Source organism: Linderina pennispora (assembly GCF_002104995.1).
Source record: "Linderina pennispora strain ATCC 12442 chromosome Unknown DL89scaffold_10, whole genome shotgun sequence".
Taxonomy (NCBI): domain Eukaryota; kingdom Fungi; phylum Kickxellomycota; class Kickxellomycetes; order Kickxellales; family Kickxellaceae; genus Linderina; species Linderina pennispora.
Window position 1 is genome coordinate 1 of NW_024468258.1, and position 437,691 is coordinate 437,691.

Consider the following 437,691-nt stretch of genomic DNA (forward strand, 5'->3'; position numbering starts at 1 on the left):
TGATGTTGCTGATGCTAGGTATACTGCTAGAGGTGTAGAGCAACTTGGATTTAAGCACTCTTCTGAAATATTTGTTGACTCATTCATTGTTGAGGTTGTTGTTGAGAAATGCAGTGAATCAGATATAAAGGTGAAGCAGAAGTCAGCTAGTGTTAGATTGCATAAAGTATTTGGAGAAGGTTTTGGTTATAAGTATGTTAGAAGCAAGATTAGTGAGCAATATGGACCAGTTGCTATTTACAAAGTATCTACCCCAAACATTGCAATAACTAGTTCTTTGTTAACAGTGAAGTTTGCTACTATGGCTGATCACAAAATATTTCTACAGAATTATGACATCACAATGGATTGTATGAATATCTCATCTAGAAATATTATCTATAAATACCTTTTAGAAAGAGGAGTTGAAAAGAAAGATGTTGTAGATGATTTACACAAGTCTGGCTCTAACTGTATTAGCTGGTTTACAAAGAAAGGAGATGTTAAAGTTAAGAACAAAATTTATAACAAGTTTATTCAGCTTCTTGAGAGTGGTGAAGTTCGTAATCCTCTTAGTTCCAAACTTTCTGAATTTGTAATGCCAACTTTGCACAACTTTGGAGAAACATTGTATGCTTGCAGAAACTCTGGTTTGACTAGGATAGAACTAACTGTACATTCTTCTCAGATGCAAACAGTTGAATGGAATAGTAACTTGCTTCTTAACACAGTTCAGTTTATGAATGAATGCAGAACATTTGCAACTTCTTATGAAAAGCAGTGGAAAGCACTTGTTGATAAAGTTAGTAGTTGTTATACAGTTTGCATTTATGTGAGACAACAGCATACTCTAGCATATTGTCATTGGTTTAACTCTATCACATCAAAGAAGCAAGGAATTATTAAGAAACTAAACAAGAATGATGATCCAATGGTAGTTGTTGCTAATCTCTCATTCAACAACAGACCTACACTTTATCAAATATATGATTCACTTGAGAGTGGTCTTGAAACAGAAAAAGTTCTTAGAAGAGTTGATGAGAATATAACTATTGTTCCAAGTCAGAGAAACTCCTTCTGGTCAACTTATCCTACAACTAAGCAGTATCACACTTTTGAAGAGATGGGATTAGTTAACTATAAAGGAATGCATATTGGTTGGATAGATAGTAAGCAAGCAAAGAGTAAGATATGTCTATCAAAAATGTCAGAGGATAAATATTCTGCAAAAGAGGAAAACATCAATGCATTAACAACAGCAATAGACAATATCACACTTGATGAAACTAGCCATATATTTATCAAAGAGAATACAGATCTGAAACCTTCATTGTATAGAGTTGCTTACAATGTTCTTCAGTTAGGTGATGAATTTACAGCTACACATTATGCACTCCATACTTTTAGAGGACATTCATACTTCTATGTTGATATTCTTATTAAAGGGAGAGATAAACAGCCAACTCTTATTAGGACACCAGTTGACAGTTCTATTGGAAAAGCAATTTCTCAACAGTTAGGAGAAAGAAAGCAACAAATATATCTAAGAGTTATAAGTGTGGGATATAGAACAATCACAGTTGAATAGCAGCCATTTTAAAACATAGTATAAGCAACCATTCTCTCCATATCTCTATGGAAAGTATGACAAACATCATACACATGTTCAACCCTTACCTCACAATCAGTAGCAATATGTTGGATCCAATTACGCACTTGTATTGCTAAGTCATCACTCATATCAAAGTCATGAATAAGTAGCAGAGTAAGCATATCTCTTTCTTCCTCACACATCTCAGCTAAATGTTGCTTGAAGAAGTTCTGGAATGATCCCATTTTCTAAAATTGATAAAAGTTGAAATTTTTATTTATGACTACCTCACACAGATGGACAATCAATTACAAGAATTAAGAGAGAAGGAGTGGAATGTGCTCTACACAACAAAGTGGAGATTTCTTGATGAAGACTGGTTAGTACATAAACAACAGAAGTACTATAGGAGTGAAGCTCATGAAGTGAAAGAAATAAAGCTCATCAAAGATACACTTGTAAAGCAACTTGGAATGATCCCTGTGTTCTTCTTCTTAAATGTTCTATTTGGTGGAAAGCAGTATCCATGTCCTTACAGAAATGTTGAGAAAGGACTCTTGATTTTGTACCAGTTAGTTGCTGGGCTATCAATCAATGAGATGGAGAGGTTTATTCCTAAGAGCAGCTACCAAGTAATTCATAATATGTTCTATATCTCAGAGTTAAGTGAGTTGAACAAGAAGCTTTCACACTACTTGCACACAATGTTCTCCACTCCAGAACTAAGAGTGATCTCAGCAAAGATTCAGAATCCAACAAACTTTAAGCATATAACTCTTATGTTAGATGGACATGACTCACGAGCTCTACATAATGGTGCATACAAACCAAATCTTTATTCCTTCAAGTTGAAGAAGTCAGGATATAGAACACAAGTTTGCATTGATTTGAATGGAATGGTTGTCCTTGTTTCACCAACTGAGGAATGTAAAGACCACCCAGACTCTAAGATGATTAAGAATATGTCACTATTGAAATACATCTCTCCAGTAGATTGTGTTGTTTTAGATGGTGGTTATCCTCAAAGTATTCTGGAAGAGTTAACAGAAGCAGAAGAGAATGAGAATTTTGGAATGCATAACTTTTGCTTACCAGTTAGAAAGCCAAGAGGAACCAACTTAAGTGAAGCAGAGTTAGAATATAATAGCAAACTTGGGTCATTTAGATCAATGGTTGAGAGCACATTTGGAGAACTAGGTAACACATTTAAGAGACTATCAAATAGAGAAGTTGTGAGAATTAGAAACACAACTGTATACAATGTGCAGTTTAAACTCTGTTGCTTACTCTACAATATGAAGAAGATCCTAGCAGCTAGTAAAGTTCCTGTTGAACATCACCACACACTTTGGGTTCTATCTAACTTTGACTACCCTAGCAACAACCAGGAGAGATCAACACATGCTGAAGTTGGAAGTACTTTACCACAAAAAGTAGAGTTAGAAGCTTCAATGAGAGAACTACAAGATAGACTGATTCAAGCTAAAATTGATGAGTCAATGAACTTCTATGTAGACATGTCATAAGTAACTTTTAAAATAGGAATTCTCAGTAAGAAATTTGCATTGATAGAAAATGCTTCAATAAGGAGGTCATTCAGAGCTAGTTATCTGCATAACAACTATTTATACATGTTTAAACTATTGGCAATTTCAGTGAAATAAAAATTTCACCCAAACCGCCATCGGCATCTTGGAAAAGTTTCAGTGAACATAATTTCAACCAGAAAGAAAAACCTTTGCATATTTGGGGTTAATTATCATTGGGCAACAAAAGTCAATATCTCAATAGATGTGGCTAAGCAACCACAAGGAAATTATGTTCACTGAAACTTTTCCAAGATGCCGATGGCGGTTTGGGTGAAATGGCAAAAAAAATATTTGTATTTTTAAAATCAATTATACACACAAAAACATTCTGGACACAACAATTATAAATATCTGTTACAAAAATATCTAGTAGCAAAAAATAGTTCTGAAAACGATTATTCAAATAACTATCTAACAAAATTGTAATTTACTAAAATTTACAAGTCCAGGAATGACCCCCTTTGTAGTTAACTAATCCCATCTCTTCAAAAGTGTGATACTGCTTAGTTGTAGGATAAGTAGACCAGAAGGAGTTTCTCTGACTTGGAACAATAGTTATATTCTCATCAACTCTTCTAAGAACTTTTTCTGTTTCAAGACCACTCTCTAGTGAATCATATATTTGATAAAGAGTAGGTCTGTTGTTGAATGAGAGATTAGCAACAACTACCATTGGATCATCATTCTTGTTTAGTTTCTTAATAATTCCTTGCTTCTTTGATGTGATAGAGTTAAACCAATGACAATATGCTAGAGTATGCTGTTGTCTCACATAAATACAAACAGTATAACAACTACTAACTTTATCAACAAGTGCCATCCACTGCTTTTCATAAGAAGTTGCAAATGTTCTGCATTCATTCATAAACTGAACTGTGTTAAGAAGCAAGTTGCTATTCCATTCAAATGTTTGCATCTGAGAAGAATGTACAGTTAGTTCTATCCTAGTCAAACCAGAGTTTCTGCAAGCATATAATGTTTCTCCAAAGTTATGTAAAGTTGGCATTACAAATTCAGAAAGTTTTGAACTAAGAGGGTTACGAACTTCACCACTCTCAAGAAGCTGAATAAACTTGTTATAAATTTTGTTCTTAACTTTAACATCTCCTTTCTTTGTAAACCAGCTAATGCAGTTAGAGCCAGACTTGCGTAAATCATCTACAACATCTTTCTTTTCAACTCCTCTTTCTAAAAGGTATTTATATATAATATTTCTAGATGACACATTCTTACAATCCATTGTGATATCATAATTTTGTAGATATATTTTGTAATCAGCCATAGCAGCAAACTTCACTGTTAACAAAGAACTAGCTATTGCAATATTTGGTGTAGATACTTTGTAAATAGCAACTGGTCCATATTGCTCACTAATCTTACTTCTAACATACTTATAGCCAAAACCTTCTCCAAATACTTTATGCAATCTAACACTTGCTGACTTCTGCTTCACCTTTATATCTGATTCACTGCATTTCTCAACAACAACCTCAACAATGAATGAGTCAACAAATATTTCAGAAGAATGCTCAAATCCAAGTTGCTCTACACCTCTAGCAGTATACCTGGCATCAGCAACATCAGGCATATTTCTTCTTTCTGACAGCACTCTTGTTAGCAATGCTCTTAGTTCACTTTGGAAGGGGGTCATTCCTGGACTTATAAATTTTAGTTATTTGTAATTTAGTTAGATAGTTATTTGAATAATCGTTTTCAGAACTATTTTTAGCTACTAGATATTTTTGGAACAGATAACTATAATTGTTGTGTCCAGAATGTTTTTGTGTGTATAATTGATTTTAAAAATACAAATATTTTTTTTTTGCCATTTCACCCAAACCGCCATCGGCATCTTGGAAAAGTTTCAGTGAACATAATTTCCTTGTGGTTGCTTAGCCACATCTATTGAGATATTGACTTTTGTTGCCCAATGATAATTAACCCCAAATATGCAAAGGTTTTTCTTTCTGGTTGAAATTATGTTCACTGAAACTTTTCCAAGATGCCGATGGCGGTTTGGGTGAAATTTTTATTTCACTGAAATTGCCAATAGTTTTAACATGTACAAATAGTTGTTATGCAGATAACTAGCTCTGAATGACCTCCTATATCTTAATGGATGAGCCAACCTGTGGATTCAGACAGATACTACTACTGCACATGCCATATTCTGACACAAGATAGAGAGTGATGCAGACAATCTCTCAAACTTCAGGATAGGGCTGTCCAATAAGGGCAGTACAAACTGAATGATGGAGCATCAGCCAGGTATCAAGCAATAAACAGCAGATTGGCTGTCATATACTATTACACCTTTGGTTGGCAAAAATAACCAGAAAATTACTGAGCCAGTTCACTATATCTTTGGCACCATTCAAACAGACATTGATGATGAAGAGTCAAGTTCAGATGGTGAGGTTCATAATGTCGAATTCTCAGTTGATGACTATGACAATGAGATGTCTGACAATGACAGCAGGAACATGCCACAAGCCAACATACAAAGCATGCAGCAGGACAACGACAATGACAATAACAACAATGATGATGATGACAATGTGCAGCATACTATAAGTGCACAACTGGATGAAGAAGAGCTTGGTACCAGAATGGAGCACATGTATATGGCACTTCCTGATCTGCTATATCCATCAGAATATCTCAAGTGCCAGCACACTGACAATTTCCTCCTTATGATCTGGCGTATATGTGAAGAGTGAACACAAGTAGGTGTGGATGCAGACCAGCCACATTTGGATGAAGCAGCTGATTACGAACTCCAAAATGGAGTACTTGTCCATTTTGTTGAGCTCAGAAGTCTACATGGTACCAATCTATGGGTGCCAGTACTTACAAAATCTGCAGCTCATGAGTACATAGCCATGGCATATATGGCATTGGCATATCCATGGTATAAGCAACTCTATGGGTTTGTACACCAATGGATATAGTACCACCAGTTATCCAAATTGGTCAATGATATAACCAAATGCTGTACTGAATGCCAGATGACAGCGATTCAGCAACAGCCTAGTATCATAATGGTGCCTTCACAGATGCCAACTCTATGGGAACAAGTCTACATCTATGGGGGTCATTCCTGGACTTGTAAATTTTAGTTATTTGCAATTTTGTTAGATAGATATTTGAATAATCATTTTCAGAACTATTTTTTGCTACTAATTATTTTTTCTATAGTTATTATTTGTTATTGTGTCCAGAATGTTTTTGTGTGTATAATTGATTTTAAAAATACAAATATTTTTTTTGCCATTTCACCCAAACTGCCATCGGCATCTTGGAAAAGTTTCAGTGAACATAATTTCCTTGTGGTTGCTTAGCCACATCTATTGAGATATTGACTTTTGTTGCCCAATGATAATTAACCCCAAATATGCAAAGTTTTTTCTTTCTGGTTGAAATTATATTCACTGAAACTTTTCCAAGATGCTGATGGCGGTTTGGGTGAAATTTTTATTTCACTGAAATTGCTAATAGTTCCAGCATGCATAAATAGTTAATGGGCAGATAAGTATCTCTGTATAACCCCCTATCTTCTTACAGTTGGTCCAACTGACAACCCTGAACATGAAGCATTGGTCATTTTTGATGCTGCAAGTATGTATTTTAAAGTCTATATGATGACAAATACTACTGCAGGTGATGTCATTGATGTGCTCATTATGAATTGGTTCCAGGCATATGGCTGACCCTAGATTTTGACCTCAGATCATAGGCCCCAGTTCAACTGTGTTGAATTCTGCAACTTCTTGCAGAGTAATGACATTGTATGGAACCCATCATTGATATACCATCCACAAGCCAATCTTGCTGAAACTGTAGTAAAATGCTTCAAAAATGCCCTGAGGCTGCTCTTGCTGCAGCATCTGCATAAGAATTCATGTATGCATTATACAGCACAAATTGTAGCTGTGAATGCTGTCACCCCTAACAGTACAATTAGATGTACTCCAGCTGAGCTGTTCTTTGGTGAATGAAATCAGCACATGATTAATGAGCTGGTTGATAATCCTTACCAGCAAGCATGTCAGCAGCAACAGCACATATGGTAACAAGCAAGACTGTATGCGAATGCCATTGTAGCACTGCACTATTTCTTACCCAGTGAGCTGGTAACCACCCATGCTCACCCAATTGCACACAACATTGCTCAAGCACCAGAATGCTGACGCAGTCCATACAAAGTAGTCCAGAGAATAGGCATGATCTATATGCTCTGTGACAGGCATGAAAACGTGCTTACAAAGAACTTTGCTGGTGCTGACTTGATGTGATACTGGGAAGACGACGATGGTGAATGGTGACAGACCAATATGTCAAGCAGACCCTGGATCACCAGGAGCACCAGGAGGACCAGGAGGACCCAGTAGCTCCTTTGGATCATCCAGATCAAGAAGAGGGCCACCTAGTTCGCCTAGCAGACAGTAGATCAGGGATTGAGACTAAGCAGTCAAGACCTGACTCACTGGACGCCAACACATCATGTGCTAGCTGCAAATGAGATGATGAATTTGGATGACATGTAGGCAGAAGCAATAGTACCAGTGACAGCCAAAATGTCTGAACCAATAGATAGCGCACTGAATAGCCAAGAAGTGCCTAACATTGAGGCTGAGCATTATTCTGCACACTCAAGACCTGAATGCATTGACCGAAATGGAGCGCCATAGACCAGTAACACGGTCATTGTCTCACGAAACAATCATGCCCCCAGATTATAACCCAGATCGACATCGGGACATTTACAGATGGGTTCGTGAAGGCCAAACAGATTGTGGACTTACAGTTGATCCCATTGCTGAACCTGACTCAATACTCGAGGGTCATCCCAACATCTCCCCAGGTATTAGTATGCTGGACGAGTATGGTATCAACAAAGTTCCAGGATATGCAAGTCTGTCGGCGACGTACGAACGTGACAGGTGAACAAGTAAACCTTGAAGAACCGACGACAAACAGGGATAGTGCTGAGAGCAGCCCTAGCTGCAATTGTGGCTCTGTATTGAATCGTGCTAATTTTAAGAAAACTGCTTGGCATCTTGGGCTTGCTTGGCAGCATCGGCAAGATATTCAAACTCGCCGGACTTTTCACATATGCTCCTGGAAGATACTGCCTTGTCTGTTGAGCAAGATGGCCAGGAGTGTTAAACTCGGCAACCTTGCCCTTGTCCAGTACTAGCACATGGTCATAATCGATGATGGTGCGCAGCCGGTGAGCAATACAGAACAGGGTCGAGTCAGCAAACTCGGAGCCACAGGATCATGCGCTGGATACGGTCATCAGGTATCGAAATCGACCGACGCCGTTGCCTCATCCATGACAATCAGTTACGGACCGGCGGACCAGAGCGCGAGCCAGCGCCACCAGCTGACGCTGACCCAGTGACAGGTTCTGGCCATTCTCCTTGATCTCGGCCTCCAGGCTAGTGAATATGCCCGACATGCGCTCCAGCGAGCTGTCGATGGCATTGCCTTCAAACATGCTGATTGCGGTGCTGGCGGTCTGGCTGCCACGCTCGCGCACCAGATGCGCACGGTGCAGCGCATCCCACACAATCTCATCGGGGTACTCGCTGAACGGGTCAAGGTTGAAGTCGAATAGTGCCGTTGAACAGCACCGGATCCTGCGGGATGATAGTGACATTGCGACGGAGATCCTCCAGGCCAATCTTCGAGATGTCGACCCCGTCAAGCATGATCCGGCCCTTGGCTGCCTCGATGAACCACAGGAACGCCAGCGACAGCGTCGACTTGCCAGCACCGGTGCGACCAACCACACCAATCTTCTCACCATGCTTGATCGACATAGCTCAGGCCATGCAACACTGGGACATTAGGCACGTACTCGACGACCAGGTCCTCAATCTCAAGATCACCAGTCCTGGGCCAGTTGCTGATGGGCTTGTTCTCGGGCGTCGACTGAGCGCTGGCCTCCTGGTCAAGCTTTAGATACTGGCTAACCCGCTCAACACCGTTCATGTTCAGCTCATTGTCGCCATAGTTCCGGATGGCAAACAGCATATAGTCTTTAAACTGCAGTGCATGTACCAACGCAAACCCAGCAAGACCGGCGTCGAAGCTGTGGACATTCCACAAGATGAAGAAGGCGCAGAAGAACGACACTGTTGCACCTGCGGCATCAAGTCGGACAGACATCCAGCGGCTCGACACCATTGTTAGGTAGAACGGGCGATTCAGCTCATCTGATCTGTTAATGGCCTCCATGATGTAGTACTTTTTGAGACCAAATGCGCGGATCGACGATACACCCTGTATCAGCTCGCCAAACAGTCGACAGCAGCGGCGCTGAAGGCATTTGACTCGAGTCGCTTCAGTTCGCGGGTTGAATCCAAATAACGCTTGGCAATCACCACATATGCGAACTGTGATGACAACAGCAACAAAAATGAACGGCGGCGTAACTGCAGTGATGATGATGATAACGCCCAATGCAGAGGTGAAGTCTGCAAACATCCAAATGAAGGAATCCATGGTGTTCGTGCCAATCGATTCCATGTCGCGGGAGAACCGGTTAATGATCCGGACCGAATGGTGTCGAATCAAAGAAGCGTGGTGTGGCATGGACAACTGACCTGATCAGCTTTGCATGCACATTTCTGGCAGCTTTGATCAGACTCCAGAATATGCATAGGCAAGCTTGATAAACAGCGCAAAAACTTCGATGACACCGATTGCCAGGTAAATACCGATCCAAAACGATACTGTATGCTGGCCGACTATGCTTGGTGTTTGCTGTTGGTGACACTGTGTCGATAGAATCGCGTAGAACCATGTGTGGAATTGCCGTGTCATTTGCTGCTACCCAGATGCGGATCCAGTAGTCTTGAACAATCGCAACCACTTTGGTCAGGGAGTTTAACAAAAGAACAGCAAACCAGTACCAGTAGCCACCGCATGCTGAGAGGAATATATGCCAAACATCCATTTTGACCGCCCAGTCTCACGCTCCTCGTCCTCAACCAAAGTTCCTTCAAGGTTTGCCGGGTTGATATCTGTCACCCAAGCCCCCATCAACGACCAGTTTGTCCAGTCTCTTGCTGTTGTACTCGTCTTCCGATGTCGGATCATTGACAGCCTTGGCCCGCTCGGCATTGCCATCATCTTCGATGTCATCAACTTCCTTGCCCTTCGATCCATCATCAGAATTGGTGTCTTCCTTAGTGTCGAGCTCAGCAAGTGTGGCAGAGAACCTGCCCAGGGCTTGCAGTTCCTGTGGATTGCCCTTGAGCGCAATCTCGCCCTCACGCATCACCGCGATGTACTGCGCATACGGAAGGCACATCGACACGTGGTGGGTGACGAGGACACGAGTGCGGCCATGCATCAGCGATGACTTGTTCAGCAGGCATTCCATCAAGATGTGCTTGGCAGTGTGTGCATCGACAGCTGACAGACAGTCGTCAATAAGCAGGATCTTGCGGTCCGAGTACACAGCACGCGCCAATGCAACACGCTGCTTCTGGCCACCCGACAGCGTCACACCGCGCTCGCCAATCTCGGTCTGGTCGCCAGCAGTCAGGATCCGCAGATCGGGCTTCAGTGCACAGACACGCAGCACCTCCTCATAGCGCTGCTGATCATACGGCTCGCCGAACAGGATGTTCTCGCGGATGGTGGCATTGCGCAGCCATGCCTCCTGCGCAACATAGGCAATATCGCGAATTGCCATCTGTTCGCATGACAGCTCAATAACGTCTTGATAGCCCTGGTTCGAAGCGATGCTCTGGATCGGCATTGACAGTTGGCAGCTGAATAGACCCGCTGATCAATGTCATCTCGCCAATGAGCGCTGACAGCAATCGATGACTTGCCACTGCCCGTTCGGACCAGCAATGACCGATAGCCCGTTAGCAGGGAAGCGAATATCGATGTCCTTGAGCCTGAATGCAACCTTATCTGGCTGTTCCTGCTGGCTGTCCAATGAAGCATCTGAACGGGTCGAAGCGTCTGATATCAGTGGTGTGTTCTCGTCGACCTTCGCCATATACCCAGTATCATCGGCTGAATTAGTCGAGCTGTCTTTCCCATGTGTGTCCCAGACTAGACTAGCCTTGACAAATCCTAGCACATCACTACTGCCATCTACTCGACAGATCCGCTCTTCGAGGTCCTGGGCCTGAGGCATCGCAAGGTATGAATCGATACGTTTCAGCGACACATAGCCCGAAATGACCCAGCTCAAAAAGTCGGGGAAATGCTCCAGTGAAATTCGCAGAAGCTGGAACACCGAGATCGTTGTAAATGCAATCTCGGCATTGATTTGGTGTCCGAATATGCCGGTATACGACGCAAGTATCAGTACCATGACGATCATCGGTGACAGAGACGTGACGATGGATGCATAGGCCCAGCCGAGTAGCCATCTCCACATCGAACCCAGCTGCTTTTCGTGGTGCGCATCGATCTTTTTGAGGAACTGGGACTCCCAGCCATAGAGCTTGACAGCCTTGATTCCTTGCAGAAGCTCTGTAATCGCTTCCACACGCTCGTCGCTCAGCTCCGAAGTTTTCTCCTCAAGATCCGACAGATAGCGGAATAGTTTCCTTGTCAGTGGGTAGTACGGAATCACGATCGAGAATCCGATGAGCGATGACCATCCCAGCAGCTTGAACATGTAAATGACACCAATGACTGCTGACAGAGGCAGCGTGTACAGGTCATCCAGGTAGGCGACGATCTTGGTGACACGGTTGAGATCTGTGGTGAGCAGATTCATTATTTTGCCGTTTGTCGCTTCCTGCGCCGACTCTAACCCATTGTCGCTGCTATCCTCATCGTCATCGCCTGTGACACCCTCAAGTGATCCCTTTGCGCGACGGTTCAAGGTCTTGGTAGACAGCTCGCCAGCCAAGAGACCCTTCATGCGGAAATCCATATGACGGCCAATCCACATCGCTTGGTCAACAAGCTGCATATTTAGGAGTGTGAAGACGAACAGCCCGAATGCATCCAGATATGCACTACGGATCGATTTTGCTGGAGTACCACCCACGGCAGTATTGCCAATAATCTCGATCGACTGCAGAATGCGCTGCAAGAAGAACGGACCAGAGTAGTTTAATACTGCGACAGCCACAGAAAGCAGCAGCTGAGCGAGGAGCTGAGGGGCAAACGTCAGGATTAGCGACAATAGCAGAGACCGACCTGGTTTGCGGTGCTTTGCATAGCGGCTCCAGTTTGGAATCGCCATGTCACTCGTATCCAGTTTATAAAGATCCGCATAGTCGAGCTGACGACGAGAGCCCTTGTAGAATATGTCGTTGACCCACGAGAATGTGAATGTATCGAACCACGAACCACTGTACTCGGGTGTATCGACCAGGGAAGGAGAGCCATTCTTTCCACGTGTTTGTGCCAACGGCGTTTCGACAAAGTCTCTGTCCGACTCAGCATCCACATAATCCTCGGTCTCATCGGTGCAGGGTTGGTGTGGGCGGAGGAAAATTGCACGGTGCTGCGCGGCTCCATGGAGGAAAAACAAGACAGCGTTGGTGACTGTAATCAAGAGCAAGTAGCGCGAACGCTGCGAGGCACCAAACCAGAACGGAGTGTCACTGTTCTCGGGTGTGAAGAACGAGAAGTAGACCTCAAGCAAGTCCAGGGCAAGTAGAATACCAATAGCCCCGGTCAAAAATGGCGGAAACAGCCCTCTGTACGAGATGCGATCGGCAGCGCGCATGAAAGCCGTGTAGTAGAATACCGATGCTACTGCGATTGCCAGCATGGCTAGTACAAGGCCTGCCAGAAAATAGCCTCTCGGGTGTTGCTTTGGCAGAAAACTGCCATCCGAGCGAGAGTCCGGCCAAAAGAATCGACAGCAGGGTACTGGCCGCACCGATCGCGACACGGTTGTCGATCCAGACGGGTGTTGCCTGGTGGGCGGCGAACTGGCTTTGAATCCAGCAGCCACAGGTGGCCATCCGGAAATAGTTTGATAATAGCCATAACTGATCCAGCTGATGTACCTGACAGAACAATCAAAGGGAGAAAGACTCCAAACCGGAAGCAGTTGCTGCGCAGAGACTAGGACCAGGTTTTGCCATTGCACAGTCTATCGCGATCATGTGTAGCAGTTGATGCAAGGGATGCGAGCTGTCCCAGCGAAATTGCAGCGAGCCCTGCAGCGGCGAGGGTTAACGGTTTTCGGCCAAGTGGGGGACCGAAAGGGGGCATACGTCGAGAAAAAGTGCTTCTAGAAACATGGAAGTCAAGCCAGAATCAGTTCGTGCCACTTGCGATAACATTGCGCAACTCCAGAATATGTTGTCTACTGACCCTTGAGAAACAGATGTTGATGAAAGTGTATTTTTCAAAAAAGGGTGTAGAGTTATTTGAAAGAGGAAAGAGTTGCCTCGTAAGGAACTTGACTATTTTTATAGCATGCATGCAAAGGAGGCTAGGCTGTGCGGAACCATTGCTAGGTTTATTGTTCGTTGACTGCAGCACTCATGCTGCAGCAACAGCTGAAAACAGCAGCGCCTTGCAAACAAAGCATAAGGGGGTGGAGCGGACAAAGTGCAGAAATCTGTATGATTCCTACTCCTTGAAGCGAATGTGGGAATCTGTACCCTTAAACCTGTGGCATTTCTACTGCCACAAACCTTTCGCCTGCTTTTTGCCAGCAGCCCTCAGTAGAAGGACTGCCAATACAAGTTTTTGTAAGTCCAGAGCACACAGTGTGTGTAGTAGGGCAAGAAAAAGGAAATAAGAAACAAGTAGCGAAGGATACTTTATATATGAGTATGTGTAACTTTCATGTAGCGCTGATTCTGAATAAGCTGTCAAGCGATAGTATCTTAATCCAGAAATATGCGAGTATTGTGAGTGTATCAGCAATAGAAAGTGACAGAGTCAAGGAATATATATTGATGAAGAATGCTAAAGAGAAGTAGGAAGGGAGAGGCGAGCGAAAAGTTTCTATACCATCGCTCTGGTCGCACAGCTAAAAAGAGGATGAAAAAAGAACAACAGGATGAAAAACTATGTAGTTCACAGTAATCGGATCTTGAGATTCTAATAGTGTTTCCATGGTATAGCGGTTATTGTGTATAAAAAGTGAAATATATTGTCAAGAGGAGATGTGTGCCTGAGCACTTTGTAAAGTTCTCAGATATCAAGAGGCTTAGGCTAGGCCAGACCCAGTTCCAAGTGGCAATCCGTGCTAAGAAGGTAGTCAGTCATGAATTCAAACCACCAGTGGCGGATCCCATGATTTACGGCCAACTCCCACCGTGGATGCCGATTTCCTATCAGTGGGCAGAGCAGACATATAGCGGTGACGACGAGCCGAGCTGAGCCATGACAGAAAGTAATGTATGCATGTACTTTGGTGTATAAACAACTCCCATATATACAAATGGTTGAAGGGTATAGTGGCCATGCTTAACAATGCACTATTTCAGGTAATTTATTGGCTAATTGTTATGATTCTGACTCTATCCCATGGTTGATTCTCACCAGTAAACTTGCTCTCACACAGGTGATACTTCCAGTATAAATACTAGAAGCAAGACACTAGTAAATTTCTTCTTCAGCTCTTCCTTGCAAATTCATGTTACCTAGCCACTTTACTATGGACCACTTTGTAAACAGCGTCGAATCAAAGAGGTATATCTGCAGTCGGTTAGATATGCTGCTCTCGGAAATAGCCTTACGGTTTCTTTTCTTTTATGCCAACGCCACTGGGGCCGGGGACTTCATGCCAGGCAACACGCTCAAGGAAGGGTTCTATCGGACTCTTACCCTCTGTCCTTGGTTTGCTGGTGATATTAAACAGACATCTGGCGGCGGAATGGAGGTCATCGTTGACAAGGACAATCTGAACATGCCTGATTACCGTGAATCGGCGTCATCGGTGCATTTTAGCAAGATTCAGTCATCTGGGTTCAGTCCTGCGACCTGGCCCGATGATGTGGTTCCTGTTGGGCTAGTTCCATGTCCCGACAAGGCTACTGGAAGGATCAAATTGCTGCACGTTCACATTGTGCGGCTAAAGGACAACAGCGGGATGGCAATTTCAGTCAATTTCAACCATGGTGTGGCAGATTCTAACTCCATTATGACATTCGTCAACCGCTGGGCGGATGAGACACGTGCGCTAGTAACTGGCGTACCCGTGGCGGAAGTGACCTATTGCTTTGGTGCCGATATCATCAAGAAACACCTGCCGAGCGAGCGCGCACCCCTTAGCGAAGCGTCCAGCAAAGTGCTTTCTGTAAAGTCCCGTGTGGCAGATTTCATCATGTGGCTGTCACCCAACAAGCGCAGAAGGCTGATGAGCTATTTGGTCAACTCTGCTTCGCCGCGTGGTCATCTATTCCGGATTTCACGTGCCAAGATTGACGGGCTTCGCAGTCAAGTACTCGAGCATCTGCCACACGGGACACGCCTGTCCACTAACGACATTATTTCTGCCGTTGCACACAGGGTCCACGAACAAGCTGTGATAAGGAAGCATCGAGGATGGCTGAAAAAACTCACTGATCGGAAGAATGGAGCTGCAGGCGAACACTGTACTGTAGTTGTCGTCAACTATCGCCATCATCTTGGAATGGCAGAGTTGAACTTCATGGGCAACCCAGCATTGGCCGAATATTTTCTCACCCCAATGCACCAGGCACATCTGCCGATTACTCCCAAGACTATTGCCATGGTTGCTAGTCAGATTCGGTCACGGGTATCGGCCGTAACTAGCCCGCGTATCGGACAAACTGTTGACATTCTTGAATCTGGGGACACGAGTACCGGTAATTTCCTTGCCATTGCCATGAACTACAAGGTTTTGACTGGTGCTTCTAATATTGCTTCTCTCAAGATGTACATTGCGGATTTTGGCAGTGGTGTTCAAGCATTTTCAACAGTACCTCCTGAGCTCAACATGGGGTCATTTATGATTCTTCCATCGCCTCCCCCAAGCAAGGACATTCTTATCAATTACTTTGATGCGTCTTCGGTTATGGACAGTGTGATGAAGAACGAATTCTGGAGCGAGTTTAGTGAGCTGATTTACTAATATATACGTACCTATTCCGTATTCCAATGATGTGTGGCAAGAAGTGAGTGGCATTATCATGGCAGACTAGTTGTTTGTAAGCAGAGGATCCACAAAATACAATATATTTTGGATGGAGGTAGATGCCGAGTAGCAGGTGCTTGCAGCATGCAGCTACGCCGCATCCACTTTAATGATAGTTAAACTTCATATCCATGGAGAACAGGTTTCATAAATGTATGGGGTTGCGAAATAGAGAAAAAGCTCCTACCCTGCCAGCAGCTCTCCCACTTTTGAAGTAATTATACTGTTAGAATTTCTATCCGATTACTCTGAACCACACGTGGTTTTTCCATCCTGTTGTTATTTCTTTTTTGTTTTTAACTGTCCCACCTGAGCAATGGTATAAGACCCTTGCGCTCGCCTCTCTTTTTCTTTTTCTCTTTAGTTTTCCTCATCAATACATGATCTTTGAGTCTGTCACTGTCTGTTGTTGATACACTCATAATACTTGCACATTTCTGGATTGCGATATCATCGTTTAATAGCTTATTCAGAATCTGCGCTACATGAAAAATACACACATTCATACATCAGGTACTTTTTGCTACACGTTATCTGTTCTCTTTTTTTGCCTTACATCACCTACCGTGCACGCTAGGCCTACAACAGCAGTTGCTCTGGTGAAATATCCATCAAACTATCGGCGTACCAAACATGTTAGGGTCATCTGGCACTTGCTTACTGAAGCGTATGACGATGGGCTTTTCCAAATCTCGCACTTAGCTGGCTCTGAGATGCCAGCGGATGTGTTTACAAAGTCTCTACCAAAGGCCACTCATGAGAAGCATGTCACATTCATATTGGGAAGAAACACACAAACATCATCGACTACGGAGGATGTTGGACACTAGTTGATGGACTACATGGTTAGCCCTAAATCGACTAGTCACTGTGTTAGGCCACCACCTATGTGATGCTGAGCCTCTCTCCGAAAGAACTTTTCCTTTTTTCTTTTTCGCTTCTTTATCGGTTTAGCCGCTTAGTATTTTCTCATTTCGTATTTCTAAAACGTCACGTATAACGCCCCAGTTTACTTTACATGATGACACTATGGAAGTTATCAGGTCGACCAACAATAAGAGCAGCCCCCATGCCAAACCAATGGAGATATCCAGTGGAGACCTGTGATCACTACAATCACAGCTTGTCGCCCTGGTCTCACTGAGGAGGTCAGATGCCGCACAGCAGCAAAATCTTCATAAAGGCCAGTGCTTGGCATTAGTAGGTTTCCTTTCTCCTTTCCTTTTTTCTTTAGTTTTGATATTCATGCTTTATCCCCTTGTTACCGCAACAACAGTAATTGGACCTCGAGATTCTAACAAAATCAGCATCTGCCAGTTTAAAAATTGCTGTGGCCGCAGCAAATGGCTGCTGATCTCAGATCACAGCACAACAGGTTGGCTCTTATGTACCACTAGTTGGATACAGACCCTTTCCACTTTCCTTCTTCCTACCACCTTGCTTAGAAATATACAGTTTTATCATTATTTCTACTGTCTCTATATCACTAATGGCTCCTCTAGCACAAAATCTGCCGCACATTGTCATCGAACTGATCAGCCGGTATTCAGCAGTTTACGATGCAGACAAATACAATCCTATGCAGAAGCTGAGCTGCTCAGGGCTCATGCTTGTGCTTCCACTAGCTGGTATTTGTCGCAGCTGGCGCTATGCAATCTTGGCTGATTTGTACCAGGACGTGACGTGGTGTCAGACAGGTTGCCTTCGCTGCTTAAAGTGCTCATGCTGTCGTCGTTCCATGCCACGTGTTTTTGAAAATGCACTAGGCTTGGGTTTAGGTGACCACATAAAATCGCTGAACTTCCATATACAATCGGCTGACATTTTTGATGGGAAGGCACTTGCACAGTTCGGGGCTGTTGTTTCTGACGACATGATCCTACCCAATGTCAAACGCCTGACGTTAAGCTTATCCATTGTTAGCAACAACCCTACTCCTGCTCAAAAGATTAGCTACAACAATATTGGCGTGTTCTGCAGCCGACTCGATAGACTCCTTCCCAATGCAAGGTTACTCGAGTTGGTTTGCATGGACCCCCGTTGGCCCCTACCGAATCACCAGCCTTTCGCATTTCTTTTCAACAGATTATCCTCCAAGGTTTCGGGTGTATCAGCAGAACTAATGTCGTGCAACGGGATTTCAATCGCAGCTACATGCCCTGTTCCGCTCAAAAGTATCAGTATCTACAACACCAATGGAACCACCTCTGTTGGAGAACTGATTCAGTGCCATTCTGAGACACTGGAGAATATTTCCTTGACATCCTGGACAATTGAACCATTTCGGTTAATGGCCCTTAAGGAGTCTGGCGATGTGGTTGTATACCCCCGAGTCCGTGTTTTGAAGATCTTTGCACGCTATTTTGCATCGACGGATACTATTAACACAGGTGCGTGCGCGGGTACTACTCTGTTTCCAATTCTGGAAAAATTTGTTTGCAATGGCGAGTACCCTTACTCGGACGCCATCGTCTTCCGAGGAAATGAACGGACACTTCGGGAGACTTCCATGTGCATTGACGAAAACCTTTTCAGGGTCCTTGAAAGCAGTGGCATGCATATCGTCGGCAGGTATCCAGCTTTGGACTACGTTGATTTCCTTGATGATTACTATTTCCCCGAAGGACTTCTCAGCCGTTATATTCAGATTGTGCTTGCGATTGGACGAAAGGCATCGGTATTAAGATTCAATCCCAGACACACAGCTCGGTTCGGCGATCTTCAGTTCACTCCAGGCGACCTTAGTCAAAACATGCGCATCCTTAACTTGGGATCAGTCAAGTTTACGGTTCCACAGACAGTCGGTGTCCTAATAACGCTGCCACAGCTCCATCGGCTGTCTATTTCGCTGGAACGGAATGCTGAGCTTTGCCACACAGATAATCTGCACTCGTATTGTGTTGGCAAGTGTGATGAGACGGATTCCGATATCAACGAAGATGAAAGCGCATCCGACGATTTGCTGCATGATACTCGGAAACTTGTCATCGAGACAGAAAACTCGCATGTCGATTTTCTCCAGTCACATATGGGCCCGATATGCGCTGATCTTGGCTCGCTCGCAGAACTCCAGGCACGGTTCCCATCGATTAGTCTAAAGCTCGTGAATCTGCGGTTTGAACGCGTCGAGCATTTCAACTTTATTGAGCTTTGCAGGGCTACAGTAATGTTCACTCAGCTCTGTCCAGGTATCAGGCACGTCGAATTCTTCAGCATGCAATTGCACAGACATTGTACGCTAATGCCAGGCGATATTCCGAAATTCGAATACTAATAGATGAATGAGACACTGAATACTATCTTTATTTGAAGCATGATGATGAGTGTGACAGCAACATTCAGATGTACTATTGCAAACATCATTCAATATCAGTCATCCACCGGTAACCGCGCCATGTATATTTCTCATGCTTCTCTTATTTCTAATTTACCTCCAAGGCTATTGCTTTTGCATAAATCACGTGTGGCGGCAGGGTTCTGGTCAACACGTGTTTTATCCAGATGTCTGCTCCTTATGCTGTCTGCTTAAACATAAAGAAAAGCGACCAAATTATGTGCTAAGCCCTTGATACGCGTTCGGACGGTGATTTGTGTGTCCTGGATCTCGGCAGAACTAACACGTAGTCGTTTATTTAAATGCACAGCATAAAAATACAAAAATGCCGTGGAGCGGGTTTTTGAAGGATTTCTAGGGCCAGTGGTTTATATGGCGCTGGCTGCTCTGGGCCAATGATTAGAGCAGTATCATTGATTGACGCTATCCAATTGATGTACTGATAAATGTGGGTATAGAGACCAAATCCGCCATCTTCACCACAGGTCAATTCACCGCTTATGCTGGACCCGTAGCTAACGATACCAGCCATATATGGAGCTCCTTCAACGTAGATTATAGTCCCCACCCCAGAGTCGCCAGAACAAACATCAGCACCGATGTGGTAGTGGTTGTTTGCGCATATCAGCGGACCATTAGCGTCAGTGTACCTGGACTCAACCCATTGGCACTCCTTTGGTTCTGAGATATACACATAGTTTGTCAACAATGATGAGGCGATATCTCTGCTTGATCCGTGAGTCGTGGTTAATCCCCAACCAAATACCCTCATTTCACTGTGGGGTGGAATATCGCCATTGTAAATGCTCAAGAACTCTACTTTGCCTTTCACAAACTCCAGTGGCGGAATTTTGATGACCGCAATATCATGCCTAACCTCAACAGAGTCATAGCTAGGTGGAACGTGAATAGAGGTTGCCCTTGTTACATACTGCTTGGCGCTATCATTGTTACCATAGTATATAAATGTGGTGAGTGTAGTTGCCACAGCAGTGTCATCAGAGTTGCGGATGCAATGGGCTGCAGTAATTACGGTCGAGTTGTTCACTAGTGTACCACCGCATAGGCGTTTAGCAAATGGGGAGGTTATTATTTTCAAGCGAACAAAGTACGGTGCTTCGCCGCTTGCCACCAGTGTCCCATTAGTAACCCGTGCATTGCCATAATGCGATTCGGCGGTTGTCCCATGGAGAAAAGGGAACATAAGAAATAATGCGGCAAGTAAACGCATAGTTTTCATAGTACTAAACATGCACCGAAAATAAAACTAGAAGAACAAATAAACATGCGTCACATTGGCACCAACTCCAAATAATGTCGTTGGAATAAAAGCGGTGGCAGCAATCAGAATCATAGGCACTCAGTGACTGGGGAATAAGTATCAATCTCATTCATATTTGCCACACATTGAGATGTGCCCTATTTTGCCAATGCAATTTTGGTTGATTATAGAGCAATGTCCCCTTTGGCCAACTATACCTGCAAGTGTTATTGCAGATTAATATATTGGATTAATAAATTGAATATATGGATACCATCTCATCTCGTTATTCGTTTGGCTTCTTTGTGCCAGTCGCAAGCCAAGCCATCGGGAACGATAGAGCAGGGTGGCTATATACAACGAATAGGCATAAACGATCATCCTTGCTCTTGGCACATCAGTCCTGACAGCCACTCTCCTTCTCATTAATTGCTGCCTTGAAACAATATCCAGTCATTTATATCTGCTTCTGCTATGCTTATCATACCTACTGCAATTGCGTACCTACGGGTAGCGGTTTCATCACCAGTTTTTAATGCAAGAGACGTTTCAAGGATCACGAATGGTACGGTTGCACCAGAAGGCCGTGCACCATTTCTAGCACATATCCTGATACCAACCCATCCACCACGCTACTCAGCTTGCGGTGGTGTAATAATAGGCAGCACGACGGTGATTACCGCAGCACATTGCGTAGTGGATCTGGCTACTGGCATCCCACACCCACCTTCAAGCATATACGTGAACTATGGCTCGAACCTCGAAAGCAACCAAAAGTACTTACAGGCTGTTGATGTAGTCAGTCACCCTGGTTTCTCGGCCAGTCTAGGACCCGAAGGACGAGGGGCGATAATTATAAACGACATAGCAGTGATAACAACACCGCTATTAAAGTTGGACAGCCATCATGTGGAGGCCATTTCCATATACAATGGCCCACTCAATCCACAGCAGCAGGTAACACTCTACGGATGGGGCAATACCCAAACAGCGACCAGATCAAACGCAATGTCACTGATGACCGGAACAGCATACCTGGGATCTCCAGACGACTGCAGGCAGGTGGCACCAAACTTTTCCAGCAACAACGGTCTACAATTTTGCATCAACCACGACCTCAATCCAGGTGTCGGCTCGTGCCAAGGTAATTGTGAAACATAGCTTATATGTCCGTGCCACTGACTGCAGACAAAAGGCACATAGCTAACACTTCTGTCATAGGTGATTCGGGGTCTGGCATAACGGTCAGCTACAATGGAACAGCATATGTCGCTGGGCTGGTTAGTTTCGGCACCAACACCAGAGGCGAGGCAACCTGCGGCGAATCCGGCAGCTTCAGCCTAAACACACACATCCTTCCACACCTTGAATGGCTGCAACAGACGGCAGGCCTAGTGTTTTCAACAGGACCGTTTTGATTCTTCTAACAATAGTGATCTCTAGTTGTTGGGCTCCCTCTGGAAGTCCTCGCTGATGGGTTTTGCCGAATACCCGTCCTCGTCAGCGACAGTCAAATCGATATTGACAGACTTTAGCGCGTTGACGACCCAGGCCGGCACTGTCTTGCCAAAGCGCCGGCGTATGAAGCTGCGGACAAACTGCGGGTACCGGTCATCGACGATGGCCTGGCGGATATCGCGCATCAGGCGCATCTGGAAGGCGATGTTGTGGATTGTGATCAGATGACAGCCAGTGGTTTCCTTGGTTGCCACTGTGTGGATGTAGGCGCGCGTGTAGTTTTTGCACGTTGGGCAGTCGCAGTCCTCGTCAATGGGCCGGAAGTCGTCGCTGTACTTTCCTTGGCGAAGCGACATGGATCCGGTGCGCACCAGCGCGTTACCAAAGCGAGCAGTCCGGGTGGGGAACACACAGTCGTACATGTCGACGCCTAGCGCCGAGCATACGACCAGATCCTCCGCATATCCAACGCCCATGCAGTACCGCGGCTTGCAGGTGGGCAAGACATCGGTGGACAAGGTCACCATGCGCCAGAACGAATCCTTGGCCTCGCCACCGCTGAGTCCGCCAATCGCATAGCCGGGAGCGTCGCGCTTGGACAGCTCCTGGGCGGATATTGTGCGCAGGTTCGGATCGAGTCCGCCCTGGACGATTGGGAACAGATTCTGCTCGTTCGGGCGCTTGTGCGCGGCCATGCCTCGATCGAGCCAGCGAATCGACCGCCACATTGCCTCCTCGACGCGGGCGCCGGTGGTCAGCGACGAAACGACGTCATCCAGCTGCATCATGATGTCGGCACCGATCGAGTTCTGCAAGCCAATGGACATTTCAGGTGTCAGCATCATCTTTTTGCCATCATGCGGGTTCTCAAACTCGACGCCCTCTTCGGTGATATTCGCCAGCTTCAGCAGCGAGACCATCTGGAAACCGCCGCTATCAGTCAGCAGCCCGCGGTTCCAGTTCATAAACTTGTGTAGGCCGCCAGCCTTGTCCAGCAGCTCGGCACCGGGCCGCGATCCCAGATGGTAGGTGTTTCCGAGGATAACATGGCAGTCGAGGGCCTCGAGCTGCTTGGTCGTGACGCCCTTCATCGTGCCCATTGTGCCGACTGGCATGAACATGGGTGTGTGCGCGGTGTAGTGCGGCAGGGTCATCTTTGAGGCGCGGGCCTTGGTGGTGGAGCACTTGGCCAAGACCTCAAACTTGAGCGCCGGGCTCGTCGACGTCTCGATAGGCGTCAGGCTGTCGAAGCTGCTGATCGTCATGAATCGCTTGGCAAAAGACCAGTGGATACGGCGAGTTGGGAGTGTGGAGAGTAGAGGCAGCAACGTGTGGAGAACAGAATACAAGGGGGAAAGACAAATTTTGCAGAGACAAGGGAGAAAATTAATGCGGCCGGAGCATTAGGAACTGGTGTGTACCGGTGGTGGCTGACGACGGGCTGCAGTTTTTTTTGGGGGCAAGGGAGATGGGCGACTCTAATTTGTTGATCGCGTGGGTGATCAGATCCTGTACCGCCTATTTGGTTTTGCCGACTGGTGGGTGCCAACAAAAGGAGAAATCGCTGGCCCAAAAGCAGCATCGCACAAGTGACACAATTGGCCTTGTTTCATTTATTCCCCCGCACCTGGACGCTGCCGCAGCAGCAGGTGCCTGGGGGATGAGCAGCAATCTGAATTGTGAGCACAAAAGAATGGCCATATCTCCTTGCATCTGTGCTCTCCACTCGACACCGGGAGAGAGGGCAGGGCAGGGCAGGGCAAGAGTGGGGCCATCAGCCAGCTCAACTTGCAAAAAACTGGTTTATACTGGGTTTTTCTTGGCCACTAATCAACTCAGTCCAGTTACGTATGGGGATATACAGAGCGCACTGGCAAGATATGCCATGACCCTGTGCAATCATCCCAAGCAAAAGAAAAGCTATTTCTCCATGCCTAGTCGCCGGGGCCCTATATGGAAACCGGCCACAGCAAAAAAAAAAATTTTCCAGCGCAGACTGTGCCAATCATCCCTTGTTTAGTCAACACAGATTACTCAGCTCTCGTTTTTACGAAACGGCACGCTCATGGTGCGGCATTTCCAGCGCGAGACAGGCTCAAAAACCTCGCAAACACAGAAAAGAGCAAATGGGCCAGGCGCTGGAGAGCACACCTTTCTCCACAGAAGCTGCATTTGCACTTTTTATCACCTAATTATTTACAGCTTTTCCACCTTTTTTTTCTCTCCGCTTTACTACTTGGACGAGGGGTTCCTCTAATATTAATGGACAGTACGCAGCAAGCGCAGCCAGCGCAGCAAGCGCAGCAAGCACAGGGCCCGCTGGTTACTATTCCCTTGCTAAAGTCGTGCGAGAGTAAGTTGGGCAGTTGTTGAATTGGCTTTGAGCGATGCAGCAAATGTGAACACCAAATATATTAAATAGCTCGACGAGTTTAATTATTCTGTGCTGTAGGTTGCAGACAGCGAAAGATAAAGTGCTCGGGCGATAAGCCGACCTGCGCACACTGTGCCCGGCGGCACCAGCCATGTATTTATCGGCGGTCAGCGCGATACAAACGACGGCTCAATCCAGGCGGCGCAGCAGCAAAGGACGACAAGTCAGCAAAGAAGCTGACTGAGGCACCGCAGAATGCGTCGTCAGATGTCCCGCAGCAGCAGCAGCAGCAGCAGCAACAGACAGAAGCGGCAGTGGCGACAGCCACTCTGGCGTCAACCATGGAGCCGGCACCAATAGCAACAGGCGAAGCAGCGACAGTGGACGATAGCCTGCCGCTGTCAGCACTGTTTGGCACGTCGCTTATTAATGAGTCGGATATTCTGCCGCCGTCGATTCTGCAGAGCATGAACTTCTGGATGAACGACTCGCTGCTGACAGCATCACCCACGGTGGCCACAGCACCTGGAAACAACCCAGTGCAACAGCCGCCACTGCCGCCGCCGATCTCGGCTCCACAATACCCAATTGCGAGCAATATAAATACGCTTGGACCAGGCAATATGAACAACAGCCTAGCCAACCTAGTACCGATGGATGTGGCCCTGGGACTGCCGAATCTGGCAACGCCAGTGAGCCCGCAGGCACCGGGCATACAAAGCAATGTAACGCCGTTTCTCCAGTGATCTGCAGGCGTCGAATCTGTTTGCGCTGTCGCCGGACTTTCTGCAGCAGCTGCACCAGGTGCCGGCGGCTGGCAATAGTAGCGCAACGCCCTCGGAGCAAAATATTTCGGGTGGGGTGCAGTCGCCGCTGCTGTACACGTCGGCATCGCCCAATCTGCTACTGCAGACAGACAATAATCGGCTGCTGCCATTCACCACAGACGCACTGGCATCGCTGAATCTAGTCAACTCGCCCACCACTAGCAGCAACATTATGTCAGGCACGCTCAACAGCCAGCTGCTTGCTGTGGGAAATATGCAGCAGCCCAAGCATCCCGTGCCAGGTCCATATGCGTCAGGTGCAGCGATTGTTCCTAGCCAGCAGCAAACTATGAACAGGGTCCAATCAGCGCCTACCGCTAACAATCTGGTAGAGGGAACATGGCCGACGAAGCCCCGGACGCCGTTTGTGACGCCGAACGCGACCACCGGGATCCTGAGCCATGGTGTTTCTTCGGCGTTTGCCAAGCACTTTGTCAATAATTCACCTGTGCTTGCAGCTCACATGCAGAGCGATGCAATCTCCAATACCAGCAACAACTCATTGGCCAGCAACAACTCATTGGCCAGCAGCAATTCATTGGCCACCAGCAATTCATTGGCCAGCAGCCGGCGCGTGTCAACAACGCAAGCTCCGGCGGGATCCAGCGGCCTTGCACAGTCAGACAGCAGCTCCAGCATCCAGCAGCAGAGAATTCCGATCTGCGATTTCGACATGCATGCTACCAGCGAGCCACTGGCCGACAACCCATACATGGACCGGTCGGTGCACCTGAATGGCAGTATTGGCGGGCGCGGCCGCGACGCGTCGATTACCAGCACAGTGTCGCAACTGAACAACGACACAATCCCGGTGATTCTACGCGACATTGTCACAGAGTATCCAGAGCTGGGTAGCGCCGAGCTCCTGTACAACCTGCTGATCACACATGTGGTCCACGACTGCTCGCGCATCGGCATCTACAGCACGCGGCTGTTCTGGATGCGCGTCAAGGGCTACGATGTGCCAAAGTACCATCTGCTGGCGACCATTGCTGATGCATGTCGGTCGTGGACACTGCCAGAGTCACTGCGTGACGCATTGCCACCGAACCTGGACGAAGTCTGCTATGCATTGGCAGTCAAGGACGCGCCGACGGACTCGCGTAACCCGAGCATGATCAGCGTGCAGGCCTTGCTGATGCTGTCCTCGTATGAGTTCAAGTCAGCGCGGTTTGCGCCTATGCTGGAGCACCACTGCATGGCGTTCAAGATCATCACGGCGGTCAAGTTCCGCGGCGCTCCGTACCCGTGGCGCGGGGTGCGCAAAACACCCGACGCCAACGGCATGGACTGGAACTACCAGCTTCTGATCCGGTCGTACTGGCGGCTGTACATAACGCTGTACTTCTCGACCGAGATCTTCCGCATCGACGCGCCCGAGGACCGCGACTTCATGCCGGACCTGCCGCACCACGACGATTTCTTCGCCGAGCACATTTTCGTGCCTGACGCGACGCAGGAGTTTGGCTTCCGCATCGCCGCACCGCCATATCCGATCTCCACCACGCCCATGGGCGACATCCTGGCGATCCTGTGCGAACTGTTCATCAAGCAGTACAAGATCTCGAACCGCTTCAACAAGGTTTTGCGTGGGGAAAAGACCACCCGGTCGTACATCGGATACTTGCGCGAGTGGGACCGCCAGATGGTCGAGTGGCGCGAGTCTCTGCCGCCATATCTGCGTGGCGATTTGCCCGAGCTTGCGCGCCACACTCAGACCCTGGATATGCGGCGGCGGCGCATGAACCTGGAGGGTCTGAGCGAGAACGAGATGTGGCAGAAGCGCCAAGAGTGGAATCAGGGCGTGGGCCGCACCATGGAGATCCTGTACGTGCACATCATGTTCGACCAGGCGCGGATCAGGGCCCACCGCATTGCACTGATGATTCTGCTGCATGAGGACCTCGACATGGTACGCAACTTCCAGTACTCCAAGGCGTTCTCGGTGCAGGAGCTGCCGCGTCTGGCCGGCACCACGCCGATTCTGAACACATACGAGGATGATGCCGAGGCCTTCAAACTGTCAGTGCAGGCGTCGGCCGAGGCCGCCACGCATGTCTACAGCATGCTCAAATTCACGTACCAGTTCGGTGTCGACCTGCATGCGTTCACCACCGTGATCATCGGCGCTCTGTTCCAGCTCGCTCTGGTGTATGTGGGTCGTGTGCAGTCGAGCTCGCCGCGTCTGGCCTGGTGCGCAATGCTGCGTTTGGCTCGGATCCTGGCCATGATCCGCTCGCTGGACCGCTGGGGCCCGGCCTTGTATATTTTCACCAACATCCTGAAAGCCCTGGGCCGGCCCGAGCTGCTGCTTCAGGTGCCCAGCCCGCAGACGCGCCAGGAGCTTGCAGTCGAGACCAGCCGGTCCACGTTCCCGGTAAGGTCGCCCTCGGTTGACTCCTCTGCCGATAGCCTGTGCTATGATGACCAAGGGCTGGTTGCCGGGGAGCCCGCTGCCGCGAATAAGCGCAAGAGCTGCGTCGGCGACATCCGCGGCGACGAGAAGCGGTACGAGTTCAATGACCATCATCATGGCGATAACCCAGCGTCACTGTCCAATGCGCCGTCATCGCCCGAGGAGGAGGATCTGACGAACCCGTTCCCGCCTGACCATGTTATCACGCATATCATGCGCGAGCAAAAGGTCAACACGGCGACGTTCTTCTCGCCGACACTGCCCATACTGGCCGCATCGCTATTACATACCAACAGCGGATGACTCACCTGTTGTAGACCAGACCCTCCTCCAGATGAAATAAATACTGTCAAATTTCCCACGACCAGACCGTCTGCTGCTTTGCCTCAGCTCCATCTTCCATCACTACTTTTTTCCACTAATGGCAGACTTCCTCGGCTTAAAGAACGTCCATGTGTTTGTCACTGGCGCCTCTGGCGGCGTGGGCCTCGCCACATCCCGTGCATTCCTCGACCAAGGCGCTTTTGTCACGCTGCACTACAACTCCAACAGTACGACACTGGACCCACTCCTCCACGAGTTCCCCGACCGTGCATTCGCTGTCCAGGCCCGCATCACCGACGAATCCTCTGTCTCGCAGGCATTCGAGTCGGCAATTTCCAAGTTTTGGCCCTGTCCAAGTCCTGATCGTCAACCACGGCATCTGGCCCACCCAGCCACTACTGGTAAAGGACATGTCTTTGGAGCACTGGAACAACACCATTAACGTCAACCTCACTGGCAGCTTCCTGGCCATCCGCCACTTCATGCAGCAGCTGGAAAAGCACAATGTCCAGGATAACGTCGCCGTCGTGATGGTGGGCTCGACTGCCGGCAAGTTTGGCGAATGGTACCATGCAGACTACTCCGCGTCCAAGTCCGCTATGATGTACGGGCTGACGCTTAGCTTGAAGAACGAGATTGTGCAGATTTGCCCCAAGGGACGTGTTAATTCGGTGGCCCCGGGGTGGATCCGCACGGCGATGGCCGAGCCGGCGCTCAAGGATCAGGATGTTGTGAAGAAGGCGTTTGCCACGTCGCCGCTGAACAAGATCTCGGAGCCGCAGGATATCGCTAATGCTATCCTGTACCTGGCCAGCGAGAAGGCGTCGGGTAATATCACTGGGCATGTCATGGACGTCAATGCTGGCATGGAGGGCCGCATCATCAACCCCCTCTAGACCGCACTTTTAGCTTGATACAATACACGGTTAACCCACTGGCTCTGAAACCATTTGTACATTAGACGCTAGGGGACATATGGCAAGCCCTGCTATTATTATGTTTTTACACGCGCTCTGCAAACGTCGTGGCAAAACAGCAACATATCGCCACTAATGCCTTCGGAGCATATGCCTTTTGCCTAGGAATAAACCCACCTGACTGCGGTCACTCGATCTGCAAAACTGTCGAAGCGCTAATGCGCTAATGTGCCAGCTGGAAGAACCGGATCTAAGCAAGAAGCAGCCCATGCATGAAAAGAGGGGCATCCGCAATAAACTAGCCCATACAAAAATCACAGCTTCGTCAACTGTTTACCCACGCCTCTTTCCCTTAGCCTTCATCCCAATTATCCAGCTCCCTTCGCTACTACCAATAATGGCCACTACTGCCATCGACTTTGCAGCCTACACGCCTGAGGCTATCATTGACGGAACCAAGTCCCTGATTGCAAAGGGCGAGCAAGTCTATGATGCCATAGCCGCCGAACCCAACCCCACCTTTGCCACTGTGGTCGTGCCACTCGCGCAGTTCGAAAACCAGGTCAGCACAAGAATGGCTGCCTCCAACCTCAGGGCAATCTCGCCTGATGCTGCCGTGCGCCAGGCTAGCAACGACGCCGACCAGCTGCTGGAAGATTTCAAGACCAAGTCCGGCATGCGTGCCGACGTCTTCGCTGCCATCAACACCGTCTTTGAAAATAAGGCAGAGATGTCCCAGCTCGATGCCGAGGACGCGCGCCTGGTCGAGCACATCGTCCGCAGATTCCGCCGCAACGGCCTGGCGCTGTCCCCTGAGGACCAGGGGAAGCTGGCGGCAGTCAAGAGCAAGCTTACCGAATTGAGCATGCAGTTTGCCAAGAACTTCAATGAGCTCGAGGGCCAGGAAACTGTTCACTCGCGAGGAGCTCGCTGGCTTGCCAGAGGACTTTTTCGCCGGCCGCGAGACCAAGACCGAGGGCGGAGTCGACAAGTTTGTCGTCACGACAAAGTACCCTGATGTGGAGCCCGTGCTGCAAAAGGCGCATTCTGCCGAGACCCGCCGTCGCATTTTTGTCACCAACGACGAGCGCGGCGCGGCAAACATCCCACTGATCAAGGACGCTGCTAGGCTCCGCATTGAGGCCGCAAAGCTGCTTGGATACAAGACCAATGCCGAGTATGCCCATGAGATCTGCATGGCCAAGACGCCTGCCCGCGTCGCCGAGTTTGAGGCTGGCCTGCTCAGCCGTCTGAGCACGGCTGGCGACAAGGAAATGGAGGATATCGCTGAGCTCAAGCGCCAGGACTCGCCTGATAGCCCCAAGGTGCTTGCCTGGGACGTCCCCTACTATCTCAACAAGCTCAAGGAGACCCGCTACAACGTCGATGAGAACAAGGTCCGCCAGTACCTCCCTACGGCACACATTATCCGCCAGGTGCTGGACTTTTACGAAAAGCTGCTGCATGTGCATGTGCAAAAGGCAGACATTTCCGTCTGGCACCCATCAGTCGACGCCTACGAGGTGACTGACGACGAATACGGATTCCTGGGCCATATCTACATTGACGCCTATCCGCGCCCGGACAAGGAGAACCACCCGTGCACCATTCCGATGCGCTCTGGATTTGTGAATGCCGACGGTACTCGCCATTTCCCGGCAGCCATCCTGATCACCAATCTGTCCAAGGGCTCTGGACTCGCAGCCATCGCTAATGTCCCACGAGGACTTGAGAATTGTTCTGCACGAGCTTGGCCATGTTTTCCATGTCATCTGCCTGAGATCCAAGTACGACATGTTCTGGCTCATGTCGATTGAGTTTGACTTCCTCGAGGCGCCGTCACAAATGCTTGAGAACTGGGTGTGGCAGCCCGAGATCTTGAAGCGCTTCTCCAGGCACTATCAGACCGGCGAGTCTTTGCCTGGCAGTCTCTGCGATGCCATCATTGCCGCCAAGAACGTCGGTGTCCCCATTGATGGCCTACGCCGCATGTACCAGAGCCGGTTTGACCAGACCATCCACAACACCACCGATGTGGAGTCGGTTGATATCACCCAGCTGTACTCGGATCTGCGTCGCGACATTGGCAGACTCGATACCGGCGACCTTGTTCTCCCAGCAGCCGGCATCTTTAGTCACATGATGGGCGGATACGACGCCAGGTTCTATGTATACATGTGGGGCATGGTGTTCTCTGCCGACATGTTTGCTGCGCGCTTTGCCAAAGAAGGAATCAACAGCCCGCAGACCGGCAGGGACTACCGTCGTGAGATCCTTGAGCCTGGTGCCACCCGCGATGCTGCCGACTCGCTCCGCGCTTTCCTGGGCCGTGACCCTACCGATGCCGCATTCTTTGCCGCACTCAACGTCTGAAATAAATGAACACAATCGGGGTTCCATATATTTGCAAAGTAGTTCCCAAGAAAACAAAAGAATGTTTAGTTCTCAGAGATAACCCACTCCTCGTTGTTCGAGGTCCAGTTAACGACCTCACCCTTGCCGCCGAACCACAGCGAGATCTCCTTCTCGGCGCTCTCGGCGCTGTCACTACCGTGGACGATGTTGCGGCCAATGCTCAGGCAGAAGTCACCGCGGATGGTGCCGGTACCCGAGTTCTTCGGGTCAGTAGCGCCAAGCATGATGCGGCCCTGCTTGATGACCGAGGGGCCCTCCCAGACCATGCCGACAACCGGCGCGCGGCCGTTGGTCATGTAGTCAACAAGGCCAGCAAAGAACGGCTTCGACGACAGATCCGCATAGTGCTCCTTGGCCAGCTCGACAGGCGGCACCAGCAGCTTCAGGCCAACCAGCTTGTAGCCGCGGCGCTCGAAACGCGAGATGATCTCGCCGACAAGGTTGCGCTGCACTCCGTCGGGCTTGACCGCAATGAAGGTGCGCTCCTTGCTGGTGCCGGGGGCACCGTAGACCGGCAGAGCGTTGTCTGCCTGGATCGGCGTCTGGGCAGAGTAGATGGTGTAGCCGGCAGTGGCGATGGCGGCAGCGGCAGCAGCAGTGCCGAAGCGGGCACCGAGGGAGCGGGCGGTCTGCGACGACGAGGTCGAGAAGGCGCGGGCAGCGATGGCACCCTGGCGGCGGGCAGCCTGGCGGAGAGCAGCGGTGGCGGTACGAGCGAACATGGTAATTGAGAATGAAAGGTAGGAGGAAAGCTGGGGTTTGAGAGGACTAGAAGAGACAAAGAGCCTCGCGTCTAGAGCGACTGCCTTCCACTCGAGTTTATGTCTCAGATAAGGAGCCGCAGAATGAGCCGCGGCTCGGAAAAATGGCAGTCACAGGTCGATTATTGAGTCGCAGGATCAGTCTCCTCATTCATCGTGCGCGAATAATTATCGACTCTTAGAATACCCAAAGGCATTCATGGGCTACGGGTGCTTTGACAGCACCAGGCGGCAGTCCCGCCTTGGGTTGACGGGTGCTGTGACCAGGAAGTGCGCAGACTCCATTCTACACGGGTAGCCATGCTTGTCCAGAACATCTGGTCCCAGGTGTGTAAGATCCTTCGGAAGTGACCAGTCGTAATCTTTCAGCATGTTTGCAATAATAGTCGACATTTCAGCCCATGCCAAATGGCGCCCTGGACAGATCCGGACACCAGGGCTGAAGGCAAAGAAGTTGAGCCGCGCCTCCTCGTTGGCCAGAAACCGAGTTGGGTCATATCTCAATGGCTCAGCCCAAGCGCCCTTGTGGATACTCGCTCCGTAGAAGTTGGCGTTGATTTCTGTTCCTTCTGGGATGAAGTACCCTTGCAGCGTGATTCCACCAGCTGGTGATATGCGAGGGACATAACCACCGCCCAGAGGATAGAGACGCAAGGCCTCATATATACATGCGTTGACAAAGGGCAGGTGTTTCTTGGCCTCAGTGTATGTGATTACATGGTCGGCAGCAAATTTCCCTCGTACCTCGGAAACAGCCTGTGCGTATATCTCTGGGTGCAGCAGTAGCAGATGCACAAGCCACTGCATCGTGTTAGACGATGTGTCGGTTCCAGCCAAAAGAACCACGATTGTTTCTGCCTGGAGTTGGGTTTCGCTCATCGAGATTTTTGATTCTGGATCCTGCGCATCAAGGAACGCCTGCAGCAGGTCCACCGGTTTCTCACCACCGGTTTCCAGAAGCTCCCGTCGTCTGGAAATGGAGTCCCTGCAAAACGCTGTTAGTCTCTGGAACTGCGTATCTAAGCCTTTGATAGCCAGTGAAAACGGATAGAGCCCAAGCAAAGGCACCATAGCACGCATCCCATGGACCTTAACTGTCGCCTCAGCCCAGTGCGCAACCGTCGCATCGCTCCGCTCTAAGCACCCCAACTCCCTGCCAAACGCCAATGCACAAACAGTGTCGAGTGTGGCTAGTGTAAAATCATCGCTGTAGTTAACTTCGATGCTACTGCTGGTGCTCTGCGCTAGCTGTCCCTCCCACTTTTGCTGCAATGCAAGGAACCCATGCTTTAGAATTGCTGTCTGCATTTCTGCAACATACGCTGGGTTTAGATACGGGCCGAGCTGACGCTTGCGCAGCGATGCCACCGCAGGGTCTCTAGCGCTGACCGTATTCTCAATGCCAAACAGATCTAGCGCGGCATAAAAGTTAGCCTTGACAAAGGCGTGCGATGCAAGCACGGTCCTGATATCCGACGGACTTGATATTGACACCGCGTTCGGTCCTTGCACATAGATATCACCGTACTTTTCATACTCTTTAATTGCCATCTGGGCCGTTTGGCCTAGAGCGCTCAGATACTGCCTACGCATAGGGGTCAGTCGGGCCAGGAACGGACCAGGAACATGACGTAGTGGCGATAGAAACAGTTCGTATACGACTCTGTAGCCTGCGTACGCTCCAGCAATCGTGGCTCCAAGCCTGGCGATGCCTACGCTGCTTAGAATGTCAAAAATACCTTTCCAGAAAGACAGCTGACTGATACTGGCGAGCGTCATTGGTATAAAAAATGCTGTGTGAGGAAGAAAAGCCTTGTCAGACTAGGGAATGTCAAAATGCACTATTGCTGCACCCTCACTGGCACGTGATTTGGCCTGATTTCTGACATGAGATTTGCCCTCAATTATAGCTGTTATCTCATGGAGCCAAGCTGCGCAGCCAGTAGACCATTCTTCAAAGCGATGGAAAGGAACTCCGCGCTATCCCAAACCAGCGGTAGAGCCCGCCTTCTAACCTGATATCACTATCAATGTGGACTCGCAGAATTCTCAAAGTTCTACCATCACCACCAATTACACATCGCAGTGCTACACGACTGCCTAATTCTCTCGAGAATCCAGGGATTATCCCGTCATGTCATTTCAGTGCCGAGCAGCCAAACGTGCCAGACACCCACCGATGCCAACCCCTTATAAACTGAGTGCCTTTGCTTCACCTTCCTTCGGCACACTATGCTCATAACCCCAAGCCTACCTCAAGCCAACCATGCCAGACGTATATACTTTTGTCACTGCCGGACCGTTCTCCAGATCTGCGCATGTCTATCGAGGGTCATTCACTTCAAGCTCCCAGACATCTAGGATGCAGCCAGCCTACGAAGCTAACATCAGCCATAGCCACAGCGACATCAGCGTCAAGTCTGTAGCCTCTGCTCGCACAATAATCGCTGGTCATTATAAAGGCTTTACACGACGCAGAGCAGTTGTGCACTGGTCGAACAAGGCTGCACAACTTGAGAGGACGGACCCGTTCTTTGAGGGCTGGACCATTCACGACTTTCAAGGAAGGCGATACACCTGGAAGGTCGGGTTTACGAAGGTGGTGTGGGAGCTGAAAGATTAAAACAAGAAAGTCATTGCTGTGTTCGACCGGGCCATGCTGAACATGATTCTTATCGGCCGCCTTTCAATCTTGCAGCCGGTCTCTGAGGAATTTCTCGCGATAATTATCCTTTCTACCCGAATCGTGCACATTTCTATAAAGTAATTATATGATAGTAATCAGATGTGACATGGTAATAAATGTTGGCAAGTCGCTATGCTCAAAGCGATGTTTTGCCCTAAGTGTGGACAAGCGTACAAATCCAGCAGATATGTAGCCACACCAGCATACCTGATTATCTTTCGGTTTGTTCCAGGTGTACTGACATAATTGTAGTGCACGGGCACGTGAGACTAGCCACGAGGGAACAAAGCACACCCCCAGGACGCATAGATAAAAGGCCGTATACGACAGAGATACAGATTGTTTCCACAGGTTTATTCTTTTACTCAAAATACAAACACGTCACACTACATTCGTATACCCCGTAATCTTCTGACAGCTTCTTGGCTAACCATAGTAACCCCAAGAAAGGGATATTAATCCAACTGCAGCGTGCCCTCAGTATACCCATCTTGCATTCCCTGCGCTTTAATCCAGGACACTGCGCATTGCTATACTGAAAAAACCATGGCCATCTAGTGCTGGAGTCCGCAGAGATCACCAGATCCACGCTTGATTTCAGTGTGAACTCAAAAATGGCAACACGCTTGGCATTTCCAAAGGAGTAATATGTAAACATGCAGCTTTCCTTGCAAGCGTTCCACGAAGCCGATTGGCCAAGAAAGCATTACGTACCTGCAGACACTGCCACCCATAGAAGAAACCTCCACTGCTGCTTGGTAAGCAAAGGTTTAAAAACCGCATCTCCTGCTTCTGATTTGGCTGCTCCATGTCCATACATACAAATATTCCTTCTACTCACTCTCAGCTCCTTCTACTCACTATTGCACACCATGTCCAACGTCTTTACATTTGTTAAACCATCCGCATTCAAACCCCGCACAGAGATATACCAAGGGTCATTCACTGCGAGCTCTGAGGTCGAGGCTATGCAACCAGTCTACCGGGTCTATCACAAAGGACGTGTGCTAGACATTGCTCCGGCCGACTCCAACGAAACACCGATTATCACCTGTCGCCTGGAAGGGTTCAGACGGCGCCGAGGAAAACTGTACGGATCGAACACAATTGCACCTATAAACATGGAAGGCCGCATCAAGGACAATTGGATAATTCACGACTTTGAGGGTAACCAGTACAAATGGAAGATCAAGTCGTTTCGCGGTCCAGCATGGGTATTGCTCGATGAGAACGAGAATATCATTGCGTCCTTCGACAGATCTGCATGGAGAAGGCATGTCAACGGACGTCTGACTATTACAAAGCCAGTATCCAAGGACTTCCTGCTAATCATCCTGCTTACAAATCGTCTGGTTCTCAGAACAGTACAGGATAAGGAAACCGCTGCGTCCGCCGCTGTTGCCACCTAAGGCATATGGTGCATATAGTTTGTTATTGCTTCGGCATTACAATTCCGCAGAATTTTCGATGTGTTCATCTGCCAAGAAATCAAGACATGACACCCTACTTCCACTCTACGCACTGAACAGTGAAAATACAGTGGCTTTTGGTAAAACAACATGAATACATCCTGTTGTTGACACCGAGTTTTCTGCACTCTACTGCGCCTTCGAGGAATCGCAATTTATAAAGATGGCCAGCGCTTTTATCTTCAAAAAAAAGCTGCTTTCTGTTCTAGGAGCATCCATGTCCAGCAGGGCTTTTTTTTACTTCCAGTCCAGTGCGGTTTCCAACTTGACCAGTCACGGGACCTCGGGAACTCATGGCTCTCAATCCTTGGGCCACAATGGCCTTATCGTCATTTTGAGCAGCAGGTGCCATATACAAGCAGGCGCCAGCCCCTCCAGCTTATGATTCCTCCTTCCTTCTTTCATATTACACATTATCATAAAATCAATAATACGTTGTGGAAAATTACCTCAGAGTAAACATACTCGAACAGTATAGGACACCGTTCCCCTTAGCATTTTGAACACGAGATACATTTTTCTTGGCTATCCATAACAAACCTAAGATCAGGATATTAATCCAGCTGCAGTGCGTTATCAAAATATGTATTTTGCATATCCTACATTCTAACCCAGGACACTGCGCATTGCTATACTGAAAAATCATAGCCATCTGAGGCTGGAGTCCATATAGAAATCAGGTGTTCATTTGGGGATCTCTGAGGACTCTCAAGAATGGCATTAGGCTTGGCATTTCTAAAGGAATAATATACAAATATGCAGTTCTCTTTAAGTGTCTCACAAGGTCAATTGGCCAAGAAATCAATATATGCTTGCAGACACCCGCCAACTATAAAAGACACTCCACCACTGCTGCTTGGTAAGCAATCGTTATAAATACAGCACCTCTTGCCTCGGACTTGACTGCCCCATTCCCATACATACCAATATTCCTTCTACTCGCTATCGGTTCCTTCTACTCACTATTGCACACCATGTCCAACGTCTTTACATTTGTGAACCCGTCAGTGTTCAGGTCCCGCACAGAGATATACCAAGGGTCATTCACTGCGAGCTCCGAGGTCGAGGCTATGCAACCAGTCTACCGGGTCTATCACAAAGGACGTGTGCTAGACATTGCTTTGGCTGATTCCAACGAAACACCAATCATTACCTGTCGCCTGGAAGGGTTCAGACGGCGCCGAGGAAAACTGTACGGGCCGAACACAATTGCACCTATAAACATGGAAAGCTGTATGAAAGATAACTGGATAATTCACGACTTTGAGGGCAACCGGTACAAGTGGAAGGTCAAATCATTTCGTGGTCCAGACTGGACACTGCTTGATGAGAACAAGAATACTTTTGCGACCTTTGACAGATCTGGGTGGAGAATGCATGTCGCCGGACGTCTGACTATTACAAAGCCAGTATCCAAGGACTTCCTGCTAATCATCCTGCTTACAAGCCGACTGGTTCATAACACAGTACAGGATAGCGAAGCTGCCGCCGCCGCCGCCGCTTCTGCTGCTGCCAACTAAAGTGTTTGGTGCATATAGTTTTTTTTGACATGATTCCACAGAAGTTTCGACAAGCTTATCTGCCAAGAAATCAAGACATGGCACCTCACTTCCGCCATATATTCTGGACAGTGATGACACAAGGCTGCTGGCAAAATGGCATAAATACGCTGTTGCCGATATCAGAGAATTAAAGTGTTTCTCTCCTTCCTATTCTTGTTCACCAGCTTCTTTTAATCTCAAATCGGTCCAGCCACCAGACTTTTCTCTCTGCTCTTTTCTTCACGCTTGCTATCTCATTCTCATAAGGCTGCTTTGGCCTGTACTTTCCCAATATATAGCTTTTACTTGGGTGCTACAGTCCGACCCAACTCGATAGCCTGTAACCCCAAACAGTTGACACTGATTATTCTGCACACCCCTGTTTTACTGAGAAACTACAACTTATAAAAATGGCCAACGTTTATACCTTCAAAAGAGCTAGTCTCTTTTCAAGACACACTCATGTCTATCAGGGCTTTTTTACTTCCAAATCACAGGTTTCCGGCCTACAGCCAGCGTTTGATATCCACATTCGCAGTACCAGCTTCGCCATGTCATCAGCAACCGCCAGTGGGAATGCTATGCTCACAGGAAAACTAGAGGGGTGCTCGGCACGCCGAGGGAAGATACATGGGCCGCATGGTAGTGTACACATAGAAAAGGCCGGCTACTATACTCCTGAGCTGACAATCCATGACCCTACGGGCAATCCGTACTATTGGAGGATCAGTGGACGGCTGTCGGATGGCCCATGGGTGCTAGTGGATATGCACAACAATGTTTTTGCCATCTTTGCAATATCCACATTCAGCCAGCGTATTCTCGGACAAATATCAGTCGCGCAGCCTATCTCGGATGACTTCCTCCATATAATCCTTCTGACCAGTATGTTGTTTCTACGGTCTGTAGCCATAGCCAAATCCAGGAGAGACTAGTTGAATGCATATTGCAACGTCAAAAAAGTATAGCTGTACTATGTATGTGTGCACTGGAAACTGGACCACTTGTTAATCTGAACAGCCTGTGTTATAAGCCTTCAGCAGCCGTTAGCGACTGCATCCAAAATCACTGGTTTAAACTCAACACTATTTCTTGGCAGCAAACAAACAATGTGAGCGGCTGCTGCCAAGACATCATGAGACCAGATGGCCCAGCAATCATGCCACAGCTTCAGGCAATCATCACCAGTGGGTGTTGGTTAATGGCGGCTGGACCTATAAGTGTGACGTATAAGAGCATGCCTTCTTGGTGCCAGCTGCTTGTTCTTCTCACAATCTCTTGCATACCAAAACTGTTAACAGAAATCGCCATGTCCAACGTCTTTACATTTATTAGAAGCGGCGCTTTCACAAAATGTGCAAACGTCTACCAGGGATCGTTCTCGTCTAGCTCGGAGGTCGAGGGCATGCAGCCAACGTACGAAATAACTATCCGTGGTCATGAACTGGGCGTAACATCGGCAGCATCGGGTGAAAAGCCAATCATTACTGGTCGGCTTGAGGGTCTTACAAAGCGGCGGGGGAAGGTGTACGGGTCGCATGCAATTGCAGTCATCGAAAAAACTACGGCTTTTAGACAGGGGTGGACAATCCACGACTTTGACGGCAACGAGTACAAGTGGAAGGTTGGGAGCTTTTCAAAGTGCTCGTGGGAGCTCTACGACATGAACAAGAAAATCGTCGCGACCTTTGACCGGACCAAGTGGAAAATGCATATGATAGGCCGCCTTACCATTATAAAGCCCGTCTCGCAAGAGTTCCTCGCAGTCATTCTGCTTACAAACAAGATCGTCCACACTTCAGTAAAGAAGGCAGAGCATGCTGCTGCAAACTCTGGCGGTGGCCAGTGAAGAGACATTTATTAAGGTCATCCCTTTGAAAATGTATAGCCTCCATACTTGTCGTTGTACGCGTTGGCCTCGAGATCCGCCAGCGCCTTCTGGTGTGCCGAAGTCTCAAACCACTTTTGCGACTTGGTGGCCATGGCAGCGGCTGCTGACAGCCGGCTCTTGAAGCGGTACCAGCCTGCGTGATACTTGTTTGGGGTCGTGATGCCGTACCTGCTCTCCAGCAGCTGTGCATTTGTGGTCTCTTTATCTTCAACCATCCTGACTGCCTGGAACTCGCCTGGGTGGGTCTCGCCGCGCGCAGGAATGTGCACCGACGGATCAACCATGGCCCCAGTCTTTGGGTCGCGGTGGCCAATGCCGTGTCCGATGTAGAAGGGGTTGGCTGGATCGCTGATCAGCTCTACTCCTCCAAACACAGTCTTTCCCTGCTCCTTGGCAATGTCTGTTGCCGCTGGGTACGGCGTACCAAATCCAGTGCCCTGCAAGTTGTTGACGTCCATGGTATATCAAAAAGTAGGGAAGAGCAGGGGCACACAGCAGCAGCCTGGGCATTACCCACCTGCTGGCTTCCTTAGGTGTACCCTGGCTATGTGGCATGGCGCAATATACACGTGTGACGCCAGCGGCGGCTGCCAATAATTTACTTATACTGCCCTGGCACCTGAATCCCCACTGTCACGCCACCACTGCCCGCGAGCTGCCCAGCGGCTAGATTCCAATTCGATTGGCTGATCAGGCGCCATGGGGCGGCTCGTCGGCTCGCCGGCTCAAGACCACTATTTTTGAAGTCTCAATTCGCAACTCGCCCTTACCCCCAAAAATCGCTAGAAAAAATTTTGTTTGACACAAAAGTCGAGCTAAACGCGCAACGACATAGCCAGGCGCCTTTTTATTCTAGTTTCCACTTGTTGTCTTCTCTTCAATTTATTAACCTAGAAGGTAAGTGTGCTTGAAGTGCCCATCGCTAATCGGCGGTGAGGGAAAAAGGACGACGACGGTCGCACGCGGTCTGCGTTTTTGTGCCCGCCACGTGGGTCTGTGGGCTGTTTTCTGCTCTAAGCCCAAGCCTTTTTATTCAGAACCGCAATCTGGTGTCTAAATAAGCGTGTGTGCGAAATCGCCCCCTTCCCCGTTATGTAGTAATTCAAAAATGGCTCAGGTTCCCACTTTCAAGCTTGTTCTCGTCGGTGACGGCGGCACGGGAAAGACCACCTTCGTCAAGCGCCACCTGTCCGGTGAGTTTGAGAAGAAGTACATCGGTAAGTAGCATTCTGGCCATCCAGGCGAGCGGCAGTGCTGCGCGTGCATGTTTGTTGTATGTGTGTCGGTTGGCAGTAGACAGAATCGCTTATACTCAACACGACTGTCCTTTATTGCTGCTCTGTTTGGCGGCATATAGCTACCATTGGCGTCGAGGTCCACCCCCTGAAGTTCACTACCAACAAGGGTGAGCTCATCTTCAACACTTGGGATACTGCCGGCCAGGAGAAGTTCGGTGGTCTGCGCGACGGCTACTACATCCAGGGCCAGTGCGCCATTATCATGTTCGACGTCACCTCGCGTATCACCTATAAGAACGTTCCCAACTGGCACCGCGATCTCGTCCGTGTCTGCGAGAACATCCCCATTGTTCTGTGCGGTAACAAGGTCGATATCAAGGAGCGGAAGGTTAAGGCCAAGACCATCACCTTCCACCGGAAGAAGAACCTGCAGTACTACGATATCTCGGCCAAGTCCAACTATAACTTCGAGAAGCCCTTCCTGTGGCTTGCTCGTAAGCTTGTCGGAGATAACAACCTGGAGTTCGTCCAGGCTCCGGCCCTGGCCCCGCCCGAGGTCCACGTCGACGCCAACCTCATGCAGCAGTACAATGCCGAGCTTGACGCCGCTGCCGCCCAGCCTCTGCCCGAGGAGGACGACGACCTCTAAATTACTCGTTCAAACCCTCTGTTTTTAGTTTTGTTTTTTTCCACCCAGGCATTGCTCTCCGTCTGCCCCATTTTCTCTCTGCCCACCTGCCTTTGCTAGTGGTCCGAGACTCAGTGGGGCGAGCGGGGGTGTGGCCATGGGCGGTGCCTTTGAATAAATTTCCCAAGAGACAGGATTGCTGGCGCTGGATGTCGGAAACAGGACGTCGTTGATGCGCGTGCTATTGTCAGTTCCGTTGACCCATTGTTGTGCGCTAGGACATCAGGGTATGGCTTTGCCCTCCCCAAACATGTGCCAAGGCCAGAGCCGCAGCAGGCACTAATCTGCGATGCAGGATCCTGGTGACCGCACTTCCACGACCTGCTGTGACCTGGAGCGTGGAAGGTTCTTGAATGTTTCGCAGTTCTCGGAAACAACGGGGCAGGCTATATATATGCTTTCCATTGCATACTGCCAGCAACCTGACCTGGGCTTGGGTGGCAACAGACCTATGCGATGTATGTTGCCAGTGCTTGCTTGGAATGTGCTGTCTGATATTGCCGCTCAAGCCTTTGTACATCTCGCTGCAACATCGCAACGCTGCAACATCGGAATCAAATTGGCTAATTATTAGCAATATCGATTATGAGTTCCGCTGCCATTGTCACACCCAGTGCATTGTGCGGCTCTGGTATGATTGCTGCGTTGTTGCCCGGCCCCTCTCAAAAGTCGTAATAACCCCAGGTGGCACCGCGAGCGGAGCTGATTTCTTCTACTCGGAGTGTAGATTTACCATACAAACCTTCGTTTTCGCTGCTTCCTTTAGGCGAACTTTCGAATATTACGCCGATCTGCCACCTGAGTCAGGTTACACCAGGCCTTGGCGCCGGCTCCCTTGATTTCTTCTCATCTCGGACAGGCGAGTAGTTTGGCGGTGGAAGAGCAGCAGATACAAGGAAACAAATCTGTTGTGGACACAAGGGTTAAACTGAAAGGAAACAAAAGATGCGGCCACAAACAATTCTAAATTTAGGTATCAGCACTGTGGCCCTTAAAAGCGGCCTTCTTCCTAGATCGCTTCGCCCGACACACTTTTCCTCTCTACATCCACAATACCATCTATGCATTCCAACAATACTTCTGCAAGCAAACCCCCCCGCACCAGCCCCGAGAGGTTTGGTCATCCCACCGTTGCCATCGACGATATGCAACCAAATCGGCCACATAGATCAACCACCTGGGTCGGGCATGTCGACAAGTGGGAGCGGAAGGCACAGTCAAAACAGCAGGTCGGCGGAGAACCGATATTTCAGCTTCCTTATCCGCGTCAGTTTATCGTTGATGGAACGTTGCGCCAGTCGTCATTTTCCAGTCACTCTGAATCTTTGAATCTGTTCTGGGACCTGGCATTCGTCGGCGCGATACAGCAGACATCGCACGTTCTGTTCGAGGAGGCAGACGATTTTGACGAGCCTGATCCAGAAAACAAATATGCCCTTCGGATCACTGGTTCGTCGCTCGGCTATTTTGTTATCATCTACTTCGTGATGTGGAAGACATGGATCCTTATTGAGCGCTGGTCGCAAGTGTTCGGTGCCAACGACATACTCCACCGACTCATCATCGTTTGGGAGATGGTACTGGTCGTAGGCATGGGGTCCGAGCTGCATGTTCTCTACTACTTTGACGACAATGTCTTTGTAGGCTGCTTCTGCTTGGCACGCCTTACCATTGTGCTGCTCTACGCGGCATCGATGTTTTACCTGCCGATGTTCCGCGGCGACCTGCTCCTGACTATCGTGTTCCAGACCATCCCGATCATCATCTGGTTTGCCAGTGTCTGGGCACCCCTTGAATTTCAGTGGTACTTTTATCTTGCCTCATCGCTTTTCGAGCTGGCTTTCAGTATCGGGGTCCCGTTAATCATTCCCATCGCAAAACGCCTCCATATCGAATGGCGTTACCACCTGGCCATGGATGTCAACCGCACAGCCAAGCGTTTCGGCGAGTTCATAATGCTCACCCTCGGCGAATATGTACTCAATAGCTTTATCCGTGGTGATGGAGGACTAGACAGCCGTCTGGGTCGCGCCGCGCTGGGAATGATCATCGTCTCTTGCCTGCATTGGACGTACTTCCATAGCGAAGGGTCGCGTCTGAGTCAGCATGCACTGGTGCGGTCGCAGTTCACCAGCTCGGTGTGGTCACTGCTTCATCCTTTCCTCGGTGGGTTGCTTGTGACCGGGTGCTCCTCACTGTCGCGCCTTGTCAAAGAGGATGAGGAAGGCGAAGACCCAACTTCTGTCGCGTGGGCGTTCTGCGGAGGCATTGGCGGCGCATACATTACCTTGGCGCTTCTGGGGTTCACTCACCGCAGCCTTGATGAGATCCACTACACATATGTCTCCAAGCCACTACGACTTGTAGTGCGTGCTCTCGCTGGCGCGGGGATTGTATTGCTGGGGCTTGCACACAAGCATTTGGCAAAGCGCATATACCTCCCACTGATTGTGGCTATTGTAACGTTCTTGCTGATGCTGTTCGAGATGTGCGGCCGCCTCAAGCGCCATGTGGACGATGTGGAGGATAGCTGCGACCCAGTCCTAGAGGAGACTGAGAATATCACCCGGTCACATACACACAAATCAAGGGTCTATGATGCTGCCGACAACGATAGCGATAACGAGAAAAACGTCAGATCGCATCCCGCAGATCCCACAGCAGACAAGCTCTCGGCCGGCGGAGACACCAGCACTGACATTAGCCTTCACCCTGGATCACTGCGGCAGAGGCCAACGTTACAGCTATCCCCTGGCGATGGTGTGCAGGTTGAAATTGCCGAAGAAACCCCTACACCCACACCGGCTGCTACCGGCTCGACTACCGCACTACGGCCAGGTGTAGCTACACCAGCTGCTGCGCGCTGGCAGAGGGCAATGTTGGTGACCCAAATCGGTATCCGTGCCAGTCGCCGGTATGACCGCGAATATAAAGTATCGGATGTCCCTGGTGCTGCCTCGTACCTTTAATGCTACTCTTTCCTTCTCACATATTTTGATGCATATTTTTAACGATAAACCCGCCAGCTATCACATCCATTGCAATATACCTACGGTCTGTATATAATGCAGAGTAGACCATGCCGATTTACTTTTGTAGACCCAAGCATGTGGGCGGAGAGATGCAGGGGCGAGACACCAGCATATTATTACCGGTGATTGATTTTGCGCTTCTAGAAAAGAAATTCATTGATATTCTATCATTCCACAAGCGCCTTGCCTTGTTCTTGCCTCAGCTGCCTTCCATTTTCTGTATAATATGTACTCTGAAAACCCGCAGAGTGGGCCAGGCGGCTCCTGTCCAGCAATTTTTGGCCAGCGCGCCGGGGATTTCGACGATACCTGCCCGAAGAGACTCAATCAATCAATGACCTGGATCGGGCATGTCGGTAAGTGGGAGCAGAAGGCACAGTCAAAACAGCAGGTCAGCGGCGAGGCGATAATTCATCTCCCGTATCCGCGGCAGTTTATCGTGGATGGCACGCTGCGACAGTCGTTCTTTGCCAGCCATTCCGATTCTCTGAATCTGTTCTGGGACCTGGTGTTTGTCGGTGCAATCCAACGAACCTCGCATGTCCTGTTTGTGGAGTCTGGTGGCAATGAAGGTTCTGCAGCCAAATACACACTCAGCATTACTGGCGTGTCCCTCGGATACTACATGATTATATACTTCCTGATGTGGAAGACATGGGTCATTATCGAGCGCTGGTCGCAGATATTTGGTGCCAACGACATACTTCATCGTCTCATCATCGTCTGGGAGATGTGTCTTGTTGTTGGCATGGGCTCGGAGCTAGATGTCCTGTACAGAGTCAACAATACTGTTTTCGTAGGCTGCTTCTGTCTTGCGCGCTTGACAATTGTGCTGCTTTTTGCCATGTCTATGCTCTACCTGCCAATGTTCCGCAGAGATCTGCTCCTGAATATCGTGGTGCAGACCATCCCAATCATCATCTGGTTTGGGAGTATTTGGGCACGCGTTGAACGCCAATGGGCTTTCTATCTGGCTGCCTCAATAGCAGAGCTCTTCTTCAGCCTTGGTATGCTTTCCATCCGCAGACTTGTTAGCCACTTTAATCTCAGCTGGCGTTACCACCTGGCCATGGATGTTAACCGGACCTCCAAGCGATTCGGCGAGTTCATAATGCTCACCCTCGGCGAATATGTACTCAATAGCTTTATCCGTGGGAATGGCGATATGGATAGTCGTCTGGGCCGCGCTGCGCTGGGAATGATTGTTGTCTCGTGTCTGCACTGGACCTACTTCCACAGCGAAGGATCACGCTTGAGTCAACATGCATTGACCCGGTCATGGGTGACAAGCACAGCATGGCTGCTCTTGCACCCGCTGCTGGGCAGCCTGCTTGTAATTGGATGCTCCTCACTGTCGCGCCTTGTCAAAGAGGATGAAGAAGGCGAGAATCCAGCTGCTGTCGCGTGGGCGTTCTGTGGAGGCATGGGCGGCGCATACATTACCTTGGCGCTTCTGGGGTTCACTCACCGTAGTCTCGATGAAATCCACTACACATATGTCTCCAAGCCAGTTAGGCTAGGCGTCCGGATCGTTGTCGGGACAATGATTTGCTTGCTTGGGCTCGGCCACACACGTTTGGACAAGCGAATGTACATTCCGCTAATTGTGGCTATTGTAGCGTTCTTGCTGATGCTGTTCGAGATGGCTGGCCGTCTCAAGCGCCGTGTGGACAATACCGACGATCCCTACAATTCGGAGTTTGCTGAACAGGAAAACAATCTGCCCCTTGCTCCAGCCCCGCTCAAGAGAGCCAGACGTATCTTGAATGACTATAGCTGCTGTGGAGTAGAATCCGAGACATGTTCGGCGTCGCAGGCAGGATCTGCTCCACCAATGAAGCCCGTGCTCATCAACGATGTTATCAGCAGCATCAGCCAGCTAGACCGTCCAAGCCCAAGGCAGCCGATGCTGCCCCAGCGCGCCACTGATCTAAATGCCGAAACTGTCGAAGAGTGCCCGGAACACACTCCAGTAGTTAACAGGTCTACCAGCCCACAAAGGCACGATCCGTCTGCTAGTCCCGCTGTAGCACGCTGGCATAGAGCAATACTGGTGACCCAGATCGGCATCCGTGCTGGTCGGCAGCACACCCACAACTATGATGCCAAGAATGTCCCTGGTGCTGCCTCGTGTCTCTAGCAGCTTCATACTAGAATTCCTCTGCTCGCGATGCGAGCTCGGCTTCTAGTCAGCATGAGTTGACACGTCGATAAGAGCATCACGGCGAACCGATCATTTGAACGTGTCGGATGGTTGTTGGTGCAATGGCGGTCATGGACATCTCTCACCTTGATGGCCTGCTCAGCGCAGGCGCTTCAGCGCTGGTTCGCTGCTGCTGCACGCCTCTTGCGCAGCCTCCTTGTTGCTGGAGTGGTGCCAGAAGCATCGGCAGCAATGGCTGTAAAGCGACGGAACCGTTCAGGAATACTGCCTGAATCACAGAGTGACTGGAAAATGAGTCTGAAGTTTAGAACTGCTGCGAGGTCGCGGTTCAAGAGCCGAGACGAATAGGCCCGCCTGTATTGTGCCATGGCCCGCTTACATGACTCGCTTGTACAGCGGAGAAGGCCATGGCACTTCATAGTTGGGTTCTTCGATCTCTGGTAGGGCCGCAGGTTGGGAACATGCCGGAATGTCTGCTGCTGCCGCCGATACAGCAGCAAGTGAATCAGCCGCTAGTGCTGCAGTTGCTGCAGTGGCCTCTGTTTCATCCGATGGCATCTTCGCTGCTTCGCGTGCAGCCTTCTTGGCCAATTTTTTGCCCCTTTCTGCTGCTTTCCTTGCCTCTGTTGCTGCCCTCTTTGCTGCGTTGATCTTGGTAACCTGCTCGCGTGTTTTCGAAATAAACACCTGCTTGATTACTTGCTTGTCTAAGCGCACATGGCCTGGGATCCATGATGTCCGCAGAGGCAAGCATTGAGGGGGAGACTTGCCAAGCTGCTCATTCTTGATAAGCTGGCATAGGCGAATGTATGCACGCAGATGCTTAAGTGGGTTTACCTTGGCATCATAGTATCGGCTGTCTTTGGCGAATTTGTACTTGGCATCATAGGCACTAAGGACTGGTGCCAGCTTGTTGTAGATTGCAAGCATCGATGGTATGAGCACACTGAGATCAGGGCGCCTAGAGGCAACTGCCTAGCAGAGCTTCTGTGCAGGTGTACAAATACACACTTGACATGCGTCATTGAACTCAGCCTTGGACACATTGCCCATTGTACTGTGCAGTGTGTTTTTGCGGCTGCGAATATCAATCAATTTGGCCAGAATCCGCTGTAGGCAAGTGCCATAGCGCAACACAATGTTATTCTTGTATGCTGTCATCAGCTCGGTATCCACGTATGTCGCTACCTGATTCATGTCGCATACGCCATGTAGCTCGATATCGCCATTATGTAATAGATAATCATAAATATGGTATCTAACTACATCACTGAAATCTGCACTCGACAGTTCTGACCTGTCCTTCCGGTTGACGAAATCCTCGGCAGACATGGCCATCTTCGCCTTCAGACTGTGATATATAAATAACTATATGGAACGAAAGAATCCCTTTTTCACAAATATTGAAGGGTAAAAAGCATCATCATCAGCTAGTTGATGGAGTAATATCCATCGTACAAGCATGTATGTATGCTCTTTGATGATATTGACGCTGTGTACAAACTGCTCTAGGCGGGGCAACATAGAATCACGGAAGCCAATACCACCAAGTGATGTCTTTATGACAGTAGTGCTGTGGGTAATATTCATTTGAGAAATTCAATAGGCAAAGTAAGAAGAGAAATGATGCTGTTCAGTTTTGCTTTATTGCATGACCGCTAGAAGAGCTATATGGCCTTATTCAATAGGTGCTCATAAATAAATATCCTAAGAGTGTTGCGCAGTCGGTGATGACCACCATGATGACGCCATGGAAGTTATCAGGCCGACCGACAATGAGAGCAGCTCTTGCGCTGAACCAATGGAGATATCTAGTGGAGACCTGTGACCACTACAATAACAACTTGTCACCCTGGTTTCACCGATGAGGTCAGATGCTGCACAGGATCAAAAAGGAGTTTACGGAGCAAGCCACCCAAACTCGTGTTGAAGCTTAAGAGTTTTATCTTTTTTAACCCATTAAATAATTTCTAGCGGACGGTCGGACACTTTTTGGACTATAAAATCTTACATATAGGTAAAAGATTGTCAAAATACACTGTATAAGATCGCCTTAGTGGCCACGGCCACGACCACGACCACGACCGCGCCCGCCCTGTGCACCACCACGACCGCCACGACCACTATTTGTCCAGGGCCCAGAGCCTGAGGCTGCGCCCTGACTAACAACATCACTCAGATGAGCTCCGCGCACCACACCGCCGTTATATGGCGACAGCTCTTTGTAGTATGGCTCAAAGGTCTTCCTCGAGGCTTTCTTTGCGTGGTGTGACCGACGCCTCCTTGTCCTCTTTGGCTCTGTCTTTTCTTCAAGCGGAATATGGACGACCCGATGCAAGTAACGCATGGCAGGGAGTGGAGTCGCTGCCAGCTTCTTTATCTGCTCTGCATCAATGACAGCCGACTGCAGCGCCTGCCAGTGCTCCTCTGAATCCGACTCTTCCATAACCGGCTCGGGCCGCTCGGGCATGACATACTCCGGCTCCTTGGCCTCAATCTCGACCTTGGCTGGTCCAGCTCCGGCAAAGAGCTGGAATACGGGCACATCCGCTGATTCCTCTTCCCTGTCGCTGCTGCCATCAACCTCTGCTTCGTCAGCAACAGCCTCGATCACCTCAGCCTTGACACGGGCGTCCATCATCTTTTCAAAGGCGGCAAAGTCCTGATCGTCAAGGTCTGATACACCGTCGCCGTTGTCGCTAGTGTTGTCGCCAAACAGCTCATTGCGATCTACTTTTTGTCCTCTCAAGGTATCAAAGGTCATGGCTAGGTGATATGAATGCTTGTGAGGAAGTGAGTTTCTTGAAAGACGCAAACACAAAACGAGGGAAATGCTGAAAAAAAAAAATTTTTTTTTGAGCGGATCCTGAGTTGCTCAACTGCCTAATTTTGGGACACATTTTAGAGACTGAGACCGGCCGATGCTGCTGAAAACGATGACGACGAACGACGGCGAGTCAGAATCCGTGGACGGATTCCATGGGGTGCCAGTGACCGATTCGACAAGTTCCGGCGGTGATTAGCCATTGCCTCAGCAGCAGGGCCGTCTGTCTCGCCATGCTCATCCTCGCTGAATGAGGCCTCATCCTCGGCCATCGACCCGTCCAACAACGACGGCTCTGAGGAGAGTGACAGCGGCGGTAGTGCCTTGTTCTGTGTTGCTGTTTCGTGAACTCCTAGCAGAGCCAGGACCTTGGGGTACACCAGGGTGCCGACATCATCAGCCCACAAAAAGTCGAGGTGCTCGTAGTGTGAGAACCGCATGCATTCCTCGGGCACGATAGAGAGTTCTTCAACTAGCGTGTCGACAGAGGCTAGCGAGTCTGATCCGCCATAGAACAGGGACAGTCGGGTGTTGATCCTCTTTAGCGGATAGGTGTTGTTCCAGTGGGTCAGCGGACCCATTGTGTACCCTTGCTCTCTCAGGTATGGAGCAGCCAGCGGGATGCTGGCCGGGCGCGACACCGTAGGTGGTTTGGGACCAATACCGTTGGGTGCGCTGCGGATCACGGGGCGCTGCTGAAAAAACTGTGGCTGGTTGGCGCCACTGGACGACCAGACTGGGTAGGCAGGCGGGTCCTCGTCGTACATCTGCAGCTCACCGCAGCGTATAATTTGCATCCAGTGCACGATCGCCTTGACGCTAGTGTACGAGTACAGATGCCAGTAGACGATGTGTTTTGTTTCCTGCGACATGTTGCGGGTGCGCCAGCCAAAGAGAAGGTTAACACAAAAATCGAGTGCAGCCACGTAAATGTCGCGCGGAAGTATGTTGACCCAGAAATATACCAGCTTCATGGCACGGCGGCGGCCAAACAGCAAGTAGAGCATGTGCGGCGTGGCCCTGATGAAGTAGTCAACAACCCTGTTGTGGAAGCCGCGCGGAGTGGACGCTGGTGCCAGTGCAATAAAATGTTCGACCTTGTAATTCAGCTCCTTGTTGCGTGACAGCGTCATGAACATCTGTGCCGATCCCTGGCTGAAGCCGATATATGTCAATGTCTTTGCGCCCGTTTCCTTGAGAATATAGTCAACAGTCGTGGGTACATCGATGTTGGCAATCTCGTCGATCGAAAAGTTCCAGAACCGCTTCTGATCAGGCGTGTATTTCATGTGTTTGTACGAGTACTTGTTGCCGCGCGAGTTTCCAAGCCAGACATCGTAGCCGGCCTCCGCCAGACGCAGAGGCAGGATGTTGATCCAGTCGGGATGGCATACAAAGCACTCAGAGTTGAGCATGAATCCGTGCCAGAACAAAACTACAGGTTTTCCTCCCGATGACTGCGGCGGCTGCTGGTGCTGCTGGTGCTGCTGGTGCTGCTGGTGCTGCTGTACGGGTCCGCCACGGGGACCAGTGATCCGATGTGTGCCAAGCAAGAACCCGTCTCTTGTCTCCACCAAATGGTCCTCGTACGGGTAGCCCCAGAATTCCATTATCTCTGCAAACGAGTTGAAGTCATCTAGAAAGAACTCGCCCTTGTCGCTGCTGCGCCCGCCAAGCAGCCATGGGGGTATATAGTCGACCACGTAGCCGATGGGGAACACAAGCAAGAGCACACGCAGCAGCTTCTCGACTATAAAGAACAGCGCAGCAATAAGCATGCCCTGGTACTCGGCCAGGCTCAGTCTGCTAAAGAACGGAATGTAAATCATGGCCAGGCGCAAATTCGACAATTCAATAAAAGAAAAATAGCGGAAGAGAAAGCGCGTATATACATGTGAGCACGGGATGCAGGGAGGGCTGGACCGGAAAAACAGGGGGAGGGCCTCCCTTCAGGTCCTGGCTTTGGTTTGTGGGGTAACCGTCGAGGCGGTCAGTGGCCGGCTTTCAGATGCCGCTCCACCACCCAGTGCAGTAAACCGGGTGGCATGGTGCCAGTCTTTGTCACACACGCACGTACATACGAATATTGGCATGGCTGCAAAAGGGAAGCGTTGGTATTTTTGTACATCAAGAAAGCGGCTACATAGAATAATGTTTTGCGTCGGTTTAGTCCCAGGTGAAAGGAAACAGAAGGCACTCGTGGGTCTCGAGGGATTCAAAGCCAACCATCATAACGTCGCAATACGGGCAGATCTCGCCAACCTTGGCAACGTGGAGGCGGAACGGGGAACCCTGCGTCAATGAGGAAGCGGAGGAACACATGCTTAGGAGTGCAGAGAGATTATATGGCCCGGAGGTGCAGAGAATTGCTTGCTATACGTTGCTTGGCAGCTTCGAGGCAGGAGTGTCGCTAGGGAAAAGGTACTGGAAGTTATTGCGGCTTTTAAAAGTAAAGTTTTGCGCGATGGCGACAGCAAACGAATGCAGTCTTTTATAGGTGGTATTGGGACCAGCTGGTGCCAGTGCAATGCGTGGGTTTTAAGTTGCTGCTGCTGCAAACAAATGCAACAAAAGGGGATAAAAGAATGGCCCCTTTGCACCAGAGGGACAAGCAAGAGCATGAATTGCAGCACCTATCATGTGTAGATGATGATAATGCCCTACCAGTGGCAGAAAAGGTAGCAAATTCGAAGGGCTGACATCATGGGTTGGCGGCGTGGTGTTTCAATGTCGAATAGGGCCGATATTGTGCTGGGACTTGCGAGGAAAAGAAGGCTCCTTTCTGCAATGGCAGCCTCCCCAATTCCAATCTACATGTCATGCCTCGAGGTCACCGGATGAGAGACGCCTGAAGCACCCATTTTTGCTCCACATAACAACCTACACGAGCTGACGGGGCACTGGCTCGGGACAGCTGCAACTCGATGCCGGTAAGAGGCATGCGTCAGCTCTACACCAGAGCACCGCTTTTATTGGGACTAATTGGCACAACTAGACTGTGCCGCCGGATTGCTTGGCCGAACTACATCGCCGCTGCTTTTTACCCACCCTCACATACGTAAAACACGGTGCAAAGGCATTGTTCAGGGCCCATAACCTTGGGTAGTATCAAACAGGTTATGAGCCCTGGACAGCGGTTCCGGACCATGTTCCAGGCCATGTGAGACGATGGCGACGCAATCGCAGCACGCTGAAAATGCTTTGGCGAAAAGGAGGAATGGAAGCATGAATAATGGGAGAGAAGGAAGTCGAGCAGCGACGTGTGCAGCCAAAGCATTGCCTGAGCCGCACTATTCCTTAGACAACTCGTGGGTATACATGGTAAACAAAAAATATACAATCGTCGGGTCCAGCTACAGGGAAAGTGATCTGCCCATCACACGACAGCGAGCTCTGGCTGGAAAAGGGAGGGGAAAGCCACAGTAGTCTGGTATTTGCGACATTCGAAAAGCTGAAATGGGGGGAGCGCCTTATTCGCAAAACAGAAAATGGAAGGCAGCCAGAAGCCATCGGGACTCATTGTGCCACACATTTGAGCTTCAGTAAATGCACATGTTTGGCAAATGCTCGGCACAGACGTAGGTGCAGTAAATGGAGTGGGGATGGGGCAGTTTCGCTACGTATTCCCTGGCAAAAAAATTAGTAATGTGGGCGTGCAGTTACCAAATCAGGCAAATACGTCGCATTGACAAGTGGGACTACAGCGGCTTTTTAGCTTCCTGCATCATCTTGGCATCCACACAATTTCCGCGGCAACAAGAGATGCGCAATTCGCAATATAGACAAAGCACATCAGTATCTGAGATCAGCGACAGCTTCCATCACCCCCGGTGCATCACCCCCAGCATTCCATGCACCTTCACTGACAGAACTTTGCAATACATGGCAGGCCGGCGAAACCCGGGATGGCGGGCGTCGCCATCGACTAGCCTCGTGGGCAGGCTTAGCACAAGCGGGTCTGGCTCAAGTGACTCGAGATTGTACCGTGCACGTGAGGTGCGGAACAGCCTGGCACAAAACATCGCGGCAACGGGCAGGGCAAGCAGGGTCGTGGGAGGGGAGGGAGAGTGCGCGTGGTGGACGTCGCCCGCAGCATCAATGGCATGTCAGCCGGCCATGAAGCATGCGGATGGGGTGGTCAGCAGATATATGGTGTTTTCACATGCAGCTGGTGTGCAGCTGGTGGACAGTGTCACGGAATGCGAAGATATATGCCTTGACCTGGATTTCTGCTGGATAGATATAGCCAACCCGACGACCCAAGAGCTGCTGGACCTGGGAGAGGCATTCCAATTGCATGCGCTGACGGTCGAAGATATTGTCAATGAAAGCGACCGCGACAAGATCGATGTGTTCGACGATTACATATACATCGTGTATCGCGCCATCAGGTCGACATATGGCATGTCCGAATCAGAGATGCTGACTGCCGGCAGTGTGGGGGATGATGCTTGCGCAATCGCAAGCGATCATTTCGCCATCCTTTTACGCGAAAATGCCATCATCACAATCCACCACGATGCCAGACGGCAACACACATATCCAGTCATCAGTCGGCTGGTTGCAATACACAACGCAGTCGCTGGCGACAGCTCTGTGTTGGCAGGGCTCACTGTGTTTCCGCCATACGTTGCGTATGCAATCATCGATGAAATCACGGACCACATGTCGCCGCGCATCGTTGAGATCGAGCGGCAGGTGGATGCCATCGACGAGCTAGTCCTGCTGCTGACGCAAACCGAGCAAGAAGACATGCTGCGACGTATTGGGGAACGGCGGCGGCAGATTCTGTGCATGTGGCGACTCGTACAGGCTAAGCCCGAGATCATCCATACCTTGGTTCGTGTGATCCAGTCCGACTCGGTTCTGCCGCAGCTCGGCGACGAGGTTGCACAGTACCTGGGCGATGTCAGCGACCACCTAATGGCAATTCTCAACACATGCTCGCATGCCGAGACTGTTTTGGCGCGGGCGCACTCGAACTACCTGGCCAAGATTTCGCTGGAGCTGTCGCGGGCGACGTTCAACTCGAATGCAACTACCGAGCGCTGGACGATGCTGGGGACGATCGTCGTGCCGATCAATATCGTCACAAGCTTTCTCGGCGTCAATTTGAAAATCCCGGGCCAGGACAGAGACGACACGCTCAACTTCTTTATTGTGATGGCGTGCATGGCTGTGTATACAATCACAACACTGGCGTTTTGGCGATGGCGCAAAGTGCTGTAAGCAAAGAAAGTCCGCCCACAACATCAGCCCACAGCAACATCAGTCCACAGTCTGCATTGGTGCATGGCAGCCAAGAGCGTCATAGAGTGAGCGTTTTGTTATTGAGGACATGTCGATCTTGCTATCACCAACCCCAAAGCCTGGCAGGCACAACCCCATCACGGCCGCAGACGCCTTGTTTGTTTTGCAGCTGGTAGAATGCAGCTTTAACCCCGACAATCCGAACGTGAAAGCAGAATTTTTGCAACCCAAACCGCATTTAGTTGAGAAAAAAGTATTAGTATTAGGAAGAATTACGAGCAAGTGTGGAACTGAGAAAAGAAAAAAAAAAAAAGAAATATAGAAAGTGGATATCCTCGACGTTTGCACAAGATGGTGGTGATGGTGGATAGATACAGCACATATGGAGCACACACATGGACAGGCAGCATTGGGAGCTCCGCGGGTGGGGCAGGGCGGAACTCGCAGCAGAAAAGAATACACGGGGATTTCGTGGCAGAAGGGAACAAGGTCAGCTGCCAATTACCGACAGACGTGCCAGGCTGCGATCCTGCCGACATTTAGTGTTCTCGTGAGCGGCATTTGCCCTTGTGTCTTCTTTAGCTCAGTGCCTTAGGCAGAAGCCGTGGCCACAGGAGCCGCAGCGGGCTCGGCAGCGGGCTTCGCGGCCTCCTCGACCTTCTCCTCCTTCACGGCAACAGCCGAATCCGTCGACTCCTCGGCAGCAGGGGCGGCAGCGGCAGCCTCCTCCTCGGCCTTGGGAGCCTCGGCCTCCTCCTTGGCAGGGGTCTCCTCAGCAGCAGCAGGGGCCTCCTCAGCGGTGGTCTCCTCGGCAGCAGGGGCAGCCTCCTTCTTGGGCTTGGGCTTGGGCAGCAGCGACCTGAGGCTCGAGAAGAATCCGCCAACCTTGTTCCGGACCAGCGTCGAGCGGCGCTTGACCTTGGAGGCAACCGAGGCCTTGGGCTCGGCAGGGGTCTCCTCGGCGGCGGCGGCCTCCTCAGCGGCAGCAGGGGCATCCTCCTCCTTGGCGGCAGTCTCCTCAGCCTTCGTCTCTTCAGCCTTAGCCTCCTCGGTGGCAGCGGCAGGGGCAGCCTCCTCCTCCGCCTTGGGGGCCTCGACTTCGGCAGCAGCAGCGGCCTCGGTGGCCTCGGCAGCCGGAGCGGCAGCAACGGGCTCCTCGACAGCGGGAGCGGCAGCAACAACCTTTGCGTCAGACATTTTGCAAAATTATAAGTGATGAGGGGTAAGGTGGGGTGGGTAAAAGTACGATGAGATGTATCAAGCAAAATATAAGATTATAGCGTGTTACTATTTTTGCTCAGCAAAAAAGAAAGAAATGACAAGTGAAGAAGAGAGAAAGAAAGGATGCCAGAGAACCACAGAATGTATGTTTGAAAAATCTGGTTTCCGTGTGCTGTGTCTGGCGCGAGACCAAATTTAAAGGAACACAATTTTTCAGCCGCCTTTTGCGAAAAAAAAAAAAAAAAAAACTCAGCTTTGATGTGCGTGTCTCCCGCCAAAAGAAGAAAAGCTGCGATAAAAAAAGTTATGTATTTATATGCGTGATGAGCGGCCTGTTTTCGCTGTTCTTTCTGCTGTCGCTTTGAATCGCAAAACTCATTGTTTGTGTTTTCTCTCAAAACAGACAGTACTGCACTCGCTTTGTTGGAGCTGGGGCCCTTTCTACTATTTTCGCAGCGTCCTCCCCTCTCCACGCCCTCACCGAGCGTCGGTGTTGGCCGCGGTTCGCGAATAATATCAAAGGCAAGCAAGAACAGCGCCACTGCCAATTCCGGGCCTTCAAGAGTTCCCTCGATTCTGCCTCACAAACAAAGCTCTTCTTTTTTCGCGACGGGCCAGGGTGGAGAGGGGTGTTGTCTACCCCTCCCCCGTCATCAAAGCAAATGAGCCAAAAACATGACACTCCGCAGATCCGCTTGAAGCTGCTATTTTTGCGCAAGCCCAGTCCTTTGCGCAGCTCCCAATCCATGATGTACGGGTGAATCGCGAATGCTGTTTGGTGTTGCCAAGATAATCCCACATACAGCACACGCGTTGAAAACAGCAGCCTCCTTTCACACTGGTCCAGCGTCGGATATGATTCAGGACATACAGCCCCAACATGGCCAGGCCAAAACACACGGCAAAAAGAACTTGATAGAAAACAGTCATTGTTGAGCTCCCTGTTTCTCTTTTGGCAACGCTCGCACACAAGATCTACGCAGAAGTGGAGGGCGCGCATTTTTCTTCGTAAGCTAGGCGATCGCATACTCCTTATCGCCCACCACGCAGACCAGTCGGTCGACCTGGATCCCCGGAAGCTCCCTCGCCATGTCCCCGAGCCGACCCGTGTCAGCGGGCACCCCATCAGCAGCATCCCTGTCGGCCCACACGATGCTGGCATGGAACCGGGGGTCTGCGTAGAACGTGGGCTTGCTGAACCGGACCATGACGGCGTCAACAAGCTCAAGCAGCCTGCGTATGCGGTCTGCGCCCAAATCGACATCCAAGGCTACAAAGCTTCGAGACTGCTTTTCGTTCTGGTAGATTGAAGCTCCGCCAAACGCCACCACAAGTGATGAGGTATCGAGCGTCGCCATCTGGCGCTGCAGCGCTGAGACGAAGCTGGCGATTTGATGCTCCTGCAGATAAAACGGCCGGGTCAGCGAGATGTGCAGGCTGGTGATGGCATGCGAGTTGGGCACAGTGGAGCGGCAGCTCTCGACGACAAGGTCCAGCGCTGGTATTGGCCGAAGCTGCAGATAAACATGACCCGCCCAACCGCCCTTGACGTGGCCGTGATCTATGTTTAGCACAATCAGTATGCTTGTTCTGGGCCATTGTAATGTATGCTGGGCTTTTGTACATGTTTTGCTTTCCTTGCTCCATGCCTGCTGGGGGAGGGAGGCAGAATTTTACCTGCAAATGGCGGGCAGTACACCCTACTGCCCCCGCTACCGCTGCCACCGCTGCCACCGCTGCCATTGCTATTTCTGCTGCTACTGCTATCGTCACTGGAGTAGTCCACCAGTCTTAGCGCCATTGTTCCCTGGAGTTTTATTGTTTTACCGGTATCCGATATTGGGGTAGTGTGAAAAAAAGAAAGAGATATGCGTACAAGAGGAACCAATTTCTAACTACCTACCCAGCCCCATGTCTAGTTATTTTTCTGCCCGTTACCATTATCCACATGGATTATGCCGAGTTTCTTTTGGGTGAATGCTGGCACGAGTGTATATCTAGCAGCAAAATAAGCCATCTAGTGCTCCGACTGGTGCTTGCGCTCGGCAGCTGCAAACAGGTAGTCGTACTCGCCCGACTTGAGACACATGTGGCGGAACAGGCCGTCCTCCTTCTTCAGCAGGCTATACGGGGTGTCATACTCGACCACCTGCCCCTGGTCCAGCACCAGCACCTTGTCGTAATCGACGATGGTTCTCAGTCGGTGGGCAATGCACAGCAGTGTTGACTCGGTGAACTCGTTACGGATCGTGTTCTGGATCTTGGCGTCAGTGTCGAAATCAACTGACGCGGTCGCCTCATCTAGAATGATGACCCGCGTGCGCTTGACCAGGGCACGGGCCAGCGCAATCAGCTGGCGTTGTCCCTGCGAGAAGTTGGACCCGTTCTCCATCACTGCCATGTCCAGATTAGTGATGGTTCGGCCCAGCGTCACCACCCCCTCATCGCCGTCGTCGACGGTGCTAGCACGGCTCGATCCAACACCTCCGCCAGCAACAGCAGCGGTGTTTGCGATCTCGGCGTGGGCGTGGCTGTCGTCGCTGTCACCCAAAAGATGAGCCCGGCGCAAGGCAAGCCACAGCTCATCATCGCCATGCTCATTGAATGGGTCCAGGTTAGTGCGGATCGTGCCTGTGAACAGAACCGGGTCCTGCGGGATGATCGTCAGTCTGGAGCGCAAATCGCCTACGCCGATCTGCGAGATGTCGATGCCATCAACCACGATCCGTCCAGCACTAGCCTCCATGAACCGGAACATAGCCAGCGTCAGCGTCGACTTGCCAGCGCCGGTGCGGCCCACAATTCCAACCTTCTCGCGCGGATTGACGTGGAACGAGATCCCGCGGATCACTGGCGGCAGGTTCTCGGCGTACTTGAGCACCAAGTTCTCAACGCTGATCTCGCCTGCTGTCGGCCACTGCGGCTCAGGCACGCGATCCGGGATGGTAACCGGCGCCTCGGGCTCGACATCAAGGTACTCAATGACGCGCTCGACAGAGTTCAGGTTCATCTCATTGTACGAGTAGAACCGCACCACCCACAGGATGTGCTCGGTGAAGTTGAGCGCATACGACAGCGACAGGCCAGCCAGCCCGGCGTCCATACGGCCAGTTGCCAGCAGCGCAAACAGTCCAGCCAGGAACGACACCAGGGCACCGGCCAGATCAACGCGGATGCTGAGCCAGCGGTTGGCACCCCACATGTAGATAAAGGGCCGGATGTTGTCGTCGATCTTTGTATAGTTGGACCGCATGAACCGCTTCTCCTGGCCGTAGGCACGGATTGTCGATACGCCATTCAGAGTCTCGCCAAACTGCGTGTAGATCGGCGACTTTGTCACGCTCTCGAACCGCTTAATCTCACGCGATGCCGACAGGTACAGAACGCCGATGATCCAGTAGATCACCGAAATCACAAACGCCCCACCGATGAACGCTGGCGTGATGACAGCAATGACAACCAGAATAGCCAGCGAAGATACAAGCTCGGTGATGAAAATGGCCAGCGACGAGATCAGTGACTGGTCGATGGTCTCCATGTCCTTTGAGAATCGGTTGATCAGTCGGCCCACAGGAGTAACGTCAAAGAACCGCACCGGCGCACGCAGCACGGTGTGCAGCAGGTCCTCGTGCAGCTCCTTCGACGCCTTGAGCGAGCCCCAGAACTGCAGCAGCGAGCGGAGCAGAATGCAGAAGATGCTGGATACGGCAATCAGCACATACACACCAATGTAGTAGCCCAGGTCGACATTAGGCGCATAGTTGGCTACCATGTTCTGCACAGGCGCCAGCAAGAAGGCCGTCGGTCCGCTGGATGCTACGACATTCTCAGCCAGCGTGTCGGTATTAGCCGCAGGGGCACTGTATGCAGCAGCCCACTCGCGCAGCCAGTAGTCCTGGGCGACCTGTGTCAGCTGCGTTATGATGAATCCTAGAGTCAGGATGATCCAGAACACATACCCGCCACTGGCCTTCAGGTACTGGGTGTAGACTCGCCACTGGACATGGCCCTGGGACCAGCCCTCCTCGGTAGTCAGCTTGCCCTTGTCCTTGTCCTTGTCTCCATCGCTGTCCTTGGACTTGCTCCCCTTGCTAGTACCCTCATCTCCGTCAAACCGCTTGTCGTTACCGCCCTCGGGCTCCTTGCCCGCTGCATTCTCGCGCTTCGATGCTGCGTTCTGCTGCTCCTCATCAGCTTCACGCAGTGTCTCCTCGCTCAGCTTGCCACTGCGCAGGACCTCGACCGGTGAACCTGCAGCCGCCACACGACCATCCTGCATGACAACAACCATCGATGCGCCCTTGATTGTCAGACCAACGGCATGGGTTACCAGAATACGGGTGCGGTCCATCATGGCCGGCGCCATCAGGCACTGCTCGTAGATGTGCTTGGCCGTATGGGCATCGACTGCGGAGAGACAGTCGTCCATGACAACATGCCGCGCTGGCGAGTACACAGCACGCGCCAGGCTGATACGCTGCTTCTGTCCGCCAGACAGCGCAACACCGCGCTCGCCAACCTCGGTCATGTCGCCTGCGTCAAAAATCTCAAAGTCGCGGGCCAGCGCACACATGCGCACCACATGGTTGTAGCGGGCCTCATCGAACGGCAGACCAAATGTGATGTTGCCGCGGATGGTATCGTTCAGAAGCCACGCTTGTTGGGCGACATATGCGACCGACTCCTGGATTGCAAACGGATCGTCGCTGGGCGCAAGCACTGGGCGGTAGACGGAGCCAGGAACCAGGAGCTTGCCGCCAGTAAGACGCATCTCGCCAAGCAGCGCCATCAGAAGCGATGTCTTTCCGCAGCCAGTCGGCCCGGCAATAATGCTGAGCTTGCCTACTGGGAAGTTGACAGTGATATCGCGCAGTTCAAATCCAGCCGAGTCGGATTCGGAAGACGTGTCGGCGGTCGAATGCACGGCCGTCAGAATCTGGCTGCTCTCAGAGGCGTGGAGATCGCCCGCAACGCGATTCTCCGGTTCAACGATGGCCGGGATAGGCAGCTGGGTTCCTGGCGCATTCGGGTGGGCCAGCCTGGGCAGCATATCCTCGCGCGGCACGGACCTCCAGCTGAACGACGCGCCAATGAACCCAATGTCGGTCGACCCAGCAATATCAGCGTAGCTCGGCCGCTTGCCATGGGGAAGACCAGCAGCCGTGTACTCGTCATGGTGCTTGCGGGATTCGGTCTGAAGCAGATATTTGGGAGTTTCCTCTTCGGACATAAACTTGGCAACGCGGTCCAGTGACACTTTGGCCTGCAGGCAGAACGAGAAGAAGTCGGGCAGCTGGTCGATTGGCCCCCGCAGCGTCTTGAACAGCGCCAGCGCAGTGAATGCCGTCGATGCCGTCAGCTGGTAGCCCATGACCTTAGTGTAGACACCGAATGTGGCCAGAGTGACAAACACGGGCGCCATAAAGAACACCAGAATCGAGTATGTCAGCTGCAGGTAGCGCGAACGCAGGACGCGCAGCTCGTTGGCACGCACACTGGCGATCTCTGACTCGAACTGGCGCTCCCAGGCAAAGAACTTGATGATGCGCACACCCTGCAGGATCTCGTTCATCAGGCTCATACGACGGTCGCTGACCTTCATGAGCTGGTTCTGGATCACGCCCCACACAGACACAAGTCTGTACTGGATCGGTGCCAGGAGCAAAATCGCGCCCAAGCCTGCAATCGATGCCATCCCCAGCAGCTGGTACAGCATCACCACCGTGATAATGATCTGTGCGGGCAGCTGGTACAGGAAGTGCATGTACGATGCGACCTCGGAGATCTTGTGTGCATCTACCGCCATCAGGTTGGTGATCTTTCCCAGCGACGACGCATCGTCCTCATCATCGCTACCGTCGTCCTGGCTCGGTCCCTTCTTGTCAGTAGCACCCGATTCTTGCTCGCTGCCTGCCTTCTCTGCCGATGTAGCTGCGTCACGACGGCGCAGGCTCTTGGCGTAGACCTCGCCGATGATGATCGACTTCATCTGAATTCCGATTTTGCGGCCAATCCACAGCGCCTGGCTCTGGCACACAGTTGCAACAGTGCCACCAGCCATCAATCCGCTGACACACCAGTACGCCTGCTCACGCGTGTAGATAGACGGGTCCTCGATGTACCGCAGAATACGCTTGAGCAGGAAAGGACCAGTGAAGAGGAACACAGTGCAGACCAGCGTCCACAGACTCTGGGTCAGCAGGCGGTACCGGAAGAACCACAGCAAGCGCACCGTCAATGAGCGGTCATCAGACCCGTGCTTGCGGGCGTAGTCGCGCGAATCCCTGTACCATTCGGCACACACGCGCATCGACCGGTCCTCGGGCATCAGGTCATACACATCATTGGGCTCCAGGGGCCGGTTGTACCCAAGCCAGATCATCGGGTCCATCCACGAGAAAAACATCAGCTGCATAATCGACGCAGTCTTCTCGGGCGCCTCCGGATGCTTCTGTGATGCACCGACGGGCGCATTGGCCGGCAGGCCGTGGCGCCGACGCTGCGCTGTGAAGCTGGCCAGGAACAGAACAAGCGAGATTGCCGCCATCACCATTTCGACCGCCGGGAACCGCACGGGGTGTTTTGTGTGCTTGCGCTCGACATAGTCCAGAATGGCCGACCGTGTCTTGACAAAGTCAATAAAGAACCCAACCGTAAACAGCAGCCGCAGGTGCGGCGAGGGCGAGGGCGTGCGTGTGCTGGAGCGGAAGTACATGTACACGCACAGCATGATCGACCACGACCACAGCATGACCTCGGCCAAGGTGGTGTGGCCCGCTGGCTCGTCGTCATATACCGTGTACGCAAGCACAATTTGGATGATGGCCAAGAACGTAATCACCACATCGCGTCGCGACGGGTTCCGGCCGTGCTGCTGAAGCGCCTCGTCGGCAGCCTGCACGCGGGCATGCGCTTCATCGTCGCTGTCACTCAGCAGCTCCTCGTCATCGAAGGCACCCATCGGATTTGGGGCTGCGGCCGCGGCGCCGCTATCAGCAGTGGCGCCATATCGGTTTCTGGATCGTGAGGCAGCACTTCCACGCCTGGTGCCGTCCAATAGTGGCAGGTATCCTTCGGATGCGCCACCCTGGCCGTAGCGCTGTGCTCGGCGATTGCTCACAAGACGGATCACCAGGACCAGCACCGACAGCACCACTATGCTGGCTGGCAGAAGCTTCTCGATAAACAGACTGCGAAAGCACTGATCGAAATCATCACGCTTCCATGGGTGGTTCTACAGAAGCAGGAGTTATTAGGGCCCACGGACCTTACTGTTCTGTTCGCCGAAGCAGTCGACCAGCTATTGCAGTTAGCACTTACCCACGGAATTCCCTGACACTTCTTCATTATCAGCGAATAGGACTAGTAACTACAAGTAATGGAGATATGGTAGATATCGGCTATGCGCGGGTGGGTGATAATAGAGATAGTCTAAAAATGGTGCAGTGAGTAAAGCAGAGCAGAGAAGGGGCGTGGTTTGCGGTCGGACCTGGGACAAGAGTTTTCTCGGGCGCCCTCAGACCCAACAATCGATTGACCACGGCCCACTGAAAAAGAAAATAAACGTCATTTGCTGTGTGCTGGTTTTAGAAATTTTCTTGGATCACTGAAGCTAGCCCCTTGGCCTGAAAGCCTGCGCATAACGAGGTGTGGGGAGCGGACCTAGAACAGCCTACCTGTGAGCAAGAGTTGAGCGATAACAAGGAATTAGATGCCAATAAGAATGTGAAACAAAGTGGGCTTTCAATCCCATCGTGCCGGCTCCAGGATGACTTATATACGTGATTTGCCTGGCAGAAGCCAGCTCCGAAGGGGTGTGCAAGGCGCTTCCATTTACCCTTGGGCGCGGGAATTACAAGGAGATCATCTAGTGGGGCTTCCATTTTGGCACAGCTTTTTGGTTCCAGTGGTAGTTTTCTGGGCAGCTGCAGCGGCGAAGCACTTTCACACGCTCCCTCCTGCTTGTTTGGGCTCAGGAGCGGCCGCGTCATACCGCCATGTGTGGCCGGAATAAGGAGGTGCGGGGGGCATGATCATCGTGTTTTCGGCATATCCGCTTGATGGCAACAGGTAGGACATTGCCCTATGTTTGCACTGGAGGGACGGAGGGGAGGGGCTGACCCGGGTAAGCAAAGGGGCTAACGTGATCCAAGCTGGGTGGCATTTCCTCGCCCATTTGCCCAGAAAAGCACCCTGTTGATGCAGCCAGCCGCATCTGTCATACATGTCCCCTCGCCACATGGCGCCCTCCGCCCTTGCGCCAAAGCTCACCGCCCAGCAAGCTGCTTCGTTGGAGGCTGACAGATAATCGCTCTAGATCTGCCACATTTCCTGCTGCGCTTCAACCGAACAAAAGGGCATCATTTCTGCTCCAGGCTGGATTTACACAGCAGCATGCTGGACCTGTGCTGGCCACAGAGTCTGTGTAGACGAAGCACACATGATTCCAATGGCAACTGTCAATACATGCGCTTTTTCACGCGGTCTTCCATTATGAAGGCATGCTCTGCGCCCCCAGCCGCCTACTGCTCTGAAACACAGCCCAACAGCAAAAGTGCAAAGCGGACACGCTTGACTGCCAGTGCTCAGAACGATGGTAAAAGATGGCACACAATCGCGGTTAACGACAATAGGGCAGCTACTTTTCCTAGACACCATCCCCCACGTAGCCGCTCTGCTATTTCTGTCTCTTTGTGAACACATCTAAATCGGAACGCGTACAGGCTTTCATTTTGGCGCCCAGACTTGGCTCTAAAATTAGTGCAAAAAGCTCTTTCCGCGCCAAAGGACTTTTAGGCAGAAAAATATCCATGCCGGCTGTCTTGGCCGTGCCAACCAAGGTAAAAAGTCAGAGTCCCGGGGTTGGGATACCGCCATTGTCAGTGAGCATGACCAGGAGTTTGGAAGATCCTCCAAATGAATTGGTGCTCCCAGCCAACTATCCTCTATTCTTGCAATAGGGACACATGGGGGACAAACTGCACCATGCCTACCTTTTTCACAGTGCCATTTTGTCGTGCAGTGAACGGTTTCCAGGTATAAATATTGCAGTCGTCTCCCGTTCCCACCAGGAAACGCTCTACATTCATCCGAAAGCCTCCTTTTCTCTAAATCCACTTACTCTGTCTCTTTCCAGCACACGCATAGCCATGAAGTACGAAAAGATCAATAACCTCAGCGACATTTTCGAGTATAGCCCCGAGGAATACACACAGCAGGTGAACTACTCAACCGATGACTTCCACTATCTGGTGCCCACATATCTTCGCCGCCAGAACACGAGGGAGTCGATCTCTGACAACGGTGTGAATGAGATGAACGAGCAGCAGATTGGCGCTCCGTTCCAGTATATTCCTGGCGACAGAGCTGGACTACTAGACAGCACCGGCCCCTTCGAGTCGAACAAGCGCACCCTCCATGGCCGCAGACATTCTGTCACTAGGCTGTACCGCAAGGTCAGCGGCATGTTCGCGCCACGGAGGAGGTTTGCTGCCATCTAGCATCCTTTCTTAACCCTTTCCACATTCTCTCTTTGGACCACCGTGTTTATTAATTTATTGCAGCTTCCATCCTGTCCTGTTGTCAAAAATGCTCGAGCATGTGCCACCCCGCACATAGGCTGAATATGCGGGGGGGTGTCCTTCAGCTACAAACCAAAAGCACAGTTCGTACTCTTCTTCCTATCTCATGGCTCCTGCTGAACCCGCATCTCGCCGGACAGGCACGCGCCGATCACATCTCCGGCAATCGTGTTCAGCAGCGTCTCGGGAATTGCATCCGGCAGTGCCTTGATGAACGAGTCACTGGGTGTGTCAGGAAGCTTGCTCTTGCCGTCAAGCAATTTGTTCAAAAGCGCTGCATTTTCGCCCGGCAAAAAGAACCTTGCCATGGGCAGAAGCGAGTCGGAGCGAGTCTTTATCGTATGCCAGTTGAACTTTGCACACCTCAGTGTGTTCATGCTTCTCCATTCTAGCCCCGATGCCAGAGCAACCACAGTTGCAACTGCCAATGTTGTACTGAATAAAGCGTTCATGGAATCAACACGTAAATACCTGGTAACCTAGAAACAAATGGAAAGGGGAAAACGATGGGGAGAAACTGGCTTAATTGATGATGTTTCCATACTAGGAAACGCTCGGCCCTTATGTATACATGAAGGGCTCCAAGGGCGATTGAGCAATATGCGCCACACACACACACCCTCTATCCTTGCAATTTTCAGTTTTATACTATGGACAACGAGGACAACGCCAGCCAGCAGCGCCCACTTGGTGCAAACCTTCGCCGCGCACAGAAGCAGCTGGAGCTGCTCAACGACTCGCCGTTGCCCAGCAGCGGGTCCGAGTACCAGAAGCAGGCCCAGAGTCTTGTGGACCTGTTAACGGTGTGCCTTCATCAGATAAAGGACCTCGATCTATTCAGCAGCAACGAAACGCCTGACGACTACTCCACCGGCGAACTCAAGCTGATTCTGACCGATGCGTATATGGGTGAGGCGTTGCAGAAACTGAACAGCAGCGCACAAGTCACCCGGCTTAGCATCCTGGAAAAGTCGCGCGCGCACTACGACCAATTCCTGTCGCTGTGCCAAAACCTCGGCATTCTGCAGCCGGCTGAGCGTAAAATTCTCGAGCTTGTCAAGGCGCACAAGCCCATGGCAGCAGACCCGGGCACCAGTCGCATGCAAAAGATCGAGCGATTCAAGACTATCCGCGCTATGAAGCAGGAAATCGCTACACTAGAATTGCGCCTCTCTGAAAACAGCTCCAAGGACGATGCCGAGGATATGGATGAAGTCGAGCGCGAGTACGCGGTCAAGCTGGTCCGCCTCAGGATACAGCAGGTGCTTGATGACCTGAGCATGCTCGAGAGCGAGCTGGACATGGCTAAGCAGATGGAGCAGCGTCGCACTGACCCCGACCGGCGACAGAACGAAGAAGAGCGCAGCAAGGAGTGGCGGCTCGACCCGCAGTCGTATCGTGTTAACCCCGCCACTGGCCAGCCCGGCCGCCCAGTGTTCAATGACAAGGGGCAGCCCATGCAGCCGTTTGTGCTTACCAACAACCGCCAGCATATCAAGGACAGCGTGTTCAGGCCAGGGTGGGCTCTGCCGACTATGACAGTTGACCAGTACCTGCAGCAAGAGCAGGAGCGCGGCAATATCATCAGCGGTGGTGGCAAGGAGCCAGACGCAAAGCCAGAAATTGATGACAACGACTACGATGCCCAAGACGCCGAGACTATGAAGCAGCGCGAGTGGGACGATTTCAAGGACAACAACCCAAAGGGAATGGGTAACCGCGGGGGCAACCGGGGTTAAGCTGAACAGGAGGCTCTTTACTAGATGTCGCACTATTGGAATTCATATTAGATGTAGAACCGGAAGCTCGGGTGGTCGTCGTAGATTCCATTCTGAACCGGCCTCGGCCTGCTCCTCTGGGGACAGCGGTTTGGGCTCGCCAAACTCGGCGTCTCTGCGAGCGTTCTCGCGCCGAAGAACATGCGACAGAGACAGCGCCACGACGATCATCAGGAAGCTGAACGCCAGGCACACCCCGTAGCCCATGAAGAAGCGCGGTGCTGTTTTGGTCTTGTAAATCTGCGTGCCTACGGTTGCGAAGCACTGGCCAAACGTGTTAAGCAAGGCAACACTAATAGCGCGCTTCGTGTGTCCAACATTGTTGTTGGCTACCCATGACAGCATCAGCGGCACGATCGGGTACAGACCCATGGCAACAAAGCAGGCACCGGCGTAGTTGGCGTGCAGGTTGCCCGACGAGATCAGCAGGATATAGCCAAGGCAGGTGATCGAAGCAGCGCCAGCAACATGGTAGCCACGGCGCTGAGTACGGTCGGAGTTCCATGCAAACAGCAGCACAGTAACCAGCGCGCACGCATATGGCGGAACAGTCATCAGCTGGGCCTTGGCATCCGAGTACCCCATGTTCTTGACAATCGTGGGCAAGAACGACGTGTACGAGGCTAGCGGGATGTTCAGGCCGATATAGATCAGACATGTGAAGAGGTTCTTGTAGTCCTTGAAGGCAGCAATCAGCTGGCGCTTGTCCAAGACAGTGTTGTCGGTGTTGAGCCCCGAGCGTCCACGCTCAATGGCCACCTGCTTCTCCTCGGGCGTCACGAACCACTTCTCGAGCTTGTGGGGAGAGTTGGGCAAGAAGAAGATAGTGACCAAGCCCAGCGCAATCGTCGGAATACCCTCAATAATGAACAGCAACTGCCAGGGTGCTAGCTTCTCGTGCGCCAGGTTCTTGGCCACGCCGTAGGCAATCGCTCCGCCAAAGGCGCCAGCAATAGTTGAGCTGCCGTAGAACATGGCCGTGCGCCATGCGAGTTCGTTGCGCAGGTAAAAGAACGACAGAATGATAGGTGCTCCAGGCCCAATGCCGGCTTCGAATATGCCCATGAAGAAGCGCGCAGCAACTAAACCAGAATAGCTTTTGCATGCGGCCATAGACGTCGAGCAGACGCCCCACAGCACCATGGTCACGCCGATCAGCACCGACGGGCTGACTTTCTTGAGCAAAAACATGTTGGGTACCTGCGAGATGCAGTAGCCAAAGTAGAAGAAGGAGAGCGCGTTGTAAAAGTCGTTGCCGGTGAGGTGCGTGCCCTCCTCGAGGCCACCGAGGCGCGCGTTACCGATGTTGCCGCGATCCAGGGCGTTGAACATGTACAGGAGTGCCATGTACGGAACAAGACGGATGTCGAGCTTGCGCAGGAGACGCCTGGTAATGGCATCGCGCTCAGGGCCGTATTGAGGAACGACGATCTCGCCCTCCTCGATGGCGACAGAGTCGTTGGTTTTTGACATTAGCGAGATTGACTATATCGTGGCCTATAGCAGACTGGTATACTGTGAGGATAATATTAGGTAGAGGTATCTGGGGAGACGGAATAGCGGTAGTGAAGCCCTAGCGAAAGAGGGATTCCAGCAGCAGCACCCTTTATACGATCTTTCTTACCGACACCACTTGATACTCGTTCAAAAAGCAGCAGTACACTGACCTGCCTGCATCCAGGCAGGCAGCGGACACAGGCTGGCGTGTCTGACACCAAAAGAGATCATCGAGAGGCGCACAGCTCATGTGAACTTGTAGGTAATCCCTCCTACTGGTACTATAGCAAAATGTCGGTGTTCGGCGTCTGTTGCTTCTCGGCTGACAAGCAGCGGGTGCCATTGCAGGCAACAGAGGCAGCGGCACGGACAGGCAAATTGTCGATGAATATGCACAGACTACGGAATTCGCTCCCTTTTCTCTAGTCACAGTGGAAGATGGAACAGCGCTATAGGCGACTATGATGCAGAGCACCATCTCCCAGCTATTAGTGGGACAAACAGGCTGTAGATCGTGGGGCATGACTCAGGGCAGCAGAAAGAGGGCCATTAGATGAGCCATCTGACGAAATGTCGCTCACATGGCCTTGCTCGCAGACAGCATCCAGCTTTACTCGCAGGCGGCTCCTGCGCAAAAGGCATTCGCGTCAAAGACTCAGCTTGCTGCCTATTCCTTTGCACGAGCAATAGCGCACACCATGGCCCGACCTAGGCCAGGAGAATCCAAACTAGCCTGCTTCAAACCGTAGCGCTTTGACTGCAAAAGAAAAAAAGTTGGCCCTTAAAAGCATGCTTTCAGATGCACTCTTCAAAATTTCTTGGGAATTTTTTTAGTCTACAGGCTGGCTAGTTGCAAAAAAGGCTCGTATTTTGAGATTTACCCGAGGCACTCGTACAGGTGGCGAGAAAACGTCACATCGAGCAAAAAGTGGGCCCCGCAGTTTGGGCAGTGCTGACCCAGTCCGTTGCTCGCAGCCTTGCCGGTTCTGCGTCGCATGCTCGTCCGGCGAAAGATGCGCATCAGGCTGCGGCGGAACCCAATCCGCTGGAATGACTCTGGGAAAATGCTCAGGGCAGACATGGGGTAGTGTAGAATAAATTACAGGACAAAGGTGTAAAAACGGTATATCTAGGATGCAACAGAGGAGGCCTGTCCGAGAAGGCCGATGTGTACGTATATGCAGTAGGAAAGGCGGCTGTGGTGATGCTGGGTGTCTCCTTGTCGTCGGAGGGGAGCGAGGAATGCGGATGCTTTATGATGCTATTTTAATGCACAGTATCGCTGCTTGGCTGCCAAGACATGAACGATGGAATAGAATGGAAGATGGGGAAGTGAGGTGTATGTGGGTAAAAAGATAAAAAGGATGCGTGCAAAGAAGAGAGAGGGAGGGGAGGGGCGGTTTCTTATTTGGAGCGAAAAAGGAAGGAGAGCAGTCTGACTGGCTTTTAGACAAGTCTCTCGTCTCCACATAGGCTGCATATGTGCGGGAAAATTTTCCTTCGAGGTTTTTGTTGTTGGTGGGTGGGTTGGTTGAGTGCAGGTGTGAGCAAGGCCAGGCTGAATCTGCCAATAAACGGCAGCTTTAGCCTCGTGCCAGCGCCCCCCTTCTAAGCAGCCGCCAACAGGGGGAGTATTCGCAGCCGTATACAACCCAGAGCCCAACCAGAAGCGCATTCAGGAGGCGAGGGGCTTGGGCTAGCAATGGCATTCTGCCGTGGCTCGCTGGAGGCAAGAAGCTGCGCTGTTCATAGATTGGGCAGGTGGGACAAGGCGATTCTTGGGCACGGCAATTGTGCGCCAGGCGAAAGTCAAAACAACGCCAGGGGTTGGTTTCGTACTAAGCACCAACTATTGTCCCAGACTATTGACACGCCCAGCCTGGCTGGCCACAGATATGCGGTCCATTTCACCAAAAGGCCAAAACGAGCTGCATGTTTAGGAAGCCACTCGGCGCGCGCTGCTCTGTCCATCCTCCCCCACAGACCAAGCAACATCCGGCTCGGGGGTGGTGTTAGTGGTGGTGCGTGGCATATGTTGGGGCGGGCGAGTAACATGGCCACTCTTTTTGATGTCCGCAAAGGTCGATCAGCATGAACACAGCAACATGATGTGCGAGGATTGATTTGAAAACGTAGAAATAAAAGACGTGCAAGAAGAAATGCCTAGAGATAAGTAAAAGTGCGCTTGTTTGGGTTTTTTTTCCTTGGGATAAGATGATAAAGAGAGTGATGGAAAGCTGGCCTCTGCCCCGCGGTTTCGGTCTCGCACGGCAGAGATTTAGAAGGCGTTGCTCGAATAACTTAGCAGTGTAGTGTGTAGAACTGGCCGGTCTTGTACGTTGGGCCAGCTCCGCTGCTGCACGAGAGGTAGATCGGAATCTTCATCGCTGCTGACTGGCTGCCAGCATTCTTGGTCCGCAAACCGCGCCAGCGAATCGCTCTTGCCATTCGACTGGCGATCGCCACTCGAGTTGGTTGCCGTTGCCGATGATGCAGTCGACTCGGCCGACGATGCACGGCGGGCACGCAGCAGGTCACTGTCAGACGATGATAGCAGCGTCTGCAGGGTGTCTGTGGTCATTGAGCGTGCCGCAGACGGCGGCAGGCAGTCCGAGTCTGGCGACTGGCGCTTCTCGCCGCGGGTGTACATGTCCTCGAACCCCTCATCATCGGTGGCTGAGGTGGAGGTGCGCTGCGGGCTGCTGGTAAAGTCAGTGCTCAGCGGGCCAAAGCACACAATGTGCTCAGACGACTTGAACTCAGTAAACACGCTCTGCTGGCCGTCAAACAAGACGGTCATGTCGGGCGAAAAATTCTGCCCATGCAGGTTCACCAGCGACCGCTCGGCAGACCCCCCATTGCCGTGCTCAAGTGCACTCGGGCTGATGGTTGGCGGGTGCTGCACCGACATCTTGAACACGACGGGGATGTGCGTGTTCTCTGCAGTGCCATGCGAGGCACTCAGCTGGCCAATGTTGATGGTGTTGCGGCGACTGCTGTGGTCTGTAGCATGTGCAATTGAGCCAGTCGCAGAGCTGGGCGACATGGTCTGCGGCGACAGTAGCTGGCTCGACAAAGTGTCGGGGATACCAGCGAGACCCATGCCGTACATGGCTGCAGCGAATGTGGAGTCCATCGAGTTTGACCCAAAGTCACTGCCACCTATAGCGGCGGCGGCAGCAGCAGCGGCGGCGGCAGTGAAGGTTGAATCACCAACAAGCATATCCAGGCTCATAGGCTGGTGCAAGAGCTGCTGCTGGTGATGCTGTTGTTGCTGCAGTTGCTGCTGTGGGTAGTAGTGCTGGGCCTGGTACTGGCGTGATGCCGACTGCCGCTGGTGGCTATGGCGCCGGCTGCGGGTTGTCGATGGTGCCACAGTCTGGCGCTGCTGCTGCTGCTGCTGTTGCTGCTGCGAATGGGACAGGCTAGCCGGAGCCATAGGTGCGTTGCGCGCACGCTCCAGGATCTCAGTAGTTGACGGATAGTCAAAGCGGTGGATGGCGCAGTCGGTACCAACGATGGTCCAGACCGCTGAATCGCCCACATCCTCGGCCCACTGGGTTGTGCCTGCAGGGGGCAGCGGTCTCCTTGGACTGCTTGCGGCTGTTGCCAGATGGGGAGACCTCGTTCAAGGGCTGCCGGCCATCAGAGGTCTTGTTGAGGCCAACCGACATCGGACAAGCAGGTCAGATATGTGCCGATAAAGTTGTCGAGGTTGTCCTGCGCCATCACGCAGGGCGGGAAGTCGTTGTTGCATCTCATGTTCACCTCAAAGGCGACCTTGTGCAGCTGCGACACCGGGTCGCCATGGACCTCGCTGAAGCAGTCGTTGGTGTGGTGAGCACCGACAGCAACGCTGCCCTTCTCGACCTTGCGCAGTGTCAGGACGGGCGAGACCATGCCGGTGCTAACGCACTGAAGGATGACGCTCTGGTTGTAGTGGATGGCCATAGGTGACTCGTTAGAGCGACCGCCCATGGCATTCCTGTCGTCGCCCAGGCTGACGTTGTCGTCAAACATCGGTGGGCAGTGTGGTAGCATGGCTTGGCTGGGCGGAGTCGGGTAGCCGGGGATCGGCGTCGGGTTTGTGTGGATGTTTGCATTGAACTCATCAATCTGCTCCTGCGTCAGGTTGGTGTTGGCGATCCAGATGATGAACGGGTCCCACACGGCAGTGCGTGCAACAAAGGTAGGCGAGCGGGCCGGGCCACCAATGCGCTGGCCAGAGTTCGGCGCCAGGGGGCCATCCTCAGAGCCACCGGTGGGGAACCAGAACGGCCTGGCGCCACCAGCCGACATTGAGCCGCTGACACCCAGGTACTTGGTCGACACGGTCTGCGAGCGCAGGCGGTTGAACAGCGAGATGGTTGACCCATGGTGGATGCACAGGTCGGTGTTCTTGGAGCTCTGGCGCTTCTTGGATGGCTTGCTGATGACCTTGATGGGCTTCGAGTCGAAGCTGCCCAGAACCACCTGCCCAGTCTGGTCGTGCAGGCGCACCTTGACCGCTACCTTCTTGCGCTTCTCGTCGACATCGTTGATGAACAGCTGCTTGGCCACATAGCGTCCAGTAACCGGCTCGCCCTCACGCGGCGGGCTGATATCCGCAACTGTTTCAGGAATGCTACGCGACACGGCCTTGGGGTTCGGGTCAGGCCGCCCGAGCCATTCGATCTGTGCAGCGCGGATCTCGCCTGAGGAGGAAGTGAAGTTGGCATCGTCGTTGTCACTCGACGCTGTGCTTTCATTAGATGGCACAGTCACAGTGATGCGCGGTTTGCCAGACGCTGCCAGCTGCTGCGGGCCTGCCGAGGATCGAGCAGTCCGTTATCAGCAGACAGCGAGACCGGCAGCTGCCAGTCGTCGCCAAACAGCATGATGGTTGGCGGTGGGCACAGGAAGCGCTTCTCGGTACCATACGACTTTTGCGCAACCTTCGATGTCAGAATCATGATGACCTTCTCGCCACTGCCCATCACCTCTGCCTGGCTGTTCAGCGCCAGCGGGTTGTAGGCGGGCATCTCGTGCGAGTACGCCGGCGGTGCCATGCTCACAAGCGTGTTTTGGCGGTTGCTGCAGGCTGCCCATCTGCTGCGTGTGGTAGTGGTCAAGCTGGGTGCTGCTGGCAGTGGCTGCGCGCTTGCGCGACCGCTGCTGGGCAGGCATAATGGAGGCAGTGGCAGGCGGGCTGTTGATGGGACATGATTGGCGATGCCATTGGGTTCATGCCAGAGATTGGCACCCCTTGGCCCATCGGGTTGAAGAACGACGGCTCTGAGGACAGCGTGCCAAAGGCAGTGTTGCTGCTGCTAGTGTGCACATAGGGGCTGTCGGTGGCGGTTGCCTGGAAGCCGTCCATGCCAGTAATGCCGGTAAATGATGTTAATGTGGTGTTGATATCCAGGCCCAGGTCAGATGCCTGCTGGCTAGCCACATCGCTGCCGTTGTTGACACGTGAGAATGCAGACGAGCCGGGGTTGGCAGCCGCTATGTTCATTGGGTTCATTGTGATTTGCAGCCCACCGAGGATGGTCGTCGGCAGCGCTGCCTAGGGTGTTTGACGGGTTGCTGAAGATTCCACTGCCCATTTGCGAGCCGTGGCTATACCCGTGGCCACTGGTGCTGCTAATACTGCTGCTGTGCTGGTGGTGGTGGCCGTAGATGCTCTGGTGCTGCGGCTGCTCGTGGGAGATGTAGGGGGAGGTGGCCTGGTTGTAGAACATAGATGGCGAGGTGATGGTCATGCCGCTGCCAACAGCGGACCCGGTGTCCATGGCCTCCATGAACGATGGCGAAAACATGTTGGGCGTGGCCAGAGTCGGGTCAGTCGACCTAAAGACAGCAAGGGGAGTATGGCTCGTTAGCGCAGGGGCCGGGCAGTTTGTAGGTCCGCAAAAAGGCTGCAGCGGACAAGCGCTATGCAGTAGTATGCGAGCCATGTGACGTGCTACAACAACATGACCGGATTGTTCTTCTACTTACTCGTTCTGCGAGCGTGTGACAGCAACCCGCAGCGACTGGGGCCGGCGCGAGCTGTAGCGGCTGCCCGAGGAGGAGCTGCCCATGATGTTGCTGTGCTGAGAGCTGTCGTCGTACTCGCCACACCGGTACTGCTGCGATCCCGAGAACCCCAGATCGCCCAGGGTCATGCCCTCGGTGATCGCATCAGCGATGGTCTGGACTGTCAGCGGCAGCCGACGACGGCGGAATCGGCAGCGACGACATGGCCGAGTGTGTCAGCGACTGGCTGTACCCAGGGCTGTGGTAGTACTGCGCGCTGCTCCCCTGGGTGCCGTCGCCCATGTGGAACAGGCCTGTGTCGCGGCCGTTGGCAAAGCTGTACTCGTGGGCGTTGCTGCTGCGCCGATCGTCAGTGACAGTCATCCGGACGCTTGCGCAGACGAGCGTTGTCCTGCGCGTCGTAGTCGCTGTAGCCCGAAGAAAGGCTGGCGGCTGCGGCACTCAGCTGGTCATAGTGCTGGTTGGCGTTGCCAGATGTGGCGCTGTTCTGCGTGTCAAATTCCTGGAACTGACTGGTCATGATGAAGTCGGCCAGGAGCTGCGCGTCAAAGTAGCTATAGAGAGGAGCAGGGCACATCCTTTATATAGGGTTTAGCGGGGGTGGGGGGTGTTTAGGGTGGGTGGGTGAGGGAGGGAGGTATGCTTAAAATGGCAAGGCAGCAGAAAATGGTCACTGGTGGAGGGGTTCCTGAGAAAATATGTGGCAGCAAGGTGGGAAAATATTGGCAAGTAGAAACGAGAAAGGGAAGGCGGCAGAGAGCTGGGGAGAAAGGGGATGTGTAAGACCTTTTGTGCAGTGGGGGCGCCCAGCTGGCCGCCCCGAAGCCCAGGACAGCCGAAATGTCCCACGCTTCGCGTGCAATTCTCAGAAGAAGCTGGCGCCCAGGCCAAAGGCGACAGACTGGAAATCAGCAGACAAAAGACAGCGGTTATGCGCAAGCGTGCAAGGTGGCGAGATAGGGCGATCATCGTCTCGAGGCCGTCATCTTTGTCATGGCCGCACTGCGAGGCGAGCAAAAAGTGGAGGCGGCATAATAGTACGCAAAAATCGGCGAGGATCAGTTTTTCCAAAGCGTGACTTGCTGCAACAGAGAAAATATGCCGGAGTGCGACTTTCCTAGTAGGGCGAGCGCTCAGCCAACCGGGAGCAGGGGATCGCCAGCCCTTGCTGTTTTGTAATATGTGTGTTGCATCCCACCACAAGGCATAAAAAGGAGTGCCTTTCCAGGCAATGCGAGAACGCAATACAGGCACCGGGTTGCACAGGAAATGAACAGGGGAGGGATAATTTGCAGATGCATCGATAGCAAGATAGATATGAGCCGCAGTGCCGGCATGTGGGGACATGGAGGTGGCGAGCAGGAGGGCCGCAGCCAATACGGGCCAGATAGTCCCCACAGCCCAGCATGCAAAGGAACAACTCGGAGAGAAAATTAAGCATGGCGGAAAATCCGGCCGCGTCCATTGCGTAGTTTTTGGAGCAGCAGCAGCAAACAACGCTGGCGATGAGATGAACAGGCTATTTTTGCGACAAGAGGGAGGGCATCCTGTAGTCAGACGGCCCGCCTAGAGAGCGCCATGTCTGTCGCCACCCAGACACAGGCAAATGCAGATAAACAAATTGGCCATCCCACATCGGGCCGCTCGGAAGAGAGTAGCGCCAGAGAGGACGCTCCATGAAGACGAGATGGGCAGCAGAGCACCATCCAATTGCGGCCACACCACCGTGCCAGTGGAGAGATAAAACTTTCCGGCAGCACGACCCGCTGCCAAGCACAGCGAATCCAAGATTCGCCCTCGCTCCACTGCCAAAACTCCACATCTCCGAATGGAGAAAGGATTGCCAGCAGGCGGGCAGGCAGACGGAACGGCCAGAGTGGGTGGTGTGCGGGCAAAGCACAAAGCACAGCACAGCCACAGGCACAGCGCACAGCGCAAAGTCTAGCCCGCGGGACATTGACAAAAGAGGCAATTATGGTGGGATGCTGCCAAGGTGGAAAAGCAGATGGTCAGTGCTCAGGCTGACCGGGGATGTTATTCACCCATGCAAGCGCTTCGCCAAATGGCCAGCTGCCAATCCCTTTTCACCGAGCGTGGGCAAGTAGCAAGCGAAAAGCGTGACTGCAGGCAAATCGGGGCGGGTGTCGGTGGCAAATACGCGATAATTGCACCCAGAGAAAAACAGGTCTGTGCGGAACATGTAGGAGAATGATGTGGCCCGGGGGAGAAATGTGCATCACCAGCGGCGTATGGCCAGTCACGCGCATCGCACCATGCCACAGTACCCGCATTGCAAACTGGGAGCACAAAGAAGCCCGCCGCAAGTACCGCTCTCGAAATAGAAGTGAGGCACACGCATTTTGGACTTACCGTGTAGATGTAGTAATAATGGCAGTAGTCGGACTGCGATCAGGACTGTCGTAGCACCGAAAGTTTTCTAGAATGCGAGCGCAGGCAGAGGAGAGAATTAGCACCGAAATGCCCGCACGGGATCCGGAGAGGGGCTGACTGGTGTAGCCTTTTAAGGCAGCACAGGCTGGGAGGCACGGCACGTCGCACTACACTGGCACCAGCTTGCTGTGCAGGCGTGGCCGCTGATGGGTGCTATGCAGCCGGGAACAATAGCAGCTCGCAGATAGCGGTAGCGTATCATCGCAAACCCAGAGCGAGCCAGCGGGATGCCATCTAAGCATAACTCTTACCTTTTGTCCTGGCGACTTGAGCGAGTGGTAGCAAGCGAAGGTCTGGTTCTTCGAAAATAAGCAAGCAGGTGCTGGTTGTTCTGCTACAATCTACAGCGCGTGAAGGGAAAAGAAACAAGACAGTTGAGAACCCACGGCACCAATCAGCCTGTGCGTCAAGCAGCAGATCACTGTGGCGTGAATGGCCACTGAGTCAAGAGAGCGGCAGAGACAAAAAAGAGGGAGGATATGACCAACCATGTAAGCTGCCATCTGCCGAGGGCTTGCAGGGGAGCACAGGCAGCGAAGAATACGCCCACTCAACGAGCCGATCCACAATGGTTGGTGCAAATAATCGAGATTACGCCACCACTCCCTGCTGCCCACATATATTGCTGCATAACCAGAGGGCGCGATGGATGTGGCAGCACAATTCATCCAGCACCTGCAATTCAGTAGCGCACTCTATGTCTCGGTACTCGACTGGCACACAAAAGGTGGATGCGGGTGAGAGGGAGGAGGAAAAACATGCAGGTAATCTCCACCAACTACCCCCCAAAGGAAGGAATACATGCACTAGTGCATGGAATGCATGACAAGGGTGGTGAAATCCAAGGACACCGACGCTATTGGCGTGGGATAGGGGGCGAAAATAGACGACTGCGCCAGTCGTGCGAAGCATGTGGGCAAGCGGATAATTTACATATACAGCAGCAGCCCCCTTTGCTATTCTGGGCGCAGACGGAGCCCAGGAAAGCAGCCGAGACAGGCCATTGCAGCAGTCAGCTTTGTCTTCGTCCTCCACAGCCCAGCGATATCGCTGTAGCCGGGCAGACCAGACTGAAACAGCACAATGGCCGGCTGCATGAAAGAGTGAGCGCGGATCCGCACATGTTCTCTGCGAGTGTCAAGGGCGCCAGACGGATTTTCGGTGAGCGCCTGTCCCGTCACGCCCGCAGTGGAACAAGCGCCCGAGACAGATGGTCACTCGCAAAAAACACCATGGAGCCCGTGACAGGCGCCTGCCTGAAAAAGGGTCCTGGAGTTAGAGGGCGCAAGGAGCAAGGGCAGCGCAACTGGTGTCGACAGTATGATTCAGGGGAGTTGTGTGGGCGATGCGAGGCCGTCGTGTCCGCAGCACAGACACAGCAACAGCCGATACACGGCCACAGATAATCGGCGCCCGCGGTTTTGGTCGTACACCATGAAGCCTTGGCCGGATGGTGCTCCTCCTCCTCCACGTTGCTCGCCTTTGTTCCCAGCACAAAGAGCGCATGATGATGCTGTGAACCAGGGCTGGAACAGATATCGGAACAAACGTCACGTCGCTTGAATTATAGCATATCTTACCTTGCGTGTGTTGGCCGAGCGTAACTGAGTATGCTGAGCGAAAATAAAACGAGTCGCAGAGTCAGTGCTGATGGCTAGGATATATATGTATAGCAGACGCCCGAGTCGATGTTTGTGGTGGAGATGGGTCTGCTGCTGGTGGGTTGCGGTGGAGCCGAGCGAAATAGTAGGAGAGCTAAAAGTACAAATTCAGGGTTGGAGACGGAATTTAGACAATACTAAAAGGTTGCAAAGGCGAAAAAGGGAAACGTGCTTTGCGATATACAGGATATCGTTTCTGGCGAAAAGGGCTGTGATGTCAGGAATGCAACAAGCAAATAGAGTAGAGGCAAGAGGAAAGAAGACAGAGAAGGGTCTGTTGAATCGGGTGCAGCGCAAATCACTGTGACTTGGCCGCCTCCGATCTTGTGTGCGCACACACGGAGTGGCACGCGATAGTCAGCGAGCACTGCGTCGCGAGCAATCTGGCTGGCCAGAATCCCTAGCGACAGAGCAAGGTTGGCAAGACAGGGTACTGACCTTTAAAATAAAACGTATGGCGGGAAAGGCTTGATTGTGCTGGCTGGCCAAAGTGTCTACAGAGTAAGGAATGCTGAGATGATACACATAAGTGAAAAGTACAGGAAATAGAATGACGCTGGATATCCGACAGCACAAAGGCAAGAGGGCATGAGCACATATATATACGGTTTGCAAAAACGGAAAAACGCTATCCTTGGCGGTCTGCCAAGGACAGACACTCTTCTTTTTTTCTTACAGATGAGTGACAAAGGAGCAAAAAAATCATATAGTGCGGCTGACGTCTAGGCAGCGGGGAGTCAAGGGGGTGGACAAGACCCGGAGGGCAAGGAGCTGGCAATGCACAGACAGCACACACAAAAGGGTGTTTTACAAAAGGGGTGGGCCTAAGGGGAGGGTCGAAGGGGAGGAGAGCAGGACCCGAGCTGAACACGACCTTTCTTAACAGAGCGGAACAATGTAGTGTGAAGGTAGGCTATTTCGCCTCTACCCTGCCGGCGAGAAAAAACGCAGGCCAACTGGGCAGCCGAGAATTGGACTGCATCGATAATAAGAATGACCCAATATGTATGAAGGGGCCGGATGGGCAAAAAGCGAGCTAGCACCGCGACATTCTGATATTTCGGGAGAGACGGGGGGAATGGTGTGAGTGCATGTCTACCGCATGCGCCTCGATCCACAGGGACTACTGTGGCGAACTAGGAGTAAACCATGTGCGGTGTTTCTCAGCAGCTAGCGTGTAAGTCGAAAATCAATGACCAGAGTAAGGGGAGATGTCGCAAGCGATGTTCATGTAATAACATCGCTGATTTCAGGGACACAGTGCGCGGGGAAATAGGTGATGCGCGGACACAAATAGAAACACCGAGATGTTGGAGGTCGGCACCGAACCAGCCGATCGCCCGCCCCTCTCCAAGTAGCAGACAATAAATAGTTAGCAAAGCGGAAACCGCCAAAAAGTGTAATCAGCGACATGCATAGGCACGATACGACAGCGAGCCTGCAACCAGCTGCATCGGGGCGGAAGGCATCTCGCCCAACCAAACTCCATGCAAGCACGAAGGCAAGGCGGAATGGGGAGAAAAGTTGACTCGAGAAACACCATATAGCTGGCGAGCAGGAGCGACATGTCGAGGAAAAGTGCAGGACAGACAAAGGGATAGGAGGCAGAAGGCCATCAGCTGACAGCAGGTGGAAGCTTGCACCTGTGCTATGCGCCCACCGAATGGACAGGAAGGCAGCAGCAACTCCCTCCCAGCCCTGACAGGATTTGTACATGTACTGGGCAAGTGGCAGCGATAGAGGACGTTGTGTGCAAAGCTGGAGGATGTCGTCAGTTGCCTGTTGCGGCAAAGCTGCGGGGAATCAAAAGACTGACAGGTACAAAGAGGAATTACAAGGAGATCTCGAGAAGCGTACATCACTTGGCTCTAATGATCTCCATCCCCGAGAACCCGCCGATATCACCATATTCAGCACACCAAGACTCCAAAAATACATGCACAATTATTCAGATTGCGGGGTTGGGCTGGTAAGCACGCATGAAGGGCGAAAAAAGAGGGACGCCGATCCCGCCGGCTTGCATCGGCAGTCTGTCCACCACAGGCAAGATCGTGCAAAGCGAGTGGTGGAATTGAGGGAGCAGAATCTGACCGCGCTGCCGAGACCATCTAGTCTAACAACATTGGCTGCCTGCCCTCAACATGCAGCAATTATGATCTCCACCGTCCATCCTCAAATGTAGGCACATATGTGGGCCACGACGTATCGCAGAAATAATCGCCAATGGAAGCTGCTTCAGCAGCACTGGCAAATGCGGATCCAATTTGGCCTCGGGCAGCGACTACTACTTGGCGCCAGTGGTGATGAACGTGGGCCAGACGGTAGCAGCCGCAGCATGCGATGGATGAGAGAGCGTCAAGGCTGGAGGAGAGGCTGGCACAAAGAATCACAAGGTGGATTGTATATGCACGACAATGCACGGCTGAGTCAAAATGGGGGATGGAAATGGCGGACAAGCAAGCCAGACACTATACGCCCTCTGGCGAAATGGAGTAGGGAGCTCCAGTGGTAAATTAGAGAAAACCATGTAGAGGCAAATTGCGTGAGTTCCTGAGGTCAATAGGCGACAATAACCAGGCGGTGGAGGGAAATTGCGAGGCGCTCAATCTCGCTCGCTTGCCCAAAAAAGAAAGCGCAATGCAAGCTCGGCCCTTTCTAATTGTAGCCTCTCGGCTGTCTCAGCGTTCGCACATAGCCCACATACAAATTCCCGGGTCTTTGTCCGTCTCAAATCGCCAAGTGATGTAATAAGTGCGGCCATACCCAACCGCTGAGCTGGCTCAGTGGAACATGAGCTGTCTTCTTCAGAGCAGACATGGCACACAAAAGCGAGCACAGCATAGCCGGCATGTTGGAGAAATAGCCAGAGATACTATACCTTTCGGACGTCGCGAGGTCAATCGGTGAATATGCTGTTGAAATGTGCTCCGCACGGGGGCAGGTGACTGGGTTCGTTTGACTTCTACAAGAAGAAATATCAGAATAGTACATGTGTTTTTAGGCAATGTTTGTTTGAATTGGTCGTGTGGGCCGTGTGCGCTTCGCTCAAGTGCCATCCAGAACAATAGGGCGTTGCGCACTACGCGTCTCGCAGCAAGAAATAATGGCGCGCAGCAAGGAGCAGATGTGCAACAGATTTTGCTTGTCCCCTCCCCAAACGTTTGCCCTCACCAGCGCTGAAGCACCTTTCAGATGCCATTATTCGAGCATCTGACAACATGCAAAACGCGAAACGGAGAGGAGTAGTGGGGTGGAGGAGTGGGGAGTGCACTATGAGTATGGCGGTTGCGCATTGTGTGCAGAGAAATCATGGTTTTGTACATGCCGCCCTAGCCTCCACATTGTCGGCAGAACGAGCCTGGTGTGCAGGTTTTGCAGCAACTTTGAGCGTGAGCTTGGACAAGCGAGGATTATGCCATAGACGGGAGGCAACTCAGGGACAGCCAAAAGGCAAGGAATAAAGGATACGCCTCGAAAATTTCTTGGGTGTATTTGAATGACGGTTGACCAACAATGTGAAGCATGCAAGCCTCCAGAATGCAGGCCGACAAAGGAGCCCGCATGCATGCATACGTCAAGCAAGTGGGAAGGTCTGATATAGACTCGACTCCTATCCATAGACAATCGCCACATGCAACTCATACATGCCAGCGTTGCTCGCTGCTGGCAACCCACAATTTTGTCCGACCATACCCTGCAGCGCTCAATTACTCATCCAGAATCTTTGCCAGCGCCAATCACTCACCCAGCATTTCCACCGCACCAATCCCACACACACGAGAGGCAGACGCAGCAGGTGCAGATAATGGCGTTGGGGAAGGAGGAATGCACTTACCACGTCGAATAATCGGCTCTATGACGGTGTTGTTGCACGTCGTTGGGCTGGCCAGTAGTGAATAGGCGGCGGCGACTGGGATGCGTGCCGAATGGGTCGTTCAGCGAGTTCCTATTGTTGGTGTTTTGGCAGTTTGTCGTGTGAATGCCTCATGAACAGCGAATTGGTCAGGAGAGAGTCACTGGCAATAGATGCAAGTGCGCCAGAAACGAGTGGAGAAGTGGATGCTGTATACAAAGCAATTGAGCGGGTGTGTCTAGGAAGGTGGAGTGGTCGGACAGCTGCAGTGGACCCTTGATGACCCAGGGCTTTTAAACTAAGGATATCGGAAAGATGGCTGCTCGGAAAAAGGTGCCGCAGATGCGAAGAGAACTAAGGAGACGAAAACCGACTGTTCTGGTTTGGATCTCAGCCCCAATTACACTCGCAATACGGCAAGACAGAAGGCCAGGCTGGCTGGAGCAAGTGAATATCTGGAGCAGCAAACGATGCCACTAGGAGATGCCACCGCCGCTCACCGCAAATACACAGCTTCCTGTTATATCCATATGTTGAGAATGGTAAACAAAGGGACAATAATAGGGACAAGTTATGTTTCGTCCTGCCAGGGTGGGATCCAAGTACAGTGGGCACTATTTTAATTTTCCAGGTTATTGATGATGACTGCGCCAATTTGTGGAGTGGACCCAGTGAGGGAGCAGCAGGGAGCAGCACAAAACGTAAACAGCATGGAGCACGTTTTGTGACGAGAAAGCCTGGGCTGTCGCATCCCTGTTGTTGCGAGGGGCGCAGTGGCTCGATAGCGATTGTTTACCTTTTTTCCGAGTAGGCGACAAAAACAATAGTAGTAGTAGACGGATAGGCGGCAGGATATGCTCCAGAGCCTCAGATTCCTGCTGATGTCTAGGGCCCACGATGGCGTACAGTTAGCAGGTACAATATACGCAATATGCCACTGCTGAGGGAGACAACCAGACAGGTGCAGCTTCAAACAGGATTTACAGACTGCGCATGCTTGGTAATAATGAGCGGCTTACCTTTTCGCTGCGAAATGGCGACGCTACCACTGCCTCTGTGGCAGGTACGGGCGCTTATTTCTGCAAATGCGCTGTGGGTGTGAGAAGCGGCTGAATTTGTGCTCCTTGTTGGGCCGCAATAGGAAGTATGCCCAGGTTTGGAAATTACTTGGGCGACAAGGTGGAGAGTGGCTAAGGGTTCCTTGGGGGTTGTGGACAATAGGGTACGTTATCAAACAATGGCCACCTTCCGCTTGAATAGTGCAGATGTAGCGGTGACTGATGCCTCCGAGATACGGTCCAGGAGCACAGCAACGAGCGTCTGCAATAGAGTAAGGGAAAGCTGGAAGCGGTTCGCCTTCCTGGTATTTGACTACAGTACTGTCGCAAATGAGTGACAAGAACAAGGAAAGGCGTGCTTCGACGCTTGCAAAAAGAGTAAAACTTGGGGTGAGGAAAAAAGGAACCCAGAGCAATCCACCTTTTCCCACTTCACAAAATGGTCGCCAGATCAGGCGCGTTTTGTTTAAAATGCTCAGGCGCATCCGATTACCGACATATTGCCCCTTTCCTGGTAGGGCAGCGCTCGGGGAAGGGGTGCGAAAGGGACAGCACCGTAGTATCGAGGCCCGCCAACGGCGTCACCTCCCCCACTCGAGTCTCTATATTGTTTAACATCGTTCACATCGTCAGAGTGGACTCGGCCAGCCAGTGCCTTTTTGTCTCTTCTTTCTATCAGAAAGCTGAGGGGGAGGTGGGCTAGCGATGTTTTTGTTTCAACAGGGCAGCCATTGCATTACTACCTTTTGTGCGAGTGGAACTCGTCTGCCTCAGCGTGTCTGACACTGGGCGTCAGGGAAGTGTGGGAAATGCATGGACGCAACTGCTATTTCACCCAGCTTTCACTGCGTTCAAGATTGGGAGTGGCATAGTAGAAAAATCTGCAAACTGGCGCGTGCTACCCTAAAGACAAATACCGGAAACCTACCAATGCCATGAATAAAAGAAATGGCTAAAGATGCACGTGCGATATTGAAAAAAAGTATTGTTTATTTGAATGGCGAAAGTATTGTGTAGTATAGACATGGTGAAAGAAAAATCTATCGATGAGGTGCAGAAGCTTATGCAAACATGTATGCAGGAGAAACAGGAGTCATTCAAGGAAATCAGAATCTGTGCAATTGCTCATGATGAGCTAATGACGTTCACGTAGTCCCAAGTATCATCAGTGCATAGGTTGAGGTCGTGACTATCATACAAGTGGTTACGTGCCGAGTGGATGTTGCTGTGGCCTGTGTAGCACAGCTTGCACAGGTACGTCTGGCTTGGGGGTGGCATAACAGTGCTAGGCATTCTTCGTTTTTCCAAAACTGCTGGGCTGGGATTGCGGTGGATAGTGACTGGCACTGGATGCGGATTTAAGGTAGCTTGGTGTGTGGTTAGGGTTGGTTTTTGTAATGTGCGCCGAGGCTGCTTGGAGTGTGTGTTGACAACCGTGGTGGATCGTACGTAGAGGCAATTGCGGGGTGCAAGTAAAGGAATGCAAGTGATGCAAGGCGATGTATGAAAAGAGAGAGGAAAAGTCGCTGTGTTTACAATGCGGCCAGTCAATCTGTCGTTAAATGAAATAGAGAATCAGAGAATGTGGATGTGTGTGTCTGGGATATGTCTGCTTCGCCCCACTCCCGGCCCCCGGTAATATATACTCGTCTGGACCTTGGTGCTAGAAATAGCCCGCTGCCTGCTGGAATAACATGACGCTAAAGAGTGCTTGCCTTGCTAAATAAAGTGTAAAAGTAAGTTGCAAAAAAAAAATCAACCACAGGCCGATTGTGATTCTATTTTTAACATGGCTCTGTATGGTCAGCGATGGACATACTTTTTTTTTTGCCTGCTTTATGCAGGCGGTGCTTGGCAGCGGCAAGCATCGTTTTGCAAGGGCAAAAAATCAGGACTGACAGGAATAGAATATTCCTCACAAGAGCTGTGGACAATCCTCAGAACAGATGAGGGACAGCGCCTGCTGGCAACCAACTGGAGCGCGCATGCCAGCGCTTGTGAATACGGGAAGGACGAGGAAATCAAGATGAGGAAATGTCTGCTCCCTTCCCCAACATTGGCAAAAGCAGGCATGCCCGCTTTCCCTTTTTGACAACCGATCAGCTATTTTTGGAATGCGGGGAAGTTCAGAGCACCATGTCCTGGAAAAGGGGTTTAGACATAAAGGCCAGTGATGGTGGTGGCATCAGGCTGGCAGCGACATAAGGCGCTGAAACAGCGGTGTTCCGCGGAGTTTGTCAACCATCTCCAGCCAAGAGCGGTTTGCCTCAGCACGGCGGTTCTTGCTCTTGTCGGTCTCGACAAGGATCGACACCAGTGTGATGGCCGGGCCAACGCGTGAGTACAGATATGTGTGCTCCTCGGCCTTGCTCGCGGTATGTGGTGGCGCCTGGTGTTGGAGCGGCGGCTGCTTCAGCATATTGCTGCTCTGCTGTGGCGACAGCGGTGGCGGATTTGCCTTGGCAAATGACCTCCCCCGCACACTGACACTACCGCTAGCCGCCGCCCCCGGCAGTGCGTGCAGCAGCGCCTCAGTCCTGCCGCCAAGACCAGTGCTGCCTGCATGGCTGCCAGCGGCAGCAGTCGCATCAAGTGATGTCATTGCGCCATGCGGGATATCCGCACGCGTCAATCTGCGTGCATAGACACCCTTGGACTCGGCCACCATAGCGGTCATTGCCGCACGCCCAGACTTGGCACCAAAGCTGGCCCGTGTTGGTGTGCTGAGTGTTAACGAGTGGATTGAGGAGGCGTCGGTGTGCCGCTTCTGAGGCGAGTACGTGCGTGAGGCATTGTCAAGCGTCAGCTTCAGGGGAGCAGCCATTTCACGTAGTCGGCCCCCGCTTCGGATGCGTCGCATCGAGCCGGCATCGGATGCTGTGGCATTGGCCATCGACGCTACTGCCTGGGTTCTGGCAGTACTGCAGCTCCCAAGTGGCACTGCTTCGGATGCGCTGCCAGATTTCTGGATCTCGTTTGCTAGCTCTGACAGCGAGAACCCGCCTGACCCACAGCGATGGGGCTCCCGAGGTCTCCCTGGCTTAGAATCGCGACTGCCCACGGTCGCATATTTGATCTGCATGGCCTGCGACACCTGGCCGGCAGGGACACTAACGGCATTCCCAAAGCAGTGTTCGAGCTGTGAATGCTCTGCCGGCCCACTGACGGTCTCACTGTTGAGAGCCAGACTAGTGCACCGCTGGTACTGCATGCCGGATTGCTGGGGCTGTGTGTCTGCGAACCGCGAGCCCTTGCTTGTCTTGCGCTCAACAAGCCGCCTGCCACGCCCCTGCTTGCTCTGTGCAGTGGCGACCTGGTTGTTTCGCAGGTGTGACTTTAGCAGATATGTCGAGTACAGGCTGTGGCCCTCAATATGCTCATCGCTGGGGTCGCCTATAAACTCGTACCCGTCCTCATGCTCCAGCCCGACAAGCTGATAGTGTCCATTTTCTCCAGCTGATTCAGCCCCCTCAAAGGAACTTCCTGGTCGCGCAATGTCCTCGGCTTCATCGTTCAGGTGCACAATGGGCGTGGCATGGCGATTGACAGCACCAGCAGCAGTTTTACTCTGTGGATCCGACTCAGCCCTCTGCCGTGTCGGGTCGTTGGCAGCACTCTGCCGAGCATTGGTCGCTATGGGTTCGATGGTTTCAGAGATGGCTGACTGCATGGGCTGCATCACTGGCGACTCTGCCTCGTGCTTGCCACCTGCAATCTCCATGCCGCTTTCATCATCGACAGCATGTGGGGCAGCACATATCTCGTCTATCGAAGAGTCGAGCTCGGCGAGTAGCCGCTCGGCGTCATTGCCCATAGCCGTGACCATTGGGTTCGCCCTCAGCAGCTCTGTATCGAGCGGCTCGGCGTCGCCCTCGAGAATACTGACAAAATCCGGAAGACATTTGCGCCTGAACCACTCAGCATCCAATTGGCGCCCGTCCAAGGTCTGCAGCGACTCGTCGGGATCGGGTGCAGATGTGTGGATATCCTGCGACAGCGAGTCTCGCAAGTGGTATCCATGTGAGCGCATAAGCGGCTGGTTCGTGATGCAAAACAGCATGGCATAGGACTGTACAAACGTCTCCGGCACCTTGATGTTAGTCCCGGCCATGGCGAATCCGTCACTGCAGAATGGCCGCTCCTTGGACGACTCGAGCAAGAGAACCACGAACAGTCCGTCGTTGGCATGCAGAAAGGTGGTGGCCAGGTCATTCAGGTTGAATTTGGCCATGCTGGGTCGCGACCAGATGTCCTCCATGATGGCGCTGTGCCGGGCGTGCGGCGATAGATCGTCATGGTATAGTGATCGATGCGGCCCAATGATCTGCTGAAAGTAGACCGTGGTCTTGATGGCCAGGTGCTCGGTCCAGCTGCTGATCCACGTGTATACGAACCGCATCCGCCGCACTCTAATGTCCTCTTCGGACATGCCAGATCCGGATCCGTCGCTCCCCCAAATCAGACTCTGCACCATGCGCGTCGACTTTGCAAACGCAGAGAGAAGAAACTTTTTTGGGTTATTGGCGCCCGCCGAGGCCTCCTTATCCGGGTGCTCCCAGCTGCCTTTGCTCAGTGCTCCGCTGATGCTGTCATAGATGCTGCCTCGGCCTATACTGCTATTGGGCGTCTTGTTCGCTGCCGGTGGCTCTCGCGGCTGTCCAATTGGTGGCAGGCTGTCGCCCCATGCCCTGAGCTGTGTTTTGGCGCGGCTCATTGCTGTGACAGCTTTCAGAAAGTTGTACTGCGCAATGCTCTCGTCCCACGACACGATGCACCGCATAATGCCGACCTCGTAGCGGATGTTGTCGTATAGTTGGCGATACATTGCCTGTGGTGTGATGGCATCCAGTGCGCACTCGCATTTACCCAGTAGTGCTGCCATATCCTCACTCTCGAGCACCGGTCCAGTCGTGGCCACCAGACGATAGAACACGACCAGGATCTTGCGCACCTTGATAAACACATGCAGGAAATCCGTCAGCGACTTTATCGCCGCCAAGTCGACCGACAGCTGCTGTGCCTCGTCCTGTGCCTCGCTGTATCTGTTTGCGTCAAACGTCGACAGCGTGCCTTGCCTCGAGTGAGTGATCACTGTCGGTGTATTCTGCTCACTGCCGATGACCGGCGAGTCGATCGGGCCCAGCCCCCCAGCAACCGGCGGGTGAGCCATGCTGGTCGGCCGCGGCTCGACGCGCTGCCTACCGGGAGTCTGGAATTTCTCGTATCCGCTGGCTCTACTGCCGTAATTTGTTTGTGCTTCTGCGCGACTACTCGCCCCGCAATTGTGGCTGGCTGGTGCATAGTAGAGGTGCGATGAGGGCGTATCGTTCTCATTGCGCGTGCTAGCGAGAAACGGCGGGCCCCCCTGCTGGCTGCTGCCAGGGTTGCCAGGGTTGCCAGCTGCGGCGCCGCGACCGAACTCTGGCTTGGGCACCGTCAGGTCCAGCAGACGCTCGCACTCGCGCTCGTACTTTTGCGAGATTTTGCGTATCGCCTTGCGCAGCTGGCCGACAAGGGGCGAATACTGTGAGTGCATGTAGTCGTTGCCCCGCTTAAAGTTTGATGGCGACAGGTACTCCATCGATGTGTATTTTTCTTCGGCTGTGCGCAGCTTGAATAGAAGCACGCCCAGCGGTATGAATACCTACAAGGAGGAGTGTGTTGTTTCAGCAAGAGCCGTCGAAATTCGCAGGCCTCCTGGCGGTGTGTCTACAAGCGGCACTTACATCCATTATCTGCGTGTGTGCGTCCTCGGTGCTTTCGTATTCGTACCGGCTCATTCGCGTGAGGAACTCCTCCAGCGCTTCCAGCGGAATTCTGTTCATTGGCCCAAGGTTGCTTCTATTTTCCGTTATGTAATAAGAGTAGCTAGTGCTGAAAGTATCAATATGTACAGAGCGTAAGTAGGCAGGCAAGAAGCGCGTACCAGAAACATCGCCTATTGGGCCTGCCTGCATCACACACCCACGCCTGGCGATTGCAGCGCTTGTCTCCAAACGCTGCTGGGTGGGAGGACCTGCGGCTGTTTTTTTTAATGATCCGCTGGGCCTCCCACGCCGCAGTCCCGGTCCCATCAGCTGCGATGGGCGCGCATCGTCGACCGGGGTATCCAGACCGCTACTCGCTTGCCTGGGGGAACTTCGCCTCCGCCTCAGAGAATAGGGAAAGGGGAGAGGCAGCAAGCCAGGCTTGATCGTCTGCGGGGGAGGAGCGTCAAGCCCGGATGCGGGCCAAACCAGCATCCAGCCAACGTGGGCTGCTTGGGGCAATCGGCCAATCAACGCGAAGGCTGGAAAAATTTTCTGTCGGCAAGGGCAATTGGGCTGGCGCTTCAGAAGCGCGCAAGCTGTGCAAACGCGGCTCTCCTTACAATTTCTATCCTTTTTTCTTCATCGTCTACCAAGATTCAAAAGATTCAAGAACAATGTCGCAGCGTCCGTGCTACAACTGTAACGAGACTGGCCATATCGCCCGTGAGTGCCCCCTGGGCTCTTCTGCTGTGAAGTGCTACAACTGCCAGCAGACCGGCCACCGTGCCGCCGACTGCACCAACGAGCGCGCCGAGAAGACCTGCTTCAACTGCAACAAGTCCGGTCACCTGGTAAGTTCCAGACACTGTCGAATTTCTCTTATCTAGCGATGTTGCAATCGGGCACCCTTTCAAGCCTGCTGTATATGGTATGTCCCGATCGACGGCATGGGGTGTACATGCTGCGATCTGGGACGTGCATATGCATAGGCGAAGAAGGGGAGTGCGTGCCTGTATATAGGGAAGGTGTTGCCAGGTGGTGGGGAATGGGTGCAGCTGAAGGTTGATGGCAGAGTGCAACGCATAGGCAACAAAGGGACCGCATTGCTCCGCTTATAACCACCATCCCTGCATTCATTATACACCGATCTGTTCTGTCTACGCAACAGTCTCAATCATATCTACTAAAGCATGTTTTTTTTTGTCGTTTTAGTCTCGCGAGTGCCCCGAGCCCCGCAGCGAGAGCGCCCCGCGCCAGCGCACCGGCCCCGGCCCGGCGTGCTACAACTGCGGCTCCCGCGGCCACTACGCGCGCGACTGCCAGCAGCAGCGTGCCCGCACTTGCCACAGCTGTGGCGAGCCCGGCCACATGTCGCGCGACTGCCCTAACGGCACCAAGTGCTACAACTGCGGCGAGTTCGGCCACCAGTCGACTCAGTGCACCAAGGAGAGCAACAAGTCGTGCTACAACTGCGGTCAGACCGGCCACATCTCGCGTGACTGCACCAACTAAATAGCCTGCGTTTTTTATGCAAACAAAAAACAATATGGAATTTTGCCTTGCTTTGCACAAAGGGCCTGGCTCGCAAGAGCATCAGCTAAAACAGTGTTATTTGATCTTTTGACGCGCTTTTTTTTCTTGGCAGCTGGTATTTCGCTCATTTGGTTAGCATTGCAAAAAGCATCGGTTTTTTTCCCTTCGATCATGTACGCCATGCTTGATTATATGGCCAATGCACATAGCTGCATATTAATTAGCGTATGCTCGATGTTTGATTTATTTGAAATGGTCACCTAGACTAGAGCAAGTATCGAGAGTTACCTTGACAAGGGCATTAAGAGCAGAAAGAGGCAGAAAACTAGGAGTTACATAAGGAACTGGCCAGCTCGAACAAGGGTGGTGGTGGTAGAGTCTAATGAAGAAGAGAAGAGAGGGCATTGGGGATGAACAGTCTGCCAGCGATTAGCCTTAGTTGCAGAACACCGACGACCCGTTAGCGCCCGTGTAGCACTTGAGTCCGGAAGGGCACGACGCCGACTGGTACTGGCCGCTCCAGGCATTGCACTGCAGATAGGCGCCGGTCTGACCGGGAGAAACGCACTTTGCAGAGTTTCCAGTGCACTGGCCCTGGCCGCCGGTGCCAGGCAGGCCGCACATGGCGGTGCCGGGCTTGTTCGGGTTTGCGTAGCAGACCTGGCCGGCCTCGCACGACTGGGTCTGCCAGGTGCCGCTCCAGCTGTCGCACTGCAGGTAGGTGGGGGAGACGCCGTCGGTGCCGTTCGGGCACATGGACTGGTTGCCGGTGCACTGGGCGGCATTGGCCAGGGGCGCGGCCAGGAGAAGGAGGGTAGCGAAGGAAAGGCGAGCCATTATTTGTTTCTTGAGAGAGGTTGTGTTTAGCGGAGGCTGAGTTGTTTGAGCTCGAGCTGCTGCTTGGGTGCTTTATATCTGGAGTAGTCCGTGTGGGGGGGTGAAGATCTGGTGAGTAAAGCTTTTTTGTTGAAGGCTAGGAAATGTCTCAGCTTATATACGGAGTTCTGGGCCTAAACATTACATAGTATTATTCTGACCTCTTTTTCTTGTCGGCAAGGTGGCATGTCTCATGGGCGAAAACACATTACAAGTGCGAGTAGAAGAAGAAAATGGCCCGCTCTATAATTGCATCACCAATTTTAGGACGGGCCCCTTCACTGCGGAATGTCGCTGTGTTGCAATCAAGGCACAGGTGGCGGACATTGCCAATTCACCCAACTGAATATGGCAGATCCACTCCAAGTGACAGGCGCCACGAACGCAGACACATTTTCTTGACAAAGCCATGGGTGTCGTGTTTTCCGCCCGATGCGATCTATTCTCAAACCTCCTCCACAGTGCACCTTTCCCATGGGAGCTCCTGACAATGTCGTGCTCCGTCGTCTGTTATGTCATATGGTCATCGATTGACTGGTGGAAAAAGGGTGGCCAGTATCTGTCGTTTGCCTGTTTCCTGCGCAAAATACGGGGGGCAATCATGCGGGGGTAACAGTATTTCTTGGTGAATCTACACGGGACCCAGGACATGCATGATATTTTTACTTTTGAACAATGACTTGGGCACCGACAAATATTTTTGGGCTTGTCCGACCTGATTTCTTATACAGCATAGTAGGAAGATACATGTCCGAGCACGACGTGCAAAAAAAAAAACAAGCACAGCCATTCCACTGCTTGGCTGAAGAGCTGCTCAGCCAACAAAGTGGGCATGGGCCAATCCATAATGACGTTCAAGGGGCTCCCTAAAAATAGGCCCCAGTGGAGTTTTGGGCTGCAAATGTTCATATGGCTCCTTTTGACACCGTGTATCCAAAACACCATACACTGCAGCATTTAGAATTCCCTCCCCCCGCCAAACATCTCCATCCAATGAGCGAGAAACGCCAGTCGCAGGAGCCGCCAGCAGATGCCGCCAAGCACCAGCAAAAGAAGCAGGCATCGTCGGTTGTGGAGATCAAGCAGGACAGCAAATCCAGCAATGATGGCGGAAAATTCGGCACTCGCACGCTGTCGTCCGGCCGCGACGTATTCGAGCACAATGCATGGTACGTGTTTGACGTTATAATTGTGCAGCATAGCGCACAAAGCTAAAACATCCCATATATTTAGGGATAATGTGGAGCCCGACAGCGACCACGAAGAGTATGCTTCGGGGCAGATCAAAATGCACCGCGAGCATCCGGTGCCTGAAGAGGAGCGGGAGAAGTACAATACGAACCCGGAGCAGTTCTGGAACGACTTTTACCAGAACAACACGAACAAGTTCTTCAAGGACAGGCATTGGCTGGGGCTGGAGTTCCCGGAGCTGTTCAAGTGGACAGATAAGCGTGTGTCTGCCCAGGAGGGCGAGCAGGCGGAGAATGCGGACGACCAGCAGCCGGCCAGGGAGGACAGCGGGGATGCGGAGAAGTTCCGAATCATGGAGGTCGGATGCGGCGCTGGTAACGCAGTGTTCCCGTTGCTGGCGGACGTATACGATCCGCGGCTATTCGTGTATGCGTGCGATTACTCCAGCACAGCTGTCAGCGTGGTCAAGGTAAGTCAGCGCTGGCCCCGAGCCATTACAAGAGCACGCCAAGAACGGCTATCGCTAATGGCGTTATTTGCGTAGGCAAACGAAGCATACAACGAGTCGCGGTGCAAGAGCTTTGTGTGGGACCTCGCCAGCAGCTCGTTGCCCGCCGATGTCACGCCGGGCAGCGTCGACGTGATGCTGATGATCTTTGTGTTCTCGGCCCTGCACCCCAGTCAGTGGCAGCAGGCGGTGGATAATGCGTACCAGCTGCTGCGGCCCGGCGGCGTGCTGCTGTTCCGCGACTACGGGCGGCATGATCTGGCGCAGCTGCGGTTCAAGAAGTCGCGGCTCCTGGAGGACAACCTGTATATACGCGGGGACGGCACGCGCGTGTACTTCTTCACCAACGAGGAGTTGGCCGAGGTCTTTGGCCGCAGGTTTGTCGTCGAGCAGAACGCTGTCGATAGAAGGCTGATTGTCAACAGGAAGCGCGAGCTCAAGATGTACCGCGTGTGGATGCAGTGCAAGTTCAGGAAGCCGGAGTGATCACGCGATCTGATCTAGCGTTTCTGACAGTGAGATCGTGCGTTTCCCAAGCGGGATCAATGCTCTGGGATCGCAATACCTACTATCTTTGGCTTTCTTCTTCGTTCGTCTTACATAAAATAGCTTTCTCTATCTTTCTCTTGTGCGCGTCCTTTTGTTGTACTTGTTTTTGAGCAGCGCAGGTCGAAGGAAGAAAAAGAACCAAGGGAGAACCCTCCAACCAGACTCTGCAGCACACTTGACGGTTATAACTTTATCAGCCTAGCCATCCCAGACCCTTTTTCTTTTGTCAGCAAAAGAGCGTAGCAAGAACGACTCCTTCTCGCCTTCCAGTAGAGCAAGCACACAAAACACACTCGATTTCCCTCACAACCCCAAACACATAGCAATGCGTGGTTCAGACGTTAGCAGAGATCCTTGGTAAGTTTTGAAGCGAAATTCGCCACCACCACCCCAAAAACCGGCCCAAGGGCATTATGCTAATCCACTCTTGGAATAGCCCGTGGGTGATTCTCAACGATGCCGGCGGAGCGTTCGCCATGGGAGCGATTGGCGGCGGCGTGTGGCATTTCTTCAAGGGGACGCGGAATTCGCCGTACGGGGAGCGGTTCCGCGGCGGGCTGAATGCGATGCGGGCGCGGGGGCCGATTACCGGCGGCAACTTTGCGGTGTGGGGAGGGATGTTCTCGACGTTCGACTGTGTGCTGAAGGGCATTCGGCACAAGGAGGATCCGTGGAACTCGATTGGCTCGGGCGCCATCACCGGCGGTCTGCTGGCGGCGCGTGGCGGCTGGCGTGCGGCTGCGGTCTCGGCGGTCTTTGGCGGTGTGCTGCTTGGTCTGATCGAGGGTGTCGGCATTGTCATGGGCCGGGCATTTGCCCCGCAGCCGCCGATGCTGGGCCCGCCGCCAGCGGCAGAGTAGAGGACTTCTCGCAAAAAAATTCTTTAATCGTACTAGTTTGCAATTGCTATAGAGTTTTGTAAGCCTTAGTCTATGCTGGAGTTGCGCCGCAGGATGCGTCCGGGTTTGCTGAATACCTGCGAGACGCGGCGCTTGAGTTTGCTCCGGATCGGCTCAGCGCCGGCCCTTGCCCTTTCCCTTTCCCCTTTGTGCGGCCAGCAGGTCCTGCTCCGGTGTGTGCGGCGGGAGCGGCGGCGGGACCAGCACTGGGCTGCGGCGGATCCACGCAAACGACTGGCGGCGCTTCAGCAGGCGGCCGAAACGAACTGCCACTGCCGGCAATGATATCAGAGGAGGTGGAGAACGATGCGGAGGTGGCGCCAGGGGAGAGCAGAGGCGGGTCAGACTCAGACTGCGCAACTGACGGTCCGTGCCTGTTTCCTTGCTGCCACAGTGGATCAGATGAAGCAGCGGCAGGGGCTGTCTCTAAAGGAGGATCGAGTTCTGAAGGAGAGACAGACTCGGGCTGGGCACCAATTACTGCTGTCAGATGATAGCTGCGACAGGAAATCGCCGTGGCTGCTCCACCGGATCGACCTCCCCGGCAGCAAGCACAGTATCTGCGGGCGGAGCCGACGCAACGGTCATGTCGGGCAGCATCTGCTGGAGGCGTCTGAGAAGATCCTCTGGCGAAACCAGCTCCTCGCCGTCCTCGACAGGCAATCTGCTTGCCCTTATTGCGCGGCGGCATTGCTGCCGGCTCCTCCTCGGCCTCCTTCTGCGCATTCTTCAGCGTCGAATCGAACTGTCGGCGCAGTTTCTGGTACCGCACCAGCTCGTCAGGCAGACACCGACGGGATCAGCTCGTCCAGGGCGCGCTCAAAATCAGCCATGGTCACAGGTGACCTGCTTGACGTGATCAGGCGCAATATGGTCCAAGTAGTACTGCGGCGTCATGGGCACCGGGTAGTGGGCGCCAGGGCCAGCATTGCCGCTATTCCAGTCGTTTACCAGCACGTCCACTTCGTCGACAGTGCGCAGCATGGCCTTGAGGAGCGCGTCGGAGCACAGCGCGTAAAAGTCGGCGCCGGTGTAGTGGAACGGGCACTGCTCGGCGACCATGGCCAGGTCGAGGTCGCGGTGGAGGTGGAACTTGCGCGTCAGCGCCTGGATGATGTTGAGCTGGGCTGCATGGGTCTCGCTGACGCCCAGATACACCAGCTTGTCGAAGCGCCCTGGGCGCAGCAGCGCTGGGTCGAGCAGATCCGGGCGGTTGGTCGCGCCAATGGCAAACACCTGCGGGGCAGCGGCAGCCTTGTCGCCATCCCTCGCTGCCGCCGCCGCTCATACCGTCGAGCTCGGCCAGCAGCTGGCTGACAATGCGGTCCATGACGCCGCCCGAGTCTCCCTGCTGCCCGCGCTTGGGCGCCAGCGAGTCGAGCTCGTCGAAGAAGATTACGCACGGGCTGGCTTCGCGCGCGCGCTGGAAGATCTTGCGCACGTTGGCCTCGCTCTCGCCAATATACGGGCTGATCAGCTCCGGTCCCTTGCAGCTGAAGAAGTTTAGCCCGCACTCGGTCGCAATGGCCTTTGCCAGCAACGTCTTGCCGGTGCCCGGCGGCCCGTAGAACAGCAGGCCGGAGCGCGTGCTCAGTCCGGACGCAAACAGGTGCGGCTGCTCCAGCGGCAGCCGGATCGTATCCAGGATGTCCTTCTTGGCGTCTGCCAGTCCGCCCACGTCGTCCCACTTGACGTTCGGAATCTTTGGCACTCCCAGGGTGTCCGACATCGACGCACGCGCATCGCCCAGCGCACCCACCAGGTCGTCGTTTGTGATGATCTGCTGCGACAGAGCCAGGGACCGCGTCTGCAGGGGCGTCGTGGCCTGGGGACGCGCACGTCGCCACGCGCGGTTCGCAGCGCGCTTGAAGAGCATGGCGAGATCACGTGCGACAAACGACGCTGTCTGCTGCGCAACAAATGCAAGGTCGGCGTCAGGCGCCAGCGTCAGTCCCTGAGACATCCGCGCAAGCAGCGCCGCTCTGGTGGTCTCGTCGGGCACCGGCAGCTCGAGCTCGTGGCGGAAGGCAGCCGCCAGAGCGCTCGGGATCTTGTCAGCCATGCTGCTGGTCGCCACCACTAGCACCGGGAAGCCCGACTCGCGGTGCGCCCGGGTGAGGTCGTCCAGGCAGGCCTTGAGGACGCGCGCAATCGGCAGATCGTCGTTCTCCTCGCCGGGTGCTGCGTTCTGTGCCAGTGCCTCGACCTGCCGCAGATGCAGAATGCATGGCGTGTAGCGTATGGCGTTCTGGAAGTACAGCTGCAGGGCCTGCGCGGTCTTGTCGGCAGAGTCGCCCAGAATGTCGTAGCTGCTGAGCTCGTACAAATGGACCCCCAGGGTGCTGGCCAGGGACCGCACCACGTGACGCTTGCCCGTGCCTGCGTTTCCCTTGAGCAGCGCTGCACACACGAGCCGCCGCCGTGCCGCCAGTGGGATGCAGTGCTGCACGCGCCAGGCGTAGCAGCTGGCCACGCACATTTGCGTATCGGCTCGGCACCCGATGATGGTGCACCCAGGGTGTCCTGGAAGGCACGGATGGCCTGGTATGGCGCGTGGGCGTGGACCTGAGCCCGCCTGCGCCACCATTGTGGTGTCGGGTTGGACCACCAGACCCAGACCGCGTACCCGCCGGTACCACTGTGCCCATTGCCGGTCCAGCGGGTCCGCAATCGCATCCACGTCTTCCTCTCCGTCGTCCTCTTCGTCGTAGTCACTTACGTATTCGTACTCGCTGTCCTCCTCGCTTTCACTGTCGTATGACGACGCCCAGCGGTTCCGGAACCCTTCGGCACTGACGATCTTGTAGAACACGAGCTCGTTGGCATCCACTCTGCCTGAATCTCCAATAACCGGCGTGTCAAACACGAGGTCATTGACCGGATCCACGTCCTACGACAGATGGATCCATGTCGCTCTCGCCACTGCGAATCCGTGCTGCCGCATCATTGCCCGCCGCCACTGCAACCTTGGTGCGCACCATAGCGTCGGCCAGGCAGACCCGCACCAGCAATCACATCGCCTGTACGTACCACGCGCAATGCGCCATCCTCGGGCTTCAGCCACCGCCTGCAGCGCCGCCAGCGCATGCGCTTCCAAATCGCGCCGTTCTGCCAGCGGCGAGATGATTCTGGCAATCACTACCTTTGCGCGCGACCTCCAGAGCCGGCTGGAACTTTTGCGTGGGCTCTTTCTCAAGGAACGCTGGGCTGGGGGTGCTGGGTGGCACGCCGAGCGGCACTGCCGTCACCGGAATGCTTTCAGTCGACGGTATGCCCGATGCCTGCAGGCCTGTGGAAAGAGCAGCGGCGGCAGCGCAAGCGTGTCAGTTGTAGTGATGCCATCGCAGCCAAACACGCGGATCGCACGGCGCTCGGCCGAGTCACTGTGCGCACTGGTCACAGCCACCCAGCTGCCACTGACCACGCCCAGCTTGGCCAGCGTCGCCAGTTCTGCGTACCCGCGGTTCCCTGTGTCCTCGCCATCCTCGACCTGGTGCAATCTTCGCATGGTCGACCGGTGCCAGCAATGCCGCAGCCTTCGATCTCCACGCCGTGCGGATCCAGCGGCCTGCCAGCAGAGGTATCACCGGCGCCGTCCAAAATAAACCACTCGGCACCCTAGATCCTCCCATTCCTCGCCTACTGTATCGCCCACGGGCATTTCCGCACGCCGTGTGTCCTTGACAATGACGATTTTCGGGTCGCTGCCCGGCCGCACAATGCCCTGGGCTACGGGCTGGCACATTAGGCAACGCAGCGTCAGCCCGCCGACCCTTACCTCGCGATTGTGCCGGAACAGCTTTGCCTGCACGTGCTCAGCAATCTCCTTTTGCATCGTTATGGCGTCTGCGTACTGCGCAGCGTCCACGCCCAGCACCAGCTCCGTGAGCTCAACCGGATCCACAACCTCCAGTGTCGCCGACTCCCATGCATCGCGTCCACCCATCGCCGCCCAGACGCTGCTCCCGACCTGGCACACGGCTACGTCACCCGGGGCACTGGCCAGATAGCTCTTGGCCACCGCCGCCACACAGCCGCCGTTTGCCGTCCTGATACTGACGTAGATTCCTATGCAAGGTGTTCTTTTTCAGCCCATGATGGTTTGTGGTTGATCTGATGGTATGTAGAAAGCTACTTACTGCTGCTGACCAGTGCGCTGGTATCTTTTGTTGAGAGTCGTGCATGGTGTTCGGCTGCGCGCGCAAGCTTCTCGAACGTCGTCGGCGATACCTCCACCTGCAGCCCCGGGTCCTCTGACCCGCTGCTGTCGGGCTGAATGCGCACCGGGAATTGCGCTAGCGGCGCGTCTGCTGTCCAAAAGCTGGGCATAGTTTGTCTTTTCCTATAGTCTATGAGTGCGAACAGTTAAAAATACAGATGTGGCGCAAAAGTAAAGAAGTAGAGGCTCAGGAAAGAAGAGAGACGAAGCTGCTATCTTCACTTGTGGCCCACAAAATGAATGCGATTGTAGAGCCCGGGCCGGCTCCTTTCGCCAACGGAGCATTAGAACGGACCGCCCACCCCCGGGCACTCTACTTTGATTCCCCTCCGCGGAGGTAAAAACTGGCGCATCCAATTCCTCCCGCCGGAGCCAAAGTGAAGAAACCCGGACGATACGGCGCACATGAAATAGCCAGGCTTGCTAGGCGCGGCGAATTTCCTTTCACATGGAAATCCGCCAGCCTCCGGTTTGGAAAGTAATCAAATCTCTGATTCGCCAATCCCATTTTCCCACTGATGCAGCGGGAATCGCTGGCCCAGAACACGCCTGGGCCAGACTGCAGGCGCAATCTCGTCACTGCCACTATAAATAGGGGGACGAGGGAGATTTCGTCCATTAATGCCCATTGCCATTATGGCGCTGATAACGAAAAACCGAGATCCACTCCCCTTCTCCCGTCGGGGAGGGGAGGTTCTGGGTTACAATTTCTCGCTTTGCTTCAGTGTTGTGCATGCTTGTGCGCTTTGAAAAAAAAGGGAAGATGTGACAAGAAGGGTGCTCTTTAGTCAATGTCGGCTCACCAAACCACCCCTCCCCCAATTTTTCTGACTTTTAAACCCGATTCCTTTTGGCTGGAAAGCGCAAAAGAACCAACGTAATATCTCTTTCTGTTCTCTAGTTTTTTGACGTAGTTTTTCTACTATTTATTAGTGCGTTTTTTAGAGGTAAGTAGTCTGCGTCCCCTCCAAGGACAGCTTCTGGCTGCACATTAGCGTGCATGGTCTACTGTGATTGTTTGCCTGCGCTCAGACGGCTCTTTCATCACGCGCCTCACGCGCCTCTGCCGTGCAGAGTGCAGCATACGCTGAAGCCATTTTCTTCCCAGCCCTTTTGGCGATTCCGAGAATTGTCGGGCTATAGCAGAAGTGGCTGCTTTCTGCTTTTGCAAAATCCGGATGCCCATCAATTTGATAATGCCAAAAGGAGCCTCTAATGCAAATAAACATGACTGGGCATACTCTGTTTGGTCCTGGGCTATAATACGTGAACAAACATTCCGCGCTCCCCTGTCCATTCTTCCCGTCTACAATCCATCCCAACTCAACGACATTATTGTTTCTGTAGCTTTTATTAACATCATGGCCAAGAAGGGAAAGTCTGGAAAGTCAAAGAAGGGAGGAAACAGCAAGCCTGCAGCGCCGAAGCCCGAGGTAGCACCTGTGGTTGCTGAGGAGGTGAAGCAGCAGGAGCTGCAGGTTGAGGAGGCTGTTGCTGAGGAGCCGAAGGTCGAGGAGACTGTCGAGGAGACTGCCGAGGAGACTGCCCCTACCGAGGAATCGAAGGAAGAGGCTGCTGCTCCTGCCGCTGAGGAGCCTGCTGAGGTTGAGGAGCCTGCTGAGGCTGAGGAGCCCGTCATGGCCGAGGAGTCCGCTAAGGTTGAGGAGCCCACCAAGGCCGAGGAGCCCACCAAGGTCGAGGAGCCCGCCAAGGCCGAGGAGCCCACCAAGGTCGAGGAGCCCGCCAAGGCCGAGGAGCCCACCAAGGTCGAGGAGCCCGCCTTTGAGATCCCGTCACTGGGTAATGTGGAGGCGATCGTCGCCGCCGGTGCCCCCGCTCCCATGCCGATCGACCGCTCGGAGCCTAAGGCCGAAGAGGTTAAGGCCAAGGAGCCTGCCAAGGTTGAGGAGCCTGTCCTTGCTGTCGAGGAGCCCGTGAAGGCTGAGGAGCCTGTTAAGGTCGAGGAAGAAGTCGCTGCTCCTGCTGTTGAGGAGCCCGCTAAGGTCGAGGAGGTCGCTGCCCCTGTTGTTGAGGAGCCCGCTAAGGTTGAGGAGCCCACTAAGGTCGAGGAGCCTGCTAAGGTCGAAGAGCCCGCTGCCGTCGAGCCCGTGGTTGAGGAGCCTGTCCCTGCTGCTGAGGAGCCCGTGAAGGCTGAGGAGCCCGCTAAGGTCGAGGAGGTCGCTGCCTCTGCTGTTGAGGAGCCTGCTAAGGTTGAGGAGCCTACTAAGGTTGAGGAGCCCGCTAAGGTGGAAGAGCCCGCTGCCGTCGAGCCCGTGGCCAAGGAGCCTGTCCCTGCTGCCGAGGAGTCTGTGAAGGCTGAGCCCGCCAAGGTGGAAGAACCCAAGGCTGAGGAGCCAGCAAAGGCCAAGGAACCCGTGAAGGAGGAGCCGCACAAGAGGACGGGACACGGCGACAAGCCGCCGCGCAAGGGCCTCGTCAACAGGCTGATCGACTTCTTCGGTGGCAGGAAGTAAGCTGCTCGCGCTCCGAACAAAAAATGTTTCTAGGTCCTTTTTAGCTCTCGCACTTTGTTTTTTTTTTCTTTTTACCTAAACCCCTCTCTATGCTTGTGTATAGACACCCTATCTCTAAAATAAAAAAGCGTACCTCTCTTCCACTACAATATGCCAGCAATAAGCAGGATTGGATACGACAGGAGGGCACCGACCATCAAGCCGACGCACAGTGCAAAGCTCAGCACGGAGCCAGCCAACGCCTTGTTGGTAGCATCTCTGGGGGCCCGTACCAGCGTCATAGTGGCAACCCAGCCATTCGACCATCCCAGCATGGCCACCAGCAAAAGGAACAGCAAATCCGAATGAACAACCAGCGCATCGCCGGGCGCCGTTGCCACAGTCGGAAACATAAGGAACGCCGGGACAAACAGCAGGCGCGCGGCACCAATCCAATTCAGCACCCTCACCGACTCGCATCTGATCCACTGCGTCGACAGACGGCCCAGGTAATCCCCGACATTGAACAGCAGGAAGTGCCAGGCAGTCAGATTGGCGATTTGTGGCGAGCTCTTGGGCGAGCTCACAATGGCCTCTGTCAGAGGCGGGAACAGCGCCAATGTCAGGCACATGGCGGATCCGCAGATATACGCGAACGGTGCGATCTCGCCGAACGCCAGACACAGCACTCTCATGTTATCCAGGCCCAGCGCGCCCAGCCACTTGGGCAACCCATTCTGCTCTACCACCTGCTCCAGCTCGACCGTCTCCACCGCATACTCTACAGGGCCCTCCGGATCGCGTGTCAGCCGCGGCGACCCGTGCTGCATCCTCCCCATGCCAGCGTCCGGCCCGTCCAATGCACGGTACGCATTCTGCGCAATCATCTCATGGCGGCTCAGCTGCGACCACGCCGTCATCGACAGAGCAAGAAACACCGCAGCAATGCCAAAGTACACGCCCGCGCGCACCCTCACCCGGCCATCATCTTCGGCACCGTACACTGTAAATAGCTGCAATGCGCTGGCCACGGTCCCGGCAATCGCCTGCCCGCCCATATATGCCTCGGCACAGCACGCATGCAATGGCGCGGCAATGCCAAAAATCGAGCACTGCACAAATGCCGCTGCCACTGCGGCCACACACAGCGCCAGCAGCGCAATTACCAATGCCAACCACCCGTCAATATTGAGTAGTGGCAGAAGCAAAAGCGCCAGAAACACGCAGACGGTCGACAAAAGCCCGGCTTGGATCCGCCGGTCATTGTTGGCCGAGGGCTGCGTGTACAGCGCGTAGCTGAGCGCTATGAGGTTGATGGTGTTGGAGAATATCGAGAACACGCTCTCGAAGCTGTCCCGCAAAGGGGTGTTGCGGAATACGTGCCGGAAAAAGCCCGAGGCCGTTATATAGACGTTCCAGGCCATCAGCGTGGCCATGCCAAGCACGACAAAGCGCCAGTAGACGTATCGCAGTGCGGGGTCGGCAGACATTAACTGGGTGGAAAAAGAGAGACAACGAATGGCAAAAAAAAAAGGATGGAGAAGGGAAAAGGTTCACCGCAGGCTGGAGGATGGTTAGCAGCTGGATGCCGGGATTTATTTTGTCCGATATGAGCGATTAGTGGCGCCAATTGCTTGGCCCAAGCGTCCAATTTAGCTTTCCAGCACGCGCTTGAGCGTGTCAAACACCACCCACTGGGCGCTGGCCGACGTGCAGTCCACCTGCCATTGCTCGCTGTCCATGCGAATAACCGCCGTGCCGCCCGGGACCGCGACCCGCACATTCGGGTGGTCCGCCGCCGCATCCAGCCCATTTGCGGTGAGCTCCTCAGCCAACGCCTCGGGCGTCCACTTTGCCACATCAACCACCACCTCGGCCTTGGGGGGCTTCACCAGCTGCTCGCACTCCAGCCGAATGTTGCCGGCAGCCAGCGCCAAAACGCCTGTCACCAACGAGTGCTGGCGGTGCTGCGCCCGCATGCTGTCGGCCAGCTCCCGCTGGATATTGAGCGGCAAATGCCGGTCCGTATCCAGACTCACCAGGGTCGCGTTCAAGTGCGAAAACTCGCACAATGCGAACTCCCAGTGGCTGGTGCTTAGCCGCGCGTATACGTGGCTCGGAACCAGCACATGCTGCGCGCGGCCGGCGCCACGCAGCGTCTGCTCAACCGTTTGCGCAGTGAACCGCCGCGGCACCGGGCAGTACGTCATCTCGGCAGTCGCAGCCAGTCGGTCCACAAGCGCCTGCGCTGCCACAACATCGTCGTCATGCATTAATATGGAGAACCTGGCCATGCCCGTGCTGGCCGCCATATCGGCGCTGCTGCATGTCTGGGCGTCCAGACGCCACTGGCGGATGAAATGCTCGATAGTCCTGGTGTCCCGTGGCGATGCGATCACAAACCATGTGCCCTGGGGGATATGGCGCCGTGCCAGGTCGCCCAGCGACTCGACGAAGTGCAAATGTCCCTTCTGCCTGAGCTCCTTGTCCAGAAACGGGTACTCGGGCAGGTACAGAAGGGCCTGCTTGCTTTCACACAGCCACTCGCCCATGATATTGCCGTACTGCAGAGCGCGCTCGCCCACCGGCGACACCACCACAACCTGCGGCAAGGGGAGATTCAGTGATATGCTGTTCTCAATCACCGCTTGCAGGATGTCCTGCGTGACGCCGTACGGCTCGCCCACCAGCATCACCCGCCCGCGCTGCTTCAATGTCGCAATGGCCGTCGAGCACAGCTGGTTGAGCCGCTGCGTCACCTGTATATTCTCGCCGTCCATGTTGCCTTGCATTTGGGGATCGCTTACATCGCAGTAGACAATCGCCTGAGCTTCGGCGATGCAGCTCGGATCGTACTCCTGCGGATGCAAGCATGCCAATGCCGAAGTGCTCACGAATGCCGTCCGATGGCCCTTATACTCGACCGTCCAGTTCCCGCCGCCAATGCAGTACCCAGAGCTCCTAGTATATGCCTGCACAAACGGCATCGGGCTGACTATCTCATTGTGCCGCACGTCGGTGATCTTCTCCATTGCCGCGATAATATCTCGCTGCGAGTACAAATACTTCTGGCTGGCCGAGGAACTCGTGGTATAGGCGAATTGCATCTGCTCTTCTAGCACGCAGCGGCCGTAGCTTTTGGTCGGCTCTGTGGCGTAGACAGGGCCCGAGAACTCAGTGTATTCGGTGATGTACGGGAGGAGCGCCATTTGCTCGTAGTTGGAGATAAGGATAAAGTCGATGAGGGCCCAGTTCACTGTGCTGAGCGTCGACACCGGGTCCAAGCGCTGGCTGGTGCGTGCGGCTTTGTCATTTGCAGACTGTGGCGTGTCTAGGGGCTCGATCTGCCAGCCAGCGTCCACGATGAATGTTGTGTCATCCAGCTCGCAGAGAAAGAGATGGTACTTTTCGTGTGGGCAGAACGGAGTGACGCAGATATTAGGCATGGCGTTGTTGGAGGTTTGGTGGAGGCATTCAGGGCGGGAAAATTGTGTATTGTATTAGTAGCTTGGACAAAATAAAACGAAACCAGTGAAAATGTAGCAAATATGGGGGTGAGAGTAACCGACTTGAGCACATCACAAACCTGGCAATATCAAAAACACGGCCAGCCATGGTCGCTGGAATGTGAATATACCCTGGGTGATGGTTACCAAAGGGGTGACCCTCCCTTTCTATGTGGTCTGCGGGCCCCTTGCACTGCCTACGCAATAATGCATCCTGTGTCTTTGCCTCCTGCCTTCTGCTGTTGCTGCTGCTTCCTCGGTGCCCCGGTTCGTACCGGACTGGGCTTCGTCGACACCGCTTTCTTCCCCAGCCCCAGGCCCTTCATGATCCCCGACTTTGCGCTGTTGGGCGGCGCCGACTGCGCTCTCCCGCCCGTACACTGGTGATCCGACTCAAACCGATGCTTCAGGCAAAACTCCTTTCTGCAGTATTGGCACGTCGTCAATACCAGAACCTTATCGTTGCAGCGGCGGAACTGACACCCCTTCTTGTACGCCGGCGCGCCCATTGTCCGTTTTTTGCACCCGCCCTGGATGTGCCGGTCCACGGCGATATTCGGGTCCTCACCGCGCCGAATCGACACCACCTGGCCGCACAGCGGGCAGTCTGGAACCACGTAGTCTTGCACCAGGTGCTTTTGCGCGCACGTATGCGTGTCCACTTTCCAGTGCGACTCGCAGAAATACTGCTTGCAGTATTGGCATTTGAACGGCAGAAAGTCCAGCTGGTTGCACCCCTTGAGCGCACAGTTCTTGCCTAGGTCCGGAAACTCCATTTTGTCGACGAAATAGTAGTGTTACAAAAAAAACAAGGGTAGAGAAATGAAAAACAAAACCAACCAGTTTCCCAGAAGCAGACAGGATCTCCCAATACAGCCCTTTTATACTAGGGGAAAATGACGCCCTGGGCGGATTGGAGAATGGCCAGTCCCGCCATACGTCACCAAAGCGGCACGCGCAAGACGGCGCCAAGAGGATTTTTCAAATAACACTGCTTTTTCTGGAATGGGCTAGTGACCTGCCGAGGTTTATTACTAAGCACCGGGAGGAGACCCCGCTGCTGCGCACTCGCCGGTTCCCCCCGCCGGCCTCTAAAGACAAAGCCAGAGGCAGCTTGCGCCACCCCAGCGCCCCGTTGATTTGATGTCGGCCCTTCCGGGATCAAGCACCAGGGCATGCATGCACGCGCAGTGCCAGCAAGGTCCTTTGGGATAAGGGGCAGGTTTCAGCGAAACCCAGCGTGAATAGCCCCGCCCAAAGGCTGACGTGTCTGCGAAAGCGCACGCCAGAGTGGAGTCGCGGCCAGACGCAGGGAAAGGCGGGTGCCCGCTTTCCCCCCCTTTTTGACCATTATTTTTTCTTTTCGATAAATAAACCGCATCAAATCGTAAGTGTCTGTATTTTCGCGATGGATCCGACGTTGCCGATATGATCACTGCGACGACGTGCCGTGTTCGAGGGGAGGGTTTTAAGCGGCTCTTGATCTGGCAGCGCTTTTTGTTGAGCCAGAACGCGCCAAGGAGCTTCGGGCAGAGGGGCAAATCTGGGTTTTGCGAAATTCGCACATTCTGCTGGCGGATCTGAGCCCAATTCGCCTCCTTTTTTGGACAAAGGTGAAAGAGCCGGACTAGCAGAGGAAGCCCTACAGGGTAGCCAGCGTGGGCCTATGGAACGTGGACACTGGGGTGTTTCCTTGAGCCGTGCAGATAGCCCAGAGGGTATTGGGCTCTTGCTGAGCTTTGCAGCAAACAAACACGCAAAGAGCCGGCATGCTACGTGCTATACAGCCCAGCAGTCTAACTGCCTCCTAACTGCTCGATAGCCTCCCCATGCTAGTGGGTGCCCATTGCCACCCTCCTATCTGCGTTCATTACTGCACAACTAAGCGCCCTTATCTCCAATAGTTCCCCGATGTCTGTTGCTTCGTCTAACCCGTTCGCTCTCCTCCCCGACAACGCCGTCGACACCGACGTGTCGGTCCAGGTCGTTAAGAGCGCCAAGAAGGCTGCCGCCAAGACCGCTGCCGCCACCCCTGCCGCCGAGCGCGCGCAGCCCGCCGAGCGCTCGCTGAAGCGCGACTACCCGACCCGCGGTGGCCACCGCCGCACTGTCGGCCGCAACGCCGGAGCCTCGGAGGAGACCGCCGCCTACCCGACCCACGACAAGAGCCGCTCGCGCCAGTCGGCCCGTGGACCCCGTGGCGGCCGCCCCGAGGGAGGCCGCCCCGCCCGTCGCCAGTTCGACCGCCACAGCGGCACCGGTCTGGTCGACTCCGAGAAGAAGGAGAAGCAGGGCTGGCTGGGCGACGACAAGGCCACGGTTGAGGATGGCGAGAAGGCTGCCGAGCAGGCCAAGAAGGACGGCCAGGAGACCGCCACTCCGGCGCCCGAGGAGGTCGAGGAGGACGTCAAGACCCTGGAGGACTACCTGAAGGAGCGCGCCACCGTCTCGGTCGACACCGACCGCGAGATCCGCAAGGCCAACGAGGCCGGCGTTGACAAGAAGCAGCTCAAGGAGGCCGTGCAGTTCTCCCGCGAGGAGGACGTCTTCTTTGCCCCCGTTGCCACCCAGAAGTCCCGGAAGTCCAAGAACCAGAAGGAGAAGGTCTTTGTTGACATCGAGCAGCGCTTTGTCGATGAGCAGAGGCGCGGTGCCTTCCGCGGCGGCCGTGGTGGCCAGCGGGGCGGTGACCGCCGTGGTCCCCGCCAGGGCCGCGTCGACGTCAACGACCAGCGCGCCTTCCCGTCGCTCTAAGTCCCCCTTCCACCTGTCGCCAGGGGTTCATGGGTTACATGACCAAAGCAGCAACACCAGACTATTTCACCCCGCATTTCCCTCCACGACCGGGCGAAGGACTTGGGCAGCTAGCTTCTTTTTCCGTCTGGGGCGGATATATGCCCTCAAAAAATTACATTCAAAACTGACCCTCGTATTACAAAAGGCGAAGCTTAAAGTTGTAGTCCGGGTTCTTGGACGCCGGCAGCAGCAGATCGCGCCAGATCGCAAACAGATCCGCCCTCGTGTCGTCCATATCAATGATGACCCGCATCTTGTCGTCCTGCCAGCAATCGACCACCACTAGCCGCAGCCGGTTGAGCTTCAGATCGCCGTCCTCCAGCAGTTTGCGCACGCGGTTCGGCGTGCCTGCCGCAATATCCACCGGATCCTTGGCCAGCATCTCCTTGTGCGCGCCAATCTTGATATGCCTGCTGAACAGCTTCAGCACCCGGCGCTTGGTCAGCGGCCGCATCCGATTGACCACATCCAAAACCCGCAGCGCCTGAGCTGCACAGAACCAGAACCTGCGGCGCCCCCACCGTGATCTTGTTCTTCCCTTTGCCCGTCGACAGCGCTGTCTTTGCCAGGTCCTCCAACGACGCAGCCTCTTCTTCCGTCGTGTACATGTGAGACTCCTGCACGCCAATGTCGGACATTTCCAGATCGCTCAGCCCCCGGTAGGCCTTGCCCATGTACTTGTTGAACATGGCCGCCTGCTCGTCCAGCAAGGCGGGCACGGCGAATTTCACCGGCTCCACGCCATTCTTGCGCTTCTTCTTTTTCTTGCTCGGCTGGTCGGCATCGTGCGCGCGCTTCTTTTCATTCTTTGCTGGCTTGATCTGCTCGGGCTCTTCGGGCTCGCTGCCCACATCGGCTACCAGATCGGTGTCGAGCAGGAATCCGTCGTCCAGTGCGTCAGCTGATTGAAGTGCCATTTGTATTATATGCTTAGGGGGAAATACTACTGGAAGAGGAGAGGTTGAAGGAGACAAGATGCTAGCTGCTGCAGAAGCTTTGGAAAAAAATATAGTACGCAGAAAAATATAGCCTGGATGAATTTGATCAGGGACTAATCGGATCATCGATATGATGCAGTTTTGGACACTTACTGTATTCCCCCCGTCGTCGTGTTGCAACAAACACGTCCACTAGCTAGATGGTTGGAGGTCCGAGTACACCTGGCATGCATCTATCCCAGGTGGGCGATACTAAGGAGGGCTGCCCTAGGCCTTCCAAGTGGCACCTGCTGACTGAGATGCACACTGGCCAGCCACTCCGATTTTGCCTCTATACTGGCGGCCCTGGAAATATAGTGACAAGTGACATATCGTATTGAATTACCAAAAAAAAAAAGCAAGTGTCAACGGGTGGTTCCTGGCATATGCTACATTCATCACTCATATCCATGTGCTCTGCTTATAGTCGTTTTGGTATTCTGCTTCATTGAGATATGCTACATGGAATACTAATTTCGTCACTTTCCTGCTTGTACTTCTTAGAGGTGGCATGTACCTGAATGAGCTCTTGGGAACAGTCCGCGTGCCGTACCTGTGGCGCTTGTGGTTGTACTCCTCAATCGTGGCGCTGTTGCCCGAGACCTTGGCCACCCACACCACATGCCTGTACCTGCTGCCTTGGTCGGTCTGGCCCACAGACTTCCGGTCTTCGGTGTGTTGCTCACAGTGACGCCCGAGGCATGCGCGGCGTCGTCCCATTCTGTTGGCATTACCCCATTTCTTTCCCTTGTAGTGATTGTTGAAGTCGATGCCCAGACGTGAGTTGATCCGCCAGGCGACGAAGCTGACACACTGGCACTTGTAATAGCTCCACTTGTCGACGCCGCTGCAGCTGCTACCCTTGTACGGATAATTGTCCTTCATCGGGCCCGCACCAGTGCTGGGCTTGTCACCTGGCTTGGGCTTGTCATCAGCCTTGGGCTTGGGTTTGTCATCAGCCTTGGAGCACCTCTTAGCCACATAGCCGTTGCTCGTGTCTACATAATAGTCGCTCACGTAGCAGCCGTGCTGGGCCTTGTCCTAAAGATTGCTACCTCTGACATTTGTGCCCGAGGCTTGACAATAGAGCATCACTTAGGGCTCCTTTCTTGTACATGATGATTACCTTATGTGAGGTCCCCGGATCCAGGCGGCAGCTGACAACACTGCCCTTGATGGCGTAGCCAGAGACGAGCTGCAAGGCAGTGGTGAGTAGAAGAGCGGCGACTGAGATGAGCTTCATTTATAAGAATATATATATTTGGTCTTCTGGTCTTCTGGTTGTGATAAGGCGTGAATAGGACACCTGGCGAGTTTATATACAAATCTCCAACCTATACTTTACTAGCCAGATGTCAGTGAAATTCTTGTTAGCAGCAATAGCTCGTATAGAAAACAAGCACACAGCGCAATTGTTGCTGTCGATATGTAGCCTATTCCAGAAATCGCACTAGCAGTTCTTTCTAGATTAATGCTACCAAGGCTATTACAAAGGATAATGCAATTTCATGAGAATTTGGAGTGCATCCCATTTTGATAGAAGCGCTAACGTATGCCAGACATGTTTTTTTTTTCAAGCCTATCGAATAGTTTAGCCGGTTTTGCTATATTTTTAGGTCATGCAATCCAACATATCCATGCCTGCTTATATATGAACCGCTTCGCTTTACCACTACATCAATACCCAAGTGATGCAATCTATTTTTAGATGCTATGTATCTGCATAGCCATGCACGCTTACATACGATCGGCCTGAAATATGCTCCTGTGATTTCTGCCATATCAGTTTATTTTTAGATACTAGCTCAAACCGGTGGTTCCTTGGGTAAGCCAGGTTTTTATATGCAAGTTAGCGGCAGTCTCCAGACTGTCGTCTATTTTAGCAGCTAGCGAACAGCTGCTAGCAACCAGTCGTTTTTTTGCAGCAGCATACATATGTGGTGCATTGGATTCCTGCTCTATGGTGACTACACCTTTCAGCAACGCATGCCGAACAGTAAACAGACGGTGCAAATACCCATGTGCTAATTTTAGAATGTTCTGCCACGCAAAGGTAAAGCCATGAATGGATATGTCACGCCTGCATCTCGAAATCTCTCGTCATATATAAAGGACATGCTGCAGCCTGCTTCCATCGACCCATCATCAACAGCAACAACTAACAACCTTCCACTCTTTCTCCTAACTACACATACAAACATCGAAAAGATGAAGCTCTTCACAGCCACCGCTCTTCGCTCTTGCTGCCACCTCGCAGCTCGCTTCTGGTTACGCCATCAAGAGCGACGGTGTCAACTGCCGCTCTGGACCTGGCACCAGCTACGGCGTCGTCCGCTCATACAGCAGCAGCGACGACGTCACTCTCTCGTGCCAAACTTCCGGCGAGACCATCAAGGGTGACTCCCTCTGGGACAAGACCCAGCACGGCTTGCTATGTCGCCGACTACTACGTCAAGACTGGCACCAGCGGCTACGTCACCACGAAGTGCGATTCCACTGGTGGCGGATCCACCGGCGGCGGTGGCTCTACTGGTGGCAGCTCTTCGAACGGATACTGCAAGAGCGTCAACGCCGCCTCGCTCAACCATGATCAAGGAGTTTCGAGGGCTTCGTCAAGAGCCCGGCTCCCGATCCCATCGGTCTGCCCACTGTCGGCTACGGCCACCTGTGCCAGACCAAGGGCTGCAAGGAGGTCAAGTACGGCTTCCCGCTGACCCAAACCACCGCTGAGGCTCTGCTCAAGGATGATATCCCCAAGTACACCGTGCCTAGGCAACTACCTGAACGGCAATGTCAAGCTCAATGACTACCAGTGGGGTGCGCTGGTGTCGTGGGTGTTCAACGTTGGCTGCGGTGGAGCCAAGTCATCGAACCTTGGTCAAGCGTCTGAATGCTGGTGAGAACCCGAACACCGGTGATTGCCGGTGAGCTGCCCAAGTGGAACAAGGCTGGTGGCCGTGTTCTGTCTGGCCTGACGCGCCGTCGCAACGCCGAGGTCAAGCTTGCCCAAACTCCTACCAACGCCCAAGCCTACCCCAACTGCTCGTGAGCAAAAAATATCTATGTAATTATCTTTTCTTCCTTTCATCTCCAATATCAACATTTCTCAAACCACAAGTGAATCGGTAATCATATGTCAACTCCTGACCATGGTTATAGATACTTTGAATATCGTATGCGAGGGTTAGCTCTGAGGATTAGCATGTCTACTGATACATAGCGTATCCAAATTCAACGAATGTAGCGTAGATGATTTGGCTTTATTGTTTCGAACTAAAAACTAGACCATATACCATGCCGCTAGGGTTGTTCTGTAGTACCCAATGCGGCTTCACTTACTGAGAGCGATGAAAGATTTGTCCATGGGCCGTGCACGGACTTAGCTAAGGGCTCCGTATGCGCACTCGGTGTTTGCTTAAATATCTCCCTAATAGCAACTAGCAGCAGGAATTCCTTCTGGGGTTCCAACACAATTTTGTGAGCATTTAAGATTGGTTTCATCATCACATGCATAGTTCTACTAGTAGTAGAACATGCTACCTAGCACATTTCCCAGGCATCTAGACCGAGATCTTTTAGGCACGTACCGTTTATTCTATTATTCATACGGACCAACATGAGGGCTGCTAAAAGAAGCTATCCTACAAACAAGCTATATGTTCAAGCCACTTTCACAAACTAGAATCGAAGCCTCTTCAAGACCCCTCTCGGAGCGCCTGGCGGCTTTTGCCAGCGGCAGTGTTTGCACACTGGAAAGAACGATGTGAATACCACATAGACAAAGAGGATGCTACTGTGGTTCAAATCCTTATGATCTTAGGAACCATGGATCAAGACCTTTAGCCACAATGGCCGGCATACTATCTGAGCGACCGGCCACTATTAGACGGCACCTGCCTTTTACCTGCGATTCTTCTTCCTTCTTTCATACAGCATATTTCATACGTTCAATATACGTCGTGGAAAGGTGCTTGGAGGTAAACGTGTCTAGACAGTGCAGGAGGCTGTCTATCTAAGTGTATCGTACCGAGACACAACAGCTACAACGATACTGGGAGTGAAACTGAGAGTTGTAGTGAGGAATGGGCTGAGTGGAACGGAAAGTAGAGGGGGTAGACCGAGCATAGTAGACCTAGCGAACCAGGTATCCTGGTGGATCTGGGACATGAGCCTGATATTGCTGATGAAGCCGTGCTAGCAGGTAGCTCACAAGCTCCGCAACGGAGCGCTGGAATGACAGTCGCTGTTCTATCAAAGTCTGCATTGCTTCAGGCCAGATGGCACTACACGCCGCCAAAGACCTCACCAGTCTACTTGTCCAACATCATTCTCACCATGAGAAATGGTTTAGCAATAAACAAGGACTTCATCACCGATATCCGAATTTCCCATTAGAATGTTCGGGAATCAAGGAAACCTGAAATAAGCGGGAATCGCACAAATGAGACCAATTTCCGTTGTCACTTTTCTTGCCAAATACCTTTCTGCTCCGCTCCTCACATTTGTTGCTTTTATGATGCCCTTCTTTAGCGAGTCTGCGTTCACTATTGTTGACTTTGTCGCTCAGCGACTGAAATATGTTGGCTGGATACCGACGGTGGTTGCATTTCTAACCCTGAGTCTGTCTTCGGACAAGGAACGACAGTTCACCCGTCTGGCAAAGATCAGCCACTTTGTCTATCTAGGAGCCATCGCGCTCTATACTTCATACTTTATCCTCCATCCAAAAGTGAGATATTGCTCGCTTTTGTTTTTATCATCTTTCGTTACCTGGTCCTTTTATGTTCTTCATTAACCCAATCTTTTGGCTGGTCTATGGCGATAATGCCGTTTCTCTAGGATGCAAAGGCATACCGCTCCCGCCAACTGGACTATTGAAGAAAAGGTCAAAAGCAAAGTCCTTCCGCCATATCTGTCTTGGGGGTCTTGCACTTTTTTGATGCACTTGGAACACTTGGTTTCGGTATTTTGTTTAACGTGTCGATGGCAATACCAGTGAAAGATGAGGCTTTGACTGGTGAAATCAATACCTATACCGTTAGTGTATCCTCTTTTATTTGGCTAGTTTCCCTCGGCTACATAATCCATATGAAAAACAAAGATATCCAGAGGCGCCTTACAGAGGAATTTTCGGCAGAGGGTAGCGTAGGCTGAGACCAAGGCGGAGTTTGCAAACGAGAAGGTACCCGATCAAGGCCGACGAGCAAGTCTGATTACGATGTAAAGCGCCGCTGTTTTTCATTACTGACTTTGGTGAATGTTGTTAAAGTCAATACCAATTCCAGATCGTACTTGAATGTGTATCAGTGCTATCTGCCTGCATTTACAGTATATTTGTTGCAGCAACCTGTAGACAGGTCTCTGCTCCAGCAGATATCTGGACCCAACGCCTTAATTTGGTCGCAGAGCAGCAGAAGCCTGTCATTCTGCTAGGGTTGTCCCATTGTACCCGATACGTCATGGCATCGATATGTATGTTTATGGACTCCATTCAGTTATCCCACTAGCCCCTTTGCGCTGAAAGAAACCAAATGCATTTCCTATACTGCTGAAATGGAAGTTTACAAGGCTAGGTTTAAGTCCAAAGTTCATTTTGCATCTCTGCCAATTCCACTATGGAGGAGTGATGATGGAAAGCCAGCTCAAGAGTCCTGATCCCGGAAGGTTAATGAGATATAGCTTATATGCTATCACCTAGAAGACGACTAGAAACACTGTTTGTAGTCCGTAGCCCCCACAGTTTTCGATTCTGGCAGCGGGTATTCCAATTTCTCAAGACAACATGCATGAAGCGCACTGAGCAGCAGATGTACGGGAGTCAAAATCCATGACGTCATTCTGGATTTTAACAGATGGCAGTCATCCGATACACGGTTATTTATAGCCTACTGTATGGAACTATTTATACATACACGGAGTTATCTAGATACAAGATTCCAAATAGATATTGTATTCACACAATGGAAGCTGTACTGTGCAGCACACCACTCATGATTGCATCTCGGCCCAATGGCACAGGCTAACTGCCTGACCAGTTGTGCTGGAGCTTTGACAGTCACTGACTAATTCGACTACTTGTTTATATAGACTTACCATGTACGGACAACAAGATAGTGCTTGGTGATCTACGTTGCAAACACAATGGCGATTCGGCTGTATAGAGTGAGATGACATGAGTAAGGCATGGTCAGTTTTTCTTTTTTTTCAGAATAATTTTATACTGTAATAACACACACTTCATCAAAACTCTATACTCGTTTTCATCTCTTTGTTAACTTGGGAATGATGGTTATCGAATATATGGAAAAAATAACTTCTCAAAGTGACTGACGGGAAGAAGGAAGGCTGGTCGTTTGTCTGGGCCTTTGTACGCATGCGTTTCAGCATTATCTATGGTGGCGCAGGGGGACTCCGGACCCCGAATGTCCAACAAGGCTGAGTTATATGAGAGCTTCGTTGAATATCATTCGTTTCCGGGTCTCCTTCGGTAGTCGACAAGACCAGTTCTACCCTCTTACCTCCTTTGATCTCAAGAGTTTGTATATTTAGTCAATGCATTTTACATAACCCGCTCTCATATAATCATCGTATACTTGATACACACGGTGCGCTAAGTGATGTATGGAATTGAAAACGTTGAAGAAGAAAAAAGCAAATAAATGTATACATTTGATGAAAAAGTCTGTGTTCAGTATCCCGAGGGCTTCTGGATCGTGGTATCGTACGCACGAATGATCTTCTCCTGTCCGCCCTCGTTCTGCGAGAATGCATATCCGCGGGTACGTCTTCAGGCGCTGCAGCAAACGCACCTTGTGCACAGCCTTCTTGAACCGCTCCATGCGCGGGCGGTAGTCCGGAATGTTGAACTTTTGGATCTCCTGCACCACATGGTAGCCGCGGGTGTAGTACATGCGCTTCAAGTACTTCCACCCGTAGTCACGCATCATGCACAGGACTGGCAGAAGGATGATCGTAAACCAGAACATCGGGTTGCCGTACACGTGCGGCACGATTCCCTGGAACTCGGATCGACGTGCGCAGCTTGGGTGCAGCCCATGCGTACAGAGGCAGGAATCCCAGCCACAGAATCAGCGATCCCGGGAATAGCGACCACAGGTCCACTTGGTCCACAGGTTGGTGATCAGCGCTGCCTTCAGCAGCACCGTGATCAGCACAGCAGTATAGATAATGACACCGTACACCCAGTGGCCGCCGACCACACCGCTGTGCTCGTTGTCGGGGAACAGGAGTGCAGTGCCCAAGAAGAATAGAATGACCGAGTGGTAAAAGGCGTTGATGGTCCAGCCCCAGAACGACCGGGCGTTGAAGAACACGCGCTGCTGGCCCATGCGGTACATCTCGGGATAGCGGTCCAGGCTGCGGGCATTCAGGAATTGGTCAAACACGCCAATGGCAAACGGCGGCATCACCGTGAAGAAGACCGTGTAAAAGGTGATCGACCACGACTCGTAGACGGTTTGGCCCGAAAACACGTTGAACAGGGCATACCAGAACTGCGTGATGTACAGCGTGATGTTCTTGTAGAACGAAAACAGGATCATCTTGCTGAGGCGGTGGTAGCTCCAGGCACCGTGCACCAGCAGCAGCTTGCGCAGGTAGCGGAACTGCGCAATGGCGAAATCAGCCGACCGGGCTGCCTGCAGACCTTCCTGCCCACTGATACCGACGCCGACGTGTGCGGCCTGGATCATGCTGACGTCGTTGGCGCCGTCGCCGATAGCCAAAAGAATCGCCTTCTTCTTGCGCTTGACCAGCTTGACCACCAGGGCCTTCTGCAGCGGCGACACACGGCAGCAAATAACCGCCTTGCACAGCGTGGCCAGTTCCAAAAAGATGCCCTCAATGTCCTTCTCCAGCGCAAAATCTAGACTGCGTCCATCGATGATAAGCGCCAGGCTGTCAAAGTCGATGTTGGATCCTTGGCCCTCGCGGATCGACTCGAGCTTCTTGCCCAGGAACTCCTTGGTCTCCCAGTGCGTGGTCTCGTTACAGATGATTAGCGAAAAGTCCTCCTGGATCAGCTTGCAACTGTAGCCGATGTTGATGGCTGTCTCCTGCCGGTCACCAGTCAGAACCCAGATCTTGATGCCAGCCTGGGCCAGCGTGAAGATAGTCTGCGGCACGCCGTCCTGCAGCTTGTCCTCGATGGCAGTGGCGCCAAGCAGCTGCATGTCGCGCTCAATCAGCTCTGCAACACGATCCAACTCCTGCTGGCGGTTTGTCATCGATGTCGACGCCTTGGCGTGCATCGTGCTCCACTTTGAATACTCGTCATGGACTGATATCGCGCATAGCAATGCAGAGCGTGCGCAGACCCTCAGTCGCATACTCCTCGAGGTGGCGCAAAGTAGTGGTAACCAGTGGATCGCTGCCGTTGCTGTCGACATTGAGACGCTCCAGAATCACGGTATCAGCGCCCTTGCAGTACAGCTTGATCGAGCCATCGGGGCACCGCAGCACTGCCGACATGCGCTTACGAGTCGAATTGAACTCGTTGATATTCAGCACCTCGTACTCGCGGTCCTCGCCCATGACAGACACGATGATCGACCTTGGCTTGCGCGTGTGGAAGTTGTAGTCAATCAGCGAAGCGCCCTTGACCAATGCAGCCTCGTCGGGCGACGACGCCTGGTACTCAATGGAGCCGTCGCTCTGCTCCTCGGGAATCACCGTGTGGCAGGTGGCGAGCAGCTGGAAGAACTCAAAGAGCTCGGCGCTGCGCTCGCTGCTGCGGAGATGTTCTTTGAGCTGGGAAAAGTCATACTGGCCAACAATGCTTCCCTCGATGATTCGCGCACGTTTGCTGGCCTCGACAATGTCAGAATACATGACGCCGCCAATGCTGCACTGCCGGAACTCCATGATATTGCATGTCAGCGTGCCAGTCTTGTCGCTGAAAATGTACTCGACCTGGCCCAGCTCCTCAACCAGCGACGACGTGCGTGCCAGCGCCGGTGTATCGGATGTCTCGTCGTACATGTCCATATCCGAGTTGATCAGCTGCGCCTGCTGGAACTTGACGACTTCCATGGTCACCATCAGCGAGATCGGAATCAGGTTGTTGTAGAGGATGATGAAGGTCAGGATGTTCTTGACAAACTGCTTCGCGCCGCCATCATCCAACAGGTACAAGTAGTACAGCTGGTCCCTGTTGCGCGACGTCAGCACCTGGCTGCCCAGCGCGCTCATTACCGCCAGCAGTACCAGAATGAAGAACAGGAAAATGATCTGCCGGTTGGTGGTCTTCTCGACGTTGGTCTGCTTGATCGGTGCAGCCGTTGCGTTGCGCATCAGCTTTGTTTCGTGGCCCGTGAACACAACCACGGCATAGATCCAGTCAGTATTACGAAGGATTGCTCCACGCAGAAGCACCTGGGTCGGATCCAACGGAAAGTCTTTGCGGCCGATCGGCCCGCCCTCCGACACAAGCGTTCCCTCGAATGTGTACAGGACTGTCGTTCGGGAGCTCGGTTTTCAAGTGCCCCTGAAGGGCGGCCACCTGGGCCGGAGTCAGAAGCTTCGCGGTCTCGGGAAGAGCCTGCTTCACCTTCAAATTAGTCTCGCCGTCCAGGTTGCTGGTCTCGATATAGCACATGCCTTCAGGCTCGGAGCTGCTCAGCACCACCAGATCAGCCGGAATTGCCTCCTTGTTCTCGACACGCACAATATCACCGACCTCGACATCACGCCAAGCCTTGTCCTCAAACACGTTGCCAAACAGCACCCGCGCCATGCTTTTGTTCATTTCCGAATCCGACTTGTGTCGCTTCAGATCCTCAGCTAGCTCCTTACCCGCAGTAGCTGCCAGCACGACAACCAGAGGAACCAGCGTAGTCCAGCGTGATGTCGGCGACACACCCGGAATCTGCTGGATGCAGGCCGTGAACAGGAAAAACACGTTGGCGTATTTGGAGAACTGCTCAAACAGAAACTTTGGCAGGAATGTCAGCACATTGTACTTTGCAGTCGACACACGATTGTGCTTGTACTTGTACTGCGCGTTGTTCTCGCGATTGCCAATGTGGACCACGCGGAAGTCGTCGCCTGTCAAGCCATTGCCGCCCGAGCCGTCTCCGAATCCGCCACTGTCCATACCCGCGGGTTCTTCGCCGATCGGCTGCAGCGGAATTGCAGACTCGGCGTGGTCCTGATTCTGCGCGTACTGCGACACAAGCAGCGACCGGCGCAGCGATGCGCTCTGCGCCCGTGATCTCCGGCTGCTCAGCTGGCGCCGCAGCATAATCGACGCCTTGCCCAGCGCCGTCGTGTTCTCGTCCTCCACCTCCTCATTAAACTGCATGCGCTGGTACATCGATGGGCCACGCGACGGCCGTGATACGTGCTCCTTGTCCCGGTGCGCATCGTCCAGCTCCACCATCAGCTCCGACGCGTCCGAGTCGCGCACGCTGCGCCCGTATGGCTTGGACATTGATGTCATGCCATTGTACTCGTAGTCATTGGTATCTCCATTGTCTGTGTAGTCGCTGTACACGCCGTAGTAACTCTCGGGCTGCTCCTGCTCGCGCCGTGCGCGCTCTTCCCGCTCCACTGCCCGCCGCACGCTGAGCTTCTGCGCGGGCCGGCGCGACTGAGGCTGGTGGACCGAGATCGAGTCGTCCTCGACCAGCGGCGAATGCAGGTATGAGTGCCGTGAATCCTCGACATTGGTGTTGAGCGTCAAATGCTCATCTGTTGTGTCGTCGCCTCCATACCCGTAGTAGTTTGGCTTTGGTCCCATGCTTGGGTTGGTGTATCTCCTGGTAGAAAAGCGTGCGAGATTATGTGTGGAATTTTAATAGTCGAGCAATGGGAACGAGAAGCAAGTAGTAAAAAGGAATATAGCGCAAAAGGGGAAAGAGAAGTATTAAAAATGCGACCGTGGCAAGAGACGAAGGAGTATGCTCTGTTGTGCTCTGAAACCCAGGAATATTTTTGAGCTTTTTACAGCCTTGCACCATGAAAGTCAGCCAAGATTTCCTTGCCAACCCTCCCACAGAGGCCAATCAGTTGCCCCCGCTCTTTCGCCCTCTCCCGCACAGCCTAAAATTAGACCGAGTTCATTATTGTCGACAAGTGGGAAGAAAAAAATGGCCTGAGCGAGATGTCTAGACCGCGTCTCTGGCACAACCAAGTGTGCCTTTGTGCGAGCGCTGGCGTGTTGCATGAGACTTCAGTTTCCCTTTGACGCAAATCACCTCCCCTTGTGCCATGCGCAGTGTGTCTGGGAAACGGCACAGAAACAAACAAGAAGCGCATCCCCTTTGGCTACACCAGGCACAGCCCCAGAGCACACAGATCGCCTGCCAGCTCAGAGGAGCTACGCACGCAGAATGATGTCAGTGCAGATCCACTTTGGACCATCGAATCCATTTCGCTTTTTTTTTTTTTGGCTGTCTAATCGGCACGCGGCTCCCCAGGCGCCCCCAAATGGCGCTTCGCTTCACGCAGGCTCCCATTGCAGCGAGCCAGACACCGAGCCATCCACAAAGTCCGAGGTGGGGAGCAGTATAAATCAGCTCCCAGCTCTTGAAGGCGGACATCTACGGCTTTATTTTTTTTTCATGGGCTAGCGCTGTGGCTTAATGCCAAAATGGCAGTAGGATGGGCTGCGAGTCGGAGGAGGGGCAGTGGGCGGTTTGGTTGGGTCATTGTTCGGCAGCAAAAACTTGCTAATTAATCATGCTGCAGGCGGCTAAATGGCAAGCAATTTCACTGCGCTTGGCAAGTCGAAATGAAAGTAATCCGGGGAGCATATGCGGAGCGGACGATGGCGCCGTTGTACATGCTACGGTCTGTAGGTAAATGTCCTTCGTAAGCCAGCAGTATCAGCCCCACCCCTTTTCACCAGTAGGCTTGCAGAGCGACAGTGGGCAAGCTACGGGGATCGAGGGCCTGGTATAAAACGCCTGCCCGCGATCCTTGACCAACCGACATTCAGTCAGTATCAGCCCCTCACAGCAATATCTCCACTATCTAATATCCCCAGCGTTTCGGTTCCTTGACGGAATTTCCCAATTGAACGATAGTTATTACCTCCACATTTAATAGTAGTTTTAGTATTATAGCCCACATTCTCTATGCGCGTCCACGTCTTCACTTTTGCGGTGCTGGCTCAGCTTGCTTCTGCTCACCCGGTCGCCGATCCGCAGCTCCTCGGTCCGATGAACCGCGGCCTGGTCAACAGTCTGGTCGACGCCTTGCTTGGCCCCAATGCCCTCAATGTCGACCTCTGTCTTGATCTCAAGCTAGGCGATGGTCCCCAGAGCCTGTATCCGTCATGCCCCAATTACGTGGCTCCAGTCTTGCCGCCCCCTCCTCCCTACCCACCCATGTTCAAGCGCGATGGTGAGACCCACAAGCTCACTGAACGTGGTTTAGGTGTTGTCAACAGCCTTGTCGACGCTCTTCTCGGCCCTAATGCGCTGAATGCTGACGTCTGTCTCAATCTCAAGCTGGGCGACGGTCCTCAGAGTCTGTATCCATCCTGTCCCAACTACGTGACACCGATCGGCCCGCCTCCCTACCCTCTGTTCAAGCGCGACCCGCAGGCTCCGCTACCCCCACCGCCTATCCTGCACCGGAGCAAAGGCCTAGTTGGCGGTCTTCTGGAGCTTCTTCTGGGACCGAATGCATTGAATCTCGATTTGTGCCTGGATCTCAAGCTGGGAGATGGCCCGCAGAGCCTCTATCCTGCGTGCCCTGGCTATGTGCCGCCGGTACTGCCTCTACCGCCTGTTGGCCCAATTGGTCCACCAGTGCTGCCTCCACCAGGTGCTGCCTCCACCAGTGCTGCCTCCCTGCTATCGGTCCTCATTACCGTGCACTTGCTCCACCGCCCATTGCTCCGCCTCCACCGCCTCCAATCGCTCCCGTTCCTCCTCCGGTCGGTCTCCCTTTGCCTCCCCCAGGTGGTCCTCTCCTGCCTCCTCCAGTCGGTCCTCTCCTGCCTCCTCCAGTCGGTCCTCTCCTGCCTCCTCCAGTCGGTCCTCACTTGCCTCCACCATACAGCGGAATGCCGCCACCTTTTTTGCGCCGTTCATGGAGAAACCTCCCTGAAGGGCACCGGCTTGTCCCTGCTCCCCGGCTGGTCGACGTTTCAGGCAAGAGTTCAGTGAGCAAGCGCGGGTTTGGGGCCCCCTACATGGCCCGGCCAATTGTCCCGCCCCCTGTAGGTCCAGAGATCCCGCCTCCTCCGCCGGCCATTCCACCTCCCATGCCTCCAGTCCCTGGCCCGGTTGAAGAAGAATGCGAAGTTCCTCCTCCAGTACCCCCAGTTGTGCCACCACTCGTCCCTGGACCGGAGGTCATTCCGCCTCCGCCGGCCGCTCCCTACAATGAAATGCCTCCTCCACCAGCCGTACCACCACCTGCTGCGCCAGAGGCTGTCCCGCCGCCGCCCCCTCCGCCAGTCATTCCACCGCCCATTCCTGCGCCCCCACTGCCTCCAGTCCCTGGACCAGAAATCGTCCCTCCGCCACCCGCAGCTGCTCCCTACAGCGAATTGCCACCGCCGCCACCGCCGCCTCCCATCGCTCCTGAGGTTGTCCCCCCGCCTCCACCTCCCATGCCCCCAGTTGTCCCTCCACCTCCACCTCCACCTCCCATGCCCCCCCCGGTCATCCCCCCGCCTCCGCCTCCCATGCCTCCGGTCGTCCCTCCACCTCCCATGCCTCCGGTCGTCCCTCCGCCGCCAGTCGCTCCATATATTGCGGTCCCTCCGCCGCCGATCCTCCCACCTCCTCATGTGGCTCCCGAGGTTGTCCCGCCGCCTCCCCTACCGATGCCGCCTCGCTCCTCGCTATTCAACCAATTGGTCGTCGGGTATACCGATACTGTCAGAGGTCGTCGGCCCGCAGTCTGTATGCCTATGCATGTCCCGCCCCCGCCCCCGATGCGGCCAGCGTACCGGGCGATCGGACCAATGTTTTAAATTCTCCACCCTTCTAAATCATACTATTCATTTTAAATAAGCGTTTACATGTATGTTTGACATTAGTGGTCGGCCTGGCTCTTGGAGTACCGGCGACGAATGGGCAGCTCGACCTGCTCAGCAGCATTATTGGCCCGCCTTCTCATACCATCGACCTCCATATTCGGGAACCGCAGCCCGCTCTTGCTCTCGGTAGTCAGCGATGCTGCCGCCGACGATAGCGGCAACTCATACCCGATCCGACGTACCGCTGCTATGCCGCACTGTACCTGTGCCCAAACCGCGCCGCATCGTCTGCCGCTCCCCAGGCTCGTCTGCCTGCAAGTGGTGCTCATCAGGTCACCGGTGCATGCTGCTGCTCATGCTGCTGGCTCTGGAGGTTCTGCCACCACAGCTCAGCCGACTTGGCTGCATTGCTATCCTTAGCGCGCTTGAAAAGCTGCACGGCCGATGTCGAGATCACCGACTTTATCGATGCTGCCTTGGGTATGGATATTGTGGGACTGCGCTGACGGCGCTGGCGACGGCGACCGCCGCAGGTCCGACTTGGATGCGTCTGCTGTGGATCTGGTGCGCTGGTGCGTACTTGTCATGGGTAGCTCTTTACTTCCTACTAAGCCCTCATCACCAGCCAGCGTTGATGCTGCCTGCAGTGACGCGTACGATGCACGCTTCTTCAGCTCCGAGTTATCCGCCTTGCTGACAAACCCGTCCTCCTCTTCTTCCTCTGATAACACGCTGTCGTGCTGGTGAATTGGCGGCGCAGCCATATTTTCCAGTGACGGCGACTCGTCAAGCATCATCTCCTCCGGCCTGTCAGTCTCAAGACCCAGATCGTGGAACTCCTTCATTGCATCCTCGAAGATACCGCCCTCAGCACCGTTCGGGAAGAATGCCGTGTCGTCCATGTTGGGCAGGACCATGGAGAGCTGCAAAATGTCGTAAATCTGCTTCTCAATTGCCTGCGAAATGCGGTTATACCGCACTTGCTTCTGCATGAACACGGGCTCCAGCGACAACCGTAGCTGTGGCATTTCGTAAAAGCCGAGCCAAAAGCGGTTCGATGGAGCCGGCCGGAACCGCAGCAGCATCTTGCCTGCCAAGCTCTCTAGCACCACCCTCAGCGCAATCGACATACGAATCGAGCCAATCTTGACGCCGGTCGTCAGTACCATGCGAAATCCGCCCAGATAATGCACAAACATACTGACATCCACCTGTCCATCCTTATCAAACGACTCAAGCTTGGTGTTCGTAATGACTGGAACGTTGCCGCCGATTTCTAGATCGCTGACGATAATCTCGTCGAGGAACGCCGGCCGCTGGATGCGCTGGAACTTTGACTGTAGCTTCTTTGTGAAATGCTCGCGAGCCCACTCTGTGCGGTACAGGCCGATGAATATGCGGCCAAATATAGCATTGAGCCATTCGTCTGAGCGCACGCCCGTGCCATTACGTGCTGCGACGTTGCCTAAGATAGAGTGGATTCCAGACATATCCGGCTCCATGCAGCTGCGACGCATCTTGAGTCCGCAATCTCTCCATTTGCTCCTTAGTCATCGGCTGGGGCGACACCACAGCCTCCGCACCGTCGATCTCTTGGCCTGTACTCTCAGGCACATGATCCTCGCTCGGCTCTGTTCTCGTGACATCCTGCTTTCTCAGCGCTGGCTGCTCCTCCGCCTCGCCCTCGCCATCCTCAATGTCCATCAGCGAATTCCACAGTAACGCATAATACCAGTCCTCCTTGTCGACAGCCCGATCGGCAAACAAATAGTAGTCCTTCCTCTGCCGCACATCGGCGCCCACCGCTGCCGCCAGCGGAGCCAGCCTAATGGGCGTGCGCCGCGAGTACATCTGCGACTCAGAAGCGCCCTCAGAGTGATGCAGCGTGACCTGGTAATGGCTCAGAACAATGACGCCATGGCCCTCGGCCATTTTCTCGCTCTCGTACATTGCCAGCGTTCCGTTTTCCAGCACTGCATAATTCATGTTTGTGGCTACTGGTGGCGGGTCTTCGGGCTTGCCACGCTTGTTGTGGATCCACTTGTTGATCCCGCGCGCCACAAGGTCGCTGAGACGGGCTGCCGATTCGCTCGGCCCGTGCGCGGGCGACGCTCCAGACGCACAGCGAGAAATTCGCAGCCACCCGGTCCGGCGAGTGCCATACGGGGACGTCGGAGATGCTATGTTGTCGCCAGAGGGCTCACGTAGTGCAGCAGCCTTGGCATCAAGCAGAGATGTCTGCCGGTTGCTCTTCTCAGGGTCCGGTACCATGGCCCACAGAGCCAGCCCCAAAACAGCGGCTGCGAGCAGGAGAGGCAGCGTCAGCAGTCCCAGCAGGTATATGAATATGAGTTGGCCAATTCCCGACATTTCAAAAGGTTGAATAGTACACAGAAAGAATAAACAAAAGAACACAGCGGAAAGCTGAAGAGGAGAGAAGCGACGTGAGAATGGCCACACCAGCTGAAATACATGGTTTTTAGGCTTCTGGCCCACAAAGCGCATGGATAAAACTCGGGGAAATTTACGCTCGACACTCTTTTCTCTGCAACTAAAAACATCGCCTAATTTCTACTTTTTCTCTTTTTTTTTTTTTTTTAATGATTTGCACCACGCCTGATGCTGGCTCGGCCTCGGCATGTAAATTATGCGAGACAAAGGCGGTAGACCCGAATTTCCTGCTGTTTGTGCAATTCGGCTCTGCGCTAAGTGCCAGTAAGCGGCAGAAGATCGAACAATACATCAACGCCGTCATATACCCACGGCAGCAGCCCAGCTCGCGAAAACGCAGTCGGTATGACTATGACTACGACTACAGCTACGATTCCGAGTACAGCGACTACAGCAACTACAATAGACGGAAGCGCCAGCGCACAGCCAACGGATATAGACAGATAGCGCAGAGCAATGGCTCCTCGACGCTGGTGGTGTACGATCAAAATGCCGGGTTCACACTCGACACGACCACCGATGTACTGGACACCCCTCTTGATTATACGCACGGTGTGACGTCGGTTCTCGGTGCCAGTGCCGGTGGGCTGGGAAACCCATGCTTCAATTGCTCGATCCCAGGCCATGAGCTGCGCGATTGCCCATGGCCGCTCGATAACGACAGGATTGAGGCTAGCCGGCTGGAATTCAAAGACAAAAAGGGCATCGGAGCATTTGACAGCCGGCTTTATTTGGCTGTGGAGGAAGGGAGGCGGCTTGATGGGATGCGGCAGCGGTTCAGGCCTGGCCAGATGTCAGAGAGGCTGCGTGAGGCGCTGGGGCTGGGGGAGGACGAGGTTGCGTCATTCGTTGTGAGCATGCGGTACGCAGGATACCCGCCTGCCTATTTGGGGAGCTTTGAGGGCCAGGATCCGATGGAGGCGCGACCCAGAGAAGTGCCACCGCCGACTCCAGCCCTCAAGGTGTATGACGGCATCGAAGACCACTCGAGCGAGCTGGATCAAGCGGCAGCAATTAAGCTGCACGATCCAGATCATAACTCGGCGACAGGCGGCGGCGAGAAAGATGTAATTACAGACGATGAGGAAGAGGGAGCCATTAGTGACGACGAGGAAGAGGGAGCCATCGATGATGCAGACGACAGGACCCAGCCTTCAGTCCCACAGCCACCACGGAACATCCCCCTGGTGCACTACCAAGGGCTAGATCTCAGCATGCTGGACTTTGACCACATGGGCAAGCCCAAACCGCAGCGACAATCGCAGATGCCTGATTATTATAACCACAACAATGCCGGTTACCAGTACGGCGAGGACGACTGGAGCGGCATGCTGAACAGCTACTACCGGCAGGCAGACATATACAATCCCCAGCCACTGCAATACTGGCAACAACCGATGCCATATGGGCAGCCAATTGCACAGCCGCCGCCCCCTCCTGCCGATCTGCCGCCCCCTCCCCCGCCACCAGTGGATCCCAGAGACCAGCCTGGGATCTCTAGACTGGCATCGGAAGAGCACCCACTGACGGGCATCCCAACCCGAGATCGGGCCACTCAGAACCAGCAGTCCACAACGGAGCAAGCGCCCAGTGACGGCGAGCTCGAGGACGGTGAATGCGACATGGACACCGACGACTGAGCACATTCTCACTGATCAGCTGTGGGTCGATTTTTTATTCAGGCTCAATACATTTTTGTAGCTCATTGGCTAAGTCGGACCCGAAGCTTCTTCTCCAAACCGCCGAACCACTGGTGGTCAAATACTGCGAAATCCCACGAGTCCTGGTACCCTATCCCCTCGGTGTACAGCACCTCCTTCCGCACACACTCGACCTTGACACCGACGACATTCTCCATCCACCCGCGCATGCCCAGGTTGTTCTCTGTCGTCTCGAGCGCGATCCGGTGCATATTTAGCGTCTCGAATCCGAATTTGAGCGTCAGGTACAAGGCTGCTGAGCTGACCTTGTGACGCCAGAATCGCGAATCGACAATAATCCCTGCCTTTGCGCAATGGTTAGATGCGTCAATCTCGCTCATCCCGCAGCACCCAACAACCAGGTACGGCTCATCGATCTCTATCACACCATTGTCCACAGGCACTGTCTCGGGCGCCAAGTACTCGTCAGCATGGATTTTGCCGACGAGCTCACTGGGCAGCTGCGACTTTTTAATTACAATCGTATAGTTCACCAGCTCCTTGCGCAGCTGGCCCTCGTCCCGCGCCCGGCGACGCCAGCTCGCGTGCTCCACCGTGTAGCCGTTGGGCCGCATCATGAATTTCAGGTATTTCATGGTCTCATGGTCAGAGAGGAGATGCGCCATAGCTGCATCTTGCCGCTCGTCAGGCGGGATCAGCGTCACTAGCCTGCTGGTAGCGCCAGCACGCTTGGGTACGAGATCGGGAGAACACCGGGTGTTGCGCGTAGGTGACGATGATCCGCTAGTAGGCATTCTTTTCAAAAATGATTGTTAGGAAAAAAGTTTAAGGGAGGAGAGAAAGGGAGAGCACACTGCTTTTTCGCCGCTGTAGCTGATAGACAAATAAAAAATCTAGTAGAGATTAAAGAGAAAAATGGCGCAGCTGTAATGATAATTTTTGGACTGCAAGAATCGGCAATGCGGGAATGCGCCAGAAAGGCATTGTTCCCAGACTAGTCAGCTTTTTTTTATTACAGCCTTTGGCCATCAGCATTTTTTCGTCGTATCTCCATACATCTCCACCGTGTTTCCCGCGCTCGCCAGCGATCAACACGGCATTGCTGCTGTAGATTCCGCCAGTCCCGTTTTGGTCTGTGCTCGCTCTTCGGCCAGTTCGCATCCGAGATCGCCTGCATCTCACCCTTTTGTCGCTAGACTGGGTGGGCGATTGGTGGGCGATTTGCCTACCAACCTGCCGAACTCGGGGCTAAAAAACATCGCGGACTGCACATACACACTAGGCCACAACAGCACACTCAACGAACTAGCTGTGTGCCATTATGTTTCGGCAGCAGGTTCACCCGCCGGGGGCTAAACACCCCTGGCAACCCGGATTATGTAGTAGCATTTTTGGGGGAGCTTGGGCTTAAAATGTTCTTCAAAGAAACAAACACGGCTCCAGTCATTCACAAAACAGGCATAACCCTCCGAGCAAATTCCTTCGTTCTTGCTCAACCAAATATGTAATCGAGTGCGTGTTTGGGATAGAGACTGCATCCTGATTGGAAACATGGGAGGCTAATGTGCAATTAAATATGGCACTCCTTCAAATAGGCGCTTGCTAGCGGTGGGGGTTTGAATCGCTCCTATACAAGGCGTGTAGTGCCCAGCATCTCTCTATTGGCAATGTTATTGAATTCAAATGCTGTTGGCTTTGGGCTTTCATATGCGTGCTACATGCAGCCATATGAAGACTTTCGCAATCATATTTGGAAGGCACATAGTTGCTCCGCTTCCACCGAGCAGGATATTGATTTGGAGATCTAATATTAGATGAAATCGTGGATTAGCTCTTGAGATCTAATCTGTCTGGAGGGCTGACGCGGCGCGCTCTTTCGCAAATACGCACGCCTTGGGGAAGCTGAGGGCAGCGTCAGCAGTTGCGCAATTCGCTGCTCTCTGCACTGTTCTCCAACCTTTCTTTACTAGGCACCTTTATTCAAAATGAGCTCACGTAGCGCCAATGCCGGATACGACCGGCACATTACCATCTTTTCGCCCGAGGGACGCCTGTTCCAAGTTGGTAAGTGCTGCTGCCAATGCAATAGCAAGCGAGACTTATAGGCCACACACCTTTACCCAGCTGAACCCCCCTTTAATTTGTAGAGTATGCCTTCAAGGCAATCTCGAACACTGGAGTCACCTCGGTCGGTGTGCGTGGAAAGGACAGCGTAGTGATCGCGACGCAGAAGAAGGTCCCGGATAAGCTCATCGATGCCTCGACGGCGACGCACGTATTCCAGCTAACACCCTATATTGGCTGTGTGATGACTGGCCTTGGACCCGGACGGCCGTAGCCAGGTGATGCGTGCGCGGCAGGAGGCGGCCTGAGTTCAAATACAAGTACGGATATGAGATCACTCCCGACATGCTGGCAAAGCGCATGGCCAACATCAACCAGGTGTACACGCAGAAAGCCTTTATGCGCCCGCTCGGCGTGTCAATGATCCTTATTGGGTGGGACAATGAGCGTGGACCGCAGCTGTACAAGACGGACCCTGCGGGCTACTTTGCTGGATACCGGGCGACCTGCCGCCGGCGCAAAGCACCAGGAGGCGTTTAATTACTTGGAGAAGAAGATGAAGGGCGACGAGGGGCTCTCTGTTGACGATACTGTGGAGCTGGCGATTGCCACGCTGTCGTCCGTGCTGGCAGCCAACTTCAAGGCTACAGATCTAGGAGATTGCCATTGTCACAAAGGAGAGCCCAGAGTTCCATGCCCTGAGCACTGAGGAGATTGATGCCCAGCTCGTCAGGATTGCAGAGAAGGACTAAACTTCAATACGCTTTCATGTTTTAACAACAACCCAGCCAACAAGTATATCAATGAACCGCCGGTACATGTCGGTTACAGTTTAGATTGTACGGCCTACAGAGTAGTACAATGAATAATCAGCACCTGTGCCAATATTGTGGAGGGCTGGTACACTCCACTTTTTCTTCAAAAGGCAAGGTTGATTTCTTTGAAAAGAGATACACATCGAACACATGGCAAGTAGGTAGTTGGACATCCAATTACCACAATAAACGTGCACCGAAGCCATAGTAGCAGATAACTTTATATTGGTTGCTGGATAATGGGCGGTTTGTTTATTGCAGGTAATGAAGGTAAGGAATATAAGATAACCAATAGCGCGGATTCTGGATGGAACTAGGAGGCCAATGCTCAGCACAATTGCTAAAGTGAAAAGCCTAAAACTCGTAGCGACTGTATATGGGGGAAGCTCTGCATGCTAGCATTTCCTAAAGTCGGCTGTATAACTTCTTGGAAAACATCGTATGGAACATGAAGCTCTTTAAGAGATGGGATGCAGACGATGATTTTGTAAAGCGCAATGACTTCGTGTCTCTGGGGCCGTGTGGGATCATTGGAAAATTACCAGTATCTTTAAATGCTTGCTGAAATCGGGGCTTGTTGAACACAATGAAGTCGATTTCTGCAAGCTCATCATTCTGGTCGGACCAATCTTCCAAGATGAAATGCTTTACCCTTAGGTAGCATTAGAGGATGGAATATGTGACAATATGTGAATAAATGTAGATCGAGTAATAAAAGACGTTTAACTCTAGGATTCGAATATTGGTTGGCTCGACAATCTGAAAAGGCAGAGGTATTGAAATGCAGCAGCTGATTTTTACAGGATGTTGCCTCTGATATGCGATTAAAGAGCGGAATACCATATCTATGAAAGTTAAAGGAGCTTACATGCCTTTTTCATCTCTATTGTGATATTTATGGATTTGGAGTCCAATTTTTGAGCAACTAATGCCTTTCAAGAGCTTCATAAGTACCATGAAGTTCAGCGTGATCTAGTTTTGGAAGTTTGAATGGGCAATCGGCAACTGAAAAGGGAAGTATCATGTTCTCCAAGCCGCAGTCGCTTTAGCTTGGGAAATTGAATGCTGCTTTGTGTATGTTTTAGGTGGGAAATAATTGTCAACATGAGAGTGCCTCGATATATCAGCCCCGCTACACTTTGTATAGTGAATATCCAATTCTCTAAGTTCTGAAAAAACCTAGTGTGCTTTTGTTTTCTGAATGAAAGAATTGCCATGAAAACCCTGGAGGTGCAATTGGTCAAAGCCAAGTATTGGAGAGCGGGGGCAAATACATATGGAACCATATGTTGGTGTTTGCCTAGATCAATCCTTAAGATATGAAAGGTTACTAGAGAAAGAAAAGTGATCCAATTTGAACAACAGAGTTGCTAACACTGAGGCGTGTGATTCGGGGGAGTAATGCGTTGAATCAGTGGTGATAGCGGGCATGTTGGATAGACGACCGCATCTGATGTGAAAGGTTTATATCTGTTAAAAGCAGGCAAATGGGTCATGAAAATATTCGGATCATGGAGTCGTAATCAACTGCGTTAATGTTGCTAAGGATGATAGTCTGCTATCGTAACTGGCACTGAATGTTGTCATTAAAAACGAGCGTGTGGGTGGATCCCCAGCTTATTTTGTCGAATCCCAGTTCGCGTAATAGACCAACAAGGTCAATCTCGCGTAAAAAGAAATAAAAAGAAAATATATGGAGATGTGGCGTCAGAATAGGATAAGGCCATTTTCTGCTATTAGTTTGATGTTGGAATCAATGCTGGAGATTGGCCATACTAAGCGAGTTGTCATACTCGTGGTTATGTTTAATACTTATGCTAATATAAGCGTTTGAGTAAAGTTTCGGTAAGGACAATTTTCTCCATTTGCTGACAAACATGGGCCGGTGAATAGTCATTCAAGTAGATACGTCTATCCACGATGTCATAGTCAAGTGTGTCAGTTACTATATGCGACAGTATTCTCTTTAAAATCGAGTCTGAGATGTTGTGAATAGGAAGCCATGGTTGAAAAGAGCAAATTTGTGAGAGAAATGTGTAGCAAAAAGGAAAAGTCGCTCTACTCCTATCAAGTACTTGCCACTTTATGCACCTATTATTAGATGTGTAGATCCTTTTGCATGCCCTCCCCTAGCCCCGGATTACATATCATCTGGTGATGGATCTATTGTCGTGACCCTGTTTAAGGGACAGCAAGCATCATCAGGATATCTGTACACAGGTTAAGCTAATAAAAGAGCAATTAATATTAGTGAAGAAGAGAGGCGAGTCCCACCCGGGTCACTCCTAGAAGGGCCTGGCACCTGCTTTATAGAGCACTACGGCTTACGGTCTACCAGTCCTAGGCAGTGGAGCTGTGTCATCATCCGTAATCGGCTGAATCAAATATCAGCATGATACTGTGGTGATCACACTACCACCATTCAAGTCCAATAATGATGCGGCTATGTTCAATGATCAAGATGGCACCGTGTAGCACATTGCCCATGGCAGGTGCATGACGATGGGTACCCAAGTCCTGGTGTAGACAATAGCAATGAGGGCTTGAGCCTCTGATGAGGATAGTGGCATCTTTTACATGATACCATGATTACACGCAAATAGAAGGTACTCGCGTCATAATGGATACATATACCACTGCCTCAGGAATCTGCAGTCGTTGTCTTTTCTTATTTCTTTCCTAAAGCAAAAACCGCACTTTACCTCTCAAACTCCCAGAACACAGCTACACCTTAATCAACGTGTTTGTAGGGAAACCCTAGCTCCACACATAAAATACATTCCGACTGCGGTGCATTTGAGTCGTTCGAGAACACCAGCTATGGGTTTACTCTATAATAGGAAGGCCCCTCTAAAACTCTACATGACAAATAAATACCTAGTTAAAGGAAGAGCACCTAGTAAGCTGCTACTGATACACGCTACGCTGTAAAAGCAGCGTGTTCCTCAGAATGGATTGCACAGACATCCTGCAGCACGTACGGGCCATGACAAGAGCGAGCCGATGGCCAACCCGGTGCTGATGGAAATGGCAACGATGGAGCCAGCAATAGTGGGCTTGTCGGCCAGCGAGGGCGCCGCCATGGCTGAGCGTGTCGACAGCAGCCCATTGGTAGCACCGAGCAGAAGCACCAAGAATAGGAAGCACCAGTCGCTGGTGATCCAGTTAAACCAGACAGGAGAACGAGACATGGCACATGAAAAATACGGGGATAAACAAAAATCTTGCTACAGCCAACGAGGTCAATGACGACATGCTGTTGATGGGAATCCTTTGGCGCAAAGCGGCGGCCGACAAAATCGCCGACGTTAAACACAAAAAAGTGCCATTCTGTCAGCAGCCTGAAGCCCCTGGTGGAGGTAACCAGGGCCGTTACAGAAGGGAACACGGCGAGGGTTACCGGCAAAGACAAGCATAATGACATTGGCATAGCCGGAGATTTGTCGGAAAGTAGCTGCAAACTCTCGCAGATCCGGGAGCACTGTTGCACCGGCTGTAGCACCCGCAATGGCCAGTTTGCTTCGCTCCGTGTAGTACGGGTCTCGCTGAATGTAGATGAAAGCAGCAGTCAAGATGATGTTCGTGATGGCTGCAAATGCAAAGTACGCAACAGTGCGATGTATCAGGGAGTCTGCTCCGGCCTCTGCGCTACGAAGACCGCCGGTTGCAACCGAGTACGCAGTCACCAGCTGTGCCGCGGTCGCCATAATTCCAGCCACTGCCTGGCCGCTCATCACGCCCTCTGCATTCGCGGGTGGAAAATGCGCAGTCAGCGCAAACACAGAGTTTGTCAAGATCCCGCTGGCAGCAGCTGTGACGGCTAGCTGCGTAATGACAATGTAAAACGACAGCGTGCCGCGGTGTTCCGTCATGAACGGCACGAACAGGCCAGTCACGTACGCCAAGAGGTTTCGCCATGAGCCCGTACATTATGCGCTTGTTGGCGTCGGATGTGGTCACAGGTCAGCATGGCATAGATGTTGAAGCCCAGGTTGAACCACCATGTAGGTCACGGAGAACGAGTTCTGAAATGTGTCCTGGTGCGGGCTGCCGGCGAACTGGTACGTGTAGAACTCACTGGCGGAGATGAACAGGTTCCAAGGCAGCAGCGAAGCGAGGCCAACACTGAAAAACACGTAGTACGAAAGGCGGCGCTGCTGCTGCTGCTGCTGCTGCGGAGTGGGCCTGGCGTGTTGCCTGATTCCTCTAGGAGCCGGGAGCGGTCATCCGATATGCGCAGATCTGGAGGTGGCACGGTAGAGCTGGGTTCGGCAGAACTGGCCATGAAAAAAGGGATTCAGATGTGGACTGATCGGGTGGGGTGCTGACGTTGTGCAAACGCTTTGCTGGATAAGGAAATAAATGGCTTAAAATACGGATAGAAAAATACTCGTCACGCCACTGCTTTTTTCGGCGCTCAGACAGTCCTATTTTACCTTATTGCGAAGGCAGGCTGGCATGTATGGGCCGTCCAGGCCATCTAGTGCCGCCCACATAGCTCAAGGCCTTTTAGGGCATCTGTGTCTTGAATTGCAAGACCAGCAGATGCCCAACAGCCTTGAGTCTGCTGTGCGACAGCGGTAGGGACCACATCCCTCTTTTTCCAAGCGTGGACGACAATGGAGATATCACGTGTAGCGCCAACAATCATCCGGCACTGGCGCTTCTGCAGTGAGTGACATTCGAGTGGTGGTGTTCAGTCACGCTGCGTGGTACAGCCATTTCCTTCTAAGCGGCTGGGACAAGCAAAAGCACTGCAAGGCTGCTGCCGCCACCGCCGCCCCCTCGCCGCCGCCGTCGTCGGCTCGGTCGATCGGCACCAAAAGTATCTATGGCATTGGTGAGTTAGCAGCAGCAGGTTGGGCCAACACCAGGAGCGGTGCGCAGTCTTCGGCCGGTTGGGCACGGCGACAAGAGCTGATCTCAATAAGCATCGCCCGAAGGAAAGGCCGCGTGGTTGGGCGTTGGACAGAGTGCTAAAAATGATGGGAAGGCAAAACCCCGCGTTCTTTTCCCTGGCAGACTCAACAATAGGGCCATTATGTGCCCACAAGCTCACGGGCCAATCGGGCGGCCTTGCCTTCTTTTTTAGGTGGCCAAGAGCGGTGATGCGGGTCAATTTTGGCGGGTCTGCTGCTTTCCTCTCAAGTCACATCCGATTGCTCCAGCACTCTATAAATAGGGCGCTGCCTGCCTGGCACTGAGAATTTCCTCTTCCACCCAGACGTACAGCACCCTCTCCACTCCTTCCATTCTCTATATATCCAAAAACACTCGCTACCATGAAGTGCCCGCATTGCGTTTTGCATTTCCCCGACGAGCACAGCCTGTCTGTCCACTCAGACGTGTGGCATTATAACACAATTGTCCGCGTTCCCCGACGCACCAGCAGCTCAAGCACCTAATAGCTCCTGCAGCTCGACTAGCGGTCCTCAGCATGCCACATCCGGCGTCGGTGGGAATAGTCAGCCTGTCAACAGCTGCCTTGCCCAAGTCCAAGTAAAAAATTTATTATATTCTGTACAATTAATGCTTCCCTCCAATACGACCATTACTCCATTTTTGTCATGTATACACAGCTTGCAGCGTGCACCAGCATATAGCCCTGTAGGCGGAGGAGGCGTCTGGGGATCAGCAGGCTCCAATATGACAGCGTCGTCAATCCGCGCTTTGAATCGTTTTGGGCCCAGCAAAGGGGACAGGCTTAGTGGCTCCATGCCTGGAGTGAGAGAATCGGGGAAACCAATTTATATTTTTTTACTGGCTTCTTCTGCTTTTGTCCTTTTCTCCTCACCCGAATTTCTATTTTTCAAAGAGCGAAGCTGTTTTACTCTCTTCACCCCCTACTGCTCACTCTATTCCTCCTCAGTCTGGACACGCGCTATCCCCTTTCTGCGGTTGAGCCCGGGTATTCTGCATTCCACACAAAAAGAACACTACTAGTTGTCAATTTCGCCGCTTCGCGTTTTCATATACATAGCAGACACACGGGCTGTACTTGCGCATTGATACATCAGCCATGACTGGAAGCGACCACAAAAAGCAGGGCCTGAAGAGTAAGTGGATGCACGGCCAATACGGGGCTATAGCATTGGCCTGCTATGTTTTGCTAAAAGTAGCACTACGAGCTACAGAGGATGTGCTGTCGAGCTGATTTTTCCGCGTGTTTTGTTTTTTGCCGTAGGCAAGTTACGGGTATTCTCGAGCACATCACATCTGCGGGACCTGGTTCGGAGCCATGGGGCACAGGGGGCAGCACCTACGGGCAGACGGCCACCATCGCCGCCACCGCCCCCGGTGCCTAGCCTGCCGCCAGATGTCGTGCTGCCAGCACACCGTGGGCGGGGGTCAAACGCATCACAACAACAACAGCAGCCAGGTAAGGGTGGGTTTTCTTTGGGCTAAAAGTGGGGATAAGCGTGGAAGAAGCGCCTCATGAGGCATTCCCTTTGTTGTTTATACTCAGAGACCCCGTTGCAGTCTTTGTTTGCTCTGCGATATAAGAGGGGATAGGTTGACGCCACGGATTTTTATTTATATTTAATTCACTGGGATTTATAGGCAACGACTACTCCTATCTGCTAAAGCCATCGCGGCCCACGCATGAGCACAGCCTGTCGAATAGCTCGGCACGGCAGCGGGACCTGCTGTCAGTAAAAGATGCGCTGTCCGGCCCGCTCTCGCACCAGATATCAGCGCGCGAGAGCGTGGCCAGCATGGACACAGGGGTTGTCCGCCAGGCATCGACAAATCAGCTGCACTCGACGCGCTCAAAGCAGTCCATGTCCAGCATGGGGAATGGAGCGGACGGGATCAGGGGCCAGCTCGAATGGCAGCAAGTGGTTCCGGCGGGCACGCGGGCGTGGCAGCTCGGGCAAGCAGGAGGGGACAGCAGAGAACCCGTTCCAGCTGGACATGAATTTCTCAGATATTGGCGAGTTTGTCGATATGACCAAGGTGCGGCGGCCCTCGGCGACCTCGTCGCTGAGCACAGCGGAATCGGCGTTCCGCGTACCGCCGGTGGCAGGCGGCAACCGCGATGAGAGCGAGCGGCGAGGGTCGTTCCAGACAGATTCGGGGTCGCTGCTGATGCAGCAGCATCGGCGAAAGAGCTCCAAGGGGAGCCGTTCGGTGCTCAGCAAAAGGTCACTGGTGGGCAGCCCGCATGTGCGGCAGGCGTCGGTGTCGGATTCCCGGTCGATGGCATCGAGTTTAAAGGGCGATGGTCGCAGCAGTGGTCAGAGTCCGGCACAGTGCGGCAGAGCTCGGATGCGCAGCAGAGCAGCAGGGGGCGGCGGCTCAGCGTGGTATCGGCGTTCTCGCCCGCGCAGTTCACGGATCCGTGGGCGGCCGACCGCGAGCAGCAGCTGGCGCTGATGCGCAAGTCCCAGTCAAATGCTACCACCGGCGATACCCAGGGCGCCAGCGAAGAGGCGCCGGTTCAGCTGGACACCAGCGCTGGAGCCAGGCACTGAGGCGACGGCCGAGCCGCGGATCCCTGGGATAGAGTACCCGCCACGCAAATCAGAGCCATGGGCGCCGCCGGAATCGTGGGCGGTGCTGCCGACGTCGCTGGACGGGGCGGAGGAATCGTCACTGTTCAACAACCAACACGATGCAGAGTCAGAGGGCGACGGCAACAGCAGCGACAGCGACCTGGAGAACGACATCAACATGTATTCGTTGCGGATCTACCGCGAGGACTCGACATTCGGCACATTCCACTGCCGGCTGAGCACGACCACTGCGGAGTTCATGCAGATGGCGGCGAAAAAGTTCTTCATCCCGGATATCACACGGCACTGTCTGTACATGCAAAAGGCGAACGGGCTGGATCGCACGCTGAAGGCGAATGAGCGGCCAGCGGACATCCTGAAGCGCTACTTGGAGCAGATGGGGTATCGTCCCGAGGACAACATCACGCTGCAGGGGCGCGAGGACAACAGCTATCTGTGCAAGTTCTCGCTGCTCAAGGCAGCGATTCCGCGGGTATCGCCAAACATGGAGGTAGAGGTCAGCTCGTTCCACTATGTGGACTTGCGCGCGCGCAAATTACAGACGGTGCCGGTGTTCCTGTACGCGCACGCAAACAAGATTGTATCGCTGAATATGTCCAAGAACCCGGGGTTGAACTTCCCAGCCGATTTTGTGCAGCTGTGCGGCAATCTGCGCGAGCTGCGGCTGGCCACATGCCAATTCACGCGGTTCCCGAACAGTCTGCAGTACTTTGAGCTCTTGGCGTACCTGGATCTGTCCGGCAACGACATCAAGCGCATGCGCCATGCGCCTCTGGACAAGCTGCAGAACCTGGCGACGCTGATGCTGCGCAATAACCGGCTGGTGGAGCTGCCCGAGTCGCTAGCGGAGCTCAAGGCGCTGAAGACGCTGAATGTATCGAACAACAACTTCCAGGAGTTCCCGACGATTGTCACGCGCGTGGCATCGTTGGTCAACCTGGACATTTCAATGAATCGGATCCCCGAGATCCCCAATGCGATTTCGGCCATGGGCAACCTGGAGCAGCTCAACGTGATGGGCAATATGCTGACGGGCAAGCTGCCAAAGGGGCTGGGCAACCTGGTGAAGCTGCGGGAGCTGGATGTGCGGCAGAACAAACTGCAGAACCTGACGATTGCGTCGGAGCTGCCAGCACTCGAGCTGCTGTACACGGAGACGAACATGGTGACGCGGGCGCACATGGAGCTGGCGACGGCAACGCACGTGAGCTTCAAGGCCAACAAGCTGACCCAGTTCCGGATCATGAATCCGTCCCACACGCTGGTGTTTCTGGACCTGTCGCGCAACCAGCTGACGGAGCTCGCCTCGGACACATTCATGCATTTGCCGCACCTGGAGCACCTGGTGCTGGACAGCAACCACCTGGTCAGCATTCCGGCGTCTGTGGGCAGCCTGCGCAATCTGATCAAGCTCAGCTGCACGAACAACGTCCTGTCGCTGATCCCAGCGGAGCTGACGCGGCTTGAGAATCTGAACACGCTCGACCTGCACAACAACAACCTGAAGGTGTTGCCACCGGAGATCTGGCTGATGCCCAAGCTGACCAACCTCAATCTCTCGTCGAATCTGCTGGAGCAGTTCCCGCACCCGAGCATGCTGGAAAATATACGGCGGCAGCAGGGCGGTTCCAGCAGCGTGCGGGCAGTTGCGGCAGCGGCAGCGGCAGCGGCGGCAGCGGCAGCGCAACGCAATGGCTCCAAGGACGCCAATGGACCGGCGCTGGCAAACCGTGCCCTGCAGAACGTGCAGATGTCGTCGCTGTCGATGCCGGCGACGCGGCAATCGAGCCCGCTGATCCGGGCAACCTCGGAGGTCATGCCTGACTCAGTGCTGGACTACCGACTCGACGGTTCACAGTCGCTGACAAAGCGTGCACGCAACAAATCGGCGGATGCCGGGCGTGTCTCGATGTCACCGGCACCGCTAAAGCGGTACTCGATCTCGGACCCACCACCACTATCACATTCGCTGCGGGAGCTACGGATCGGCGACAACAACCTGGACGACGAGGTGTTCACGGTGATGGCGTTTCTGCCAGAGTTGCGGGTGCTCAATCTGTCGTACAACGAGCTGTACGATCTGCCGCCGTCGGCCATGGCACACATGCGCAAGGTCACAGAGCTGTATCTGTCGGGGACGCAGATCAGCACGATCCCCGAAGAGGAACCGAATGCAGCGTTCTGGCGCAGCCTGCGGCTCTTGAATATCAACGGCAACAAGCTGCAGACGCTGCCGTCGTGGCTGGCCAAGATCCACGGACTGACGATTCTTGATGTGGGCAGCAATGTGCTAAAGTACAACATCACCAACTGGCCGTACGACTGGAACTGGAACTGGAACACCAGCCTAAAGTACCTCAACTTTTCGTACAACGAGCGGTTCGAAATCAAGGGCTCGCACCTGCACCCGAAGGTGTTCCATGACCACGCAGCGCTGCTCGGCGGCGGACAGGCGCCACGGGATACATTCACATACGTGGCCAAGGAGCAGCCCAAGTCAGACAGCGTCTCGGACTTTTACCAGCTGACGGACCTGCGCATCCTGGGGCTGCTGCAGCTGACGATTATGGTAGCGCTGCCCGACGAGACGCCGAACCGACGCGTGCGTACCACCGACCCGATCAAGCAGGTCAAGTACGGCATGGCCGACTCGCTGGGGCCGAACGAGCGCGTGTCGGCGTGGGACCTGGCGTCGTCGCGGTTCCGCATGGCCGATGACGAGTGCCTATTTGGCATGTTCCATGCGCGCGAGTCGGACACATCCAGCTCGGCCATCAGCAAGTATCTGTGCGACCACTTTTTATATGCATTCCGTGAGGAGCTCGACAAGGTCACCGAGCAGGCGCAGGACGAGGCGCCAAAGGCTGATGGCAAAAAGACCGTGAACTTCGCCGAGCCGCCCTCAGGAATCCGACCACCGCTCAACGCAGCTCTCCAACGATCAGGTGCAGGCCTGCCATGCGCCGCACGTTCCTGACGCTCAATAAGGACCTGGGCACTCCACAGCCGCGAACTCATCGAAGCCGCCCTCAGGGTCGAGAATAGGCGCGTCGCGCGAGTTACCGCCTGACAAGGGACCGGCCGCCGCCCGAGCTGGCTGCCGACAAAAAGGCCAATCTCGGCGAGCACCCGGGCGGCTCCACCGCAGTGGTCGCGTATATCCACGGGCGGCGGCTGCATGTGGGCAATGTGGGCGACGCTCTCGGCGTGGTGAGCCGGCGCGGCAACGCCATGGTTCTGTCGACTCGCCACGACCCGTACGAACCGAGTGAAATGCGGCGGATCCGCGCCATGGGCGGCTACATCACGCAGGAGGGCCAGGTGCAGGGCCAGATCAGCATCTCGCGCGCCTTTGGATACTTCCACCTTCTGCCGTTTGTCAATGCCGACCCGACCATCACCACGTTGGACCTGACCGAGGAAGACGAGTTCCTGATCCTCGCCAATCGTCCTGTGTGGGATGCCATCACTCCGCAGATTGCCGTCGACATTGCACGCAAGCATCCGGCGCGATCCCACGTATGGCTGCTGCCAGAGTGCGCGATCACGTGGCCGCCTATGGCGTCACCGCCAGCCTGATGGTCATGGTGATCGGCTTTGCTCCCATGTTCTCCAAGCAGACAGCGCGGCCAGCGCGCGGCTTCAGCGTCCGCGACAGCATCCACCCGGGCGTCTCGGGCGACCATCGGTCCAAGTACGCTCTGACGCGCCGCATGTCCCGCAGCCCCTCGACGCTGATGGGTGCACTGGGCCCGCGCTCCAGCGTCTCGCAGATCATCGGCCCCGACGGCAAACCCCTGCCAGCACTCTACCATGGCACTGGTGCATTAATGTCGCCACCGATGGCTGCCTATGAAATGCCCGACGATGTCGACGATTTCCTGTCACTGTCAGCGCCACGCACCCGGCGGCAGCGTGACCGTGAGACGAATGCACGGCCCGGCGACTCGACCCTGGCCAGGCTCGAGCGCGAGGTGCCGCCGCCCGTGGGCGAGGTTGTGCTGGTGTTCACGGATGTCAAGAACTCGACCATCCAGTGGGAGACCAACGAGGTCGCCATGCGCAGCGCCATTAAGGTCCACAACATCATCATGCGTCGCATGCTGCGGTCGATTGGCGGCTACGAGGTCAAGACCGAGGGCGACGCCTTCATGGTCAGCTTCCCCACGGTTGCCAGCGCATTGCACTGGTGCCTGGCCGTCCAGCTCACATTCCTCTCCGCCGACTGGCCGCAGGAGATCCTTGACTCGCCCCACGGCTGCCCGATCTACTGGCCCGACGACGCCAGCGAATCGGACCGCCAGCTCGTCTACCGCGGCCTGCGCGTGCGCATGGGTGTGCACTTTGGCAGCCCCGTGTCTGAGGAGGATCCGGTCACCCGCCGCATGGACTACTTTGGGCCCATGGTCAATCGAGCATCGCGTGTTAGCGGTGCTGCTGACGGCGGCCAGATCTACATTTCACGCGACGTCATGGACGAGGTCTACGCAATCATGGACATTTTCGAGGCTGCCGACCAGAGCGCCATCACCGACATGCGCCAGCTCATCGACGAGCCGGCGCTAGGCCCGCGATGTCCAGGCGCTGAAAACCCTGGGACTCTGCGCTTTGCAGGTGGGTGAAATCAAGCTCAAGGGCCTCGAATCCCCCGAGCTCGTCTCGCTCATCTATCCAGCCGCCCTGCGCGGCCGCATCGACATGCAGGTGCGCGAGGAGCAGCGCCAGCTGGCTGCCAAGAAGACCAAGCAGAACGGCACCAGTTTGCCGCAGTCTCTGGCGTCATCGCCCAGCCTGCGTCCCGACGACTCGCCGGCAACAGCACCCTTCGACTCGGCCCACCAAGCCTCAATGTCAAGCACGCCGCGTGGCTCGTTCAGTCCGCTCCAGTCCGCTGGACAAGCAGCAGCGGCGGCATCTGCGCGACCTGTCGATGGAGATTGCAGGCGGGGCGGCGGCCGATGTGCGCAGTCGGCTGCGTCACGTGCCCACCTCCAACAGCGGCTCTCTGATCTCTGCCCCGATCGCGCGCCGCTCGATCTCGCTCCTGCAGGGTTCTGAGCAGGACGTGTGGTCGCACCGCGGCTCGCGCAACCAGGTCATTGCCAGTCCCCGCGGCTCACTGGTGCGCACGGGAATGCGCGAGCCCATGGTGGATTTTGTGCATCTGGAGATTCTCTACAGGATTGTCCTACCGTTTGAGTATTCTGGCTACGGAGTCCGTGCCAGAGCTCGCCGGTCCTGCCCTCATTCGAGTACTTCCTTGCGCACCCAGACAACTCCCCGGTGCGGATCCACCGCGCCTCGACCATCTCCGTTACCGGGCGCGCCGAGCCCACGCGTCGCCTCGCCCGTTCTGTTCAGCACCCACGCCAGTATCTGCTCCATCGAGGAGGTCAGTGATGAGGACGATGTGGCGTTGCCTAAGCATAGCGACACGGTGGCCCCAGCATTGGCCATGAACGAGCCGCCTGTGCCATTGTTTTTGTCGGAAACCATGACTATGCCGCACTTGATTGCCATCCTTGGCATGCTCGTGCGCCAGGTCGAGTGTGCGGTTGAGGCCATTGAGCGGCGCAGCTGCCGCTACGACGGCCTGCAAGCTGCATTGGCCGAGCTGGTCGCGGACCCCCAGGGCGTGGAGAGCAGCTTTGAATGGACAAAGGAGCATGTTATGCGCGCCCTCGCCGCCTATGTTTCCGGGATGGAGTAACTAGACAAGGTTTCTTCTGCATCAAAAGGGCGGAATAGGCTATTTTTAGTGTACCAGTACATCCGATATGCATCATGTATGTGTCGTGCATGGCTACAGTTTGCGGCTTGATTTCTTTTTTTTTTCTTTTTGTGCATGGGCGAGTTTTTGTTTACTCGGGTACGTCTTACTTGCCTGCACACCCTTGGCGAATCACCGTGTGCGCCAACATATGCAAATTAAAGCAGTGTTTTGCAGCCCACATTGTTGCCCTCTCATGCATCAGGATACACATCTACTCGGGGCCACCGCCTAGTGATTTTTCTCCAAGGCATGCCAAACGGCTTTGGGATCTGCTCTGCGCAGGAAAGAAAAATCATGTTCGCAGCGAGCTCAATCCTTGTTCACAAGGAGGGATCGATGAAGCGCAAAACACACCACCGCTCCCTAGCTCCCATCGCAGATACAACCGCACGAAACAAAAAAGCCGCTCTCTCAGGTGCATTCGCGAACCTCGCTGAGCTGTTCACAAATAATTGCTTGAAGGATGCAAAATGTCTTCGCATTGTCATGAGTGAATTGGTTGTGTTTCCTTGGTATCGGTACGTGACTTTTTTGTTGTTCTTTGCGCACAATGCCCAGCAAAAATGAGGTCGCTGCGCCCTCCCGCGCGCATTTCTGCTCTAGTGTTCCTCCCGTGCACAGCACAGGCTGTCCGCTGGATTATCAAGGATACCCGCCTTCCACAGTTCCCTCTAGATTCTGCAAGCCACTAGTGCGCTTTGGGCGGAAATGTCTGTGCTAAAACAGCTTTTGCTCTTGTTGCATGGCCTGATCGGCTTAGAGTCCCCGTGTTGGAATAAAAAAGCTTGTGCATGTTCTGCACCTCAGTCCATAAATGGTCATATTGATTTTGTGCATAAATTGCTCCTTCCGAGGATGTGCAAGCACCCTCCCTTAGAACAATACCCTTCGCGGTTTCCCCGCTACATTCCTCGTACTCGAACGCCTTGTCCAATTCGCTCCTACACTAGGCTGCCAACTATTGGTGCCTTTTTTACTTGAGGACTTTGCCCAGAGTACTCGCTTTTCCCGCTCTGGAACTAACATAAACAGAAATCCTCTGCTGAAATGTCGCTATTAGTGATCTACACAAGAAAAATGAGGGATCAGACCCATGCTCTTCTGGTTGCTCTTTTTTAGGGCAAGGTGTAGCTCAGCATGAAGGATTTCACGCTCGCCCTCCCTTTCCACAAGCGCATGTGTTTTATGAACAAAAAGCTAGGAATAACGAGGCAAAAAATGGTCCTGAGCAGATTGCTTTATGCAAAAAGGACGCAAAACTTATTGTGCACCAGCTATGCCCCTCTGACAAAATAGGCGCATATTATCACCCCCTTTGAGCAAACATGAATGTTATTGACAACCATGAAGCTATTGATCACTGCCCGGTTTTTTACCCTCACAATAGCTGTGTAGAAATCACACTGCCAGTTCTATTCTTCCGCGACGAACAGAAGGGGAGGGGGCTAAAACTGGCAGAGGGGCAATAAGGTGCCATGTCTGAATGTCTGAAAGGATGTGCAGATGAGGGATGGAGGGCAGGCTGTGAATGGGGTGGATGGAGTATTGCTGATCTACACGGATACTTGGATGCCACCCCGCTGCTACATTGCGGGCCCAAGCTTGTATTCGAAGTCAGCGCAGCCATTCACGTACCGGCAAATTCGACTGTGGGTAAAAAAAATCACTCCGCAAACCCCTGCTGCTTGACAATGCATGCCTTCTCAGTGTTTCCCTGAGCTTCTTCTACACCACCTTCTCTTTGTATGTAAACACTCAAATGGCAACCTTGACAGAAAGGGACAGTAGGAGCAACATGTAGCCGTTTTATTGAAGATAATATACGATGTGTGCAAATCACTTTCGAAAAAATCCAAAGGGGGGTGGTTGCTCCCCTGTACACCACAGGGGAGAATTGTCGCCGGTGACAATGTCCGAGGACCACATAAATATCATGGCCCCTTCCTCGGCCTTGCTGGCGTCCTATTCAGCTCCAAAACACATTTTTCTTTCTCTCTTTCTCTACTTTTCTTTCCTGCTCTTGCCTACATTCTAATGGACATTTACGATCCGTCGTACTAGATCCATCCGCAATTCTCTCCCTTCCTCACGATTCGTCTCGTTGCCATTTCAAATAATACTGGTCCCATTGCGGTATCTTTCCCTCATCTTTTCTCTTTTTGATTGCTCGCATCTCTAATTAAACTGCTTGTTCCTTCCACACCGATCTGTCAGGTCTCTACGTGTTAGTACAGTTTCGTAGTTTTGCATTTCATACAACAAGGAACTACTTAAAATCGAGCCGGTTGCTCCCCCTTTCGTCAATCTTCCCTCATCATCCCCCCCCAACCACCGGTACATTCAAAATTCACATTCAGTGAACACTCGCTCTTGTTTGGCACAAATTAATTGCACGCCTCGGCTTTATTTGCACTGATCCAAGCATCCAAGAAGAAAAAAGGCACTACACGCCTCCCCTTTGCCTCCATCCACACACTACCACCTCCAGCCCCATTGTCCGTGCGCATCTGCCTTATTGGGTGTGCTTGCAACTGACAATCAAGAAACTGGTCTTTCCAAAAGCGCCGGGTTCGTAGGCCTTGATCCGATCTCTTGAAAAAGATAATTTTCACGTGACGATCACAGCACAAAAGTCAAAAAATATTGCTGACATTCCTCCCCAGGCCCTCCAGGATATCCAGTCTCCTCGCTCCTAATCTCAACACCAAAAATAACAGCCAGACATGTGCAGCAGACCGTCGTCGTCATTTTTGGTGCTGCGCAAGGCGCAGTATTTCTGTGATGTGTGCTCCGGAACCTTCGGTGACTACGACGACTACCTTGAGCACGGCGGCGGCCACGCCAAAAAGGACTAAGGGGTGCCCCCCGCTTTGGGGCATCCTGCCCTATATATCCTTAGCACTCAAAATGTATATTATTCCTTACATTCCTTCGTTTTTATTCGCCTCCAAAATAAAATTCTGTATAACATACTTGTCCAGGCCGAAGCCCCTCCTCCCGTAAAAATCACTAGCCGATGGAAGAAGAGTGTGCGTCGTGGGGTGAGCAAGCCTCCTACTTGTTAATCTGCGTGAATTGACGTGCAAGGATGTGCAGGCGTAAAAACAAAAACATAGTTTCTAGGACAGAAGACCACCACCTGCATTCAACTGGCGGATGCAAGGACCAAAAACATGTATGGAAGTAGCCTTTTGCTTGTTCTAATTATTGCATATTCTTACAGAAAATTAAATAGGAAAGACGACGAGCGAAGCAACAAAGGGGGCGGTGAAGTTAGGGACGGTCGACTGTGAATTGCGTGCAGATGCCAGGGGAAGTGGGGGGTTTTGCAAGTGTGGAAAGGAGAAAGTAAAAGGGGGACTGGAGAGGGACCGAGAAGCCTGGTGCTCTCACTTGCCAATGCCGCAGATCTGCTTGTGCTCGACCAGGTCGGACGGGAACAAAAAGTCCTCCATGCAGTAGGGGCACAGGAGCTGGGCCTTGGTGATCTTGAAGTCGCAGGTAGCAGTCGCGCGAGTAATGTTGGCCATGACTGAAGAGTGCACTTATGAAGTCGCTGATGTTACAAAAAGGGGTGCTGCCCGTGGCTGAGAAGGAGAAAGGAGCTGGCTCTTGGCAGTGTAAAATAGACAAAATGGGTTGGGAATAAAGAAACACTGAGAAATGGGTGGACGGTGGCCATAGTATTTATAAAGTCCTCGCCAAAAGGAGCGGCTGCCGTGTCGCCTTCTAAATTTCCCGTCCCCGACGAAGCTCCCCACCCCCGGGGTCCTCGAGAACCCACCCCTTGCCCTCACGATTTCCTAGCGACAACAGAGAAAGTTTATGACTTTGCCAGCATACGCGCCACAGGAAAAAAAGGAATTCATTTGTTTCAAAAGGGGGAATATTAGATGCACGCATAGATACCGCCCCAGTTCAAGAGGAGGCAGGGGGTGGGTAGCAAGGGGTGGTGACCACGGGAAGAGCGAGTCTGAGTTTTCCACAATCATACGCAAAGACCGCGCGGTCAGCCGCATGCTAACGGCTCCCTCCCTCCCCCGTTTTTCGCAGACGTAGACGTCCGCTATTCCTCTGAAAAAGGAAGATCCGACCGGCCCAGCCATGGCATCTCCCCCGCCTTGCCCGGCAGGAGGCTGGGCAGCCACGCTCCTACGATCATTCTTGACTGCGGTGCAGAGACAACCCGACAGCGACGATACCCACGATCGCCTGCAAAAACTTGCGTTTGCGTCCCAAATTTCCATTGGAGAGGAGCGGCAGCATGGTGGGGCTGGTGATGGCAAATTGCGTCAGCGCTGCTAGATTCGTCGGGATGTTTACTTTTTACGTGCTGGCCAAGCGATTATTTCAGCCTTGAACGTGGAATTCGACACGCCCTGCTGTCATCCGCAACCACAACAGCCTTGGTGCCTCTTACAAAGAGGGGGTTGGATGTGCCTCTTTTTCCAGCAGAGAAAGGTTCGGCGAGGCGCAAAGCCTCGTGAACAGAAATCAGTCCATCCGATGACCTGTCGATCGTCTACGCTTTCCACCCCTTCTCTTTTGCTAAACCAAGAGGCGACAAGACGTCAGTTGAGAAAGGAGGATGTGCCGGCGGATGAAACGCTAGGTAGGACACAAATCGCTGTGGCCAATCTACTGCTGGCGGGACAAGTCACATCCCCAGGGCACTCTTGACGTGCGGAGATAACAATATCAGGCCCGGCTCTCGCAGGTATTTTTATCCTTATCGGGGCAATGGCTGAAGGCTCAGGTTTTGACATTGCCCAGACAGGCGGAGAAGGAATTGGGGGTGGGAGAAGAGGGTGAGTAATCTGCTCTGAACCTGAATGGTCCCCGACAAAGGTGATTGACATGGCGGGCTTGGCCATTGTTCTGCATAGATACGGTCCCCGTTCACCCCCGGCACGCTCACCTCCGCGGCGCAGACGATTGGTTTGGGACCGCAGTCTGGCCGGGACCGCAGAAGAGTGGGAAATGCATGATAGGGGGCGTGGCTGACCACTGGCATTGCTTGTTCTGCCAGGGAAAGTTGCGTTAGAGGCAAAGCGAATGAGCCGGGCCAAGCATCTCGCATTCCCTCTTGTCTTCAGATTTGCACTGCTTGTAGGTCCTGCGGCGCTTCCCGTTCGCACCTCTCGAGCCAAAGCAGCGCAAGTCCTTCAAGGTAAATCCCCGGCTAGGGCACGCAATCGGGGGAGCCATTCTGTTCTCTGTTTTCTGAACGCCTAATAATGAGGCTGCGTACTCTAATTGCTCCCAGAACCAGAGCTGCCCATGAGCGGTTTTGGTTGGGAGGAACGACATGTGGCAGATCCTTCACGGTTCCCAACGAAAACGAAAACCTATTTCGCTATGCTCACATCTGAGCCATAAATAGGTTTCAGAGAGAAACGAGTCGCCGCTCGGATTTGCCCAGTCGGTCATACGTGGCAGGTCCTCAGACTCGGCGAGAGGTTGGTGCTGCGACACATCGCAAAAAATGAAATGCGCACTGCCTGTAGATTTGCACCCGCTGCCCACTCGCCACACGTTGAGGGAAATAAAACGACCGATCCGATTTTCGCAGGCAGGCAAGAATCCCGCTGCTGCTTGTCGCTCGCCTCCACCTCCCCAAGTCTGAAAGGGAGTGCGCCGCTCAAAGAGGGACAAAAGGGCCATTGCATGGCGAGGAAGGGTGCATTCTAATTCGAAGGGGAATTCCTGCTGAGGCCCATTGGCTGAGCGCAGACGAGGGGGCGATGTAATTGCAAGCGGCTCTGTCCCTGAGCAGCCTCTTCGGGGAAGAGGGGGGAAGCGAAGCGCTAAACGAGAGACGATACTTGAGAAACGGAGTTTCAAAAGCAAAAAGTCTTTTTTGGTGACAAAAATAGCTGGTGACTTGCACAAAAGTGATGCACGGTGCATTAATTTGCGCCGACATTGTTCGCCGAATACTTACCTGCTGCCATATCCACGCACGCGTTTCTCGAGGTTCTGTATCACCATGTCCGTTCTTTTTGTGCTGCAGCGCCCCGCACATCGCACAGAAACGCACACTCAATCCCGACGAATAAAACCAAGCGGATTACACGGGTGGCAAGAGCATGTACATGAGGGCGTGGTCAGCAGACACGATAATCGCCTTGTTTTCCTCTCTGGCCGAGCCTGCATGGTTCCTTTTGCATAATTATCGCTGTCGAACACGACATGGCTGGACAAAAATACCTCCACCAGCCTCGCTGCATCTGCAGTACACTTCCACTCAAGAAGGAAAAATCAGGCCAGGACACCACCATCCTGCTCGAGACATATCCCCCATCATCCCAAACGGGTTTATTGGACCGAGTGTGCCAGAAATGCATTATACATCCCAACTCCCAGCCTGCACGCAGCTCGATTTGCTATCCCCCGCACAATGCACGTTTATCACCCGGGCGCACTTGCCGCTTGACGCGAATAAAGCAATCGTGCGCAGCAGCGGGAGCAGCAAGATGCATCCTCATGCACTTGATACTGGGCAACATACAGGTGGTGGGTGATAGACGGTATATTGTGGTACGCAAGCAAATAGGAAGGTTTCTTGCTAGAAGCGCCCACATTTTCGCCGATCTTTACATCTGGTGTGCATACGGGCTCGCCTACTGCATCTATTTTTAGGCAAGATAGACGGAGCAGACGGAACAGCGGGCGACTCGGTGCAGGCTGCTGGCGAAGCAATGCCGCGTATATTATCCTTTGAAAAAGGGGAGAGACCGGATATTGACGAGTATTTAGGATTTTGTAGTCCAAAAGTATCCGTCTGTCCGCCAGCGCGTCCACGTCCCTCTCCTTCAGCCGCGCTTCCCCCCCCCCCACAAAGCCCTTCGCTTTATTCAATCACTCCCCACTTCAGACCCGCCTATGCGGCTCTCCCAGTGGGGGAATTATCCCAAGCGGACAAGCACTTCCCAAGATTTGCATAGCATGTGTGCCAGTGAGCCGCAAAGAGAGGTTTAAAGCACTAGCATAGTGAGCGTGGCAGATTCTAGCTCATAGTTGACGAATAGCCGCCTAGCATGAGACGTGAAAACGAGCGATACAGCATATGTAAGGCCAATGGGCACTATTTGAGGGGAGATGGTGGACCATGTGGCCGCTGTGCAGCTGCAGACTGGCTGCATAAGCATAAACTGCATCTTTTATTTGCTAACGGCAGGAAAGACAAGGTCGTGCTCACCACTACACTCAAGAGAGCGGCCAAGAGCAAGCCAGGTCATGCGTTGCTAGTATCTTTTTTCTTGCAGCACACCCTCTCCTTTGCACAAAAAGTGGGGAGGAGACACTTTGTTGCCTGCACGACGTACATTGCAGAAAGAGTGGGAGATCAAAGGAGAGGGAGTGCTTGGATGTGCCTCTTGGCATTTGAAGCATGTACATGCATCATGCATATTGGTTGGTCACTTGCCTGGTCACCCGGCCATCTGTCCGCATGCTGCCCCATACATCGCTGGTACCCACTCTCCGCCCCGCAATGTCCGTACATGTGTTTGCATTTATTGGAGGCATTGGTGCTCGACAAAGAGCAGGCACGACTCTGGCCTTTTCACTGCTATTCAGCAGTAGTCACTACAATCCAATGCGTGGTTTAATGGTGTTGCTTGAACACAGGCCAAGGCATACATTGGCAACCAGTCCATCCATATCGATTACCAGACACATCTGTGCGTCATGGCTATCATGATGTAGTATATCGGTCCTCGCAACCTTCTCCATTGGTCATATATTGTTTTTGGTATTGTATGCGAGTTTCGATATTTCACCATAGGCGATTACAGGCTCGTCTTGTGGCCGGCTGCCTCCAGAGCAGCTTTCCAGTCGTGGGGCGTGTTAGTATTTCCCTCCCAGAAGTCCCTGCTCTTTGCGCGCTCAGCACCGATCCGATCCAGGATCTGGTTGTGGTCGACAGCCAGGTCAACCTGGCCGCTCTGGTACTTTGCAGCCAGAGACTCGTCGATCGAAAACAGCCAGGCATCCTTATCCTGCCATGCCCACGCGGCTATCTGGATCCTCGCGCAGCTTCTGCAGCACCTCCGGATCGCGCACCGGCTTGATCTTGATATGGCTAAACTCCTTCAGGTTCCTCAGGTACACCCGCTTGAACTTGTGCCGCGACATACCCTTGAACTGCTGGGGGAAGCCCTTGTGTAGGGCAACAAACAGCTGGTTCATCGTCTTTGGCCCCTCGCGCGCCAGCAGGGACTTGATGATCGTGCTTCGAGAGGCTTCCATAGTTTTGCACTGATGTATGTGTCGTATGCGCCTTCCGCTGGCCGTAGAAATTCAAAAGGAATGCGTGTGAAAAGAGCTCAATGTAAAGCAGCGAATTGAAGAAAACAACAGCCAGCCTCGGTGTCTCAGTAAAGCAAAGCGTGGATGCGCAGAACTGCAAGCGCTATCATAATCGGCAAAGTATTTGTGATCCCACCAGACTGATCCCACCACCGGATCTGATCTGTTGATTATCCAGCTCAATCAAGGCCGTGTATTGATATCTATGTGATTAAAAATTTCAAAGCCCTTGCGCCATGGGCATCGTTTTCTCCAGGTGTGCTCGCTTCTGTAAGCTCAATTTGCGTCTTTTTATTCCACCACAATACTTTTATCTCGAGGAGGTTGCGCGCACCCGGAATCCATTGAGGACTCGCTACACATTCTGCACTCCTCCAGCCTATTGAATTGGAAAGATAATGTCGGCTATTGCTACACGACTTGTGCGCGGAATCAGGTTGGCTGGAGGCAAGTACCGGAAGCTGAGCATGGCGATCTGGCAGCCTGCTTCTTCACGCTACACATACTAAGCTATAAATATATGTCCATCTCTTTAGGCCTGCGCGCACTCTCCACCACGGTTCCGGCAGCAAAGATCAACAGGGACCGGCTAATGTTGCTCAGCGAAGCTGAGAACTTCCCCGACTTTTCAAAGTTCGATCCGATCTATGACGACATCACGGAAAACAGCCGGATCATTGACCTGTGGAAGCAGCAGAAGGCAGAGCAGGCAGGCGGCAACCTGGCAGCATCGAGCAACGTTGACGCACAGGTGCGCAAGGAGCACAACGTGTTCGATGCGCCGGATGACTTCACGGTGAACTTCCCCAAGCGGCCGCCGCACCGGTCTGAGATCTTTAGCACTGAGGGAGAACTGTACTGGTCCGAGGAGCTGATGGTCCCGTATGAGCAGTTCAAGCAGCTGACGAAGAAGACGCTGGTGGTCAAGCGCACAGTGCAGATGACCCGCAAGGGTAAGATCCCGAGCATGTACGCCCTGGTGGTGGTTGGAAACTGGCAAAGGTGCGGCTGGCTACGGCGAGGGCAAGAATGCCGAGGTTTCCAAGGCGGTGCTGAAGGCGACTCGTCAGGCGATCAAGAACATGCAGCAGTTCCCGCGGTACGACGACCGCACCATCTACCACGACATTGAGCACAAGTTCAAGGCAACCAAGCTGCAGCTGTGGGCACGCCGGCCTGGATTCGGCTGCCGCGTGGCCCCGATGATCCACGAGGTGTGCGAGTGCATTGGCATCCAGGACATCGCCGGCAAGATCCACGGGTCGCGCAACCCGATGAACGTGATCAAGGCTACCTTCGAAGCCCTGCAAACCCAGCGCCTGCCCAACGATCTGGCCAAGGCCCGTGGCCTGCGCCTGCTCGATGTCAACCACCGGTACTACGGGGGTATCAAGATGCCGGCAGCATCAAAGCAATAAAGTGGACTGCCTGCTGTGGCTATTATATTCTGCCTGATTCTTTTAAACAAGATTACAAAGTTCAATTGATAGTACGCCGAATGTTCCTGCTGCTCTCCGGCCAGGTGTGTTAGCCGAGAACAATTGCCGGAGGGGTCTTTCTGTTCTTGGACGAAGGTGGCTTTGCCCGCGTCTCTTGCAGTATTTTGCAAACCAATTTCAAAACCTTTGTCTCGCTGTCGATGCCAACCTCTATTTCCTTCCGCTCCTGAATTTTTGCACTCTAAAAAGCACGCACACGCTTTCTGATAGTCATACCATGGGCTCTGCTCTCTCAGGGGGACTGTATCCAAGATGCTGTGCTACGGCAGGTAGGTAAACCGCTGATACACACCAACACCCAGCCACCTTTATGCCGATATATGAGAGCATGAATGAATATATATGATCAACCTTTAGACGACAGCGACAGCCGCGAATACGAGCCGCTGCTGGCTGTAAAAGAGCGACAGGCAATTGGGTCTCTGATGCAAATTCTCGAAAGCAACCCAAATGCGTGCCTTTACGAAGGTGAGCCGCAGCTGGCACTGTCGACGCTGGCATACTCTGACGCGCACTCTCTCCAGTACACCGCTGCCACGGCCCTAAGCGAAGTCTCCGAGTTTGATGTGCGCGCTGTTGACGCTGAAATCATCAAGATGTTGCTCTACATGCTAAACTCAGCATATGACGATGTGCAGCACAGCGCGTCGTCGGCGCTGGGCAATCTGTCGGTGGAGCTAGCCAACCAGCATTTAATTGTCAAGCACAGCGGGCTCGACGCGTTGGTACGCCAGATGTTTTCGCCCAGCGTCGGTTCGCAGATCAATGCTGTTGGATGCATTACAAACTTGGCCATGGCCGAGGAGAACAAGGGGCGTATCATTGCTAGCGGTGCGTTGGTGCCGCTGACACGGCTTGCACGGTCCCAAGACACGCAGGTACGCCGCAACGCTACCGGCGCACTGCTCAACATGTCGCACGCAGCACACCACCGGCGCGAACTGGCGAATACCGGCGCTGTTCCTGTGCTGATGGAGCTACTGGATGTAAGCGATCAAGATACCCAGTACTATGCGGCGGCAGCGCTGAGCAATATCGCCGTCGACGCTGAGGGCCGACAGTGGCTGGCACCCGACAGTGACATGCTGGTTGACTCGCTCGTTATACTGGCTAATGCGGTTGAGAACACAGACGTGCAGGCACAGGCCATGATGACGCTGCGTAATTTGGCGTCAGATGGAGAGTTCCAGCTCAAGATCGTCCAGCGCGGTGGGCTGGTGCCGGTTGGCCAGCTCTTGCAATCTACAAGCAACGGGTTGGTGTCTGCGGCCGCTGCATGCCTACGCAACCTGTCCATCCACTCTGACAACGAGACGCCGATTGTAGAGACTGGGCTTATTTCAAACGTCGCCAGCCTTGTGCCACAGGCCGAGGATCCCGAGATCCAGCGCCATGCAGTCGCAGTGCTTCCGCAACCTTGCCGCAAATGCGGGTTCAGATAAGACGTGCTTAATTGAGGCAGGTATGATGGAGAGCTTCCAGGTAGCCCTTGCAAACCGGCAGACGCAGAGCGCTGTCGTAGCCGAGATGCTAGCAGCCATCAACGTGTTTGCCATTAGCGACCAGCTGTGGCCGTTTGTGCTGGCTGGCAACATGCTTGAGATCCTGATCCCCATGACGCGCTCGCGCCACGCACAGATCCAGATCAAACGCTTGTCTGACTATCGGCACGCTTGCTAGCAAGGGCACAGGTGTGGCAGCACCGTTTATCCAGGCATGGAGGGCCCCGCGCGGCGGCCTGCAGGGATATCTAGCCGAGGCTCTCGTCCTGCCCGTATATGCCAATATGCAGTCAATTGCGGTGTGGACTGTGCGGGCACTGTTGGCCAGCGGATCGAAGGACCTGGTCCGGCTCATCAGAGAAGACTCAGCCATTGTCAGCGCCATTGAGGATCTGGCCAAGCAGCGGCCACCACACGCCTCATATACCTCAACAGCAGCACCGTCCTCGGCATCGTCGTTTATCACCGTTCCCACGACGCCTGTGGCAAACAGCCATGGCAAGGGGGCTGACTACGAAGGAGATGTGCTCGGCGACAGCGACCAATCGACTGTCGGTGGCGAGCCGCCTGCAGCCGAGGCAGATCGGATCTGGCTGATGGCGAGCAAGGTTGCCGCAGCCCTCCGCGACGGGGCCGGCGTCGCGCAGTAAAACCATCTAGCCACTCCATCTACAGTGCAACTCTTGCACCTTCAGTTTCACGATTTTTCATCTTTTTGCAATCCGCACCAGAAAGGATCCGCGCCAGCAACGTGATGTGCTGGGTTGCGGACTACCGCAAGTTAGGAGCAGCAAGGGGTTGGTCCTGCACAATCGCGATAGAATTGCCAGCAATGATGCAATTATTTTTAGCTGCTTTACCAAGCCCGATAGTGCATTGCCGACAAGACCAGCTGCCCAGGCATGAGCCCAAGGCGTGCGTGTTCGGTGCAATGGATAAACCGGCAGGAGCGGAGCGAGCAAAAGCGCGGCAAATTTCGCAGAAAGACGAGTCTGCCTTGGTCCGTCAATCGGGCAGGTTGTGCATTGCGGGAGGTCGGAATAGGGTTCAGCTCAGTCGCCACTGCGAGGAGGCATTAAAAACGCGCACAGTGGCCGACGGCTGCGTCTTCTCCACAGCCATACTGTTTTATTTTTCCTATACCTACCAAACATCACTTCTGAGCCATGTCCAACACGCTTGCATCAGTATTCAGCCACGGTGAAAGCGATCCTGCTATCCTTACCACTGCCTCGTCGGTTCCGAAGGACCTGACTCTCTCATATGCCGACCTCAAGGCCCAGTGTGTGCGTTTCCACCAGCAGGCCGAATCGCTGTTTGGTGGGCCGCTGCCCGTGGGCACCGTGGTCTCGTCGTATCTGCCAAATCGGCCTCAACTGTCTGCTTGTGTTTTTGGCTACTACGCTGCAGCGCTGCGTGGCGGCCCCACTCAACCCTGCCATGAAGCAGAGTGAGGTTGAGTTCTACCTCGAGGATGCGTCCAGCAAGGTGTTTATCATTCCGGAGGGCGTCGGCGAGGACAACGAGGGAGTCAAGGCGGCGCGTAAGCTCAATGTTGCGGTGTGGACTGCGGGCTGGGAGCAAGGGTCCGGAATTAGGCTCGCAGTCCTCAATGGCGAGACTGCTAAGATTGAGGGAAGCTACCAGATCATTGAGCCGCAGGCGGACGATGTTGCGCTGCTGCTGCACACATCAGGCACCACGGGCCGGCCCAAGGCTGTGCCACTGACGCATGCCAACATTGCCCGCTCGATGCTCAACATCTCCAACACGTACAAGCTGACCAGCATTGACCGGTCGTTCATTGTCATGCCGCTGTTCCACGTGCACGGCTTGATCGGGGCCACGCTTTCGACTCTTTACACCGGCGGCTCCGTTGTTGTGCCTCCGCGCTTCTCAGCCAGCCATTTCTGGCCCGAGTTCATTGCAACCAAGGCGAACTGGTACTCGGCGGTGCCCACGATCCACCAGATCCTGCTGCGCCATGAGCTGCCGAGCCCGATGCCCCAGATCCGCTTTATCCGGTCGTGCTCATCGGCGCTGGCTCCGACCGTGCTGCACCAGCTGGAGGAGAAGCTCGGCGCGCCTGTGCTTGAGGCATACGCTATGACCGAGGCATCGCACCAGATGTGCTCGAACCCGTTGCCGCCGGCTGTGCACAAGCCTGGAAGCGTCGGTCTGCCGCAGGGCGTCGAGCTCACCATCCTTGACGATGACGGCAACGAGACGAAGCTCGGCGAAGTGTGCATCCGCGGACCGAACGTCACCGAGGGCTATCTGAACAACCCCGAGGCCAACGCCAAGTCGTTCACGGCCGAGTCGCACTGGTTCCGCACCGGCGACCAGGGCTACATTGACGAGGACGGCTACGTGGTGCTGACGGGCCGTATCAAGGAGCTGATCAACCGCGGTGGCGAAAAGATCTCGCCGCTGGAACTCGATGCCGTGCTGCTCAAGTGCCCAGGTGTCACCGAGGCCGTGAGCTTTGCTGTCGCTGATGAGATGTATGGCCAGGAGGTCAATGCCGCCGTGGTACCCAAGGAGGGTGCTATTGTCACCGAGGAGGATGTGCGCAAGTACATGACGGAGAACGTCGCCAAGTTCAAGGTGCCCAAGCGCGTGTTTGTCGCCGATAGCCTGCCGCGCACTGCCACGGGCAAGATCCAGCGCCGCGTGGTCGCTGAGCACTTTGCTGGACCCCAGTAAACCTCTTTTGTCTTCACTTCTTGCACTTTCAACGCCTTCTTAATTAGAATGTCGCTGTTTGGAGATTTGCCACCGCCGTCGACCGAGGAAGAGCCAAAGGATGACGAGAAAGAGAAGAAGGTCGAGGGCTCTGTTGCACGAAAGAGCTGGGCGACGCCTGCATTCGCACCCAATTTGAAGCGGCAAAGAGCACCCAAGCTAGGCAAAAGCCCAGCGGTGCTGGCTGCCTTCAACGACGCACCAGACGATGCAGCGCTGCCAACGACAGAGGTGCCGCGGCAGGTGAGCATGGCGGCCCAGCGCAGCAGCAGGCCTATAAAGGCAGCGATTCCGGCACTGAACCCGCGGCACCCGCACACCTTGCCTAGTGACCCGCAGGCGCTGATAAACCAGTGGAATGCGCGACACAACGAATCAGCGACACCATGCACGGCAGCAGAGGATGCTGCCAAGGACAAGCCGCCCTCTTCATTGCTCAACTACCTTCCGGCTCTGCCCAAGCAGAAACGGCGGCCAGGCGGCATTGCTAGCGACGCCGATTTTGACCCGAGCGAGGAGTACAACCCAATGGTTCCGACCAACTATCAGATGTATTGCAGGTGGCTTGAGCGCGAGCGCCAGCTCCAGATCCGCGAGATGTATGAGCAGGAGGAGCTCGAGCGTGGTGGGCTGGGTAGCTAGCGAAGACGAGCCATTACTCAAACGAGCAGTAGACATTGGCGACTCCTTTGTAATATAACTTCAACCATGTTGTCTCTAGCTTCGCCCTGTCAACATGGAGCGTAGGCCATGCAGTGGGCATACACATGGCTGCTTGCGTGCTTTAATGAATCAGTTACTAGGACATCTGGAAGTCGTATTAGACTCTAGATTCACGATTACGATTATTAGGCGCACGGCGCGGGTGGGGCAACGATTTCTATTAGCTGCCTGGCGCAGTATGCGACCATTAATTTTTGCCACTTTTCTCTTCTCTAAACCTCGAATTGCTTTTGTACGAATAGCCCCTCTCCACATTACACGCTTCCCTTTTGTCCCTCTTTTGCTTCTGCTTCTTCTTTGCCTGTGCATTTTGCAAATTCCCATCTTTACCAAACCCCTCCAGCGAAGTTCAACAAGCAGGTATGTTTTTGCGGTTGAGAATACTGCTTTTCTTTCGCAAATGAACGCGAACCTGAAATGCGGAAAGCGCACTAAGGCACTCGCCCCACCACCGCCACTGTTGCACGTGAAAGAGCCGAGCGAGAAGAAACAAACATCAACAAACGTGGGCTGCATCCCCCCGCATAAATGCACGCCTACTAAGACACCTGCTTGCTCTTAGATATAGAATGAGCGACTCTGTTGTTAGCAAGGTTGTAGAGACAGCGTCGAGCCTGATGGCCAGCGGCACCCCCGGATTCATTGACATCTTTGACCACTTTGGAGTGATCAGGCCCGAGTTTGACGATCGCACGGAGACAGAGATGTCGCCTGCCGATATGTTCTTTTTGACCATGTCGTTGTTCCTGGTCGGTGGTTGCGTGTCGATCGTCGGCGGCTACTACCTCAACCGGGCTCTGCGTGGCGGAGACGCCAAGAAGGTCGCTGCTGCCAGCAAGGCAAGCAAGAAGAACAACTAGGAATTCCCCGACATTTTAAGCGAGATCGAATAAAAAAAGCACCATTTTGAGGATACCACAGCGATGTATGAGCGAAGCCAATTGCGTTTTTTTTTTTGCGTGCAGCAATTTATGCTACAGTTTATTACATTCGGTCTGGCCAATTGGGCGCCACAGATAGCCAGAATGCTAATGCAGGCTGTGGTCCCAGCCACAGCATTACCGGGCTGGGGCTTCTGAGCCATCGGTGCGTGTTTGTTGTTGCTTCCACCACCGGGTTGTTCTGGCAAAATAGCGAGCTGTGAATGAGCGGGATATTCATTGGAGCTTGTCCTTTTGCCACTGATTATTCGCGGTTAGTGCGGATGTGTAAACAAAAGCGGATTGATGTGCAGGGAGGTATTCGCAGCTGTAGACGTGCATGATGGGGGGAGCGACAGCTGCAGGCGCGAGAAAGCATCGCGAACGAGGCAAAATAAGAACAAAAGGAGCTGCCGAGACCGCGAATCCCCTCGATTGCATGTTGCAAATGATCTCAGGAAACGTAATCTCTCCAGTACGCGCGGCAGGGCAGAGGGTGTGGGCAAATTAAGACCAGAGCGCTCGTCTACGGGCAAGTCATATTTTCAGCCGAGCCAAAAATGAATGGCCCTGAGCTAGCACGCATGCCGACCTATTTTAAGCAGCGAGGTCAGAGGCGCTCAATTGGGACAAAACAAAAACAAGGCACATCCTTGCTTCGTGTTTTTGTGCGCTTTTCTGCGGCCTCGTAGTGCTGCCCACACAATTGGAGGGCAGAATGGAGACAAAAAGGCCCTCTGCGGCTCAAAAGTTATTGAGACCGCTGATGGCGGAGACCATGCGATCTGTTGTTAAGCACCTGCCTGTGTGCGCCAGGCTCGAATGTGGGCGGGCGGCCCTCCCTCGTTCCTCTGGGTTATTTTTTGGGTAATTGATTTTTTGGCTGCTGGCCATCCCCTGTTGTTGTCGTTTTCAGATTCCTCTTTATTATTGTTGTCGCAATTTTGTATGTGAGGCAAGGCCAATCCAAGCCGAACATCTCGGTTCACATTCTTTTTCTCACTTCTTTCTCCTTTCCCTCCCTCCTCTTCTCTCTTTTGCTATTGATTTTATTCACTTTTATCCACTTAGGTATAACGTTTACTGTCATCTTATATATCCCTTACCTTGCCAGAGGCTTTTTTCCAATCACCTATCTTTTTATATTGCTTGTGAAACGCACACGTTCCAATATTTCTCTGCCGGCGAAACTGCTTAGTGAGCGGCAACTGAAACTCATTTTGATACTCCGCTCGGTTAGAAACGAAGAGACATCCTTTCAGCCGCTCCCAACAGCTTTCTTACTGGCTGGTCGCTCGCCCCCACTCTCTTTTTTTTTTTTGCTCTCCTGCTCCCCGAGTGGTTGTTGCTCGGCCCGCTTTAAGAACGCCTGTGCCAATCGAATAGGGAACTCGAGTCTCTTTTCTCCTGGTTTATCCTTACTACTCCCCTGTACCGAACACTGTGTCTTTAGGGCGACCCCAAGTTGTTTTTTAACTGCCGCTGGCTGTGGAGGTCCATCTGTCTGGCTCGTTTTTCCCCTTCTTATTACTGCACGCCTTTACATCATTTTCCTGTTTGGCGGTTAAGGACTGCATTAACCCAAACAGATTACCTCTTGCATAGTCACCCTGTTTTCCCCACTCAGAAACCTCACTCCACATATGGTGGCTGACACAAATCCACCCAAGCGCTCAAACAGCATCTCAGATGTGCCGAAGACGCGCAAGCGCTCGCGCACTGGCGGCAGCAAGGACCTGTACGAGGGCCATTCTCAAGATGTAATGATGGCCAAGACGCTGATTGACCCCGACCACCAGTGCTCGGTGACGACGGTGAAGGCGTACGTAACCCACGTCTGCGCCTGGTTCAGGTACTGCCGCACGCTGCCAGAGCCCAACTACACGCTGGTGAACGAGGAAAAGCTGTCGGGGTTCCTGAAGTGGGCGACGCAGACCCCGCGCCTTCCGTGCAAGAGCGGCAGCGGTGGCTCGATGTCATATCAGTCAGCGCGTCGCTACGTCGAAGGCGGGATCCTGGCGCTGTGGCGGCGGTACAAGATGCCGGATGAGGAGAACCCGCTGCACGCACTCAGCTACCTGAGCACCAAGTACGCCATCCGCGAGGCCACCAGCTCGTCAACGCCCAAGAGCGCGCCCGAGAAGCACTTTACAGCGATGCCGGTCAGCCAGGACCAGGAAGAGACCATAGTCCGCACACTGCTGTCCCCCGAGTACGACCCGCAGACGAGTATCAAGGCGTGGGCGTACTACTGTCTGGGCGCCGCCACCTGGATTCCCTGGCGCACGCCGCCTGCACCTACGGCTTGATGCCCTGCATATGTCCCAGCGCACGGATGCCCGGCTTGTCGAGCACACGACCATCCCGTTCATGGAGTTCCGTGTCAACCCCGACCCGACGACGCCTACTGGCCGGTTCGCCGAGGTAACTATGGCACGCCACACCAACCCGCTTGTGTGCCCCTGGTATGCGGTCGCCATGCTGGTGTTCTCGCAGTGGCAGGCGCAGCCGTCTGCCATGGCAGCCGCCTCGCTGTACGACTCGACGACGTGGCTCAGCCAGCCGCTGTTCCTGGCGTCCACTGCCGACTCGCTTGTATTCCTGGCTGACGATGCCCGCGTCAAGATGGTGCAGGACGAGCTGGCGCCTATTCTGGCCCACGCAACCGGCAATGGTCGGGGCTACGGCAGAGTCCCATGTGATTCGCCGCCGTGACAAGATGATGGCTGAGGCGCTGGGCCTGTCTGCTCCGCAGGTCGTGCGGCTGGAGAAATGGCGTCGTGCACCACCGGCGCACCGGCGTGACACGCGCACAGACGTTCTTCGACCTGACACTGGTGTTGGGCGGGCAGAATCCAGCCGCCAGCACACACAGACACGCCGCATGCATTCAGGGCTCCGTCACGCACACGACTCCAGGTGCCAGACCACCTTGTCACGCAGGTGTTCCCATGGCTCTGCGACTGGCTGTCACAGCTGCCATCGCCGCCCACACAGGGCGGGCGGCAGCGGTCGTACAGCATGAGCGCACAGAACTCGGACGACGTGGCCCGGGCCGAGCGGTCCGCCAGCATTCGCATGATGCGCGAGCTGGCTGTGGTGCTGGTGCAGGACACAGCCGCAGCTGATGTCTGACCCACAGTATGCGCCCATCCTGGACGCCCACCCGATATTCCAGGCACCTGTGTTCCACTCGCGTGCCTTCCGCGACTTTGCCAACTACGCCGCTCAGGCGCTGTCCCTGCGCCACTCGGACGTCTATGCGCCGCCGCCGCCTCTGCTCGTCTCGCCGGTGCCCCAGCCAATGACCCCCGCACTTGCCAGCCCTGTGCACTCGGGCCCAACGCTGCTGACCCAGCCGTTCCCGACCCTGTCGGCGCCCCCCTCGGCGCGTCGCCGTGGCATGACATTTGAAACCATCCAGGAGGACGCGGAGCCGCCCATGTCAGCATTCCCGTCAATACCCATGTCTGCCCACCACCACATCCTGCCACCCACCATGCCTACGTTCAATCCGATGCTTTTGTCTCAGCCGCTGGCTTTCCCCCCGCTGATAACGACACCAACCCAGCCCGTCGCCTTCCCACAGCTCATGGAGGAGCAGCCACAACAACAACACCAGCACCAGCACCACCAGCACCACCAGCATCAGCCCCCAGTAGATGACCCGACACAGCAGTACTCGCAGCAGGACTTATTTCAGCTGATTGACTATCTGTCGACGTGCCAAAGCCCGCCACAGGTTTTTCCGATGACGCAGAATAGCGCACCAGTAGAAAGCACTGGCAATGGCACGCCCGGGAGCTCCGAAACCAACAGCCTCACCGGAGCTGCCAGCGGCTGCGTATAAGCAGGATGCACGGCCCAAGGTGACTTCCCAGCAGATGTATTTTAACCAGCAACCCGGATCCTCATCACCAACACCGACACCGGGCTCAGACAGCCCTGGACTGACCGCCGCTGACTCCCTGCAGTTCTCCATTGCGCCGTACAAACTGCAGCTCAAGTCCGATACCGACCTGTTCCTGCAATAGGCGGGCGTGTATTTCTATGCGCTGGTTGTCTGTTTTGGCCGTTTTTCTCAGGAAAGATAAAAATAGGCCCGTGTATTGTTTGGGCGGCCTCTCTGTATTCACTATCCACCTCCAATATTGCCTGCTGCTTCTGTTGTTGGAAGGTTGCCTCTTCCTCCGCCCTCCTCGCCCATTGTTACCAACAAAACCAACATTGTGCTCTAGTTCCCTCTTCTTCACCACTTTTATCTCTTATCTATATCCTTAGCCTCCATACATTTCTTTTCTTTTATCGGAAAGAGGCGGTCGGAGGTGTAGTCATAATGACTAGGAGGGGGCACACCAGTAGTGCTCCGACAGCAGCAGCTACACCTTACAGGCAAATTAGGTGGATTCTTACAACAGCAGGCATGCTCCTGGCTCCTTCACTCTTGTCCTTCATTTTTTCTGTTTCTCATATAATCAAAATCCAACTGTCAAATGCCCCCAGCGTCAAAACTGCTGAGCTACTTGAGCTGTGTAAACATGCGTCATATCTTTAAATACCAGCAATGTAAATGTGCGCTTTTATCCAATATACCCTATGTAAGGCATGCTGCACTGCGACTATATAGTGAAAGCAGCAGAGCCATCGTGCACATTGCTGGTCTACATGCAGAGCTCTTGTTGGAATGCAGTCACAGTGTCAGTTGCAGTCCATGTACTGCCCGCACATGTGCGGATGGTGTTAGAGATATGCAGCAGGTACCTGACAAATATGACAGCGAGGGCAAGCACTAGTGCCCAATGCAAAAACACACATCTACATTATATCTGTGCGACGGTTTGCATTTCCTCTTCGACAAGGAAGGCATTCTTCCCGCTTTATTTTACCATCCGAGTGACAAGTAAAAAACGAGGGAACAACACCCGTCCTATATTGTGAGAAATGGTCAACTGTTATGCCAACATCTTAGGCAGAGATGTGCTTAAGGTGAGCCTCCAGGGGACCGCGGGTGTTCAGGTACTTGACGTAGCAGCCGTCAGCCTTGACCAGACCGTTCTGGCGGGCCTCAACGTACTCGGCGCGGGTCAGCTTGGTGAAGCCCCACTTCTTGGAGATGATGATCTTCTGGCGACCCGGGAACTTGTACTTGCAGCGACGCAGAGCCTCAATGACCACAGCCTTGTTGTTGTCCTTGGTACGGACCGAGATCAGGACCTGGCCAATGTTGACACGAGCGGCAGTACCGTACGGCTTACCGTAGGCACCACGCATACCGGTCTGAAGACGATCAGCACCGGCGCACGAAAGCATCTTGTTGATACGCAGGACGTGGAACGGGTGAACACGGACACGCATGTGGAACGAGTCCTTGCCCGACACCTTGGTGATGTACTTGTTGGCGCTAATGCGGGCAGCCTCAAGAGCCTCGCTCGAGATCTGCTGGTACTCGTCCGAGGTCAGGTGGATGCACAGCGGGAACTCGTCGACGTTAGCCTTCTTGCGGCCCAGGTCGAAGATGCGGATCTTGGGGTCAGGGACACCACGGCAGAAGCGCGACTTGGGGTACGGCTTGTTCTTGCAGTAGCGGTAGCAGCGAGCGGGACGGCGACCCATTTTTTCAAATTAACTATATACCACAGGTCAAGTCGGGAGGAGTTAGCAAAACGCACCTTTTTACTGAGACGTCTAATGCAGGGCGTTCTCGCAGTGCTGTGCGTGGGCTGTCGCTTTACATGGCGGGTGAAGCACTGGTACAGGTACTGGCGAGGCAAGGAGTACAACGGTCCAATTCGGAGTGCAGACCGAATTCCAAGATTGCAGGGGCAAATGCTCAGCCCTCTGCGCAAATTTCGCCTTCGCAAATTCCCTCAATTGCCAATTCGCCACAGTATCTGCCCATCCGATTTTACGCATAACGCGCCGCATCCATCACCAAATAATCGCCTGCCACAGCGCATCCACAATCCGCGACTCGTTTAATTCGACATACCTGATGTTGAGAATTTGACAGAAGAGAGGGCGACCATAGTGCACCCGGGCCGCCAGTTTGAGAAAAGCGGGCAGCAGCATGCCCAAGCGGAAACGGCTAAGCAGAGGCAGATCATGATCCAGTAATCTAATACAGTCGATCATATTGTGATCAACCGGAGTGTATGTGCATTGATGGTGCATATATTGGCAGCCAGTTGGTTTTGTTGTGGTGTTCTCATTATTGCAAGGTGGGATGTGTGCAGAAACCAGCTCAGGTTAATTTCGAGTGCAGCTGGCGCCCATTGTGTTGCAAGCCTGTTTTCCGCTGTGTGTTTCAGCCAGAACAAAGCAGGCTGGCATGTCCGTGTGCTCATTTCTCGGCACTTGGGCGCCATGCCTTTGCTGCTGTCATTCTCGGCACTGGCGGCGCTTTGTTCAGCGCGTTGGATAATTGCGTCAGATCCTCTGCGAGCATTCTGGAAGGTGAGGGCAGGGTTGCTCAGTGCCAGGCTGTTCTCAGTGACTGCCAGCATGTGTGGGCAGGCGTGTGAGCTTTGCCATGGATGGTGGGGTACCTGGGACTTGTGCCGGATTGTCCCCCGAGGTTGCGCTCCCGCTGCCTGTGCTTGCACCTGAAGCAGCAGCAGTCAGCGGTCAGCAGCCCCAGCCAGAGTTCATGGTACCGTTGCAGGTATTGTCTTGTTGTTTCTTCCTGTTGCAAGGCTGCTGGCTGCTGCTGAAACATTGTTTTGTTGGGCAGGCTTTCTCTTCCCCAGACGCACCCAAGACCCGTCGCCCCCACCGCCTCTCTCTCCCCCAGCTAGCCAGGCGGCCAGACAGGCGGCCGGCCAGACAGGCGGCCAGTCAGATAGCCAGTCAGCCAGTCAGCCAGCCAGATAGCCAGATTCGCCTGCAATAGTGGGTGTGGGTAGGCGCGGGACAGAGGTTTGGGCCTGCCCAACAAAGCCTGCTACGCATATATCGCTGTTGCTGCTGGCGATTACCGATCGTCCTTTGGGCACACTACCTGTCTTTCCTCATCGTTGCCGCTCCTCGTCCACGCCTGCCTCTCCCTCCCCAATGCTTGGGGGAGGTGACGGCAGCAGAGGCTGCAGAAAACCGGGCGCAGTGTTGGGCAAAACAGGGCAGGCGTCTGGGCCGCGTGCATGCAGGACGACGGTAAACACGTCAGGTGGGAGCAATTAACACACGATGCCAGCGTGCGCGATGCACCTGGTAGAAAGGGAGCAAGGCGAGGCAAACAATGGCAGCATACGGAGGACACGCTACCCACTCGGCCACCAGCATGTTCTAAAAATACAGTGGTAAGCATTTCGTGTTATTATCTACAACAGGAATCGGTTCCAACAAACTACGAGCAGGTGGAGGGGTGTGTGGCCCGCGCCGAAGAAAGAAGCTCCTCCGTCCGAGAGGGCGAAATTAAATAAGGAATGCAGAACTAAAAGAACAAGGAGAGCGGCAGCTGCGATAGAGAGGGTTATATGTATAGTTTTATGCTGGTGCCTTGCTCTCGGCGGGCGTGGCTTCTTGGGGAGGGCTTGGGCTCTTTTGGGCAGGGCTTTGGCTCTTTTGGGGGGGGATGCTTAGACCGTCGACAGCAGGTGCGCCGACGGCAGCGATGTCGAGCGGCCGCGAATGCCGTCGAGCAGGCTGCTGCTGGGCCCGAAGCTGCTGGGCGACTGCACTGGGTACGCCGGTGTGTGGCACGGCAGCTTCGACGACAGGTCAAACGACGTCACTGGCTTCAGCGACGGCGACCGCGACTGCGGCGACCACATCGGCGAGCTCACCGGCGATGCACGCGGCGACGCCAGCGAGAAGTACTCGGTCGACGCGCTGGCGCTGGCGGGCACTGCCGCTCCGTCGCCGTGGCGGCACGTCTCGCTGCAGTACAGGGCGTCCTCGGCGCTGTCGATGTGCTTGCCGCAGAATACGCACCAGTTAGTGTCCATTGCTGTCTGTAGATCGCGTGTGCGTGTGCGTGTGTGTGTGCTGGGTGGGTCTCGGCGGTAAGAGAGAGAAGAAAGTGTGACCTTGGCTGAGCAGGCGAGCGAGCGAGCAGGCTTTGGGTGACTTTGTTCGTTGGCCGGGCAGGCGGGATGCTTCGGAGGCGTTGGAGCAGGGGCAGCAGACCGCACAAGGGAGCTGGACTGGCAGTGGTGGGTGGTGGTGGTTACAAAAGCAGAAATGGGAAGCGAGGGTTGCTGTGTGAAGAACAGAAAAATAACAGCGGCGACGGGTTCCGAAGCGCCAGGCTTTTATACCAAAAGTCTAATCACTCCCATCCGCCTGCGCTATGCCCCCGGCGCCTGTTGCTGCTCGCTCTCACAAAGCGCCCTTTTGCACAGGGAAAGCTGCCATCCACACAATATCCTGGCGCGCTGGTTGGCTGGCTGCGATAAATTATGCAAGCAGGCAAGCGAAGGCGACGAGGGGTGGGCTGATGCCGAGCGTCGCCGACCCCCCCTTTTCCCACTCCCGCCGCCCAATCGCCCAATCATCGGCCAATAAGGCGACATGGCTGCTCACGCCTGGCTGCCGATGTGAGTAATCTCGCGGGCTTGCTGTGTCAGCTAATGCTGTGCCGGCGGTTATTTTTGTCGTCCAAGCACCGGTACCCATCCTCTTCTAGACACCCCCCACTATTGCCTCATATCCTCAAAGCGGCTGCGCACCGCGCTCGGTCCGCCGGTCGCGTCTGGGCATCGTGACTCAGAGTCGGCAGCGCTGACCAAGCACCCCACCCCGCCATAGTACCGCAGCATTGCGCAAGCAGGTCGTGGAAGGGACTGTGCAGTCACCCGCCGACTATGTCGATTCGCAATTGCCAGGCCTATCGATGCAGTCGGAGACCGCTAGGTGGTTCTACCGCATTCTGCTGACTTTCTCCCCACTTCCCTGTGCCCAAAATGACGAGCGAGCGGCAAGGGCTCGGTTGGGTAGGCGGGGCTATCATTTTCTTTCCCCGTGTGGAATCTTCCGATGCTCTCTCTACCCTGCGTCAGCGCTGGATATGCGGGCGGCAGCGGCGGCGGGCAGTCAGACAGCGTGAGCGTGGGTTGTGGATCGTGGGTTGTGGATCGTGGGCTGTGGATCGTGGGCTGTAAGCGCAGGCCGTATGGACCACGGGCACAAGAGCCGCACTCTCGGCTTTTCTTGGCAAGGAAAAGCGTTGGCCCGCACTAGCTGTGTCCGCACCCTCTGACAAGCCTGCTATCGCCCACATGTCTCGCTGCTGCTGCTGCTGCTACACTATCAGCAACACCAACAATGCCTGCAAGCAGACCCTTTCCTTCGGACACGAGTCCTCTTCCTCGTCAGACACTGGAATCAGACCACACAGCTGATCGTCACAGAACCATGGCTGATTCCACCCGGGTCATGCACCCCACCCCTCTTTGCTACCGAGCGCCGCCAGCATTAGCTGCTGCTGGTAGCAGTGTGCTGGTGGTGGCGGCAGATGAGCAACGCTGAGTAAAAGCGTTCTAGACCACCTGATAGCCACGTGGATGATCCAGCGGTGATCCCGTCCAGAGCCAGGCACTGTTTATTGCAGCGCTGCAGCTGGCATATTCAACATACAGACACAGCGCAGCTCCGCTGCAATTGCGGCTGCAACTACTGCCGCCGTGCTGCCCACAGAGCGACGCAAACACAAGGCCACGCAACGGCGCAGGTGCATAGACTCCTCTCCCTCCCCCACTACCATCCAGTGGATAGCAATGATAACAAGCTTGCTCCCTGTCCCCGTTTGGAAAGTCAGCTAAGAAGCCTGCTGCATGAATTCCGAGGTTGAGAGGCTGCAACCCTCACGTCAGCTGGTTTTGTTTTTTTATCCTATGCTGATCATAATAAACCCAGGAATGGCAAACCAGCTGATATTTTGACACCCATCTTGAGGCCACTCGTTGGCCTGCAAGTAGGAGTGCACGGTGGACATGGAAACCACAATTGCCATATGGCAGATTGCTATTCCGGGACACCGCAAATAACCGAAACTCGGTGTCCATTGGTGAACTGCCTAGAGCTTCCGGTGCCTGTTGTTTCGGTCTGTTGACTATTGTCACGGGTATCGCATGTGTTTCTTGCCAAGGAGGCCAATTGATGCATATTGACAATTGCCCTGAAACTCCGTCAATGGCCAAAGGATAAGTGGACCGGAGGTATACTGCGTGTGGGCTGATATTTCCAGCTTGCAAGTTACAACCTGCGCGTCCTAAGCCACCCTGGCACTAGGGTGTGGCTTTGGTCCGTAAAAATATTAGTTGCGATTTCAGTCGCTTGCATATATTGCATCTTGTTCATTGAGGGCATATCATCTGAGCTTATTCGCAATATGAGCGGCTTGCAACCCCACAATGCGTTGCCCATGCAATGTGCCTATACGGAGAGCTGGCCACATATAGGCGAATGGCTGCAGTAGACTAGTAATTTAATGCCAAAGTAGTAGCAGTTGTGCGGCCAATATTGTACGCTAGCAGAAAGCCAAAGTACCAGAATGTTTTAGCCCTTTCTCACACATGCTTTTACGGCTATTACTGTCACTCAGTATGAGCCAAGAATATACCCTAACCTACCGCTCTTTATATACGCGGCCATTGTATTCTAGAGTTATAATCTTTTATGAAGGGCATATTCATTTTTAGTATAATTGTCGTAGTGCTGTGCTAAATAACAGTCTGCTCATGCCTATAGATATGCGTACATATTTTCATAAACAAGTCTGAATCGAAAATGGACAGTTAATGCTTAATAGTGGGCATGCATCGGAGATTATAAGGGTGGTTTGTGGCAAAAACTGCTATCTAATTGTCAAAGCACTTTTCGCAACCATTCAGGATATTAACAAACCATGACCTGCTGCTATCATTCGAATGTCACCCTTGTCTATAGAGCCAATATGCGAAGGTTCCACGAAAGATGTATGCTGCCTATCTACACCAATGTTGCCAATTCTATGATCTGCGTCTGATTATGTCGTAATGCAGACTGATTTTCTGAAGCTATTAGATACACCTACCATATGATCAGCGTGGAGAGATACCCCGGACTGGAGTCCAGTAAAGTGAAGCCATTGCGGCCGCGAATCTAGACTTGAAGCTAGTAATTGTAATGAAGTGGGAATCTGCCACAGCATAGAATTCAGTGTGGAGTGTGGAGTGTGGAGTGAGGAGTGGGGTATCCGGCATGAACAACTGCAAGGTGTACAGGGATATCAATGGTTATCCCCAGGTCATAGTGAGGCAGCATTTGGAGGTGTTGTTTTGACTAATTGTTTCTGGGGTATTCGCACCCCACAGCTCTCCGCACGACACGGTTTGCTCAGTGACGGAATTCTGTGAATGTAATATAGGGCGCTCACATCATTGGACAAAAGTGTCCGCAGATTGCAACCGAGAGCCTAGTATTTATTGCAGTGCTCCATACTGACAGAACGGCGCCGAAACCCGGGTGTTACCATGGGCCGGTATCATCAGCGAAACTACTACACCATGTTGCAAATGCAGATAGCCATGTACAACCAGCAATGAAAGGTGTGTTTGTATAACACTAGATCGTTGTATGTTGTCCATACATGACATTAAAAGACAGGTCTAATAACTTAAAACCAGCAGTGTTGCTTAAACGACAAAAGCAATGGTGCTGATTGCCAGGAAGGCACTCAGGGCAACTGACATGATCACGTCGGCTGATCCAGCGCTGGGGATGAAGGCGGACTGGTCTACGCCCGAGTACACATTGGTTTCCGAAGTTGCTGCATCCTTGTCAACGCAGACAACATTGTCGTCCTTGATGCGGCAAACGTTACCCGAAGTGCAAGTCATGTTCTGCCACAGCTTGTCGATGCACATCTGGTACATGCTTGGCTTGCCATCGATACACTGTGTTGCCTTGTCCTTCTTGCACGGCTGGTCGGGGACATCTACAAGGGGTACGCTTGGGTCGTGGCATACAGCCTTACCCTGCTTCATCCCGCAGACGTTGCCCGAGTCACAAGTCGAGTTGGTCCAGTAGTCGCTGATGCAGATCTGGAAGATCGAGTCGTCGTCGTCGACACAGCGCGTAGCATTGGCAGTGGTGCACGGCTGAACTGGGGCTTCAGCAGTGGCTTTATCGACGCAAGTGGTCTTTCCATTGCGGAACAGGCAGTACGTGTCCTTGGCGCAGGTAGAGTTTGTCCAGTAGTGGTCGATGCATACCTGGTACATATTCTTCTGCCCATCGTAGCACTGGGTTGCGTTCTCGGTACGGCACGGCACCTGGACTGCCTCGGATGCTGCCTTGTCAACACAAGTGGCCTTGTCGTTCTTAAACAGACAGTAGTTGTTGTCGCTGCAAGTCGAGTTTTGCCAGTACCCGTCAGTGCACACCTGGAAAACCTTCTTGTTATCGGCTGCGCAACGAGTCGCCTTGTCAGTCTTGCAGTAGTCGACAGGGGCGTCGGCCGTGGCCTGGTCCATGCACTGGACCTTGCTGTTGCGGATCGCGCACACATTGCCCTTGTCGCAGGCCATGTTCATCCACTTGTTGTCCACACACTTGAAGAACTTGGACTTGTTGGTGCTATCGCACATGGTAGCGTTGACAGTGTCGCAAGGCTCCAGCTTCTGCGGTTGCTCCGGCTTCTCAAGTGGCTTGTTGGGGTCGTGGCACACAACAGCATTTTCCGAAGACTGGCCGCAAATGGTGTCTCCGTCGCATGTCAGCAGCTGCCATCCCTTGTCTGTGCATGTGTAGTACTTGTTCTTGCCGTCAGAAGCACACTTGCCGTCGCCGACATGATCGCAAGGCTCCAGCTTCTGCGGTTGCTCCGGCTTCTCAAGTGGCTTGTTAGGGTCGTGGCACACAACAGCATTTTCCGAAGACTGGCCGCAAATGGTGTCTCCATCGCATGTCAGCAGCTGCCATCCCTTGTCCGTGCATGTGTAGTACTTGTTCTTGCCATCAGAAGCACACTTGCCGTCGCCGACATTATCGCAAGGCTCCAGCTTCTGCGGCTGCTCCGGCTTTTCGATCGGCTTACTGGGGTCGTGGCATACCGCCTTGTTGTCACTCGACTGTCCGCAAACATCGTTGTTGCTGCAAGTCATCAGTGTCCATTTGCCGTCGGTGCAGGACCAGAACTTGTTATCGGCGTCTGAGGCACACAGTGATTCACCGTTGTTCGAGCAGTGCTTCGAGAAGTCGGGTGATTCGGAAGGCGGTTGCTCGGGTTGAGCGGACGACTCAGGCTGGGCGGACGATTCGGGCTGAGCGGCTGACTCGGGCTGAGCGGCTGACTCGGGCTGAGCGGCTGACTCAGGGGTCGTCGCACTGGTCGGGGCGGCTGATTCAGGAGAGGCGCTGGTCTGAGCGGACGCCACGGCGGCTGCTGAAGCAGCATCTGCAGCAGGGGCGGAATCTATGGCATGGTAGGATTTACGTGGAGTGGGTGTGTGGGAGATGAGTGGTGATGCATGTGTGTGAGGTGAAGATGTGTATAATACAGATGCCGCTGCACCATGTGAACTGGAATGTGGCTGGAGCTGCTTTAAGGGTGTCAGAGTATGGTAGTGGTGAAATATACCTGGAAGGGAGAGTATGGCGCCAGCACTAGATGCCTCGAGATTGACTGCAGGCTTCGCGCTGCCAGTGTCAACGGCTCCGGGGTTACCTATCGTAATAATAGTTACTCGTATTGTTTAGCGATCTGCAATAAAATGACCATGCATACCAGGTGATTCAGGATATCAAGCGATATCCTCTGCCGCCAAACTATGAAGTTGCAATAAACATACCCTCGTTGTTGCTAGACTGTGCAGCAGTCACTGCAAGGAAAAGCAGAGAAGCGTATATCGCCTTCATTGTAGTTTCAAATGTAAAACGGAAGAACTTTTTTACAAATGGAAAGAGGTGAAGAGAAGCGAAGGAGGAGGAGTGAAAAAGTCGAAAAGTTGCTGTTTTGTACTCTGCAACCTCTTATTATATTGGAATTTTGTGCTCAGGTGGACAGATCTGGCTCAATTGGCTCCTTTCAATGCCCTCAATGGCTTGGTCCAGATGGCACAAAAAAAGGTCTGGTTTCTTTCTCACAGTTCACCGTCAGGAGATTGTTACCCAAACCCGCCGTTTTGAGCGGGCACTTGGCAATTTCGAGTGGTATTCGTACACCCGGCAGTCCAATCGACTGTGCTCCAATGTTACACCTTGTAGTGTGAACTTTTTCTTTATTTTTAGATGAGAAATGTCAGGGAAGTGTTTGGGGGAGGCGAGGCGAGGCGAGGCGCAAAAATAAGCAAGGGGCGCTTTTGGCCTGCCTTCCGGGAAGAAATACGCCAAAGCCATATGTTGCCACTAGTCGCAATTCAATTACGGAGATATGCGGCAAAACAAAAATATTAGACACTGTTTGGACCACATCTGTGGCCCTGGAAATGTCTTGGCAATACTGGTTTTCCACATCACACCAAAAAGCTGGGGGGCAAGTAGGGAGGGAGGGCAGCCGATGAGAACAAGGGTGAGGAGTTGGGCAGAGCTAGCCCATTGCTACTGCGCGCATTGCGTCATTACGAGGAGTATACGTGAGTGGGAAGTCGTGGTGGCGAGAGTTGGCTTGACTTGGATGGAAAACAAAGGTAAACAAAAAATTCACAAAAGGTATAGGACACACAAAGACATAGCGAATGCGAATTAGAACGCATTCAAACATTGTGGGCTCAAACTAGCCACACATTGGCTTTATTCTTGCCAACAGGTAAAAAGCAGCGGGTTTCTGCAGCTGGCGTATTGTCTCCCACTGAGCGCTAAGGGACTGAAAATAAATATCTGCAGCCGCGGTATTAGTTGCAGATGTTTTGCCTCGGAATTCATGCAGCAGGCTTCTTAGCTGACTTTCCAAACGGGGACAGGGAGCAAGCTTGTTATCATTGCTATCCACTGGATGGTAGTGGGGGAGGGAGAGGAGTCTATGCACCTGCGCCGTTGCGTGGCCTTGTGTTTGCGTCGCTCTGTGGGCAGCACGGCGGCAGTAGTTGCAGCCGCAATTGCAGCGGAGCTGCGCTGTGTCTGTATGTTGAATATGCCAGCTGCAGCGCTGCAATAAACAGTGCCTGGCTCTGGACGGGATCACCGCTGGATCATCCACGTGGCTATCAGGTGGTCTAGAACGCTTTTACTCAGCGTTGCTCATCTGCCGCCACCACCAGCACACTGCTACCAGCAGCAGCTAATGCTGGCGGCGCTCGGTAGCAAAGAGGGGTGGGGTGCATGACCCGGGTGGAATCAGCCATGGTTCTGTGACGATCAGCTGTGTGGTCTGATTCCAGTGTCTGACGAGGAAGAGGACTCGTGTCCGAAGGAAAGGGTCTGCTTGCAGGCATTGTTGGTGTTGCTGATAGTGTAGCAGCAGCAGCAGCAGCGAGACATGTGGGCGATAGCAGGCTTGTCAGAGGGTGCGGACACAGCTAGTGCGGGCCAACGCTTTTCCTTGCCAAGAAAAGCCGAGAGTGCGGCTCTTGTGCCCGTGGTCCATACGGCCTGCGCTTACAGCCCACGATCCACAGCCCACGATCCACAACCCACGATCCACAACCCACGCTCACGCTGTCTGACTGCCCGCCGCCGCTGCCGCCCGCATATCCAGCGCTGACGCAGGGTAGAGAGAGCATCGGAAGATTCCACACGGGGAAAGAAAATGATAGCCCCGCCTACCCAACCGAGCCCTTGCCGCTCGCTCGTCATTTTGGGCACAGGGAAGTGGGGAGAAAGTCAGCAGAATGCGGTAGAACCACCTAGCGGTCTCCGACTGCATCGATAGGCCTGGCAATTGCGAATCGACATAGTCGGCGGGTGACTGCACAGTCCCTTCCACGACCTGCTTGCGCAATGCTGCGGTACTATGGCGGGGTGGGGTGCTTGGTCAGCGCTGCCGACTCTGAGTCACGATGCCCAGACGCGACCGGCGGACCGAGCGCGGTGCGCAGCCGCTTTGAGGATATGAGGCAATAGTGGGGGGTGTCTAGAAGAGGATGGGTACCGGTGCTTGGACGACAAAAATAACCGCCGGCACAGCATTAGCTGACACAGCAAGCCCGCGAGATTACTCACATCGGCAGCCAGGCGTGAGCAGCCATGTCGCCTTATTGGCCGATGATTGGGCGATTGGGCGGCGGGAGTGGGAAAAGGGGGGGTCGGCGACGCTCGGCATCAGCCCACCCCTCGTCGCCTTCGCTTGCCTGCTTGCATAATTTATCGCAGCCAGCCAACCAGCGCGCCAGGATATTGTGTGGATGGCAGCTTTCCCTGTGCAAAAGGGCGCTTTGTGAGAGCGAGCAGCAACAGGCGCCGGGGGCATAGCGCAGGCGGATGGGAGTGATTAGACTTTTGGTATAAAAGCCTGGCGCTTCGGAACCCGTCGCCGCTGTTATTTTTCTGTTCTTCACACAGCAACCCTCGCTTCCCATTTCTGCTTTTGTAACCACCACCACCCACCACTGCCAGTCCAGCTCCCTTGTGCGGTCTGCTGCCCCTGCTCCAACGCCTCCGAAGCATCCCGCCTGCCCGGCCAACGAACAAAGTCACCCAAAGCCTGCTCGCTCGCTCGCCTGCTCAGCCAAGGTCACACTTTCTTCTCTCTCTTACCGCCGAGACCCACCCAGCACACACACACGCACACGCACACGCGATCTACAGACAGCAATGGACACTAACTGGTGCGTATTCTGCGGCAAGCACATCGACAGCGCCGAGGACGCCCTGTACTGCAGCGAGACGTGCCGCCACGGCGACGGAGCGGCAGTGCCCGCCAGCGCCAGCGCGTCGACCGAGTACTTCTCGCTGGCGTCGCCGCGTGCATCGCCGGTGAGCTCGCCGATGTGGTCGCCGCAGTCGCGGTCGCCGTCGCTGAAGCCAGTGACGTCGTTTGACCTGTCGTCGAAGCTGCCGTGCCACACACCGGCGTACCCAGTGCAGTCGCCCAGCAGCTTCGGGCCCAGCAGCAGCCTGCTCGACGGCATTCGCGGCCGCTCGACATCGCTGCCGTCGGCGCACCTGCTGTCGACGGTCTAAGCATCCCCCCCCAAAAGAGCCAAAGCCCTGCCCAAAAGAGCCCAAGCCCTCCCCAAGAAGCCACGCCCGCCGAGAGCAAGGCACCAGCATAAAACTATACATATAACCCTCTCTATCGCAGCTGCCGCTCTCCTTGTTCTTTTAGTTCTGCATTCCTTATTTAATTTCGCCCTCTCGGACGGAGGAGCTTCTTTCTTCGGCGCGGGCCACACACCCCTCCACCTGCTCGTAGTTTGTTGGAACCGATTCCTGTTGTAGATAATAACACGAAATGCTTACCACTGTATTTTTAGAACATGCTGGTGGCCGAGTGGGTAGCGTGTCCTCCGTATGCTGCCATTGTTTGCCTCGCCTTGCTCCCTTTCTACCAGGTGCATCGCGCACGCTGGCATCGTGTGTTAATTGCTCCCACCTGACGTGTTTACCGTCGTCCTGCATGCACGCGGCCCAGACGCCTGCCCTGTTTTGCCCAACACTGCGCCCGGTTTTCTGCAGCCTCTGCTGCCGTCACCTCCCCCAAGCATTGGGGAGGGAGAGGCAGGCGTGGACGAGGAGCGGCAACGATGAGGAAAGACAGGTAGTGTGCCCAAAGGACGATCGGTAATCGCCAGCAGCAACAGCGATATATGCGTGGCAGGCTTTGTTGGGCAGGCCCAACCTCTGTCCCGCGCCTACCCACACCCACTATTGCAGGCGAATCTGGCTATCTGGCTGGCTGACTGGCTATCTGACTGGCCGCCTGTCTGGCCGGCCGCCTGTCTGGCCGCCTGGCTAGCTGGGGGAGAGAGAGACGGTGGGGGCGACGGGTCTTGGGTGCGTCTGGGGAAGAGAAAGCCTGCCCAACAAAACAATGTTTCAGCAGCAGCCTTGCAACAGGAAGAAGCAACAAGACAATACCTGCAACGGTACCATGAACTCTGGCTGGGGCTGCTGACCGCTGACTGCTGCTGCTTCAGGTGCAAGCACAGGCAGCGGGAGCGCAACCTCGGGGGACAATCCGGCACAAGTCCCAGGTACCCCACCATCCATGGCAAAGCTCACACGCCTGCCCACACATGCTGGCAGTCACTGAGAACAGCCTGGCACTGAGAACAGCCTGGCACTGAGCAACCCTGCCCTCGCCTTCCAGAATGCTCGCAGAGGATCTGACGCAATTATCCAACGCGCTGAACAAAGCGCCGCCAGTGCCGAGAATGACAGCAGCAAAGGCATGGCGCCCAAGTGCCGAGAAATGAGCACACGGACATGCCAGCCTGCTTTGTTCTGGCTGAAACACACAGCGGAAAACAGGCTTGCAACACAATGGGCGCCAGCTGCACTCGAAATTAACCTGAGCTGGTTTCTGCACACATCCCACCTTGCAATAATGAGAACACCACAACAAAACCAACTGGCTGCCAATATATGCACCATCAATGCACGCACGCCCCGGCTGAAAAACAACTTGTTCTGTACTATAAACCTGCAATTTACAGTTTATTGAAGAGTGCTATTTTCGTAATGGTTGTATGTTGACAGCTGCACTCACCAACGATGGATTCTCAAGTCTTGACTATTGTTATTCAATGCGCGTGGTACCTTAGTATACTATTGAAGTTGGATTGAGGAGTTTTGTGGATTTGCTTAATGGCATATATATGGTACACTTTTGTAGTATGTGCCACCATGAGTACCTGCTTATTTGCTATATACCAAGTCCAGAGTCAAAGGTGATGGCTGACATAGCTTCCCATTCATTTGTGCTACGAAACTGTCCAGTATTGGATGGCCCAAGTCAATAATGGCGGGCCCACCAATGTATGCAGAAAGCAAAACATGTTGAAAAGAAACATAATACTAGAATTGCTCTGCTCGCGATTCGAGCTCGGCTGCTAGTCAGCATGGGTTGACACGTCGGTAAGAGCATCACGGCGAACCGGTCATTTGAACGTGTTGGATGGTTGTTGGTGCAATGGTGATCCTGGACATCTTCTGTCTTGATGGCCTACTCAGCGCAGGCGCTTCAGCACTGGTTCGCTGCTGCTGCACGCCTCTTGCGCGGCCTCTTTATTGCCGGAGTGGTGCCAGAAGCATTGGCAGCAATGGCCGTAGAACGACGGAACCGTTCAGGAATACTACCTGAATCACAGAATGACTGGAAAATGAGTCTGAAGTTTAGAACTGCTGCGAGATCGCGGTTCAAGAGCCGAGACGAATAGGCCCACCTGTATTGTACCATGGCCCGCTTACATGACTCGCTTGTACAGCGGAGAAGGCCATGGCACTTCACAGTTGGGTTCTTCGATCTCTGGTAGGGCCGCGGGTTGGGAACACACCGGAATGTCTGCAGCGACTTTTCGCAGCAGAGCGGGCACATCGACGATGTCCGGAATTCGTCGATCAGATAGACTTCAAAGCCATGGTGCTTGAACTTGTCGCGCCATCCCTTGCCACGGATCGGCGCATGGTGTCGGGCCATCGGCGCACTCCAATTGCCCATGATCAGCACTGGATCTGGACCAAACTTGCTCCGGAGTTTCGCGGCAAGCCTGTGGTCTGCACAGGCCTGGTTCATGAATGAATCAAGGCGCAACTTGCGGTGAAGCGGGTACACCTTGGGACTGGTACTGACACCTGGATGGGCCTTCCAGCGCCTCTGGTGCTGCTTGTTCGATTTAGTGGGCTGCTGCTCTGGTAACCTTCGCGCTGTCATCGTGCTGGCATAAAACGGTGCTAGGATACACTGTACAGATGCACGGGCAGTAGCGTAGGCACAGAATTTTGCTGGGCCAAGGGTCCGGCAGCAGTGCTTGGAAAGCTCTGCCTCTGCTCTGCGGACAGCATCTTCTGGGATTTGATCCTTTGTAGTCTGACGAATCCTGTCATAGTGGCGCAGCTTGAGCTCCTTATTACGCTGCTGCCGTGTGTAGCGGTAGAGCAGTTTTCAACCTCTTTCCTATTACTGCTATTTTCGTGCATCATATACAGTAAATCGCCCTGACCTGGATCAATGAATACACAGCGGCCTTTCAGATTTTGCAACCTGGCCCTATATATATAGGTATAAAGATAAAAATAAAGATAATGATAGTCATTTAAAATGGTATTTATAATTTTGCTCTGAATGAAAAGAGACTTGTACTTGAATTTAGGAAGAATCTTACTAACCTACAGACCTACTGGTGAACTTTGAATCAGCTCATTGAAACTGAGTGCTGTATTTGCATGTGGAGCTGGGTTTTGGTATTATAGCTTAAGCTGGAAGTCTGAACCTGAAAAATTCTGGATAAAGAAAGCATATGAGGAGACTAGATGAATTCTCTGTCCTTGTAAGGTATGATTACTTTCTGTGGTTGGTACAAGTATCCTTAATTTAATGCCAAATAGTAAGCATATAGCATTCTTACCCAGTAAGGTAACCTTTCAACATAATTATATAATTACATAATTATATCCACCGTACATTAATTTACTTTATTCCGCATCACCGCACTCATAAATCAAATGGCCATGAGTATGCTCTTGTGGCCAATTTGCATATACTGGTTTGTCCAAGTGACTGCGTGATTTATCTAAATATGGGCAAGTTTTGCTGCGCAAAAGGCATAATGTGACATTAAATGTAAGCGGCTTGGCACGTACGTGTAGGCCACATGCATAGCATAGTGATCATCACGTCCAAAACCTCACTGTAGGTCACAATGGTCAGGCCAAGTCATCCACGGCTGTATGTGATGTCCATCATAGAGAATACAAATAACGCGCTGAATATCTGAGCAGCCCTCACTTCGAAGGAACAAACCCCACCGTGCGGCTGCTATATTGCCGGCAGTATCGCACCGATTATATATTAGTCACCCATGCCCACCTGCAACAAAATGATATTCATCTTTCCACAATACCATTCCTACAGTATCTTTTACTGAATTATTTAGAACAATTTGCCAATTATGACTGATACAAAGCCTAGCACTATGACAACGAGGGCGACGACAAAGAGCAAGCCTATAGTTGCAATTAACAGGACACGCCGTAAGAGCGGCAGTCGTATTGGGCAGAAAGCGGTATCGACATCGAGTAAACAGGGGATGCAGGAGTCCAAAGAAGAGAGTGCATCAGAGAGGGCACTTTCACATAGCCCAGAGGAATACTTTGACCTGCTTCATGAAATTAATGGCAAACTCTCCGCTTTGTCTCTTGGGGCAGGTCCTGACACTAGGAGCTTGGCCACAGACTCAACTACACACAAGTCTCCCTTGAACTCTAGCGTCGATTCCGCTACGTCGACGATTATACCTCGTGTAGCTGTATACAAGGAGAAGGATGTGTGTGCTACTCTTTTTGCACCTTTTGAGGAAGTGCCCAAATACTGCCAACTCAAGAATGAGCTAATACGGCCTGTGGAGTCGCATATACCCATACACCAATTCGTTTACGACATGCTCCGGGACAACAACATCGACGAAGGCCTATTGGAGCAAACATTTTGTATTGTCGAAGAGACCGGCAACATCTGCCCTACACTGACGCCTCGTGTGGAAAGCGCGTTGCTGGTCAAGGTAGACAATGGCGGCACCGAGTCGATGCAGCAGCATGGCCTCGATGTGTTTCTAATGGGTGTCATTGGAACGGCACGCGACCACTTGCCAGTCGATGTTGCTATCGACCGGAATGCTTCAGAGGCTAGCATGACCAAACAAGTTAACCGCCCTGACTATCTGTGCTCAATTAATGGCCAGCTTGTGTTCAAGGGCGAGGAGAAGAAACGCGGGGATGTTCGCACAATTGCTCGTGAACTCATCGACAAGATGCTGCCTGGTGTGGTCGGCAAAAATGGCAGACTAGCGTATTTGTTTGGCTATGCAACGGCGGGAACACGTGTCTTGTTCGAGTGCATATACGACGACATGAAAATGCACGAATGCTCGGACATTTTGGACCTGGCCAAGCTGCGTGACCGCATCACAATGATCATGATCCTCGTGAACATCATCCGGATATCTCGCGCCATGCTGGACAAATAGATTCACCCATCCATTAATGGATGGCGTCTTTAATCGTGATAAACCAGTAAATTATTAGAAGTAAACATAGCTATTAGTATCTATTCCTTGACAAAGATCCTGTGGGAGTATGAGCGCCGGTTGATTGTCGCAAAGACAAGCGCTACCGCCCACAGAACACCAATGTAAACAATCATCCCAATGTAGTTGGTGCCGTGCCCAGGATTTGCCAAAATTGCTCCGGCGACCGGATTTCCTAGCCAAGCGCTGACCGCTGACAGGCTATAGAAAATTCCAGTGTAGCTTGCCAGCTTGTCTACACCGAAGAGCTTTGCAGCAGCCAAAGGAAGCAGTGTCCAATATCCGCCGGCAGCAAATCCGTAAAAGATGCCCATCACAAGTCCAGCGCCGATACTCGTAGCAAACGGCCAAATCAGGAGCGCAGCAACCGTGGAGATTGCCAAGCTCAGGACCAGCGAGTTCAGAACACCAATGCTGTCCGCAGAAAATCCCATGGCAAGACGACCAACCGCCGATGAAACATTGGCAATGGCAATCAAAACTGACGCGGTCTTGGAGCTGATCCCCTTCGATGTCCAAAACTGAGGCAGATACGTATAGGGCACCAGGTAAGCAGCAGTGACAAAAGACACCATGAGCGCATGGACTGCGAAACGACGATCACGGAACGCAGACCAGTCAAAGTTATTGAGCGTCCGTGTCTTGTCCTGAAATGGCACACGCACGAAATAGCAGGAAATAGAGCCGAGGACGAACAGGTAGATTGCTGCAATTCGCTGGCTCCAAGGTACTCCGACATTTTGCACAAGGAACTCAGTGAGCGGGGCGATCACCAGCCCGCCCACGCCCACTCCAGCAACCGTGATTCCAGTCGCCAGTCCGCGCCGCGTAGTGAACCACCGAGCCGGGGCTGTCGATGTTGGGTTGAATACCAGGCCGGCACCGAGCCCAAACAAGATTCCCTGCGTCAGGCAGTACTGCCAAGGCTACAAAAGTGCACAATACCGGTTGTGAATGGTGTGGGAATATCGTGAGTACCGTGTCCATTAACACAACATGCTCCCCCAATACCGTGTGCGCTTGCTGCGGTTTTGGGGAGGATTGCCACTGCCCATTTCCGTACCTGGTTGCAGAATGACGCTACGAGCGGACCTATGGCCAGAAAAACAACACCGATGAAGCACACTTTGCGATACGACCAGACGTCGGCCATCCAGCCAGCGAGCATTCCCCACAGGTACTGACTGAAATACATAAGCGTGCCGATGTAGCTCAGTGTCTTGATCTTGCTTTCATTGCCAGCAAAGTTATGTGCCGCCAGGTACTCCTGCTGAATGCCCCACGCGTGGATAGTACCGCAGGCAAGAGCTTGCATCATAAAGCAACTGGCAACAACGGCATACCGTGTGTGCGCGGGGAATTCCTTTGCGGGGTCAGTCGCACCCTCGTTGGGAGGTGGGTCAAGGGTCGCTGCATCGGATTCGACGTACTGTTCGCAACTATGCTGCTCGGCTTCAGTGTGTACTGCCTGCTCAGCCTGGGTCGGCTTGTTGTTCAGCATTATGTTTTGGCGTAAGTGCTGGGAGTCGATTGAGAAGTATAAACAAGGATGGTAGCAAACTGAGATCTGAGATCTCTAGTGTGTATTTATGAGAGAGCTTTTCTTTTTGGGGGTAGTAGCTCCAATTTCGGCTGGTGAACGCAGAGGACTAGCGCTGAGTGGGTAAAGTGTTCATCCTGGCAATAAATGATCGCCCTAGGTCCGACGCAAGTATGTCACGCACCATGTGCATACACGCCCTTTATCTTTGACGGAAATTATTCACCATGGGGAGTGAAATGAATACAGCATTCTTCTTCAGCTCTTTGGATGACAAATACCAGCAAGGTTTCACGAGTATTGTGGCACGACGATTGCGGATGACCGAAGTGATCAGATAATGCAAAGAACCATGCAAAGAACCTACCCCCACTCGGTAGCGGAGCATAGTTTACTCAGGGATGCTATACTTCCTGAGCGAGCACTGTTTTCCACATACATACCAGAGTGATTCGCAAGCTTGAGCTGTGTGTATTTAGAATCTACGAATTCATGACACATAGCCGGCTTCAGTGATTTCTCAGATAAGCGGGCATGTGGCCTTATCTTCATGGAATACCCACTCGAGTTCCTTTACATCCGGCAGCGGATGGCACCTGCGCTCCTGCTTATCACACTTTGCCGACAGCCTCATTTCGTCATTTGTCGGGGTGATCCTGTGCAGATTTTGCTTCAGGCGCTGGGGGTTGGTCGACTTGGGAATAACTACAACGCCGCGCGCCAGGTTCCATGACAGAACAGCCTGCGACGGAGTGCACATATGTGCCTCGGCCATGCGCTTGAAAAATGGATCCTCAATGACACTGAGATCCGAACCACCAAGCGGGCAGTAGGCAGTGGGGGTGATGCTGTGCTGCTTGCAGAAATTGACTAGCTTTGTCTGCTGGTTGAACGGATGGAGCTCGATCTGGTTCACGGCAGGGACAATACGGCACTGCGGGATCATCTTTTCCAGAATCGCCTGGTTAAAGTTCGACACGCCAATTGCCCGGACCTTGCCCGTGTCCGCCAGTGCCTCCATTGCACGCCAGGTATCCATGATCGGTACATCCTCAATATCGGACGCAGTGAAGGTCATGCCCGGAGTCCCGGGCTTAATCGCGTAAGGCCAGTGGATCAAAAGGAGGTCTATGTAGTCGAGTTGGAGCTGTTCCAGGATCTCGTCGAGCGCCTTGGGCACCAGCTCAGGCCGGTGATAAGTTTGCCAGACCTTCGATACGATGAACAGCTCCTTGCGGGGAACTGACAGCTGCTTCAGCGCCTCACCGATCTCCGCCTGGTTGCCGTAGATTGTTGCGCAGTCAATATGCCGGTAGCCCAGGTTGATTGCAGTCTTGAGGGTATCAGCAACGATGCCAGTTTTATGAGCAGCCCACGTCCCGAGGCCGACCTCAGGGATTTCCACGCCATTGTTGAGCTTGATGTGGTGGACCATGGGAAATGAATAGTGTAATATCGTGTAAGGGGCGTAGACACAGTTATTGTTTCTAATGAGAAGACAACTGGATACCTGTTGCCGAAGCTGCCTGGGGCTTTTATGTCTCACCCAGCAGTTTGTAACCCCCCCAAATCTGACTAATAGACTTGTGCACTCTAGGCCCTACTCCTAGGCAACACGAGCTTTGCGGTCATTAGCATGTTTCCAAAAAGGAATGTTTTCCGCGAGCTTTAGTCAGAATTTCCATCTGCGCGATGCCGGATCGTAGCTGGTTCGTGCGAGCGGATCAAGGTAAACCCGCTGTTCTTGTCCTCCGGAAAATGGCGGCGAATCCTTGGCTTGGACGAAGCTGTGGTTCCCCACAAGCACGTCCTGCCAGTACCGTGTTGCCTGCTGGGCGCGCTGCTGGACTTTGGCCTGGTATGCGCTTAGTTCGGCGTCAGGCAACGCTGCAAGCAAGTAGTCAGGGTGCACAGCAAGGACCTCCCCACCGACCTGCCCAAAGCCGAATGACTTGAGTAGAACGGCTTTGACTCCAGACGTCTTGATTGACTTGTTTGGGTAGAAGATTAAGTCATACTCTTCAAGCTCGGACGAGATGTTGTCAGCATTGCGGTTGCCTGGGATAATGCCGGTGTCAAGAATCTGTAGTGCCCCATTCAGCATCCAGGCTGCCGCCGCGCCCTTAGGGTGGCCGGTGAGCCACTTTTGGCATACTGCAGGGACTGCGTGTCCAGGGGTACGGCCAAGGTGCTTCAGCTGCGTGTTGATGAGTGCCGACTCGTTCTTGTCATTGGCCTTGGTTGACGTGCCGTGGAACGAAGTAGCACCAATGTCGTCGACAGTCAGTCCCCACACAGCTAGCGAGCCGCGCAGCGGAGATATCTGCGGGTTACGGCACCAGAAGCTATTTCCCCAAGTGTCCATGGCTTCCTTGCGCTGAGCATCTGCTTCGGCTTGAATCGCGTCTGCATCTTCCTCTGCGATGGCCATCTCCTCAGCGACCCAGTTGTCGATCTCCAACTTGCGGCGCTTAAGTTGCCTGCGACGATAGCCCATGTCCAGGAGCCTTGACCTGCAGGTGGCCAGCCCCTCCCTAGCCGAAACGAGCACACCCTTGCCTGGCGCTGGCACCGAACGGCCTTGCTTGTCTGTCGCTGTGCCCGCCATAGCAATAATTCCATATATCGGGGCACCAGCTTCAATGGCTGCTGATGCAGACATCAGCAGCGCTATACCTGCGCCCTCGCCTTCCATAAACCCGCTCCTGGTCGTAGTGCATGGGCGTGACATCTCCCCAGGGCTACGGCCATTAGCTATTTCATCAACTGCATTCGATGTTGCGCCCATCATTGCAAACTCATAGCTCGGATCCTCGGCAAAGTCGTCAATGCCGCCAGCCAGCATGACCCTGGCCTTGCCCGACTGGATGGTTTCAACGGCCACATCAATCGACAGCACAGAGGTAGCACATGCACCAACGACAGGCTTAACTGGTCCGGCAGACGATAGCAAAAGCATGTTGACCCAGGCAGCAGCGACGTTAATAAATGTCTCTTGAAGGACGTCGCTGTTCATGTCCTTGTCGAGCGAGCGGTTGTGGAAGACATTTTGTATCGAATTACAGCCACCAAGCCCTGAGCCAACTGTACTGCCAACCTCTGACACATGGAAGTATTGGTATAGCTCATACGGATCAGTGACACCAGCTCTCAGCAAGGCTTCCACAGTGGCAACTAGTGCATAGCAGGTGATGGGGTCGATCTGTCTGACCAGATCCTCTTGAATTCCATAGCGCACCGGGTCCCAGCCACTCGGAATCTGAGCAGCAACCAGCCGGTTGAATCTCATGGACTTTGGGACAACTATCACAGCACCCTTCAAGAACTTCACCATCCAGGCTCCCTCTGCGTTCTCCCAGATGTCGACCCTGTCTCCATTCTTTAGCTTGAACTGCCTAGCAGCCTCACTGCTCGCCTCGAATGGCTCCATATCGTGCTCTATCTGAAGCTCACACATGATGGTCTTTCTGTTGGGGTCGTATCCGTTGTGCAGCTCGGGCTCAATAAAGCGGATTCCTGTATGCTCTAGAATGCGCTTCTCGTATTTTGCCTTAATATCCATATTGCGGACCGGCTCTCCCGTAGCACAGTCGACCCATCCGGTGTAGTGCTTGCCTGTGGCCATCATGGGCCCATTAAAGTGCTTAGTATAGCCCATGACCCATGCCAACTCGATGCAGCCCTCGAGCGAAAATTCTCCGTACGCCTCCATCTCCCAGCGGCAGGCAGAGCTGCCATATGGACCAACCTCGCCAAATCCGGTGACAACCACAACTTTGTCTAAATTGATCATCCCCTCCATGTACTTGAGGTGTGCGAGCTGGGTTGTCGTTCTGACCTTTGGGAATCTGACTTGATGGTTGGCCAATGCGCCAGCTGGTAATGTGATAGGCGACCTGGCTGTGCTAGGTCCATGAATAGTGTAGTAGTCCAATGCAGAGTCGGTGCTGACCATCTTCCGCTTGTTGCCAACGGACGTAATCTCTGAACGCGCCATAGTCACCGCACTTTTGAGATCGTCAATGCGGTCAAACCCGCCGTTGAGATCCGCCCAGACTGGTGCGGTCTGTGTCAAGTCGCAGATGCCATCGTGCATTAAACCCAGGATATTGAACGCCATCTCCACAGTCGAGAATGTTCGTACACCATGCGCCTCTATCTTTTCTGCCACCAGGTTGTTGCCGTCCATAAGCCCTGTGCCTCGCGTCCACCCGATTACCGCCCCTGCAATTGACAGGTAGTCTGCCCACGACTCAGAGTGCCAGCGATTGGCCAATGTCTCTAGCGCGATTTTGCTCTCACCATAGAGGCCGTCGCCGCCAAACACACCATGGTTTGGTGAAAGCGGCAACACAGCAAGTGTCGGTCGGGTTTCCAGATGCAATAGTGCCTTAGTCTGCCTAATTTCGCCAAGCAGACGGACCAGGTTAGTGAGCATAATCCGGTGAGCCAGCTCTGACCGCGAGGTTATCTGCGAGATGTCGCTGCCTAGTTCTGAGATTGCTGCAAACGGAACAACATAGTCGAGATCCCAGCCCAGCCCCTTTTTGCTATAGATGTACCCAACAAGAGCGGTGACATCATCAACCGACCCCTGGTTGAATGGCACGACGACAAGCTGCGACCCCTTGGCACCGCATTCGCGATACATATCCTCAAAGAATTGCAGTGTCCTGCGACTATACGACGAGGTAGTTGCAACGACCTGGGCTCCACCGGCAAGCATTCTGCGTAAAACCTGGGCACCGATTGATCCCTTCCCACAGCCAGTAACAAGTGCAGTCTTACCGCTGAATGACAGCCCACTCGTGTTGATGTCCTCCAGGCAGGCAAAGTACTCAGCAGTTTGCTGCTGGCAATACTCCCATCTACCAAAAGACTGCACAGCCTTGAGATGGAGCATCGGCGACTGGCCATTTTCCTCTGCCTTCATGTGCTCGATATACTCGGAAAACGATGGTTCCGTACTCCGTAGTGTCTCGCGGTAAGTGGCACTTCCTTTGGCGTCGATATGTGTCTGGGGGCAGGTGGGGAAGGAGAACTCTCTGTATACTGGGTCCTGGTGCAGCGCACGTTCGCATGCCTCTGTCAATGAAGCACATAGCTCAATGACATACTGGACACGTCTATCCTCAGACCCCTGGAGAACGGCGGAGATTCCAGAGATATGGCCGAGCAGTGGCCGACTAGCACAGTTGACCAGATAATGCTGGCGCGCTAGGCTGAGCTCTGGCGGTTGCTCTCCTTCAGCACCAGTGAGGATACTATGAATGTGCTCATACAGTGCCTGCCGAGCCCAATTCCACGACGAGTCGAACACTCGGGCCTTGCGTGCATCGAAAATGCCAGCGACGCCATCTAAAAAGTCATCCCCCAGCTCATGAACCAATCCGTCAAGACGCTGCTGATATTTTTCTGATGCAGATACTGCAGCGTCTCGAGCCTTGCTACCTTCACGAAGGTCGATACCGGCATGATGTGCCAGTGCTTGTATCTGGTGGATGATAAGCGCACGCTGCTCCTTTTGCATCTTTTCAAATTCAGCGCTGCTGATACCAGGGACCACCGCTCCTGATCCATGCGATCCTTGCCCATTGGCCACGGCCGTGCTTAGTGAGATGCCGGCCCTCTTAGCATGCAGCTGTGCAATGGAGTCAAGCCAGATTGTGGCCGCAGACCCATTGTCAACGCGGGATGCTGGCTCCATGGCAAGTGCTAAGAGCAGCACAGAGTCCTGTCGTCCCTCTTCCTAGCCCAAAGCGAGAGTGCAGGTGATTGCGGGCAGAAGAAACGGTGAATCCACCAGGCATCTTGGTGCTGAACAGGCGAGCAATCTGAGAAGATGAGTGCTTGCCCAGGGTCCCTGAGAAGGACGATATGCTGTTGCCAAGATCGTGCAGCGACAAATCCTCAGGCTTTTCGGGCACCCCGCTACCTAGCTCTTTTTGCAAGTCACCAACGATCTCGTTCTGAAGAGTAGATTTTCCAGCAGTCAGGTCTTTGATTGTCCTGCTAGGCCTCTATATCCTCTAGCGACCGCTTTAGCTTCTGGGCGACTAGAACCTGCACAACATCCCGAGGATCAATTGGTGCGTCTTGCACTGCCTCAGCCGGTGTTGCTGGAGTCTCGGATAGAGCTGGTGTGGGTGGAGCAGCCGATGGTGCTACAGCAGTAGCAGTTGGCTCAGGCTGCGAAGCAGCGTCGTCAGATGCGGAGTCCATGTCCGCCTCTGCGGAAAACAGATATCCGATGTCCTGCTCATCCTTCTCAGAATGCAGAATGGCAATCGACTGCGGATGGGCCGAACCAACCAAGCTCAAGGTCTTCTGTGCCATACCGCATAGCGTCGCTGTTGGGCCAATTTCGATAAGGCGCCTGATGGAGAAGTTGCAGAGGATTTGATTCTGTGTCTCGATCCAGCGCACAGGCGATGCGAATTGGTACGCCAGCAGCTCAGTCAGCAGGACTCGAGCCAGACGGTCCCGCTCATCCTCAGACGATTGAACTGATCCCCATTCCTGCAGCTCGTGGTTGATGGCCATGGAGTTTGTGATTTGGTAGACCATCTCAAAGTACTCTCTGGTCAAGTCAAACGGCACCGATGTCAGGTTGGGGATGTATCGGTTGATCAGGCGGCGGTAGTCAAGCTTGGACTCGAAGACAGCCTTTTTGACGCACAGGCGGAAGGGCTCGACGCCATTAAGCAGCAGGCTCGAGTGGAATGGCACGTCAATTCCTGCCAGTGGAATGGTAGCCCGACCACGCTGTGGCGGGGCCATATCAGGTCCCGTCCGAGAGTATACCACTGACAACCTCGCTCACAGCAGACAAATCCACCGGCGTGCTGTCACGAGAGTAGATGGCAAAGAGTGTGTCCAGAACGCGCTGCAGGACGTTAAGGTTAGTCAGCCGTCCGGCCACCACGTATTGCTGCGACTGGAATATTGTAGTTGACAATCTCCTAGCAGCTCAGATGTCTGGGTGCCAATAAGGTCGACAACTGCACTGAGGGCCTTTTCGCCAAACCTGCGATGGACACGCGATGGGTTGGCTGCAACCATGCCGTAGGGGGAACGTCCCAAACTCGTCGCGCTCGACTGATGACTGCATAACCATGCCGCGGTAGAAGGTAATATCAACCGTGTCCTCGATAGTAAACACGTTTGAGGTTGCTGCAAGCGCGATGTACTCGCCAAGAGAATGGCCAGCAAACACAGCATCCTCGTGGATGAGTGCACGAGAGCGAAGATCGGCGACTGTTGCCAGCTCAAAAATTATAATTGCCGGTTGCGTAAACTGCGTAGCATGAAGCAGCCCCATAGGGCGACCGGTGGGTATAGCGGCGGGTCCTGGATGTGATACTGGGTAGAGCTGATGCTGTGCTCGAGCTGGCACCGCGCTTAAACAGGTCGATGTAGTTCTGGCGGATCTGAGCCCCCTTTGCTCCGCCAAAGTGGACAGTGTACTCTTTTGGGTTCGAGCGGACGATGTCAAGCAATGACACGCCGTATTGCTTAAGCATGTACTTGTCGGCACGGTCCCAGACACCCCTGTGCCGCCGCTGACGTTTTATATAGGTCCATGCCCATGCCGGTCTGCTGGGACCCTTGCCCAGTGAAAACGTATGCAGTTGGTGCCTGGTCGACCTCTGCGGTGCAGATAAGCACCTTCTTTCCATCTGCATTGAATGTCTCGCCTGCAATCAGCATGCGGCCGTGCTTCATGCCGACATGTCGCAGTTTGGTTTCGAGCTTATCCCCAGGCAAGACCATGCCGACAAACTGTGCTTTGAATGCCCTGACTCGCTCTGGATTGTCGTTAGCAACATAGCGCTCAATAAGCGAGCGGGTCGATGCACTGGTCCACATGCCGTGGGTGATGGTTCCAGGTAGACCGACTAGATCGGAGATGTACGGATTCGTGTGGATTGGGTTATAGTCGCCCGAGATATACGAGTACGCCCAGTTTGACGAGAGCGCCTGCACAAACATGCCATTGTCACGGTTCTTGGGCACAATTGCATATCCGTTGTCGGGGAACAGCTTCTCACGCACGTCGAGTTTGCGCTGCAAGCGGTCTAGATAGCTTGCAACTGGATCGCCATGGGCCACGCCGCTTTCATACATGATATCAGCCACATGCGCCTTCGACTGAGACCTGTTAGACACACAGGTATACCTTTCCACTGACGCTGACGCTAGAGAAGATATCCTTGCGTCATGTACTGATAGAGCGAATCGGTGCAGAACTCTAGCGTGTCGCCTGGGCACAAGGGGCAGCGACCGTCGGACTCTAGCCACGAGATCCACTCCTTCGACTCCAAAACAGCGATATCGTCCATAGTGTCAAATCTCACTTGCACGACGTTATTGTCACGACGGGTGAAGGTGAGCCCAAAGTCAATCTCGACCCCACGGTACAGGAACACGCTGTTGATAGTGGCAATACGAGCAGAGTTGCGGTAAATAGATGCCTCTACGGTGACCCGCTTACCAATCGCAGTATTGACTACTTCGATGGCTTTGGCATCAGCATCAACTGTGTCGCTGACGGCAATTTGGTCGGAACCATCGACGAAGTTGAAGCTGTTCGAGAGGTGGACAATTTTGAGCAGCCCGCAATGGATGTTGTCGGATGTCAGGCTGCGCAGAATGCTGGGCCACGCAAGGACAAACAAAAAATCCATTGGCGCGATTAGCTGGCACCCATGGTCTTCCTTGTAGTGCTGTGAGTGGTTGTCAATGACACGGCAGAACTCCGAGACATGCTCCTGCGTCACAGTGAGTCCTTTCTGCGCAAAGGTCAAGTCGGACAGCGAGGAATCGCCTGCAGCACTCCACATCTGAACGATAGAACTTGCGAATGAGCTCATCACGCTCGTCTAGAATCTCATGAATAGGCGCCATTGCTATAGACGGGATGGTGTCCGGAACCGAAGACAGAGCTCGCTCTGCTCGAATCCATTCGAGGCAAACACCAGCAGTGAAATGACCTGGCTGTCGTCAATACCTAGCACGAGTTCTCTGTCACCATGGCTGTTGATGATCTCGACCCTAACTGGGACATCGTTGCAGTACGAAACAGTGATGATCTGGCAAGGTCGAGGACGCATTACGCGCCGCACATAGTTGTCGACATACTTGGTGCCCTGCACAATGACCGCTGTGGAGAAAATCGCATTCAGCCAGGACTTTTGCGAGCCACTCAGCGCAGCAAGCCATGCAACTGGTATCTGGCAGGGCGGTTACGTTTGCAGGCAGCCGGTACACCACATCTGTATCCACAGTGGCTACGCTAACTGATGTTGGTAGTGGCTGTGCATGTGCAATCGGAGCCAAGGTAGGGGACCACAGGGATACGCGACTCGTCGCCATCATAGTACTGGTTGAGCAACGCGGCGATCTGGCCCTGGTATATGCCATCGAGCAGATCCTTGATAGGCTCGTTGGCTACGACAGGGAAGCGCGCAGCGACTGGACCATAGAGTATAAATGTGCGCTGGACGTCCTGGCCAACGACAGCGTCGATGTCCTCGGCCTGCCACAGCGCGTCCTTCTTGAACCACACTTCAAAGTCATCGTCAAGCACAGGGATAAACGGCACAGGCTTACGGCCGCGCTGCCTGCACATGGAGACAAAGCACTGGATGTCCTCTGAGGCAAGCAGGTGGTTGGCTGCCTGTGGACAGACAAGCCTGAGCTCGCTAGCTGCCTTTGCCGGGTCTGAGAGGTGGAGAAGTGACGGCAGCTCTGTGTCTCTGTCGGTGCCAAGCCGTTGTATAGTGCGCTGGGCAAACTCAGCAAACAGAGACTTCCAGTGGGGATGGACCCAGCGGCTGTGGTGTCTAATGTACATTAGCTCGGCCAGGCGCTCTAGGACTTCCATATACGTCATATCCTCGAGATCGGCAACGCTGCCATCAGACTTTTTGCCAAACCAGGGTCGCAGGTAATCAGCATTGAGTCCTCTGAATGATATCCGGCTTCTGATCCTGCAGCAGCGCCAGTCGCTTGGTGCGCGGCTGCGAGAACACAGTGGCATCCAACTCCTTCCATAGTCTCGTGCAGCGCGTGTCCAGAACATGAATGTGCTCGCCGAATTCAGAAACAACCGAGGTCACGTCCGCCAGCAACGCCAGGTGTACGTGTTTGCCCACTCCTCGTCGTCGACACCAGTGGCCGCTGCCATCAGTTGCTTGCAGGCATCAGCAGCTGAGCCCTCCCTGGCAGGTCATGACGCGGGAGCCAAACAGGATGCCATCAAAAGGCATTCCGGACATCGTCATACTGCAGACTCCACTCGCCAGTCAGATACGGAACCGAGTCCTGATGGCCGCCAAATCCAGAGCCGGCCACCAGCACGATGTTCCTCTGCGCACGAATGGTGCTGTAGGAGTTGAGAATCGGCTGGTGGAAGTCCTCGTACGAGTGGTGGCCGCCAGCGCGACCGCCGGTCCACTGCAGAATGACGGGGAAGTCGGGGTTGGCTCGGGCAATGCTGATTACTGCGCGAATCGTCTGCAGGTTGCCGGGCTTGAATGCCACGTGACGGATGCCCGCATCGCGCAGCCCGTGGATGACCTGGTCGGCCTGCTCCTAGCGACGGGACGCCGCCGCCAATGCACAGGCCGGAGATCGGATAGCCTTCACGGCGCATGCGCAGAAGCAGCGGGAACTGGAACAACCACTGGCCGCTGGTTAATGTAGATGCAGTTCAAGGTGATGCCTGTGCCGGACGGGCTCAGACTGGTGAGCCGCGAAATCCGCTCACGCATCTCCTGCTCACTGTGCATGCCGCCGCCTGCCAGCTCGACGTGGTAGCCGGCATTGGCGACGGCAGCGACAAACTCGGCGCCAGCTGTTGCAGGCGTCATTCCAGGAACCATGTTGGTGGGGCATCCCAGCACGCGGCTCATACGCGTATCAATATGCACCTTGTTGTCGTGCATGGTGCGTACCAGGCGCGGCGAAAAGTCGCGTTCCCAGTCGGCAGCGCCGACGACATGGCCGATGTTTTCCCGGAACAGGTCGGCCTTGGTGCCCAGGGGCGACTCCAAGGCGTGCTGTCAGTGAGCTAGCGCAGATGACCGCAATGCCACGGCCCTTGACGTTGCGGAAGGTCAGCGAGGCAAAGCCCGTTTCGCCGCCCGGCCCGAAATCAACAATATGCGTGGAGCCCGTATTGGTGATGGCCACCGGCCAGTTGACCGGCAGCACGCAGATGCTCTCAAACAGGTACTTGGTCAGGTTCTCTTCAGCGCGGATGTCGTGTGCGTCGTCGCCGGCGCGCACCGGTACACGCATATCGGCGGCATCCAGGACCCAAGCCCTTTTCCACCGCGTACATGTGCTGCTTGGTCGTGGCGTCTCTGAGCAATTCGCAGTGGTAGGGCGCTGTCATGCTGATATAGTTGACAATGATGCGCGGCTTGCGGCGTGTGAATGGCACCCGCGATTGGTCCTCGCCTGGCGCCGCCTGAGATGCATCGCAGCGTACGCACAAAGGCTACCACCATGGTGACCTCGCCTGAAATAATCGATTTTCTGGCTGGTATTGATAAGTGACAGATACACCCATTTCTTGCGGCTCGGCTGCTTGCTGTTAAATGCGTCCACCAGGTCCCGCAGCTGGCTGCGCGGGAGGCCCTGAATCGACGCCATGGGAAAGGGCACGCCTTCATGCTCGATTGAGTCAGCCTCGATCTCGGGATTGACCACAATCGACGGGTACGAGAGCTGCGGCATTGCGCCCGCCAGCAGCAGGATTCCGAGCACCCGCCGCGACACATCGTAGAACGACTCTTCGTCTGTGACCATGGACATTGCAGCAGCAATGGAAATTCCCTGGCTGTGCCCAGTTGCAACTACAAAGAACAGTAATCCCAGAAATATCAGCATATGGCGCAATATTTGTGTGGCGCGGTGAGGGATTTCACACGAGTTGCAGGAAACAAAACATCTCCTGTCACTCACACATGAAGCATCCAAAAACATCTTACCGTGGAACGACTGTGCGAGCTCGCCGGGAGACATCCTGAGCGTCTTGTATAAGATCCATCAGGTGCATCAAATGGATCAGGCCGACAACCGGCATCGACACCGGTACATGCAGCATATATGGCAGCTCCGGCAGGGTCTCGGGCCTCGCCACCCAATTAGCTACATCTAGCCCCCTCTTGTACAGCCCAGCGATCCTCGTGTCCATCGCCTCGGATGCGCAAAAACTCAGCCATGGCTGCAAAAAACTCAAACACAAGCGGGCGATAGACGTCGACCAGCCAACTGATCTCGTCCATGTAATTGTCCATGCCGCCCTGGCCGCCAAACGTGGCCATCAGCTTGACGCCAGGGTCAGTGAACAAGGCAAGGCGCCTGGCAGGCGATCCGGGCAGAATTCCCCAGACCGAGAAGTAGCCGCGGACGACTACGCGTGCCTGCGGCTCGGTGAGCGCCATGTCCTTGATGGCGGCGTGTATGTCGGTGTCGGGGCAGAATGTGTGCTCGAAGGCGTCGAAATGCGACACGGGCGAGGGCGGGGTTGCGCGAGCTGCAGAATTGCAGGAACTGCGCGTGCAGCTCAATTGAGAGGACGGTGTCGGGCAGAATGCTGTTGGCTGAAGGATTCGGCGAGCTCTTGTGCCTGTACCAGGAGCGTCAGAGGCGTCGGGATCTTTAGAAGAACACCGTTATGCGATATACGAAGCATGCTTGTAACGATTGTCATTGTTGAAATATGATTGAGTGTATGGTCTTCAAAAAAAGTGTTTGGAGTAACGTTGAGTGAGCAGCAACAAGATGAAGAAAGAAGGTGCATTGGAAACAGCCAAGTTGAGCATGCACAGACTAGTGCCTTGCACTCGACACCCAGTGGGAATAGAGAACACCATTGGGCACACAAGGCGCTCTATGTGAATAAAGGGCACCATGTGCATTGTGTATGGAATTTGAGGCTGTGAGAACTTGTCTACCACCACAAAATAGTTCCCAACATGTAAGCCAGCTCTTGTGCGATCTTGATCGTTGTACCGTAGGTGGCATTGCAGAATTGGCTGTATGCAGTGTATCTGTATCAGCCCAGGCTGCTTTTGAATAAAGCCTCACTACCCTGGGCAAGATGAAAACACGTTGCATTCATAGACATAAAGCTACTTCAAGACAGCTAGAAGCCGTGCCACCAAGGGGGGTTATGTGGTTTACTCAATATCGTACTTGTCCTCAAAGATATTCCACGTCGGCAACCACTGCAGGTACGCCAGATCCCTGGGCGGATAGCTCCAGCCAAAGGTGAACGGCGAAAACAAATAAAACACGCTAAGCAAGCCGCCGCTGCAATTGCACTAGCCAGCACCACCCGCCTTGGACCCGACGCCACCACCACCAGCACACAATCGATCTGCTCGGCCACTAGCAGCAGGCCAAAATACAGCGCCTGGCAAATAATGATGGATATAGGTAACCCGTCCCATGGCAAAGAACGGCAGGTAATGCCACGCCCACCCGAGCCACAAGAACCGCGTGCGCAGCCATCCGCCGCTCCACCAAATGCCCACGACGCATGGCCTGCGCCCCACCACAGCGCCTGCACCGGGTACGCAAAACACACCAGGGCCACGGTCCACCATAGCAAGGGGTTGCCGATCTCATAATGCTTCATCTCGCTCTTCTGCCAGTCGCCAATCCGCATCGGGATACAGCATCAGTGGCCAGGTCCACGGCGCGCTCTCCAGGTGGTTGTACTTGTCGGCGTCCGGCACCAGGGCGCTGTTCGACTGTGCCATCACCGAGTTCAGGCGCATCAGGTCGGCGAAAAACTCTCGCGGGCAGAACTTTTGCGCGCTGTTGCCATCAAAGCCCACGCGCAGATCCACGTTGAACTCGACCCGCCACAGCGCCGACGCTTCAGGCTCGCAGACAATCAGCTGGCCGACATCCTCTGTGTCTGTCCAGGCGCCTGGTCGGAGAGGGATCAGCACGCAGCCGGTGGTGGCATGGCGCAGGCGGAACTCGGTGTTCAGCGGATGCAGCAAATGCGAGTCATTGCTGCCCATATGCGCCTGGCTGGCCATCTCAATGACCCAGTTCGCATCCCGCGACGAATACCCATACGTCGCATTCTCAGGCCTGCACCGCAAGCACCTGGTACGGGGTATGGCGCGAATCGACAAACAAATGCTTATGCGTGTGGTCATGCACCTAGGGTCACCGTGTCCTGGTCATGTATGTACTCGAGCGGCCCGTGGTCGTAATCCACGCCCTCACCAACTGCATGCTTGATGCGCCACCAGTCAAACCCAATATCCGACGCATTCAGCCCGAACCTGGCTGCGGTGCCTGGGTCACCGTGGAAGCGCTTCTTGGAGATGATATTGGCGCTGGACTCCCATGCGCGGCTTGCCGACTGGACCTTCGCTATACTACCATATGGCACATCATATGGCTGGGTGTTGTACCGGTTCCCACGCAGTGTTGCCTGGAACCTGATCCGGCATCATATGCTCACCGTAGCCCTTCTCTGTCTGCATATGGAAATGCATACGAAACGCCAGCATATACACCATGAGCGGCAGTGCAATCAGCGCCAATGCACGCGCCATCCAATGCCATGCGTAGCGCGGCCAGCTCGTGTGCGTGCGCAGCCTACTGGTCAGATCCCCAACCACCCAGCAGCCCACTAATGCCACTGAGAACGCACCCACCCATTTGGCGCTCAATGCCAGTCCCAGGCTCACGCCCAGGACTCGCCAGCCACACCCACCACATCTTCTCAAACGACCGCGATTCATTCGAGAACTTCACCAGGCAGAACAGTACCAGCGCCGTGAAAAGCAGCAGTGGGCCGTCCAGCACCATCAGCCGGCTCATCAGACACAGCGCATTATCGAAGATGACAAACACAGCGGCCAAAATGCTGCCTGCACAGGCTCATATCCAAGGCACGGCATGTCAGGTATGCCAGTGGCGCCAAGAGGGAGCCGAATATGGCGATCTGGGCTCGCATCCACGCGATGTTCACGTAGTCCGGGTACGGGGTGCCGGCGGGAAAGTCGAAAGTGCCGTTGTGGCCGGCCAGGTGCTGCGAGAGCGCTATCAGAAGCTTCGCCAGCGGCGGGTGCACGTCATGGATGAATGTGCGATTCAGGTACATGGCCCCGAACCGCCCAAAATGCGCTTCGTCCCAAGTCACATTTGTGCTGCGGCCCAGGCCCCATAGCCGCGTCAGCCCCGACACCACTAGCAGCAGCAGTGCCGCCGCCGTATCGGTGCGGTCGTAGCGTCCGGTGAATGGGTTTGTTGTATTGCTTTCGGATACGCCAGATAGTGGCTATTAGTGTGTCTCCGTTTGGGGTCCATTGGGGAGGGAGATGTGTATATAACAGAGGCGATGGAAGAAGAACGAGTATGAATAGGTGAGGCAAAAGATTGCTTTTGGAACAGAGGGCCAAGGGGCAGTCCCACCAGAGTATATAAGCAGTCTGGCACGAGCCAAAGGAAAGATGCCAGACGATCGACAGCAGGTCCGTCATTATTTTTCCCTGCTAGCTGCAGCGACATCTGACAAGAAGATCAGTGGGTGCGCGCGCGGGCCTGGGTCTTGTCAGCGCGCGGCATAGGAATAACCAGATGGGCCGGCACATCCATCTCCTTGTTATCGTCATCATCAAACTGCACCTTATACATTGGGTTAAGTGCCGGGTCAGGCACGAATGTGGCCCCGGGGCTCAGCGGCACCGCGGGCGGGGGTGCCAGCACGCCCAGCACGCCTGCGCTGGGTGTCTCATTGAGCATAGGCGGCGTGACCACCGACGCCTGGTAAAACACAGTGGTGCCCGGATACAGCGCCAGCACGCGGGCCTGGCGCGGCATCTCGGGCACCTTGCTGCGATCCCACAGCCGGCGGCCATTGCGCACCGCCGTGACAAACAGCACCAGCCGGGCGCTGACCGAGTACCGCGGCCTAACCGAGCTCTCGTCATCGCAGTCCTCCACTGTATACCGGCCCTTCTCCGCATTGAACCCCGTCACCGTTGCCAGGATCCACTCCTCGTTCTGCTCCAATGACGCCCGCACCCGCGCCGCCACATACGTGCCTTTCGCCAGCGGCTCGCGGTGACGCCCGCCGCTGTCACGCGAGCGGCTCGACTCTGTGTTGCGGTCGCGGCTGCGCGACTCGCGCCGCATCGATGGGCTGGGCGAGTCGACGCGCCGCCGCTTACTACTGTGCTCCTTCTGCTCTGCCTCGGTGTGTGTCGCCAGCAGCGCCGATACCTGCTTGAGCGCGGCCTCGGCTGCCCGCCGCTCCTGCCCGGCCAGCGCCAGCCCGCGCTTGTAGTTGTCCGCAAGTCTGCCCGAGTACTTGCGCACCGGCTCGTCCTTGCTGCCTACGGGGGGAACAATATATTAGGCTCCCTTTTGTACTGGCAAGTGTGACCCCGTCGAAGAACTATGTTGAATGCGTTACCTGTCTCTGCCAGCGCCTTGTGCATGTGGTTAATGTCCTCGAGCAGCCGTGGTTTCGTCCTTGCGCACCTGCTCCAGTGTCCGCAGGTGCTGCGCCTAGCACGTGCATGGGTTGTGTGCTGTTGTCGCCCAGCAGTCCGGCGTCCGAGCCCAAGCGCGATCGCGACATAATAATAAAAAGTGTGCAAATGCAATGAGAAATTGGCCTGAAAAAAAGAGAAAGGGAGCGAAGCAAGCTCAAGCCCCATATCCCCTCTGATCAGGCCTGGAAATCCCGATCGTAGTCCCGTTGGGAGATGCTGCTAGTTTCCATATATCTCCCTCCCCTTGTTATCTAGTGCAGCGCAGATAGACATGCGTTTTCCGTGTCTTAATGCCATCCAGCGGTTCACATACCAAGTCCACCCGGAATCTCACCACCCGGCCGCTCCACCAGCGCGAGACCTGGACGCAGCGCGACCAGGACCGGCTAATCCGCATGATCAACACGAAATACCGCAACACGGTCCCGGGCAACTGGGACGTAGTGGTGCAGCTCCTCAAGGACGCGTCGGCCAACCACCGGAAGCCATGGACAGCCGAGCTGCTGACAGAGCTGCAGGACCTGGTGCAAGGCGAACTTTAACACGGGGCGGCCGCTGAACTGGATCAAGATCGCGCGCACAATGGGCCGCTCGCCAACCGCATGCTTCTGCGCATTCTACCAGAATCCGCACACACGCCCACCCGCCCATGCCGGCAGTTTTGCCAGCGGCTGGCTACAAAAGATGGACCAGCTCTGAGCAATCAAGGCTCAATGAGGCGGTAGAAGACCTGGGCACCAAGGGATTGGGCAAATGTCGCACAGCGGGTGGGCAGCCGGTCACCGAACTCGTGCAGGACGTTTTGGCGCAGCCAGCAGAAGGTGCCCAGTGGTAAATGGTCAGAAAAGGAGCGCAGGCGGCTCGTCGAGGTTCTGGAGGCCACGCCAAAACACACCCGCGTGGATGCCCATTTTGGCGCAGATGTTCCCAGACAAATCCCCAGACGACCTGCGCGGGGAGCTGCACCGCGCGCGCGCCGCTCTCAGCTACCACACGTACAGCAAGTGGACGGCTGGGCGGATCCGCACATTAATGGACTGCGTCAAGGAGCAGAAAGACATTGACTGGCATAGCTGTGGCCGAAAAGGTCGGCGGCGTTACGGTGTCGATGTGCCAGACGAAATACCAGGCAATAAGAGCCAAATCCGCGGCCTGCGGGGTTGCCCGGTGGACGGCCGAGGAGGTCGATAGGCTGGACAGCGCAGTTAGGAATAGCCAAGGGCGTATTAACTGGCAGCAGATTGCGCGCACAGTCGGCTACCAAAACCACAAAGCAGTGCTACGTCAAATGGTACCGGTGCCTGAGGCCCGCCAAATATCCGGCAGAATAAGAAAGAATCTTATTAGGTGGCGGTTTTTTTCTAGCCGATATATGCGCACCACAGATCAATTGCTTCCCACACTTGTCTTTATCTCCTAAATTTTTTTAGCCCTTTTCAAATGGTCGCGCTCAATGTCCTAGTCTACAGCGGCCCAGGCATCGGCCCCAATGCGCACGCATACCTGCTCCGCACGCTCCGGCAGTTCCTCTCGCACCGCTACGCGGTGATCCCGGTCGACCCCGAGACGCTACGTCGGAGAGCCCTGGGAGAGCAAGGCTGCACTTCTGGTGATGCCGGGTGGTCGCGACCAGCCATACGTAGCCAGCCTGTCAGGTGAAATCAACGCTCGTATCCGGCACTGGATCTCCCGGGGCGGCCGGTACCTGGGCTTCTGTGCGGGCGGCTACTATGGCAGCGGACGGTGCGAATTCGAGCCCAAACACTGCGATGGAAGTGATGGGGGAGCGCGAGCTGGCGCTGTTCCCGGGCACCTGTCTGGGCACAGGCCTACCCGGGCTACCACTACAAGACCGAGGACGGGGCGCGGGCGGCCGAGGTGACAGTAGACCAGGAAAAGTTCAGGGTGGGCCAAAATTACTGGCGCAACGACCCAAAGAACGTCCGCATATACTATAACGGCGGCGGCTACTTTCTGACCGACGATTTCCTGGGAAAGCCGGCGAGCAAGGATGTAGAGGTGCTGGTGCGGTATGCGAATGACGTGACGGATCCATACGACCGCTCCAAACGCGTGGCCAATGCTCCGGCGCTGATTGCCTGCCGGGTGGGCCGCGGACAAGCGATCCTGACCGGACTGCACCCCGAGTACGCATGGGACTTCTTTAAGCCCCTCCAGCTACACGATGCCGTATAACCGGCAGCTGATAGCGCATCTGCGCGCGCACGACGCGTTCCGCCGCCGCCTGCTGGGCGCCATCTTCGCGCACCTGAATATGCACGTCGACGAGGATGCGCTCGGGGACTCTGTGGCAGGCCGACGCCCACTCGATGCGTCTGCCGGCCCGCACGCCGACGTTCCTGGCGCCTGCGCGCGCCCAGGGCGTTGCGCAGATCTCGCAGGCCATGTATGGGATTTCCAGCGCGGCCCAGAAGACTACGGCAGGCGATGCGGTGCTGAGGGATGCGAAGGAGGACATCCACGTGATTTCGGCCTCCCCCGGGGTGTCGCAGCGCCGCGTCCCGCAGCAGTACCAAGCCACGGTCCTGAAGCCCAAGCAGCTGCGGCCCATAACCGATGACGGCGAGACGGAGCCTCGAGCGCGAAGGCTCGATCCTGGTATTGTGTACGCCGGACTCTGTGCCGGATGCGCGCGAGACGCCGCGGTTCGACATGCAGCTGGCGATCACGTACATGCAGCAGCACCGCGCGCACACATGCGGCTCCTGGCTGATGTACTCGGACACGACGTCGTCGACGCAGACGTTCCTGGAGAGCAACACTAGGCTGCAGTCGCTGCTCCCGAACGGGACGGTGAATGTGGCGACGGTGCAGCTGGCGGGGCGCGGGCGCGGGCGCAATGCGTGGGTGGCGCCGCTCGGCTGCCTGCAGTTCACGATGCTGCTTCGGCACCCGGGCTCGAAAAAGGCGCCGGTTGTGCTGCTGCAGTACCTGGTGTCCCTGGCCATTGTCGAGGCAGTCAAGCAGCGGCCCGGGTATGAAGACCTGCCTATGCGGCTCAAGTGGCCGAATGACCTGTACGGCCGCCAGGAGCCGCTGGTGGACTCGGATGACTCGGATGCGGACTCGCCCGAGTTTGTCAAGCTGGGCGGGGTGCTGGTCGGCTCGTCGTTCAAGAACGGCGAGTTCTCGCTGCTGTTTGGGATGCGGCGTCAATGTGGCCAACCCGCTGCCCACGACGTCGATTAATAAGCTGATCCGCGAGTACAACGACAGCCACGGAACCAGTCTGCCGGCCATCCCGATGGAGCTGGCATTGGCGCTGATCACGGCCAAGTTCGAGGAGTTCTACCGCAAGTTCCTGGTCATGGGCTTCGCGCCGTTCCTGGACATGTACTACAAGAACTGGCTGCACTCGAACCAGATCGTCACGCTGGTGGACCAGGGCCACGAGCGCGTGCGCATCACCGGCGTCGACCCCGACACCGGCCTGCTGCTGACCCGCAGCATCCACAACCCGAACGCCCACTACAGCCTGCAGCCCGACGGCAACTCGTTCGACATGCTGCAGGGCATGATCAGCCGCAAGACATAGCAGTTTATTGGCGGAATAGCTTAATCAGTTTTGACATATACTCCTCGGCAAACGCCGCCATGTAGAATCCATGGGCGGCATCATGCGCGGCCACGAAATGGTGCGCCAGCTCATGGCAGAAGGTCATGAACCAGTACGCATAGACATCAGCCTGGGTCAGCCCTGCTGCTGGCCCGCCACGGACCACGTCGGCGTGGCCCAGCCCGACAAAGAACCGCAGGTTGAAGAACAGCGCGCGCGCGCGGTTGAAGGCAATGATCGGCGAGTCCCGGTCCACAAACACATGCAAAGCATGGGTGTCCAGCTGGAACACGCGCTCGCTCAGCACCCGCAGGACCTGGGTGAACAGGGGCAGTGTCGCCTGGTACTCGGTGGGCAAACGCGGGGTGCTGCCCAGCGTGTGCATGTCCACAAACACCTCAATGTTGTCCACCCGCCCCACCAGCTGCAGCCGCTGCACCGGAATCGCTGCACATGCGCCCGAGCTCGCAAACGGCTTCACCGGCTCGGGCGTCGGCAGGCTGACATCAATTTGTGCATTGCGCGCGCCCGCCTGCTGCACCGTCGACTGCACCGCCCGCTGCAGCGACGTCCGCAGTATCTGCGTCTGCTGCGGAGTCACCGCCGTTGTCGGCTGCATTGTGGGCGCTGGCGGGCCTGCTGCCCCGTTGGTTCCGGTGCTCTGTTGTGGTGGCTCTCGGCTAGGCCCAGATCCACTCGGCACCTGCTTCTTCTTGTCCTTTTTCCATGAGCTGGCTTGCCGCCCGACTCACGATTTCCTGAAGCGTTGCGTTTGCCCCTGACTCCTTGGCAGCCCTTTGTACACGCTCCTGGGCCTCCTGCGGGGTCATCTGCGGGAACATCTCCTTGATGTGCTTCTCGGCAACCGTCTCTTCCGCCGTCTGCTGCCTTTTCAGCGACTCGTAGCTGGGCGGCTGCTGGTCGGCTGGCAGTGCTGGCGGCGCCTTGGGCTGCTGCTTGGGCCGCATCACCCGATCCACCGGGAACCCCTTCCTGCGCAGCCCGTCCAGCGGCGACGTCAGCAGCGTGCTAATAAGCAATGTGTCCTTGACCCTGCACATATCGAGCACCAAGAGGCCGATCGCATTTGCCACGTCGAACGGATCCCACTGGCTATTCTCCAGCGGAGCAATCACCAGCACCCAGTCTTCCATCTCCATCGAATCCGACACTTTACTCAGCGCCGCCTGCATCCACCCGGACGGCTGGTCTCGGGACTGCGCTTGCAAAACGCAGGCTGTAGCCGGCGACCGGTCCGACTGGCCCGTGGGCCGAAATGTCTGGTACAGATGGATCGCGTCGGCCTGCCTGACGCTGAGATGCTTTGCCAGCCACTCGGAGCTCCTGACCAGTTGCGCCGTGCCCGCCGCCTTCCTGGCTTTAATCGGCGTAAACTCGTGCAGCAGAAGCGGGGCCCGGTCTCGGATCAGCAGCTCCAGCTTCTGCGACGCCTCGGTCACCCGCTGGGTGCCCTGCGGCTGCGTCTTTTTGCTGACCATCTCGCTGATCCACTTGGCCCCAAGCGACGCATAGAACGTCTCCAGAAGGTCCTCAGTCGGCGCACAGAACGGCGAGAACTTGCGCGCCAGCACCGAGTCGTCGACTAGGAACACCTGGTGCGCGGCAACCAGCGAATACTCGGTCCAGCCCCTCCTCCCCGCCCTTTTGCTCGCGCATGCCCACCAGACACTTGCTGGTCTGCATCTGCTTCCACACCTTCTTGCCCAGCAGTTGGTCGGCGTTGACTGCGATCTGGCGCAATAGCGCCAGGTACTGGTCCCAGCCGCCGCACACCTGCAGGACATTTTCCGGCCGCTCCGCCAGCATCACAGCAATGTCGGAAATCGACGGCTCGTCGCGCACTCCGCACGAGCGCAGGAAGCTGCCGGCCGGCCCCGCATATTCGATGAAGCTGAAGAACGCTGCCTGGTACTCGGCCGAGTTGCCCTTGAAGTAGCACTCGGCCGGCCGCACTCGCCTCGCCACCTGGCCGTCCTTGTCGAAGATCGGGATGAATGGCAGGCGGGTCAGCGCAAGCAATTCGCTCCTGGTAATCTCGCCCTGCCTACTAGCCATATATGCAAACACCCGAGTGGCCTCTGCATGTGTTTGTGGTGGCCCATTGCTCAGCTTGTCAATGCACATGGAGATCAGCGGATCCATGGCAACTCCAAACCGCTCGCTCTCGCGACGCCAGTGCTTCTCCAGAACTGCAAACCCCATCACCGCGCAGCCCGGGTTCGAATAGCACTGGTTGGGCATGCAGAGCACGCGTTTTTTGCCTGCATCTGACTGGAGAGCCGGCAAAAATCCCTGCTCCTGCAGCCGCAGCGCCGCCATGTACTCGACCACATACACGGTGGAAAAGTACTCGATAAAGTACTCAAGCGCAACCCTTCGCAGGTTCTCCTTTGCATCGCCATCTGCTGCATTCTGGTCCACAGGCGCGGTCGCTGCAATCTGCAGCAGCAAGCGGCAGGCCGGGTACTTGCGAAGCCCCAGGTCAAATAGAAACACGGACTCGTCGCTGCCATTGCGGAACTTGCCCGGCCACAGAAGCACTGGCTGCTGGAGCTTTATGTTCTCGTCCGACGGAGCAAGCAAATCGCGTGCCCTATAATATACAGCAGCATTGCCCATGCTTGGGAACAGCTTCGTGTCGCGCAGCCTCGACATGTCCTGGTTGCTCAACGAGGACTTTAACCGACACCAGGTACTTTAGCAGTTGCACGTAGTCCCAGTCAAGCTCGCTGCCGAGCCGGTCAAACACCATCTGCAGCTCGACGTGCTTGCACACCCCAATTGCCGTCAGGAACGGCTCGCGCAATGTCCGCTCGAGCCGCTCGTCAACCACAGTCAGGTTTCCAAACAGATTGGCGCTGCGGAAATACGTCTGCGGCGGCTTGAGCATTTGGCCATCGCTGGTGCGCATGCACGGCTGCGAGCTCAGAACCTGACGCTGCCATGGCCTGGTCGGACTCGGAGAGCTTGGGCCAGTGCCGCGACACCGCCGTCAGCACAAACTCTGCATACTCCGCATCGGTCGCAATCCGCGGGCGCTTGGCTGCGCCCACCAGCCATTCGGTCATCGGCAGCTCGCTCCAGATCGACCGGCCGTTGATCAGGAACATGGTATAGAGTTGCGGCTGGGTGAACTGCTTCGACAGTGACGGGGGCAGGCAGCGCGGCGGGAATCCGGTGCTTTGAGGCTCCGCTGGATCGGCTTGGCTCAGCGGCGTGATCTTCTGGTTGATGAAAAAGGCCGCGTCGGCCAGACTGACACTGACCGTGGCTGGATCCAGTTTTGCCTCAGCGTCCTGCATTTGCCGCATGGAAGTCGCCGACTGGAACCTGAATCTTCAGAACCTCTGCCAGACGCCTGCCCAGCTCCTCCATGCGTCGCGATCCTATATTTAGTCCGTTGCGGTATTCGATCCACCACCGCAGCACGTTGCCCAGCTCCTTTGCGTCGGTGAACTCGCCGCGTGCCCGAATATCCCCAACAACGTCATCAATAGACACTGCCTTCAGGTACCCGAACTGGCGCAGTATGGCAATCATCTCGCCAGCCTCCTTCTCGATGGACTCTGGCAGCAGCGGCGTCATGCGCAGAATCCCGGCCATGCTCAAACTGCTGGACGACCGCACGCTGTCAGCATCGCGCAGCCCGACGCTGGTCATCAGCTGCAACGGCTGCTTGCCGCAGGCAAAGAAGATCTGGCGGAGCAGCCCACCGACATGCGGGCTGGGCGTGGTGCTGTGCGGGAGTGAAGAACCGCAGGGCATGGGCATTCGAGCGCACTGCCCGGTTGAGGGAGTCCGGGTTTTCCAGAATGCGCGGGTTCTGCGCCAATGCTGCCACTTCGTAGTCGTATAGGACGCGGCAGAGGATGGCAAAGGCCGCCAGAATCTCCTTTGTTCCACGTGGCAAGCGCCGGGTCGACGAAATCAATCGACTCGCGTTCGACCGTCGGAATCAGAGCCGCTGCCAGATGCGCACAGCAGCCGGTCGTCTGGTGCGTCGGGAACCCGATGAACACCCGACCCTGTGAGGGAAACGAGATGAGCTGCGAGAACACTGAGCTGGTCTGCCCATCCGATGACGACTCCAGAGCCTCATGCTCGGCCAGGCTGTTCCAGATAACGCGGATATCGGTAGATTTGGGTGCAAACTTCTTGGTCGCCCGCTCGATCTGCTTGTTCATGGCCGCGCTGACGTGCGAGCTGGTCGATGCTTCGGCGATCTTGAGGAACAGGAACTCGGAGCGTTCCTCGAGCTCAATCTCCTCGGCGACCTCTGGCCGCGGGGTGCTGGCGGGCTTGGGCGACTCGACTGGCTCTGCTTTGGCCGCCTTGCGCCGGAATGAGCTGGCCCACCCGGACAGGAGACTGCCCAGCCCGCTGCCCACCACTGCCGACGCAGTCTCAATAGTCTTCCCAATGGCATCGTTGACGGCATCCACGACCACATTGCGCGGCTTTGGCTTGCGGCGCACGTAGTCGCACGACATCTGCACGATTCTGGTATCCACCGACTGAATCGACAGGATTCCCTCGGGCGTGCGCAGGTGGTACTTGTCGGTTGTGATAGCACCAAACAATCCCCGACGACGATGTCCGCAACGTCAGCGGTGTTGGGTCCTGAGACCCGCTTGGACAGTCTGATCACAGACACGTCGTCGATCCTGACCTCCACATCCATCAGGTTCGCCGTGAACGCCAAGCGACGTGGCCAGGAACCTGCCGAAGGTCTCGGGATCCGGAATCTGCGACGGGCCAGTCCCGCAGCTGCATCAAGAACGTCGTCCACTCGGCACCGTCGCGCCGGCTCCGCCATCTCAGTCTTCTTTGTAAACAGCTGGTCGCCGCGCCAGTAGAACGCCATGCACTCGTTTCCCGACACCACAAAGGGCTCCTCGCACACCGAAAACAGGCTGTAGAAGCCGACGCCAAAGAACCCGATCTTGTTCTCGTCCTGGATTGCCCGATGCTATTGACTTCAGCCGCGCCCAGTCGGCTGCTGTGAACGCCCGCCCGTTGTTCTTGAATGAAATCGACGTGCACTGCTCTGCCAACGTCAGCCCGCGGTATTTTGCGCGCAGTTCGCTAGCCCTGGCCTTCTGCGAGGCCTCTGCCTGCAAAGCAGCTGCTGGGAACGCCCCTACTACCTCAACCCCATCACTGCCGTCATCCACCGCCGCTGGTGCCATCCCAGTAGCTGCGTTCCCATTCGACGTGCCTGCAGTAGCGCCTGCCTGCGCTGTGTGGAATGTGATGATGACTTTACTGGCGCCGGCATCGTTCGAGTTCTGCAGGAGCTCGCGGTGGAAGGTGTATTCGGTGCTGTATCGCGCTAGGATCTTGTCAATAAGGTGCCGCTGGTTCACCTCGACCCGCTCCTCAACAGACGTGTCTGCCAGGACCTGCTGTCTAAACGAATTGAGGTCCATTGCGAACTGCAAGAGTATGTTTAAAAAAATGCAATAGCGGTGCCAAGAGAGCAAGGACTGGCTGCCAGCAGCCCTTTTTAAATAGCCGTATTATGCGATTTTTCCTGTTGCTTGCCAGCTTTTGTCACCAGCCAACAGACCTTTCCTGCCTCTTTATTGTTTTGCATTTCTCACATTAGACCATGGGCTACGTCGGCAAGGCAGTGTCGCTGGCGGCCATCGGGCTGTTCAGCTGGCACATGTGGAATATGACGCGGCTGGCGCTGACGCTATTCTACCCCACCTTGCATATCCCGGTTCTGAAGCCCGCCCAGCAGCACCCGCCAGGCACGCCCTTCCACCAGCTGTCCTGGCAGGAGCCGTTCAAATACGAGGCATTCATGTACATAACAGAGCTCGAAACGCTGACCCAGTACCCGCAGCACTTTCTGGACGCCGCAACGCAGGTGTGGAGAACCGAGCCGCAGGACCTGGCGCACAGGCATACGCGCCTAACTGACCACGTGGAGTTTGTGCTGCCCGACAAGTTCCGGACCGCTAACGACACGGTCCTGTATGCATTCTTGTTCATGCAGAGGGCCTGAAAAGCCGGCCAACCCGCACCCCGACTTCAGCAGCAGGCAGCTGGTGTATGCGCGCGCACAGCTGACCAGCGCAAGGCCGCACCGCATCGACCATTCGCATGCGCTGCTTGGGAATGCGCAGGAGGCAAGGCAGCGCGACCGCAGGCTTGCGGAGCTGGAAAGCGGGCCCTGGGTGCCGCACGCAAAGACGCGCATTCACTGGGAGATTGTGCTGGACGATCTGAAGTTCCCTGTGTGGCAGTTCCCGTTGGATATTGCGCCGTTCCTGCGTGTGGACAGGCAGTCTGGCCTGCAGGCCAGTCCGTACATGCCGCTGGCCTGGGAGAATCCACTGGCCGCACGCATTGAGCACTGGAAGGCGCTGACGAACCAGACCGAGATCAGCGCAAATGTCCCGCTGGATGCACGGACGGTCGAATTCGATGTCAGCCTGGCCGGCGTCATCCTTGGGTGGTTCCGTCTCTGCAACTTTGTGCAGCAGGCCACCGTGCAGTTTGCGTCCTCCAGCTCGGTGTTCAAGTTCTCGGAGATTGACCTCGACAATCTGAAGGAGATGGTATATGAGGTCAACCCGCTTATGCTTGCAATCACCATGGCGGCCATGGCATTGCATATGCTGTTTGAGTTCCTGGCATACAAGGAAGACGTGTCGTTCTGGAACAAGGAGGGCGAGTCCGAGTGGCAGGGTATCTCGCGGTCGTCGGTCCTAATGGGTGTAGTCAGCTCCTGGATCGGCTTGCTGTACCTCTGGGACCAGCGCAGCACGACCAGCGTGGTTGTGCTAATTGGCTCTGCCGTCGGTGCCGTGGTCGAGGGTTGGAAGCTGACAAGGCTCTGGAATCTCAGCCTGTTTTCCCGCAAGCCAACGACCCGCGCCAGCACTACAAAGCCAAAGACCAGCGAGGAAAACGAATTCGCGCGTGTCCAACGCCAAGTTGACCAGCAGACGCTCTGGTACATGCAGCGGGTGTGCGTTCCCGCCATGGCCGCCTATGCGGCGTTCTCGCTGGTGTACCAGGAACACAAATCGTATGTGAGCTGGGGCTTGCATGTCAGTCTCGCCACTGTGTATGCCCTTGAGTTTATCCAAATGTGGCCGCAGCTGATGATCAACCACAAGCTGAAATCGGTCGACATGCTCCCGCTGACTGCCTTCCTATATCGCTTCCTGGTCACATTCACTGACGACCTGTTCGCTATGGTTGTGCCAATGCCGCTGATATCGCGCATTGGGACTTTGCGCGATGACGTGGTCTTTTTTGTGCTTTGCTACCAGTGGTACAAGTTCCCGCGGCGGTCCGATAAGCCAAAAGGTCCTGAAGCGAATGAAGCCAAGGCCGATACCAAGGTCAATGCCAAAGTTAAGGCAGAATAGGCCACTGCGTTTTCTACAGCTATGCACTGTTTTTCCAGCTTTTTTTGAATTGCATTTGGAGCTAGTTCTCTATTCATCCTACCATTACATTTGCATGCCGTCAAGTTGCTCAAGCACCTACAGCGGCGCAGGCTGAAAAGCTGCCCACTTAATTCTGATGTACAAAATCAACATGCCATCAGATGAAGTGCGCGGCTAATATCCATTGACTGTCGAGGATACGTTTGCTTGAAGCAGGATACATGTTCATTTTTAGGATAGCCAAGATGCGCCAAGCGAGGTGTGGGGATGGCTTGGCGCGCATCACCCTATTCTTAGTCGATAGAAAGGAAGGATCTCCTCAATCTCCCAAAGGAGAGATCCACAAAACCTGTTTGCCCATGCATCTCGTTGGCGGTCAACAGGATATAGCCTTGGGATGAAGTGTGGGATTTGTTTTCTTGGAAGCAGTTTTCCACAAAGCAGCTACAAATCTTTCTATCGGAAGCCAGTTGCCACGATAACGCAGGTTTTCAATATGCCGAAGTGCAGGAAGCAATACCACGCTACCGGGTATAAAAGGTCAAGGCAGAACCGCACTGTCCAAAAAAAAAAACACACCAACAACATCAGCAACATCAGCAACCACCTCACAAACCCACTCCACTCCAAGACAATCAACCATGAAGTTCACTGCCACCGCTCTCGGCCTCCTCGCCACCATCGCCACGACCAACGCCGCCATGTCTGCCTGCTCCAAGAAGATCGCTCTGGGTCTGACCAACATCTACGAGAACGGCGACACCGCCTTCCACTACGACTACTGCGAGAACATCCACGATGGCCGTGGCTTCACTGCCGGTATCGCTGGCTTCTGCACTGGTACCTTCCGGACGCCTGGGTCGTCCTGCAGGAGTACCACAAGATGACCGGCGGCAAGGACGAGTTCAGCAAGTATGACGCCGTCATGAAGAAGCTGGACAAGTCGGGCAGCGGCTCGACCAGCGGCCTGGACGGCTACTGCTCGGTGTGGGGCAAGCTGGGCAAGTCCGGACGCAAAGTTCCGCGCCGCGCAGGACAAGGTCCGCGACGAGATGTACTTTGACCCGTCGCAGAAGCTCGCTGATACGCTTGGTGCCCAGCTCGACGTAACCCGCGCCCAGCTGTACGATACGACAATCCAGCACGGCGATGGCTCGGATCCTGACTCGGTTGGTGCACTGATCAAGAAGACCAGCGCGTCGTTCAAGGCCGATGCCAAGGGCTCGTCGGGCAGCACGCTCAAGATCAACGGCCACAATGTCGACGAGATCGTCTGGCTGACCAAGTTCCTGCAGGTGCGCACGGATGACCTGAAGAACCCGCACAACAAGGAGACGCAGAAGGAGTGGTCGGAGAGTGTCACCCGGGTCAAGTCGTACCAGTACGTGGTCGCCCAGAAGCAGTACAAGTGGAGCAACTCGATCAAGGCTCTGGACAACGATGGCAAGGCTACCACTGTCAAGTGCTAAAGTTTCACTGTTTTATTACTCAATACACTATACAATGCTCACATACACTCATATGCGCTTTACTCCAGACCAGCAGCATCATTGATGGCAAACTACTCACTGACATCATAGAGAGATGACCGCTTGGCAGCCTCAGGACTCTCGTCCTCCATCTTTTCGCTTCACTGGCTTCGTCAGCACATCCCCACCTACAGCTTCACGATCAGGCCTCCACTACTGTCACGGATTTCCTTGCTATCAAACTCCTTTGAGAGCAACTTGATCTAATGGCAGGAACTCTTTGAAGTCCTCAAACCTCCCAATGCAAGTAATCACAGCTTTGGTGTATATTCGATACTTGGAGTTAGGAGTCTGGTTTAGTGTCTTGTGGTTGGCGCCCAATTCTGCATAGCAAATAGATGGGGCTATAATATTGAGCAAGTCGTTTATTACCTGGCTGACAAAACAAGAATCCCACAACAAATGCTCTTGTAAGCCCAAGTCTGCCAAAAAAAAGCTAGGGATCAGTCCCAAAAACAGATACGGAAACTGCTGATAGTGCCTCGGAGTTATAGAATACTCACATATTGATACGTGGCATATCACTATTGAAATGTCAAGAAGCCATGCTATACAGTGCCATTGTTGTTGAGTATGATGTTCTGGTGGTCTCACCTTTTGAGTACCCAACCTGGAGCCTAGTGTATAAATATGCAACATGCTCGGCTGCAGCCCTTCATGTCATTCTTTTCGCTAAACTAATTATTAGCTGTTTTCCACTTCTCCACTTTCCACTTTTCATCTTTTATGCTACACATGAACCTCTCACTGAACTCCAACATGTAACAGATAGTCTATATTCTAATTGAAGTGCATGAAGTGCAATGTTATGACGAAGGGAAGTAGCGTTGGATGTACAATCACCGAAAAGCATACATGAGATCCACCAAATCAGATGCGCAAGCTTTATTAGCAAGCGCTCTCCAAAGCCGCTCAAGCCCAGCTTTCCTGCTGTATTGAACTGTCTGTGGGTTGTACAGGAGGACTGTGTCAATATGTGCCAAAGCATCCTTTGCTAGTTTAATGTAGACAGATGAACTGGTGACCAAAGCGAAGGAAATGAGGAACCAGGAGTATTGCAATAGAGGTTGCGCAGTATGTGCCACCTTTTACTGACTAACAAGCAATGTCGAATAAGTTTTCATATCTACCGCTATGTAACGCTGACACAGCCCATCTCGTATCAACAAAAGAGGATAGCGATGGTATTCACCTAGAAAACATATTTTCCTGTTCAGCGGAAACAAGCAGAAAGAAGCTAATCCACTCAGTATATTGGGAACGAGATAGACGAGATAAACGGCGTGGAGCGCGACCAACCCGACTTCTACTATGTCCTTTGAAAGAGGATAATGTGTATTCAAATACAAACTATTGAAATACACCGGCCCTAGCTATTGTCATGTTGAACTTCACTGTTTCATCCGGTCCGTATGCTGAGTAGCGCTACCAGATAATGTCTACAGTTTTTAGTAGGCTCTTGAAGTGATTAATTCATATCTTGAATCCGAAGAAGTAACAACATAATCGCTTTCAATTGTACAGCATATTTTGCTCCAGCGCTTGCAGATCTCTAGTCACCACTGTCTCTCCAGTCTCCTGTTCACCCTCAGTAATCTAAATGCAGTACCAACCCGTTTGCATGTTCAGCAGAGTGAAAGTGAAAGACTTGCCAAACTTGCCAAACACATTACAGACTCCTGCGCTAGGTATTGCTCAGCGTACAGTCCGGAACTCCGTTCTCAGGTCAGGCGGAACTCTTTCGAGTACCCCTTCGCCGATCCGCCTCTTGAGCAGCCTGCCCCCTAAAACTACCCTATACCCGCGTATCTCTGAGCTCACCTAGGCAAGAGTGTATGACAATGGATAGCCAGGTTATGTACAAGCACCACACAAAAACTGTGGCAAACATGCGAGTCAGAAAGAAGATAAAGGGCGAGAGAGAGGAGAGACCAAACAGCGACTAGAGACCTGCAAGGGCAAGCCCAAAACATGCTGTGCAAAAGTACAGCGGTGTTGCGAATTACAAGTACATCAAAAATATAGCTTTTCATTTCGACAAGGGTGTGCTAGTAGACAACAGAGATAAAAGATGGTTAGTACGGGACACGAAGTGACAGGCTATGATCGAGTACTTACCTGTCCAGAAAATTATACAGGGCGGCGGGAGGTGGAGTAGAAGCGCGAGTGTGTGAATAGAGGGAGTATTATGTGTAGTGAGATTATAGAGGGATGAGGAGAAGAAGGGTTTTGGAGGGAGCGAAATCTGGCCTGCTTTTTATGATTCAGGAAGGGGGTTTCTTTCCTCTGCTTCCCCTCGCTCACATGGGACCTAAGCTGCACTATGAGTTTGTCGCCAAGCCGCCCCTCAGCGAACTCGCTGTGGACAGCTCATGGCAAAGCCTTGAGGCGATAAGAAAAAAATCTAAAAATATATTTAGGAGCTGCCATGAACAATGGCAACACATCGCGCAGCAAAATACGCTGCAGCAAAATGTTAACAAATTTGGAATGTAGGTCGTTTTAGCAATATATTTGGCTCTGATAAAAAGGTATGATGGCCATTGTTTGCCATGACTGTGTCCCAACAGGGGGTACGCAGCTCACCATGTGGGAATTTGAAACAAGCAGCTTTCTCTCACTCTCACTCTCACTCTCGCTATCACCTCTCTCAAGAGTGGCCAAGTCCAAAACCACACAGCCCGGCCCGGAACTGGCAAAAGCAGTATGCTGAAGCTGCTACCCAAGAGGCTGCCACAGGAACAAATGCACCTGTTCCTAATGCCACTAGCAGGTGGGGTTATAAGACCGTTGAACCTGGCAAGACTATCTGGACTCTTCCAAACAGCATTTGTTTTCGACTCTATTTACTTTACTTTCACCACATTGAATCATAGTGCAAGCTTACCATTTTACTTGGAGTTTTCATTCCCTAACCTCGTATTTTATCATTCTCGTACCATGGAGGCCATTGCCCAGCATCCTCCTTTGCTCATCCTCGAGCATATTATCCATTGTCTTTTGCCTGAGTTTCTCAATGACTCATTATGATAAGGAAGCCATATATGATGTCAGCAAACCTCTAACACGCGTTTGCCGTTCATGGCGCCAGTTTTTCCTTAGTTATGCATTCCGTTACGTACATGTGGGCACTCAATTCAAACCGTCCCTTCAAGTTAGCCCATGCGCTTGACACCTGTGACCTTAATCAAAGGAGGTCATAGTAATGTTCAAAACTGCGACTATATTTAATGGCTCCGCTTTAATCCAGCTTAGGCAATGCACGCCGGCTGAAACTTTGTTTCCACATATTGAAGTGCCTCTCCTTTACCTTTACTAGGAAAGCTTCGGTAAACTGAAGCAGGATGATAAGCTACAAGCAATCCACATATTCACTGATGAGTTCATGCACATATTCCCTGATATTTCTTCCGTTAAGGTGACACGCGACGAGGAAGCTTCGCAGAGTTGGTCTCCTTTTCATTCACACAAACTATTGGAGCGCCTACTAACCGGAAGATCTGCCATTGACTGCACCGGATATGTTTTGAACGCAGTCTTACCATTCTCTCAAAGCTCGACCCCGCTACAAAGTTTGGTCACCAGTGTGGAGCACTAAAACAAAGCAAGTGTTCACCTTTATCCGCAGAAATTGGCAGTCGCTACAACGGCTGGATCTTGACCTCAGTGCGCCTAACCTCGTTGAGCACATCGTAGCCAACAGCGATGGCACAACTGTCACGTATCCTGAACTTCATAAGCTTCGCCTAAAGACTTGTGAACAAGACGCTACCACTGCATCGCGCCCTTCATTCGATGGCATGCCATTCCCCGCACTGAAATCCTTGGTTGTCCACGGCATCTATCCGTTTTCCGACGACACTTTGCTACGCGGATCCGGAGATTCGCTGGAATTCCTGGACATGTGTATGTCGGAGAGTGACATCGACATGTTTATCGAAGCCGGCATTCTGGACGAGGGTCGGTTCAAGGCGCTGCAGTGCGCGAGACTCGGGGAGTTGTTTGAATGGCCCAGCCAGGTATATGGCAATCGTGTTTCGCGTATACTCGGGGCATTCCACAGGACGCCAGTGATTGACCTTAGCGATGGGTTCAATTTCAACTATTCTGTTCTTCAGTCGCGTGTTGACAGTTTTGCGCCAACTCTCCGCGTCCTGGACATTCCTGGGGTGAGGTGCACGTATGGAGATCCTTGAACTGATCGGATCTCTGCCACTCATTCACAAGCTTGATGTGACTTGTGCCAAAAGTCGACCTGGGAGATGCCAATTATGATACAGAACTGATGGAGCTCGCCGATAAGGAGCGCCTGTGTCATGGGATGCCAAATCCCACTTTGGCTGTGTTTACCTGGATATGAACACTCGTCCCATTGCCGGTGCCTCGGGCTCTCCCTCTATCTCCTGACTCTGAAGGAATTTCACTTACGCGTAGACCGGGGTGCAGGGTGGCTTCAGGCTGTAAGGCTGGCAGTCATTCTGGCGCTGCGGTGCCCGAACATCCTCTCTTTCCCAAGTTTTTTTGCCAATTGTGTGACCTTGTTCCGCTCCCACCTTGTGGAGATGGGTCCCTTCGTTCAGCCTGCGGACTACTTGAGCCGTGACCGCACCTAGGCTTTTGGAGCCTGCTTTTTCATTTCACTCTCAATTTATTTCTGACACTCCACAATATACCGACAGTCAAGTATTTTGTTGTGTGGATATGGGGTATTGGACTACCTGCATTCTTGGGAACCGAGCATAAAACCACAATGATTACCAAGGTCAAGAGATTAATAATTGACGTTCATTTTGATCACTCCATGTTTATTAAAGCGAGCGCTGCCGTAATGTGCAATAGCTCCCTAAGCCTGCGCAATTGGCAAAATAGAAGCGGTCTATCTATTAATTTGATCGGCATATTGCGCGCGCATTTGCGTTTTCCAATTGTGCCAATTGGCAGGGTACCCTGATACAAGGGCTAGTCAGGCGCTTTTTCTTATTGTGCGGGCAAAAAACGTGATCGCATATGGAATGGAAAATGAGTTCAGTATCTATTGTGGCAATCAAGATTTATGCTATTGGAAACGAACACGAGTGTAGATATGCTTCCCCTGCTGTATATGCGCTGCTTGCAATCAATACCATTGCAAGGATGCGAGCAATTGACACAATCAGACCTCCACAATGGTGCAACATGGTAGTTTGGAGTCCTTCATTCCGCTTTCGACACATATAAAAAGGCATAGGTTCCGCCCTCTACAGTTCCTTTATCTTCAACAAACACTCTCAAATACCAGCCAACCTCAAATCACAATGAACACCTACGCTACTATCCTTGCCATCGCCGCTGTCGCTGTTGCTTCGGCCAACGCTCAGGTTTTCTGGATCCACTAGTGTGGGGTGGTTCAGCTAGTCGGCTGTTCGCGTCAACGTTCCGCTGAGCATACAATTTTATTCATGCCATTATTGTAATATTATTAGATTAACCAAACATCTGCCATTAAAGTGTAAATGACATGCAACTGTGCACATGGGAATAGGCCTTGCTCCGTGAAAGATTGTGAGCGAATGGGCCAGTTCCAGTGATGATAGACGCAACAATAGTAAGGAATTCTGCTTGTGTAAAGCAGGGTCTGCCAGCGAAAGGATATGCGTATAATGGACAGCCCCGAGTGGGTTGGCTTCCAAGTGTGTATGTAAAGGAAGTGATGCCGTGTGTGTGGGCGGTATACGCTACCTCCAAGACTTGTGATCAGCAGCTAATTAGCTGATCTTGATTGTGTTCCGCGTCAACGCGTCTGCTGTGCCGCCTTCACTGAACGCGGCTAAATCGCGTTGGGGGATTATCAAGAGCATACAAATTTTCACGGTGCTCCTTTGCTCGCTCTCATTCTTCCCAGCTCTGCCCGGCACTAGCATATTTCCATACCACCTCATTCCCCTGACTCTATCATGCCCGCCACCCGCTCTACTCGCACACCACAGCGCCGCGCAGCACTGGCCGAAGCACCAGTCAGTCGGCAGCAGCAGGCGACATCTTCGCTGAAAGACTCCTTCCCTGTAGCGAAAACGACCGGCAAAATCCTCGTATCTGGCCATGAAAAAAGTCATGCACCGGTCGACCACTGCACCACAGATTATCGGGCGCAGCGCCGAGCAGTCGTCGATTCGGGCGTTCTTGCGCGATACAGTTGAGCAGAACCGCGGGGGCAGCCTGTACATTTCCGGAAACCCTGGGACGGGCAAGACTGCCTGCCTGCAGTCTATTATGAGCCAGAGCAAGGTCAAGTTCACCTCTGTGCTCGTCAACTGCGTGCCGCTGACACGCCCGACCCAAGCGTACATGGCAATTCTAGAGGCGCTCGGACGTAAAGTTCACCTGGCGACCCGCTTGGCGCACTCGAGAACCACGTGCTCCACAACAAGCGTGCATTCATGGTGGTTTTGGATGAAGTCGACAGCCTGCTGGGTGCTCGCCAGGAGGTTTTGTATCGGCTGTTTGAGCTGGCAAAGCATCCAGACTCGCATATGGCGCTGGTTCGGAATCGCCAATGCGCTGGACCTGACCGACCGGTTTTTGCCGCGCCTGCAAGCCCGCAACTGCGAGCCAGTTCTGCTCAACTTCAATCCGTACCAAGGTGAAAGACATCGTCGAGATTCTGCAGAGCCGGCCTGAGCTCTGTTTCGGGGCAGGAGGCCGAGCCGATCATCCAAAAGGCTGCGCTCGAGTTGTGCGCGCGCAAGGTTGCTGCCACGTCCGGCGACCTGCGCAAGGCGCTGGATGTCTGCCGGCAGGCCATGGAGAAGGCCGAGACCGGAGAGCAAGCGCAAGAGCGCCGATAAGGAAAATCGCGGTAGGAGGCGGTTTGCCAAAGGTCACGCTGATGCACATTGCTAAGGTGCTGACAAATCTGAATGGCTCGCCGATCATGCAGAAGCTCAATGCCCTGAACTTCCAGCAAAAGCTCGTTCTCTGCTCGCTCATCTCTCTGACGCGTTCGTCTACCGACTCACCAGGCAAAGAAGCAGACAGCCAGCATTGCAGTCACTGGCGTGTTCTCTGAATATCAGGCCATCTGCACGCAGCTCCAGATCCCGGCTCCTGTTACGCGCTCAGAGTTCCTGGACCTGATCTCGATGATGGAGACACAGGGCGTCCTAACTATCGAGGCAGCGCGCGGCAGGAGAGGAGCACGTCGCGTAATGTCCAGCACGGGCGCTGCAGATGACCGCTCGGTGCGTCTGGCTGTAGACGAAATTGACGTGCGTCGTGCGCTGACCAGTACCGCAGCACTCAAACCTCTTTTTTGAAAGGCTAATGTAATATAAATATTTCTCATTTGAAGCTGTTGAAGAACCTGGCCCCCTGCATTCCGGCGTCCACAAACCCAGAGTCGTCAAACCTGAGCCCCTCCTTCTCGAGTTTGGCCTTCTTCCAAAAGATCTTGCTCTTCTTGTCGCCCGAGAACCCGCCGATATAATAGTCCGATGTCAGGACGCGGTGGCACGGAATCGGCAGCGGGCAGAATGGGTTCTTGGCCAGGGCATTGCCCACGGCCCGCGAGCCAGACCCCATGTGGTCCGCCATCGCCTTGTATGTTGTAAAGTGTCCGCGAGGCACCTGCTTGCAGAGATCGTACACCCTGTACTGGAACTCAGTGACAGGCCGCCCAGTCTTGCTTGACATATATGCCTTGCGTCCGGCTGGCGTCTCAGGATAGTCAATGACGGTGTCGATATCGTCGTCGATGGTATCGGGCTTGACCGCGTTCTCAAAGAGACGTATGTGCGCAGCGCTGCGCGGCTTGCGGGCCAGAGGCGAAAAGTGCGCGCTGTGCGAAGCAGTGGTGACGGCGGGAGAAGTTTGAGTAGCGACCTTCATTTGAAGCAAAAAAAGTACAATCTGAGGAGTTTAAAGAAGCAGAGAATAATCAGAGTGCCAGAGAAAAAAAGCGGAGTCTTTTGTATGGCTGCTGCGGAATGGGCCTCGCGTGGCGCTCGTGTTTCGGGCCGATTTGAGCTGATCCGCGTCGTGATCACGAGGGGTTTGGAGAGCCAGCAGCACGTGCCTGCGCGGACGGGTTCGGGCCATCGACGCGCTTTGTTCATCGGCGACGATGGAGCATTTTTGAGTTTCACCTCTACCGCTTCTTTTTTTTCTTGGTATTAAATTACGTTAATTTCGAATTTGCACTCTTTTTCTCCCTGACACCCACACTAACCCATTTATCTCTACCCCCTTGACGAGCACCAGCAGCAACAGAACCCTCGGAATGAATCTCCCTCGACGGCCAGAGGCTGAAATTAGCCAACTCACATGGCAATTCACAGTCCCGCTGAAGCCTGGCGCGTGCACAGTTGTGGACTGGTCTACGAGTGCGGTAACCGAAGACAAAACCGGGGCACACGCGACGTCATTGAGCAAAACTCTGACGACAACTCGGCCAACAACGACGCATCAAGCGACTCGGACTCGGAGGCAGGCGGCGGCGGATACGCCAGCGGGACGACGGCGCTGCCACCGGCCATCGCCAACGACCCGTTCTTTGCACGGCTGTTGCGCAACGCCGAGCTACGGGACGCAGCAGAAAAGGCCAGCTCGGCAAAGAAGGCTAAGCGGCGGGCAGCCAATAGACGCAAGGCCAAGGATACGGCTGATGATATGTATGATCTGGATGACCCGTTTATTGACGACAGCGAACTGACGTTTATGGACGGACACCAGCATGCGAAAAGGCAGAAGCGGCAGAAGCGCAAAAAGAACGAGAGCGAGGCCGAGGGCACGAGCGCGGAGGGCATGAGTATCGACGATGCGGATGACGTAGCGCGGCAGATGGATGAGGTCGATCGGTTTGATGAAGAAGACTTTTTCGTGTATTTCGGACCGCTCAACGAGGCAGACGAGGACGAGCAGAGCCTTGAAACAGAGGCTGCCGGCGGCAGCTGCGGCAGCAACAGCAACTAAGAAGCAGCGGAAACGGCCAGAGAAGAAGGCCACAAATGGCGCGACGAAGCGGAAATCAACTGGCGGCTCAAAGAGTGACATGGAGATGGCCTCCAGCAAGAAACGCCAGGGAGCGGTCATGGCTGCGGATCAAAAGCAGCTGAATTCGCACACGAATGGCACGACCAGCGATGCAGGCACGCAGCTGATTCCGAGCAACGGGCGTAAGGGAGGACCGCGCACCAGCAGGAAGCTTGATCACAAGTCCCACGCATCGGAACCAGGGCCAGGTTGCAGGTACTGAACCACCAAAATCAAAGCGGACCACCGATTCCAGCGCGTGACAGGCTCAAGCCAGACAATGCCGAGGGTGACGGCACCAGCGCAGCCAATCTGTCGAACCTTCTCACTGACGACACTGCAAGCGCGACCAGCAGCGACAGACTGAACAAGCCAGCAGGACGCGCTGCAGGAGCACCCGGTGCCGCAGCTGGTGCCAGCAATGTGTCATCGGTGGTCATTGGGGGTGACTAAGGCAGAGGAGGAGGCACATTTGCCGACAGCCGAAATTGAAAGCGCATTGGCCGAGCTGGCTGAGGCCACACAGAGCGAGGCGTTTTCGAACCGCCAGCGGTTTCCCGTCAACGCTGAAGCCTCCGCTGCGGCAGGTATGCGAGCTGTCGATGGCGCAGGCGCTGGAGCATGACCGCGAGGTCCTATCATTGAGCACCTCGGAGAACCGCGTGTTTGCCTGGTCGACTCCCCTGGATGTGGTTGGATTCACCACCGGCATCTACCACCGGCTCTCGAGCATTCTGCCGTATAACCGTGCGACAGTGCGCAAGATTGTCAGCAAGCTGCTGGGCCGTGATCTGCTTGTCTGGAAGGAGCGCCAGCTGAAGCAGCTAGAGGAAGGTCTGAAGGCGCGTATCGACGAGCAGATTGACAAGCGACTTGGGTGGATTCCAGTAGGTGCCCGTGTGCCCAAAGACACGGCAGAGGATTCCTGGCGCGCAGGTGCGGTGGCACTGGACGACGCTGAGCAAGCACATACTGTTCCAGTACATGGTTCTGACGCTCAACATCAACGAGCTGCGCAACAGCCTCGAGAACGGCAGCGGCAAGGATGGCGGCGGGTACCGTGAGCAGCAGGCGCGGAAAGACGCATATGCACATCTGGTCAGCCTGTGGCCAGGCACAAGCATGTCGACGTACGAAATCAGCAGGGCGTACAGTAGCCGCAAGTCGCTGCTGGAAAAGCAGCTGCGCAAGAACGAGCCATTGCAGCCGGCATCCAGCAGCACAGCAAGCTGGAGCCGGTGGCCGTGCCTGGTGGCTCAGTCAGCCAGCGAGCAGGCTGCAACGGGGTCGCCAGCCAGTCTCCTCTGCGCCGATGGCGGATCGCACACCCGAGCCCGTGTATGTCCAGTGCTGCCGAGCCGCAGGCGTCGTACAGCGGCCAGCATTCGGCCATCTCGCCGGTAGTGCCGCGGCAAGTCCCGGGGCCAATCGAGTATATGTCGCCGCAGCTGCCGCCGACGTCCATTTATGTGGACACCACAGTGCCAATGTCGGTAAGTGGCAGCATGGACGCAGGCTTGGTGCACGGGTCGCCGTACCAGCATAGCCATGGATCAGTCCATGACCGATTCTCGTCGCCGATCATGCCTAGCGGATCGCAGCAGCAGCAGCAAATGCACTCGCCGCACATGCAGACGCCGCTGCTCGTTCCAGCAGCTCATAGGCTGACTCAGCCGACAACAACGTCGCTGGATGAGCAGGTTCATAACCGCATATCTCCGTACTTTCAGAGCCATTCTACGCCGCCACAGCCCCCGCCACAGCAGCAGCATCAACAACAGCAGCAGCCGTATGCAGCTGCCGGTGATCCCGAGAACCAGAACGACTCGGTGAGAAACAGCATGAGTCTTCGCAATCTCATGTCGCCGTGATGAATAAGCGTTTAAAGTTTACTTTTGAACGGAGCCCGAATACTGTGTTTTTTTCTAATCTCTAGCGGCTGCCACGGCCAAGCGATTTGTAATTATACATCGGATTGAACTTGCTGGTAATGGGCATCAGACCAAAGGCCCTGGCCCTCTTGATCGCCTTGGCGACGCGGCGCTGCGACTTTGCCGTCAGCCCGGTCTTGTGGCGGGGCCGGATGCGTCCCATCTCGGAGACAAAGTTGCTCAGCAAATACGTGTTCTTGTACTCGACCAGCGGGTTAATGCCCATGGCCACAAACGGATCGTCCCGCTTTTGCTGCTGCTGCATGCGCTCGCGCATCGCGCGCTGCGCCGTCGCCTCGTTCAGCTCCCGCGGGTGATACGTGGCCTTGGCGAAAAACACCCGCGTGTGCGAGGCATTTTCCATGCTCTTATCCTGCGTCTGCGCCGCCTGCGCTACGATCTTGCTCACTTGCGACGCCTTCGAATCTCCCGTCGCCGAGCTGCTCGCCTGCCGCAAAGGCGCCATCAGCTGTGGTTTGAAAAGACGTGTGCGCAGTGCTGACAGCATTGTACGAAGTTTTTTTTTTCTGCTTCGCCCCGCGGTGAATTACGCTGAATAAAATGAAAAGCGAGTGCGAAATTTACGAAAAAAAGATAGAACGGCTATAGGCGCCAGCTGAGAGAGCCTACGGCTTACCTAGAATTACTGATCACGAATCAAGTATTAGATGTAGCGATCAGCGGACCGAATCCGATGTTATGATTTTCTCGCATGGTCTGCCAAACGAGAACAGGAAATGTCGCTGGCGGTGTCTATCCACAAGGGCCTCTCGGCAGACTATTGGCAAAGGCCAAGTTGGCGGGTATGTTTTTATGAGGGCTTTCTTGTAAGGAAAATAGACGAGATAAAGAAACACAGATGCAAAAAGATATAGGCTTGCGTGGCTTCCAGGAAGCCAACAGAGAAGATATTAGTAGAAAGGAGGGGGAGGGGATGTGTTTCCATCTCGCAGAGGGAATAGAAGAAAAAAGGAAGAAAGGGGGAGACACTAATATTTTGATTCCAGCGGCACACCCAAACCACCCTTTTCATGGCGTCTTGATGTTCTGGCTGAGCCAGCTCAACCCCTCAAACAGGCCCTCGCCCGTAGTGGCACAGCTCGGGTGGACATACCACTGGCGGTCGCGCATCCTATGCAAGCCCAGCTTCTCGGTGACCTCAGCCGGCGTCATGGCCGAGGGCAGGTCCTGCTTGTTCGCAAACACCAGCAAAAGGCAGTCCTTCATCTCCCGGTCGCTGACAATCCGGTGCAGCTCGGTGCGCGCCTCGTCGATGCGCTCGCGGTCGGCCGAGTCCACCACGAAAATCAGGCCCTGCGTGCCCGTGTAGTAGTGGCGCCACAGCGGCCGGATCTTGTCCTGGCCGCCCACGTCCCACACGTTGAACTTTACGTTCTTGTATGTCACCGTCTCCACGTTGAACCCCACTGTCGGGATTGTTGTCACCGACTGGTTCAGCTTCAGCTTGTACAGGATTGTCGTCTTGCCCGCCGCATCTAGGCCCAGCATCAGTATGCGCATCTCCTTGTTGCCGAAGAGCTTCGACAGCATCTTTGAAAAACTGCCTCCCATGGCTGTGTTTGGTTCCCGGTTTCTCGGCTATCTGACTTTTTAGAAAGGGGGCGCGTGTCTCCTCTACGAACTAGGCTGGTATGCTACAAGGAAAACAAGGCTGGTTTTAGTGCTCCACCGTATGCACGCAAATAGTGCCAAACGGGTTGCGGGGGGCGGCTCCCTGTTGCGTCATAGCGCGGCTTCAATTGGGAGGAGCGCATTGGCGACAAGTACCTGGCCGAGATGAGAGAGAGGAAAGGGGGACCAAAAAGGAATTAAGAGCAAGAATAATTGCAGGAATGAAAATTAGAGAAACAAAAGGCTGAATGAGCAATGTTTCGTTTTATTCTGTGGTGTGGACGCTGGCCAAAATAAAAAAAGCCGGGCATCGCTATTTTCTGAGCCGCACTAAAAGAGGGGGATCGGCCACTTCAACTGCATAAACATCTCCCATGCTGATGGAAAATAGCGATCTCCGCAAGAAACTTTTTTGGGCAGGCTCAGTTTCTGAGTGCCTGGCTTGACTCGTGGACGGCTTCCAGGAAGACCTGGAGATGGTTCGGGTCATGCGTGGGCATCATGCCGTGGCCCAGGTTCGCAATAGTGGCCGGCGGGGCCAAACTTGCGGCACATCTCTCCGTGTGCGCTCGCGGATCACCTCGGGCTCAGCAAACAGCACCGTCGGATCCAGGTTGCCCTGCAAAACCACGCTCCGGCCGCCGCCGCTGCGCTCCAGCCCGCGCCTCACGCTCTGCACGTGCGATTTCCGGCTCCACCGTCCAGTCCAGCGAGATGACATCAAACAGCGTCTCCGCCGCCAGCGCCTCGATCGCATAAGTGCGCGCCCTTGGCAAACACCGTCATGGGCACTCCAGGGACACTGCTGCTTCACATGCGCAGGCAATCCGCCTCCAGGTACGGCAGCGAGAACTCGTCAAAGTCCTGCGGGCCCAGCTCGCCTGCCCACGACTCAAAGACCTGCAATGCCTGCGCGCCCGCGCGCACCTGGCCCACCAGGAACCGAGCCGCCACGTCCGCCAGCCGCCCCAGAAGCTCGTGCGCCGACTCGCGGTGCTGCAGAAGAAACGACTTGGCCAGCGCAAACGTCTTCGAGCCGCCGCCCTCCACCATATACGCCATTAGCGTCCACGGCGCCCCCACAAAGCCCAGCAGCGGACACTGCCCCTGCAGCGCATGGCGCGTGTTCGTGATCGCCTTATACACGTAGTCCAGGGAGCGGTCCACCGAGAAATCCGCCTGCTGGTCCACCAGCCGGCACCATGTCCGCCGGCGAGCGCAGGGGGGACGGGAAATGCGGGCCCTTGCCCGGCACCATCTGCACCTCCATGCCCATGGCCTGCGGAATCACCAGGATGTCAGAGAAGATAATCGCCGCGTCCAAAAGCCCGGCGTACCGCCGCAGCGGCTGCACCTGTGACCTCCGTCGCCAGCGACCGGCGTGCGGCACACATTGAAGAACTCGTTCTCGACGCGGATCGCGCGGAACTCTGGCAGATACCGCCCTGCCTGCCGCATGCACCACACCGGCGCCCGCTCCGTCGCCTCGCCGCGCGCTGCCCGCAAATACAGGTCGTTCTTGAGCTGCGGGAAGCTGTCTGTGTCAAAGTTCGTCGTGGAAACTGCCTCGGGCATTGCTTTGAGTATGGAGTAAAAAAGTGGTGGGAGTGGGAAAAGTGGAGATAAGATGCCGCATGCTCACCGCAAGGCTTCAAGTAGTGGAAAATGTGATATTTTTGAAAGCGCAGATTTTTAATTGGCCATTATCTACTCAAAATCCTTCACTGGCCCATACGCGCCTGGTCCTCCATCAGCTTGGCGTTCTCCTCGGCGAACCGCTGGCCGATCCGCTCGTTCAGCTTCATGTTCTTCAGCGTGCAGCGGTTGACGCACGTCAGCTCCTTGTCGTTCAGCTTGTTCGACGTAAAGTCCACCACGCAGTCGTCGAAGCACCGCGACACGAGATTCGAGTACATGCGCATAAAGTCCTTGAGCTGCTTCTGCTCCATCATCCGCTGCATCTGCTGGTCAAAGTATGACTGTTGTCCGTAGCCGCCGCCGTACATTGTGAGTAAAAATACCTATGTGAATTGATATAGTCTTGAGGGGAAAAAACAAGAGCTGGGCTGGGGCAGACAGATCGCAAATCGAGCCCCTCTTAAAAGTGCGAGTCCTTGATTATGTATTACGATAACGCCGCCACCCGGATTACTTTTCCAATCAATCCAATCACCACTCCTGCGATGTTGTCAGATGCTCTATTTCCAGAAAAAAAAGTCTATATCACTTGGCGCCCACCGCCACTGTCCCGTACTGCAGCCACTCGCTAACCATCGCCAGGGCCGCCTGTGCCTTGTCCAGCGCAACCATATGTCCGGCCTCAAAAACCCGCAGGAAGGTCAGTCCGCCAAACGATCTCGCTTCGCCTGCCGCCTCCCCGCCCACCGTCCACACAACATCTGGTGTCCTCCTAAATCCCTCTCTGCCCTCCCACTCGACCTCCTCCATCACAGCCTTTGTTTCCCATACCAATTGCATATGAGATCGGCGTCGCCCTGCATAGTTCAGCACGCGCACGCCAGCCCGTAGAATGTCCCGGAATCAGCCGTGCCGTATTGATCAGCTCGTCGCCCGACTCAATGAACGCGGACTTGATGTCGGCATTGCATACCTCAAACTCCTTAGCTAGGCGGAATGCCGATATTCAACCGCACCCACAGCTGGTCTGCATACGTATCGACAGCGTCAAGGTACGGATCGCACAAGGCCCCGCCGACGCACTTGCGTCTGACATCATACGGATTCCCGCCAGCGTCTTCGTACGGCTGCAATATATTATACGCAGCGCGTGTTGCATCCTCTACAGAGCTCACATTTGGGCTATTCTGGTGAGTCTTTAGCACGCTCATGAACAACTTGTTTGCGTCCTGCATCTGTAGGCACTGCGCGTCCGAGAGCTGTGTCGCATACGGTGGAATTGCAGGCCATCTGTGGCAAAAACGCAAACTGCCTGGCAATATCAAACAGCCCATTGCCGACCGCAATGCTCGTCAACGGCGTGTATGTGTTGCTGTCCAGAAGCAGCTGGGCGGCGATTGGCCGGCACGTAGTGGGCTGCGTAGCTTTCGCCCATCACATGCAAGGGGCCCCGGTACTGCGGAAACTTTTGGTAGAAGGTCTGCAAGAACTCTGCCACATCGCTGGCCGCATCCCACGTGCTGGTGACATTGGCGCCATACGAATATCCAGAGTTCGCCGGCTGGTCCAAAAACAGCAAATGCGCGTCCTTGTTCCACCCAAACGGATTCCAAGTCGTGCTGTGTCCGTCCGAAGTAACGCGGCAGGGCCCGATTCCTGTCAAAAGTCCAGTCATGGAGCTGCATCCCGGCCCGCCGTTCAGCCAGAGAATCACCGGGGTGTTGCTGTGTGAGGGTGTGCGTGATTCAAAGAACCAGTAGAATAGGTGTTTGGTACGGCTGGAGACGCTGATGTATCCGCTGCTCTGCTGCACACTCGGGTCGCAGAGCACTGGGTGCTGGACCATGTCCCACGGGTATCCTCCAGGGTATTTTGCCGCGCCTTTGGCCGTATTTTGCGGCATGGGGCGTGCAAAGACACACGTGGCAACAATCATGTATAGCATATATGTAATGTACATATTGTATGGTTGCAAGAAAATATATATGCAGACAGACACAGCTATTCGAGAGGGGGTTGGAGTGAAAAAGAGAAATGTCCTCTGCGTATTTGTACATGGCTGCGATGGCCTGTTTATACAAATGGGCTCTTGTTCATTGACATGTTGCCTTCAAGCGGACATAAATTAGAATAGTTTTTTTTGGTGGCCCTGGGCTGAATGACCGAAATCAAGTCAACAAAATAGCGCACAATGGGGTCAGCTGAGTGGCATGCCGAGCATACCACATTTTGCCTTCCATGTCCAAATGAAAGAGCCGATGTTGGAATATCTATTCACATCGGGTGGTGTGGTAGTAAATTCCGCCCAGAATGAAAGCAAGCGAGGCTTCTCGTAATTCCGCAACCCAAGTCTATGTGTGAACGCAGCATCGGTGGGATAGTCAGTTTGCCCGAACCAGGGAATGTCATGTTATTTGAGCGGGTTTGCCGACCAACAGCAAAAGAAGAAAAAAGCGCCATACATGTCTACTCAAACAAAAGCACTATTCTGCGATTCGACGTATGACATTCAGCGTCCACAGGATCCCTAAACTGCCCCTGTGCGATCGCACCCTGGCCGCCGCCCCTGCCCGGCAGCACCTTGAACACCTCGGCCAGCAGCCGCCCAGCATGCACCCCCTCGCACATTCCACCAATTGCCCAAGGACACCGCCCTTCCCAGCACTGCCAAATGCACCGAGGGTGGCTCGGCATTGCACAGATGCTCAACACGCGCCTTGACCAGCCGCGCCTGCGTCCTTCGGCTCCCCGACATCCGGCAGTACATGAATGGCGACCGGGGTACCAGCAAAATCCACAGTCCGCGTGAACGCCCGCAGGTTTTCTGCAGCGATCTGCCGCCAGCGCTCAGCGTCAGCAATTGCAGCGCGCTGCCCAAGCTGCAGCTTTTGTGCCTTGTCCTCCATCTTATTCAGGCCAGACACTCCCAGCACGGCGGCAGTCGCGGTTGCATACGTGAGCTGCTTTTGCAGCCACTGCGAACCAGCATGTCCTGCCACGGCCTCGATACGTCGTGTGCCGGTGCCCACTGAGCCCTCCGAGACGATTTGGAACGGGAACACGTTGCCGGTGGTAAGCACATGTGTGCCACCACACAGCTCCAGCGAATGCCCAGCAATCTCCACCACACGCACGGCCTTCTCATTGTACTTTTCTGTGAACATCGCCAGTGCACCGTGTGCCTTTGCCTCTGCCAGCGGCATCTCCTTGACACGCACAAGTGCGTTTTTCAGCGCCGCCTGGTTCACAATATCGGCGATCTCGGTCAACTGCGTCTGGGTCACTGGTGCACTGGAAAAATCGAACCGCAGGCTCCCGGGTTCCACCTGCGAGCCCGCCTGCAGAACTGACGCGCCCAGAACCTGCCGTAGTGCTGCATGCAAAAGGTGCGTGGCCGTATGGTGCACTGCACTGCCCAACCGCCGGCCCGTGTCCACTGATGCAGTCACTGTAGTACCAGGCTTAAGCAAAGAAGCATCGGCGCTGGGCAGATACAGGATGGTTGCGCGGCCATCTGACAGCCTCTGGGCGTCGCTGACAGTGAACTCGTGTGTGCGGCCCTGTGCATCGGTCACAGTGACAGAGCCCCAATCGGCCACCTGTCCACCACCCGCCGCATAGAACGGGCATGGGTCAATAACCGCTACGCCGTCGCCGTTGGCCAGCGCCCGGAACGTGACGACTTTTGCAGTCTCCTCCATGATGTCACTCTCGGGGTCAAACCGGTAGCCCGAAAACCGACTTGCCACGCCCACATCCTCCTGCCACGCCATGCGCACAGCCTCGAGCTCCGACGCCTCCCCACCCTCAGCAGCACCCTGCTTCCATGATGCCTTGTTGCGCTGGCGGCTCTCGCGCTGCATTTCCTCGAACCCTCGCACATCCACCGCCCACCCGTGGTCGCGCGCAATGATCTCGGTCAAGTCAGCCGGGAACCCGTGCGTATCGTACAGCACAAATGTGTCTCGCGCCGACACCGTCTTGTTGGACCTGTCGGCTGTGAAAATGCCCTCTAGAAGCGCCATGCCTTTGCCCAGTGTGCCCAAGAATGCATTCTCCTCAGCCGCCAGTACGTTGAGAATCGCCTGCCGCCGCTCGGTCAGCTCCGGATACGCAGCACCCATGGCCTGCTCGAGACTCGGGTAGATGGTTGGTAGAATTGGCCCCGTGATGCCCAGCAGCCGCCCAGCTCGCACTGCGCGGCGGATAATGCGACGCAGGACGTAGCCACGGCCGGTGTTGCCCGGGTAGACACCTTCAGAGATCAGGAAAGCGCTGGTGCGCAGGTGGTCGGCAATGACGCGCTTGTGTGTCAGCTGCGGATTGCCATCGTTGCCGGTGGTTACGGGATCCGTCTCACCTTTCTGCAGCGTGACCAATGAACCGGATGATCGTCTGGAACTCGTCCGTGTCAAAGTTGTTGTGCTTGCCCTGCAAGATCGACGCAACACGCTCCAGCCCCATGCCCGTATCAATACACGGCACATCCAGCCTGCTTAGCCCGCCGATTGGCGTCCCGGTAGTTCTCCATGAACACCAGGTTCCAGAACTCCAGCCAGCGCTCCTCGTCGTGCTCCGTATACCGCGGGTTGCCCGTGTCCCAGAAGATCTCCGAGCTGAGACCGCACGGGCCCTCGCCCGCCCCCATGCTCCAGAAGTTGTCCTCGTCGCCCAGCCGCACAATCCGCAGTGGGTCAAGCTTTATCTCGTCCCGCCAGATCGCGTACGCCTCCTGGTCCGTCGTGTGCACTGTCACCCGCAGCTTCTCCTGCGGCAGCTGCAGTTCCTCGGTGATGAACCGCCATGCCATGTGGATGATCTCACGCTTGCCGTAGGCGCCGAACGAAAAGTTCCCCAGCATCTCAAAGAACGTGTGGTGACGCGGCGTCTGCCCCTACCTGGTCCAGGTCGTTATGCTTGCCGCCCGCTCGCACGCACTTTTGCACTGTCGTGACCTGCTTGAATGGCGCCGTGTCAGGACGCTTAAAGTACTGCTTGAACGGAACCATCCCGGCGTTTGTGAATAGCAATGTCGAGTCGTTCTTCGGCACAATGTCCGAGGAGGGCTGTCGCTTGTGCCCGTTGCGCTCGAAAAACTCTAGATACCGTCGCCGAATTTCGCTCGCTGACATGTTTGAATAATTGCGAGAAGATAAACCTAGAGTAAATAGCAGAGGCGCAACCGATGCTGCTCGCCGTTTATATACGCCTGAATCAGCCAGCTGTTACTACTGGTGCTGCTGCCACTGCTGCTGCTGTGCCACGTGATACATGCACTCTGCTGCGGCTGGCCAAACAAGAAATCATGATAGAGCGAGCAAAATAGTGACGATGTGTGCTGAAGAAGAGAGACAGCGATCGGAGGTTGGAAGGGTGAATCAGTAGCCAGCTGAAGTGATTGCAATAATCGGCAATCAGGAGCTGATCCAGTTTGCATGAAGTCGGTGGTGAGACCACATTCCGCATATGCGCATTGCCAGCCCTCTCTGGCAGGCCGACGGAACACTGAATGCCACTCCAGAGTGCATCTCTCCCACGACAAATGGATGTAGAACCGCAGCAGAGGGATATCACTGCGCATTTGTAAGCACAAGGCTAATCACGAAATCAACGCCTTTCAAAAACTTTTTTATTTTTCCTGATCCCCTTGAACCCCTTCTAACTCCACGGCTCTTCCCAATTCACTCGCTCTTCTCTACTAGGCCTGAATTGCACTTTTATATTTCTAGTTCAACTACCAAGCGCATACACAGACATGGCACCAAGATCAAAGGTCAGCTCTTCGCTAGGCAGGTCGATTATCCGCAAGCGCTTCGAGGGCAAGCGCCGGCCAACAGACAACGACACCGAGCTGCACACGACCGAACTCGACGACGGGCCCTCGTGGACAAAGCTGCAGTCGATCACCCAGCAAGGCGATCTAGACGAGTTCCTGCACACGGCCGAGCTGGCCGGCACCGAATTCACCGCCGAGCGCATGAACGTCAAGATCATCTCCAGCCAGAACCTGACCTCCGCCCACAACCCGTTCCTTTTGACTGCTGCCGAGGAGGCTGCCACCCTGGCCAAGCACCGGGAAAACACAAACCGCCTCCGGATCCCGCGGCGCCCGGCCTGGGACGAGACCACGTCGCCGGCCGAGCTGCACCGCAATGAGCGCCAGGGGTTCATGGACTGGCGCCGCGAGCTTGCACACATGCAGGAGGACGAGGGGCTGCTGCTGACTCCGTTCGAGCGCAACCTGGAGGTTTGGCGGCAGCTCTGGCGCGTGCTCGAGCGCTCCCACCTGGTCGTTCAGATCGTCGACGCACGCAATCCATTGCTCTTCCGCAGCCAGGACCTCGAAATGTATGTGCGTGAACTGGACCCGCGCAAAAAGACGCTGCTGCTGATCAACAAGGCGGACATGCTGACCGACCGCCAGCGCACAATCTGGGCCGACTACTTTGAAGAGCACGGCATCCGCTACGTCTTCTTCTCCGCCAAGGAGTCGAACGAGAGTCTCGAGAAGGAGCGCGAGCTGCAGGAGGCGGCAGAGCTGGCGCGCGAGCTGGCACAGCACACCCTGGGCGAGGATGATGCGGGCGATATGGAGGCGATTGAGCGCGCGCGTGCCGAGTCCCGCCGCAAAAAGTACAACAAAAAGGAGGCCACCGACGAGGTCGACGAGTTTGAGACCGAGATCAAGCACGTGGACCTGTCGCAGATGGACCTGCGCACGCGCGTCCTGGTGCCGCCGAGTTGGTCTCGCTGCTGATGGCCGAGTGCCCGGCGCTGGCCGACGAACACTCCCACGGCAAGCTGATGATCGGCCTGGTCGGCTACCCGAACGTCGGCAAGTCCTCGACTATCAACGCTCTGGTCGGGTCCAAAAAGGTCAATGTCGGCGCCATGCCGGGCAAGACCAAGCACTTCCAGACCATCCATTTGACCAGCGACGTCGTTCTCTGCGACTGCCCCGGTCTCGTCTTCCCCACCTTCGCCACCACCGCCGCCGACATGGTCTGCAACGGCGTCCTGCCCATCGACCAGCTCCGCGAGTTCTCTGGCCCTAGCGCTCTTGTCGCCCGCCGCATCCCGAAGCTCGTCCTCGAGGCCGTCTACGGTATTGAAATCAGGACCAGGCACGAGGAAGAGGGCGGCGACGGAATCCCGACCAGCGAGGAGCTACTCTCGGCCTACGCAGCCGCCCGCGGAATGTTCAAGGGTGGCGAGGGCAACCCGGACGAGTCACGAGCGGCCCGCGTCATCCTCAAGGACTACGTCAACGGCAAGCTGGTGTTCTGCTCCTCACCTCCCTCGCACCCCGACGCGAGCGACTTCAACAAGGAGCACTATCTGCCCGAGAACGTCGCCAAGATGACCCGCCATCTGGTCGATACTGCGCTGCCCGATGGCTCGCACGCGTACGCCGTCAAGCACGCCGCCAGCGACCGCAACAACGTCAAAAAGGCCATTGCCACCAGCGGCTCGGTCAAGGTCGAGCACATGGACCGCCAGTTCTTCAGCACCGGCAACGCCGGTGCCACCAACGCCAGGCGCCGCGCGATGCAGCACCAGGTCAAGCAGGGCGACGGCTACGCCCAGATGCACATGGGTGCTATCGCCCACGCCAGCGTCAACGACCGCGGCGAGGCCCTGAGCATCTCGGGCGTCCAGCAGGCCAGGATTGCTGGCGCCGCATACAAGGGCAATGCTGCCAAAAAGCAGCACAAGAAGAAGAAGGCTGGCAAGCAGCGGTCCGGCCAGGGTGTCTATGAATACTGAATACATGTCTCTGCCTTTTTTGATTGGCTGATTACGGCGTGGGGTGCCCGATTGGATTTTTTTGAGGAAAAAATGCTGGAGCTGGCCCCGACAGTGATTGGCCGTGTCGGTGGAGAGGGAGGAGCGGTGAGAACAGAAAAATGAAATCCAAGCGCTCGCAATTCGCCTTAATCCTCCACGCCGGGTTTTGAATTTTCTCCCTTTCTTTTTTCCTTTTGATTCTGCTTTAATAACCTTTTTTGTTTTGTCAAAATATTAGAGCGCCCAAGGTAAAACAAGACCAAAGTGATTTTGAGACAGAGCCAGATATAATATTCGTGATCATGGTGCTAATATTTGCCTCGGCATCATGAATAGACGCACACAAAGCCCTTGTATTTCAGAGATGGACGCTGATATGTCGGAGCCCAAGGTCGAGCAGCAGCAGGAGCAGGAGCAGCAACAGCAGCAGAGTGTCGTCGAGGAAGTGCCCGTCGGAGAGGTTGCTGCCGAGGAGGTAGCTGTTGAGGAACACCAGCAGCCACTGGAGGAGCAGCCACTGGAGGACCAGCACTGGAGGAGCACCAGCAGCCACTGGAAGAGCAGCCTCTCGAAGAGCACCAGCAGCTGGACGACCATCCACCAGCAGCAGGACGCCGAGCAGCACCAATACGAGCAGCAGTATGACGCGTCGTACGACCAGCAATACGAGGCTGCCGAGGACGCGCCACAGGAGGCCTACGACGAGACCCAGGCCCAGCCCGAATACGAGCAGGACCAGGCGTACGACGACCAGGTAGTTGTCGATGCCGCCGCCGTCGCCACTGCCGCCGCCGCTGCTGCCGCCCAGGCCGAAGAGCAGCAGTACGCGCCCGACGACCAGCAGCAGCAGTACGCGCAGGACGACCAGCAGCAGTACGACCAGCAGCACGAGCAGCAGTACGAGCAGCAGTACGAGACCCACGAGCAGATGGACGACCAGACGCTGGCCGCACACCCGGCGCGCGAGCTCCAGGCCGCCGAGTCCCAGCCCATATCGGCCGAGGTCTCGCAGGCCATGGACCGCTACGACGACGCGTACGCTCCCCACCCCGGCGCCCTGCAGACCCTGGCCGCAACCTCGTCCTGTTGCCACTCCTCACACCACCACGCACGTCTACCACCAGAAGCCGCTGACGCCCAAATTCAACAGAGCCCGCAACTGGACGCGCGACGAGACAAAGATTCTGCTCAACGAGCTCGAGCGCATCGTCGCCGAGAACCCAGAGGACAGGAGGGAGGTCATGCTGCGCGCCCACCCCACGTTCGAGCAGACCGCCAATGTGCTGCGCGAGCATGGCTTTGTCCGCGACGGCCAGGGCTGCATGATCCGCTGGCGCAATCTGCTGCGCGTCTACAAGCAGCAGCGCGCCTGCCAGCGACTCTCAGGACCCCTCTGTCCTGCAGGGCTACCCCTACGCAAACGAGATCGAGTCCATCTACCGCTTCCCGCCCGAGAACATCTCCTCCTACCACATGCACGGGGAGTCCGGCTCGCCTGGTCCCGACGGCTCGCAGACCGGCCATGCCCGCACCTGGACCCAGGCGAACGGCTCTGCCTACGAGACCCCTGCCCGCAAGCGCCAGCGTGAGATGCACCAGCTCGCTGACCAGATCGAGCGCATGGAGCAGAAGCTCGACCAGGCCACTGAGGTCATCTCCCAGCAGTCCGAAATCATCCGCTCGTTGGAGGAGCGCGTCGTGCGCGCCGAGGAAGCGCTGAAGCAGAGCGAGACCACCCTCGAGACCATCAACACCACCATCGGTGAAAAGGATGCCAAGCGCGACGAGCTTGAGAAGCAGCTCATGGTTACCGTCCAGGCGCTGTCGCAAGTCATTGCCACCAAGAAGGCCGAGCAGCAATGATCCCTTCCCCTACTTCCCACGATTAATTAAATGGTTCTATATTTTGTCTCACTTTTTCTTACCGCATTCCTTACAAACAGCTACATGAAAACATTTACTGCTGCTGATGCTTCTCCCGTTGCTTTTGAGCTGCCAGCAGCTGGGAAAACAGCCCGTTGTGATTGCTGGCCAGCTCTTTGGGTGGCCCAAGCTCCACTACACGCCCGTTATCCATGACCACAATTCGGTCACTGTCAAGCACAGACTCCAGTCTGTGCGCAATGGTAATCACGGTGCTGTGCCTAAAGTCGCGCTGGACCACGCGTCTGATCAGACTATCGGTCTCGCTGTCGATATTAGCCGTGGCTTCGTCCAACACTATCACTTGCCTCCTGCTGACCAGCAACCGGCATAGGCAGATTAACTGACGCTGACCCGCACTGAAGTTTCTGCCCCCACACTCCACAAACCGACCCAGGCAGCACCCACGCTCGGGATCATGCCTGCCGCGGCTACACTCTACCATCTCTACAATGCCGCCAGCCTCCACTGCCTCCCACAGCTCTCTGTCACAATGCCTCTGCAGCGGGTCAAGGTTGAACCGCAATGTCCCGTGGAACAGCGCCGGATCCTGGGACACAATTCCTAGCCGCGACCGCAAATCATGCAGACCAACCTGTGCAATATCCACACCGTCGATCAATATTGACCCTGACTCTGCCTCGATCACACGGAACAACCCCAGCGACAGCGACGTCTTGCCTGCCCCTGTCCGCCCGACCACTCCAATCCTTTCCCCACTCTTGATCTGAAGCGAAACGTCCGCCAGTGCCCGGTCCTGCTTCGCCGTGAACCGCATACTGTAGTTGCGGAACTCGACCTGCCCGTGCTCTGGCCAGTCTGCTGTCAGCTCGCTATTTTCGACGTGCGCCGGTGCCTCAGCCTCCATATGCGCCTTGTCGTAAACCTCCTGGATCGGATATACGTTGTTGATGAACAGCTGCCTTATCCCAGCCAGATTGCTGATAATCGGCATAACTACCTTGAGCGTCAGATACTGGTACTGGAGGTCGCCCGCCCCCAGCTCAATCGTGCTGTCCACTTGCCGACCGCCATAGCATTCCAACGGCCAGAATGTAAACAGCCGAATACTCGGCAAATGCCTGAATCAACGATCGCACACCAATCACCGCATCTGCCGCCTGCTTCGCCTGCTGCTCGAGAACGCAGCAACGCACAATCTGATCTTCAAAGAAACCAAATGCCCCGGACGCACGCACTGCTATAGACCCCGACACTGCCTCCTGCAGCAGGCGCTCCTGCTCCTGCTTCATCTGAAACGCAGCTGTACCTAGCGGCTGAAGGATGTTCCTCTTGGGAAGTTGTGTATACGCAACCACTGCACCAATGCACACGACCATCGCTGTCGCCATGGGGATATGCTGAATACCCCAACAGCCGTGAACAGCACACTGCCCAGGGAGACCACGATCGTCCTCTACAGCCCCAGGGATACCCTCTGGAATTGCACGTTCGGAGCTACGCGTTATCGAAATGAACCGGTAGGTGCTGCCCTTCCAGTACTCCGACACTTTAGCCTTAGCCATTCCCTTGAGGATGCTTGCCTGGATGCGTGTGCGCAGTGGTAGTATGTACAGCCCCTCCCGAATCACAAACCGCACCCCCTGCAAGATGTTTGCATATAGCGCATGCTGTAGCCCAATGAACGCCAGCAGCATCAGTTTGTCCATCCCTTGGTCTGGATCCTCGCTGTGTAGATACTGTCTCCAGTTTTCGCGCATCAGAAGCTCTGAGTACACGAGAACAAGCCCAAATATAGCCGCCGAAACGAGTCCAAACGACCCCGAATTCTCGGATGTAATATTCTATCGCCTCTCTACGCCCAGACTCGACGATAAGGTCCTTCGATTCCTTGACCTTTATTTGCGCCCGTTTGTCGACTGCATTGCTAGTGCCTGGACTAATGGACAGCGGCTTCTTATCAGCCTCCCGCAGCTCACCACTGCTCGGAGTACCGAAATTCTGGAGCTCGGCCTTCGCCCACTGCCGTATATCGGCTCGCCTGAGTAGCGCAGTGCCATTAATGATCCTCGATGATCTTGTCATAGCAATAAGGCTCCTTGGTTTGCCGTATCAGAAACCAGTATCCGGGTTCGGCTCTGAAGCAACCCTTTCTCCGATAGCACGCTCTGCCAGATATGCTTGGCCACCTTGGCATCAACTGCTGCAAAGATACCTGTCAAACAAGTAAATGTCTGCTTGTGAGTATAGGGCCCTTGCCAGCGACAGCCGTGTGCGCTGTCCGCCAGACAAATTGGTGCCCTGGTTGGTGATCTCGGTCATGTCGGCGTTGGGCATCCGCTCTATATCGCTGCTCAGTGCGCAGGCATTCAGGACCTCGTCATAGTACTGCTTGTCAAAAGGCCGTCCAAACAGTATATTATCGCGGAGCGTTCCATTCATGAGCCATGCTTGCTGATCTACGTATGCAACTGACCCAAATCGCGTGCTACTTCCGCTCATCGAGCTGCATCTCGCCCAGAATCGCCAGCAGCAACGCCGACTTGCCTGACCCAACTTGGCCAGTCACTGCAACAAGCTCGCCGTCCTGGATGGAAATGCTTGACATATGCAGCGCTGGCTCCGCCTGCCCAAACCATGCGAACGACGCATTGTTCATCACCACTCTCGGCCCTCCTTTCTGGTACCGAGATATTTCGGTTGTAGCCACCGACCTCTTTTGCCGAAGCCGCCCTTGAATAAGCCGCTCCAACCGGAATATTTCGGCGATTTGCGATACATTTTGAAACAGCTCACCACATGAGCTGCCCGCTGACTTCAATGACATAATCAGCCGAATGATATCTGCGTTGCTCAGCCGCATAGCTGGGATTGGAAACACCGATAGCGCAAGGAGCACCGCCGCCTCCTTGGTCATGCGTCTGACAGCTGCTGCTAACACCTTTAGAAAGCCTGTGCCCCGGTCGTCATAGTTGTCACCTGGCAACAGCGACAAGAAGGCGCTTTCCCAGCTGTTTAGCTTGATAGCCAATATCGAAGGCAGCATCTCGGTGATCCGCGTATGAAGTGTCCGTGGTCGCTTGCGGTCTAGCCGCCGCTGCTTGTACACGCCCGATATGGCCTCGGATACGGCAGTCAGTGCTAGGATGGTGCCAAACAGCACAACGATCCGCCAGCCAACGACCGAGTACGTGAGCATAATGTCGCCTATCAGCCGGATGGTCGGCCCCAGCTTGTTAAGCAGCAGGAATATGCTGTCTACATATGCATCGAGCAAGACTTTGCGCTCATCAAGTAGCGACTGTAGCGTGTGGGTCGACCCTGTCTCCAGTATAGAGCGACGACACACTGCAAGATGCAGCGCATTTCCGACCTGCACCTTGACGCGCTGACGGAACGCCGAGTGATGGATGTGCAACACCCGCATCAGCATGAGCACAGCTACCTTCTCGAAGATGGAGATGGGATATGCTGGATTGGCTGTTGCTGTTGCTGCTGCCTGTTAACCCCCGCGGCTAGGGAAAAGATCTCCGCCAGTGCCACTGTCTGCCAGACATCGCACATTCCAAGGGCTGCCTGCTCAATTGCCACTTGAACCAGTGGTTTCCAGGTATGCAGCCACCAGTCCCCGGATCACAAAAAGTACTCTGCGACTCATCAAACGGCATCACCATTTGCTTTGCCTTGAGCCTGAACCGCGTGGCAATGCTGGCAATGTCCTCTGAGGTCAGCACCGGTTTGACTGGCTCTCGGTCCAGCTGCAGGCCGACAGCCTATGAAGCTGCTTTTGAACATACAAAGCAGCTGGCGCCAGAAAGTCCGACGAGAGCTGGCCGCGTCGTAGATTTCGAGGGCGTGGAATGCAAGCAGAGAAAGAAGCGGTGGGAGATAGGTGGTGCCGCCGGCAGACGAGACTGCAGTGCAAAGAGTACATATAATGCGGCAAAGATGGAAGGCTATGAAGAGGAATGGCGGCAGTGCGCTTGCTCGGGCTAAGCCTATCGCTATCTAGACAGCGCAGAGAGAAAGAGAAAGAGAGAGAAACCAGACGATTAGCGAGCATGGATTTGAGCACATTGATCTCAGGCTGGAGTATTTTTCCCTCCCTTTTGTTCCTGGCAAATTTTTGGGCTTCATCCCACCCCCTCTTAGCTTGGGCTCGAAGAAATAGAAACCCAGTGGGAGTTTGGCTCAGGGAATCTTTTACAGCACACTCTTTTGGTCACTGAAAATCGGCGGATGCTTGGTACTTACAAGCTGAATGAGAAGAGGGACAGCACTATGATCTGCCGACAGGCTCACTGCGGAACGAGAGACTGAGAGCGAGCACGGCAGTATTTGGCAACTACACAGGGATTGGCACAGGAGAGATGATCAACAATTTGTCAATGAATGAACGATAGCCTTGCGAAAACAGAGCGATTGCTTTTTGCCCGTGCTCCTGTTTGCCTACCAAAGCAGCCATTCCAAGGCGTCCCAAGAGCACTTCGTCACGAAATGCTATGTAGAAGCATATCAGCACTACAAAAGCAGCATCGACGGCGACTGGAATACTACATGCAATAGTACAGGTGGAGAAATGTAAAGTGAGGGCTGTTTATGCCAGATTGCAGCAGCACATTCTACACAAGAGCACAGCATGTGGCCCAATTCTGGCTGTAGACCGGCTCGATCACCACTGAAGATAAGGCCGTGATGTTTTGGGAATGGCCGCCATACCTGGTGGTCACGATGGCGGGTGTCTGACCACTGACCGGAACCATGTACATCGGGTGAAAGCGATAAGGGTAAAACGGGGCAGAGAAAAAAGCCCAGAAACGGAAGCGCGATAGAGGGCAGTGAATACAGGTGTCCAGAGCAGCAAGACAAACCGCAACTGGCCGTAATGCTGTCATGGCCGGTATTTATAATTTGTGCTGAGCGGGTGTGTTGCGCTGCAACTCACATAGGGACCTCGCCTAGCTTGATATATGCGCTGATGATGAATGCTAGGACTCAAGCTCGGTAAGCACAGCCATTTATGTAAGGCTGAGTCTGCGATTGAAAATAGATGAGCGGCAAAAGTTAGGGAAAATAAAGCAAAAAAGCTTCGTTAGGGTAGAGGCGAAAGCAGCAGGGAGCTACAGGAAAGAAAGCGAGGGGGAGTGATCAAGGAGAATTGACCTGATATGGTCAAATTGCTGGTCGGCTGCAGGCCCAGCAGTTCCGTCTCCAGTCCCTTTGCCTATTATCTTATTGCGGGAGAATTCAATTGGAGGTACTACAAAAGGGGTATTCAGGCACCAGCATGTATGCGCAGCTGTTTTGCATGCAGCTCCTTGGTATCTCCGAAATTGGGGTAATCGCAAAAGAAAACAGGGAATAGGCTACAATTGGCAAATGTGTACCCTGGAGACAAGTAATGCAATGGAGCTATCCCGCTCCCCAAATAGAGCATGGCAATTGAGGACAGATGCTGGTTGTCAGAAATTGGCCCAGCAGGCATTCCCCTCTTGATTTTTCCTTCTCTGGCCATTGTGTTCTTGGCAAGGTGCATAGGGCATGTGCTCAGGTCACACGGCCAAGCTGCGGATATGTCCGAAAACGCCAAAGAGCCGAGCAAACTATCACTTCTCTGGTGATGATACCAGAGGCGATTTATTCATCCATGGCCATTTGCGTAATGAACAGTTGCAGCGGATTGCCTTCTATCGAGTGTGAAGCACCGGGTGTTGGTATCTGCTCTACTCTCACAGTCATACCATGTCTAAGGCACACACAGCAGGTATCCAATCACCAGACTTCGGACATTGAAAAAAAAAAAACACACTCCATAATTATGCAAGACCTGTGCGTCAATCTCAACGGTTTCTCCCTCCGCAGGGGCAAACAATGTAATTTCCACATTTACCTCTTCAGTTTTCTCACAAAAATGGCATCCAATAGCACGTACGAAATCCCCGAGGGACCTGCCAGGACGCCAAGCTCAAGAAGCCGTTTTTTGACTACGCTAGCATGTCGCAGGGGGGCGTTCCCCTGGTAATCGACAACGGCTCCTAGCAAGTGCCGTGCAGGCTGGGCCAGCGAGGCTTCGCCACGCCTCGAATTCGACAACATTGTAGCAAAATACCGCAACCGCAAAGTAAGCTCAGGCGCGCTTCTCCTGGTTGGCGACGATGTACATACTGATGCCATGGCCAAGTCCAGTATCCGCAGCGGATTCGACAACGGCGTGCTGACAAACTTTGACGTCATGGAAAATGTCCTCGACTATATATTCACTCTGCTGGGCTGCACCGACGACCGCGTAGCCCAGCCCATCGTCATGACCGAGACCGTATGCACACCATATAGCTCCAGACGCCACATGTCAGAGCTGTTGTTTGAGTGCTATAGTGTGCCGAGCGTCACCTATGGCGTGGATGCAGCGTGGAGCTACTACCAGAATGCTGGGACACTCAATGATGATGCGCTGATCATCGACACAGGCAATGTTGCGTCGCATGTCATCCCGCTTTATGATGCGCGGATCCACACTAACCACACGAAGCGCCTGAACTTGGGCGGCCAGGCAATGGACGAGCACCTTCTCAAATTGCTGCAACTAAAGTACCCGACGTTCCCGATGAAGATCACCGAGTGGCAGGCACACCAGCTCATTGACAGGTTTGCCTATGTGGCTGACGACTACGACCGGGAGCTTGCCGGCTTCCTGTCCCCCGACTTTTTGAAAGAGCACGATCAGATCGTACAGTTCCCGTTCCCGATTCCTGCGCTTGATGAGCGCACTGCGGAGGAGATTGAGCTGCGGCGCGAGCAACGACGCCAACAGATGAAGAAAATGCAGGAGAACCTGGCACGTAAGCGCCAGGAGAAGGTTGAGCAGCGTGAGCAGGAGTTGCAGTCACTAACAGCTTTGCGCGAAAGCAAGTCCGAACTGGAGACCGGCGAGTTTGTCATGCAGCTGAAGGATGCTGGGCTAGCCAACGAGCAGGAGCTTGATGCTGCAATTGATGACGCGCAGAACTTTGTCACTCGCGCCCACAACAAAGAGATGGGCATCACCTGAGCCTGAGGACAGGCAGCCGCCGACGTTCCCGCTGCTAGAGATCCCCGACGAGGAACTCACCGATGAGCAGAAACAGGAGAAGCTGAAGCAGAAGCAGCAAAAGGCGCTGTACGATGGCCGTGAGCGCGAGCGGCTTGAGCGCGAGAAAAGCGCGGATGGAGCAGGAGGAGCTTGAGCGCCAGGACGACGAGCTGCGTACCAACCACTTTGACCAGTGGCTGGAAGACAAAGATCGCCAGGCGCAACCAGATCCTGTCCCGGATTGATGAACGACGCGCACGACGCAAAGAGCTGCACGACCGGCGGAGTCCACGCGTCACAGCAGCGTATGCGGTCAATCGCCGATCTTGCCGCCAACGAATCCACCGCCACAGGTAATAAGCGTCGGCGGCGCGGCGATCAGGACGACGATTTCGGCGCCGAAGACGATGATTGGAACGTCTACAGGGACATCAGCAAAGAGGACGACGACGAAGAAGAGGAGGCGGATTTGGAGGAGCTCGAGAAAAACAACAAGGTTCTGGAGCAGCATGCGCTGTTCTACCTGGAAGCGCTGGACCGCGATGCTCGGGCCAAGATTGAGAATACAACAATTTACCGGTTCACCGAGGGCTGCTTACCGGCAATCTTGGAGAAGCCCGCCGCACCGCAAACTATTGATAATGCGGCGATTGTTGCCAGGGCAGCGCGCGAGTACCAGCTGCACCTGAATGTGGAGCGGATCCGTGTGCCCGAGGTGCTGTTCAGACCAAGCCTTGTCGGGCTGGACCAGGCTGGGCTGCTCGAGACCATCGACGGCGTCCTGAGGCAAACAGTCCGTGGCCCTGGGCTCGTGAAGAATGTGTTTGTCACCGGTGGTGGGTTCTCCAAGGTGCCTGGGCTGCTGGAGCGGCTACGCAGGGACATCGTGGGCATTGTTCCGGTTGGCACGCAGGTCAGTGTCAAGGGCGCTGCTGACCCGGTGCTGGATGCTTGGCGTGGGGCTGCAAAGTGGAGCACGACTGAGACCAGTACGTTCAAGCAGAGCTGCATTACACGCGAGGACTACATGGAGTTTGGCGGCGACTACCTCAAAGAGCATGCAGCGAGCAACCGCTATTTCAGGTGCTAGTATGCGGCAGCACAGCGTTTTAGCTTTATGGAAATAACATAACAACTAGTCTACGCCAATGGGTCTTTGAGCATGCTCTCCTTGTCGATAGCCATCTCCTCGATGTCACCGGCAATATCTGACACTGAATCAGAGGCCTTCTTTAGCCCAAAGGTCGGCGAGCCTTTGATATCTATGCAAAAGTCGCCAGCCAGTGCATCCTCTGCGATTCTGTATTCCTCGCTGTCCTGACGCTCGACGTAGTCGCTAAACAGCGCCTCCCTTAGTCTCTGCGACAGCGCATATGCCAGAGGGGGTGGCACCTGCATTACCAATCTGCCTATGCATATCCTTGATATCGTTCTCGACGATGCTATAGAACTGGAACGTATCTGGGAACCCCTGTGCTCTAGCGCACTCTCTGACGCTCAGCACTCTGCGCTGGTTCGGCAAGATGACCGTGCCGCTCTTTCCCATCGGCGACAAGCTCCGTCAGCTGGGTGCCAAACAGACCGTCCGGGTCCAGGCGTCCGTACAGCCCCTTCCAGCCGCCGTGGCGTGCTGCTGCGCTGTCCTTGTTCGAGAGACACCAGGGCTTGAGCTTCTCGGGTAGTGAGTGGTGGTCGGAACCAAAGGCAAACGCGATGTTGCAGATACGCTCGATATTGATGTCGTTGAACTTGCGCGACACGTGGTTATGCAGCGTGCTGACAAGTGCATCGCAGTCGCTGTCGACTCCAGGCGCCATGATCTGGTGCTCCCTACGCCGCAGCCGCTGGAACTCGCTGCACGGCGGCCTGCTGTACCGCATATGCATTTCTCCAACATAGGTGCGTCTACCGTCTCTGTCGCCAGGCGTATCCGATGGCATACTGCTGACGGCCGTGTACTTGGGAATATGACTGGTGTCTTCGCGGGTGTCTGTGTCTGGGTAGAGCGTCGCCGGATTGATGTACTCGAATTCTGGCAGGTCGCCGATTGCGTCCTTGACGGTGATTGCATGATGCGGCGCGTTGCCGTTGAGGTGGTCAAAGGGCATGAACCGGATGCCATCCGGCAGGGTAATATTCGTCTGGCCCGACTTGGCGAAGGTTGTGATGGGGGTCGGGATTCCAGGCAGCTTGCACCCACGCTTAGCAGCCCACACAAACAGCCTGCGCCGCGACTGCTGCCAGCCCGTAGTTGCCAGCCTGCAAAACGTAGAATCGAGCCTGGTATCCCATGGTGGTCAAGGGTACGCAGAATGAACTTCAGCACACCCATCTTGATGCCTCCCTCAACCCTACCCGTGCCGACCTGCTTCCCGCCAAGCTTGTAGTCCAAGAGACCACGCACGTTCTCCAGCAAGAAAGTACGTAGGGCGGTAAAAGTCGACATACGACAGGGCATTGGCAATCAGCGAGGTTTTTATGTCATCTGCCTTGATGAATCGGTTGCAGCGCGAGAAGCCCTGGCACGGCGGCCCACAGTAGATAAAGTCCACGTCGCCAGGCTGTGGCATCGGCGGCAGTGGTTTGTCGTTGAACTTGTTGATCAGCGGCTCTGTCTGGATTCCATGGTGCGCCTTGATCGCAGAGTCCAGAAGCAGGTTCGAGCACTGGCTATATACCTGCGCGTGTGGATGATTGCGTGCAAACGTCATACCTGCCGACGGCATAGTATTCGACTGCCCACTTGGTCCTTGACCACACCGGACTGGTCCATGCCCTGCGTGATTCCACCGCATCCGGAAAACAGATCCAAAGCCCGTAGCGGATGCTTGCCGCAGGCAAAACTGCTGTAGTGCTTGGTGCCCGGCTCGCCAGTCGCGTTGCTCTCTGTGGGATTGCGAATGAACTTGGACATAAGCTGCTCACGCCTCATGCGGCCGTGCTTACAGATCATACAAGACCTGGGCGCTGGCATCAGATCCTCGTCCAAGGCGTCATGTGGCTGCAGCTCCTGCCAGTCATCGGTGCTCTTGGGGGTGTATCGCATCGACTGGTATTTGGCATAGAATGCGTTCGGGTCTGTGTCCTTTGTAGGCGTTGAGACTACCAGTGATCTCGGAGGGATGGGCCACCCAGCACTTGCCGCGCAAGAATTCGCTGTTGATAAGCATCTCCTTGGGCGTCCAGAACAGGTGCCGGTCGTCGACATAGTCCGGGTCAGAGCCCACGGGCTGCAGGGCTGAAGACACATCGCGCATCCGCCGGAGAACTACCACCTTGAGCTGCGGCTCCAGCCCACCATGGCTCTTAATGGACTTGATGTATCCAATCTCGAAACGGATGGTTGGGCGTGTGCGAGCGCATATATGCGACATCATGCACGTGATATGTCACGCCCGCAACGGCGATTGCAGAGATGAGCCCTGATGAGATCCGCTGCTTTCCACTCTCATCTGTGGTCTTGGCTGCTGGCACAACCTGCTTCTTGACCTTGATTGCCGCGCCTCTTTTGCTCTTGCACAGCGAGCACCACATCTTGATGGAGCCAGTGGAGGCGGACCTTGTGCAAATTGACATCCTCAAACATCCCTTGGCTGAAGTCATACCAGAATCTGCAGAACATGATGTTTTTCCTTTGCGAAAGCCTCCATGTCCACATCCATCTCAGTGGGAATGAAAGACACAAACAGCTTGCCACGCAGATCCATGTCGATTGAGTAGGTACCACAACGATCCGCCAAGAACCACTCATGCGGAGCTGCCACCTCACCCAGGATTGTGTCGCGACCAGGCAGTAGCGTGCGTCCATGGATCATCTGCACATTGCCAGCACGCTTCGAGTATATGCTCTCGACCACCACCGCCCTGACATACAGGCCCGCGCCATGGCTGTTGCTTGCCTGGAAATCTTCCCAGATTGAGTCGATAGTGAAGCCATTTTTGGGTCCGCTGGCCTTGACCAGGACTACATCGCCGATTTTGATCGGAACCACACCGCTAGTACGTGATCCGTCGTCACTGTGGACTGTTGCATCAATGTGTACCTCACTGGCGTAGCGCCGGCCAGGCACTGGTGCTGGCAAGATAGACTCCCGCGGCCAATGCACAGTGTTTGCCCGGAACAGCTTCATTGGCACATTGTGCGCCTTCAGCTCCTCCACAAGCAGCTTCCCCTTGTCGTCCAGAGATCGCTTGAGCTCAGTTGTTCTGGTCATGGCAGGGGCTCGAGTATTTCTTCTCCCACTTCTTCACATCAGAACCGAGGCCACCATCCATATCAGTACCCGTCTGCTGCTGTTTGGGGCTAGCCGTCTGGTAGGCGGTGACGTTGATAAGGTGCTTAGCATACAGACCACGGGCAATGTCAGCCACCAGCTGGGTAATGCATGCCGGGTTCTCCTTCTTGGGCTCACCAGTGGTCTTTGACTGTGCTGTGCTGCGTCCACGGTTTGCTGCAGGCGCACGCTTCGGAGCCCTGCCCTTGACCGGCTCCCTGCACAGCGCCCGCAAAAACGGTGTTTCCAGCAGATGCTCGCGGTCCAGTGCCCCGCAGCATACATGCACTTCGTCCATGATCAAGTCACGGTTCTTGTTGAATTCGTTCATGCTAACCGGCGGCAGCAGGCTCAGGATATCGCTAGTGCCCTGCATCACCTCCTTGGAGAACTTGCTGATTGTCAGATCGGGCGTCTCGGCAGCACGCAGAACTGCCTGGTGTGCAATATACACGATCTTGTAAAGTGGTGCGTACATATGAACATATCCAGGGTGCGGGTTCAAAAGCTTATACCAGGCGAAGCAGGTACGCACCCAGATTTCTGACTCACCACGCTGCGTCAAATGCACTTCATAGTACATGATTGCCGACAGACGCAGAGGCTGGCCGCCTGCCCTCCTGTGCATGGTGAGCTCATTGTCTTCGTCGTCATCGTCGTCATCGTCGGGCTCCTCGATCGAATCGTCCAGCTCTGAAGCAGCCAATGCTGCCACGTCTCCGGCGATTGTGATATCAGTTCCTTCCTCGCCAATGTCCTCAAGCGACATCACCATATTGCCGTTCATCTGGTCGAATACCACGAAATCGTCAAGCGTGCGGCATGGCAGGTCCTCGACATCGCCCTTCTCCGGATCCTCAGCCAACACCTCAAACAGGACCTCCATTCCAGGCTCCTCCAATGGCTCGTTCTCGCGCTCCTTGTATCTGGCCATCCGTGGCTGTCTGGCTGGCGGCCTTGGCGACTGGCTGGAAGTCGTCGCGGATTTGGAGGCACTTGCCACAGAGCCCCTGCTGTATTGTTGCAGGTGCCACGACAGGGCGTATGCCCTGCGACACCTCAGAGCTAGCACAGCCACTTGCATCCCCGTCTGATTTTGAGATAGCAATGCCCTCGTCGCTTGACTCCCTGTCATCTGCTGGCACTTCTGCTTGCTTTCTCTCCGGTTCAGCGATTTTTTTGCTTCTGAGGTTCGAAAGGAACTCGAAATCGCTCGAATCCAGGTCAGATTCTGCTGAACCCTGGATTAGGATGTTCTTCGCTACTTCAATAAATGGCCATCATTAGTTATCGATGTGTGGAGGTGTGGAGGGTGTGGAGTATCGGCTTTAGGCTGCTTACTTGGCTCTCCGAGACCCGATGCGGCATTTCGAGAAGGGCTGAACCCGCAGGCTGATCTGCTGCTGAACCACCACCTAGAAATGCGAAAAAACAATGTGACTGAGGTAGATGCACAAAAGTCTGTTTTGTGATTGCTGCTGGTATCACCTACTGTTGGTACGCCAAGCCAATGGCTGCTGGATCCTTCTGCGCTTCGGCGATGCAGGCCGCATGCAGCGCGTATCACTCATGTCTGACTCAAAGTCGCTGCTGTCCATGCTGGAATGAGGAGAAGGCTGAAGGCGCAGTAGACGCTTTGGTTTTAAAAAGGTCAAGCACAGGCAGTTTTGTCGAGCAGCACACATAGAGCAAGCGCACACTCTTGAAAATGCGTGTTTAATAGCAGTTCAAGGAATACAAAGCGAAACAAGAGGTGCGAGGCTAAGAAGTGTCAGGCTGAAAACGCGTAAACAGGCTGAAACTGATCCTGGCGGGAAATTCGTTGGATCTACTAAAAAAACTATGCACACGCTTTCCAGAACAGACGAGCTGAACCGAGCTGATTATGAAGGCAGCTCGCCTTGGCTCAGGTACACATCTCGAATTGCTCTGCAGTACATTAGAGCCAGCTCTAGCACCATACATGGTGCACCATGACCACATACGTCAGCAGCCTGCTCACACGACGCACAGATTGCTAGCTCCCCTTATCCCAGTAACCCCCACTGCGAAATAACCAATATCGACGACAGTAATATTGCGCTCACATCTCACGCCTTAATTACATGCATGAGAACTACAGGGCGTATTTTTGCTCCCCTTAGGAAAATGCACAGGCGTTTGCCCATGCTTTTTAATTTCGCACATGTCATTATTTATGAAATGATGGCCATGTGTGAAATATTTGTGCTCCCTAGGTAAGAATGATATTGAATTGCTGATATTAATATCGCCAGATATCCGCCGAAACCATTTCAAACATTTGACGCGCATGGTCGACATTCCGCTTTTCGTGCTTTGTTATTTTTCGTTTAATTCCTGTATTTTTTAACTGTTGCTTCCTCGTCCGTCCATGCCATATCAGCGACGACCCAAGATCGTATTTTTCCTTGTACAAAAACCCCTTCCCCCGCCATTCTTCCCCGTGTTTACTCCACATTTCGTGCTGTTTGTTTTTAAAACCAGATCGCCTGGTGTTGGCAGAGATTTCACCCTGGTCCTGTTTTTTTGACAATATCGCTCATTGTTCATCTCCTCAGACATCCACTTACGGACAAACGCTGTCACGCGGGTCTAACTGGAATAGTTTCATACCAGACTTTTGACTGTGGAATTCGAAACCAAATCGTTGACAAACTCGCTATTTTATATCCTGGCCTAGGAAATATCCTCATTCAGTGACCATCTGTGTTCGTGCAGCCGCTGCACGTTCTATTCGTTACTCTGAGTCCACTTATAACTAGCAACAGAAACCCACCTGTATATTCAGAGGAACATTCTGAAATCTCTCCTTTTACACGGCCCTACACACCACCTTCTTAATTCCACACGGCAGCACCAGCAACATCTATCCTAGCAGATCCGCTTATTTTCTATATTTCTAACCTACGACCATGTGGAGACAATTGACAATAGCAGGGCTTGCAATCCAGGCTTTGCTGTTATCAAGTGCCGCGGCGGCTCCACAAGGCTCACAGCGATCCGACAGGCTGCTTCATCGACTAACAGGGTTCACTGATCCGCCTGCGCCGCCTGCCAACCTCATCGCCGGTATCGAGGACCCAAACTCTCCTTCATCATCCGCTTCAGCAGCCGCGCCTGCCATCCACTGACCAATCTCTGATCAGCGACAACGCATTCCGCATCCCGGTGATGTCGCACAGATCTGGAACCAGCCGCGCGTCGACAATGCAGGCCCGCGTTCGCACACTGCAAAAACACATGCTACAAGTGCCTGGCAAGTGGCTGCAGGAGGTACAAAGCCTGCCAGTCAAAGAGTACGGCAACAGCATCGAGTACTTACGCCGAAGTAGGGGTTGGCACGCCTCAGCAGATGTTCAAACTGGACTTGGACACGGGCTCCGGTGACATCTGGCTGGCGGGCCAAGAGTGTAGGGTGTGCTCACGGCACAAGAAATTCGACCCCGATCGCTCATCAACGCACAGATATGAGGGTCGCAAATGGGGCATTTCGTATGGCGATGGGTCGTTTGCCGCCGGCACCACCATCCGCGACACTGTATCCATCGGCAAAATTTCTGTGCCCAACCAAGTCATTGGCCTCGCAACTAACGAGTCCAGAGCGTACCAGGTCGATACTGTCGATGGGCTCCTGGGGCTGGCACACAGCGGCGTGGCGTTCATTCCCGGCGTTACCACGTTCCTTGACAACATGTACGAGAACAACATTCTTAAAGACCCGATCTTTTCTGTCTATATTACGGAGAAAGACAAGGACGGGTTTGCTGGCGAATACCTGTTTGGCAGCTATGACAAGAGCAAGTTCATTGGTGACTTGACCTGGGTGCCATTGTATCAGCCCAAGTTCTGGCAAATCCTGGTTGACGGCGTGTCGTTCAATGTCCAGAGCCTCAGCAGTGAAAAGATGGACATCAAGGGCCCGGCAATTCTCGACACTGGCACAACGCTTATCGTTATGAATGATGAACAGGCAACCAGAGTTCCACCGCGGCATTCCGTCAGCCGAAAACAGCGATATCTACGGGTGGATCCTGCCGTGCAACACCGATCAGGTCGTACCCGGAAACCTGACTTTCACGATCGCAGGCGCCGAGTTTCCACGTGCCGATTAAGAGCTTGATCCGCGAGCCGGTCAAGGGCCTAGACGGCTGGTGCTTCTCGGCTGTAACTAGCGGTGCCTCCAACTTCATTATCCTCGGCGACATCTTCCTCCGTTCAAACTATGTAGTATTTGACCGTGGCCAATCTCGCGTTGGCATTGCCCCCTCAAAACACCAATAGCCAGCTAGAGGGATAGCTATATATTCCTCTAGGCTCCTCTTCTATTCATCACGTACATATCCTCCTAACCTCTCCTCCACACCTACTCTATATCTGCACTTGCGCTTGTTTGTCCTTGCTGCGCATTTGCTTGCAATTATTAGCAATACATCCACGTGACCGATCCGATCGCTTTAGATCGGCCGCCCAAAATCAAATCAGAAAATCCCAGGTGAAAAAGTGGTGAAAAAAATCGGCTGGCGTTTTCGTTGCCTTGTTGGGCTCTTACTCTTCTGTCTCTCTCGGCTTTCTTTTTCGCTTCCATAGAGCAGTCGACACCTGCACATATACGCATCACAGTCATGAGGATAACACCGGCGGTTCTGGCGACGATTGTCGACCGGCCACTGTCTGAGCTGACAGTGCTGAGTCTGAAGGACAAAGAGATCACGCACCTGGACGACATCTCGGCATGCATCAACCTGCGCAACCTCGATCTCTCGGGCAACCATATAAAGTCAAACGACTCCCTGAGCGGGATCCGGCATCTCGAGGACCTCGTGTACCTGAACCTTAACAACAACCAGCTGGAGACGATTGACGTGATCGAGTACATGAGCAAGCTCAACGTTTTGAACATCAGCAACAACAGCCTGGCGACAATCCCCCGCTCTGTTGCAAAATGCACAGACCTGCGCGCCCTGGTTCTGGCGCACAACACAATCAAGCGTATCGAGAACGTGGGTGCGCTGGCCAAGCTCAACACCCTGGTGGTCTCGCACAACCAGCTTGAGGACATCCCTAAAATGCCCAAGCTGGGAGAGCTGAAGAAGATCAGCGCAGCACACAACCAACTGCGCACAGTGCCTGATCTCACCAGCTACCCGCTGCTGAAGGAGCTGAGGCTCAACGACAATAAGCTGACAGGCGTGCCGGAGGACATCCGCCTGTGCGCCAGTCTCACAGTGCTGGATCTCGGCAACAATATGCTGAAGGACTGGGTGGCCGTGGCGCCGCTATCGTCGCTGATGCACCTGGACAACCTGAACCTTAAGGGCAACCCCGTGTGCGAGCTGGAGGGATACCGGGAGCGCATCTTGAAGATGGTCCCGACGCTGAGGATCCTAGATGGCCAGCGGATTCGATGAAAAATTCTTGGAGCGCAAACAGAAGCGCCAGCGCCATGCAGAATTCGTAAAGCAGCGCGAGGAGTTTAGAGGAAAGCGTCGGGAGCACGGTAAGAAAAAGACTGAATGGCGGTCCAAGAGCCGCACTGCAGATAGTGATGATGGTGAGGGCAGTGGGGCAGAAGACAAGGACAAGGGCGAGACAAAGAGAAAGTCGTTTGACAAGAAGCTTGACAAGAACCCTTCGACAAAAAGCCTTTCGACAAAAGCCTTTCGACAAGAAGCCTTTCGACAAGAAGCGGCCGCGGCGCGAGCATGGCGATGGCAAGGAGGGCGATTTCAAGAAGAAAAAGAGGGACTTTGGCAAGAAGCCGTCCGACAGTAATGCCCCAAAGAGACTTCAAAAGGTCCAAGCGGCCCGTGAGGGAGTAAGCAACAGCAGCACGCCTTGCACAGTTGGCTCCTTTCCTGACATTTCTGAATGCAGACATAAACACATGCTAGGCAGATGATTTTAGATATGAGATGGTTTTAGATATGGAAGCCCTGTTTCGTCGTCACTTGTCGGCAACCGGAACTACAGTAGCAGTGCCCTTCATGGTGATACCGCCTTCGTTGTCTGTAGACCACAGCTCGCAGATGCGCGACCCATCAGCAGCCTCGCTGCCTTCGCTGCGCTGGGACCAGCGGCCATTCAGTGTCAGTGACTGCTGACAGTACATTGGGCTGATTGCCCGGTACTCGAACGACTTGGCCACATATCCTTTTGGCATGTTCGCCTGCAGCAGCTGCAACAGCAGCGTGCACGTCAGCGGCCCATGCACCAGCAATCCTGGGTGGTTCTCAATATTGCACGCGTAGTTGTGGTCGTAGTGGATGCGATGCGAGTTCCACGTCAGCGCCGAGTATCGGAACAGCATAATCTCCGTCGGGAGTCAGCGTGTGGCTGAACTCCGGCTGGCGCTTGTGCTTGACAATCTTGCGCTGGACCTCGACCGGCTTCATGTAGACGAGCTGGCGACGCTCGACCATGCTCAGGCCCAGCTCATTGCGTGTCTCGCGCAAGAACTTGACAAACACCAGTGGGTCCGCATCTGCCCGCTCTTTGACAGAGATGTCTTCGATAGAACTAACCAGCTGGGCTGCCGAGCCCACTCGCAGTGGGTTCTCGGGTCGGAAATCGATTAGACCGCCAGGCCCACATGCGCTGCACGAAGGGGGCGGGCGGAGTTCCGGCTGCATGGTAGCCGTCAGGCGACAAAGACTGCTCACTCTTGGCCGACGGGAAGTACACCAGGTGTGCTGCGGGTGGCAGAGCTGTACCTTCAGCAATATCGCCGAACAGCGGGTCTGTCGGGTGCGGCGGGTAGCTCGATGGCAGGTACGGCCGAATCGTTTGGTCCAGCAGCGTCAGCTGTCGCGAGTCCATGCGGTCCCACACCTCGGAGCGCGTCTGCTTGGCGTCCTTGGCCCACTGCTGGATCATTGTGACCTCAGACGATGGAGGCGACGAGTACGACCGGGGTCATGGCTGGTGGAAGCGACCGTGCTACTACTGGCTGCAATTTGCGCAGTGAATGCGAATGACGACCGAGAGAAATGAGCATTGCCAAAATAGATAACCAGGAATATTCTAAAGCTGATGGAGCTGAAGTTGCTGAAGTTGCTGAAGCATGAGCCAGCTTTAAATGGTCGGGAGGATGACACTGGAGGGCCCGGGAAATACTTTTGCCTGGCAGCAGCCGCATGTCCCTCCCGCAGACAACAGCACGCGGGATTTCCAAGCACCTATCGGATATCTGGGCGTGCGAACCGGGGCTAAGGGGGAGAGCAAAGGACAACTGTTGACCCGCAAGTGTGATAGCAAAGGCGGATCATCTCTGCACGGCGGATAACCGAAGGCCGGGAGCGTGGCAGATGAAGCAGACTGTGGGCAGTTGGTCATGATTTTATTCGTACAGGCTATAAAACAAGATGAAGATATTAGCTAGGGCTGAGAGAGGGTCTGTGTCTGGCTGGTCCTAGACATTCTGCTGGAGCCAGACAAAGAGCTGGAACCACTGCTGAATAGTGAGCCGAGCAATCTGGGGCTTTGCATCAGCAGGCTTTACATCAGCAGGCTGCGCATTGGCAGGCCGGGCTCCGGTGATGTACTGTGGGCTTGGGACAGGCGCAGCCGAGGCACAAGCAATGAGCACAACCAGAGCGATAATCTGCAGTCTTGAAAGTTTCATGATGTTTCTGAATGCGTGACGGTGGGGGAAAAAGACAGCTAATAGTATGTTGAGGAATTCGCCTACATCTTGGCTACATCTGTCTGCATTTATATGGACACACGGGAAGAGCGCATGGTCCACGGAGCAAGTGCATGGGCTTCTGGCTATTGTAGTGGCCGATTAGTTGCATATAGTCCATTGCGGAAGCTCCATATTGCGTTAAATGTCTACCAGCTGACTGACATGGTGTGACTTTGTCGATTACACCTTCGATAACAATACAGACCTGGGCTATTGCAGAAATAGGACGCCACCTAGCATGCATATACTTTGGGCCTGGTGCATAATTGCAGGTTGTGCGCAGCCTGCATTGCGTAATTGCTGTACGAGCTGCAAAGGCTGCAATAAGATACACGCTTTGACAGGACTGGATTGAAGCGGGAGCGACCTACTGGCTGCGCCAATTCTCTCATATGCTGCAGCAGCACTCGGAGATGGTTCCTTTCCTGCTTTCACTGTGACGCCTTCCCCTTCAGCAGATAGCAAGAGCACAATACAGCAAGATGGTACTATAAATACCTCCGAGTGCAGTTGGGTCATGTAGGGTGCAGCGCCTCTCCCGGGGTATTTTGTTTGCCCAGAATGGGTAGCAGCTGGGCTGACTCGATTTCTAAACTTATCTCATCCCGCCCCGAGTCGAGAAAAAGAGAGAACAGCGGCATTCAGCAGCAGGTGGTGTCTCGGTGACTAGGTGGTATTATTGTGCAAGGCTGTGCCCGAATTCGACTCTACACGAATGGGAACTGTCGGGCACACATGTTGCACTACACACATGAGCTTCTATTGTCTCAAATCCGCCCTGCCCAAGAATCTGCGCATGGGGTATTTCGCGCAGCACTGCCAAGAGCTTATCTGCAAGTCCTGTCTCCCGCATCTTCCAGGGGCGCACATCCTTGCATCCTGCGACAAGACGTGATCGCTTGGCCATGGTGCATACTGTGCTGTCAGCATCTGCGGAGATGTGGGCAAACAAGGGAGAAACGGCTGGAGACAGCCTCTCCTCTCCAAACAAGCAGACACAGAATGGAAGCTAAAAGATAATGGTATGGACAGACATGTGCACACTTGTGCGATGTTCTGGCCTCCACGAGATAGAATGAGCTCTGGCCCTTTGTCTCGCAGTACCTGCATTGTATTGGGCAATTCTTGGAACAGCAACAGCATAACAGCGCGGCCTTTCAAGGCAAAGAGTGGCAGTGCATCTATGCATGCCACGGACACAATAGCCGAAGCGAGCTTGGGTCAGCTTGGCCGCATTGGGCCAAAGGGTACTATATACAAATAGTCCGTGGCTGCGTACTAAACGTAAGGGGCTCTTGCTGCCAAATGCATTTGGATAATTTGTAGAATGCTGCTGGGCAAGACTGGGGTCAGTTGGTTTTCAGATGTCCGTGGACGACGAGGAGGAGGAGAGGGAGAGGCGTTTTCCGGATATAATGATATTGCGCGCCCATATGCTGATTCTGCCCTCTAATTGTAGCCCGAATATTCAGACATCCCAGAGCCCCCTTTGTCGGTTTGTTTGGGGGTGTTTCAGTAGAAGAAAAGGTGCGTCAGATATTCAGGAGCGTCTCGCTCGGCACAAGACCACCAAATGAAGCAAAGCACCACGAACAAGCCGGAAAATAAAAACGAAGCCCAAAGTTCTCTCCGAACAATCTGGCTTTGTGAGCGACGTATTTTGCAATTCGCTGGGTAAATTTTACGGGTCAACTGGAAAAAGAGTCTCTCGTATAGCGGTCTACTGCCTTACGCTTGTTTTGCCTTGGCCCAGCCAAAGAAAGCCGGAAATAACCAGACGCAGGCAGCAAAATGGTATAAATGGCCAGGATATAGTGCAGTTAAGCGACAAGAAGAAAACAGGCACAAACGTAACCTTTGCTTTTTCGGCGCCATCTTTTCTTCCCTTTCCTCTACTTCTTTTTTCTTTGCAAAGTCTCTGAAAGAGAGTTTTTATATCCACTCTATTCACTATTCAGCACATCGACTGCCCTCAAACAAGCAGCTTTTTTTAATCTTATCTCCATCACATTTGCATATACTTCGTGTTCAGCACTGCTTTCTGGGTACACAGCTAGCTGCAGACGATCTAAATATGGAGCTTGATCCTCGTATAAAGGTTTTCAAGCTGGAGTTCCCGCTCAACACATCAGCGACAGGGCTCAAACCACAGCGCACATACCATGGGCGCATAGAGGTCTCGGTGCGAGAGCCGATAGCAGTGCGCCAGCTGCGCCTGATGTTTGAAGGCTGGGAGCGCATAGATTTTGGCGCCAAGCTGGGTGCCTCACGCAAGCAAATCTTCCGGACATCGGTAGACCTCCTGCGCACACCTGACGCCATCGACTCGATCTCTGGCACACACATCTTCGACTTTACTTGCACCATGCCCAACATCAACTTCCCTGTGGCCATGCGCGCGTCGATCTGCGAAGTGTCGTATACAATGAGCGGGTCGCTTGTCGGGTATGCCCCGCACACCCCGTACGAGGCGGTGACACAGTGCGCGAATAACATCATGCCGCTGGCATTCGATTCGGTGTCAGTGCAACTGGCGCCCAAGGTACTGCCGTCAGGAGTCGGCTGGCTGAAGCCCCTGGTGATGCGCGACGGTGTGATGCTGGCGGAGCCCGTGAAGCGCATTTTCAGGCGTGCAGCAGCACAGACAGCCATGAATATTTGCGTGCAGGTGAAAAACCACTGCTGCACACTAGGAGAAGGCAATTCTAGTTGACATCGATGCGACGATGCTGCAGAAGGACCGTGTGCTGACATTCATTCGCGCAGCCGTGATCGAACAGGTGTCACTGAAGACGCATGCGTCGGGCGCGCAGACCGTCGAGCCCATCAAGGGGTTCCTGGCCACGGCCCGGTACGAACAGGGGTCGGCAGTGGTCTTGGCCGAACGCACACTCAACCGCAAGGTCTCGGAAATCGACCCTGGCAACACACAGGACTGGCGGCTGCGCACAGGACTGGGGCAGCTCTGACCAGCCATTGCGGGGCCTCAATGGTGTCCAGAATCTGCGCATCCGTGTGCCGCGCCGCGATGTGTGCACGGCTGAAGGCTGCTATCTGCAGTTCAGCCATGTGCTGCGTATTACCTTTGGCTTGACATCTCGGCCGGTCAGCGGCGGATTCGACACAAAGTACGCCAGCAAGGACGTGCCGCTACGTTTGGTTACCTCAAAGTTCGGCGATGTCGGACATGCGTCGCAGGTCGAAATCAATAACCGTCTGTCGGCACTCTCAACCGAAAGCGACGGCAGCGCAGTCAACGAGGCATACGGGTACCTGCTCAGCGAGAACTCGCGAGCAACAAGACCCAAATCCCTCGAACATTACGCTGGCCAGAAGGACACCCCAGCACCAGTACTCACGCCTGTATCGATGTCGCCACCGAGCTGCCCATACACGCCTGTGCAGCGACCCGTGTCCAGCCACCAGCCAGCCTCGCCGCTATCACCACAGGCAGAGTCGTTCGGTGATAGCAGGGACCCGCGACCAGTATCATCAATCAGCACGCCTGCGTCGGGTGACCAGTTCTGGTTCGGCCTTTGCCGCCGGTTCCAACGCGGCCGTCGAAGCGCCAGTCGACCATTGCTGAGGTTGTCACGGCCGCCTGGGCTGACGACAGTATGCCGGCTCTGCCTGCGCAATCAGTGCCTGCATCACCTGTGGGCACGCCTACGCATAAGGAGTCCCAGTCGTCGCCTTCAGACACGGTGTCGCCAAAGCTGGTGCGTCCTGTCAGCATTGAAAAGTGCATTTCAACGACGCCCAGTCTAGACGACGGGCTGCGGATCCACGCTACAACCGACAGCAACGCATCCACGGAGTGCATGTCAACCAGGGACGCAATCGTATATACCAGCGACTCGCTCACCAGCAAGCACCTGTCGGCCAGCTCCAGCATGGACTTTGAAGGGTCAGAGTCGTCGGCAGCGACCAAGGGCCGGAACAGCCCTGCCGAGGATCCGGCTCTGTCAGAATTCCGCGACCCGTCAGTCACTGGCACATTCCAGTCCGCGCTGTCATCGCCCAGCAGCAGAGACTACGAGGAGTCACAGATGTCGGTGGCTGAGAAGCGCGGGTCAGCACAGAGCGAGGGCGAGACCATCGTGTGCACACCCGAGGGCCTTTGTGGCCACAAGTTTGACGAGATCACCTCCAGGCGGTACAGCACATCGCCAGAGCTCGCAATCAAGAAGCTCGAGCTCCTGTCGCTGCCCGAGCTCGAGCCGCTGGATTTCGGCCGTAGCCTGGATTTAGCATCCACACATGGCGATGCTAGCAACTTCAGCTTCTAATGTGTTTATATCCTTAAAACCTCAAACAAGAGTGTTCTTAGTTGAGCTTGGCGATGGCCTCAATCTCGACCTTGGCGTTCTTGGGCAGCTTGCCGACTTCGAACGCCGAGCGCGCGGGCGGGCTGGTGTGGAACACCTTGGCGTAGACGTCGTTCATGGCGGGCCACTCGTTGATGTCATCGAGGAAGCACGTGGTCTTGACCACGTTGGCGATGCTGCTGCCCGAGGCAACCAGCACCGCCTCGAGGTTCTTCAGGACCTGCTCGGTCTGGCCCGTGATGTCCTTGGCCTCGATCTCGCCCGACGCCGGGTTGATCGGGATCTGGCCCGACACGTACACCGTGTTGTCCGAGACGATGGCCTGCGAGTAGGGGCCCAGGGCGGCGGGCGCGTTGGTGGTAGAGACGACCTTGCGAGACATTGAGCGAATTGCGATCTGCGAAGAAGAGAAACGGGTGAACGACTTGGCGGCGGCGCGGGCGAACATTATAAGGAGTAGGGCTGACTAATGCGTCACTGACTTTATTCTCACAGCGAAAAGTAGAAGATCAACAAGGAGGAGGGAGGTGTGGCAAAGCGGTTCTTGGACCAGGCCCCTCGCCCGCTACCCGCTCAATTTAAGCATTTCTCGCTTGCTCACACGGATCCTCCCGCTTCCACCCTGCCAGCCTGGATGGGAAAGATGCCCTCTGAGAATTATCCAGTTCCCAGCGGCAAATATTTTTTATTTTTTGAAAACACGAAATATCCGCACTTGGACGGCCCTTCTAGCTGTACTCGCCGCCGCCCTCATCGTCGTCCATGCCGTCCGATGTCGTCGGCCTCGCCGTTGTCAAAGTACGAGTCCATGTAGTCGTTCTCCTCCTCCTCGTCCTCCTCGGCGATCTCCTCCATCTCCTCGTCCTCCTCAGCCCTCCTTCTTCTCGCTGTCCTCGTCCTCGTCGTCGTCGTCCTTGGCGCCATTCAGCGCATCCAGCAGTCCATCGCCGCCATCGCCGCTGCTCTTGCTCTTCTTGGACCGCTTCTTGGACAGAAACAACATTGTGCAGCTCGTCCGGGAACAGATCGAGGCTGGTTTTGAGTGTCCGCAGCGAGGGATTGCGGTTGGCGTCGGTCGTGTAGAAGCGGTCCGAGAACCGCTCGATGTCGCGGGGAGGCGCTGGTGGCTGCAGGTAGAACATCGAGGTTACCAGGGTCTGGCGGTAGGAGGAGAGCAGCTGAGCGATGTGTGTTTCCTCTCTGGAGGGCGGTTTGCCGGTCGACACGTCGTACTCGGGGAACACGCTGGACTCGTCGTCGACCTTGCTGAACAGGGATTTGCCGATCAACTCAGTCTGCAGTGCGCTCATTTCGCGCCGTGTGCCGCGGCCGCGGCCGCGTCCTCCTCCTCGAGACATAGTGTATGTAGTATGAGTTTACAGTGTAGTTCTAGAATCCTAGCTTGTAGAAGAAAAAACATTTTTTGCAGGAAACAGCGCAGTCAGACGGCCTCCCCCAACAACAGATATGGGGAGCGATTTTATTTCTACGGGACGCGGCTCTTGAACAGCGAGTACCGCTCAATGTTGTCCATAGTCCACTTCGGTCTCTGCTTCTCCCACTCAGCCTCGGTCTTCTCCTTGCCGATCAGCTTGCCAACCTCAAAGAACGCGTCGTTGTCAAGCTTCTTTGTCGAGTCGTCAAACTGCTTGAGGTTCTTCGTATCTGCCTTTGTGCCCTTGTTCTCCTTGGTACGGCGCTCAAAGTCGCGGTGCCGCACCCACGCAAACTGCACCAGGCGGGTGCCCGCCATCAGCTTGATCCACACCACTAGTGCGTAGACAATCAGAACCATGGCTGCCCACCCGACAATGTCCAGAATGGCCCAGCCGAAGAAACGCGCCTGCCACGGGTCCGCCTGCGCGGCGATGTGAACGGCCAAAGAACCCAGGCCACCATGGCGTGCGGGTGCAGCAGCACATATCCGAAATACGACAGCCCCTCGGCAGTCAGCATGCTGGCAGCAGTCCGCACGACCATCGAGAGTGCCCGCAGAACCAGGCCGACAAGCGGGATAGCAAAGACCCAGCTCGAGCCCGGCGCAGTCTTCAAGGCCTCGTCTGCCACCGTCTGCTGCAGCGCCAGGAGATTGCTGCGCGAGGACGCAGCCAGAATATGCAAGACCTGGAGGAGCATCAAAGTGACCATGCATGGCAAGCGGCATTGGCGACAGCCCCAGGCGCCGGGCGACCTTCGACGACTGCTCGACAAACAGCTGCGGCCGTGTCACCGACCGGGTGCGCCGGTGTCCGTGGGCCCGTCCCAGCTCGGTGCTCGCCCGCACAGTGCCTTCATCATCGACCATCAGAGTCGCTCTCGATCACAGTGATGTCAGAGTCCGGCACCAGATGCACCTTGACCCATGCCGACAGCTTCCCAACTGCATGTGTCAGCACCGACGACGCAGGAGGAACCGGTCGCGATGCTCCATCGCTGGCGCTGCTATTCCGCCCAGACTCGCCTGACCGCCTCGGTGACGCGATCTCTGCTGCTGCTACCGCCGCTACCGCCGGCTGCGCCTCTCCCGGAACAGACGCAGTGGATGAGGACTGCTGTGACTTGGAACACGCCAGGTCGCGCGACAGAACGTCAATATAGTGCGAGTAGATTTCTGGCCGGATCCAGTTGAGCTTGGTGATGAAAGTGTGCTTGATCCAGTCGATCAGAATCTCGGATCCCCAGGACCATCAGCACTGGCGTCGCCACCCGGTTAATTATCGGCGCCGACATCCATGCTGGCAGCAGCGGACCAAACGCCGACGGTGTTGCCGCATCAAACGCAACCGGCGGCTGCACTGGCGGCTGCTGCGTGTCGCTTGTGAATAGCGCCGAAAAGCCCGTGCCTGAGAGCTCAGCGAGGTTGCGCAGAATAATGATGAGCAAAAACACGATTTGCTGGAACCGCTCGACGATGTCAGGCGCACGACACCTGGAACAGCATCTCCTTCTCCCACTTCTTGAACACGTTGCTCTTGATCTCCACAAACTGGATTCGAGATCAGCAAAGACAGGAGCTGGTCGCTGTACGCATTGACAGGCCACATTCAGGGTGATCACCTGGTAGAACAGCACCAGCGTGTGGACGAACATGTAGCCCTGGGCCAGGGCGTAGTAGCCAAGCCCGCTGCGCCAACGCTGCGACCGCGGGTCGGTCACGGTCGACTGCAGGGCATCTAGTACGTCGTGCCCGTACGACGACAGCAGGCGGTCAAAGATATCCAGGGCGCTGAAGATAAAGTACAGCTTCAGTGAGCTCTGCGCCCGGATACTGTGGTACATCTGTGCGGCGTCGATGCGGCACAGCATTGCGCAGGTGACAATCAGAAGCAGGCCGCGGTAAAAGTCAAACAGCTGGATCGGCGACAGCCACCGTGTAGCGCTATTGCTGCGCGGCCGGCCAGATATCCTTGCCACTACACCGACCAGTGAGCTGCCAGCGCCCACAAGCCTCGTCTTCCACGTTTCAGGCAGCACTGCTGCGGCACGCTTTGCCGGCTCAGAGCTGGCCAGGGTCTCGAGAATCACCGGCAGCTCAGTAAACACGGCCGGCAATAAGGCTGCAGGCGGCTCGAAGGAAGCGCACCGGTAGAATCGCAAACACGTAGAGAAGCGCGTCAAAGCAGATGGCAATCCCAAACCACAGCAGCTTTTCGGCCTCCCACGGCACACGCAGAAGCTGGAACACGCGCTGCCGCTTCAGGTGGATGTTCTGGTCAAACTCCGCCGATGTCAACTCTAGCCACATACTGGTCCCACAGCGACGCTGAGCCATTCAGGTACACTGCCGGCACTGCCGCATCTCCAATGCTATCGAGTGATGGTCGCAGCGGCCTGTCGTCTACAGATGGGCGCAAAGACGCGCTCTGCTCGCTGCCGTCGAATTCGCCGCTGGCCTGCTTCCCCGGCCCCTTTAGAGTAATAGTCATGGTTTCCTCCGGCTGGTCCGCAGAAGTGTTGAGAAGGTGTCAAATCGGTATGGATGGTGTCATCCAGCGCATCCTGCAGACCCTCGGCCAAGGCAGTTTGGTTGTAGCTGTATCGTTTATGGGCCATTTCCGTAGGACTCGCCTGACAGTGTGCTCCAGCGCTTTACTGTCGTGCTGCTGCTGCTGCTCGATCGCGTTGCTGCGTGCCGATGCTGCACGCTGCACCTTTTGCTGGGGCGAGTCGTGCGGCGACGCAAACATTGCGTCAGTGATTTCAGACAAGGGCGGCGACGGAGGGGTGGCGACAGCACCGCGGGTGACATGCACGTCGGGTGTGGCCGCATCGCGGTGCTTTAGAGACGCGCGGTGCCTCAGCCCGTCGGCCATCAACAGAGACTGGCCAATGGCGTCATTAAAAAAGTCACCATCGTTGGCTGACAACGATCCTCGCCTGTGCCGAGGGCGGTTTGGCATGGCAGCAGTAGCAAACTCATACTGGCTGAATTTGAGGCTATTCGAGGTTTCGGCGTTACTGCACGGAACTGCTCCAGGGGTATCTTCCAGCAACGCCGTCAATAAATCCAGCTGGCTCTGTACGGAAGCCACACCGCTTGAAACATCTGCGTTAGGTGTCACTGAGCGGAGGCTGGCCAGGGAATAGCGCTGCGCGGATTCTGGCACACTATTAGGTTTTGTTGGCGTCCGCGCTGACCGTGCGCGCCGCGCTGGCCACGCTGTTTCAGACTCACGCATAGGCGCCGAGCTTAGCGACGCCGGGCTGCCACCAATCGACCGCATAATACGAGTGATATCCAGTGTTGGACACGACATGTTGCGCGTGTGGTGCGGCTCCATGGTGTACCGTCTTGGCCGGCTCGGTTCCAGACGGTGGTCGCGCATAGTCGACTTGCGATTCATCTGTTTATTGATCGCTGATCGATGGCCGTCCAGGCTCGAGCGCGACGGCTGGTCGAGACTCGCCTGGTAGTGTCCCTGAAGGGTTTGCCGGCGCAGATCGCGCGCGGAAACGGTCTTGTATGCTCGTGACACTGCACGGTCACGCTCTCGACGGCTGTGGGGCGGCGAACACAGGCTGCTGTCGGCTGTCTCGTGAACGCCTGGTGCTGCCTCTGCTGATGCTGCTTTGTGAATAGTATTGCGACGCGAATTGGCTTCCACGGTAGTGAACAGGCTGCTGCTATGTCGGCAGGCGTCTGCTACGAATGTATCTCCCTGCGACATTGTAGACTGTATGTGGTGGTGCGTGCTGAAAGCAATAAAGAGCGGTAATATGCAAGGCAGAGTAAAGAGAGCGCACAAGTATCAGTGAAGAGAGTTTTATAGGGAGTACGAGAAACGGGCAGTGCGTGCACACCGGGATGCTTTCTGTTTGCTAAACACTGTGGAACCAAGCAGGAATGTACGGGAATGACAGGGTCAAATAAATTAGAGCAGATTACAAGTGGACGAGGAAAAAAGAGCTCGAGAGCCTCTGCTATCCTGGTTCGTCCTGTTCCTGGTTGACAGGCGCCATTTTTAACAGCCATCAGGGCGTGCGCTGAGCTCACCAATCAATTGACGCAGAATCGCAAACAAGGGCAGTGTCTCACATTGACCGACCACATATCCCCACAATGTCAGGCAAGCCGCCTAAGGAACATCGATTGTGCTGGGGGAGGGGCACACGCGTATGCAATATACGCAGGCTATATTCCGAGAAACGACCCACCTTGTTTAGCACCCACCCGCGCGTTTGCAATTCTTTCTAAGCCAGAATGGACGGATCGGCCGCTTCGGGGAAACGCCCGCAGACGGCGTTTCGCCAGGCAGAGAAGGCGTTCCGCAATGCACACAAGGAGCCCGACTGCGAGCTGATCCCGGCCACGCTCGCCCACACGCTTGCTTTACCCGGCTTTGGCTTCCCTGTGTTCCGCACTCCGCACCCAGCAGCCTTTGCGCTGCCCGACCGCCCCGGACTGCTGCTGATCCGCGACGCCCTGACGCCCGAAGCGCAGAGATGGCTGGCGCGCAAATGCCTGGTAGACTGCTCGAAGCCGCCGAATCGGTCGAACCTGGATCCGTTCTTTGACCTGCCGGACCGCTCGCTGTTTGGGATGCAAGACGACAGCTCGCTGATTAGCCCGCAGGATGCCTCGTCGCTTGACGGTCCGCTAAGCGCTGTGACCAGGCCAAAGGAAAGGTTCTACCAGCAGGCCCAGCCCGCCGCAGCGCTTTTGCCGCGCCTGCGCTGGTACACTCTGGGCAGGCAGTACAACTGGACAACAAAGCTCTACGACTCTGGCTCCACGGCCTTCGACCCCGCCTTGGACTCCCTGATGCGCGCCATCGCCATTGCCATTTCCGACGCATCACTCGGCGGCCACGCTATCAACGGCTTTGATGGCCGCCAATACACGTGCCATGCGGGCATAGTCAACTTCTATGGCGAGAAAGACTCGATGGCGGGCCATGTCGACAAGACTGAGGAGAACATGGAGGCGCCGCTGATTTCGCTCAGCCTTGGCCTCGAGTGCGTGTACCTGGTCGGCGGCAGAACACGCGACATCGAGCCGTCGGCCATCCGGCTTCGCAGCGGCGATATTCTGGCCATGTGTGGCGAGTCGCGTATGGCATTCCATGGCGTGCCCCGCGTCATCGCTGACTCGGCGCCAGATTACCTAACCGATCCCTGTACCGGCAGCACCGACGCAGGTGCCGAAAAGTACCCCGAGTGGCGGCATTTCAGCAAGTACCTGGCACGCCACCGCATCAACTGCAACGCGCGGAAGTGCGAATGAGGCACAAAAACCCCAGAAAATTGTTTATTACAGGCACTAATTGGTATTGACAAGAGAGTGAGAAGGAATGTGGCAAAAGGGGGTTATTGCGCCAATAGAGCGGGTCAATGGGGCGCGTGGCTTGCTCAGTCAATGTTGAGCTGCCGCCGCCAGTTATCCAAATCGTCGTCCGTGGCACATGGCGGAATGCCTGCCAGCGCCTCGATCAGGTCGTCCGGATCCACATACAGCGCTTCTCCGGCCAAATCGCTCTCCACCTGCTGCGTCAGCTCCTGCAAGACGTATATAACCGAGCCGCCACACCGCACATACTCGTGCGTGCCGGGCAGCCGCACCGTCTCCTTATTGCACACGCTCCGGATGCTTTCGGGGTTTGGCACGCCGCCCTCGTTCAGGATCAGGTAGATGACGCACAGAATACTGGCTGCGCCCAAAAGCGCCTCTGTTGTTGGCTCGGTGGAGTGCGGCGGAATCCAGTTGTACGGGTAGCTGCAGAGGAGCCCAGGGTCGTCGATGATTTGGCCTGGGGAAAGCCGCTCGGCCTCTCGCCGCAAATCGTGCATGGCCTGGAGTGCGCCGTACATTACCCGGGTTACTGTGCGCTGTGAGATATAGTTGGGCATGCAGCCACCGCATGTGCAGTACGTGGGGTACCCTGTGCTGCTGCTGGTCGGATAGAACGACCGGTCCATGGTGCCGTAGAGCGACATGAGCGGGAAGGAGTATATATCTTTTTTTAGAAAATGGTATGGCTTCAGAGATGAGGAAGCAATGGGGAAAAGAGAGATTTTCTGTTTGGGATGTGCAGCGAAAATAAAAAAGAGGGAAGAGAAGGGCGAGTTGCTGGGAAAGAGCAGAGTGGCCGCGCCGGGCGGGGGATAGAGGTATATATAGCCAAGGCGGGACAAGCGGGATGTCGCAGAACAATTATTTTATTTTTTGAGAAAAGTAGGAACGTCTTGCCCCGTCACATGCAGCTGCCCTACGTAAAAACGCACACCAATCTTGAACAGCTAGGAAATAGCGCAGACTGGGAACAGCACAAACCCTGGCGACGTTGCTGTATCGAGTAGAATAGAAAAGGAATAAGGTTTGGCAAGTCGGAGACGAAGAGAAAACAACAGACTCTCCGTGCCAATTGCGGAGTTTGAAAAGAGTACTCTATACCCTCTCTGGAGCCTCAAAGGGGTGGGTTGAAGGGGTGGGTTGAGGTCTAAGCAATGAACGCAAATCCGTCATGATTCTCGTGTTCGCACTCGCCGCCAGCCTCTGCGCAGCGCAACAGCCGCGGACAAGGGGGGCTGTCTCCGGTTCAGCATGCCCATGCACGGCACCGACTTAACCCTGTCTACTGCCCCCATTCGCCGCAGCTCTTTCGTGAACATGGGCGCTGTATCCGGCTCTGTTCGCATTTGGAATCGCTGCCACCGGGACAAAAAGGCACTGTCGGCATCCGGGTGCCCTAGAAAGAGGCATCAGCTAGGCGAGCTAGCCCAAAGAGCGGACCCGTGGGTTGCATCCTCTTTTTGCAAAAGCGAACCCACGGCATTGTAGTTGTTTTCTGACACCAGCCCAAGCCAAGATCATCCTCATTCATATCGATCCGGCCCAAATACCTGTTTCTCGGCCAGCAAGGCAGTGCCTGGCAGTTGAAAAGGGATGCCAGCCAACAATCAATGATCCAGATGTATCCTCATGTCGCTCCACATCATTAAACCCACACCACTTCCATCCCTTCGAGAACCAGCAATGCTGCGTGATAGACCTGATCGACGAACACCAGCACCAGTGTATTTGTTTACAGATACCAGGGCAGACAGATCCTTACCAATCCCAGCAGGCAAGGCCCAGGCAGAGCTCCGTGCGTTTGTTTACTGTTTGTCGGTCTGTCTGTGCCCATCCGCATATCGTTGGGGCGGGAGAGCCGAGGCTACCCTCGGTATATCGCCTACAGCCTTGCTAGCTTGGCCGTGAGGGATGCCTAACAATAGCTGTGCATGCAAGCTAGTAGATGGCAGCAGCACAAAGCCGGCAATCTCTCCTTTCTGCCACATGTGGTTCCTAGATGGTGCATTTACCCAACCATGGGGTGCTTTGCACGCACGGGTCCACAAAGCCAAGTGCGAGCTACATTCACAAATCCCGCGGGCATGTCTCCCTTTCTGCTGTACGATGGTACACGGTGCACCCAGATCTTCAGTCATCTCTCTGTACCATGCTATAGAAATGCAGTCTTTTTCATATACCCGCCAATCGGTTTTCAAGGAGAGGGATTGCTCTCAGGCGCTTGCTAGCGCTTGGATGGGCTAGTTTTGTTTCCTAAAAAAATGGTATCAGCATTCAAGCTGAAAAATCATGGAGATCGCCTTCGTGGTTTTGTGACAAGCGTGCGCTTCAGAGTGCTATTGTAAAATGGCAGCGCCATTGCGGCAATAAGCCTCGGTTGCAAGCAATTGTGCTAAAAGCAGTTGGCAAAAATGAAGCCGCGAGTCATGCGCATACTTCCGCTTTTGGTGTCTGCATTGGCCTCCCTCGAAGGATGAGGGGCGAGAGACTCGCGTGGAATGTCGGCGGTTTCCTGTTGCGCTGGTCACAGAGCCCACTCATGGAGCTCGCATATGCAAGAGGCGTGCATACATGCACTTAATCGTTACATATACTGTCTGGCTCAACCACTCAGCTGCCCAATCAGCGATGGTTTCCCTCTCGGAAGCGTCCATTCTGCTGTGCAGGCCATTATTCAAACAACTTGGAATCGTGAACTACTTGTGCTCTCCGAACACACCCGAGGGCCGCCGTAAAATGCCAGAAAGCCTGAGACAGATATGGCAGGCCAATGGCCACGTATGGCGGGCTTTTCTGAATGCATGGGATATATTAGTCACTGCACGAGGGAGAAGCTGGCACAGGAGAGACACCTAGGCCGTCACATAATAGCAGGTCGGGTCGACGCTGCTGACCAGCTTCCATGTCGACATCAAACCCGTCTCTGAGTTTGCCCACCAGCTCGTCAATCCTATCCACAACAACATGCGCGGCACTTGCAAACTGCCCGTTCCCCTCGTAGCGCAGCAGCGCCGCCACCGCGCCCGCCTGGCTCCCACACAGCAAATCGTCGACATGGTCGCCCACCATCATCAGCTCACTCGGCTCCACGCCCCACGCCCTGGCGACATGGAGGAGACTGTCGGGGCTGGGCTTGGTTGGCTTAAAGCTGCGGTCGATGATTGGGTGGAATGCAAACAGCGAACGCTCGGATACTGGCACCGAGCGATCGACAACATCGCCCAGAAAATGCTCCACCGAGGCCAAGCTGTTCCGGGTAATTATTGCCACCGGCAAATTGCTGGCTTTCAGGAACCTTAGCAGGTCGACCAGGCCCGGCGACAGCTGCATGTGCGCCAGCGCCTCCTTGCTCAATCTCGTGGTATGCGCTGGTGAGCCCTCTGCTGCTGTTCGCCGTGCATAAACGCTTCGACGTAGGCGACGATGCCGTGACCGTTGGGGATGGAGAGTTCGCGGCGCATCTGCTGCAGATAGCCGTTCATTGGCGTCACGAGGGTGCCATCCATGTCGAATACGACGCCACGAATACGCCGTGCATCCGCAGCAGTCCCGTTCACAGAGGAGCTGTAGTGCACCATGGTAGTAATAGAGTAATTCCGAATTGCTGTGTGTCGAGGCCAAATATATGCAGTACGAGGAAGGCAGCGAAACATAGGCTGAAACTGGAGAGAACGGACTGAGACTTTAACAGCCTGTGTTCTCCACTGATGACGTTGATGCAGATCCCTCACATATGGGCTATGAAGCGCAAAAAAGATGCTAGCACGGTGAACCATTGGCAAATAATGCGTCAGCAGACTTGTAAATGAATCAGCACTTGGCACTAATGGTTGTATTGCCATTTTTTCTCCTACACAATAGAACATGGGATCTGTCTGCGATGTGATTGCTTGTTTAAACTCAATGGGTACCCGTCTTCTGCACACCCAGGCATTACTATATTTAGCAGGCGATATCTTCAAGCTGGTGTCACCCATCCAATGTCTATGGCTCTATTGTATATGAGCTAGTGGCAGTTATTGTATTGAATGTAATCGACAAACAGACTCGTTCAATTCTTTAAATATAGATGGAGAGCAGAGTCACCAGTTTAAAAAGTAATGTCTGGCCCCAGTAGTCGACATTCACTATGAGCGGTTATTGAGCTATGTGGCTATACACTCAGACTGCGCCGCTCGATTGCATCATGCCGCAGACGTCATGGATCACTGCAAACCACTTGCCATTTAGAGCTGCGTCGACCTCCTGATATAGCAGGTGCAAAAAGCAGCTAGTTCTCTGCTGATCCGGGGCGATTCCTGCCGTACTGCCGGCAGGCATTATGTGATTTATATTGCCGAGTGCAAGATGCCAATAAGCATTTGATGCATTTTATTTTCACGCCCAGAACGTGCTATAAAAACAGCTGGTGCCATCCGTTGTCGCTTCTGTCTGCCCTCCTCATGTTCTCCAGCTCTATATCTCGCACAGCTTGCTGCATATATATTGAGCACAATTTTACTTGTAGCGCTATTTCGCCAGCCCTCTTCGCAAACATGTCCTACCTCTTCATTTCAAAACTACGCAACAACCCAAGGAATCCAGCTAAAAAGGCAAAGAAAGATGCTCAGTGGAAGCGCCATCTCAAGGTGCCTGCCGACCGCAAGTTCCCTGCAGTCGACTCTTCTATGTTAGGCAAGCCTGGGCATACCAACAGCGCATGCGACGACGACTACTACATGCAGGTATACGCGTTGAACAAGCCGCTCTGCCCTGACCCTGCCTATGCTGTGGAATTTGCTCTCATTCGCGCCGAGGCTGTTAAACTTGGGTGGGGCGACGGTTCCTACGAAACCGACTATGTCGAGCCAGACCCTGACGCGAAGCGTATCTACGATTCTGATGTGGACAAAATCAAGGCACAGACCTCTGCTGCCAGCAAGGCGGCATGGCTTATTCCTATGGTCTCGGAATATGTTCTCCGGACTGTTGGCAACCACTATGTTTTCGAAAATGAGGAAGCCTACAAGAACCCCCATATCATGATGCTGAAGGCGAGCAAGGCGTCGGATGTAATTGGGCTTATGTCGTCGGGGCTTTTGTACTATTCGGTTCTGCACTGGGCTGGCTATAGGAAGCCATATGATGTTGTTGGCTTGCATTTGGATGATGCCGTCGTCCCGAAGCCCCTAGCCACTCGTCATAGCCACCTTCCACCGACAGCAGCGGTTATTTCGCTTGTTGATCGCGCAGGAAAGCACATGATGGCTAACGGATTCACATATGACAGGCAACTGCAAATTCAACGCAGAAATGAAGGTAGTCGAACTCATGGCAGCGATGGTCCGCAAGGATCCGTTGAAGTACCATCCATATTCGATAAAGTACAATATCCTGCCCCTGACTGATTCGGCGAAGGACAGATATGACAGGGCTAAGGAAGATGGCGCTTCGGATGGCTCCAATTGCTAGGGCATTTGTCGCTGTTGTCATGCCGAATTCGCCGTTGATGAGAGCAGCGCCGCTGAGGAAGGTAGCTGACAAGCGCCGCATTGCGTTTGAGGAAGCAAAGCGTGAGTTCCGCACGCAACTGATGGTCCAGTGAGTTCGAAAAGCTGGGCGTCTGACAAACACGCCGAGTAGTTAAGCTTCTGGCTAGCACTGACATGGCACGAGTATTGTTCCTGCTGCTGATCGCACAATAAATCCCTGTTGATCAGCCCCTGGTACCAAACAATGTGGTGACGAGCACAACACGGCTATGGAAAGCCTCTTTAACTCTCCATATGCTCGATTATTCCGGCCCCTGTCTTTCTTGCTACAACCTAGTCGTCTAAAATGAGCACAAATTCGCACACACCCAGAGAAATGTGGCCAGTCGGCGTGCGGCGGTCGCAGTTACAAAGACAGCTGGCCGCCACTGGCACCCGCATATTCACCAAAGACTCTGGCGAGCCATACCAAATCAGCATTGGCGAGTTTACCAGCCGCGATTTGGTGTCCACAGCTATAGCCAGCAATGGCGGTGCAGTGCTTGATTTTAGAGATGCGGCACAGGCCGACATGATTCTAGACATCGTACCGTACCGCCCGTATGCACGCAGAACATACTTGCCGGCTCTCGTAGCCGACAGTTTGCGAGCTGGCAAACTAGTCGATGTTACAAAATACCGAGTAAGCCCTGCAAACAAGCAGCCGCCAAGCAGTCTGGGAAGGACGCGTGTAGCCGACAGAACTAGCATGTATGAAGCACACACAAGACCGCTGCTGGAGGCTCCTGGCGGCGCGAAACGGCGTGTCAGCGATCTAGTCATCGGCTATACAAACGAGGAATTGGACCCAGAGGACCGGATCACAGACATTATACTGTCTAGCAAAGCACAAAGCTTGGAGCAGCTCCGCGAACGCGAGTCGTCTAGTACGGGTAATTTTGCCGGGCATGTTTATCAGCTGCAGTCAGAGCATGGCAAAACAGCGCTGCATACAGAGTTGCAAGAGTCGCAAGAGCTTGGCGATAAGACTAGCCAGAGGCTCCAGGCACCACAGCCAAGAGAGCGCACTATTGCAAGCACATCTCGGCGCCGGACAACAACGCCCAGCCGGTCCATGCTGCTGAGCAGCCCCGGTTCAATATCAGCAGCCTCGCAGACCAGAAGCAAAACTCCACCAGCAGCCAGGCAGGCCACAGACTGGCGAGCAGTGGTGGACAGGCGCAGCAGTTCGAGACAAAAGCCCACACTAGCACGCAGGCAGAGCGCACTGGAAATCGTTTCGCGAATTGCCTACCCAGCCGTCGACATCGAATATCGATGTTCCCAGTGATGCTCTCAGTTCAGAGAGCTACCAGGCAAGTCCTGAGCTAGCGATGCCCGATATGCTAGAGCCGATGGACGAGAACTACGAGTTTGTGCGCACTGATACGGGCAATGGGCAGGCGATGCTTACTGAGGATCAGCAACCCGGTGGTGTTCCAGAATCACAGCCGACAAACCCAGATGCTGGCGACTTGATTGGTATCTACTCGTCCGATGGCGAGTACCCAGACGCGGAGTCGCTATTGAGGGACCGAGCGACGACTGCTGCCAGCGAAGAGCAGGGCGAGGAGCCGGCAGCCTTCGAGTCAGCACAGGAAATGGAAAGCAGATCAGCGAGTCCTGAGCTAGTCAGCAATACGCCGCCAATGGTCAAGGTGCTGGGCAAGCGGCGGCGCAAGCAGCGCAGTGCTCCTGAGGACTACGGGCAGGCTGCAGTGCCAGTGGTTCTTAACGAGGATTCCGGCGCAGAGGGTGCTAGCTTGTCGAGTCCAACGCACTCCCCGGCAGGACTGGATGACAGGGCAAAGACGACACCGCAGCGGCGGCGCTCGGATGCCATGCGCAGCTATACGCCGTATTCGGCGTCGAAGCGCATCCGCATGAGCAGCTCAGATTCGCCGCTGATGGCTAGTCTTGCTGTCGAGCTACAAGACAGCGGAGAGCCAGCAGGTGCCAAGCAGGGGAACATGGCTCTGGAGACTGCCGAGCAGAATAGAGAAGGCGCTGATGCAGCAGATGAGGAGGCAATTTCAGCTGACAGAATACCCCCTAAATCCAGTTCTCTACTGGAGCCTGCACTGGCAAGCTCGCGACCAGCATCAAAAAGCTCATTGCCCAGGTCCAAAGCAGCAGAGGAACCTGAACTTGGCGATGGATCAGACACCAACACGTCGCCGATCCTGAACAGTTCTGATGTAGAGGAGGAAAGCCAGGAGGTGGATGCGCGGTTGTCTGGGTCATCGAGAAAGCGGCGGGCCAGGGACTCGGTGACCCCCGTGCGCCGGTCATCCAGGCTCCGACAAAAGAGCGAGCAGCTCACCGAGTCGGGCGGACTGCAGAAACCCGCCCAGCCCTCACCACTGTCGCAGAATGGCAAGGCAAAGAACCCCGGGAGCGGCCGCCAGTCGAAGCGCGGCCGCAGCCTGCCAATGCGAAACACTGCGCGCAGGGGCAAAGGCCCGCTGCGCAGACCAAAGAACTCGGCGCTGTCACACAGTGCTGTTCTTAGCCAGCCAGCGGCAGCGGCTACTGGTAATGCGCAGGCACCTGGCAATGAGAAGCAGGTTAGCAGTACAGCGCCTTTGCCCCAGAGCCAGATGCTATGTAGTAGCAGCACATCGAGCGATGCTGAGTCGAGGACATCGGAGCCGGAAGTCCAGGGCAATGGTGTGTCTGCCAGAGCGTCGCGATAGCTCAGCCAGCCCTGAGCAGCTATCATCGGGGAAGGGGCAGAAGAGGCAGGATCCGAGGGAGAGGAGTCCGGCGAGCATACACCCACCCTCACACGGAGCCTTGCTGGCATGTTCTCGCCAGGAACCCTGGCCACCAACGACACTGATGCGCTCGAGACCGAAAACTGGCGTCCGGCATCCGAAATGCTGGACGAGCTTGACGGATGCAGGACCAGCAGCTATCCAGAAGCAGCCAGCGCCGGCGGAAAGTCCTGGGCGCACCAGCGCATCGAGGCAGACCCGGCTCCAGCACCGACGTATCTCGTCGCACCACCAGCTGTCGTTCTGCGAGCAAGTGCTGCTTTCGCTCGACCACCGGCAGCAGACCAACAGCAGCCGGGTGAACGAGTCGCTGCCGCAGTCGCCTGCCACGCCCCGGCGCACAGTGCCTATGCACTTGCGCTCGGTCATCTCCCCGCCGTCGTCGCCGGCGCAGGCCACGGTGATCGGCGGGACGATGCGGGTGTATGGCGACAACGAAGTCGAGATGTCGATGGCCGACAAGGAGCTCATGTGCCGGCATGTCAAGGGCCTGATTGTCGGCACTCCAGTGCTCGCCAGACGAGGCCCTGAGGGTGCTCTACATGTGCAGCGGCAACTGGGGGCTGGCGCGCGGCTGGATCCTGGCCGGTAGCCAGCGGCCGCATGGCGCATGGACCGCCGAGGAGGACTCGCTGCTGCTGCAGGGCACCGACATCGACGACATGCACAAGATCCGCGAGAAGCGCAGCACGGCCGAGGTGTACCGGCGGCTGCAGTTCTTCAACGAGTACTATTCGTAACCAAAAAAAGCATTAATGGCGAGCCAAAACTGGCCTCATCTGGTATCCTGTATATTGGAAAGTCTGAGAATGGAGCATTACATGATGATCTCGTTGTGCTGGTTGCTGCCCAGATCCTTGTGCGGCAGCACAATGGAGTTGCGGATGAAGACCTCGTCCTTGACGTGGACGTCCTCACCCAGGATGCAGATGCTGTTGACCTTGCGGCCGGCGTGCGTCAGCTCGTCGATATCGTCGGTGCTGGCCACCGGCGAGCCCTCGACACGACCCCACTTGCCAATGCGGCAGTCCCAGCCGACGATCGCATGCAGCACTGCTGCGTTCTCCTTGATGTGGACATTGTCCAGCACAATGCCGTCGTTGATGCGCACGCCCGGACCAACCACCACACGCGCGTGGATCGAGACGTTGGGGCCGAGGCGGGCCGTCGGGTGGACCTGAGCCGTCGGGTGAATGTAGACCGCGCCGGTGATCTCCGGACCGCCGTCGGTCTGCTTGGCCAGCAGCGCAGGCGTCTCCTTCAGCGCCTTCTGCAGATACAAGGCATTGGCGGGCACTGCTGATGCAGCCGACTTGATCTGGCGCCAGAAGCCATGGCAGACAAAGGCGCTGAGCTTCTTCTCGGCTGCCATCTGGCGCAGCACATCCTGCTCAAGCCGCAGGCGGTTGATGTCCTGGCTGCCATCCTCGTCGTCGGCTGCACGCCCATATGCGTTCTCCTTGGCGCGCTCGTGCTCGAACTCGGACGCGCGCCTGTCCATCGCCTGCGCCAGGAAGCGGAAGATCTCGTGGTCAAACACAAACACACCCGCCGACGCCAGATCCGACACATACGTCTCGGGCTTCTCCACGTAGTGCTCCGCCAGCTTCGTCTCGTTGTCCACCACAACGCACCCGTACTTGTTCGCCTGCGACCGATCCACCTTGGTCACCATGATTGTGCCCAGCCGCCCGTGCCGCTCGTGCTGCTTCAGCAGGTCGTTCAGCGGGAACGAGCAGCAGATGTCCGTGTACAGCATGAAGATGTTCTTTGGCGACCCCCGCTGGATCTGGTCGCGGAAGTGGAAGAACCCGCCCGCCGTCCCCAGACGCGAGTACTCGCGCAGGTACTTGAACGTGATCTCAGGGAACTCCTCCTGGCACTTGTCCAGGAACGGCCGGAACACAAAGTCCTCAAAGAACCCGAGCAGGATGATCTCCTTCAGGTCCTTGACCGCCGACAGCGCCTTGATCTGGTGCCAGATAATCGGCCGCCCGCCCACCGGGAACAGCGGCTGCGGCAGGTGCATGCTGAGCGGACGGAACCGCGTCGCGCGCGAGGGCCCACCAACGAGAATAACCGCCTTGTTCATTGTCGAATGTAAGTAGAATAGATGAGTGATTAGGTCTGAAAGCCAAAGTGCGAAGAAAAATTTTATTTCCAGCTCAGCAAAAGCAGAAAAGGGAAAAGCAAAACAACGGCGACGTGTGGAACTGCATCATTCTTGGGCCCCCACATTCGCTTTGTGCTGACGTTCACTCAGGCCACCCGCACGTTCTTTGCACGCTTCTTGCCGATCGCCCAGTCCCACGCACGTTCGCTCACTCTTGGCTCCGGTACACCACATGCTGGATGACCAGGATGGCGCTGCAGATGCCCTTTGCAATACTGCGCCAGGATATAACCGAGAGATCCAGACCAAACGGCATCTGATACAGACACAGCGTCCACACAAGGGCAAGCTCCACTACAACGAGCATATGGTATTTCGCCGACAGGAACTCTGTTGACTTGGTCCTGTACACGGACCTAAGACAGGCAGAAAGCTCCATCACCGGTGCTACGCTGCTCAAATACGACCTGGCAGTCATGAGCATTGGCAGCCAGCCCGTGATGACCAGCTCGAGCCCTTTCTGCACAAAGTGCTCTGGTGCAGATAGAATCGCCCACAGAGTCCGGATGCAACAGCTGCATAGGCGAGCAGTGGCGACGAGTAATGCCGCAGCAGCATAGGCATACGTTTTTGCCGTCATCCATAGCCCGGAAGAGCTAGTATCGGCTCTCTCCTCTCCTGCTTTTTCCAAACTCGCCAAAGCTTCCTGGCCTGGACTGCCATGAAAGAAATCGATGCCTTCAAAAATGCAGCCCCAGATTCCAAAAACCGTTGAACTAGTAAATCTAAGCAACATCTGGTCGAATCTTCGGTAGGGTCCAGGATAGCTTATATCGGGTACTGTCCTCGGGCTATCGATATTTGCATCAACCTCATAACACCCCAGTTGGCAATGTCGTCTGTGCTCTCCGGTCTGCCAGAATAAATTCCGGTATGATAATGCCTGTCGAAACATCGCATAGTCCCAGACTTCACCGGCAGTAGAATTAACCCAGTAGACAGTGTTGCAATGTAATGTCCTTGATGTGTACGGGATGTTCCGATGGAAAGTATATCTGGCTGTCTATAACCTGCCTGTGTCTACCTGATGCTAGGAGGTCCGCATAGTCCTTCCAGATCGTCAGCTATCTTTGTGAATCATACTCTCCCAGCCTGTACCAATGCACCGCGTAGCTTCCAGGATCGAATATCGAATGTTGGACTGGTACACAGGCATCGGTTCTGTTCTCGTCGCCGTATTCACGTCAGATAAGCGGTGTCACCATGTCTGTGGAATCGTATGGTATCGTCATGTATAAGCTGGCGGCACATACGTAAAGTTTGTCCTGCCTTCGGTCATTTCTTGCAAACTATCAGCAACGCTCATACTTGGCTTTCCAACCCAGATGGGAAAGAATGCGCGATCTGTAAACCCATGGTCCTCCAGGTGCAGCTTCCACACAGTCCTTTTTCCGTGTAATCAGAGTTGGACAGGCATAGTCCATCCGCTTCCGAGCCTCCATCTCCGTCAAGTTGGTGAATGGAAAGTTGGCTATCGTGATTCCCATGATGTCCTGCATGACCTGCTCGCCATGCGGGAGTCGCTGATATTCGGATACCGGCGTGAACTGGCCTGCCTCCTGCGCAAATATATGCACGTACAGGTTACCTGCTTGCGGAGACACCATCAATGTCTTGTACATCTCGGTGGCAGACTTTACGCGCAAGGAATTCTGGGACTTTGATCCGTGACGCGCTTGGTCAACGACATGTACTTGTTTTCTACTGTCCGCGGTTCAATATGCCATACCTCGGTGGCCTGGCTGGAAGAATGACTCAGGTCTCGTACCACCAATCCTCACGGATCAGACACATATACCTTGGCTTCATACTCGAACGGCGCCTAGCCATGCGTTGTTAGAAGACTGGGTCTGAACCATTCCTAGCTTGGCAGCGGGATAAAGTAAAGGTATGTGTGTCGACGGGAAGGCTATAATGCAATAGAAAGATACAATTGTATAAATAGCCCGCAGCAGCATGAAAATACCGGCTAAAAAAGCTGCACGCTGCATAAACCGCGCTATCGCCGCGCTTGGATCTCTAGCTGACCACATGTAGGCTATCAGGAGATGAATGTAGGAGCTAGGTGTAGGAAACTGAGGAAGACTTGTGTTGAGGGAGAAGAGATGAAGACAAGCGATGGCGCCTTGAATTTATTCGCATCCACATTCTATGCAAATCATGTGTCACCGTAATCGAATGATGCAGGCCAATGACCCTGTAGCGATCTACACAGCAAAGGATATTCGGAAGCTGAAACCACAACATCAGCTACGATTGCCAGTGCTGCAGCACTTGAAATTGGGTTCATGGGCCTACAGCTTCGCATTGGTCCTTGCCAGATACCGCGTCTTCAGCTCGCGCCGTAGTATCTTGCCTGATGCATTGCGCGGAATAGCGTTGATGGTTGTGACACCACCGCGCAGCTGTTTATGTCCAGCAACCCTGGCCGCAACAAACGCCTGAACTTCCATACACAACATAGCAGCCCTGCCCCTGTCCGTTCGATTGGCTATGTCGTCCAGCACCACGTATGCCATGGGGACCTCGGTCCCGCGCTGCGGGTCATCAATTCCAATGACTGCAGCATCCTTGACTGCACTGTGCATAAGGAGGACCCCTCAAGCTCCGACGTAGATACTTGCTGGCCCTTGTACTTTATCAGCTCCTTGATCCGGTCGGTGATGAAAATATGGCCGGTTTCGTTGATGTACCCGATGTCGCCTGTATGAAAGAACCCGTACCCATCGATAACCCGCGCAGTTTCTTCAGGCAGGTTGAGATAGCCCATCATGACTCTGTCCCCACGGACGCACAGCTCACCTTCCTGGTCAGCGCCGAGTTCGTTGCCATTCTCATCAACGAACCTGACCTCGCAGTTCGGGGCATGGAAACCAACCGAGCCAGCGATTGGCAAATAAGACGACATGAGGGTGAATCCGCCACAAACCTCCGTCAAGCCGTATCCTTGGGAAGGGCTGGCTGGAAGAAGTCTAGATACACCCTCTAGGGTGTCCTTGGTTACGCTGGCAGCACCACATGCCATATACTGAAGCGATGATAGATCATATTTGCTCAAATTCGGGTGCTTTACAATCTGCGTGAGGATGCTGGGAACGACAGTCGTGGCTTGGATCTTGAAACGGGCAATTGCCTGTAAGAATGCGTCGATGCTGTATTGAGGCAGAATATACTGCGTCTTGGCATTCGCAACATGATTGTGCAGAAATGTAGCGAGTCCAAAAATATGCGCATACGGAGAAATGACGAGATAGCGCTGCACCGCACTGCCTGGCTTGATCCCACTCTTGAGAGCCAGGAACGCAGCCAAGCTGTTCAGACTAGTGCTACCACTGACCATATTGAGGTGGCTCAGCACAACGCCCTTTGGCTGACCAGTGGTGCCCGACGAGTAGACAATCAATGCCGGCGTGCTGGCTGCTTCATCTTTCGTTTTAATACTCAGGCGCCTGTACGGCTTGTCTGAAAGTACGCTGCGGAAGCTTCTGTACAAGTAACCCGGTAGCGATTCTCCGTATACAATGATGTTGTGGGGTTGGATATCAACTAGCCCTTGATCCATGGCCTGGCTAATGACCAGCCACTGCTGCTTGGTGGTAAAAACAACCTTTGCCTTGCAGTCGTTTAGCTGATACGCAAGCTCGGAAGCATTGAACGCACTACTTGCCGTGCAGCACACTGCGCCAGCAGCCAGAATCCCATAGTACGTCGGTGCGTAGAGTATGCAGTTTGTGGCGAATATCATGACAATGTCGCCTTTGCTGATGCCAAAATCATTCACCAGCCCTGAGGCAATCCTGTTATGCATGTAATCGAGTTGGCCGTATGTCAGCGTCGCTTGGGCACCGATATCGATAAACGCTTTTGTGTCGAGCTTGGCACCGTTGGCCTTGGCGGCCGACAGGAAGTAAGTCGGGATATCGACTGTAGGAATTTCAACAGGTGGTGCGATACTCTTAAAAATCATGATATCAAAGTGATGAGGCAGTGACAAAAGAAGAGAATAAATGAGAAGAGAAAAGGAGAGGGTAGTTTACATTGCTCGCCACCTTCACACGTCTGGCCACTAGTGTTTTAGGAAGCACACTATTACTCATGTCATGTGCGAATAAATTTGGACATCCTATTGTTGCAACCAGAACAACGGGACTATACGTGTTTTCAGGTGTGTAGTAGATCAGAGATGAAGGCATAAGCTAAGGCGCTAATGGCAAACATCACATTCTGCGAGACATGGTATCTTCAATACCAAAGGGCTACAACTTTGGAACTAGATTACAGCAGAAGCGAATAGAGTAGTATATCGATCTGGTTCAGCAACGACGCAGGGCCAGCTCTGTATGTCAGCTGATATTGGCAGCGGTTTGCTTATGTTGGAATTCAAATCGAGTGCAGCTGAATAATAAATGTGCAAAGCTACAGCACGGCTCCAATTGACTTATACCGCAATAGCAAGTTGAGTAAAAAACCTGTAATAACGTACTCTTCTTCAAGAACCTGTTTATAAAAGGGCGGTATGCAGCCTGTCCTACAATCTTCTGTGCATCAGCAAACTCATCAGATGTGTAGCGAGTTGCAGTATTCACGGGATGATATGAAAGGCTGTGTAGCTACTGCAAAAGGTATTTTCTGCGAAAGCCTCGCTAACCGGTACAAGACGAAGGCAGGGTATGCCTGAGAGTAAGCTGAAGGCTAATTCCCACAAAACACCCACAGCTGTATTGCTCTGGGCAGTCTCCACTGCCATCAATCGGTTTCCTAAGGCTTTTTCTTGAGCAATGTCACATCGGAAATAAGTGTGTGAGCTGGCAAAGCTCCTCCATTATAAAATACTTCCCCAGTGACATACTTGAGATGCAATGATTTCAAATGAAGATGTTTTTATGAAATTCGGTTAAATTCCTAAAGATGAAAGTTACCAGACTCACCTTGCAGCCATCGCTGCAGTTACTGTTCCATATCCATATTCGGATATAGACCTGTGCTGCATAAGCCTGGGACCCTTTTACGCCTCTCTGCCCCTCTCCACAGACCATTCAGCAAGTATGTTTTGCTTACCTCGCCATCGTTATCCCACAGCCAGGGAACAACAGAATAGCTGACTACCGGTGGTAGCCACCTAATGCCGAGAAAATTCGCTCCATGTCTCTTTTTTTCGATTTCCCCTATGGCATCATCTGTTGATATGAGTAATTTGCAACGAATAGAGCCCTCTATCACCCATGCACGCAAGGAAATAGACAAAAATATGGCGCGAGTTCTTGATCTCCAGAGGAAAATTAGTGCGCATTGAGATCCCAGCAGTGACAAAAAGTCCAAGTGTAAAAGCTTGCGCATTCGCAGGTTGGCCTCCTCCCATTCTCTTTCCCCTGTAGTTCCCACGAGTAGTATTTCAAACGAACGTATCCAATACAGGCACCAAAAGTAAGAATCTCGCAGTTGTACCTGCACTTGTACACGGTGATACTCCAGCACACACGCATACGCATAAACAATACCAACTCATATACTGCCAAATTGTCGATGTAATTGAGGTGGTCAATCAGGCTGCCAGCGTGATGGCTTTAAACACCTACCTCTGCTCAATGCAGGGGGAGACCTTAGGCGGCATAGCGGCTGCAGACAGCAAGATGCACATGAAGGTGATCCAGCGTTTTCACCTTGTTACTCCCGCAATGACTGCATTGCCACGCAGGTTGGAGGCACTGCATGTAGTCTTCCAGGCCTTGACTGAAATTTTCAATGCCTCCACCGGCTGCCACAGGCTGGTTTACAAGCTGGCAGCAGCTGGTGCTGACGTGCATAGAACCACTACCACTCTCTACACTACACTCGCCAACATCACCTCTCCCCTTTCGCACTTGGAACCATATACAGCAACAGCATCCCCGCCGCCCCTACCCGGCCTGTCACTATCGCTATTTAGTGACACCGCCACCTGGGGCTCTGGCCCTCTGATACCTAAGGAACTGTCAGAAGGTTACAAGCGATAGAAATAAAATTATAGAGTGGGCTGGAACACCCGAAGATGGATATATTGGTTAAAATGTGAGAGAGTGCGGAAAGGCACTAAGCAAGTAGAAAAATATAGAAAGAAGACAAAAAGAATCCAGTCCAGTATTGGACTGGGTAGCAAAATATAAAGAGAAAATAGAACAATGAAATGAGGAAAATCTAATTCTGATAGGAACACGCTCGCATACCTTACTTTTCTTTGAAATACTTTACCTGCGGCTAGTTGAGCTGTAAATGGATTTTGTCTCATTCTGCTTACAAATAGAGACATCTTTTAAACTGCTATTGATATTTACCTGCTACACACAGATTTGAACTCAAATTACATCCGCGATCAGATCTGTCTTTCTTGTGTATACACCAGCTGAAATAATAGTTCCATACCTCATAGCAGCCTGTGAGCAATTCTCACTTGGCTCAACCGAGTTCATTGCAATATAAAATCACCCACAGAGGTGAAAAGATAGTTGAAGGAAGAAATGTCGGAGAGAACTGTATGGTGGGTGGGCAGGTAAAACTCCTTTGTCACTCAAATGGGCTCGGATGCTGTGTATCAGTAGCTGCTCTCAGCGCGCATGCACAATACACTGGGGGTTCCTTTTCTTTGCTTTTCTTCCCTCACGGCTTTTTCCATGTTTTTGCTCCATTATTGTGATCATTGCTCTCGATATTTGGTCAACATATCTACGGTAATATCGATCTGCCAGTATTTTCATGGGTGCGGTGCATTCGCCGCATGGCCTTGTTTTATGCACTGCAGTCACAATCACTTTTCAGTCTGTATATTGTATATCCATTATTATATGCAGTAGTGGCTGGCATTGCTAACTGTACGACAGGAACGAGCCTGTGGCTTCATGTAAAGCGTGGATAGATAGCACGCACCCCCATTCAGAGATTCAAGCAATGGGTATGCGTATTCCAGATTCATGGCGCGAATGCAGACTTGGATATAGCTGTAAACGGTATTGGACATGCCATGAAACGCGTGGTATACTTGGATATGTCTCCCCCTGATGCACAGGATGTATCGGGGTTGCCACTAATCCTGATAAACATTCTGACGGTGCGGTTTTATGGTCTCATCTACAGCTGCTCATATAGCATCTATAGCGAGGGATGGCTATAGCCATGTGTATTTGTGGTGACTAGATGACAAACGGGATAAACAGATAGGGCACAAGCTCGCAGTACCGAATCCAGTCCTTCTTGTACTTGTCACGGCATTTGCACTCGTCGCGGTAGTTGCGGTGCAGGAGCAGAACCAAAAAGTAGGCCGAGAAGAAGTAAGTCATGGGGGTGTCAAAGCCGGTTGCCATGCACTGCGCCAGCCCAAACATCCAGTCACCGGTATAGTTGATGTGGCGGGCCATGCCCCACCATCCGCTGACCAGCAGCTTGCTGCCGCTCTCCGTGGTGATGTACTTGAGGTGTTTCAGAGCCGGATCGTTCGGGTTGGTGCGGAAGGCGTTCTTCTCGCTGTTGCTGAGACGGAACACGAGGAACGAGGCGAGCCCAAACACGGCAACAAACACGGTGAACCATGTGGAGTGGTGGACGGGGTGGAAGGCCAGGTAGCGGGCCTGCAGCGAATACATGCTGGGAACCCAGGTCAGATCACCAAACGACAGCATCCAGCCGAAGCCGTCGGTGGTGATATCCATTGTGGTCAGCACCTTGTCTTCAAACACAAGAGTGTCGATGCAGTAGGCGATCTGGGGGACAATGGCGAGCCACATCGAGTTGGAGACGCTGCCATAGACAGTGTGCTGCTTGATGGCGAAGCTGGTATTGAGCAGCACCCAGCCCATGATCCCAGGGCGCAGCTCGTTGAAGAACTTGAAGTCGAAGGATCCGATGCGCGGGTTGAGCTCGCGCCCAATGAAAAAGTCGTAGATGGGGTTGCCCGAGTTGCCGGCGTGCGCCAGCATCACAATGTCTTTTCCTGGGGTTTCTACCGAGGGCGCACGGAACGAGTACAGGTAGACGAACAGGGCCTGCAGGGTCGAGAAGATCCAGGCAGAGGCGACCAGCTGGAAGTAGTGGTCGGCGATCCACAGGAACGGCGCGGTTCCGATCTTCTTGTAGACAAAGGCCCAGACGGCCGCAGTGAAGAAGAAGCTGCGCAGGCCGTTCATCGGGTAGGCCAGCTGCGTGCCGTCGCGCAGCTTGATGCCCTTCAGGGTGATTCCAGGCATGATGAAGTACAGTAAGGCAAGCCACAGCCACCACATAGTGTAGTACGTCAGGGCTTCCAGGCTCAGGTATGCGCGGTAGTTGGCCGCGCTGGCGAGAATGTGGGACCACTGGCTGGCAGACATGGGCAGCTGGCAGCCGTTGTGCTCGTTGCAGGAGAAGTACCAGACGTACAGGACGGCGGTGGTGCCAGTCATCACGGCCAGCGAGCCGGGGACGCCAAAAAACTCGCGGTGGGTGGTCTTTGGGTTCAGCATAATAGAGACTGGTTAGTGAAAGCGGAGGAGAGATGGCGAAAACAGAAAACAAACCGGCGGAGCGAGCAGATAAACAACACAGGTGGGGCGGCTTGGCAGCAGGAACGACTTCCAGAAATCTCTGCTGCTCCACTTGGCACAGTTCTCTAGCATTCTTTTTTATAATCATACATCCATTTCATTCACTTGCCCCAATGGCCGATTACGACGAAAATGAGCAGCAGATGGACTGCGCGCTGGACCTGATGCGCCGGCTGCCGCCGCAGAACGTCGAGGAGAACCTGGTGACGCTGATGGAGGTGCTGCCAGAGCTGACCGAGGAGCTGCTCTCGTCGGTGGACCAGCCGCTGCGGATCCGGCAGGACACGGCGGCAGGCAAGGAGTACCTTGTGTGCGACTATAACCGCGACGGGGACTCGTACCGGTCGCCGTGGAGCAACACGTACGACCCGCCGCTGGAGGACGGCAGCACGCCCTCGGAGCGCCTGCGGCGCCTGGAGGTGGCGGCCAACGACGCGTTTGCCACGTACAGGGAGCTGTACTACGAGGGCGGGGTGTCGTCGGTGTACCTGTGGGACATGGACGACTCGTTTGCGGGGGTGGTGCTGATCAAGAAGGTGAACGACGGGACCGTGCGTGCCAAGGGCTCGTGGGACTCGATCCACGTGATCGAGGTCCTGGAGAAGGGGCGCCAGGCGCAGTACAAGCTGACGAGCACGGTGATGCTGTACACTGTCGCGAGCGGGACGCGCGGCGACCGGCAGAACGAGATCAACCTGTCGGGGTCGCTGACGCGGCAGGACGAGCGCGAGCTGGCGGTGGAGGATCAGAGCGCACACATCGTCAACATCGGGCGGATGGTGGAGGACATGGAGTTCAAGATGCGCAATGCGCTGCAGGAGGTGTATTTCGGCAAGACGCATGACATTGTCAACGGGCTGCGGTCGGCAGCAGATCTGAGCGAGGCCAGGAGCCGCGAGCGCATGCAGCGCGACCTGTTTGGCCAGCTCAAGTCCAGGAAGGAGCAGGGGCAGTAGCAGTAGCACGTCTATTCGTATTACCAGATCTGCAATCTACTTAGTGAGGTTTTAGTATCCTTTGTCATCCCCGTGCCAGAAATTTGTATATGGGAAAAGACACATTTCGCAGCATGGATTGGAGATCGACAAAGGCAATTTCGCTCTGCATGCGAGGAGCACAAGCAGTGCTCGGGGAGCGGCGGATCCAATCGGCAGCGAGGTTAATTGAGTCCAGTTTCAGATATTCTCCAGCACATTGCACTGTGAGAATCGAGAAGTTCGCGGTTCTTGGTCGCGGAGACAAGGGGGCATCGCCGGAGAATGAGCTTGGGCAGCGGCAGCCATGCATGCTGTAGAATGGGGTCTGCTTGTTCCTGGGCTGCGACAGGGAGGGCCCGCAGGCGGCGAATGCCCGCCCCTCGAGCAGGCATTATCCTCCAGAAGCGAATTTAGCAGCGGGCGTCGCAGCCCTCTGAACACGCCTACCAGGACCCCGTGATCTCCAGTCCTTCCGAATGCCAGTGCCGCAAAGGACATCTAGGTGGCAGTCAGCTGCCGGGAAATCGCCCTTGTAAGCGTAATGACCCCCTCCCGCCGAGCTCGAGCGGCAAAATGGCTGGCTTGGGCTTCTGAACTTGTTCTCGTTCCCATCTCTCTCTCGTCTCTGACACTCCAAATAATTATTCTTTTTCATTTTCGCTCCACTAACTGGCGTGCATCCTTTCTCTGGAGTAAGCCAGCCCCGACCTATTTCTGTCGTCCTCGACTGTGTAACTCCTCACTGCTCCCCAGTTCCTGTTTTGCTCTCCCAGCCGCAACCGCCCTGCGTCCATTGCAAAAAGGCGGGATTTTTCTTTCGTTTGCTTCAACCTTGATTCCCTTTCTCTTCCTGTTACGTTTTTTATATCCTTTGTTTGTTCGCGTCGCTTTCCAACTGAAAGAACCGCCAACAAGATTCCTTGTTCTCCTTTTTCCCCTCTTTCCGTTTTCTAACCCGACCCCTCCTTTCTCCCTCCTTCACCCTTGGCTTAGCCCTTTTTCTCATACCTTTAAGGAAACCTTCTCGGAGCCTAAAAAGAAGCCCGGTTCATTATCTTGCACCAGCAGACACCATTAGCGCTATCCTACGCAACGGCACTTGAGTTTCCACATTGCCCCTCCCCGCTCTGTAAAAAAGGCCTGGGAAGTAAATTATAACTAATAATGGTATGTAGACAGCATCCTGGATATGTGTCGTGTGTGTGGAGGTGGCACGTCCTTTTGTGTGCCATTTGTCAACGGAGGGCTGCGAAAAGGGGATGCGCACGCCCACCTCTGTTTTTTTGTACTTTGAATATGTGCGCAGTGGACATGTGCCCGGGTACCCGAGTGCAGCGCGCTTCTCAATCAATCCTTTGACAAGTGCGTGTGCAGCAGCGGCAGCAGAAAAAAAAAAAGAAGAAAGGGCGAATCCTCCCCATGGACACATGGGTGAGGCAGCCCAGTAGCGCATAATGAATGGCTCCCTTCACGAACAAGCCCAGCATTGTCCTTTTTTACCTCCCTCTCACCGTCACTTACCAGTAAACTAAGCATTGTTTGTGTTTGTAGAGCAACTCTGATCACACGCGCAGCAGCCCCGCTGGAAACAGTAGCAGCATGTATGGCGCTGAGTCGCCAGTGGCCACACAGACACCGCACAGCGGTGGCGGCACGGACTATCGCACGAGCATCCAGTTTTTGACGTCGTCAACGTCGCAGCCGTCGCACGACGTGTCAGCCGACGTGATTATGGAGGAGGAGCCGTCGAGCTCAGTGCCGGTCAGTGCGCTGCTGGCGCCACAGGACAACCACCGGCAGGCGATTACGGTTCCAGCGCGCACGCAGTACCGCGAAGACGAGCTGACGGGCATGCAGGGCCTGATGGAGCTGGCCAGCCCAGAGCACACGCCGCTCAGCCCCGAGCACACGCCGCTGCGGCCAATAATCAACCATGGGGTCCACTCGGCGAGCTCCAGCGCATCGAGCGGCTCGACAAGCACGTTCTCGGTGCCCCCCGCGCTGAACATCTCGTCGCACGGCGGCTCGCGGCCGGCCAACACGCTGCCGCCGATGCAGGCGCACCAGCGGTTCCACACGTACCACAGCGCGACCACTATGGCGGGCTCGCCGGCCAGCGCTGCCACGACGCTGACGCCCGACAGCATGCCGTCGGTTACGCCAGGCGCAGTGCGCAGCTTCCCAGCGACCCTGGACGACTCGCGGATGGCTCGGCGCCGCTCGCAGAGCACCGACAGCCCGCACCACCAGCAGAGCGGCGGGCTGCCGCACGTGCTGGGCAATGCCAACATCCGCGACCGGTCGTTTACGTTCACGCAGCGGCAGCGGACGAGTGATACCCCGCTGTTCCCTATTCTTCTGCACAGGTACGTTAGTCCCACTGCAATAGCCCAGTGGGAAAAAAGCGGCATGCTCCTCTGCCATGCATCTGGCCAAAATGCATGAACGAGGCAAGTGGGCCACGCCCGCTTTTGGTTAGTTCCCACCTCCGCTCACCCCACTCATATCTAATTTTCATGCACATGTAGGATTATCGAGGAGCCGAAGAACGAGTCATGGATCCGGTGGACCGAGGACGGCACGGCGTTCAAGTTCTCGTCCTCGGAGAAGCTGCTGGCGGCGTTGCAGGCGGCAGGTCTGCGCGCGCAAAACTACCATTCGGTCGAGAAGAATCTGAACGACTACCGCTTCAACCGGCTGACGGACCAGCGGCGCAAGATCCCCGACACGGATGGCAAGCTGTGGTGGATGTTCTCGCACGCCATGTTCCACCGGGACTACCCGGACCAGATTGTCAATATCCAGCGCCGCCGCCGCACCAACCCGCCGACAATGTCGCCGCAGCCGCCGATCATTGCCACGCAGCAGCAGCAGTCGCAGCAGCAGTCGCAACAGCAGCAGCAGCCAATGCCGCCTATCCCGCAGCAGTACATGCACCACCACCATCACCATATGCAGCAGCCGTACCAGGTGCTGCCGCCGCATGCTGCGCAGCATCAGAATCATCCGTGGCTGTAAATAATTTTGCAAAGCTCTCTTCTGCTCCCCTCCCAAACGCTCATCCCAACCCGTGTTCTTTTTCCTTCTTTCTTAAAAACCTATTTTTCCATGTCTCGTTTCAATGTATTATGTTATCAGACATACGTTCTTTTTTGACAGGCTATGCAAATTGGGAGGAACAAAGGGGGTGGTTGGGAGACAGTACAGATGGTGTATGGCTCTATGCACAAGGCGGACTTAGATCTCGGTTGCCTGGCGCGGTCCCGTGGGCTTGGTCCGAATCAGTTTACTGCGCAGCCTCCGGAGCAGCACCATGCGGTCGGGAGCTCTCTGCTGGGGCTGGGGCTGTGGCTGGCTCAGCTGTGGCTGGCGTAGACTGCGTGGCTGCGGGACCGCGTGTCTGGGCAGCGAGGCGGGGCGGGCGCCCCGGATCTGCGGATACTGCATAATGATGCGGAGCACCTCAGGATGAGCGCGCAGCTCATCCTGGCGGTACGTGCACAGCGTGATCGACGAGTCGCGCGAAACCAGCGATGCGCGGGAGCCCGGCGAAAGCGTGTACATGTGAGTAGTTGGCAATAAAGAGCTTGCAAAAAAAACGGAGCGGTTTGAGTGAAGAGATGAAAAGTGGTGCCTTTCCAGGGCTGGGATGAGAGGCTTTTGTACCTCTTGCCAGTGGGCTGACTGTGGTCGACCCGGGTCCCTGCCCATTTGAAGGCACCTTGCTCACTACTGCGTCTGGCAGGTGGGGTTGCAGTAGTCACGGAACATTTTGGAAGTGGCTTACCAATCCAGTTGATCGAGAGAGGGGATCGGTGGAGGCTGGAGCGGCATGGCCTGGGAATGGAATTCCCTTCAGTCATCCCCTCGCCCCTCCAGCACCATACACTGGGTGGGGTTTCCACTGTACAACCGGCACTGTACTTGCTGCCAATCCACGTCTGCCTGTGACACATGGCAAGAGGATGAAGGATGTGCCCAAAATAGATATTAATTTGTAAGACTACAGCCAGAGAGCATCGCCAGTGTGCATGCACATTCACCGCTACAGCTATTGCATCATAGGTCCGTTCGGCGAAGAAAAAAGGATGCATGTATCCTTCTATTTCTTTTTCTTTGACTCGCTCGACTTGGTCGACTTGCCCCCGGCAGTGGTCTTGCTGGCCGTCGTCTTGCTGGCCGTCGTTTTGCCGGCTGTGGTCTTGCTGGCTGTGGTCTTGGCTGGCTTCTTTTTGGCTGAGCGACTGGCGGGCGCTGCGGGCTTCCCCGATCCCACGTGCATGTGGGTGCGCGGGTGGGTCAGGTAATTGGGTGCCGGCACCTTGGGCCGCGCGGCGCCATACCGGGTCTTTGGCGGCAGGTCGTCGTCCTCAGGAATGGGCTCCCAGGCGTCGGGTATCGTGGGCGCGTCCTTACCAGCGGCACCCTCCTCGGGCTTCTCGTCCAGGAGATGCTCGAAGCCTGGCGGGCAGACACCGTTCTTGGCTTTGAGCTTTTCGCACAGGAAGGGCTGGATCAGAGCGATCTGTCTCGTGGGACTGGTGATGGGTGGCCAGGGCGCCGGTGGCGGGAACGGCAGCGCATCGTCGGGGTTGGATGGGGCCTCCTCGCCGTTGGTGGTCTTGGCGCGGCCGCTCCAGAGGCGCTGGGGAATGGCGAGATTCTCAATGCCGAGCTCCTTGTCGAGCCCAAGGGCCTTGAAGCCAAAGAAGTCGTCGCCCATTTCGCCAAGCCCGCCAACTGCACCGGTGAGGAAGGCGCCGTCGAGAGCCGAGTCGTCGAGGGCCGAGTCCGGGCGGCTCTCGGACATGACATCGCGATATGCCTTGGTGATGTTCTTGTAGATGTCGCCCAGCTTGACGCCAGTGCGCTCAGTGTCGGCCCGCACAAAGTACTCGAGCTCGACCAGGTCCTCGGAGCCGTTCTCGTAGAGCGTATGGGCGAGGATGGCTTCGGCGCTCATGGACCGCGAGTACTTGTCCGAGTACGTGCGGAGGGTACGGCCCAGGTTGCGCATGTAGTCGATGATGAAGTCGGAGAGACACGCCATGACGTCGGCGGAGATGGTCTCGAAGCCCGTGTGGGCCAGGACCAGTGCGATGACGCGCTCAAGCATCCGCCGCGATCCACTGGCGTCCAGGCGGAATGCGGCAGGCGGGTCGGGATGGGCGGCCAGGTCGGCGTACAGGTCACGAGTGGGAATGGTGGCAGCATCGTCGGACCGACCATCCATAGCGCCCTTGCTGGCAGATGCATGGCCCTGGGCGGCCAGAAAGGCCACGGGCACGTTGAGCTTGGCTGCCCAGATCTTGTTGTTGACCTCGCGGATGCGACGCAGCTGGTCGATGTTGTCGGCCATGCCCCTCCACATGCGGCTGCCAGGGATGCGGCCGGCCGCATATGCCTCCAGCGACGGCCGCTCGGCGGTGGCCGCAGCCAAAAGTGCCGACTCGGCTGGCATGTCGGCAAACTGCTCGGCAACCGTCAGCTCGCTGTCCTCGTCAAGCCACCGCACGACGCCGTCCTTCTTCACCTGCTCCACCAGCGGCTCGCTGGCGGGGAGCCCAGCAGCGACCTCGCTCTCACAGACAAACTCGTACGCGTGCCGGTCGAGCTCATCGGCGCGCTGCTGCCACGCTGCGCGCTTTTCATCCAGTGCCTCGTTGTGCTTCCTGGCAGCTGCGGCGCCGGCGGTGCCGGACGCCTGTGGGAGCACGGTCAAGAGCTCGGAGATGTCACCAGGCTGCTCGATCAGCTCCAGGTCCTGCTCCGACAGCACCTCGTGGGTCTCATGTGCGCCCAGATCGAACGCGGACATTTTCTGGGCCGAGCGGATTGGCGCGCGTCGGTCGCTGAGCGCCCGCTGCCGGTCGTCGTCGGTCTGCCGCGCGTGCTCGAGCAGGCGCTTGCGGGCGCGGGCGCGCCAGACCTTCTCGCCCAGCGGCACGTCAATGCCTTCGGTGAGGCAGGCGACAGCGTCGCGCGCCAAAGTGCCGTTGGCGGTAGCACGCAGCAGACTCTGCACCAGGGCCGACTGGACCGGTTGAGCCGGCTGGACCGGCTGGGGGACAGTGGGCGGCACCGATGCAGACGCGGAATCGTCGCCAACCGAGGCCATGCTAGTGTTGTGCGGGTCACCAGAGTTGCCGGGCGCCGGCGTGCCTTCGTCGGCAAGGATCGATCCCTCGCGCTGCCCGTAGACAGTGCGTGCGCCCTGCGACTCGTCGCCGCTCTCGTCGCCGAACTCTGTGGCAAAATCTTCCGCCACTGCCGCCGACCCGTCGCGCTCGCGCACGACAATGTTGGGCACCGACTCCATCAGATTCTTAGCCTTCTTCAGCATTGCGTCGGCATTGCGGCGGTAGACGTTCCCGGGCTCCGTGTTGTACGTATAGCAGTTGTCGCGGATCTGCTGCACGTCGGTCCAGAACTCGTCCTTGCTGTTGTAGTGCAGCGCGCGTAGCTTTTTGGCCATGGTGCTCAGATCCATGGGATTCTCGATGACTTCGTAGTAGTCGGGCGCGTCACGTCGCTTGACCTGCGTCAGGAACGGCGCCGATGCCGCGCCCATGGTCTTCAGGTCCTGCAGGACCTGCTCCAGCGCATTGTACAGCTGCTCCTGGCCCACCCGCCGGTCGCTGGCCCATTTGGACCGCTTGGGCCGCACTTCCGACAGCAGATGCGTGAGCTCCCGTGTCGACATGCTGACGCTGTCGCGGTGGTTGTCGATAAACTGCGCCAGGTTCTTCATGTGGTACAGCGATCCGATCTGGTTCACCAGCATGTCCTTTGGCTCGGCTGCGCGCTGCTCCTGCACCTCTGCGACTGCGCGCCGGTTACTCTCGAGCCGTGCCTGCTCGGCCACTGCCTCGTCTTGCTCATCGAGCGTGCGGATCACTGCGCGGGTGGAAATCTGGACTGGACGCAGTGGGCCAGTGTCTGCAGGCGCTTGTTTCTCGTCTAATGACAGTGATGGTGATGCTGCTGGTGCTACTGCTACTGGTGCATCGGCTGGAGCTTGCTCTGGCTCCTCCTTTTTGACCAGTAGTGGTGCTGCCTCCTCTTTCACCTTCACATTCTCCTCTTCCTCATCTTCCTCGTCTTCCTCATCGTCATAGTCTTCATCTTCATCGAGGCTACGCGCTACGAGCTTGACCGGGGCCTTCATCTCCATAAGCGACGGCACCCGTGCTGACGGCTCTGAGACAGTCTCCTCCGGTGCAGCCTTCGGCGCAAGCGCTTCCTCGACTTCTTCGATCTCTCTCCGCATGTCAGCCGCATCTTTACACAGCCCGCACTGGTCATTGCACAGTGCCGCCACATACTGCTCGTAGATCGCCGCGCGCGTGTGGAACGCTGCCATGGCACAAACAAGCGAGCTCTCAGCCGCTGCGCAGTCCTTGATCTGCACAGCAGCACCCGGCGATGCTCGTCGCGTATTACTGTCGTCTGCGGACACCGGCGACATGCCATTCGATGCCACCGAAGCGTCATTCGTCCATACCACCAGATCAATATCGCTCTCGGACAATACCGACATCATCTCGTCATCGAGCTCCAGTGAATTCAGCGTGCTGGTGCGTGGCCGCTTTCCGATCCGGGCATCGTCGGACTCCCGTGCAACACCGTCTGTTGGCGCATTCCGTTTGCCGCCGGCCATGTCGCTTGGTCGCCGCGACCTGGCGGGCATGGGCGACCCGCTAATGGCTTCTGGCGGTGTCTTGGTCCCAGAAATATCAAAAATTGGCGGTGGCGGCGCGCTGGCCTGCCATTGCTCGGCGCGCGGCGAAATGAACTTTGCCCAGTTCTCTGGCGACTCCAGGGCTTTGGTGAGCCATGGAAGCTCGGCTGATGTTAGATATGCAGGCCATGCGTTGCGGGCTTGTAGGCGGTGTGCGATCTGGTAGCTGCGCCTATCCCAGTCTATGCTGAGGTCTAGTGTGCCGGATGCTATGCGCGCGGTATGCGGGCAATGGTCGGGTGTCGCCATGGTATGTATTTCTGAGCCGGTATCCTTGGCAAAAACGTGGCCAGGAGGGGTATGGTGGGATACTCTCGCGAAATGGAAAATATTAATTGGAGAGTCGAATTGGAGACACGGTGGCCGAGCGCAATAAAAAAAAACTGGTTTGGCCCTGAGCTGCGCTGGCAAGAGAACCTGTCGACTATTTTTTAAACCCAGCGCGTAAAAAAAAAGTATGAATAAGTAAATAAGGAATGCGACGCAAGGTGTGAGAGAAATGGGCAGGCCAAATACGAGTTCAAAACGAAGGTAAAAATGCGGCCAACGCGTGCAGCGCTTTAGGCCCACAACAATTCGCCGTGTGAACAGCCATTGGGTAAAGGGCAGTGATCGCGATCATGAGATGTAATCGGGGGCTGGGACGCAAAAAGATAGCCGTTTGCGCTAAGCAAAAAGATCAAGCTCGTTGGTACCTCAATTCCCTGAATTTCTCTCTACTCCTTGGACATTGTACCCATTGCAGCGAATCGAGCTTATAAAATGTTTGGAGCGGTCACTCGGCACACAGCGCGGTCGTCGGCAGGCGTGCGGGCATTCAGCACCAGCAACGTGCGCACGTACCAGTCGCGACTGAGCCAGTTCTACCACAACACGCTGCGCGACGATCTCACGATCCTCAGCTACGTCCCGCCGACAGTCCGCGCGCGGCAGCAGGTGGCGGAGGTAGCGCGGCAGGAGAAGGCGGCAAACGGCCCGTCGGGAACGCCGCCGAACCCGGTGCGGTCGCACAAGCAGCGGGTGAAGAAGGCCAAGGAGCCGGAGCCGACGGCGCACAACGCGCCGCACCTGGAGAAGGTGACGGTGCATATTCGGTGCCGCGAGGCGCTGCAGAACAAGCACCACCTGCTGTCGGCGCTGATGGCGCTGCAGACGATCACGGGGCAGCGCGCGGAGATCATCAAGGCATCGAATGACGGGGCGAGCTGGAAGCTGCGCAAGGGCATGCCGATTGCGGCCAAGGTTGATCTGACCGGCGACCGCATGTACGAGTTTGTCGACAAGCTGGTGGAGCTGGTGCTGCCGCGCATGAAGGAGTACAATGGGCTGAAGATGGACGCGGGCGATGGCCATGGCAACTTCTCGGTCGGATTCGATAGCTCGGTGATCGGGCTGTTCCCCGAGATGGAGATGGTCTATGACCAGTTCCCGCTGGTCACGGGATTCACGGTCAACTTCAAGACCTCGGCCGTGCGCAACCCGAGCGGGCGGCTGCTGATGAGCGGATTCAACCTGCCGTTCCTGCATGCGCGCAAGCAGCCGGCGGACACATTCCGCCTGTGACAACGCAAAACCAAAAAAATTACAATCTCCAACAAAAAATGAACGAGGATTATATCAGGCTATCTCTATGTGTTCGGAGATATACGTTATCTCTGCGAAAAATATGCGGGCATGTATGTTTGTGCCCGGCTGCATGTGCAGGCACATCAAGCGAGGCTAATTATCCAGCAACATGTGTCCCTGTTTTTTTTTTCTTATCTCTTGACGCTTTTTGTTTTGCGCCGGCGGGGCTGGGGAGCCTGATATGGCGCAGCGCAAACCATGCTGCTCACATGTCGTGCAGCACTGGCACTGGTCGGTAGGCAGAAAGCCGCTTATCTCTAAGGAGGGGCGGGGAGCATGTGCGGCGCAAAAAAATCCATGGCTGGGTGGTATTAAACTGCCTGCGGCGTTTTTAAAACGCCCGCCGGGCCGAAGCGTGAAGGCAAGGAAAATTATCGTCGTACTAGGAAAGTTTTCGCGCACACCCTCGTCTCTTTAATTCCGTTAACCTCTCGTCGCTTCACACGCCTGGGTTTTCTTTTTCGTTACTCTCCGTCCCCAGGATCGCCACCACTGACAGATAATAACCTCGAGCGCGGACCTTGCTAAACCTCCGTCTCCCACTCTCGCTTAAATAGACAGACGTGTCCTCGTGAAGCAGCATCCTAGATAAGAGCTTCTACATCCTCCGGTTTCGTTGCTACCGACTCTTACACAACTTTTCTTCTCAGCTCTACACATTCAGCAATGCTCAAGGCTGTTTCGCTTCTGAAGCCCTCGTCTGCATCCCGTCCGCTCAACAAGGTAAGCAGCTATCGAGAAGCCGGGCGTGGCATTCGGTTCTGCCAGTGGAGCCGCCGGCATGTTCACAAGCAGCGCATGTGAAAGGCCGGGCGGAGGATACGTTTATAAGGCGAGCCTGTGTCACCACCGCCAACTAAAAGCCATGCCAATTTTCCGTATCCCTTTAGATCACCTCGACCTCCCGTCTGCTTACCCGCTCCAACTCGACTGCCATGCGCCTCTCCAACGCCGAACTGATCAAGTCCGTGGACCAAACGCCCGGCGAGCTGTTCAAGTACCAGTCGCAGCTGCCGAAGCTGCCGGTGCCGAAGCTGTCGGAGACCCTGCCAAAGTACCTGAAGACGGTGGAGCCGCTGCTGTCCAAGGAGGAGCTGGCGCACACGACCAAGACAGTCGAGGAGTTTGCAAAGTCGGCGCAGGGCCAGGAGCTGCAGCGGCGGCTCGAGGCGCGCGCGGCCGAGCCGGGACGCGTCAACTGGCTCGAGGAGTGGTGGAACGACCTGAGCTACATGGGGTACCGCGACCCGGTGACACCGTATGTGTCGTACTTTTACGCGTACAAGGACGACAAGCTCCGGCGCAAGGCGACGCAGCGCGCGGCAGCGATAGTGCGTGCGGCGTGGCAGTTCCGCGCGCAGGTGGAGTCGCGGACGCTGGCGCCGGAGATGGCGCGCGACACGCCGTTCTGCAGCCACAGCTACAACTACATGTTCAACGCGACGCGCGTGCCGGTGCGGCCGTCGGACGTCGAGGCTGTGTTTGACCTGGCGGCTAACACGCACATCACTGTGGTCCGCAACAACCAGTTCTTTGCGCTGCAGCTCATCCACGACGGCCAGCTGCTGTCGGCTGCTGAGATCGAGTCGCAGCTCGACAGGATCGTCGAGCAGGCCGACAGCTCGGCTGCGGTGCCGGTGGGTGTGCTGACTGCGGACAACCGCGATCTGTGGGCCGACAACTACAAGCTGCTGCTGGCTGCGTCGCCCAAGAACGCGCAGACGCTGGAGACGCTGCAGAGCTCGGCGTTCACCGTGTGCCTGGATGACTCGCGTCCTGTGACCCGCGAGGAGTACCACCGCGTGTACTGGCACGGCAACGGCCGCAACCGCTGGTTCGACAAGTCGCTGCAGTTCATTGTGTGCGATAACGGCAAGGCTGGCTCGCTGGCCGAGCACTCGAGCATGGACGGCACTCCGACGTGCCGCCTCAGCGACTACATTCTGGACCAGACCCTCAACAACAAGGTGGATCTGGGAAGCTCGGCGGTCCGGCCCGATCTGCCAGCAGCCGAGCCGCTGGTCTTTGTCACGCCGCCCAATGTGGTCCGTGCCATCGAGGAGGCCGCTGCGCGGTTCGACAAGACCGTGGGCGACCACCAGCTGAAGGTGCTGCAGTACGAGGGCTTTGGCAAGGACGAGATCAAGAAGCTGGGCTTCTCGCCCGACGGCTTTGCGCAGATGATGATCCAGCTCGGCTACTACAAGCTGAACGGCGTCTGCCGGGCCACCTACGAGGCTGCGGCCACACGCAAGTTCGCCCACGGCCGCACCGAGACCTGCCGCTCGGTGTCCAACGAGAGCGCTGCGTTCTGCAAGCTGTTCGAGGACCCGGCCGCGTCGGTCGGGGACAAGTTCAAGGCCCTGCAGGCTGCCATCAAGGCCCACGGAGCCTACGCCAAGGGCTGCTCCGAGGGCAAGGGTGTTGACCGCCACCTGCTGGGCCTGCGGCTTGTGCTGAAGCCGGGCGAGGAGAAGCCCGCCATCTTCCAGGACCCGGCCTATGCGCGGACGTCGCACTGGCACCTGTCGACGTCGCAGCTGTCGAGCGAGCACTTTGAGGGCTGGGGCTTTAGCGAGGTCGTGCCTGACGGCTACGGCGTGGCCTACACCATCCGCAAGGACAGCGTCATCTTCCACATTGCTGCCATGAAGAACGAGCACGGGCTCAACTCGGACCACCTGGCCCACTACATGAAGGAGGCTGCTGCCGAGATGCGCAATGTCGTGCTTGCCCACAAGCTCAAGGAGGCCGCTGCCAAGCCCAAGCTCTAAATCCCCCGTTTTCTATATCTCTCCAGTCGTTGTGTACAATCCTAGCCAATTTTCCTTTGCTATCTCTGACAGTGACGTGTGTGGGAAAAAGTGTGTCTTGTGAGCAGAGAGGATAAACATAAATCCATCTTCTGCTTGCCTCGTTTCGGGTTATATCCGAATTGGAAAGAGTCTCCCCATTCGAAGAAACGTGACTCTATGTGTGCGAGGGCAAGGGCTTTCTCGCTGCCTCCCCGGAGCATTAATGCCCCCCCCGGAGGCACTTGTCTGTGGCTGACATGCACAGCACACGTGAGCTGAAGCTGCTGTGTCAAATGGCCGTGCATCCTGTAGAAGCTCAGTTAACCGCGTATCGAGCTGAATAAAGTGAATGCGCCTCTTTATTGCAGCGCGCTAGAGACGCTGCTAGCAATGGGTGGCGACACTATCCCTCCCCAGGCCATTTGAAATGCCAAAATGCGCCATCACCTTGATGCCCATTGTGCTCCACTTGGCGACATATAAGAATGGCGTGCGCCGCTGTGACTCTCCTTCTCTTTCTCTCTCTCCCAGCTTCAGCATCCATATTTTCCATTCATCACATATCGTTTCTTTTTCTACATACCGCACCCGCAATATCTGGCCATTTTTGTATATCCGTACTTTATTTCTCCGCCAAATGCTCAAGCTGGTTATCTTGCCGTCACGCCGGATCCGGCGGACTCCAATAAGCAAGGCACGTGAATTTCCCACGTCGGTAAATCAACGGGCTAGCTGTACTGCGCTCTTATCAACAGCGCACATAAAATGAAGCCCATGAGTTGTTTTCGGTCTTCATTCTCCTCCTCATCTTGTCCAGCTCTCCCCTTGCTTATACACGTAGCCAATATCTTTATCCCGCATCACACACTGTAGCTTCGGATTGCCGACCTGAAAAAGCGATACACAGCAAACACAGCAACGTCACCGATCGCCATGCCTACCAGCACACGCAACCAGGAGCACGAACACGGCCGGCTGTTTGACTTCCAGGCCACGCTGCCGAAGCTGCCGGTGCCAGACCTCCCCAGCACCGTGCAAAAATACATCGAGTCTCTGGAGGCGGTCCTGCCGCGCGACAAGTTCCTGGAGAGCAAGCAGGTGGCCGAGGAGTTTGCAAAGTCGACCCAGGGCCAGGAATTGCAGCAGCGGCTCGTGGAGCGCGCGGCCGAGCCGGGACGTGCAAACTGGCTCGAGGAGTGGTGGAACGACCTGAGCTACATGGGCTACCGCGATCCAGTGATTCCCTACGTCAGCTACCACTACTCGTACAACGACGACCCAGAGTGCTCGACAGCGAGCCAGCGGGCAGCGCATGTGGCGGTTGCGGCGCTGGCGTTCCGTGCGCAGCTTGTCGACGGCAGCTTGGCGCCTGAAATGCAAAAGACCTCGCCGCTATGCAGCCACAGCTACAAGTACATGTTCAATGCCTGCCGGATCCCGCACAAGCCCTCGGACTTTTGCCGCACCGTCGACTATGCAGCCAACGAAACCATCACTGTGATCCGCAGCAACCAGTTCTTCTCGGTGCCAATTACGCAGCTGGGCATGCCCCTGAGCACGGCCGAGTTTGTCGAGATCTTTGAGCGCATCATCGAGCTTGCCGATAGCCAGACTGCAGTGCCCGTGGGCGTGCTGACTGCGGATAACCGCGACGCGTGGGCAGATAACCGCCAGCTCTTGCTTAATGTGGCTGGGAACGCCCAGGTGCTGGATGCCATCGAGTCGTCGGCGTTCGTCATTGCCCTGGATAAGGCGCAGCCGGTGACGCGTGAGGAACTGAGCCACGCGGTCTGGCACGGCGACGGACGCAGCCGCTGGTTCGACAAGCCCGTGCAGTTTATTGTTACCGACAATGCGCGCGCGGGCATATGCGGTGAGCACTCGATGATGGACGGCACGCCGACGCTGCGGCTGTCTGACTTTGTCATTGGCTATGAGCACGAGTGCCCTCAGCCCGCTCGCACCGACCTGGGCTTCTCTCGGCTGGAATTCCAGACCCCACCCAAAGTCGTAGCAGCTGTGAAGCGTGCGGGTGAGTTCTTCGACACGGGAATTGCCAAGCAGCACATCTCAGTGCTGAACTACAATGCGTACGGCAAGGAGCTGATCAAGACCCTGAAGTGCTCGCCGGACGCCTTCGTGCAGATGGTGATCCAGCTCGCATACAGCCGCCTCCACGGCTGTGTGCGGCCCACGTACGAGTCCAGCATGACGCGCAAGTTCCTGCATGGCCGCACCGAGACCTGCCGGTCGGTTTCGAATGAGAGCGCTGCCTGGTGCCGCGCCATGGCCGCCAATGCCTCGCGCGCCGAGTGCGTCGAGCTGTTCCGCAAGGCCGCTGCCAAGCACACGCAGCTGACGCGCGAGGCCATTGAGGGCAGAGGCGTCGACCGCCATCTGCTGGGCCTGCGCATGCTGGTGCAGCCGGGCGAGGAGAAGCCCGACATCTTCGAGGACCCCGCCTACGCCTACTCGTCGCACTGGTACCTGTCGACGTCGCAGATTTCCAGCGAGGGCTTTGCCAGCTACGGGTGGAGCGAGGTGTCGCCCAAGGGCTACGGCATTGCGTACAACATCAAGCGCGACAGCCTGATGATGCACATTGCCTGCATGCGCAACGAGTTTGGCCTCAACTCTGACCACCTCGCCTACTACCTGGAGCAGGCCGCCAACGATGTGCGCAAGCTATTGGCGCAGTAGAACTTGGTACCTAAATCTTTGTATGAAATATCCCCTCCATATCGCGATTTGCACTCACCTATATGGCTCTGTTCTCCACTAGTGAGCATTCAATGTGCCGCAAGGGTAGCTGAACTGGTGCGGCTCCTGTCTGTGCTTTGTAGGACGCTACATGTGCATGGCGATAGGGATGCGGCCTCCAACCGGATTTCGGCTACGCCTCTCCTTCCCCATTCCTGCGCCCGACTTCTCGCTTTCACAAACACATACAGACCGACAACCACATACAGAGCAGCAAATATATACAGAACGCATGCTGGCGCATGCGGATTTACCACCATGCGGTTGCTTGAACACAGCCAGTGCACATTGCCAATACAAACACCACGAATGATCTGAAAAAGAAAGAGCGCTCGGTTCGCCCATTTGTGAAGAATAAAAGGCAGCGATCGGCCTAGCTAATCGTCTCCCGTCCAGCTGGCAGGCAAGCTGCGTCTTGGATGAACGGCCAGTGTATTTTTTGTTTTTTCACAAGCAGCTTCTGAATCCAATCCGACTGACTATAATTGGTGCGAAAAAAAATAAACATGCTGGCGTCGATCGATGATGTAATCCGAGCCAACTGCTGTGCTCCTACATCTCGGGCTGCTCATAGCAGTTTCCAGGCTGCACGGAAACGAGGGATGAAGCTGGCTGCAGGCTGCTTGTTTTTTTTTCTTTTTGCGCCCTTTTTCGTGGGCCCACTCTACGGAGCCCACTGGCTTGGGGGAGCTATGGCGTGTCAAGGGCTGGTGCACATTGTTGCTTTTTGCCATCGGCATCAATGGCCTGCTCAAGGGATCCGCCTCAGCGATAAAGAATGGAAATGACGTATACGTGAGGCGCTTGTCTCCCTTCCTCCCCTGGTCGCCTCCCTGTGTCTTGGCATTTGCGGGCCTCGCCTCTTCATTTGCGAAAGAAGGCTGTGACAGAAATAGCGCGAGAAGAACCCTCAGTTCCGTTTTCTGAAGTCCGGACCGTCGCGTGGTGGGCTCAATCGAGGAAAAGCAGTTGCAAATCCTTCTTTGAGCCCTCCCCTTCTATACGGGCTTCCGCCAAGTATAGTTTCTGCCCAAATCCTCCTTGCCCGCTCCCAAGTGAGAGAAAAAAGCCTGTAAATAGGTTAAAGGTTTTCATTCCGTTTGTGTAAAAATAGACCACATCCCGAAACTAAATAGGGGAGACAAAGCATAGAGCTGCATGTCCACGTCGGATGCGAGCGAACAAAAAGGGCGTCGGAGCCAGCGCTGGAAGCCCCTCGGTAGCTACATCCGTTTCACATCTCTCTTGTCTCCTCTTTCTCTACGCTTTCATTTTTTATCCAACACGCACATATACTTTTGTTGGTTCTATAGCACGCTAGCCGTTGCTATCACTTTACGATATACCCTCTCCCGATATATATACTTCCCCCACACTAACCGACCACTGAATTATGAAGTTTACTGGCCTTATTAGCTGCCTTCACTCTGGCAATTGCCGCTGTAAACGGCCAGACATCGACTCCCGCTGGCGCCGAGTCGCTGGAGAAATGTGCATCGACGCCTGTGCGCAAGGAGATCCGCTCGCTGTCGACCAGCGAGTGGCAGGCGTACCGGACGGCGGTGAACCAGGCGCAGGAGCAGGGCTGGAACGACTGGTTCGGCTGGATGCATGACCAGGTGGCCGGCCCCATCCACGGCAACGCGAAGTTCCTGGTATTCCACCGCCGCTTCATAGCCGACTACGAGCAAATTCTGCAGCGCTACAACCCCTCGGTCGCCATACCCTACTGGAACGCCCTGGTGGACTACCAGCAGCCAGCCGCAAGCAGCGTGCTGGGCGACGACTATTTCGGCAAGGACGGAGATGCCGGGTCCGAGTGCGTGACCAGCGGCATTGCTGGCTCGTGGTCATATAAGCTGTCAACGACGACCTGCCTGATGCGCAAGTTCAATGGCGGCAATGGCGCAATTAACTCGTGGTACTCGCCCGAGTACATGACCAGCCTGCTGCAGACCACCACGGACTACGCCGACCTGCGCAATAAGATCGAGAACTCGCTGCACGGCGCGGTGCATCTGGCCATCAACGGCGCTATGAGCACCATGTATTCGCCGGTTGACCCCGTGTTCTGGATCCACCACTCCAACATCGACCGCCTGTACGCCCAGTGGCAGGCAGTCAGCCCTGGCGAGCGCACGTTCATGTACACAGGCGTCGACGGCGACAAGAAGCCCGTCAGCCCGACCGACCAGATGCCCAAGCTACAACGAGCCCATCTACAGCGTCATGCGTCTGGGCTTCGGCAAGTCCTGCTACACCTACGACACCATCCAGGCAGGCCAGCGGCGACGCCAACAAGCTCTCTTCCAACGGCAATCTGCGCAAGCGCTCGGCGCAAAAGTGCGGCCAGCGCGACTACGCGCAGCAGCTGGTGAAGCAGCTGCCCAAGGAGGTCGTCGGCAAGTTCTTCCCCAAGTTCGCAGCTGGCAACTCGCATCCGCTGGAGAACGAGCTGACCACTTTGTCGCCGCTCAAGCCCATGGCTGCCGATGGCGAGAAGCCGTTCCATAGCAAGCAGGCGTGCGAGAGCCACCGCGGAAAGATGCCCGCGCCGCCCAAGCTGACGCCCGACTGGCTGAAGATGCAGGGTGCGTGCACTGAGGAAGTCGCCAAGCTCGAGGCTGATGCGAAGAGCTTTGTTGACTCGCTCAACAAGGCCAGCTATCTGTCTCCGTACCTTGTCCATGATTAATGAACACACTCCTCTTCCCCTTTCTACCTCCAGAATGCCCCCTTTACACGTCCCTCTTCTTTTTCCGCCCCTCGTGTGTTTATTTTTAGTGTTAGTCTTTACAGGATCGGTAAGCATCTCGCATGTCGTTTGCCTTCTACGAATATTTCTAAATCTGTCCCCTTCCGTCCTTCCCGTAGTGTCTGCAATTTGTACTCTCTTTTTCCTGAATATACGCTGTATCTTCGCTCTCTTTGCAACGGGACATTTCTCCAAATAGGGCTTGGAAAGATAAACAAAGCTGAGAATATGGACGTGCACAGTCCAGGTGTCGTGTTTTACACAAGTGAAACTAGCCTGCTGCCTGAAATCCACACCTGGCCACATCTGAAATTGCTGCCATATGGCCCTGGTTCTGCAGTCGACCTTTGGCCTATATCGCCACCCCCTCTGCCCCGCATTTGGCTGGCATCTGGCCCACATTGAGTATCGCCTTTGTTGCTCAGTCGCTTACCCCACACTCACGACTGACGTAGACACTTATTCTCCCGACTCGACTATACGGGATAGAACATTTCGACGCTTCTGCAGATAGAATTGAGGGGTACCGCGATAACAGCTCTGTGGGGCGGGATAAGAGACATACGAGCGCTCTGTGTACCCAGCCCCCTGTCTAGAAACATGCGGGGGAGCACACATATTGGCCATATGGCACAAAGGTCTATCTCCAAAGAACAATTTCATGTTGATTTCAGGACAGGTGCAGCTTGCCCAAAACAGACGCCCGCTGCTTTGCCCTTCCCGATGCCCATGGACTGAGGGCCATGTGTAAGACAATTTCCTACTCATAGCTAGTCAGCCAGTGCTTGCTGGGCGTTTTTCCTCGCAAAAACGACTACATGTGCATGCTTCCCTCACAACCCCATCCGTGTTTCACACACACCTAGCACACTTCTCTCCCCCGTTACGCATACCTGTTTCCTACCATTGTCCCTCGATCGTTCTCCTATCCTTTAAACGTCCACCTTCTGGTTCCCATTAGAAAAATCCCCTTTGCTGTTTGCCCTCGATTATCCATTTATCTTGTTTAACGCGTAGCTCATTGCACGACATTAGATGATACTGTCAATATGCTAAAGTGTCTTTATATTATTGTTGTTATTCTTGTGACTAATGCTGTAGCGCGATCAGTGTTCCCTGTCCCGCGACTCTTGACAACGTGTACGCAGGTTGCAGTGCGGCGGGACATCACAAAGATGAGCCCCGGCGAGTCTCGAACGATTCTTTGAAGCCGGCCCGTGAGATGCACCGACGTGGATGGCTGGACGGATTTGGCAGCATGCACGATCACATCTCACGGCAGATCCACGGCAACGAAAACTTCTTCGGCTGGCACCGGCGGTTCATCAGGCATTTCGAGATGCTGATGCAGCAGATCGACCCAGGCATCGTGCTGCCGTACTGGAACTGGGGTACGCACTGGCAGAACCCGCTGGCCGATCCGGTGCTGAGCCAAGGAATTTTTTGGCGGCACCGGCCGTCCTGGTGACAACTGCGTGATGGAGGGCGTTGAGGGCCGCTGGGGCCGCAACTATCCGTCGCGCGGCTGTCTGGTGCGCAAGTTCCGCTACGGCACCACCCCGGGTTCATTCTGGCCGATGCGTGCTGTCCGCGATGTCATGGCATCGTCGCAGTCGCACGCCGAGTTCCGCTCTCGCATTGAGAACGGCGCCCACGGTATTATCCACCTGGGCCTCGGCGGCGACTTTGAGACCATGTGGGCACCTGTCGACGTGCTGTTCTTTTTGCACCATGCCATGGTGGACAAGATCTGGGCTGAGTGGCAGTCCAAGAATCCCAGCCGCCTGCGCCGCGTCGATGGATTCGACAGCTCGCATCAGCCGCTCACCGTCAACTCCCCGCTGCCCTTCTACGGAGACACCATTGGAACCACACTGGTTACCACGGCGCCCGGATACTGCTATATGTATGACGATGTCGCGCCGCCGCCAGATAACGCCCGCAGCAGGGCAGTGGAGTTCCGTGCATCTGTACGCAACAGCTTCGAGTTCTCCAATGACACCGACCCCGACAATGAGCTGTTCGCCGCACACGAGGATGCTGAGGACCTCGAGGCCCCAGAGCCGGCGCCTGAGAACTGGCTCAGCAAGCGCGGGCTCGACGTCCAGGAGGCTGCCCGGATGCACGTCCTGGTCTCCCGCGTTGTGCGGCAGATGAACGAGGAGCGCAGGGCCTTCATTAGGGCCCTGAACAGCACCAAGGCAGCCACCACCGATCAGAACCAACCACTGTGATTGTGATTAAATCAGCCTTCTTTTTTTCTAGGCCATTTTTCCAAAGCAAGCGTTGCGCTCGCTTATTGACGCCTGAACCCCGTAGCCCTCTCTTCCCCATTTTTCTTGTTGCTGTTCTTCATTTTTCCAACATTCTACATTACACCCTCTGTTTAAATCTTGTCGTTCCGCACACATTCCAGTCGGTATTCTCCGATTTAGCACAATGTCGCAAGCAAAGCCTGAGCAGGTGGGCAGTAGGGTGCGCTTTCCTGCTCCCCGGAGCACGCGTAAACGGACAGAGCTCATCACGCCGACCCGGCCCAAGAGCCACGTCACTGCAATCTTCAACACAGCCATGAGAAACAGCAGCAGCTACGACGCGCTTCCTTCGTACAACCCGTTTACACCGCGCAACGATCGCGGAGCCATCCCGGCCGCGCGCTCGCACACATTATCGCGGCACAACCCCATGGCAGGCACGGTCCGCAGACCTTCGCAGTACCAGATGCTGGCGAACTCGCGCGCTGGCTTGGCTACGCCGTCCGAGCACAGGCTGCTGGGCGGCAGCGGCGTTGGCGCGTGGCCAAAGGAGCCAGTGCCCGGCAGTGGACATCTGGGCGACAGCATTAACGCGATTCCGTTTGCGCGGCCAAAGTCGCCGGGTCCTGGATCTCCGCATCTGGCAAACAATGTTTTGCCTTCGTTCTTGATGGGCAATGCCCAGGTGTCAAAGTCGCCTGCTCAGCCAGGCTCGTTCGCCAGCGAGCCTGGGGTCGCTGCCCAGACCAGGCTCGTTCTTTGGCGGACTTGGAACGAGTCAGCCTACTGCCCTTGCTAGCAGCGGGTCGACCCCTGCGCCGCAGCCCACGATGATTTCGCCGCGCTCGACACGCCGGCTCAGCGGATTCGGATCCAACGACATGCTCTCTGGCGCCTACAAGTCTCGCAAAGACAGCGCAAAGGAAGCGGCGCCGCCGGAAGATGCGCCGCCAGTAATAATGCTTGATGATGTGGACTGGAGTGGCACCGCGCAGGCCAAGGTCAAGGCGCTGGCACGGCACAAGGATGAGGCACCTGCAGCGAAGAGCACGGGGCGCGAAGAGCCAGAGATTGCCGAGGCGCCTAGTGCTGACGGACCAGTTACCAACGAGCAGCTGTACGATAACCTCACGATTCGGTCGGTGATGGTGCTTGACCTGCCCAATAACACCGAGTACGGCGTTTACAACTCGTTCCGCGAGTATGGCCGGATCATGTCATTCACGGTGGTGCCGCAGGGCAAGACCAGCACGCTAGCGCTGCTATACTCGGAGCCATGGCAGGCTCAGCGCGTGGTTTCGCTAGCCGACTGCGAGGGAAAGCTGCGTGTGGGACCCAAGCGTAAAGTGCGCATTGACTGGGCGAATGCAGAGTGCGTGGATCACTTGTTCATGAAGCTGTACCCAGACCGCCAGCTGCCCTTTGAAGACGATGCGCTGCCTCCCAACAGCACCGATGAGGGGTCGCTATCACTAACTCAGCGACTGCAGATGCAGACGCCTCGTGCTCGGAGAGCCGCGCGGATGGCATCCATTATGAACGGACTCGAAGTAGCTCCGAGAAGGCTGGCACATGTGGCCAGTGCATCTGTGGTCAGGCAGCCGCCCCCGCCAAAGCCGCGAAACGGAGTATTTCAGACTGCCTTGGATCTCATATTCGGCTGGTAGACATGGCCATCCGGGCGGTCTCTTTTGCTCAGCTTGCTTTTCCATGTAACCTAGCCCGCTCAGTAGTGGTCCAAGATTATAAAACCCGCAGCTTAAAACTTTTATCACTGATATCCGTAGCACATAGCCATGTGGTACTCTTGTAGCACGTGCAGAACTAGACTTCGTTTATTGTTCTGCTGGATGTCTATTGGCCTGCCATATGATCGGCTCATGTATGCGGTGTTTAGATATCCTCGATCCGCACCATGCTATTGATGCCCAAGCGGTCATAGTGGTGAAATAAGATGTATGACAAACACGCACATACCAGTATTAACTAGAGCGGGATCCTACCACAGGAGTCCAGGCAGATAATGCATCAAATGCGTCCTGCAGCTCCATTCACAGTGGTGTTGGCTATGGATCCTCGAATGAAAGTGCGCTTGGGCAAAGGGGCGTCCAGAAATCACTTGTTCTACATTTATCTACCAACAGGTGCGACGTGGAGAATGACATCTGCACACCCGGAAATCATGGCCCATGCGTACTCTTGGCAGCAGTCACAGTGTGTCAGCCACTTGTACTCTAGCTATTCGCCTGATAAAATCCCGCGAAGCGCGCTGCCGAACCCAGATATTAAATTGCCACCAGCGGCAATATCTGAATGCTGGTAGATGTGGCAGGGTGTGTCGGCTGTGAGACAAGCGGCAGTTTGGAGTCCCTTTCTCGGCCAATATGGCTGCCGGTGCTTGCGAGGCTATTGACCATTCTGTGCAGGACTCAGACGCTTGTTAGTTGGCAGAATTCTCGGAAAAACAATAGCGCAGCTGCTAGACTAGGAGCGAGCATTGACTGGCACCCCGAATGGGGAGGGAGCGCGGCACAAGCCCTAGGAGGCGGTGGCTGATGTGTATGCTTCGTCCACAGCAGTATGCGTTTTTTTTCTGACCCGGGAACCTTCGGCTTTCCAGACTGCGGGCTCCCATATGGGCTGTGCTGGAGCGCCGCCTAGGAAAACATTGGCATAAATTAACGGGTTTAATGTGAGCTATAAATAGGCGACAAATCCAACTCGTATATAGCACGGCAGTCACTGTGTACATGTGGCACACTATGCCTTTGTCTTCATAGTGCACAGGGTGGGATATTTACCTAAAGTCTCTGCAAGCAGCAAGAATACGAGCGTCTCTGCAGCCTCGCACAAGACGCTTCCGTGCATAATCGCAGCCCGCTACACAGGAAGAGAGGAAACCCCCTCTGAACGGTCCGGGTGGCTTGAATATCAATTTATTCACCATCAGCACAATATAGTGAATATAGTGCATTTGAGGGAGGATGATTGTCCAGCAGGGGACACAAAAAACGAACATTTGTTACGCACCAGCCCATGTTGTCGGCGGGAATAAGCGGCGGAATATGGATGAAAAGCAGCGCAATAACCACTAGCAGCCCGGCGCGATTCGTTCCATCGTGGGCTCAAAATATGGCGGCGGCATATGGCAGAGGGACCGGGGGAATCGAGGGACCGCCTGCTACTAGCATCTAAAAAAAGCTGAGCCCAGAGAGAATGCTTTATTAACTAGCCTGGCGCAGCGCGGTCTCTCAAAATACGGCCTCAATGCAAAACATCTTTCGCCGTAGACATCTCATTCCATATTGGTGGGCTCTTTCAGTCTCTCCTTTCTCCCTCCATTAGTAGCCATTATCGTTTTCTCCACCCATCTTCTCCCTCCTTCGCCCCTCCTCCCTCTTTTATTCCGACACCTCAGTTTCTATTCAGTTTTCTTCTCGGGTCATTTCTCTCTTTCAAACTGACGCGAGCAAGACGAACGGACAAAACAAGCATAACAGTTTTTTTTGGTCTAGGATTCTGACAAGAGTTACGCGTTTGGCGTTGCGCAAGCATTATCCCAGGCAGCTCGGTTTGTGCACTCTATTTTTGCTCCGAATACGCATTCGTTTCGCTCTATTTTTCACGCCCAGAAAGCACATTGCCTTTCTTCATCCTCACATTTGGCTTGCATTGTGCATCCTGTTGCTCTTGTTGACACCAGCACAGAATAGCCCACCCGCCCTACCATCGTAACGACAGCCCCTCTATTTGGCTCCTATCGGTCTGACATCTTGGGCACCCAGTCCCTCGTTTCTGCCCTCGCTCGTATTTTCATATAATCGGACGGAATACCCCTGCCATTCACGACACATCCCCAGCAACTCTCCCCTTTCCCCTTGCATCAAAGAAGCTGGTTCTCATCCTTCTTATTTCATACATCTCGCTGGTCGTAGAGTAGGAAAGGCAACTTTATCTTCCACATCCCAAACAATCTTCCATCTATTCTATCGCTATCTTCGGAACTCAGCCATACGATGGTCAAGCTGAGCTTCATGTCAGCCATGGCGGCCATTGCCGGCCTCGCCTATAGCCAGTGCGCGAACCCGATGCAGCGGACCCGAGATTCGCTCCTTGTCGGCCCAAGACCGGGCGCGGTACCTGCGTGCAGTCAACCAACTGCGTGAAAACGGTGAGCTGGACCGCCTGTCGAGTATACATGTGGAGAATGCAGATACAATCCATGGACACCCGCGGTTCCTGGTGTTCCACCGGCACTTCATGAACGATTTTGCAAACGCTCTGCAGCGTGTTGACCCGGGCGTCCCTGTCCCGTACTGGGACTGGTCTTTGGATGCCAGCAACCCGGCAGCGAGTGCGCTGTTCACCGACTCATTCCTCGGCGGCAATGGCAGTGGGCCAAACAGCTGCGTGCAGAGCGGGCCACTGGCCAACTGGCAGATGCGCGTGTCGACCCCTCACTGTCTGGCGCGCAGGTTCAATAATGGCGACCAGATCTCGCCGTTCTGGCCACCAGAGGCACTGCTGAGTATGCAAAACACGGTTTCACAGTACGGCGCGCTGTCGAGCGGTATTGAGAACGGCTGTCATGGCGCCGTGCATCTGGGAATCTCTGGCGATATGTCGACCATGTTTGCGCCCAACGACCCGTTCTTCTTCCTGCACCACGGGATGGTCGACAAGCTGTGGTACGACTGGCAGCTAATGAATCCCGAGACGCGGTTTGCCATGTATGACAACTCGAACTATCAGGACCCGCCGGTCTCGGCCGACGAGGTGCTACCCGGCTACCCGAATGTGCGTGTGCGCGATGTCCTAGATCCGCGCAGTGCTGCCTTGTGCTATGTCTATGTTGACTCAGGTTCGGGCGCCGCAACGAAGCGGCTGATGCAGGAAGTCGACCGCCAAGCTCAGCAGCAGCAGCAGCAGCCGCAAGGCGGTCCTCAGGCCAACCAGCAGGTTACTGGTGGCCCGGCTGCTCTTGGCCCCATGAGCGGTCCTACTGGTCCCAACGGTCCCACTGGTTTCAACGGGCCTGTTGGTCCTGCTGGTCCTGTTGGTCCTGTGCCCCAGCAGCAACCGCTGACTCCAGGAAGGCAATTCAATGGTGATGCTCCTCAGTCTGCTACTCCTCAACCTGCCGCCACAGCCAACCCGGGCCAGCCCATGCGTGGAGGTAGCCGTGGAGTGCAAGATTTTGTGCAAAACGCGCTTGCCAGCAGCCTTGGTGGAACGCCCCTGGGTGCAATGAACTTTGGTGGCCACCGACACAATCGCAATGGTCGTCTTTTCCGTCGCCTTGCCTACGCCGCTGGTCTCTCTGCCCGTGAATACACTGGCCAGACTCCTGCTCCAGCTGCGGCCCCATCTCAGGACATCCTCGGCCTTGGTGGTCTGGTAAATGGTCTTCTGGGCTCCGATGGCCTGGTTGCGCATCTCTTGGAGGGCGTCGGCAACGTCGTGTCGGTTCTGCCACAGGGCTTGACCAAGACGCTTGAGGCAGTCGGTGAGATTGCCGAGAATGTCACGAACGATGTGTTCGACCTGCTGCACGTCCCCAAGGTCGATCTGTCGAAGCTGTCCAAGGAGGAGCGCCTGATCCCGGCGGTCCAGCCGCTGCCCGACTGGTGGTGCCAGAAAAACAACCTTAACGCAACGTATGCAGCGCAGCTCCACTCGCAGGTGCACGATATCATTGAAGGATTCAACCGGATTCCGGGATATGTGTCGCCTGCGGTTGTCCACTATGCTGCCATGAAGTATGGCGACAAGGCGGGCTCCAAGTAAACAACCCGTTTATCACGATGTTACATTACATTTAGTAGTTCATTCCCAGGCCTAGGCGAAATGAATAAACATACATCCATGTCCCTCAGCACGCGCTGCTGTCGTTGCGCAGTAAATGTTTTGAACGTTTTTCTATTGCATGGTAAGTGGATATGAGCAAAGAAATACCCTGGCGGTGAGGGCTTACTTTTTGACAACAAACGACTTGCGCTTCCTCTTGTCGGTTTTCCGGCTCTCGCCAATGCTAATGTTGACGTTGGGCGGCACGGTGAAGCCGAATGCGCGGCCGACCTTTGGCAGGTCGAGCTCATTGACATTGAAAATGTTCTTGAGCTGGTACGATGCGTAGGCCTGCAGGTACGAGCGGTAGCCGTCGCGGGCTGATTTGTTCAAGTAGTAGTTCTTCTGGATCAGCTTCTCGAGCTGGGCCTGGACGTTGGCGATCTTGCTGGGCGGGAACTGGTACTCGTTCAGTGGCACCTTAGCCTGCTTGAGGTAGCGCAGGAAGCCAAGCTCGCTGGGCAGCAAGAACATCAGCGACTTGCCCTTTCCGCCAGCGCGCGCTGTACGGCCGACGCGGTGGATATAGTCGCGGGGGTCATCTGGCGGGTCATACTGGATGATCCAGTCGACGGCAGGGATATCGAGGCCACGGGCAGCAACGTCTGTGCACAGCAGGATGCCCTTGTCGGCGTTGATGAACTCGAAGAAGGTGTTGGTGCGCTTCTGCTGCTTCTGCTTGCCGTGCAGGTCGAGGACTGGCACATCAATGTAGTTGAGCAGCTCCGCGTGGTACTTTACCGAATTGCACGACGAGAAGAACACAATGACCTTCTTCTTCAGGTTGCGCTTGAGGAACGTGAACAGCAGCAGGAAACGCTTGTCAGACTCGCACAACACGTAGCCCTGCTCGAGACCCTCGGCAGTGGCCTTCTCCTTGCCCTCGTCGACGTTGATGTAGAATGGGCGCTTGTTGAGCGAGATGCGGGCCAGATCCTCAACCTTTGTTGTCTGGGTGGCCGAGAACAGCATCGACTGCCGCTCCTCCTTGGGCAGGATCTTGACAATGGCCTTCATCTCGTCCTCAAAACCGTTTTCCAGGATCCGGTCAGCCTCGTCGATCACCAGCGTCTTCAGATTCTTGAAGATAAAGCCCTTGGTGTTCTGCAGGTGGTCGAGCAGGCGGCCAGGCGTGGCAATCAGCAGGTTGACACCCTTGGTGAGCTTGTCCGCCTCGGCTTTGCGGTTAGCGCCGCCGATCACAATACCAAAAGTCTGCGAGTGGAACCGCATCAGGTCGCGGGCCACACCAAAAATCTGAAGCGCCAGCTCACGCGTCGGCGTGATGATGATAGCACCAGTGCCGTTGCGCGGCTTGAACTTGAGCTTCAGCAGGAGCTCGACTGCGGGGATCAGGAACGACAGAGTCTTGCCAGAGCCGGTCTTGGCGGCACCAAGCACGTCGCGTCCAGCCAGCAGCGGCGGGATCGTCCGCGCCTGCACCTCAGTCATGTTGGTGAAGCCCATCTCCTTGATCGCATTCTGGGTCTGATCGGACAGAGGCACAGAGGTGAACGAGTAGTCAAGCTCCTTCTCGCCAGCGGCTGCCTTGACCTTCTTTGCCTCAGGCTTGTCCTCCTCTTCCTCCTCCTCCTCTTCACTATCAGAAGCCTCAGCAACGGGCTCATCCTCATCTTCCTCCACGCTGTCGCTGCTGTCCTCAACCTCCTCGGTCTTGGACGGGGTCTCGGCCACGACCTTGTCGGCCTTGGCGGCGACCACCTTAGTGTTGGATCTCTTGCGCTTCTGCGGCTTGGCGCTGGCAGCAGTTCCCTTCGCCGGCATGGTTGTGAACAGTGTGTAGATATATAGAGAGTTGGGATAACGGGAGACACAGCAAGTTCAAAGCGAAAAAACAAAATGCCTGATGGCTGCCAGCCAGGCGATGTGTATGCCAGAGCAACGAAAAGAAAAAAAAGCAACCAGACTTTTTGATCCGGTGATTGATCCCTTGATAATGGCTATTTTTCGCTGCTACGATCTGTGCAAAAAAAAATACGAGCTTTTTTTCCTTGGCCAGAGCAGGGCCGAGTTCGCACAGTGCGCCTGGCTGCTTTCTCTGCACACCTCGCACTTGCCTTTTCTCTCCACACCTTTCCTATTGCTTGCCTTCTCCATTTTCTGCACACACTATCCTGGGATATCAACGCAGCATCCCGGACTTGTAGCGCAACAAAATATACCACACACATACGCTAGACGGAGAGTTTAACTGAGACCCAGACAACGGATCATGGATAGCGGACTCGAACTGCAGCTCAAGAAGCTGCGCAACCAAATCAACTCGAAGGCCCCACACCAGCAGCAGGTATGCGTAAACAGTCGCTGTCGGTGTGTGCGCGGTGGTGAATATAGTGCGGTTTCTAAACTTGGAAGTTTTTATGTAGCATGCGGCAACGCTGTTGGCGGTCGAGGAAACATTAAAAGAGCGGAAGGCGCCGATGGAGCCCGCAAGTTACTTCGCGGCCCTACTGACGCTGCTGGAGCAGCAGGCTGGCACATCGTCCAAGGGCCTGTCCAGCGCAATCATCTACTTGCTCAGCATCATTCTGCCACATGTGTCACACAACACGCTGCGGGCCAAGTTTACGACGATGATGGCTGTCCTGTCGCAGTCTCTGGACCTGGGCTCTGCCGATGTCGCACTGCTGCGGGCCGTGATCTCGTGCCTGGAGTCGGTGCTGACAGCTCAGGACGCCGGGTCGTGGGGTCAGCCGATTGCGCTTGGCTCGTTCCAGTCGCTGCTGGCACTGGCCACTGACAGCAAGCCCAAGATCCGCAAGCGTGCTCAGGAAGCTGTGGTGAAGCTGCTGGCGCATGTGCCACCCCCAGCCACCGTGCACCCTGCTGCTCACACTGTGGCGAAGTTTGTGCTCACCACCCTGGGGAACGCCAAGGCCGACACGCAGGCGGCGATGCACACGCTGCAGCTTGTCAAGGCAGTTGATCTGGCCTGGCCGGCGGAGGAGTTCCGTGAGCTGTGCTCAGTGCTGATGCAGCTGCCCAAGCTCAACACGCCCTTCATCACCACTCTATCGTTCCAGGCGCTGGAGTCGGCATTCTCGAGCGCTGCGGCTGCTCTGGACGAGGATCAGTTCCGCGACCTGCTGGCCGAGGTCATTGACATCAAGCCGAACATTGGCGATGCGCTGGTCAGCGACGCGTGGCTCAAGATCGTGCAGAAGGGATACATCTCCTACGCACAGATCAGCCCCATCGTGTGCTTCCAGTCGCTGCCCGAGCTCATTGACCTGATCCTTCCCGACATCGAGCTTGGCAAGCCCAGCACGCGCGAAGCTGCGACGCAGTGCATTTGGGCGCTGCTGCGCGAGTGCATTCCGGACAGCATGCTTGAGTCGCCAGAGGTTGAGCGGATCGTCAAGATTCTGTCATCAGGCGTGTCTTACCGCTACCGCGAGTCGTGGACGCTGATGTTTTTGCTGCTCGCGGCGCTGTTCCAGAGGCTCGGGTCCGTCGCGCACCCGGTTATGGACAGCATTCTGCTGGAGATCTCGAACATGCGCATGGAGCCCGAGTTTGAGCTCAAGAGCGAGGCCGACGCTGTCTTGGGTGCTGCTGTGCGTGCCATTGGCCCTGCGGCTTTCCTGCAGGTTCTCCCGCTGAACCTGACGGCCGACCAGCGCTCCGGACCTGCCGGCCGCGCCTGGCTGCTGCCGCTGATGAAGAGCCATATCCGCGATGCACCCCTGGCCTACTTTGTGCAGAACATGCTGCCACTGGCCGACGATCTGGCGGCCCAGTCGCTGCGGTTCAGCTCGCAGGGCCGCGAGATCGAGTCGAAGGTATTTGGCGCTCTGTCACAGCAGGTGTGGGGTCTGCTGGGCGGCTTCTGCAATGTGCCCAGCGACGTGGTGCAGTCGTTCTCTGTGGATTTTGCTGCGCGCCTTGCTTCCGAGATGTTTGAGTCGGTAGAGGTCCGCCCAGCCATCTGTGGTGCCCTGCAGACGCTTGTATCTGCTGTGCACGGCCTCGCACACTCTGACGCCGACGTTGCCAATGCTCCGCTGACCAAGCAGCAGGCACTGGCTGCAGAGCAGCATCTGGCCCAGTTTGCACCAGACTACCTGTCTCAGCTGTTCAATGTCTTTGCTCTGTCGCCGGGCGCCAGCCGCGGCTATCTGGTCGAGACAATTGTTGCGTTCCTGTCGATCATCACTCCGGCTGAGGTCAACGCGACCTTTGTCAAGGTGTGCTCGATGCTGGACGAGGCGCTGAAGACCCACAAGCCGCCTGCTGCTAGCGAACTGACCGAGCGCTACCTGGAGGCACACCCACCTCCAACAGCGCACACAATGATGGACCTGGCCATTGTCATGGCGCCGTACTTGGACGCTGAGCGCACGCAGATGCTGGTGCAGGCGTCGTTCCTGCTGCTCAAGCAGGCCGAGGACACCGTGCTGCAGAAGAAGGGGTACAAGGCCGTCTATAAGCTGGCGAGCCAGGAGCAGGGGTCGGCTGCCCGGCAGACTGTCGAGTCGATCATGTCCGATGCACTGATTCCGGCGCTGATCGAATCGGCCGAGTCGGTGGCCATGGCGTCGCGCCGTGACCGTCTGGCGCTGGTGTCGGTGCTCGCTGATGGTCTGAACAACGACCAGCTGCACTTTATCCCGGCGCTCCTGTCGGAGGCTATCCTGGGCACCAAGGAGGTTAACGAACGCGTAGCGCATCATTGCCTTTGACACGCTGCTGGCCATGGGCCGCCGCATGTCGCAGGGCGGCGTGATCAGCATGGCAGCCATGGGCAGCGAGGGCGAGACGCAGCAGGCCTCCACTGAGGAGTTCTTCAAGATGATCGCAGCCGGCCTGGCGGCACAGACTCCGCATATGATCAGCGCCACGATCGCAGCCCTCTCGCGCGCCTTGTTCGAGTTCCACTCGCAGCTGCAGACCAGCTTTGTGCTCGAGATCCTGGGCACGGTCCTGATGTTTGTGACGCACAACAACCGCGAAATTGCAAAGTCATCGCTGGGCTTTGTCAAGGTCGCCTCAGTGATCCTGCCCAAGGACCTGCTGGAACAGCATCTGGAGGAGATTGTGCAGAGCATTCTGAAGTGGTCACACGAGTACAAGAACCAGATGCGCCTCAAGTGCCGCCATATTCTCGATCGCCTTGTGCGCCGCGTCGGCCTCGATGCTGTCGACCGGGTCACGCCTGAGGAGCACAAGAAGCTGATCGCCAACATGCGCAAGCGCCAGGTGCGTGCCAAGCGCGCCAAGGAGCCGGGCACACAAACTGCTGACACCGGCGACGTCTCGGCGGCGGCTGCTGCGACTGCGACTGCGACTGCCAGCGAGCCGGCCAAGAAGTCGTTCGGTAATGCGTATGAAGATGCGCTGTACGGTAGCGAGAGCGAGCTGGACGACTCGGACGACGAGCCGGCGCAGAAGGCTAAGCGCCAGAGCAACCTGAGCCGCAAGCAGCAGATCCGCGATGCCAACGCTGCTGAGTCGCGCCAGAAGAACAAGGGCGGTGCGTGGATCCGCGAGGACGCCGAGGGACCGCTCGACTTCCTCGACCGCACAGCCTTCACGCACTTTGCATTCACCAACCCGGCTGGCAAGCAGAAGCGCGAGCGCGCTGCGCCGAAGATGGAAGGCGGCAAGTTTGTGTTTGAGGACCCCGAGGACCTGGCCAAGCTCAAGGAGGCGGCGGCTGCTGCGGCGGCAGCCAACCCTGACGAGGCGCAGGGCGAGGACTACTACCTGCAGTCGATTACGTCCAAGGACGGATTCACGCGCACGGCCAGTGGCAAGATCAAGTTCCACAAGCGCAAGGCTGGCGACGAGAATGACGACGTTGAGATGGAGAGCGGCGATGAGGAGGCTGCGAAGACGCCGATGGGCAAGCGCAGCAAGACCAACGCGGGTGCTGCTGTGGGCAGGGAGTTCCGCTCGAAGAAGGCCAAGGGCGATGTCAAGCGCGGAAATGTCGATCCGTATGCATATGTGCCGCTGAACCCCAAGTCCATGAAGAAGGGCGGGGTCAGCATCAAGGGCAACTCGAAGAAGGACAAGCGGGACGCGCCGCAAGTGAGAGATGCATTTCCGTTCTATATAAACTTGTTTCAACCTTCTTCCATTCGGGAGAGATGTGCAGTGCTTCTCGGAATGATCTGCACATGTGCGGACTAGGACGACGTACCGGATGGTGGGGGAGGATGTGCATGTACAGAAAGCGAGTGTGGCCAAAGACAAACGCAGCTACATGTGCAAATCGTGGTGGACATGGCGATTGGACAATGGGCCGACGTATATCTGCCGGGCCTGGGAGCCCGAGCTCGGACAGGACAAGCTTGGAAAGGGAGTCCAGTGCGGGATGTAGGTGCGACATTGCGAGCCAGATTAGGAAAGGACCCAGTACATGCCCAGCGAGGCACAAACAAACATGGGCAACCTTAGACGGGACAAAGCTGCAGGCACAAAGGGGGTGTTTTTAGCAGCCTTGGGCCACGCCGGGAATTGTCTGCTGCAGATTGTCAAAGTTCTGATTGTCCAGTTCTGTCGGAAAATGTCCGCGATTGTGGAGCTGGAAGGCGGGAAGATTATGCCCATGGACATAATGCAATGGAGGGCCAGAATTGTCCAATTCTGCGAGGACAGCCAGTGTCTTGTGCACATGGCGCCTTTCCTGACCGTGCTTTCTGCTGCTGGAAATGAAGAGCCTGTGAGACACTTGGTGGGCCTTGTGCTGGGGAGACAAGCAGGTCAATTGGGCTTGCCGGGCGGCTTGGGCACGGCCAGCGCTTGCACAATTGGACATATCATGTAATCTTCCACATTCCACACCACCATGTGAGCTGCACGAGCGCCCACTCGGCTTCTGGCCAGCGGTTATCGTAAGCTAAAAAGTAAATATCTGCCAAAAACGCAGGAATAGACGTAGTCTGCTGGTATAACGGCGTTGCGCGTGCGACGTGTGCGTGCGTGAAAGGAGATCGAAATGCAGCAAAGTAACAGGATCGAACTGTAACCACAGCAAGCAGTAACCAGCCATGCACCGGCAGCACGCGCATGGTGAGCGAGTCTCGGCAAGCCATTCTACCCCACGCTGAAATGCGGGGGGAGAGGTGGGAACGACCGGATTGTGCCACGTCGTTTTTTGTGTCGCTTGTGTGGTCGAGCGTGCTGGACCGTAGCCGATGGCGCACGGTGGCAGTAATGGTCCCAAGTTCGGCATGGCGCTACTGCTGATCGTTTGGCGTGTTCCATGGGCGAGACGCCAGCCTTTGAGCTGCACATCCGTCCGCACCGGAAGAATGCACGCAGGTGCCGCTCCAGGTGCAGCACGTCCTTTGTCTGCCACAGGCTGGTTAAATTCCTTTGTTTCTTGAGCAAGGGGTGGGGATCTGCTCGGCGTATGTTGCGCATGGCATGCCCATGGCTGAGGGAGGAAACAAGCGAGTGCCTAGAGTCTGGCAAGTGCCTAGAGTCTGGCGATTGCCTTGCAGACCGGACATCGTCTAGGCGTTGGGCTGGTAGCCCCATTCACAAGAGCAGGTCTTCGGCCTATGCTGCTCCTGAGTTCCGCGCCAGCACCTCAAAGAGCTGAAGTAGCCGGCGATCGCACAGCTATTCTGCAAATGCCCATGCATTATGCCAAAAGAGAAATGGAAATCGGCGAGGTCAGAGCTTGCAGGAGCCAGCATGGTTTGGAATATCACAGACTGCTCTTTTTGTAATGGTCTGATCTGCCGCGGCCCACATTCAGACCAATCAGTAGGACCATGGGTCCGTTTCATGCGGGCCAAAGGCTACTGAGAAAGGCTCGGATGGTTCTATATTTACAAAGGCCAGCTGGCCGGCTGGTCTCCGATATCCAGAACCGGGCATACCAGGTCGGGTCGCAGTCTACGCACCACCCCCCAAGTGCCTGGCAGCAGACAAGTGCAAAAAGGGACGGGCGGCAGGACAGCCGACAGGACAGGCGCCATGGGAGCAAGGCAGCAAAGCGCCATGGACAAACCGGAAGCAAGCAGGAAACCACCGATAATTTAGCCCAAAGGCCCGGCGTGAAAGCGCAACAGGACGCAGAATAATGGCCTGGAGCAAAAGTGGGGCGGACAGCGGTGGCGCCTCTCGTTGGCGAGTTCTGCCTTTGGATCTGAGAGTGTGGGACGCATGTCGACTGACTCGCCGCCCGCCGAGCAGGGACGGCGGAATGCCTGCACGAAATCCTGCAATATATTGCTGGTATGCCGGGCCGACTAATGTCTGCTGGGACCGAATAGGGACAGACCACCAGTGCAGGCAGCGTGTCCGGGCAGCTGCACCTTGCTAGCGCGACTCCCTTCCCGTCAAGACAGATCTCAGAGCTGGATCTGCCCATCTCGCCGCCTCGCCGACGGGGGACGGCTGGAGGAGGGCTGGGTCGTAGAAGGACGCCACCCGTTTCGCTAATTGACTAGTAGCACCAGCGAGTGCGACGAAAAAAAAAAAAAAAGTTTCACTTCTCCGCCACATGCAGACCTTGTAGTCCATGGAATTTGTAGTTGCTCAACCTGGCCGAACCTGGCCGAACCCCCCAAACTTCAAAATGGGCTCTGATGGACATCGCTAGCCTACTTTCCTTACAAGTGTCTTTCTTCTTCTCTCTCCCTCATCTCTTATCCATTTCATTTTCGACACCTTTGGCTTTTTACTCTGCACTTTTCACTCTTCTAGCGCTCTCCCCTCCCCCCTCTCCCTTTCCTCCTATTCCGATTAACTTTCCCTCCCCTACTCTTCCCCCTTTCCTCAACCTTTTCGCCCAATACCTCCCCCGTTTCGCCCAACCCAGCTAGAGAACATCCTCCAATTTCCACAGCCCCCCTTTCGCGCAGAGCAAATAAACAGACCGCCAATTAACCTCACGAAGAACCTCACATTATCACGCTCTCAAACAAACCGCCCCCTGTTCCCTCCTACTATATCCGACGTCCCCCTGCTCAAATATTTTCCATTTGAGCCATTTTAATCCCAGACCGACGGAATCAGTTCCTTTATCCTGTATCTTGCCCACGAGCAGAAACACCCGCCTGCAGTCAGTTGATGCCGACAGTTTGGATTTAACCCCTCCCTCTTCCTCCCTCACCTTTTAACGTTTTTTTTTAGCATTTTTCCGACCCACTCTATTTCCCTCGCACCTCCTTTTCGCTCTTCTACCTCCCCCTTCCCTTCACATCCTTTTATAACCATTCCTTGGCATCACATACGCACGCTTTCCACGACCTCTATCACCCACCCCTTTCAACATGAACACAGAGTATACCATGAACACAGAGTACACCACCCCTAACCACTCGCAACAGCAGTCGCCCGTGCTCCTCGCACAGCAGCATCAGCAGCGGCAACAGGCATTTATGCCTGTCATTGGCAGTGGCGGCAGCGATATCCAGATGGCTACGCCGCCGATGACCACATTTGGCCTGGCGCCATCCCAGCTGGACGCCGCTGTCACACAAACCGCCATGGACATGGCCAACGCCGCTGTTGCAGGGCCTCTCGGATACCTGAAGAACATGTACCCGACACGCTCGTTCTCGCCGACGACCATGGATTTCGCCGGCATGTCCATTGCTGCAGGATACCAGACGCCGCAGTCTGTGACCCCGGTGGGCTCGAGCGGGCCAGTGAGCCAGCAGACCACTGCCGATGTGGGCATGGCGGCTGCGCCGGCTACTGCGGCAGCTGCACATACAACTGCGCCGGCAGCTACTGCTACCTCGGGCGGCGCGCCGAGTGCGGAGAAGCCCGACTTTTCGTATGCGTCACTCATTGCACAGTCGCTGAAGGACGCGCCGATGCAGCGCCGGACTCTCAACGGAATCTACGAGTGGATTCAGGAGCACTTCCCCTACTACCGGTCGCGCCAGAACTGGCAGGTAAGACAGCTGCTAGCAGCGCACGCTTGGCTATTCTCTTTTCTCCCCTCGTTTCCCCTCTTTCTGCTGCCAGCAGTGCGCTCCCTTGTGCAGCGCATTTTCTGTTCTTTTTTTTGCAAATCCCCATCCGCTCTTTGCAAAGAGAGCGAAAAAGACATGCAGCAGCGCCCCGAGCTGGGCCCAAACTGAGGGCAGCCGCATTCCATATCCCAGCCCAACCACCCAATCCCGACTCGCTCTTTTCCCGCTGCCCGCGATTGGCGTTTGCTTCGCGCAGCTCGCTTGGCTTCCTATTGTGGAAAATTTTTCCCTCGTCTCTGCCTAGCTCGTGGGGATCTTTTTTGCTGGCGCATGCGAACCGTGAAGGTGATTGTGAAGGTGGAATGAGGATGAGGTACGAGGTTGGCCGCGATGCATGGCACACATGAAATCCCCCACCATCCTCCGTTCGCTCCCTCGGCTCCTGCTCCTCCTGCTCCTCCTCCTGCTGCGCCTGTTTGTGAACGCCAAGCAGAGGGTGCGTGCAGGCAGAAATTGCGGCATTTGAAGAGGGATGTTCCTGATTGCCCCGGCCGGGATTTGCCCTCCTTTATCTGCCATCTCAGTTAGCTTGTCCCTCCCCTGCTTGCGTCACGGCACATGGGTGGGAATTATGTCATGGCCTGTGTGTATTTATAGCATTTGGGCTAAATGTGCCTCCTATTCTTGCGTAGAACTCTATCCGCCACAACCTGTCGCTGAACAAGGGCTTCATGAAGGTCAAGCGCGACGAGTCGCACCCTGGCAAGGGCTCCTTCTGGACCTTCACACCGGGGTACGAGGCGTGCTTGTCGGGAGGCCACTTCAAGCCCAACCGCACCCGCTCGGGACGTGCTGCGCTGGCTGCTGCTGCTGCTGCTGCCGCCGCCGCCGCCGCCGCGATGAACAACTCAATCACTGGCATCACAGAGGAGAGCAACGAGTCGGCCGAGGACGCGGCTATGAACGATGACGAGGGTGTAGCACCGAACGGCCGGACAAAGACTGGGAAGACCTCGAGCGCTGTGATCGGAGAGCTTAATGCAAGCCACCCCGCACCAATGAGACGGTCCGCGACTGACAAGAGGACTGTGCGGGCTGGAAAGGTCCAGAAATCCTCCACTGCTTCTGGAACCTTGAAGCGCTCGCACAGCGTGCCACCAAAGGAGCACAGACAGCTTGGCAGGAACCACACCATGAGCGGAGCTGCTGCTGGGTCTGTTGTTGCCGCCGCTGCTGCCGCCGCCGCCGCCGCTACTGCCGGCACGATGGGCTCCGTTGGCGGTCCTGTGTCACCTGCTCAAAGCATTCCGGTTGGTGGCAGCCCGATCAAGAAGATGCGTGTCGCGAGCTCGCAGAGCCGGTTGGGGGGTCTTCCCTCGTCGGTTGCTGGTGCGCCCGCGGGCAATATGCACAGCGCACTGCAGGTTGCAACTGTTCCGCCAGCCCTGACCAATGTGGCAGGCATGGCTGGTCTGTCCCAGCACCACCATGGCTTTGCCCATGCACAGGGAGGATTTGCCACGCTGTCGTCGCCGTATCTGGCCTCGCCGGCAGTTGCCTGTGCCACGCCGATGTCGGCTGTTAGCGTCAACTCAGCGTTCAACAGCGGTGCTACCACGCCTTTCAGCTTCCACATGCAGCCGCCTCAGTGCTCGGTGCCCATGTCTGGCGTAGATCTGGCCTCTGTCCCAGCCACCATGGCTGCCGCTGCTGCCGCTGCGACGAGTGGCCCGTACATCTCGACGATGATGCCCACATTCAACAGCAACGATACCGTCAGCATCGACAACGCCGGCCTGTTCGCCGAGCAGGGCGGTGAGTCGCTCTACGGCGCCCGCCGTGCACACATGCAGTCGCGGATCTCATGGCACGGTCCCGAGAGCATGCACCAGGCGCTAGCCAACATGCGGCAGCAGCAGGGCGAGCTCAACCTCCCGATGCTTCCTAACGACAGCAGCCACCACGCTAGCGGACAGGCGATGGCCATGGGGGCCGACAGCAGCGTTGCCGGATCGCCCGTTGACTGGGCAATGTTTGCTGGGATCTCGGCACCCTCGACCACAACCCCGGTTGCTGCTCCTGAGGCCCTGGCGCATGTGTCTGGCCCTTCGGCCGGCAGCGGCGCAAGCGGAGCTATTGGCCCGCACGTGGACGGACATGGAAACCAGGGCTTTCTGGCTCTGTACGACGAGATGCTACGCGACCCGACTTCCCTGATGAGCGTTCTGGGTCAGGACTTGGCTGGCTGGCAGTGCCCGTCCAAGACCAGCACGATCGATCCCGCTGCTTTGTGCGCGGTTGACCCTGAAGCCACCACTCTGTAAGGTGGTCATTCACATCATTCTTTTCTTGGGCAAGCTCAACCTTTTTCTTTTTGGCGCTCTACTGAGCTCTGTCTGGTGGTTGAAGGGCTAGAGAGAAAGGCCGGCTGTGGTAGCAGACTGCATGTTGCCTACCTCCACTTGGCACCGCCTTCTGTGTTCGACCCCCACACCACTTCCCACATTGCCCGCGCTTCCTTGTAGCACGTACTCTCTCCCACCACCAGCATCTCTTGTTCCACATATCGCCTATTCATCATGGACCACCCGCATCACATCGCATACATCGCATCACCGGCATACCCTCTCCCCACACCTCCCTCTTTTTGCACATTCGATGTTTCTACTTTTTCCATTATTCTCTTCCAATCTCCTCTTTCCATTTCTTTTGCCCTATGATAGACGTCGTGTACTTTAGTCGCTTCCAAGCGTATCTCCTCTCCTCCCCTCCCACCACGCTCTCTGGCCAGTAAAAGTCCAGCCCGCTCACCCGCCCTTCCCTCTGAACCCCCGACTATCCCCCCTCTACTCTTACTCTATCACCACCCTCCTCCCTTCCTCCTTTTCCGCTCAAAGCAGCTCTTTCCCTCTCCTCCCTTTACTCGCCCTTCCCCTTCCAAAAGACCCTTTCCTCTCAAAATTCTATCTTCTTAACGCGTTTTTTATTTCCTTTTCTTGTTTCTTACCTCCGAGTAATGGTTTATAGTCTCTTATATTATGTTCTCTTCTCAAACAAAAAACTATATATGTTGATGTCACCTAGCCAGCAAATGTAGTAGTCGCCAGTCCGCTGTTTAGCGTCTGAGTCGGAATAGCGGTGCTGCGGCGTTGTGATCAGGACAGTGATTGATCAGGTCCGAAAAATCTGGCTGTAGTTTGCAACTTCGCAGTTTGCCCGCGAGACTTGTTCTCAACTTCACTCTTTTTTCAATTTATTCCAGTCATTCATAAACCGCGATTCGCCAGGACACACTTCACAGCATGGGTAAGACACCAGGGTGCATTTTGAGAGAGCGTGTTTGGAGGTATCTTGTTTGACAAGCACCGCACGAAATCAGCGTTTCTATTGCTCATTCGCGCTGTTTACTTAGTTGTCGATGAATGGCTACAGCTTTTGGCACAGCACCCTGTGTTCACAACCCCGCCGCCAAACGTGGGCACCGGGGAGGCGCAGCCAGGGGAGCAAGGAGATTAGCAATACGCAGCGAGCGGTGATTCGCGGCACAGACCTGTTTGTAGCAGTAGGCAGCGAGGTGCGCTGGATAAGTCTAAAGGCGTGCAAGGACGCATACGTGCAGTTTGAGAGCACGCGGCTGGGGGTTGCGAGCAGCATTGACGAAACGCAGTCCGACTACAAAGCTACAAGCCAGCAGGACGCGATCCAGCACGTGCCCTGGTACCGGGTTCTGGGATCGGCGCTGGGGTTTGAGATCCGGCGGCTGGTGTGCAATAAGAGCGGGAAGCTGCTGGCGGTGGTCGGACGGCGGCAGGTGGCGGTGGTGACGCTGCCAGGACCAGAGTCCCCCAACCGGGCGGGTGTCAAGGGGGCATTTGCTGCAGCCCGAATGGACAAGCCCAGCGACGAATTCGACGGAGCGTGTGTGAGCTGCGCGTCCAAGATTATTGGCGGCACGGCAATAGGCCGGCAGGGCGCACAGGCCGGCGAGGGGCGCGGCGCGCGCGTGGCCGATGCGCTGTGGCATTCGATGTCATCGTCGGACTCGCATCTGGTGGTGCTGCTGAGCAGTGGCGTGGTCAAAGGTGTTTGATGTGCTGGCAGGACGTCACAGTGGCAGAGCAGACGATCTCGCTGGGCAGTGTGGCTGGCGTCAGCAATGGATTTTCGGTCGGACGGGCAGTGGGGCTGAGTATGGGCGGTGGGGTGGGCGGGTGGGCGCGGGCGACGCTGTATGTCCTGATGAATACGGGCCAGCTGTTCAGCCTGTGTCCGGTCCTGCCGCGCGCGTGCATGCTGGAGCGGCCGTGGCTGGAGCAGCTGCTGGATATCGCCGAGATGGATATCCGCGAGTGGCAGGCGGAGGAGTATGAGTCGCGCGGCAAGGTGTGCTCGCCAGTCGAGCTTGTAGCAGCGCGGGATGCGAAGGAGTGGCTGGTGAACGTCCTGGAATTGGAGCCCGGCAAGGCGCTGATGAATGTGGCGCTTGCCTGACGCATGGCTCAGACCGGCTGTTGGGCAGGGCCCGTATCTATACCAGCCGGAGCCATCGCCGGTGGCGGAGCTAGGCGTATGACTCTGACGCAAGCTCGAGCATCCTGGATACCGAGGCCGAGGATGCCAGCGACGTCGTGTATCTGGATACCGGAGACGTGGGTGTGGTGGCGATCAGCTACTGCGACTCGCATGTGGAGCTGTTTGCCGACCTGGAGCCGGTGATGGCGCGGTGGCGGCAGCCGATGCAGGGGACCGAGTTCACGCTGCCTGTACTGGCGACCCTTGCCAGCGTAGACCTGGCAGTTGCACCGCTTGCGCGGGGGGGCGAGCTGAGCGACAGCGACAGTGCCGAGGAGGAGCTGCGCCCCGTTGGAGCCGTGTCGCTTATTGCCAGATCCCCTGTGCCCTTGCTCGCTGTTTGCCATGCATGCACAGGGCGTCCATCGCATTGACACGCGCAAATGGGTGGCTCTGCTTGGCACTGCCATGGGTACAGGCACCGAGCAGGAGAAGAACAAAGCACTGGGGCAGCTGCTGGCTCTGCTGAGCGGCGGCAAAGCCGGCAGTGCACTGATGCAGCGCAGCGTGCTGTGTGTTGTGCAGACGAATGCAAGCACCGAGCCAGGCCGCGCTGCCCGTAGGTTGGTGGCGTGGTGGTCGACGATCCCTACCTGGCCTACTCGATCATTGCCATAGTTGCGCCCAGCAAGCTTGGTGGCCAGCAGCTATCATGTTGCCAGAGTATACCAATGACGACAATCCTGGTGACAACTCAGCACACGATGACATCGACGAGGAGACAGGTGTGCTGGTGCTGGGTGACGAGAACGTGCAGTACGTGCCGCGGACTCCCGCTGCCCGTGTACTCGGCACCAAGCGACTCTGACCTTGCGTTCCAGGCGCCGCGACTGGTATTGAACGAGCCCGGGGACGCAGAGACAGTCAACGAGGTCAAGTTGTCGCAGCTAGGCACCATAGTCGGGCAGCTGCGCGGCCACCTGGGCGAGGTCGCCCACGAGCACCAGAAGATGGAGGCGCGGGTCGAGCTGCAGGTGCAGGAGCACCGCCGCCAGTGCGACAAGCTGCGCGAGATCTCGGCAGGCTTCGCGAACCACTTTAAGCAACTTGGTGAGTCGCGGAAGCGGCTTGCGGGAATCCAGGATAACAGCTCGAAGCTCGCCGGTGCGCGTTGACCAGCTGCTGCGGCTGCTGGTTGCCCACTACCAGCCGACATTGACGCGGTCCGAGCAGGCGCTTTCACGCGACATCGGCGGTGTATTGGGGGCAGTGGCCGGGCCCGGCGGAGTCGCTGAGCAGGTCGATGAGCTGCAGGAGCGGCTGGCCCAGCTGATGAACCACAGCGAAGAGCAGACGGGACATGCATCGCAGGCAGCCGTGCTGACATTCCAGACGATGCGGAAGCGACATGAGAATGGATTGAGTATGGCTGTCGAGCGATTGGAGGCTCTCAAACAGCGGGTTGCGCTGGCAGAGGGCGCTGGCAAGTGAACTGAGCCACAGTCGGCAAATGCTACCAGACCAGCGCCCTCCCTTTGCCACTGTTCGTCGTGCCTGGTCATTCTTTGCGAAGACGCTTCTCTGGGATTCTCAACGGCTTATAATGTATCATTCGACAACCAAAATACGGGGTACATGTTGGCTTTGGTGGTAGATGTATTGTGCACAGACAGGTTGGATTGGCCAATATAATGGCAGACATACAAAAGGAAGGAAGAAGGAAACAAAGGTACAATTAAAGGTTTGTGTTGTTGCTTGGGTGGGGGTCAGCGGTCGAGGACGGCGCGCTGGTGCGCGTGGACGTGGGCACGCAGGACCCGGATTTCTTGGTCCTGTGCGCCAATGACCTCAATGGCCTTCTTCAGCACCTCCCACTTGCTGAGCCTTACGCTCCTATCCACCGGCAGCGTTTTCCTGAGCGCGTCAAACAGGTTCTTCATTTCCTTGCGCCGCCGCCTCTCTGCCAGCTTGTGGATAGTGCGAATCTTGGCTGTTGTCATGCGCTCGTCGTCCACGTCGTCCTCGTCCAAATCTGCCAGCGACAATTCCACATTGACCGACGACCGGGCTGCTGCCACCGCCGCCGCCGTCTCGGCCGCCGTCGGCGGGGAGCGTGTGGTCGGCCGCATTGTGTTGAGGGGCGGCGTGGGCAGCGAGCCTTGGCTGGCCGGCTGGTGGAACGGCGACACTATGTGGACGCTGGTGGCCGACCGCTGGTCGTAGTTGTTGATGATTCCGGGAATCCCGTACTCGCCCGCCACCACCTCCTCTTCCTTGTATGGAGGCGCCGCGTGCGGCGGCGGCGGGTATTGGTACTGCGGCACGTACGCGTGCTCGTACTGCTGTGGTGGTGCTGGTGGCGCCGGCGCCGGTGATGTCGCCGGGAGCCCGTACGTTATCTCGTGGATGCTGGGCAGAGATACTCGATGCATGTGTAGCGCTTACTCCAACAGAGTGTATATATGGAGCCTCTGCTTTTGAATGGGTCGTGAAGATGTAGAAAAGCTGTTTGTGCTGGAGCCAGGCCGAAAAAGGAAAAGGAAAAGGAGTGTGCGCAACAGGGGCCTTACTATAACGACAGGCGAGAAAAAACGAGCGACAGAGGGTGTTTTTAAAAAAAGGGAGCACCAGCATGCGAGAAAAGAATACTTTCGGCCTGGCGCCGTTTTATACATGAGGAGGAAAAGGTGTGTGGCCGCCATGAAAATAAAAATTTTTTCTCACACACCCAGGCAGAGACATTCAAGGGGGAGGGTGGAGTCGGGTGAGACGGCGGGCGCATATACATGTGTATGTTCGTTCTTTGGCCGCCACTCTTTTTCTGGGCAGGTTGGGACGTGACATGCTCATGTTGCCGATTGTCCCAGGCCGTTGTAAAGAGGGAAGCACTGGCCCCCGGCTCTCACCCTTTGCAGCCCTTTTCCTGTTGTGGAGCGTACGTGTGCAGCAGGTGGGCGGGGAGGTTGGGATGCACATTGCGCTTATTGTGCTTATTCAAGGGCGAAGAGGCCTGGCTGTTCTCACTCAATTGCCGTTTGTTTTCACAGTCGCCGCTTATCTCTGGGCTCTTAAAAAAACGTGCAATTTATGCAATGTCGATGCATATGGTTGGGAGCTGGTCAATCAGAAGAATTCGTATTTCCACCCACCGCCCATCCAGCGCTGAGTGCTATTCTTGCGACCGGGCCAAGCGGCGCTCTGTCACAAAAACATGGCTGCTTCCTAACCTGCCCTTCCCCCTGCTGATCCTATATCATCTGGCAGAGACTTAGCAATATATGCACTCGCAATTGGAGTGTTATTTCCGGGGGGCGCACGTCCTTATTGTGTGGGTCGCCAATACGTGGATCCCCTCTGTTTTTGCGGGATATTCGGTGGTCGCAGGAAAGTGCCGACCCACTGCACATGGCAACTTTTTTTTCTGACGCAGGAGAATGTCTAAAGTCACATTCGACAGAAAAGGACGGATGCAAGAATGACATACGCAGACACCCGCGCAAAGTCAGAAGCGCGTATTCCCACACGGCAGCGTGTCGAGAAAACCAGCATAATGTGACCTGGCCGCTCCAAGTGCCGAGCAAGGGGCAGAGAAGGGAGGGGCGGGAGCCGACAATTGCAAGAGGGGTTTCTGAGTGCGAAGAAAATAAATGGTTGGTCACGTACAATGTGTAGGACAGGTGACAATGACTCTGTCACATGCTCCACAAAATAAGGCTCTCTGCGGCCAAACCTGGAGCAACGCGCACACACCGAAGCCGGCAGAGAATTGGCGCTGCCGCGCATAGGAATTCTGGACGGTGTTATTTATAAGTAGTAAAAATACATGATATACATGGTGTTGCTGTTGGGGGATGCATCCTCGACATGCCTTATCGTGCCTGCGATCTGGCCACAATCGATTCCATCGTGGTCACCCGCCATGCGTTTTTGGGGAGGGGAGCAGGCAGGCGTCAAGCATCCCTGTCTTCTGACAGCAGCGTGCGGCTGCTGCGAGCGTGCGCCAATGGCTCCTCGGTATTTGCCCTGATGGGCACAAACCACTGTTGCGCAGGCAGTCCATCATTGCGCAGAGCTAGAATGTTGCTGGCCACGTCATCCTCCAGGTCATGCGTGCCCCCCACGAACACCACGTCCCACTGGAGGCTGTCGATGGTCGGCGCGCGCCTAACCGGCCGCAGCGTGGGCGTTGGTGAGCCCACCTGCGGCATCTCGGTCAGCGGGACCTGGGAGCTGACCGAGGGCGCCAGGGAAACGGGCGGCGGAGGCGGCAGGCTCTGTGCGGCGGTGTTCTTGTCATCGTCGCAGACGGGGCACGGGACGGGCTTTTTGCGCATCGTTGCGTTTCGGTACGTGTTGCGGCACCTGCCGATTCCCTGGTGAACGGTCTTTTTGCGCCGCAGATACTCGCTGCGTAGCATGAGGCGGATAGGCGGCTCGAGCGGCAGGAAAAACAGCGTGATGATGCCTTCCATGCCAAGCATGATCTGCGCGGCCAGGTAGAGCTTTGTCAGCCCGTGGTTTTTCTCCGGGTTGTCGTTGCTCAGCACCCCGTCGTTCATTAACTTGAGTGCTGTCGATAGCATCCCCATGCCGTAGACGACCTCGAGCACGTGGCAGACAACCACCATTAGCGGGAATTGCAGGATGCGCCGCACTACCTTTGTCGCCATCGACCAGAACTCGCGCCGGCCCTGCGGCCGCATCACAACAATCGAGCGGTTGAGCGTGACGCGGTTCCAGCATGTTGCGCTGGTGCAGCAGCCGGATAACCACCGATACAATCACAAAGACTCCGTAGAATACGGTCAGCGTCATCCACGCAAAGTTGGTCGCCCACATAATAGCCAGCCCCTTCTGCACCGCCTGCCGTGCAACTGCCTCGTTCCAGCCCATTGCCTTCTTGCCCAGCTTGAACTGAAAGTACCCGCAGTGCCCCGAGCCTAATGTCGGGTCGAAATCCAGCCACACGTAGTTGCCTGTGATTACGGGCACCACGGCCATCATCGCCGAAACGCAGCCAGCGACTGCCAGGAAATGCCGCTCGTAGGCCATTACGCGCTGCACGTTGCTGAGGATAACCAGCTGCAGATGCACGCTGAGCAGCGCCCTGACAAAGACCGACATTAGGTTGAAAAACGTCATTCCGGCCATCGACGCCTTGCAGTGTGCCTGGTGGTCGCCGCTGAACCCAGGCATCATGATCGATAGGTTGTATATCCGGAAGCAGCTGTACAGCACGTCTATAATCGAGGCCACGAACAGCAGCCTCAGGGACGCGGGCAGTGACAGGTACATCGCCGCCTGGGTGCCGCGCGGCCGCATAATGCTTTTGCGCCGACCACGCAGCCGTGTCGCGGCCACCACCGAGATTGTTTGCCGATACATGTGGATGAACCCGACTACGAACAGGCTGCAGAGTATGCTGATCCCGTTGAGCACCAAGAGCCCGGTATTTTCTGTCTGCGAGAAGAGCGCGGGGGTCGCGCTGTTGCTTGCTTCTGTTGCTTCTCTCAATAGGTCATCCATGTCTATGTGTCACCCTATGTACGAGAAGGCTATGTGAACATTGATGTGTGGCTGTGTGCAGTACTGGAGAGAGGGAAGGCTAGAAGAGCGAAGGTGGTGGAAAAAGAAGAAAGAAGCGGTTCTGAGAAGCCCTGCTGCCCTTTATGCTCTACCGTGTCCCAGGAAAACAAAAGGGAAACCCCAGAGCGAAATCTTTTATCCCCAGCTATTTCCCCTCCTACGAGTGGCTTTGCCCTAGAGACGTTTGCGTAAAGACGGGGTGCAGTTTAAAGGTCGCGACAATCGAGTCACGCTGATGCAAAGGGCGCGGGAAATGGCAGGAGCCTAGAGATGTAAGAGTGGAAAAATTAAAACTCGGCAAGAGATGGAGGAAGAAAGGCAGAGATTTCTATTTCAGAGTCCAGCGTCTCCAGTGTTCAGTCCCTCTTTTCCCCAGGAGACATAAAAATCAACTGGGCGATGCAGCTCGCAGGCATCCCAAGGGGCACAACGAAAATAGAAACCTGGCTGTGCGGTTTTTCTCTTTCATCATTCAAGGGGACGATCCCCGTGCTGTCATCACTATCTTTCCTGCCGTCGTAGCCCCTTTTTTCTCACCGACAGGCTGAGAGCAAATCATGCGCAGCTGATTGACTCCCCGGCAATGTACGTGCGCCAGCCAAACACATCGCACGAATTTGCCAGACTCGCTATGATGGAGTTCCTGGATGCTAGACATCCAGTGCAACAGTAGGTGGTAGGATCTGCCTTGCACAGCTCCCCCAGTCACAGAAACGGACTGCCTATTTGTCGCTGTGTCGCACTGCGTGCAGGAACCCATTTGCGCGTGTGCGGATCGATGTTTGCATGCTGCCCATTTCCATACACGCAATGTTTTTGATGTGTACTTGGAAATGAGCAGCTCCTATTTTTAGGGGCGCAGAATACAGACGCTGACACCTGGCGCGATTGGGATTAGCTGCTTGGGGACGGAGGCTCCATAGGAGTCTTGAGGACTGCATGGATGGCCATCGTCTGCAATGATAGCGTCGCTTTCTGGAAAAAGAGAAAACGGCAACATGTGGTATCCATAACGCATGCGCATGTGCAGTGGACAGGGATTACTATGTCCGCTGCGCGCGCAAAAAACAGCCCGCATCGTGCTACTTGTTACCTCCGTGCCCATGCCCTTTGCAAAGTTTCAGAGATTTGTGTTTCTTGGCGACTCCAATGCCGACACCGGCAACCTCCTGCGTCTGACCAACGGCGTGTACCCGGATCCCATGGTCTACCACCAAGGGCGCTATTGCAGCGACCTTATTTGGGCTGACCAGCTTGTGCGTTGTCTGGATATCCCCAGCTTCAATGATGCATATGGCCGCGCAACCATTGATTCGGAGATGGCCGACTCGACCTTCACCATGGGTGGCGTGGATATCCAGATTCCATCGGTTGCAACACAGGCTGCGAGGATGGCGGATCTAAGCAGCGGTGACCTGGTGTTTGTGCAGGTCGGGTCGAACGACTTGAACGCACTCATCGGCAGCTCCGTGACACGCGTTGTTGGGAATCCGTATACGATGCAAGAGCTCGCTGACAGGCTGCTGGAAATCGTGGAGGCAATATGCGAGAAAGCCAGGCATATCGTGGTGATGAATGTGCGCCCGCGCGAGGACTACCCGGCGGTGCTCCAGCGCAACGACCCGGAAGTAGTGGAAAAGTCAAAGAGGGACACGCGCGAGTTCAATGCAGCTGTGGCTGACGGCATCAAGGCGCTGAACAAGAAGCTGGGCGAGGGCTACAGGCTCTCTGTGTTTGACACATACGGCTTCCAGAAGCGCATCTCAGAGGACTGTGCCACATGCGGCATCGACCCAGATGTCCAGACGCCGTGTATTTCGGTGTCGCCGGACGACGGCGCAGCTGTGCTGACCAACCCGGAGTCCAAGCTCTTCTACGACACTGCGCACCTGGCCAAGCGCCCGCAGGCTCTGCTCAAGGAGGCTATGCTCGACCACATTACGCACCACCACATCGGGTAATTGCATTTCAACTGTTTATTACAATGTAATAGCTTGCGAAATACATACAGAAAAGGGCTCAACAAAGGGCTACTTAGGCGCGGCGCTCAGCACGGGCCTTGCCAGCGGCGGCCTTGCGGGCCAGGATCTCCTCACGGTCCTTGGTGATCTTCAGGGCGGTGACCGAGACGTTCGAGGGGTGGACGGGGATGGGGACCGAGGCACCGTTGACCTTCTCGCGGACGAGGCGCTCAATGTGGATGACCCACTTCTTGCGGTACACGGCGGTGACCTTGCCCTCACGGCCCTTGTACTGGCCACGGGTCACAATGACCTCGTCACCGCGGCGCACGGGGATCGAGCGAACCTCGTACTTCTTGCGCAGGTCCTTCGACAGACCAGCCGACATCAGGCGGCGGCGGATGTGCGACGGGGCCGAGAAGTGGGCCTTGCGCGACTTGCGGGAGGAGGAAGAAACGTCAGCTACAGAGATAGACTTACTTACTTGGTTTAATATACCCGCTGAGGGGAGTTCGGGAATCGTTCAGCTTTAAGCTGACACGCCAAGGCAGCCAAACGAGAGAGGGCCGGGCCAGGCGTGCAGTGACGACGCATCCTCGCGGTCTGGCAGCTGGTGTGCCGGAAAGCGAGGGTGCGCCGAGGCAAGTGAATGCCTAGCAGAGGGGTCATGCTTATCCTGCGTAGCGGGTGCGATACGGCAGGGACGGAGTCATACAGGATCTACTCAAAGGCACAACGCGACCGACCGAGGCGCCGATGCATGCTGGTACGTACCGGAGAACTTCATTTTAAATCTGCGAGATTTCTAATTACCGTGAATGAGAAGCGGAAAAGAGGTTGAGCCACGAGCAGCGCTGGGCGTGCAGTCCTCAAATAGGTGCTGCAGAGTGGTGCGGCAAGAAAAATTTTCCTTCCAGCTCGGGCAGCAGCCAGCTCGGCTCGCTGAGTCACGTGCAAGTAAAGTTGTATGGCTCAGGATTTTATTGGCTGGACCGTTTGGCTCGGTTTGGATTTTTGGTTTACTCCTGATCAGCAGGCTTGGCGGTGGTCTCCTCGGGCTTCATGGCCGGGAAGCAGATGACCTCCTTGATGTTCTGCGAGTCGGTCAGGAACATGCACAGGCGCTCAATGCCCATGCCCCATCCGCCAGTGGGCGGCAGGCCGTACTCGAGCGACGTGCAGAAGTTCTCGTCGATGAGCTGGGCCTCGTCGTCGCCGGCAGCCTTGTCGTCGGCCTGCTGGGCGAAGCGCTCGCGCTGGACCTTGGGGTCGTTGAGCTCGGTGTAGGCATTGCACACCTCCTTGGTGGCAACGAACAGCTCAAAGCGCTCGCACAGGCCCTCGATGGAGCGGTGGTACTTGGCCAGCGGCGACATCATCTGCGGGTGGTTGGTGATGAACAGCGGCTTCTCGGTGGCCTGGACCTCAAGGAAGTCGCCGACCAGCTTGTCGAGCAGACGCGCGTTGGTGCGCGGCGCCGAGCACTCCACATCGTGCTTCTTGCACAGATCGCTGAGGAACTGGTTGGTCTCGGCAGTGTGCAGCTCGGAGGCAGGCGGGAACTTGACGTTGAGGGCCTCCTCGAGACCGCCAATCATGTCAACGCGGCGGAACGGCGGCGAGAAGTCAATGACGAGAGGCGGCTTGTCCTGGCCGTCCTTGTGGTACTCGACCTTGTAGTCACCGAACATGTACTTGACCATGCCCGAGACCATGGTCTCGGTGATCTCCATCAGGTCGTTGACGTCGGCGTATGCCATGTAGAACTCGCACGTGGTGAACTCGGGGTTGTGCGTCAGATCAATCGACTCGTTGCGGAACTGGCGGCCAATCTCGTACACCCGGTCCAGACCACCAACGACGAGCATCTTCAGGTACAGCTCGGGCGCGACACGCATGAACATGTCCAGCTTCAGGTCGTTGTGGTGGGTGATGAACGGCTTGGCGGTGGCGCCACCAGCAATCATGTTCATCATCGGCGTCTCGACCTCCAGGAAGCCCAGGTTGTCCAGGAACCGGCGCACGTAGTTGACGATCTTGGCGCGCGACACAAACTTGTTGCGCACCGACGGGTTCATGATCAGATCCAGGTACCGCTGGCGGTAGCGCGTCTCCTGGTCGCGCAGGCCATAGTGCTCCTTGGGCAGTGTGCGCAGGCACGGCGCCAGCAGCGTGATGTCGCGCGGGAAAATCGACAGCTCGCCGCGCTTCGACACGCCAGGATATCCACGCACACCGACGATGTCACCACGGCGCAGCACATCGTGAACAGTGGCGAAATCGCGCTCAGAGTCGCCCGCCGACGCCATCACCTGCACGCGCTTCTCCTCAGAGTGCAGGTCGTAGAAGCGCAGCTTGGCTCCCGACGCGCGCTTGTTGTGGATGCGCCCAGCAAGCCTGACCTCGACGTCAGTCAGGATCTCGCCCGCCTTCAGCGTGCTGTACTTCTCGATGAATGCAGGAACCGACATGGTGACGTGGAACTTGTGCGGGTACGGATACGGGCCCTCAGCACGCATCTTCTCGATGGCCTTGCTGCGGATCTCAAAGTACTGGTTCGGGTTCAGCTCCTCCTCGCCATCCTCGGCGCTCTTGTCGGTCTTCTCGGCCTTGGCAGCCTTGGGGGCGGCAGCGGCCTTCTCGGCCTTCTTGGCCTCCTTCTCGCGCAGCTTGATGCGGCGCTTGAGCTCGGACTTTGACACCTTCTCGCCGGTGACCGGGTCGACGTGGGTAGCAGCGGCAGCAGCGTTGTCAGCCATGGTTATTTACTCGTATTTAAATCCCCGAATTGCAAGAACAAGAAGTATGTGATTTGAAACGTGGAGAGGAAAAATGCAGGCGTGCTTTGCAGACCGTCTTAAATAAAAATTTTTAAACATCCTGCCCCCCTAGTGAGTCAGAGCATTTTTGGGCACCCGCGAGCCGCGGTTTACTCAACACGAGTATCTCGTGATTCACATCTCGGTTTCCCACAATCATAATTTGGTGTAGACTCCGAGAGGAAAAATATGCCAAGGCTGCGGAATGCTGCGGCTGTGGTTGACTTCATCGACCTCTTGCCTCAAATGAATCACTATATAGACTACTATGTACTTGCGTTGACAGAGTGCGCAGCAAAGGGGTATATACTTGAATATTAGTGAGCTGCTATTGTAAACTGTCACCTCAGACTCAGATTATCTATATGATATTTTGAAAACTGTCTATAGATATTCTTAGAGTAACAATACAATGCAATACAGAGTACCTATATTATAGAGGTTATTTATAGTTACTAAACTAGGTAAAAGATATTTAGAACCTTTAAAACTTATTATTCCTTTATGGTTATAGCACTTCTATAAAACCCCTATTGGTATTTTTATTTATTTTTATTTTAGTTGCTAATATCATTTTAGATGTTACTAAATAATCTAGTTTTTAAAATATTTTGTAGGTACTAGTAAATGAATTAAAATTTATTAATAGGTAATTCTAATAAAAGACTATTAGTTTCTTTAAACTTTCTTATCTGTGAATAGCCTCTACTAAAATAACTAGAACTAAGAAATATAAGATACAAAATATAGTGCTTCTCTAAAACCCTATTAGTATCCTGAAAATTAGAGGTAATTTCATATAACTCTGCCTAAATATTAGTAGAAGCATACTAATTATATATCAACTAAGATTTTTTAGGATACTGATAGTGGTTTTAGTAAAGCACCATATTTGGCTTAAGAATTAAAATTTTTAGATAAAATAAATAACTATTTAGTACTTTAGAATTTCAAAGTAACCTCAGAAAATATTTATATATATATAAATAATCTAAACATAATAAATAAAATTTCTATGTTTATTTTGTCTAGTAGTAAATATCTATTTTGAAAACAATTATTCAAATATAAAACTTGCAAGTCTAAGAATGACCACTAATATGTCAGCAGATGCAATAGAGGCCACTGAAATAACTATAGCAGTAGCAGCTAATTCACTTGCTGCTGCATCAGCCGTAGCAGCAGACACTGTTGCAGCACTTAACAATGCATATGCACCAGCACCCCCAGTCTGTGCACATGACCCAGTTCAAGGGATCACACAATCTATGTGGGATATGTAAGGCTGGGTTGCAGGTCTAACATCAATGCCATTTAAGGCATATGGTGATAGAAAATTCCACAGAATGGCAACAACAGATAGTATAGTGATATGCATTTTGCTACAAGACATGGTATCCAGGGCTGATGCTGCAGTAGATGCTGATGCTGCGGGAGGCGATGCTACAGCTGACTGTTGCTATATGTACCAAATCCCACAGCCAGAGCAGCAGAATCTGAAAGGCCACTGTATTCATCGATCCAGGTCGGGACGATTTACTGTATATGATGCACGAAAATAGCAGCAATGGGAAAGAGGGTGAAAAAAATGCTCTACCGCTACACACGGCAGCAACGCAATAAGGAGCTCAAGCTGCGCCACTATGACAGGATTCGTTGGGATACAAAGGATCAAGTCCCAGAAGATGCTGTCCGCAGAGCAGAGGCAGAGCTTTCCAAGCACTGCTGCCGGACCCTTAGCCCAGCAAAATTCCGTGCCTACGTTGCTGCCCGTGCATCTGTGCGGTGTGTCCTAGCACCGTTTTATGCCAACACGATGACAGCGCGAAGGTTATCAGAGCAGCAGCCCACTAAGTCAAACAAGCAGCACCAGAGGCGCTGGAAGGCCCATCCGGGTGTCAGTACCAGTCCCAAGGTGCACCCGCTTCACCGCAAGCTGCGCCTTGATTCATTCATGAACCAGGCCCGTGCAGACCACAGGCTTGCCGCAAAACTCCGGAGCAAGTTCGGTCCAGATCCAGTGCTGATCATGGGCAATTGGAGTGCGCCGATGGCCCGACACCATGCGCCGATTCGTGGCAAGGGATGGCGCGACAAGTTCAAGCACCATGGCTTTGAAGTCTATCTGATCGACGAATTCCGGACATCGTCGATGTGCCCGTTCTGCTGCGAAAAGTCGCTGCAGACATTCCGGCATGTTCCCAACCCGCGGCCCTACCAGAGATCGAAGAACCCAACTGTGAAGTGCCATGGCCTTCTCCGCTGTACAAGCGAGTCATGTAAGCGGGCCATGGCACAATACAGGCGGGCCTATTCGTCTCGGCTCTTGAACCGCGACCTCGCAGCAGTTATAAACTTCAGACTCATTTTCCAGTCACTCTGTGATTCAGGCAGTATTCCTGAACGGTTCCATCGTTCTACGGCCATTGCTGCCGATGCTTCTGGCACCACCCCTGCAACAAAGAGGCCGCGCAAGAGCCGTGCAGCAGCAGGCGATTCTGCTGCCACCAGCAGCGAACCAGCGCTGAAGCGCCTGCGCTGAGTAGGCCATCAAGAGAGGAGATGTCCATGATCGCCATTGCACCAACAACCATCCGACACGTTCAAATGACCGGTTCGCCATGATGCTCTTATCGACGTGTCAACCCATGCTGACTAGCAGCCGAGCTCGCACTGTGAGCAGAGTAGTTCTAGTAGCAAATAAAAATATTAAATCCACCGAAACAAGGATAGAAGTCGAATAAATATATCTCTGGCTTATTTGGTATGTGATGTATCATCAGAACAGGCAGCTATGTCGGGTATCTCTCTACCAATGCAATGTAATTTCAATATCACCTACCAGGAGTAGTGAATCCACTATCCCTTGCTAGGTGCTACACAGCTGACTCTCACTCGTAAATCCACGGCAGCGCGTATGCAAGGGTATAGTGGCTGCACTATCTAGCTTAGCACACGCGGGTGTAGCTGTGGGTCCCCTCAGATTCTCTACAACCACTAGTAAAATGGCACATCAAATCTACCCGTGTCCTAGCACTGTGTCTCGGGTACAATACGCATGGATGGATAGCCTCCTGCAACTGTCTGGAACACGTTTGCTCTCTAGGCACCCTTCTGCGATGTATATTGAATCTATGAAATATGCTAAAAGAGAGAAAGAAGGAGGAATCACCAGGTGAAAAGGGCAGGTGGCTGTCCAAGTAGTGGAGTTAGTCGCCTGGAACAGCATGGATGGCCATTGTGGCCTAGGGATTTTATCCATGGGTTCCTAAATCCTGTGAGTTTAGGAACACAGCGCCTATCGAGGGAGCTAATTACCATCGCTGGCTTGAGGGGCTTAGGTTCGAATCTTGGCAGGTATGTGAGTTTTGAATTGAGTGAAAACTCATGCAGATAGATGTCATGTAGCGCAGTCGTCTGACTGGCAGGAAGGCCGACACTGGATACTTCAAGCAACATTTGCTCGGAACATAGGTGCAATATACTGCCTTCGCAAACCATCTCTATGCTTATGAGCGTTATCAAACGAGTTGTGCTTTTTACTTGGGAAAATATATTAAATGTGAAAACTGCAGGAGAGAAAGGAGCGCAGCAGCATGTGTGCATATGAGCTGTGGTTGATTTATATGTAGACAGATCACTAATACTTAGATTGGTTGAAGCATTGTTCACAGGTTCGATGCTTTTACAGCCCCTGAAAGATTCGTCGAGGTCATCACGCTATAGTAAATGCTCTATGCCAGTTTTGCTTTTCGTGTCAGCCGCGAGAGCCACTGGCCAGTCGACTAGACGGGCTGGTGCCGGGTGTTGGTTTTATGAGTATACTCCTGCTTGGAGTATAGCCGAGTAGCGAAACAAGAGACCATCAGTATGTTGGCTCGTCTAAATAATGTTGCGAAATTTGTCTACATTTACATCTTGCAAGCATCTTGCCTGCATGGTAGATCGCGTTGCTCTTACATTTGTTATTCTTGTTCCAGTATTCCTCGCCTAAATAGCATACGGGTTTAACCTAATGGCAATATGGCTGGTGTGTAAACAGGGAAAAGAGAGAAATATTGAGTGCTAAATTTCAGAAACGAGTCAGCTAGAAGGAAATGGCAGCTACCGCAACGATGGCGACTGTTGTCAGAGCAGTGAATGACGAAAAGTTGTTGACTGCATCCGAACTCTTGCTGTTGCTCTTGCTGCCACTGCTGCTGTTTCCGCTTGATGATGAGCCAGACGACGAGTCATCAGTCGAGTTGGCACACTTTGAGTCGCTCGACGACGACGGGGTGACAACCTTTGCAAAGCCATCGAAATTGCACGAGGTCGACTTCTTGTTATCTGACTGGTAGTACGCGTTGAGCGCCCATGACACGCGCTGGATGGTGTCGCAGCCAGCATAGTTACCGTACTTGCCAGTGGTGCCGTTGCCGTTGATGGCCGAGCAGTCAATTGAGGCACACACGTAGCTGAAGATATCGCCGACAGTGGAACTCCAGGTGGTTAGTTTGTCCAAGTCGGTGGGTGCCGAAGTGTCCTTGGACACGCACGACAGCGTCTTCATCATGCATGCGCAGGTCGCGTTGTTGGGGGTGGGCGGCAGGGTCGAGCTCGCCATCCAGCTGTTGCTCATGCCGACTGACGGGCAGCTCTGCAACTTGGCGCTGCTTGAGTAGCTGCTCATGGTGACACCCTTGGGGCTGGTTGCCTTGAGGGCCTTTTTGAAGTTGTCATAGTCCTGGGTCTTTGTGCCCTTGGTGCCGCTGACGGTGACGAGGCCGTACTTGTTGTCCTCCTCGACATACTCGTAGACAAAGCCGCCCGAGAACACCCCAGTCATGTTGGAGCCGTAAATCGCAGCAATCTCCGGGAAGGTGCGTGGGCGGATGGTGTTGCAACCGTACTCGGTCAGCATCACAGGCACGTCCCAGTTGGTGAAGTTTTTGACGACGATGTCGTAGCCCGAGATGGTGTAGCTGCTGTCCTCGCCGCACCACGAGTAGATGTTCAGACCGTAGAACTCGGCCTGCTCGTCCTTGCTGTTGCAGTCAAAGTAGGTCTGCTGCTGCCAGCGGATATCCGCATCGTCGTTGGTTGCGTATCCGACGGGGATCGAGAGCCCCTTCTTCTTAATATACGCTCTGACGTCGCGCAGTGCCGCCTTGACGTAGGCCGCCGAGTCGGTGTTGTTGGGGGCATTGGCCACCTCGTTGCCGGCCAGGAATCCCATCACATTGTCGTAGCCGCCAAATGCATCGACCTTCTGATAGTAGTAGCCGAGCAAGTCTGCGTCGTAGGCGGGCGAGTCGCGGTTGATGGTCTTGGTGGGCGTGCTCAGGTCGAGCATCACGTAGATGCCGGCGTCGGCCAGCGCCTTCATGCAGTAGTCGTGGTTGTTGTACGGCTCGGTCTGGTAGACGCGGATGGCGTTGACACCCAGGTCCTTCAGGAACGGCAGGTCGCGGTCACACGCGTCTTTGCTTGCAAGCGGGTCGCGGGTCTGCGATGTCTCGATAATGTCGGGCTGGTAGTCGACGCCCTTGGCAAAGAACTGCTCGCCGGTTTTGCTGTCGAACCACTTGGCTCCCTTGATGACCAGCGGGTTGATTGCCAGTGCGCTGCAGGCGAGCAGGGTGCTGCCGAGGACCGCGACAGACGGCACAGAGAACCGCATCGTTGCTTTGTGGATTCGCGGAAGAGAGGAACGGGAAAGAGCACAAAAAAGCTGGGGTTTGATGGAAGGTCGGCGCTTTCCTGATAGAAAAAGGTCGATGGTTAAAGGGGATTAGAAAGCGGGAGGAAAAGAGGCAGGGAGGGGGATGTGCAGTCGTGAGTAAGAGCTGTTGTCGTTTTATGTCAAGAAGGAAGAGAAGAGAACAATCCAGACGCGGCCCAGCTTTTGTACCGGCCCAAGGGTGCTGGTGTTTCTTTGGCTTGGCCTGTGTTTACAGTGTAAAAGCAGTTGGCGGTGGCCCTACCAGGCAAGTCGGAAATGCACGCCCCTCGCCCCCGATTCTCCTGCTGCAGACAAACTGCTGCCCGCGGAGTCCACAAATAGCAGCTGGCGCCAAGAGTTTTCCTGCTGCAGACTGGGAGAAGCGGTCTGCTGCGTGCAGCTGTCACTGGGAGAAGCAATCAGCGGCCTGACAGAGCCAACAGCAGACTGCTCCCTACTCGCAGCGTGGTTTGGCCCGCACACACGCATGTGGTCTCTGGCAGCGGCCGCAGGGGTTGCCCCATATGTGCTTGCAACATAGCAACATCATCACCATCACCATCACCATCTATGTCACCACTCCCGATACATAGGGCTGCAGACGGCGCTTGTCGGTGCCGAATGCGTCGGCAACCACCAGCCTGTCCCAGCGGTTGGGGGAGATGGCGGCCGGTGTTCTGGAACACCGCCAGTTTGGGTTGGGCAAGGGCGCATTCTCCGCACGCTGGCGGCAGCCTGAGTGGCAGCAGGAGGCGGGTGGCCACCACCTCCCGTCCAAGCGCCCCGCCAGCGCCCAGCGGCCGCGCGGGCGCTGCTGGCCCGCATCAGACTCGGGCTATGCTATTGCTCGCTGCTGCTGCTGTTGTTGCATTCTGCACGACCGCTGGCAGGCCAATCACGGGGTGTGGGGACCGCTTCCCGCCCGCGCATTGTGCGAGTTCATAGTGGATGCGCCCAATCACGATTGTGCTGGGCGCCGATCATCTGGCTCCGCCTGCTGGCACAACAACAAAACCACTTTGTGTTGCCAAACTCTCAGTCACTCAGTCGGCAGCCCCAAAAAAGAGAGCTGCGCTTGAGCTAAAGCGACCGAGGAGACCTGCTGTTGCGTGCGGTGCCGAGGGCTCTGTCAAGGCAGGTCGCCCCACTCAGGCCGGGTGTTGTTTGCGCACATGCTAGACAAGGCCCTCCTCCAGCTTGCTGCTGATGTCGGCCCAACCAAAAATAGAATAGGAATCTCCGTGCCAGACCAATCACCAGCGCGGTCTCAACATTCCCAGTTGCAGGCTGCATGTCCCAGCCAGGGCGGCGGTCTTTGGATTATTTTTATCGCAGCCTTTACAGGCTCAGCCCTTCTTCTCTTCCCTCTCCATCCTCTTCATCCTCTGCCACCTCTACCCCTCTCATTTCCCCTCTACACGCCTCTTCGTGCCTCTTCATCTCATCGTTGTCTGCTCTCGGACCCTAGGGAGGCCGTTTCAACAGAACCAGTTAGCTTGTCGAAACGCCCCAAACACTGGTGTTGCCCCTGCCCCGCTTGCAGGCACACACTCATACTCTCTTTCGCCCATCGATAGCCCAGAGCACATACATACTGCAGCGCCAGCCGCTGCTATCTCTACGCACGATCATCTCTTCCCCACCCAGAACCAAACAGACAAAAGCTTCCGCATAACGTCGTCGGCAGGGTTACGACAACATTTTTATCGGCTTACGAGTAAGTATCTGACCGGCCCATTCTGAACCGGAAACAGAAGCAGTAGAGCGCAGAGCCAAGCACAACAACGATATCAACAAAACGCAGCAATTCTGCCCAGCGCTTTCTCGCTCGCCATTGTTTTGGCAAAGCTTCAGCATCAGCCAGAGACTGCGCGAGCCCCCCGTTCAGCTAGTAATTCCGTGCCGTTAATTGTTGCTTCTATTTCGGTCGTCGACCAAAACATTTGGCGATGAGCGGGAAGCGACGGGCGGGAGGGCTGTGTGCAGGAGAGCGGGCGGGAGCAGCGCGGGTGGCGAAATCTGCGCTGCCAGCGCAACGTTACCACTTGTCCGCCTATTTCTGGCTGGGTCGCTGTTTTGTGCTACGTGCTTTCTTGTGGAGCGCACAGCTCTGTTTGGGTCACCATCTGTGCCCCGAGTGTGTCCGCCGCTTTTTCATATAAAGGCAGCAGCAGCTACTGCTCCGTCCTTCTCCCGCCCTCGTAGAGAGAAGCTCTTGCGTTTTTTGTATTCCTCCTCCGTCTGTACAAGCTCGACTTTTGTATCTTACATTTTGTCTATAACCTTTTCCCTTTGCTCAGGCAGCAAACCACTCTGTCAGCTGCGTTCACTCTTCGTTGCTGGAAAGAAGGTAAAAAGGCGGGTCCATTGTATGCAATTAAGCACGCTCTAGCCGTGCAGATCCGCCCACCCATTCTTGTTTTCCCCGCACCAGCACTCTGCTCTGCTAAATGAAATAATCACCAGCAGAGCAGCTCCCTTTGTCCTGCGTTGCCGGCACGCAGCAGCTCACAGGGCAGGTGCGCTTGCATTTACCTCATGGGGTGGCAGCCGGATCCGACCTGACAAACAGAGCATGTCCAATCTTGTCAAAGCAGCAGCAGCAGCAGCAGCGGGCCTTCATCTCTTCCTTGCTGAGCCTTTGGAACCTCTTGAACCTCTTGAATCTCTTGAACCACTCGAGTCCCTTGAACCTTGCGCTAACTACACTATCCATACTCCTAATTCTAGATTATCTCCTTTTTAAATGGCCAACAACTACAACGGCGGCAGCGGTAGCGGCCGCCAACAGCAGGGAGGACCATATGACAACGTGCCGCCCACGCAGTATCTGGGCCGCCACGACCAGCAGGAGCAAGACCCGTACGGCGATGCCGGATACGACGACTACGGTCGTCCCGAGTCGTTTGACGTGTCGTACTACGCGTCACAGGAGCCGGCAGATTACTCGGATCAAATCTACATGAGCAACACTGGCGGCAGCGGCCAGGACGGCGGTCCCAGCCTGCTGAGCCCGGACGGGCCGATGGCCCAGGGCCCCATGATGGGCGAGCTGCCCCCGCGCCGCCGCCGCAACGGCAAGAACCGCGACTCGGATGTCGAGAGCGTCAGCGACTTCTCGGTTCGCTCGTCGATTGTGCGCACGCCCGCCTCGCACGGCTCGAACGACGTCGACATCTTTGGCGCGTACCGCAGCAACGGCTCTGGGCCGGGCGCCGCCGATGACCGCTACGCCTCGTACGCGCCATCGACAGAGTCGCTGATCCACATGATTGAGAACAAAAAGTCGTACCGGCCCACGGGGTCTGTCACATCGTTCTCCCGCAGCGCGTCCTGGGTCTCCAACGGGCAGGGCGGCTTTATGGACTTCCAGAACAACGACGCGTTCCTCAACGCCGACGTGCCGTACCCGGCCTGGAGCGACCCCAACCAGATCCCGCTGTCCAAGGAGGAGGTCGAGGACATCTTCCGCGACCTGACCGCCAAGCTCGGCTTCCAGCAGGACAACATGCGCAACATGTACGATGCGATGATGACCATGCTCGACTCGCGTGCGTCGCGCATGAGCCCGACCATGGCGCTGCTGATGCTGCACTCGGACTACATTGGCGGCGACCACGCCAACTACCGCCGCTGGTACTTTTCGGCCCAGCTGGACCACGACACGCCGCCAGTGCGTGAGCAGATTGACCCGAAGCAGCAGCAGGAGCTGCTGGAGGAGGAGGGCGACGATCCCAAAAAGGACACGCCCGCCGCCTTCATGGAGAAGTGGCGTGCGCAGATGAACGCCATGTCGCAGTACGAGCGCGCCCGCCAGATTGCGCTGTGGATGCTGCTGTGGGGTGAGGCTGGAAACCTGCGCTACACTCCCGAGCTGCTGTGCTTCCTGTTCAAGGTTGCCGAGGACTATGTCAAGTCGCCCGAGGCCCAGCAGCGCGTCGAGCCGGTGCCCGAGGGCCAGTACCTGTGCAACGTCGTGTGCCCGCTGTACAACTTTTTGCGCGATGAAGGCTACGAGGTCGTCAACGGCAAGTACCTGAAGCGCGAGCGCGACCACGCCAAGACTATTGGCTACGACGATGTCAACGAGCTGTTCTGGACCCCCGAGAGCCTGCGGTGGATCAAGTTCGAGGACAAGTCGCTGCTGATGGACGTGGCTCCGCACGAGCGCTGGAACCGTCTGGCCGACGTCAGCTGGAAAAAGTCGTTCCGCAAGACGTTCAAGGAGCGCCGCACCATGTGGCACTTTATGACCAACTTCTCGCGCGTGTGGATCATGCACATCACTGTGTACTGGTACTACATCATCTACGTCGCCAACTTTTTGTACGACCCGTACTTTGAGTGGCACGACCCGACCTTCAGCAAGGCCAACCCCCAAGGCGCCAAAGTACCGCTCCCGAACCAGGACGCCAAGCGCTACACGCTGATGGCCTGCGGCGGTGCGCTCGCGCCGTTCCTTGCGATCATGGGCACTGTCGCCGAGATGTTCTTTGTGCCGCTGAACAAGTCCACCCAGCGCCAGCTGTGGCTGCGCATGCTCATCCTGGTCATCATTCTTGCTGCTGACATTGCGCCGACGTTCTGGATCTGGGGCAAGGGTGACGACCCGAATTTTGACCTGGAAGGACTCGATCTCCAGGCGCCAATGCAGGAAAATGACCCTAGAACGCAGACAGATGTGGATGCCTCCGTCCTGTCGACCTGGCGTGTTGCTCGTGCAGTGGCCATCGTGCAGTTCTGCTACTCGGTTGCCTTCACGATCTTCCTGTCGCTGATGCCGCCTGCGCTGATGTTCAAGCAGCGCAAGAAGAACCGCAACGGCCGCGGCCTGATCAACCGCACCTTTGCCGGCAACTTCCCGCCGCTCAAGGTCGCGCCGCGCGCCATCTCGCTGTGCCTGTGGGGAGCCATCTTCCTCTGCAAGTACATCGAGTCGTACTTCTTCCTGGCCCTGTCGTTCAAGGATCCGTTCCGCTGGCTCTACCGCTACTTCCCAGACGAGAACAGCTGCGTTGAGCGCTTCTTTAACTCGCAGCTGTGTGTCAACCAGCACTACATCACGCTCGGGTTCATGCTGCTCCTCGATCTGGTGCTGTTCTTCCTCGATACCTATCTGTGGTATGTCGTGTGGAACACCGTGTTCTCGGTTGGCCGCTCGTTCTACCTCGGTGTGTCGATCTGGACACCCTGGCGCAACGTCTTTGGCCGTCTGCCCAAGCGCATCTACGCCAAGATCCTGGCCACGGCCGACATGGAGGTCAAGTACAAGCCCAAGGTGCTGTGCTCGCAGATCTGGAACGCAGTGGTGATCTCGATGTACCGCGAGCACCTGCTGTCGGTCGACCACGTGCAGAAGCTGCTGTACCAGCAGGTCACCAGCGAGGACGACGGCAAGCGCACCCTGAAGCCGCCCACGTTCTTTGTTTCGCAGGACGATGCTGCCTTTGAGCAGGAGTTCTACCCGTCGCACTCGGAGGCCGAGCGTCGCATCACGTTCTTTGCGCAGTCGCTGTCGTCGGTTCTGCCCGAGCCGGTGCCTGTCGAGAACATGCCCACGTTCACTGTTCTGACCCCGCACTACTCGGAGAAGATCCTGATGTCGCTGCGCGAGATTATCCGCGAGAGCGACCAGTACACCCGCGTCACAGTTCTCGAGTATCTGAAGGCGCTGCACTCGGACGAGTGGGACAACTTTGTCAAGGACACCAAGATCCTTGCCGAGGAGAACTCGTCCAACTTTGGCCAGGCCTCGGCATACGGCCAGGCGTTTGCCCAGGATGCCGACAAGGCGGAGGTGAAGACCAAGACCGACGACCTTCCGTTCTACACCATCGGCTTCAAGAGCGCTGCGCCCGAGTTCACCCTGCGCACGCGTATCTGGGCGTCGCTGCGTTCCCAGACGCTGTACCGCACCATCTCCGGCTTCATGAACTACGCCAAGGCGATCAAGCTGCTGTACCGTGTCGAGAACCCCGAGATGGTCCACCTGTTTGGCGGCAACGGCTCTGAGCGCCTGGAGCAGGAGCTCGAGCGCATGGCTCGCCGCAAGTTCAAGTTTGTTGTGGCCATGCAGCGGTACCTGAAGTTCAACAAGGACGAGCGCGAGGCATCCGACTTTTTGCTGCGCACCTACCCCGACCTGCAGATTGCGTATCTCGAGGAGGTCCCCGCTGTCGAGGAGGGCGAGCTGCCGCGCATCTACTCGTGCCTGATTGACGGGCACTCTGAGGTCGGTGCTGACGGCCGCCGCAAGCCGTACTACCGCATCCAGCTGCCGGGCAACCCGATTCTCGGTGACGGAAAGTCTGACAACCAGAACCACGCGATTGTGTTCACCCGTGGCGAGTACCTGCAGCTCATTGATGCCAACCAGGACAACTACCTGGAGGAGTGCGTCAAGATCCGCAACATGCTTGGTGAGTTTGAGGAGTACAACCCGCCCACCGTGTCGCCCTACTCGCCTGCCGCCGAGCCGCAGAAGCCACCCGTTGCCATTGTCGGTGCGCGCGAGTACATTTTCTCGGAGAACGTCGGTATTCTTGGAGACGTCGCTGCCGGCAAGGAGGCGACGTTCGGTACGCTCACTCAGCGCATCATGGCTGAGATTGGCGCGCGTCTGCATTATGGCCACCCGGATTTCGTCAACTTCATCTTCATGACCACGCGCGGAGGCATCTCGAAGGCGCAGAAGGGTCTGCACCTCAACGAGGATATCTATGCCGGTATGAACTCGTTCACGCGCGGTGGACGCATCAAGCACACCGAATACTTCCAGTGCGGTAAGGGCCGTGATCTCGGGTTCTGCTCGACGCTCAACTTCATCACCAAGATCGGCACTGGTATGGGTGAGCAGATGCTGTCGCGCGAGTACTACTGGCTCGGCTGCCAGCTGCCGCTGGACCGCTTCCTGACATTCTTCTACGCGCACCCGGGCTTCCACATCAACAACATCATGATTATGTCGTCGGTGCAGCTGTTCATGATCTGCATCATGTTCATTGCGGCCATGAGTGTGACGGTGGACACCTGCAACAAGGTCGACATGAACGTACCGGAATATGCAAATAGCCTCGAACCAACAGGATGTTTCCTGCTGCAGCCCATTGGTGACTGGATCAACAGAACCACGCTGGCTATTCTTCTTGTGCTGCTGATTGCGTTCCTGCCTCTGTTCCTGCAGATGCTGACGGAGCAGGGCTTTAGCCGGGCCATTTCGCGTCTGGGCAAGCAGTTCATGTCGCTGTCGCCGCTGTACGAAGTCGAGGTTACGCTGGTGTACTTTAGCTCGCTGATGACCAACCTGTCGTATGGTGGTGCGCGGTATATCGGTACTGGCCGTGGCTTCGCGACCTCGCGCCTGCCGTTCGCTACGCTCTACTCGCGGTTCACAGACTCGTCGATCTACTTTGGAATTCGCCTGATGATGCTTCTGACGTTCTTCTCGGCGGCGTATTGGCGCTGGCCCATCATCTATTTCTGGGTGTCGATTGCGGCCATGATCATCACGCCGTTCCTGTATAACCCGCACCAGTTTGTCCTGACCGACTTCATCATCGACTTCCGCGACTGGCTGCGCTGGCTCGGCGCTGGCAACAGCTCGGCGAACCCGAACTCGTGGATCGCGCATGTGCGCCTGACCCGTATCCGTATCACTGGCTACAAGCGCAAGCGTCTTGGTGAGCGGACCCCGACGACTGGCCATATCTCGCGTGCGCACACGGCCAACATCATCTTTGCCGAGATCCTGCTTCCGCTGATCATGGCCATCATCATGCTGGTTGGGTACACGTACATCCACAGCACCTCAAACAGGAAGGATATCGATGAGGGCAAAATGGATATCCCCAGGTCGACGCTGATTCGCATCCTCATCCTGTCGCTTGCACCCATCATCATCAACATGGTCATCACCATTGCGTTCTTCTTTGTGTCGATTGGGTTTGGGCCGTGCTGCGCCATGTGCCTGCCGCAGTTCGGCAAGGTCATTGCTGGCGTCGTGCACACGATCACGGTCATTGTGTACGTTGCCATCTTCTTCCTGCTGTGGTGGCTTGACGACTGGATCATGAACCATGCAATTCTGGGCATGATTTGTGTCGTGTATGTCGAGATTGCGATCTTTGCGATCCTGCAGCACCTGCTTCTGTCGCGCGAGTTTGGTGAGGACGAGACCAACGTCGCGTGGTGGACTGGACGGTGGTATGGCAAGGGCATGGGCGGCTGGGCGTTCACGCTCACGATGCGCGAGTGGCTCTGCAAGGTCATCGAGTGCTCGATCTTTGCCGCTGACGTGTTCACTGGCCTGGTCACGCAGTTCTTCCTGTCGGTGTTCACACTGATTCCGTGGGTCGACAAGTGGCACTCGGCGATGCTGTTCTGGCTCCGCCCGTCGCGGCAGATCCGCCCGCCCATCTACTCGCTCAAGCAGCGCAAGCAGCGCCGCCGCACGGCTATCGGATACGGCATCCTGTTCATCATCCTCTTTGTCCTCTTCCTGGCGGTCATCATCGTCCCGCAGGTCATCACGATTGATGCTAAGCCGCCCGATACCATCGTTGGCTATCTGGATGGCACAAAGTTCTAAATTCCTTTTTTTATGTTTTTCCTTTTTTCCTCTATCTCACTTTCCTGTCTGTTTGAAAATACAATCTTTATGTGAAATCAGCAGGGGGATGTAGGGGAAGCGGTTGTGATGAGCACCCTTTGTCGCATGTTCGTGGGATTGCAGTGATGTGGGGCGCCAAGCAACCATTTCCGCTCGTTTCTATTTGAATTGTCATCTATAATGATGAGGGAGTGTGATGTCCATCTCGTATGTTCACGTACTGCCAGATGCTTACGACCAGCAAACGATCCTGCTGTCATGAATGGCCTATCGGATCCGATCGCACTTGGGGACTGGAAAAGGGGACAGTGGTGAGGAAACCGCCATGCGGCGGATGCCTGCAGTGACCAGCACCCAGGGCAGCGGGTAATGTGCGGGTATCCGCCTCTGCCACTGCTCCAAGTACCAACCCACAGGCTGGTGCAGCGCAGTGTCTGTGTCTGTGTCTGTGGTGAAGGCACATACGAGACATAGACCGATCTGCCAAGCGCAGATCAATGGATTTTTGATTTTCAAGGAAAGCAGTCTGCCGTTACCTGCGCTGGCTGTCCCACCAGCTTTTTCGTCTCTGTATTTTTTTGTACGCACTATAATTTACCAGCAAATTTATTTCCAACAAAGAGATGGCGTTTCTTGACTGGGCTCTTCACCCCACTGAGCTGTGGGCGGCTTTCTGGTATGTGATGCGGCACGCCCCGCCTGACGAGAAGACGGTGAAGCTGCAAGTGTCAGGCGACATGAAGCGGTGCTACGACTTTCTGGAGATGACCTCGCGCTCGTTCGCGGCGGTAATTCAGGAGCTGAATCCGAGGCTGCGCGACGGCATTTGCCTCTTCTACCTGGTGCTGCGTGGGCTGGACACCATCGGTAAGTTCCGAGAGCGGCCGGGTGTTGTGATCTGCACGCAATAGACAGGGCGCTAACACTGGTTCTGGATTTGTTTTTTGTGCCGTGTAGAGGACGACATGACGATCCCGGGCGCAAAGAAGCGCAACCTGCTGGAGAAGTTCCATGAGCTGATTTACGTCGAGGGCTGGACGTTTGAGGATTCGGGGCCCGACGAGAAGGATGCGCAGCTGCTGGTCGAGTTCGACGTTGTCATCCGCGAGTTCATGCGGCTGCCGACCGAGTACCAGGACGTGATTGCGGATATCACAAAGAAGATGGGCGCAGGCATGGCCGAGTTCACGGTGCGGCGCGTGGTGTCGCTGGATGACTACAACCTGTACTGCCACTACGTTGCTGGGCTGGTGGGGCATGGGCTGAGCCGGCTGTTTGCGGCGTCCGGGCTCGAGGACAAGTCTGTGGGCGAGAACCTGGACCTGGCCAACTCGATGGGCCTGTTTTTGCAAAAGACAAACATCACGCGTGACATCAACGAGGACGTGCTTGACGGGCGGTGCTTCTGGCCCGCGGAGATCTGGAAGCGGTACGCCAGCGACACGGACGAGATTATCGCCAAGCGGAACCGCGGGCGCGGCATGGAGGCGCTCAACGAGATGTGCGTCAATGCCCTGGCGCACATCCCCGACTGCATGCAGTACCTGGAGAGCATCCACGAGCCGAGCGTGTTCAAGTTCTGTGCGATCCCGCAGGTCATGGCCATTGCCACGCTGACGCTGTGCTACGACAACGCGCGTGTGCTGGACGAGAACGTCAAGATCCGCAAGGGCGAGGCGCTGTGGCTGATTTCCAAGTCAGCGGACATCGAGTCTGTGCGGCACGTGTTCTACATGTATCTGGTGCAGCTCGAGCGGAAGAACCACGAGGGCATCCCCATGTACGAGGAGGTCAAGAAGATTGTCGACAGGACCAAGCGCGATCTGGTGGTCAAGATGAAGAGCAAGCCGGAGAACCTCACGTACGAGTATATGGCGCTGGCGCTGTTTGTCTTTGCCATGGTGGCTTTCTACCTCTATCTGCCGCAGATAAGGGAGGATGCGTCGTACCGTGTTTAGGGATATGGTGTGCAATGGAACTAAGCTCAAATAGACGTGGCAGGCATTTGGGGATGTGTGCCCAAGGGAGTGTGTGGCCGCTGCTTGCATGGAGGCAGGTGAGGGGGACTTATCGATGGGCGTGCGTCTGCTGCGAGTGACTCAGCTAGCCGATTCAGGGGTTGTTGGAGACGCGAGGCCCAAGGACAGGGAGGCGAAACAGCGAGCTGGAAGGCCGAATGGCGCCACACTGGGCACCAATCTTTCCTCCACTCGCCACTTTTTTTTACTGCAGTATTTACGGCTATAACAGCATTTTTCTCTTCCTTTTGGTACTGTAATGGCTGGGCTAAGCAGCACCGTTGAGCCGGAATCACGGATACGGTCGGAGCCCATTGCGCCGCGGTCCAGGCGCGCAGTATTCGCAGACCGCATCCACGCCGGCGAGCAGCTGGCGAACAACCTGGGCGAGTACTCACGGGACCGCACAGCGGTTGTCTTGTCGGTGAGCCGCGGGGGAGCGATAATCGGGTCGGTGGTGGCCGAGACGCTAGGGATTCCCCACTACTACTACATGGTCAAGGCGATTCCGTGGCCGCAGATGCCGCGGCTGTCGCTGGGCAGCGTGGCAGGCGACGGCAGCGCGCGCATCGACAATGCAATTGCGCAGAGCGTGGGGATGGCGCAGGAGGAGCTGCTTCGGATAGTCAAGGAGGCCGACCAGGGGCTGCTGCGGGAGCAGGCGGCGTTCCACCTGGACGTGCCTGGCCGCGACGAGCTGGACGGGCGGACGCTGGTTGTGGTGGATGACGGATGCGAGGCGGGCGACACAATGCGCGAGGCAATCATGCATTTACGTCACTGCCACAGCGAGTGCAGAATCGTGGTCGCCGTGCCCGTGTGCCTGGCGGATCTGAAGCGGCAGCTGCAGCGGCATGCGAGCGTGATTGATATTGTGTCGCCGGTGTTTACGGGCTCGGTTGCGCGGTGGTATGCGGGTGGAGCAACGCCGGTGGAGCGCGAGCGGCGGAAACTGGAGCAGATGTTTGAGGGCGACATAGGGCAGTTTGATATAGATTAACATGAGCTAGTACCAGCGCAACCTTCACCCACAGCTACGCTGCAGCAACCGCCCATGCATGTCTGGCCAGAAGCTGCTGACTCCAGGCAATGGACGTGTGGTGGGAAGTGGCCAGCAGGCGGCGGCATTCAATGCAGGGGCTGGGCGATGGAGTGGGCTCCTCGCCGCCAGGCCGGATTGAAGCCCCCTCGGCGAGCCAGCTGCTTATGCAAGGGGGCAACGGAGTCGCCGCTCGTCGTCACAGGCGATTGGGCTCTATCCGCATCCCTGCGTCCCTTGTAAGACACACCCACTCACAGTGCGAGTTGTATATGAGCGATCGCCCGCTCTCAATTACTCGCAGGACAGCGCGGGCGCGCACCCTAACCCCTTGCGGGCAATTATCGCAGATTCTGGCACGACTTTCTGTGTCTGGAACCGATTCGCTTTATTCGCATTTTACTCGGCCTAAAAAGAGTCTGCGACACCCCGAAGGCAAGCCTCCCCTCCACTGTCCACTCTCTCCTTTCATTATTGTCAGTCGCCTCTGGTTAGACTTCGTATTATATTGCACAAATTGGCAGACCCTTTCGTTGAAATGGCGTTCATAAACAAGATACTGCAAAAGACAAAGAGCAAGATCGAGAGCAGCAGCAGCAGCGCCAGCAACAGCAGCGCCAACAGCACAAGCGGGATGGACAAAACCGGATACATGTACACAGTGCCAGGGCACGCGGTGCTGACGCACCCGGCCGCACCAGCACAGCACCCAGACATCTTCCACTCGGTGCCGTCCAATGCTGGCGGGCAGCCGATGGGCCAGACGCAGAAGCACGTGGTGCCGTCAAATGCACCGGCCGGGGTAGCGCCCAGCACAACCAGCGTGGCAGTGCGGGCAGCGTCGTTCTCGGCAGACGCGCTGGCAGCGACGCGTGAGCAGCAGCAGCAGCAACAGCAGCAGCAACAGCAGCAGCAGCACCACTACCAGCAGCACCACCACCTTCACCACCAGCAGCAGCTGGCGCTAGCGCTGGGCGGCGGGGCAGCAGGACGCAGCTACGAGGACACGCACGTGCGGCTCGACGACTTTGACGTGTTCCGCACGGTGGGGACGGGCTCGTTTGGGCGCGTGCGGCTGGTGCAGCACCGCGGCTCGGGCAAGCACTACGCGATGAAGGTGCTGAAGAAGAGCCACGTTGTGCGGGCCAAGCAGGTGGAGCACGTCAACAGCGAGCGGCGTATCCTGGCCGAGTGCGCGTGCCCATTCATCGTCCACATGCTGGGCACGTGCCAGGACAACGTCAACCTGTACTTCTTCATGGAGTATGTGGTGGGCGGCGAGCTGTTCACGTATCTGCGGCGGTACCACCGCTTCCCGCCGCCCGTGGCCAAGTTCTATGCGGCCGAGGTGCTGCTGGCGCTGGAGTATCTGCATGCGCGTGACATTGTGTGGCGTGACACCAAGCCCGAGAACATCCTGCTGGACGGCCGCGGCCACGTCAAGCTGACCGACATGGGCTTTGCCAAAAAGGTGGTGGACCGCACATGGACGCTGTGCGGCACGCCCGACTACCTGGCGCCGGAGGTGATCCAGGCCAAGGGCTACGGCAAGAGCGTCGACTGGTGGGCGCTGGGCATCCTGATCTTCGAGATGATCGCCGGATATCCGCCGTTCTACGACGAGGACCACTACCGCCTGTACGAAAAGATCCTTGCCGGCCGCATCCAGTGGCCGTCGCAGTTCGACCCCGTGGCACGTGACCTGGTGAGCCGCCTGCTGACCGCCGATCTGTCGCGCCGGCTCGGCAACCTGCACCGCGGGTCGCTGGACATCAAGGAGCACCGGTGGTTCGCCGAGGTCGACTGGACGCGGCTCGCCGCGCGCGAGATCCCGGCGCCGCTGATTCCGCCGCAGAAGGTCGACGGCGACACCAGCAACTTTGACAAGTATCCCGAGACCGCAGAAAAGTACGGCGACATGGCCACTCCTGATCCGTACGCCGAGCTGTTCCTCGAGTTCTGAAAAAAAGCCGTCACATTTTTCCCACCAGTTTATTTATTCGCTGCCCGTTAAGGGAACCATCCGCCCACTTCCGCCCGGCGATCTCCTAGTTCCTCCCAGGCTCCTGGCCATCGGCGCTGCCCGTGCACTGTGGGGCTGTGCGTGCCTCGCGTGCATCCTTCTCCCCGGTGACTGCCACAACGAAGCAGCAGCTGCCTGCCTGCGCCCTCCTGATTTCTCTTCTTCACCTCTTTTCCTTCTCCCATCGCTTAATTATTTTATTTTAAAGTCCACATCCTTCCCAACAGCCCTGCTCTATCCACACTGCGTCCTGGGACTCGTTCATGCCAATGGAAAAGACTCCGTCCATCAATGCCGTTGAGGCTACAGTCGCGCAGGCCACCCATGCAACAGCAGCAGTAGCGACCACTGCCGCCGCCGCCGCCGCAGCAGCAGTCACAGTAGCTCCGTTCCACCAGACCATTCTGTTCAGCTGGCTCGCCGGCAGCCTGGCGTCGTGCGGAGCCGTCACTTTCACCAACCCGTTCGAGGTAAGGACGCGGGGCTGACTAATCCCGGGCCAGCGCAGCCCGATGACCTAGCGCATCCTGGCACCTTATCTCGCATCCCATCTCACACCCCGATTGTCCGCGTGTAATTTGATTTTTAGGTTGTCAAGACGCGGCTACAGCTCCAGGGCGAGCTGGCCAAGGCTGCACCCAACACACCAAAGGTCTACACGAACGTTGCCCAGGCCTTCTGGACTATCGGCAAGCACGAGGGCCTGCGCGGCCTGCAGAAGGGACTTGGGCCTGGCTACATGTACCAGATCATGCTCAATGGCACCCGGCTCGGCATGTACGAGCCGACCAAGCGTGTGCTGTACAGCGCCGTGACTGGCGGACCCGTCGACCCGGCTCGGCCGAACATTCCGCTGAATGTCGCTGCGGGCGGCCTGTGCGGCATGGCCGGGGCAGCGCTCGGCTCGCCGTTCTTCCTGATCAAGACCCGGATGCAGTCGCAGAGCAAGTTCGCGGCGGTTGGGTTCCAGCACAACTACTCCAGCTCGATCGATGGCCTCCGCCGCATCTGGCGCGAGGGCGGTCTGCGTGGCCTGTATCGCGGCATGGACGCTGCCATGATGCGCGCCGGCGCTGGCTCGTCGGTTCAGCTCGCCACGTATGACCAGTGCAAGAGCTCCATTGCAAAGCGCCTGGCGCACCGCGGGCTCGATGGCGATAGCGTGGCTACGCACTTTTTGGCCAGCATGGTGACCGGGTTCTTTGTGTGCATGGTGATGAACCCCTTCGACGTCGTCAGCACGCGCATGTACAACCAGAAGGCTGCCGAGGGCGGCCAGGGCGCGCTGTACCGCAACCCACTGCAGTGCTTCTACAAGACCGTGTCCACCGAGGGCGTCATGTCGCTGTACAAGGGCTTCCTGGCCCACTACCTGCGCCTGGGGCCGCACACCATCCTGATGTTTGTCTTCATGGAGCAGATCAAAGCTGCGGGCAAGAAGCTGTTCTAATAAATCAAACCGAATCACTGCCCAATCACCACCGTCCAGTCCCCGATGCGCAGCGCACGTGACGCAAAACATTAATTGCGCAATCGCCATTGCCCACCTGACCCACCGCGTTTTCCGGCTTTGATGCACTGCTGACGCTATATATTTCTGCGGCCCAAGGTCGCTTGGACGCTCCCCTCTCCTTTACATTTTCCTCTTCAAGCCTTTTCTCTATTGAATTCTAACCACCAGCACCACCCAGCCCAAGCTCCCTATTCTTGTACTTTATATATTTTTATAGAAGCCGCTACGCCGCCTGCAGCACCACCACCAGCACCCCCTTATTGTATTAAACACTAGCCGCCAATGCTTCTCAAGTACTTCACGGTTGCCGTCGTTGCCGTGCTCGCCACCGCCAACCCCCTGGGCCTAACTGTCGACAGCTCCGCGCCCCTTCTGGCCAGCTATGAGTCCGAGGTCATCCCCGACAGCTACATTGTCGTTTTCAAGGACGATGTCGCCCCGAGCAAGCAGGCGTTCCAGAGCCACTTCACCTGGCTGACCAGCGATATCCAGGCCGCCAACGCACTCTCTCCGTCCAACCACGAGGTCAACAAGATTAACCACGTCTATGAGGACGCCATCGTTGGCTACTCTGGCCGCTTCCAGCCGGAGATCCTCGAGCGCATCCGCAAGTCGCCTGACGTTGCTTACGTCGAGAAGGACTCGATGGTCTATGCCTCCGACGTTGCGCACCAGACGAACGCCCCCTGGGGACTGTCGCGCATCTCGCACCGCGAGCAGCTCACCTTTGGCACCTATGGCAAATACGATTACGACGGGAAGGCTGGCGAAGGCGTGACTGTCTACGTCGTCGACACCGGTGTCAACATCGACCACGTTGACCTGGAGGGCCGTGCCCGCTGGGGCAAGACTATTCCGCTGAACGATATCGACAAAGACGGCAACGGCCACGGCTCGCACGTCGCAGGCACCATCGCCGGCAAGCGCTTCGGTGTCGCCAAGAAGGCCAATGTTGTTGCAGTCAAGGTCCTCGGCACCAACGGCTCTGGCTCCATGTCTGATGTCGTCAAGGGCGTCGAGTTCACCGTTACTGAGCACCGCAAGGAGCTGGCCAGTGCCAAGAGGGCCGGAAAGACCCACAAGGGCAGTGTCGCCAACATGAGTCTGGGCGGTGGCCTCAGCCGTGCCCTCAACCTCGCTGTTGATGCTGCTGTTCGTGCTGGCGTCCACTACGCCGTTGCTGCCGGAAACGACAACCGGGATGCCTGCCAGTACTCGCCCGCCAGCTCGCCCAACGCTATCACTGTCGGTGCCTCGTCGGTCAGCGATGACCGCGCATGGTTCTCCAACTACGGCAAGTGCGTCGACGTCTTTGGCCCCGGTCTCAACATCCAGTCCATCTGGATTGGCAGCAAGTACGCCACCAACACTATCTCCGGTACCTCGATGGCCAGCCCCCACGTTGCTGGCCTTGCTGCTTACCTGCTGTCGCTTGAGGATGCCCCGCTGACTGGCGAAGAGCTCAAGTCCAAGATCCGCAGCCTGTCGACTCGCGGTGTCCTGAAGGAGATTGGCGACCAGTCTCCGAACCTGCTCATCTTCAACGGCGTCTCCAAGTAAGCTGTGCAGGCGCTTCCTAGAGCCTGTGTAGTGTCTGGTGTCCAATCTCTTCACTCTCTCAAACATTCACCAATTACGCAATACCACTTTTACATTGCCAATTTTTGCTCTGCGCTGTGCGTCACTTTTGTGCAAATATTCTCACGCTCTATTCAGCTGATATGGTGCTTTTATGTCACCACGGGAATTAGGATTTCCCATTTTGCAACTTTATGCATCAATACCAACATTGAGCATTGGTATCATGCTTGGCCATATCATAAAGGAGTAAAAAGTTGATGTTTTTTTCCAACAACAGCACCATCTGAAGTGGCCATTTTATAGTCAGTTCGAAAGGGCGTGATAGAAACAATGAACAAGAGAGAAAGGAGAATGAAAGTCATAGTGGACAGGAGACGAATCGCTATGACACATATGGGGAATTGCAGAAGCAGATACACTGAGCGGCAAAATTGAGAAACAAAAATTAAAATCATCGAAAATCATAAATAATCTCTCAGGACGACGTTCATTGAATATGATTAGTCATCACAGCAGTGACTGCTGGTTGGGAACCTTTCTGTATTAAAGACCGAAATTAAGATAGAAATTTAAAATAAAATTTTAGATGAAATCATAAATGAAACGTGGAGGATGAGCTTCTAAGTATCATCTGTCACATATAAAAAGGGAGCTAGTACCTCTATGGATGAGCTCCTTACCTTTCAATTTTCAGCAAAAATCACCAAATTTTCATTAATGGCCACCCTATTATCTCTAATTAATTTTTCACAATGTCTGATATCCAAATCTGCATTCAACAACTTGAACACACCCTAGCCACTATGGGTATACCTCCTGGCACTACACTATCACCACTTAGCTCTGATTTCTCCTTTGATGAAGATATGCTATCTTCAGTCCCTGTAGCTACCCTCCCTGTCTACACATTGCTACTAGAAGACTAAGATCACTATCACCTGCTAGCTACCACAGTAAGAAACCAAGACTGCTCCTTCGAAACTCCAGAATTTTGTATCCACTAGCTAGCTATAGGAGGGCATTCACAAATAAGAAAGTTTAAAGAAACTTAATATCTTATATTAGAATAACCAGTTAACAAATTATAAATCAATTACTAGCTGCTGAAAAATATTTTAAAAAACAAAATATTTAGTAATAGCTAGAAAGATATTAGCTGCTAGATTACCTAATAAACAAAAATGCAAGAAAGGGCACTTCTACAAAACCCCCATCAGCATCCTGAAAAATTTCAGATAATATACAATTAATATGCTTCTACTGAGATAGAGGCTGGGTCATAAGAAATCAACTGAAATTTTTCAGGATGCTGATGGGGGTTTTGTAGAAGCACCATATTTGGCATCTGAATAAGAAAATAATAAAAATAATAAAATTATTAAATAGTTAACAATTTCTAACTGATCTCCTATATGCCTCACATCAACCAGATAGTTTTCCCCTCAGTGACTTTGCATGCCTTGCCAACAACCTCTATTTGATGGCAGAAGATGCAGCAATATTTGTCACAGCCCAGAGCATTAGGTGCATATATGTGGTTCATGGTTTACCCCTACCATGCAACATTGACCCAGCTAAGGGCATAGTAGATGTCATTGAGGATATTCTCTACTAGAAAGAAGTGGCTCGAAAACTGGCATACCCTATGGCAACCTGCAGACACAAAACCTACTTCCAGAACCAGGGAAACATAGATACCCTACCCCTCTAATACATAGCCAATAACCAGCAGAACCTCAGCATAACTGGAACAATCATAGTACTAGTAATACCAACAGCTAATAGTGCATCCAAAGAGCCCTATACCATCCAACCTACTACTAAATATTAGCAGATACTTCTGACATTTTACCAACTCCTGGTAAAGAATATTGTCACTAGCTTTTATTTAATCAATTCTGGGGGTCATTCTTGGACTTGTAAATTTTAGTAAATTACAATTTTGTTAGTTAGATGTATAAATAATCGTTTTCAGAACAGTTATTTACTACAAATTATTATTATCATGGGTAATATTAATTATTGTGTCCATAATGTTTTTATGTGTAGAATTGATTTTAAAAATACAAATATTTTTTTTGCCATTTCACCCAAACCGCCATCGGCATCTTGGAAAAGTTTCAGTGAACATAATTTCAACCAGAAAGAAAAATTTTGCATATTAGGGGTTAATTATCATTGGGCAACAAAAGTCAATATCTCAATAGATGTGGCTAAGCAACCACAAGGAAATTATGTTCACTGGAGGCCATTCATAAATATAAAAGTTTAAAGAAACTAAATATCTGTTAACAGAATAACCAATTAACAAATAAGAAATCAATTACTAACAGTAGATAAATATTTTAAAAAACAGAATGTTTAGCAATGGCCAAAAAGATTCTAGCAACTAGATTAACAAACAAACAAAGATGCCAAATATGGTGCTTCTACGAAACCCCCTTCGGCATCCTGAAAAATTTCAGTTGATTTCTCGGGACGCAGCCTGTATCTCAGTAGAAGCATATTAATTGTGTATCAACTGAAATTTTTCAGGATGCCGAAGGGGGTTTCGTAGAAGCACCATATTTGGCATCTGAACAAGAAAACAATAAAAATATTAATAATTATTAAATAGCTAACCATTTCTGACTGATCTCCTTATAGAATTAGATTTAATCAAAAGGTTCCATTTTAAAACATCATGTTCAAGTCATCAAGTCGTTATCATCCTATTTATAACTATTTATCTAATACCAAGTAATCATATATATCATCAATTTTAAAAAGAATCAAACTATGCCATTTTAAAAAATCATAATAAATTCATCAAGTTGTTAGAATCCCATCTGTAATTAATAGATATGCACCAAGCAAATATATATAGAATCATTTTTAGAAAGAATCAAACTGTGCCATTTTAAAACATCAAATTCAAGTCATCAAGTCATTAATACTCCATCTGTAATTAATCAATATGCACCAAGCAATCATATGTATCATCAATTTTAGATTGAAGGAATCGATTTTGAATTTCAACAATAGATGCTTCTAACTCTGCTTTTTGGGGCAAAGTATGTATTGGTTCTACTTGTGTTGACTTATCATGTGTATCAGGGTAATCAAAGTTGCTCATAACCCAGAGTGAGTGATGATGATCAATATGTACATCACTGTTTGCTAGTATCTTCTTCATATTATAGAGTAAGCAGCATAACTTCATTTGCACATTGTAAACATTCCTATTCTTTACTCTAACAATCTCCCTGTTTGACAGCCTTTTGAATGTATTGCCTAGTTCTCCAAATGTATTTTCTACCATTGAACGGAATGATCCAAGATGGGAATTGTATTCAGCTTCTGTTTCTGATAAGCCTGTTCCTCTCTGCTTTCTTACTGGTAAACAAAAGTTATGCAGTCCAAAAGTATCCTGCTCTTCTTCCTCAGTCATCTCTTCCAAAATACTTTGTGGATAGCCACCATCAAGCACAATGCAATCAATAGGTGATATATTCTTCAGCAACCCCATGTTCTTAATCATTCTTGAGTCTGGGTGATCTCTACAGTCTTCAGTTGGTGAAACAAGTAGAACCATTCCATTCACATCAATGCATAGTTGTGTGCGATATCCTGATTTTTTCAATTTGAATGAATAGAGATCTGGTTTATATGCTCCATTGTGTAGTGCTCTGGAGTCATGGCCATCTAACATTAGTGTTACATGTTTAAACCCTTGAGGATTCTGTATCTTTGCTGCAAAGACTCGTAGTTCTGGAGTTGAAAACATTGTTTGCAGATAGTATGTTAGCTTCTTATTCAAATCTTTCATTTCAGAAATATAGAACATATTGTGAATAGCTTGATAGCTACTCCTAGGAATGAATCTTTCCATTTCATTGATAGACAATCCTTCTACAAGTTGGTATATGATGAGCAGTCCTTTCTCTACACTTCTATAAGGACATGGATAATGAGTGCAACCAAACAAAACATTCAGAAAGAAGAAAACAGGAATCATCCCTAGATGTTTAAGAAGTGTGTCCTTTATTAGTTTAATTTCTCTTACTTCACGAACTTCACTTCTGTGATATTTTGTATGTTTTAGAATTACCCAGTCATCATTCAGAAACTTCCATTTGTTTGTGTACAGTTTGTGATACTCCTTTTCTCTGAGTTCTTGTAATTGATGATTCATCATTGTGAGGCACTCATAAATTTAAAAGTTGTCATTTATTGCAATGGGCCCATTCTACAAATTCTTCAACACTCGACTTGCTGAGCTAGATGAGGAAGAGAGAGAAAAGCTAGTCCAACTACTTAGCAAAAATTTCAATATGAGCAGAAAATTAACAGTATATATCAGAGCTTGGATCAGGAATGTTTCAGAAGATAGGGGTGTTAGTATTAAGCATGTGTTTGATGTATGCAACTACAGTTGTGCAGATATGGAGGTAATGGTTGCTAACTGCCCATTTTAAAACTAGATCCTCTCAGTATGGATAATACGATTATGAATTCTAGTTACTTTAAGTACCACTTCTTGACTTGGTTCACCAATAATAGAAGCAATATATTCTCCAAATGGACTACTTGCTTGTATTTTGATATGAGTGTGAGTACTGCTAACTACTTCATTGTGAATCATATAGATATCTAGATAATAGAATAGCAACCCTCTAAAAGTATATAAGAAATAATGACTAACTAGGAACTCATCTCCAACATGAAGTATGTTATAAGCAACTTTATATCTAGCTGGCCTAAGATCAGTATTTTCTCTTATATATGTGGGTTCTAGATCATCAAGTTCAATGTTGCTAATATCAGCAATAAGATTATCTATTCCTAGGTCATCGGTATCCTCACTAATACTTGAGAGAGTTGAGAGACAAACTTTCTCTCTTGCTTGCTGAGCTGTTAACCAATCAATATGCATTCCACGATAGTTAACAAGTCCCATTTCAGCAAATGTGTGTTGTTGCCTTTCTCTTGAAACAACAGGCCAGAAAGAATTTTTCTGACTAGGAACAATAGTGATGTTTGTGATATCTCTTCTCAGAACAACTTCAGATTCAAGAGGACCACTACTGGTAGCATATGTAAGAAGAAGAGTTGGGTGTCCCATTAAATGTAAGATTAGAAACAACAGTCATCATATCTTCATTCTCTTTCAACTTTTTAGCTATTCCTTGTTTCTTCTTAGTTATCCTATTGAACCAATGGCAGTAAGCAAGAGCATGTTCTTTATGAAAGTAAATACACAATGTATGTTTGTTATGAATCTGATCAACTAGTGCCATCCATTGCTTTTCATAAGATGTTGCAAATGTCCTACAATCACTAAGAAACTCCAGTGTACTAGCAATTAAGTTTGTGTTCCATTCTACTTCTTTCAACTCAGGAGAGTGAACAGTAAGCTCAAGCCTCATTAATCCTTCATTCCTACAAGCAACAAGTGTTTCACCAAATTGCTGAGAAGTTGGCATTACTAGCTCTGATAGCTTAGAAGTAAGTTGATTGCGAACCTCACCACTTTCTAGAAGTTGAACAAATTTATTGTACAACTTGTTCCTAATTCTTATTTCATCTTCATCAGTAAACCAGCTAATACAGTTTGCTCCAACTTTATCTTCATCATCAAGAATATCATTGCTACTGATTCCAGTTATCAAGAAGAAATTCCTTAATCACAGCCCTAGAAGATATGTTTAGACAATCCATTGTAATATCATAGTTTAGAAGAAATACATGTTCCTGATGCATCCTAAGAAAGATATCAGTTAGTGCAGGATCAGCTATTGCAACATTTGGAGCAGATACTTTGTAAACAGAGACTTTACCATTTCTCACACTTACCATGCACTTCATATACTTAAATCTGTATCCATCACCAAAAACTCTATGCAATCTATCAAAAGGAGTAATATTGTTAATCTGATCTATAAGAGCATATGATTCAGGTATCTCAACAACACATGAATCCATAAAGATATCAGAATGCTGAATAAATCCTTGCTGTTCAATGCCATTACTAGTATATCTTGCATCAGATATATCAGGCATATTATCTCTATTCTTCAACTCAAGTCCCAAAAGGGAGTTAAGATGTACTCTTAAGGAGGCCATTCATAAATATAAAAGTTTAAAGAAACTAAATATCTGTTAACAGAATAACCAATTAACAAATAAGAAATCAATTACTAACAGTAGATAAATATTTTAAAAAACAGAATGTTTAGCAATGGCCAAAAAGATTCTAGCAACTAGATTAACAAACAAACAAAGATGCCAAATATGGTGCTTCTACGAAACCCCCTTCGGCATCCTGAAAAATTTCAGTTGATTTCTCGGGATGCAGCCTGTATCTCAGTAGAAGCATATTAATTGTGTATCAACTGAAATTTTTCAGGATGCCGAAGGGGGTTTCGTAGAAGCACCATATTTGGCATCTGAACAAGAAAACAATAAAAATATTAATAATTATTAAATAGCTAACCATTTCTGACTGATCTCCACTGAAACTTTTCTAAGATGCTGATGGCGGTTTGGGTGAAATTTTTATTTCACTGAAATTGCCAATAGTTCCAGCATGCATAAATAGTTAATGGGCAGATAAGTATCTCTGCATAACCCCCTTATTGAAGATATTTCTATCATTGAGTAAAGTTTGTAAAAAATTCCTATTTTAAAAGTTACATATGACATATCAACATAAAAGTTCATTGACTCATCAATTTTAGCTTGAATCAGCCTATCTTGTAGTTCACTCATTGAAGCTTCTAACTCTACTTTTTGTGGTAAACTACTTCCAACTTCAGCATGTGTTGATCTCTCCTGGTTGTTGCTTGGGTAGTCAAAGTTAGATAGAACCCAAAGTGTGTGGTGATGTTCAACAGGAACTTTACTAGCTGCTAGGATCTTCTTCATATTGTAGAGTAAGCAACAGAGTTTAAACTGCACATTGTACACAGTTGTATTTCTAATTCTCACAACTTCTCTATTTGAAAGTCTCTTAAATGTGTTACCTAGTTCTCCAAATGTGCTCTCAACCATTGATCTAAATGACCCAAGTTTGCTATTATATTCTAACTCTGCTTCACTTAAGTTGGTTCCTCTTGGCTTTCTAACTGGTAAGCAAAAGTTATGCATTCCAAAATTCTCATTCTCTTCTGCTTCTGTTAACTCCTCCAGAATACTTTGAGGATAGCCACCATCTAACACAACACAATCTACTGGAGAGATATATTTCAATAGTGACATGTTCTTAATCATCTTAGAGTCTGGGTGGTTTCTACATTCCTCAGTTGGTGAAACAAGGACAACCATTCCATTCAAATCAATGCAAACTTGTGTTCTATATCCTGACTTCTTCAACTTGAAGGAATAATGATTTGGTTTGTAAGCACCATTATGTAGTGCTCGTGAGTCATATCCATCTAACATAAGAGTAATATGCTTAAACCCTTTAGGATTCTGAATCTTTGCTGAGATCACTCTTAGTTCTGGAGTGGAGAACATTGTGTGCAAGTAGTGTGAAAGCTTCTTATTCAACTCACTTAACTCTGAGATATAGAACATATTATGAATCACTTGGTAGCTACTCTTAGGAATAAACCTCTCCATCTCATTGATTGATAGCCCAGCAACTAACTGGTACAAAATTAAGAGTCCTTTCTCAACATTTCTATAAGGGCATGGATACTGCTTTCCACCAAATAGAACATTTAGGAAGAAGAACACAGGGATCATTCCAAGTTGCTTCACAAGTGTATCTTTGATGAGCTTTATTTCTTTCACTTCATGAGCTTCACTCCTATAGTACTTCTGTTGTTTATGTACTAACCAATCTTCATCAAGAAATCTCCACTTTGTTGTGTAGAGCACATTCCACTCCTTCTCTCTTAATTCTTGTAATTGATTGTCCATCTGTGTGAGGTAGTCATAAATAAAAATTTCAACTTTTATCAATTTTAGAAAATGGGATCATTCCAGAACTTCTTCAAGCAACATTTAGCTGAGATGTGTGAGGAAGAAAGAGATATGCTTACTCTGCTACTTATTCATGACTTTGATATGAGTGATGACCTAGCAATACAAGTGCGTAATTGGATCCAACATATTGCTACTGATTATGAGGTAAGGGTTGAACATGTGTATGATGTTTGTCAAACTTTCCATAGAGATATGGAGAGAATGGTTGCTTATGTTATGTTTTAAAATGGCTGCTATTCAACTGTGATTGTTCTATATCCCACACTTATAACTCTCAGATATGTTTGTTGCTTTCTTTCTCCTAACTGTTAAGAAATTGCTTTTCCAATAGAACTGTCAGCTGGTGTCCTGATAAGAGTTGGCTGTTTATCTCTCCCTTTAATATGAATATCAACATAGAAGTATGAATGTCCTCTGAAAGTATAGAGTGCATAATGTGTAACTGTAAATTCATTACCTAACTGAAGAACATTGTAAGCAACTCTATACAATGATGGTTTCAGATCTGTATTCTTTTTGATAAATATATGTCTAGTTTCATCTAGTGTGATGCCTTCAATTGCAGTTATTAGTGGATTGATATTTTGCTCATCTGCAGAATATTCAACCTCTGACATTTCTGATAGACATATTTTGCTCTTTGCTTGCTTGCTATCTATCCAACCAATATGCATTCCTTTGTAGTTAACTAATCCCATCTCTTCAAAAGTATGATACTGCTTAGTTGTAGGATAAGTTGACCAGAAGGAGTTTCTCTTACTTGGAACAATAGTTATATTCTGGAGGTCATTCACAATCACTAAACTAAGTAAAAAATAATTTGAAGTTGTAAAACTTTTTGTTCTTTTGTTTTTTTTGAACTTCTCCGAAACCCCCTTCGTCATCCTGAAAAATTTCAGTTGATACACAATTAATATGCTTCTACTGAGATACAGGCTGGGTCACAAGAAATCAACTGAAATTTTTCAGGATGCCAAGGGGGTTTCGGAGAAGTTCAAAAAAAAACAGAAGAACAAAAAGTTTTACAACTTCTAATTATTTTTTACTTAGTTTAGTGATTGTGAATGACCTCCATTAAGTTTCTTTAAACTTTCTTATTTGTGAATGGCCTCCTTAAGAGTACATCTTAACTCCCTTTTGGGACTTGAGTTGAAGAATAGAGATAATATGCCTGATATATCTTATGCAAGATATAGGGGGTCATTCCTGGACTTGTAAATTTTAGATATTTGCAATTTACTTAGTTAGATATTTGATTAATCGTTTTCAGAACAGTTTTTTGCTACTAACTATTTTTATCATGGTTAATATTAATTATTGTGTCCAGAATGTTTCTGTGCTTATAATTGATTTTAAAAATACAAATATTTTTTTTGCCATTTCACCCAAACTGCCATCGGCATCTTGGAAAAGTTTCAGTGAACATAATTTCCTTGTGGTTGCTTAGCCACATCTATTGAGATATTGACTTTTATTGCCCAATGATAATTAACCCCAAATATGCAAAGTTTTTCTTTCTGGTTGAAATTATGTTCACTGAAACTTTTCCAAGATGCCGATGGCGGTTTGGGTGAAATTTTTATTTCACTGAAATTGCCAATAGTTTCAATATGCACAAATAATTGCTGTGCAGATAACTATCTCTGAATGACCTCCATACTAGTAATGGCATTGAACAGCAAGGATTTGTTCAGCAATCTGATATCTTTATGGATTCATGTGTTGTTGAGATTCCTGACTCATATACTCTAATGGATCAACTTCACAATATTACTCCTTTTGATAGATTGCATAGAGTATTTGGTGATGGTTATAGTTTTAAATACATAAGATGCAGCACAAGTGTGACAAATGGTAATGTCTCTGTGTATAAAGTATCTGCTCCAAATGTTGCAATAGCTGATCCTGCACTAACTGATATCTTTCTTAGGATGCATCAAGAACATGTATTTCTTCAAAACTATGATATTACAATGGATTGTCTAAATATTTCTTCTAGAGCTATTGTTAAGGAATTTCTACTTGATAATGGAATTAGTAGCAAAGATATTCTTGATGATGAAAATAAAGTTGGAGCAAACTGTATTAGCTGGTTTACTGAAGAAGATGAGATAAGAATAAGGAACAAGTTGTATAATAAATTTGTTCAACTCTTAGAAAGTGGTGAAGTTCGCAATCAACTTACTTCTAAGCTATCAGAGCTAGTGATGCCAACTTCTCAACAGTTTGGTGAAACACTTGTTGCTTGTAGGAATGAAGGATTAATGAGACTTGAGCTTACTGTTCACTCTCCTGAGTTGAAGGAAGTAGAATGGAACACAAACTTAATTGTTAATACTCTTGAGTTTCTTCATAACTGCAGGACATTTGCAACATCTTATGAAAAGCAATGGATGGCACTAGTTGATCAGATTCATAACAAACATATGTTGTGTATTTACTTCCATAAAGAACATTCTCTTGGTTACTGCCATTGGTTCAATAAAACAACTAAGAAGAAACAAGGAATAGCTAAAAAGTTGAAAAAGAATGAGGATATGATGACTGTTGTTTCTAATCTTACATTCAATGGACACCCAACTGTTCTTCTTACATATGCTACTAGTAGTGGTCCTCTTGAATCTGAAGTTGTTCTAAGAAGAGATAGTACAAACATCACTATTGTTCCTAGTCAGAGAAACTCCTTCTGGCCAGTTGCTTCAAGAGAAAGACAACAACATACATTTGCTGAAATGGGACTTATTAACTATCGTGGAATACATATTGATTTGTTAGCAGCTCAGCAAGCAAGAGAGAAAGTTAGGCTTTCAACTCTCTCAATTGTTAGTGATAATACTGATGGTTTAGGAATAGATGACCTTCTTGCAGATATTAGCAATATTGAACTTGATGATCTAGAACCTACATATTTAAGAGAAAATACTGATCTCAAGCCAGCTAGATATAAAGTTGCTTACAACATACTTCATGTTGGTGATGAGTTCTTAGTTAGTTATTACTTCCTATATACTTTTAGAGGATTACCTTTCTACTATCTAGATATTTCTATGATTCACAATGAAATAGTTAGTAGCACTCATACACTTATCAAAGTACTGGCAAGTAGTCTATTTGGTGAATGTATTGCTTCTGTTATTGGCCAACCAAATCAAGAAGTGGTGCTTAAAGTAACTAGAATTCAAAATCGTATTATCCTTACTGAGAGGATCTAGTTTTAAAATGGGCAGTTGGCAACCATTACTTCCATATCTGCACAACTGTAGTTGCATACATCAAACACATACTTAATACTAACACCCCTATCTTCTGAAACATTCTTAATCCATGCTCTGATATACACTGTTAATTTTCTGCTCATATTGAAATTTCTGCTAAGTAGTTGGACTAGCTTTTCTCTCTCTTCCTCATCTAGCTCAGAAAGTTGAGTGTTGAAGAACTTATAGAATGGGCCCATTATAATAAATGACAACTTTTAAATTTATTAGTACATTGCACAGATGAATCATCAATTACAAGAACTCAGAGAAAAGGAATATCATAAGCTCTACACAAATAAGTGGAAATTTCTGAATGATGACTGGGTAGTTCTTAAGCATACAAAATATCACAGAAGTGAAGTTCGTGAAGTAAGAGAAATCAAACTTATAAAAGATACACTTCTTAAACATCTAGGGATGATTCCTGTTTTCTTCTTTCTGAATGTTTTGTTTGGCTGCACTCATTATCCATGTCCTTACAGAAGTATAGAAAAAGGATTGCTTATCTTATACCAACTTGTAGAAGGATTGTCAATCAATGAAATGGAAAGATTCCTTCCAAGAAGCAGCTATCAAGTTATTCATAATATGTTCTACATTTCTGAAATGCAAGATTTGAATAAGCTAATATTCTATCTGCAAACAATGTTTTCTACTCCAGAGCTACGACTACTTGCAGCAAAGATGCAGAATCCTCATGGGTTTAAACATGTAACACTAATGTTAGATGGCCATGACTCAAGAGCTCTACACAATGGTGCATACAAACCAGGACTTTATTCCTTTAAGTTGAAGAAATCAGGATATCGTACACAAGTTTGCATTGATATAAATGGAATGGTTCTACTTGTTTCACCAACAGAAGACTGTAGAGATAATCCAGATTCAAGAATGATTAAAAACATGGGATTATTAAAGAGGATATCCCCTATAGATTGTATTGTGCTTGATGGTGGCTATCCACAGAGTGTTCTTCAAGAGATGACAGAAGAAGAAGAGCAGGAGGACTTTGGAATGCATAACTTTTGTTTACCAATTAGAAAGCAGAGAGGGGTAAACTTACTAGAAGCAGAAGTAGAGTATAATTCCCATCTTGGATCATTCCGTTCTATGGTAGAAAACACATTTGGAGAACTAGGAACAACATTCAAAAGGTTGTCAAATAAGGAGATTGTTCGAGTAAAGAATAAGAATGTTTACAATGTGCAAATGAAACTGTGCTGTGTATTATATAATATGAAGAAAATACTAGCAAATAGTGATGTGCAAGTAGAACATCATCATACTCTCTGGGTTATGACAAACTTTGACTATCCTGAATCACACAATGAAAGATCAACACAAATGGAACCAACATATACTTTACCTCAAAAGGTTGAGTTTGAAGCATCAATGGTTGAACTACAAAGTAGATTTCTACAATCTAAAATTGATGACAACTATGACTGCTTTGTAGATATGGGGTAACAACAGATATGATGCTAGCTACTTGATTTTAAAATAGATAGTTCTTATCAATATTGTTCAATATGGAGGGTATTCACAACTGCTAAATTTAGTAAAAGATAGTTAGAACTTTTAAAACTTTATTATCTAATGCACATTCTACTCCTTCTCTTGTAATTCTTATAATTGATTATTCATGGGTAGTAAGATAAGATACATAACTCTGGTTCATTATCAATTTTAGAAAATGCCATCATTCTATAACTTCCTTAAGAAACATATAGCTGATCTGAGTACTGAAGAAAGAGATATGCTAACTTTAGTGCTTATCCATGACTTTAACATGAGTGCTGGCTTAGCATTCCAAGTGCATAATTGGATCCAACTTAGTGGAACTTTTTATGAGATAAAGGTTGAACATATATATGAAGTGTGTCAAAATTCCCATAGATATAAGGAGTGGATGGTAGTATATAATATGTTTTAAAATGGTAGTTATATAACTGTGACCATTCTGTAGCCCTCACTTACAACTCTTAGATATATTTGTTAGTGTATTATTCCTTTCTATAGAGTAATTGCTTTTCCAAAAGAACTATCATCTGGTATCTAAATATGAGTTAGCTGTATATCTCTCCTATTAATATGAATATCTAAATAGTAGTAGGAATGTCCTCTGAATATACAGAGTGCATATTGGAGGCCATTCATAAATATAAAAGTTTAAAGAAACTAAATATCTATTATCAGAATAACCAATTAATAAATAATAAATCAATTACTAGCAGTAGATAAATATTTTAAAATACAGAATGTTTAGCAATGGCCAAAAAGATTCTAGCAACTAAATTAACAAATAAACAAAGATGCCAAATATGGTGCTTCTACGAAACCCCCTTCGGCATCCTGAAAAATTTCAGTTGATTTCTCGGGACGCAGCCTCTATCTCAGTAGAAGCATATTAATTGTGTATCAACTGAAATTTTTCAGGATGCCGAAGGGGGTTTCGTAGAAGCACCATATTTGGCATCTGACCAAGAAAACAATAAAAATATTAATAATTATTAAATAGCTAACTATTTCTGACTGATCTCCATTATGTAACTACAAAACCATTACTGAAATAGAGAACAATATGAGCAACTCTTTACTAAAGGCTTAAGATCTAGATTCTTATATAAATATTGCCCTTATTTCATCTAGTATGGCATCTTCAATCACTGTTGTTAGTGCATTGATCTTTTGTTCACCTATAGAAACTACACCTCAGACATTTCTTATAGACAAATCATATTATTTGCTTATTTGAGTATATTCTGTCTATCTAACTAATATGCATCTCTTAATAGTAAACTAATCACATCTTGTCAAAAGTGTGATATTGCTTAGATATAGGATATATAGACCAGAAGTAATTTCTCAGATTTAGAACAATAGATATATTATCATCAACTCTTCTAAGAACATTTACTGTATTAAGCATATTCTTATGTGACTTGTATATTTGATGTTTTAAAATAGCACAGTTTGATGCTTTCTAAAATTGATGACATATATGATTGCTTGGTGCATATCTATTAATTACAGATGGGATTCTAACAACTTGATGAATTTATTATGATTTTTTAAAATGGCATAATTTGATTCTTTCTAAAATTGATGATATATATGATTGCTTAGTATTAGAAAAATAGTTATAAATAGGATGATAATGACTTGATGACTAGAACATGATGTTTTAAAATGGCAGTATTTGGAGGTTATTCACAATCACTAGGAGGTCATTCACAATCACTAAACTAAGTAAAAAATAATTAGAACTTATAAAACTTTTTGTTCTTTTGTTTTTTTTGAGCTTCTCCAAAACCCCCTTCAGCATCCTGAAAAATTTCAGTTGCTACACAATTAATATGCTTCTACTGAGATACAGGCTGAGTCACAAGAAATCAACTGAAATTTTTCAGGATGCCGAAGGGGGTTTCGGAGAAGCGTCTGTTCTTATATTTTTGTTTATTAGTTAATCTAGTTGTTAAAATCTTTTTGGCCATCACTAAATATTCTGATTTTTAAATTATTTTTTAACTGCTAGTAATTGATTTGTTATTAATACTTGGTTATTCTGATATAAGATATTAAGTTTCTTTAAACTTTCTTATTTGTGAATGACCTCCTATCATAAGAGTAATATGCTTAAAGTTTGTTGGATTCTGAATCTTTGCTGAGATCACTCTTAGTTCTGGAGTAGAGAACATTGTGTGCAAGTAGTGTGAAAGCTTCTTATTCAACTCACTTAACTCTGAGAGATAGAACATGTTATGAATAACTTGGTAGCTGCTCTTAGGAATAAACCTCTCCATCTCATTGATTGATAGCCCAGCAACTAACTGGTACAAAATTAAGAGTCCTTTCTCAGCATTTCTGTATGGACATGGATACTGCTTTCCACCAAATAGCACATTTAGGAAGAAGAACACAGGAATCATTCCAAGTTGCTTAACAAGTGTATCTTTAATAAGCTTTATTTCTTTTACTTCATGAGCTTCACTCCTATAATACTTCTGCTGTTTATGCACTAACCAGTCTTCATCAAGAAATCTCCACTTTGTTGTGTAGAGCACATTCCACTCCTTCTCTCTTAATTCTTGTAATTGATTGTCCATTAGTGTGAGGTAGTCATAAATTAAAATTTCAACTTTTATCAATTTTAGAAAATGGGATCATTCCAGAACTTCTTCAAGCAACATTTAGTTGAGATGTGTGAGGAAGAAAGAGATATGCTTACTCTGCTACTTATTCATGACTTTGATATGAGTGATGACCTAGCAACATAAGTGCGTAATTGGATCCAACATATTGCTACTGATTGTGAAGTAAGGGTTGAACATGTATATGATGTATGTCTAACTTTCCATAGAGATATGGAGAGAATGGTTGCTTATTCTATGTTTTAAAATGGCTGCTATTCAACTGTGATTGTTCTATATCCCACACTTATAACTCTTAAGTAGCTTTGTAGCTTTGTTTCTCCTAACTGTTGAGAAATTGCTTTTCCAATTGAACTATCTGCTGGTGTCCTGATAAGAGTTGGCTGTTTATCTCTCCCTTTAATATGAATATCAATATAGAAGTAGGAATGTCCTCTGAAAGTATGGAGTGCATAATAAGTAACTGTAAATTCATCACCTAACTGAAGAACATTGTAAGCAACTCTATACAATGAAGGCTTCAGATCTGTATTCTCTTTGATAAATATATGTCTAGTTTCATCTAGTGTGATATTGTCTATTGCTGTTGTTAGTGCATTGATGTTTTCCTCATCTACAGAATATTCAACCTCTGACATTTCTGATAGACATATTTTGCTCTTTGCTTGTTTGCTATCTATCCAACCAATATGCATTCCTTTGTAGTTAACTAATCCCATCTCTTCAAAAGTATGATACTGCTTAGTTGTAGGATAAGTTGACCAGAAGGAGTTTCTCTGACTTGGAACAATAGTTATATTCTCATCAACTCTTCTAAGAACTTTTTCTGTTTCAAGACCACTCTCAATTGAGTCATATATTTGATAAAGTGTAGGTCTATTGTTGAATGAAAGATTAGCAACAACTACCATTGGATCATCATTCTTGTTTAGTTTCTTAATAATCCCTTGCTTTTTTGATGTGATTGAGTTAAACCAATGACAATATGCTAGAGTATGCTGTTGTCTCACATAAATACAAACTGTATAACAACTACTAACCTTATCAACAAGTGCCATCCACTGCTTTTCATAAGAAGTTGCAAATGTTCTGCATCCATTCATGAACTGAACTGTGTTAAGAAGCAAGTTACTGTTCCATTCAACAGTTTGCATCTGAGAAGAATGTACAGTTAGTTCTATCCTAGTCAAACCAGAGTTTCTACAAGCATACAATGTTTCTCCAAAGTTGTGCAAAGTTGGCATAACAAATTCTGAAAGTTTTGAACTAAGAGGATTACGAACTTCACCACTCTCAAGAAGCTGAATAAACTTGTTGTAAATTTTATTCTTAACTTTAACATCTCCTTTCTTTGTAAACCAGCTAATACAGTTAGAGCCAGACTTGCGTAAATCATCTACAACATCTTTCTTTTCAACTCCTCTTTCTAAAAGGTATTTATAGATAATATTTCTAGATGAGATATTTATACAATCCATTGTGATGTCATAATTCTGTAGATATATTTTGTGATCAGCCATAGTAGCAAACTTCACTGTTAACAAAGAACTAGCTATTGCAATGTTTGGGGTAGATACTTTGTAAATAGCAACTGGTCCATATTGTTCACTAATCTTGCTTCTAACATACTTATAACCAAAACCTTCTCCAAATACTTTATGCAATCTAACACTAGCTGACTTCTGCTTTACCTTTATATCTGATTCACTGCATTTCTCAACAACAACCTCAACAATGAATGAGTCAACAAATATTTCAGAATAATGCTCAAATCCAAGTTGCTCTATACCTCTAGCAGTATACCTAGTATCAGCAACATCAGGCATATTTCTTCTTTCTGACAACACTCTTGTTAGCAACACTCTCAGTTCACTTTGGAAGGGGGTCATTCCTGGACTTGTAAATATTAGTAAATTACAATTTTGTTAGATAGTTATTTGTATAATCGTTTTCAAAACTATTTTTTACTACTAATTATTTTTTTCATAGTTATTATTAGTTATTGTGTCCAGAATGTTTTTGTGTATATAATTGATTTTAAAAATACAAATATTTTTTGCCATTTCACCCAAACCGCCATCGGCATCTTAGAAAAGTTTCAGTGAACATAATTTCCTTATGGTTGCTTAGCCACATCTATTGAGATATTGACTTTTGTTGCCCAATGATAATTAACCCCTACTATGCAAAGTTTTTCTTTCTGGTTGAAATTATGTTCACTGAAACTTTTCCAAGATACCGATAGTAGTTTGGGTGAAATTTTTATTTCACTGAAATTGCTAATAATTTCAACATGTATAAATAGTTGTTGTGCAGATAACTAGCTCTGAATAACCTCCTTAATCTAGTTGCTAGAATCTTTTTGGCCACTAGTAAACATTCTGTATTTTAAAATATTTATCTATTGCTTGTAATTGATTTCTTATTTGTTAATTAGTTATTCTGATAATAGATATTTAGTTACTTTAAACTTTTATATTTGTGAATGGCCTCCTATAGCTATCCCTGATATTGGCATATTAGTGAAATTAGGTGATAGCAATCTAGGCTCCAATAAGAGCTCTACTATAGCCTACTATATAGAGGTAGAGTCTAACCCCTAATAAGTTGCATAGATAGCTATATTGAAAACTCCCCTGCACAACTTGTCTATTCCCTTTTCTCTCTTTTCTTCAGTATTAAATATAACTTTCAAAATCCCTACATATTCAATAAGCATAATAAGCCCTATTGAATATAAGCTGAGTACAAATATTTAGCACATCTGATGATCAAGATATAGTAACATAAAGTTGAATATCTTTTTGTGACTCAATTTTGCTGCCCAGCATATGACCATTTTGCACATACCTTTTCTAGTAAGCACCAAGAAAGAACAGTGTTCTATTTTGAACCACATGAATACAGATGCACCAGGGACAAACTTCAGTACATGGCACTAAGCAGTATTTCGGCAGAAGTCAAAGTAAATAGCTGTCACGTCCGCACATAACATTTTATATACTGGAGCGGCTGCTTCCGCAAGGTAAAACGCCTCAAATACTGACAGAGGAGTCTTGAAGGCCTGCCATCACTTCCGAGTCTAGAAAGGTTGCCTAGTCAACTGCGGATGGGGCGCATATAGTGGAAAGCGGGGTCTCGATTTCTCATCACGACCGGCCAGCAAATGGAATTGCATGCATGTGATGTACATTTGCGAAGAATGCAACTGCGGACACCGCTATTTCCACACTATACGCGTCAGCACTGGGCCACATGACCATGCCGGAATCATTTATAAAGTGCCTTTCCGCCTAAGCCGCTGCGCCGCCTTTCTTCATCTCTACCGCTTTATTTTTCTCCCAAGAATATCACCTTTAAACCACACCAACACCCCAGTAGCTCTTTTCTCGCTTGCTCTGTACCATGCAGATTTTTGTGAAGACCCTCACCGGCAAGACTATCACCCTCGAGGTGGAGTCGTCGGACACCATCGACAACGTCAAGCAGAAGATTCAGGACAAGGAGGGCATCCCGCCTGACCAGCAGCGCCTCATCTTCGCCGGCAAGCAGCTCGAGGACGGCCGCACCCTCTCGGACTACAACATCCAGAAGGAGTCGACTCTGCACTTGGTGCTTCGCCTGCGCGGTGGTATGCAGATTTTCGTGAAGACCCTCACCGGCAAGACCATCACCCTCGAGGTGGAGTCGTCGGACACCATCGACAACGTCAAGCAGAAGATTCAGGACAAGGAGGGCATCCCGCCTGACCAGCAGCGCCTCATCTTCGCCGGCAAGCAGCTCGAGGACGGCCGCACCCTCTCGGACTACAACATCCAGAAGGAGTCGACTCTGCACTTGGTGCTTCGCCTGCGCGGTGGTATGCAGATTTTCGTGAAGACCCTCACCGGCAAGACTATCACCCTCGAGGTGGAGTCGTCGGACACCATCGACAACGTCAAGCAGAAGATTCAGGACAAGGAGGGCATCCCGCCTGACCAGCAGCGCCTCATCTTCGCCGGCAAGCAGCTCGAGGACGGCCGCACCCTCTCGGACTACAACATCCAGAAGGAGTCGACTCTGCACCTGGTGCTCCGCCTGCGCGGCGGCAACTAAGCCCGGGCGTAGTGCTACTTCACCTCCCAATGGCCAGCGCGCTTTTAGGCAGCATGGGCTTTCTGGAGGTGTTTCACAATGTCTGAGAATGCCCTGGAACTGTGAAGACTGCGAATGCAGCCTCCCCAGCTTGTGATCCTCGCAATAAATTCTACTACTATCACTGTGCTGCGAATGTGATTTTCTGTCCGCTCTGACAGAGCCTTGATCAATCGATAAATGTGCAGGCGATGTCGACAGCGACGGTTCGAAATTGCTGCTGCGGTCTGAGGTGATCCGCACCAAACGCTCGTAGTGCCGTGGTCTGATGTTGTGGACATGTACTGCCCAAAAATAGGCGCCGAGGGATGTGGGCCGCTCTGTGTGGACAGGGACGATGTTGTGTGCCCGCAAAAAAAAATACATGTTGCTGGAGGTTGTTGACACGATCGTGCTTTGCCAAGAGCAGCCGTGGCGGGCAGCTGGGCATTTTTGCATAAATAAATTGCGCGATTCCCGCCTCCTACAGCCCAGCCAACCACAAAGCGCACGCATTCCCAACACTTGATGAGCAACTAGCCGCTGCAGCCAACACTTTCTCCTCCCTTATCCCCTATTTCCACACTCTTATTTTCCTTTGCAATTTTGTCGTGACCCTTTAGCACAACCCACCACGCAACACCACCGCTTCCACACCCCACCACCGGCTTTCACTCAAAATGTCTAACACCTGTGTTTCCCCAAACAAGGCAGGCGAGGGCTCCGGCATTGGCAGTGGTGCTGTTGGCGTTGGTAAGAGCAGCGCGGGCAAGCGCAAGCACTCGATGGTCGTGCTCACATCAGGGGCCGAGATCGACCTCAACGACCTGCCGCCGCCTCGGCCTGGCCGGCCCTCAGGCAAGACGCCGCAGGACCCGGCAATGCAGGAAGCCCGTAAGCGGGCCCGTGTTCTGCGCAACCGTGCGGCGGCACAGCTGTCTCGCGAGAAGAAGCGCCAGCATGTCGAGTCGCTCGAGAACGAGAACGCCGAGCTGCAGGCCAAGAACGCCGAGCTCGAGCAGCGGCTGACAAAGGCCGAGACGAGCAACCTCGAGCTATCGAGCAAGCTTGACTCGCTGGCGCAGCAGCTGCAGTCGCTTCAGAGCCTGATTCTGGGCGGTGCAGCACCCGTTGCTGCTGGAGCATCGACTCCGGCGGCGGCAGCAGCCATCTCGCAAGCAGCAACGCCGGGCATGTGGAGCAGCCTGCCCACGCCTATGGCAGCATCGCCGCTCAACCAACCGCTGGCCCAGCTTGGCCTGTCGCCCGGCGAAGCCCCTTTTTCTCTTACCAGCGCCGATCTCTCAAACAGCATCATCTCACGTACCCCCTCCTCAGCCACAGTCGCCATGAGCGCGACATCGTCGTCGCAGTCGCCCTCGCTGGGCACTGCTCTGTCGTCGATTCCGAGCACCAACACTAGCACCTCTGAGTCCACCACAGCAGCCACGGAGCTGTTCCCTGGCGTTGCTCGCACCACAACACTCACCAGCAAGGGCTTGTCCGAGTCGGCAGTACTCGAACAGTCGGGCACGTCGCACATTTACTGTGTGAAGCCCGATTCTCAGCAGCGGATGCCTTTGCAGTTTTCGGTGAGTTTGGGTCGCAAGCAGCCGGGGACATGCTCCTCAACCAGTTCATCGACGAGCTGGCGGCAGCAGGTAGTGGACACGGCAGTGCAGGCGATTGTCTCGGCGTCGGCAACGAGCAGCCCACAGGCGGTCTGGACGATCTTTTGCGCCTTGTGGTGGACCCTGTGCCAAAGTGGGGGGTGGATCAGTCGGCACCAGGCGTCGCAAATTGCGCGTGGGGTTTTGGACCATCCCCAGCAAGCACGCGTTAGCAAGGCGCCGCGCGGGCTGGCAGTTGTTGCCAGCTGGCTTGCAGCCGGGACCAAGACAGCACGGGCGCTGCGGCGCGTCGCTGGTGATGGCCCGGTGGACCAGGTCAGGGCATTGGTTGCCCGGCTGAGCGTGGCCATGAAGGCCGTCGAGGGCAGCGCAAAGTACCGCCGGCGCGGCCGACAGCCGGGCGACAAAAGCATGTATACTTTGTCTCAGAAAATCTCTTAGCAACACTTTGTCGTTTTTCATTTAATCCAGTCATTGATCTCTTGGTGTGATTGCGGAGGTGATCAAGGCCACGCATTTTTTGAATTTGGAAAAAATCTCTGCTGGCGCTGTTGGCTGTCTGTCCGCCTCTTGCGCTCAACAACCCACTTCAGCCCCTCAGTATTGACACAATTACCAGTTATTTGAATCCAACAGCTCCAGACATAGAAAGGCATGGTCACCACACGAGGATCCGCACCAGAGAGCGCTGTACCTGCGACACCGCCTGCGCAGACAGGCGAGGCGGCATCATCCCGGGCATCACCCATCTCGCACCGGCTGCGCTCGCGCGACCGGTCAGGCGCCAGCATGGAGTCGGACACCACGGCCGAGTTTGCATCGCCCACGGAGCAGCTGCAGAAGCGCGCCAAGCTTCGGTCTGATGATGCAGATGAGGCAGCGACCACCACGCCCACGCGGCGCAGCACCCGATCCGCTGCAGCGAAGAAGAGCACGGACGATGCTGAAGCTGCCGACGAGACGCCGACAAGCAGGCGCGGCCGACGGGCATCGGCACGGCGGACAGCAAGCAACACATCGGTTGAGGCATCCGACGACACCCCGACGACGCCCACACGCCGGACTACCCGGTCGACCTCGCGCACGCCGGCAAAGAAGAGCGCAGCCAAGCCGTCAGCTGACACATCTGCTTCAGAAGCCGTGCAGGTGTCGTCCCCGCGCACACGCCGGGCTCCGCGCCAGTCACGGAAGCAGACAGCTAACGAGGACTCTGCAGGCGACGGTGATGTGGAAATGAACGAGGATCTGGCCACGCCCCAAATGCAAGACGCGCCAGCAGCGGCACTTCCACCGCCGCATCCGGACCTGTCTGGCATCACCAGCAAGCTGGCGGCAGCTGCTGCGGTTCTGGACAGAGCTGCGTCAGCCGATGGCAATTCAGTTGACGAGGGCAGCTTCCACACGGCGCCAGAGAGCCCGGAGAAGAAGCTGAAGCAGCTGGAGAGCAAGGCCGATGAGGACATCTCGGACCTGAGCGATGTTGAGGACCCGCACTTTTCGGATGCGCCCGATGCGACCGAGAGTGTGCCAAAGGCCACACACAAGAAATTTGATTCGGATGCTGAGAGTGACAACGACGAAGCACCCGACGTGGCGCCAGCCAAGCAGCCTCTGGCTGCAGCCGATGACGAAAGCGACGACGACGACGACGACGACGCCCCAGAGGTCGTCTCTACCAAGAAGCCGCTGGCAGCCAAGGTAGAAGAGGCCCAGGAGGATGCTGACCAGCAAGATGAGGCTGACCAAGATGAGACTGACCAGCAGAAGCCCAAGAAGAAGCACCGCCGGCGCCATCGCAAGCATGCAGCGTCGGCTGCTGTGACCGACACTGTCGCCACGGCTATCGAGGCGGTCCGGGAGTCGCTGAACAAGCCGGCACTGGTGCTGCCCCACGAAATCCCGGCCCAGCTGCGCCTGACTGCCACCGAACCCAAGCGCACCGATGCCAGCGCACCGCCCAAGCGCGCTGCGGCAGGCCAGAAGCTCGACGCGTCGCTGCTGGCCGACTTTGCCAAGGAGTCTGGCCAACACACACGCCTGTCGGACGACGCACCTCGCAAGAAGCGCAAGCATGGCAGCAAGAAGCGTGCCCCTGAGCCGGCTCGCAAGGGCGAGCGGTTCGTGTCGGGTATCCGAGTAGTTGCGTCGGCGCCTGCCAGCCGCATGTCGCTGTTGGAGAGCCTGACGCAGGAGGTGCCCAAGTCGGTCAAGCGCTTTTCCAAAGAGAAGCACGGTGGCCGCCGGGTGCCGCGGTCAGACCCGCTGGAGGCGATTGCGCGCAGCCACGGCAAGCCCGCGGTCGCTTTCCTCAGAAAGTAGAAAACAAAAGTAAAAAGAGCTCTTAATCCCAATCCATACTTTGCCCATTACTCGTTGCACATATGGCGGCAGCGACTTGACGAAGGGTGATGGCGGGCAAGCCTGTCGGGTATAAAGGCAGAGCCTCACGCGGGCCATTCCCCCCTTCTTTCCCCTTTTTGTTTCTCCACACCCTTTTTCTCTTTCGCTTCTGCTTGGTTTCACTCGCTCCTCCCTTTTTCCGTTACTTGTACCAGCAAGCTGCTGCATGCACTCGAGGACCTTTTTACCTCACCTCTCAGCCCCGTCGACGCTATATGCAAACCGCTTCACACTGCCACTTCGCCAGCAGCAACAGTATATCATACGCACATGGAACGCAGCCGGACCAGCGGCAAGCCCAGGGTGCTGTCGCTGAAGGAATTGTGCAAGCGCGCGCTGATGGCCAAGGTTGACAGTACGTACATATATGCAAACTGCAGGCGTGGCGATTGATGCCAATTGCAAAGACCGCCACCATTAAACCCGACTCATGTTTCAATTAGGGATACGCCGGCTCGGAATTGTGCCACAGTTTCTTGTCGCCGACGTGCTGGCCGTGTGCACGCCGGAGCAGCTGACGATGATTGAACACTTTAACCCGCACATTGTCGACGACAACCAGCCTCTGTGGATGGCGCACTGCCTGCGGACCTTTAAAGAGCTGCGTGCATTGCCCGAGGATATCGAAAAGGGGCGTGCCGAGCCCGTGCACTGCTGGCGGGATCTGTATGCCCGCATGAAAGCGCAGGACGAGGAAAGGGCCAAGGATATCGCGCAGCGCGTCAGAACCAAGGTCGCGGAGATCGAGCAGGCAAAGAAGCAGCGGAGGGTCAGGATGACAAAGCTGCCGGTGGTCGAGGCAGGCCGAGATAGGCGGGTGGCGAGGGCTGGCGACCTGTCGGTGCTGCAGCGAGCAAGACGAGAGACCAAGGTGCACATGTCGAGGATGCACAGCCCCATTGATCGCTGGCCTAGCAGCACGAGCACCAGCCTCGGCGGCAGCGGCTACGGCTATGCTGGCAGACAGAGCATTGGCAGGCCAGGGCTTTCCGGTACTGCTGCAGCACCATGCTCGAGAAATAGACCTGCTGCTGCCCGGCCAAGCGCACGGGCAACCCGGTCTACTGCCATGTCTGGCGCAAGCAGCAATAGCAGTGCACGCCGCCAAAACTCTCCGCCAGCCGCCAGTTCCCCGCCATATCTACGGCAGCTCACGCCGTCCGGCTCGCCCTCACATTCGCCACCCTACCAGGTGGCATCGTACTCTCCGTCATATCTGTCGTCGGCATCGTCTCAGTCGCCAACGTACTCTGCTGGCTCACCGCCGTACGTGCCAGACTCGGGTAACACTAGCCAAACCGAATCAGCGACAGCGCAGTTCAATGTGTTTGACGATATTTTTGGATCCTCCCCGAACGCCGGCGGTGACCGGATACCGCCATCAGTGACCATCACCGAGCAGACGCGGTACCGGAAACGGGTTGCTACCCCGGCAGAGAAGCGAAGACAGACGCAAAAGCGAGACGCTGACGAGGAGCATGTGGACCGGGGCCCGTCAAAGAAGAGGCACACGCAACAAGGCAGTGGCGAGGAAAGCCGCGTGTACGTGGATGATGTGGCCGATCCAGGGACGGAGGACCTGTTCCGCATGCTGTCGGGGCAATGACCACTATTTATTCAACCTGTACCAATAGAATTTTGCGCTCATTATGTGTGGAGAGAGAATGCGCTGCGCTTAGAGCTTGAAGAGGTCCTTGAGGATAGCCTCGGTGTCAACGGGGCTGTTGACGGCGTGGCCAGCGACATCAGGGTGAGTGTAGATCTCGTAGTCGTTGCCACCCTTGAACGACTTGTCGCCAAAGAAGTGGATGGTCTTGAATCCCTCGTCCTTGATGTGACGCAGGCAGTAGGTCTTGTCCCAGCCAATGGGGAACACGTCGAACGAGATCTGTCCGCCGATCGAGTACTTGAGGCCGTAGTCGGGGAACTCCTTCTCGAGAGCCTCAACGAACTTTTCGCGGATCTTGTGCTCCAGATCGAACTTTTCGTAGTTGTTGCGCTCCTCGCGTGTGCAGCTGCGGCCGATGGGTGAGATGTTGACCATGCCATTGCGGAACTCGACAAACGTACCGCGCTTCTGCGGCAGCTCCAGATCGGCGATGTAGCGCAGGCAGAAGTTGACCAGCCTGGCGTAGCGGTCCTCGCCCAAGAACTTCAGGAAGCTGTTGCCCGGGAGCTCCTTGCCCTGGCGGTATGCAGTCAGGCCGTTCTCCGAGAAGCAGAAGTCGAACATGTCGAGGGCGTTCTCGCCCAGCTGCTCCTGCTGCTTGACAAAGTCGGAGCCGCCAACGAAGCCGATCACGCACTTTTTGCGGGTGTCAGCCAGAGTCTGCTTCATCGAGGGACTGATGACCTAGTCATAGAAAGGATATGCGCGTTAGTGCGTGGGGGAGTCGGTTATTCATAGCAGGCGCCGTGGAGTGGAGCTACTGTGGACCGCCAGTACTTACGCCGCGGGCCGGGGTCAGGGTACCGTCGACGTCGAAGAGACAGATGGTGTCGGGGAATTCGCGGTCGGACCAGGCAGACATTGCTGAGGAAAAAACTGAGGTTTGTTGAGTTGGCTGAGGGGAGAGAAAAGGAAAGTATACAGAAGCAAGGAACCAGCAGGCTGCGCGTCGTCCGGTAGCAGCCTTTTATACCGCCGACTTTTGAGAATGATGGGGAAGTGGTGACGGCAGGAGCTATTTCGAGACCGCCAGACTGCAAGGATGGGCCGCAATGTGTTGACGTGGTTCGGAAAGGCAGATCGTGACATGCACCACTGTGTAATGCTGCGATTGGGTCCGGCCGACGTACCGCGCGCACTACAGCCGATTTGGCGCACGACAGGGCACGGCCAGCATAACCGCCCAGGTGGATGATTCAGAGGTGGATCCCGTCAGTAGGGCCCGGAGCATATTGACACGTAGCATGCACAGGCAGGCCAGACGGTTCCTCCGCCTCGTTTTCATCAAATGGCCTCGGGACGGCTGGACGATCGAAACGTTTAGAACAAAAAGTAAAATCTCGCCTGATGGGCGAATCCGCCTAGTACACCGCCGCGCTCGCTGTGTTGCGCTTTCTCTTTCTCTTCGTTTTCCCCCCAGAATATTATTTATCTTGCCAGTTCTGACTTCTCATTTGAGCAGCTATTACTGATGTCGTCGTAAGTTTCAGTGCATGGGACGTGGCCAGCATGCAGAGCTCCTGTGGAGACAAACACAGGCGCACGACCGCCCGACGAAATTGCTAATGACAGCCAGTTCTGAATTCTGCATAGATCACCACCGCAAGACAAGCTTGTGCTGGACAAGGGCATTGTGGCGGCGACGCTGCACCGGCGACTGCCGCTGTTCCAGCATGCATACATCTGGCCATTCACATTTGTGTACCCGGCGTGGCTATACATTTACACGATGCGGTACGAGGAATACCTCGGTTCGCAGGAGTTTACGTTCCTGTCGCTGATGCTCGTGATCATGGCGCAGGCATTGGTGTTTCTGATGTGTCAGTGGAGCATCGATATGCGCGCAAGGCTCACCTGCCAGCGCGTCAAGGACCCGTACGAGGCCGAGCTGGTCAAGGTGATTGCAGCGAAGCATCTGGGCAAGAGCGCTATGTGCGCCATGGATTTCGGCATCAACGTACATGACGAGACCCGCCCGCAGCTGTCGTTCCTGTTCCAGGCGCTAAAGTACATTTACGACGAGAACAAGCGGATTTTCAGCCCGGTCACGTACCCGTCTGACAGCAAGCCGCCCCTGGGCGAGCTGCAAAAGTCGGTCGGGCTCTCGGGCGAGCTGGCCATCAAGGAGGCGCTGGAGACATACGGCGCCAACAAGTTCCTGATCCCGATCCCGACCTTTGTCGAGCTGTTCAAGGAGCACGCGGTGGCGCCGTTCTTTGTGTTCCAGCTGTTCTGCGTCGGCCTGTGGTGCATGGACGAGTACTGGTACTACTCGATCTTCACGCTGGTGATGCTGGTCGTGTTCGAGTCGACCCTGGTGTTCCAGCGCCTGCGCACGCTGCGCGAGTTCCGGTCGCTGTCGATGCATCCGTACAAGATCCAGGTCCTGCGCAGCGGCAAGTGGACCGAGGTCACCACCGAAGACCTGTGCCCTGGCGATATCATCTCCGTGGTGCGCTCGGCCGAGGACAGCGGTGTGCCGTGCGACGTGATTCTGCTCGAGGGCTCGTGCATTGTCAACGAGGCTATGCTGTCGGGCGAGTCTACGCCGCAGCTCAAGGAGTCGATCCAGCTGCGCCCTGCCACCGATCTGCTGGACATGGAGGGGGCCGACAAGGCCAGCATGCTGTTTGGCGGTACCAAGGTTCTGCAGGTCGACTCGCCGGCAGCAGCCAGCAAGATCGCCACCCCCGACGGCGGCTGCGCGTGCTACGTCCTGCGCACAGGCTTTGGCACAGCCCAGGGCGAGCTGGTCCGCACCATGGTGCACAGCACCGACCGTGTCTCTGCCGACAACAAGGAGTCGTATCTGTTCATCTGCTTCCTGCTCATCTTCGCCATCATGGCCTCGGCGTACGTCTGGGTCGAAGGCACCAAGGACACGCGGCGCTCAAAGTCCAAGGTTCTGCTTGACTGTGTGCTGATCATCACCTCGGTGGTTCCGCCCGAGCTGCCCATGGAGCTGTCGATGGCGGTCAACTCGTCGCTGATGGCGCTGTCCCGCTTTGCCATTTTCTGTACCGAGCCATTCCGCATCCCTCACGCCGGAAAGATCGATATCTGCTGCTTTGACAAGACTGGCACTCTGACCGGCGAGGATCTGGTGGTCGAAGGTGTTGCTGGTTCGCCTGGATCCCCCGACCCGTCGTCGCTGGGTGACGCCAAGACACTGGGCCGCGACGCGACACTGACCCTGGCCAGCGCCCACGCCCTGGTGCAGCTTGAGGACGGCGAGCTGGTCGGCGACCCGATGGAGCGCACGCAGCTCGACGCGGTTGGCTTCAAGCTGGTCACCAGCGACATCATTGTGGCCGAGTCCAACAGCAAGGTTGACTTTGCGCAGAAGCTCGGAATCAGCTCGGACAAGATCAAGATCACGGTTGCTCGGCGGTTTGCGTTCTCGTCAGCGCTCAAGCGCAGCGCGACGCTGAGCCAGGTCACGGGCCTTGGATCGAACGTGAGCAAGGCCAAGCACAACTACTTTGTGGCGGTTAAGGGTGCGCCCGAGACGCTGCGCGGCATGCTGCGCTCGGTGCCGTCCTGGTACGACGACACCTACAAGGCATTCAGCCGCCGTGGTGGACGTGTTCTGACGCTGGGCTGCAAGTGGATGCCGCGCGATGCCGCGTACTCGGAGCAGGAGACCAACGACCTGGCCCGTGACGAGATCGAGTCGCAGCTCGAGTTCCAGGGCTTCCTGGTCTTCAGCTGCCCGCTCAAGCCCGACTCGGCCGAGGCAATCAAGATGCTCAACGAATCGTCCCATCGCTGTGTTATGATCACTGGCGACAGCCCCCTGACTGCGTCGCATGTCGCTCGCGAGGTCGGCATTGTCGACCGCGGCGTCCTGGTGTTTGATGCCCCGCATGCGTCCGAGGTCGAGGACCCGGCCAGCCGTGTGGTTACGTGCACGTCCATTGACGAGTCAGTCCAGTTCGACATTGACCTCTCGGATTCTGAGCGCATGCAGCGGGCCATGGACGGCTGGGACCTGTGCCTGACCGGAGCCGCGCTCGAGGTGCTTGGGGCGACTGGTCTGTGGAAGTCGTACCTGATGCACCACGCGTGGATCTACGCCCGCGTCAGCCCGTCGCAGAAGGAGTTCATTCTGACAGAGTACAAGCTGGCGGACTACATCACGCTCATGTGCGGTGACGGAACCAACGATGTCGGCGCGCTGAAGCAGGCCCACGTCGGGGTTGCCCTGCTGAACGGAAACGCCGAGGACCTGCAGGCCATTGCCGAGCGCCAGCAGATCAACCGCCTGAAGCAGGCCTACGACGCGCAGTGCAAGATCGCGATGCGCTTCAAGCAGCCGCCGCCCATCCCGCCGCCCATGCTCAAGGCGCACATGGACAAGCTGGCAGCCAAGGAGAAGGAGCGCGAGAAGGAGCAGCAGGAGGAGCGCCGCCGCATTCTTGCTGCCGGAGGATCGGTGCCCAAGAGCTGGATCGAGGAGGACAAGAAGCGCAGCGAGGCTGCCAAGAAGGCACAGGAGATTGAGCGCGACACCGCCCAGCAGCGCACAAGCGCCAACCCGCAGGCCGAGCAGCTGCACGCAAAGATGAACGAATGGCTGATGCAGATGGACACCATGGAGGACGATGTGCCTGTGCTCAAGTTTGGCGATGCCTCGGTTGCTGCCCCCTTCACGTCCAAGCTGGGCAGCATCAACGCCATCTGCAACATTGTGCGCCAGGGCCGCAGTACGCTGGTGGCGACCACGCAGATGTACAAGATCCTGGGTCTGACGTGTCTCATCTCGGCGTACAGCATGAGCGTGCTGTACCTCGAGGGCATCAAATTTGGCGACTGGCAGGCGACTATCATGGGCGCCCTGATGTCTGTGTGCTTCCTGTGCATCTCCAAGTCGTCGCCTCTCGAGAAGCTGTCGCGCGAGCGCCCTACCGCCAACATCCTGAACCTCTACATGCTGCTGACCGTGCTTGGCCAGTTCGCTGTGCATGTCGGCGCCTTGGTCTACCTGACGCTGCAAGTGCGCAAGTACGAGCCGCCTGGCGAGGTCGACGTTGAGGGCGAGTTTGAGCCCAGCCTGCTCAACACCGCCATGTATCTGATCTCTCTGTCGCAGCAGGTGTCGACCTTTGCCATCAACTACCAGGGCCACCCGTTCCGCGAGTCGCTGAAGGACAACAAGGTTCTGTACCGCGGCCTGGTCGGCGTGGCCAGCATTGCTGTGGTGTGCGCGACCGAGACCATCCCTGACTTTAACGAGTACTTGAAGCTGGTGCCCATGCCGTCGTCGTTCCGCGACACTGTCTGCATGATCATGGTGGTTGACTTTGTCGGCGCCTATGCCATCGAGAAGCTCTGCGCCATGCTGTTTGCGGACTACTCAGCCAAGCCCATTGCCTACCGCGAGCCCGTTGAGGCTACTGTTGCGGCGCCCGACTACGCGTCCAAGGCCGAGGTCATCTCTCAGGCCGAAAAGTAAGCCCAGCCCCCTTTTATTTCTTTTCTACCACCAAAACAACAAATACATCATCCGTCAGCCATGCGCTACTCCAGGCGCGGCCGCTTCGCGCCTCTGCTCGTCTTGATGGCCTGTGCGCAGTCGCTGCAGTACCATGTGTCGTGGGCCAGCTCATGCTCCATGACCACCGGCGCATGGCACAGCTGATGGAACGCATAGTCGCAGCTGTCGCAGATCACGATCTTGTCGTAGCCCAGCGACTCGTGGCCAGCGCACACCTTGCAGCAGATCTCGTCGTCAGGATCCGCCACCACCACGTTGATTCCGCCGTTCTCCAAGTCTGCTCCGCACTCTGCGTCAACGCCGCAACACACCCACATGCACTCGACGACCACCCCGCGCAAGTCCGACGCGCGCACCGGCACACACACGCCATCGGCATTCAGAACCGAGTAGTTGCTGCTGCCGGCTGCCTTGCCATAGCGCCGAACCACCGAGAACCGTGTCGGGCTGTCGGCCTGGACCATTGTGTCCTCCAGCAGAAATGCCCGCAGCACATACAACGCCGGCCGCTGCAGCGCATCCAAAGTCTCTCTGGCGCTCTGCTCCCGCGCCTCAACTGTGTCGAGGATACCCTGCCATGCATCCATTTTCGCCAGGGCACTGGTAACTGCATCGTGCCGAGTGTCGACCCCGCTCTCCGCAAGCTCCCCCATCGCTGGCGACTCTATCCAGCGCCTGAGCATGTGAAGCGAGTCCGCAATGTCCTTGCACCCGGCCGTATCGTTCTCTCGACGAATCCCACCCACCACCGACCCCATCGTCCGCACACGCGCCTGGGCGGCCTCGATCTTTGCCTGCTTCATACGCGCGCTCTGGACATCTATGCAGGATCCAAAGTCCACCATGCCGTCCCTGCACAACGCATGAACCGGGATTCGCCGTCCGCTGGAAAGAACAACGCTGGGCGCACACAGTTTCCGAGTGTCGCTCATCAGCCAGCCTTCCTTTAGCGCTGCACAATAATCGCTCGCGGCATGTGTTGATCCTATGTCGAGTCCAGCCATCAGCAGCCGTGTGGCCAGGGGCATCCGCGCCGCCAGCTGCTGGAACACAGTCGACTGCTCAGACTCAACAGCTGCTTGGCCGGCCCACCGCGCCAGAACAGCCACCTCCTGTCGGCTGTCGCGGTCACCAAACGCCTCGCTGTTCTGGCCGGCCAGTGCTGCGACAGCACTCTTCAGCTCCCTCGTGTCTACTTTTGAGCAGTCGTTTGTTGCATACAGCTCGTCGCCCAGTGCAGGAAATGCGTTGAGCGCTGCACACATGAACAAGGCAAAGGTGCTGTGTACAGGTGCGGCCATTAAAAGCACACGATTATCTCAGTAGTCTAGCAATACAGAAAATAGCAGGGCAGCGGTGTTGGCAAAGAATGCAAGAAAGGGAGGCAAAAGAAACACGGCAAGCAGATACCCACAACCCGACGCAGCCGCGAAGTATGGCCAACAGGAAAACCAATCCGAGCAGGCTGTGGCAGCCGACGCGGTCTCCAGCCCCGCAGATCGGTCTGGCAGAGCAGCTGCCGCCTGAAGCGCCCTATGCATTTCGGGATACTCGTCTAGGCAATGCCTGCCAACACGACACGGGCTAAATGTTATGTTTTTTGTATTGGGCTTGAAATCATTAACTAGAAGAGAAAAAGGAAAAGGAAAAAATGACAAAAGTTTGAACCATCAGAACAGGATTAAACGACCGAGTCAGCACTGAGCTCTAGTGCACTACTTAGTAGTACGGGCTGTTGACAGGGACGGCGGAGTAGCCCGGAGCGGGGGGGGTAGTCTCGTAGGCGGTGGTCACCTCGGACTCAACCGACGACGGGGCAGCGGTGCTGTAGCCAGGAGCGGGGGTGGTCTGCTCAGCAGTGGTCTCCTCAACGGTGGTCTCCTCAGCGGTGGAGTAGCCAGGAGCGGGGGTGGTCTGCTCGGCAGTGGTCTCCTCAACGGTGGTAGTCTCCTCAGCGGTGCTGTAGCCCGGAGCGGGAGTGGTCTGCTCGGCGGTGGTCTCCTCAACAGTGGTGGTCTCCTCAGCGGTGGAGTAGCCCGGAGCGGGAGTGGTCTGCTCGGCAGTGGTCTCCTCAACGGTGGTGGTCTCGTAAGCAGCCGACGACTCCTCAGCGGTGGTCACCTCGGACTCGACCGACGACGACTTGCCCTCAGTGCAGGTGGTCTCGGCAGCCGACGACGCCTCCTCGGTGGTGGTGTAGCCCGGAGCAGTGGTGGTCTCGTAAGCAGTCGACGACTCCTCGGCGGTGGTCACCTCGGACTCAACCGACGACTTGCCCTCAGTGCAGGTGGTCTCAGCAGCCGACGACGCCTCCTCGGTGGTGGTCTCGTAAGCAGCCGACGACTCCTCAGCGGGGGTGGTCTCGTAGGCGGTGGTCACCTCGGACTCGACGGTGCTGTAGCCCGGAGCAGAGGTGGTCTCGTAGGCGGTGGTAACCTCAGACTCAACCGAGGACTGGCCCTCAGTGCAGGTGGTCTCGGCAGCCGACGACGCCTCCTCGGTGGTGGTGTAGCCCGGAGCAGAGGTGGTCTCGTAGGCGGTGGTGACCTCGGACTCGACCGACGACTGGCCCTCAGTGCAGGTGGTCTCAGCAGCCGACGACTCCTCAGCGGAGGTGGTCTCGTAGGCGGTGGTCACCTCGGACTCAACAGTGCTGTAGCCCGGAGCGGGGGTGGTCTCGTAGGCGGTGGTAACCTCAGACTCAACCGAGGACTGGCCCTCAGTGCAGGTGGTCTCGGCAGCCGACGACGCCTCCTCGGTGGTGCTGTAGCCCGGAGCGGGGGTGGTCTCGTAGGCAGTGGTCACCTCGGACTCGACGGTGCTGTAGCCCGGAGCGGGGGTGGTCTCGTAGGCGGTGGTAACCTCAGACTCAACCGAGGACTGGCCCTCAGTGCAGGTGGTCTCAACAGCCGACGACGCCTCCTCGGTGGTGCTGTAGCCCGGAGCGGGGGTGGTCTCGTAGGCAGTGGTCACCTCGGACTCGACGGTGCTGTAGCCAGGGGCAGGGGTGGTCTCAGCCGGGACGGTGGTATAGCCAGGGGCCGGGGTGGTCTCGTAGGCAGTGGTCACCTCGGACTCGACCGACGAAGGAGCGGGGGTGGTCTCCTCGCAGGTGGTCTCAGCAGGGACGGTGGTGTAGCCCGGAGCAGGGGTGGTCTCGGCCGGGACGGTAGTGTAGCCAGGAGCCGGGGTGGTCTCGTAGGCAGTGGTCACCTCAGACTCAACGGTGCTGTAGCCCGGAGCGGGGGTGGTCTCCTCGCAGGTGGTCTCGGCCGGGACGGTAGTGTAGCCAGGAGCCGGGGTGGTCTCGTAGGCAGTGGTCACCTCGGACTCAACGGTGCTGTAGCCCGGAGCGGGGGTGGTCTCCTCGCAGGTGGTCTCGGCAGGGACGGTGGTGTAGCCAGGAGCCGGGGTGGTCGGAGTCGGGGCAGTGGTCACCTCAGACTCAACGGTGCTGTAGCCAGGGGCGGGGGTGGTCTCAGCAGGGACGGTGGTGTAGCCCGGAGCAGGGGTGGTCTCCTCCTCGCAGTAGGAGGTGGTCTCCTGGGGAGCAGGGGTGGTCTCCTCATCGCAGTAGGGGAGGGTCTCAGCGGGGACGGTAGTGTAGCCAGGGGCCGGGGTGGACGGAGCCGGGGCAGTGGTCACCTCAGACTCGACGGTGCTGTAGCCCGGGGCGGGGGTCGTCTCAGCGGGGACGGTGGTGTAGCCCGGAGCAGGGGTGGTCTCGGCGGGGACGGTGGTGTAGCCAGGGGCCGGGGTGGTCGGAGCCGGGGCGGGGGTCGTCTCAGCGGGGACGGTGGTGTAGCCCGGAGCAGGGGTGGTCTCGGCGGGGACGGTGGTGTAGCCAGGGGCCGGGGTGGTCGGAGCCGGGGCGGTGGTCACCTCAGACTCGACGGTGCTGTAGCCAGGAGCCGGGGTGGTCTCATAACCGCACGGGGCGGTGACGGTCTCAGTGACATCCTTGGTAACGGTGACGGTGGCGCCCGGCACCTGGTTGCCCGGAGCGGTGACGGTCACGGTGACGGTGGCACCCGGGACCTGGTTGCCCGGAGCAGTCACGGTGACGGTGACCTCCTCGCAGCAGTACTCGTACTCCTCGGCGGTGCTGTAGCCAGGGGCGGGGGTGGTCGCAACCTCGGTGGGGACAACCGCGGTGGTGGTGTAGCCAGGAGCCGGGGTGGTCTCAGCGGGGGCAGTGCTGTAGCCAGGGGCCGGGGTGGTCGGAGCCGGGGCGGTGGTGACCTCGGACTCGACGGTGCTGTAGCCAGGGGCGGGGGTGGTCTCAGCGGCGGAGGACTCCTCGCAGGTCGACTCCTCAGCCGACGACTCCTCAGCGGTGCTGTAGCCAGGGGCGGTGGTGACCTCGGACTCGACCGACGACTGCTCAGCAGTGCTGTAGCCAGGAGCGGGGGTGGTCTCGGCCGGAGCGGTGCTGTAGCCAGGGGCGGGGGTGGTCTCAGCAGGGGCGGTGCTGTAGCCAGGAGCCGGGGTGGTCTCGGCCGGAGCGGTGCTGTAGCCAGGAGCCGCGGTGGTCGGGACAGGGACCGAGGTGGTGGCCGGAGCCTCGGTGCTGTAGCCAGGGGCAGCGGTCGAGGGAACCTCGGTGGAGACCGGGGCCTCGGTGGTGCTGTAGCCAGGGGCAGCAGTCGAGGGAGCCTCAGTGGTGACCGGGGCAGCCGAGTAGGGGGGAGGGACAGCCGAGTAGATGTTGGTGTTGACAACATACTCGTTGCGCTTCATCGGGGCGGCAAGAGCAGCGCTACCGAAGGTGGCAAGAGCCATGAGAGCCTGGTTGAACTTCATTTTTGTCGTTATGTGTCTTTTGTGTGGGGGTGGTACAAAGATGTGGTTATTTGTTAGCCGTATTCTACGTTATTATGCGCCGGGCCTAAGTACTGTAGAAGCAACGCAAAAGGGGGCGGAAAGGTGAGTAGCGGGTGTTAGAAGGGAGAGTTGGGAGGGTAGAGAGCGAAGAGAAGAGGAAGTAAAGAAAAATTGTATTTCTACCTTTGCAGCAAGCGGTCCAGGAGGATGCGGTCTAATTTATATGAGAAAAAGTCGTTGAAGCAGGTGGGGGAAACGATAATGAGACTTTTCCAGCCTGCCTGTGAGGACCGATGTTTTTATATTGTCACCATTCACACTGCAATAGGCTGGCCAAACACTGGGCTGGGATATGCAGCCGCGCGTCCATCACAGACTGCTCCCACCGCCTATCCCATCCTCCTATTGCGCTCTATTGGCATGGAATGCGCGGCCAAAGGGAGCGCAATGTGAAAGAGCGCAACAAATGCGAAGCGATTGGGCGATCGCCCGTGCATGTGTGGGTCGATGACCCCCTCGCCGTCCCTCCATACTCGCCCATTTGCCGTGCCGCTCGCTCTCTAAAAATAAGTTCGTTTTGTTGTGATTCCTTTTGCGTATTCCGCGAGCCAAGGCTGCCGCCCAGCGCAGTGTGGTCATCGACAATCGCGCCTGGCCCATCGCCTGAAGGCTGCCGGGACTGCTGCCATGTGAACGGCCCGAGGCGGACCGCCCGAGTGTTGAACCAGCGCTTTTGCTGTGCTGCGCATGACTACCTAGCCTGCATGACTGTGGGCGGGCTGGCGGGCTGGCTGGCGACGAGACATGCAGAATGCTCCCACCCGCCCTTCCTGACAGCCCAATGTAGACGACACCTCCTCTTTCTTGCGTGGCCTTTGGCTCCGGAAAGGAATCTATTTTTTCTGCTCCCCACCAGACGTGCCGCTGGGCACAGCGTGTGCTATGAAGAAGCGGTCCTCAGTGGACTGATGTCGCACCAGCTTGTTTTTTTGCTATATAGCCGGCGATCATCGATTTCTAAAAGCTGCGACACATTTCCACCGCAGCGCCGTTGCGGTCCTCATTGGCTCAGGTTTGCGGCCTGTATGGCGGCCCCTCATTGCAAATCACTGCTGCTGCCTCCCCCTTATCGACCTGCGAAATTGCAGGCGCTCTCTGCGCCCGCAGTCCACTCTCGCCCATCTCTTTTGGGGGGCAATTCTCGGATTTCGTCTGCCCTGACCGAGACGGGATTGCTTGATGTCATGGATTTCTAGGCGAAACGTGCGACGGTTGGGCGTCGGCGATATGGATCATTGGCAGACGGCTCCACATCAGCTGCTGACTGGTACATATAACAAGCAGTGCAACTGCGTGTGCAGGTAGGTCAATGTACGGTCCATTGATGCACAGTGCGATTATTAGCTCGGAGAAAGGTCCCAACACAGCAGACAATCGCCAAGACGGCTAGCATCGCTACAAACAATTGTTGCGATCACCCATCTGCTGGAAGCTACAAACAAAGCCCGCAAACAAAGCGGGCAGCGGTCCCAGACTGCCTCACTTCACCAGCAAACTGGCTATTTATAACACTGTGAGCGAGGAATTCCTTTCAATACCTGCAATGTATTGCTTTTGGATATTGTGCAAGCCGCAGAACAAGATAGTTCTGGCACGCAACTCTGTTTTTGGGGCGGCAGGTCGCTCTGGGAGGAGCGATGTGATGATATCCCAAAGACACAGACGCAGGCTGCTGGTCGCCCACCCAGCGCACGTCGAGCGAGATGTTTTGGCAAAAGGGCGGGAAGCGATGTTGGACCTGCGTTGGTGTTTTTGCGTACCCCCCAGATCAGCGCGCTGGGTCTATTTATACTGGCCTGTAGCAGCGCGGTTCCTGGGCGTTCAGTAAATATTGCAATTCTGGGAGCCATTCCTGATATGCTGGTGCCAGCCTCGGCGCTGGTGTGCAAAGAGCAGGTTTATTGAAGCGTGTGGTACAAGATCAGCGGATGGCCAGAAAGGCGACAGTATTTGTTATTGTGATCACCAGAGCTCGCGCCCTGTTTCTGCTGCCAGGAGCGCGAATGCCATGCAAAGGAAATGAGCTTTTATTGCAGGACCAAAAAGCAACTCCTTTGTGAGCGGCAAGTCTCGAACGTCACGCAAAGGCAGCCAGAACATCAACGCTAGTGTCAGCAGTGGGTGTGGGAAAGCTGGAAGGGCAGCGAGACCGTGGGCCCCGTGACCTGGACCGGTTCTGAAAGCACTTTGGCACAGAGGAAACCTGTCCGACGCTTCCATGCGAAAGGACGACATCAGGCCAAAGTGGCCCGATGCATGAGTGGGATGGATCGACATGCATATCAGTGCATTCGTCTGCAAGCCCGAATCCCTCCCCATCGGCACGCCTGCCCGCCCCAGCGGCACCTACCGGGCAGATATTGCCCACACAAAACCAGGAGACAAGCGGCATATGAGCGTATCTGACACGCAAGCCAGAAAGAGGGGATGTTGCGGTAGTTTTGCAGCGAACAAAAAAGCATATTTCGTAGGATGGGGTCTCATTGCTCGATATGGGGATGGCCAGCGTCGGCCGAGCAAGAGCCCAGAACTGCAACGCTGTTCGGTGGCCTGCGAATGGAGGGGTCCGATTAACGGCCGTGCTATAAGAGATGGGCCACTTTCCCTCGGAACTCCACAGACGTGTTTTGACTCAACGCTTCGATCAGCCGCATTCACCGATTAGCTGCTCCCATACGGTCGGGGTCCGCAGATGACGCAGACATAATTGGCTCGGGAGTGGCCCAGGGGCGGCCAGGACCAGAGAAGGCGCCATTCTCATACATCACTCCCAAAAATACACGCACTATACATGGATCCGGTCGAGCGGCTGCCGAATGACATTAGCATTGCGATCTTCCGGCACCTTAGCATACACGAGCTTGCAGAATGCATGCTGGTGTCGAGGAGGTGGTACTATGCGCTGGATGGCTGGGCGGTGCTGTGGAAGAACATTGACATGGGCTTCCACCACGTGGGCGTGCAGAAGACCAACGCAGATGGCTCAGAGCGAGAGGAAACAACGGTGAAAATGCAACTGCTGCAGGACCAGCACCTGAAGGTACTGGCGCGGCGGGCCGGGCCGGCGCTGGCTCGGATAGCGCTGTTTTTCGCACCGCTTCTGTCGGATGACGGGCTGCAGACGCTGGCGGTATTTGGATGCACCAACATCAGACACCTGGAGGTGCGGGCAAGCAACCGCATAAGCAACGCGGTGCTAGGAGCACTGATTCCAAAGATTGGAGCGCACCTGGAGGTTGTGGCGCTGAGCACCACGGACATTGCAGACTATGCGGTCCAGAGCCTGTGGCTCAGCTCGCCACGGCTCCGGCAGCTGGACCTGAGTCATTGCCGGTACATAACCTGCGACGCCTTTCCGGTGGTAGGCGCAGCGGGGATACGGTTCTGCCACGAAGCAGCGGCGGATCAGCAGCGCAGGACACTCCCGGGGCTGCAGTCGCTAACCCTCAGATGCTGCCCGCAGATTGATGACCGGAGCGTGCGGCGGATCACCGCGGCATTCGGCGGTACGCTGCAGCACATCGACGTGTCGCTGACACGGACAACGGTTCTGGGGCTAGGGGCGCTGGCGATGGGGCAGAGAGCAAAGACGGAGCTGCGCGATGTGGGCATGCGAGATATCGACTTTGGCATGGCAGCAGGGGCGCGGCGGGAAGCGGGGCTAGAGGGGCGCAGCCTGCTAATGTTTGCGACTGGGGTTCCCCAGCTCGCGCGGCTGGCGCTCTGCGGCGAAAACGACACAGTCACCGACGAGTTTGTCGCAGCGCTAGCGCGGCAGTGCGCGGGACTGCAGGTGCTGGACATCCACGACTCGCTGCGCGTAGGCGATGACGGGCTCCGGGCACTGGCACAACAGTGCAGTGGGTTGCGGGATCTGAACGTCAGCGGGTGCATGGAGTGCACCACCAGCGGGGTGATTGAGCTGGTACGGGGATGCGTGGATCTGGAGGAACTGGATCTTTCGGGGCTGCGCATCGAGGATGCAGCGCTGTCAGCGATTGGAGACCATCTGCGGCGGCTGTCGCGGCTGTCGCTCGATCTGTGCTGGCGGATTACGCAGGCCGGCATCCGTGCGGTTGTGGAGGGCTCCAACGGGCTGGGGTGCGTGTTCACGCTAACCGAACTCAGCTTCGTCCAGTGCAGCCGCGTGGACGAGAGCGTGGTTGACTGGTGCCGGCAGCGCCTGAAGCCGGAGGCGATAATCCGGTGCCGGTTCGGCGATGTATAGAAAGCGAATTCAGACCACTCCCAGCTGTGTATAAAATATGTGTATTGGTGAAAAAGCTGAGTCCTACGGCGACCCGATCTCCATGCTGAGCGTCGGCGGCGTGTGCTGGCGCACTTCGATGCCAGCCTCCTTGAACAGCTTCAGGGTCAGGGCGTCCATTCCGTAGCCCTTGGAGTAGACCACGGTCCCGACGCCGACCTGCACGATCTTCTTTGCGCAGCCCAGGCACGGGCACGTGTTGCAGTATAGCACCACGCCCTGGGCGTTGCGCACACGGCCTCGGCCAGCCTCCAGCAGAGCATTCTCCTCGGCGTGGATACACAGGCAGTGATCCAGCGACACCCCACACGGCGTGCCGGCGTTGCAGCGCGGGCACCCGCCCTCGTTGCAGTTGGTGATGCCCTTGGGAGTGCCGTTGTAGCCGGTGGCGATGATCTGGGTGTCTTTGACCAGAATGCACCCCACCTTGCGCTTCATGCAGTTGGCCCGATGCGACGCCAGCTCCGACAGTAGCATAAAGTACGTGTCCCACGACGGCCGCAGCCGCTCGCTGTTCAGCAGGTCCAGCTTGTCCAAGTACTCATGCAGCTCACTCACGCTGCTGAACGTGTTGGTGACTGATACGTTGGCGCTCGCCAGCATGCGCTTCAGGCTGAGCTCCTGCGACGGGTCGGCGCTGCGCAGAATCGGCGACATCAGCTGCTTGGGCATCTTCTCCTCGTCCCGCACCTCCAGCGGCCCGGGCGACGGGGTGGCAGCCGGTCCCCGCGGCGTTGCATACATGAGGCTGTCGTCCAGCGCAACGAACTCGTCCAGCGACATCACAGGGTCTGCCTGCCGCATCGATCTACAGACGCATGACCTGCCTTGTAGCTTTAGCTTTAGCTTCCCCTGCTGTGCTTTGCTATCTGCCTGCCACCACCAACAAACACTTACCGCTCGGTGTACCGCCTGTACCGAAGCCCCAGCGGTGCGTCAATGCCCACCACCATGAAGAATGGCCGCTTGAGCAGCAGGTACAGGTCAACTGGGTCCGTGACATCCGTCGTCACAAATCGGGTCCGCCAGCGTGGTGTGGTGAAGCTCAGCATGTCCTTGGCTGACTGGAACTCGGTTTGCGACTCGTCGGTGCTGGTGGTCGTCAATGCCGGTGCACCAGGCCGCAAATACAGGCGCGTGAACTGGTGCTGGCTGACCAGGTACTGTGCCACTTCCTCCTTGCCGCTTGCCTTCGAGCCTACAGGTCCAGCAGGCCAGAGGTGTTGATAAGAATGCCATGTGCTGGTGGCGCGCAAGGCCAGCTCCACCGAAACGTACCGATGATTCCAATGTACATTGGGCCAGGAATTCAAGTGAATAGAATTTAAATAGTGAAGAGAGCCTGGGTGAGTGGGAATGTTGACGAGTCAGATGATGGTGGCGGTGACGATGGCTGGACATCTCTGGGTCAGCTAGACCTGGCAGCGCTGACCGACCATTTACGCCTTGATTTTGGCACCAGGAACGCAGTCCTGCCACGACCCCAGAACGTGCTGGACAATCTCATCGACGTTCTTGCCGTGCTTGACCACCGCCATGGTGACTGGGCCGCCGTCGCGGATGTGGTCAGCGTCACGCTGCATGACGCCCAGGTCGGCGCCCACCGCCTCAGCCAGATCAGTCTTGTTGATCACCAGCAGGTCGCTCTGCGTGATGCCCGGCCCGCCCTTGCGTGGCACCTTGTCGCCGCCGCTAACATCAATGACATAGATGGTGTAGTCGGCCAGCTCGCGGCTAAAGTTGGCCGCCAGGTTGTCGCCGCCCGACTCGATCAGCAGCAGCTCGGTGCCGAACCGCGCCTGCAGCGTCTCCAGCGCATGCAGATTGGCCGTGATGTCCTCACGCACCGCCGCGTGCGGGCACCCGCCGGTCTCCACAGCCACGATGCGCTCGGCCGCCAGCGCGCCGTTCTTGGTCAGGAACTCGGCATCCTCCCGTGTGAAGATGTCGTTGGTCACGCATGCCACATTGTACTTGTCGCGCAAAGCCCGGCACAGCTGCAGCATCAGCGCCGTCTTGCCGCTGCCCACCGGCCCGCCGATGCCCACCGTGAACGCCCGCTCACCCCAGTCCCGCCCCGTGCGGTTGTACGGCGGCCGCTCGTCATACCGCCCCGGGTGGTCCAACACATCGTGGGTGTGCCCATGGTCCTTGGCTGCCTGGCTGTGGTCGTGCGAGTGCTCATGCGAGTGTCCATGAGCCGGTGCTCCGCCCGCCCCGCCTGTCTTGAAATCGCAAACGTCGCCGCTAGCCATCCTGTGCTTGGTGTAATAGTGTCTTGGAGTATAGTGAGTGCTGTCTGAAGAAGAGAAACACCGCCTCCTGTGGCTTGGTCCGCTTCTCCCTCCGTGTTATCCACTGCCCCTGCCCCTACTCCAACAGCCCCTCTCCGGATAACTGCTAAACTGCTAAACTGCTCTAGCGTTACTTTCCGATCGAGCTTCCTACACCAAAAATCCCCGCATGTCGGTTCTTCCTGGCGCCGTTCCGTTATCGGATCGCGTGAGATTGTCCTGATATCGATTGAAACCCTCCGCAACCTCCGAGATCCACTGCCCAAACACTCCCACATCGAATTTTACTGTGATAATCCTCCAGCTCGCCTCCCCGCTTAGTGGTCCTCTCGGCTCGCCTTGCCACGGCTCGCCTGAAGCTGGCTTGTTGACTAGAGCCAGCTCCATATCCACACGATATACCGCAAGCATCGGATCCCACGCATGCATTTGCTGCTTCTCTACATGCCAATGACAATGATCTCGCCTTCACACTGTCTCAAGATTTGGATGAATACATTAATTAACTATCCGTCTTGACCTGTTACCAGATATCCTGAGCGTAGCGACCATCCGAGATCATGTCCGACAGACACTTGCTCGCCTCATCGTGAGATAGCCCGCCATGTTCTTCAAAGATACGGGTCATAGTAACCGTCAGATCTTTGGCCAGTTTGTCAGCCGATCCGCAGACGTAGATGCGGCCGCCATTCTGCAGATGCCACCAGATCCTAGCCCCATCTGCCGAAATGTGGTGCTGCACATACCTGCGCTCATCGCCAACACGCGAGAATGCCGTTTGCAGTTTGGACAGCGTGCCATCTTGGACATACTGCTCGAGCTCGTCCTTGTATAGGTAGTCGTACTCGGGACTGCGGCAGCCAAAGTACATCGTAGCACCGCCAATGCCAGCAAGTTTCATCTCCTGCAAGAATCCACGGAACGGGGCAATTCCAGTACCGGCACCAACAAACATCACAGGCACATCTGATGAGAGTGGGAGGTGGAAGACTTCTTGCGCTGGGAGATGTGACACCGATACACGAGCACCCGGCTCCAACGATGCCAGATACTCGGTTGCCAGGCCACCGTAGGAGCGCCCATTGACGGCATCGTTGACGATGGCAGCTGAAATATGAACCTCATTGCCAACAACACCTTGGCAGCTGGCAATCGAGTAGCGACGAGGCGCCATGGCCGACACAAAGTGCAGTAGCGTTGCAAATGGAACTTGGGACATGAGCGGCGCATACGTGCGCAGCACATCCAGAACAGTGCGATTCTGTGCTGTAAACGCGCTCCAGCCAGCCGACTGTTTGCCCAGCGTGTTGACATCATCCGCTGCCTTGCGCAGTGCCTCGTAGGCTGCATCGTCGCCAGAGGATTCGCTTAAAGCATTAGCGAGTTCTCGCGAAGGCGCTTCCTTCCAGTCACAGACATACTGAAGGACATCGCTGACAGTGCACACACAGCCCTTGATGGCTGCTGCTGCAGAGCGGACAAACCGTGAAGCATCAGAGACCTGCTCCAGCTCAAATTCCATATCCAGATTGAGCCCCATGATCGCGGCAACTTCGCGCACAACACCTAGCGTGTTGACCGGGTAGATATTGAGATGATCGCCGGTCTTGTACGAAACACCGGTAGAGTCATCCAGAGTGATCTCGATATGGCGTGTGCTGCGACCACTTCTTTTGACGTCCTGCAGCTCCTGGTTGATCTTGATGGCTGCGTTCTCCGCTGCAAGTCGAAGCGGCTCTGCTCTGGTGGTGCCAGCAGACTTGAAAACAAATGGAAGCGCCTTGCCAGTCACTGCGCTGAGATACGTATCAATACCCGACCCGTACCGTGAGGCAATGAGCGCGCCCACCTGCAGCGACCACTGCAGATAATCTTCATCCAGGTCGTCATTCGAGTCGCCATAGTAAAAATCTGTCAGGGGGCGTGCGCCAAGCTCGTTCAGTCGGTCAAACACATGCCGCGGGAACCGAAGGAATGTGTGCCACAGCGAGTTGCCGCAACCAAACAGCACAAAATCGACGTCCTTGAGCAACCCAGGATCTGTCTCGGCATCAAGTTTCTTAGCAAAGCCTGCCGCATTATCAGGCGGAATCCCGTTGTATGTGCTTGTAATCACAATGACCAGCGTGCGCTTGCCGTCGACAGATCTAGCAGCACTGAGCTCCCACTTGTTGAGCGGCATGACGGCCAAGTCCACATAACCCATACGCTTGAGCTGCTCCGCCATCTGCCGCGAGTAGTCCTCGCTGGTGCCCATGTTGGATCCGTACACGATGAGCGTGCGCGGGAGATCGTCCGGACTCACAACAAGCGGCCCAGACGGAGCCGTCTTTCCAAGATCAACCAGATCCTCCGAGCTGGCAGCAAAGTCGGTTTCGACAGCATCAGACTCGCGGGGCATGGGGAAGTCTGTGCGCGCATGGATCTCCATGTCCAGCCCCATGGGGCGCGCAATCGCGTTGAACTGGTCGTGGAACACTTCCTTGCCACTGACTGTCCGGAACTCAAACTTGGACAGCAGACGGGCCAGCGCAATCCGCATCTCCATGAGAGCAAACTGCATTCCGAGGCAGCTGCGCAAGCCTGCCGAAAACGGCGTCCAGGCACCATGCGGGATGTTCTTGCTGTTGTCTTCGCTGAATCGGTCTGGGTTGAATTTGAGCGGGTCGTCAAAGACATTGGGGTTCCGCTGCATCGCCCAGAAGTCGACGTACGCCGTATATCCCTTCCTGATACGGTAACCGCCAGGCAAAATGCAGTCCTTTTTGCACGACTTTTGCACAAACCACAGAGGCGGATAGAGACGCAGCGTCTCCTTCAGGACCTGCGCCAGGAACTTTAGCTGGCTGACCTGCTTGACTGTGGGCGGCACATCCGGGGTGATGCCGTTATCCGCCAGCTCCTGTAGCAGACGCCGCTGAATACGCGGGTGCTTGTCCAGCAGGTACAGCGACCACGCTACGGTGCTGGCCGTGGTTTCAGTTCCAGCAAAAATGAACGTGACGGATTGGTCAAGGACAACTTCCTCGGGCAGCCCCACCAGCTCGCCGCTCTCATCAGGGACCCGGGCATTGAGCATAACGCCCAGCAGGTCCTTCTTCATGTTGGTTGCGTCAGGAGACTGCTTGCGGTCCTCAATCACCTCCTTAAGGGTGTCGCGCATCAGCTTGACGCACTGGTCAAACTTGTAGTTTGAGGGAATCGGCAGGCGCCTCCACAGCGGCGAGCGCAGCCCACGCAGTGTCGCCTGCGACACGCAGTACGTCATGGCATCGACGAACGGATGCTTGGATCCGTCTGAATCGTCAAAAATATGGAGATCGTAGCTGAATCCAACGCGGGTAATGATCTGGAACGTCATGTTGTACGCAACATCAACCATATCGAGCGACTTGCCTACATTGCGTGACAAGAACGAGCATGCATCCTCGACCACGCCGACCATCTGGTGCGAATACAACTTCATGGCGCTGGCAGAAAACGCGGGCATCAGCATGCGGTGCGAAATCTGCCACTCCTTGCTCTCGGACCGCGACGTCAGCAGCCCTTCGCCGCCAATGAACTTGCCTTCCACGAATGGGTACTCCATGTTCTTGTCAAAATGCTCGTCGTCGGTCATGAAAAGGTTGGCAATCTCGTAGTTGCGCGTCATGTACCCGCGCAGAAAGAACCCATGGCCGACGAATGTGTCGCCGTGATCGGCGTAGAATCTCTCGAGCGCCGGGCGGATGCCGTTGATGAAATGCGGCAGGATGCCCACCAGAGGGTAGCCTGGGACCATAGGTGCTTCTCGGACGTCAAGTGGTGTGGTAAGAAATACAACGCGCGATTGCGCTAGCTGCTCGATGGTCTTGACAGCGTTGCTATCGGCATCGACGAGTTCTATGGCAGAGGGGTGGACAGAGATGTCGGTTGACATGCGCTTTGCTATTTCGGCGCTGAACTGGGTCAGATCTGTGTCGGTGGTGGTAGTCGCGACGATGAAGCCATCCCTGTCGGGGTTCTTGCCCTGCTCGACAACGATGGTGTAAAGTGGCTGGGACTGCATGCTAGTCGAGCGACTATGCATCATAGGGCAGCCTGAGGCACTGCTTGCTTGGAGCATGGATAATAAAGTAGGCAGTTGAATAGGTGTTGTGGATGGAGTAGTTGCTGCTGGGAGAATCTCGCTCAGAGAATGGGGGATGCCGGGTATGTGCTGCTGCGTCTTTATTTATACCGCGTGAGATCGTCGAGAATGGCCTTCGCAGAGGCCATTGCAAGAGTAGAATATACGAGTCCCTCAGGATAGACACACCCAAAGAATCCCCCTTTGTGTCCTGTGCCGCCTTTTTTTCGTTCCTAGCAGATTGCCATCCATACACCTACAATCCTCCCCACCAACTGGAAAGTTTAGTGCAAATATTGGAGGTGTGACGGACACGAGCAGCCGCATATCTACCAGGACCCTTCTCCACAGAACGGAACCACTCCTTCGCCGCATCAAAGTAGACTGGTGGCTGCCAAGACGGCTTAGCTGGCGGTCTGCGCACAAGGACTGGACAGGGTCTGTGTTCTGGCCTGAAATACTGCTACCAACGTCATTCATATGACTGTGCGTAGCTATGCATATGGTGGCATCTGTTCGCCATGGTCCTGGGCGGCGCCGGCGGCGATAGTTGCCTCCACCACTCCCAGACCAGTGTCCTCTATGCCAGTAGCATATCCGTGCTGTGTAGATCGAACGCATCATCATGTGAATATCTCTACAGGCTACTGGTATATGCTTGTGTGGGAGCCCCCACAAAATCCGCGCCATCCACGCTCGTGTTGGCTTGCTGGCACAAGCGGAGCGTCAGGGGGTCATGTGGGACATTGCGCTACTAAATGGGGATGTTCAGGCATGGGGTTTGCCCGGTGTTTCCAAGCAGAAGCTTGTGAACATACATGGACCACACACTCAGTTGTAGCAGCATACAGCACCAGCATGAAACGAACGGCATAGCTGAGCTGGATTTTTTTTACACATTGGACTAAAAGGCATTAACACCATAAATTTCTAGATGACATCGTCAGGATCTTCAGGCGGCAGATGCAGCGGGCCCTCTTGGTCCTCGGTCTTTGACGACAGGAACATGACGCCTACTGCCAGCAACACGATGCCGATTGAGATCATGGCAATCTGGAGGGTGCTGAGCAGCTTGATCTGGTCAAAAGTACACGAGCGAGCTGACTAGGGCCATCAGTGAGCTACTGCAGTAGGTGAGCGGCACAACAGTCAGCGTGCTGCATAGACGCAGAGCGCGCTGGATGTAGTAGAGGTTGGCTAGGGCGGTGGCCACCAGACCAACGACAATGGCCACAGCTAGTGGGTCATTGAACTGCATGTTGCCGCGCACAGTCAGAACGAGCAAGCCAATCCCGGATTTGGCCAGCAGCAGGGTCTGGCTGCAGATGAGGCCCTGATATTATTGCTGAGAGGAACCCCGAGATGTACTTGGCTAGCTGGGCGGCCCGGCTAACCTTAGCCTCCTGCGCCAGAATGCCGCTGGCCTGCGAGAAGTGGCTGCGGAACATGCTATCTGCAGAGGCCGACGAGTCTGTGATGACCAGCGAGGCCGGCGGCAGGGTGCCTGTCGCTGGGGGCTGTGTCGGCGTTGGTGGAAGCGCAGGCTCTGTATCGGCTGGGCGGGGTGTCGGGCGACGGGTGCCTACCGCAGTGGCTAGCGAGTCTGTTGATGATGCGTACACGGATGAATACGACGACAGAGAGTCAGCCAGCAGCGGTGTTCCCTCACCAGCCGTAAACCTGGTCGCAGTAGCGCCCACAGTACCTAGGGGAACCCTGGCTGCCCCCGCGATCAGCGTGCGGACCCATGGCTCTGATACTGCGCACCACCTGTTCTCCTCACCAGCCTGTCGTACCTGTGCCTCCAGAGCAGCTCGGCTAGAATCAGCGCCAAGACAGCCACAGTATATCCCGGCGAAGAACACAGCATAGGCTTTGCGTCTGTACAGCTTCATTAGTTCGGCTAGCGAAAGGGGTGGCTCGTCAATGGCACCAAACACCGCCACGCTGCTGCTTCCGAGGGCCACCAGCAACGTGCCGAAGGCGTCGGTCCGCGCAAAGGTGCTGGACAAAATGTACCGCGCAAAAACAGCGTTGGCCACCAGCCCGACAGCAGCCAGGGGCGCAGCGACAAAGACAGGAAGGATACTAAGTGCCAGTGTTGGCGGTACAGTGGAGCTGAACAAGTACAGGGCCAGCCCGGCTTGCCACTCGCTGTCGCGCCATGTCTTTGAGTTACTGCCGAGTGCCTCCAGGCGCAGGTGGGCGCGTTTCTGCAGAGTCATGCCGAGCGAGTGGCCAAGCGAGCCTGTGACAGACGCCAGGACACCGAGAAGCAAACGTGCAAACATGAGGGGGGGAATGCAAATAATAAGTCGTTAAATTAAGATAAAAAAGCGGGCGTGAACAAGTGAAGAGGACAGGAAAGAGATAGAGAAGCGAAAGTAGCAGGAGTGTGGAGAAGAGGGGGTGCAGTGTGAGGCAAGACGTGTGAGACAATGACTGCTGTTGCTGCTGTTGCTGGCTGCTGGCTGCTGCTGGCGAAAGGGACAAGTCTATTTTTGGATCGCTCTCTCGAAGAGAGGCATTAATCAGACTCTCGGGTGGATCATCGCTAGCAAACTCTAGGACAAACCTGTGACCTGACTGGCCAGCCAGAACAGGCGCTGAATTGCAGCCTCAGCCCTCGCACAGTCAAGGGCGATGCCCAACCGGTTGCGCTGGTCCCAGTCTGGTCCCCAGATGCATAGACTTGGCGGGCACTGTCGTGACAACATGTGGGGGGACGGCGGTCGAGCCCCGCATGGTCTGGCCATCAGGGACACATAGAATGTAGATGATTCAGCATCTACGTCACAAGTAATAGTTAAAACAGCAAAAAAAAAGCAAGTAAAAGTTAGGCCTACTCCTCCTGGTCAATCTCGAGCTCGGGCCCGGTCTCAAAGGTCTGGGTGCGCTCAAGCAGGGGCTTGATGAGCGAGTCAAAGTACGGGATGGGCTTGGTCGGGTTGAGGCTGGTGACCAAGCTCAAAGTACTTCTCGTAGACGTTGCCGTCGAAGCGGCCCAGCGGCGAGTTGACGACGTAGTCGGTGTAGTTGAAGGCATCGGTCAGCGGCACGGCGTCCTTGCGCACCTCGGAGCACGCGTGGTTGACAAAGGCCTTGAGGGACTCGACCTGCTCGCCCGAGTAGTAGCCGGCCTGCAGGAACTCGCCGCTGAACTGGACCGCCGAGTGGGCACCGAACAGGCGCGCCAGCAGCAGCAGCACGGGGCGCAGCCTGGGCAGGGCTCTGCTCGACCTGAGCGGCGAACCGGTGCAGCAGGAAGGTGTAGGTGTGCATGCGGGCAGCGTGCAGACGCGACGCCGACGAGTACTCATAGGCGTTGTCCTTGCTCAGGCCCTTGGCCACGCCCTCCTCGAAGTCGCGCACGGCGTTGAGGATGGCGTTGGCCGACACGCTGCTCCATGCCTCCTTGAGGGCCTCCAGCGACGCAACCTCGTCAGGCTTGGAGCCCTTGCACGTGCGGCGGGCAGCCTTGCCATTGGGCGCAATGGCGTCCTTCAGGTAGCTGAGGTTCGCTGGCAGCGGCTGGCCGTTGCGGGCCTCGATGGCAGTGGAGACCAGGTAGCGGCCGCACTGCAGCGTCAGAATGGTGTTGTCGCCCTCCCACGTGCAGTGCACAGTGAAAGTCGGCGTATGCCTGCGACAGGCCCGTGTAAGCCGAGTAGCCGTGGCCGCCCAGGCTCTGGCGGCACTGGTCAATGATGTTGAGACACATCCACGTGCAGAATGCCTTGAGCCCAGCGCTGGTGGCATGGGTCTCCTTCAGGTTCTTGATGGCCTCGTCGACCTCAGCGCCCTTGGCGTCGCCCAGCCCGTTGAGCTGCGCCATCAGCGCCTCGTAGTTGGCCGTGATCTCGCGTGCAGTGAAGATCATGGCGAACGTCTGAGCCATCAACGGCAGCAGCCGGTGCTGGTGGATCGGGTAGTCGAGCAGCTTCGTCTCGGCCTTGCCGGGAGTTCCGTCGCTGAACTGCCGCCGCACCGCCGCGTAGCGCGTGGCGATGGTCAGCGCGCGCTTGGCCACGTTGGCCGAGTCGCTGACCATCGAGACACGGCCCTGGAATCAGCGCTCCATAGGCCAGCTGCGCCAGCGGCGGGTCGATGACATCACCGGCCTTGGTGACCTTGGTGTGCTTCATCAGCATGTGCGACCGCGGGATGCGCACGTACGTGAACCGGATCCATCCGTTGTCGATCTGGTCACGACCCATCTTCTTGCCGAGATCGCCAATGTTGACGCCGGGCATCAGCTCAAACGTCTGCGTGTCGCGCAGCTGCACCACAAACGTCTTGGTGCCGTACCGCTTGCCCTTGACGATCAGCTGCGCATACACCGCGCAGTGCGAGGCCTGTGTGCGCTGCTCCGCCGATCCACCACTTTGTGGCCGTCAGCGTCGGCGAGTGGATGATGAACTCGTCGGTGCTCTCGTCCAGCGTCGCCGTCGTCTCGAGCCCAGCGACGTTCGAGCCGTGGCCCAGCTCCGTCATGCCAAAGCACCCGGTGATGCCCTGCATCGACAGCGCCCCCTTGTCCATCCAATACGCCAGCTGCGACGGCGTCGCCTGGCCCTGCAGCGCGCCAAAGAACAGCCCAAAGTGCACGCCGAACCGCGTCCAGAAGCCCGGGTCCACAACGCTGATGACGCCCAAGCGGACCATCGTCTCCTCCAGCGGCCGGGTCGTGGCCAGGTCTGCCAGCCGCCGCACCTTCTTCATTGCCCGCTCGCGCGTCTCGGCCAGAGTCAGGTTCGGGTGGTCACTGACCCGCCACAGCGGATCGCGCTCCAGCTCGAGCATGACGCGCTCCTTGAGCTCCGTTGTGCGCTTGCCGCCGTCAATCCAGTACGTCAGGTCCCGCACCGGGAACGACGGGTTCTTGCGCTCCTCGGCAATGCTCTCCATAGGGCTAGTGCAAATGTTGAATTGCTGAGTAAAACTGGTCCAGTGGTCTCATAAAGAATAGCGCTGTGAGTGGTGGCGTGGGGACGACTTACTTTGCGACAACCGGGACTGCGCTCGTGGTATCTGTGGAAGCCATTCTTTTCTAATCTATGGTATCAGGCCTGTGGAACAAGGGTGTGGTGGTGGTGATAGTAGCGTCGTTCGCTCCTCAAATAGCGAGTAGAGAGGGATTAGAGAGTACAAGTGAAGAGAAAGGGATTTGTGCTGCTGGCAAGTGTGGCATGGGCTGGACGCCTCTTTAAATACGCCTGCTGGCCTTGTCATATGAAAGAAAGGATGCAGAGCTCCATTGGCAAGTTGACTTTCCCTCACATCCTCTATTCCCCCGCTCTAGCGTAGAAGCACGGGCGCAGCTAGCATTAATTAGTAGCCAAGCATGTGAAACCCATTGCTGCCCGTCGAGAGCATGTGAGCGGAATCACCGCCCTTTGGGCTTTCACGCGCCCAGAGCTGACTTTTCGACGGCCCCAGACAGGCTTGGTTCGTGCTGCCAATCCCATGTGCACCGGCGGATTCAGGTGCTTCCGAGAATGGAGGTCAGCGCTGATGCCAGTTTCACAGGCTGCGCCGGGCTGCCTTCTTCTTTCGGATAGCGAATATAAGGTTCTCTCTTGGCCGGTGCGGCGTGGGTGCGTGGCCAGATCACCACTGTTTTTCCTTATTCAGATCCATCAGCCCTCCCTCCCAGCACGCATATGCCAAGCGGATACATACAACGCATGGACGGCACCAGAGGAGGGCTGTAGTGAGATGCTATTTGAGTTTGTACATTGAAAAGAGTTTAAACACGGGCACTAATTGATATAGAGACGGGCTGGCCTGTGGATTGCGCGGCAGGGGGTCTACATGTAGTACCCCGGGTAGTGCATGTCGCGGTGCTCGACAAACGCATCGATCGATGTGCCCTCCCACCCGCAGTCTGCACACGCAAAGTGTCCGTCGTTGGCATTGCGGAAGCAAGTCCAGCGGGGGTTGGCAGGTCTGGTGCTGTGTCCGGCGCACATTTTTTTCAAAGAGTGTAAAAATGCGGTGATGGGGGTAGTTTTAAATTAAACAGGGGTAGAGAGGCGAGAGGCGAGAGGCGAAATCACGGCTCCTCCGGGGCAACCGCTTTTATACTTGACAAGAAAGACAAAAGCCGTCAATTTATGCTGCTTTTTTCTCGCCTCCCCTGCTGCGTTGTCCTTTAGAGCCGTCCGGCGGCATAAATGCGAGCTGTGCATTATCTGCTTTTGGTCCTGACTGGCCGCCATTTATTTAAAGGTCATGTGATGCACTTGGCCTCTCTCCTTTGCCCTCGTTCCGAGGGCTCACACTTGTTCGCTTCATAGCAGACGCTGCTGCGTTCCCTTTATTTGCCTGTCACAAAGCCAGACAGAACCCAATGCGCCTCGCCCCCTCTGTCTCGCCACCCTTTTGTTGCCTGCAGATCCCGTCGAGTCTCTCTCACCACCCGCTGAGCGCTGGGGAAGCGCCGGATGGGGGCGGAGAAACAAAGCGCGCCTCGCACTCTGCAGACTTGCCACGCTGAGCACGCTCTGTCAGAGCACAGACCAAAAACTTGCCTCGGCAGAAGGGGCACGCAGGGAATTCGCCCAGCACCCTGCCCACCAATCCCCGCATTGCCCGAGACATGCAGCCGCTTGGCTCTGCACGTCTGGCACTGCTCTGATCTCGGCTCTCTGAGCACCGCCAATGTCACGGAGCACACATCTACAGTTGCAAACCCAGTTTATAAGGATACTCTACTTGCGTCATCCCACATCCCCCGGTGTTTGTGACTCCCACACTTACCAAAGATGTGCTTGTTGGTGCACACAGCCACCTGCTTCGAGTGCAATTGCATATCTACAGCAGCAAATATATGCTTAGTGTCATCACGCCCGGCATCCGCGCCAATCCCACACCCATGTCACTGATACATTACCGCTGTGGCAGATTGGGCACTGTTGCGCCTCGGCATCATTTTCTGTCCTGCACAGCACGTCAGGCAAGTCGCCAACAATGTCTGAAAACACTGGTTCGTGAACTGCCCAGCTGACGTGTTTCAGGTACTCATTATCCCCGTCTACAGAGACACAAGTGTGTGTGAGTGAGAAACCCCCTATTGCAAGCGCACAATAACATGCATGGTGCACCACCCTATTGACACAAGGAGAACATACCTTCCAGCACAAATCCCGCCTCTAGCGTGTCCTGGATGTACGAGAACAGCGCCTGCACATGAGTGTCCAGCGCGTCGCCTCGTGCGCCCCTCAGCAGCTGGGTCGCCTGCTCGCCCTACAAAATAGTGCAAACGCCGAGTAAGTGCAGTGGGCTGTCACGTTTTTTCTTTCGTGCCTTTTTGGCTGCTGTTTTAACCTGCCTTGCACTTTGCCCCGATCATATTGAGCATATACAGCTGCTGCCCATGCGAGCCAGACACATCCAGCAATGCTTGCACAAGGCCCATCACGCGCGCCTCCGACAGCCCGCTGAACAGGTCCCACACCACCGCCCACACGTCGTCCTGCCCGACCGCCTCCTTGAGCGCCAGCTCCGCCGCTGCGTCCGTCCAGTCGTCAAACTGGTGCAAGTGGATTCTCGTCACCCCCTGTCCATCCGACCCAATGCTCCAGTTCGTCTGGTCATCTGCCACAAACATCAGCCTGCGGCCGCAAGGCGACATGTGCAATCCACGCAGTTGCAAACGTGCCATGACAAACGGCGTTGTGAACGAGTCCTCCACAGTCCTCCGGAGGCCGCCTCTCAGCTGGGTCTCCTCGGACAAGCTCCGCACCCACCCAGCGCCAGTCTTCTCAAGAACAAAGATGCTGAAATCAAGCGACCCAATGTATATGCGGCCACGCTGCTTGTCCACCGCACAGCTCGTGACTGAATCGCTCACACCCAGACGCACTACAGCAGGCGCCGTGGGATTGTGCACATCCACCACGAAAGCCGTGCCGAGCTTTGCATAGCACAATCGTATCGGGCGCTGCCTGGCACACTGTGAACTGCCGCATATCAGCGCTCCCCAACACACACAGACGCGTGGTACTCGACAAGTCCCTCGAGACCCGCCACAGCACTGCGGTTCCATCCGCAGAGCAGGTCACCAGCACGCAGGAATCCTCGGCTGTGTCCTCTGCCCATGCCATGCTGCTGATCAGATCCTGGCCACTCGCAAATTCGAGCTTCATAGCTACCTCCAATGCCCCCGGCTCTGCTGCCTGGATAACAGCCAGCGACACCACTGCCGCCCATCGTCCCTACGGCTACCACCGGCACCGCACTGCCCTGCCAGGTAACTGACGTCGCTGCTACCGAACAAGCATGCCGGTCCCCATATCCAAACCCATGCCGGGCAACCTCATCCCACTCCAGCGCACTCTGGTTCCCAGGCGCCATGAACACGCGGATCGATGAGTCGCTGGCCAGCAGCACCAGCGTGTCTCCAGTCAGCGGCGAGCCCTGGGCATGCAGTGAGCATACTGAATCCCTCAATGTTTTGCTCAGCCTCAATCCCTACCGTCATCTCGCGCTGCTTGGGCACCTCGCCCTCAAATGTAAGCTCGGGCATGATGACAAATACGCGCATGCATGTCCCAACCACCCACTTGTTGCTGCTCGTGTATGCAATGCCTCCGACTGTAAATGGCGGCCGTTCAAGCGTGATATCCATCGAGAAAGAAATAGGCCGTAAAAATTGATATATTGCCCAACAAACCATATGCGCACATATAGCCTGCTACATAGCGAAATTTCGCCCTTTCGACATAATTATGGCGACCGCACCTTATGCAAAACCGACAGTGACTTCGAGGCTGGTTGGCAGCGTCGGATCTGTGACTGTCAATGTTGACTGGTCCGGCACCAGGTTCTGCTACCTTCTTGGCCAGATTCGGTCTGGTCTCCTCCTCCAGTGCTGGCGGATTCTGGAAGTAGAGGCTGGCCGTGCCAAACGTCAGCGTCGGTGCCTTCAGGCGCAGCACCGAGTCCTCCTTGAGCTGCTCAATCAGCTCCTCCAGCGTTGCGATCCTTAGCCACCTGCACCGACTGCTTGCTGGTTGCCGCACACCAGGCAGTCGGGCGACTTTTCAAGCTCAAACGTGTGCGAGTGGATGCCAATGTCGCCTGAATAAAACATGTAGTTGGTCAGTCATCGGGTTGCACATCGTCACCAGCTTCAGCGCCTCGTTCGTGCACGCCGCCGCAATAATCGCGTTGGTCGACGCAATTGCCGGAATGATGTTCTTCACCACGCCCTGTGTCAGCGAGTACGTGATTCCCGAGATGTTAAACTTGTTGGCTCGCTCCGACGCCCGATCGACCAGCCATGTGATGTGCTCTGGGTTGTCCCCATCCAGCTTCTTGTCTGGAAACACCCTGGGCCACTCGAGCACCGACGCCCATTCGATGCAGTGCTCGGGTAGTCGCGGCGTATTGGCAATGGTGCAGATCGGATACGTCGTCTTGGCGCCGTGCAAGCTCAGCCCACACTCGAAGCACGCACTAATTGACGGCAAAACAACTCTGGCATTACCCTTAAACCCCTCAGTGCCGCCATCAATCATCGGCTTGAACCCCTCGAACCCATGCGAGTCCACCAGGCTGTGCAGGTACGCGTTGATCCACCGCCTTGCCTCGATTGAGTCCAGACCGCAAATTACCTGGGTGAACTGCATGTAAAACTCCTCTGGCATGTCCTGGATCTTGGCGCGGTGCGGCGTAATGCTGACGTTTGGCGACCGCCGCTTGATAAACTCGGCTGCCACCTCTGCCTTGGGCCGGCCAACGTCGTTCTGCCGGAATAGGAATTGGCGGTTCAGGTTGCTGACGTCGATTGTGTCCATGTCGATTACGTGGATGTTGCGGAACCCCGTCATCGCCAGGTTCTTGAGGATCTCGCAGCCAAGGCCACCAGCACCAATAACAAGAATCATGGCCTTGTCAAACAGGTCCTGCGGCGTTTCGCCCGCTTCATTGACAAGCTCAAAGTTTTCCACGTGAGGAGCCTCGAGTTGGAGGAACCGCTCGACTCCGGCGGGACGCACTGTAGTTGTAACCACCATTCCTTTGAAATTTGCAATAACAACGGCGGAAAATTGACTGCGGTTAAAGCGAGAAATAATGGAAGTGGAATAAAAGCAGCAACCCCAGCAACTAGATGACGTTGGCTCGATGTCGATTCTGGTGCCCGAGCCGTGGCTCGCAGTAGTAGCGGCTCGCTCAAAGCTGCTGCATTGCCGCCGAGGCGCCATGTCTGGCAAGCAGCACCAACATGCGGAGGTTGCAAGGCTGCACTGATCACTGGCGACAAAGGACCGAGCATCAATAGGAAGGCTTACATGAACGCCTTCCGCCAACATCCATTTCCCCTCAGGCCAGTAGCAGCTGAAAGGGCACGATGAAGTAATATGTCTTTTATTGAACGGCTATTAGAGAAAAACGGAAAGTCAGGGCACCCAGTGCCATTTTTTTTACAGGACGTTGACAGGCCAGTCGCGATCAGGGTACGGAGTAGTCTGTCCATACGGGAATCCCTTGTCCGCACTGTTTGTTGCTTTACTCGAAAGCGGTGCTGCCGACGACACTGCGGCGATAGCTGCAACGACAACAAATGCGAGAATCGGTGAACGCATATTATTTCAAGAAAGAAAGAATGAGACAAGAGAGTAGAGTATGCGAGAGCAAAGTATGCAAGAGAGCAGTGCAGCTGGCAGATATCAAGGTGGACGAGTCAACAGCAAACGTATTTAAGCAGTTTTTGTTCTACAAGGTAGCCTGGCGTGAAGCCCAGCATAGCGCACATATGCACATCTAAACATGCATGCAAACAGGGAAGTGACAGTTTAGCGCATTCCCAATTTTCTTGTGTGGCGTATGTGTATATTTGGCAGCTGCATGGACGTGTTTTGTCAAATGCAATGGTGGCAAACAAAACCCGTATAGCAGCTTACTCCCGAACCACATACATCATTCCATATCCTTTACACCACCATTGCGTGAGGCTTCCATTTGGAGAAATACGCCGCGCCGTGTCTACGCGCACGGCGATTGAATGCTATCGCCGAGTGTCCCAATACTTTTTCAGGGCGTATTCGGCAAATAGCATTAATGGGCCAGCCCGAACAGCAACGGGTTACACGGCATCCGGTAACGCCCTAAACTCCGCTAGTATCTTTCGCCCCTCCACCGATATAGCGCCAAATGAAAAGAAAGTAGGACGGGTGCTGCCGACCAACTATTAGCAGTTGTGGTGGAGGAGCCACGGAAATATGGCTGGGAAAAGCGGACACAGTGCATTGCTTTTGTGGGCAGATTACTGCGGCTGGAGGGGTTAGTAACATGGCTTTCCGGGCGTAGGGAAGGGGGAGGGAATTGGCCGCCGCCAACCCGCGCCCACTGCTGCCACAGCAGGCGATGCCGCCGGTACGTCAATGCCCAACATTTCCGTACTGCGCCCGCGCACAAGCCGGGCAATCCTTTTTTTTTTTCTAATATGTGCATGTTATGTATTGAACAGCAGAATACATGCAGTCAGCTGACGGCACAAGTGAGAGAAAAACTGACAACCAGCTCCATCCTCACTGCGGTGCGGAATGTGTGAATAGGCGGGTCACGCATCATTGCGGCTGCTGGAATACGGCAATCCATTGGCTGGGTCGCAACCCACGATATATCACAGGCCCATGTCCTTCGGCCATTGACAAGGCTGCGCCAGCCATTTTTTGCGAATTTTTCTGGCGCCAAAGATGTCGCGAAGGCTGTGGCCATTTTCGGGGGTAGCAGCTCCCCGCTCGCTCAAGGACATGGACCTTTTTTCTCTTTCCACTTTCCATCACCTTGCGTATTTTTCATACTATTATATTTTCCTACACTCTTTCTATTTATTAAAAGTATGGCCCGTACCAAGCAGACCGCCCGCAAGTCTACGGGAGGCAAGGCCCCTCGCAAGCAGCTGGCCACCAAGGCCGCCCGCAAGTCCGCCCCCGGCGTCACCGGCGGCGTCAAGAAGCCCCACCGCTACAAGCCCGGAACCGTCGCCCTGCGCGAGATCCGTCGGTACCAGAAGTCGACTGAGCTGCTTATCCGCAAGTTGCCGTTCCAGCGCCTGGTCCGCGAGATTGCGCAGGACTTCAAGACCGACCTGCGCTTCCAGTCGTCGGCCATTGCTGCTCTGCAGGAGGCTGCCGAGGCGTACCTGGTGTCGCTGTTTGAGGACACCAACCTGGCTGCTATCCATGGCCGCCGCGTGACTATCCAGCCCAAGGATCTGCAGCTTGCACGCCGTCTGCGTGGCGAGCGCTCGTAGATTTGAGCTCTATAGCTTTCCTTCTTATCCTCCTGTCCAAATAAATTCCCACATATTCTTTCTTTGTCTGTTTGGAGCTGTTTCAGCTTTCGTTCTTGCTGCTGTGCAGCGCAGTAGCGGCTCCCGTGGGCCTCTTGGCAAGCGATCCAGCACATCCCGCCACGGTGCTTCAGCAGTCTCTGGAAATTGCGGCACAGGGGCGTGGATGCGTGCGCAGCGATGGCCTGCTGCCAGCCATGATACAGGCTCTTGGCCCTACAGCGTGGCCCTGGCCAGTGTGGTGAAATCAATGGATCATCTTTCTGCGTTGAGTGTATATTTTTTCCAAAACTTTTTTCCTTTCTAAACCTCCCATTGCACTCTTGGACGCCCAAATTCTGTATTATATTCCGACCTCAATTCCCCCACGCTCGCACGTATACATATTCGAGAATGTCAGACGCTAAAGTACAAAAGTCGGTCGACAAGCTGTCGGCTGAGCTGGCCAGGGTCGAGGCTTCGCTGCAGCCGATTCTGGGCCACGGAATGGCCGAGCTGCTGCCAAAGCTGACGGCGCTACAGCGGTGCGAGCTATCGGCCCTGGTCGCATACTCGATTGAGACCCTGTTCTGGATATACATGAAGGCCAACGGCGTGCCGCCGAAGGAACACCCGGTGATGAAGGAGCTGCAGCGAATCCAGCGGCACATGGCCAAGATTGATGCCGCCAAGGGCACTGCGCAGGCAGAGAAGCGGCCAATGCAGCTCGACAAAACAGCAGCAGAGCGGTTCATCCGGAGCGGTACGGGTATACAGAAGTAGTTGGCAGCTCTTTTTAAACCAAGTCGAATAAAAACCTATGAAGGTGCTTAGAACAGGCCCTTGATGTCGCCGGTCTCGGGGTCGACGTCAATGTCGTAGAAGCACGGGCGCGTGGGCAGACCCGGGAGCGTCTGCATAGCACCGCACAGCGGGTAGACGAAGCCGGCACCCAGGCTGGCACGGATATCGCGAATAGGCAGATCGAAGCCCTCGGGCGCGCACTTGAGCTCGGGATTGGCCGAGAAGCTGTACTGGGTCTTGGCCATGCACACAGGCATCTTGTCCCAGCCGTTCCTGGCAAACTCGGCCAGCTTCTTCTCGGCCTGCTCGCTAAAGCTGACCGACCCAGCGCGATAGAATTCCCGGGCGATAGTTTCGATCTTGTCCTTGATCGGACAGCTCCACATCGTACAGGAACTTGAACTGGCTCTCCTCTTGTCTGTCGCAGCACTTGATGACGGCATCGGCCAGATCCACGGCTCCAGCACCGCCCTTAGCCCACAGGTGGGCGGGGATCGCATCGTACGCGCCAGCCTCAAGCGCCAGCTTGCGGACAAGCGCAAGCTCTGCCGGTGTGTCGGTCGAGAAGGCGTTGATAGCGACGATAGCCGGGATTCCAACCTTGCCCACGTTTTCAATGTGGCCGGCGCAGGTTGGCAAATCCCTTCTCGAGCAGGTCGAGGTTCTCCTGCGTGTACTCGTCAGCCAGCGGCTTGCCAGGAACCACCGCAGGGCCTCCGCCGTGCATCTTGAGTGCACGCACAGTGGCCACAATGACAGCAGCATCCGGGACCAGCCCCGAGGCACGGCACTTGATGTTGACAAACTTCTCGAATCCAATGTCGGCGCCAAAGCCGGCCTCGGTGACAACATACCCAGAGTTCTCGGGGGTCACGAGCTCGCCAGCAGGCACGCCAACCAGCTTCAGCGCAATGCGGTCGGCGACAATCGACGAGTTGCCATGGGCAATGTTGGCGAAGGGTCCAGCGTGGACAAACACGGGCGAGCCCTCCAGCGTCTGCATCAGGGTCGGGTTGATCGCGTCCTTCATCAGCACAGCTAGAGCGCCGGTGATGCCAATGTCGTCGCACGTGACCGGCTCGCCCTGCTTGCTCATGGCCACCACCATACGGCCCAGACGCTCGCGCATGTCACCCAGCGATGTGGCCAGCGCAAGTACAGCCATGATCTCGCTGGCGACGGTGATGTCAAAGCCAGTGTGGCGCGACATGCCGCGCTCGGTGGCCGCCTCGCCGATGGTGATCTCGCGCAGGAACCGGTCGTTGGTATCCATGACGCGGCGCCACATGATGTTGTCCTTGTCGATATCGAGACGAACAAACTTGGAGATCTCCTCGGGTGTCAGCTCCTCGGGGGTGGCCTTGTCGATGCCCAGTTTCTGTAGGCGCCGGTTCATGATATCAGCAAATTTGCGCACACCCTTTTTCTTTGGGCACAGGCGGTTGAACAGCTGCGTGTCAGTCTGCGTGTTCTCGTGGAAGAAGCGCGCGTCAACGGCAGCTGCCACCAGGTTGTTAGCAGCGGTGATGGCATGGATGTCGCCAGGTCAGATGCAGGTTCATCGACGTCATCGGAGTCACCTGCGAGTAGCCGCCGCCAGCAGCACCGCCCTTGATGCCAAAGGTGGGTCCCTGCGACGGCTGGCGTACACACGCAAATGTTGGCTTGTTGCGATGGGCGTACAGCGCCTGCGACAGGCCAATGGTGACTGTAGACTTGCCCTCGCCAAGGGGAGTCGGGCTGATACCGGTGACTACAATGTAGCGCCCGTTGCTGTTATCCTTGAGGCGGTCAATGACGTCGAGAGTGACCTTGGCCGTGTGCTTTCCGTACGGCTCGAACTCGGCATGCGCCAGGTTCAGCTCGCTGGCGACCTGTGCGATCAGCTTCGGCTTCTGGGCGCTGGCAATCGCAATATCGCTAGGGACAGGATCCAGCAACGTCAGCGCGCTCGGCACAATCTTGACCTTCGATGTCTCCTCAAAGTACCGCTTGGCGCTGGTGACTACGTTGCGCAGCAGCATGGCTACCGTCATGGGGCCGACGCCGCCAGGCACAGGGGTCATATACGACGCGCGCTCGATGGCCGAGGCTTCGACATCGCCGACCCACCGGTATCCGGCCTTCTTGGTTGCATCGTCCTTGGCGTTCATGCCAACATCAACCACAACGGCTCCAGGCTTGATCCAGTCGGCCTTGACAAATTCGGCTTTGCCAATGGCCACAACCAAAATATCGGCGCCCCGCACCTTGCTCTCGATGTCGTCGGTGCGGCTGTGGCACAGCGTCACTGTGGCATTCAGGTTAGTCAGCATCATGGAAATTGGCGAGCCAACGATGTCGCTGCGGCCAACCACGACTGCGTTCTTGCCAGCGATCTCCACATTGTACCGCTCCAGGATTTCAATGCAGCCGAGCGGCGTGCATGAGTAAAAGTGCGGTTCAGTGGCCCGCTTCGACAGGTGCCCGATGTTCTCAGCATGGAATCCGTCGACGTCCTTCTCGGGAAGGATCGAATGCACAATATGCTTGGTGTTGAGGTGGTCGGGCACCGGCAGCTGCACAATAATCCCGTGTACCGATGGGTCGTTGTTGACCTGGTCCAGGCGGGCATCCAGCTCTGCCTGCTGGATATTCTCGTCGAGCTGGACGTGCTCAAAGTCAATGCCGATCTACAAAACAAGCTGCCGTCAGTGGACAATTGGTGGCTGGATTGCTTTCGTGTCTGTCCACCAGGTGGATAAGGGGGTGGCTGCCAGGGATGTGCATGCAATATTGTCGTGTGCATATTGGCGCATTCTCTATCCCCCCTTCAGTTCCGCGGGGTGCTCCACTAGGTGCTCCACTAGGTGCTCCGCTGGGTGCTCTGCTGCAAACCAGCAGGAGGCCCCGGATCAGGGCTGCATGGCTTGCTGAATACTCACCTCGTTGCACGCCTTGGACTTTTGTCGAATGTACACGCTCGAGTCGCTGCGGGCGCCGACCTGAATTGCCATCAGCTTGGGCTTGAACGTCGGGTGCTGCTTCTTGAATGCCGCAACCTCTTCCTTGAGCTCCAAACGGACAGCCCTAGCGGTACAAACAAATGCGTGTTGGTCATCAGTGGCTAAAGAGCGGGGCTGGAAAAGGAACAGTCTATGCAGTAGTCGCATATCAGGGAACTTACTCCGAGATGGCCTTGCCGTCCAGACGGACGCCAGTGGTCGGTGATGCGGTCTTTTCTTCAGCCATGCTTGATAGCGGTGCGTTTATAGAGAGTATCTGTGATGAGTGGAAATAGCGTACTGAAAGGCCTGCAGGCGGGGTTTGTAAAGCGCGACTAAAAGTGCTGGCTGGAAAGCGCGGATAACAGAATTTTGTAGAGCAAAAGGGCATGATACCGCCCGGTTTCGGCGCTGCTCTAGAAGGCGTGCGAAGCCGAGCTGGAAGGGCGATTTGGCGGTTCAGCGATCTGCGCATTTTTAATTACTGAACCCCTTCCGTGCGATTAGGATGGCGCAGGCGTGAGAGTAGCCTGGAGTTATGCGAAGGCTCGAGCCAGCTTTGCGATTGCCTGTAGGGGTGGCAGAGCTGCAGGGAACTCGCTAGGTGTCTTTTCTTTGCTTCGGCCTTCCTCGTAATAGCCCTCCGATGGTGCTGGTGTGCAGGGAGAGCGGGGTAGAGCGAGCCGTGTTATTGTTGGGTGTGAAAACACAAAAAATTTGGTAGCTTGGCGAAACTAGGGAACCACTGCCGTATGAAGAGCGTCAGTGTAGGGCTGAGTGTCAGGTTGGGGTAGGTTATGTGCCACGCCCTGGCAGATGTCTTACGGAGTGCACAAAGAAGCTGTCGATGGAAGCGAGCAGACGAAGAGCTTGAAATAAGCGGTCTCTTGGGCGCTAGGGCCAATGCATGTCTAAGGTGGCTGGTGTGGTTGATGCTGCTCTAAGTGGTCACTGTAAAGCTGGCTCCTTATGTGGCATCGCTGATTGCTCTTACGGAGCCATTTTTTGGTATCTCTGCGCACCATCCCAGAGGTAGTATGCCCATCGAATAAACACATTGCCTTCTCGTTGTATTGGTGCTGCTCAGTAAAGCGTGAAATTGCTATGGGAGCGAATAATGCCAAAATCTCTATCCTTCATAGAAGATTTAATATTCCAAAAATGCTCGACCATCCGCTAGAACCTTTTTAGTTAGTTGAAAACATCCACGCTCTTTTGGAGCCTCACAGCGAGTATGCGTGGCTCGCCCTGTAAACTCTTAACAGTACTATCTTTTGGTCGATGGGTTCAGATCCTGAGGCGACAAATATATGTCTTCAAAGCACTCGAAACATCAGGCCCTAGAACCTTGGTTCTATCAAAGTACCATTCATGTCAGTTCGCATTTTGTAGATGCAGTAATGTAATAAACAAACCACTCCACCTCCACATCCTCGGCACTCGGACTTGGAACCATGGGCTTAAGTCAGGTGGGGATGATAACAGGCTGTCTACACCGACCCGCAGTCGGTCTCATTGTTTTATGAGAGTGCTCAAAAAAGGAATCATTGGTTTGCTGGCCAACACATATCCTACATATAAAAGCAGCCCTTCCTGCGTCCATCTGCCTTTTCTAATACTTCAGCTTCCTTCCACACATTCCGATATCCCTACAAACCCCTCCTTTAGATTCCGTTATTTAATCCTCGTAGCTGCCAGCCATGCCATACCTCAGTGCGGGGCTCGACCCGATGAATGTGCATCGGCAACCACTCGATGGATACGTCTGACTATGCAAGAACCACCTGCCTTGGGCAGTGGGATGAAGCCCCACTTTTGTTCTGCAGCCTTCCGCGATAAACGTCAGCTATGCCATACCTACAGGCTGGCTGCATTGAGTTCTCTTGGGCACATACCTCCTGCTGTGCCAGACAGGCAATACTCTTGCAAGGTTTTGCTACCGACCCTGCCCCCGATGGGTCTGCTGTCACCCAGACTGCAAGCAAGTCAAGCAAGCTAAGAAGTGCCCAGCTGCTGCCAGCAATGACGAGCCAAAGTAGCGTGGCCTGTGCCGATCAAGCCCCCAAAACAAGCCCTCAACAAGAGCTTTCTTGAACTTTCCGGGTAGTTGCTATCGGCCTCAGACCATGAAGCCCTGCGGTAGATTTCCTGCCACACTTATTGACTGTCTAAACCATACTGACTAGCCGAGCTTGCATCGCGAGGGCCATAAGTCTGGTAGATACAGATTAAGCAGACCCTTTGGAATATACCCTTAGCACCGTGCATCACCATCGCGCAGTACCTGGGTTTAATATACTTTAGTAGCGAGTGACCACTCTCGATATCCACAACAGACACACCAGTACCTCAAGGCAACCCTCCGCAGGCTACCTGTTCATCGACAGATCAGCAAATTTCAGCGATCCTGCAGATTCACGATCACCACCACAACGCCTACTCTATAAATGCAACACAAACCTCTCGACTGCCCTGAGTTGCAAAGCAAGTATGAACGACATCCGATTACCTTCCGTATAGTTTGAAATCACAACAACACGCCCTTTCCTTCACTGCATTTCTGTAACAGCTTTTATTGCACTCTTCTATGGACAGCTGGGTAAGCGCCGTGTCTTTTTGGGTTTGGAGCCATCGCGGCCATGGTTCTTGGAGTCCATGCAGTGCGGGTTGCTAGGCGAACCTCCTGTCGACCGCTCGTTCCAACCCCCTTTACTGGCTACACAAGCAAAGTGTATCCTAGTAACCCTAGCTACTTTTCTCTCCCTGGTCGATATCTACGAATGGTCACGCATCACACAGTTGAATCCACTTGGCCTGCTTGGCTCCTATTGCCCAAGCCTGCGCATCTGTAGCGTCACTACTCCTTCACTACATACAGCATACTCGTAGCATATATCCTTCCGATTTCTTACTCTTGTACTGGCCTGCGTCGATAGTTCTCTCACTGTGTTTGCTGAGACATGAAGCAAGTGTCGATCACCTCGCACTTCTGGTATCACGGATATTTTACTTGCTGTCAGCGCTTGCAGTGTTCTGCCTTGAGCTCAGGGCTGCACCCGATAATCCGCTTCTGCTGCTGAACGATGACGGTGGGCCGTATATATATGGGAATGCACACATCTATTCGAGGATCTCCTTCTCCTGGGCGACGTCCGGTGATCGATGACTGTCACCGAAAGCAGAGCAGAATTGCAGACAATTTGTTCCAGACACCAAGCTTGGATTCAGAGACAGACCATGCCATCCATGGTTCTCAGCAGCCTGAACAAGGAGCTCCGCAAACAGCCACTGTCTTTGCTTGGGATCTTGTGCAAGGGGCATACCACCGCTTTTGCCATCTCTGGTGTATGTCTGCTCCTGACTTATGTGTGCCGCGCCATGCAGCCCATTGTGCTCAAGGTGATGATACAATATTTCCAGGCGACCAGGCACTCCGGAGGATCGTTCGGTCGAGTACGGACTGGTGCTCTGTGTGTGTATGGCAGTACCAGGAATGGGCAAAACAGTCTTGTCTCAGACGTACTGGGAATATACCGTGCACCCATGGCTTCAGTTTATCAAGACACTGTCGGCGCTTGTGTACCGAAAGGTGCTTCGGATGTCAAACGAGACCAAGGCCAAACACTTCTACTGGCCAGATAGTGGCCTATATAAGTGTCGACATTGAGCAGTTTTCCTCATTTGTCCGACATGCGCATGAGCTGTGGGTATATCCGCTGCCAGGCTATCATACTCATGCATATGCTATATAAAACTATCGGATGGAGCAGTCTGGTCGGGGTGGTGCTGCTTGTAGCTGATGCCGTTCTGGGCTTCCGCCTAGCCAGGTGCGATCGGTACCAGCACAAAGCAGTTCCTGCGCTTCCGCGACAAACGGATGCGGATGGTCAGCGAGGCGATCGGGAATTTCAAGGCAGTAAAGCTATATGCATGGGAGCGCGCATTTATGGCAAAGATCGAAGGCATTCGCAACAATGAGGAGCTGGCAGCAGTGCGGAAGATGGGCGTATCGAAGGTTCTGATTGCCTTTACAGGCGGGCTGACATCGATTGTTGTTACACTCGGCACCTTTGGTGCGTACATGATATTTGGGTGTGAGAGCCACGGCCCGCTTACGTCGCAGCTGATCTTTGTCTCTCTCTCTCTGTTCTTTTTGCTCCAGGAGCCTGTGTCGGGGTGGCCACGGGCTCTGTCATCATTCGTCACTGCCTCCAGGTCTTACGATCGACTGAACGCCTTCCTCATGTGTCCTGATCGCGACCCTGAAGCCATCAGCCGCTTGGAGTACGATAGATATAGGGAATCAGCTTCAGCAAACGATGTTTTGGTAGATGTATCCGGCGCCTCGTTCAAATGGAATGCGTGCGAGGGAACGGCCCTGGAGGACATTAGTTTTGAATGCCGTCGCGAGGAGCTAGTTGCTGTCATCGGCAAAGTCGGTTCAGGAAAGTCATCGATTATCTCGGCATTATTGGGGGACCTGGTCAAGACTGCTGGCTCAGCGACTCTGTGTGGGTCAGTCGCTTTTGTGCCGCAGCAGCCGTGGATCGTCAACACCACGCTCAGAAACAATATTTTGTTTGGCAACAAACTCGAGCAGGAGTTCTACGACAGGGTCATCGATGCGTGTGCGCTGCGTGCTGATCTTGTGACGATGTCTGGCGGTGATATGACCGAGATTGGCGAGAAGGGGTTCAACTTGTCCGGCGGACAAAAGGCTCGCGTTGCCCTTGCTCGAGCAGTATATGCGCGTGCTGACATATATCTGCTTGACGACCCTCTTTCTGCTGTCGATGTCCAGGTTGGCAAGCACATATTCAGCCATGTGCTGGGCCCCACGGGTCTTCTTAGGAACCGGGCCCGCATCCTTGCCACCAACAATCTGCAGGACCTTCGTGGCGTTGATCGAGTGCTGCTGCTGCAAGACGGCCGTTTGGTGACATATGGTACCTTCACGCAAACCACTAATTTTCCCCAGAGAGGTGCTTCGGTTCATGCAAGGAGTTAAGGATGATGGTGTGTGCACCATGCATTCATCGACCACACCAGCCGCAGAGACTGGTATTTGGGTGCCTGCTGTAGCCGAGCGTACATCTATGGTTGCTGAAGCAAACGTCGTAGGCAGGCAATGCACCATTGGCCGAGCTGAACGCAACAGTACCTGGGTTGACAACAATCGTGGCATTCATACAAGTGCTACTGGTGAACATGTCATTATCAAGGACGATGTGGAGCATTTCGGCCAAGTTGGCGTGGATGTGTTTCGACACTATGTTCGGGCATGTGGAGCGCAAAATGTTGCGTGGCTTTTGCTGTCAGTCATTGCTACTATGCTCTTGGTGATGGGCGGCAGTTTTTGGTTGGCACACTGGGCTCATACTAACGAGGAGAACAAGCAGCCAAGCCAACCAGTAAACTCGCTCTACCACCTTTTGATATATGCAGCAATCGGTGCTGGTTCAGGAGTTTCCAGTATGGTGACTTTGGTTCTGCTCTGGCTCGTCTGTGCATCAGATGGCTCAAGACGCATTCACTCCCAAATCCTTCACAGCATCTTCCAGGTACCCATCTCGCTCCTGGATTCTATTCCGACCGGCCGGATATTAGGACTGTTCGGTAGCGATCTAGCAAAGGTGGATATTGTAATTCCTGGATGCGTTGATATCTGGGTTCAGTCGGGTATCGGGATTGCAGTTTCGATCATCCTGATATCCATGACCTCCTTATTTTCGCTGCTGTTCCTTCCTCCGCTGGTATACCTGTTTGTCTCTATCCAGAAGCGGTCTATACCAGCCACCCGGGATGTCCGGCGCCTCATAAACAAATCGCGTGATACGATTATCACCGGCATCGAGGAAGCTGTGCATGGTGCAGTTTCGATTAGGGCGTATTCGCAGGAGAGACGGTTCGAGGTTAGCTCCGAGGCAAAAATCGAAAGGTACATGGCGGCATTGTGGACCTATGAATGTGCCGATCGATGGCTGATCTTCCGTCTTGACTCTATATGTGTGGCTATTCTGCTCTTTGTTGCATTCATGCTTGTCGGGATACAGCACTTTTCGGGCCGCATCGATAGCGGATTTGCCAGCTTGACTTTGACATATGCCATGTCAATGCTTGGGATGGTCAACATCTGCCTTCGGAGTTCTGCATTGTTGGAGATGTCGATGGTATCTGTCGAACGACTTCGAGACTATTCATTCCTGGAAAGTGAGGAGCAAGTAGCCGCCAGTGGCCATTCGGGCCCACCATGTTGGCCTGAGACAGGTGACATCGAATTCCGCAACTACTCCACCAGGTACCGCAAAGACCTAGGATCCTGTGCTCAATGATCTGTCGTTCAAGGTCCTTCCAAGCCAAAAGGTTGGCATTGTCGGACGAACAGGAGCTGGAAAGTCGTCGCTCGCCTTGGCCCTGCTCCGCATCATCGAGCCTGACTCTGGGCAGATCTTGCTTGATGGCCAAGATATATCCAAATGCCCGCTGCATGACGTTCGCAGCCGTGTGTCCATCATCCCACAAGATCCAGTGATGTTTTCTGGTACTGTGCGCGAAAACCTGGACCCATTTGGCAGCTACTCCGACGGTGAAATATGGCGTGCACTAGATAACTCGCACATGGGCGAATTTATTCGCTCCAAGAATGAACGCCTAGAGTCTGTTGTCACCCAGGGGGGCGAAAACTTCAGTGTCGGCCAGCGCCAGCTCATCTGCTTCGCACGCGCACTTTTAAGGCGAACCAAGATCTTGGTTCTTGACGAAGCAACTTCGGCGATCGACGCATCCACCGACACTGCTATTCAACAGACGATCCGCAAAGAATTCAAGAGTTGCACCGTTTTGACAATTGCCCATCGTCTGAGCACCGTGCTTGATAGCGACAGGGTCCTAGTGATTGACAGAGGGAGAGCGGTTGAATATGACAGTCCGCAGAAGCTTCTTGCCAATAGCTGCAGCATGCTTTCGCAGCTTGTAGCAGACACAAAAGACAAAAGTTGCAAATAATAATACTGCTATGGTTTGCGTACAAAGCATTGGAATGAGCTGGGCCCTGCAACTGGTCGTATACGTTTAATTTTGATGTGCCTCTCCACGACATGCCTTAACGTGTATAATTTGACAACCAATGCGTGAGATGTGCAAAATAACAAGTGATTTGGGTGTATATTCGAAAATATGTAAGACGGTAATGTAATGTACCATTAGGCAGAGGTTCAGTGAGAAACATCGGAGGCAACCGAAGCAGCACCTGCCGCCCCGAGGAGCTCAGGGGCAGAGCGCCGGCCCGTCGACGATCTCGTTGAGGGCAACCATCAGATCGTAGTTGACCTCTGGCGACACAACCGAGTCAAACTTGTACTCGGGATGGGTCCGGACGAAATTGCGGATCCAGGTTGCACCGGTCATGATCGAGCCATTGGCGCGGCCCTGGATAAACGCAACATACTCCTGGATTTTGCTCTTGACCTGGGCATCAAGCGTGACAGTATCGAGGTACATGAGCACAATCGGAACGAGTCCAACAAACGAGTCTGACCCGTTGAGGATCTCGTTAGCGGACATCTCAGCAATCTCGTCGGCATCCTGTGCACTCTCTGGCTCCCCCGTGGCAAGCACATTGCGACGGAAGAAGAACTTTTCGTTCAGCACAGCGTCCCGGTTGTGCGCACGCTGCATGTTAATGTCCATGCGGGTCACAGGAATGTAGAGGTTGATGTCGTATGCAAGCAAGGCACGAGCAAGGAGGATCATAAACACAGAGAACGCAGCGTTCTCGTAGTCAGTGAGCTGAATCTCGAGCGGGCGGAACTCGACACGCCAGCCAATCGGCGAATTAGGTGGCGGCGGCTTGAACCGCACGTTCTGCCAGTTCGTCGACTGAATGTTCTCAAAGTGGTCGGCTGAGACCGAATCGTCCTGGTGCAGCAGCTCCTCAAAGATCACCAACGGGTCGCGGATGAACAGATGGGCAATGTGCCGGGCCAGCAGATCATCAATGCCTTGGGTGAGCAGATACGCGTAGATCTCGCGGTCATAGACCAGCTCCAGGTCGTTGTACTCGGACTTGAAGTGCCCATCATCGGAGCCAAGGAATGTGTCGATGGTGCCATAGCGTGACTTGGGGATGACGAACCGGTCCTTGGCCAGCGGTATCTCGCCGCGCTCTTCGCGGCGTCCGATCATCAACCGCTGCCGCAATAGTATTCCATCGGCAGTCCACGTCGGCCAGGTAGCCACGGAAAATCGGAGATGATGCTGACAGCGTCATCATCACCGCACCAACAACCGCCAGCTGGTCATACAAGCGACGGGCCTGGTTGACATTAGGTGCCTGCATGGTGATCTGCAGACAACAGCAGCCCATGCCGAAGCCCATGGCGTCCATGTAGATGTGGTCAGGCAGAGCAGCGCCCTCCTTGGCCTCCTTATCGCCCGGGAACACGTCGCGCTCGTACGGGATGGTCGGATCGATGAATGGCTTCGGCGTGTTGACGTCGTGGAAAATCGGCATGTTGATGGCGACCTTGGCGCCACGGCGCTCGCGGATGTTTGCGGCTAGAGTGCGGAAGCGCGGGTGCGGGTTGATAACCTCATCCGGCAGGAACAAGCTGCGCGAGAAGGTGCCGTTTGCCTTGTGGGGTGGCTCCAGGAAATCGCCGCTACCAAGCACCGGATAGCTGGTAATGGTTAGCAGCACCTTCATGGTCCTTTCAATGGTAGCTGGGCAATCTCGCGTCTACATCGGTGAGTTGAGAGGGGAGGATATTAGTGCACTAGTTCTGAACTTATCCGCAGGCGTGTCAGACCTTGGCTGCAGAGTTCCATCGGGTACAAAGACGCATAGAGATCGCGCAGGTTTCTCCGTAGTGTGAAAGGCATTCCCAGTGGCAAGCTGGACAGTTTTGCACCCCCGCCGATTTCCCAGATCTCGTCGGTGGCCTGGCTCACCAGTGGGCTTGGTGGACCGAGCCAATCCCAGACCTATGTCCCTCCAGCTCCCCCAAAAAGAGATACGGGGTTTGTCTGGAGGCGGTCCGCTCGGCGCGATCCCTCCTTGTTAGTGGTTGCACATCGTCCAAACCCCCCAACAAGCAGCAATAACCAGGGAATAAACAATACCGACCTTCTCTTCATGCTTGCCTCGACGTTGACCAGGTCGTTGACTGTCGAGCGGTACGGCTGACCCGGAGTTCCTACATGGGGTTGTGAATTGCAAAAGACTTGAGTCCCATGGCGCAGATGAGTCCTCCCCGACACCATGTCTCGCTTCCATTTGCGACAGGGAGTGCGGGCTGGCGCTGTGTGATCATCGGTGCCGGCCGCCTGACCAGCTTGACCCGCGAGAGCGGCATTCATCCACGTCTCATTAGGGCACGCTGTACGGCTGCAGCAAGTGCAACAAAGTGGCACGGCCGATAACACCATCGCCACAGGCAGGCATTGGCCAGAACCATGCTTAAATTAAAAGCACGCATCTCCTGAGAACTGCATCTCGGGGCAATGGCAGCCTATCGCGTCTGGAAGGCGGGCCATTGAGGAATGGGGAGGGGTGTCTGATACTGGCCGTGTGCAGTTTTTACCCTGGGCGCGGTCAATATCGTGCTTGGCAGTTATCGCAGGCCAATCTCCCCTCCCACCCGAGCCACGAAAAAAGATAACGATCTTCTCTGAGCAACAGAAAACTGGTGTCCTTTGCTACATACCTTCGATCATGTAGCGACCAAACTCTGGCCGCCACAGCGCCTCGAGGTCGGGCTTTTCGCCTGTGCGCTTGGCCCGCTCAAGCTGCTCAGTCTCATCAACCTGCAGGAGCGCCAGAACCTCGTGGGCGCGCTGTGAGAGCCGCGCACGACGGTTTGTGTGATCCAGCGAGACCATCATGTACTCGACCTAGCGCGAGCAATTCAGTTCCAGTGCCTTTTGCTGTTTCTGAGAAGCCCAATTTCTGCGATGGCAAAAAAGACTTACCTCGTCGCCCCACAGCAGGCGGTCCTTCTGGCGGTCCTTCATGTTGCGCCAAATGTGGAGGAACTGCTCGATTCCGTGCTTGCGCACCTCATGCGCCAGTTTCTTGGCCTGATCCCAGGGAAGCGGAGTGCCGAGCGAAAGAAGACCCATTGTGTATTAAGAAGCGTGGGATGCGAAGGGCTCGAAAAGATGGAATAAATAGAGTTCTAGATAAATTTACAGGGAGAAAAGCAGCAGAGAGCCCAGGTTCTTTCAGAAGCGCAGAAAAAAGCAGGAGGAATTGGGAATTACTAGAGTCGAGGCTAGCGCAGCCGGAGGAGGGAGAAGGGCCCTGCCACTTATAAACCTCGCAAGCAACACGAGCAGGCCAAAAAAGAAACCCACATTGACCCGCTGACAAATAAGTTCCCCCAGCAAAGTAACAGAGAAAAAGAGTGAGGGAATAAATGATTAGCGCAGCTGGCTAACTGGTCCGCTGATAGGGCAGCCAAATTGCCGCGGCACACTCTAGGATTCTCAACCGATGTTTCTCTCGTCGCCCACGACCACCATCACCACCGCATCAGGGACCCCTTGAATGCAGCCATGGCAGTGCGCGGCCATTGTTTACTGTCTCTCCTGGCCACTAGCACCGTTTTTTGCAGGGTCACCAGAAGTAACGAGATCCCAAGAGGATGTGCCACAAGCCTCGTACTAGGGCTGGATGGGCTCCTGGGACAAGTCTGCAGCGAGGAGGAGGAGGGGGCGACCATGCAGGCGCTCTGCGACGTTAATTGCAGATGTCGCCATCCGGGGCGACATGCGCACCATACAAAATCGTCGCGTATATTTGTCAAGCGCACATCTGAGCACTGGCGATCACATTTGGCAGGGAAAAAAGGAAAGTCAACTGGGCACGTAGAAAACGCTAGAGGTCCAAAGGGGGTTCAGGATGTCCGATAGCAGATGACCATGCAATGGTATCATCGCCAGCATAGATGGCGACATCAGCCTTGAGCCTGCCGCGGATCTGCCATGTTCCGAGCACTGGTGGCATCTCCGTTTCTGGCACAGTGACAGTGCCGTTATCGCACACCTGGTGCTGCCAGTCTCAGCAGCAGTCAAAGTTGACACAATCTTGTCTTCGGGTGCATGATGCAGCCCGGCGCTCCTGAGCAAGTGGAATTGTCCGGGTGAGGGCAAGCGGGCCGGACAAAGCCGCATCCTGCTTACAAATATGACAGCCAAAATGCTCTCACGCATCCGCAGCTTGCGGCGTTACCGCTATGATCATGCTCTTGTATCCAGGCGCCACCAACACATCATGTCCTTGATCCCGATCCACAGGCGTGATCAGATCGGGCGGGCTGCGAATGCACTTTGCTTGGACTTGCTAGAGGCATCATCATCACACACCATCGATTCTGAACTCTTTGTACTTTGAAACCTGTCATTTTCCTCTGCTTTATTTTCGAACTCACATTCCATATTCTTTCAAAGCACACACACATTCACACCGAATTCACAGCAACACGGCAGCCATGGGCAACAGCAGCAAGCCGCCGCCGCCGCCGCTTTCTCAAGGACAGCAACAGCAGCAGCAGCAGCAACAACAGCAGCAACAAATTCGCCCGCATGACGAGCCACCAACGGAGCGCGCAACTGTGGCCCACGGTGTGGTTTTGATGGCTAAAGACGCCACGTACTCTCGCCGTGTCGACCAATCGCTCTGGCTACTTGAAACCCTGCAAACACCGCTGAGCCTGGAGGAACTCAAAAACCCGCGGTTCGAAGTTGTCGACATTATTACAGATGAATTCAGCACTGGCATAGGAACCAGTGGTGCGACCAGCGCAGGTGGGAACAGCGGAGTAACAACCGGTGCTAGTAGCTTGCGCCATGGGCACCATTGGGGCGTACCGCACCGACTGGATCGGCTGTCGAGCAGCCTGCTGCCAACAGGTATCGCGTTACTGAACAACAGTCTGGACCGCAAGTTCCGGTTCACCGACGAGACTATCTTTTGGATTCTCAACCACCAGTACAACGTCGTTTTTGTGCTGGATATCAGCCAGAGCATGTATTCGCTGGACCCAAACACCAACAACGCCCATGTCGAGGTTGGGCTCGAGACTATTGAAAAGAGCGTCATGGGCATGGTTCAGCCCTTTGTTGTGCGATCGTCGCTTGGGCTTCCAGACTACACGGTAGGTGCAGATTTGCTGGTGACATTGAAGCGGGCTATGCGCAGCTGTTTTGTACTGACGCCTTCTCGCCAAACTCCTAGGTTGAACCCAGAATTTGTGCCAGCGTTATCGGCTACTGTCCGCGACCACCAGGATCGTATCCGGTCGAGAAGGATACAAAGAAGCTGCCGTTCTGCCGCACGCTTATACACGCGCACATGGTGACGCGCAACAATGTGGCCGAGTTCATAAAGACCATTCGCAATTTTCTGTACAACTACGAGTGCGAGCTGCAGGACAAGCTGAGCAGCTTTCCGCCGCCGCCGCCACCCATCCCGCTCGACCTGCAGAGCGTATTCAGCCCACATAGCACGCGTGTCAACCAGCCGCGCACCAGTAGCCCCAACCGCCGCGGCACCCAGACAGCTGAGGAACCGCACGACTTGAGCCCCGGCGACACACACTCATTCACATACGATCCGGACGCGCCTATCCTGCATGTGCTCCAAATCGCCGATTACTTTTTGAAGGTAATGCCCGAAGTTTGTGCACCTGCCTTCGTCTACATCACCGACGGTGTTACAAAGTCAAACTTCTCGGTGTCCAAGATACAGGAAGTAGCGAGCTCGCTGAGTCGCCGCAACACGCAGTGTACAATTGTGCAGGTCGGCTCACAGGGAGGGTTCACACCTGAGGCGACTCTGGGGTTTGCGGGTGACAGCGAAATGCTGCTGTTCCTGGCCGCTTCGCTCAACGGTCACTTCATTTACGCCAGCGACTGCCCAAGTGTAGTGGTTCCCAAGCGTGCCAATTTCTACCACGAGATCATGCTTATTGGAGAGTCTCGGCTTGCCAGGGCATCGGCGCGGCACAGGTACGATATGACACAGTGCGGGGCCAGGCGCATTTCAGACATGCCGCGCGAACGTCTTGTCAACAATGATTCGGTACGCCAGACATCAAGAGGTGCCGACAGCGATTTCCCGTGGACATACGATAGTAGGCCACCAGTCGTCGACACAGTGACAGTGAGGTATACGGACTACAACATCCCGGTGTGCATGAACCTGCTGATTGAGGCCCGTGTTCATGAGGGATTTGTGGTCAAGAGCGTGCAGGTGGGCAGGCTGAATCGCAACGGCGCAGCTGAGCGCATCAACGTCAAGATGGAGCTGGTGTGGCATCCCAACATCACCATCATCTACCGCATCACGAACACGCACAAAATTGGTCAGACTGCCAGCGACCCAGTAGCGGGCAAGCCGCCCAGCCTGTATCCAGTGACCGAGACTGCTGCTGCCAATGGAGATGATGGCAGCAGCGACACACAGTCGTCGCTGGGCTTTGGTGATGATGATGACGACGGTGATGATGACGACGACAATGACATCCCCGTGTCGATTGACGATCGTGGACAGCGCAGCCCAAACATGGTTGATATTATGATTCGGTCGTATAGCCTGTTCAGAGTTGCGTTTCTGCGACATGGCCAGGATGGGTCGCGCAAGGGTGAGATCTATGCAAAGGCCAACATGCTGATCGAATTCCTGAAATCGATCCACGACAAGGACATGAAGCTGCGGCAGATATACGGCCCGTCCTCGATCGCCATATCAAGCAGCACCACCGGCGCTCAGAGCCACTCGCTGGTCAAGAGCCTGCCGACTGTGCCCATCCAGGCGAGTCCGACGATTGTGCCGATGGCGCCGCCAATCCATCCCCCGCCGCAGTACGCAATGCCGCGCCTGACCAAGGAGAAGTGGTCGTCGGGCACACGAGTGATCACTGATGGTGTCGACCTTAGCGTGTTTATGGAGTTCAAGGACTGGACACAGCAGCACCAGCAGGTGTACGAAGTCATGCGGCAGATGTACAAAACCAGCGAGTCGATCACGCCGCTGTGTGGGTTCGAGTATATCACATCGCTTTTCATTGAGCCTGACCTAATCTCTCCCCACATATACGGCGTCAACTTCAAGGAGGCGTCCAAGCGCGGGCGGCAGATCCTGCGCGACTTCCGGGCCCACGTCTGCAACTCTGGCACCTGGGCACTGCTGAAGGACAAGGATGTGTCAATTGTGTTCTTGCGCGACAAGTACCGGCTGTCGCTGGCCAGCCCCGTGTTTGCCATCGTGCGGTGGCGGATGGTCACTGACTGGGTCTTGCGTGTGTCATTCAACATCTTCAACGGCAATGTGGAGTCGCGCAAAATAATCATGGACTGCTTGCCAACGTTCACCGAGACGTTCATGCCGCCGTATGCCAACGGTATGCCCGAGTCGGTGGTCCGTGCTACTAGGCCGTTCCACCTGCTGCCGATGAACGACGATGTGGTGGAGTCTATAGCGCCCAACCTTCTGTCGACTCGAGATATCGGGAACCTGCACGCTTATCTGGTCGAATGGCGGTGGATCTACCTTGCGCGCGAGGGCAACAAGAACGACCTGAGTGGCGAAGGGTCTGACAGCGAGCTGGTGAGGCAGGCGCTGCACCGACTGGCGTCTGCGATTGGCTTCAACCGCATTGACCAGGACTTTACAGTCATCAATGCCTCAGGCACCAGCACTGGGCTGCCATCAGGGCCCAACGAGTCCGAGTACGATAGCTGCATCACATACTACCGCGAGCACCAAGGAGTCGACGGTGAGCCAGTGTTGATTGCCTGCCACTACCAGGTGATTGTGGACATGAAGCAGTCGTCGGTGACAGCGCGCACATGGTTTGAGCCCTACACATCTCGGTTCATCCGAACAGTCTTTGAAGACGACTTCCGCATGCTGGCGCCTCTAGGCACGTTCCAGCAGATCCTGCAGCCTGAGCGGTGCTTCCAGCTCAAGGTTCCCGATATTGCCGAGTTCCACAGCAAGCGCATGAACATGTTCTCGACCATGGCGGTGATCCAGTCGAGTCGCTTCGCACTGCGCTTGCTGCGACTCCCAATGGTGACGCCCGAATCGTCGGTGTGGAGCCGCGGTGCTGACGGCAAAGGGATTGTGCTGGATGATGCGTCAGTCGACGATACGCCTGAGCCAGACCCACACGAGAACATCACCGTGGAGATCAAGGATGACGATGGCAAGATCGTCCAGGTCATCAAGGGACCTGAGTACTTCCAGACACATTCGGAGGAGGAGGCTCGCACGTTGGCGCGAGCAGGGAAGATTGTGCTGAGGCATGGTCCTCCGTCCCAACAGCCGCGGCGTGCGATCCTGCTGGAGCGCTTCATGCTGACGCTGTTCTCTGACTCGCCCGACAAGTATGACCCGCATATCCTCAAGTACAGGCAGAACGAGTACAATCCGTTTGTGCTGGACGAGATGACGGCAGCACCCAAGGGCATCTACTTTAACGAGCTGTCGGCACGCTGGCTGACTACCGGCGAGTTCACCATCGTCGCCTACCGGCTGTTCCTCGAGATCGCGCTGTTTGACCACTGCGATGCAGTCAGTGTCAATGCCGAGCGGTTCACCAACCTGTTCTTCTGCAAGAACATCATGGATGAGCTCAACAAGTACAACCCAGAGATCCGTCAGGCAACGGGCGTGGCCAATGCGCTCGATACACACCTGTACATGGACAAATGGTATGTGGTGCGGCTGCCCAACAAGTCGTCGTTCATCATGATCATGCTGCCCAACATTCTGCTGTCGGTGCCTGAGAACCAAGAGTCGCGCAAGGCCAAGACAAAAGGAAAGAAGCAAGCATGCGAGAGGAGCACCGGCAGCAGATGCAGCAGCGATGGCGAAGAAAAGGCTGCGGACAAGCCTGAAGTGCCGTTCGTCAAGCACCGACGGTCTGGGTCAGAGCCTGCTGCGGCACCCGTGTTTACGCCAGCACTGAACAAGTCGATCAGGGGCGACGAGTCGTCTGATAGTGCAACCGATTTCTCGGCTGTCAACGAGCTCCACGCCTACACACTTGCAATCGAGTGCAGCATGGAGAGCACAGAAATGCACCGGCACGTGCGCGCCCGCGATGTGCGCA

At 54.3% G+C, this 437,691-nt stretch overlaps 192 protein-coding genes across 192 annotated transcripts; 98 read left to right on the plus strand and 94 right to left on the minus strand.

Moving 5' to 3' along the window:
* Positions 1 to 8,170: 8,170 nt before the first annotated feature.
* On the minus strand, positions 8,171 to 10,096 carry DL89DRAFT_268626 (P-loop containing nucleoside triphosphate hydrolase protein; the record flags this gene model as incomplete). Its single annotated transcript, XM_040887980.1, has 9 exons — positions 8,171 to 8,280; positions 8,331 to 8,425; positions 8,513 to 8,753; positions 8,794 to 8,975; positions 9,007 to 9,459; positions 9,565 to 9,644; positions 9,727 to 9,815; positions 9,848 to 9,922; positions 9,945 to 10,096. Coding segments are annotated over 9 exons (1,449 nt in total), but the record flags the coding sequence as incomplete, so codon positions are not given.
* DL89DRAFT_301528 (uncharacterized protein) lies at positions 9,815 to 12,925 on the minus strand (the record flags this gene model as incomplete). Its single annotated transcript, XM_040890845.1, has 2 exons — positions 9,815 to 10,962; positions 10,996 to 12,925. The coding sequence occupies 2 exons, from the start codon at positions 12,923 to 12,925 to the stop codon at positions 10,172 to 10,174; spliced, it is 2,721 nt and encodes a 906-aa protein (XP_040741905.1). The 3' UTR covers positions 9,815 to 10,171.
* Positions 12,926 to 13,943: 1,018 nt separating this feature from the next.
* DL89DRAFT_268627 (uncharacterized protein) lies at positions 13,944 to 14,093 on the plus strand (the record flags this gene model as incomplete). Its single annotated transcript, XM_040887981.1, has 1 exon — positions 13,944 to 14,093. One exon carries the CDS (start codon positions 13,944 to 13,946, stop codon positions 14,091 to 14,093), a length of 150 nt encoding a protein of 49 aa, XP_040741906.1.
* Positions 14,094 to 14,773: 680 nt separating this feature from the next.
* DL89DRAFT_258695 (uncharacterized protein) lies at positions 14,774 to 16,213 on the plus strand (the record flags this gene model as incomplete). Its single annotated transcript, XM_040885628.1, has 1 exon — positions 14,774 to 16,213. The coding sequence occupies one exon, from the start codon at positions 14,774 to 14,776 to the stop codon at positions 16,211 to 16,213; it is 1,440 nt and encodes a 479-aa protein (XP_040741907.1).
* Positions 16,214 to 17,716: 1,503 nt separating this feature from the next.
* On the plus strand, positions 17,717 to 19,586 carry DL89DRAFT_268629 (uncharacterized protein). The gene has a single exon (XM_040887982.1). The coding sequence runs from the start codon at positions 17,766 to 17,768 to the stop codon at positions 19,548 to 19,550; it is 1,785 nt and encodes a 594-aa protein (XP_040741908.1). The 5' UTR covers positions 17,717 to 17,765; the 3' UTR covers positions 19,551 to 19,586.
* A 180-nt stretch (positions 19,587 to 19,766) lies between these two features.
* Positions 19,767 to 20,850, minus strand: DL89DRAFT_268630 (trypsin-like serine protease; the record flags this gene model as incomplete). The annotated part of the gene is given in 2 exon segments (XM_040887983.1): positions 19,767 to 19,809; positions 19,827 to 20,850. The coding sequence occupies 1 exon segment, from the start codon at positions 20,848 to 20,850 to the stop codon at positions 19,909 to 19,911; it is 942 nt and encodes a 313-aa protein (XP_040741909.1). The 3' UTR covers positions 19,767 to 19,809; positions 19,827 to 19,908.
* A 1,417-nt stretch (positions 20,851 to 22,267) lies between these two features.
* Positions 22,268 to 23,714, minus strand: DL89DRAFT_268631 (queuine tRNA-ribosyltransferase). Its single transcript, XM_040887984.1, has one exon. The coding sequence runs from the start codon at positions 23,592 to 23,594 to the stop codon at positions 22,311 to 22,313; it is 1,284 nt and encodes a 427-aa protein (XP_040741910.1). The 5' UTR covers positions 23,595 to 23,714; the 3' UTR covers positions 22,268 to 22,310.
* A 626-nt stretch (positions 23,715 to 24,340) lies between these two features.
* Positions 24,341 to 25,576, plus strand: DL89DRAFT_26502 (uncharacterized protein). The gene is made up of 2 exons (XM_040886485.1): positions 24,341 to 24,682; positions 24,782 to 25,576. Exons 1-2 carry the CDS (start codon positions 24,592 to 24,594, stop codon positions 25,447 to 25,449), a joined length of 759 nt encoding a protein of 252 aa, XP_040741911.1. The 5' UTR covers positions 24,341 to 24,591; the 3' UTR covers positions 25,450 to 25,576.
* A 2,791-nt stretch (positions 25,577 to 28,367) lies between these two features.
* On the plus strand, positions 28,368 to 29,166 carry DL89DRAFT_294045 (NAD dependent epimerase/dehydratase; the record flags this gene model as incomplete). Its single annotated transcript, XM_040890461.1, has 2 exons — positions 28,368 to 28,577; positions 28,663 to 29,166. The coding sequence occupies 2 exons, from the start codon at positions 28,368 to 28,370 to the stop codon at positions 29,164 to 29,166; spliced, it is 714 nt and encodes a 237-aa protein (XP_040741912.1).
* Positions 29,167 to 29,539: 373 nt separating this feature from the next.
* Positions 29,540 to 31,635, plus strand: DL89DRAFT_268633 (zincin). The gene is made up of 3 exons (XM_040887985.1): positions 29,540 to 30,057; positions 30,092 to 30,868; positions 30,921 to 31,635. The coding sequence occupies exons 1-3, from the start codon at positions 29,585 to 29,587 to the stop codon at positions 31,558 to 31,560; spliced, it is 1,890 nt and encodes a 629-aa protein (XP_040741913.1). The 5' UTR covers positions 29,540 to 29,584; the 3' UTR covers positions 31,561 to 31,635.
* Positions 31,626 to 32,324, minus strand: DL89DRAFT_224972 (putative YNK1-nucleoside diphosphate kinase; the record flags this gene model as incomplete). Its single annotated transcript, XM_040884724.1, has 1 exon — positions 31,626 to 32,324. The coding sequence occupies one exon, from the start codon at positions 32,322 to 32,324 to the stop codon at positions 31,626 to 31,628; it is 699 nt and encodes a 232-aa protein (XP_040741914.1).
* A 121-nt stretch (positions 32,325 to 32,445) lies between these two features.
* On the minus strand, positions 32,446 to 34,155 carry DL89DRAFT_26529 (cytochrome P450). Its single transcript, XM_040886601.1, has one exon. The coding sequence runs from the start codon at positions 34,140 to 34,142 to the stop codon at positions 32,568 to 32,570; it is 1,575 nt and encodes a 524-aa protein (XP_040741915.1). The 5' UTR covers positions 34,143 to 34,155; the 3' UTR covers positions 32,446 to 32,567.
* Positions 34,156 to 34,394: 239 nt separating this feature from the next.
* On the plus strand, positions 34,395 to 35,186 carry DL89DRAFT_268634 (uncharacterized protein). The gene is made up of 3 exons (XM_040887986.1): positions 34,395 to 34,564; positions 34,613 to 34,965; positions 34,993 to 35,186. The coding sequence occupies exons 1-3, from the start codon at positions 34,498 to 34,500 to the stop codon at positions 35,128 to 35,130; spliced, it is 558 nt and encodes a 185-aa protein (XP_040741916.1). The 5' UTR covers positions 34,395 to 34,497; the 3' UTR covers positions 35,131 to 35,186.
* Positions 35,187 to 35,642: 456 nt separating this feature from the next.
* On the plus strand, positions 35,643 to 36,921 carry DL89DRAFT_268635 (uncharacterized protein). The gene has a single exon (XM_040887987.1). It carries the CDS (start codon positions 35,706 to 35,708, stop codon positions 36,456 to 36,458), a length of 753 nt encoding a protein of 250 aa, XP_040741917.1. The 5' UTR covers positions 35,643 to 35,705; the 3' UTR covers positions 36,459 to 36,921.
* A 2-nt stretch (positions 36,922 to 36,923) lies between these two features.
* DL89DRAFT_268636 (uncharacterized protein) lies at positions 36,924 to 37,345 on the minus strand (the record flags this gene model as incomplete). The annotated part of the gene is made up of 1 exon (XM_040887988.1): positions 36,924 to 37,345. A coding segment is annotated over exon 1 (202 nt), but the record flags the coding sequence as incomplete, so codon positions are not given.
* On the plus strand, positions 37,289 to 38,177 carry DL89DRAFT_268637 (uncharacterized protein; the record flags this gene model as incomplete). The annotated part of the gene is made up of 1 exon (XM_040887989.1): positions 37,289 to 38,177. A coding segment is annotated over exon 1 (537 nt), but the record flags the coding sequence as incomplete, so codon positions are not given.
* A 223-nt stretch (positions 38,178 to 38,400) lies between these two features.
* On the plus strand, positions 38,401 to 39,063 carry DL89DRAFT_268640 (uncharacterized protein). The gene has a single exon (XM_040887990.1). The coding sequence runs from the start codon at positions 38,470 to 38,472 to the stop codon at positions 38,992 to 38,994; it is 525 nt and encodes a 174-aa protein (XP_040741920.1). The 5' UTR covers positions 38,401 to 38,469; the 3' UTR covers positions 38,995 to 39,063.
* Positions 39,064 to 39,368: 305 nt separating this feature from the next.
* Positions 39,369 to 39,864, plus strand: DL89DRAFT_294051 (uncharacterized protein; the record flags this gene model as incomplete). The annotated part of the gene is made up of 2 exons (XM_040890462.1): positions 39,369 to 39,760; positions 39,846 to 39,864. The coding sequence occupies 2 exons, from the start codon at positions 39,369 to 39,371 to the stop codon at positions 39,862 to 39,864; spliced, it is 411 nt and encodes a 136-aa protein (XP_040741921.1).
* A 41-nt stretch (positions 39,865 to 39,905) lies between these two features.
* On the minus strand, positions 39,906 to 40,435 carry DL89DRAFT_268642 (uncharacterized protein). Its single transcript, XM_040887991.1, has one exon. The coding sequence runs from the start codon at positions 40,406 to 40,408 to the stop codon at positions 39,926 to 39,928; it is 483 nt and encodes a 160-aa protein (XP_040741922.1). The 5' UTR covers positions 40,409 to 40,435; the 3' UTR covers positions 39,906 to 39,925.
* A 613-nt stretch (positions 40,436 to 41,048) lies between these two features.
* DL89DRAFT_268643 (ras-domain-containing protein) lies at positions 41,049 to 42,255 on the plus strand. The gene has a single exon (XM_040887992.1). The coding sequence runs from the start codon at positions 41,451 to 41,453 to the stop codon at positions 41,835 to 41,837; it is 387 nt and encodes a 128-aa protein (XP_040741923.1). The 5' UTR covers positions 41,049 to 41,450; the 3' UTR covers positions 41,838 to 42,255.
* On the plus strand, positions 42,034 to 42,826 carry DL89DRAFT_26550 (uncharacterized protein). The gene has a single exon (XM_040886694.1). The coding sequence runs from the start codon at positions 42,230 to 42,232 to the stop codon at positions 42,713 to 42,715; it is 486 nt and encodes a 161-aa protein (XP_040741924.1). The 5' UTR covers positions 42,034 to 42,229; the 3' UTR covers positions 42,716 to 42,826.
* DL89DRAFT_268644 (uncharacterized protein) lies at positions 42,456 to 44,988 on the plus strand. Its single transcript, XM_040887993.1, has one exon. It carries the CDS (start codon positions 42,938 to 42,940, stop codon positions 44,843 to 44,845), a length of 1,908 nt encoding a protein of 635 aa, XP_040741925.1. The 5' UTR covers positions 42,456 to 42,937; the 3' UTR covers positions 44,846 to 44,988.
* A 254-nt stretch (positions 44,989 to 45,242) lies between these two features.
* On the plus strand, positions 45,243 to 47,048 carry DL89DRAFT_294055 (uncharacterized protein; the record flags this gene model as incomplete). Its single annotated transcript, XM_040890463.1, has 1 exon — positions 45,243 to 47,048. The coding sequence occupies one exon, from the start codon at positions 45,243 to 45,245 to the stop codon at positions 47,046 to 47,048; it is 1,806 nt and encodes a 601-aa protein (XP_040741926.1).
* A 2,077-nt stretch (positions 47,049 to 49,125) lies between these two features.
* DL89DRAFT_258711 (uncharacterized protein) lies at positions 49,126 to 49,836 on the minus strand (the record flags this gene model as incomplete). The annotated part of the gene is made up of 1 exon (XM_040885629.1): positions 49,126 to 49,836. One exon carries the CDS (start codon positions 49,834 to 49,836, stop codon positions 49,126 to 49,128), a length of 711 nt encoding a protein of 236 aa, XP_040741927.1.
* A 413-nt stretch (positions 49,837 to 50,249) lies between these two features.
* DL89DRAFT_208844 (alpha/beta-hydrolase) lies at positions 50,250 to 51,530 on the minus strand (the record flags this gene model as incomplete). Its single annotated transcript, XM_040884145.1, has 2 exons — positions 50,250 to 50,489; positions 50,634 to 51,530. Coding segments are annotated over 2 exons (1,137 nt in total), but the record flags the coding sequence as incomplete, so codon positions are not given.
* Positions 51,531 to 52,884: 1,354 nt separating this feature from the next.
* On the minus strand, positions 52,885 to 53,555 carry DL89DRAFT_268654 (uncharacterized protein). The gene is made up of 2 exons (XM_040887994.1): positions 53,042 to 53,555; positions 52,885 to 52,993 (listed from the first exon to the last, which is right to left on the minus strand). The coding sequence occupies exons 1-2, from the start codon at positions 53,171 to 53,173 to the stop codon at positions 52,937 to 52,939; spliced, it is 189 nt and encodes a 62-aa protein (XP_040741929.1). The 5' UTR covers positions 53,174 to 53,555; the 3' UTR covers positions 52,885 to 52,936.
* A 411-nt stretch (positions 53,556 to 53,966) lies between these two features.
* Positions 53,967 to 55,416, plus strand: DL89DRAFT_268655 (uncharacterized protein). Its single transcript, XM_040887995.1, has one exon. It carries the CDS (start codon positions 53,995 to 53,997, stop codon positions 55,123 to 55,125), a length of 1,131 nt encoding a protein of 376 aa, XP_040741930.1. The 5' UTR covers positions 53,967 to 53,994; the 3' UTR covers positions 55,126 to 55,416.
* Positions 55,417 to 55,544: 128 nt separating this feature from the next.
* On the minus strand, positions 55,545 to 56,358 carry DL89DRAFT_268656 (uncharacterized protein). Its single transcript, XM_040887996.1, has one exon. The coding sequence runs from the start codon at positions 56,341 to 56,343 to the stop codon at positions 55,738 to 55,740; it is 606 nt and encodes a 201-aa protein (XP_040741931.1). The 5' UTR covers positions 56,344 to 56,358; the 3' UTR covers positions 55,545 to 55,737.
* Positions 56,359 to 57,380: 1,022 nt separating this feature from the next.
* Positions 57,381 to 57,803, minus strand: DL89DRAFT_225069 (uncharacterized protein; the record flags this gene model as incomplete). The annotated part of the gene is made up of 1 exon (XM_040884727.1): positions 57,381 to 57,803. A coding segment is annotated over one exon (423 nt), but the record flags the coding sequence as incomplete, so codon positions are not given.
* On the plus strand, positions 57,781 to 58,299 carry DL89DRAFT_26790 (uncharacterized protein). The gene has a single exon (XM_040887712.1). It carries the CDS (start codon positions 57,931 to 57,933, stop codon positions 58,213 to 58,215), a length of 285 nt encoding a protein of 94 aa, XP_040741933.1. The 5' UTR covers positions 57,781 to 57,930; the 3' UTR covers positions 58,216 to 58,299.
* An 85-nt stretch (positions 58,300 to 58,384) lies between these two features.
* DL89DRAFT_225238 (uncharacterized protein) lies at positions 58,385 to 62,920 on the minus strand (the record flags this gene model as incomplete). The annotated part of the gene is made up of 2 exons (XM_040884741.1): positions 58,385 to 61,307; positions 61,536 to 62,920. 2 exons carry the CDS (start codon positions 62,918 to 62,920, stop codon positions 58,385 to 58,387), a joined length of 4,308 nt encoding a protein of 1,435 aa, XP_040741934.1.
* Positions 62,921 to 65,908: 2,988 nt separating this feature from the next.
* Positions 65,909 to 66,466, minus strand: DL89DRAFT_268657 (uncharacterized protein). The gene has a single exon (XM_040887997.1). The coding sequence runs from the start codon at positions 66,398 to 66,400 to the stop codon at positions 66,053 to 66,055; it is 348 nt and encodes a 115-aa protein (XP_040741935.1). The 5' UTR covers positions 66,401 to 66,466; the 3' UTR covers positions 65,909 to 66,052.
* Positions 66,467 to 66,553: 87 nt separating this feature from the next.
* On the plus strand, positions 66,554 to 67,864 carry DL89DRAFT_268658 (TAP42-like protein). Its single transcript, XM_040887998.1, has one exon. The coding sequence runs from the start codon at positions 66,599 to 66,601 to the stop codon at positions 67,685 to 67,687; it is 1,089 nt and encodes a 362-aa protein (XP_040741936.1). The 5' UTR covers positions 66,554 to 66,598; the 3' UTR covers positions 67,688 to 67,864.
* On the minus strand, positions 67,709 to 69,565 carry DL89DRAFT_26854 (MFS general substrate transporter). Its single transcript, XM_040887954.1, has 2 exons — positions 69,351 to 69,565; positions 67,709 to 69,223 (listed from the first exon to the last, which is right to left on the minus strand). The coding sequence occupies exon 2, from the start codon at positions 69,197 to 69,199 to the stop codon at positions 67,730 to 67,732; it is 1,470 nt and encodes a 489-aa protein (XP_040741937.1). The 5' UTR covers positions 69,200 to 69,223; positions 69,351 to 69,565; the 3' UTR covers positions 67,709 to 67,729.
* Positions 69,566 to 72,642: 3,077 nt separating this feature from the next.
* On the minus strand, positions 72,643 to 73,787 carry DL89DRAFT_26949 (uncharacterized protein). Its single transcript, XM_040888323.1, has one exon. The coding sequence runs from the start codon at positions 73,520 to 73,522 to the stop codon at positions 72,869 to 72,871; it is 654 nt and encodes a 217-aa protein (XP_040741938.1). The 5' UTR covers positions 73,523 to 73,787; the 3' UTR covers positions 72,643 to 72,868.
* A 1,083-nt stretch (positions 73,788 to 74,870) lies between these two features.
* On the plus strand, positions 74,871 to 75,718 carry DL89DRAFT_27038 (uncharacterized protein). Its single transcript, XM_040888678.1, has 2 exons — positions 74,871 to 75,049; positions 75,204 to 75,718. Exons 1-2 carry the CDS (start codon positions 75,012 to 75,014, stop codon positions 75,598 to 75,600), a joined length of 435 nt encoding a protein of 144 aa, XP_040741939.1. The 5' UTR covers positions 74,871 to 75,011; the 3' UTR covers positions 75,601 to 75,718.
* Positions 75,719 to 75,912: 194 nt separating this feature from the next.
* DL89DRAFT_268663 (uncharacterized protein) lies at positions 75,913 to 77,594 on the minus strand. Its single transcript, XM_040887999.1, has 3 exons — positions 76,967 to 77,594; positions 76,169 to 76,743; positions 75,913 to 76,145 (listed from the first exon to the last, which is right to left on the minus strand). The coding sequence occupies exons 1-3, from the start codon at positions 77,199 to 77,201 to the stop codon at positions 76,110 to 76,112; spliced, it is 846 nt and encodes a 281-aa protein (XP_040741940.1). The 5' UTR covers positions 77,202 to 77,594; the 3' UTR covers positions 75,913 to 76,109.
* An 8,214-nt stretch (positions 77,595 to 85,808) lies between these two features.
* On the plus strand, positions 85,809 to 86,405 carry DL89DRAFT_27129 (uncharacterized protein). Its single transcript, XM_040888913.1, has one exon. It carries the CDS (start codon positions 86,057 to 86,059, stop codon positions 86,357 to 86,359), a length of 303 nt encoding a protein of 100 aa, XP_040741941.1. The 5' UTR covers positions 85,809 to 86,056; the 3' UTR covers positions 86,360 to 86,405.
* A 47-nt stretch (positions 86,406 to 86,452) lies between these two features.
* On the minus strand, positions 86,453 to 90,092 carry DL89DRAFT_294068 (uncharacterized protein; the record flags this gene model as incomplete). Its single annotated transcript, XM_040890464.1, has 2 exons — positions 86,453 to 89,911; positions 89,994 to 90,092. The coding sequence occupies 2 exons, from the start codon at positions 90,090 to 90,092 to the stop codon at positions 86,453 to 86,455; spliced, it is 3,558 nt and encodes a 1,185-aa protein (XP_040741942.1).
* A 706-nt stretch (positions 90,093 to 90,798) lies between these two features.
* DL89DRAFT_268671 (uncharacterized protein) lies at positions 90,799 to 91,269 on the minus strand (the record flags this gene model as incomplete). The annotated part of the gene is made up of 1 exon (XM_040888000.1): positions 90,799 to 91,269. A coding segment is annotated over exon 1 (254 nt), but the record flags the coding sequence as incomplete, so codon positions are not given.
* A 507-nt stretch (positions 91,270 to 91,776) lies between these two features.
* DL89DRAFT_268672 (uncharacterized protein) lies at positions 91,777 to 92,404 on the minus strand. The gene has a single exon (XM_040888001.1). It carries the CDS (start codon positions 92,385 to 92,387, stop codon positions 91,986 to 91,988), a length of 402 nt encoding a protein of 133 aa, XP_040741944.1. The 5' UTR covers positions 92,388 to 92,404; the 3' UTR covers positions 91,777 to 91,985.
* A 948-nt stretch (positions 92,405 to 93,352) lies between these two features.
* On the plus strand, positions 93,353 to 94,618 carry DL89DRAFT_247859 (methyltransferase-like protein 2-A-like protein). The gene is made up of 3 exons (XM_040885137.1): positions 93,353 to 93,595; positions 93,660 to 94,086; positions 94,162 to 94,618. Exons 1-3 carry the CDS (start codon positions 93,420 to 93,422, stop codon positions 94,609 to 94,611), a joined length of 1,053 nt encoding a protein of 350 aa, XP_040741945.1. The 5' UTR covers positions 93,353 to 93,419; the 3' UTR covers positions 94,612 to 94,618.
* An 87-nt stretch (positions 94,619 to 94,705) lies between these two features.
* DL89DRAFT_247864 (mitochondrial import inner membrane translocase, subunit Tim17/22) lies at positions 94,706 to 95,534 on the plus strand (the record flags this gene model as incomplete). Its single annotated transcript, XM_040885138.1, has 2 exons — positions 94,706 to 95,031; positions 95,111 to 95,534. The coding sequence occupies exons 1-2, from the start codon at positions 95,000 to 95,002 to the stop codon at positions 95,532 to 95,534; spliced, it is 456 nt and encodes a 151-aa protein (XP_040741946.1). The 5' UTR covers positions 94,706 to 94,999.
* A 386-nt stretch (positions 95,535 to 95,920) lies between these two features.
* Positions 95,921 to 99,234, minus strand: DL89DRAFT_268674 (AAA-domain-containing protein; the record flags this gene model as incomplete). Its single annotated transcript, XM_040888002.1, is given in 11 exon segments — positions 95,921 to 96,039; positions 96,102 to 96,224; positions 96,420 to 96,844; positions 96,864 to 97,973; positions 98,051 to 98,138; positions 98,158 to 98,463; positions 98,589 to 98,627; positions 98,729 to 98,854; positions 98,929 to 99,063; positions 99,089 to 99,116; positions 99,191 to 99,234. Coding segments are annotated over 11 exon segments (2,543 nt in total), but the record flags the coding sequence as incomplete, so codon positions are not given.
* A 1,885-nt stretch (positions 99,235 to 101,119) lies between these two features.
* DL89DRAFT_268677 (uncharacterized protein) lies at positions 101,120 to 102,371 on the plus strand. Its single transcript, XM_040888003.1, has one exon. The coding sequence runs from the start codon at positions 101,154 to 101,156 to the stop codon at positions 102,264 to 102,266; it is 1,113 nt and encodes a 370-aa protein (XP_040741948.1). The 5' UTR covers positions 101,120 to 101,153; the 3' UTR covers positions 102,267 to 102,371.
* On the minus strand, positions 102,338 to 103,816 carry DL89DRAFT_27210 (uncharacterized protein). The gene has a single exon (XM_040888970.1). The coding sequence runs from the start codon at positions 103,733 to 103,735 to the stop codon at positions 102,410 to 102,412; it is 1,326 nt and encodes a 441-aa protein (XP_040741949.1). The 5' UTR covers positions 103,736 to 103,816; the 3' UTR covers positions 102,338 to 102,409.
* DL89DRAFT_27193 (uncharacterized protein) lies at positions 103,817 to 105,806 on the minus strand. The gene has a single exon (XM_040888957.1). The coding sequence runs from the start codon at positions 105,689 to 105,691 to the stop codon at positions 103,898 to 103,900; it is 1,794 nt and encodes a 597-aa protein (XP_040741950.1). The 5' UTR covers positions 105,692 to 105,806; the 3' UTR covers positions 103,817 to 103,897.
* A 142-nt stretch (positions 105,807 to 105,948) lies between these two features.
* On the minus strand, positions 105,949 to 106,527 carry DL89DRAFT_225173 (uncharacterized protein; the record flags this gene model as incomplete). Its single annotated transcript, XM_040884733.1, has 1 exon — positions 105,949 to 106,527. The coding sequence occupies one exon, from the start codon at positions 106,525 to 106,527 to the stop codon at positions 105,949 to 105,951; it is 579 nt and encodes a 192-aa protein (XP_040741951.1).
* A 1,135-nt stretch (positions 106,528 to 107,662) lies between these two features.
* On the plus strand, positions 107,663 to 108,505 carry DL89DRAFT_294078 (uncharacterized protein; the record flags this gene model as incomplete). Its single annotated transcript, XM_040890465.1, has 1 exon — positions 107,663 to 108,505. One exon carries the CDS (start codon positions 107,663 to 107,665, stop codon positions 108,503 to 108,505), a length of 843 nt encoding a protein of 280 aa, XP_040741952.1.
* A 178-nt stretch (positions 108,506 to 108,683) lies between these two features.
* DL89DRAFT_323737 (uncharacterized protein) lies at positions 108,684 to 111,100 on the minus strand (the record flags this gene model as incomplete). The annotated part of the gene is made up of 4 exons (XM_040891409.1): positions 110,651 to 111,100; positions 110,022 to 110,565; positions 109,100 to 109,448; positions 108,684 to 109,053 (listed from the first exon to the last, which is right to left on the minus strand). Exons 1-4 carry the CDS (start codon positions 110,765 to 110,767, stop codon positions 108,684 to 108,686), a joined length of 1,380 nt encoding a protein of 459 aa, XP_040741953.1. The 5' UTR covers positions 110,768 to 111,100.
* Positions 111,101 to 111,559: 459 nt separating this feature from the next.
* Positions 111,560 to 112,636, plus strand: DL89DRAFT_268680 (uncharacterized protein; the record flags this gene model as incomplete). The annotated part of the gene is made up of 6 exons (XM_040888004.1): positions 111,560 to 111,577; positions 111,749 to 111,891; positions 111,947 to 112,121; positions 112,142 to 112,288; positions 112,323 to 112,367; positions 112,454 to 112,636. 6 exons carry the CDS (start codon positions 111,560 to 111,562, stop codon positions 112,571 to 112,573), a joined length of 648 nt encoding a protein of 215 aa, XP_040741954.1. The 3' UTR covers positions 112,574 to 112,636.
* A 1,458-nt stretch (positions 112,637 to 114,094) lies between these two features.
* Positions 114,095 to 114,809, plus strand: DL89DRAFT_268681 (uncharacterized protein). Its single transcript, XM_040888005.1, has 4 exons — positions 114,095 to 114,121; positions 114,145 to 114,297; positions 114,423 to 114,669; positions 114,692 to 114,809. The coding sequence occupies exons 1-4, from the start codon at positions 114,102 to 114,104 to the stop codon at positions 114,746 to 114,748; spliced, it is 477 nt and encodes a 158-aa protein (XP_040741955.1). The 5' UTR covers positions 114,095 to 114,101; the 3' UTR covers positions 114,749 to 114,809.
* Positions 114,810 to 116,212: 1,403 nt separating this feature from the next.
* Positions 116,213 to 120,427, minus strand: DL89DRAFT_323739 (phospholipid-translocating P-type ATPase; the record flags this gene model as incomplete). The annotated part of the gene is made up of 5 exons (XM_040891410.1): positions 118,994 to 120,427; positions 117,861 to 118,962; positions 116,647 to 117,823; positions 116,334 to 116,565; positions 116,213 to 116,281 (listed from the first exon to the last, which is right to left on the minus strand). Exons 1-5 carry the CDS (start codon positions 120,281 to 120,283, stop codon positions 116,213 to 116,215), a joined length of 3,870 nt encoding a protein of 1,289 aa, XP_040741956.1. The 5' UTR covers positions 120,284 to 120,427.
* A 1,187-nt stretch (positions 120,428 to 121,614) lies between these two features.
* On the plus strand, positions 121,615 to 123,084 carry DL89DRAFT_323740 (uncharacterized protein; the record flags this gene model as incomplete). The annotated part of the gene is made up of 3 exons (XM_040891411.1): positions 121,615 to 122,261; positions 122,849 to 122,992; positions 123,043 to 123,084. The coding sequence occupies exons 1-3, from the start codon at positions 121,623 to 121,625 to the stop codon at positions 123,082 to 123,084; spliced, it is 825 nt and encodes a 274-aa protein (XP_040741957.1). The 5' UTR covers positions 121,615 to 121,622.
* Positions 123,085 to 123,479: 395 nt separating this feature from the next.
* DL89DRAFT_268682 (uncharacterized protein) lies at positions 123,480 to 125,873 on the minus strand. Its single transcript, XM_040888006.1, is given in 5 exon segments — positions 123,480 to 123,725; positions 123,745 to 123,805; positions 123,939 to 123,978; positions 124,001 to 124,998; positions 125,051 to 125,873. The coding sequence occupies 5 exon segments, from the start codon at positions 125,849 to 125,851 to the stop codon at positions 123,538 to 123,540; spliced, it is 2,088 nt and encodes a 695-aa protein (XP_040741958.1). The 5' UTR covers positions 125,852 to 125,873; the 3' UTR covers positions 123,480 to 123,537.
* A 208-nt stretch (positions 125,874 to 126,081) lies between these two features.
* DL89DRAFT_294084 (uncharacterized protein) lies at positions 126,082 to 127,572 on the plus strand (the record flags this gene model as incomplete). Its single annotated transcript, XM_040890466.1, has 1 exon — positions 126,082 to 127,572. The coding sequence occupies one exon, from the start codon at positions 126,082 to 126,084 to the stop codon at positions 127,570 to 127,572; it is 1,491 nt and encodes a 496-aa protein (XP_040741959.1).
* A 19-nt stretch (positions 127,573 to 127,591) lies between these two features.
* DL89DRAFT_268684 (uncharacterized protein) lies at positions 127,592 to 128,470 on the minus strand. The gene has a single exon (XM_040888007.1). It carries the CDS (start codon positions 128,385 to 128,387, stop codon positions 127,635 to 127,637), a length of 753 nt encoding a protein of 250 aa, XP_040741960.1. The 5' UTR covers positions 128,388 to 128,470; the 3' UTR covers positions 127,592 to 127,634.
* Positions 128,471 to 129,578: 1,108 nt separating this feature from the next.
* Positions 129,579 to 130,409, plus strand: DL89DRAFT_278656 (N-terminal nucleophile aminohydrolase; the record flags this gene model as incomplete). Its single annotated transcript, XM_040889519.1, is given in 5 exon segments — positions 129,579 to 129,657; positions 129,741 to 129,927; positions 129,957 to 130,191; positions 130,211 to 130,279; positions 130,314 to 130,409. 5 exon segments carry the CDS (start codon positions 129,579 to 129,581, stop codon positions 130,407 to 130,409), a joined length of 666 nt encoding a protein of 221 aa, XP_040741961.1.
* A 2,870-nt stretch (positions 130,410 to 133,279) lies between these two features.
* On the minus strand, positions 133,280 to 134,344 carry DL89DRAFT_323745 (uncharacterized protein; the record flags this gene model as incomplete). The annotated part of the gene is made up of 2 exons (XM_040891412.1): positions 133,280 to 133,557; positions 133,873 to 134,344. 2 exons carry the CDS (start codon positions 134,342 to 134,344, stop codon positions 133,418 to 133,420), a joined length of 612 nt encoding a protein of 203 aa, XP_040741962.1. The 3' UTR covers positions 133,280 to 133,417.
* A 1,495-nt stretch (positions 134,345 to 135,839) lies between these two features.
* On the plus strand, positions 135,840 to 136,563 carry DL89DRAFT_27318 (uncharacterized protein). Its single transcript, XM_040889038.1, has one exon. It carries the CDS (start codon positions 136,002 to 136,004, stop codon positions 136,413 to 136,415), a length of 414 nt encoding a protein of 137 aa, XP_040741963.1. The 5' UTR covers positions 135,840 to 136,001; the 3' UTR covers positions 136,416 to 136,563.
* Positions 136,264 to 137,691, plus strand: DL89DRAFT_27346 (uncharacterized protein). The gene is made up of 3 exons (XM_040889067.1): positions 136,264 to 136,528; positions 136,657 to 136,851; positions 137,034 to 137,691. Exons 1-3 carry the CDS (start codon positions 136,492 to 136,494, stop codon positions 137,513 to 137,515), a joined length of 714 nt encoding a protein of 237 aa, XP_040741964.1. The 5' UTR covers positions 136,264 to 136,491; the 3' UTR covers positions 137,516 to 137,691.
* DL89DRAFT_27329 (L domain-like protein) lies at positions 137,543 to 141,007 on the plus strand. The gene has a single exon (XM_040889052.1). It carries the CDS (start codon positions 137,868 to 137,870, stop codon positions 140,964 to 140,966), a length of 3,099 nt encoding a protein of 1,032 aa, XP_040741965.1. The 5' UTR covers positions 137,543 to 137,867; the 3' UTR covers positions 140,967 to 141,007.
* A 389-nt stretch (positions 141,008 to 141,396) lies between these two features.
* Positions 141,397 to 142,765, plus strand: DL89DRAFT_27323 (adenylyl cyclase). Its single transcript, XM_040889046.1, has one exon. The coding sequence runs from the start codon at positions 141,511 to 141,513 to the stop codon at positions 142,609 to 142,611; it is 1,101 nt and encodes a 366-aa protein (XP_040741966.1). The 5' UTR covers positions 141,397 to 141,510; the 3' UTR covers positions 142,612 to 142,765.
* Positions 142,766 to 145,488: 2,723 nt separating this feature from the next.
* Positions 145,489 to 145,867, plus strand: DL89DRAFT_27362 (uncharacterized protein). Its single transcript, XM_040889084.1, has one exon. The coding sequence runs from the start codon at positions 145,588 to 145,590 to the stop codon at positions 145,795 to 145,797; it is 210 nt and encodes a 69-aa protein (XP_040741967.1). The 5' UTR covers positions 145,489 to 145,587; the 3' UTR covers positions 145,798 to 145,867.
* A 4,728-nt stretch (positions 145,868 to 150,595) lies between these two features.
* DL89DRAFT_27376 (uncharacterized protein) lies at positions 150,596 to 151,573 on the plus strand. The gene has a single exon (XM_040889100.1). It carries the CDS (start codon positions 150,803 to 150,805, stop codon positions 151,373 to 151,375), a length of 573 nt encoding a protein of 190 aa, XP_040741968.1. The 5' UTR covers positions 150,596 to 150,802; the 3' UTR covers positions 151,376 to 151,573.
* A 760-nt stretch (positions 151,574 to 152,333) lies between these two features.
* On the plus strand, positions 152,334 to 153,558 carry DL89DRAFT_268692 (uncharacterized protein). The gene is made up of 3 exons (XM_040888008.1): positions 152,334 to 152,522; positions 152,612 to 153,060; positions 153,098 to 153,558. The coding sequence occupies exons 1-3, from the start codon at positions 152,474 to 152,476 to the stop codon at positions 153,491 to 153,493; spliced, it is 894 nt and encodes a 297-aa protein (XP_040741969.1). The 5' UTR covers positions 152,334 to 152,473; the 3' UTR covers positions 153,494 to 153,558.
* Positions 153,559 to 153,739: 181 nt separating this feature from the next.
* DL89DRAFT_323749 (ARM repeat-containing protein) lies at positions 153,740 to 155,726 on the plus strand (the record flags this gene model as incomplete). The annotated part of the gene is made up of 4 exons (XM_040891413.1): positions 153,740 to 153,843; positions 153,932 to 154,971; positions 155,018 to 155,229; positions 155,255 to 155,726. The coding sequence occupies exons 1-4, from the start codon at positions 153,792 to 153,794 to the stop codon at positions 155,724 to 155,726; spliced, it is 1,776 nt and encodes a 591-aa protein (XP_040741970.1). The 5' UTR covers positions 153,740 to 153,791.
* Positions 155,727 to 156,242: 516 nt separating this feature from the next.
* DL89DRAFT_275333 (peroxisomal-coenzyme A synthetase) lies at positions 156,243 to 157,782 on the plus strand (the record flags this gene model as incomplete). The annotated part of the gene is made up of 2 exons (XM_040889292.1): positions 156,243 to 156,422; positions 156,487 to 157,782. The coding sequence occupies 2 exons, from the start codon at positions 156,243 to 156,245 to the stop codon at positions 157,780 to 157,782; spliced, it is 1,476 nt and encodes a 491-aa protein (XP_040741971.1).
* Positions 157,783 to 157,830: 48 nt separating this feature from the next.
* On the plus strand, positions 157,831 to 159,404 carry DL89DRAFT_294093 (uncharacterized protein; the record flags this gene model as incomplete). The annotated part of the gene is made up of 2 exons (XM_040890467.1): positions 157,831 to 158,455; positions 159,145 to 159,404. 2 exons carry the CDS (start codon positions 157,831 to 157,833, stop codon positions 159,402 to 159,404), a joined length of 885 nt encoding a protein of 294 aa, XP_040741972.1.
* A 1,415-nt stretch (positions 159,405 to 160,819) lies between these two features.
* Positions 160,820 to 163,545, plus strand: DL89DRAFT_268695 (uncharacterized protein). The gene is given in 7 exon segments (XM_040888009.1): positions 160,820 to 161,676; positions 161,702 to 162,155; positions 162,184 to 162,206; positions 162,235 to 162,301; positions 162,324 to 162,569; positions 162,589 to 163,236; positions 163,295 to 163,545. 7 exon segments carry the CDS (start codon positions 161,108 to 161,110, stop codon positions 163,496 to 163,498), a joined length of 2,211 nt encoding a protein of 736 aa, XP_040741973.1. The 5' UTR covers positions 160,820 to 161,107; the 3' UTR covers positions 163,499 to 163,545.
* An 884-nt stretch (positions 163,546 to 164,429) lies between these two features.
* DL89DRAFT_268696 (60S ribosomal protein L10-A) lies at positions 164,430 to 165,471 on the minus strand (the record flags this gene model as incomplete). Its single annotated transcript, XM_040888010.1, has 1 exon — positions 164,430 to 165,471. Exon 1 carries the CDS (start codon positions 165,075 to 165,077, stop codon positions 164,430 to 164,432), a length of 648 nt encoding a protein of 215 aa, XP_040741974.1. The 5' UTR covers positions 165,078 to 165,471.
* On the plus strand, positions 165,352 to 166,163 carry DL89DRAFT_27512 (uncharacterized protein). The gene has a single exon (XM_040889265.1). It carries the CDS (start codon positions 165,627 to 165,629, stop codon positions 166,068 to 166,070), a length of 444 nt encoding a protein of 147 aa, XP_040741975.1. The 5' UTR covers positions 165,352 to 165,626; the 3' UTR covers positions 166,071 to 166,163.
* An 875-nt stretch (positions 166,164 to 167,038) lies between these two features.
* Positions 167,039 to 167,407, minus strand: DL89DRAFT_294096 (uncharacterized protein; the record flags this gene model as incomplete). Its single annotated transcript, XM_040890468.1, has 1 exon — positions 167,039 to 167,407. One exon carries the CDS (start codon positions 167,405 to 167,407, stop codon positions 167,039 to 167,041), a length of 369 nt encoding a protein of 122 aa, XP_040741976.1.
* Positions 167,408 to 167,531: 124 nt separating this feature from the next.
* On the plus strand, positions 167,532 to 168,130 carry DL89DRAFT_27564 (uncharacterized protein). The gene has a single exon (XM_040889333.1). The coding sequence runs from the start codon at positions 167,643 to 167,645 to the stop codon at positions 167,964 to 167,966; it is 324 nt and encodes a 107-aa protein (XP_040741977.1). The 5' UTR covers positions 167,532 to 167,642; the 3' UTR covers positions 167,967 to 168,130.
* A 2,946-nt stretch (positions 168,131 to 171,076) lies between these two features.
* DL89DRAFT_323755 (uncharacterized protein) lies at positions 171,077 to 173,602 on the minus strand (the record flags this gene model as incomplete). The annotated part of the gene is made up of 3 exons (XM_040891414.1): positions 173,234 to 173,602; positions 171,418 to 172,839; positions 171,077 to 171,378 (listed from the first exon to the last, which is right to left on the minus strand). Exons 1-3 carry the CDS (start codon positions 173,298 to 173,300, stop codon positions 171,077 to 171,079), a joined length of 1,791 nt encoding a protein of 596 aa, XP_040741978.1. The 5' UTR covers positions 173,301 to 173,602.
* Positions 173,231 to 173,811, plus strand: DL89DRAFT_27580 (uncharacterized protein). The gene has a single exon (XM_040889357.1). The coding sequence runs from the start codon at positions 173,339 to 173,341 to the stop codon at positions 173,651 to 173,653; it is 315 nt and encodes a 104-aa protein (XP_040741979.1). The 5' UTR covers positions 173,231 to 173,338; the 3' UTR covers positions 173,654 to 173,811.
* A 2,321-nt stretch (positions 173,812 to 176,132) lies between these two features.
* On the plus strand, positions 176,133 to 176,501 carry DL89DRAFT_294098 (uncharacterized protein; the record flags this gene model as incomplete). The annotated part of the gene is made up of 1 exon (XM_040890469.1): positions 176,133 to 176,501. One exon carries the CDS (start codon positions 176,133 to 176,135, stop codon positions 176,499 to 176,501), a length of 369 nt encoding a protein of 122 aa, XP_040741980.1.
* A 4,418-nt stretch (positions 176,502 to 180,919) lies between these two features.
* Positions 180,920 to 181,504, plus strand: DL89DRAFT_294100 (uncharacterized protein; the record flags this gene model as incomplete). Its single annotated transcript, XM_040890470.1, has 1 exon — positions 180,920 to 181,504. The coding sequence occupies one exon, from the start codon at positions 180,920 to 180,922 to the stop codon at positions 181,502 to 181,504; it is 585 nt and encodes a 194-aa protein (XP_040741981.1).
* Positions 181,505 to 181,527: 23 nt separating this feature from the next.
* Positions 181,528 to 183,100, minus strand: DL89DRAFT_268705 (MFS general substrate transporter). The gene is made up of 2 exons (XM_040888011.1): positions 182,628 to 183,100; positions 181,528 to 182,490 (listed from the first exon to the last, which is right to left on the minus strand). Exons 1-2 carry the CDS (start codon positions 183,063 to 183,065, stop codon positions 181,585 to 181,587), a joined length of 1,344 nt encoding a protein of 447 aa, XP_040741982.1. The 5' UTR covers positions 183,066 to 183,100; the 3' UTR covers positions 181,528 to 181,584.
* Positions 183,101 to 183,388: 288 nt separating this feature from the next.
* Positions 183,389 to 184,188, minus strand: DL89DRAFT_268708 (Aldo/keto reductase). The gene has a single exon (XM_040888012.1). It carries the CDS (start codon positions 184,180 to 184,182, stop codon positions 183,625 to 183,627), a length of 558 nt encoding a protein of 185 aa, XP_040741983.1. The 5' UTR covers positions 184,183 to 184,188; the 3' UTR covers positions 183,389 to 183,624.
* Positions 184,189 to 184,776: 588 nt separating this feature from the next.
* Positions 184,777 to 195,828, minus strand: DL89DRAFT_294103 (uncharacterized protein; the record flags this gene model as incomplete). Its single annotated transcript, XM_040890471.1, has 25 exons — positions 184,777 to 188,819; positions 188,908 to 189,113; positions 189,142 to 189,869; positions 189,919 to 190,041; positions 190,107 to 190,131; positions 190,181 to 190,371; positions 190,403 to 190,655; positions 190,711 to 191,283; positions 191,331 to 191,960; positions 192,039 to 192,196; positions 192,221 to 192,295; positions 192,354 to 192,419; positions 192,457 to 193,096; positions 193,137 to 193,163; positions 193,250 to 193,327; positions 193,393 to 193,685; positions 193,714 to 193,798; positions 193,842 to 194,155; positions 194,193 to 194,471; positions 194,521 to 194,580; positions 194,679 to 194,968; positions 195,104 to 195,146; positions 195,193 to 195,240; positions 195,287 to 195,604; positions 195,751 to 195,828. 25 exons carry the CDS (start codon positions 195,826 to 195,828, stop codon positions 184,777 to 184,779), a joined length of 9,624 nt encoding a protein of 3,207 aa, XP_040741984.1.
* Positions 195,829 to 195,852: 24 nt separating this feature from the next.
* Positions 195,853 to 198,402, minus strand: DL89DRAFT_268709 (PMT-domain-containing protein; the record flags this gene model as incomplete). Its single annotated transcript, XM_040888013.1, has 10 exons — positions 195,853 to 196,376; positions 196,415 to 196,533; positions 196,562 to 196,637; positions 196,658 to 196,762; positions 196,797 to 197,218; positions 197,241 to 197,297; positions 197,356 to 197,518; positions 197,565 to 197,828; positions 197,860 to 198,016; positions 198,042 to 198,402. Coding segments are annotated over 10 exons (1,803 nt in total), but the record flags the coding sequence as incomplete, so codon positions are not given.
* A 266-nt stretch (positions 198,403 to 198,668) lies between these two features.
* Positions 198,669 to 199,731, minus strand: DL89DRAFT_294105 (uncharacterized protein; the record flags this gene model as incomplete). The annotated part of the gene is made up of 3 exons (XM_040890472.1): positions 198,669 to 199,483; positions 199,564 to 199,600; positions 199,666 to 199,731. 3 exons carry the CDS (start codon positions 199,729 to 199,731, stop codon positions 198,669 to 198,671), a joined length of 918 nt encoding a protein of 305 aa, XP_040741986.1.
* A 158-nt stretch (positions 199,732 to 199,889) lies between these two features.
* DL89DRAFT_323763 (uncharacterized protein) lies at positions 199,890 to 200,976 on the plus strand (the record flags this gene model as incomplete). Its single annotated transcript, XM_040891415.1, has 6 exons — positions 199,890 to 199,961; positions 199,999 to 200,169; positions 200,410 to 200,568; positions 200,606 to 200,686; positions 200,733 to 200,849; positions 200,899 to 200,976. The coding sequence occupies exons 1-6, from the start codon at positions 199,917 to 199,919 to the stop codon at positions 200,974 to 200,976; spliced, it is 651 nt and encodes a 216-aa protein (XP_040741987.1). The 5' UTR covers positions 199,890 to 199,916.
* Positions 200,977 to 201,085: 109 nt separating this feature from the next.
* On the plus strand, positions 201,086 to 203,201 carry DL89DRAFT_294107 (class II aaRS and biotin synthetase; the record flags this gene model as incomplete). The annotated part of the gene is made up of 7 exons (XM_040890473.1): positions 201,086 to 201,199; positions 201,228 to 201,446; positions 201,473 to 201,792; positions 201,824 to 201,926; positions 201,961 to 202,269; positions 202,304 to 202,846; positions 202,872 to 203,201. The coding sequence occupies 7 exons, from the start codon at positions 201,086 to 201,088 to the stop codon at positions 203,199 to 203,201; spliced, it is 1,938 nt and encodes a 645-aa protein (XP_040741988.1).
* Positions 203,202 to 204,362: 1,161 nt separating this feature from the next.
* Positions 204,363 to 205,983, minus strand: DL89DRAFT_27675 (uncharacterized protein). The gene has a single exon (XM_040889398.1). The coding sequence runs from the start codon at positions 205,896 to 205,898 to the stop codon at positions 204,774 to 204,776; it is 1,125 nt and encodes a 374-aa protein (XP_040741989.1). The 5' UTR covers positions 205,899 to 205,983; the 3' UTR covers positions 204,363 to 204,773.
* DL89DRAFT_27674 (uncharacterized protein) lies at positions 205,984 to 206,728 on the minus strand. The gene has a single exon (XM_040889397.1). The coding sequence runs from the start codon at positions 206,552 to 206,554 to the stop codon at positions 206,069 to 206,071; it is 486 nt and encodes a 161-aa protein (XP_040741990.1). The 5' UTR covers positions 206,555 to 206,728; the 3' UTR covers positions 205,984 to 206,068.
* DL89DRAFT_27719 (uncharacterized protein) lies at positions 206,729 to 208,115 on the minus strand. The gene has a single exon (XM_040889425.1). It carries the CDS (start codon positions 207,731 to 207,733, stop codon positions 206,903 to 206,905), a length of 831 nt encoding a protein of 276 aa, XP_040741991.1. The 5' UTR covers positions 207,734 to 208,115; the 3' UTR covers positions 206,729 to 206,902.
* On the minus strand, positions 207,897 to 208,706 carry DL89DRAFT_27672 (uncharacterized protein). The gene has a single exon (XM_040889395.1). The coding sequence runs from the start codon at positions 208,670 to 208,672 to the stop codon at positions 208,061 to 208,063; it is 612 nt and encodes a 203-aa protein (XP_040741992.1). The 5' UTR covers positions 208,673 to 208,706; the 3' UTR covers positions 207,897 to 208,060.
* Positions 208,707 to 209,788: 1,082 nt separating this feature from the next.
* DL89DRAFT_218475 (uncharacterized protein) lies at positions 209,789 to 210,532 on the plus strand (the record flags this gene model as incomplete). The annotated part of the gene is made up of 1 exon (XM_040884350.1): positions 209,789 to 210,532. A coding segment is annotated over one exon (744 nt), but the record flags the coding sequence as incomplete, so codon positions are not given.
* Positions 210,533 to 211,286: 754 nt separating this feature from the next.
* DL89DRAFT_268712 (lysozyme-like protein) lies at positions 211,287 to 212,135 on the plus strand. The gene is made up of 3 exons (XM_040888014.1): positions 211,287 to 211,511; positions 211,562 to 211,670; positions 211,693 to 212,135. The coding sequence occupies exons 1-3, from the start codon at positions 211,294 to 211,296 to the stop codon at positions 212,119 to 212,121; spliced, it is 756 nt and encodes a 251-aa protein (XP_040741994.1). The 5' UTR covers positions 211,287 to 211,293; the 3' UTR covers positions 212,122 to 212,135.
* A 2,598-nt stretch (positions 212,136 to 214,733) lies between these two features.
* Positions 214,734 to 215,085, plus strand: DL89DRAFT_301692 (uncharacterized protein; the record flags this gene model as incomplete). The annotated part of the gene is made up of 1 exon (XM_040890846.1): positions 214,734 to 215,085. The coding sequence occupies one exon, from the start codon at positions 214,734 to 214,736 to the stop codon at positions 215,055 to 215,057; it is 324 nt and encodes a 107-aa protein (XP_040741995.1). The 3' UTR covers positions 215,058 to 215,085.
* An 896-nt stretch (positions 215,086 to 215,981) lies between these two features.
* Positions 215,982 to 219,473, plus strand: DL89DRAFT_294111 (uncharacterized protein; the record flags this gene model as incomplete). The annotated part of the gene is made up of 9 exons (XM_040890474.1): positions 215,982 to 216,160; positions 216,245 to 216,350; positions 218,148 to 218,249; positions 218,299 to 218,501; positions 218,537 to 218,645; positions 218,683 to 218,792; positions 218,828 to 218,945; positions 219,038 to 219,130; positions 219,180 to 219,473. The coding sequence occupies 9 exons, from the start codon at positions 215,982 to 215,984 to the stop codon at positions 219,471 to 219,473; spliced, it is 1,314 nt and encodes a 437-aa protein (XP_040741996.1).
* DL89DRAFT_27798 (DNA binding methylated-DNA--cysteine S-methyltransferase) lies at positions 219,323 to 220,250 on the minus strand. Its single transcript, XM_040889483.1, has one exon. It carries the CDS (start codon positions 220,042 to 220,044, stop codon positions 219,499 to 219,501), a length of 546 nt encoding a protein of 181 aa, XP_040741997.1. The 5' UTR covers positions 220,045 to 220,250; the 3' UTR covers positions 219,323 to 219,498.
* A 66-nt stretch (positions 220,251 to 220,316) lies between these two features.
* On the plus strand, positions 220,317 to 221,458 carry DL89DRAFT_27817 (uncharacterized protein). The gene has a single exon (XM_040889494.1). The coding sequence runs from the start codon at positions 220,480 to 220,482 to the stop codon at positions 221,125 to 221,127; it is 648 nt and encodes a 215-aa protein (XP_040741998.1). The 5' UTR covers positions 220,317 to 220,479; the 3' UTR covers positions 221,128 to 221,458.
* Positions 221,207 to 223,058, plus strand: DL89DRAFT_294114 (uncharacterized protein; the record flags this gene model as incomplete). The annotated part of the gene is made up of 7 exons (XM_040890475.1): positions 221,207 to 221,330; positions 221,444 to 221,501; positions 221,560 to 221,599; positions 221,642 to 221,746; positions 221,784 to 222,086; positions 222,124 to 222,473; positions 222,536 to 223,058. The coding sequence occupies 7 exons, from the start codon at positions 221,207 to 221,209 to the stop codon at positions 223,056 to 223,058; spliced, it is 1,503 nt and encodes a 500-aa protein (XP_040741999.1).
* Positions 223,059 to 223,062: 4 nt separating this feature from the next.
* On the minus strand, positions 223,063 to 223,711 carry DL89DRAFT_268714 (ribosomal protein S18). Its single transcript, XM_040888015.1, has one exon. It carries the CDS (start codon positions 223,624 to 223,626, stop codon positions 223,120 to 223,122), a length of 507 nt encoding a protein of 168 aa, XP_040742000.1. The 5' UTR covers positions 223,627 to 223,711; the 3' UTR covers positions 223,063 to 223,119.
* A 248-nt stretch (positions 223,712 to 223,959) lies between these two features.
* Positions 223,960 to 225,057, minus strand: DL89DRAFT_268715 (ARF/SAR superfamily). Its single transcript, XM_040888016.1, has 3 exons — positions 224,908 to 225,057; positions 224,811 to 224,815; positions 223,960 to 224,768 (listed from the first exon to the last, which is right to left on the minus strand). Exon 3 carries the CDS (start codon positions 224,688 to 224,690, stop codon positions 224,148 to 224,150), a length of 543 nt encoding a protein of 180 aa, XP_040742001.1. The 5' UTR covers positions 224,691 to 224,768; positions 224,811 to 224,815; positions 224,908 to 225,057; the 3' UTR covers positions 223,960 to 224,147.
* Positions 225,058 to 225,172: 115 nt separating this feature from the next.
* Positions 225,173 to 226,325, minus strand: DL89DRAFT_275338 (uroporphyrinogen decarboxylase; the record flags this gene model as incomplete). Its single annotated transcript, XM_040889293.1, has 6 exons — positions 225,173 to 225,307; positions 225,331 to 225,402; positions 225,449 to 225,518; positions 225,565 to 225,929; positions 225,952 to 226,104; positions 226,128 to 226,325. The coding sequence occupies 6 exons, from the start codon at positions 226,323 to 226,325 to the stop codon at positions 225,173 to 225,175; spliced, it is 993 nt and encodes a 330-aa protein (XP_040742002.1).
* Positions 226,326 to 226,406: 81 nt separating this feature from the next.
* On the minus strand, positions 226,407 to 226,821 carry DL89DRAFT_268717 (mitochondrial import inner membrane translocase subunit TIM9). Its single transcript, XM_040888017.1, has one exon. It carries the CDS (start codon positions 226,754 to 226,756, stop codon positions 226,472 to 226,474), a length of 285 nt encoding a protein of 94 aa, XP_040742003.1. The 5' UTR covers positions 226,757 to 226,821; the 3' UTR covers positions 226,407 to 226,471.
* A 673-nt stretch (positions 226,822 to 227,494) lies between these two features.
* DL89DRAFT_27863 (uncharacterized protein) lies at positions 227,495 to 228,721 on the minus strand. The gene has a single exon (XM_040889518.1). The coding sequence runs from the start codon at positions 228,346 to 228,348 to the stop codon at positions 227,710 to 227,712; it is 639 nt and encodes a 212-aa protein (XP_040742004.1). The 5' UTR covers positions 228,349 to 228,721; the 3' UTR covers positions 227,495 to 227,709.
* DL89DRAFT_268718 (uncharacterized protein) lies at positions 228,710 to 231,712 on the minus strand. The gene is made up of 12 exons (XM_040888018.1): positions 231,323 to 231,712; positions 230,867 to 231,282; positions 230,735 to 230,783; positions 229,970 to 230,704; positions 229,564 to 229,948; positions 229,418 to 229,542; positions 229,388 to 229,390; positions 229,322 to 229,363; positions 229,142 to 229,294; positions 229,039 to 229,119; positions 228,896 to 229,007; positions 228,710 to 228,871 (listed from the first exon to the last, which is right to left on the minus strand). The coding sequence occupies exons 1-12, from the start codon at positions 231,518 to 231,520 to the stop codon at positions 228,855 to 228,857; spliced, it is 2,316 nt and encodes a 771-aa protein (XP_040742005.1). The 5' UTR covers positions 231,521 to 231,712; the 3' UTR covers positions 228,710 to 228,854.
* Positions 231,713 to 231,800: 88 nt separating this feature from the next.
* DL89DRAFT_268719 (P-loop containing nucleoside triphosphate hydrolase protein) lies at positions 231,801 to 234,352 on the plus strand. Its single transcript, XM_040888019.1, has 2 exons — positions 231,801 to 233,118; positions 233,154 to 234,352. Exons 1-2 carry the CDS (start codon positions 232,144 to 232,146, stop codon positions 234,153 to 234,155), a joined length of 1,977 nt encoding a protein of 658 aa, XP_040742006.1. The 5' UTR covers positions 231,801 to 232,143; the 3' UTR covers positions 234,156 to 234,352.
* Positions 234,345 to 236,125, plus strand: DL89DRAFT_268721 (uncharacterized protein). The gene is made up of 4 exons (XM_040888020.1): positions 234,345 to 234,424; positions 234,513 to 235,211; positions 235,240 to 235,525; positions 235,563 to 236,125. Exons 2-4 carry the CDS (start codon positions 234,541 to 234,543, stop codon positions 236,037 to 236,039), a joined length of 1,434 nt encoding a protein of 477 aa, XP_040742007.1. The 5' UTR covers positions 234,345 to 234,424; positions 234,513 to 234,540; the 3' UTR covers positions 236,040 to 236,125.
* On the minus strand, positions 236,016 to 237,336 carry DL89DRAFT_27868 (P-loop containing nucleoside triphosphate hydrolase protein). The gene has a single exon (XM_040889520.1). It carries the CDS (start codon positions 237,052 to 237,054, stop codon positions 236,134 to 236,136), a length of 921 nt encoding a protein of 306 aa, XP_040742008.1. The 5' UTR covers positions 237,055 to 237,336; the 3' UTR covers positions 236,016 to 236,133.
* On the minus strand, positions 237,337 to 238,617 carry DL89DRAFT_301744 (uncharacterized protein). The gene has a single exon (XM_040890847.1). It carries the CDS (start codon positions 238,143 to 238,145, stop codon positions 237,618 to 237,620), a length of 528 nt encoding a protein of 175 aa, XP_040742009.1. The 5' UTR covers positions 238,146 to 238,617; the 3' UTR covers positions 237,337 to 237,617.
* DL89DRAFT_301748 (uncharacterized protein) lies at positions 238,175 to 239,745 on the minus strand. The gene has a single exon (XM_040890848.1). The coding sequence runs from the start codon at positions 239,491 to 239,493 to the stop codon at positions 238,549 to 238,551; it is 945 nt and encodes a 314-aa protein (XP_040742010.1). The 5' UTR covers positions 239,494 to 239,745; the 3' UTR covers positions 238,175 to 238,548.
* Positions 239,746 to 240,322: 577 nt separating this feature from the next.
* Positions 240,323 to 241,091, minus strand: DL89DRAFT_27925 (uncharacterized protein). The gene is made up of 2 exons (XM_040889566.1): positions 240,780 to 241,091; positions 240,323 to 240,613 (listed from the first exon to the last, which is right to left on the minus strand). The coding sequence occupies exons 1-2, from the start codon at positions 240,953 to 240,955 to the stop codon at positions 240,406 to 240,408; spliced, it is 384 nt and encodes a 127-aa protein (XP_040742011.1). The 5' UTR covers positions 240,956 to 241,091; the 3' UTR covers positions 240,323 to 240,405.
* Positions 241,092 to 241,802: 711 nt separating this feature from the next.
* On the plus strand, positions 241,803 to 244,219 carry DL89DRAFT_294123 (actin-like ATPase domain-containing protein; the record flags this gene model as incomplete). The annotated part of the gene is made up of 6 exons (XM_040890476.1): positions 241,803 to 241,824; positions 242,005 to 242,069; positions 242,104 to 243,069; positions 243,110 to 243,216; positions 243,254 to 243,362; positions 243,398 to 244,219. The coding sequence occupies 6 exons, from the start codon at positions 241,803 to 241,805 to the stop codon at positions 244,217 to 244,219; spliced, it is 2,091 nt and encodes a 696-aa protein (XP_040742012.1).
* Positions 244,220 to 244,607: 388 nt separating this feature from the next.
* Positions 244,608 to 246,737, minus strand: DL89DRAFT_284985 (S-adenosyl-L-methionine-dependent methyltransferase; the record flags this gene model as incomplete). The annotated part of the gene is made up of 4 exons (XM_040889803.1): positions 246,236 to 246,737; positions 245,843 to 246,207; positions 245,578 to 245,807; positions 244,608 to 245,388 (listed from the first exon to the last, which is right to left on the minus strand). The coding sequence occupies exons 1-4, from the start codon at positions 246,504 to 246,506 to the stop codon at positions 244,608 to 244,610; spliced, it is 1,647 nt and encodes a 548-aa protein (XP_040742013.1). The 5' UTR covers positions 246,507 to 246,737.
* Positions 246,738 to 246,852: 115 nt separating this feature from the next.
* On the minus strand, positions 246,853 to 248,708 carry DL89DRAFT_27952 (uncharacterized protein). Its single transcript, XM_040889574.1, has one exon. It carries the CDS (start codon positions 248,536 to 248,538, stop codon positions 247,327 to 247,329), a length of 1,212 nt encoding a protein of 403 aa, XP_040742014.1. The 5' UTR covers positions 248,539 to 248,708; the 3' UTR covers positions 246,853 to 247,326.
* A 1,339-nt stretch (positions 248,709 to 250,047) lies between these two features.
* On the plus strand, positions 250,048 to 251,874 carry DL89DRAFT_268723 (acid protease). Its single transcript, XM_040888021.1, has 5 exons — positions 250,048 to 250,452; positions 250,571 to 250,712; positions 250,777 to 251,403; positions 251,477 to 251,517; positions 251,540 to 251,874. The coding sequence occupies exons 1-5, from the start codon at positions 250,337 to 250,339 to the stop codon at positions 251,703 to 251,705; spliced, it is 1,092 nt and encodes a 363-aa protein (XP_040742015.1). The 5' UTR covers positions 250,048 to 250,336; the 3' UTR covers positions 251,706 to 251,874.
* A 92-nt stretch (positions 251,875 to 251,966) lies between these two features.
* On the plus strand, positions 251,967 to 253,368 carry DL89DRAFT_268724 (L domain-like protein). The gene is made up of 4 exons (XM_040888022.1): positions 251,967 to 252,790; positions 252,813 to 253,027; positions 253,050 to 253,184; positions 253,207 to 253,368. The coding sequence occupies exons 1-4, from the start codon at positions 252,047 to 252,049 to the stop codon at positions 253,241 to 253,243; spliced, it is 1,131 nt and encodes a 376-aa protein (XP_040742016.1). The 5' UTR covers positions 251,967 to 252,046; the 3' UTR covers positions 253,244 to 253,368.
* Positions 253,369 to 254,340, minus strand: DL89DRAFT_294126 (uncharacterized protein; the record flags this gene model as incomplete). The annotated part of the gene is made up of 4 exons (XM_040890477.1): positions 253,369 to 253,734; positions 253,787 to 253,978; positions 254,025 to 254,303; positions 254,332 to 254,340. 4 exons carry the CDS (start codon positions 254,338 to 254,340, stop codon positions 253,369 to 253,371), a joined length of 846 nt encoding a protein of 281 aa, XP_040742017.1.
* Positions 254,341 to 254,743: 403 nt separating this feature from the next.
* DL89DRAFT_268726 (uncharacterized protein) lies at positions 254,744 to 255,088 on the minus strand. The gene has a single exon (XM_040888023.1). The coding sequence runs from the start codon at positions 255,043 to 255,045 to the stop codon at positions 254,833 to 254,835; it is 213 nt and encodes a 70-aa protein (XP_040742018.1). The 5' UTR covers positions 255,046 to 255,088; the 3' UTR covers positions 254,744 to 254,832.
* A 2,094-nt stretch (positions 255,089 to 257,182) lies between these two features.
* DL89DRAFT_294127 (uncharacterized protein) lies at positions 257,183 to 259,397 on the plus strand (the record flags this gene model as incomplete). The annotated part of the gene is made up of 4 exons (XM_040890478.1): positions 257,183 to 257,770; positions 257,802 to 258,011; positions 258,061 to 258,594; positions 258,675 to 259,397. 4 exons carry the CDS (start codon positions 257,183 to 257,185, stop codon positions 259,395 to 259,397), a joined length of 2,055 nt encoding a protein of 684 aa, XP_040742019.1.
* Positions 259,398 to 259,434: 37 nt separating this feature from the next.
* DL89DRAFT_225034 (putative endoribonuclease L-PSP) lies at positions 259,435 to 259,818 on the minus strand (the record flags this gene model as incomplete). The annotated part of the gene is made up of 1 exon (XM_040884726.1): positions 259,435 to 259,818. One exon carries the CDS (start codon positions 259,816 to 259,818, stop codon positions 259,435 to 259,437), a length of 384 nt encoding a protein of 127 aa, XP_040742020.1.
* Positions 259,819 to 260,186: 368 nt separating this feature from the next.
* Positions 260,187 to 260,794, minus strand: DL89DRAFT_294129 (uncharacterized protein; the record flags this gene model as incomplete). The annotated part of the gene is made up of 2 exons (XM_040890479.1): positions 260,187 to 260,303; positions 260,438 to 260,794. The coding sequence occupies 2 exons, from the start codon at positions 260,792 to 260,794 to the stop codon at positions 260,187 to 260,189; spliced, it is 474 nt and encodes a 157-aa protein (XP_040742021.1).
* On the minus strand, positions 260,721 to 261,883 carry DL89DRAFT_27984 (uncharacterized protein). Its single transcript, XM_040889581.1, has one exon. It carries the CDS (start codon positions 261,739 to 261,741, stop codon positions 260,923 to 260,925), a length of 819 nt encoding a protein of 272 aa, XP_040742022.1. The 5' UTR covers positions 261,742 to 261,883; the 3' UTR covers positions 260,721 to 260,922.
* Positions 261,884 to 262,350: 467 nt separating this feature from the next.
* Positions 262,351 to 264,604, minus strand: DL89DRAFT_258786 (DUF747-domain-containing protein; the record flags this gene model as incomplete). Its single annotated transcript, XM_040885630.1, has 4 exons — positions 262,351 to 262,422; positions 262,494 to 263,091; positions 263,184 to 263,374; positions 263,444 to 264,604. The coding sequence occupies 4 exons, from the start codon at positions 264,602 to 264,604 to the stop codon at positions 262,351 to 262,353; spliced, it is 2,022 nt and encodes a 673-aa protein (XP_040742023.1).
* A 467-nt stretch (positions 264,605 to 265,071) lies between these two features.
* DL89DRAFT_268729 (uncharacterized protein) lies at positions 265,072 to 266,382 on the plus strand. Its single transcript, XM_040888024.1, has one exon. It carries the CDS (start codon positions 265,138 to 265,140, stop codon positions 266,158 to 266,160), a length of 1,023 nt encoding a protein of 340 aa, XP_040742024.1. The 5' UTR covers positions 265,072 to 265,137; the 3' UTR covers positions 266,161 to 266,382.
* DL89DRAFT_294132 (uncharacterized protein) lies at positions 266,286 to 266,870 on the minus strand (the record flags this gene model as incomplete). The annotated part of the gene is made up of 1 exon (XM_040890480.1): positions 266,286 to 266,870. The coding sequence occupies one exon, from the start codon at positions 266,868 to 266,870 to the stop codon at positions 266,286 to 266,288; it is 585 nt and encodes a 194-aa protein (XP_040742025.1).
* A 2,208-nt stretch (positions 266,871 to 269,078) lies between these two features.
* On the minus strand, positions 269,079 to 269,804 carry DL89DRAFT_294133 (HAD-like protein; the record flags this gene model as incomplete). The annotated part of the gene is made up of 3 exons (XM_040890481.1): positions 269,079 to 269,123; positions 269,164 to 269,581; positions 269,632 to 269,804. The coding sequence occupies 3 exons, from the start codon at positions 269,802 to 269,804 to the stop codon at positions 269,079 to 269,081; spliced, it is 636 nt and encodes a 211-aa protein (XP_040742026.1).
* Positions 269,805 to 270,676: 872 nt separating this feature from the next.
* On the plus strand, positions 270,677 to 271,905 carry DL89DRAFT_268730 (uncharacterized protein). Its single transcript, XM_040888025.1, is given in 3 exon segments — positions 270,677 to 271,524; positions 271,544 to 271,589; positions 271,645 to 271,905. 3 exon segments carry the CDS (start codon positions 270,762 to 270,764, stop codon positions 271,808 to 271,810), a joined length of 975 nt encoding a protein of 324 aa, XP_040742027.1. The 5' UTR covers positions 270,677 to 270,761; the 3' UTR covers positions 271,811 to 271,905.
* Positions 271,906 to 272,075: 170 nt separating this feature from the next.
* On the plus strand, positions 272,076 to 275,308 carry DL89DRAFT_268731 (uncharacterized protein). Its single transcript, XM_040888026.1, has 19 exons — positions 272,076 to 272,629; positions 272,666 to 272,830; positions 272,955 to 273,016; positions 273,044 to 273,056; positions 273,087 to 273,112; positions 273,140 to 273,170; positions 273,201 to 273,218; positions 273,249 to 273,324; positions 273,349 to 273,394; positions 273,419 to 273,506; positions 273,528 to 273,797; positions 273,837 to 273,975; positions 274,000 to 274,023; positions 274,048 to 274,235; positions 274,257 to 274,303; positions 274,331 to 274,406; positions 274,449 to 274,601; positions 274,642 to 274,984; positions 275,046 to 275,308. The coding sequence occupies exons 1-19, from the start codon at positions 272,446 to 272,448 to the stop codon at positions 275,251 to 275,253; spliced, it is 2,157 nt and encodes a 718-aa protein (XP_040742028.1). The 5' UTR covers positions 272,076 to 272,445; the 3' UTR covers positions 275,254 to 275,308.
* Positions 275,163 to 276,732, minus strand: DL89DRAFT_28110 (nucleotide-diphospho-sugar transferase). The gene has a single exon (XM_040889623.1). It carries the CDS (start codon positions 276,603 to 276,605, stop codon positions 275,331 to 275,333), a length of 1,275 nt encoding a protein of 424 aa, XP_040742029.1. The 5' UTR covers positions 276,606 to 276,732; the 3' UTR covers positions 275,163 to 275,330.
* DL89DRAFT_28104 (uncharacterized protein) lies at positions 276,721 to 277,261 on the minus strand. The gene has a single exon (XM_040889621.1). It carries the CDS (start codon positions 277,108 to 277,110, stop codon positions 276,835 to 276,837), a length of 276 nt encoding a protein of 91 aa, XP_040742030.1. The 5' UTR covers positions 277,111 to 277,261; the 3' UTR covers positions 276,721 to 276,834.
* Positions 277,262 to 277,978: 717 nt separating this feature from the next.
* On the minus strand, positions 277,979 to 278,308 carry DL89DRAFT_258793 (uncharacterized protein; the record flags this gene model as incomplete). Its single annotated transcript, XM_040885631.1, has 1 exon — positions 277,979 to 278,308. The coding sequence occupies one exon, from the start codon at positions 278,306 to 278,308 to the stop codon at positions 277,979 to 277,981; it is 330 nt and encodes a 109-aa protein (XP_040742031.1).
* A 480-nt stretch (positions 278,309 to 278,788) lies between these two features.
* DL89DRAFT_268733 (acetyl-CoA synthetase-like protein) lies at positions 278,789 to 280,711 on the minus strand. Its single transcript, XM_040888027.1, has 2 exons — positions 279,299 to 280,711; positions 278,789 to 279,266 (listed from the first exon to the last, which is right to left on the minus strand). The coding sequence occupies exons 1-2, from the start codon at positions 280,651 to 280,653 to the stop codon at positions 278,981 to 278,983; spliced, it is 1,641 nt and encodes a 546-aa protein (XP_040742032.1). The 5' UTR covers positions 280,654 to 280,711; the 3' UTR covers positions 278,789 to 278,980.
* Positions 280,712 to 282,244: 1,533 nt separating this feature from the next.
* DL89DRAFT_301798 (uncharacterized protein) lies at positions 282,245 to 282,773 on the plus strand (the record flags this gene model as incomplete). The annotated part of the gene is made up of 1 exon (XM_040890849.1): positions 282,245 to 282,773. The coding sequence occupies one exon, from the start codon at positions 282,245 to 282,247 to the stop codon at positions 282,677 to 282,679; it is 435 nt and encodes a 144-aa protein (XP_040742033.1). The 3' UTR covers positions 282,680 to 282,773.
* A 711-nt stretch (positions 282,774 to 283,484) lies between these two features.
* On the minus strand, positions 283,485 to 285,176 carry DL89DRAFT_268734 (ERG4/ERG24 ergosterol biosynthesis protein). The gene has a single exon (XM_040888028.1). It carries the CDS (start codon positions 285,152 to 285,154, stop codon positions 283,850 to 283,852), a length of 1,305 nt encoding a protein of 434 aa, XP_040742034.1. The 5' UTR covers positions 285,155 to 285,176; the 3' UTR covers positions 283,485 to 283,849.
* A 202-nt stretch (positions 285,177 to 285,378) lies between these two features.
* DL89DRAFT_225180 (F-actin capping protein, beta subunit) lies at positions 285,379 to 286,191 on the plus strand (the record flags this gene model as incomplete). Its single annotated transcript, XM_040884735.1, has 1 exon — positions 285,379 to 286,191. One exon carries the CDS (start codon positions 285,379 to 285,381, stop codon positions 286,189 to 286,191), a length of 813 nt encoding a protein of 270 aa, XP_040742035.1.
* A 447-nt stretch (positions 286,192 to 286,638) lies between these two features.
* On the plus strand, positions 286,639 to 287,551 carry DL89DRAFT_28215 (uncharacterized protein). The gene has a single exon (XM_040889670.1). The coding sequence runs from the start codon at positions 286,754 to 286,756 to the stop codon at positions 287,288 to 287,290; it is 537 nt and encodes a 178-aa protein (XP_040742036.1). The 5' UTR covers positions 286,639 to 286,753; the 3' UTR covers positions 287,291 to 287,551.
* DL89DRAFT_28239 (uncharacterized protein) lies at positions 287,044 to 288,734 on the plus strand. Its single transcript, XM_040889682.1, has 2 exons — positions 287,044 to 287,379; positions 287,764 to 288,734. The coding sequence occupies exons 1-2, from the start codon at positions 287,377 to 287,379 to the stop codon at positions 288,655 to 288,657; spliced, it is 897 nt and encodes a 298-aa protein (XP_040742037.1). The 5' UTR covers positions 287,044 to 287,376; the 3' UTR covers positions 288,658 to 288,734.
* DL89DRAFT_28194 (uncharacterized protein) lies at positions 288,586 to 289,852 on the plus strand. Its single transcript, XM_040889663.1, has one exon. It carries the CDS (start codon positions 288,768 to 288,770, stop codon positions 289,659 to 289,661), a length of 894 nt encoding a protein of 297 aa, XP_040742038.1. The 5' UTR covers positions 288,586 to 288,767; the 3' UTR covers positions 289,662 to 289,852.
* Positions 289,853 to 292,573: 2,721 nt separating this feature from the next.
* DL89DRAFT_225191 (Bromodomain-containing protein) lies at positions 292,574 to 292,783 on the minus strand (the record flags this gene model as incomplete). Its single annotated transcript, XM_040884736.1, has 1 exon — positions 292,574 to 292,783. A coding segment is annotated over one exon (210 nt), but the record flags the coding sequence as incomplete, so codon positions are not given.
* A 1,861-nt stretch (positions 292,784 to 294,644) lies between these two features.
* DL89DRAFT_268737 (ribosomal protein L5) lies at positions 294,645 to 295,534 on the plus strand. Its single transcript, XM_040888029.1, has one exon. The coding sequence runs from the start codon at positions 294,716 to 294,718 to the stop codon at positions 295,514 to 295,516; it is 801 nt and encodes a 266-aa protein (XP_040742040.1). The 5' UTR covers positions 294,645 to 294,715; the 3' UTR covers positions 295,517 to 295,534.
* Positions 295,535 to 295,698: 164 nt separating this feature from the next.
* On the plus strand, positions 295,699 to 296,248 carry DL89DRAFT_268738 (uncharacterized protein). Its single transcript, XM_040888030.1, has one exon. The coding sequence runs from the start codon at positions 295,761 to 295,763 to the stop codon at positions 295,995 to 295,997; it is 237 nt and encodes a 78-aa protein (XP_040742041.1). The 5' UTR covers positions 295,699 to 295,760; the 3' UTR covers positions 295,998 to 296,248.
* DL89DRAFT_268739 (choline/Carnitine O-acyltransferase) lies at positions 296,157 to 297,828 on the plus strand (the record flags this gene model as incomplete). Its single annotated transcript, XM_040888031.1, has 2 exons — positions 296,157 to 296,302; positions 296,470 to 297,828. Coding segments are annotated over exons 1-2 (1,416 nt in total), but the record flags the coding sequence as incomplete, so codon positions are not given.
* Positions 297,829 to 299,307: 1,479 nt separating this feature from the next.
* On the plus strand, positions 299,308 to 301,074 carry DL89DRAFT_258803 (carnitine acetyl transferase; the record flags this gene model as incomplete). Its single annotated transcript, XM_040885632.1, has 1 exon — positions 299,308 to 301,074. One exon carries the CDS (start codon positions 299,308 to 299,310, stop codon positions 301,072 to 301,074), a length of 1,767 nt encoding a protein of 588 aa, XP_040742043.1.
* A 44-nt stretch (positions 301,075 to 301,118) lies between these two features.
* Positions 301,119 to 301,517, minus strand: DL89DRAFT_28164 (uncharacterized protein). Its single transcript, XM_040889650.1, has one exon. The coding sequence runs from the start codon at positions 301,392 to 301,394 to the stop codon at positions 301,164 to 301,166; it is 231 nt and encodes a 76-aa protein (XP_040742044.1). The 5' UTR covers positions 301,395 to 301,517; the 3' UTR covers positions 301,119 to 301,163.
* Positions 301,518 to 302,292: 775 nt separating this feature from the next.
* On the plus strand, positions 302,293 to 304,263 carry DL89DRAFT_268742 (Di-copper centre-containing protein; the record flags this gene model as incomplete). The annotated part of the gene is made up of 4 exons (XM_040888032.1): positions 302,293 to 302,353; positions 302,551 to 303,311; positions 303,349 to 303,383; positions 303,412 to 304,263. 4 exons carry the CDS (start codon positions 302,293 to 302,295, stop codon positions 303,827 to 303,829), a joined length of 1,275 nt encoding a protein of 424 aa, XP_040742045.1. The 3' UTR covers positions 303,830 to 304,263.
* A 1,104-nt stretch (positions 304,264 to 305,367) lies between these two features.
* DL89DRAFT_258805 (uncharacterized protein) lies at positions 305,368 to 306,123 on the plus strand (the record flags this gene model as incomplete). The annotated part of the gene is made up of 1 exon (XM_040885633.1): positions 305,368 to 306,123. The coding sequence occupies one exon, from the start codon at positions 305,368 to 305,370 to the stop codon at positions 306,121 to 306,123; it is 756 nt and encodes a 251-aa protein (XP_040742046.1).
* A 577-nt stretch (positions 306,124 to 306,700) lies between these two features.
* Positions 306,701 to 308,116, plus strand: DL89DRAFT_268744 (uncharacterized protein). Its single transcript, XM_040888033.1, has 2 exons — positions 306,701 to 306,858; positions 306,890 to 308,116. Exons 1-2 carry the CDS (start codon positions 306,815 to 306,817, stop codon positions 307,809 to 307,811), a joined length of 966 nt encoding a protein of 321 aa, XP_040742047.1. The 5' UTR covers positions 306,701 to 306,814; the 3' UTR covers positions 307,812 to 308,116.
* A 1,920-nt stretch (positions 308,117 to 310,036) lies between these two features.
* On the plus strand, positions 310,037 to 312,016 carry DL89DRAFT_28477 (Di-copper centre-containing protein). The gene has a single exon (XM_040889794.1). The coding sequence runs from the start codon at positions 310,405 to 310,407 to the stop codon at positions 311,929 to 311,931; it is 1,527 nt and encodes a 508-aa protein (XP_040742048.1). The 5' UTR covers positions 310,037 to 310,404; the 3' UTR covers positions 311,932 to 312,016.
* Positions 312,017 to 312,056: 40 nt separating this feature from the next.
* Positions 312,057 to 313,751, minus strand: DL89DRAFT_236762 (ATP-dependent rna helicase). Its single transcript, XM_040884976.1, has one exon. The coding sequence runs from the start codon at positions 313,456 to 313,458 to the stop codon at positions 312,115 to 312,117; it is 1,344 nt and encodes a 447-aa protein (XP_040742049.1). The 5' UTR covers positions 313,459 to 313,751; the 3' UTR covers positions 312,057 to 312,114.
* Positions 313,752 to 314,061: 310 nt separating this feature from the next.
* On the plus strand, positions 314,062 to 318,147 carry DL89DRAFT_285013 (NUC173-domain-containing protein; the record flags this gene model as incomplete). Its single annotated transcript, XM_040889805.1, has 3 exons — positions 314,062 to 314,299; positions 314,379 to 316,661; positions 316,729 to 318,147. Exons 1-3 carry the CDS (start codon positions 314,225 to 314,227, stop codon positions 318,145 to 318,147), a joined length of 3,777 nt encoding a protein of 1,258 aa, XP_040742050.1. The 5' UTR covers positions 314,062 to 314,224.
* A 3,098-nt stretch (positions 318,148 to 321,245) lies between these two features.
* DL89DRAFT_258810 (uncharacterized protein) lies at positions 321,246 to 324,220 on the plus strand (the record flags this gene model as incomplete). The annotated part of the gene is made up of 4 exons (XM_040885634.1): positions 321,246 to 321,875; positions 322,022 to 322,269; positions 322,425 to 322,539; positions 322,589 to 324,220. 4 exons carry the CDS (start codon positions 321,246 to 321,248, stop codon positions 324,218 to 324,220), a joined length of 2,625 nt encoding a protein of 874 aa, XP_040742051.1.
* A 667-nt stretch (positions 324,221 to 324,887) lies between these two features.
* DL89DRAFT_28535 (uncharacterized protein) lies at positions 324,888 to 326,052 on the plus strand. The gene has a single exon (XM_040889818.1). The coding sequence runs from the start codon at positions 325,315 to 325,317 to the stop codon at positions 325,984 to 325,986; it is 672 nt and encodes a 223-aa protein (XP_040742052.1). The 5' UTR covers positions 324,888 to 325,314; the 3' UTR covers positions 325,987 to 326,052.
* A 51-nt stretch (positions 326,053 to 326,103) lies between these two features.
* DL89DRAFT_28619 (uncharacterized protein) lies at positions 326,104 to 327,020 on the minus strand. The gene has a single exon (XM_040889851.1). It carries the CDS (start codon positions 326,876 to 326,878, stop codon positions 326,396 to 326,398), a length of 483 nt encoding a protein of 160 aa, XP_040742053.1. The 5' UTR covers positions 326,879 to 327,020; the 3' UTR covers positions 326,104 to 326,395.
* Positions 327,021 to 328,063, minus strand: DL89DRAFT_28710 (uncharacterized protein). Its single transcript, XM_040889900.1, has one exon. The coding sequence runs from the start codon at positions 327,793 to 327,795 to the stop codon at positions 327,163 to 327,165; it is 633 nt and encodes a 210-aa protein (XP_040742054.1). The 5' UTR covers positions 327,796 to 328,063; the 3' UTR covers positions 327,021 to 327,162.
* Positions 328,064 to 329,132, minus strand: DL89DRAFT_28711 (uncharacterized protein). Its single transcript, XM_040889901.1, has one exon. The coding sequence runs from the start codon at positions 329,040 to 329,042 to the stop codon at positions 328,332 to 328,334; it is 711 nt and encodes a 236-aa protein (XP_040742055.1). The 5' UTR covers positions 329,043 to 329,132; the 3' UTR covers positions 328,064 to 328,331.
* Positions 329,133 to 330,200: 1,068 nt separating this feature from the next.
* On the minus strand, positions 330,201 to 331,934 carry DL89DRAFT_323803 (uncharacterized protein; the record flags this gene model as incomplete). Its single annotated transcript, XM_040891416.1, has 2 exons — positions 330,201 to 331,099; positions 331,188 to 331,934. The coding sequence occupies 2 exons, from the start codon at positions 331,932 to 331,934 to the stop codon at positions 330,359 to 330,361; spliced, it is 1,488 nt and encodes a 495-aa protein (XP_040742056.1). The 3' UTR covers positions 330,201 to 330,358.
* A 1,084-nt stretch (positions 331,935 to 333,018) lies between these two features.
* DL89DRAFT_268750 (uncharacterized protein) lies at positions 333,019 to 334,018 on the plus strand. Its single transcript, XM_040888034.1, has one exon. The coding sequence runs from the start codon at positions 333,098 to 333,100 to the stop codon at positions 333,953 to 333,955; it is 858 nt and encodes a 285-aa protein (XP_040742057.1). The 5' UTR covers positions 333,019 to 333,097; the 3' UTR covers positions 333,956 to 334,018.
* Positions 334,019 to 334,028: 10 nt separating this feature from the next.
* Positions 334,029 to 334,415, minus strand: DL89DRAFT_225198 (ribosomal protein L24; the record flags this gene model as incomplete). Its single annotated transcript, XM_040884737.1, has 1 exon — positions 334,029 to 334,415. A coding segment is annotated over one exon (387 nt), but the record flags the coding sequence as incomplete, so codon positions are not given.
* Positions 334,416 to 334,974: 559 nt separating this feature from the next.
* On the minus strand, positions 334,975 to 336,714 carry DL89DRAFT_225163 (lysyl-tRNA synthetase; the record flags this gene model as incomplete). Its single annotated transcript, XM_040884732.1, has 2 exons — positions 334,975 to 335,313; positions 335,398 to 336,714. The coding sequence occupies 2 exons, from the start codon at positions 336,712 to 336,714 to the stop codon at positions 334,975 to 334,977; spliced, it is 1,656 nt and encodes a 551-aa protein (XP_040742059.1).
* Positions 336,715 to 340,649: 3,935 nt separating this feature from the next.
* Positions 340,650 to 342,664, minus strand: DL89DRAFT_268759 (uncharacterized protein). Its single transcript, XM_040888035.1, has one exon. It carries the CDS (start codon positions 342,434 to 342,436, stop codon positions 340,862 to 340,864), a length of 1,575 nt encoding a protein of 524 aa, XP_040742060.1. The 5' UTR covers positions 342,437 to 342,664; the 3' UTR covers positions 340,650 to 340,861.
* A 2,078-nt stretch (positions 342,665 to 344,742) lies between these two features.
* On the plus strand, positions 344,743 to 351,104 carry DL89DRAFT_29005 (uncharacterized protein). The gene is made up of 2 exons (XM_040890039.1): positions 344,743 to 344,828; positions 345,209 to 351,104. Exon 2 carries the CDS (start codon positions 345,225 to 345,227, stop codon positions 351,063 to 351,065), a length of 5,841 nt encoding a protein of 1,946 aa, XP_040742061.1. The 5' UTR covers positions 344,743 to 344,828; positions 345,209 to 345,224; the 3' UTR covers positions 351,066 to 351,104.
* A 14-nt stretch (positions 351,105 to 351,118) lies between these two features.
* Positions 351,119 to 351,694, minus strand: DL89DRAFT_268761 (uncharacterized protein). The gene is given in 3 exon segments (XM_040888036.1): positions 351,119 to 351,310; positions 351,478 to 351,515; positions 351,528 to 351,694. The coding sequence occupies 3 exon segments, from the start codon at positions 351,547 to 351,549 to the stop codon at positions 351,143 to 351,145; spliced, it is 228 nt and encodes a 75-aa protein (XP_040742062.1). The 5' UTR covers positions 351,550 to 351,694; the 3' UTR covers positions 351,119 to 351,142.
* A 129-nt stretch (positions 351,695 to 351,823) lies between these two features.
* DL89DRAFT_275368 (farnesyl-diphosphate farnesyltransferase) lies at positions 351,824 to 353,044 on the plus strand (the record flags this gene model as incomplete). The annotated part of the gene is made up of 2 exons (XM_040889294.1): positions 351,824 to 351,953; positions 352,044 to 353,044. The coding sequence occupies 2 exons, from the start codon at positions 351,824 to 351,826 to the stop codon at positions 353,042 to 353,044; spliced, it is 1,131 nt and encodes a 376-aa protein (XP_040742063.1).
* Positions 353,045 to 353,203: 159 nt separating this feature from the next.
* On the plus strand, positions 353,204 to 354,392 carry DL89DRAFT_28879 (uncharacterized protein). The gene has a single exon (XM_040889929.1). The coding sequence runs from the start codon at positions 353,364 to 353,366 to the stop codon at positions 354,102 to 354,104; it is 741 nt and encodes a 246-aa protein (XP_040742064.1). The 5' UTR covers positions 353,204 to 353,363; the 3' UTR covers positions 354,105 to 354,392.
* A 505-nt stretch (positions 354,393 to 354,897) lies between these two features.
* DL89DRAFT_225177 (Pkinase-domain-containing protein) lies at positions 354,898 to 356,106 on the plus strand (the record flags this gene model as incomplete). The annotated part of the gene is made up of 1 exon (XM_040884734.1): positions 354,898 to 356,106. One exon carries the CDS (start codon positions 354,898 to 354,900, stop codon positions 356,104 to 356,106), a length of 1,209 nt encoding a protein of 402 aa, XP_040742065.1.
* Positions 356,107 to 356,268: 162 nt separating this feature from the next.
* DL89DRAFT_28893 (putative mitochondrial inner membrane oxaloacetate transporter) lies at positions 356,269 to 357,820 on the plus strand. The gene is made up of 2 exons (XM_040889932.1): positions 356,269 to 356,636; positions 356,756 to 357,820. Exons 1-2 carry the CDS (start codon positions 356,430 to 356,432, stop codon positions 357,614 to 357,616), a joined length of 1,068 nt encoding a protein of 355 aa, XP_040742066.1. The 5' UTR covers positions 356,269 to 356,429; the 3' UTR covers positions 357,617 to 357,820.
* Positions 357,821 to 357,961: 141 nt separating this feature from the next.
* DL89DRAFT_225134 (serine protease 1) lies at positions 357,962 to 359,239 on the plus strand (the record flags this gene model as incomplete). The annotated part of the gene is made up of 1 exon (XM_040884731.1): positions 357,962 to 359,239. One exon carries the CDS (start codon positions 357,962 to 357,964, stop codon positions 359,237 to 359,239), a length of 1,278 nt encoding a protein of 425 aa, XP_040742067.1.
* A 714-nt stretch (positions 359,240 to 359,953) lies between these two features.
* Positions 359,954 to 360,272, plus strand: DL89DRAFT_268763 (uncharacterized protein). Its single transcript, XM_040888037.1, has one exon. It carries the CDS (start codon positions 360,013 to 360,015, stop codon positions 360,184 to 360,186), a length of 174 nt encoding a protein of 57 aa, XP_040742068.1. The 5' UTR covers positions 359,954 to 360,012; the 3' UTR covers positions 360,187 to 360,272.
* Positions 360,273 to 364,891: 4,619 nt separating this feature from the next.
* Positions 364,892 to 365,302, minus strand: DL89DRAFT_258825 (uncharacterized protein; the record flags this gene model as incomplete). Its single annotated transcript, XM_040885635.1, has 1 exon — positions 364,892 to 365,302. One exon carries the CDS (start codon positions 365,300 to 365,302, stop codon positions 364,892 to 364,894), a length of 411 nt encoding a protein of 136 aa, XP_040742069.1.
* Positions 365,303 to 367,539: 2,237 nt separating this feature from the next.
* On the minus strand, positions 367,540 to 368,115 carry DL89DRAFT_258827 (uncharacterized protein; the record flags this gene model as incomplete). Its single annotated transcript, XM_040885636.1, has 1 exon — positions 367,540 to 368,115. One exon carries the CDS (start codon positions 368,113 to 368,115, stop codon positions 367,540 to 367,542), a length of 576 nt encoding a protein of 191 aa, XP_040742070.1.
* A 1,089-nt stretch (positions 368,116 to 369,204) lies between these two features.
* On the plus strand, positions 369,205 to 370,443 carry DL89DRAFT_258828 (uncharacterized protein; the record flags this gene model as incomplete). Its single annotated transcript, XM_040885637.1, has 1 exon — positions 369,205 to 370,443. The coding sequence occupies one exon, from the start codon at positions 369,205 to 369,207 to the stop codon at positions 370,441 to 370,443; it is 1,239 nt and encodes a 412-aa protein (XP_040742071.1).
* A 7,601-nt stretch (positions 370,444 to 378,044) lies between these two features.
* On the plus strand, positions 378,045 to 378,787 carry DL89DRAFT_247944 (ubiquitin; the record flags this gene model as incomplete). The annotated part of the gene is made up of 1 exon (XM_040885139.1): positions 378,045 to 378,787. The coding sequence occupies one exon, from the start codon at positions 378,045 to 378,047 to the stop codon at positions 378,732 to 378,734; it is 690 nt and encodes a 229-aa protein (XP_040742072.1). The 3' UTR covers positions 378,735 to 378,787.
* A 407-nt stretch (positions 378,788 to 379,194) lies between these two features.
* On the plus strand, positions 379,195 to 380,869 carry DL89DRAFT_29091 (uncharacterized protein). The gene is made up of 2 exons (XM_040890145.1): positions 379,195 to 380,266; positions 380,324 to 380,869. Exons 1-2 carry the CDS (start codon positions 379,433 to 379,435, stop codon positions 380,822 to 380,824), a joined length of 1,335 nt encoding a protein of 444 aa, XP_040742073.1. The 5' UTR covers positions 379,195 to 379,432; the 3' UTR covers positions 380,825 to 380,869.
* Positions 380,870 to 380,875: 6 nt separating this feature from the next.
* DL89DRAFT_29329 (uncharacterized protein) lies at positions 380,876 to 382,822 on the plus strand. Its single transcript, XM_040890376.1, has one exon. The coding sequence runs from the start codon at positions 381,038 to 381,040 to the stop codon at positions 382,700 to 382,702; it is 1,665 nt and encodes a 554-aa protein (XP_040742074.1). The 5' UTR covers positions 380,876 to 381,037; the 3' UTR covers positions 382,703 to 382,822.
* A 1-nt stretch (position 382,823) lies between these two features.
* On the plus strand, positions 382,824 to 384,424 carry DL89DRAFT_29330 (uncharacterized protein). Its single transcript, XM_040890377.1, has 2 exons — positions 382,824 to 383,138; positions 383,227 to 384,424. The coding sequence occupies exons 1-2, from the start codon at positions 383,054 to 383,056 to the stop codon at positions 384,387 to 384,389; spliced, it is 1,248 nt and encodes a 415-aa protein (XP_040742075.1). The 5' UTR covers positions 382,824 to 383,053; the 3' UTR covers positions 384,390 to 384,424.
* DL89DRAFT_268766 (sec53p) lies at positions 384,376 to 385,136 on the minus strand. The gene has a single exon (XM_040888038.1). It carries the CDS (start codon positions 385,119 to 385,121, stop codon positions 384,459 to 384,461), a length of 663 nt encoding a protein of 220 aa, XP_040742076.1. The 5' UTR covers positions 385,122 to 385,136; the 3' UTR covers positions 384,376 to 384,458.
* Positions 385,137 to 385,868: 732 nt separating this feature from the next.
* DL89DRAFT_268767 (uncharacterized protein) lies at positions 385,869 to 386,171 on the minus strand. Its single transcript, XM_040888039.1, has one exon. It carries the CDS (start codon positions 386,082 to 386,084, stop codon positions 385,881 to 385,883), a length of 204 nt encoding a protein of 67 aa, XP_040742077.1. The 5' UTR covers positions 386,085 to 386,171; the 3' UTR covers positions 385,869 to 385,880.
* DL89DRAFT_268768 (uncharacterized protein) lies at positions 386,097 to 390,055 on the plus strand. Its single transcript, XM_040888040.1, has one exon. The coding sequence runs from the start codon at positions 386,182 to 386,184 to the stop codon at positions 389,905 to 389,907; it is 3,726 nt and encodes a 1,241-aa protein (XP_040742078.1). The 5' UTR covers positions 386,097 to 386,181; the 3' UTR covers positions 389,908 to 390,055.
* DL89DRAFT_294168 (uncharacterized protein) lies at positions 389,973 to 391,250 on the minus strand (the record flags this gene model as incomplete). The annotated part of the gene is made up of 1 exon (XM_040890482.1): positions 389,973 to 391,250. The coding sequence occupies one exon, from the start codon at positions 391,248 to 391,250 to the stop codon at positions 389,973 to 389,975; it is 1,278 nt and encodes a 425-aa protein (XP_040742079.1).
* Positions 391,251 to 394,870: 3,620 nt separating this feature from the next.
* DL89DRAFT_29844 (uncharacterized protein) lies at positions 394,871 to 396,203 on the plus strand. Its single transcript, XM_040890790.1, has one exon. The coding sequence runs from the start codon at positions 395,067 to 395,069 to the stop codon at positions 396,027 to 396,029; it is 963 nt and encodes a 320-aa protein (XP_040742080.1). The 5' UTR covers positions 394,871 to 395,066; the 3' UTR covers positions 396,030 to 396,203.
* Positions 396,204 to 397,566: 1,363 nt separating this feature from the next.
* Positions 397,567 to 399,093, plus strand: DL89DRAFT_29247 (RNI-like protein). The gene has a single exon (XM_040890309.1). It carries the CDS (start codon positions 397,625 to 397,627, stop codon positions 399,059 to 399,061), a length of 1,437 nt encoding a protein of 478 aa, XP_040742081.1. The 5' UTR covers positions 397,567 to 397,624; the 3' UTR covers positions 399,062 to 399,093.
* DL89DRAFT_29265 (uncharacterized protein) lies at positions 399,093 to 400,751 on the minus strand. Its single transcript, XM_040890327.1, has 3 exons — positions 400,379 to 400,751; positions 399,998 to 400,298; positions 399,093 to 399,908 (listed from the first exon to the last, which is right to left on the minus strand). Exons 1-3 carry the CDS (start codon positions 400,395 to 400,397, stop codon positions 399,125 to 399,127), a joined length of 1,104 nt encoding a protein of 367 aa, XP_040742082.1. The 5' UTR covers positions 400,398 to 400,751; the 3' UTR covers positions 399,093 to 399,124.
* On the minus strand, positions 400,540 to 401,355 carry DL89DRAFT_275370 (CobW/P47K family protein; the record flags this gene model as incomplete). The annotated part of the gene is made up of 2 exons (XM_040889295.1): positions 400,540 to 401,280; positions 401,341 to 401,355. The coding sequence occupies 2 exons, from the start codon at positions 401,353 to 401,355 to the stop codon at positions 400,540 to 400,542; spliced, it is 756 nt and encodes a 251-aa protein (XP_040742083.1).
* A 140-nt stretch (positions 401,356 to 401,495) lies between these two features.
* On the minus strand, positions 401,496 to 405,596 carry DL89DRAFT_268772 (cytochrome P450). Its single transcript, XM_040888041.1, has one exon. It carries the CDS (start codon positions 405,497 to 405,499, stop codon positions 401,918 to 401,920), a length of 3,582 nt encoding a protein of 1,193 aa, XP_040742084.1. The 5' UTR covers positions 405,500 to 405,596; the 3' UTR covers positions 401,496 to 401,917.
* Positions 405,590 to 406,091, minus strand: DL89DRAFT_268773 (uncharacterized protein; the record flags this gene model as incomplete). The annotated part of the gene is made up of 1 exon (XM_040888042.1): positions 405,590 to 406,091. A coding segment is annotated over exon 1 (247 nt), but the record flags the coding sequence as incomplete, so codon positions are not given.
* Positions 406,092 to 406,432: 341 nt separating this feature from the next.
* Positions 406,433 to 407,793, minus strand: DL89DRAFT_294173 (uncharacterized protein; the record flags this gene model as incomplete). The annotated part of the gene is made up of 3 exons (XM_040890483.1): positions 406,433 to 406,579; positions 406,608 to 406,821; positions 406,859 to 407,793. 3 exons carry the CDS (start codon positions 407,791 to 407,793, stop codon positions 406,433 to 406,435), a joined length of 1,296 nt encoding a protein of 431 aa, XP_040742086.1.
* Positions 407,794 to 408,344: 551 nt separating this feature from the next.
* DL89DRAFT_294174 (acyl-CoA oxidase) lies at positions 408,345 to 410,410 on the minus strand (the record flags this gene model as incomplete). Its single annotated transcript, XM_040890484.1, has 6 exons — positions 408,345 to 408,440; positions 408,490 to 408,721; positions 408,756 to 409,081; positions 409,116 to 409,565; positions 409,615 to 409,885; positions 409,923 to 410,410. The coding sequence occupies 6 exons, from the start codon at positions 410,408 to 410,410 to the stop codon at positions 408,345 to 408,347; spliced, it is 1,863 nt and encodes a 620-aa protein (XP_040742087.1).
* A 1,923-nt stretch (positions 410,411 to 412,333) lies between these two features.
* DL89DRAFT_30080 (uncharacterized protein) lies at positions 412,334 to 413,687 on the minus strand. The gene is made up of 2 exons (XM_040890829.1): positions 412,636 to 413,687; positions 412,334 to 412,538 (listed from the first exon to the last, which is right to left on the minus strand). The coding sequence occupies exon 1, from the start codon at positions 413,550 to 413,552 to the stop codon at positions 412,827 to 412,829; it is 726 nt and encodes a 241-aa protein (XP_040742088.1). The 5' UTR covers positions 413,553 to 413,687; the 3' UTR covers positions 412,334 to 412,538; positions 412,636 to 412,826.
* Positions 412,547 to 412,794, plus strand: DL89DRAFT_30101 (uncharacterized protein). The gene has a single exon (XM_040890835.1). The coding sequence runs from the start codon at positions 412,600 to 412,602 to the stop codon at positions 412,759 to 412,761; it is 162 nt and encodes a 53-aa protein (XP_040742089.1). The 5' UTR covers positions 412,547 to 412,599; the 3' UTR covers positions 412,762 to 412,794.
* A 561-nt stretch (positions 413,688 to 414,248) lies between the features above and the next one.
* DL89DRAFT_275372 (uncharacterized protein) lies at positions 414,249 to 415,395 on the minus strand (the record flags this gene model as incomplete). Its single annotated transcript, XM_040889296.1, has 4 exons — positions 414,249 to 414,314; positions 414,340 to 414,474; positions 414,510 to 414,554; positions 414,634 to 415,395. 4 exons carry the CDS (start codon positions 415,393 to 415,395, stop codon positions 414,249 to 414,251), a joined length of 1,008 nt encoding a protein of 335 aa, XP_040742090.1.
* A 1,958-nt stretch (positions 415,396 to 417,353) lies between these two features.
* On the plus strand, positions 417,354 to 417,767 carry DL89DRAFT_323824 (histone H3 h3_3; the record flags this gene model as incomplete). The annotated part of the gene is made up of 1 exon (XM_040891417.1): positions 417,354 to 417,767. The coding sequence occupies one exon, from the start codon at positions 417,354 to 417,356 to the stop codon at positions 417,765 to 417,767; it is 414 nt and encodes a 137-aa protein (XP_040742091.1).
* A 58-nt stretch (positions 417,768 to 417,825) lies between these two features.
* DL89DRAFT_268777 (uncharacterized protein) lies at positions 417,826 to 418,615 on the plus strand. The gene has a single exon (XM_040888043.1). The coding sequence runs from the start codon at positions 418,200 to 418,202 to the stop codon at positions 418,566 to 418,568; it is 369 nt and encodes a 122-aa protein (XP_040742092.1). The 5' UTR covers positions 417,826 to 418,199; the 3' UTR covers positions 418,569 to 418,615.
* On the minus strand, positions 418,616 to 421,820 carry DL89DRAFT_275374 (FTHFS-domain-containing protein; the record flags this gene model as incomplete). Its single annotated transcript, XM_040889297.1, is given in 6 exon segments — positions 418,616 to 418,954; positions 418,974 to 419,232; positions 419,267 to 420,089; positions 420,196 to 421,261; positions 421,514 to 421,658; positions 421,756 to 421,820. 6 exon segments carry the CDS (start codon positions 421,818 to 421,820, stop codon positions 418,616 to 418,618), a joined length of 2,697 nt encoding a protein of 898 aa, XP_040742093.1.
* Positions 421,821 to 425,359: 3,539 nt separating this feature from the next.
* On the plus strand, positions 425,360 to 428,579 carry DL89DRAFT_301886 (uncharacterized protein; the record flags this gene model as incomplete). The annotated part of the gene is made up of 4 exons (XM_040890850.1): positions 425,360 to 426,012; positions 426,076 to 426,555; positions 426,623 to 427,871; positions 427,930 to 428,579. Exons 1-4 carry the CDS (start codon positions 425,451 to 425,453, stop codon positions 428,576 to 428,578), a joined length of 2,940 nt encoding a protein of 979 aa, XP_040742094.1. The 5' UTR covers positions 425,360 to 425,450.
* A 139-nt stretch (positions 428,580 to 428,718) lies between these two features.
* Positions 428,719 to 431,605, minus strand: DL89DRAFT_268779 (GCS-domain-containing protein). The gene is made up of 6 exons (XM_040888044.1): positions 431,543 to 431,605; positions 431,278 to 431,464; positions 430,698 to 430,767; positions 429,762 to 430,281; positions 428,867 to 429,736; positions 428,719 to 428,838 (listed from the first exon to the last, which is right to left on the minus strand). Exons 1-6 carry the CDS (start codon positions 431,582 to 431,584, stop codon positions 428,788 to 428,790), a joined length of 1,740 nt encoding a protein of 579 aa, XP_040742095.1. The 5' UTR covers positions 431,585 to 431,605; the 3' UTR covers positions 428,719 to 428,787.
* Positions 431,606 to 437,691: the final 6,086 nt, after the last annotated feature.

Coding starts and splice junctions, on each gene's coding strand:
- DL89DRAFT_27798 (XM_040889483.1), bottom strand. CDS start 220,044: ATGAAGGTCGCTACTCAAACTTCTCCCGCCGTCACCACTGCTTCGCAC.
- DL89DRAFT_268655 (XM_040887995.1), top strand. CDS start 53,995: ATGGCATGTCAGCCGGCCATGAAGCATGCGGATGGGGTGGTCAGCAGA.
- DL89DRAFT_29844 (XM_040890790.1), top strand. CDS start 395,067: ATGTTTTTATATTGTCACCATTCACACTGCAATAGGCTGGCCAAACAC.
- DL89DRAFT_27376 (XM_040889100.1), top strand. CDS start 150,803: ATGAGACGTGAAAACGAGCGATACAGCATATGTAAGGCCAATGGGCAC.
- DL89DRAFT_29265 (XM_040890327.1), bottom strand. Junction 399,909..399,997: donor TACAGGCGGTACACCGAGCG/GTAAGTGTTTGT, acceptor ATGCGTCTGTAG/ATCGATGCGGCAGGCAGACC.
- DL89DRAFT_268768 (XM_040888040.1), top strand. CDS start 386,182: ATGCGGTACGAGGAATACCTCGGTTCGCAGGAGTTTACGTTCCTGTCG.
- DL89DRAFT_268779 (XM_040888044.1), bottom strand. CDS start 431,584: ATGAAGGACCGCCAGAAGGACCGCCTGCTGTGGGGCGACGAG. Junction 430,768..431,277: donor TGGTCGCTACATGATCGAAG/GTATGTAGCAAA, acceptor AACCCCATGTAG/GAACTCCGGGTCAGCCGTAC. Junction 430,282..430,697: donor GAGGCAAGCATGAAGAGAAG/GTCGGTATTGTT, acceptor TACCATTGAAAG/GACCATGAAGGTGCTGCTAA.
- DL89DRAFT_268761 (XM_040888036.1), bottom strand. CDS start 351,549: ATGTGCCTTCACCACAGACACA. Junction 351,311..351,477: donor GGTTGGTACTTGGAGCAGTG/GCAGAGGCGGAT, acceptor CGTAAGCATCTG/GCAGTACGTGAACATACGAG.
- DL89DRAFT_268681 (XM_040888005.1), top strand. CDS start 114,102: ATGTTGGCTGGATACCGACG. Junction 114,298..114,422: donor TTATCATCTTTCGTTACCTG/GTCCTTTTATGT, acceptor TCAAAAGCAAAG/TCCTTCCGCCATATCTGTCT.
- DL89DRAFT_268684 (XM_040888007.1), bottom strand. CDS start 128,387: ATGCCTACTAGCGGATCATCGTCACCTACGCGCAACACCCGGTGTTCT.
- DL89DRAFT_268708 (XM_040888012.1), bottom strand. CDS start 184,182: ATGACCTTCACTGCGTCCGATATTGAGGATGTACCGATCATGGATACC.
- DL89DRAFT_28164 (XM_040889650.1), bottom strand. CDS start 301,394: ATGGTGGTAAATCCGCATGCGCCAGCATGCGTTCTGTATATATTTGCT.
- DL89DRAFT_268738 (XM_040888030.1), top strand. CDS start 295,761: ATGGCGCAGCGCAAACCATGCTGCTCACATGTCGTGCAGCACTGGCAC.
- DL89DRAFT_29330 (XM_040890377.1), top strand. CDS start 383,054: ATGGAACGCAGCCGGACCAGCGGCAAGCCCAGGGTGCTGTCGCTGAAG. Junction 383,139..383,226: donor GCTGATGGCCAAGGTTGACA/GTACGTACATAT, acceptor TGTTTCAATTAG/GGATACGCCGGCTCGGAATT.
- DL89DRAFT_268729 (XM_040888024.1), top strand. CDS start 265,138: ATGGACGGATCGGCCGCTTCGGGGAAACGCCCGCAGACGGCGTTTCGC.
- DL89DRAFT_268654 (XM_040887994.1), bottom strand. CDS start 53,173: ATGCTTTGGCTGCACACGTCGCTGCTCGACTTCCTTCTCTCCCATTAT. Junction 52,994..53,041: donor CTCACATGGCCTGGAACATG/GTCCGGAACCGC, acceptor ATACTACCCAAG/GTTATGGGCCCTGAACAATG.
- DL89DRAFT_27863 (XM_040889518.1), bottom strand. CDS start 228,348: ATGTACATTACATATATGCTATACATGATTGTTGCCACGTGTGTCTTT.
- DL89DRAFT_268724 (XM_040888022.1), top strand. CDS start 252,047: ATGAGGATAACACCGGCGGTTCTGGCGACGATTGTCGACCGGCCACTG.
- DL89DRAFT_236762 (XM_040884976.1), bottom strand. CDS start 313,458: ATGGGCTTCACCAACATGACTGAGGTGCAGGCGCGGACGATCCCGCCG.
- DL89DRAFT_268744 (XM_040888033.1), top strand. CDS start 306,815: ATGGGCAATGCCCAGGTGTCAAAGTCGCCTGCTCAGCCAGGCTC. Junction 306,859..306,889: donor TCGCCTGCTCAGCCAGGCTC/GTTCGCCAGCGA, acceptor GTCGCTGCCCAG/ACCAGGCTCGTTCTTTGGCG.
- DL89DRAFT_268677 (XM_040888003.1), top strand. CDS start 101,154: ATGGCCAAGAAGGGAAAGTCTGGAAAGTCAAAGAAGGGAGGAAACAGC.
- DL89DRAFT_268629 (XM_040887982.1), top strand. CDS start 17,766: ATGGCTCCTCTAGCACAAAATCTGCCGCACATTGTCATCGAACTGATC.
- DL89DRAFT_26502 (XM_040886485.1), top strand. CDS start 24,592: ATGGACAGTACGCAGCAAGCGCAGCCAGCGCAGCAAGCGCAGCAAGCA. Junction 24,683..24,781: donor CTTGCTAAAGTCGTGCGAGA/GTAAGTTGGGCA, acceptor TCTGTGCTGTAG/GTTGCAGACAGCGAAAGATA.
- DL89DRAFT_268717 (XM_040888017.1), bottom strand. CDS start 226,756: ATGTACGGCGGCGGCTACGGACAACAGTCATACTTTGACCAGCAGATG.
- DL89DRAFT_27323 (XM_040889046.1), top strand. CDS start 141,511: ATGGCTGCTGCCAGAGTGCGCGATCACGTGGCCGCCTATGGCGTCACC.
- DL89DRAFT_27564 (XM_040889333.1), top strand. CDS start 167,643: ATGGGAAGCGAGGGTTGCTGTGTGAAGAACAGAAAAATAACAGCGGCG.
- DL89DRAFT_27318 (XM_040889038.1), top strand. CDS start 136,002: ATGCTTCCCTCCAATACGACCATTACTCCATTTTTGTCATGTATACAC.
- DL89DRAFT_27210 (XM_040888970.1), bottom strand. CDS start 103,735: ATGTCTGCCGACCCCGCACTGCGATACGTCTACTGGCGCTTTGTCGTG.
- DL89DRAFT_28711 (XM_040889901.1), bottom strand. CDS start 329,042: ATGCTGGTGCTCCCTTTTTTTAAAAACACCCTCTGTCGCTCGTTTTTT.
- DL89DRAFT_27675 (XM_040889398.1), bottom strand. CDS start 205,898: ATGTCGAGGCTGCGCGACACGAAGCTGTTCCCAAGCATGGGCAATGCT.
- DL89DRAFT_30080 (XM_040890829.1), bottom strand. CDS start 413,552: ATGGAACCGCAGTGCTGTGGCGGGTCTCGAGGGACTTGTCGAGTACCA.
- DL89DRAFT_268730 (XM_040888025.1), top strand. CDS start 270,762: ATGTCCTACCTCTTCATTTCAAAACTACGCAACAACCCAAGGAATCCA. Junction 271,590..271,644: donor TACCATCCATATTCGATAAA/GTACAATATCCT, acceptor GACAGGGCTAAG/GAAGATGGCGCTTCGGATGG.
- DL89DRAFT_27868 (XM_040889520.1), bottom strand. CDS start 237,054: ATGCCGATTATCAGCAATCTGGCTGGGATAAGGCAGCTGTTCATCAAC.
- DL89DRAFT_268733 (XM_040888027.1), bottom strand. CDS start 280,653: ATGATTTTTAAGAGTATCGCACCACCTGTTGAAATTCCTACAGTCGAT. Junction 279,267..279,298: donor AAGGGCCAGCAAGTATCTAC/GTCGGAGCTTGA, acceptor CCTTATGCACAG/TGCAGTCAAGGATGCTGCAG.
- DL89DRAFT_268682 (XM_040888006.1), bottom strand. CDS start 125,851: ATGTCGGGAATTGGCCAACTCATATTCATATACCTGCTGGGACTGCTG. Junction 124,999..125,050: donor TCGACGGTGCGGAGGCTGTG/GTGTCGCCCCAG, acceptor TGCGGACTCAAG/ATGCGTCGCAGCTGCATGGA. Junction 123,806..123,938: donor AGGCAGCATCGATAAAGTCG/GTGATCTCGACA, acceptor TGACCTGATGAG/CACCACTTGCAGGCAGACGA.
- DL89DRAFT_26529 (XM_040886601.1), bottom strand. CDS start 34,142: ATGACGCTCGCCAGTATCAGTCAGCTGTCTTTCTGGAAAGGTATTTTT.
- DL89DRAFT_268721 (XM_040888020.1), top strand. CDS start 234,541: ATGGACGCTGATATGTCGGAGCCCAAGGTCGAGCAGCAGCAGGAGCAG. Junction 235,212..235,239: donor ATGGACCGCTACGACGACGC/GTACGCTCCCCA, acceptor GGCGCCCTGCAG/ACCCTGGCCGCAACCTCGTC. Junction 235,526..235,562: donor GCTGGCGCAATCTGCTGCGC/GTCTACAAGCAG, acceptor AGCGACTCTCAG/GACCCCTCTGTCCTGCAGGG.
- DL89DRAFT_268663 (XM_040887999.1), bottom strand. CDS start 77,201: ATGTCCCGCGGGCTAGACTTTGCGCTGTGCGCTGTGCCTGTGGCTGTG. Junction 76,744..76,966: donor ATCTCTCCACTGGCACGGTG/GTGTGGCCGCAA, acceptor TCTCATCGCCAG/CGTTGTTTGCTGCTGCTGCT.
- DL89DRAFT_28879 (XM_040889929.1), top strand. CDS start 353,364: ATGGCTGGGCTAAGCAGCACCGTTGAGCCGGAATCACGGATACGGTCG.
- DL89DRAFT_29091 (XM_040890145.1), top strand. CDS start 379,433: ATGTCTAACACCTGTGTTTCCCCAAACAAGGCAGGCGAGGGCTCCGGC. Junction 380,267..380,323: donor AGGGCTTGTCCGAGTCGGCA/GTACTCGAACAG, acceptor GATTCTCAGCAG/CGGATGCCTTTGCAGTTTTC.
- DL89DRAFT_268657 (XM_040887997.1), bottom strand. CDS start 66,400: ATGAACGCTTTATTCAGTACAACATTGGCAGTTGCAACTGTGGTTGCT.
- DL89DRAFT_27362 (XM_040889084.1), top strand. CDS start 145,588: ATGTGTGCAAATCACTTTCGAAAAAATCCAAAGGGGGGTGGTTGCTCC.
- DL89DRAFT_28104 (XM_040889621.1), bottom strand. CDS start 277,110: ATGCTCATGACTGCCAGGTCGTATTTGAGCAGCGTAGCACCGGTGATG.
- DL89DRAFT_28215 (XM_040889670.1), top strand. CDS start 286,754: ATGACCCCCTCCCGCCGAGCTCGAGCGGCAAAATGGCTGGCTTGGGCT.
- DL89DRAFT_27925 (XM_040889566.1), bottom strand. CDS start 240,955: ATGACAGCATTACGGCCAGTTGCGGTTTGTCTTGCTGCTCTGGACACC. Junction 240,614..240,779: donor CCCGCCATCGTGACCACCAG/GTATGGCGGCCA, acceptor TATTGCATGTAG/TATTCCAGTCGCCGTCGATG.
- DL89DRAFT_268750 (XM_040888034.1), top strand. CDS start 333,098: ATGCCCTTTGCAAAGTTTCAGAGATTTGTGTTTCTTGGCGACTCCAAT.
- DL89DRAFT_268777 (XM_040888043.1), top strand. CDS start 418,200: ATGTCAGACGCTAAAGTACAAAAGTCGGTCGACAAGCTGTCGGCTGAG.
- DL89DRAFT_27193 (XM_040888957.1), bottom strand. CDS start 105,691: ATGCCTAATATCTGCGTCACTCCGTTCTGCCCACACGAAAAGTACCAT.
- DL89DRAFT_26790 (XM_040887712.1), top strand. CDS start 57,931: ATGTTTAGCACAATCAGTATGCTTGTTCTGGGCCATTGTAATGTATGC.
- DL89DRAFT_268714 (XM_040888015.1), bottom strand. CDS start 223,626: ATGCTGTCAGCACTGCGCACACGTCTTTTCAAACCACAGCTGATGGCG.
- DL89DRAFT_268766 (XM_040888038.1), bottom strand. CDS start 385,121: ATGAAGCAGACTCTGGCTGACACCCGCAAAAAGTGCGTGATCGGCTTC.
- DL89DRAFT_268723 (XM_040888021.1), top strand. CDS start 250,337: ATGTGGAGACAATTGACAATAGCAGGGCTTGCAATCCAGGCTTTGCTG. Junction 250,453..250,570: donor CTGCTTCATCGACTAACAGG/GTTCACTGATCC, acceptor ATCTCTGATCAG/CGACAACGCATTCCGCATCC. Junction 250,713..250,776: donor AGGAGGTACAAAGCCTGCCA/GTCAAAGAGTAC, acceptor ACGCCTCAGCAG/ATGTTCAAACTGGACTTGGA.
- DL89DRAFT_27512 (XM_040889265.1), top strand. CDS start 165,627: ATGGTGCATATATTGGCAGCCAGTTGGTTTTGTTGTGGTGTTCTCATT.
- DL89DRAFT_29329 (XM_040890376.1), top strand. CDS start 381,038: ATGGTCACCACACGAGGATCCGCACCAGAGAGCGCTGTACCTGCGACA.
- DL89DRAFT_28710 (XM_040889900.1), bottom strand. CDS start 327,795: ATGTCAGCACGGCTGCCTGCGATGCATGTCCCGTCTGCTCTTCGCTGT.
- DL89DRAFT_268640 (XM_040887990.1), top strand. CDS start 38,470: ATGGCCAACGTTTATACCTTCAAAAGAGCTAGTCTCTTTTCAAGACAC.
- DL89DRAFT_29005 (XM_040890039.1), top strand. CDS start 345,225: ATGGCCAACAACTACAACGGCGGCAGCGGTAGCGGCCGCCAACAGCAG.
- DL89DRAFT_28893 (XM_040889932.1), top strand. CDS start 356,430: ATGCCAATGGAAAAGACTCCGTCCATCAATGCCGTTGAGGCTACAGTC. Junction 356,637..356,755: donor CTTTCACCAACCCGTTCGAG/GTAAGGACGCGG, acceptor TTTGATTTTTAG/GTTGTCAAGACGCGGCTACA.
- DL89DRAFT_268719 (XM_040888019.1), top strand. CDS start 232,144: ATGGCACCAAGATCAAAGGTCAGCTCTTCGCTAGGCAGGTCGATTATC. Junction 233,119..233,153: donor ACCTGCGCACGCGCGTCCTG/GTGCCGCCGAGT, acceptor CTGATGGCCGAG/TGCCCGGCGCTGGCCGACGA.
- DL89DRAFT_268643 (XM_040887992.1), top strand. CDS start 41,451: ATGTTCGACGTCACCTCGCGTATCACCTATAAGAACGTTCCCAACTGG.
- DL89DRAFT_27038 (XM_040888678.1), top strand. CDS start 75,012: ATGGCGAAAACATGTTGGGCGTGGCCAGAGTCGGGTCA. Junction 75,050..75,203: donor GCGTGGCCAGAGTCGGGTCA/GTCGACCTAAAG, acceptor GTTCTTCTACTT/ACTCGTTCTGCGAGCGTGTG.
- DL89DRAFT_301744 (XM_040890847.1), bottom strand. CDS start 238,145: ATGACAAGATCATCGAGGATCATTAATGGCACTGCGCTACTCAGGCGA.
- DL89DRAFT_268767 (XM_040888039.1), bottom strand. CDS start 386,084: ATGCCCTTGTCCAGCACAAGCTTGTCTTGCGGTGGTGATCTATGCAGA.
- DL89DRAFT_268642 (XM_040887991.1), bottom strand. CDS start 40,408: ATGGACGTCAACAACTTGCAGGGCACTGGATTTGGTACGCCGTACCCA.
- DL89DRAFT_268692 (XM_040888008.1), top strand. CDS start 152,474: ATGTCGGCTATTGCTACACGACTTGTGCGCGGAATCAGGTTGGCTGGA. Junction 152,523..152,611: donor CGGAATCAGGTTGGCTGGAG/GCAAGTACCGGA, acceptor CCATCTCTTTAG/GCCTGCGCGCACTCTCCACC. Junction 153,061..153,097: donor GCATGTACGCCCTGGTGGTG/GTTGGAAACTGG, acceptor GGCTACGGCGAG/GGCAAGAATGCCGAGGTTTC.
- DL89DRAFT_268634 (XM_040887986.1), top strand. CDS start 34,498: ATGTCATTTCAGTGCCGAGCAGCCAAACGTGCCAGACACCCACCGATG. Junction 34,565..34,612: donor GCCAACCCCTTATAAACTGA/GTGCCTTTGCTT, acceptor CATAACCCCAAG/CCTACCTCAAGCCAACCATG. Junction 34,966..34,992: donor AGGTCGGGTTTACGAAGGTG/GTGTGGGAGCTG, acceptor GATTAAAACAAG/AAAGTCATTGCTGTGTTCGA.
- DL89DRAFT_27817 (XM_040889494.1), top strand. CDS start 220,480: ATGGCAATTCACAGTCCCGCTGAAGCCTGGCGCGTGCACAGTTGTGGA.
- DL89DRAFT_268672 (XM_040888001.1), bottom strand. CDS start 92,387: ATGGCTCGCCTTTCCTTCGCTACCCTCCTTCTCCTGGCCGCGCCCCTG.
- DL89DRAFT_27672 (XM_040889395.1), bottom strand. CDS start 208,672: ATGGACCTCAATTCGTTTAGACAGCAGGTCCTGGCAGACACGTCTGTT.
- DL89DRAFT_26550 (XM_040886694.1), top strand. CDS start 42,230: ATGTTTCGCAGTTCTCGGAAACAACGGGGCAGGCTATATATATGCTTT.
- DL89DRAFT_268759 (XM_040888035.1), bottom strand. CDS start 342,436: ATGCGGTTCTCTGTGCCGTCTGTCGCGGTCCTCGGCAGCACCCTGCTC.
- DL89DRAFT_27129 (XM_040888913.1), top strand. CDS start 86,057: ATGGCTCTGTATGGTCAGCGATGGACATACTTTTTTTTTTGCCTGCTT.
- DL89DRAFT_301748 (XM_040890848.1), bottom strand. CDS start 239,493: ATGCTGATGCGGGTGTTGCACATCCATCACTCGGCGTTCCGTCAGCGC.
- DL89DRAFT_268695 (XM_040888009.1), top strand. CDS start 161,108: ATGGTGGCTGACACAAATCCACCCAAGCGCTCAAACAGCATCTCAGAT. Junction 162,156..162,183: donor ATGGTCGGGGCTACGGCAGA/GTCCCATGTGAT, acceptor CGCCGTGACAAG/ATGATGGCTGAGGCGCTGGG. Junction 162,207..162,234: donor ATGGCTGAGGCGCTGGGCCT/GTCTGCTCCGCA, acceptor GTGCGGCTGGAG/AAATGGCGTCGTGCACCACC.
- DL89DRAFT_268705 (XM_040888011.1), bottom strand. CDS start 183,065: ATGCTGAACAACAAGCCGACCCAGGCTGAGCAGGCAGTACACACTGAA. Junction 182,491..182,627: donor TAGCGTCATTCTGCAACCAG/GTACGGAAATGG, acceptor GCACTTTTGTAG/CCTTGGCAGTACTGCCTGAC.
- DL89DRAFT_247859 (XM_040885137.1), top strand. CDS start 93,420: ATGAGCGAGAAACGCCAGTCGCAGGAGCCGCCAGCAGATGCCGCCAAG. Junction 93,596..93,659: donor GTATTCGAGCACAATGCATG/GTACGTGTTTGA, acceptor CCATATATTTAG/GGATAATGTGGAGCCCGACA. Junction 94,087..94,161: donor CAGCTGTCAGCGTGGTCAAG/GTAAGTCAGCGC, acceptor TTATTTGCGTAG/GCAAACGAAGCATACAACGA.
- DL89DRAFT_27674 (XM_040889397.1), bottom strand. CDS start 206,554: ATGCGGCAAATGCAGGACGCTGAGGCAAAACTGGATCCAGCCACGGTC.
- DL89DRAFT_268658 (XM_040887998.1), top strand. CDS start 66,599: ATGGACAACGAGGACAACGCCAGCCAGCAGCGCCCACTTGGTGCAAAC.
- DL89DRAFT_268644 (XM_040887993.1), top strand. CDS start 42,938: ATGCATTCCAACAATACTTCTGCAAGCAAACCCCCCCGCACCAGCCCC.
- DL89DRAFT_268734 (XM_040888028.1), bottom strand. CDS start 285,154: ATGCTGAACCCAAAGACCACCCACCGCGAGTTTTTTGGCGTCCCCGGC.
- DL89DRAFT_28110 (XM_040889623.1), bottom strand. CDS start 276,605: ATGAACAAGGCGGTTATTCTCGTTGGTGGGCCCTCGCGCGCGACGCGG.
- DL89DRAFT_27719 (XM_040889425.1), bottom strand. CDS start 207,733: ATGTCGTGCGACTACGTGCGCCGCAAGCCAAAGCCGCGCAATGTGGTC.
- DL89DRAFT_268731 (XM_040888026.1), top strand. CDS start 272,446: ATGTATGAAGCACACACAAGACCGCTGCTGGAGGCTCCTGGCGGCGCG. Junction 273,798..273,836: donor CAGAATACCCCCTAAATCCA/GTTCTCTACTGG, acceptor GCTCGCGACCAG/CATCAAAAAGCTCATTGCCC. Junction 274,024..274,047: donor TCGGTGACCCCCGTGCGCCG/GTCATCCAGGCT, acceptor CCGACAAAAGAG/CGAGCAGCTCACCGAGTCGG.
- DL89DRAFT_27580 (XM_040889357.1), top strand. CDS start 173,339: ATGGAAAGAGGTGAAGAGAAGCGAAGGAGGAGGAGTGAAAAAGTCGAA.
- DL89DRAFT_268726 (XM_040888023.1), bottom strand. CDS start 255,045: ATGAAACTTTCAAGACTGCAGATTATCGCTCTGGTTGTGCTCATTGCT.
- DL89DRAFT_27346 (XM_040889067.1), top strand. CDS start 136,492: ATGACTGGAAGCGACCACAAAAAGCAGGGCCTGAAGA. Junction 136,529..136,656: donor CAAAAAGCAGGGCCTGAAGA/GTAAGTGGATGC, acceptor TTTTTGCCGTAG/GCAAGTTACGGGTATTCTCG. Junction 136,852..137,033: donor ACAACAACAACAGCAGCCAG/GTAAGGGTGGGT, acceptor TGGGATTTATAG/GCAACGACTACTCCTATCTG.
- DL89DRAFT_268633 (XM_040887985.1), top strand. CDS start 29,585: ATGGCCACTACTGCCATCGACTTTGCAGCCTACACGCCTGAGGCTATC. Junction 30,058..30,091: donor CTTACCGAATTGAGCATGCA/GTTTGCCAAGAA, acceptor CTCGAGGGCCAG/GAAACTGTTCACTCGCGAGG. Junction 30,869..30,920: donor GCCATCCTGATCACCAATCT/GTCCAAGGGCTC, acceptor CGAGGACTTGAG/AATTGTTCTGCACGAGCTTG.
- DL89DRAFT_28535 (XM_040889818.1), top strand. CDS start 325,315: ATGAATGGCTACAGCTTTTGGCACAGCACCCTGTGTTCACAACCCCGC.
- DL89DRAFT_268715 (XM_040888016.1), bottom strand. CDS start 224,690: ATGGGAGGCAGTTTTTCAAAGATGCTGTCGAAGCTCTTCGGCAACAAG.
- DL89DRAFT_28477 (XM_040889794.1), top strand. CDS start 310,405: ATGAACGATTTTGCAAACGCTCTGCAGCGTGTTGACCCGGGCGTCCCT.
- DL89DRAFT_268635 (XM_040887987.1), top strand. CDS start 35,706: ATGCAGCTTTCCTTGCAAGCGTTCCACGAAGCCGATTGGCCAAGAAAG.
- DL89DRAFT_268712 (XM_040888014.1), top strand. CDS start 211,294: ATGAAGTTCACTGCCACCGCTCTCGGCCTCCTCGCCACCATCGCCACG. Junction 211,512..211,561: donor GGTACCTTCCGGACGCCTGG/GTCGTCCTGCAG, acceptor GGACGAGTTCAG/CAAGTATGACGCCGTCATGA.
- DL89DRAFT_27329 (XM_040889052.1), top strand. CDS start 137,868: ATGCTACCACCGGCGATACCCAGGGCGCCAGCGAAGAGGCGCCGGTTC.
- DL89DRAFT_268718 (XM_040888018.1), bottom strand. CDS start 231,520: ATGTCAGCGAGCGAAATTCGGCGACGGTATCTAGAGTTTTTCGAGCGC. Junction 230,705..230,734: donor AGAAAGGTGAGACGGATCCC/GTAACCACCGGC, acceptor GGCAATCCGCAG/CTGACACACAAGCGCGTCAT. Junction 229,008..229,038: donor TGGCAGTGCTGGGAAGGGCG/GTGTCCTTGGGC, acceptor GGAATGTGCGAG/GGGGTGCATGCTGGGCGGCT.
- DL89DRAFT_28194 (XM_040889663.1), top strand. CDS start 288,768: ATGGATCCGGTGGACCGAGGACGGCACGGCGTTCAAGTTCTCGTCCTC.
- DL89DRAFT_268737 (XM_040888029.1), top strand. CDS start 294,716: ATGTTTGGAGCGGTCACTCGGCACACAGCGCGGTCGTCGGCAGGCGTG.
- DL89DRAFT_268763 (XM_040888037.1), top strand. CDS start 360,013: ATGTCTGATATCCAAATCTGCATTCAACAACTTGAACACACCCTAGCC.
- DL89DRAFT_28619 (XM_040889851.1), bottom strand. CDS start 326,878: ATGGCAGTGCCAAGCAGAGCCACCCATTTGCGCGTGTCAATGCGATGG.
- DL89DRAFT_30101 (XM_040890835.1), top strand. CDS start 412,600: ATGGTGCACCACCCTATTGACACAAGGAGAACATACCTTCCAGCACAA.
- DL89DRAFT_26854 (XM_040887954.1), bottom strand. CDS start 69,199: ATGTCAAAAACCAACGACTCTGTCGCCATCGAGGAGGGCGAGATCGTC.
- DL89DRAFT_268656 (XM_040887996.1), bottom strand. CDS start 56,343: ATGTCTGACGCAAAGGTTGTTGCTGCCGCTCCCGCTGTCGAGGAGCCC.
- DL89DRAFT_27984 (XM_040889581.1), bottom strand. CDS start 261,741: ATGGTCGATGATGAAGGCACTGTGCGGGCGAGCACCGAGCTGGGACGG.
- DL89DRAFT_29247 (XM_040890309.1), top strand. CDS start 397,625: ATGGATCCGGTCGAGCGGCTGCCGAATGACATTAGCATTGCGATCTTC.
- DL89DRAFT_268631 (XM_040887984.1), bottom strand. CDS start 23,594: ATGACGATCAGCAGCTTCGACAGCCTGACGCCTATCGAGACGTCGACG.
- DL89DRAFT_27952 (XM_040889574.1), bottom strand. CDS start 248,538: ATGACAGGGAGTCAAGCGACGAGGGCATTGCTATCTCAAAATCAGACG.
- DL89DRAFT_268772 (XM_040888041.1), bottom strand. CDS start 405,499: ATGCTCCAAGCAAGCAGTGCCTCAGGCTGCCCTATGATGCATAGTCGC.
- DL89DRAFT_26949 (XM_040888323.1), bottom strand. CDS start 73,522: ATGTCGGCTGGTGGCGCCAGGCCGTTCTGGTTCCCCACCGGTGGCTCT.